Source organism: Desmodus rotundus, chromosome 5, assembly GCF_022682495.2.
Source record: "Desmodus rotundus isolate HL8 chromosome 5, HLdesRot8A.1, whole genome shotgun sequence".
Taxonomy (NCBI): Eukaryota; Metazoa; Chordata; class Mammalia; order Chiroptera; family Phyllostomidae; genus Desmodus; species Desmodus rotundus.
In genome coordinates, this window is record NC_071391.1 from 33,438,155 (window position 1) to 34,014,870 (window position 576,716).

The window sequence follows — 576,716 nt, forward strand, 5'->3', positions numbered from 1 at the left end:
CCTCCCCCTTTTCAAAAAGGTTCATTTTATGGCAGCTGTCTTGTACCTACCCCGCCATGATGCAGAGGGCACTCATGTGGCAGGTACCTTGCTTTTCAGTTTTGTAGAGGGCCAGAGGTATCAGTCTTTGAGCTATGTGTAATAATGGGCTAGATTTCAGTGGTTTCCTTTTGAGGTGGGGTAATCATTTTCAATGTTCCAGATGAGTATACATAGATATTTAGGTAGCCAACAAGGCTGTCTAGGTTAAAATTAAAAGTTGCCTACCAAATATTGCCTCTTCCCATCTTTCTTATTAAAGAACTCTAACTTTTAGCTGGCCACATTGCCACAGTGATTTCTCAGCTTCCCTAGCAGTGAGATGGCCATGTGACTCAGTTTGGGCCAATGAGATGTAAGTTCAAATGCTGTGTCATTCTCTAGGAAAATTGCATCAGGAAGCTGATTCAGCTGGAGAAAGGTCCTTTCCTGCCCTCCTCCACTGCCTCCAAAAGCAATCCTGGAGAGTGAGGATGAGGTAACTTGAGGATAAAAACCATGCCCTGAGGAGAGCAGGGCAGAAAGACAGGAACTTGGACACCACCTACCTATAGGATTTCTTTTATATAAAAAGGAAGAATGCCTACTTAGTTTAAACCACTGTTATCTTTGGTTTTTGGTTATATGTAGCAAACCTGATCTTAAATGGTAGATTATAAAGCAAAACAATGAATGAAAAATGATCTAAAGTGGTAGCAAAAGCCACTCAGTAGAAGAATTTCTAGCAGTTAAAGGTGCTGAAAGGAGGAAGAAATTACCGGGGAGCACTGGGGGATGTGACGGTCTTCTCAGGAGAAGAATTATGGCCAACAAAGAGACTTTTATTAAGAGAGGGGATGATAAGCACTGATAAAAGAATACCTATTTTCATGAGTGAGAGCAATCTATGTTCACAGCAACAGACAGAGCTTTCTCACTTAAATAGTTACTGAGAGTTCCATTAAGTTACGGCAGAAGGCCACTTGATTAAAGCAGTAAAGGAGAACAAAGAAAAAAGGGGGGGTATGAAAGTGAGAGCAGATATGGAGGTTTCCTTCCTGGTTCTGATGGATTTCAATCTTTAAATATGTGTGTCCAAAAACACATGTATTCTCATAAAAAACGTATCTTCCTTTATTCCACATATGCTTTAAAATATTTATTGAGTAGAGAAAGAGGAAGGGAGGTAAGAAGATGACACAGATGTTGATTTTACAGGTTTCTTCCAAGTTCTGGTGGACTTCGGACGTTAAATGACTGTTCAAAAAAAACATATACTCTCATTTTAAAGGTATCTTCCTTTATTCTGAATCTCCTTTTATATATAATATTTGCTTTTTTAAATACACTTAGCTAATCATAGATCATGATTAAAAAACCATGTTCAACACAAACCAAATTTAGGAGCTCAGAAACACACACAGTGGATCATTCTAATTCTAAAAGATATTATGGCAGACACTGAAAAACTAAGTGAAATCTGGGTGTTTGACCTCTTGTCTTCACATTTTGGGTGATTAGACAGCAAGATGGATTTTTTGAGCATGTATCTGTATGAAGGAAAAGGGCCTCCGACATTAATCTTCCACATAAAATGGACCAGAAAAGCCAAGGTCTGCTCGCCGATACCACACAACCTTTAGAGTGGAACAGCTTAGAACACTGGGAGATACATTTGAGAAGACTGTGCACCCACATTGGGTACTAGAGCAGAGCTTAATTAACTGCAGCTACTCAACTTGATGGGTTAGTAATAAAGAGTTGCTTCACGGCCCTGGCTAGGTTTTACTACAGGACCTCAAGGGCCCAAACAAGGCTGCTTTATTTATCCTGGTTGAGAGACATTTTGAAAGCCAAGGTTCAAAGATGATAATGAGACATCTGGCCTAAAACTGTGTCCTGAAGCAATGCTTAGGGAGGTGAATATAGATGAAGGCTGACCAAAGGACCAGGGTCCTTGACCCCTCCCTGAGGAGGAGCCAAAGCCTTTGCACCAGAGTGGGTAAATGGTCAGGAGGTGGAGAATAGAAGTTTCCGGACTCTGATGTGGGAGCCCCACTGGTGAAGCTTGGTGTCAGCTACAATTAGACTGAGAGAACAGAAAGCTTGTTTGCCCAAGAAAAAGTTGATGGGATTATGGCCATTGGAATGTTTAAACAGGCTTATGCAAATAACCTGTGTTTTCTTTAGGTAAAGAAAACGTAGCATCGTTTATGAGAATGGATATTCTGTCTGGCTGGGGAACGTTTACCCTACCCAAGTGTTGTAAAACTAAAACTGTTCATAAAGTCAGAATGGAGGCTATGGTTAAAAATAAAAATAAAATAAATAAATAAAATAAAATAAAATAAAATGAAATAATAAAATAAATAAATAAAATAAAATAAACATGTTCTCTGATAATATCAATAAATGATAAGAAAGAATTATAAACAATGTTGAAATAAATCACTTTATCATAAATATGGATATCAAATTATATAGCTGTTGAAATGTACAGATACATAAAAATTGTAGGGGCCTTTTCATTTTTCTGTAATATAAGGTGCTCAATTTCCACAAATGTATAGAAAATAGCATAGATATTAATAATTTGAAATTATATTCATAATAAATGTGGATTTCAATTTATTCAGTATTTTTATTTCCTTAAACATACAAATAAGCAAAAAATATTACATACGTGGCTTGAACTGCGAGTGTCCGCCAGGCCCTGATGGAGAAATTTCTTGCTGTAATTTTTTTTGTTCCATCTGCTGTACAACCTGGGGAATGGAAAAAGAATGTTTTAAAAGGCAGTATTATTTGGTTTTCTCTTATATGTGTGACCTTTGACAAATCACAACCCACTCAATGAAAATTATTTTCCAAAATGAGATATTCAAATTCTAAAATTTAGATTAATATCCAATTTTTTTAAATACCAAAATTTAAAATACCATAGCTAATCCTACACTGAAATATTACAACAACACAGGCTTTTCGGAAAGCCCCTCATGCCACAACCCTGTTACACCACACGACCTGGTGATATTCCAGCTTCTGCGCCTCCAGCTGGTCATGCTGACGCTGGAGCTCTTCTTTCTGTTTCTGAAGCTCATCTGCTTTTTTCTTAAGTTCGCTTTCTTGTGAGGAGATTAGACTTTCATATTCTTTCAGTTCTTCCTCTGTGAAGAACTGCTGCTGATCTAATGTCTAAAAAGAAAAAAAATGAAGAAAAATAATCTTAGAAATATAACCTAAGACCCTGGCCGGGTGGGTCGATTGATTAGAGCATCAGCCATGTGCCAAGGCTGCGGGTTCAACCCCCACCCCCTGCCAGGGCACATACAAGAATCAACCAATGAATGTATCAATAAGTGGAACAACAAAGCAGTGTTTCTCTCTCTCTCTGTCTCCTCTCCTGTCTCTAGTATCAATAAATAAATTTTATTTATTTTTTAATTGTTTTATTGTTGTTCAATTACAGTTGTCTGTCAATAAATAAATTTTAAAAAATAGCGTTCCAGTGACTGCAACATCTTTAAATATATATCTATATCTATATACACACACCCCCGCAAGGTCTGATTCACCTTTAAAATTCTATGATTTGCACACTACAATAGAACATTGTATTATACCTTTTAGGTAAGAAAGAAGGGGAAATAAGAAACTATGTATTTATGTATTCATCTGAGCAAAAGAAAACCCTAGAGACTAATGTGATTGTTTATCTGCAAAACAAGGGAGAACACAGGGTGGAAAGAACAAAGGGAATGAAGGAAAGGAAATCACACTCATCTGAATACACTTTCTTGTATAGATTTGAATTTCAGAAACATGTCAATGTTTCACACACTCAAAAAACAAATAAGTAAGTAAAATCCACAGCAACAGAAAAATTCCCTAGTTGAATACAAACAGAAGCCAATAAGTAACATTTTTATCTTAAATGAATAAAATAACTGACAGAAGGGGGAGAAAAAAAGAACTAACCCAAGGAACTTCTGATCACAGTATTTGGATTACACGCCCTCAGGTTAAAAACAACAAAAAAATCTAAACAAATCTTAAACTCTCGTTTTGTGGAGGCGCGGATGACCGATTCTAAAATGCTCTGTACATCCTAGTACGGAGCGAGAAAGTGGAATATTATTGTGGAAAATGGGAGCCAGGTTTTGTATGAATTATAGAAAAAGATAAAATGTATTGGAATTGAAGGTGTTCGATTAAAACTTAAGAAAATAGTGTGAATGCATGAGTTTTAATATATATGGATAGCTAAGTATACATGAAAATGAATCTAAGTGTGTACAGGTGTGGCTATACATGTGTGTGCAAGTATGTGTGTATATATGTAATACACATAATATAAATAAATAAAAATATATTATTATTATTTTTTAATTCTGCAACTCTGTTATCTGGCCAGGCCTAGAAGCAAGGACAATTCAGTAGCAAGGAGCACATTCAGCACCTAAATCCCGGTCTGTAATACCAATCTCCACTAAAAAACAAACAAAAAACCCAAAAAGAATAAAAGGGCTCCTCAGAAAAACGGCTCATTCCAGAAATGGGACAGAAAGGGAATAAGAAAACAAGATGAGCCTTGAACATCTTATGCTAAAAAATAAGAAAGTCCTCAAAGAATGATGAGAACATGCTAGAAGACCACAAAAACCAGTTTGAGGAAACTCCCACTACCCAAATATGAAACAATTTGAACATCAAAATAAATGACAGAAAGGACTCAGGCTTACTGAATAAAACAAGAAGCCAGGAGTCTACAGTGAAATAAAGAGGCAGAGAAGGGAAGGGATGGTTTTTGCAGCAGGAAGTCAAATAATAAATGTAGAAGGAATGACGATTAGAAAAATCACATTTGTCAACAGTCGCAGTAACAACTGATGCTGACCAGAATCATACCAGTGGATGCTAAAACCAGTGACAGTAAGTCTCAAAGTATATCCTTAAAAATACATTTAAAAAACCAGAACACTCATTTTTTATTAGGGGAAATGTAAATTAGTACAATTCTTTCAAAATACTTTACAAAGTATGTCAACAGTCTTAAAAATATTCCCTTGGTCCTGGTAATGCTACATTGAGAATCTATTCTATAAAATAACCCTAAACACATAAAAAGCTTTATATAAAAATGTGTCTATAGGAGCTCTTTAAAAGAGAAGAGTAAAAGACTGAAAATAACCTGAATGTCTAACCCTGAGGAAATAGTTAAGTACCCCACAGGTATGAGAATAATGTTTACAAATAGTATTTGGAAAGACTTTTCATATGATGTAGAGTAAATTTTTTAAAGCTGACTTCTGGTTCTGGCAATACAGTGGGTTTGACAAGATACTTTTTACATTGCAAAAGGTAAAATAGTAACTTTGCAGTGCGAACAGCTGGTAGACACCACCTTAACCAAATAATCAAAGTTAACATTGCCAGCTATGGAATCAATTGCCACAAGCTTTCTAAGAAATCAAGTTCATTATTTTAAAGTGACATTTTATATGAAAAGCCAAAATAGTAAGATGATACATGCATACATAATGGGGAATAAAAGTTAAAAGTAGAAAGGACTGATGTAGAATTTCTCGAACCATACATCCCATTTCAAGTAGGTTCTATTACCTCCCAGCTATCCGGTTCCAGGAATTCCTTTTTTTCTGTAGCTTTCAAAAACTCTTCTAGAGTCACCAATCGGTCTTTGTTTGAATCAACCTGATTAAAGGAAAATGTAGTAAAATCAAATAACTTTCTCGTATTACTTAAGACACTGGAAAGTATCTTCCGGTAGATGCTACTACATAAACATACAGCAGTCAGGGCTAGCCTAACATCCACAAACACTGAGGGGAAAACAAAAAACAAAACGGAACATTCAACATTATACCAGAATCAGAAAGTAGGTGTTTTTCTCTCCTATATAATTCCAACTTGAAAATACTATGAAATATCTATATCCCTGATACCCCATTAGATCACTAAGTTGAAGTTGCTGATCTGACCGGGAAGGCTAGTATTGTCTTCCCCCACTCACTACCCCACGTATAATCTCTCTTGAAGCCAAGTGTTGGGGCTAGAAAAATAACCTTTCCAGTAAGAGGACTGTTTAGCCAGAGTAAAGGAATTTAAGTTAAAATGCTGTCAACATTTTTCTTAAAAATAAAAAATTAAGTAAATCAAAACAAAAGTTTACAACTTCTCCAAACCCTCCAATGGCTCTTGTAAACTATGACAAATTCAGTTACAAAAGTAATGGCGAAAAAGAAATCCATTTGTGCCCTGGCTGGTGTGGCTCAGTGGATTGAGCACCAGCCTGTGAACCAAAGGGTCACTGGTTCGAATCCCAGTTGGGGCACATACCTAGGTTGCAGCCTGAGAGGCAACCCATCAATGTTTCTCTCACACACTGATGTTTCTCTATTTCTCTTTCTTTCTCCCTTCTACTCTCTCTAAAAATAAATAAATTCATTTGCTACCTGGGATGCCAGTAGTCAACAGAAATCCCAACTCATCAATATCAGGTGAAAATCACTGAAGTAAAACCCTGCTTTTGATATCTATATGAGAGTTTTCAGGTTCGTAATGTAAACAAGAAATAAGCATTTGTTATAAACCACTTAGGTATTGGGTATTTGGATATTCTTACCAAAAACTAAAACAGCCATTTAATATACCAAATATTGGACTACATTATTTTTTTATTTCCAAAAGGATGTTTATAGCTGATATGAAATAGCATCTTAATCTTTTAAGCCTTAGCTGGGTTGCTCAGTTGGTTAGCACATCGTCCCAATACACCCAGATTACGGGTTCAATCCCTGGTCAGGACACATACAAGAATCAACCAATGAATGCATAAATAAATTGATGTCTGTCTGTCTGTCTCTCTCTTTCTCCCTCCCATCCTCTTTCTTTCAAAAACCAATAAAGTTAAAAAATATATTTTAAAGGAGTTACAAATACTTTATTTACAGTAAGGGGAATCTACTGAATATTCTGGATCAAAAATCCAAGTAAAAACCAATTCTGTTTATTTGTCTTCCATTTTGTCATAAAATTTATTACAACTTCATAATCCATACAACATATCTTAAAACTTTTAAAACATACCTCATTCATTACATGTTCCCTCATTCTAAGCCGTTCTTCCTCCATTTCTACCATATCATCCTCTTCATTTTTGGGGTCATATACTTTCTCCAACTAAAAAGAAAAATTTTAAACCACCATAAAACAAAGAAATGAAAAAGAAAAAGAGAGAGCGCAAAACAACCAAATACTTAATGAACTCATTTACCTCCTTGGTAAATAGGGCTTCTAATTCTTGTTCATCGAGGAAGCCATCATTATTGACATCTAAAGTTCCCAATGCAAAAAACTGATTTTAATGCCTTAGAAAATAAATAATTAAAATACAACTATTTACAAATGGTTTGCAAAAGTAGTGCTAACATGAAGCATCAATACACTGCAGAAAAACCTTTCTTTTTTTATGAAGCCTCCAATCAGTCCAACTGATAACAACTCACTTATTTATAATTTATCATTGTTTTTTAGAAAACCCTATCAATTTTTTTTCCAAAAAATATAAAGTAAAGCAATATGCTATAAAAGTAAATTTTAGCATTATAACATAAATCCTGTTAGATATAACATACCTGGTCACAGAAATACTTCATTTTACAGAGAATACTTCATTTTATATATAATAACTTAACAGTAAAAGTAGGTATAAAGCCCTGGCTGGTGTAGCTCAGTGGATTGAGCACAGGCCTGCAAACCAAAGGGTCACCCAGTTGTATTCCCAGTCAGGGTACATGCCTGGGTTGCAGGCCAAGTCCCCAAAGAGGGACGCATGAGAGGCAACCACACATTGATGTTTTTCTCCCTCTCTTTCTCCTTCCCTTCCCCTGTCTCTAAAAATAAATAAATAAAATCTTTTTAAAATTTTTCTTTAAATAAAAAACAAATAGGTATAAAGACAAAGCTACTGACCTAAAATATTTTATACTACATATCAGCAATAAAGACTATTATATTACTCTAGAGAAAAACTCTTAATATTTACTGTCAATAAGATTCAATAGCAGACCTTGGCAGAAATATTAAGAGTGAAGCAAGCTATAAGTTTTCAAGCGGCAGATATAAGTATAAATACTTGTATAAACATGTTACCATGTAATTTGAAAAACGTCTTGGGGTCGAAGTCATTAGGGTCCAATCCATCAGTCTGCTCCCACACCTCTTTCAGCTGGTCTTTGCTGCCCTATAAGTCAATTTTAAAAAACCAAAAAACTGCTCAAAATAAAATATAGACAATGTGAGTATAGACTCAAAATAAAATATAAATTTGAGGAACTTTTCAGACTTAAGAATCAAGAGTTAAGTACCAGTAACTTAGGAGAAAATTCTATTTGGAACAAAGTATTTTCATCTAACTACGATTTCGTAAAGTCATAGTCCTTACTGGATGATTAACTTTGGGGTGATTTTCATGCTTTCTCTTCATTTCTTCAAATTTGGATTCTTCTTCTTTTCTCTTTTCTTCATTCAGTGTTTTTAAATATTCTCTCCTTTCATGTTCCTTCATCATTTCATATTTTTTAAATTCTTCATGTCGAGTCTTATCGTAGTGTTCCAGGTCACTAGTAGCCTATAATGTAATATTTAAATGAAATGAAAAGGTACGTTTTGAGAAATACAAATAAGCCATGCTTACACATAGCATATTTTCTAACAGAATACGCTATAGAAGGGCCAAAAAATATACAATGGACTCTTCTTTTTAAATTCTACCACTTTATTTCCATCATTACTATTATCAGAAATGCAGGCATTCAAAGAAACTAAAAGTTTAGGAAGTTCCTCATAAGTAATATATAAATTGATTTGAAAAAGAAGAAGAAGGAAGGGACTGTATCAAATCTGTACAGTAGAAAACTAGATAAGATTCTAACCACTTCACTCAATCTCATAACATCCAGGCAAGAACTTTTAGTTTGGTAGCTTGGTACAGTACGACATGAGAGGTATGCTGACTTTTATCTAAAATCCCTGAGGCTGGGGGCAAGGGGTGGGAGGCTGGAGGAGGCGGGCAAAGGGGGGAAAATGGGGATATCTGTAATAGTGTCAACAATAAAAATAAAGTTAAAAAAAGAAAAATTCCAGGAATAAACAATTCATAAGTTTCTAATTGCATAAATAAATAAATAAATAAAATCCCTGAGGCCAGATGAGTTTCAGAATTTTCTATGAACTAGTATTTGACAAGGGAGCCAAGGACACTCTTGAATAAATGGTGCTGGAAATGTTGGATATTCACGTGTAAAAGAATGAAACTAAATCCCTTACATCACACATAAAAATTAACTCTTAGTGAATTAAAAATTAAATATAAGACCTGAAACCATAAAACTCTTAGAAGAAAACATAGGGAAAAAGCTTCTTGACATGGGTTTTGGCAATGATTTTTACAGCCTGGAAGGAACTGAAGAGCATTATGCTAAGTGAAATAAGCCAGGCAGTGAAAGATAAATACCATATGATCTCACCTATAAGTGGAACCTAATCAGCAAAACAAACAAACGAGCAAAATAGAACCAGAGACATGGAAATAAAGAGTGAACCTACAGTGATGGGGGGAGGGGGGTGAAGGGATGGGGATACCAGGGGAAAGAAGGAGAAGGATCATCAGGGAACATGTATGAAGGACCCATGGATAAAGACAACATGAGGAGGAGCAAAAACACAAATAATCCAATATAAAAATAGGCAAAGGACTTGAACAGACATTTTCCCAAAGAAGATACTCAAATGGCCAACAGGTACATGAAAAGGTGCTCAATATCAATAATCATTAGGGAAATGCAAATCAAAACCACAATGATATTACGTCATGACTTTTAGAATGGCTATTATCAGAAAGACAAGAGCTAAATGCTGGTGAGGATGTGGAGAAAAGGGAACCCTCCTGCACAGTTGGTGGGATTGTAAATTAGTGCAGCCACTGTGGAAAACAGGAAGGAGGTTCCCCAAAAAGTTACAAACAGAACTACCCTTTAATCCAACAGTTCCACTTCTCGGTGTACACCCAAAGGAAACAAAACCACTGTGACAAAGAGGTGTCTGCATCCTCATGTTCACTGCAGCATTATTTACAGTAGCTAAGAGATGGAAACAACCAGCGTCCTTCAATCCAGCCATAAAAAGAAGGAAATCCTGCTGTTTGGGACAACATGAGTGGACCTGGAGGGCCTTATGCTAAGTGAAATAAGTCAGACCAAAACAAATACTGCATAATCTCACTTATATGTGGAATCTTTAAAAAAAAAACAAACACGAATTTCTTCGGAAAAGAGATTGAATTTATGGGTACCAGAGCAGAGGGTGGGACGTGGGTGATGGGGGTCAAAGGGCACAAACTTCTAGTTACAAGGTGAGTGAGTCCTGGGGATGCAGGCACAGCACGGTGACTAGAGTTAGCAATGCTGTGTGGTATATCTGACAGTTGCTAAGAGAATAAACCCTAAAATCTCTCACCACAAGAAAAAAAAAATTTTGTAACTATATGAGGTGATGGATGTTAACTAAACTTATTTCGGTAATCATTCTGCAATGTCAAGGCATTATACAGTACACCTGGTAAAACACTTACACGCCAATTACATCTCAATAAAACTGGAAGCAAAAAAAAAAAAGAATCTTCTGAAGTTTTTTAAGGGAATGTGGCACATAGGCCACATTATGTAACATCCCTGCAGAATCTATAATCAAAAAGAATAGTGCTTCTGCAGCAAAATCTATGAATATTCACACTAAGAAGGCTAAATAAAAAATATAAGTAGCCCTACTATAATTCAAGCCAGGTTTCGGTTTTTACAGTTTGTTTTTATTTATTATTTTTGGGGGGGAGGGTGGATTTGGCAATTGTGTTTAAGCGATTATAAGACTTGTATGTTCAAATTATTATCTGTACTAAAAAAGGTTAAGCCACCTCCCTTTAAAGATACACAAGAGAATAGTTACATTACCACTTCACTGAAATTTACTTGTCAAATTACAGTTATATATGACCATTATATATGTATATTAACTTACACAACCTCAAAGTCACAACAAAGGCATTATTTTTTAGAATTGTTCTTACTGCTTTGATCAGCATATCTAAATCTGTAGATTCGAACTTGTCAGGATTCAGGTGGTTTAGGTGATCAAACTGTTTCAGCAGAGCATGGTGGTCTATGCCTGTGTCTGAAAGAAAATGAGAAAACTATGAACGATGAATTACTAGAAACGTGAGTATAAATAATACATAAAAATAAGCATTCACACTGATGCCTATTGGATTTTATAACAAAATTCAAAGTTTTAGATTAAGGGTTCATATTTTCTTTTAGGATATTGTACATGTTGTTATTCTAGGCAAAGGCAATGTCCTTGAATATGGAATGGAATACAATTTAGTGTGTACATTTTAACGTTATTTCTAGAAAGACGAGCTGACCAGTATAATTAATAGCAAAAACTTTTTACTATTCTGAAACTACTACCAAATTTCCTACGTTTCATTAGATAAATTCTAATGTACTACCTTCATCAAAGGTCTAAGTACAACTTATAAAAAGAATTGCTCTAAAATTTATATGAAAGATTCTTTGTACTTGAGGGAGTTTTGTGAGGTAAATTTTTGACTTGTCCTTTTTGACTGGTCAAGTGCATACTTCTAACCCAATTCTCTCCTAAGACAACTTGCAACCCCACGTGGCACTTAACCAATGCGACACTGCCAAAACGTGTGTTGAGGGTGACACATGTTCTAACAGCTGAAACTGTGCTTTGAGTTCTTTAGCTGTTCACATGTACGTTGCAACTATTGACACATGTAAAACTGGAATTTAGAAGAGTTCAACTAAAGCAAACATTGTCAAATAAAGCCCCCAAATAAAGCCCTGTACTGAAATTTTTAAAAAATTGATTCTTTGTATGATGCTCCAATGAATCTTTTAGACAATAAAAGTCCATCTCAGGTAAATTTATTTGAGTAATGACTGATTTTTAAAGAAACATCAATTGTTTTCCTCTATATAACATTTTTTAAAACCAAGCTACAGTAAGTACTGTATTGTAGTTGAAAGGGTGAAGTGATTCTGGACTGTATCGTGTTATAGAATTGAACAAGATAAGTAAGTGTATTGATTGATCTGCTAGAAGTCAGGCTTCCCACTCAGGAAAAATGAATATACAAATATGGAATGATAGAAGGCAAGAAACCCACGGAATGGATAGGAATTAGTGCTATCAGTGTGAACTTATCATTTATAAAACAGGCATATGTACACATATATTTCAGGTACATATACACACACACACACAAATGTGCATACATGTATATGTGTATAGACATGCGCACATTTCCTAACTCTATCTGATGAAACTGCCGAGAAGAATATATAGTCCAGAAGCAATGAGCACAGCAAGTGCCAGCTCTTGGGTTGCAATACCGTTTCCCACTTAAGAAAAGAACTGGTCACATAAATAACTAACTCCTGGGGGACAGGTAGGTATAGAATAAGCCCGCGGCATTTTGTTGTGCTAAGGAAGGAAGGAACTGCTAAATTTAGTTCAACTAAGCCTTCACTGAATTCTTGGTATGACAATGTACTAGGAGTTTTACTTGTGAAGAAAGATTTGTTATAAGACTTAGCCCTAAGGGTATGACCAGACAGTGAAATATATGAAAAGACACTTAACCTCACTCAAGATAAGAAAAATACATATTAAAACTTCACTAGTATACCATGTAACAGAATGACAAAACTCCTGAAGTTTTTTATTTTATTGATTTTTAGAGAGAGAGGAAGGGGGAGAGAGAGAGAGAGACATTGATGTGTTATCGATTTGTTGTTCCAGTTATTTATGCATTCATTTGTTGATTCTTCTATGTCCTGACTGGGTATCCAACCTGCAACCTTGGCATATCTGGACAATATTCTAACCCACTGAGCTACCTGGCCAGGGCAAAACTCCTAACATTCGGGCCTGGCTGGTGTGGCTCAGTGGATTGAGTGCTGGCCTGCAAACCAAAGGATCACCAGTTTGATTCCCAGTCAGGGCACATGCCTGGGTTGCCAGCCAAGGCCCCAGTGAGGGACATGGGAGAGGCAACCCCACGTTGATGTTTCTCTCCCTCTCCTTCTCCCTTCCTTTCTCTAAAAATAAATAAAATATTTTTAAAAGGCATTACTAGTTAAAATTAATAATCATTAAAAACAAAAAAAATCCTGATATTAGAAGATGCATACTATTAGCGACTGTGAGAAATTATTGCTGGTGGGAATGAGTATGGAACATTTGTGGAGGTGGCAATATCTATCCAAATTAGAAATACTTACATATATCTTTTACTTTAACAATTTCACTGCATGGAACATATTCTTCAAGTAATCTTATACAGATGCATATGATACATAAGGTCTGTCCAGAAAAAGTCCAGCCATTGTTAATGAGAACAGTTTGGCCCTGGCTGGTGTGGCTCAGTGGAATGAGCGCCAACCTTGGACCCTAAGAGTTGCTCATTCGATTCCCAGTCAGGGAAGAAGCAACTCCGTCCTGGTTGCGGGCTGGGTTCCCAGTTGGGGGTGTGAGAGAGGCAATTGGCGGATTCTCTCACACATCGATGTTTCTCTCCCTCTTTTTCTCCACCCCCCTCTCTAAAAATAAATAAAATATTGTTAAAAAATATACAGAATGGTTTGTGCAACAGCGATGCACAACCAAGGAGAGTGGTTGTGCATCATTGGCAGCCAAGGAGAGTGGATTGGAATGAGCATGTGTGAACAATGACGATTTCACTGTACTAGTCAGTGGGGGCGGTAGACACTGTTGATGAGAATGTACTGAGTGAGTGGAGCAACGAATCTGCAACCAATTTTGCATTAAGCTTGAACATTCCTCTGCAGAAACTATTTGGATGATTCAGAGGCTGCAGCTATGGGTAAGTGGTGATTGGCAGCTTCATCATGACAAGGACAAGGTGCCCGCTTATGCATCTTGTGCAGAGTTTTTTTGTGAAACATCAAATCACCCAGGTGACTCACTGCCCCCTGCAGCCCAGATTTGGTGCCCTGTGACTTCAGGCTTTTCCCAAAACTAAAATCACCTTTGAAAAGGAATAGATTTCAGACCATCAATGAAATTCAGGAAAATATGACAGGGCAGCTGATGGCAATTGGGAGAACGGTGTGAGGTCCCAAGGTGCCTACTTTGAAGGGGACTGAGGTGTCATTGTCCTGTGTAGAGTGTTTCTTGTGTCTTCTTCAATAAACGTCTCTATTTTTTCATAGCACATGGCTTGATACTTTCTGGACAGATCTCGTCATATAACAGGAGCATTCACTAGAAAAAACCCAAACGTCCACCAACGGGGCCTGGTTAAATAAATGTGGTATCTCCACATAATGGATATCTATGCAGCTGTTTTTAAAAAATGAAGATGGTCTCTGTGTATTAATCCAGAAAGATCTCCAAAATACATTGTTAAAGGAAGAAAACACGGCAAAACTGTGTATTGTATGCTAGCATTCATATAAAATGGGGGGGGACTTTTATTTGTATTTGCTTATATAAAAATAAAGAAACTCAGGAAGGACAGTGTTGGGGCAGTGGGAACTGGCATGTTGCAAAAAAATTAGGGGTGTTTGCTATATTCCTTCTTATACTTTCTGGGTTTAAACCATGTGAATGTATTACCTACTTTAAAAATTATACACCCCCCCAATTAAGATGCTCAAAACCCTTCAAATTATCAAAAATTTCAATTCATAAATTCTGAATCAATGACAAAATAGTCATAAGTTTTCTAAGCATATTAGACTGCTTTCTTTAGATAATGAAATTCAGTCTCTACCTAGAAATAAAGAATATATTGCTAAGATTGAGGTTGTCTAAGGGGAAAGAAATCTCAAAACAACTTAGGCCTGTTTTCCAAGATGAAATTACCTCGTGTGCCTGGTGACCTAAATAGTATGGTGTGAGCTCGATTTACATCTCATTCATATCCTTAATTTCAGGATAATGAGTATTTGGTTCTTGTTTTTTAAGTCTATTCACCAGCAGGGAGTTTAATGCTTTACATAAGCATCCCCTCCCCCCATACAATCCACTGGCCAGGCGTACATGTTTACAATGCAGATTATTCATACGCAGAATCAGAACCTGGCGGTGAGATCTAGTAATCTGCCTTTTTAACTAGCTCCCCAGATGGTTCTTATGCAATGTGAAGATTAAGAACTACTATTCAAGCCCTGACTGGTGTGGCTCAGTTGGCTGGGCATCCTTCCACAAAGCAAAAGGTTGCTGGTTCAATTCCTAGTCAGGGCACATGCCTGGGTTGTGGGTTCAGTTCCTAGTTGGGGTGGGTACAAGAGGCAACCAATTGATGTTTCTCCCCCTCACTTTCTTCCTCCCTTCCCCTCTTTCTAAAAATAAATAAATAAAATCTTTAAAAATCTATCCCACTAAAAATGAGAAACCACCTTTAATTCAAACTGAATTCCATGTGTATTTAATTTTACTTCTGGAATATCTATTCTGTTCCACTGGTCTTTCTACTTATATGGCAAAATATACAGTTCTGTGACTGAGGCTTAGTGGCATATTTTAATACTTAATATATCTAGTCCTTCTTCATTGTTCTTTTTCAGAGGTATGGAGCTTTCCTTGTTTGTTTCCTTTTCCATATGAGCCTTAAAATTAACTTGGCTAGTATTGTACCAGAAAAAAAAGCACATATTTTTACTTGGATTATGTTAAATTTATAAATTAACCTATGGAGAATTGATATGTTTATAGTGTTGAGTCTTTGTATGTCTTCCCATTTTTTAAGTCTACTTTTGTGTCCTTCAAGAGTATTTTAAATTTTTTGTATGTAAGTCATGTGCATTTCTTAATTGGTTTATTCTGGGTATTTTATCTTTGTTGGTATTACATATGGAGTCTTTTCTTCCATTATATCTTCTAACTGGCTGTTGGTTGTACACATGAAATATATTGATTTCTGTATAAGTTTATCTTGATGAATTTTCCTGTTGTTTATACTAAGTTTTCAGCCAATTACTTTTTTCCAAACCATATCGTCTACAAATAGAGATGGTTTTTTCACCTTCTTTCCAGTTACTTCTCTTCAGTATTTTTTTTTCACTTGTATAATTGCTTTGGCTAGTACCGCTAACATAATGTTCACTAGTAGTGGTACTAGCGAGCATCAATTGTCTTGTTCCCAATTTTAGTTACGACACAGACTTGTGTTTCCCTGTTAAGTGTAACATAGCTGAGTTGAACATATCTGATCATGTTACAGAAGTACCTATTGATTACTATCATATTACTTTTTTCAAATTAAGAAAGGGTATTAAATTTTGTCAAATGCCTTTTCTGCATATATGAAGATGATCATTTGAATTATGTGATTACTTTCTTTAAAATATCCTCATATTTTAAAAATCTACTTCTTAGGCTTTGGTCAAGATAGCAGCATAGGTAAACGTGGCTCATCTCCTCTCACGACCTCATCAAAACTACAACTAAAATATAGAACAATCACTCAAAAACATCAGAAATCAAGTCGAATGGAATTCTGATAACTACAGAATTAAAGAAACCACATACATCCAGACTGGTAGGAGGGGCAGAGACACAGAACAGGCTCGTCCCACATCCACGTGTAGTGGATAAGAATTCAGGAGGGACATCTCAGGAGCAAGGAGACCCAGACCCACACTAGACTCCTTAGCCCAGGGTTCCAGTGCCAGGAAGATAAGTCCCCATAATTTCTGACTGCAAAAACCAGTGGGGATTAAGTCAGTGGAAGAAACTTCTGGAGTCCCAAACAGTTCCCCTTAAAGGGCCCACACATAGACTTACTCAGACTGACTCCCTCTGAGCTCCAGCACTGAGGTAGCAGTTTGAAAGGCATCAGTGGCATACAGGGAGGAATTGAAGTGGATGGCATCAAGGCGGGAACTGAGGGACAGCTTTCTCCCAGACAGAAAGGTAGGAAGAGTCCACTGTCCCTTTTCTGAGCCCTCCCCAACAAAGCTACAGAGCCAGCAGGTGGGTGATAAAACTGAGACTCCATCAACCTGGCTTACACTATTTGTCCTGCCCTGAAGATCCCCTAAGACTCTGTCTTACCCAAACTGGCTCATCCAAATGGTTAACTGTGACTTTTCCATATAAATGGCTGGTCTTGGCTCATGCTTTACAACTTCCTAAATTCTATCAAAACAAGCAACAGCTGACCTCAGTAAGCCTCTATCCCCAGTACCTCTTGCTAAGTGGCCCCAGGCCTGGAACTAGCAGCAGCCAACCTAGATCCACACCTAGGCTTTGCCTGGGATCTACAAGCCCAGCACAAGTAGCAGCCATCTCAGATGGCTTAATAGCTCGTGCAGGGTGGCCCCAGGCAGAACACAGGTTGTGGCTGACCTTGGTCTGCACCATCTGGGATGCCCCAGAGCCTATGAACTCAGTGGATGGCTACAGACCACATTGGAGCATTACTACCCTGCCTCTGCACAGCTGATCCTCCATGAGGGCAGAGGTTGGTGGTCAGTGATCACAGCCAGTCCTTGCAGCTGAATGACCTGGGAAAATCCCCCCCATTGACCTGCCAACAGTAATCAAGGCTCAACTACAAGAGGAGGGTGTACTCATCCCACATAAAGCTCACACCTCGAGTACCCAGCTTGGGTGATAGGGGAGGCTGTGCCACTGGACCCTACAGGACACACCTACTACATTAGGCCACACTACCAAGGCAGGGAGTCATAGCAGCTCCACCTAATACAATGAAACAAACACAGGGAGGCCGCCAAAATAGGGAGACAGAGAAACATGGTCCAAATGAAAGAACAGATCAAAACTCAACAAAAAGAACTAAACAAAATGGAGATAAGCAATCTATCAGATGCAGAGGTCAAAACACTGGTTATAAGGATGCTCAAGGAACTTAGTAAGAATCTCAACAACATAACAACCAGTCAGAAATGAAGTGTACACAAATTGAAATAAAGAACAATTTACAGGGAAACAACAGTAGAGTGGATGAAGCTGAGAATCAAATCAATGATTTTGAACAGAGGAAGCAAAAAACAACCAATCAGAAAAACAAGAAGAAAAAAGAATCCAAAAAAATGAGGATAGTGTAAGCAGCCTCTGGGACAATTTCAAGAGGTCCAATATTCACATCATAGAAGTGCCAGAAGGAGAAGAGAAAGAGGAAGAAATTGGAAATCTATTTGAAAAAATAATGAAAGACAACTTCCCTAATTTGTTGAAGGAAATAGACATGCAAGTCCAGGGAAAGAAGCCAGTCAGAGAAACACAAATACCATATGATTTCACTCATATGTGGAATCTAATGAACACACTGATGTAACAAGCATAACAGAGACAGACTCATAGATGGAGAACAGATATAGCTAGTAGGGGGCAGGGTTTAGGGGGTAGAGGGATTGAGCCAAAAGGAAAAGGACTCACGGACATGGACAACAGTATGATGATTGCTCAGGAGAGAGGGGTACAAGGGAACTAACTGGTAAGGGAAAAAAAATACAATAAAGATTAAATGTTTTAAAAAATGCATATGCATGACCCATGGACGTGAACAATGGTGTGGGGATTGCCTGAGGGAGTGGGGGTACAGGGTGGAGTTGGTCAGAGGGGAAAAAATTGGAACAACTGCAATAGCATAATCAATTTAAAAATCTGCAAAAAATAAAAATATAAAAATAAATTAAAAATCTACTTCATAGCTATTTACTCGTCCCACAGTCTAAAATTAAAAGACTGTGGGGGTGGGGGGATGAATCGGCACAGCACAGAAGACTTTTGGGGCAATGAAACTACTGTGTATGATACCATCACGGTCGATATGTCATTATAATTTGTCTGAACCCATAGAATGTACAACACCAAGGGTGAACTCTAAAGTATGGACTTTGGGTGATTATGATGTATTAATGTAGATTCATCCATTGTAACAATGTCTACTCTGGTGGAAGATGTTAGTAATGGGGGAGGCCATGCATGTTTAGGGAAAGAAGGTATATGATAAATCTCTACTTTCCCCTCAATTCTGCTGTGAAATCTTATATTGCTTTTAAAAAATTATTTTAATTTTTTAAAAATACAAGCTTCAAAATACTATCCCAATTTATCATTTGTCCTTTGACTTTATGATTTCTTTTGTCACGCTACAATCTTTTTTCCTTATTTCTAGTCATATGAGGACTTATAGTGTTAGATTTCTTACACTCTTGAAATAAATCCACTTGCTATGATACAGAATTCTTTTGACATACAATAATTTTGAGTTTGACATCAACACAAAACAAGATTGTGGAAAGTTACCTTCTTTCTATGCCCTGGAATAGTTTAAACAGCATTCACAATCTTCTCTTTAATCGTTTAATAGAATTGCCTTTAACACTCTCCGGGCCTGGTGTTTTTTTGGACCTAACTCTCTGACAAATTTTCTATTTCATCTGTGGAAATTGTTCCAATTAGATTTTCTCTCTCTGTTTTCTTTTGGTTTGTTTTGATGTTATTTTTCCTCTTTTATTTTTTTCAAATATATTCTATTGATTATATTATTACAGTTGTCCTAAATTTTCCCCTTTTCTCCCCCTCTACCCAGCAACCCCCATTCCCTCTGGCAATCCCCTCCTCTTAGTTCATGTCCATGGCTCATGCATATTTGGCAACTCCATTTCCTAAACTGTTCTTAACATTCCCCTGCCTATTCTGTAGCTACCAATTTGTACTCCTTAATCCCTGCACCTTTCTCCCCATTCTCCCCCTTCCTCCTCCCAGCTGATAACCCTCCAAATGACCTCCATGTGTATGATTCTGTTTCTGTTTTGCTTGTTTGCTTAGTTTGTTTCTTAGATTCATTTGTTGACAGTTGTGAATTTATTACCATTTTAATGTTAATAATTTTGATCTTTTTCTTAAATAAGTCCCTTTACCACTGCATATAATAATGGCTTGGTGATGATGAACTCCATTAAGTTGGATAGGGAAGAGGCTTAGGCAATTGCCAGGGCAGAGCAATCTGTGTGAACCAGGTTGATGGAGATATGCGGCTCTGTGTGTAGGCAAGCTCAGAAAAGGAACAATGGCCGCTGCCTGGCCTTTGGAGTTTTGTCCAGGAGGAAGCTGTCTCCTGGCATTTGCCCCGATGCCAGACACTTCAGTTCCTCCCCGTATGCTACAGGTGTCCTTCCAACTGCTGCCCCTGTGCTGGAGCCCAGAGGGAGTGAGTCTGAGTAAGCCTAAGTCTGTTGTGGGCCCTTTAAGAGGAAATGCCTGAGAATCCCACAGTTTCCTCCACTGCTCCAAACCCCACTGGTTTTTACAGCCAGAAGTTTTGGGACTTATCTTCCTGGTACTGGAACCTTGGGCTGGGTAGTCTGGCGTGGGGCTGGGATCCCTCACTCCCGACATATCCCTCTCAATTTTTATCCAACACACGTGGGTGTGGGACTAGCCAGCTCCACCTCTCCAAATCTCCGCAGCTCCATCCCACCTGAATGAATGGGACTTATTTCCTTGGTTGTGGGACTTCCATACATTTCGATTTTCTGATGGTTCACTTTTCCTCTTTTAAATCAGTTGTTTCATTCATTACTTTTCATTTTTCCTTGTTATTGATATAATTAACGTTAATCATTTGAATTTTGAATGCTGTGAAGGTATTGCCTATTCAAATAATTAAATTTTAAAAATCGAGAAGCTGAATTAATAATAACGTTAACTTTTGACTAGAAGAGCACGGTATGTACTAGTGTAAATGGACCGCAACACCAGATATTGAAATCTTCCTACCTTTTATTTAGCACTTACCTTGAAGGGAATCTAATTTAGCTTTAATTAGCATTCTTAGCCTTCCTACTTCTTGCCTTTTCAGTTCATCAAGTTTTGTTCTCACATGGTGACTTACTAAATCCAGCTCTTTGCTTAGCCTCCCACTCTGTTGACAAAATAAAAAGTTAGTTTTATCTATTACCCTGCATTTTTAGGACAGATACCATACATTAAAAATAGGGTTACAACAAAGTAGTGTTAGATACTTTTGACTAACTTAGACAAATTCGATATTACAAAAGCATTTCTTTCAGAAGATATTTAATTTGTAAGCCTAAAATCAAGATATCTAAAATCCATAAAATTTATAAGAGCACAATTAAAGCACAAAAGAGAAACTCAAAGAGTAATGAATTACAAAATGGTGCATCCACTTTGGAAAACATATTTGGCAGTTCTTCGAAAAGTTAAACACAGTGGCTCTCTCTGTGGAGCAAACCCAACCCTTCCCCACCCCCTTCACCCAGGGGCATTTTCCTTGCCTCCCTCTCTCTCTCCTAAGCTCCAAACCCTTCTTTTGGCCTCTGTAACTTGTTTCCTAAGCTCATTTCTCCTACAGCCCACTTCTCCCATCTCTGTGACTTTCTAAATAAATTTTCTCTTATAAAAAAAAAAAGTTAAACACACAGTTACCATATGACCCAACAATTCCATTTCTAGGTATATACCTAAAAAATTGAAACATGTTCACATATATAAGAAACTTGTACACGAATGGTCATAGTAGCATTATTCATACTAGCCAAAAAGGTAGAAATAACTCAAATGTCCTTCAACTGATGAATTAATAAACAAAATATGGAATATCCATATAATGGAATATTACTCAACCATAAAAAGGAATCAATGTACTAATACATGCTACAATATGATGAACCTTGAAAACATGCTTTCATTCATTATGCTATCAAAGAAGCCAGACACCAAAGGACACATATTATATGATTGCATCCATATGAAATGTCCAGAATAAGCAAATCCATAAAGATAGAAAGAAGATTACTAGTTTCAGGGGCTAAGGAGAGAAGGAAGTGGGTAGTGATTGCTTAATGGGTACAGGGTTTCTTTTAGGAGCAAATGAAATTTGTGGTAATGGTTACAAGACTTGGTGGGTATACTAAAAACCACTGAATTGTATCCTTTGAAGGGGCAAATTTAAAAATAAATAAATAAAGGGGCAAATTTATGGTTGTGAATTATATTTCAATAAAGTTTTTTTTTAACTTGGCCTACTTTTAGCTATAGTCATCCCATATACAAGTAACTTCAAAATTCATCTTTTTAAGGGTGTCTCCTTTGATGACTTTTTCATAGATGAGTAATCAGATACATGTTCCAAGATTTAGGAAACAAAACAGCTAGTGGTTTACTTTCTCTCATTTATAAATACATTTGCATTCACAGACTGCAAGTCTAACTAGCATTCAGGCAGACAAACCATTTAGGACCGAGTTAATGGGGCCGGCCGGAGAAAGGGAGGAAAAGAAGCCCCACGAGGGAGACCAAGAAAGAAGGAGAGCTATCATAGAGGAAAATATGCTGTCATAGAGGCAGAAAGAGCAGTCTATTTTAAGGAGAGCATAATCATTATTATTAGATAAAACAATAGTTCTCAAAGTGTGCTCCCCAAGTAGAAGCATCTACATCACCTGGGAACTTTGGAAATGCAGGCCCTAGACTTACTGTATCAGGAAGTCTGGAGGTGGGACCCTAAGTCTGTGCTTTAACCAGCCCTGAAGTCTGATAACCATTGGGATAAAGTAAGAGAGTTCAGTAAGAAGAGGAATAAAAAGTGTTTACTGGATTTGACAATTCAGAAGTCACTGATGCATAGTTGTATATAGTTAGATGATGTGACGACTTCTAACATTTATCTATTAAATATGTATTCTGAGGGAATCTGTAAAAGAAGAAGAGGGAGGAGGAAAGGTCACTGAGTTCAGAGCAAGATGGCAGTGGAGTAGGTGTAAGTTACACTCACCCCCCTCAGGACCACATCAGAACTGCAACCAAAACATGGAGCAATCAACCTGAATAACCATCTAAGGACCAACTGAACAGAAGTCATATGACTAAAGATAGAGAGAGGAACCCACATGAGACTGGTAGGAAGAGCAGAGATGCAAAAAGGGCTGGCCCCACACCCACATTGTTGTGGGGAGGGGGGTGAGTTAAGAATCCAGAGGGATATTGTAGCTGAGAAGGTCCTCCTGGAAGAGCAAGGGGCTTCAGCCCCATGCCGGACTCCCTAACCTGCAGCACCAGATTCGGGAATATGAGCCCACACAGTATCTGGCTGTGAAAATCCAGCAGGGATTTTACCCACCCTGGTCAAACGCTCTCTTAAAGAGCCAGTGCATAAAATCTCATTCGCAGCATTTGCCCTGGGATCTAGTGGAGGGTCAGCAGTTTGGATGGGAACAGAGTCATACAGGAAGAGACTGAATGGCATGGCTGTGAGGCAGCAGTGTCCCTCTGCTAGGTCTCTCTCCCACACTGCCCACAGATGCCATCGGTCCTGGGCCAAGCATTCCCCTGCATAAGGCATCAGCCTGAGAGTGGCACCAGTCCCCCCTCTGACTCCTGCAGGCCCTGCCCTGCCAGGATCACTCCTGGTGGTGTGGTCTGTCATCGCTTCCATCCCGGGCCCGTGGTGCAGACTTTGTTGGAGGGCTCTCCAGGAAGTCCGGAGAGACTCAGGGCATGGCAGAATTGCACAGGGAGAGACTGAGCTGTGTTACTCTAGGGGGAGGGCCATTTTTCTCTCACACTCATAGGACCAGCACCACTGCTCCTATGCAGAACCATCCCTCCACAGAGTTCGTCCCAGCCTGATGAACTCTGCTGGCCTTCCTCTGACGGCACCCTGAGAACACGACCCACCACAAAGGCCCGAAGGCTCCAGGCAGGTGGGGCTGGGCTTGGTGTACCCTGAGACTTTTGCTAAACGGCCTCAGACTCAGCACTGGCACCAAGTTTCAATCTGTATCAGCCTAGGAAGCAGCACTCACCATACCTGGTGACCCACTGAGAACTTATCTCACACAACCTGCATATGTCCAGAGGCTCTTTCAGTGACTAAGCTTAACAGGCAGCCAGCAGGTGGAGGCAGCTCTCAGGGTGTCTTGGGACTTGTGCTCACTTGTCCCCAGACTCAGTACTGGTGAAGGACAGACTTGGTGTGCAGCCTGTCCTCCCCTGTGCATACTCTCCTGCAGAGGCAGCCACAAACAGCGGATCACGGTGTAGCTCCAAACAGGTAGCCCAGAGCCAGTCATAGTCAGCCTCTGACACTGACCTTCCCTGGAGTCTCTCACAAGAGTCCCCAAAACATCACACTTGGTAGCAGACTTCAGACCATGTAAGAAAATGACCCAATTAGCTCCACAAGCAGCACAACCAAAGGGAGATCTTGACAGTCACCTGACCATGCTGGGGCGAATTCTGCTTGGTGGGGTCAGCCCCAACACGGGAGCTCATACACTATGGTTGGAGTCAATCCTCATAGTCAGCCAGCCTCAGGGTCAATCCCACACAAAGATGGGCCAACAGCCATGAGTACGCAACTGCAACAGTAGGGCTCACATAACAAACAAGGGACATTCCCGGAGCACCTAGCTCAGGTGACCAGGGAGACTGCACTACTGAGCCCCACAGAACACCTTCTACATACGGCCACTCTACCAAGACTGGGAAGCAGAGCAAGTCTACCTAATACACAGAAACAAATACAGAGAGGCTGCCAGAGCATGGAGACAACGAAGCATGCCCCAAATAAAACAAGAGGAGAAATCCCCAGATAAAAGGAATTTCAAAAAATGAGGGTAGTTTAAGGGACATCAGGGACAACATCAAGCATAACAACATCCACAGGATAAGGGTACCAGAAGAAGAGAGAGAGCAAGGGATTGAGATAATACTTGAAGAAATAATGACTGAAAACTTCCCTAACCTGGTGAAGGAAAAAGACACACAAGTCCAGGAAGCCCGTAGAGTGAGTCCCAAACAAGATGAACCCTAAGAGGTCCACACCAACACATATCATAATTAAAATGACAAAGGTTAAAGAGAGAGAGAATTTAAAAGCAGCAAGAGAAATACAGTTAGTTACCTACAAGGGAGCTTCCATAAGACGGTCCGCTAATTTCTCAATGGACCATACAATGGAATATTAGCCCTAAAAGAGAATGAAATCTTACTATTTGCAACAGCATGGATGGACCTAGAGGGCATTATGCTAAATGAAGTCAGAGAGGGGTAAATACCACATGATTTCACTTCTGTGTGGAATCTAAAGAACAAAATAAAAGAAGAAACAAAATAGAAACAGACTTATAGATACAGGCAGAGACTGATGAATGCCAGAGGGGAGAGTTGTTGGGGGCAGGGTGGAAAAGGCGGTGGGATTAAGAGGTACTAATCGGTAGGTACAAAATAGGCATAGACATGTGAGGTAAAGCATGGGGAATAGAGCCAATGATACTGCAAAAACTATGTATGGGGCCAGGTGGGCACTTGAATTATTGGAAGGAACATTTTATAACCTATATGAATATCCACTATGCTATACATGTGACACTAATACAAAATGTGTTAAATATAAACTGTAATCACAAAATAAAATTTAAAAAAGAAGTCTTAGTAAAGAGATGTAGTATGATTCCTCTTTCAACATGCTTGGCTGAAAAGGAAAGGATAAATTCTAACTTTTTTTTTCCAGTTCTATCTGAGAAAAGAGTTTTTGCTAAGCTATTTTGAAAAATGGGTTTTATTGTCTATTTTTACTCTTTTTCACTGAATAACTGTGTAACTTACTTCAATTTGACTTTCTACACCCCCAACAGGGAATAGGAATGGGCTGGGAAAGGAAGACAGCTTATAAAGGTGTTCCCTGTACCAAACCAGGAAGCTGCTGCCTTCTTTTCCCTAATTATCTCTGTTCAGGGTGGGGAAAAGTAGCTTTACAGTTGTGAGCATGCAAAACACACAGTATATTCTTGTATCATTATTTATTAAATATTGTATTATTATTCATTAATTATTGTATTATTTTCCATACAAACGACTGCAAACCTACTTTTGCCTGCCCTGTATAGTACCTCCCATTATCGACATTTTCTGTGATCCCCAAATAATGCTCTTAATACTAATTTAAGTAGATAAGAGACATTCAAAGTTCTACATTAAAGATCATTCACCCCAGGAAATTAGTTCCAAAGATTAAATTAATTCTTCAAAGGAGCCCTGGCCGGGGAGCTCAGTTGGTTAGAGCATCATCCTGATAGACCAAAGTTGTGGATTCAATTCCTGGTCAGGGCACATACAAGAAGCAACCAATGAGTGCATAATAACTAGAACAAAAAAATGATGCTTCTGTTTCTCTCTCTCTCTCTCTCCTCTGTGTGTGTGTGTGTCTCTCTCTCTCTCAAAAATTACTAAATAAAAAAATTTTAATTGACTAATTAATTCTTCAAGGGAAAGGCAAGGCTATTCTCAAGACAATTCAGGAGAATTACTGGCCCAGAACAGTTCATTGCCTCCCAGAGAGCTGTGAACTAAAAGCCACACACTGGCTTTGAGAGTTGCCTCAACACGATACAGTCAGTCTTTCAAAAAGGCCCACATAAGGGACAGAGACTAATATAAGAAGGATGCTTGATCCAGAAATGTTCTTTCTAACAAAGTTCTCTAATTCTGATTCTAGAAATGGGTGAAATATTTTTTAGGAAAAGTTTAAAAAATAAACAAAAATAGCATAAGCAAATAATATTATCTTGTGAGGTATAACTAAAAGTTTAAAATTAAATCATTGGACGTTTTTACTGCTCACTCTAAGATAAACCCAACTAAACTGATTCATTGCCCTGCAAGGGTGAACTTTAAAGATCTCTCTGGTCAGATGGTTCACAAATCCCTTTATCACGAGTACTGAGAAGCCATCTATGGCTAAGATGATATCTACAGGGTTCTTAAGACAAAGGCAAATAGTTAAATCTCCCCTGTTGACATAAAATACGGCCTGTTACCTCTTCTGTTAATCCAGACCTGGTTAAACCCCGGAACGTAACCTGTTCTAAACCTCTGAGTCGCTTCCCTCTGGCCTCACGTGTGATCCAGGCCCTCCATCACCATGGATCTTTCCAACCCCATCTTTTAGCCAGTCGTGGCCTCTACTTCCCAGTCTAGCTTCCAGCAACAGTTACCAATCCCAATTTCCTGTCTATCTCTTGTCTGGGTACCCTTGCACAGTCGCCTCAGATGCCTCCCAGTCTCTTTCCTTTTCTCGGTCACATCGTCAAGCACTGCCATAATCTCTACCAAAAAGAATGACTTCCCACCTTCCCCCACGCTTCTTACTGAATTATGAGTCCACCCTCTGTATATCCAAAATATAGTATATACTCACTGTATGTTCATCTTAATAATCTTCTGGATGTTAATCTCCCTTGAGAGATCAGTGTCTGGCATGCTCAAATGTTTTTTTTTAAATAATTTAACTTAATTACCTTTATTTCCTCTATGTCTGCTTTCTGGAGCTTTTCTCTGAAATGATTATCTGTTTCCAACACATCAATCACTTGCTTGAGATATTCATCATAATAAAGTCCAGTGTCCTTCAAATTAAGAAACAAACAGTAAAGCTTCTGATCGTTTTTCCTTCCCTGCATCTAAAGACCTCAATTCTTAAAAAACTAAAATTTCTAGCAAAATGGTAATGAAACATATCTACTTTGATAGTTTAGATTGTCAAAGTTAAGAAGCGCAAATGAAGGGTTGTATTGTAGAAATCACGTTTTAGGGATCATACCAAAGTCCTGTTTTAGTGTTACACAAAAGTAGGTAGATTTTCTATATGGCTTAGACAATGAAGACTTTAAAAACATTAATTGGTTTTACCCCATTGTTACCCATTTCTCCTCACTGCTATCTCTCTCTCCTTTGAATATAATACAATTGGGGGGGGGGGTGTTAGCTCTACACTAGACATGTATGTGATTAATTCTTCTCTATACTATCTAATACACTAACTACATTAAATAAAATTATCTAAATATTAAACAACATATGCTTTTCCTATATTATTTTCACTGCTATTTCAGAAATAGTTTCGAAATGTCCAATTTTATAGTAATAAATCTTACCCATATTTTAATTAAAATTCTTCCCCCAAGGTTATATTCCCCGTTGGACTTACTGGTGGCTCTATCTTCGCGCTGTCCACAGGGTGAGGATTTTTGACTTTTGTCTTGTCTATGTCTATAGGCACAGCTTCCAGAGCAGCAAGCAGACACGTAACCAAGAGAAACCGACACCGCGGCAAGACAGTCCTCCACCTCATCTGAAACAGAGGCAGTAGAATTAGAGTGAAGCACTGGAAAGATTTTATCAAACTATATACACATGCATTCCCAAAGCCACATTAATAACATAGCAAATGTCAGGAAGTTTACTACAACAAGAGAATTCTAGGAAAAGGGTTAAAGTAGATCATAACATAAAAACAATGTATCACTGAAGAAAATCAGGGCAGGGTGGTGATTGCTGGGGGGCGGGGGCATAAGGGGACTGAATAGTAATGGAAAAGATATAATAAAGATTATATATTCGTTTAGCAAAGAAAAGCAGGGGGGGAATCCTGTTTAGCTAAAATTAAAAAGACAAGGAAATAAAATTTAAAAGTTTGCATAGTATAAGAAAACATTTGGTTTATTATAAAAGCTTCAAATAAGGATGGCAATGAGAGACTCAGAATTTTTAAAAATAAATGTCCCGAGTTTAACAAATGGAGAATAAGAAAAAAAAACTATATGTTTTTTCTCAATTAAAATATTACAGAGCCAAAATTACTTTCAGATGTAATATTTAATTAGCTTCAACTTAATTTTGAAAATAAGGTGTTCTATGGATATAAGTTGATTAAAAGAGAGAAATGACTAGCTACAAATATTCTCTTAACTTATTAAACATTATCATACCCAATCGTCATTTGCCAAAATTTTGGGGGATCAATGATTTTTCAAATAAATAGGTCAATAAATACCACGCAGGATGTGACAGGTGTGAAACAAACAAGGAGCAGCTACCGCTGGTCCCAACCACAGTGTGATTCAACTTTGCTTACTCAGTTTCCACGCCATAAGGATACTAGCAGCACCAGAGGATCTACTACAAGCATTGACATGAATGAAAACCTCATATTTAATTGATTTTATACATATAGACTCATGTTAGGGTCCATATCAAGAGTAATGGTCTGAGCCCTGGCTGGTGTGGCTCAGTGGATTGAGCACCAACCTTCCAACCAAAGGGTCGCTGGGTTGATACCCATTCTAGGGCACATGCCTGCTCCCCAGTAGGGGGTATGCGAAAGGCAACCACACATTGATGTTTCTCTCCCTCTCTTTCTCCCTCCTTCCCCTCTCTCTAAAAATAAATATATGAAGTCTTTTAAATTAAAAAAAAAAAAAGAATGATCTGACCATCAACCTGGAAAACACATTATTTAATTCAGTGTCTCCCCAACTTACCTGGCCATGGACTTTTTTTTTTTAAGTAATATGTTTTTATCCACAGAACACAATTTGGAACAAAGTACATTGCCTCATTTTTAACACAACCCTAGGTTGTATATAGGGCAGTCATTCATTTTACACATGAAGAAATTTTTAATTAAAATAGTTCACTCACAGAGCATTTTCATGCATTAACAAAATCACTAGAACTCACATTTTAGTGCTATTTCTAGTCTATCAAATTTTTAACACCTTTTTTGAGATATAACTTGCATAAAATTCACCCAATGAAGGTAGAGGATTTGTCTATTCTGTAAAGACAGTTCTGATTTTAGTTCTCAAACCTAAAGAACCAAATCACCCGACAACTTGTCCAAAATACAAATTCTCAGGCTGCACCCAAGACCTCTTGAATCAGAAATCTCTGCAGTGGAGCCCAGGAACCGGTTTTAATAAACTTTCCAGGTGGGCCCCACCTACGCTTGCACAAGCCCGAGGTTCGCTCTTCTCTAGGACACTGATTCCTCAACCTGATTGTTGTTAAATGCTTCTCAGGATGAAATATGTGTATGAGAGACCTTGGCTCAATGACGCTAAGTAGGTTTTCATTTCTGCAAGACTTCCCACACCTGTGGTGGGCTACTATGCATTATGAATCTCTAGCGCATTGTTTGTTTGTGCGTAAAATGTCTTCCCATCGTGAATCACCTCCTCTTCCACAACCGTTTTTTATGACGACAGAAGTTTATTCATTCATGCTTCACGCCCTTGAAGGATAATAGTTTTAAGTGTAGCCATGGCCGAAAAGCCCAAGTTATGACTTAACTATTCAAATCAATTTTGATATCTTCTACACACGCTTCTGTAGGTTGTGTTTCCTTCCAGGCTCCTAGCGCGGTACACAGGTGGTTCGAGAATGAAGGAGTATTAAGATGATTTGAATAGTCTTTCTATGATGTGCACACAGGAGGTCAGCCCAGTGAAGTACCTCTGTAACTTCACGGCAGACCCCATCAGAAACTGTGACTATCGCTTGAAATGGGCCACCCAGAGGTTCAAAGAATCTTTCACATAGCTTCCTCGCCTCCACCCCGTTATCTCCGATGTCCCTTCAGCTCTCCTCGCACCAAACAACACACGTATGTAGGGCAACTATAGGCAGTTCTGTCTCAGCAATTGGCAGCTTTGCGGCGTATTTTAAAATATGCTTTCTTATAGCGTCCATCTTTCCTTCAATATACAATAGAAGCCTGAGATCAATAAAAGTGAACTAGCACAGTTAAATCCAACTTTGGAAGTGGAGTTGCTTTACTAATTTGTCACTTCACTCTCTCACTCTTCTGCCACGTCCACCATAAATAAGGCAAGTCAGAAAGAAATACAAGTGTGCATGTGTGCGAGTCCTGATAGCATGTCAAATGACAACGTCACAAAAAGACTCCGGACACCTACTCTAAAACACTGACCAAATTTATGGCTCCTAAACTTTTCATTGAGCCGCCGGTTTATTATCAATAACAATAGAAATGATCTATTGAGTATTTACTATGAACTAAGCAGCATGCTAAGCCTGATTTTATATATTAACGAATTTAACTTTTAATTCCGTGAAATATATATTATTTTCCCCAATTTAAAGCACAGGAAACTGAGGCATGGCAGTTAAAAAACTTGATTTGGGTCCTAAAGCCAGAGTTTGGTCCTGGGGGTGACTGACCCCAAGCCTGTGTCTGCATTTAAGCAGTGGTTCTCCACGTGTGGTCCCTGGGCCGGCAGCCTCAGCATCCCCGGGAAATTTGGTGGAAATGCTAATCCTCAAGGCTTCCTCCAGACCTTCTACATCAGAGAGTCTTTGGGGTGCAGGGGGAGCGGGGGCACAATCTGTACTAACAAGCACTATAGGTGACTCTGATGCACGCGAACATTTGAAAACACGTCTCCTTTTGCTCTATTATTCGTGAACGTCCTCTACACAATGAGAGACAAAAAGAATGCTTATCTGAAAGTAAATTGAAATCCTCAAGGAAAAGAAACCAAGTGTCATACCTAAGAAGGCAGGCAAAATTAAATTTAGGTCTATATTTTCATTTCAGCTGCACCATTCCCTTGCTATGTGACACAAATCAGTTAACGTTTCCCACTTGTTTTCTCATTTTTAGAAATACCTTAATGAATTTATTAAGATATTTATTAAGTCTTAGAAATACCTTAATGAACTTATTTTACTTGTAATTCATTTATGTATGCACGAAAGTGATGTGAGAAAAATCTGTATGTCTAAATGCATCTTAAAAAGCACCCTCAGTCAACACCGAATGAAACTGTGAGTGATAAAGCATAGTGTCATAGTTAAATAGGCAGTATTTTTTCTGTGTGGTACATAATGATGTCTTAAGTTCAGAGTCTAAAAACTCTGAAGTTTTTAGAGTCAATGAAATACCTTACATTGAGTTTTAAATGTACCATCTTCATTTGGGCTTTCTATTTATCCTGCCTTTTTTATACGTACTTCCTCTCCTTTCTTGCCTTTTTTTGTTTCATTTTTTGATTGATGGAGAATTTTTAAAACATGTTTCCCCCTCTACTTGTTTCTAATCTTTTATCGTTTGTTCTAGAAATAATCAGGACAATTAACTTACTGAAGTCTAAAGTTAAATAAAACAGTTACTCTACTCCTCAATAAAAGTTAACTGTTATAAAAGAAATGGAAAATGTTCTAGCATATTAGGTAGAAGAGTAACGACATAAAATTTTCTTTAAATTCCAAGATAATGTCAAATGTGTCAAAGGTTTACAGATTCTCATAAGCCCAAGAATATAAAATATCCATACAAAAGGAGGTGGGGGGATAAGGCAAAGGGAAGACTAGCTTACTTTTCTTCCATTATGGGGTCAATAAGAATGGCCTTCTTTCTTTTATCACCCTCTTCTTCCATAAGAACAGAGACCTAAAGAGGAGACACTGGGCTGAACTTGGCTGAAACAGTATTCTGACCCTAACCAGGATGGTCTGAAATTCTAAATCAGGCCGTGATCTCAAGACTACATTGAAATCACTGATCCCAAAGGCCTCGGAGCTTCGGGCAAAATTACAAAGTAAGCAGAGTTCTTAGCCTTTCCTAGTATTCCATAGGTACACAATAATTTCCAAGTCTCAAAGGAAGTTTCTCTCTTTTCCCCTGTCTCCACCAAATCAAAACTCCCACTTACACACAAAGGCAGATTTCTTAACTATTGATTCATACCAAGAGTTACCCAGATTAAGTTTACTTGGTGGGTAGGTGCATGGGTGGGGGTGTTTATCAGTTTCCTGTTTTGACTGTAGAGAGAGATATCCCAGAAGTGGTTAAAAAGAAGGGTTGCTGGGGCTGCTGTGGCCCAGTGGTTTGAGCTCAGACCTCCAAACCCAAAGGTCACGGGTTCCATTTCCAGTCAGCGCATGTGCCTGGGTTTCAGGCCAGGTCCCCATTTGGGGGGGTGTGAGAGGCAACCAATCGATGTTTCTCTCCCTCTCTTTCTCCCTCTCTTCCCCTCTCTCTAAAAATAAATAAAATCTTCAAAAAAAAAAAGAATGGTTATGGGTGAGAAAAATGAAGAGTACAGAAAACTGAAACTACCATATTTTGCTATGTCGAATGTGTTCCCATATATATTGTGCACCCACGTTTTTGGCCCAAACTTTCAGGGGAAAAAAACCTTTCATTTTAATTTTTTAATTCAATTTTCTATTTATTTATATTTATATACTTGTTCTTTGTATTATAAGGGAATTTTATCATTTAATTTTGAACATATTATGGTACAAGAAACTTTATGGAACAAATAATCACAAAACACAAGCACAGACACAAGGTATTTCAGGCACTGCCCATGTGTAATGCACACCCTTATTTTTCCCTCAAAAATTTGGGCAACAAAGTGCACATCACACACAAGGCCAAACCCAGTAGTTCATCCCTCCTTGCAGTGGTTTCTATTCCTCCCTCATCTGTCTTTTTCTCCCTCCTTCATTCCTCTTCTGTGACTCCTCTTCCTTTTAAATTTAAAACTAAATTAAAGTATGTTTTCTTTCATCCATGTTATGTTAATGTCACACATATTTATTACGTACCCACGACGTACCAGATATTAGGCAGGATGCGAAGTTTAGTGAGAAGGACATGGTCCCTACCCTCAGGGGACTTTCAGTGTAGTGCACGAGGCAGCCTGTGAAATAAACTGCAACTTGATAACAGCTGCTTACGAAACAATGCATAGAGCATGATTCTTCTTCTGTTAATTAAAAACTCTTTAAAGGCATTAACATGGTACTCAGCAAAGAGACATTTCAGTCAGCTGACTTATAACACTAAATATCTCTGAAAAACTCATAAGGCTCCTGATTATTTTGTTTATTTGAGGTCAATGGTTCTCGATTGGAAAAAAAAGAGAATCAAAGTACTAGTAGCAACAGAATCATTATACTTTGTCCCTAAGTGATACAAGGAAAAATTCAAAACCTTGCAAAAACACATATATACTTTGTAGAATAAAATGTTAATTTGCTTCTAATCTTCCTTCTAACATCCCTAAAAGACTGACTGAATCTTTCAATTCTTCCCTCCTCCAATTTACAGTCCCTGAATTTCCATTTTCTTTTCTCAAACATTGTTTCAAGTTACTTTCTTCAAAGATTTAATAGACAACTGAACCATTTCACATGACAAGATAGGGTATATTCATATAATACTTGCAAATAAAAGTCTGGAATGAAATAAAATACTGATCTACCCAAGTAAGTTAAGCAAGGGCTAGTTGTTAAGAAATTTCAAGACAAGTAACAGTTAAGTGGTTAAAAAAAAATCCCACAACTTCTGACTTATAAGGAAGGCAAAAGTGTGCCTCATAGGGGCATACTGAACTTCAATTTATCTTGAGTGGATTATACTTGTCATTAAAATTTTACTTCCTGATGATTTATTACATGATACCCCTGGGATAACTTATCTCTGTCTTTTTAGTCCCTTGCATAAAGCAAGCAGCTAAAAAAAAAGTAGCTCTTTTTTTAATACATCCATAAATTGTACAACGAACATCTATTAGCATTTATGGGTAATTTTAAAAATAACCAGAATAAATACCCAATCAAGACAGAAAAGCTTGTATAATGAATCATGGGATAAAGGTAAGAAAAAAAAAAAAAACCCTTCTATTAGATGAAAGTTATTTTCTTCTATAGACACGATCAGACTTAAAGCGCTACTATGGAAAAGTAGGAAAGCTTCTACAAGTGGTTATCATGGCATGCAGTTCTCAGAGAGGACAGAGAAAAATATCTGTACTGACAGAGAGCATTCTGTTTGCCAATATCCAAATCTTCTCTTCCTCCTCAATAACAAAAGCTCAATTTTATTCAGGGCAACCATGCATCCAGTTACATTTTCCTGCTTCCCTGGTAACCTGAGCTTTGGGTCATTACATCTCCCTAAAAGGAGAGAATACATTGTTTGTCTTTGCCTTGCTGCCTGGAACTTGGCTGTGATGGTAAGAGCTCTGGCAGCTGTATTGGACTACAAGGACCAGGGGCACACCTACAGATGGCAGAGCAAAGAACTGAAAAAAGCTCAGGTCCATGATAACTTTATGAAGCTACCATACCTAACTGAGACTGTCTACTTCAAGAATTATTTCACCTGAGAAAATAAATATTGTGTGTTTAAGCCATCATTAAGTTGTCTTTTTTCTTTCTTACCTAATTACTTACCTTCAGATAGGTTAAAAATTTTTATCTCCTTTTTACAGATGAGGCGGCTGAGATCCAAAGAGGTAAGATGACTTGCACAATATCAAATTAATAAGGAGGTGGGTCTTGGCTCTGAGCTCAATGCTTTATCACTAAAAACTGGACTCTTAATGGGTTCTAAATGTAAAAAAAAAAAAAACGTTAAATATAAACATAAATGTAGGTTTATTATATTGGTAATGGCACATGGCGGTGTATGAATTTGTCACATCCTGTGACAAACTACCAAGTTTTTATGATGTGGAAGAAAACTAAATTAGATCACACTCCAGTAGTGAGGGGAGAGAGATATATTAAATAAACAGAATAAAAAACCAGAATAGACAAATATACTGATTGTTGTGCCTAGGTTTTACCACTGCTCCCCTTTTAAGTAAATAAGAAGAATTCCAACTAAAAACTTACTTTACTCAACAATAAGACTTCAAGATATAGGGTGAATTGTCCCATTAAATCCTTTTTTTTTTAAAGATTTTATTTATTTATTTTTAGAGAGAGGAGGAAAGGAAGGAGAAAGAGAGGGAGAGAAACATCGACGTGTGAGAGATACGTGGATAGGTTGCACTTGGCCTGTATCCCAACCATGTGCGCTGGCTAGGGATCAAACCGGCGACCTTTTGGTTCGCAGTCTGGCACTCAATCCACTGAGCCACACCAACCAGGGCTTCCCATTAAATCCTTAACTGGAATCTTTCTTCACCCTTACCACTACCTTTAAAATTAACCTTGGCACCCTGGCTGGGTGGCTTGGTTAAAGCATTGTCCCATACACCCAAAGCTTGTAGGTTCAATCCCAGGTCGAGGTATGTACAGGGGGCAACCAATGAATGTTTCTCTTTCTCTCTTTCTCTCTCTCTCTCTCTCTCTCTCTCTCTCTCTCTCTCTCTGTCTCTGATGTTCCTCTCTCTCTCTATGACTCCATCCCCCTTCCTCTCTCTCTAAAACCAGTAAACATATTCTCAAGCAAGGATAAAAAAATAAATTAACCTTGGCCCCAGTCTCAATCACAGAGATTAGTGATAAAGCAAAGCATCTCAGATTCTTCATTGAAACCCCACTACCTAAGTATAAAATACAAGGCAGTTAGCTCATGTCCAAACTCACTGGTGAACGTAATCAATTACCAGTATTTCTAAGCAGTCTGTAAGAAAATAAGCAAATAAAATATCTTCAAATTTTAAAAACAGATTTATTTCTTTCCTTTCATTGTATATTTAACATAAAAGTAGTATGTAGGAGAGTGATCATATACATGTTAGACGCAGGAAAGGCATATGACTTTTCGTGGTCAAAAGTAAACATGAGATTGAATCCTGACCACACCTGTTTACTAGAATCTCACTTGCCTTTCTGAGTCTCAATTTTCCTACCTATAAAATTAAGCTAATACTTCCTCATAAGTTTCTGATTAGATGAAAATAAGAATAAATAGAATGTGAGTAACAGTACATGGCAATAGTAAATGATCATAAATAGTAATGCCTCTCCTGTCTTGAAAATGAAATAGCTATAATATCGAAATAATGAAAATCTGTTCTGTAAACACCCAAAGTTAAAAAGCAATAAACCAGTTTGACATACAACTTTTAAATGTCTTTTTTAATAGCTTTTTTTTTATCTTTACCTGAGGATATGCTTTTATTGATCTTGTATTGATTTGGGGGAGAGAGAGAGAGAGAGAGAGAGAGAGAGAGACATGGATATGAGAGAGAAATATCAGTTGGCTGCCTCTCATACGTGCTCTGGCCTGGGATGGAACCTGCAACATTTGGTGTACGGGACGACGCTCCAACCAACTGAGCAACCCCACCAGGGCTGCTAAATTTCGTTTTATGAAGGGCCACATTAGTGCTCTCCTCTGAGCACTGCCACAACCGAAGACCTCATGCAGCTATAGGCCAATGAAAAGAATACATCCAACCAAAGAGGAACTCAGCCTCTTCCACCCTGGCATTAAAATAGATCTTTTGCAAGAGGCCCAGGTTTCTTTCTCCAAGGCATTGCCCTGAGCCAAGAAACATGGGTTGCTTCTTCTTACTGTCAATGGCATAATTCTAACAGTAAAAAGGAGTGGGGTGGAAAAAAATAATGGCTTCCGGGCTTCTCAATTGCAGTGGTAACAACAACTGGTAACCTGATTCTCAAGTCCATTTCTCCCTTTGAAAATGAGAATCAATGGGAAAGTGAGGTTCAAAATAAAATGCCAGCTGAGTTGAACTTCAACTCTTCCCTGTATCAAGACATGAGTATAGATGTTAGTGTCTCTGATGCTCGTATCTGTAAAAAGGACATCAATCAAGAAAACCAGTACATGGCCTTTCTTTCCCACTTAACGATCAGTTATAGTATATTTGATAATAGGCTTATGAAAAATAGATACTGTTGCATCTGTATCACTCAATAAACACATTTATTAAAATTAGAATGTCTTCAGTCCTGGCTGGTGTGGCTCAGTGGACTGAGTGCCCGCCTGCAAACCAAAGAGTCACTGGTTTGATTCCCAGTCAGGGCACATGCCTGGGTTGCAGGCCAGGTCCCCAGTAGGGGGCTCATGAGTGGCAACCATACACTGATGTTTCTCTCCCTCTTTCTCCCTCCCTTTCTTTCTCTCTAAGAATAAATAAAATCTTTTTTAAAAAATTACAATGTCTTCATTATTTACACATACTTACTTCAGATAACTAAAATACAGTATGTCAAAAAGTTCTGCCAAAAATACAACAGAAGCATGCAACTGCTTTCTCATTTCCCTTAGGTTGCTTTGAAATTTTTAAATCAGAGAATTCTGGGACCAGAAATGATTTTAGAGGTAGTTTGGTTGAGACCCTACTTTTACAAAAATTTATAAAACACAGGGAAATTAACTGATTTGGCCAAGATCATTTGGTAGAGCCAGGATTGAAATCTGGCCATAGAATTCTAATTAAGTATACTTTCACCATATCATGGTGGGGGTTTTTTAAGGGTTTTTTTATTATTATTATTTTAGAGTGAGAATATTAAAGTGATTGACATTTTTCTTTTTCCTAATAAATTATTTGAAATTGTTAGGAGCCTGTTTTTTCTTAAGTCTATAAACTAGTTGCATGTATTAAACATAAAAATAACAAGTTTCCCCCTTCTAGGTCTTTAATTATTTAGAAAAAGTTAATCATCTATCATGCTAAATATAGTCAACTAATTACTCACAATACTTCAAAGATTACCTACTTCGAGGATGATTGTAAATACATTTTTAAATCCTACACTTGATTCCTCTAGCTACCCAATACTTACAAGGGTATTTTACACACCTAAGTTATCCAAAGCATCCTTAAAAAGTTGAAAGCAATTTAAATATTATTCTAAATAACACAAAATTGGTTTACTATAGAAATATACAAACTTATCCCAAAACAAAAAGACACTGTTGTTAATCATGTTTCTGATACTCTATATTAATGCTTATAATCAATAACTAGTGTTTTGAAAGGTACCTTCATTGCCTTAATTGTGGGTTCCATTTTAACTAGTCTTTAAAGACCACAAACAATCTCGGCAAAGAGCATATTGAATGGGTATATATAAAATGTGTGATATGAATAGTAACTATCTCGAGAAAATCAGAGAAAGGTAAACACAATGTTGGCCTGACCCTTGCAAGATGAGTAAAATTTGGATAGATGCTGGAGAACAGCATGAGTAAGCACAAGGACACAGAAACAAATTTTTCACTCATACTACAAAGTTGGACCAGATCACGGAGAGTTTAAAGACCAAAATGAGAAATATAAGTTTAATGTTGGCCCTAATAATAAGAGCGATGTTATTTGAGATTTCATTTCTAATTCTAAATGTCCATGTTTTTTTTTTTTAATTCTCAACCTTATTAACTGAGGAATGTTTGTTAAAACATTTGTTTATTCAACATTTGTTGAACTTGTTCAAATTTTATAAAACAAGAACTCACGCTCAGCTTAAATTAGGATGAATCCTGAGACAATTTTTATGAGGGGCAAGATGCTAGAATCTGGATATTGCCTGACTCCATTCAACCCAATTGACCAGGGAGTAATTTATATAAGTTGTAAAAGAAACTATAGATATTCTGATCTAAATCTGTAATACCACTGGTCATATTACTTTAAGAATTCCTTAAAGCAACTCTCTCATCAATTCTAAATCCACAATCTCCTTCCAACAAACCTATCAGAGATATTGGCATTTAAGCTTACCCTCCTTCCGCAGTTTTTAAAATTTTTATGAATTTATTTGAACCAAACTGAGTACCATAACCAGGAAGCAAGATCTCAAATGCTGTAGTCTCTCCACGTTTTTTAAAACAAGGTATTATTTATCATTTGGTGTTCATATTCACCCATGGATTTAATAACCTTAATAAAAGGCACAGATGGCAGGCAGCACTTACTTATTCAATCGTGTAAAACGTACATTATCCAATTTAGGAGTTTAGTGGGCAGCACCAGCCACAATAACCACATTTGCTCACTGAGATACCACTTAGCAGATGCAAATAGATGAGCTCTTTCGGTTTCTCATACTCTGAAATCTAAAGAGCTCACCTTCACGCTCAATGATTTGTTACTTAAGGGAAAACAATAACAACTGACACGAACTTTCACCTTTTCTCAGTGTGAGGGGTTGCCAGCTTAACAGAATGAGCAAAAAGCAGGATTCACTGGCCGAGCTTTGCTTGACAGCGCGGGTGGAGGGTGAGGGGTGAGGGGGTGCGCATCAGCCAGGAATTGGTGGGTACACCCTCCTCAACAGTTGGCACCTCCCTTGACCATCGACCTGCCAAAACCAGGCTGTAACCCCACCCGGGTCTCAGTTCTGCACTCACCCTCGCCAGCTCCTCGCCTAGAGCCAGTCATCCTCACCGACCCCTGAGAAAGCTTGGGAGCCCTGCAGCGAGTGGAGCGGAGGAAAGGACCGCCCCGCCTCAGGATGGAGCTGGAACCCCCTCCCACATATGCCCGCCCACAGTACAGCCTCAGCCACCTTCACTGCCCCGGCAAACAGAGATCTAAGCCTTATCTCAGGACCCATCCCTGCCTCCTGCGGTACTGATCTGCACCCACCTCGAGGTCACCGGTCTTCCCTAGCCCCAGTCTCAACGCTCGAGGTTCCGCCAACCGAATGCCTGCAGGGCCTGCTGCATACAGACCTGTCTAGCCAGCTCCCAATTCTCAGCTCAGCTCCGTACCCTGGCCCAAGACGCGCTCCCGCCTCCACGCTGCCATGGCGACAGCTCCCGCCCTCAGGAAGCCGCTGATTGGTTAGACTGGATCTTGGAAGGCGCTGACTGGCGGAGGCGAAGAAAAGACCGGGCTAGAGGCAGGCGGCTTGGTGAGCTGCAAAGGAGCCCGGGGGAGGTTGAGCCAAGAGGGACGTGGCGCTCAGCTAAGCCGGCGGGGAAGCCGCGCCCCTTCCTTCGTTGGCTATTTTGAGCAAGATTTGGGCGGGTAAGGTGCTGTCCTCTGCGGGCCTCCCTTGGTTGCTGGCTCAAGACCGCAGCGCTCAAACCGGTCAGAGACGGGCTATCAGGCCCATTTTCGCCCACAGGCCTCGTTTGGGTCTAACACCCCCAAACCTCCTCCACACTCACCCCCTTTGCGCCCTCGGCCACTGCGGCTTGACATCTTTTGGCATTAATAAAAGGCACAGATGCCTTCTACCTTCTTTCGCAGCCATCCCCGGACATATCTCTTATCTCTACACCCTCTTAGAATGAGACATCTACTCCACAACCCTCATTTTAAAGATGGGGAAATTGAGGCTCAAAGATTTCAGTGGTTCGAGGGTTAGAGAAACTTTAACCCTCGGAGCCCTGAGGCTGGTATCAAAGCTTAAGTCTGCTAAATAATAGCACTTACTCTGAGCCTTAGTTTTCTCCGTTGTGAAATGGTATCATCCATTTCACAGTTGTTATTGAAGATCGCATGAGATAACATTCCAGAAAAACCAGTACAGAACCTATTGCATGTATTAGCAATGCTAGCTTCTCATCAAGAAGTAATAGAGGGTAGTAGTAGCCCAGTGCACCAATTTGGAACCAGAATGCCTGTGTTGCAAAACTGGACTCTATTTATCGCAAATCAACTCCGTACCTTGGTTTCCTTGTCTCTAACATGGGGATTAAAATACCACCCTCCTCAGCCCTGACACGTGTGGCTTGGTTGAGCATCATCCTGCAAACCAAAAGTTCGCTGGTTCAATTTCCGGTCAGGGCACATGCCTGGGTTGTGGCAGGGTCCCCAGTTTGGGCACATGCAAGTGGCAGCCAATGGATGTTTCTCTCCCTCCTTTCCTCTCTCTCTAAAAATAAATAAATCTTTAAAATACCACCCTGCTCACCCTGCTCACCCTGGCTCGCCCTGCCTGGCATGGACGAGTTGGTTGGAGCATCATCCTGTACACCTCACCATTTCACTTCCTGGTCAGGGCACACATGTCTAGGGTGCAGGTTCCATCTCTGGTCTGGCACATACAGGAGGCAACTGACTGATGTTTCTCTCTCTTGATGTTTCTCCCTCTTTCTCTCTCTCTTCCTATTCCCCCCTCTCTCAAATAAACCTTTAAAATAGACCTTTCAAAAGGGAGAATAAAATAAACCTTTAAAAAAAACCACCCTCCTCCTTACAGCTTCTAAGAAACCATTCTCAGCTGAGGCCTTGCGCAAGCTGTGCTCACTTCAGTAGACCACCATTTCCCCTGTGTCTTGCATGGCTGGGAAATTCATTAGAACTCAACTCAAGTGCCACTGCTTAAGAAAACCCCACTCATTCTGAAGTAATTCCTCTCCACTCCTTTCCATTATTCTCCCTAATAATTAGTATGTGTGTGTATGTGTGAACAGGAGGCATCCAAAACAACCCTGGGGGGGAATTACCTTCTGGAGGGCAGGTCCCCTGTAGTACAAGCTTCCCCCACTAGGGGGGTGTTCTAGAAACCCATCTGCATCAGTGTACTAACTGGCATTGATGAGAGAGACTGCATTAGGCTTCAGAGAATTTTTTTTTAAGACCCATAAGACTCTTTCAACTCCTTTGCCCATTTCATGAAGGGTGAGTTATAAGCCACACCACTCTGAGTGTTCAGCAGTTTTTGACCAAAAACAGCATAACCCCATGCCTCACCCTCCCAATTTCAAACAACTCCTCCACCAGGCACTCATAAAATTTTAAATATATGTTTATTACAGACCTCATACCCATACCTTTATTACAAAACTGCAGTAGGTTTTCTTTTTTAATGTATTAACCTCTTTTGGTAGAATTAAAGAATGTGAGTTTCTAAAAGGCAGCATTTTTGTGCATCCAGGGCCTGAAATGAATATTTGTTGCATGGATGGTCATACGCAGGTATGGAAACAGGCCAGGTCAAACAGTTATGGGGTGGGGCCATGATGGGATACGCTGTGATGCCATAAAAAGTTGTCCCAAAGGAATCGAGCAGATTATGTTGTCATGAGAAAAATCTACGAAAATCTAGCTGATGACGCTAGCCTAGAAGTGTTGACTGCAATAGGAAGAGATGCTGGACCCTGCATTTACAATGGGTCGCTAGGGTGATACAAGCCTCAGGAATCCTCCCGTGTCCAGATAAGCATTCACATCTACCACGGTGCCTGGAACCTAGTAGGCCTCCAAGAAATATTATATTTGTTGAATAAATTAAGTACTGAATGGGTCTGGGGATAAATTAGCATATTCTGGGCTCCAGGCCATCCTAAACCAGCCTTTGGTTGTAACCTGGGTGAGTCAAAAAAGGTTCAATTTCTATGTCGAGCTGGACTAGCACATAACCACGTGCTGAGTTAGGTCAGTCTCTTAGCTGAAGACAGCATGGTTGTATGTCTATGTCAATTCAGCTTTGGTTACTACATAGTATTGAGATGGTACTGGCTGGGATTCTGACTGGACTGTAGCTGTTTTCTGAATTGACATGCTTGGACTGGTCAATAGGTCTAATCTTAGATGGGGGTCCCAGGGCTATGAATTGGATTGGCATTTTCCTTCACTATGGATTTAGCCTTTACCTGAAATCATGAGCTAAGTCAAACCACAGAGTACAATCAAAATTCAAAGATAAAAGAACTAACACATTGGCACCTTGATCTTGGACTTTCCAGCCTCCAGAACTGTAAGCAATAAGTGTCTGTTATTTATAAGCTACCCAGTCTGTGGTTTTTGTTATGGTAGCCAAAATGGACTAAGAAAATACAAGTCAAATAAAATAAACTTTTTGAGTTTTTATCCTGTATTGTGCTCTTTAATATTTTGGAATGAAATAACACCTTACAAATGTTTAGGGGAGTGGTTCTCTCTTGGGGACATGAGGCCAAAATTATTTTATAATAATACCAAGATGTTATTTATGTTAACATGCAATGAATTCATCATTGCTAACTTTAAATAAATCAATAAACAAATCTTTAAAGTTTCCTTGTTTCAATTTCCAAGATAGAAGTTTAAGTGTAAAGGAATCTGAAGACCAAAAACCTGAGAAGTTCCGCTTAGGCCAAAAACTATTTTTCTTTTCTTGAAAAACAAAAGGAACATACACTGTTGTATTTCTCTGTTACTATTGCTCCTAGAATAGTCTCAAGCATTTATATTGACTAACTTTTTTTAAAGATTTTATTCATTTTAAGAGAGAGAGGAAGAGAAGGAGAAAGAGGAAAACATCAACATATGATTGCCTCTCACACACCCCCCACTGGGGACCTGGCCCACAACCCAGGTATATGTCCTGACTGGGATTTGAACTGGTGACCCTTTGGCTCACAGGCCTGTGCTCAACCCCTTGAGCTACACCAGCCAGGGTTATATAGCCTATCTTTTAACCAAAGTAACTAACCTCTATTGCCCAGAGAAAATTGGAGGGATAGGTAAGAGAGAATTGCCTATTGTACAGGAACATTAAAATGCTAGCAGACTACCAAAGCTCACGAATACATACATGCAATTTTCTATAGCCATCTATCTTTTATTCAACTTCCTTTAAAGTAACAAAAATGAACATGTTTATTAACATGACCGAAAGTTATCAACTCTCTATAGCATATAAAAATAAAATTAAAACTATATACACTTAAAACTATGCTTAGTAATAATCAGTGATTCAATATTCAACATTACTTAGAAGTGAACCAGGTATTCAGTGATTATCCATTAATTAACAATATCAATCCAATGTTTTATGTTAAAGAATTTGGAAATTAACTTCAGATTACTACAAAATATGCATACCATAAAATATAATTACTATTGAAATAAAAATTTTGTCAGTATAGTGATTCAATTGAGTTGGACACAAATTTATATTTCATAATCTTTAGCATTTGAAGTGTTTTCCAGCCAAAGGCCACCGAGAACACTCCTGTAGCTGAACAAGTTTGGTTTGTAACTCATTGCAGTAGGAGAGAACATATACCTTGGGGAACTGTGGGGCAGCTCAGTAAAAAGTATTAGAAAGGACTTAAAAGAATTGAGATTTGATTGAGTGGTTTTGGAGAAGGCAAAGGAAGAGAGAGTTCACTATAGGTTGAGTGTTGTCAGAAAGTAGAGAGAATTCTATGAGTATCTCAATAAATCTTATTCACAGGGAGGGCAGGCCAAAGCAAGCCTAAAGCTACAGTTAGTAAAACAGTACCAGTCACTCATACTAGCTGGTATAGGGAGATAGTTGGTATTTTACAGCTTGGACAATGTTCTTGTTTTGTCTATTTTCAGATATGATTGGAGCGAGTTTATTCTTTTCTTAATCCACTGCGGTCACAGACTGGCTGTGTCTGATGTTGCTGGAACATCAGGACCCGGCTGTGAGTGCCAGGCCAGCTCCTGGCAACTCCAATGCCCACAAGCTGGTAGCACCAGGTCAGGTCCTGAATGTCAAGAACTACTTTCTTTTTTTTTTAAGATTTTATTTATTTGCTTTTAGAGAGAAGAGAAGAGAGAGAGAAAGAGAAGGAGAGAAACGTCCATGTGGGAGAGAAACATCGATCGATTGCCTCTCAAACATGCCCCAAGCTGGGTGCTGAAACCACAACCCAGGCATGTGCTGGGACCTTTCACTTTGTGGGATGACACCCAACCCAGTGAGCCACACCGGCCAGGGTGAGGACGGCTTTTTTTTCCCTCTATTAACATTATGTAGAAGTAATGTTAGCTTATTCAGTAAACCTCCACATGTTTAGGAAAAACAAATCCAAGTAAAACAAAGATGTACATTTGTATTAACTGCACACTAGCAAATCAGGGAAAAGAGAGAGCTATTTTCTAAAAACAAAGTTGTGAAATGAGTCTTGAAGGGGTTTGGAACAAGCCACCTCAAAATACGCTGATCTCACCTACTGATTGTTTTGAGCTAAAGTCACTCGAAAAACAGCAGATGCAAGACGGGCACTCTGATCTCCAATGATCTCCGTGGGGTGAACAGACTTATTTATCCACAGTGCCTGGCACCTGTCTCACCTCCCTTGCTGTATTTGCACTATTCCAGTGTTCATCATACTCACCTGACAAGGAAAGCAGCCAGCTAAGTGCCAACATAGGCCTCCACATGGGTCCTGAGGCCCACAGGTGTTGGGAGCCCTGGTCAGGGCTGCAGCATGGTGTACAGTGAGTGGCCAGTGGGGAGAGCACAGCCTTTATAGGGGAGGAAAAAGTTTCCTAGGGTCCCTGGCTGGGTCTGAAAATTAAACAGCAGAGACAGATTAATAGGAGAAAAGCATACTAATTTACTTAATGTAAGTTTTATGTGACACAGAAGACTTCATAAGAAAATGAAGGCCCAAAGAAATGGTTAGACCTGAGTATTTTATGCTAGGTTTGATGGAGAGTGAGCAATTGTGGAGAAATATGACAAGTTAAGGAGTATGAGGTACGTGCACTAAACTGGGAGAAATTTAGTCAGGCCTGTTGATTAGGACTCTTCTCGGCGTCCCTTTGGCTTCAGGATGAGGGGTATAGAGAGGGCACCTCACACATGAGGGTTTTATGGCTTGTTTCAGGGGAAAGGGGCAAAAGGAAAGTCATAATGACCTTCCTACTTTTGCTATTTTCTCAAAATTCCTTCAGTTTAAAATGCTTCATATGCCATGGTGCCATATTTTGGGATAAAGTGTCCCCAACCCCATCGCCCCCAATGGACCACTTGGATGCTGCCCCAGCTTCCCAGAAATCCAATAATTTAGACCTTTAAAGACTCCTGAGTGGTCACTCAGCCAGGGGGTGTGGGCATATGAGACTCCAGGCACCCAGCCTTGGGAGCTGTCCCTGGAGGCAGGTGAGTTGAAGGGCAGCATGACTGTGTCAGCACAAAAAACCTAGTTCCTTAAAATTATGGAAGCTCTATAGTGTCTGGCTTTATCTTTTCCCTGTGTTAGGTAAGAGAATCCATAGACTTTTGGTAAATATGAGAGGCTGTGATCAAGAAAGGCAGCAGCTGGCATATAGGCCTAGGCCCCAGAACACTCCTTTGTCTTTGGAGAGAAGGACAAAGCTCAATTTGTGAGCCTGGGAAAGCTCCCACTTGCAAAGGTGAGTGGCCCTCGGAATTCCTGGCAAGGGCTGGGAACACCCTTAATCTGAAAGACACCAAGCTGTGCTTTCTGTCAGAGTAGATTCTGCCTTAGACTTCGAAGTCATTACATGACCCCCAGAAGAGTTAGGCAAATATGTGTGTCAAATATTTTTTAAAAGCTGTGAGAACTTACTCTGTGTTAGATCCTATACTAGACACTTCATATATGCAGGAGCGGAAGGTGAGTTAAGACATTACCAATGAATTTTGTTCACCAGTGGGCCTCCGTTTCCTCCAGGGATGAGCTTACCCACACACTCTGCAGCCAATAAAAAGTGTAAGGCAGTCTGACGTGTAATAATCTCTAATACATGTCGTTAAATGAAAAAAGAAGTGGAAAAGTATACATGATATGTTCCTATTTGTGAGTACACACACACACACCAACACATTCAACACCTTAGTTTCTCAGTTCCTTAATTTCTCAAACTATAATTACCTTGCATGAACATGGCTGGAGAAAAACATACAATCATACTCATTGATCTGATTTTAAAATTCCGACCACAGTCCTCAAGTGGACCCTCAATGGTATCCAGCAACCCGGTTAATTTCCCTAGACAATTTATCCTACACCCCCATTTAATTCCTCCTCCTCAAACCTGTAATACCCTTTGCTACTCCTACTCTCAAGTGATGACTATGTTTTTTATTTCACTGAGAAAACTGAAAATAATTTCCACATCCTCTTACCAATGAAATCTACTAACTGACCTACATCTCTATGTACCTCTGTGCTCGATCTTCCCCATTAACAGAGGATACGTTCTCCAATTACCCATCCAAGGCTGGTTCTTCCTTTTGTGTGATGGCTCTCACCTTTTTTAAATTAACTGGTTGGACTTAAGACCCATTAAATGGAATTTGAGATCCAGCAAATTAAAGAAACTGAGAATGATAAGCACATACTATAGATTAAGGAAAGTGTAAGTTGAGTCCTAAAAGGCAGGTATAGAGGCCTCAAGAATTTTCCAAAGGAGATCAACTAGGCTATAAGAGTCAGGAGGTCTGTTGGAGGGGTGTTGGAAGAGTCAGTCATAGCTATGCCACCAACTGTATGAACTTGGGCAAGTTACTTCAGTTCATGGACTTGGAAGGGATGTGGGAAGGCCCCAAACAAGGTTAGCAAAACTATCTTTTGACCCCTGGATTCCTTTTACAATATATTCCGAATTAGTCAAGTTTCTCACAAGCAACAGAATTCAACTGAGACTTCCAGTCAAGATGGTGGCGTAGGCAGACATGGTTCGCCTTTTTGCACAGCCACGACAAAATTACAACTAAAACATAGAACAATCATTGCTCAGGTCTGATGGAAATTGAGTTGAATGGAAGTCTGACAACTATGGAATTAAAGAAGCCACACCCATCTAGACGGAGCTGGCAGACTGGGCTAGTGCTGTATCTAAGATTCCATCAACCTGGCTAACACTTTTTGACTCGCCACCCCAGAGACTCGACCCCACCCAATTTACAGGCCCACCCAAGCTGTTTTTCCACATAAATCGCTGGTCTAGGCTCATGCTCCACAATTTCCTATGTCCTCTCAAACAAGCAGCAGCTGACTTCACTTTAAAATTGATTTTCCTTTTTCTGCCCTAATGGTTTGGACAGAAGGGGCCCAGAAATCTGAAAGGGGGAAATCCTAAAATATTTCCCTCAGCCCAAGCTAAGTATAGTGGGCAAAAGGGCTTTGGACCAGTGAGACACGTTTTGCACACCTTCCTCCAAACAAGCCACTCTTTTCCTAATATGGAACATTGAAGAATTGGTCCCTGCCTTTGTCATTTGGTGGTTATGATTTTAATTGTGCCTTCTAACCCTTTTGCCAAACCTGTTGCCTCCAGAACACAACAAGGATGCCAACTGTCCGGTAGTGCCAGTCTTTGGACATCAAGCATGCCACTCCCCAGGAATAGCCAACTGACCTGGACTCTGCAAGGGCCTTCCCCATGTGAAGCCACCCTCTGCTCCACGGCCCCATTGTTTTAGGGATCTGTGGACCCACTGGTAGGTAGGATGTCGGCCATGTCCAGCAGGAAGTACCTACAAGAAGATAATGAGACCTTTGCCCATTGTCCTTTATAAGAATATGAAGAGTCTATATCTGAAAGGGGGAGTGTAACGGGTGTAGAACAAGGTCCAGAACTTGGGATGTTTGGGCTAGGGTTCTCCCTGAACCAGAGAAGATCCCCCAGGGAATATAAAAAAAGGAAAGAAAAAATCACAACCTGGCTGGGGGAAGGAGAAGCAGAGCAGAATCACTGAGAGTTACTTTGCATATCTGAAGAACTTGGCCAGTGTTTTAGTAATGTTAAGTAGCTGTGCCTGCTGTGCTGGAAGCTGGGGGTGGGGCGGGGGCGGGGGGGGGGGGGGGGGGGCAGACACACACACACACACACACACACACACACTCTAATCAGTGATGCAGTTGGGAGGTGGTCCCCATTTGCTGCACCTGCACGAGGGGCTTGGAGGCAGATCCTGCATCACGGGGCCACACCTGCCCAGACTAACAATTGCAGCTGAGAAAGGCAGAAGAGACCAGACTACCGGCAGGGTGTAACCCAGTGTGGGAGGAGTTGGAAATGATGTTACGGAGGAAGATCCACCCTGGGTTTTAAATGCAAGCTCAGCAGCCATGCTAGAGCTCTGGACAACAAGGGAAGGAGAGTAGGAGAGCTATGAGACATGCTGTTTCTCACTCTCTTGGCCTTGCAGCTTAGAAAGGGGAAGAAAAGCAGGATGTGGTAGCTGAGCAAGGTCTTGGCCACACAGTTTGAAAGGATGCAGAAGGACCTCCCCCGGGCCACCGTGATGATGTGGTTTTAGATGAGGAGCGGGGAGCCTAGCCAAACACAGAAGACTGAAAGAAGCTGGAATGCAGACAGGAATCTGCCCTGCTAAACTACAGACGTTTTTTTTTTTCCTGAGAGACAGTACTTCTGACTGGCCTGGTTTGGCAAGGGAAGGCAGGACTGTATGTTTGTGGGTGTTTTTTGTTTCTAAAGGGTGTGGATTTAATGGCAGAATTCTGCCATTATTCTAAACTTGTGTAACTTTTGAATAAATAGTTGCTTTCCTATTCATAAGACTCTGGCAATGGGAGTCGCGGTTGTTATCAGCAGTGGACAATAGAACCCAGAGTGGCTCTGTTACACTCCCACAGCCCTGCACCAGTGGGAAGATTTCCTAGCTGCCCAATGCCTGGCTTGCTAACAACACAGATCAGCCAGGCATGGCATCTACCCTCAAGCCATTCACAGGCCAAGAGGATCAGTACTGTGAAATCTTGAAACCACTTCTTTTGGTTATATATGAGAACTTGACCTGCTTTCTTGTGGTTCTCTAACATAATTTACAACCATGCCTGTAACCATAATGTCAGTTATGACTCATATTAAGAAACCAAGAGAAATAATTATTTCCTTAGAGGAAATGATGTTAAGCCAACATTTCCCATGGTTTATTCTGGAGCATTTTCATTTTGATAGCAAGGAAGATCATCTCTGAAAAGAATTCTAAGCTGCATGATATTGTAGAAAGTGTCTTAGCTGGACAGTCAGGCCCCGTGGGAGTGTGATCCTAGCTCTGCCCTTAGGGCACTGGGGGCACGTTGCTTCACCTCTCAGAGTCCCCACTTGCTTCCTAAGACATTCAGTGGTATGGGAAATGACGAACACTTTTTAACGATCTCACGATCAAAAGTACACTTCTACTGAATCAATGGAACATTGGGACTGGATACCAGGTAGTCTGATCCCTCCTTTTACAGAGAAGAAAATGAGGCTAGTAGTGATGAAGTGGCTTCCCAAGGACAGACATCTAGCTGAGATCAAAGTCCAGACGGTGTGGTGAAGAACGGTGCTCTGTGGTTCGTTAGCCCCCAGGCCTTTGTGGACTACTCGTTGTAAGTAGCAGCAAACAGTATTAGGCTTAGCTTAATTCTTCCCTTATTCATGTAGTTCACTTCGAAGGAAATACAGTCTTTGCATCTATTGTGATTTACTTTGAGGGATTACAAACCTTTAGCTTTTGTTGTTGGTTGTAATAATTAAAACTTTGAACGGCTTTCAACATTATTTGTGGGATGCCAAAAAAAGTAAAGCTTTCTGAAAGATGAAAATTTCTAATTTTATAATTGAACGGGTCACTTAGCATACAGGAAAATGGGGGATACTAAAGCGCCTTTATTTGTTCTTAAGAATTATAACAGGATTTCCTTCTGAGAGAAAAGCAATAGGGACACGTTTCCAACTTGAAGGGTTTTTTTCCTCCCAAACTGACAACATATGCTGAGGAACAAGATCTCAAATGCTCTGAAAGATCTTTTTAAATAATTAACACGGTTTTATTTAATTTTCTTCTAACACGTTGCACGTCATTCTTGTATACCATTTATCTAAAGATTATAGATGAGATTTAATCTTATCTGATGCGGATCCTGGCCCTCGGGATCCTGTGCTGTGGCAGCAATGGACAAGTCCACATGGACTACAGCAATCCTGTGGAGAAAAAGGGATGGCCTGTCACTCTCTAAGTGACAGAGGGCGAGAGGGCCAGAGAGAGCCCAAGAGTGAGCCGGACCCCTGCCTGGACAGGCTTTTATTGTTTTTGTGGGCACATTACATCGAGGATGGTCCTCATTTACATGCACAGGTTCACTGTAGGTGATTACCTTTACAGACAGCAAAGGAAAGAATGTTGCTGATTACTTCAAAGAGAAGGATGTTACAAATCAAGGGGGAAAGTGGTTGAACCGGTTATACTTGGGAGGTTTAGCTCCGACTTTAGGAAGTTAAAGATACTCAGTAAACATTTGCTGCCTCAATCCAGGGTGAGGGAGTGTCAGGGAAAGCAAGTCTCATAGCAGCCTAGGTACAATGCAGACCTGATTCCCCACGGGAGAACCTGTCCACGGGCGTGGGTCCTATGTGCTTGACCTCACACTCACTGGCTTTTCCAAGTGGGGGCTGGGCTACATTTCCCACACATGGAACGTTTCCCTATACTTATCTATAATTAAGTTTCATAAAATTCATTTATTTTTTTCTCTGTTTTCAGATGAGCAAATCAAAATGTCCAGAAATAATAAAGAAAAAAGAACAAGATTTTCAGAAATAAGATTCTTTCCAAAGCTCTGCATTGCCTACCCCTTCTTTCAGCAAATTCAAGTCGAATGTGGCTTGTAAGTAGCCTCTGATTCAAACTCAGCCTCGCAGGTAACAGAAATGATGATACCATCATGCTAGCCGCCAGTTCAGTGTCTACAAGATAAGATGAGGTCTCCTAGCCCCAGAGCGATCTCCTACCACCATCTCTTCATCACCTTCTCCCGTTCTCTTCCCACTCACACAGCCAAGCGCACTTCAGCTTCCCCTGTTTTGCCTTTGGGCTTCCCCTAGGACCTGTGTTAACCACCCTTCCCTCTATCTCAGCTGCAGTCTACCTCGGACAGGATACCCAGCTAAAGCAGGTGGTTAGCCAGTGCCCTTGCTGGACCTGCTCTGGACTAGAAAGAGGGAGATTTAGACACCCATTTTTGCCCCACCCTGACCTCTGCCTGAGTATAAGGGAAAAAAACAAGGGAATAAAGTCAAAGGCTTGCCCCAGTTCCTAGATATAGAGTGCTTGGGCAGCAAGCATTAGGTTCTGAACTGGACACTTATGACCTTCCAAAAGAAAAAAAAGGGTAACAAATATTATTGATGAATCTTTGTTAAAAACAGAGATTGAGCGCTGGCCTGCAAACCAGAATGTTACTAGTTAGGTCCCCAGGGGGCACTTACATGGGTTGTGGGCCAGGTCCCCAGCTGGGGACATGTGAGGGGCAACCAACTGATGTTTCTCTCACACTTCAATGTTTCTTTCTGTCTCTTTCTCCCTCCCTTCCCCTCTCTCTAAAAATTAATAAAATCTTTTTAAAAATAGAGGTGAAACTGGAAGTGGTGGTGTATTGTCTACAGTTTTGTTCCTCAAAGTGTGGTCTGGGGACCAGCAGAACCAGCACCACCTGGGAGCATCTTGGCCCCCACCCCAGACCCTAGAACCCAAATCTGCATTTTAATAAGACCTCTCAGTTAATCGTGTGCATGCTGACCAAGGGTAAGTCAGACTTCATCTGTTCTTTCTTACGACAGGCCTCTGAGTGGCCAGGGCCTGAGAGACTTGAGCTACCCGAAATGCGCAGGAACCAAATGCTAATCTACTCATCCGCAGAGACCTCACTGCCGCAGGACTTACGCACTTGAAGGCTGAACACCAGCACTTTGCTCCCTGTTGGCAAACTGAAGCCTGGAGGCTAGACCCTCATTAGGTCACCAGGCGAGCCTGGGATGTTTATTCTCTCTCCTCAGTGACCAGAGCTTCTCTCGGTACGTGAATGCCAGCCGGAGAACTCTTCAGTCTTCGTGCCCTGCTTGTGAAAGGCAGTCTTACTTTCCTCGTTTTCTCAAGCTTGGGGGACATCCCCCGGTAACTCACAAATAACACAGATAAAATCCTCATTGAGGTACAGGATCTCATTGAATCCTCGTAGCAACACTATGCAGTAGGTATTCTATCTCCATTTTACAAATGCCAAAATTGAGATGCCAAGTAATGTGTTCAAGGTCACACATCTAGTAGTAGGGGATCAGAATTCTGGCTGGCTCCCAAGCCTGGTGTTTCGTGGTTTTAAGCTCCCAATACACACTACACCACTTCGGCTTTCTCCTCAGCAAAGCTTCAAAGCTGCGCTGCAAGCTGTTATTTACAGATGAATAACTGGCTGGTTTTCCTGCTCCTTCATGCGGTTCATATGTCACCTGTCAACCTTGTCATGTGGTTACTCTCACTTTCGTCATTCTAATGTTTGTTGAAAGCCCTCATGGCGCCAGGCACCACAATTTTCATTTCCTACATGCAGTTTCTACCTGCATACTCTTCCTTTGTAAATAAACACTTTGCTAGGAATATAGTATTTCCTTTAGAAAATCTGACAAACTACAAGCAGGTGCTCAGGTATTTGTTTTGGTGCCGAAAGCTGGAAAAAAAAAAACCCAACCTTTGCTCAGTTATTCATCATGCACAAAATTAGAACAATTGATGCCCTGCTTTCATACTTCATGTTTAATGCCTTCAAAGATGAAGACAAAACCACCCTGGCTGGTGTAGCTCAGTGGATTGAGCACGGGCCCGCAAAAGAAAGGGTCGCCAGTTCAATTCCCGGTTAGGGAAGATGCCTGGGTTGCGGGCCAGGTCCCTGGTTAGAAATGTACGATATGCAACCACACATTGATGTTTCTCTCCCTCCTTTTCTCCCTCCCTTTCCTGCTCTCTAAAAATAAAAAAATAAAATATTAAAAAAATAGGTTTTTAGAATAGATTTTTAAAAAATGGGCAAAGGACCTGAATAGACACTTCTCCACATATGACATACAGATGGCCAATACACATATGAAAATATGCTCCACATCACTAATCATCAGAGATATACAAATTGAAACCACAATGAGTTACCCTCTCACACCTGTCAGAGCGGCTATCATCAATAAATCAACAAGTGCTGGTGAGGATGTGGAGAAAGGAGAACCCTTGTGCACTGTTGGTGGGAATGCAGACTGGTGCAGCCATACTGTGGAAAGCAGTATGAAGATACCTCAAAAAATTAAAAATGGATCTGCCTTTTGACCCAGCAATCCCATTTCTGGGAATATATCTGAAGGAACCCAAAACACTAATTTGAAAAAACATAAGCACCCCTATGTTCATTGCAGAATTATTTACAATCGCCAAGGTATGGAAGCAGCCTGAGAGTCCATCCATAGATGAGTGGATAACACAACTGTGGGACTTTAATGCAATGAAATACTACTCGGCCATAAAAAAGAATTTTTTTCCCTTTGCAACAGCATGGATGGATCTGGATAACATTATGCTAAGTGAAGGAAGCCAGTCAAATAAAGACAAATACCACATGATTTCACTCATATGTGGAACCTAGTGAACAAACTGAACTAAGAAGCAAAACTGCAGATGCATAGATGGAGAGCAGATGTTATGTAGAGGGAAGTGGGTGGACGGATTGAGGAAAAAAGGAAAAAGGACTCATGGACATGGACAACAGTGCTGGGGGAAGGGGTGTAGGGGAACTAAATGGTAATAGAAAAATATATAATAAAGATTAAATCAAAAAAATTAAAATTAAAAGGCTACATACAGTATGATTTCAACTATATGACTTTTTGGAAAAGGCAAAGCTATTGATGTAACAGGGAATATCAGGGTCCCCCAAAATGGAGAAGTTCCCCCACTAACCTGGCTGGGGGAAGGGGAAGTAGAGCAGGGCCATTGAATATTAATTTGCATATCTAAAGAAATTGGCCAGTGTTTTAGTAATGTTAAGTAGCTGTGCCTGCTGTGCTGGAAGCCAGGGAGACTCTAACTAGGGGTTTGCTGAGCCTGTGAGAGAGGCTTGAAGGTGACTCCTACATCACTGGGCCATGCTTGCCTGGACTAACAATGGCAGCCGAGAAAGGCAGAAGAAATCAGAGTACTGGCAGGTGTAACCCTCTGTGGAAGGAGTTGGAAATGGGGTTATGGAGGACAATCCACCCCGGAATTTAAGCACAAGTGTGGCAGCCATGTGAGAGCTCTGGTCCAAGTGGGAAGGAGAGTAGGAGAGCCATGAGAGGCGCCTTCTCTCTCTATCTCTCGCACACGCCGCACTTTGTCATGCAGCTTGTGAAGAAGTGGCTCTGGACCACACAGCTTAGAAAGAAACAGAAAAGCAGGATGTAGCAGCTATGGCAGGTCTTGGCCATGTGGTTTGAAAGGATGCAGAAGGACCCCCACTGGCCCACCATGAGGATGAGGTTTTGGATTAACAGCAGAAGCCTAGCCGAGTATGGATAACTGGAAGAAGCCAGAACACAGACAGGAATCTGCCCAGCTGAGCTGGGATTTCTATTTCTTTTCCTGAGAGACAGTGCCTCTGACTGGCCTGGTTCGGCAAGGGAGGCAGGACTGTGTGTATGTGTGTGTGTGTGTGTGTGTTTCTAAAGGGTGTGAGATTTAATAGCAGAATTCTGCCATTATTCTAAACCTGTAATAACTTTTGAACAGACAATTCCTTTCCTTTTCATAAGACTTTGGCATTGGGAGTTATGGTTCTTATCAGCGGTGGGCAATAGAACCCAGAACAATAGAACCCAGTGGTTCTGTTACATGGAGAGAGTAAAACAAATCAGTGGTTATCAGGGGATAGAGGGGCAGGAGAGAAGAAGTTGCAGAGCACAGAGGATTTCTAGAGCAGTAAAGCTCTTCTCTATGACACTGTAACGGTAGATGCATGTCATTGTGAAGTTGTTCAAACTCATAGAATATCCAACACCAAGAGTAAACTGTGATGTAAACTGTAGACTTTGGGTGGTAACGATGTGTCGCTGTGGGTTCATTGGTTGTAACGGCTCTCATGCAGGATTTTGAAAGTAAAGGAGGCTATGCGAGTGTTGGGGCCGGTGATATACGGGAACTCTGCACCTTCTTGGCAACTTTACTGTGAACCTAAAACTGCTCTACAAAATAAGCCTATTAAAAACATCTTATTCTGGCTCATGAACATACAATTTAACTACTGAAATGTTGTCTTTTACCATCTGATTAGCGAAAACCAGTCAGTCTGATGACATAGTGTTGGTGAGGAAGTGGTCTAACAGATACTTACTCCACGGACAAGATTGTCCAGTTTTGTACCTCAGCAGGGGACAGTTTGACAACGTCTCTCAGAGTTACAAATGTATGCCTCCTTTGTCACAACAATTTCATTTTGGGGAACTAGTCTAAAGATGTGCTCTTCCATGTGTGAAAAGATGCACGTACAAAGGTATTCATTGCTATGATATTTGTGGTAGCAAATGATTGAAAACAGATAAAATATACATCATTAAATAAATTACATTTCAAATAAAACTGCTCTGAGAATGAGGATGAGTTCTCTGTGCACTGAAACAGAAAGATCTCCTAGATGTGTTAATGTGAAAGCAAGATGCAAAACTCCATTTTGTTTTATTTAAGTTTATAAAAGAAACACAAAAAGGAAAATATAATTACATTCCTATGTATGATCTATACAAAGATACATAAGAAACTAATGATAGTTACCTATCAGAGAATGTGGGAACTGAACAGATGAGGAACAGAAAGGAAACTTTTCTCTGTACACTTAAAATAATTTTAAGACAATATGCCCTGGCTGGTGTGGCTGAGTGGATTGAGTGCTGGCCTGTGATCTAAAGGGTTGCAGGTCCGATTCCCAGTCAGGGCACATGCTTGGGTTGTGGGCCAGGTCCCCAGGGGAGGACATGTGAGAGGCAACTACACATTGATGTTTCTCTCCCTCTCTTTCTCCCTCCCTCCTTCTCTGTCTAAAAATAAACAAATAAAAAAAAGAATTTTCAGACATGTGAATGTATTTCATATTCAATAAAGTAAATATATAAGTACATATCCACCAACAAAACAAAATATAGCCCATGCCCAAGCCACAAATATATATGTACTTCTAATTAAATGGAAAACATACCAAATACTGTATCAGTTTACTTTTGTTTGAATTTTAGAGTTGTAACAGTGGGAAATTGTAACCCACTTCACCATTGTTTTGACATTATTTCTGGTAAGTGCTGACTCTAACTCATATAGATGAATAGCATTCTTGTATAAGAATCCTAGGAACTAACTTATTTTTTTAAAAGATTTTATTTATTTTTAGACAGAGGGGAAGGGATGGAAAAAGAGAGGGAGAGAAACATCGACATGTGGTTGCTTCTTACTCACTCCCTACTGGGGACCTGGCCCACGATCCAGTCATGTGCTCTTACTGGGAATCAAATGGGCGACCCTTTAGTTCGCAGGCTGGCACTCAATCCACTGAGCTACACCAGCCAGGGCAAGGAACTAACTTAAAAAGATACAGACTCCAACCTTCAGGCATCCTAGCTCCAGGAGTTTTGCTGCCCTTCAACCATGGAGCCAGGATGATGTAAAGTGAGGATGATGTGAATCCAAGATGACTAAACCAGGATGACGCACACTGAACCATCACTTCCCTTATTGGAATGGACTGTGCTGGTCTGCACATCAAGAACTCTTCAGTCTCCTTCCTTGATCTCTTTGTTCTGTTCCCTACTTACAAAAACCTATTTCTAAAAGCTCCTGCCTCCACTGAGAGGGGGAGATGGTTTTGGTGCCGAGTACACCATCTTCCTGGGAGATGGGCTGTGAGACGTGAGCCCCTCATCTTCCAGAGGGCTGGCATCTCAGTAAACCACTGTCCTTTACATCAGCACCTGCCTCTCGGGTATTGGCTTTTGTAGTGTCAGGCAGCTGGACCTGCACTTGACTACAGAGATGAAATTTTAAGTAAATTTAATAGAGATATGCATGTATGCACATGCACACAGACATATAATTAGGTACTGAGAGAGATAAAAAGCAGCCCCTGACACTCAAGCTGACCCTGGCACTCACAGCTGGGTCCTGATGTTCTATTTCACTCAAACTATTTCACAGAACATCAACATCACACAAGGCCACTCTGTGACCATGAGGGATCAAGACAAAAACAAGACCACTCTATAATCATGTCTGAACACAGACAAAACATGAATCACAAATATTTTTTAAGCCATAAAATACCACACATCTCGCTATCCTGGCTATTGTGACTGATGATTCTTTACCAGTTATAGCTTTAGCCTTACTTTAGTCTATCCATCCTACAGATAAGATTTACTGAAAGCCCTGACTTATTAGCTCAGTTAGTTAGAACATCATCCCAAACACACTAAGGTTGCAGGTTAAATCCTCTGTCAGGGCGCATACAAGAAACAACCAATGAATGCATAAATAAAGTGGGAAATCAAAGCGATGTTTCTCTCTCATTCTCTCCCTTCTTCTCTCTCTTAAAAAAAAAAAGATTTATTGAAATACTTGATGACAGAATTGTCCCCACTTTCTAACAGCACCCAATCCAGAGTATACCCCCTCTTCTTTGTACCCTCCTCAAAATCACCCAACCAAGGCTCAAGTCCTACATGAGCCCTAACTGCTTACTGAAATGCCCTGTGCTTCCCCATGGTGTATGTTCTCTCTCCTACTGCAATGAGTTATAGACCAAACTTTTTCAACTACAAGAGTGTTCCTAGTGGTCTTTGGCTAAAGGTCATTGAGAATACATATGATGTAAAAGTTAGATAATTTCCAGTTTAGTTTTGCATTTAAACACTAGACTTTGCTATAGGCAACCTTTGATTCAAATCTCTCCTAGCCCAGTCAGCCCAAGACCATCAGGGACAAGCCTGTGAGTGACAAAAGTTAATGGACTCCTTACTCTGAGGAAGACTGCATGCTAAAGGAGCTACCAGGGCTCTCAACAAACAGAGGAAAATACTGAGTCATTAAAGGATTTGAACCCTGATGGTGTGGCTCAGTGGGTTGGGCATCATCCTGCAAAACGAAAGGTCTCTGGTGTGACTCCCAGTCCTGGCACGTGTCTGGGTTGTGGGCCAGGTCCTGAATTCAGGGCATGCGAGAGGCAACCTGATCGATGTTTCTCTTGCACACTGTGTTTCTCTCCCTGTCTTTTCTTTCTCCCTCTGCTTCTCTCTGTGAATAAATCTTAGAGGATTTGAGTAAAGGGAGGAATTTTAGGTGTAATCAAGGAAAGCAGTGTTTTGATAGGTTCAAAGTGAAACAGGGCTATGTGTAATGGGTTTCCATCAAATTTTGACTGCTAACGGACCAAGGGGCCTGTTTCCTTGAATATTACAAAGTTAATATAGATATGGAATATTACATCCAGAACTTATCTGAAACTCCTCACCTAGACTGGAAACCCAGGCAGCCTCTCTGTGTCAAAGTGACTTAAAAACTTCTTGGCAAAAGTAAGGTGTTTCCTTTGCTCTGATATAATTTGAAACAACAAAGTTTCGGGCACCGCCATCTTCTCCCAGGAATATCACAATTCAGGGGGATTAGCGTAGGTGGGGGCTGGGTGGGGGTGGCGTTGAAAGGAAGGCTAGGGGTAAAAAAGTACTGAGTACTCACAAAGAAGGCAGAAAAGTGTCTTCAAGCTTTCTCCCTCCCTTCTCCCCCACCAGTAAGGTGGCTTCAGGAGAGGCCCCTGAGGAAAGCCTTAAAAAGAGACCTCCCCATAAGGATCCGGCCTAGAAGTGCAGGTATGCTTAGGACAATGGCCTGCTGCCCAGGCGAGTCCTTGACTAAAGCTCCCTCAGAGGGTGCAGTGTGCAGCAAGTGTAGTGAGGCCTGCCACGTGAAGCCTTTGTAACTGCCTGCAGCTGGGCCTGAACAATCCCATGTAGGTCTTTGGCCAGGAGATGAAATACATACAAAATCACACATACACACATCCTCAACAACACCAGCAGAAAAGTGAACCAAGGTTGTGAACAAAGGGCCCACAAAAAAAGAGTTGAATGATTCTTAAATTCTTAAACACATGGAATGATGTGCAGTCCCACTCGTAATAACAGAAATGCAAATTAAACCTGCATTGAGATAACAGTTTTTCACTAAACGCACTGTGATAGTAAAGGAATGGAGAAACAGACACTTTCTTGTATGGCAGAAGGGTATATACATTAATCCTGCCTCTACAGAGAGCAATTTGACAACATCTGTCAAAACTACAGATTCAGCCCTGGCTGGTGTAGCTCAGTGGATTGAGCATGGACTGTGAACCAAAGGGTGGCTGGTTCAATTCCCAGTCAGGGCACATGTCTGGGTTGTGGGCCAGGTCCCCAGTAGGGGGCTCGTGAGTGGTAACCACACACTGATGTTTCTCTCCCTTTCTTTCTCCCTCCCTTCCTCTCTCTCTAAAAATAAATAAATAAAATCTTTAAAAAAAATTACAGATTCAGATATCTTTGACCGGCAAATATATTATAGGAATTTACCCTACAGGTAGGCTCACACAGGTGACATATAGCAAGTACACAACAGTTTTTTATTCATTGCTATTGATTTATTTATAACAGCAACAGATTGGAAACCACCTAACAGTAAGGGACTGGTTAAACAAAATATAGTACATCCATACCCAGAAATGTTATGCAGCCATTCAGAACATGTACCTTTAGGTTTTAAAAGCAAATACAGAACAGTGTGTGTACTATACACAGTTTGTGTGACTGTACAGAGAAAACAACAAGTATCTATTTTTATTTAATAAAAGGGAACATAAACCAATAGCATTGGTTTTCAGGGAGAAAACTGGATAGCTGGTAACAGATATGAAAAGAGACTTTTCATTGTATACTGTTGTAGACCTGTTGAATTTTGGACCATTTTGAATGGATATCAAACTGAAAAAAGAAAGAAGGAAAGAAAACAAGCAAACAAACCAGCTATAAAAATATGGGCTCTGGTGTCAGACTGCTTGGATTAAACCTTTCACCATTGTGTACTAGTCGTGTGACCTTAGGCAAATTACTTAACCTTGGGGTTCTTTTCTTCGCCTACAAAATGGGCACGATGCTATCACCAACTTCAGAATTGCTGCGAGAACCAGAGGGGATGGTGCAGGTCATAGCCTGAGATCAGGAGCAGAGGCCCTGGAGCCAGACTGCCAGGGTTCAAATTCTATGTCCGCCTCTTTCAAGTTGCATGATCTTAGGCAAGTTATTGGTCCTCATTTTTCCTCTTTTTTTTTCATTTGGAAATGGGAAAAATAATCAAATTGTGTGGAGATTAAATTAGTTAATACTTGTAAAGTGCTTAAAACTGTATTTGGAACATATTAGGTGTTATGTCAGTGTTTGTTGAATATTAGGTATTTATTGGTTTAATCCAAATATTAGTTATTGTGGTCACCTATTAACCAACATTGTTGAAATAAACCACACCTAGTCAAGTTACCTTTCCAGAATGGCCTTACCTACCCATAACCATGCTCCTCTCCTGTCTATAACCCTACAAATACACTGCGCCTGTTACCTGCGCATATTATCCCCGTAGTCCGGGATGCCAGTTCCAACCATGACTGGCTGAGGAATGTAACTGTCCTCCAGATCCAGGTCAAAGACTTCTTTCTCCGACTGTGGCTGCTCTCTCCTGTTAGCTGCCCCACCACTGACCTCCATTCTGACCCTTTCCCATTCTGTCTGTGTCCCCTCCTGCCCCAGACCAGCAGATGAGGCAGGCAACAACTCATGCTTGTCTGGATAAATGGGTAAATGGAATACTGAGGTTCTGCGCCTCCAAAGGAACTCAAAAAAAAAAAAAAAGTTTTCTGTTGTGACTTGTTTAACTTCATTTTTATGCCATAAGGTCTCAGGTACAGAGGAAATAAAGAGTGGTTCAGGGACCCTACAGAAAGGGGGAATTAGAATGCGTTGGAAATTAGAGGGCATTTTTTTAAGTGTGTTTTTTTGTTGTTGTTGTTTTGTTTTTGGTGCCTTTAGTCAACGTGGATCTTGCTCCCCCTCCTGGAGATAAAGTAAAATGCTGCTTCAAAAATCCATTTATGTAAAAAAAGAGGAAACAACACTTGTAGCTTGATACTTAAAATTGGATCAAGCTTCTTATTACAGATGGCATAGCTGTAGCTATGACATTCCAGAATTCCTGTAATGACTGGCTACATAACAGTTACAGCGACCTCATGTGTATGGAGGGAGAGGTATGGCTTTGAAATCTAAGTCCAGGACTACAGGCCAGAAAGTTCTGAGTATAAATCCAGCTTTGATGACAACTGCAAAAAGTGGCCTCTGGCAAATAAGTTTGCTTTTCATGTTATTGTTAATTTTCATTTTACCTCTTGTGTTAAGGGCATAAGAATGCTACTAGCTTCTCATTACCATTGAAATCCAGACACTACTGGCCATACTGTCAATGTTTGTCTAACCATTAGCCAAACAATTAAAAAACTCACAATGTTACTGAGAAAATCCATCCAAAAACATGAAGAAAGAGGAATCAAAGCCTTCAAACGTGATGAGTGATTGTGGTCAGACAGGAATAAATTCAGAAGCTCAGAAAAGGGAACTATCCTTAGGGTAGGGAAGAGATTTTTTGCAGTTCTTGGGCTGGACAATTCAGTCATTCATCTTGAGGCCTACATGAAGCACAGTACTTTCCCTTATGAGTTCACCCTCTTAAGGAAGGAGACAGATACATAGCAGGTAAGTTAATAAAGCAAAAACAGAAGGTGGCGCTCTGAGGAAAAAAAGCAGGGCTCTATGAGGGGGAATGATGAGGTGGGGTGTGGTGGAGACAAACATCAGCTTTAGAGACAATGGGGGGTCAGGAAACCTCTCAGAGGAGCCTTGTAGAAGGAGCTCCTCAGGAAGAACATTCCAATACTTACCCTGGCAGGGAAGATACTGTGATCATGGAAGGTGGTTTTCGTAGGGCGGGGCTCACCCATTGTACTCCGGATGTGCTGACCTCTGCTACTTCCCCAACTGTGGGAAACTCAACTGCATAATTTGCAGTAGTAGGGGACTGTGTTCACGCTCTACTCTGGCAAAAAAAAAAAAAAAAAAAAAAAGCATTCCAGGCAGAAAGAAGAGCTTAAGAAAAAGCAAGGGTGGGGAGGGGTTGCAGCATGGGTTGGACAAATGTAACAAGTAGTGGAGTGTAAGGAAAGAAATAAACATAAATTCCAAGCAAAATTTGCTTTTATGAACCATGTTCAATCATAGTACTTAAGCAAACACCTAGCTCAAAATTTTTTGTTATTCCAAATACTTGAGCATTACTTTAAACATGTACATGCAAGTACATTCTCAAACATGTAAAGTTTATAAGTTCCCAAAAGGATTCGAAGCCACTGATAGAAATATAATATAACAAGAAATAAATGAGCCCTGGCTGGTGTGGCTCACTGGATTAAATGCCCGCCTGCAAACGAAAAGGTTGCCAGTTTGATTCCCAGTCAGAGCACACGCCAGGGTTGTGGACCAGGTCCCCAGGTGGGGGGTGTAAGAGGCAACCAATCAATGTATCTCATACATTAATGTTTCTCTCCCTCTATTTCTCCCTCCCTTTCCCTCTCTATAAAAGTAAATAAATAACAAATAAAAAAACTAAATAAATGAGTTAAGTAATTGCGGTGGAGATCAGAAGTAAAAGCAAACAGAAGACAGAAAACAACTGTATCTGGGCTGCAACAGGGAAATATCAATAATTATGAAATTCAGTGTCTGTATGACAAAAATGAAGTAGTTCTTAAGAGAAATGTAGCTTCCTGGAATTAAGATGTGAGAAAAATGTTCCTTTATTAAGTCACTCTATGATGTAATGGTCAAAGTCCTCAAAGATGTATCTCTGCAGTAATTACAAAATTACTGGCCCAAGATTCCTAGGGCCATCTCCTAAACTAACTTGAATGCATAAAGCCAAAGTGCAACTCAGTAACAGCAACTCTGCAAGGGTCTAGAGACAATCCAGCTCAGAGCTTATTCTAGCAGCTGTAAATCAGAGATATCACTTAGAATGTCTAGAGAAATGGATGCATTATATATCCTTCAAGTGATCCTCAATGAGTATTTCTTCTTTCACCTGAGCTTTTTAAAAAATATATTTATTTGTTTGTTTTTATGTTTGTTTGTTTGTTTGTTTTTAGAGAGGGGAAGGGAAAGAGAAAGAGGGAAAGAAACATCAATGTGTGGTTGCCTCTCATGCGCCCCCTATGGGGACCTGGCCTGCAACCCAAGCATGTGCCCTGACTGGGAATCAAACCAGCAACCCTTTGGTTAGTAGGCTGGCACTCAGTTCACTGAGCCACACCAGCCAGGGCTCACCTGAGGTTTTGATGAATATGCAGTCGAGTTTGAAGTTATTTCTCTGGCAAGAAACTAGAATGTAAATGATCTTTGCTGTTAATTAATAGTTGTTTTGACAATCAATGAAGCTAAAGGTAGGACTGACATTGAGAAAAGGAAAGAGTTTAATGGTGTGATAACTTAAAAGGAAGACCATCTATTGCCATTTGGAAGTGTGTCTATGACTTTCCTAAAAAAATAGACCTAGACCCACTTAAATGCATGGACAGATACTTACTTAGGCCCTACCTACTTCCACATACATGTGGTCAAGATCATTCTAGCCTTTTTTCAGTTAAGAGAATACCTTAATTAATGAATTAGTTTTAAATTTTCCAGATAATTGCACAGTATATGTGCTGTATAAATCTTTTGTCAATAAATCAATTAAATGTTGGAGGACAGTTATCAAAAATAATATCTGAATGTAACAAGAGCTAATATTGAGCCGTGCTTTCTGACAATAATTATACAGAAAAATTCAGAGCCTGATGAGGGGTAATAACTCAGCATATCCTCAGCATAGAAGCAAATAATTATCTTTCCCTTCTTTAAAAAATGTCATTCACTAAGCTTATCTAAGAGTAGTTTTAGGCCATTAAGAAGCACATTTTGGGGGGGCGGGGGTGGAAGGGTGGGAGGCTTTCTGCTTTATCCAACAATCTGATCTGTTGGCATGACAGACTGGCTGCCGGCTACCAAATCAGTTTCCTTTCCCTCTGGACCCACAGTTCAACTTCATTTCCCAGCTTCCCTTGCAGTTAGGTGTGGGCAAGTGAGTTCTGGCCAGTGGAATTGTATGCATGTCACCTTCAGGCTGCTGCAAGAACCACAGAGTGACCTTGGATGCAATGTATTGAAAATGGTAGACCTTTCCATCAGTGTTGGTTTCTAAACACCCAACTTCTTATTAGGCTTATGCAGGACAGAAATACTTTCTACTGTGTTAAGGCACTGAGATTTCAAAGTTTATTATTACAACAGCTAGTATATGGTCAATATGGCATTTAAGTCATCAAGACTTAATATACTGTATATACTTAATATACTTAATATAATCAAGAATATACTGTAGCTCAATATCAACTGTAAAATGGAGATATTAATAGCACTTACCTTATAAGTTTACTCTAAGAATTAAACACATTAATACACATAAAGGGCTTCAAAGAGTGCCTGGCACAGAGTAAACATTCACTCATGTTAGCTACTACTGCTATTATTACAAACCTCCCTAACAGCATTAAGATGCAGTTCCCATATGCATGGAACTCCGATTTCCTCTGACTATTCAGATTCTAGTAACAAATGATGTCACATTTATGTTACTACCTGCACTGTGCCGATCTGTGCACATCACTGTAGGGCGTCATGGGTTGTCCCACAGATGCTCTGAAATTGTTCTTCCCTGGTCTCCATGTCGTTGTCCATTAGCCACTTGGGAAATGACTGGGGACAGGCAGTGGCAGAACGAGGAGGGCTTGCCACCAAGTGTGCTGATCCTGCCCAAGGGGGTGCCTCTCATTTGTTCTAAAGCTATAAACTCTCAAGATGCCAAAATAGACTCCTACGCATTTGTATGTATTTTTCTGAATTTGTTTTAATTTTTAAAATTTGCATAACACTTCACTGCATTTTAATAAATGTTAGAAACACGTTTAAAGAATTATTCTTAGATATCGCAGAACAAGTTTTAATTCATTGAATTTCCCATTGTCAATCAATGGGCATATGGGAAGGGATGATCAGTCCATTCCATTGAATCCAGGAATTCCTGGCCAGTTGCCTGGGCCTCTTCTTTACCCACATCTTGTCCATACACTGGGTTACCACAGTATACCCAGAAACTGCTCCTAAGTTTGACTGAAAGGAATTCTTAACCTGAGGTCCCCCTCTCCAAGTAACCCCAAGAAATCCAGGAATAGAATTCAGGAAGCCTATGAAATTGAATGGGGAAAAAAAGTTTACATCTTTGTTTTTACTAACCTCTAACAGCAATTTAGCAATTTCTTCCATTATTGATGTAGGCAACAGTCCATAGCAATATTAGCAGTGTCTGTGACTTTGTCACCAATAGATGTCCCAATAGGTATTTCTACATCATATTATAGCAATTACAAATATCTTGAAATATCATTTATGCTCCTACTACTATGAAAGTATGGTATTCACTAGATATATCATTATATCTTATTTAGTACAGTAATAAAGAAGCACGCATGGTACTATAGCAAATGCTGATTTAATATTTTGAGAACTATATTTCATTGTAATTAACTTCCAATTGTATTTTAGCTTTGTATATAAAAAAAGTGTTTTGAAAAAGGAGTCTATAGACATCACCTGGCTGCCAAAAGGATCCGTGGTACAAAAAAGGAAAACCTGTAGGTTATCGGGTTTGACACACACCTCGGCACTGCATGCATCTTTCCTTTCTCACCCTCCTCCAAGATGACTATGGTGGTGACGAGCACTCAGACTCATTGAAATGCCACCCCAGGTCAGCATGGTAGACCATTAAGAGCTTGGGCGCTGGCGTCAGCTTGCCCCGCTCCGCCACTTACTAGCTGTGTGGCCCAGGTGAGTTACTTACCCTCCCTGTGCTTCCTAGCTGTAAACTGGGATTACAGTTGTTCCCTCCTCCTAGGGTTGTTGTGAAGCATACATGAGTTATTCCATTAAATTTCTTAGAGTCTGTCACGTAGTCAGCTCTCAGAAAATGTTGGCTGCTTTGTCAAGTGCTTGTCACAGCTGTTTCATTATGATATTTATGGGGAGGGGAGAGAAAAGAAGAGTAGGTTGGCTTTTTCTCTTGAGTCATATCTCATACATTACTTCTATGATACATAAAATTGATATCCGTTTTAAAAGCACAGTGAAGAAACACTTGATGGTTCTTTCTTGAAAAATTTCCGACTTAATTTAATGTTTGATGTAGTGACTATTTCAGTGGCAGTGCGAAGGCTCCTCATGCTTGGTTTACAAAGCAGGGCTCCATTTCAATAATTTTCATGCTCATTTCTGAGAACTTTAAGAGGTGATTCTTGGCTGTATCATTTTAACTAAGGGGGAGAGGATAGGAAATACAAATGGAAGCACATTTATTCATTCATTCTACAATTGTTAAGTTCCTGCTCTGTGACAGGTACCGCTCTAAACGCAGAGGAATTTGTGGTGAACAGAACAAAGTCTCCGCTGTCATTGGGCTTATGTTCTAGTGGTGAAGACAAACAATAAACTAATTTTTAAAAGTATCAGGAGGTAACCGATACTTCATAGATTATTAAAATAAAGTGATGTTATATACATAAGAACCAGAGACTTTTAAAATTGGGTGGTTCTCTCTAAGGAGGTGATATTTAAGCATTTAAGAGAGCTGAATGACAAAAAGAAGCCACTCTTTTTCTTTCTTTTTTAAGATTTTATTTATTGATTTTTTAGAGTGAGGGGGAGGGAGGGGAAAAGAGAGGGAGCGAAATATTAATATGTGAGAGAAAGAAACATCCATCAGTTGCCTCTTTCATGCCCCCAACTGAAGGCCTGGCCTGCAACCCAGACATGGGCCTCAACTGGGAATCAAACTGGTGACCTTTCAGTTTGCAGGCCAGGTGCTCAACCCACCGAGCCAGACCAGCGAGGGTTCCTTCTGTCTTCCTTTTTTTGTCCAAGGGAACAGCATTCCAAGCAAAGGGGATAGTGTAAAGTTGTTAGAGCCAGACTGAGCTTAGCTTACCTGTTCCCATCTGTTTAGTAATGGACAGAAGGCCCCCATTGCTAGAACATAATAGGCAAAGAGCAGAGCCATAAAGGAGAGGTAAACAGGGATCAAATAGTGTGAAGCCTTGTAAGTAAAGTGCAAAGTTTATTCCCAGTACAATTCTCAGGCGTAAAGTTATCTGATTTCCCATTTAAAATCACTCTGCCGCATGGGGCATGAACGTAGGGGACAAGACTGGATATGCAATGACCGTTTAGACTGTGGCTTGGGCTGGGATGACAGCAGCGAGATGGCAAGGAGGGCCACCTTAGGCAGTAGGGTATATTTTGGAGGTAAAGCCAGTAGAACTTACTGATTGGAATGTAAGGAAATGAGAGGAATCAAGATAACTCCTGACTTTTTGGCCTGTGTATTGTAACTGGGCTGACGGCACCAATGATTGAGATGGATAAATCCCAGGGGCCATGAAGGTTGGGGAAGAGACGAACAGATGCGGGGTAATCAGTTGAGAGTTCTCCATTTGTGCTCATCTGCATTTTGAGTTGCCTATCAAACGTCCAAATGGAGATAAAAAGTTACACAAGTCTAGGATTCAGGGGAGAAGTCAGGGGATGGAGATATAAATTTGAGAATCATTGGCCTAGGAACGGTATTTAAAACCATAAGACTCGATGAGCTCACCTAGTTAGATATTATAAACAAAGAAAAAAAGGTTGAAGACAAGTCTTGGAGCACTCTTACCTTAGGAAGTCTGAGAACAGGGAAGTTCCTGATAAGAGACTATGAGGTAAGCAGGAAGGTAGAAGGAAAATAAAGTGGACCTGGGGTCATAGAAGCCCAGAGAACAAAGCGCTTCCAGGAGGAAGCGATCACTGTCAAAAGCTGCTTAGTGGTCCAGAGGACGAGGACAGAGAGTTGACCTGACTTTGGCAAAGGTGGGTCAATACTGGCTTGACTGGAGACACTTCAGTGTATTGAGGGGGTTAAAGCCCAGTGTGTTGAGAAAGTAGAGTCAGCAAGCACGGACAGTTCTTTTGAGCTCTGCTGTAATAGGAAGCAGAGAAATTAGACAGAAGCTGGAGGGGGTATAAGGTCAAGGGAGGGTAGGAAGCACGTAGGAGGATTAGATGGGGAGAGGCTGGGTAGGGAAGCTGTGGGAAGGGAAAGTATAGATTTACTTTGGTTTCTGTTCTCGGGGAGTTTATGATCTTGTCTTGGAGAAGTTGAGGATTGCAGTAATAAAAAAAATTAGGCTTTGGATTAAATAAAACAGTAGCTTAATGCTGAGTACAATGCCTAACAGTAAAAATTCAAGATGGAAGGAATCTATAATTACAAAACAAGTTGAAAACATGCTAAGATAGGAGTTAATTAAGGACCAAACTGAGTAATTAGATGTTAGGATTTCGGAAAATAGAGAGATTACTGTCACAGTGACCATACTTTCCAATTAAAAATTAAGGCCTATCATAAGACGATGGGTTTAAAAACATCTGTTCATACATTCACGTGAAAAAATTTATGGAGCTCTGTAGATTTATAAAAACTTTAGCCACCTACTTAAACAATTGCCTTTATTGGAAATATTTCAAATCCATATGTCCCCAAATGCACAAGCCATTTTGAGGCCTCTCTTCCTGTGCTCATGCTTTTCCTTCTGCCTGGAGCATTTGCCACCTTTACCCAAAAAACCCCTTCTCATTGTTCAGGGTCACTTCCTCTGGGAAGCCCCTCTGTCCCCACCCTCTCTTCCTGTGGGGCTGGTTGCTCCTTTGTTGTCACTTGGTGCTCAATTTTACCATAGCTTTTAACACAGTGTATTGACATTTTCTAATGTGCACCTTTTTTTTTTTTTTTTCCTGTTCTGTCTTTAAAGGGGCTTTCTATACTGTAAACTTTTCAAGGGCAGGGTCAGACTGTATTCATTTTATTTGCCATGTACCCAGCCCAGTTCCTGGCTGATCTCAATCAATGTTTGTGAAACCCACCTGCATGTAATAGTAGAATTGTGCTAGCAAATCCTGCACACATGTCTTTGAACGGACTTGTTAGGTAGCAGCCAGGAATGACCAGACAGAAGGGAAATAAAGGCAGGGCCCTCCCCGCTGCAATCTAACAAAGAACTTAATACAGGAGGCTGAAAGCAAAAGAAAGACATGTCTCACCAATTCACTCAGCAGTCCTGAGCTCTGCTTGATAAGATTGCCAGGTGTCCTGAGCAAGCAAAATAGCACAGGAGGAGGGGAGAGTCCTTGAGACTGTGCTGAGAAAAGGAGCTTCTGTAACAATCTTACTAAGATTGCTGTGTTCTGAACATCACAAGCAGGAGTAGCACAGGAGGAAGAGAGGGGCCTATGCTGGGAAAGGAGCTTCTGTAACAATTTCACTAAGACAAAGAGCCTTTACTAACTGAGAAAGAAAGCCTTTGTAGCTGTACATTATTCCCAAGGGTGAAGGAGGAGGAAACTAGAAGCCAGCTGAGGTATATAACCCCAGTAGTAGGAATACTTAGATTAGCTAAGTACCCACTTGTAGCCTCGGCTCAAGTGTATAGAACAAACTCACAAACTTACTAACAACTTTCTTTCCTATATATGTGGGGCATTTAGACGTGTGGGACACCTTGCTTGAGTGTGTTTCACAAATAAACTTGCTACTTCATTTCCACTACGTGTGTTTGTCTCTTGCTTGAATTATTCTCTTGTGAGCAAGACAAGAACCGAGGCCGGGGCGAAAGGCCTCCTGACATGGGTCCCTCTCTCCCCATCCATAACAGACTGATAACTTATACACCTCACCACAACTTTCCAACAGGTTTATAACAGGAGACATGATCAGGACCCCATCTTTCATCACATCACTGAGGAGCTGTTTTATATCATCCCTCCCCCAACAAAACTTGTTTTTTATCTTTTTTAATCAAGACATATTCAGTTTCTAATCAAAATGTGTTTGTATCAGTGCAGTCTAAACACAAATGACTAAGCTCTCTTACATTATTTTCTTTTTTAATTTGAAAGTATTACATGCTCATGGTAACAAACTCAACCTGTAGAAAAGGAGTACATAGTGAAAAGGAAGGTTCCCTCCTGTTGCCGACCCTAGCCTCCCAGGTCCTCCTTATAGACACGGCCACTGCTATCAATTTCTTGTATCCTTCCAGAGGTATCCTATCCTGTTACAACATACTTCACTTTTTAAAAACAAAAATACCAACAGTCCACAGATTATTTGGCAACTTGGCTTGTTCCTTTAACAGAATATACTGCATATTAGTCCATATTGGAGATTTTCCCTTCTCAGTACACATTTTTAACAGCTGCATAAGATTCCATATCCCATTTTATGATATTCCATTATCTATTTAACCCATTTCCTATTGACAGAAATTTAGCTGTGGCTGGTGTGGGTCAGTGGATTGAGCTCCAGTGTGCAAATCAAAAAGGGTTGCCGGTTCAATCCCCAGTCAGTCCCTGGCTGGTGCAGCTCAGTGGATTGAGTGTGGGCTGAGAATCAAAGGGTGGATGGTTTGATTCCCAGAGCACATGCCTGGGTTGTAGGCCAACTCCCCCAGTAGGGGGCACTTGAGAGGCAACCACACATTGATGTTTCTCTCTTTCTCCCTCCCTTTTCCTCTCTCTAAAAATAAATTAATTTAATTAATTAATTAATTAATTAATTAAAAAATTAAGCTGCTTTAACCCTTTTCCTACTGTATCATTATTATGAGTTAAATTATGTTACTCCTAAAGTTCATATGTTGAAGTCTCAACTCTTAGTATATCAGAATGTGACCTTATTTGAAGATAGGGTTGTTACAATCAAATTAAAATGAAATCATGTTGAGGCCTAATTCAAAATGACCGGTATCATTTCTTCTCCTTACAAGAAGAAATTTAGACAGAGACACTTAGCAGGGAAGAAGACACGAAGACATGGAAGGAAAGAGCTATCCACCAGGTGAAGAGAGAGGCCTAGAACAGACACTTCCCTCACAGCTGTCACAGGGAACCAATCCTGCCAGCACATTGATCTGACTTCCAGCTTCAAGTACTAAGGGACAATAAATTTATTGTTTAAGCCACTCAGTTTGTGGTACTTTGTTATGGCAGCCCTAGTAAACTAATACAATAATACTTCAATGAATATCCTTGTGTTTTTTCACAAAGATGCAAGTATATTGGTAGAATTCATAAAAGTAAATTTATCATTTTGCAACCAATGACATTTTACCTCTTCAGTGTTTTCTCAGCTGAATCAGTGATATTTCCCAAGTCCCCCTCACCTGGTCATGGGATGGCCAACAATAGACCCCCGAACACATGCAATTCTTTCATACCTCTGTCTCTTTGCACATATCCCTTTCTCCTCCCAGAATGTCCTTCCTCCTGAGATGCCCCTGAAAAACTGCAATATAAGCACTTCAAGTGCTGCCTCCTCTGTGAAAACGTCTGTGGTAATTATCCTCCAGAATGGCCCCTAAAAGACCTCCCCACCTGCCAGTATTCAAGCCTTTGCATATTTCTCACCTTTGTGTATTCCCTTTCCCTGGAACGTGGACTGGACTTGTTGACTCAATTCTAATGAAAAGAGTATGGCAGAAGGGATGGGATGTCACTTCTGAGATTAGGTTACAAAAAGACTGTGGCTTTTGTCCAGGGGTGCTTCCTCTCACATACTCTTGTTCTTTCTCGCTTGTCTTGGTCAGTGATATCGGAGGAAGCCAGCTGCCATGTTGTGAGGCAGCCCTGTGGAGAGGCCCATATTTCGAGAGATCAAAACTTTCTAATTACATGTGAGTGAAAATGGAAGTGGACCACTCCCCAGTCAAGCCTTTAGATGAGACTGGCAGCAGAGAGCAACCTTATGAGAAACCTTTAGGCAGAAGTACCCACCTATGCCACACCTGGATTCCTGACCAAAGAAGCTGTGACATTGTACATTTTTGTTGCTTTAAGCTGCTAAGTTTTGGGATGATTTGAAAAACAGCAATAGATAACTAATATACCTCCCATCCTCCTCTTCTTTGCCCTAAGCCTCCAAAGTTACTCAAACATATATCTAGTAATGCTCTCAGCACACCACATCATACTTGTTTCTACATCTCTTTCTCCTGCTTGGCTATCTCCAAGCACAGAAACCCTCCTCATAGCCAGCTTTATAATTACTGTGTCTTACTCAAATTTCAAGCCACCATCACCACTTCCCTCCATTGTTGTAATACCCTCCAAACTGGGCTGCCCAAATCTTCTCTAGCCTCTAAGCCATCCTCTACCCAGTCCTAAGAAATCTTCTAAAAATGCAGTTTGGGTCAGTTGAGAGATTAAGATTTTCCTCCTCATTCGTAGGCTGAAGACCCAACTCCTCACTACAGCCTTCAGGCGTGGCATGACCTGCCACAGCCTCACCACGGCTTCTACAGCCACTTCCCCTTTGTTCCTAGTACAACAGCAACACTGGCCTTTCGGTCCCTCAGTTGAACTACGCTCCTTCCTCCCTCAGTGTTTTTGTACACACTGTTCGCTTTGCCTAGGATGCTTTTTCCCTCATCTTCACTTAATTTCTGCTCATCCTTTGGATCTCAGTTCAGTGTGACGTCCTCAGGGAAGGCCTTTCTGCCTTCCCTTCTAAATAAAGCAACCCTGTAGTCTCTTCATCCCACTTATCTCAAATTGGGATTAAGTGACTGCTTAACTGTCTAATTTTTTGTCTCCCCTGTTGGACTCTAAGCTTTAGGAAGGCAGGGACATGTTGTCTTGTTCACTACTGTATCCCCAGCACAGACCACAGTGCCTGACATATAGAAAATAGGGGCTCAATACTTTTTTTAAAAAAGATTTTATTTACTTTATTAGTTTTTAGAGAGGGAGAAGAGAGGGAGAAAGAGAGGGATAGAAACATCAATGTGTGGTTGCCTCTCATGTGCCCCCCACTGGGCACTTGGCCCGAGACCCAGGCATGTGCCCTGACTGGGAATCCAACCAGCAACTTTGCAGGTCCCCACTCAATCTACTGAGCTATACCAGCTAAGGGGACTCAATACTTTTTAATTCTTTTTTCCAAAATGAATTACAAGGCAGAGATTTCCTCTTCTTCTTATAAACTTCACATCGTTTCATCATCTACACATTTAACGTTCGGAGTTCCATTTCTCCGTTATGCTGTTTTCTGCCTTAGATAATGATCTCCAGGATGTAGAGACCACAGCTTCTAAATTGTGTGCTCTAGGACCCAGCAGTGTTCTCCGACTGAGGTGGGGATACACTGGGAAAGGAAAGAGAGGAGGAATAGGTCTGCTTATTAATGTCCTTTCGTAGCTACTTTCTTGCTGTTAAAATCTCCTTGGCCTGTTGTGGGCACTTTGAATTTAAAAGAACACGGGCCACCCTGGCAGGGTAGCTCAGTTGGTTTGAACATTGTATGGATACATCAAGGTTGCAGGTTCTATTCCTGGTTGGGTCACACACAATGGATGCACAAATAAGTGGAATGACAAGTCAATGTTTCTTTTTCTCTCCTTCCCTCTCTCACTAAAATCAATAAATACAAAAAAATTAATAAAAAGTTCTTTAAAATAAAAATGAGCATGGAACATTCAGTCAGAGCCAGGTTTGGATCCCAGCTGTACTACTTAGTAGCTGTGTGACTTTGGGCAAATTACTTATGCTCTCTGTTCCTCCAATTCCTCAGCTATGAAATAAGGGTATAATGATGGTATAATGTTATAAGGTTGTTTGAAGGATTCTATGAGGTGTAAAGCATCAAGTACAGGGCCTAGCCTTAGCAAATGCTAAATAAGTGTCAGCCACTATTTTTACCTGAGGTAGAACAAAATTGCCCATTTCTCATTTGGTACTAGAAGAAGCTTGTAAATATTTGTGGTGCTGTAAAGTTCTCTGAGGGAGGTTAGGATTGGAACACTTAAAAATAAAATACTTGCCCTGGCTGGTATGGCTCAGTGCACTGAGTGCCAGCCTGTGAATGGAGAGGTCGCCAGTTCAATTCCCAGTCAGGGCACATGCCTGGGTTGCAGGCCAGGTCCCAGGTTAGGGGCATGTGAGAGGCAACCGATATTTCACACAACAATATTCCTCTCCCTCTGTAGCTCCCTCCCTTGCCCTGTCTCTAAAAATAAATAAATAAATGGAGTCTTAAAAAATATATGTAATACCTCCTCCTCAATTCTTTCCTCTCCCTTTGAATTTTAGGATTGAAGTGTTGTGGATGAAATAGGGGTTCTATGGAAAGTAACCTCACAGGGTGATCTGATCATAAATTCCTAACTGAACAGGCCATGGTGTTAGCAAACTCAAGGGGTTCACTGCTTAGGGTGTTCCATTCATGAATGAGATGTCATTGTTGTTAGGTAGTTTTATTTACTTGCAGCAAGAAAAGGAGACAGGGGATTCATATCCAAAGCTCTGTCTCCTTCAAGGGAGGCTTATGCACTGCTTATACTATTTGACTAATTACATGTTGATTTCTTCTTTTCAGTTGGCTTTACTTATCCAGTTGGATTCCTATCAAGCTCATTCTGTTGACAGCTGCTTCTGCAAAATACTGTGCTACATTTTAACATTTAGCAAGAATAACGCCCCAGATCTTGGTTAGACCTTAGACTCTCCCAGACCTTGAGACCTTTGTCCTATTAACAATGGTAGGTAGCCTGGCATGTCCCAGGCACATACTTCTTTAGTAAAAGGTTTATCTTTGCCTTAAGCAAGCCCTGTCCATTGTTTTTGTGCATCCAGGTTAAAAAAAACCTTTGCAATAAGCAAGAAAGCACATAATTATGTTTACTATCCTTTAATTCCAATCCAATCCTTACATTGCTTTCTCCCACCCTTACATAATGTTCCTTAGTTTCCTCCTTAATTTCAAATGTATAAAAGAAACTATGAAACTGTCATCCTGTGGAAGTATTTGATATCTTGCTTCTTGGCACAAATAAACTCTTATAAAAACTTTCTACAGGTTTGGACACTTCTTACATTGTCATTTACTTGGCATAGCCAACAGGATTTTAAAGGAGCCCCCTAGGACCACCTTGTGGACCCAGACATAGTGCTAGGTACAAGCATGGGCTCATTGTGCCCCACTGGCTCTCCACTTTGCATGGAGTGAACTTGGTAAGTCTTTTCTTGGGATTCTGGGCCTTCTTGCTTTCAGTAACAGGTCCATGACTTTATTTAAGCTGTTCTTAGAAAATCTTCAAGGTGGATAAGAGTTGAGATAACCCAGGGAAATGGAAAAAAATGGGTTGCTGCTTTTAATTTCAGCTTTTCAATTGGCTTATGGTGAATTTAAACAAAATCTCTGCTGGTGAAAGGAGAGAACTCTCTTTAGCTGTGGAAGAGAAAGGACACTTGCTTCCCCATACAACTAGCTAAGGGGGTGACAATGGTTTTTCGGACCCCTGAATCTCGAGTGGCAGAGATGGGTGTTGAGGCATCCAGTGTGCCCACACACCCAATCCAAGAGAAACTGGCGGGGACCCTGGGGAGAGTTCTCTTTTCACTGTGAAGGGCATGACAGCTGTAATGGGTTCATGTTACCAGAAGGGCCCATGTCTTGGGAAGTGTCATAGTTCCAGTGGCAGTTACCAAACAGAAAGTGGGGTTTGATTACCCACCACCACCCATAGGCAAAATCCAGAGGCAGAGGTTTGGTGAGAAAAGTAAAGAGGTATTTTATTTAAAAAAACTGCATAATTTGGAAGACTGGCAGGCCTCAGAGCCTGTCCCCTCCAGAACACTCAGAGGAAACCCCACCACCCCCTGCCAGACCAGTCCAAGGCTGTGCCGTAGTTCCTTCTCCCATTTAAAAATACCATCCTTTGGGAACCACAGGCAGCACAACCATCCAGGCGGCTTAGCTTGTTCCTGGCCGCAGCATGGCTTCAGGCTTCTTCCTGGAGTCTGCGTGTGGGGCTAGCGCTGCCATGCCACCACTGCTGCTTCCTGTGCCAGGAGCCAAGGGCTACTGCCAACTACTGTGGCCAGCTGAGTGGGGGCTTCGTCATGCCAGCTACAGGGCCCAGCACCTGATGCCCAGCCACATGGCTTCCAGGGCCCGCTGGTCCCACAAAGCTGGCCCGCATGTGCATTCCATGGGTCCCAGAGAGAAAGAAGCACATGTGTCTTCTTTCCCTTGGTTTAAATCTCCTGGCTCAAACTTCTGTGCATCTGGAAGGGTCCACCTCCCCAGCCAATCCTGTCCTTTTCCCAAGCTAGACTGACAGGTTTTTCCCAGCACAGCACCTCCCCATTCCACCATGTACCAGAAGTGAGTAAGAGGGCTTTTCCCGTATCCAAACATTTTATTGGTCTCTTGCATGCTCTGTGCAAGGCCTCCCTCTGTCACAACTCTGCCTGCGGGTAAGAAAAACTGTCATCATGTGCTGTGCTAGCTTGTTTACCTCAGGCAGCTTCCTCCTGCCTGGCCAGGTCTACCTTTATCAGCATCAGGTAGGCTCTTTCCGGCTTTTGGTCAGGTATTCTTAGGTGACTAAGAATCTGTGGGGTTGCCTGAGAAAAATTTCCTCTAGGGCATGAAGCAGGCCTATAGGGATAGCCAATACATTTAGCTCATCCAGAGATGCGCACATAAGGGTTGGTGTTCCCTAGAAGTTTGTTCTTGGGTGTGGTTGGCAAAAGGCACTAATTGGATTTCTGCTATCTATCTCTTTGCATAGGATGATTTTAAACTATTACCCTGTGGTTAAGGAAAAGTACAAACCTTTTACTCTTATGTATCCATGGTTCTGAAAAGATAAGATTCACTAGATGGCCAAAAACTGCTTGTTTAACCATCTGTCTCAGTTTCCCTAATTCTGCTTGTTCTGGCTTGCTAGCCTGTCTCATCTTCATATGGTGGAAGATCTTCCTCTTCCTATTGGGACCCTTCTCGTCCAGCAGAGCCTACTACGAAGCACTGACCATTAAAGAGCCAAGAGGCCCTGACCAGTATATACGGCTCAGTTGGTTGGGCCTTGTCCCTCAAAAGGAAAGGCCCACTAGCGGGTCTGATTCCCAGTCAGGGCACATGCCTGGGTGTCAGGTTTGGTCTTGGTCCAGGCGCTTGTGAGAGACAACCAGTTGATGTTTCACCCTCACATCAGTGTTTCTCTCCTTCTCCTTCTCCCTCCCTTCCCCTCTCTCTAAAAAACAAATATTAAAAAAAAAAAAAAAAAAAAGAGCCATGAGAAAATAATGAAGTTGGAACTGCAACAAAGAACTCAAGCAAGGGTGCTCTGCTGCTGGAACCCGGGGAAAATATTTCTCATAAGAAAAGTAGAAAATATACAAGTAAGTCAAAGTTAATCTTCCCCCAAGACACAGTGTCCTCTTGAGGCCCCTTCCTTCTTTTCTGAAGGCACCTTCAGTTCAAGAGCAGAAACTAGGAAATCAGCCACAAGAGCAACTGGTTTCCTCTCTCCTTTTAATCTTAAGAAGGGGCAGCCAATTCTAGAAATTCCTTCTTTGATGAGAAGATAAAGCAGAACAATGGTGTGAAACTAAGGGCATTCTTTAGGGACATTCTTCTAGGGTGTGTAAAGCCTGCCTGGAAACCCAGGGTGTGTGCCTGGATGGGGCTGGGAAGTCAGGAGTAGAAAGGGCGAGTTGACAAGAGTTGGTAGCCACAGCTACAAGGAATAATACAGATGCTTCTAAACGTCTCACCGATTAGCCACTCCATCCAGTCTCTTCTCCTGGAGATTAAGTGAGCGCTTCGGAAAGCGCTTTACCTAATCTACATTACTGGTCACTAACCACACACCCCACCGCACCCGATGCGCGTTGAGGAATCTGTAAATGCTGGTTGGAGTGAAAGACTTTTGTTAACTTGCCCGTTCTTTCAGTCTTCCAATCACAAACTATGTCGGTGCGGACTGAGGCGGAGACCACGAATCTGGGAGTCGAAGCTGGGACGGAGGCGCGAGCGCGGAGTTCTCGGAGAGATCATGAAAACAATAGAGTAGAGTGGTTGGAAGTGCTTCGAAGGCCCAGCCAGAGTCCAAGGAGGCCCCACTCCCGTAGCCCGAGGCTGTGGTCAGAGACGTCCAGCGCCCTTTCAACACTCCGCAAGCGAGAGCCGGACACTAGCATCCACCATCCCAGCTGGCGCTTCACTGGACGCACCCAGGCCCCGCCCACTGCTTCAGGTAGGCTGTCTGAGTCAGCCTATCCGCAAGAAGCCTGGGCGTGGAGGGCGGAGCTTCCAGACCGGAAGTGACGTATATGCTTGGCTGGCTGCAGAGTCCGCCGAAGCTCTCCGCGGTGGCTGAGCTTGCTGAGCGGAAAATGGCTCGGACAGGGGTAGCTGCTGCGGCTTGGGTTGTGACAGAAACGGAAGCTCAAGCAGCGTGAGGTGAGGAGTGGTGGGTGCGGCCGGGGCCGGTACCTGGAACCCAGCGCTGCAAGGCCAGCGAGGGGCCTCAGGGGTTCAGGGATGGAAGGGTCCCTTGTCCGGGCCCCCGGTCCCGTGGGTGCCAGTCTCTGACCCTCCATCCCGTACGTACTCTCGGCGCTGCCCCGTCCCGACTCACCTCCCTCCGGGCCTTGCTTCCACGCGGGCGGTCGCCGACTGCCCCGCTGAAGGTGCAGGGGCCTGCGCCTCACCCAGGCCCTGTTGTCGGGGACTGGGTGGGGGGGGGGTTAGTTTTGTCCCCGAGGGGGAGGAGAGGCCACCCCCTTGTCCCGCGGGACCGGACTGGAACAGCAGTGCCCGGTCCTATTTTCTTGACGAAATGTTACGTTATTAAGTCCATCGAGTGTGTGTTGCGCTTCGCACTTTTTTTTTTTTTTCGCCCCACTCCCTTTTCACTTCCTTGCCCCTCCCATCTCGGGCTTTGGGGGCTAATGATCCTTTTTTCATCCCACGTCCCCGCGGTTGCCTTTTTGCCGCGAATCCACTTGCTTGGGGAAGACTTACTTCAGTGTGTATTTAGCTCATGTTCCTGAGAGGGCGGTCATATTAACTTCCTGAGTGACGGAGGAACAATAAATAATTGACGATAAAAGCAGTACATACTTATTTTCCTCATTAAATGGTTTGGCTTTAAAAGGGAGATTCTCTAGCTATGGAATTTTTTTTCGGGAGTGGGGAGCAGGGATTGAGAAGGGAAGTGAGGACGAAGAAAACTAATTGAGGAGGAAAGTCCAGAGATAAAGAACGTGGAAGAACCTGTAGTAGTTCTTTCCCTGTATTCTGATAAAAGTTGAGGTTGTAATTATATTTTTAAGAGTGGGTGTTGAATTGAGTGTAAGGAAGGAGGCCTTCCTCTTTGAACAAGATTATCTGTTAAAGAGATACCCTAACATCTTTCCAGGTGGGTGTCAAGCAGAAAAGCTCTGCTAAGATTGTTTAATATATTGGAGTATCAAAGTCATAAATTAGAAGAGTTGCAGAAAAAAGAAAGCTGTTACTAGAAGTGGCGAAGACATAATTTAAAGGAGAAAGACCGCAGGCTAGGAGGTCCAGGAACACTGATTTGATTCCGGGAGAGACTTCGTACCTTGGCTTGTGTCGCTTCACCCAGGAGCCTTTTGAGGTAGTTGTGGTTGGTGCTGTTATTCATGGTAGCAAATTAGACTGAAGTGCCCTAGTTCAGGTCTATACAGTTTAAGATAACTGCTTCTTTAACGTTAAGACAGTCTTTGAGTACTGAAAAGCATTATGACTGAATGAGAACAGAGAGATTTTATTGTTTATCTCAATCTTAATTCAAAAGTGATTTTTATGTAGGTACAAAGCACTTAAAGAGCTTCCACAAGTTATTTTGCCTAAATTAACAGATTCTGAAGCAATTTTTTTCCTGATGAAAATCTCTGTCATTTTCTACGCATGTTACTTGCAGTTTTTCTTGGCAAGCAATGTATTTTAATGTTTTCATCTATAGGTTTCACAGTTTTTTTGTTTTATACAATATGAAAGTTGGCATGCTTGCATTTAGGAATTTTAGAAACTATAACTTTATGTAATTAGCTGTATATTAACATGATTATTTGTCCCTTCAGCCATGAATGTTTCCAAAATTTTCAATTAATTGAAGATGGCAGTATCAATTCTCATGTCCAGGAATCTTTCTTTCATCTTGCAGAAGGTTTTCTTACTTAGTAAGCACATTCTTCAGTAAGTGAACTTAATGATGAGTGTTGGATTTTTCAAGAGCTCAGAGTTCTTATTAGAGCATCAGACCAAACTTTGCGGAGCAGCAGTGCAAAAGTCCTTTGCTTTGCAACTTGTATCGCTTTGATATCATAAATTTACCATATTATTATAAATTTGCCATATTCCAAAAAGAATTTAAGGCAGGTAAATGATAAAGGTGAATGTTTTAGTGCCGTGCATTTACTTAGTACATGATTGAATTGTTAGTTGTACCTCAGTAGGGCTAAAACTTTACACTATGAAAGATCTTTCGGTTTTCAGCATCCCTGCAAGGATGCCTGGCATTACAGGGGTTCCAGGGATAGAAAAATGAATGAGACAGTGCTTGTCCTCGAGAAGTTCTCTAGTCTGTGTAGGGACACAAATATGCAAATTGGAGCAGAATGATTATACGGGCAGTAGTGGATCCAAGTAATACTAAAAAGGATGTGATCACTTGGACCGGCAGATGGAGAAGGAATGAATACATCTGACAAGGAAGATGGTGCTCAAATTGAGTGCTTTCCCCCTCCACTGGTCTTATTTTCTGCAGAGTAAATACGGAAAATATTTTTCTCATTTTCTTAAAGAGGAAAACGAGGCCCAGTGAGTTTGTGACTTGTTTAGCATAACACGTTAGAGGCATTACTTGAACTTGTCTTACAATGCTAAGCCTAGTATTTTTTTCATTGTATCTCTTCGGATAGTACTTCAGTGTTTAGATACATAGCATTTGCCAGATTTTGGAGTGTTTATTAAAGAATGGGTACATCCTGCCTTTGGGGTGTTTATATTCCACTTAGGAGAGGCCAACTACAATACATATGTAGCAGAAAGTAATTATAAAAACTTGTTAATGGTATAGTATGGATCCCTTAAGGGATAGTATGGGTACTTTTTAAATAGATGAGAGTTAACGAGGCAAGATTTCTGAATAACAAATTTAGATCATAAACTGTTGCTGTAGTAAAAAGTGATGAGGTGTCAAGGACATAGTTATTTCAATGCACAGAGAAGAACTTGGGGGAAAACTTAGATAAGAGAAAATAAAGTATAGGTTTAAGGAAGGATTTGCAAGGTTTGTTTGAAAAGATAAGGACAGGACATTGGTGAGATAAGAGATAATAAATAGACATCTGCTATTAAGAATTTAGAGACCAGTGGTCAAATTTTATATTATTTGGATGATTCAGAAAATCTTAGCACAGGCTGTGAACTGGTGGCTTGCATAGTATGAAAGTCATAGTTAAGAGAACTGAAGGAGAGATCGGTGACTATAAATGAGCAGCAGAGTAATGCTTGTTCCTGTTGTGAAACCGAGTAGGGATTTGGTAAGAAATTTGACTACAAGAGAAAGGAATGGGCAGAAGGATTGTTAAGAAAATCGGTTAAAAATTTTGCAGTACTGAAGCAGCCTATTTTTAAAACAAATATTATCCTATAAAAACAGAAACTGGCAGTTTACCTTCAGGAAGTAACAGAAGAAGCAGGAAGAGATTAAGTATTGTTAAAATTCTGCTGTGGAATGAGAGGAAAAAGCAAAGACAGAATTCTCTTTCAAGATAAAAGGGTGCAGAAAATGAGAGCAGACAATAGAGAGAAATCAATGCTGGCGAGGTGGGGAAAAACAGGGATGTTAATGGGAGAGACGGACGGATTTAGGAAAATACCTAATTAGGGAACAGGAAAATACTTTTTCAAATGTTCTGTTTGTAGTTTGGGGAATTATGTGAAGCATGTATTTTCCCTCCAAGATAAGCACTAAAGGAGACCTAATTATACCTATAAACAAAACCGTAGTGCTATGAATAACCATAACCAAACTGACTTATTAAGTCACTTTATATGTGTTCCTAATGTAATTTATAACTGTTCTGACTCCTCTTTGGTTTAGTGTGTGTTTTTTAAGATCACACTGCTGAGCTGGGAAAGGTGCTCTTTGGCTCCAGGTTTCATAGCCTGGTTTTATCTGATTAAACTTCATAATGACACCAGACTGGAATTCTGCCTGTGTTGCAATGCATGACATGATATTGTAACTGTTTAGAATTTTTTAAAATTAGATTTATTGAGATGTAATTTACTTATAATAAAATTCATGTGTTTTAGGTATACAGCTTTATAAATTATGAGAAATAGCAACAGTGTTTAACTACTACCACTACAATTAAGACACAGGATATTTCCATCACTCCAAAAAGTGTCATTATGACCCTTTGTAATCAGTCCCTTCCACTCACCCTTTTTCTGGTCTCTTGCAACAACTGATGTAGTTGTTGTTGTTGTTCCTATCACTGTGGTTTTCCAGAATGTCGCATAAAATGGCATCATACGGTATATACAGCCTTTTGAGTCTGGCTTCTTTCACTTAGTGTAATGATTTTGAGATTCAGTAAGCTTCCTTAAAAAAATCAAACTAATTTTTAGAACAGTTTTAGATAACAGAGAAATTAAAATAGTAGAGACCTAGTTTCCCGTTATTTTCTTTTAGTATGTAAACTATTGATATTTGCTAATTGTCAAAAACAAGGTTCTAGAATTAAGTTTTTGGAGATGGAAAATCATGTGAAGGTTTCTATCAAGATGACTTTTATTGTAAATTCTACATGAAATTTGTTATTTTAACCATTTTCAAGTGTACAACTTAGCGACATTAATTATATTTGCAACCTGAGCAACCATCATCACTAATTCCAAAATTTTTCTTTTTTCCACATAAATTTTTCTTCTTTGTATTCTCTTTATTTTAAGTTGTCTTATTTTTAGAGAGTAGGAAAGGGAGAAAGAAAGGGAGGGAGAGAAACATCAATTGGTTGCCCCTTGCACATCCCAAACTGGGCACCAGGCCCTCAACCCAGGCATGTGCCCTGATCAGGAATCAAACCTGCAACCGCTTGGTTCACAGGCCGATGTTCAGTCCACTGAGTCACATCAACCAGGACTATTTCCAAAATATTTCATCATCCCACACAGAAACTCTACCCATTCAGCTGTAATTACCCATTCCCCCTCTTTCCAGCTCCAGGTAACTGCTAATCTTCCGTCTGTATGAATTTACCCATTCTAGATATTTCATATAGGTGGGATCATACGTTTGTCCTTTCGTGTCTGGCTTATTTAACCTCGTATAATGTTTTCATACATGTAGCATGTATCAGAGCTTTATTCCTGTTCAGGGTCGAATAAATTCCCATTGTAGGTAATACACCACATTTTGTGTATCCTGTTGATGGATACTTGGGTTGTTGGCACCTTGTAGCTATTGTGAAGAATGCTGTTGTGCATGTGTGTGCAGATATGTAAGTCCTGGTGGGTTTTTTGGGTTTTTTTTTAATTTTTGTGAGTTTATTTGAGCTAAACTGATAACATATGCCGGGAAGCAAGATCTCAAATGCTGTCTGTAACTGTTTTTAATTCTTTTGGGTATATATCTAGGAGTGTCATACGGTAATTCTGTTTAATTTTTGAGGAAACACCAAAGTGTTTTCCAAAGTGACTGCTGTTTTACATTCCCATCAGCAAAGTATGAGGGTTCCAGTTTCTCCACATCCTTGTCAACATTTGTTATTTTATTTCTCTGTCTTTTTCTTTTTTAAAAAAATTATAGCCATTTTAGTAGGTGTGAAGTGGTATCTTACTGTGCTTTTGATTTGCATTTCTCTAATGAGTAATGATGTTGAGCATCTTTTCATGTACTTATTGGCAGTAAGCTGCAGTTTTTAACAGTAGGAATGTAGCACTTGGTTGTTCCAATAATTGGACGAGTGTATTTTTTAAGGCCGTTATGTAGGAGGCATTATATATAATTTTATTTAACCGTACAGTACTATGACATGTGATGTATGTTTTACAGATGAGAAAACTAAGACAAAGGCAGATAAAGGAGCTTGCTTAGGATTGCACAGTCAGGGAGATGTGATATTTGAGCTGGAGTCCATCATTTTCACCTATCACTGTTCTAGGAAACTAGCAATTTCATGCCATTGGTGTCATGTGAAATCAAGATGTTGTTAGCTGTAGAAATTGATGGGCTTTGGGGGCAGAATTCCAAAAGTAGTCATACCGTTTTTCATCATTAGCATTCCCTCTATGGGGGTTCTCAGTTGCAATGCCAGTTTTATTTTCCCTACTATAATCCAAGTTGGAATGGAGGCATATACCAAAGATTGAGCACAAAAGCTTTCTGTTACTTGTCGTGTTGGAAATGGGTGATGTTAGAGTATGTTTAATTATTCGTGTTAAATGAATGAACAATAAAGCAGTCCAAAGTTCAACAATTATCTCCACAAAGCAGTACTGCTGTTGGGATTCTGAGTTAGATTGAAAACTGCTTTGTCAATAAAATGTCTTTCAGCAGGAGCCTCTTGCTGTGACTGTATTTCCCCCCCTTTCCTTGTCTCCCTCCCAAACACGTGCAGTCACACATATGCAGATAGAGAAAGTTGTTCTGAATGAATGCCCTGGTTGTGAATCTTTTATGTGTGGAATGTTGCTTCCAAGGGCTGAAGGTAGTAAGTACAATGACTGCCAGTGCTTATTAGACTACAGTGCAGCCATTGCTCTTTGTCAAAATAGGAGAATTAAGCCTTTTATTAATTGTTGGTAGTACTTGGGCAAAGCGTAATTTTAAGTGTGGTATGGAGGTTAAAGAATGCGGGAGCCAGGCTAGGCTCGTCCACCTTTAAACTTGTGAAGAAACTGGGGAAGGCTGTTCTCTTGGCTGTTCCTGTGATGCACTCTTTTCTTATGTCCAGGTTATGGCTCCAATTTCATCTTTTCCCTGATTAATAAGAGAAAAAAAATCCCTCTATTACATATTTATCACCTTTGTTTTCAAAGAGTAAGGCTTACTAGTGATGAAATGTTTAAAGCTCTGTGAAAGTTTAGATAATGAAAAGTAATGAAAAGTTGTTCTGATTTCTACCATCCACTTCTTCTCCCCTCTCCCAGTCATCCATTTTTAGGTATCGAGTTAGTAGTTTCTTACCTTTATCACCTCAGTCTCCTAAGGTGTCTCTCCCTTACCAAGTCAGACCCTTGCATCTGTGCCTTGGTTCTGTCTTACTCAGCTGCACCCAGGATCTGAGCTATTATTTATCTCCAAGCTCTTGTCCCTTTCAGTCTTTGTTCCCTGAATCCTTCTCTTCAACCTAGCACATACTGAAATCCTTTCCCGGGCTTTTAATAGCACTTTCTGACACCTCCTCCACTCGCTCTCTCCTAGTTCTCTTCACTGCCAAAGAATTGAAAGGATAATATGCTCTTGTTCTTTGCAATTCCTTCCTTTTTCAGTTTCTCACACTTGTGTAAATTCCCTTCTTTGAAAATTACTAATGAGGGCCTGTGGGGGAGGGGAGGTGAGGAGTGACTACTGATGGACGAAGGGTTTCTTTGGGGATGATAGAAACGTTTTGAAATTTGGTCGTGGTGATCGCACAGCTCTGAATATACTTAAAACAACTGAATTGTATGCTTTAACTGGGTGAATTTTATAAGTGAATTATATCTCAATAAAGCTCTTTTAAAAGTAATCACAAATGAGCTCTTAGATCTCGAGTATTTTCCCGTCCTTATTCTGTCACCTCCCTGTAGTTTCTGATAATACTGATTACTTTCTTCTTAGGATGCCTTGTTCCCTCATTTCTCTAATACCAGCCTTCATACCTACCAGTGATTATCTTCTGACCTTCTGTTCCCTTCAGTTTTAGTGGCCCTCATGATTTCTTCCTTGTCTCTTTCCCTTCTTTGTCCTAACATTCGCCCAAGGCAGCATCAACTACTCTCATGGTTTCAGGTCTTCACTATTACATGGATAACATCTAATATTCATCTCTAGCTAAACTGGTCTGTTGAGCCCAAGGTCCAGTATTTCTCGTCAACCACCAGGCTGAACTGTATTTCCTACATGTACTTGTACTTCAAAATAGTGTTTTGGTCTGACCAAAAAGGACTATGTGGCTCTGAAAAACAGTTCTGAGAATGTATACACATAGTTTTCTTCTTTCAGAGAAAGAAATTAATGGCTTATTATTTGACACAGTTGAGATGACTTCCAAATACTTTAAATGAAAATGAATGCAACAAGAGTGGATTAAAAATATTGTATCTCTTAGGTTAAAATATTCATTTTAAATATGATATCTTTGTTTTACAGATTACTGAAGACACTGCAGCAGGGGAGTCATGCTCATTTTCACCAGGGGCCACATCAGCCTCGCGGTTGCCTTCAAAGGGCCAAAATAATTTTAGGACTGTATGAATGTAACTACTCCTTAACAGTTAAGGAGTTGAAATTACATTCGGCCCTTTGAAGCTAACAGCAAGGCTGATGCGGCCCCTAGTGAAAATGAGTTTGACACCCCTGCTCTACAGTGAAGAATTGCTTCCTAATCTGGCCCATATTAGACTTAATTTCATTTATTTAACACACATCTGAATGAAAAGCTTGCTTGTTTCAGGATGTTCTAGGTGCTGGGAATATAGGAGTGAACCCAACAGATAAGTCCAGGTTCATAAAATTTATAGCCTAAAGGGGAACAATAGACAATAAAATAAGTAAGTAAAATGTACAGTATACTGGATAGTGCTAAATGCTACGGAGAAAATAAAGTGCATAGGCAATGGAGTTAGAGACAGTTACGGTTTTAACTAGGTTGGTAGTGAGGACTTGACTCAAAAGTCACCTTCTCACTGAAAACTCAAAGGCTGGAGAGTGAGCCACGCAGCTCTCCTCCGGAAGATCAGTCCAGTCACAGGGAATAGAAGAGCATGATGTACTTGAGAAGTCAGGAGGCCCATGTGACAGTAGCAGAGAGGAGAGTTGACAGGAGGGAGGTCATAGGAGGACCAGACATTAGAGTGCCCGGTGGGCTTATTGTCAAGGTTTTGCCTTTTCTCTGAGCAAAATAGGAGCTGTTGAAAGTTCTCAGCAAAGGCCTAAGAAGATTTAGGTTTTTCAGAATTACTCTGGCCACTGTGTCGAGAATAGTCTGACGGTGGGAGGTAGAGTGATGGCAGAGACAGACTAGCAGGCTATTTCAGCAATCCGGGCAAGACATCATGGGTGGTCGGTTTAGAATGGTAGCAGGGATATAATGAAGAAGCGTGCAGATTCAGAAATATTTTAAGGTAGGCCCTGTAAGATTTTATGTGCACATCCATAACTGTGTGGTAGCCACCACCAAACATTGCTGCCTTGCTGACAAGCTGTATTTGAATTAGTGTTTTCTAATTTAATTCAAGTAAGAAGTAAAATTTACTGGATTTATGTAGGATGGTGGAGTGTACAGTCATCTCTTACTGATAGGAATATCTTACTACTCATTTAAAAATGTTTTACTTGTGTTTGAAAATTCAGTGAATATTAAATTGATCATGTTTTGTGCAATGCCTATTAAACGATTCACAGATGGTGAAATGTTGAGAAAACATATTTTATAGTTTTCTTTTGTATTCTTTTTTATTCTATTTTAAATATTTTTATCGATTTCGTGAGAGAGAGAGAGAGAGAGAGAGAGAGAATATCATCAATTTGTTGTTCCACTTATTTATGCATTCATTGGTTGTTTCTTGTACATGCCCTGCCTGGGGATTGAACTTGCAACCTTGGCGTATCAGGATGGCATTGTAACCTAATGAGCCACCTGGCCAGGGCTTTTGCAGTCTTACTTACACCACCCCCTCCCTCCCCCCCACCCCCATCTCTTAATGAATAAGGGTGGTGTCCTTAGTTTAGCCTATAGATTGACAAATGAAAAGCGACAGTACAGCTCTGATTTGTATTTTTTTATAGTATCAGTAAAAAGCTAAGTTTGTGTTTACGTGATCTGCCATATGTAGGTAAAGAAACCCCACGTGCTATTTACAATGCAGGGTTTTTTTTAATTTTTCACATATCATAATATAGGTATGAGAATGTGTTTAAAATATGTGGGGAGTATTTTTTTATTGTGAAATAACACACAGAAAAGTGCATAAAGCATACATGATTATTGAACACATTCTTGTCAGATAAACACTTGTATAACCAGTTGCTAAGTCAGGAACTAGAACATTGCTGATATTCCAGAAGTCCCCAGGATACTTCTCCCTGGTCATAAATACCTCTGTCCCTCCCTCTATGAAGTAACCATTATAGTAACTTTTGGTGATCCTTTCCTTTCCTTCAGTTTTACTACTATACAAGCATTCTTAAGCAATATAGTTTTTTAATGTTTATACAAAGGGAATCATATATATTTTTGTCTCTCATTTGCTTAACATTGTTTCAAAGTTTTATCCATTTTTAAAATATAACTTTAGTTATCTCTTTGGCATTGCTGTACAGAATTTCATTAAGTGAACTGTGATATAATTTTAAAAAAATTGACCTTAGTCCCCTGTTCCTCTAATGCAACTTTTAAAACCCTGGGAATCACCAGCATGATAAGAGAGTCTTTTGTACACTAATGAGGTGACTATTGTCCTGGACCCTTAGATAATAGTTTCCGGATGGGGACTGGTCACCAGAGAGATCAAGGTTTTGTTAGAGGGTTAGAACTTTTAACCCTGCCCGGTGACCTCTAGGGAGGAGAGAGGAGGTGGAAATTTAGCTAATTGGTCAATGATTTAATCAACCATGCCTGTGTAAAGAAAGCTCCATAAAAACTCCTTAATGTCAGGGTTTGGGAGCTTCCAGGTTAGTGAACACACTGAGGTGCTGGGAGGGTGGTGCCTCCAGAGAGGCATGGGACCTCCACGCATTCTACCGCCCCCTCCCCCCCCCCCCCCCCCCCCCCCCGCCCCAGCCTTGCCCTGTGCATCTCTTCCATTGGCTGTTCTTGAATTGTGTCTTCTGTAATAAACTGGTAATAATAAGTAAGCTGATTGCCTGTGAAGTATTTAGCAAATTATCAAACCTGAGTAGGGATTGTGGGAACCCTCGATTAGTACCCAAGTTGGACAGAAGTGTGGGTAACCTGAGGACCCAATACCTGCAACTGGCATCTGAAGTGAGGTCAGTCTTAGGGGACTGAACCCGTCAGAATGAACTTGAACTGTAGGACACTTAGTTGGTATCTGGAGAGTTGAAGAACTGGATGTTGGAGTGGAAACCTGCCCCCCGGCCCGCCACATTTGGTGTCAGCAGAGTTGTAACTAGAAACAGACCGTGATACTTATCCACATTCATCTCAGCAGTGAGTGTGTTTTCCCATTGTTTCACATCCTTGCTATCAGTGTTGTGAAGTTTTAAATTTTTCCCAGTGTTGTACGTGTAGTGGTATCTCACTATGGTTTTAATATGCATTTCCTTGATAACTGTAAGATTGAGCCTTTTTTCATATACTTTTTGGCCATTGTATTTCTCTTTTGTGAGGTTGGTGTCTGAATATGATATATTAGTATCGTATTCAATAACCTCGCTAAACTCTGGTATGTAATTCTATTATATGGATATTCTTTGGATTTTTTACTTTATCTAGTACTATCTTGTTTCTTAATATTTTATCCTACTGTTGGTTTCTTTTTGTTGCCTTTCTGGGCATCTAGGATTCTATAAGATGTTGCATAGAAGTCGCAGTGGGCATCCTGGTTTTTGTTTATGGTCAAAAGGAAAGTTGTCAAAGTTTTACTGCGGAGTATATTTGTGATACCGTTTGTCAAATAAGGAAATTCCCTTCTGTTCATAGTTGACTGAGGCTATGTATTGAGATGAACATATGCCTTTTCTGTTTTAATTCTTTAATTATTGATGTGGTAAATTGCATTTTGTATTTACAGCTGAGTTTTGTTTAGGATTTTCTGTGTTTGTGTTTATGAGTAAGATTGGTTTGTTATTTTCTTTTTTCACCCTTGCCTGGTTTTGTTAGCAAGGTTACAGTAGTTTCATAAAAGATTTGCGGAACGTACCTTCCTGTTTATTCTCTGGAAGGGCTTGTGAAAGATTGTTTCTTCCTTATAGGACGGCAGTGAAGCCGTATTGCCCTGCAGTTTTCTTTAAGGAAACTACTTTTGACTACTAATTCAGTTTCTTTATTGCTTATAAGATTATTCAACTTCATGTTTCTATTTGAGTAAGTTACTATCTTCTAGGAATTTGTCTACATTTAAAATTTTATTTGCTTAAACTTAATAATAATATCCTTATTATCTTTTTAATGTCTGCTGCATGGGTTGGATGTCCCTTTTTTGCTCTTGATATTTTTTATTCCCCTGTATTTTTCCTTGATCAGCATCACCCCATATCGTACTAGTGTTTTCAAAAGAGCCAACTTTTGCCTTTGTCGATCTTCTCTGTTGTATATTTCCTATAACTAATTTCTTCTCTGGTCTTCATTCCCTCCTACTTTTCTTTTGCTGTTATTGCTAATTCATAAGATGGATTCTTAGTTCATTAATTTTTTAACCTTTCCACTTTCCTAGCATCATTAAATATTACTTTAAATATTTCTTTACTGTTTTATGTATCTAATATTTGTTGGTATGATGACTATTTTTCCCTTTCTCTGTGAGCTTGTTATCAATTTGGTATCTAATTAGTTTTAGTATAACTTTTAAATTGCTATTGCCTCAATATGAGTAAGAGTAAAATAAACATTTTTACTTTATTGGGAACTGCTTATTCATAATTGTTATCCCTTTTCCTATATGGTTGTTTTTCTGTATGAGCTCCTTGTTATGTGTTTGTAAATTAGTTCTTACTCTGATCTGAGTAGCAAATATTTTTTCCCTGTTTATTGTTTTTTTGTTGATATTTTTACTGGTTATTTTTATTTTACTTTTCAGCACCTAGAACTGTGTCTGGCTTATAGTGTATACACCCAATGAATATTTATTGAAGAAATGAGTAAATTCAGTGGTGCTTTGCCAAACAAAAATTATTACTTTTAGTTTTTATTTTATTTTTTAATTAGTTTTAAAGATTTTATTTATTTATTTTTAGAGAGGGTAAAGGAGGGAGAGAAACATCAATATGTGGTTGCCTCTCTTGTGCTGCCCCTCCCCCCTAACTGGGGACCAGGCCCAGGACGCAGGCATGTGGCCTGACTGAGAATTGAACTGGTGACCTTTTGGTTCACAGGCCAGCACTCAACCCACTGAGCCACACGAGCCAGAGGGAAAAATATTTTTAAAGATTTTATTTGTTTACTTTTAGAAAGGGGGGAAGGGAGGGAGAATGAGAGGGAGAGAAACTGATTGGTTGCCTCTTACACACCCCCAACTGGGACCCTGGCCCACTACCCTGGCATGTGCCTTGACCAGGAGCTGAACTGGTGACTTTCAGTTCTCAGGCCAGGGCTCAATCCACTGAGCCATACCAGTCAGGGCAAGAAATTTTTAATTTCATATGTGGCATGCCTTCTATTCTATTGAACAGTGCTGCTCTAACCTAATCTCACCCAACACCTGGGCAGTGTTCCATTTTGTCTTTTTGACAAATTTGTACAGTGCCTAACCCCAAACTGCTTGGTTTCTTTTGTCAAATGAGGTTTTTCCCCCTCCATGAATCAGTAGAGATAGGAGAATATTGTCTTTTCTACTGCAGTTTTTCCTTTTAGCACAGATGGAGTACCTGTCTTACATTTTTAGTTTTTTGTTGCCATCTTCCTTCTAGTTTTCAAGGTAATATTTTCTCTCACCGCTTGTTTATATTAAACTCAACCATGTGGTTTTTTCCATTTTAATTGAATTATTAATAAATGAGCTCTTTAAGTGTGTTTATTTTTGTTTTAGAATTTGAACATCTTTGTTAAAGGAATTGTGTTTTAAGTTCTCTAGCCGTTGACGCATTCATTCAACAACTACAGTAGGTTTGAGAGTAGAGGGTATATAAAATGAGCATTTTAACAAATAGCAAAAGATAGAAACCCTTTCTTTTTGACTTGCTATTTGCATAACAGTAAACCCAGTTGGAACTCTTGGAAATAGTGACTAGTTATTTAAGCCATTTTATGCCAAGAATTCTGGCAGAAGGCCACTGGTTACAGTAGACAGTGTGACAGCTGAAGTGAAAGCTTGTTGAGTTCATTTACTGTTCTAGCTTTCCTGGTAGGGCAGGGAATAGGATGTCATGTATGTCTAAACATCTTCCTTAACCTGAGTGTGTGAGGCATTTTAAAAGTGTTCCCCTTCACCCCGATTTCCCCCAAATGTTCATTTTATTTTATTTGGTAGTGTGTTTGTAAGTGACTTTGAATCCTAACTAAAAATATATGAGGTAGGTTAAAAACAAAATTTGTGTTTAAAAAAATCTAATTGAGTGTTTATTTTTGTGCATAGGTCTTGCTGTTGGGAACTACAAGAAAAAAATAGATTAGAGGAAGGTCGGTCTTTTATGGACATGGCTCAGATATCCAGCAACAATGGATTTAAGCAGTGTTCATCTTCACATCTGGAACCAACAAGAACAAAAGATGTGGACAAAGAAGAAGCGTTACAGATGGAAGCAGAGGCTTTAGCAAAGCTGCAAAAAGATAAACGAGTAACTGATGATCAGCGAGGCTTTGAGTTGTCAAACACCACCAGGCAAAAAACACAAGTTTATAACAAGCAGGATTATGATCTCATGGTGTTTCCTGAATCAGATACCCAAAAAAGAGCAGTAGATATTGATGTGGAAAAGCTCACCCAGGCTGAACTGGAGAAACTGTTGCTAGATGACAGTTTCGAGCCAAGGAAAACACCTGTGTTGCCAGTTACTCCTGTTCTGAGCCCTTCGTTTTCGGCACAGCTGTGTCTTAGACCTACTGTTCAGCGAGGACAGTGGCCAACTGGTTTGTCTGGGCCTTCCACTTACACTTTACCTTCTATTTATCAGTCAACTTACAGTAGTAAACAGACTACATTCCAAAATGGCTTTAATCCAAGAATGACTACCTTTCCATCCACAGAACCTATATATTTAAGTCTTCCAGGACAGTCTCCATATTTTTCATATCCTTTGACACCTGCCACACCGTTTCATCCACAAGGAAGCTTACCTATCTATCCTCCAGTAGTCAGTCCTGACATGGCAAAGCTGTTTGACAAAATAGCTAGTACATCAGCATTTTTAAAAAATGGAAAAGCAAGGACTGATTTGGAGATAACGAATTCGAAAGCTACAATGAGCAATCTACAGGTATCTCCAAAGTCTGAAGATATCAGTAAATTTGACTGGCTAGACTTGGATCCTCTGAGTAAGCCTAGGGTGGACAATGTAGAGGTTTTAGAGCGTGAAGAAGAGAAAACCGTTCCAGGTTTGCTAGTAGAGGATCCTTGGGATGCTGTTCTTCTTGAAGAGAGAGCACCAGCAAGTTGTCACCTTGAAAGAAAAGTGAATGGAAAATCTCTTTCTGGGGCAATGGTAACAAGAAGCCAGTCTTTAAATATTCGAACAACTCAGCTTACAAAAGTCCAGGGCCAAATATCTCAGGTACAGTTGTCTTTTTTTAAACTGACTTCTTAAACTTAGTAGTAACACAGAATTGATTTTTGTGGCATAATTTATTAGATACAAATATTTTTTTATTCTGACTCTTATTTCCTTTGTTCTTAAGTGTACTGTACCTCTTAGAATGTATGGTAAAGGATTAAATGTGTTTAGGCCATTTGAAAAATTGCTTGCTATTAATGTTATCTTTTCAAGGATTATAAATTCAAAAAACCTCTAATTAAAGGATCTGGCTATCACTGATAGGCAATTTTTAAATAATTTTTATCTGTCTCTCCATGTCATCTTATATCTGGTCCTACTTTTTTTCTTCTTTATCTCTTATTTTTTCAAGGCAAACAAGGAATTATGGGGTTTTTACACCATTATAAAAATTCTCATTTTATTTTTTATTTTTAGTGTTCCTCATTATATTGTTTTGTTGTTTTTAACTGTGAATGAATGGAAGGACGGGAGGATAACCCCAGAGAGACAAGAGAAAGCCATTCAAATGATTCTCTTTAATCACCTGTATTGATAAAAGTGAGGAATGGAACTCTGTAGTCTATATGATAGTGTTGTTGATTTCACATAGTCTTCCTATCTGGAAATTTAGTTAAAGGTGGCTCTCAGAAGAGAGGCAGCAAGGTGTAGATTTTTCCTTTCCAAATATAGTATACCTAGTTGTAGATTTGTGTTATGCTTTTATAACATCTGTGGATCCTGGGAATGTTAAGCCTATTTTCACCTTAATGTGAGCTACATCGTTCAGTGCCTAGCTTCTCTTTAAGCATTGGGAATCAGTTAGCATTTAGGGAAGAAGTAAATGTCTCACGATTTAGATGGGTTTATGTTGAATTGTTTAAAAAGCCATTTTGGATATCAGGGATGAAATAAGCAGGTATTAAGAAGGCTCAAAAGAAAAGATGAGGATATTTTTGATGACATGATCAGAAAAATCTTAACCATTGTTACTGTTCCCAAATGTATTTTGTCTACAGCTCACACAAAGAAACATGTTATTAAATTCTCTTAAGCTTTTTAATACTATTTACAAATTTCGTACATAATCTCTGGACATCTTTCAATTAAAAAAGAAACCACAAGTTAATTACACATTTTAAATCGAATCACAAATATAATGTCAGATTATTTTTTCTTCATAGTCCATGTCTTCTTGTGGATTTGGTTTGGTTTTTATAAAATAATCATTTCCAGAAGTATTTGAAGGGAGAAGTGGAAATTCTAAGTCAAGAATCATTAAAAAAAAAAAAAGTGGGGGTAGGATATTCCTAGGAGTAGAATTGTTCATGTCCAGGGGTCATGCGTGTAAGTTCTCTGGCTACTCCATTTCCTATACTGTACTTCACTTCCCCACGGCTAATCCCCTCACCCCCTCACCCATTCCCCACACACCCCTCCCATTTGGCAACCATCAAAACGCTCTCCGTATCCATGATTCTGTCTCTGTTCTTCTTTGCTTAGTTTCCTTATAGATTCAGTTGTGGATAGACATGTATTTATTGTATTATTATTAGATATGTATTTATTTAGGATAGAGATGCATTTATATATATTATTTAGTAACTTAATCTTAAAATTCATTGTCCCAAAAAATAGAACAAGGAGAAAGAAAATTCAGGGAGGCAAGTATTACGGTTAAATGTCAACAAAGGAATTTATAAAAATAGCCTGTTGGTTGTCAGTGCATAATTATTGAAGGTCTTCAGTTAGAGGTTTGGTGTGCACTTGTTACAAATACTGTAAAAGGATTTTTATATTCAAAGAAAGTTCTAAGCCCTTTTATTAACACAAAATTTCATCATTTTCTTTGTGTACAAGAAGATAAAGTTTGGTTTCATTTAGGCCAAAAGGGGGAAGGTAAACAACACTAGTAGTATTTATTGGAAGTTCGTGGCACCAACATTAGATGGAGCTTTTAATTTTTCACATACCATTCATCTCTATTTGAAAGCTTTTCCCCGAAGTTTATATTTTTGTTGAGAAATAAGATTGCAATGTCTGTTGTTTTTAATTACTATATGTACTTAAGTATTCATTTTCTGTAAGAATTTTATGCTTTATGGTAAAAACTCAGAAGGGTATTTTTCTGCACACTCAGCAAACTTACTTCCTGTTTCTTCTAGTGTCTCATTTTTGTTAATAATAGTCTACATACTTTAGTTCAAATGTTTTGTGAGCAAAACCAGGAAAAGGAACACTACTTAAAACTGTGTCTTCTGGCAATTTAAATTGAAATGAGAATTTGAGTTAATAGCTATATATCTAGATACTTTGAGCAGATTTCAAACATTTCAGTAATGAATTGAATTATTTTCATAGAAGTGGTTTTGCAAAGTTCTATGGATATTTACTCTTTCTAAAAGTTAATTATATTAATGTTAGAAACATTTATATCCCCATTGACAGAATGTCTATTAATTTTAAAGATGAAGGAAATGAACAAAATGTGTTTTCATTGTCTGGCTGAACAGTATATTGTTTGAACAGGTTACTGAAGTCTTTTTGTAAAATTAAAAAAAAATCAGGTAAGGAAGTAACCAACTTTGTTCTTAATAGTAACTGATAGATGTATTTAATGCTTATAGAATATTAACTGAAAACTTGGTGTTGTGTTCCATCTAATTTCTGGGTAACGTGGCATGAAACTTAAACTTGGACTTGTGTAGGTGTAAAGCTTTCCCATATTCTTATGATTGCTTTACAGAGTATATACTGATAAGATTTTGTGAATCATTTCAAATCTTCACTGCTTTTCGTAGACCCCTCATCTATCCTTTCCACCTTTCCTTTAGTAGATGTCCTCATTACCTTTTCTTCTTTCTTTTTTTATGTTGAGGTCAAGGTCATCCTTTGTATGCACTAGTCCATTTCAGATTTGCCTTTCTGGTTTGAGGGAAGAGATATTCTTTCCCTTTTCCAGAACTTAATTCTTTCATCTCTTTTCTTATGCCTGTCTCCCTAAAGTATTTTCTACCTTTACTCTTTAAAAGAGAATTTGTACTTACGGCCTTTCCAGTCTCTCACTGTCCTCTATTCCCATCACATTGCAGAGAAACTTACTTCTGGTAACAGGTAGACTAATGGCCAGTCTCTGACCATATTCACTATCCACCCCTTTTGCTCCATATGAACAATTAACCACATCCTTTTTTTGAAACTTCTCTTCAGTTGCCCAAACATACTTCCTAGTTTTTCTCCTGTGATCTTTGACTCCTTTTCCTTTGTCTAGCTTCTAAACATAGGCATTCACCCAAAGTTTTGTCCTTGGTTGTCTTTAATATGTTACCTCTTCTTTCTTGTTCAGTGCTTTATTCTTGAGACTCCAAGATACAGAATTTGAAAACTACTGGTTTAGACTCTTCTAGTAATATAACTCCATGGCTCTTCTTGGTTGAGAGGCTGTGATGGTTAATCTTTGTGTCTACTTGACTGGGCCATGGGGTTTTCAGACATTTGGTCAAACGTTATGGGAGTGTCTGTTTGTAAGGGTGTTTCTGAAGGAGATTACTATTTGAGTCAGTAGACTGTGGAAAGGCAGATTGCCATCTCTAATATGGGTGGGCCTTGTCAAATCAGTCGAAGGCCTGAATAGAACAAAAAGACTGACCCTACTGCCAATGAGTAACTCCTTCTGTCTGTAAGCCTTTGAACTGGAACATGGATTTTTTCCTTCCTTCAGTTTCCTGACTCAAACTGAAACATCAGCTCTTATTAGGTCTTGAGCCTGACCTGTTCAGACTAGAACTACACCATTGATCCTCTTGGTTATCCAGCTTGCCAACTGTAGACCTTGAGACTTGTCAGTCTCTATAATCACATGATCTAATTTCTTATAACTCTGTGTGTGTGTGTCTGCATCCCAGCTTCATTCCCAATGGGTACAGTCGCTTATGTGTCCGTTAGCTTCCTAAAGACATTGTCTCTTACTGATTGAAACTTGGACCCCAAACCCCTTTGGATGGGAAACTGCCCTCTCAGGGATCCTGATGGATGTTGACAACAATTAGTAGAGATAAACATCCCTGTAGAAAATTGCTGAAATTAGATGGATGATCCCCAAGTCTAGGTCTTTAGCTCTGGAATAGAATTTCAGGAATAGAATATTTCTAGATGATGATCAAACATCTGTGAGGATTTCCAGTCCAATATATTTACTAGAGAACGCAGTAACTTCTACAACAAACCTTTCTTTGTTCAATATATTGGGTAATGGCATTAGCAGTTTTTCTTACTGATTATCATTTGTCTCTTTCATTCAATGAAACATATTTGAGACTATACAATGTGAGGGCTGTAAACATTAATCATTTGCAGGCCTCATCCTTAAAGAACCTGGGTTAGAAGAGGGAGACAGGATATGTGTGCATATCATTGCGGTACAAAATAAAGAGCCTTGAGTGCCACACGAAAGTGTGCAAGATCAATGGAGAAAGAAGCTTCGATGTTTACGTTGTTCGGGTGGGGTCGAGAGGGATTGGGGGCAAGAGCTGAGTGACTAGGTGTAAAATTTGTAAATATTTTTGTTTAAGGAATAGTGGACAAAAACAAAAAACAAAAATGCTAATACTAACGTATGAGACAAAAAATTGGTAGCCCAGTGTTTTTTACTCTGTGAACAGAATATTGTGTTAACTTTCCAAATTCTGTTATTACCTTAATGTATGACTGGAGAATTAGTTATTATAACCTATTTATATCACTGTCAATTGAAACTTAAAACCTGCTTGAAAGGAAGGACCTAATTCATGAATGGCACTGTAAAACAATGCAACATTTTGATTTAAAAAATACGGAAATGTCACTAAGGAGATTCACAATCTGTTAATAAGTAAAACATGAAAAATAGTTAAAAAAGGAAAGATGATTATTGGGTCAAGCAAAAAAACAGGTTTTTTTTTTGTTTTTTTTTTTAAGATTTTAGAGAGAGGGGAGGAGAGGGAGAAAGAGAGGGAGAGAAACATTGATCTCATGTGCCCCAGGCCTGAGATCAATGAGGACCAGGCCTGCAACCCAGGCATGTGCACTGACTGGGATTCGAACCAACATCTTTCTGTTTGCAGGACCAAACTCAACCAAGTGAGCTATGTCAGTCAGGGCAAAATAGGTTTTCTATAATGTTGCTCCAGCAAAGGTCACATGTCATTTTTCTCATTGCATTTTTAAGGTTTTTTAAAAATTATATTTTACTGATTATGCTATTACAGTTATCTGACCTTTCCCCCTTTGCCCTCCTCCTAACTGATACCCCCCACTCCCTTAGGCAATTCCCCAATCATGGCTCATGTCCATGGGTCAGGTATATAAGTTCTTTGGCTACTCCATTTCCTACACTGTACTTTACATCCTCATGGCTATTCTGTAACTACCTACTTGTACTTCTTAATCCCCTCACCTTTTGGCCCATTCTCCCACCTCCCTCTCATCTGGCAACCATAAAAACACTCTGTATCCATGATTCTTCTTGTTTGCTTAGTATCTTTTTTAGATTCAATTGTGGATAGATTTGTATTTTTTGCCATTTTATTGTTCATAGTTTTGATCTTCTTTTTCTTAAGTAAACTCCCTTTAACATTTCATATAATAATGGTTTGGTAATAATGAACTCCTTTAGTTATTTCTTGTCTGGGAAGCTCTTTATCTGCCCTTCAATTCTAAATGGTAGCTTTGCTGGGTAGAGTAGTCTTGGCTATAGCTCCCTGCTTTTCATGACTTTGGATATTTCTTGCTAATTTCTTTGAGCCTGTGAAATTTCTTTTGAGAAATCAGCTGACAGTCTCATGGGAGCTCTCCCGTAGGTAATTAGCTGCTTTTCTCTTGCTGCTTTTAAGATTCTCTCTTTATCTTTAACCTTTGACTTTTTACTTATGATGTGTCTTGGAGTGGGCCTCTTTACATCCATCTTGTTTGGGACTCTGTGCTTCCTGGACTTGCATGTCTATTTCCTTCACCAAATTAGGGAAGTTTTCTTTCATTATTTTTTTCAAATAGACTTCCAATTTCTTGCTTTTTCTCTTCTTCTGGAACACATGTATGATATGAATGTTGGACCTCTTGAAGTTGTCCTAGAGGCTGCTTATACATCTTCATACTTTTGGATTCTTTTTTCTTCTTATTGTTCTGAATGGTTGTTTTTTGCTTCTTTATGTTCAAAATCATTGATTTGATTCTTGGCTCATCCACTCTATTTTTGTTTCCCTATAAATTGTTCTTTATTTCAATTAGTGTATCCTTTGTTTCTGATTGGATGTTTTTTATGCTGTTGAGGTCCTCACTAATTTCCTTGAGCATCCTTATAACCAGTGTTTTGACCTCTACATCTGATAGATTGCTTGTCTCCATTTTGTTTAGTTCTTTTTCTTGAGTTTTGATTTGTTCTTTCATTTGGGCCATGTTTCTTTGTCTCCTCAATTTGGCAGCGTCCCTGTGTTTGTGTCTGTGTATTAGGTAGAGCTGCTTTGACTCCCTGTCTTGTTAGTGGGCATAATACAGTAGTTGTCCTGTAGGGTCCAGTGGCACAGACTTTTCTATCACCCAAGCTGGGTACTTGGGGTTGCACCTTTTCTGTGGACTGAGTACACCCTCCTCTTGTAGTTGAGCCTCGATTGCTGTTGGCAGGTCAATGGGAGGGATTCACCCAGACCAGTCAGCTGCAAAGATTGGCTGTGACCAATGACTACCAACCTCTGCCCTCTGTGAAGGATCAGCTGTAGGGGGGTGGGGTGGTGGTGCTACAACATGGTCTGTACCTGTCCATTGGGTGTGTTGGCCCTGGCGTTTCCCTGGAGGTGCAGGCCAAGGTCAGCCCCCTCCTATGTTCTGCCTGGGGCCACTCTGCATGAGCTATAAAGCAATCTGGGATGGCTGTTACTTGTGCTGGGCTTGGAGATTCCCATCCCAGCACAAGTAGCATCCAAGCTGTGAATCTAGGATGGCTGCTGCTAGTGCTGGGCCTCAGACTCGCGGAGGCCAGTTTTTGATTAATAGGATTTAGGAAGTTGTGAAGCATGAGCTGTTCATATGGAAAAACAGCCTGGATGGTCCTGTAAGTTGGGTGGAGCGGAGTCTCCTGGGGTCTCCTAGGTGGGTCACACAGTGTTAGCCAGGTTGATGGAGTGTCAGATACGGCACCAGCTTGCTGGCTCAGTCTGGATGGATGTGGTTTCTTTAATTCTGTAGTTGTGAGACTTCCATTCATCTCGATTTTTGATGGTCCTGAGTGATGGTTGTTCTACATTTTAGTTGTAATTTTGATGTGGTTGTGTGAGAAGTGAGCCATGTCTGCCTACGCTGCCATTTGACCAGAGTATCTGTTGTTTTTTGTCAAGAGACTTTTGAGAGGTTAATGGCAAGGTGATTAAGCATGTGATTTCTGAAGTTAGGCTACCTGGGTTGAAATCCTAACTTGAATATATTAGTTATTCAATAACACTAGTTATTATTAGTGATGTTGTATGAATTAAATAAACTTCTCAGTGCAATTTACAGATTTCTTTAGTCTGTAAATGAGAATAATAATAGTACCCACCTATTGGGGCTTTGTTAGAAATAAATAATACATACATACCTACCAGTAAATTTCTAACAGCAGAGCCTGACATGTAATAAATGCTCAATAATTTCTAGTTTTTGATTGTGGTAAAATATACCTAACAAAATTTACCATTTTAGCTTTTTTAAAGGTTAGAAGTATGAAATACATTCACGCTGCTGTGCAACCACTACCACCCTTATCCCTGTAACTTTGTTATCCTGTAAAACTGAAACTGTACCCGTCACGCAACAGCTCCCTGTTCTCCCTCCCCCCATGCTCCTGGTAGCCACCTTTCTACATTTAGTCTGTGATTTTGAATACTCTTAAGTATCTCATGTAAGTTGAACCACATAGTATTTGTTTTTTTTGTGACTGGCTTATTTTACTTAGCATAATGTCCTCAAGGTCCATCCATGTTGTAGCATATTGCAGAATTTTCTTCCTTTTTAAGGCTAAATAATACTCTAGTGTATGTATATGTCTCATCTTGCTTATCCATTCATCTGTTGATGGACACTTGGGTTGCTTCCATGTTTTAGTTATTGCAAATAATGCTGCTGTGAACATGGGTGTACTAACATCTCTTCGAGAACTGCTCTCAGTTTTTTTTAGAATGTACCCAAGAATGAAATTGCTGGGTTTTATGGTCCTTGTATTTTTAATTGTACGAGGAACCACCATACTGTTTTTCTTTCCACAGTGGCTGTACCATTGTACATTACTACCAACACTGCAGAAGGGTTCTGTTACCCTCACATTCACACCAACATTGGTCTTAGGGGATGTTGTTTTTTTTTTAAGATTTTATTTATTTACTTTTAGAGAGAGGGGAAGGAGGGGAGGAAGGAGGGGAGAAAGAGAGGGAGAGAAACATTGATGTGCGAGAGATACTTGGATTAGTTGCCTCTTACATGCCCCGGGCTGGGGACCTGTCCCGAAACCCAGACTTGTGCCCTGACTGGGAATCGAACTGGCAACCTTTCAGCCTGCAGGCTAGCACTCAATCCACTGAGCCACACCAGCCAGGGCTCTTCTGTTGTTTTAAATAGTAGCCATCCTAATGGGCGTGAGGTGGTGAGTTTTAACTTGTTTTTAGAGGGTGTAAAACATCCAACAAATTGAATCAATGGTTGAGTGCCTCCTGAACTGGATCTAAAGTTCTACAAAAATACAAAATGCAAGAAAACTTGATTTTTACCTTCAAGGAGCTTTCCCATTTGGACAAATATATTAAAAAAGATATAATGATAATGGTGTTTGTTCAGAAGTACTTGGAAGTGCTAGGAGGGAAGAATTGCTTCATACTGAGTAATTATAAAAAGGCATTATAGATGAAATGGCATCCTGTTGAGTCTTGAAAAATTGATAGATTTTTGACTTATGAGGGGAATTCAGGAGGAAGGCATTGAAGACAAAGTTTCAGAGGGCAGGATAGGTCGTTTGTGTTTTATTAGGAACAGGATATGATTCAAGCTAACTGGAACGTAGAAGTCCTTTGGAAAGTTCTCAGATATGTGATTGGATTAGATTGTGACAGACTTTTAAGTGTCAGACCAAAGGATTTCTTAGAAACATCCAATCCCGATTTTAGGGTAGTATGGTCTATTTGCTCTGTACTTGTTTCTATAACACAAATTAACTGGTGTAATTGGTAAATATGAGATTGGTGTCAGTATAAAGGGGAAATAGCATTAGTTCACGCATAATCTTTACCAGCATATTAACATTTTTAAAGAAAGATTTTATTTATTTATTTTCAGACAAAGGGGAAAGGATGGAGAAAGAGGGAGAGAAAAATCGTTAGGTTGCCTCTTGCTAGCCTCAACCCAGGCTTGTGCCCTGACCAGGAATTGAACTGGTGACCTTTTCACACTAGCCAGGGCGCATATTAACATTTTAAAGCAATCAAGAACAAACTTTCTCACAATTAAAGAGAAAGTATTAGTAATGTAAGAAAATATTAAGGAAAACACCGAAAATCCTGCAGACATCTTATTTAGTAAAAATGGTGTTTGGATGAGTAGCTTCAAGAATGGCTTCATATTCCACAGTGTGAAGCTCTCTGGTGGAGCAGTTAGTACAAAGAAGATGTGAAGACGTTTCCTTTGCATTAAGAACTTTGTTGAAGAAATCTGTATCTCAGATAATATTTTTAATTTCATTGAAATTGGTAGATTAGAAGCAAATGCCCTCAAGAATCCATATCACAAATGAAGCAGGAGCCTCCAGGGTTTTAAAAAAGGTTCAAAGAATATAATGCTAAATGCAAATTCAAGTGCATACTTAACTGTGCTAATGTTTTTATAAGGTGTTTTTATTGTGTTAGTTGGGGTTTTGATGATAAAGTTATACTGATTTTGAGTAATCTGCCTTAACCCTGTTTTTTCCATAAGCTTTGTTATTTTTAGTTGTAGTTTGTTTTCTTCCCCAAATGTGCATATCACAGTCTAGCAGAAAGGTCTCTGTCGTGTTTTAAAAGAAGACAATTCATAAAGGAATTATTGCCCTAAGTTTCCAGTTTAATTTTCTGACAAAATGTTCATTGAAATCCATCACAACTCTTGAAATTTATACGCTGTGTTCTGATTCACTTAATTTTGAATTGTGAGTGTTCCAATTCTAATTTTAATGGAAATTTACATTTGAAATTGTGCCAAATTAAGTATTTTTATGTAGTAACCCCAATACTTCCAAATATGGACTACACTGTTTGGCTTTGCTTGGGTGGTGAATTTATCTTCTAAATGTTTAACACAAATTTTGATCATAAACTTAATTACTGAAGGACTGTCAGTTGTTTGTATAAGTTTATTAACCTAGAGAATGTTCACTAACAGCTAGAACTCAGTCTCTTATGTAAAGAACCGGCTGCTGTGTTGGACTTTGAAGCCTAAGTTAAATACGGTGTGGGGCAAAAGTAGGCTTACAGTTGTTTGTATGGAAAATAATACAGTAATAAATGATAATATAAGAATAAACTCTGCTTCACATGCTCATAACTGTAAATCTACTTTTGCCTGACCCTGTATATAGAATTCCTGGTTTATTAGAGGATTCCTAAATGCATTTATCTTTTCACTTTCTTAAAATAAAGGACTAGCCCTTTCATTTCATTCAGCCATTACTTTGGTGTTCATTTCAGGAAAATTTTGAATGGAAATGTCTTTAGCATTCCATTCTGACTGACCAATACAAAGAATAGGATATTTCTACTTTTGAGCAAATAAAACCAGTGAACTTTAAAATAAGGCTTAGTTGGCATTACTTTTACAGATAAAGTTCATAATTTAAAACTTCGTTACTAATGTAATTAATTTTACTGTCATATCTTTGTACATATTTTTGTAAAAATGTGTTCATGCTATGCTGCTATTTAGCATTTTGGGGATCTTTTACTTTTAAAATAAAAACACTTTTTGATTACAGAAAGACCCAAATGGGACCATTAGTTTGCCAACTGGAAGTTCTCTCCTACAAGAAATTGAAGTACAAAACGAAGAAGTGGCAGCTTTTTGTCAATCCATTACAAAGTAAGGAATTTTTCTTTATAAATTAAATATTATTTTTTATTAAATGCTTGTTTAAAAATTGATTGAAAATTAGCTTAGTGCTAATTATTCTAACGTTTTTAAGTTAATTTTTTTCTCCCTGTGGCTTAGAACTTAAATTGGCACATTAACAAACTGGAGATGAACCTGTTAGGTTTCTGAGTACTTAGAAGAGGAACTGAGGTCAGACAGCAGACTTCTGATAACCAGTTACATGGTTTAACCAGTTAACTTCTGTTCACCAGTGAAAATATGGCTCTGACGTTCAAGTTTCAGTGCACTTAAATAATGATGCCTGTTACTTTAGGGACACTTAGTTTTGCTGTATACTTTTCTAGCATTCAAAATAATGTACTTATTTAAGAGATAACAAGTACAATTAGAGGAGCAAATGTATTTTCTGAAGGTTAGGAAAATGCAATTTTAAAATGTTCTTTTAATCTTAAATGTGTCAAGTACTTTTAAATTGAGAAAATTGAGACTCAGAGAAGTTACCTACCAAAGCTTACTCAGCTATAGTCAGCCAGGTTTCCTTTGCCTGCGGCTCAGTGTGTTTTCTTTCCATGATAGCGCTCCATTAGCCGGACTTCCATTTTGAGGACTAGAAACCCATCTTAAACTAGTTTAATCAAGAGAGGTTATGTGTTGGCTCACAAATCTCTAGAGCAGAAAGAGGAAGGATGGGACAGAGCTCAGTGATAGCCAGGTCCTGGAATTCCTACACTGTAAGGGGTCCCACCTCCCTTTGGGCTCTCTTTTCCCACTCCTGCCCCTGCTCTTGCTCCACGCATGCTGGCTTCATTTTCTTCTACTGCAGATGGGGTATTGATGGCAGGAAATGTAGCCACTGGTAGCTTAGATTTCATATTCATTCTAATGGTTATGCTAGCAAAGACAAAAGAGAGGCCTCTCAGCCAGCACCAGACAGAAAAAGCCTCACAGAAGGAAAAAGTGGAACACAAAATATTGTGGCTAAGACGACGAGATATGTTATCAAAGAAAGGAAGGTTGGTCACCACAGGGGGGTTTATTTGGAATCCCGTATTTTTTCCCAGTGTGATCTGCTTTAAGCAAAGCAGAGTTTAGGGTTCCCAGATAATTTTTGAGTAGGTACAGCAATTTAATATTGTTTAGGGATTTAATAATATTTAACTAGGTTTTCTAGACTGTTGGTAATATTTCATTAAAACTGTCACTCTTTACATTACCCTTTTTAACCAGAATTTTTCTGCAGAATACCATAGGGGGGAAAAAGAAGAAAAATATCAGTAGAGCCACTTTTTCTTCCCAGCAAAAGTTACTCTTAATTTGATTTTTAAAACTCATGTTTTTTAGTAGGCATTTAAAATAGAGGAGACAAAAGACAATACTTTCAGGGATCATTTCTATAGTTTGTTACTAAAATAGGAGAGACAATTTAGATGACTTAGTATGTAAATTGCATGTATTAGAAATAACCTATGCCATTATATCATTATGTGTGTGTGGTTAACAATTTGGGAATAATCTTTTACTTTAATGGTTTGGAAATAATCTGTTATGTGTTCATCTAGTTCCATTTAATTTTCTCCCGAAGCCCTGTATGTTTTCTGTTAAACTGTTGAGTGACTGTTGTGTTCAATTTGAGAAATTAGGCTCTCTGTGATCTGCCCTTTCTCTCTATTTGAATCTGTGAGTAATTAACAAAGACAGCCAATAAGCTGAAAAAGATTATTTTTATTTTCTCTCTCTCTCTCTCTCTCTCACACACACACATACACACACACACACACACACACACACACACACAATGGCTTATGTAATATGAAACCCCAAATGAACTAAAGAAAGAATGAGTTCTTTTTGTAATTTTATTTTTGTTAGTAGAGTATGATTGCAACAAATATTTCCGAGGTGTTTTTGAATCGTGCTTTAGGAACTTCTCTCATCCCCCTGTGACCTTGGCGGTTAGGGTCAGGAGGAAATGTCCCTTGAAGAAATTAATGGCTCTATTTTTCAATATGCTCATACCTACAGTGCATTTTACAAACAAGTATTTATACTCTTACAGAGCCATTTACATTCAGCTATGAAATTATTATGAGACCATCAGGATGATAACTGCTTACAGTTAACATTACTGTATAGCAGCCTTAGAACTTAGTGCCAGTTCTTGGCCTTGTTTTTTTTGCTTCTGTGACATTAGGGAGTTGGGCTGTTGATCTCAAAGGTTGCTTTGTTTCAAGCCCTGTAGTGCTTTGATTCCGGATGTTTCATTGTTACTGTATTTCTTTCCTTTCACACTCAGTGTTAATTGACAAAACCTGCTGTTTCTACTAGCTGTCAGTTCAGAGAAACTTGTTAGAGGAATGTTAGGTACTAGTAGAAGTTTTTGCTGCTTTTTTTTGTGGTTTCCTAGGATAAGATGAGAAACTACACTTTAGACTTTTCATTCTGAATAGCCTTGTATTTCTTTTCTTCATATATGGTTCAGATCTAATATTTATATCCTTTAGTAGTGTCTGGACCCCGAGGACTTCACCTCTGCATTTAGTTTATTTTATTTAAACAATGCTGATCTATACTTTCCTGTAAAATAGCATTCAATTAAAACCCTCATTTTTATCTTTAATTTAAAAACCCTAATTTTTATGTCTTCTGTCCTTCTGATTTTGCATGATTTGGCTCTGCCTATATATAACTTTAGCTGGATGGAGCACATAGTAGGAAAATAAACTGTAAAAGGTTTTACCATATGCATAGAATATTAAATTTCCTGAACTATAGAGCCTCATTAAACAAACAACCAAAGCTATGTCTTTGGTGGTGATAGGAAAATGGAAATTTTAGAGAAGAAGAACATTAAAGTTAAAAAATATTCTTTACAGGTAATTGCTTAAGAACATCACACTGTGTTGGCTTAAAGTGTCCATAAAAACATCATATATGGTCTATTACATTGACAGTGAATAATTTACTTGGCAACTACCAATTTACTCATTTAATTTGATTTCATATATTTACTTACAAACAAAACAAAAATGCCCAACTTTAAGAAATCTTTACCATCTTAGTTTTCCCCCCAGTTTTCGTAAAGCAAACAAAGCCATCAGAATAAAAGAAATTATCAATTTTATAGAAAAAGAAAATTACTGTGTATGTGAGGGTAAATGGTGATGGAAGGAGACTTGGCTTGGGGTGGTAAACATGCAATATAATATACAGATGATGTATTATAGAACTATACCCCTGAAACCTATATAGTTTTATTAACTAATGCCACCAAATACAGTTAAAAAAGAAAAATAATTACTGTATTTTTCTGAACTATCTTTTTTTAAAATTTAAAGAAGTCTTATTTATTGATTTGAGAGAGAGAGAAAGAAACATCGATTGTTGTTCCACTTATTTATGCACTCACTGGTTGCTTCTTGTATGTGTCCTGACCGGGGATCAAACCCTCAGCCTTGATGTATCAGGGTGACACTCTTAACGGACCAATTGAGCTACCCAGCCAGGGCTGTACTAAACTCTCTTTCATGGTGTCAAGCAGAGAGAAAAAGGACTCATTAAAAGATAAACTGGTTTTATTGTGATAAAATACACATAACATAGCATTTACTATTTTAACCATTTTTACACATACAGTTCTGTGACATTAACTACATTCACATTGTTGTGTAAAAGAAGGGACTTATTTTTAGGAAAGGGAAATGAAGGGTTTTCCCCCCTAAAGTCAGGTTCATTGAATGCAACTTTTATCACTGGAATTTTCGTCCAATAAATTCTTGTTTTCTGAGCTAACATCAGGAATTTCTGATTTTCCTTTCATCATCCTTAAAGAATTCTGAAAATTGAAAGCTTGCTCAGCTGTAGACAAAACTCTGTACCATTTCATATATTAGTTAATTATATGATTTGCTGTATCTGTTTCATTCATACTGTAGAAAACAAGAGAATATCAAGTATGTGTAAAACAATAAGAATCTGGGGCTGGGTCCTATGAAGATGTCATTTTGTTGCCAGAGGGATAGGCCTCACAACAAATCTGAAGATAATGTGTCTGCATCGAAGGGTGAATTTTCAATATGAGTTTGATTTTATTACTTATGTTACCTTTTTTTCAATTATGTTTCTCTTTAATGGTGCATCCTCTGTGGCACTTACAATCACAGTGCAGAAACCAGGCTTATTCATTCACTCTTTCATTTATTTGACAAGATCCTTACAGTGCTTACTATGTACTAGGTAGGCCCTGTTCTGAGTGCTTTAATTAATTAATTCACGTAATTCTCACAACAACCCTGTGAGGTTAGTAGTAGTATAATCATCAGTTTATAGAGCAGGAAACTTAAGAAAAAAAGGAGTTTCAATAACTTGCCTAAGGTCACACAGCTAGGAAGTTGTAAAATCAGGATTTAAACTCAGGTAGTTTGGTACTTGCGCTCTCTCTAGAACCTTCTTTCTGTCATCTCAAACCGTTTTATTCTATTCCTGTGAATTCATTATTTTAATCTTTACAGAAGCAAATGAACAGTACTTTTCAGTATTCATTCCATTTATAGCCCTGTGAAAAGCAGATGTGAAGATTGGAATTTGTCTTCTAACCTCCAGAAAAAAGTTAAAGGAAGCTCCTAAGTTAAAGAAGGATCCAGTCCTCCTTTGTCTCTGATAACAAAGTACTGCCTGGAGATAAGCCAGCCATACACCATGCTCTTGTATTTAAATTTAAACTCTAATGTTTGTCTGAATATCTGTGAACACTACGAGTACCTTCCCAGGCAATTATTACCATTCCCTAAGTTTTAGAAATCGCTTTGAGGGAATAAAGGCCTCATAGCACTGGGTAAAAACCCATTTTCTATAGTGTTTTTTTTTAAATCATTGTCTAATAACCAGAAACAATGTGTAGGAAAAAGAAGCTTAGAAAAAAGGTTTTGAAAAGACAACAAATTTTTTTATTCCTCTGGCAGTTAGAGTTTAGGGCTACATTACCTATATTATCAGTGATTCATTAAAAATGCACCATTTTGTGTAATTACACTGTGTAGCAAAAGAATCTGAAGCAGAGCACCTCACGGAAGCTGCCGTGTGTCCAGTGTGTGCTCAGTTAATGTTGACAGCCCTACCACAGAGGTCCTGGCAGTGCTTAATCTCTTCCCTTGAGTTTCTTGTGTTCAAAAGGCAAATGCTGGTATTTGGAGTATTGGCAGGGGTCCACTGCAGTTTTCATGAGCTGCTCTAGAATTGAACAAAGGCACAGAGTTGAATGGCTATAAGCATGCAAAGTCTACTTCAGGGCTCAAATAAATGCAGCTTTTAAAAAAAGAATTTAATTTCTTCTTTCTTGTGAACAGACTGAAGACCAACTTTCCATATACCAATCACCGCACAAATCCAGGCTATTTGTTAAGTCCAGTCACAGTGCAAAGAAACATATGTGGAGAAAATGCTAGCATGAAGGTCTCCATTGAAATAGAAGGATTTCAACTACCAGTTACTTTTACATGTGATGGTAGGTTTGTAGTTCCCCAACCGTCGTGTTTTGCTGTGGTAAGAGAGAGAATGTTTAAAATGTTAATAATTATTATTTTCTTAATAAACTGACTTTTAGTATCCTTTTTTTTTAAAGAAAAATGTGTGTGTGTGTGTGTGTGTGTGAGTGTGGCTGAACACTTAACATTCATTAGTTATCCTCTTCTAATACTTGGCATCTCATTTGGATACTTTCCTGGGTAGGGCAAGTGGAAAAACATTTTATCTTTAACTGCTGTACATATTTCTCTGAAGAAGGCTGAGTAATTTTGGTTAATCAGTAGCTCTTGGCCAAGGCCCCAAAGCATTAGATAAAAAGTCTAATAAAAAGGTAGCTAATTAAATAGAAGCCCAGTTCTTTATTTTCTTTTTTTGTTTGTTTAATGGCAAGAAGAATGCTTGTTTATAAAAAGCTGTCAGTGAAATTGAAATTCCAGTTATCTTGCTAAGCTCCTCTAAGGCAGAGATTTTCAACCTTTTTCATCTCATGGCACACATAAACTAATTACTAAAATTCTGCAGCACACCCAAAAATACGTATATTTTGCCGATTTGGCAGAAAAATAAGTATAATTTTGATTCATTCACACTGATGGCTGTCGTTGTGTTGGCTGTTGTCTTTTTTTTACCTTGACAATCTAAGGGAATAGAGGTCAGGTACCCCTCACTAAGAGTCAGGTATTTCATGTTTTAAAAATTCTTGTGGCACATTGGTTGAAAATCGCTCTTCTAAGGAGAAATTATTTCTCTCTCTTTTTTAAAAAGATTTTATTTATTCATTTTTTAGAGAGGGGAAGGGAGGGAGAGAGAGAAGGAGAGAAACATCAATGTGTGGTTGCCTCTCACATGCCCCTCACCAGGGCCCCGGCCCACAACCCAGGCATGTGCCCGACTGGAATTGAACAGACAACCCTTTGGTTCGCAGGCCCCACTCAATCCTCTGAGCCATACCAGCCGGGGCTCTCCTTTGGTTCTAAGTCTTCCTTTGAAACTTGATGTGGGTATCCTTTCTAGAGATATATCCCCAAGTCTGTAGGAATTTTTTGTTATAATTTTAAAAACTACTCTTTTTTTCTTTGTGAGTTTATTGCTTTTCACAATTTGTATTATTTTAATGGGTTTCTAACAGTAAAACAAGATCCTATATTTCTACAGTACTTTGGCCTAAAAATTTTGCCATTTTTTTCTTAATGGTTATAACTAGGAATATGTCCAGTATTTGGATGCTTTCTTTGTAGCTTTGAACTTTTCAAGGCCCTTTGAAAAAATATAATCTGAAACAAAAACGTTAGCCAGTTATAAAGAGTCATTCTTTTACTTTCTAAAGGGAGGATTGTTTTAAAACATAACCTCACACATTTTGTTTTGAGATATCATTTCAATCTAAGTATGCTGTAAGAATTAATACTAAAATTGAAGAAAAAAAGACAATAGGCCTCTTGATTGAAATAAGCATGAGTATCAGTGCTTATACATTGGTAACAAATATTTTAATTTGTGTCAAATTTTGACTTGCTCTAAAGATCTAATTGCTTACAATCTAATACCAAGATCTAATTGCTTAAAAATATTTCAAATACCTATTGTTTGGTTCTTCATAAATGTGCACCATTGTAATGAACATCTCTATTAAGAAGTGTAACCATATTATGGTGTATATGTTCAAATGGTAAATGTCACCATTCATTTGAATATTCAGAAATGTAGCCATTTTATTAGATAGAGGTTTTATGGCCTTTACTGCCAAGCTGTTAGTTTTCATGAAGTTTGAATGTAATAACTGCTTTCTTAATTGAATTTAGGAGCTTGAAGTATAGAAATAGGTTATTTTAAAGGTTTCCTTAGTTTTTAATCTGTTTTAATCTTAGTATCCAGCTATTGCCAAGAATGATAATTGAACAATACTTCTTACTTGCTAGATTTCTATTCTTTATCAGAAAATATACCAGGCAAATGTCAAACATTTAAAATGGTGATTCTTTTTCCTCCTGAAGTGGTTTAGGTCATTGTTTGCTAGAAACTGCTAAATGTCATCCTTTTTGGAAGCATCTGCAATAGGGAGGTGGCTTTCTTAGCTTAGATCTACCCTGACACAATAACCACCTGAAATATGATGAATGTAGATTGAGATGTGGTATAAATATAAAATACACACTGGATTTCAAAGACTTAGTTTGAAGAGAATATAAGATACCAGTAATTTTAAAATCCTGATTATATGTTGAAATGATATTTTAGATATATTAGGTTAAGTAAAACAATTAAAATTAGCTTCACCTGTTTCTTTTTAATTTTTTCATTGTGACTACTAGAAATTTTTAAATTACACATGTGACCTGCGTTATATTTTTATTGTATAGTGCTATCTTAGATATAAGAAATATAATCTGAATAAATGTATACTTAGAGTTAAGTGAGCAAAACGCAAATGATGACTAACTCTTTTCCAGTGAGTTCTACTGTAGAAATCATTATAATGCAAGCCCTTTGCTGGGTACATGATGACTTGAATGAAGTAGATGTTGGCAGCTATGTTTTGAAAGTTTGTGGTCAAGAGGAAGTGCTGCAGAAGTAAGTTTATTCATTTAACTACTGAGCAACGTCTTTGGAGATTTCATTTTTAACAGCTTAAATTAGAAGAATTTTAAGTTCAATTTGTAATCCAAAAATATCCTGGGTCCTACTGAACTGATTCATTGTATCAATAAAATTGTATTGGGACATAACTTTGTCTAAGAAGTCATGTCTCAGAGAGTGGAGGATTTCAGAGATAATTAAGACATGGTATTAATATTTCCCTTAAAAAGCTTATAGTCTCAGATGGGAAGAATGGTGGGCAATTGGTTGATTAGTGAATTTAAAGGTTTTTTTCTTTCTGCAAAGGGTCAATACTGACATCATCACAGCCTCCATTTTCCTTTTGTAGCATCTGCTGTTACTTTATACAAAGGGGTCAATTGTGATTTCCTTTTATTTACCTGACATAATCATTATATGATTTTTTCTGAACCCAATAATCATTGCATCTCGCATTTAGTCTTGTTATATTACAGATTTCATTTTCTTAGGCCACTAAAAATGTCCTGTCCCTATTTTTAAAATTTTCTTCATCTTCTTTCTTCTTTGTTTTGACTCTTCTCATATGGAATTAGTCCTCTACTCAAATGCACATATTTGGTTAAAAAAACCATCTCTGTATTTTACCGTTCTCTTCCATTTCTGATGCACATGCAATTTATATTTTGCTTTCACCTCTATAATTTCTATTTTTAAGAAAACAAAACATTGATGAACAATTACTGTATTTTAACAGTAATCATTGCCTTGGAAGTCATGAACATATTCAAAACTGTCGAAAATGGGACACAGAGATTAAACTACAACTTTTGCCCTTAAGCGCAATGTGTCAAAATCTAGCCCGAACGGTAAGTGTTTGCTTTATAATTGAATTGCTTTTGTTTAAATCTGAATAATTCTGCTAATGAGCTGATTGGCAGTTTGTGTATTCTGCAAGATTTCTGGGTTGGACTGGAAGTGATGAACTCTTTATGTCAAAAGGAGTCTTTTTAGCAGATGCCAGGAGATTTTTAATCAAAGAAGTCTGGGTAGCATACTGCTCAGAGCTAGAGGCCTATTTGAAAATCAAAGTGGAGGAATGAAAAATTTGATTTGTAATGGTTTTACACAAGAATGAAAATGTCGGGGTCTAGTCAAGGAGGAATGAGGAAGAAGGAAAGATTTTGAATACTAATACAGTTTTTTGGGGAAAAGATCTACACTGACCTTTGCACCAAACTGAGAAAAATACATTACTTCTCACCAAATGAAAACTAATTCTGTATTTTAAAAGTACAGTCCTTTTTTGGGGGGGGGGTTAAAGCAAAATAGCATACAGGAAATGAGGCCATTTTATTACTGTATTACACCTGAATTTTAATCTCTAAAGAAAATTATTCTTCACGTGGTAGAATTTTGGGTGGAATATTTGGGTAGAATATTTTCCCAATATCAGTCATTTCTACTCTCTATTTTCTTAGGTTTTGCTGCTGTATTAGGTAGTGGAAACTATTTCACAAAGTTCGGTATACTTTAGCAATCATTAGTAACTTCTATTTTCATTTCAGTAGCCCTTAAGGAATGATGTTTCCTGAATATAGTTACATAGTAAGGACTTATGGTGGGCGAGACTAGTGCCTCATTTATTGGTGTTAAGGATGCAGAGAAACTTCATTATCATTAGAAACAAAATGCGGAAATTCTAATGATTTCTTCCCCATCTGGTTCCCACCCCACCTTCATTTGGCTGTCGGCCATCTTTAAAAGTATTTTTAGCTTCCCAGTCTCTGTATATAGAACAGAAGTAGTTTTGGCTTTGGGAGCTATTTATATATTAGAAACTAGACTTAAAAGTATTATGTTTTTCCACTTAAACAAAAATTTTCAGACTATTCACTTTTTTGGAGTCAATTGTAAATGATATTTATAATTCTGATATTTTCCTTTGTTCTGAAAAATCACTGTAGTTTTAAGAATTTATTATATGCTTAACCAGATTTAATTTGGCAATAGAAAGACCGAAGAATAGATTTCATTTTTTTGGTAAACATTTGTGTATATATGTTTGTTTAGGCCGAAGATGATGAAGCACCTGTGGATTTAAACAAACACCTGCATCAAATAGAAAAACCTTATAAAGAAGTCATGACAAGGTGTGGCATCTAAAGCATTAATTGCAGCTTTTCATACTTTTGGATGTGAATACATTTATTTTGGCAAATAAAACGATCATTTTTGCGTGTAGTACCCTTCAGCCCCGATAACTGTTCTTTATTTCAGACACCCTATGGAAGAGCTCTTAGATTCTTATCACAACCAAGTGGAGCTGGCTCTTCAGGTTGAAGTAAGTCTTAATTCACATTTTGACATTATGACTTGAAGATTCATGTCTCTGTCCTGTTTTAAATACTAGTGTTGGCATTGGATAAAATATTGATGAAGGACTATTTAAACTATATTCTTTTTTTTAAAAGATTTTATTCATTATTTTTAGAGAGAGGGGAAGGGAGGGAGAAAGAGAGGGAGAGAAACAGCGATCAGTTGCCGTCACGCCCCCAACTGAGGACCTGGCCTGCAACCCTGGCATGTGCCCTGACCAGGAATCGAACCAGCAGCCCTTTAGTTTGAGGAATGACACTCAACCCACTGAGCTATACCAGTCAGGGCTAAACCATATTCTTGATGTTGATGTTTGATGACTTGTTTTCTGACCCAGCTTATTAACGGAAGTTGTCAGTAATGCTTAGTCAGCATGTCTACTCTCACTTCAGCTTTATTACTAAGAACCTTCAGTTCAATTCAAAAAAGCATTTATTGAATGCTTACTATATGCTACTTATTGGAGTTATCAAAGTGAATGAACTAGTCCTCATCTACCAAGAATTTAAAACTAGTGATGGGGGATTTAAACACAATTTCAGTATTAAATGTAGAGTAGAGGTATGCATTGAGGTTCTTTGGGCGCTCAAAGGACACTTCTCTCAATTTAAGGGTTCAAGAAAGGCTTCTAAGAAGGGATGTTGCCTGAGCGACACCTTAAACAGTATTAAACAGTAGTTAGAAGAAGGTAGTTGGAAAGGACATGGGAACAAAAACGCACAGCTGTATTACATGTGGTGGAAATACAAGCACTTGTATAATAGAGTACGAAGTGTGAAGTGAAGGCAGACCTAAGTTATCAGCTAATAATTCATGTTAAAGAGTTTTACTTTATTCTCTAGATCGGGGCCACATCTGGTGTCCCCCCCCCCGCTTTTTTTTCAAACTGTAAGAGGAAGTTTATTTAGAAAATTACAGAAGCAAAAGAAGGGCCCTTGGAACTTAGGAGAGTAAGTTAAAGGCAATGCTTCGGCGGGGAGTGGGGGAGGGTGGCGGGATATAGGAGGAGGAGAAAGACACATGTGCTCCAGGAGGGAGAGTGCACCTCCAGGCCACTTTTTTCTTTTTTTGCATATTTAATATTGTATTACTTTGTTTGGAAGTTGCATTAACATTCTCATGCCACAAAGGTGCACTAAATGCCACTTTGTTACATAAACGAATATTCATCTTTGATCTATACCTTCTTCTCCCTCAAAGATTTCCCAACTTTCACATTTCATATTTTAGCTCTGATCAATTACAAATCTAATGACATCAAAATAAATATCAGTGATAATAGTAATATAACATTCCACTTCACCTTGTAAATCGATTAGATTTTTAAAATCTTGTTCCATACTTACTACTTTATATGCTGTTGCTCTCTATACCAGTTTTAATGTAGAATCACCATTAGAACTTACAAAACAGATTATATGGAATCACATTATTATATCATACAATATGTAAGCGGAATGTAATAAACAAATAATATTAATAGCTATCATTTATCAACCATCTATTAAGCAGCATCACTGTGATGAATCCTCTATATCACCATCTTCATTCTTCACTATAGCCTACAACGCAGGTTTTCACTGCATTTTATAGTCAAGGAATCTGAGGCCCAGAGATGCTAGGCAAGTTCCCCAAGGCCACATAACAACTAAGTAGAAGACAGGTTTACATAGTTCCTAGACCCATTCTCCCTCCAGTACAGCATGTTGCAGTGAAGAATATCATAAATTGTTTTTGTCTTACCCACAGTCATACCAGGTGAGAGCCAAGGACCACCATGTCAAAGTCAAAGAACTCAGGTTCCTTTTTAATGCCAGACATGATTAGTGTGAGTTTAGAATAATCAGCACAGTTGTAAGTCGCAACACAAACCCGAAGCTTTCAGTTATGTTCCCATTCTTCTCCATGACTTGTTTTTTTCTTTTTGAAAGGTTGTTAAAATACAGTTCAGTTCTGGAGACTGAAAGTCTGAGATCAGGGTAGGCACATGGTCAAGTTGCAGTGAGAGCCCTCTTTCTAGTTGCCAACTGAACATCTTGACTTCTTGTTCCATCATGTGGCCGAGGGCAGAGGGAAGGCCAAGGCTGTCCTGACTCATATAAGGGCACTTTCCAGTCTGCGTTCTATTCTTGTAAATGCTTTTTTTAAACACAGCCATACCCATTTATTTATATAATTTTCCGTGCTTGCATTTGAGTAGTTAAGACAGAGACTGTATATCCTAAACTATTTACTCTTTGCCATTTCACAGAAAAAGTTTGCCGATCCCTGCTCTAGCCATTTAAAGTGTTTTTAGCTGAGGGTGGGAAGTGGAGTGGTGAGGGGTGGGGTAGGTGACGTGGGTAATCCGGAGCTCTGAAATCACTTTGGCTATACCTTGGAAGTTAGGCTCAGGGTTGGCAAGATTGGTTTAAGGAAGACTAAGGTGTTTTGTTTTTTTTTTAAATATGTTTGTGTAGGTTTATCTTCTTTTTTTAGATTTTTACTTATTAATTTTTAGAGGGGAAGAGAAGGAGAAAGAAAGGGAGAGAAACATCAGTGTGTGGTTGCCTCTCATGTCCTCACTGGGGACCTGGGCTGCCACTGAGGCCTGCCCTGACTGGGAATCGAACAGCCACCCTTTGGTTTGCAGGCCTGCACTCAGTCCACTGAGCTGTATCAGTCAGGGCAGGAAGGTTTTTTTGTATAATAGTCCAAGTAAACGATAATGGCTGTGGTGAAGGTTAAAAAGGAGGGAGCCGATTAACAATACTTAGGAGATGAGATTGGTATGGTTTTGATAGGTAATGAGGTAAGAGAAGAAGTAGTGCAAGATAACTTCTGTATTTCTAGCTATGAATACATTCTTACCAGCACGTACATGTCTTCATTTGTTCAGTAAATGTTTACTGATAGCTCCTCACTGTGAGGCACTGTTGTAAGTGCTGAGGATACGAGAGTGAACAAAAGAAACCGTAATCCCTGCCCTTAGTCCAAATTCTAGTTTGAGGAGACGGACAATCAAATATAGTAGGAAAATATATGTGGTATCACATGGAAAGTGCTGTAGAGAAAAATAAAGGAGGAGAGTCATGTTGCAATTTCAAATAAGGTAGTCAGAGAAGGCCTCATTGCGAAGAGTGATTTGATTCGAGAACTGAAGAAGAGGAAGACATTACTGGCTATCTGGGGGAGGAGTGTGCTAGGTATATTTAAGGTCCACTAGGTCTTTGTAGCTGGAATAGAATGAAGGAGGGGCAAGAGTGGAAACAAATCAATTCAGATGTTTTGCCACAGGAGAAATGATGGCTTGGACTAGGATGATTACAGCATACGTGATGAGAAGGGATCGAATTCTGTGAATGTTTTCAAGTTTGTGCTAGGGCGATTTACTACTGATAGATTTGATGTGGAGCGTGAGAGAGAGACAGAGAGAGGAGTTAAATGTAACCAGCATTTAGAACTTTGGTGTTGCCTTTTAGTGAGATGTGGAAAAATTGTCAGAAGAGCAGGTTTTGGGGGTAGATCTGTTACTCAATGTTGGACATTATGTTTTTTATGACTATTATTCATCCAAATAGTGATGTTGAGTAGACAGTTGGATAGGAATCTGGAATTTAATGGAGGAGGTCCAGGCTGGAGATGCTGATAAACTTGGGAATCATCAAGATATAAATGGTATTTTTCAGCCATAAGACTGGATGAAATCACCATTGCAGATAGAGAAAAAGAGTTCAAGGACTGAGCCCTGGGTATATCTCCCACGTTGAATAATAAAGTTTACATTTTCCTGCAGCAACCACTCCATTTCTTTATTCCTCTCACAGCAGAACTCTTGAAAGTTAATGTTTTTGCTGCTCCCACTTCCTCTTCTCATTCTCTTATGAACCCTCTCCAGTTAAGATTTCAGTCTCAGCACTTCCCTAAAACTGCACTAAGATCATGAAGGACTTCCGTGATCATTCTTCCAGTAGTAAGTTCTTAGTCTTTATTTTTCTCAATTTTTCCATAGTGTTTGATAGAGTTGATTGGCCCCTCCTTAAAACACTCACATGGCCTCTGGGCTACCACTTGATTGGTTCTCCTACATACAGTGTCTACTCTGTCCTCACTGTCACCTGTAGCTTCCTGCTGATCTCCTTATCTTCCTGACTTCCTAACATTGGAATGCCTCAGGTCTAGGACCTCTCCTCTCCTCTCCTCTCCTTATCACAGCCTCTGTGATCTCACTTAATCTCCTGTCTTTAAATACCCTGCTTGTACTTAGGTTCCCATTTATATCTCCAGACTTAAACTCTTCCCTCAACTCCACATCTTATTACCTGACATCTCAAATTTAGATTTAGAAAACTGATTTTTCTAATTAATTTTTTTAAAAAGTAACTTAGTCTTTTTCTTTTTTTCAAAGATTTTATTTATTTATTTTTAGACGGAGTGGAAGGGAGGGAGAAAGAGGAAGAGAGAAACATCAATGTGTGGTTGCCTCTCGTGAACCCCCAAATGGGGACCTGGCCCGAACCCAGGCATGTGCCCTGACTGGGAATCGAACTGGTAACCCTTTGGTTCACAGGCCCATGCTCAATCCACTGAGCTACACCAGAGGGCAGAAAACTGATTTTTTTATGCTACCTTTCATATATTTATCACAATTTCCTTTCTGAATAAATGGCAACTCTTGCCTTCCATTTGCTCAGGGCAATACCTTGGCATCATATTTGATTTCTCAAGAAAAGGATTGTTCACATCCCACATTCACTCAAATTCCTGTCTGCTCTACCCTGAAAATACTAAGAATGTGACTACTTTTTGTCCCTACCAAGGGTACAGTCCTCGTCAGTTACAATAGTTGCAGTAGTTCTTTACCGGTCTCTCAGCTTCTACTCTTGTTTATTTATTTTTTTAATTTTATTGCTTTATTTATTTAAACATATTTATTGACCAGACAGGGTCAATGGAACCCAAACAAATTTCCAATGTGAAAATATTGAGTCCTCAGTACTAAGTACTACACCCTCTTCATGTTACACACCCTCTCTTTAATTTTTATGGAGACCGCCAAGTTCCTTAATCTGACCACTGCTCCAACAATTTCCTGTTTCTTTATCTCTCCATCTTAAACCCTTTTAAAATGGCAAATTATGTCACTCTTTTGCTCATAAGTTTGTTTGCTACCTTAGTAAAATTCAAATCCCTAATTGTGGCTTCAAGCCCCCTACACGTTCTGACCCACCACCGCTCTGGTCTGGCCTCCTACCCCTTCCTCCTCTGTCCTAGGCGATCAGTAGACATGCTCCCCAACCGGGATCCTCGTGCTTCTTCCCTCTTTTAATGCTCTTGCTCCAGATGCTTGCATGGCTTATCTTTCAGTTCTTCAAGGTTTGTGCTCATGTGTCTTTATCTGAGAGCTCTTCACTGACCATCTTATTAAAATAGTGACTCTATCATATTTACTCCTCATATTTTATAGCTTTATTGATATGATTTATATACCATAAAATTTACCCATTGGATGTGTACAGTTCAGTGATTCTTTTAGTGAATGCATAGAGTTGTATAATTGTTACCACAATCCAGTTTTAGAACATTTTTATCACTCCCATGTGCTACTTTGCAGCCATTCCCCATTCCCAGCCTCAGACAACTACTGTTCTGGTTCTGGTCGTAATAGATTTGCCTTTGAGATTTCATGTAAATGGAAACATACGCTATGTAATCTTTTATATCTGACTTCTTTCTCATACTGGGCTATTTTTAAACTTGGTCCATGTTGTAGTATATAAGTTGTAGGATGTAGTCATAGTTTGTTCCTTTTTTATTGCTGAATACTTTGTGTGGATATACCACTTTGTGTTTATCCAGTTAACAAATAATGACACTTAGACTGTTTACAGTTTTTGCTTATAAATAGTGCTGCTGTAATCATTCATATGTAAGTCTTTGTGTGGATATGTTTTAATTTCTCATGAGGTAGGTTGTAGGAATGGAGGGAGGCCAGGAAGTTGCAGAAGTTTTAATTCCTCTTCATCTTTGCTTTCTAGAGATAAGATGTTAATTATTTTAATAAAATCAAGTTAGGGTTGCAGTAGGGGTTTTAAGGCAAGGGAAAATGGTTTGGCTTCGTATTCTAAGGGGAATGGGAAAGAGAGCTGACCAAGAGCAGGTAAAAGAAATATTAAGTAGCAGGTAGGGTTCCTGCTAAAATCGGAAGCTGTTGAACCTGTATGGTTGTGAGATGTGTTAGAAGTACCCAGCTGTCTGTAGAAGCAGGAGAGAAGTTTCTGAGCTCAAAGAACAGGTTTTGGTAGGCTGAGGGTGTGAGGGCTACCAGCGAAGGAGATTGTGATCAGAGTGTGCTGTTGTAGATGAGAATTAGGTAGGGAATTGAAGTTTGGGAATTGAAGATCCTGTGTTTTCCACATAGACATTTATGTAACTGAGGGTTATCGTAGGATGTAGGGTAGAAAGTCGGATAAGTAACCAGAGCAAAAATGTGGCATGCCATGGGGGAGACGGCCACGTGTCAGTGACAAGGGAGATCACTCAGCCAGGGGCCAACTCAGGAGACAGAAACTATAATACTAGTTATTTGAACAGGGACTAGTTATTTGAAGAGTCATTAATTAGTAAAAGGTAGTTAATTACTACAAGGGGTTAAAGAGGACTCTGAGGCATAAGTTTGCATATTATTGACATGTCAAATCAAGCCTGTTATGTGTTTTTGTAAATAAAGTTTTATTGGAAGATATCCATGCTCATTCATTTATGAATTATCCATGTCAGTTTTCATCATTAATAGCAGAGCTGACCTTGTGACAGACTGCGTGGCCCACAGAGTCTGAAACATTTACTACCTGGCCTTAAAAAAAAAGTTTACCACCCCTGCTCAAAGGGGTCCCGGAGTAACAGGTGTAACAAAGCAGCTATCAACTCCAGGCTGAGGAACAGTGGAGTGTGAAGGAACGCTGTCTCCCACCACGCTGAAATTTATGGCTGTCACAGGGACACACAGGTTTCCTGTGGCAAAGAAACTTGCCAGAGCTGTCAGATTGGGAGAGCATGGCCTGACCATGCAGACCACTGGGCTCCCACCCTGAATTAAAAAATGGAGGGCTGGAACCCTGATGAGAGTTACCTTCCTGCTGCCATTGCCGTTGGGTGTCCCTTTGGTGCCCTCTAATGACAGGTCCTAACACTTTGCCACTGGCAAAGGGAAAATGTTTAGTAGCTCCAGTAACATACGGTAGAACGAAGAAGGGTAGATTTGAAACGGATACATAATAATTTGATAAATGGCACATAAAATGGTGGAGAATAGTATAGGAAAAATGGCACGAGCCTCAAAACTAGAAAGGTTTTCCAAGAAGGTGGAGGAGTAAAAGTAAGCAGAAATACAAGGGAGCAAAAATGGGGAGCTGGATAATAAACCTTCAGGCTCGGAGGACAGCAGGGTAACTGGGTATTTGGGAAAATGAGGTGGTTTCATTTAAGCATGAAGATGAAGGGAACGTTCAGTTTATGGTAGCCAAGCCTCCACAGTGGAAAAATTTAAATTTTTAAAGGGTGATACAGTACTGAGTTTCAGCGCATTCTAACAGTACTTGGCATGTGAGTTTGGCATAAATGTTTGATGGATTAATGCATTATATAAGAATGTTTTTTTTAAGATTTTATTTTTTTATTTTTTTGAGAGAGGGGAAGAGAGGGAGAAAGAAAGGAAAAGAAACATCAATGTGTGGTTGCCTCTCACATGCCCCCCACTGGGGACCTGGCCTGCAACCCAGGCATGTGCCCTGACTGGGAATTGAACCAGCGACCCCTTTGGTTTGCCGCCTGCACTCAGTCCACTGAGCCACACCAGCCCGGGCTGAAATGCAATCTTGTTTCTTTTCTTTTTCATCACAAAAGAGTGAAGTACATCAGTTCTTAGGGACATCTGAAATGTCTAGTTTCTGACTTTGTTCCTGAAATTGATCCTTTAAATTCCAAATACTTACGTTTATTTTCCTTTTTATTTTTAAAGAACCAGCACCGAGCAGTAGATCACGTTATTAAAGCCGTAAGAAAAATCTGTAGTGCTTTAGACGGTGTAGAGACTCCTGCCATTACAGAATCAGTCAAGAAGCTAAAGAGAGCAGTTAATCTTCCAAGGAGTAAAAGTGCTGATGTGAGTATTTTTGAGGGATTAGCGTTTTGTTACATGCAGCTACCTACTGAAGTGAGCATCTGTCACTGAAACTGACAGATTTTTGCTTCTGCACAAACTGTTATTTTAACTTTGGCTTTTACTCGTGGCCTTACCAGGGTGACTTACCAGGTAAGGTGGGGAACTCCTGAGAGGAGGTTGGAAGAGCTTTCTGAGAGTTGACGTTGAATAGGTGGATGCCAAACAGTGAACCTTTTGGGGATAGAGCAGGAAGTCGGGCATAAAGGAATTGGTTGTCTTGAAGGACCTGGGTGGTAGTAGGCTGTATTTCTCCCTCTGGGTGGAAATGTCCATGACTACCAGTACGGGAGGTTCTTTTGGACCATACCTCCTCCTTGTTGAGAAGACCCGAATGCCTCAGTAATAGTGAGTGACTTACTACCTCAGTGGAAACCAGGGTAGGAGCCCTGTTTTGATAGCATACTGTTGCTTTTAGCGAAGCTCTCCCCATGGTTTTTCCATGGGCATTTAATAGATTCTGTTCCCAGGGATGTTCACAGCTCTTACTGGAAGGGTGAGAGAAAGTGGATTGCAAGACACGACAAATTTAAAGTTGTGTTGATGGTATGCCCCTCGACAAATATCTAGGTGAAAGCTGAATCCTTTTATTCTCAGAGAGCCTGTCCATATGGTATATAGAAAGTTGGGTCTCTTTTTTTCTTAATATGTGCTTTTTAAAAAAAAATTTAAAAATACATATGAAATCACTTGGAAGTGATCAACTACCGTAGTCCTAGTGTTTGAGGTTTTATTCATTATGTTAACTTGCTGGATAAAGTAGAGAGTAGGAGGAGCTCAGAGTTGTTTTGAGACACTAAATGGCAAAAGAGTTCTAGTTTCTTCAAGGCCGTTCTTACCATGCTAAATAGTAGAGAAACTAATGGAAAATAAATACTGTACTAGCGCGTTTATCACTTTGTGTTTCAAATCTTAATTTAGTTTAACGAGGCAGATTTTGTTGAGTTAGTGTATTTTGCATTAATTTTCAGTTTGTGATTTTATTTGCTGAAATTTTGGGGGTGACATTGGTTAATAAAATTATAGTATTATGATTTTCTTGGTACTAAAAATCATCTCATCTGTTTACTTGGTGGGGGGGTACTTTTTTATTGTTTTATTAGTTCTGCAGACACTTTTGGGGAGATTTCCCCCGGGAAAGTTTTGAAATGAAAACTTAACGTTTTATGTTACGTCACTGGCCATCTTCTGACGAATTCGTATGTGTCTGCAGGTGACTTCACTGTCTGGAGAGGGGGACGCTAGCAGGAGTTCAACTAGGGGTATGTCCGTCTTCAGTTCTTTAAATTTTAACACTAACTGTTGCTTTTTCAGAGAATTGTGTTAACTATTTCTTTACACCTAGGCTCACTGAGTCCTGAAAATCCTGTCCAAGCAAGCATGGACCAGTTAACTGCAGCAATTTATGACCTCCTCAGACTCCATGGACATTCTGGAAGGAGTCCTGCGGACTGTGTCCAGAACAACGGGAGCATCAAGGAAGCTTGGACCACGACAGAACAGCTCCAGTTTACTATTTTTGCTGCGCATGGAATTTCAAGTACTTGGGTATCAAAGTAAGCAACTGTTCAAAATAAAATATGTACAGCTTTACCTAGAAGTTACTCTAATCTTGTAAAATGTCAGCCCCCACTGTTATCTTGGTATTTAAGTGGACGACAAAGAATCCCAGATACCTTGGTGGTTTTCATAAAAATTACATAGATTTTTGAACCTGTTCCAGTAACAAATATCACTCCTACTACATGGGGAAAAGGCAGGAAAATATGTTTAAAATTAAAAGGGCAAATGTTGATTAATAAAGTAGTCAATTTATGACTGCTCTAATTTTGGCTTTCCTTTAGAACCAGGGTAATTTGAAACAGTGTAACGGGACAAGGCATTAGCCCATTTTTTTTCCCTTTTAGTACAATAGTTTACTGGTTGCTGGCTTTCAAGTGTGCAAGAGCAGATTTCTGCTATAATTTCTTTTTTAAAGATTTTATTTATTTATTTTGGGGGAGGGGGCAAAAAAGGGAGAAGGAGGGAGAGAAACATCAATGTGTGGTTGCCTCTCACATGCCCGCCACTGGGGACCTGGCCTGTAACCCAGGCATGTGCCCTGACTGGGAATTCAACTGGCGACCCTTCAGCTGACAGGCTGGCGCTCAATCTACTGAGCCACACCAGCCTCTCCTATAATTTTTAATATGGGTTTTTCCTGTTGGGTTGTTTTGTCAATGCCATAAAGTTTGCCAACTTCAACTTATTTTCAAGTAAGTAATATAAACTGAAAAGCCTGAGTTGAATATTTTAAAGTAAGTAGTATTATAATAGCTTAAAGGTATAAAATAAGATGTAATGCCCACTAAAAAGATATCAAATGTAAATTCTGCTTAAATTGACCTTTATATAAAATAAACAAATGAAATATAAAAAATAACAAAATGAGTTGAATGTGGTATATTAATTCATTCAAGAAATATTTAGTGAGCACCATCTGTGGGCTGTGTTCTTTGTGCTGCTAGGGATTCAGCAGTAAACAAAGGCAACAAAACTCGGCCCCTGGAACTTTCATTTAAATGGGTACTACTGCTGTCTGAAAGTGTTTCATTCTTTTAGCAAGTTTCAGGGATGATACCCCCCATGTCTTCCATATACACAGAAATAAATTTAGGGATACTAATAAGGTGAACAAATACTTAGAAGACAATATGAAAAACTACAGTGATAATTAAGATGGAAATAAAGTTAGCAAAATGCCTAAATAAAGAGGGATGAATGAGAAAAGCAATCAAATCATTGGCTAGGGGTGTTTGTGAACCAGTGACATTAGATTTAAAATGATATTTATAATATATTTATATATATGAACAAAGTGATTAATGTGTAAACCTAGCAGTAAGTTAGAATACTAATAGAATACAGTTTTATTGAACCTAAGACCTCTGTCTTACAAGATTGCCTGATTGTGTCTAACCATCTCTGTGCTTAGGGCAATTCGGAGCTAAATTATTGCTGTCTAATGGGAGAATGTAACAGCATGTGTCCCCTCCTAATAAAGACTGACTCCCTGCACGTCAGACCAATGCACTGTTGATATGCTCCACTGACTCTGTTTCAGTGGCTTAGCAAAGGAAAATGGCTCCTAGGGATGATAATGTTTGTACTCTTTCTTCCTAGAATTTACCTAAAAACGAATAATTACTCAGTGTCATTTACTAAAATCTAAAGCTAGTGACTAGCTGAGCATAACATTTAGGTAGATTCTCCAGCTGGTATAATTTTGCTCCCTTAGACTGACAGCTAGGGATAACATGTTTCCTTCTGTATTCTCTTTGCTATGCCTCTTTATTTTACAGAATTAGCAATAATTAAATTTCAGATGTTCTTCCTTAAGTTCCTATTAATGGTAACCCAATTATTTCAGATAAGAGTCACTTTTAGGAAGGATGGCTAATGACATATATTTGTGTTAGTTAACTAAATTGTATTATCAAATAAAAATTAAACTTTTTCTTTTCTCAGTTATGAAAAATACTACTTGATATGTTCCCTGTCTCACAATGGAAAGGATCTTTTTAAGCCTATTCAATCAAAGAAGGTTGGCACCTATAAGAATTTCTTCTATCTTATTAAATGGGATGAGCTGTAAGTGAAGTTTTTGGCTTTTCATTTTTTTCAGTATGCCCTGTTTACTTTTTTCCATGTATACATCTTGGTTTTTATTTTTATTACAGTTTCCATTAAAATCCATTAAATTCTTACATCTTCAGGTCTCTTCTAGATATGATGCTGTAGAACAGACTGAAATTCTGATTGAAAAAACCTAAAATGCTCTTTTAAATCTACATGTTGTTAAATTGCACAAATATGCCATTCTTCTTAGACTTTGTCAAGATAAAGGTATAAATTCACATGTAATTGTAGAAAGGCAGTATGTTGTAACATTGCTTAGTTTAGTATTTTTAAATACTGTTTTTACAGTAAGGAAATGCTTTCATTATTTAGGCAGATATGACATTGCAGAACTTTTTATTTTTTATTCTGCGTTTATTAAATGGTTTCCTATTCTTTTGTTTTTTAAATACAAAAATAACACGTCTGTGAAACTAATCATACAATACAAAATGCATATAGGGTAAAAAGTGTCATTTTCTTTTTAACACTTAACCGTCTCATGGCTCTTCAGAGTGACCACTACTGACCTGTGTGTCCTAAAATGGAACACTGGCAAACATACACACATGTCTGTGTATATATGAGCACACATATGTCCCGGATCAAAAATATTCATACTCATAAACGTCTAGTTCTTCCTGAAGGAAATAAAATGATACTATTATTTTGCCTAGAAATAGGTGTTGCAAGTCTTGAGTAAATGCACTAACAAATTTTTAAAGAAATGTTGTATATTTGAAATTTCCATAAAATTTGTCTAAGATACTTTACAGTACATGTTAGCCAAACTTGCTACTTAAGTAAAGGTTACTCAGGATTAAAGATTATTTGATAGGTCAATTAAAATACCTACAACTGTGTGTTTCATTAAAGGATTAATATATTCTATCTAATTTGTTTTTTCTATTAATACATTTTTTTCCCCTCTAGAATTATTTTTCCCATCCAGATATCACAATTGCCATTAGAATCTCTTCTTCACCTTACTCTTTTTGGGATCTTAAATCAGAGCAGTGGAAGTTCCCCTGATTCTAATAAGCAGAGAAAGAGGCCAGAAGCTTTGGGCAAAGTTTCTTTACCTCTTTTTGATTTTAAACGGTAAGTGTTACTGAGTTGTGATGGTGAGTTTCTATGGACACGTCTGTAGCATCAAAATTGGCTGGAGAGCAGGGTAGGGAATGACGACAAGCATGAGGTAAAAGTTAAGCATGCCTTAACTTCTTTCAGTGTGCTAAAAGGAAGTTTTCAGAGACACAGATCAGAGGAAACCAGTTTTTCTGCTATAGTTTGAACGTATCTATATGGGTAGTCGAAGGATGTTTTGCCACTCTGTTTCAGGAGAAAAGCAGCAATCGGTTCACTTATAAAACTGTCGTTTTCTTCAAGCACTATTTTATTGACATAATACTTCATCTTTTAGGTACCCTTGATATTACTAAAACAACTCCATTTTTCTTCTTCTTATCCCTATCCCATACTTCTCAAGTTTCAGGGAATCTGCAACTGAACATTATTCCCTTCTCCTTACCTGGCTACCTGATTCATCTACCCTTACTGCCATGGGCCCCTGGCCTTTAATCCCCAAAGGTTCTACATGAGTCCAAAAACTTAATGGTCCTTAGGGATAAAGAAATTCCTCTCAAGCTTTTGTCTACTAATAGCCAGTAATCTATCTGACCTTTTAGCCAACAAGTTTAGTTATGTTTTTAGTAACAGTATGTTCCATGAGACCATCAAGAGTCATCCTAAATGGAAAAAAAAAATTAAAAAATCAGTTGAATTAAGTTTGAGATATGTTTCATACTATACATGGTAACATTTTTGAGAGTGATAGTACACATTAGCATATTAAAGTATCTCTAAAGTTTTGCAGTCAAGAAGCCTATTGTGTTTAATAACCGTGTCACTCTGTAATAAACCCATAGCATTTACTGTGTGCTAGGTGTTACAGTCTGAGTGCTGTGTACATCCTTGTATTCCTCCCAGCGACCCTGTGAAGGTCGTTACTACCCCTTCCTTGTTACAGAGAGCTTACGTGACTTGCACTACGGCACTGAGCTAGTAAGTGGTAGAATTGTTTTTTAGGTGAAGGACTTAACATTCTTTCAGAATTCAACAGAGTAAGTGATTTTAGACAATTAAATATTTTGTGTCCCACACTCTGTTGTTAAAACAGTGAGCAGGTGGCATTCAGTTTGAGACTTTGCCAAGTAATGCAGTTAATCTAGGTAATGTTAGTACTTAACATTCAAAAAATACTCAGGTGTTAAGAGGGAAGATGATTTTACATTAATGCACATAGAGAAACAAAGTGCTAATGATTTAGTTCAGTTGATGTACTATTGCATAGTAATCAGAAATCCTGGTCCTGAAATTACTTTTAAAATAATTTCTGTTAAGGTGCAGCTCGCGTACAGCCTGATGAAGTGACTGCTGTGGAAGCCAGATGACTCAGAGGCACTGCAGTCAGCCTCAGTCACACATGAGTTCTTAGCTCATTTTTAAATAAACAGGATCGAGCATTTGTCTTGCCTTTCCCTTACAGGTGCATCTCAGGGTTACCAAATAATTGGTGTGAGAAAGTTTTTTACAGAAAAATTTCAGCTAATAGATGCAGATGGAATGATAGAATATCACTAGTTTGCAGCTCCTACTGAAATAATTTATGTCAGTGTTAGATTTAGGCCGGGGTTTCCTAGTCTTGGCACTATTGATATTTTGGGCCGGATAATGGTTTGCTGTTGGGAGACTGTCCTGCGCCTTGTAGGATGTCTGGCCGTGTCCCTGGCTTCTGCCCACTAGATGACAGTAACACCCCAGTTACCAACCCAGAGTGTCTCCAAACATCACCAAATGTCTACTGTGGGCAAAATCACTCCTGTTTGAGAACTGTGGATTTAAATAGTGATTACCAATACCTGCTTAAAGCCATTAAGCGATTAGCGTGTCTGGAACTCTTTTTATAATATGGATGTTTAGACTGCACCTAAATAAACTGACTATGTTCACACCTCAGAGAGATAAACCAAACACTGTGTGCCTCTTTATGTGGTGCCATAGAAAGTGGTATACAATACCCCCTACAAGTAGTAAGTATTCTTGCCAGATGACTAAACCCAAATCAGATCAAGTCTCCAGACCTAACTACTACTTTACTACAGAAAATACAGGAGGTAGCGGGGCATGCGGAGTGACCTGAGTGATGCAGTAAGTAAAATCCAGGGTAAGGAAAATTCTCAGAGCAAAAGAATTGGCTTCTTCAACAAATGTCAGGGGGAAAAGACAGGAAGAATGTATAGATTAAAACAAGAGTTGGCGATACTTACCTGGCAGGGGAGATACTGTGGTCGGGAAGGTGGTTTTCCCAGGGTGAGGCTCACCCATTGCCCTTCGGGTGTGCGGACCCCTGCGATTTCCCCACACGTGGAAAACTCAGCTGCATAATGTGTGGCAGTGGGGGACTGCGTTTGCACTCTCCCTGGTAACTTGTGTTGCAAGAGTAGTCGTCTTCCCTAGCTGATGTGCTCAGTGATTGAGTGCCGGCTTGCTAACCCTTGGGCCACAACCCTAATAGGGCACACATGAGAGGCAGCCACACATTGATGTTTCTCTCCCTCTTTCTCCCTTCCCCTCTCTCTAAAAATAAATAAATAAATAAATAAAATCATTAAAAAGAAAAGAGTAGTTGTCTTGCTGTTAAAAACAAACAAACAAACAAACAAAAGCAAGAGTTGGCAATCTTTGCAAAGAGGACCAGAGAGAAGTAGTTTAGGCTTTGCAGATCATGCAGTCTCTGTCACAAGAGCAAAGGCAGTGATTGACAGTACGTAAATTAATGTGTGGTTTTGTTCAACAGAAGTTTATTTACAAAACCAGGTAATAGGCTGGAGTCTTGTTGACCCTTGAATTAAAGATACTTAAAAAGACATATCAACCAAATGAAAATGTTGGACCTTGTGTGGATCCTTATTGAACAAACCAACTAAAAAAAATTTTTTGAGACAATTTGGGAAATTTGAATACTGATTAGTTAGCTGGTGATTTTAAGTAATTACTGTAGGAGTGGTAATGGCATTGTACCTATTTTAAAATAAAACTTTACTATTTTGAGACATATAAAAGTATCTATAGATGAAATGTGATAGGAATTTACCTTAAAAATAATCTGTTTGGGGGTGAGAATGGTTCTAAAAAAGACAGAATTTAATGTGTCAGAGATTTAAAGGCTGTTAACCTGTAAGAGAAAACAGTAGGACTGGAGTCTGGCTTTGGAAAGGATATTTGCTATTTTAATAAAATGAACAAAGTTTAATGAAGTTTATAGTTTTCTGCTTTTCTATATATCTCATGTTAGTTTTCAGAAATTTCTTCTGTGTAAAGATATGTCAGGATGTGTATTGATGAGTGTGTTTAATGTAAGTGGGCCATAAACTGGTGGTCTAGGGCAGTGTCAGCGCACTGCAAACTGCTGCCTGTGTCTCGTAAGTCCAGTTTTGTCAGAGCACAGCACACGAGTTTATTTAGGTGTTGTGCATGGCTACTTGTGCACTGCAGTAGCAGATTTGAGTCTCTGCAACAAACATCGGCCCTTTAGAGATGAAGTTTACTGACCCCTGGCTCAGGGCACAGATGAAACTTCTTAAATAATCATTTAAGAAGTCACAAGGCATGTTCTGTTTTTTGGCATGTATTTTTTTTGTGCTTATGGTAAAAGTCAGGGAGCAGTTCTATAATCCAGACTGGCTTCGTTCTGGGAACAGTGTGTTCTGTTCTGTCCTCAACCCCATTCCTCCTTAGACAGGATCCCTCCTTCTCTCTTCCTTTGTTCACCTCCCCCATCTTTAATCCATTTACCTAAAGATCGGTACACTATGGAGAGAGACTCTTCCTGATAGGTTTTTAACAATGACATTCTTTTTATAAAGAGGGTATTCCATAAATGTTTGAATACTAATGTTTTGAATTTATTACTGTGTGTTGTGAGTTTTGATTGATTTTTAAAATAAAAACCACAGTATTTTTCTGTTTACATTATGAAGGTTTTTAACATGTGGAACTAAGCTTCTATATCTTTGGACTTCGTCACATATAACCCCCATTCCTGGAACAATCCCCAAAAAAGGATATGTGATGGAAAGAATAGTGTTGCAGGTAATGGTACTTCTTGACACATGGAGAGGCTTCAATGTAAATTTCTTTAAGAAAGTATGTGTGTACCGTGATTTAGGTTGTTATTAAAGAGGCCTGATCAATCTTGTTTCAATTTTAGGGTCTGTTTTCAATTTAAATGCCAATGAACCCTTTCCTGATTCTGAGAAACAGTAGAATATGCCTTTGTACCCATCCCAGGCAATATATGTTCTATTGAGAATTACCAACAATGTAATCACTTTCAGCAAAAGGACATTAATTTAATATACAATCTAAAATTCACCCTGGTGGCTAAGAAAAATCAATGTTCTCAAAGAGAAAGAAGTTAATGTGGGCAATATGTGGCCTGTTCGGCTGTAATTTGATCAACTTCTGTTAAATTTTTAAGGTTGATTTTCCTTCTCCCCCATTCGATATCATTTACACTACTCCTCAAGTTGACAGAAGTAATGTGCAACAGTACAGCTTGGAAACACTGGAAAATGATATGAAAGGGAAGCTGCTCGATATTCTTCACAAAGACTCATCACTTGGGTATGGTCCTTTGATTCTCTTTTGCCCACTTGTCTCTTACAGTGTAAAGCTCAAGTTAATGGTTTATTAAATGCCCCAATTTAGTTCATGATTTGGCAATGTTCTTGGTGTGGGAAGTTTTATATATCTTTTTAATTATATATAAAGACTATACGACTACATAAAAGTTCAGAAATTTGTACAGATCAAAGTTTTTACATGATCAAAAGGAACTATATGTACAGTAAATAGCAGTAGGTAATTTCCTTAATGTGCAAAGAACCTTTTCCTATCAGTAGAAAGGCCAACAACTCAGTAGTAAATTAGACAAAGAATATTAATAGATAATTCTTTGGAAAAGAAATACAATGTCTTTTAAACATCTGAAAAGATGTCAGCCTCTCAGTAATTAAGGAAATGTAAATTGCTACAAGATACCATTTCATAAACGTCAGATTGTTGAAAATTAGAATGTTTTATCATAGAAAGTGTTGATGAGGGTACAGAAAAGGGGGGATTATATTGTTGGCGGAATTCTAAAAAGCTTTGGAGAACAATTTTTCAAAATCTATAAAGGTCACAATGTGTATAGCCTGACCTAGCAATTCCACTTCCAGGTTGTTGTATGTCTTAGAGGAAAGAACCCTTTTGTATTTGCTGATGGAGACTCACTGCAGTATGTGTTTGCATTATTATAAAACTGATGGGGAATATCCATCAATGGAGGTCGGATCATGGTACATTTATCCAACAGAGTCCTATATAACTATTAAAAATGAAGTTATAGCTACGTACCAATATGTTAGATATGTTAAATGAAGAAAGCAAGGAGCAGAATAGTGTACTTAGTGTGTTATCACTAAAGGAAAAAGATCTACATATGTGTACGTGCTTCTATACAAATGGAATCTGGAAGAATAAACAAGTGCAGGCAGGTGCCACTGGCAGGGGAATTAGAAGAATAGGGACCTCACTGTGCACTTTTTTCAGTATTTGAATTTTCTTCAGTATCCCACATGAGATGAATACATTTCAGTGTGTGTATTACGTGTACAGAAGTAGATGGGTGGGTAGTAAAATAGTGAAATCTCTCATTCACATAAACACTTCTCATTAAGATTAAATAGAATCTCCAAAACAAGTTCTTTTCTCTTTATATAAATATACTCAGTTGAGCTATATAACTAATCATCTTCCAAAATTTTGTAGTAGCAATTTTGTATTATATAACATTTGATTTTACTTGTGTAAAATGAATAAAATCCTTGCTTTTAGGGTGGATTTTGCTTATTCAACTCTGATTCTAGTGCCTGGCATCTGGTTAGAGCTCAATAAATTTTTATTGTACTGAATTATCTTTCATTTTCATAACTAAGACTTTTATCAAGGCAAATTGATTTCTTTCTGTTCCCCAAAATAGGGTAAATTAGGGGTGTTTGCTGTACATTGCATTTTTCTGTTACAAATTCATATTAATGATTCTACCAACAAGTGGCTGTCCTAAAATGTATTTATTTTTTCTTTGTATTTTTAATCATTGAGACTATAACTGTTATTAAGATATCATTGAGAAGTAATTTAGTTCCTGTTATGTATGCAGACTTTCTAAAGAAGACAAAGGTTTTTTATGGGAGAAACGTTATTATTGCCTCAAACACACAAATTGTCTTCCTAAAATACTAGCAAGTGCCCCAAACTGGAAATGGGTTAATCTGGCCAAAATTTACTCCTTGCTTCACCAGTGGCCTCCGCTAGACTCACTGACTGCATTGGAGCTTCTTGATTCAAAGTAAGTCAGTTAAGATGGAATTTATTTGCTCTGTTTGATTGTTGTTAATTTTTTCCAGCAAGGTATTATATTGCAGGCGTACTTCCCTTTGCTTTAACATGAAAGCAATTCAATACAATATAAATGTGTAAATGTATGTTTCTACTAATATACCTTTTCACTGAGGTTATTAAAAGGGCATGTGATATTGAAAACTAACCTAAAGACGTAATTAGGATGTAAATTTTGAATAATTTGTTATATTTTTATGATGTGGGCCAAAATTAATTTTCATAAGCTTAAGATTTCTAAACCAGCCCCCTACCAGAATTTGTATAGCACAGGAAGATTTTCTTCCTAAAAAAAAAGAAGATGATGACACATTGCATTTGAATAAACAGCTATATGAGCGTTCGTTGTCAGGAATAGATTTAGATTGTGTTTTCAGGAAATACAGTTTCATTAGAAATAAGTCACCATCAAATCTTGATTTTGTGATACTGTTCTAGATTTGCTGATCAGGAAGTGAGGTCCCAAGCTGTGACCTGGATTGAGACTATTAGTGATGATGAGCTGACCGATCTCCTTCCACAGTTTGTACAGGTGAGTTTTTTATTTGGTTTACCTATTCTCCTTACTGGCCCCCCACCCCCCTCATTTTTATTAGTAGGGAACTTGCTAAAAGATTCCCCTTGTGTTTTTATAAAAAGTACTTCTGTAGTTTGGAAATGTTGAGTTGGATTGCATTTGGATTTAATGTGAATTTTTTTCCTACTGTTGCCAGTTGTCTCATTTATTTTATATATGTATATATATAAAGGGCCTGTGCAGAAACTATCCAGCATGTTTATCCTGTCATATTTTCCTCAATCTCATCGATCGTCTGAAATCTCTTCCCCTTGTAAGGTGATTTTAGTTTTGGGGAAAGGTAGAAGTCACAGGGTGCCAAACCTGAGACGTAGCGGGGCTGATTTGATGTTTAGCCAGAAAACTCTGCATGAGACGTTACGTGTGAGCAGGCGCATCGTCGTGATGAAGCTGCAGTCACCACTTGCCCACAGCTGCGGCCTTCTGAATCACCCGAATAGTTTCTGCAGAGGAATGTTCAGGCTTAACACAAGATTTGATGCAGAGTTGTTGCTGTAGTCATTCAGTCATTTTGAATGCGATGGCCACACAGCACACATGCTCACTCAAGGTCATCTGCTGCCCCCACTGACTAGTGCAGTGAAGACAGTGAAGTACAGTCATTGTTCATGCACGCGCATTCCAGTTCCACTCTAAGCTGCCGTGTTACATCGATGTCGCGCAAACAGTTCTTGTTATGTCAACAGTGGTTGTACTTTTTCTGGACAGACCTCTCTGTGTGTGTGTGTGTGTGTGTGTGTAGATACACATCTGAATTTTTAATTCTTTGACTTTTTAGATTCTCAGAATAAATCAGACTTGAGCTTTTATTTTTCTTTACTGGCCATTTAAACATACCTAATGAATATTATTGCCAGGTCTATGCTTTCCTGTTTGATTTCTTTAATTTAGCCTAAGTTAATCTATCTGTTTCATTTTTATCAGTATCATCTTTCATCAACAGGAGTAAGCTTTATATAATTTTTTTTGATAATTTTATCCTAACAGTCTAGTATGGGTTTGACCACTAGTAATTCTTTATTTTCTTTTATGTGTAGGCTTTGAAATACGAAATTTATTTGAACAGTTCATTAGTACGCTTCCTTCTGTCCAGGGCATTGGGAAATATACAGATAGCACACAATTTATATTGGTAAGATTTAAATTTTCTTCAGTACTTTATTTTTATTCCTAGTATTTACACAGATGACATACTCTGAAAGTCTAAATGGTACACCCAGACCACTTACTGTGGATACTAGATGTTTTATAAAGGCATTACTTTTAAGAAAGTAAATTTTTATGTTCTTAGAAATAAAACAAAAAATAACAAAACTCTGTATTTGGCATGTTAGATCTCTATAATAATGAATGAATTTTTACTTATATGACTTAAAATAAATTTCTGGAGACATAAAATTAAACGTGTAAAATTGATTTTGGGGAGATGTTCATCCAGTTTTCAGAAGTGGCTGACAAATATTTTGCTCTCTTAGGCTCCTGAAGGATGCCCTGCATGATGCACAATTCGGTGCCCGGTATGAACATGTTTTGGGTGCTCTCCTGTCAGTGGGAGGAAAAGGGCTCAGAGAAGAACTCTTCAAGCAATCAAAACTTGTACAGCTTTTAGGAGGAGTAGCAGAAAAAGTAAAGCAGGCTAGTGGATCAGCCAGACAGGTATGTATCCGTAAGAGGGAACATAAACATTTTGATACTAAAGGATCTTTACATTGCTGATAGGTGAAGTTGTTATTCTTTGTCAATACATAGCCAATAGAATTCTAACTACACCTATGCTGTTTTGAGCAGATGAATTTAAAGGTTACTTAAAATCTTTAGGAAAAGATTTCACAACCTCACTCAGAAAATCAGTGCTTTAATTCCCATGTTTATTAATTCCTTTCTGGTTAAAATTGTTGTCTTGAATGCCTTTCATTATTTTGTTTTTTAACTTTTGTAACTGTAAAAATAATAAAACCATGACTGGATGGCAATGTTTAAAAAATCTAAATAATGAAGAAGTTTATAGAATAGTGGGCTATATTTCCTTCTTGATCATTTTTTATAATTTTACACACATACACATTTTTGTTTTTTTGCAAATTGCTTTTTTTTTTTTACTTGGAGAATTCATGTCAGTACATATATAGTTACAATTCATGTTTCTTAATAGGTACATAATATTACAAGGTGATTGTAGCATAAATTATGAACCATTAATTACCTCTATGTAGATTGTTTACATATTTTTCTTTTCTCAAACAGTCCTGCAATGAACTGCAGTGTATACGTTTTTGCCCCTCATTTCTTTATAGGATATTCCTACCGGTGAAATAGTTGAGTTGAGAACTATGTACACTTCTAGTTTTAGTAGTCTCTATTAGATTACTCTACCAAAAATAAATTATATATTTATATATGGACCGGTACACACCCCTCTCCCCACTGATAGATTATGAAAGTATCTGTTTCCCATCCTGTAGCCAGCACTGGATATTATCTTAAATTTTTCATCTGATGAAAAATTATTCCTAATTTTTGTTTAATTTCTGTTTATTTGAATGTGAGTTTTAACAAATGTTAAATATGAACATACACACTGTCCCCTCCCATGTTTATAGCCTTTGCCTGTTCTAATTTTATTTTTATAATAAAAATTAACTCTCTTTAGCAACATTTGACAATTGGGCATTTAAAAAATTAGGTCCACATCATAATTTTGTTGTCTTAAAAATATGTATTCATTTTCATTATGTACTTACAGTATCATTCTGTTTTCCTAGGTTGTCCTCCAAAGGAGTATGGAACGAGTACAGTCCTTTTTTCTAAGAAATAAATGTCGTCTCCCTCTTAATCCAAGTCTTGTGGCAAAAGAATTAAATATTAAGGTGACATGTAAAATACTTACAAGTTCATATTACATTTCAAAATAATGTGTGGGAAGAAGGGAAATGGGCAGGTATGCTGAAAGCAAATGAGGATCAAACCTACCTAAGTTGCTTTTATAAGTATTTGTAGATGCCTGTGGTATAAGGCCCATATTTATCTTAGTGCATTGTTACTAATCACCATTCCTGAAGGAAAAAAGTGTAAAATTACTTACTACCTCAAATTAAATTATGCTTCACTGCACTGTAAATAGTTACATGAGAGGCATGTGTTGTTAATTCTGATGTTAAAACTACCCACTCACAGACAGACACTTTTCCCTTCGTCATTTGTAGTCAGATAAAGTCTTCCTGGGTTTTTAGTACTTTTTAGAGCAATCAAAAAGTAGTGAGTGATCATCAAAATTAATTTTATTTTGAACTGGACTAATAGTAATACAAATAGCGATTTTTCTCTACCATGAGTTCGGCAAAGGCAACCAATTAATTCATCCATTTGAGTTTGTGGTTTTGAAAGGCCAGGGTATGGCTATTCATAATGGAGTTTCAGATTTGATGTTTTTTTTTTTTTAAGTTGATATGGCCACTCTTCCTTGAAATTTAGCCACGGATGCCTGACTTGTATGTGTATGTCATTTGGGGACAGTGATTACATTTTCTTCTTTGGTTTGTTGTTTACCTTTAAGTTAGTCTCACAGTCTTAAATTAGTTTTTTAACCAGTTTCATTTAAAATAAGATTGTAATTGTTAATTTTATCTTTGGTAATGTAATTGTTAAATTTAGTGTCACTATTTGATTGCATGACTAATTATTAATTATAATAGTACTATAAATCAGAGAAGTAGAGATCTCATCCCAGATTACACTGATGTAGAGGAAAGATACGAGTATACAAAAATTTTGTGCTCTGTTGAGGAATTATGATACTCAAAGCTCACACTTTTAATAGTTTTTGTCTCAAGTTTTTAAGCTTTTGCTTCACTGCTCAAATATCAGTAGATAATATTTTACTCATATGCTGTGTTTAAGTTTCAGAAAGTATGTTTATATACCTTTTATCTGCCAGATAATCTAAAAAACAGCTTTCCTGTGTTACTCCATTTGCCATAATTCAGAGAAACAAGTGAAAGGAGGAATGCCTAGGACAAAAAAAAATTAAACCCATTTTTATTGCAGTGTTATCTATCATTCTAATACTTAATGTGTTGTATTTGTAGTCATGTTCCTTCTTCAGTTCTAATGCTGTGCCCCTAAAGGTCACAATGGTGAATGCTGATCCAATGGGGGAGGAAATCAACGTCATGTTTAAGGTGAGTGAAATAAGGTTACTTTGTTTTTAAATGGTGATTTAAAAACTCTTTTTTCAAATTTCTTTTACAAAATTGCAAAAGTAATTTTGTTTATTTAATATTTAATTAAATTGAATAATTACGGGAAGTATTATCACTGACATAAACTGTTCCCAAACCGATTTGGGAATAAATGTAACCCTGGGCTAGACTTGCTGCCGCGCGGGTTGAGCACATCCTAACTCCAGGCAGAGCCTTTCATGCAGACTACGCCCCTTCCCCCCTTTGTGGTGTGTGATCTAAGTAGTGTTTGGGAAGGGTCCAAGTTTCCTTTTGTTCTTGATTTCAAGGTTGGTGAAGATCTTCGGCAAGATATGTTAGCTTTACAGATGATAAAGATAATGGACAAAATCTGGCTTAAAGAAGGACTAGATCTGAGGATGGTGATTTTCAAATGTCTCTCAACTGGCAGAGATAGAGGTAACTTTGTTAGCTGTGTCTTGGTGTCTTATTTTTATTTGTATTTTTTCGTGAACTTAGCTCAGAGTATGCCTGCTGTAAGGATCCTGGTGCTGACACACTGTGATCTCAGTTATTTCGTATTTCAACTTAGTGTTACTTTATCGATTCATTTGCTCGTGATTAAATAACTCAGTGAGTAGCCCTGATAAGTGCAGTAACCAGAGTTGTCCATTATTGACCTAACGAAGACTTTATGGTCTTTGGCTTTAGACTTATAATTAAGGCCATCTCTAAGTTAAACCAATTTAGATTTCATTACAGCAAAATGAAATAATGGTTACAAAGCTTTTTTCCACTAAGAACAAACTTTATCTTATTATTTATTGAATACATTTTTTCACTTCCACATACATTAAGTGTGAATAATACCAGTAGTATACTCATAGAAACATTGTGATAAATGAGATAATAAATGTAAAACACCCTAGTGTCTGATACATATTAGCCACTCAGTAAATCACAACCATTATTGTTATTCAACAAATGTTTGTTGTGTACCTACCATCTGCAGCACGCTAATAGCATAGTGCTTATATTTTAGAGAGAAGCAATTGAAGACATATGTAAGTAACAGAAAATGCTTTAGTAAGCCAAAAACTCTAAGAATAACTGCAACGGCAATGCTGTGGGTTTTAAAGGACAGAAAGATCACCTATGGTTAGTAAAGATAAGAAACACTTTCCAGATTATAATCATAGACAGTAGGAAGTCACCTGCAAGATTATCTTATCTAATCATCCTTCTAATATTTGCCATTCAATTTATGCTTAAATGCTTATAGTGAAGGGAGTTCACTATATTCCAAGGTAGTCCATCATGTCCAGGATTTTCATGGCCGGAGAATTCTTTCTTGCATCCAGGTGAACTGACTTCTGGTTTCTTCTAACCATCAGTTCCAGTTCTCTTCACAGGCTATCAGAGTTAAGTCGAATCCTTCTTCATGATGACCTGTTGTGATCCTGAGTAACTGTACATATGTATGTTTATTATGAAATTAGAATCTGTATATATGTTAACAGTTTGATTAAGTATAATTGTACAATCAAGATGCAGGTACTCATTGCAAAAGGATGTCACCATGAACTATAAATCACATGATGCCACCAAAACAACAAAAGAGATCCAAATGAATTCATTCTGTCGTATGTGACCAGATGACTAGGATTACAACCTAGCCCTGTGCACTTTCTTTTGGGATGGTGTGGAGGCCTTGGCTTGCTTGGTTTCTTCCAGTTCTTTGTCCAAAGCAGGTCACTGTATCCATATCTTATTTTGATGCCAATGCATTTCCTTGATTTTTAAAAAAAATATAAAGCTAATTTTTAAATTATATAAATAATATATGGTCATTGTAAAATGTCTGTATAGCATGTAATTGAAAAATAAATCTGTTTCCTCCTATACCTCCATCCTTATTCCTAGGTATCTTGCTTCCAAAATGTAATGACTCACATAGCCTTCTGGGAATGTTTTGTGTATATTCCACCATGCATAATAGTCTTTTAAAAATTTATTTACTTTTCTTTAGCTAGAGGGAAGGGAGGGAGAAAGAAAGGGAGAGAAACATTGATGTGCGAGAGATACATAGAGCAGTTGCCTCTTGTGTGCCCCCATCTGGGGACCTGGCCTGCAACCCAGGCACGTGCCCTGACTGAGAATCAATCCAATGACCTTTTGATTCGCAGGTGGGCGCTCAAACCACTGAACACACTAGCCAGGACATAATAGTCTTTTTTTTTAAACACAAAATGTACAGTACTCCATCTGGATTTTGTCTTTAAAAACATATTTTTGAGGTCTTTTCTACATAAACATGTAGAGATCTACCTCATTTTATTACATTGTACTATAATTTATTTGTTTGATATTTGTTTTAAGGGAACTATAAGTAGAGCAAAAAAAATGATTTGCCCAGATAGACATGTACATTTCAGTAGGAAGACAAAACACTTACATAAGACTTAAGCATATGACAAGGACAATCTTAACCTGTTCTTCCCTTTGAAAGGGCTTAATGTACTCTGAAACACTCTTATCTTGAACACATACATGACTAGAGAAAGTACTTGTGAAAGTGTTGTGAGAAAATACCATGTGACAGCATGTACCCTATAAGTAGTTTTATTAAGGAGGTCGTATTACCTACTTTGTAATTAAAATTGTTATTTGGGGGTGGATAGCATATGGATGTACAGATTATAGAGTTTCAAATAGTTAACTTTTACATTGTGGATCTTCCAAAAATAAAAAATAATTATGATTGCCCACATTTTCTAGCATGAGCCTGCCAGAGTGAATTTTTTAAAAAATGATAATTGCTAGCTGGTTGTCTTATGTCAAAGCTTGAAAGCTACACAGTTTTTTAAAGGCTTATTTTCAGAAGATATTTTCACATAGCTTAATGTTGTGTTGGTAAAGGCATGGTGGAGCTGGTTCCCGCTTCAGATACCCTCAGGAAGATCCAAGTGGAATACGGTGTGACCGGGTCCTTTAAAGATAAACCACTTGCAGAGTGGCTGAGGAAGTACAATCCTTCCGAGGAGGAGTATGAAAAGGTGATTAGCCTGTGTCCTTATTCTAAGTAATGTGGTTAAAAATGTATTACATAGATCTTCAGTGCTTTTATTTTCCAGCTCTGTTTCAGCTATTTAGTCTTAAGTCATGAAAACAGTATCTTTCTCCAAGTAAAGGAAAGAATGTAAAAACAGAATGCATTTAATGGCAGGAATTTAAGTGAACCCAATGTCAAATTACAAAAAAACCTTTTCCAAACATGTATTTAGAGGCCAGCAGAATCGGTATTTTATAACCCAGAATGCTGTATTTCACAAAGGTCTTGGAAAGAGTTCAGGAAATAAGTGCAGTGGCTATGTCGTGTGGTAGTTAAGAGCAAGACTATGGGCCAGACTTCCTGGGCTTGAATTCAGGTCCAAAGTCACTTACCAGCTATACAACCTTGGGCAAGTCATTTAACTTCTTTGTGCCTCAGTGACATCTGCTATAAAATGTTGTAGTATTATATTTTTATGGTATTACAGTATATATTATGGCTATAAAAAGTACTGTAGGTTATAGTGAGAATTAAATGAATTAATATAAAGTGTTACATAGAGTAAATTCTGTAATTGACAGCTGTTTTTATTATTGGAGGCATCATGTTTTTGTTTTAGGATATTTTTGTATTACACAAGAGGAAAGGGAAATCTCTAGCACATAAGGCCTGTAATGATCTGAAATTGGCCTAGGGAAGACTTTCAATGGTGGTGTAAGACATCCCAGTTTTAATGTCATTTGTCTGCCTACTTTATGTCAAATCATTAATGTATCACATTTACATATGGGTATGTCCAAATGCTACCTGTTGACCTAAGAAAGTAAAGTAGAGGAATTTCATTGGTCTTTCAAAATGTTTAAAAACACTTCCTTTTCTTACTTTGTGGTGTGGGGAAAGCGATGCAACAGAAGCCAATACGTGTTTATAGTAGTGCTGGCTTTTTTGTGATTCCAGGTAAGCTGTTTGACACGAAACGATGGTGAAGTAACACACATGGCCTTTTATGCATTTGGCTTTTTGGTGTGGGGAGTGTAATACAGAGGAGTCACATCGCCTGGCTTTGAATCTTGGCTCTGCCTCTTAACAATTACGTGATCTTGGGCAAATAACCTTTCTGTATTTCAGATTCATATGCCAAATGACAATAATAGTACCTACGTCAGCAGTTTGTTATGAGATTTTGAATGAGTTAATACATATATCCATCCATCCAGACGTACAACATAGTATATGCATATAGGATACGTGAGTGTGTGAGGGGGAGAGAAACAGAGAGTGAGTAGTGCAGTACCTCATTTTTGATAAGTGCTATATAAACATTTTTTACAATACATTTTTAAATTATTTATCGTTTTCCTTTTTTTGAGAGAGAGAGGAGAAACATCGATTTGTTGTTTCATTCATTTATGCATTCATTGGTTGATTGTTCTATGTGCCCTGACTGGAGATCAAACCCATGACCTTGGCGTGTGGAGATGATGCTCTAACCAACCGAGCTACTTGGCCAGGGCCAACATTTGCTATTGTCATCGCCATCAGTAATGATTTCTGGGGGCTTACGGAATAAAATGAGTCATATGGAATAAGTAGAACCATATGACTGCTTCATTCAGAAATGTAGTATCTTGAGAATAAACTAAATGCACATGTTTTAGATAACATTTTTCATTGTGTGCATCTTGCTGTGTCCTTCTGTATGATATTATGTTAGTAACTTAATCCCAGAACAGGCAGGACTAATGTGTCCAGCTTTGAGGCATTTAACAGATGACACATAAGGAGTTACCAAATTGGCAACAAAATACATTAATTATATTATTGGATGTTTCAAGATGTAATTTGATTTCCTTTACACATGCCCTCCCTACAAGTCAAAAACTGAGACAATAATATTCTTTTATTCAGATTCATCTTCATCTCACTGTAACCGCTTGTGGTAAGCAGCAGAGCTCCATAGACATGATGCTTAAAGATGCTCAAAGGCAGTACACACCCCACAGAGGGCTTGGTGGGATCTCTGCTTATTAAAGGACAGAGCTAGAGAGAAGGGGCAATATAACCGCCTTTAGAAGGGTATTTTTGTTTTTGAATTGTGAAAGGGCTGGCTTGTTCCATAATCCAACTTATTAGCTGTTTAGAAAGTGGATGTCAAAGAGGGGTGAACCACATTAATCTTTGTAATCTTGTCTCCTTTAGAAATAATATTTTTTTCCTAAACTAATTTTATGTCTTTATTGCAGGCTTCTGAGAATTTTATCTACTCTTGTGCTGGATGTTGTGTGGCTACCTATGTTTTAGGCATCTGTGATAGACACAATGATAACATAATGCTTCGAAGCACAGGACACATGTTTCACATTGACTTTGGGAAGTTCTTGGGCCATGCACAGATGTTTGGTAGCTTCAAAAGGTACTAATGTTGTTGATGAAAAGAGAGGCACTTCCAGTTTCACAAACTCATGTCCCAAGCCTTCTCCTTTTCCTTGCTGTTCTTGTGTGGTAGCTGCTTTTGGGCATAAATAGAGATTAAAAAAAAAGCCCTAAGAGATGACCTTACCACAAGAATGACTGTGTGTGTGTGTGTAGCCTTTGCTGAGGTGAATTAGGGGTATTTTGTCTAGTTAGTGCTATCTGACTGGAAATGTTCCCATTTGTATAATGTCAACAAGGACAAAGTTGTTCTCTCTGTATGTTTGTAACGGTAACTATGTTTGATCTCTTTTGAGAGTGTGGATTTATAAATATTACCTTGGGAAAAAAGTTCCTGTATAAGTTCTATCTCAATGATGAGATTATACAATGACTTTCCTGAAAATGTGAATTTTTAAGAATTATGCAAATTCACAACTGTCTGATACTCAGTTTTCCAATTGGAAATTGCTATGGCTGATACCTTAGTTCAGTAACCATGTGATAGCAACTGCACTATTTGAATGTCTTCTGTCAATAATACTTCGTATGTACTTTTTTTTAATTAGGGATCGGGCTCCTTTTGTGCTGACCTCTGATATGGCGTATGTCATCAATGGGGGTGAAAAGCCTACCATTCGTTTCCAGTTGTTTGTGGACCTGTGCTGTCAGGCCTACAACCTGATAAGGAAGCAGACCACCCTCTTTCTTAACCTCCTTTCACTGGTAACTCTCTTCTTTACAAGCATTTAATTAATTTTATATTAGTGCTTCTGTGTTTCAATAACTAAAAAAGGATATTTTGTAATTTTGGAATAAAATTTACTATATTCTCAAATGTCAGGTATGTTGTTACCAACATCATTTTTAGAAAATATAAAAAAAATCAGTCACCCTGGTTACCCTGCAGGGGAGGAGTGATAGTAACTGGAAGGGACCCTGAGGTCACCTGGGATGCTGGCAGATGTATCGTGTCTTAACCTGCATGTGTCCAGGTTGTGTACATTCAGTAAGCTGTACACTGAAGGTTTCTGTACTTTTCTAGACATACATAAAATAAAAAGTAAAAGCAAACAGAAAAACCCCACTATGATTATTGTGACTGAAATTAGTATTTAAAAAAAAAGAGTACCAATCAAAAATAAGTGGATTTTATAGCTTATATTCAATAAACTGACTTTGTAACTTCCAACAATTTACTTCATTTGCCTCAATTTTTTTCATTTATTGAGAATCACTTAGGTCTCTAAAACACAAACTGCCCAAAACTATGACTGTTTTTATTTTAGTTCTGATTACCTGGAGAGCTGTTAGGGAAGGATGGGGAACAGACCTTTTAAAAAAATTAATTTCATAGACTTTTTTTCTCTTTCTATAGATGATTCCCTCAGGGCTACCAGAACTTACAAGTATTCAAGATTTGAAATATGTTAGAGATGCACTTCAACCCCAAACTACAGATGCAGAGGCTACAATTTTCTTTACTAGGTAAGGCATGCTGCAGTGTATTAGGGAAGGCACATACAGTTTAGCTTTGACTTGTTTTCCTTAGTGTAAACAAATGCTACATATCAAAATTCTGCTTTATAGGAAAAAAATTGATTCAGAGTATTAGCAAATAGTAGGTTGCCAAAAGTTTATTTATGAATAAATATAAAAGATTTGCAACATTAAAAAGAAAATAAATTTAGCCCTGGCTGGTGTGGCTCAGTGGATTGAGTGCCAGCCTGTGAGCCAGAGGGTTGCTGGTTCAATTCCCAGTCAGGGCACATGCCTGGGTTGCAGGCCAGGTCCCCAGTAGGGGGCATGTGAGAGGCAACCACACATTGATGTTTCTTTCCCCCTCTGTCTCTCTTCCTTCCTCTCTCTCTAAAAATAAATAAAATCTGTAAAAAGAAAAATAAAAAATATATATTTATTTCTCTGACATGATCTCATTTTATTTAGTATATGATTTGAATTATAAAATCCTATTTATGAATTATTTCTGTGAAGTATATATTCTACAGTGCCAAGTACAAGGTTTTTTCCTGATCTATTTTTGAGGGTTCTGCTATAAAAATTTTCATGGATACTTATGTGATTAAAACAGCAAACAGCAGCACTGCTCTAATAAGTTATGATATGATGTAGTACTTGAAACACATACCATTGACTGCACTTGAACTTGTCATTGCTGTAAAGGCAAATAAATATGTTCTAAATGTCTGGTGACCAGGTTGGTCAGTGACTAGTGGTACCACCTCATTACAATGCCATAGCGGGGAGGGGTACAAGAGCTCACGTTCTTTTCTCTCCTTTTTCTCTTGCCTTCTTCCTCTTAGTGGAGAAGAAGTAGGAGACACTGGGCTGGATTTCCCTAGTCTCAAGAGTCTGGGCTGAGCCCTGGCTGGTGTAGCTCAGTGGATTGAGCACAGTCCTGTGAACCAAAGGGTTACTAGTTCGATTCCCAGTCAGGGTACATGCCTGGGTTGTAGGCCAGGTCCCCAGTGGGGGACACATGAGAGGCAACCACACATTGATGTTTTTCTCCCTCCCTTTCTCCCTCTTTTCCCTTCTCTCTAAAAATAAATAAAATCTTTACCCCCCAAAAAGTGAAGATCTTTAAAAAAAGAGAGAGTCTTGGGTGAATTGCATTGAAGGAAGCTGACTATTATATAGCCTTTCAAACTAATTCTGATAATTTAGGTATTGTGGGTTTTGGTTTGGTTTTTTTTTTTTAAAGATTCGTTGGCTCCTCTGGGTAAGGCTGTGAAGCAGGCATATATTAGTCTGCTTGATCTGCCATAACAAAATACCACAGATGAGGTGGTTTAAACAACAGAAATTTATTTTCTCATAGTTCTGGAGGCTGGGAAGTCCAAGTCAAAGTGCTAGCCAGTTTGCTTCCTGGTGAGGGAAGGAAGCAGACTAGCCTTCTCACTGTTTTATCTCATGAAAGAGGGAGATGGAGCAAGAAATCATGAGCTTTCTTGTCTCTCTTTTTAAAAAGTATTTATTTATTTATTTATTGACAGAGGGGAAGGGAGGAAGAGAGGGGGAGAAACATCACTGTGTGGTTGCCACTCACATGGTCCCCACTGGGCCCCTGGCCTGCAACCCAGGCATGTGCCCTGACTGGGAATCGAACCAGCAACCCTTTGGTTCGCAGCCCATGCTCAATCCATGGACCCACGCCAGCCAGGGCTCTTGTCTCATTTTTTAAAGACATTAATCCTATTGGATCAGGGCTCTACTCTTAACCTTAATTGCTAACTTCATAAAGGGGCTTCAGCACATGAGTTTTGGGAGACACAAACATTTGGTCCATAGCAAGGCAAGAATCTTTGTGTGAGGTTCTCATTCTCTTTCTGAATCTCCTTTCATTTTCTGGATTCCTTTATCCTGTTTCTGAAACGTCTCGTTTCTTTTGCTTGCCTAAAATGTTTTATCCAGGCCTGCTTTCTGAATTGATTCTCACCAAATTCCCCATTCTGTTGAAACTTATTTTCCCAACTGAGGGAAGTTATAATTATCTGAAGGACTCTGATACCAGGTTCTATTTTACTACTTGATAGAAGAGATTTTTTAAAATTGTGATTACTCTGGACAGCTTCCTTCTATACCCATTTAGTTGTTTCTACCCCCACTTATTATAAGGGAATACAATAATGAAATCATCTTTTTGCCATTATACCAATCATCTTCTATCCCTAAAAGCTTTTAATTAGTATTGGACTCCAGAGGGCTCAAGAAATCAGAGCATTGTTTTTTGGAGACAGTGGGATGGGATGGAATAGAGAATCGTGTGCTAAAATTTTTTCTGGGATTGAATGTATTTTAACGGGTTTTTAGCCAATAGAACAAAGGAAATCTTTTGGCGAGCAAGAATCTGCTTAATGTTTTAAAGGTAATAGAAGTATTTTTATCTTTTATTATGTTAAAAGAATTGAACGTGTGTTCTCCTGGACATTTACTGTTAACGCATTTTCTGATTATTTTGTAGGCTGATTGAATCAAGTTTGGGAAGCATTGCCACAAAGTTTAACTTCTTCATTCACAACCTTGCTCAGCTGCGTTTTTCTGGTCTTCCTTCTAATGATGAGCCCATCCTTTCATTTTCACCGAAAACATACTCCTTTAAGCAAGATGGCCGAATCAAGGAAGTCTCTGTTTTCACTTATCATAAGAAATACAACCCAGATAAACACTACGTAAGTTTGGTTTGATTTTGGAGACTCACGCCTGCATTGCTGTTGCCTTTTCCTGCTTCCTTCACTGACTCTGCTGAAGTTTCAAGCACTCATTCTTTTCACACTTCTTTCTTCCATGGGTGGTCCAAAAATAAATAAATGTCCTTGGAGCATCCCTAATTGTCTTTTGGTATTTATTTCTTGGTAGATTTGCTCTAAGACCATGAGGGACAAATGATATTCTTCTTTTCAGAGACAAGACTAAAAGGGTAGTGCTTTTTCTTCTTCCTTATCTTCAGTTCATTCTTAATTTCAAAGGTAAATTTTGCTCAGTGTAACAAATTCAACCAATAGAGAAGCAGATAAAGTGAAAGTCTGAGGTTTTTTTTTTTTTTTTTTTTTTTAGGATTTTATTTATTTATTTTTGGAGAGAGGGGAAGGAGAAAGAGAGAAATACCAGTGTGTGGTTGCCTCTCACATGCCCCCTACTGGGTATCTGGCCTGCAACCCAGACTGGGAATTGAACTGGCGACCTTTTAGTTTGCAGCCCGTACTGAATCCACTGAGCTACACCAGCAAGGGCAAAAGTCTAAGTTCTTAATCTACTCTCTAGGGATGATGAAGTATTATAACACACACACACAGACATACAAAGTTTGTTCTTTAAACACAGGATCTTCAGTATGCTCCCCGCCCCTGAGTAGTACAGCATGATCATCGTTTTTGCTGTTCTTTTTCAACCTTGGGCTAATATTTTTGTTGGATAATACTTTGTGGCACTGTGAGTCTTTAAATTTATGACAAATTGATAAATTTTAGAAAGCAACTTTACTATTATTTTAAAGTATTTTCACCTATTTTAATAATAAATTTTTGTATGTTTACTGATCATTTTATCCTAACACCATTTTATGGAGCAATCTGTTTTCCCCAGTGATTGATTATGCCACCTTTACATACACTGAGTTTATACATATCCCTGAATTTATTCCTTCCGTAGATGTATCTGACTCTGCATCAGCATTTTGCTCTTTAAAGTACTTTGACTTTATAATAGTTTAAATATCAAGGAAGTTTTCTCTCCTGCCCCAGCTGCCATAAATTTTGCCTCTTTTCTTATTTAGTCTCTTAAATGAATTTACTGATTAATATTTTCATTGGAAATGTACAACATTTATAAATTTGGGGAGTATGTTGTTTTATTTAGTCCTGGAAATAAAATGACTTTTACTTTCCTGTTCTTGTTTTTATATCGTACGGTGGTTAAGATCACTCTGAGAATGTAGTTAGATGTGCCATAAATACGAGTTTTATATTTGCTCTTTCCTGTTGGTGACATATATATTACCAAGTTAAAAGCACTCAGATTACATACAACAGTTGAGCTATAAATTTTCTGTCCAGAAAGGTTCTATTATGAATCTAATGTGTGTGGGTGTGATTTCTTCAGATTTACGTAGTCCGAATTTTGAGGGAAGGACAGCTTGAGCCATCATTCGTGTTCCGGACATTTGACGAGTTTCAGGAACTTCACAACAAGCTCAGTATTATTTTTCCACTTTGGAAGTTACCAGGGTATGTTCCTATTCATACACATTAATACTTTTTTATAGGAAATTATTTATTAATATGTTTTGGTCAAAAGTTTTGTCCTAACACTTAGTAAGATACTATGGGCCACGTGTGACTGATTTTCCTTTGTAACGCAAGGGCCTAATACAGTACTAGACTTAGACAAGGAACTGTGAGTTTTTGATGAATGAGTTAATGAACAAATGATCAAAATCTTAAATTTTGGGATTTCACAGCTTCCTCATTTTAGTTGAAGCTTTAAATTTGTTGTCTGTACCACAGTAAGCAACACAAGATAAAATTTGGAATCTTGGTTTTAAAAATTCAGATTTTAAATCACTGCAGAAATAATCTATTATGATCATACTGAGCTCTTCTGGGGGGGGGGGCGGGGGAAGCTGAGGCATTGAGATTGTTAATCAGAAACTTAGTGCTTAGTTTTGTATCTGATACCCATTGGAAAGCCTCAGTCTCAGCGCAGTTGATGGGCAGTAGATTTCCTGTGTCAGGTTGCTCGTATTCTTCTCAAACTAGATATGAAAAGTAAAGAGGCAGCAGAGTGGGTATCAGAGTTCATTTCCATGTGCACTCTCATTTTTCCACTGCCACCAAAATAAGCAGAGTTAAGATTATCTTGATTTGGGCCCTATGTCACTTGCGGATCGTACTGGTATCTAAAATAGCTATGGCTGATTAATGATTATTATGGAGGATAAAACTTGCACATAAGATCTGTGAATGATTAATCTTGAGAAGAAATAAGTAGAAAGTAAGTACAAATTACAGCAAGTTAGCAAAACTATGCACTTATTTACCAGGTTCCATAAAAGGGTAGTGGATAGTGGAACCATTTCATCTGCACTACTTGGAAGAGAAATCACAAAATTTAGTTTGTAGTGCATTAACATTCTAGTTTGCATTTAAGATAATAAAAAGTGTGTTTCTAAGTAAATATTGTACTTGAGTCTGTAAATACTTCCAGGTGAAATAATTTAAATCCTACTTGTTCTTGTTTTTCTTTTGTAGCTTTCCTAATAGGATGGTTCTAGGAAGAACACACATAAAAGATGTAGCAGCCAAAAGAAAAATTGAGTTAAATAGTTATTTACAGAGTTTGATGAGTGCTTCAATGGATGTAGCAGAGGTGACTGTCCTCTTTGAAAAACAACATACTGTTTTTTTGTGCTACGTAATATTTAAACTAATGGATCTTTTTCCTCTTCTATCTTAGTGTGATCTTGTTTGTACTTTTTTTCACCCTTTACTTCGTGATGAAAAAGCTGAAGGAATAGCTAGATCTGCAGGTGAGATTTTTTTCTTTATTGATAGTTCATGGCTTCTGTATGACCTGCAAGTCTGTAGCTTCTCAATAGATGTTGTAGGGCTATAGTGGGGTTACTGGCTGTGGTCCAGTGAGATGAGAGCAGGTGTTCTTTTTAAGCTGGTCTATTGCTAGATAAACATAATTTTCCTGATAGAATGGGATTACTAAAAAAGTATCCAGTGGCCAACCTGGTTTTTTACCCCTTTTTAAAATTTTTTTATTTATTTTCTAGAGAGGGGAAGGGAGAGAGAGAGTGATATAAACATCAATGTGTGGTTGCTTCTTGCACGCCCCCCTACTGGGGACCTGGCCCGCAACCCAGGCATGTGCCCTAGACCAGGAATCAAACCGGCAAATGTTTGATTCATAGGCCAGCACTCAACCACTGAACTACATCAGCCAGGGCCCTTAACCCTTTTTTACTGTGCACGTGATGGTCCTGGAGTTAAAGCAAATGGTGGTTGTTGTTGTTGAGCTTGAACCACTGCAAGCAAGATAAAATAAAGATGAACATATTTATATTTCCACATGCAGGTCCCTTCAGTCCTACTCCAGGCCAAATAGGAGGATCGGTGAAACTGTCTGTCTCTTACCGAAATGGTACTCTTTTCATCATGGTGATGCACATCAAAGATCTTGTGAGTGGTTACAGACAATGGTGCTTGCAGGGAAAACCCAGGTCTCGGTGGGAGCGTCACTGTTAAGGGACTGTTTTTCTTTGTAGGTCACTGAAGATGGGGCTGACCCAAATCCATACGTCAAAACATACCTACTTCCAGATCCCCACAAAACATCCAAACGTAAAACCAAAGTTTCACGAAAAACTAGGAACCCAACATTCAATGAAATGGTAAGTTAAAAATCATATTCAATCTGTGCTGAAATCCCTCCAGGCCATCTGGTTTGTTTTGGGCAGCTCCAACTCTTAAGATTATTTTTTACACTGAGCCGAAACCTTCGCTCCCTATAATTTGCACCTGTGGGTCTCGGTTGTACTTCTTGGAACCTACATGGCAGCCTTTCACATAATTGAAGTTTAAATGCCCCTTCAGTTTACTCTCTTAAAATATCTTCAGTACTCCCGTGGCCAGGTGACTTGGTTGGAGCACCATCCCGTACACCAAAAGGATTGCAGGTTCAGTCCCTAGTTGGGATGCGTATAGGAGGCAACCAATCAATGTTTTTCTCCCTCAGATCAATAAATATATCCTCGGGTGAGGATTTAAAAAAATATCTACAGTACTTTTACCTTTCTCAATACAACGTAGTTTCAAAATCATTTTCCAGCTAGTTTGTTTTAGTCTGTCAGCAGCCCTCTTGAGATAAAGTGCTCTAAATGGAAAGCAGCAAGCAGGGCACCGGCCGAACAGTGTGCGGCAGAACTGTGACTTTGACCAGCTAGTCACGGGCAACTTAAACACCTGCTCATCTGTGGGAACCACCAATTCTTCGTCACCGACTTCTCTAGGATAGACACTTTATACTTTCGCATTAACATTGCATCCGCACAGAAATGTCTGGATAGAGATTTGAAAGCAGAGAGTCCTAAATTTTATCAAGGTTATAAACTTATTAAAGTCATAAAATGTCCTTTCAGTCATTAAAAACATAAAAAGTATTTGGTGAAGACCAATTCGTATCATTCTCAAAAAGCAGTATTGGCTTTTTTCTAGTTAGTGTTGTGCTTTCAAGAAAGTGAAATGTTAGTTTTTTAGTTCTTATAGTCAGGTAGCAAGAAGGGCTACATTAGGGAGATGTTTTTCAGAAATTATGGTGAGGCTTTCTTGGAAAAAAAAATTTCTAGGTGTTGAACGTAGTATTTGAAAGGGAGTAGCTTTCAACATTCCAGATTTGCCATAAATTGCATTTGTAGTTGATGAGTTTGCACTGGATTATAGGTAATGAGAGAGTATCATTTTATGGTAGATAAAATCCAACAGAAAAAAGGTAACAAGAAAATTTTAATCTATCATTTTTTGTAAAATAATTATAATTATGCTTTCTCAACTTGCTTCCTTCTATTCCCCTTTTCCTAGCTATTAGATCATCTTACCGCATGCCGCCTGGTAATTCCTTTTCCCTTCCCCATACCTCCATCTCAGAAAAACCATGGTTTTTGGTTTGATGCCATAGTAACTTTCTACTTTGTGCATTCCTATCTCGGACATTCAGAGGTCTGATGATACAGTCCAGGACCCCTGAAATACAAAGCGTGCGTCTAAAGCATGAGACAAATCCCACTGGCTGTGTCTAACCAATGTTATTAATTGTGGTCACTCTAACTAGTAACCGCTTATGTTACTACTTAAAATAATCCAAGAAACCAAATAATGTATAACCTTCTGTTTTCTTTTTGCCTTTGCTGTAGCTTGTGTACAGTGGATATAGCAAAGAAATCCTAAGACAGAGAGAACTCCAACTAAGTGTACTCAGTGCAGAATCTCTGCGGGAGAATTTTTTCTTGGGTGGAATAACCCTGCCTTTGAAAGATTTCAACTTGAGCAAAGAGACGGTTAAGTGGTATCAGCTGACTGCGGCAACCTGTTTGTAAGCTAGTGAATTTCCGAGCTTTGGAAGCAAAGACCATTATAAACGTGTGCGCGTGCACACGCATACACACTTGAGAACTGTTTATACTGTTTTTATACTTGGACAGAAATTATAAAGTAAATGTACGTGCTGGGTTCAACACACGTGTTGGACCGTCACATAACTAACTTTTATGAATTTGTTGAAGCCATTGATGTTTTGAAGTCATTATGTAGAATGCTATAAACCCTAAACTTAATATATAATAAGTCTGAAGAAGACTTAGCTGGTGAACAGTTTAACCCTCTCTTGAGTAATTCAGAGAACTAGCTTTAGTTTGGTCTGTTTTTCACTGTGTCTTACACAGACACCGCATGTTTGTGTTGCTGGTTTGCACCTTCTGCAGCCGTCACCACCGTCCTGTTTGCGGGCGCCAAAGGACAGGACAGGTGCGGGGTGTTACCAAAGTGCAGCTGCTGTGCACAGGGCCGAAAAGCAAAGCACAGGTTATCAATAGTTAAGAACTACTAAGTAGTTTATAGAAGTAGGGAGAAATAATACTGCTTTTTATTTTTCATGTCTTTGAAGCCTTTTTCAGAATGAAGTGCCAATTACTGAAGTTGTAAATAATGGTGCCTTAACTTCACACGCTTCCCTGGCACTTCATTCTGATTATCTTTCCTGACTCGATCAATAGTAAATAGTTTTCACTCACTTTCAACTTACTCAAGGCAAAATATTATGTACACTCACTAGTGTTTTTCCCACAGAAAGATCATTTTCTCTACTTCTGACATGTGACTTTAAATATTTAAAGTCAGCCATTTATGTTTTTGTTACCTGGTAACTGAGATTCATCAATGTAGCGATACACTAAATTTTATCATTCCATTATAATCCCACCTGTATTCCCAGGAGTGTGAGTTGAAGTTTGGTCGTTTCACTTCCATATATCTGTACTCCACTCCCTCATTAAACAAGTGAAAATTGTTTACCCGTGTACCCATTCCTGGTTGGAAGAACTGTAGTGAGTAGGGCCGACTCTTCACAACAGGCCCAGGATAAGATTCTAGGGTCCAGACTGAATTTTTATATAGGCTTTTATGGCAAACTTGGGTCTTGTAAGCTGTCTTACATTTGTGAACATACATTCAAAAGTTATTTTCCTTAATATAATGTGACTCTGAATCGTAAGGGACATATTGAAGTTATTTACAGTAACCATTAGGAATAAGATTCATTTTTATTTGTTCAAGTTCACATAGTTTTATGTTTAGTTTGGACAAATATGTATATATATATTCTCATGGCTAAAATAGAAATTCACTTTTTAAATGATAATAGAGATTGTAACAATCTAGGTGCTGCGAGGTAACTGACAAAATAGGCAATGCAAATACGAAGAGAGAAAGGAGCGTTTGCAGTTCAGGTGTCCAGGACAGGGTTTGTATGAACGGTGCGAGTGTCTCATGCACAAGGTGATACCTGCAGAGCAGAGAGAGAGACAGTTGAGGATGTACTGGTGAGACAGGCTAAAAAAAAGAGAGAGAGAGAAACTTGAAATTTTTGGTGCCTAACACTAATGGTCCATTTGTAGGAAACCCCGTATGATATATGAATGTCTTTTTTTAATGTTAAAATGTGTTGTCTATTTAATACATTAATTAAAATGCAGGTCAATCACCACCACTTTTCTTTTTTCACATACCGTTAACATTTTCGTGAAGTGTGTAAGTAGCTTTGCAAGTGTAAAAGTACTAAATGTTTTCACTTGAGATTTTGAGACCTAATTGCATTCCACAGGCTGTCACTTAGCCACTGTCACAGTACGGTCTGGTAGTGTGCACCGCCTGTCGGCAGTCTTACCGCAGGGTCCGTGAGCGCAGTAATAGAGCTAGGAAATGTGGTGTCACTTTTCAGTTCCAAGAAATCTGGGTTCTTATCTAAAAGTGTATATTATGATTAATATTTTATAGTTAACCAGAGTTCAGAACAAATGGTAATGTCTTCTCTTAATTTAACTAATTCTGTGCCTTTTTCGGTCATTAAAACACCACACATACACACTTTACATATATTTTAATATGTTATTTCTTTGTGAGATGCTAATCTTCAGCCCTTACCAAAAAAATGGGGGGGGGGGGTGGGGACAGAGACACCTCTTTTTTGCACTACTATTATCAATAAATTTTAAATCAGTTGGTTTTCAAAATCATTTTTTTAAAGCCTGCATTCAAGTAAATCCAACTAAATTTTAAACAAACTGGCCAAGACACTAATTTTTGTGTATAATCATGTTTTGTATCTATCTTTATTGAGTAAAAATAGTTATGCTTTATGTAAGTGCTGCACCAGAATTCTTTCCTCTTGGAGTATTTTGGGATTTGAAAATAATGGTTTGCTCCAAAAACCTATTGTTTTCTCTACTGAGGAACCCAATGTAGAACTTGCACTGACATTTTTATTACTGCCTTTTTAAGAATCAATAGGTATCTAAATGTTAAAGCATGTATGATCTTTGATAAAAGTATTCTTTTATCTTTTCAAATTAAAGTTGTATAAAAGTTTCAATATCTTGCCTTAAATTGCTAACCGTTCTTTTCTAGGATTCAAATGTGGCATTTAAAAAAGAAAACATTGAATTTTGATACTTAGACTTCAGATCAATAAGGAGTGAAGCCACACCACTATAATTCATAGGTGAACTTACATGCTGTTTACTAGCATTGCAAATATGAACATGGCATTTAGTCTGATTTATAAGAACCAAATACTTTAATTATATTAAGGTAGTGAGTAAAGATGTATAATATTTTTATTAATTCCTCGAATATATTCAGTGGATTGGATGTGACTTCATAATTGTACTATGATTGTATTAAAATATTTCTGGAATAAAGGAACTCTGCTATCATTTCTTTCCTCATCAACACATTAATGTTTTTGGTTCCAAACTTTGAGCTAACTGTTGCTGTTCTTTGCATTTCACTCAGGAGTTTATTAGGTTCAAATAATCCAGAATTTCAGAACTGCCCTTTCGGTTGCCCCTAACAATGTCCAAATACAATGTGCCTGATTTTTAAGTGTGGTTCTTTGAACAAGATCTGGACTGCCACTTTCCTAGAGCCCCATCACCATTTCATAGAATTGAAATGCTTCTGTGAGTGTAGTCCCTGGCCTTTGGTAGTTTATTTAAACATTAAATAGTGTAGTAACAGCCATGTTATAGGCATGTATGCACAACAGGGAAATGTACATTCTTCTAATACCAAACCATACCATACCATGTAAAAAGGCTTAGACACCACGAAGAGCAATAACTTACACAATCAGAGACAATTTATTGGGAGTAATGAACTCAGTCTTTGCAGAAAAGAAAACCGACTTTATTTCACCTGTACTTTTGAAGTACTTTAGCATGCAAATTTTAGACATACAAAATTAGACAACAGTGTAATGAACTCCATGAATGAATCCCATCATACACCTGCAACAGTTATTACCTTAGGAGTAATCTTATTTGATCTATAGAAGCTAGGCCGTGCGTAGGTATACATACAAGGGGGAACCCCCTCAAAAGGCTGGGATTTATTTATAAAAAACTGTGTATTTATTCTTACATGTTTAGACTTAAATCACCTTAAAGATACTCTCCATTTAATGCAATGCACCTATTAAGACATTTTTTTCCAAGTTTTTTAACTCACTGATTTTGCCGCCTTTTAGTGCTTCTGTCACTTGTTTCCCCTCTTCCACATTGGCAAAACATTTCCCTTTGAAGACTTTTTTCTTCTGGGGAAACAATCACTTGGGGTGAGATCAGGTGAATTGGGAAGGTGGGGCATGGGGGTCATGCCAGTTTTGGTCAGAAACTACTGAACACTCAGCACAGTGTGGGCACATGCACTGATAAATCACCCATCATGAAATGGGCAAACTCATTAAAGAATATTCCAAAAAAATTCCCTGAAGCTGAATGCAGCCTCTCGTGGTAATGCCAGCTGGTACACTGATACAGAGATTCCTAGAACACCAGCCTAGCGGGGGAAGTCTGTACCACAAGGGCCTGGCCCTCCAGAAGATAATTCTGGTTTTTGGGGGGTCCTTTAACGCCCAAAAGAAAGCCAACCCAATTATAAATGGACAAATGACTGAACAGACATTTCTCCAAAATGGCCAATTACATGCAAAGATGCTCAACCTCATTAGTAATTAGGGAAATACAAATCAAACTTAAAATAAGTAACTAACACCCACTAGGATAGCTAGAATAAAAAGTGGAGATACCAAGAATTTGGCACCTTCATTTACTGCTGGTGGGAATGTAAAACAGTGCAGTTGCCTGTGGAAAACAGTCTGGCAGTTCTCAAAAAGTTAAGAGTTTCTCTATGACCCAGCAATTCATGTACTGTGTACGTGTATGTATAATCTCTAGAAGAACTGAAAACAGGTACTCAAATACTTGTACACACGTTCATAGTATTCATAATGGCCAAAGGGTATAAACAAACCGAATGTCCATAAACTGATGCACACATAAAATGTGATACATCCATACAAAGTAATATCCATGTGGTTTTACTAAAAGACACTGAATTGTACACTTTAAAATGGTTAAAATAGAAAATTTTATGGTATGTGAATTTTAACTCAATTTAAAAGCCTATACAATTTTTAAAAGCCATTTGTTCACAGAATCTCTAATAATTGTGTTAACGGTGACAATATCTTAGATGGTAGAATTATAACTTTCCCCCTTTGTCTTTAAAAAATCAGAAGGTTCCAACCCGGCCTCAGTTGGTTGGGGGACCCTCCCGTTATTCCAAAAGGTTGCAGGTTCATCTCCGCCACGCACATACCTAGGTTGCAGGTCCCATCCCCAGGCGGGCCACAGGAGGCCACCAACAGATGTTTTTTTTCTCTCTTCGAAATCAATGAATATATCTTTGAATGCGGAGAAAAGAAAGGAAATGGTAGCGGTGGTGGAGGAAGGGGGTGGGTAACCATTACCATTAATTACTTCCAGTCGGGCACGTATCTGAGAATGTATTAACGGCAGCGGATAGCCTTTGCGATATCTAATGTTAAGATAAAGACTGGCGTTGGTGATGAAATGAATTGTGTGCGGCTGAACTACAAACACCCAAATTCGCTAGGGCGGGGGCGCAGACAACAGCCTTACCTAGGGCAGCTGTCTGCTCCACGCCCACTCCCAGTCCGAGACCCAAACCTGCATGATCGTGGCGCAGGCGACCCCTCCAGACGCGCAGTCCCGGCCGGAGGCAGACTAATTTCCCGCTCCGTCCGCAAACCCGTCAAAACCGGGGCACGCCGGGATGTGTAGTGCGGTCTACCGAGGACTCCACCATCACCCTGAAATGCATTTCGAGATCCGTAGTTGCTCTGACGCCAAGGGCCACGCAGCGTAGCTCCGCCTTCCGCAGTCAAGGAAGCAGGGACGTGTGAGGTCACTTCCTGCGTGCTGAGTGGCTTCCTGCGGCGTTCCACTTCACGCTGTCTTTTTGCTCTCGGTTCTCCGCCATCATGGGTCGCATGCACGCTCCCGGGTGAGCGCGGGTTTCCCGGCGGGGCGGAGGGCTCGGCCGCGGGCGTGGGGGGAGAAGGAGCGAGTTGGCGCCGCGGGTGGAGGGGATGATGTTCTAGGCTGCTGTGGCACAGAGCGCCCCTTCACCCCAAGACTGCTTCTCTCCCCAGGAAGGGCCTGTCCCAGTCGGCTCTGCCCTACCGCCGCAGCGTCCCCACCGTGAGTAGCGTGCGGGGACCAGGGAGGGAAGGGGATGCCGTTCGTCGCTCCGGGGAAGCGGCCCCGGGATGGGGGCCATGTGTGCATCATGAGGAGCGCGAATTCGAGGGCGGTGGGGCCGCCATGCCTCGTTATCTTACCGGTTTTGTCGTCTTAAGGCCGCTTTCTTTTCTACAAACAGTGGCTGAAATTGACATCTGACGACGTGAAGGAGCAGATCTACAAACTGGCCAAGAAGGGCCTGACACCTTCACAAATCGGTGAGTGTTTTTGTTTTAATGTAGTCCCTTCCTCCTGCCTTCACGCAACTGGCTGAAAAGCCAGGGCGAGGGGGGAAGTTGCGGGTTGATAAATGTGCCTTGAAAACCTTTTATTCTCTCTGCTGGCTTTATTGTGGATGGCCCAGACCTAATTTTCATTTTATGGAACTCTGGTTCTCTGAAGACGACAAAATTACTAAAGCGTTGTCTAAGGTTTAATAGGTGTTTACTTTCGCTAGATACTCTCCTAAGTGCATGGTTCTAAACACGTTATGTAAACTCACCTCATTTAATTCTGACAGCAATACTTCAAGTAAATATTAGCAGTTTTCCCCATCTTACAGTTGAGAAAACTGAAGCACGGTGTGCTTATATAACTAGTCTCAAATCACAAAGCTTCGAGGTGAAGGGGCTGAGATGGGCTACTCAAGAATGCTTGTCAGTTTCCCAGTTACATGTAGTGTGGACCTCACCTGTGTGTGACTTTGCCAGTGGCTTCATTCAGCAAATGTTTGCCTGCTGTGTGGTTCTGGACCCTGAGAATACATACAGACGTGGAAAGGGGGGGCAAAATATTTGCCCTCCTGCAGCTTGGATGGTGGAGGCACCACAGACAATAATAGGAAGTAGGCAGCAGGCTGTCAGGTAGTCCGATGGTACTATTTTGAGATGTTTAAAAAATAAAGATACATTAAGTTTTTAGAACAGCTGATAGTCCTAATAAACGTCAGCTGGTTTTGAGGGGGCAAATATACATAGCTGGAATCTTAGGAATAGTTTTGATGTCCTGTAATTAGCCAGCTCACTGTGACGATGGTCTTCCGACATTCGCGGTTTCCACCAGAAGGGCCCTCCTTAGTGTCGGGTAAGCCTTCCTTGGATGTCTGAGTGAGCTTGGCGTGAGTTCTCGTGTTGGTTTCTGTGATGTCTAAAAGCAGGCCCGTACCACAGATGGGAAACGTGAAAAGTGGCCTGATCTTGGCACCTTGATAGCACATGCTCCAGTTTGTGTGTTTGGTTTGGGAATTGGTAAGATGTTACTCCTTTTACAGGTGTGATCCTGAGAGACTCACATGGCGTTGCACAAGTACGTTTTGTGACCGGCAATAAAATCTTGAGAATTCTTAAGTCCAAAGGACTTGCTCCTGATCTTCCTGAGGATCTCTACCATTTAATTAAGAAAGCTGTTGCTGTTCGAAAGCATCTTGAGAGGAACAGAAAGGTAAGAGAAGGAACGGTTAGAACTGCTTGCACTAACGTACTTCACTAAAATGTACCGCATCAGGTTTGAATTACATACGGTGGTTAAGGGCACAGACTGGTCACACAAAAGGTGCCTTAAAGTTAAAATTCTAGCCCTGGCTGGGTGGCACAGTTGGTGGCAGCATCCATTGTTTCGTGCACCAAAGGGTCTTTGGGCTCTCTCCCTGCTTGGATGCATGAGGGAAGCAACTGATTGGTGTTTCTGTCTCACATTGATGTGTTTTTTTCTCCCTTCTCTCTCCCCCCCGCCCCACTCCCACTCCTTCCCTCTCTCAAGTCAGTGAGCACACCTCGAATGAGGGGTTTGTTAAAAAGTTTTCTACCAGACGAGATTGGGGAAAAGAGCTTTTGGTTCCCCTATTTACAGTATATCCAGTTGATTGAAAATGCTGAGGTGTGTGTTTGCTGAGTTTTACAAATCATTCCTCCTCAGTCTTGTGGAAGGAAACCTTAAATTCCCTTAAGGACTTAATATAGCCACATGAACCTGAGCTTGTGATTCTACTACAGGGCATTGGGCACCTGTTTTCATTAAAGTGCATGGTGTCTGTACATTCCTTTGTTGTAAAAATGTTTGGTGGTTTTGATAACCAATTTTTATTTTTAGGATAAGGATGCTAAATTCCGTCTGATTCTGATCGAGAGCCGTATTCACCGGTTGGCTCGATACTACAAGACCAAACGAGTCCTCCCTCCCAATTGGAAATAGTAAGTATTGACCTTATTTGTTAACAAGAACAAGAATTAGCCAGATAGTAAATATAGTAAAAGGACTGACAGTAATGCTTTAGGTTATGGCTATATGGTCAACTAATTACTCTTTTTGAACTCTGACATTATAACAGGGATACAGCCATAGATGATATGTAAACAAATGGGTGTGGCCGATTTCCATTGAAACTTTATTTGCAAAGACAGACAAAGGGCCATAATTTGCAAACCCCTGGGTTAGAACGTGAACTAAGCCTTTTGAATCCCTTCTGGATAGTGGGTAAAATTTCACTGGATACCACTGCTCCCAGGGGTTTATTTTATTTGTGCACCAGTTGCTCACTGTGATGATTAATTTCCAAACACTCGCAGTTTGCACTAGAGAGGGGTTTCCTTATGTTGGCCAGTTCTTCCTTGGATGGCTGAGTGAGCGTCATTCATTCGTTGCACTTGAGCCTCAGTGAACCGATTCAGGAACTCAGCAGTTCAGTTTGGTGCATTTTATATATTTGGGGTTATTTTAACTGTTTGGAAGTAACTCCATTAGCTGGGAGGTTATATAAATGAATATGGAGGACCTGTATTAATCCAGTCTTCTCCCCCTCCCCGTTTCTTTTCAGCGAGTCATCCACAGCCTCTGCCCTGGTTGCATAAAATGTCTGTACTCAAGCAATAAAATCATTGTTTAACTAGACGCATGTTGTGTTTCTTTCCCTTAAAGAAAACTGTGTATCAGTGATTCCTATGTGTTGCTCTTTTTTTTGCCACGGAAGTGTTTTATCAGAATTAAAATTGTATAATTCCGCAGCATTAAGTAGCATCCATTATAGTGTCTGGTTTATAAATTGCATCTCGTTGAGAAGGTCATAACTTCATTGGGGCTGGAAAAGAACAGGAAATAGTGACTTGTTTGGATGTCAGGGCAAAAATGTTTGTCGTATTTTTAATGCATTCAATGTTAAATACTTAGAATCGCGATGAGTGTTATCCACAGTGGGAATGTAGTATCAGAAACGTATATGAAAGCGTCTCTGGAGAAGTACTTTTAGTATGGAGGGACCCCAGAAGAAAGTGGTACCTACTCCATACTTGCTGGGGAGGCTTACAGATGAGGAGGAAGGGGTTCAGGGTGCAGTGAGCAAGCACAGTTCTACCTGGAGCAGCAGAAACAGGAAGAACTGAGGTGAGCTCAGGTCCCTGAGCCTTGCAACTTTTGGATGAGTGAAGATAAAATTGACTCAATTCCATTTTTTTTTTAAGGTTTTATTTATTTTTATAGTGAGGGGAAGGAAAGGAGAAAGAGGGAGAGAAACTTGTATGTGTGGTTGCCTCTCATGCACCCCCTACTGGGGACCCGGCCTGCAACCCAGGCCTGTGCGCTGAGTGGGAATCAACTGGTGACCCTTTGGTTTGCAGGCCAGCACTCAATCCGCTGAGCCACACCAGCCAGGGCAGAATATTTCTTTTAATTCTTAACCTAATGAGGGGACTGGGGAGGGGACAGTGGGGAGAGGGGTCTATAGGAGCTACTATAAAGGGCACAAGGACAAAAGGGGGAGGGAGGTGGGACTGGCTGGGGTGGGGTGGAGGGATGGGGAGAAAATGCAGACAATTGTAACTGAATTTAAAAAAAAAAAAACAAAAACCTAATGAGGTACATGGGTATGTCTGGAAGGGGGCAGTTCTCTTGAACAACTGGAGTGTGTTGGAGGCTGTGAGACCAGTGAATGAGAGGCTGGGTGTCTGGCTGGTGTATGGAGCCATCCCTTCAGAATGCAGGAAAAGTTAAAGCAGGCCCTTTATATGGAACACCTCTTTTCTAAGTTTAATAAGCGTTTTACTTAAGCTTTACCTTAAGTAGTAGTAATGTGTAGTCTTTGTTTTCAAGAGACAGCATCATAACCAGCATTGATCTGTTGGGGGGGGGGTCATGTGTAGACACCCAAGTCACTTACCTTGTTCTTCGGGGCTCTGTATTTGCCTGCCCAGCATGACATGCTCTATGCTGGGTGTGCAGACTGATTCAGTCCCTTCCCTAAAGGGCTCACAAATGTGGGAAACCGGTGAGGAAACCGTTTCAGTATTTTACCCATCTCTTAACTAGTGTTAGGTGTAAGTTTTTCATCACTTGTGCTTTTGTGTCATGTCTTAAAATTGGGTAACCATCACAAAGGAGTAACCTTACAGTAAGGCAAACATGGCCAAGTAAAAAAGGTAACATCCTTCATAAAGGTGTGATAGTTTGCAGATCCTGGGTTGCTAGCAGATGGTGAGTATTAGTGGTTCCAGACCAAAAACTAGTAAGTTGTAGGTGGAGCATTTGATGTTTCAAAGGATCTCTAGGTTTTCTTTAAAATTATGAGCATGTATTTTAATTCTTGTCATTGAGTTGACAATTACTGCAAATATTAGACTACAAATATGAGTTTTAGATGGGAAGGGAGTATGGAGGAGGGAGAGAAACCAATGGGAGAAACATTGGTTGGTTGCCTCTCACATGACTTAGGACCAAACCTGCAACCCAGGCATGTGCCCTGACTGGGAATCGAACTGGCAACCTTTCACTTTGCAGGACAATGCCCAACCAACTAAGCTACACCAGCTAGGGCTGTGAGAAGTTTTCTAATGCCTTAAAAAAGTAATAATATAAAATAATGTAGGAAAGAAAATGTAAAAACCACCTGCAGTCCTTTTGAATGTGGGCAAAGGAGGCAAACTTGGTTTTCAGAAACTTGGCTCCCCACTTAGGGGCTGTGTAATTTATGGGATTTAGATTCTCAAGAATCTCTAATATGTGGCAGTTAAATCATTCAAAGGGATCGCTAATGATTTCAGTGAACATCCCTCCAGATAACCACCTGTTAATATGTTTACAGACCCTTGTATTGCATGTGGGTATCATACTGCACACATCCATAATCCTTGTTACGTCCTAGTTGTGGACACTCAGTATTCCAGACATGTCATGTGACAATTTGCCTTGTAGTTATTGGGACAAGTTCCCAGAAATGGAATCAGGCATGTTTTATATTTTGTGTATTTTGTAAAACTGCCTTTCAAAAGTACTGATAAGTACTCAAAGTACATGAGAATGGCATTTCTTTACACCCTTTCAAATCACTTTTCTTTTTTAAATTGATTTTTATAGACAGGAAGGGAGAGAGAGAAACACTGATTTGTTGTTCCACTTGTTTACGCATTCACTGGTTGGTGGTTGTGCCCTGACCTGGGATTAAACCCTCAATGTTGGTGTATCAGGACCATGCTTCACCGAACAACTGAGCTCCTGGACAGGGCCTGTTTTTAATTGTTGAGATTTTTATTAAGAGAGGCAGTGATTCTCTTTATTCTGTTTTATTTCTTTCCTTATTGATGAGTATCTTAATGTTTACTTTTTGTGAATTGTTCACGCCCAGTTTCTATTTTGGGACATTGTTACTCTGAAACTTTCCTCATGTGCTATAATTATTTTTCCTGATTTCGATCTTGTTTATGCTGTTTTGCTGTAGAAGTTTTAAGAGTTTTATTGATACTGTCCCCAATAATTTTCCTTATTGATCTTTTTTCCCCAGTGGTCAGTCTAATTAAATTTTTAATTTTTTTCCATGCTTCTCCATTCTGTTTAATATAGTATGGTCTTCATCTGTACTCCAGACTTAGACATTTACTCTCCCCTTTTTTTTTTTTTAAGGTTTTATTTATTTTTAGAGAGAGGGGAAGGGAGGGAGGAAGAGAGGGAGAAACATCAATGTGTGGTTGCCTCTCATGCGCCCCCCACTGGGGACCTGGCCCACAATCCAGGCATGGGCCCTGACTGGGAATCAAACCAGAGATCCTTTGGTTCTTAGGTTGGCACTCAATCAACTGAGCCACATGAGCCAAAGCTTTATTCTCCCTTTATAAACAAAAGTTTCCATGTGCTTTTTCTTTGTACATCTATTTTGACACAGAATCAGCGTATGGATCTTGTCCAAATCTATGTCTATATGAACACCTACGATTTGAAGGTCTCCTTTGAGAACTGTTCTTTTCTTTTAAAAAACAAGTGACAGGTGTTAATCCTACTGAATTGCAGTTAAGCATATATGTGGTTTGAAAAGTTGTATTTTACAAGTCTTAACTGAGAACAGCCCCTTCCCTTTTGCAACCTGAAGTCTAGGGCAACTGATTACAACTCAGCTATTTCCCTGACATTTAATATGCTTTATTTCTAAATAATGTTCTTTTTTAAAAGAACAGGTAAAATTCACATAACAAAATTCACCATTTTTAAGAACAATTAAGTGGCATTTAGTATACACATAATATTGTACAACCACCACCCCTATTACAAAATATTTTCATCACCTCAAAATAAAACCCTATAGTCAAAGCATTTACTCCTCACTCTCCCCTCCCCTCAACCTCTGGCAAACCACCCGTCTGCTTCCTGTTCCTGTGGATTTCCTTACTCTGGGTATTTCATACAAATGGAATCATACAACATAGAACCTCTTATGTCCGGCTTTTGCTTAGCATCATGTGTTTGGGGTTCATGGTGTAGCATGTTATCAGCACTTCATTTTTGTGACTGAATAATGTCCCACTGTAAGTATATACCATAATTTGTTAATTGCTGGACATTTGGGCTGTTTCTGCCTTTTGGTTATTGTGAACAGTGCTGCTGTGCAAGTTCACGTTTGTGTACTTGTCTGAGTCTATTTGCAATTCTGGATATATACTTAGAGGTGGAATGATACCCCCGTTCTTGGGTTTCTTTGTTTCTAGTTGATACCTCTTCCCCTGGAATCTTCATAATAACATGTTTTATTTCTGAATATTCTATATATTATTGATGTAATTCTATCTTACCATTCCTGTAAATATATATTTACATAAATTATGTTAGTCATGACCTTGCTCTTCCATCCACTTAGTGTTCTGTGTTCCATTCTGTAATTCATCCCCAAACTTTGAACCGTAGTTTGAATCTCAGTATCTTCAGTCGAGTTTACTTCTTTGTTTTTTCCCTGGGTGATTCCTGTCCCAGGACCCTCATCCCTCTAGCTCCCGTTCAGACAAGTTACTCCTGAGACCTACAGTTCTGGGGTCTCCATCAACGTTGGGTTTCTTGCCGCCTTCAGTGTCAGATTCCCTATTTCTACGTCTCACGTCTTCTTCCTCTTTCCTGGGTTACTCTTTCCTTTTGACGGAACATCTAGTAGCTTCCGAAGAAAGGGCTCAGTCTTTGGGCTTCCTTTCTTTGTTCATACCAACTCTTAGGTAATTTTATCTAGTCCATGGCTTTAAACGCTATTTTTGAGGTGACCACTAAAATTCGTACCTCCAGCCCAGGCCCTCCCTGAACTCCAGCCTCAGATATGTGTCCATCTAATCCACATCGCCAATTGGACCTCTAATAAACATCTGGACTTTATTTCAAATAATAAAGTTTTGTAGCCCAAGGCTGCACTCTCAGGACATCTGTAAATGGAAATTTGATTTATCCTCGTGCCCAAAACTTGAGTCATCTGTGCTGTTTTTTCTCACACCACATACCTACCTGATCACCAGATTCTCTTGGCTCTACCTTAACAACATCCCAATTCATCCACGTAGCACCTCCACCAAAACCACCCTAGCCTGAGTCCCCTTCTCTTACCTTTCCTACTGAAAAAGCCTCCTTTTGGCCCCCATGACCCCCACTAGGTCTTTTCCACATCCAGCATCTAGGATGATTTTCAAAATGTAAGTCACATGGTATTGCATGTCCTCAAAAACCTCTGGTGGTTCCCATCTCATTCAAAATAAAATCTAAAATCTTTATCTTGCCCTACAAGGGAGTGTCAGTCAGAATCTGGCAGGAAACGGAGGGATGTCACACTCAAATTGAGAAATCTGGAGTCTTTAAAAGAAAATGAAAGGTATGAGTGGTCCCTACCATCAGCTTCCCAGGCAACAGAGCAGGGTGAGGAGTGGGTCTGGAGGCACAAATGGGAAGTGCCCACACCAAGGGCCCTGTGACCTGACCTCCAGCTACCTCTGCCTCTTATCTCCTCCCACCCTGCCAGTCACAGGAACCTGGCTTCACATTCTTCCAAAACAATTGCCCTTGTTAATTCCTCTGCCTGGGAGGCTCTTCCCCCAGATGCCCATGTGGCTTGCTCCTGCATTTACGTCTCTGCTCAACTGTAACCTCACCAGAGAAGCCCTTTAAAAAGCACCCTCCCACCCAGCACTCCATCTCCCCAATCCTGCTGTTCTCCTGAGTACTGACTACTACCTAAATTATTATATTGATATTTTCAGATTATAAGGAACCCCCATTAGAGCAGGGACTTTGTTCCCTGCTATAGCCCTAATATTTATTTATTGATTAGATTTTATTTATTCATTTTTAGAGACAGGGGAATGGAGGGAGAAAAAGAGGGAGAGAAACATCAATGTGTGGTTGCCTCTCACATGCCCCCAGCTGGGGATAACCTGGCCCGCAGCCCAGGCATGTGCCCTGACTGGGAATCAAAATGGCAACCCTTATCTCTGGCTGGTGTAGCTCAGTGGATTGAGTGCAGGTCTGTGAACCAAAGGGTTGTAGGTTCAGGTTCGATTCCCAGTCAGGACAGATGCCTGGCTTGCAAGCCATGTCCCTAGTAAGGGGGCGTGGAAGAGGCAACCACACATTGATGTTTCTTTCCCTCTCTTTCTCCCTCATTTATCCTCTCCCTAAAAATAACTAAATAAAATCTTTAAAAAAAATTTTATTGTTATTCAATTACAGTTGTATGCCTTTTCTCCCCACTAAATAAAATCTTTTAAAAAAGAAACCAAATGGCAACCTTTTGGTTTGCAGGCCGGTAATCAATCCACTGAGCCACACTGGCCAGGGCAAGCCCTAATATTTAGAAGAATGTCTGACACATAGTAGGTTCTGAATAAATACTGATTAAGTGGAAGCACATAAAGGATGAAAAAAATTTTTGAGATTTTGGAAAAAATCTTTTTTCTACTCTTATTGTTGAGACTTTGGGAATAGATTTTAGGTTGGAAATAATTTTTCCTAAAAATATTGTCATTGCTTATTTTGTCTAGCTTTGAAAACAAACAAACAAACAAGAACATCCCCCAACCCCCGCCAAACCCTCCTGCTGTTGAGAAGTCAGACGTCATTCTGGTTTCCACTCCTTTTGTTTTTAACCTGGTTTTTTCCCCATTACTTGGTGTTTTTAGGGTTGTCTCTTTATTGCTCAGTGTTTTGAGAGTTGCAGTAATATCTTGGTTTTATCTTTTTTATTTGTTCTGGTACTCAAGCTATTTCAGCCTCAAAATTGTCTTGTGGTTCTAGGAAATTTTCTTGAATTATTCCTTTAATATTTCTTCCACTGTGTTTTCACTCTTCTCTTTCTGGAGCTTATCGTTTTCACGTTAGACTTTCTGGACTGATACTCTAATTTTTTTTTAAATCTTCCAACAACTGCTGTCCATCTCCTTTCCTACTTTCTGGTAGTTTCCAACTCTATCTTCCAATCTTACTAAGTCTCTCATTTCTGTCTTCATATTTTTAGTTTCCAGGAGCCAGTGGCACCCTGGTAAATGTACATACATGTGTGTATATATGTATACATGTTTTATGTTGTTAAACGTATGTTGGTATGTCGGTAAATGTTTAACTCTCCCTTGGGGTGGGAGAAGACAACTCTGATTTGTGAAGTTTATCTGTTTCTGTGGCATGAAACCTCCCAGGAGCTCGGACTTCAGGCTACCAGTGGGTGTCACAATGGAGCCGGGGAGATGCTCGCCAGCAGGCCATCCTGTAGTATTTCCCCTGTACAGGAACAATAGACATGAATGACTTTAAGACTTTGGGCAATAGGAAAATGGTGTCAAATAATTAGGAAATAGTGAGTTTTGAGTATTTATTACATTTGTTTTGAATATAATTTAATTTTTAGTTTGTATAATTTAATTTTTAATAATGCGTGTGCTTAATGGGCTTGCAGAATTCCTGGGAATTTAACAGTTAGCTCCTGTGGGCCCTTATGAGCCAGATCCAGCTCACCACTGCTCAGAGCTCATTTTCATTCCCTGAATTTTCTTTTTTATAGAAATCTGTTGTTTCATATTTTCTCATCTCTGAATACTTAATGATAATCTCACATTTTTTCTACTTTGACATTGCCTGTTTCCTCTGAGATAATTTTTTGTCTTTTATGTTAGCGTCTTTCCTCCAAAGTCCAGTAATCCGTGTAAGGCTCTGAATTGTGATGCCCACAATATAGTACGTACAGAATTGTATCCGGATGCAGTTACTCTGTTTCACTACTAGGTGGCGTATATTGCCGTCGTTGCTGGTGATGCTAACACTACCACATACCTGCAGCTTATAATTTAAAAGTAGTCTCACATTTATATTCTTTGATTTTTACACCTTCCCCAAAAGCTAACTCCAGATTTTTGGGGAAGGGGGTTTGGCATAAATTCTTTTTTTTTAATTTACCCAATTTTAAAGACGGGAAAATTGGCTCAGAGAAGGTGACCTACTTTGAGACTCATAATAAGGTCACTAGGATGCCTAGTGTTCTTATCGCTCACTGTACCTCAGTGCCTCTTATGAGCTTTTTTGCTGTTTTTCTTTTAAATAAAAGTGCAAAAATGGCCTGTGTTTTTCTAGACAAGTCAACTTGAAAATTAACAAACATTTTAGGTAATTCCTAATGTATAAAAATATCCATTAGAGAAATCAAATTTTAAAATCTCCAGAAATCTAAGTAAATTTAGGCACTGTTCTCTTTTCTATTGGCTCTCTCTAATACTGTCACCTATAAGTAAAAATTAGACTTCTTTTAAAATAAGCATAAGAGTTGCCTTTCAGCTCTAAGCTGTTCATGGCATCTTGGCCTTACCTGCAGTCATACTGCTTCTACAAACACAGGGACACATATAGCAGACGCTTCGGAATGACAAACCACCAAATCAGGATAGATGGGGAAGATGAGCAGGATTGGGCGGGGCTACATAGGGAGTTTCAACTGTTTGTAATGTTTGTTTGTTTGTTTCTCATAAGGTAGGTGATATGTACAAGATTTAAAAAAATTTAAATTTATTTACATTAGAGGGGAAGGGAGAAAGAGAGGGAGAGAAACATCAGTGTGTGGTTGCCTCTAGCATGCCCCTTTACTGGGGATCTGGCCCACACCCCAGGCATGTACCCTGACTGGGAATCGAACCGGCGACCCTTTGGTTCGCTCTCTATCCACTGAGCCATACCAGCCAGGGCTACAAGAAGATTTTTGCTATATTTTCTTTTTGTATGAGCAACATGCTTTAAAAAGCCTCTGTGAGGTCTAGAATTATAAAAAGGCAGTCAACTGACTCCAGTTATTTATCGAGCACTTTTGTAACAGGTATTCTACACAGTGGTGAACAGCAATCTACTCATTGCTATTCATTGAAAACACATTCACTGAGTGCCTGTTATGGGTAGGGTGCATTTTATTTTATTTTAATTAATTAACTTATTTTATTTTTCTTGTGGAATGCTTCACGAATTTCTGTGTCACCCTTGGGCAGGGGCCATGCTAGTTTCTGCATTGTCCCCTTTCAGTCTCTGCGCTGCTGAAGCGGGCACTAGTTTCCTTTTCACATGGAGTCCTCACTTGGCTTTGGTGTCAGGGTAGTGCTGGCCTCAGAAATTCAGTTTGGGTGTGTTCTCTTCTGTTCAAGTTTTTGGAAGAATGGAGAAGGATTGACACTAAATCTTTTTTAAATGTTTGGTAGAATTCGCCAGGGAAACCATCTGGGTCCTAGGCTTTTCATTGTTGGGAGATTTTTGATTACCCATTCAATCTCCTTCCTTATTTTTGGTGTGTTCAGATTTTTTATTTCTTCGTGATTGTCTTAGGAGATTTTCTGTTTCCAGGAATTTATCGGTTTCTTCTAGGTTATCCACTTGTTCTCAGTAGTTTCTTATGATTCTTTGTATTTCTATGGTATCAGTTGTAATGTCTCCTCTCTCATTCCTCATTTTGTTTATTTGAGGTGTCTCTCTTTTTCTTAGTCTAGCTAAGGGTTCGTTAATTTTGGTTATCTTAAAAAAATCAGCTCTTAGTTTCGTTGATCTTTGCTATTGCTTTTCTGGTCTCTGTTTCATTTATTTCTGCTTTGTGATCTTTGTTATTTCCTTCCTTCTAACTTTGTCTTAATTTGTTTTTTACTAGTTCCTTGAGGTATAAAGTTGGGTTGTTTACTTGAGCTCTTTCTTTGTTCTTAAAAAGTAGATGTGTATGTCTATCAACTTCCCTCTGAAAACTGCTTTTGCTGCATCCCACAGGTTTTGGTATATTGTGTTTTTGTCTTCAAGATATTTTTAAGCTTCCCTGCTGATTTCTTTTTTGACCCATTAATTGTTCAGAAGTATGTTATTTAATTTCTACATAATTGTGAATTTTCCAGCTTTCTCCTGTTACTGATTTCCAGTTTCAAACCATTGTGGTTGGAAGTGATACCTCGTATGATGTCAGTTGTCTTAAATTTGCTAAGACTTGTTTTGTGACCTATCTTATCATCTTTCCTGGAGAATGTTCCATATGTACTTGAGAAGAATGTGTATTCTGCTGCTGCTGAATGGAATGTTCTATAGATGTCTGTGAGGTTCATTTGGTCTAATGTGGCATTCAAGTTTATCACGTCCTTATTTATTTTCTGTCTGGATGATCTATCCATTGTTGAAAGTGTGGTACTGAAGTCCCCTAATATGATTACAGTCTATTTCTCCCTTCCAATCTTAGTATTTGCTTAATACAGTTAGATGTTCTGATGTTGGGTGCACGCATACTTATGATTGTTTTATCTTCTTGATGAATTGACCCTTTATCGTTACACAATGACCTTCTTTGTCTTTTATTAACATTTTGGGATTAAAGTCTGTTTTGTCTCATATAACTATCCCTGTTCTCTGGTTTCCACCTGCATGGAGCGTCCTTCTCCATTCCTTTCCTTTGTGCCTGTGTGTGTCCTTACTGTTGGAATGAGTTACATTGAGCCATTCTATGGCTTTTGACTGGAGAATTTAGCTGTTGAAATTTGAGTAATTATTTATTATTATTATTGTATTACAGTTGTCCCAATTTTTCCCTCTTTGCCTTCCTCTGCCCATCCCACCTTCCCTAGAGTAATTATTGATAGGTAAGGACTCACTAATGCATGTCAGTGTTTTCTGGCTATTTTAGAGTTCACTTGTTCCTTTCTTCCTCTCTTGCTGCCTTCCTTTGTGAACTGATGATTTTCCATAGTGGTATGTTTTGATTCCCTTCTCTTTATCTTTTGTGAATCTACTGTGGGTTTTTGTTTTGTGGTTACCAAGAGGTTTACATATAACATCTTACAGATAAAATAACAGTGTATTTTATGCTGATAATAATTTACCTTTGATCACATATAAAAAACCTACCCTTTCATCCCTTTTTAATTTTTGATGTCACAATTGACCTGTTTTTATATTCATTAAATTGTATTCATTAACAAATTATTGTAGTTATTTTTAATACTCTTGTCCTTTATCTTTTATATTAGAGTTCAGTGGTTTACACACAATCGTATTACATTATTGGAGTATTCTGGATTTGTATAAATAATTACCTTTAGCAGCATATTGTATATTTTCTTGTTACTCATTAGCATCCTTTTATGTCAGCTGGACGAACTCCTTTCAGCATTTATTGTAAGGCAGGTCTAGTGGTGATTAACCTCTTCAGCTTTTGTTTTTTGGGGAAATGTTTTATCTTGCTTTCATTTCCGAAGTTTAATTTTGCCAGATAGAGCATTCTTGGTTGGCAGTTTTTTTCTTTGAGTTTATTTATTTATATATTTATTTATTTATTTAATTGTTCAATTACAGTTGTCCCAATTTCCCCCCCCTTTGCTCTCCCCTGCCCCACCCCCCACAGTCAATCCCCACCTTGTTATCCATGTCCATGGGTCCGTTATATATGTTCCTTGACTAGACCCTTCTCCTTGAGCACTTTTAATATATCACCCTATTCTCTCCTAGCTGTAAGTTTTCTGCTGAAGAATCTGCTGACAGTTTTACAAGTTCCTATTAAGTTATAAGCTTCTTTGCTCTTCCTGCTTTTAAGATTCCCTCGTTGTCTTGGATTTCTGACACTTTTGTTAGACCGTGTCCTGGAGAGGACCTCTCTGAGTTTGTTTGGTGCCTTATGAGCTTCATGTACTTAGATACCCAAACTTCTCCCCAGATTTGGGAAGTTCTCAGCTATCATTACTTTAAATAACCTTTTGGCCCCCTTCTTTCTCTGGAACTCCAGTAATTCACAAATTACTTCTTTTGACGGTACTGCACAGATTACGTAGGCTTTCTTTACTCTTTTTCATTCTTTGTTCTCCTCTGACTGGGTAATTTCAAAGTTCTTACCATTTAACTCAGATTCTTTCTTCTGTGTGATTCATTTTGCTGTTGATGCCCTCTATTGCACCCCCCCCATTTCATTCATTGTATTCTTCAGCTTCAGAATTTGTTTGATATTTTTCTATGATTTTTATCTTTCTCTTAAAAAGTTTTATTTTACTTTTTTTTAATTTCGAGAGAAGAAAAGGGAGGGAGAGAGAGAGAAACACCAGTGTGATTGCACACTCCCTAACTGGGGACCTGGCCCGCAACCCAGGCCCGTGCCCGATGGGAATTGAACTGGTGACCTTCTGGTTTGCAGGCCAGCACTCAGTCCACCGGGCTACACCAGCCAGGGCTCTATCCCTTTCTTAAATTTCTCATTTTGTTCATTTATTGTTTTCCTGATTTCATTGAATTGTCTTCCACATTTCCTTATAGCTCACTGAATTTTCTTAAAACAGCTATTTTGAGTCATTTATCAGGTATACTGCAGGTCTCCATGTCTTTGGGATTGCTTACTAGTAAGATTATTGTGATCCTTTGGTAGTGTCATGTTTTGTTGATTTTTCATTTCCTTGAAGTTTTGTGTTGCTCTCTTCGCATTTGAGAGAACACTCACCTCCTGGAGTCTTCACTAACTACCCTCCTCAATGTGCCCGCACACTTCAGTCCACGGATGGATGACAAACTATTCTTGTTGGGGGGGCCACAAACAAGGGGTATCTTACTCAGCCATGGTGCTCCCTGTATATTAATAGTAGCAAACCATATGCACAGGTCTCCATCTTATACATCACCTAGTATCTTAGAGACCATTCCGTGGCAGTTCATAGAAATCTATTGCACATTCTTTTTAACAGCTGCATAGCATTCTATTGTGGGAATGACATAATTAACCTATTTTTTTAATTGAAGTATAATTGACACCTAACATTGTATTAGTTTCAGGCATCTAACATAATGATTCCATGTTTGTGTATATTGTGAAATATCACCACCGCAAGTCCAGGTAACATTCACCACCATACAGACCCGCTCTTTTTTGACAGACATTCAGGTGGTCCCCAGTCTTTTGTAACTATGGACAACGCCACGGTGAATACTCTGGTACACGGGCCTTTGTGCCCCTGAGTGGGCACTAATGCAGGGTAGATTTCTAGTGGTGGGATTGCTAGGTCAAAAGGTATTTAAATTCTAATAGTTTTTTACCTAACTACCTTCAAAGAGACAACCATTTTATAGTCCCACCAACAATGAACAAGATGACTTTTTCTACAATGTGCATTTTTTGCCAATTTGATATCTTAAAAATGGTATCTCAACCTTAATTTTAGTCTACCTTTCTCCTATTATGAAGTGGTTGAGTGTCTTTTCATTTGTTTAAAAGCCACTTGTATTACTTTTTTGTGAATTGTGTGTTCATGACATTTGCCACTTAATGTATTATTTTAAATTAATGTTTAACAATGAAGACACTATTTTCCCAGTGTCATTGGCTCAAGAATCTCCTCAAAGGTAGGAGGAGGCTCTCTCAGACAGGTGTTCAGGACCCTCCACAATCACACCAATTCCCTTTCTCTAACTCACATGGTCTCCTTTCCCCAAGTCACTGTTCCCAAGGAAGGGCGTTCTTACAGCCTCCTGAACATCCCACACCCCTCCCACAACCCTGTGTTTGCTCTCCCAATGCTTCCCTTCCCAGTCAAACTTGACCAGTCCTTCAGGGTCTTCTGAATTCTACCTGTCTGGGGCACCTTTCTGAATAACTAGTGCCCACGCTGCCCACGGTCTCACTTTAATGTGGGTCTCATCCCATCAGCTGGAGCCGATGTCCCTCAGAGGCTGGGCCTGGTATCTCCCAGAGTCCAGCCTCCCTTCTGTCCCTGCTCAGAGTGCAGGGGTGTCGGTGTGGAGTGTTTCCTGCACTCATTCAGCACTTGACTGCATGCATCAGTCAGGCACCGTTTCAGGCCTGTGGATGAGACAGACCAAGGCCCCTCCTCTCATCCAGCTGACAGTTCAGGGAGGGCGGGGTCTAACATACAACAAACAAGGTAATCGCAAATAAGAACCTCAATTAAGTGTACACAGTAATGGAATAGTGAAGGGAGGAGGGGAAGAGTCTCCTTTGGACAGAGGGGACAGGGGACGACGGATCCCCCAGGAGCTGAGAGCAGAGACCTGAATATGAGAAGCCTCCAGCCATGGAAAGAACTTTCCAGAGGTCCCACCTGGAGGATCTTGTTGAGGTACAGCCCAGCCACAGGCATCTCTTTCTGACACTTGAAGAGAACTGAAAACAGAGCCTGTGATCCCTGCAACTTTAGGGCTGTATGTGTGGTGTGTGGGGAGAAGACCTGCACCCTCCTGCTTCGTATTTCAGCTGCAAACTTCGGTAAACGTAATCCTGCTTGACCTGGCACTAACTGAGGACCTAATACGTGCCAGGGGCCAGTTAGGCATTTTATTCCATTGTTACTTCATTTAATCTACCCAACAACCCCGTGTAATATTTATTACTAACTTTATTTTACAAAGGAAGCAACCGAAGCTAGGAATATGGAAGCAACCTGTTTAGGTTTACATAGATCAGAAAGATGTACAGTTCCCGGAGAGAAAAGTTCTGTCGCAGGGATCGGGTGGGGTTTAATGGGGCGTTCGGGGGTGCACCCGGTTTCCGGAGTTTGCCCCCGGGGCCCCGACAGCGGCCCTGGCCCCGCCCGAGCCTGCGGGCCTCAGGGGCCAAGGGGCGCGCGGCGGGCTGGGGGCGGGGAAGTCCGGGGGACAAAGGCCGCGGCCACCGCGCTCGGGCAGCTGGTGCGGCGGTGAACTCCTGCGGACGCCGGGACGTGGTCGCACGCTCGCAGCCGAAGAAGCCCGCACTGCGTGCGATGGAGCGCCCTGGGGAGCCGCCCGAGCCCGCTCCGGTCCAGCCCGCCGTCCCGCCGCCTGCACCGCCCCCTCCCCCGCCTCCGCTCCCTCCCCCCCGCCCCGCGGCGCCCGCGGCCGCTCGGGGCTCGACGAACATGGCGGCGGCGGGGATCGGGCGGGACACTTTACCTGAGCACTGGTCCTACGGCGTGTGTCGTGACGGCCGCGTCTTCTTCGTCAAGTGCGGCGCGGGAACTCGGGGCCGCGGGCGGGGGCGAGGGGCCGGGCGGCGTGCGGGGCCGGACGGGGGCCCCCCGCGGTGGCGGCGGCGCTAACAGGTGCACCTCTCTTCGCAGTGACCAGCTCCGCTGCACGACCTGGCTGCACCCGCGCACCGGAGAGCCCGTCAACTCCGGCCACATGATCCGCTCAGGTGGGCGCCGGGGGGCGGGCTGGGGCACCCGGGGGGCGCGCCTCTGGGCGGCCAAGTTTGATCTTAATTTTTCTCGCGTTCCCGCAGACCTGCCCCGCGGCTGGGAGGAGGGCTTCACGGAGGAGGGCGCCAGCTACTTCATCGAGTGAGTGACCCGGGCGCCGCCGCCCTCGCACCTGTGCGGCGGTGTCCCACCGGGTTCCCGCTGCGCAACTGCGCCCCCTCCTCCCGCAGGGGTCCTGGGCGAGTTGGCGCGCACAGCGCCGGGGCCGCCGAAGTGTGGGGTTTTGTTTGCCCGAGTTATGAGGCGGCCTGCAGGAGGGAGGCGGGGTGGGGTCCACGTCTCCACTGAGGGACCCGGGCGGGGCTCCGGGGTCGGGGGCTCGCCCGCTGCGGGGGGGGCTGGGGCCTTCAAACTGCGCCCTGGACCTGGCTATTGGGTTGGCCTCGGGCGCTGGCGTGAGGGGTCGGACACGCCTCCCCTTCGGGGTCTCCGGCTGCGCAGAGCCGGGGCCGGGATGAGCTAGGGTGGGGAGAGCAGACTAGGAGTTGCGTCCGGGTTTTGGGAACCGGGGGTGGGGACGGTGAGAATGGGACAAAGGAGACGAAGGAAATTTCGTTTGGGGTGGCCTTTCTCTTCGGCCGTGTTCTCTGGGATGGTAGTGGAGAGCTGGAACCGCACCTCACCCCGCCCCTGCCCTGCGAGGGCCTGCTGGGGAGAAGTGGGGGTGGGGAGGAGAACCGGTTAGCCAATAATATTACTCGAATGCTGCGTGTCTCCGTAGCCCGTGCTCAGCTGGGGCAATCACACTCTTGCCTCCGCTGAGTCAAGCAGTAGCTTTTCTGCAAAAGCCCAGGAGCCTTGCCCCACAAGCCAAGTTATGCCAGACCTGGGTCTGTAGAAATGAAATTGAGGCGCTGTTCAGACGCTAACACTAGTATAGTCTTTGCTTTCCCGCTCTGGTTATACCTGTGTGGCAATGTCTCTCCCTCTGCCTGCTCTCCAGTGAGCTCCATGAGTTCAGGAACTGCTTTTGATTCTTTGCCCCAGTGCCTGGCACAGAGTAGGCACTCCGTAAATGTTTGTTCACTGAATGAATGAACTAGCTTCAGATCTGTCTGGACTGTGGTCTGACCAGTATTAAATGTAGTTTTGGGGACAGTGAGTCAGAAGTCCTTTTTTCATCAACTTGAAAACACTGCTAGTGGGCAGTGGAGCAGCGTTTTCGACGCTCAGATGGTGCCATAAAGCCCCAGAGCCTCCCTCCTGGGTTTGGGCTCTTTCAGGATGGTTGAAATCCTGATGGATGAGCCCTGGCCGGATGCTGAGTTGGTTATAGCCTCGTCCTGATAGACCGGGATTGCAGGTTGGATCCCTCCCCCCAGCCCCCAGGTCAGGGCACAAACAAGAGTCAACCGATAAATGCATAACTAAGTGGAACAACAAATCAGTGTTTCCCTTTGTTTCTCTCTCCCTTTCACTTCCTCTCTCTCTAAAATCAATTAAAAAAAAAGAAATCCTGGTGGATGAGGTTTATAGAAGTGAGCACTAGGACTGTGGTTGTGTGTGTGTGAAGTCGGGGTGACCCTCTCTCGCTCATAACTGCATCCGTTGACATTTTATTAGTTAGCTCCTGTGTGCTGCGCATTGTTCTAGGCATCGGGGCTGTAGAAATGAATGAGGCTCACCAGGTCCTGGTGCTCATGGAGCTTGCAATCTCCCGGGGGAGGGGAGGAGGCAGAAACTAAGTAAGTAAACAATAATGTCAGACAGTGAGTGGTAACTACTATGCAGAAAGTTAAAATAAGGTGATATGATGTGACCGAGTGGCTTGGTTGGATGGGAGATTAGTGGTGGTGTTTCTGAATAGGTAACTGAGGTAAAATATGAAAGACAAAGACCCATCCTTGTGTTGAGGAGATGGAAAAACATTTCTGGAAGAGGGAAGAGCCAGTGCAAGGGCTTTAAGGCAAGAAAGAGCATCAAGTTCGAGGAGCAGAAAGGCCAGTGTGGCTGGAATATGGTGAACAAGGGAGAAAGTGGCATGAGAAGCCCTTCCAGATAGGAGAGAGTGAATGGCGTAAGGCTTTGTGAGCCAAGGTTAGAAGTTTTTACACTTCATTCTAAGTCCAGTGAGATGTCATTGGAGGACTTTAAGCGGTGAGGGACAGTTTGACTTGCATCTTTAGAAAGATCACTGTGCCTGCTGTAGAGTGGACTGTGGGTGGGCAGCTGTAGCGGGCAGGTGGCCGTTTCTGTAATCCAGGCAGGAGTTACTGACGGCCTGAGTGAGGGTGTAGCCGTGGAGGTGGAGAGGAGCGGTCAGGGTCAGGCTCGATGGTTTGGATGCAGTCTGTGAGAGAAAGAGAAGGGTCCAGATGACTCCTGGAGGCTCGATCCCCTGGCTGGCTGGTGCTCACGTCACTGAGATCGGGGGGCTGGGGAGGCACAGGCTGGGGTGGGGGGAGTGGGAGAACTTGTCTCGCCATGTTCCACTTGAGATGTGAACATGTCAGCTGGTCAGTATGCACCTGAAGCTGAGGGAGAGAGAAGACGGAGGAGATGCACTTGGGTATTATAGGTGCCATTCAAGGCAACAGGATTAGATGAAGTCGCCCAGGAGGAGGGTGTAGACAGGAAAAAGAAGATGCCCCACGCCTTGGGGCATAGGAGCATTTACAGGCTGGGGAAAGTGTTGGATCCAGCAAAGGAGACTGAAAAGGTTGGAGGAAACCTCCGAGAATGAGGGTTTTTTGCCTAAAGGGCAAAAGCTGGCTGCAGTAGGCGGAAGAGAATGTGGAGTGAAGACATGGAGTCGGCAATTTGGGGTGACTCTTTCAGGCAGGTTTGTTACAAGGCAGGTTGAGAAATTAGCTGAGAACTGGAGAGGATGTGGGTTTGAGGGAGGGATTGTAGGAGATTGTAGAGCACGGTTTGTTCCTATGGGAGTGACCCAGTAGGGAGGGGGAAATAGCCGATGCAGGACGGAGAAGGGACAGTTGCTGGCTCAGCGTTTCGGAGAGGTGAGAGGGAAGGGACCCAGGGCAGAAGCCTCATTGGTCTCAGATGGCAGCAGGGCACTTCCTCCACTGACAGCAGGCAGGGCTGCAAGTGCCTGTGCCCGTGAGGGGAGCTCGCTCGGTTTGGTGAGGGGAGAGGTACCCACCTCTCCTGTTTATGGTTTCTGTCTTTTCCATGAAGTTCTAGGCAAAATCCTGAGCTGAGGGATCTGAGGGTGTGTAGGGTCTTAGGCCGTTGTCACAGTCTCCTGCCCTTCGTCTCTTTTTTTGACTCTTCTGTGTCAGCACTGTGAGGTCCCTCATGATTACCCTTCAGCAAGCCCTGGTTCCCTACCTACAGGGCTTTGGCTGACTCCTTCCAGGCAAAGGGGAACGCAGTGTGTGACAGCCCCCCTGAGACCCTGTGGCAGCTGACTGTCTTTTCTACCTCCTTCTGTGACAAATTTTGTATTTTTTCATTTTTTTATTGTTGATGCTGTTGCAGATGTCCCCCATTTCCCCCCGCTTTGCCCACCTCCACCCAGCCCCACCCTCCTGTCCCTGGGCCTTCACCACACTATTGTCTGTATCCATGGGCTGTTCATATATATGTTCTTTGGCTGGGACAATTTCTTGAAGACTTGAAGGTTTGGGAGTAATTATTCTCCTTTTCCCCACATAAAAAAATTGCTTTGCTTCAGTCTGCTTTCTTGGATTTGCCATGAGCATTTCTGAATTTTCGGGGTTTTTTGGTGGGGGAGTTCTCTAATATGGCTCAGTTCGAGGGACGAAGCATCGCCACAGCTGAGGCTATTTTCCCCGGTGGGTCCTTGCCTGGAAAGTTGTGTGAGGTTTCCAGGAGGCACCAGTTGCTCCTGACAGTTAGCAGATGTTTGAATACTCTCCAAAATCTGTTTCTTGAAGGAGAAAACCTCAAGCTAAGGTAGGTGGATTTCAGTTTTGGTTTCTGCACTTTGTGTTTAACTGTGGATTAACTAGGGATGGAACGTGTGAGGAAGCTACCCTGGTTCTCCCAATTCCAGACGAGGCAATGCTGACAATCCCTCTAAGAAGACTCGCGCTCTAAGACTTCACTACTTTCCCATGCGTCCCTTGGCCAGGTGGCAGGATGTAATGGTGATTGTGATAATAGCGCTATTAACAGTAGCAGCAATAATAGTAGTTGCCATAATGTAAATACCTTCATCTTTTTAAATTTTATTTTATTTAAAGATTTTTATTTATTTAATTTTTGGAGAGAGGAGAAGGGAGAGAGAAAGAGAGGGAGAGAAACATCGATGTGTAAGGGAAACATCGACTGGGGACCTGGCCTGCAACCCAGGCATGTGCCCAGACCGGGAATTGAACCAGTGACCTTTTGTTTCACAGGCCAGCACTCAATCCACTGAGCCGCACTAGTTAGGGCTAATAGCCTCATCTTTTCGAGTCCTTGAAAAACACCAGGAACTGTTTATAACTGTTACCTGATTTAATTCTTACAACAACTTGATGGAGTATGAACTGTTACCAGTTCCATTTACCTGTGTGGAAATGTGTCATAATCCTGGTCATTCCAACAGCAGAGGCAGTTGGCTTTTTCTGGTACCTTTTCATACTTGATCCTTATAATAGCCCTAGAAGCGGCAGAGCATGGGTATCCTGTTCTTTGGGTGATGAAACCCAGGTCCATGAAGGTTCAGTGATTTGACAGAAGTGTCAGTGCTGGGACTAGAGCCTTGGGTCTTCAGACTCTAATACGATAACCATGGTAGCATTGGTGGCTCCTACCCCAGGTCGCCGGTGAGAGCCAGCATCGATACTTGAAAGAGCTGCATGCCATGTGCCATTGCTCCAACTCAGGCTGTCCCTGACCCCGTCTTGGTTTTTGTGGGGGACTGAGGAACCTGGGAAAGGTAGCTGTCCTTGGTCTCCTGTGCTGATTGGTGATGGTGCCTGACTCTGATTAATAAGAAATGGAAGATGGTAATTTATTACCTAGTAAAAACAGTTTGGCAGACATAGCCTTTCAGACATGAGACCCAGGAGGGTGAAGTTCTAGAAGAGGCCTCCGGTCTTCAGGGGTTTCATGGGAGCACAGGAGAACCCTCCTGGGTTCTCCCTACAGCAGGTTTTGAATAGGTCCTGAGTTGATAAGAAGGATGAATGGCAGAGAGCAGGGGTCTTGGCTACCCTGCCAGTGCCCAGGTTGCTCCTTGAAGGCAGAACCCTGTTTCCCACCTCTGAGACTTGTGCCTGTCCCAGCACTAGTAGGCACTTGGTATGTATTGAAGCAGCAGTGTTTAAGGGACACAAGGAGTTCAGTAGGTGTTGCAGGTCTTGGAAAACTTCTTATTGAGGAGATCAGGGTGTGCGGGAGACCAGGCAAGGTGGAAGAAGCGAAGTAGCTGGGAACGGCAGCTATCAAGGCTGGTGCCTGTTCCTCAGGATTCTTGTGTGTGGTTTCTTGCTGGCAAGAACAGCACACCAAGCAGGAACCCAGCCTCTGGCTTCTTAACCTCAGGACCTCCTGCTCTGTGTCTGGGGACTGGGATGTCTGTTGGCCTTTGAACCTGACTGTCCTCCCTCCCTGGTTGCCAGGTCTTGGTCCTCTGTGACTTGGCTCCTGGAGGGAAGCACCTGATTGCACAAGGTCTCACTCTGTGCTTTGGAGCCTTGGAGGGCCATCCACTGTGGGTGCCGTTCCCCTGTGGGTGCACATCCCCAAATGAGGGCAGTGAAGCTTTTGGGAAGGACATTTCTGAGGGTTGGAGTGAGGCTGACTTTCCACTCCACCCCGCAGACCCTTGGACCGAAGCAAGGCCTTGGGGCAGGACTGGCTACGACATCTGCAGGGCCCAGTGCAGGATGAAAGTGCAGAGACACTTGTTCACAAAGCTAGAAACAAAGGTATTAAAATATAAAACTTTTTCCTTTCTTCTGCAGTCTTCCCTCTACTTGTCATGTGTTTTTATTTGCTATTTAATGTCATTCTGAGTAAAAATAAATGGATTATTAGCATAAATCTTATGGTTCATCTCTGTATTGCGGAATATAACATTTAAATGCAAATATCAGGGCATTGGTCTCGTAGGGTGAATCACCACCACCGGTGGCACCACTCTGAGTCGCCCCTGTGCAGGGGTGCCAGTACTCGAGTCCCCTGGGACAGGAGCAAGGAGCAGGGAGGCTGTGGGGAGGCTGGGGGCCCCAGGAGGCTGGGAATGGGCAGTTAAGAGCCTGTCACAGGGAGGCAGGGAGTGGGGACTGGCGTGAGCCAAGGGTTCAAGCCTCCTTCAGAAGCATTACCCTTCTAGAGATAATGCTAAATATCTAGAGTGTGTTTTTGTATTCAGCAAGCATGTTTTTGAGTCTGACATTAAAGGGAGGGAGGGAGGGAGGAGTGGGGAGAGAAGGCTGAACCAGGGGTGACAGAATGTCTAGGTGGAACCCTAGCTGGCTTTAGACACCAAGTGCGGAAGGCCCTTCAGGAAAGCCTGTGAGTACTGGACGGCCCAGGAAGCTACCCTCTTGAGGTTTGATTACGCTGTCAGCCAAGGGACAGTCGTTCAGGCCACCCCGGGAAGCGTGCTGCCACATCTTCCTTCCCAGACGAATGTTGAACTTCATGTCAGTGAAATTTGTCCTGCAGAGTGCCAGCCTGTTGTTTTATTTCGTTGTCATCTTTCTCACTGAAGTGTTCCTGGGAACAGTAGTCCCAGAAACTTTATTTCAAACCAGAGAGCAACTGTTCTAGAAAGAATATCTGGGAAACTCACAGCTTACACTTGTTTTATTTATTTATTTAATTGCTTACACAGCTACATCTATTGTAAAGGGAAATTCTGAAACCTCTTGTTGTAAGTTAAGAAACGGTTCTCCCAGGTTGGCGAGTTTTGGCATAATCCCACACTTTACGTTTCGTTTCCTGGTTGTTTTTATCAAGGGTGAAAACCGACTCATGGATTGAAACGTTAGGGTCTGGGCAGAAGGAACGAGAGCGGCGTTGTGCAGAAAGCTGAAGGAAGGAGTGAGAGCCATGGTGTGTGCCACGGTCTCAGAGTCACCCCAGAAAAGATCTGGGCAAAGCTCTTCAAGAAACTGGTCACTGGTTTCTTTGGAAGGCTCTTTTTAATTTTTTTCCCAGAGAGAGGACAGGGGGTGGGTTTGGCGGGGGGAGTGTTGGCCCCGATTCGCGGTGCTGGGTGTGTGGAGAGGGTGGGCGTCGGTTTCCTGTGCTCTGCTTGCAGTCCTTCCATTCTCTTAATATCGATGGGAGTGAATTTTGGCTTCTAAAATTGCAGACTTTGGAAAAAGGAGCTTATTTTCTTTTCAGTTACAGTTAACATTCAAGACTGTGTTAGTTTCAGGTATGCAGCAGAGTGGTTGGACATTCACATGACTTACAGAGGGACCCTCCTGACAGTCTTGCACCCACCTACCAGTGCTCACAGTTACTACAGCACTATTGCCTGTGTCCCCGATGCTGTGCTTTACATCCCCGTGGCCGTTCTGTACCCATCCGTCGGTGCTGCTCAACCCCTTCACCTTTTCCATTCAGCCCCCTGAGCCCTCTCCCATGTGGCCAGCATCAGTTTATTCTCCAGTCTGTGAATTTGTTTCTGTTTTATTTGTTCATTTTGTTTTTTAGATTCCACAAATAATTGAAATCATATGGTACTTATCTTTCTCTGTCTGACTTATTTAACTTGTCATGTTGTTGCAAATGGTAAGTCTTCATTCTTTTTATGCCCAAGTAATGTTCCATTGTGTTGTGTACCTCATAAAAAGGAGCTTATTTTAGAAAGCACTTCATGGTGTGGACTGTTTGGTGATTTAATGAGGTGCCCACTCCAGTTTTCTGCCTCTTCTGAAGATAGCCTGGTTTGAATCTTTTGTTCAGCCTGAGACAGCAGCATCTCAGTAAACCGGCATGAGTAAATATTGGCAGACCGAAAGGCATGGAGGAGTATGGTTGTATTTGCCTGTTGTTTTTAAATGGCTGTCAAAACATTTCCATTTAGATTTTCTGAAATGAGAAGTGTTTTGGATTAATGTATTTTTTTAATTTTTATTGTTATTCAATTACAGTTGTATGCTTTTTCTCTCTATCCCTCCACCCCACCCCAGCTGAACCCACCTCCCTCCCCCACCTCCACCCTCCCTCTTGATTTTGTCCATGTGTCCTTTATAGTAGTTCCTGTAATCCCCTCTCCTCACTGTCCCCTCCCCATTCCCCCCTGGCTATTGTTAGATTGTTCTTAACTTCAATGTCTCTGGTTATATTTTGTTTGCTTTTTTCTTCTTTTGAATATGCTCCAGTTAAAGGTGAGATCATATGGTATTTGTCCCTCACTGCCTGGCTTATTTCACTTAGCATAATGCTCTCCAGTTCCATCCATGCCGTTGCAAAGGGTATAAGCTCCTTCTTTCTCTCTGCTGCATAGAATTCCATTGTGTAAATATACCATAGTTTTTTGATCCACTCATTTGCTGATGGGCACTTAGGTTGCTTCCAGTACTTGGCTATTGTAAATTGTGCTGCTATGAACATTGGGGTGCATAGGTTCTTTTGGATTGGTGTTTCAGGGTTCTTAGGGTATAATCCCAGCAACAGAATTGCTGGGTCAAAGGGCAGTTCCATTTTTAGTTTTCTGAGGAAATTCCATACTGTTTTCCATAGTGTTTGCACCAGTCTGCATTCCCACCAACAGTGCACTAGGGTTCCCTTTCTCTCCGCATCCTCTCCAACATTTGTTTGTTGATTTGTTTATGTTGGCCACAATGTTGTATTGTTTACCGAGTGCTTCACGAACATTATCTGCTTGGAGGCCCCCAGTTATTGCGGAGTTCAGTGCAGAATTGTGGGCTCAGAGCGATGAAGCCACACACTGCACTAGTTCAGCTAGGGCTCAGAGAAGAGGGCGGACCTGCAGTGGTCTCAGATCGGAGCTGTTCAGACTTCTTGACCACAGCCCTAGTGCCAGAAGAGGGTGATGGTCGACTCGCCTGGGAGACGAGATGGTAGGAAATGCCCTCAAAATGTTGGTTCTGCACAAAAATTCATGTACACTTTACCCTCAATTTAACTTATAACGCCCCCTTCCATATCTTCCACTTAAGGTCAGTACTTTGGCAGGGCTGCATTGTGTTGGTTGTATGGCTTTGTGTTTTCCTAAACAGAAACGTGTGCCTCCAGGGGTACCAGTTCCCCGGTTCAGTCTTAAGTGACTGGGAAGTGTGGGGAGACCACTCACCGGCTTTGCAGCCTGTCTGGGCCCTGGGTGTCCAAAGCGCGATGTACAGGCCTCGATAAAGACAACATCAGCAGCTGTCGTGACCTTGGGTCTTCTTTTGCCTGGACTGATTTATGCCAGACCACCTCTCTTTCTTGCGTGCATCCTACTCATAGTCACCTGGATGCTGGCCTGGCAGCAGGGTTGGTTTTTCTGGAAGCCCAGAGCACAGCCAGGCACCTTCATCATGCAGAGAAACGCACAAGGGTGGTGTGTGTGGTGGTAGCATGTGTAAGGAGGCAGTGGGTGGATGCATGGGCTCTGGATTCCTGGGTTCTGATTCCAGCTCCACCACTTATGGCTCGCTGACCTGGATCCGTTACCTACTCCCTTTAAGCCTCACTTCCTCGCCAGTAAAATGGAGATAGATGTGAGAAGTACAAGAATTAATTGATGGTAAAGGTTTAGCCAGTACCTGGCCCATAGTAAGTGTCCAGTAAATGTGAGCCCCTCTTTTGTACATCCATGAGATGGGGTGGAGACATGATTTCTGAACCCTAATCTCACTCAGCTGCTGCAGGAGGGTCTGGTGCCCTTGAACTGGGGTTGCCTGTGTTGGAAGCATGCCAACTATAGGGCTGCTGAGAAATTGGTTTGGACCCATAAAAACTGCATAACGATTATGGTTATTAAAAAGATGTCCTTGAGGTATTTGCTCTGAAGTGGCTGAGGAAAACGAACTCTCTCTGTGTGTGCCTATACAGGGGAGTGGGTGACAGAGCAGATGGGACAAATGTTAACACCGGGTGAGTCTGGGTGAGGGCTATATGGAGGTTCTTTGTACGATTCTTGTAACTGTTCTGTAAATTTGAAGTGATTTCCAAATAAAAAGTTAACTTAAAAACAACACTATTTACCTTGTCCTTCAAGGGCACACTGTTCCAAGGCCGTGGGTCCTTGTTCACGCTACAGGGAGCTGGGGGCAAAGAGCCCTGGGTAATGAGGTGTGAAAGTGGCTCCTCGTTGCCTCTTTCCTGGGCACCCAGGGGCTGCATGATGTCCGCTCCTTAATCTGGGCAGCCGCCTGGTTATCGGCTCTGACAGCTGAAGGGCAGACTTACTGTCTGGTGCTGCCTGGGCCACAGATGTCAACAGTGATAATCTTCGCGGTTCTCTGTACTAGTCGAAAACGTATACATTCCTTTCAGAGGCAGGTATTTTTATTGTCCTTGTTTTACAGGTCAAGCATTTGAGGCCTGGAGTGGGAAGGAGGGAAAATATCTTCCTAAGGCCAAAGAAAGCATCAGTGGGGGAGCTGGGACTTGGGCCTGAATCTTCTTGGCTCCGAATGTGTGTGCTGTTTGTGTGGTGTGATACCAGGTGTCCTCTGGCTTCTATGGCCACCCGCTCTGTCCTGCATCCTCCCATAGGGTCTGTTCCACAAATGTGGCCTTCTGAATCTCTCTTGATGGTGCCAAGACAGAGCCCCATGCACCTCCCTCTGCAAGTCCTTCACAGGATAGAAGGGTGATGATGGGTGGGGTGGATGGCCCCCAGGTGGAGCAGTGGGTGGGTCCCTGGTGCTCTGGGGGATGCACCCCCCAAACTCCCCCCCAGGTGTCAGCTGACCACAGCTTAGGGGGTGGTGAGCCTCTTAAGCCTGCTTAGAGCCAGGCTGTCTCTCAGGTTCTGCCGGAAGAACGTTTCCAACGACACGGCCAGTGTTCTCAGCATCTCTCAGAGGCTTTTCCTGCCAAGGCAGAGCCCTCACCCACTTGGGGTCTGAAAGCTTGCAGTTAGCATGCAGTCTCTTCCAGGACTGCTAGCTACCTCCTGTGCTTCCCTGAACAGTGCAGTGCCGGCAGGGTGGGCCGTGTGCTGGGGGAAGGAGGCAGCAGCGGGCCCATTTCGTCCCCATCCCCAGGCCCCTGGCTGCACAGCCTCCTGCGTTCTCTCCCCTGGATGAAATGGGATGAGCCCATCTCCTTCCCGGAAGGAGGGGAGCCAGAGCAGTGTTTTAGATTAATGCAGCGACCTCTGCAATAATCATACTCTCTCCGCTTGCAAACTCAGTTGTCTGTGCTGTCCACAGATGGAATCAGCGTATCGCCCTAAGGGGTGGTGAGCTGAGTATCGGGGGAGCAGCTTACACAGAGGCTTGTGGCTCAGGAGTCATCCATTCAGCCACCAGACTCTGATGAAGCCTGTACTGTGTGCCAGTCTCCACACTGGGTGATGTGAGAGAAGTAGAAGACACCGCCTCCACCCTCCAGCAGTGCCCGGTCCAGAAGAGAGGGACGGAGGGTCAGTGTGGGTGATTGGGGCTGGGCGCCTGGGGAGGGGCCGCTCGGGAGCTCCAGAAGGTGAGTGTGAGGATGGCCAGGCAGCTTTGGGGCAGAGTGTGGGCAGCTAGTGGGAGAGGCAGGGAAGGAAATGCAGAGGAGCTGGGGGGCGAGGGCGTGCGTGCGCCCGTCTGCGTCAGGAAGACGCTGGTGCTAAGTTGAGGAGTAGGGCCTGGCCCTGGATAGCTGGGCTGCGGGAGAGTGGTGTAATCAGCAATGTGGCCGCAGGGGTTTTCCGACTCCTGTGTCTGAGCCGTGGTGCCACGTGGGGGTTACGAGCCGGGAATCCTGGAGTCTGAGTGTCTGGGTTGACGTCTTGGCTCTGCCGCTAGTGTGGGCAGGTCACTTAAAGCTCTCTGTGCCTTCAGATGCTTCTTCATCTGTAAACTGGGGACGATGACCGCGCTGCGGACTTAGAACAGCGCCCGCCATGTCGTACATGCTGTATAAGAATCAAGTATTATCATGACTGCCCCTGGGACCAAAGCCCCTTCCTATGGTTGTGACATGTGGCACAACCAGCAGAGCTGCGGCGGTTTGTTCTCTTTGGGGAAACCTGGGATCAGGGAACCCTGGGGAGAGCTGCGCTTTCCTGTTGCGACTTGTCTCTACGAGGAAGCCGGGCACTTGAACGTGGTTGGTGCTGTGTGTCAGAGAAGGTTCCTTGTCTTCAAAGCCCTGTGCGCTGTGTCCCACCAGAGGGAGAGGCATAGGTGTCTCGTACTTATGATGGACACATTTTCCAAGTGGGCAGTTTTGATTTACTGCCCCCCCCTCCCCACCCCACCCCCTCCCTCCCCTAGTGAGAGGGTTCCTAGGTATTAGTATCAGTGTTTGCACTGCCTGGCAGGGCATCTAGGTCTTTTTTTTTTTTTTTTGAGGCACTACCTATGGCGTCTGTTTTAGAGCTTCGGTGAGGGAGCAGGGGGGTAGACTGAAGTAGAAGCAATGTTCTAGAAGGCGCAGTCCGAAATTCTAGAGGGTAGGCCTGGGGCTCAGCATTACTACAAACTCCATGAAAGTGAAAACGTCTCGGAGCTTCAGCTTCCCTAGTTCACCGTAATGACAGCGCTACTTTCCTCCCACGTGTAATTTGAGGATTAAATGTGATGGCCTATCCGAAGCTCCTAGCATGCTATTTGGCCCATAGTAGGCACTCAGGCATTGGGAGCCCTTCTGTTTAGGTGAGGATGTTTGTCAGAATTGATTGGCTGGAGCTGTGGGAAGGCCTGCGGGCGGTGTCAGTAGGGCACAGCTGTCTCTAAGGCCCACCCCGTTACACAGGGTAGACCCCCGAGAGCCAGGCTCCCTGGCGGCCTCTGGTTTCCTTCACAGAGTTTGGGAGTGCTCTGCCCTCTCCTTTGCCCAGATGCTGCTGCCGGTCACACAGGTTGCTAACAGGGCTGGACATATAGGTGACCACTGAATGGGGACTATGCCTTCCTGTGGGGGTGGGGGTGGGCAGACTATTCCACATCTCAGAACCCCATGACCACTCAGAGGTCCTCCTGCAGGCAGAGGAGGGGCTGAGGCGAGGGGTGGGTTGTTCTGGGTGATTGACATTGATAGCAGAGCAAGTAGGCTGCAGTTGATTGAGAAATGGGTACTGTTCTTCTTCTGTATAATAATAAACGTGTCCCGGCAGACAGTGGCGATGATGAGTAAGTTGTAGAGGTGTCCGCCATTGTAGTCCTCCCTGAGCTGGTCCTGGGGGAGATGGGGCAGGGGCAGGACTGTGACTCAGTGCTGGGAACAGCTCACCAGCAACCTGGGGCTGTGTTGGGTGCAGATCAGCACTCAGCCAGATTGGTGTGGGTGAGCCGATCTGATATTTGGCATGGGCAGATGCACGAGAAGAGAGGGCTGATTGGAACTGGGAGTTCACTGGGGTTTGTGATCTAACGGGGTGGCGGGGGATACAAGGTCAGTGGTCAGGGCTCCAGGGAGGGAAAATGCTTCCCTTCCCTGCCCGTGAAAGCGTTTGGAAAAAGATTTTTTTTCTCAACACATTTTGATCTGGGGATTTAAAGAAACAGATAGATGAGTGCTGTGAAGCCAAATAGTTATAATCACTGTGCGCATTAATGCACTTCTAAGTGGAATTGGTGGTACCTGAAATTACATCCATTTGCCGAGGCGTTGAGTCATTATGTATTTTTTAGCCCTGGTGTGTGGGTGGGAGCTGCAGAGGGCTCCGTGGGCCTCTGCTTTGACTTCCTCCCCAGCGTTCCGCAGCTGAGAACCCGTAGACGTGTTTGTGTGCTTGGCACCAGATGGTTTCTAAAACTCCGAGGGGGTATTAATTCTTTGGGGGAGAGGAAAGTAATTGGCTTCCTATTTTGTGTACAGATAGATATTTAAATTAGGCTCCAAAGCACACTCTCTTTATTTCTGACTCTGCATGTGTCTGAGGAGCCCAGGGCCTGAAGGTGGAATAATCGAGTTGTGCGGAGACCTTGCTGGGCCTGTGGACAGTGACGACCTGTTGGTGCTCATGGCCCCCTTGAGTCAGTAGAAAGATTTGAGAATTTTTTCCCCCTCTAAGGTCTGTGTTGGAATTTGCTTGTTTGGGGGTGCAGTAAGCCGAGCGCCGGGGCAGAGGGACTGTCACTCTGAGAAGGCAGTTGCTTTTGTAGAGCGCTTCTGTATTTATTTATTTTACAAGTATCTGTGCCGCGCTCACCTTGTGCCCCGCTCCAACGGTCTCGTAGGTAGGGCTCCTCCAACCGTCCTGCCAACCCTGTAGGGTAGGTCCTATTGTGATCCTCATTTTACAGACAAGGAAGGTGAGGTTACGGAACCTGTCCAGCAGGTTTTAGGTGGCTAGGCCAGGATCAGCCTCAGTGGTCCTTAATGGGGGTCCTCTCAGTCCCTGTGTGCCCTGCTTGGCCTGTCCCCACCCTACTCTGTGGTGGACTGTGCTGTGGAGGCCGGCCCTGATTTGTCTCAGGCAAACGCTCAGGTTGTACACAAGTCACTTCAGGGACTGTGGCCATAGAGTGGGAGGTAGGGCACGGGCTGGACTATTGGCCCAGGACTCACCAGGAGCAAGCCCTGTGAGGCCTCCTGGAGAGTCAGCTCCTGCACAGATCCCTGCCTGATCTGCTGGGAATTGTCATCCCCCTGCCTCCAAGACACACATGTCCAATTAGAGCGAGGCCCCTGGACCTCACACTTGGCCCCAGGGGAGGTGGTTCTCAGACTTCTGCCAGGGGGCTGCACCCTGAGCTCAGAGACTGTCTGAGGCAGTCTCGCCCCAAGGGGAAAGAAGATTTTGAAAATAAACTCCTTTCATAGTGAAAAGATTTGGCTTTTGAGGAGAGTTAGCCTGAAAACCTCACTCTAATCCTTTCCTGCAGCCTCTGGGTTGTCGCCCAGGTCCTTGTCCCTGGACACTCCTGGTGGAGGAGAGGGAGGCAGTCTGTGAGGTTAAGCAGGAGACAGTGGCTGGTCCCTTCTGTCTCCATAGGGGCCTCAGAGGTATTGTGAGGGGTCTGGGGATAGGAGCTATGGCCACCTGGGGAAGGAGGACAGCTGTCCTTGGCTCAGAAGCTCAGCCTTGGCAGTGGGTGCGGACAGATCTACACCCTAGGCAGGCAGGGAAGGCCCAGGGAGCTGGGGCTGGGTGCCCGCTGGCAGAGAGCCAAGAATTGAGCTTTTAAGTTATGCTAAGCATTCTGTGGCCCAGGGTACTTTGTCCTTGCGGAAGACATTAAGTTCTTTCTAAATTTTTGAAGAAGTTATGTGCCTGAGATGTGACTACCCACTGTGACCTGCCCAGGTAGGAATCAATGGTCAGATCACCTTGTGAGTTACTCTCCGTAGAACCCCTGTTTTTCGTCCACAATTCCCCCTCTTGGTCATAAATCAATCTGAAAAATGCATTGATGACCAACCTTTTGGTTGGAAGGACCTTAAGTTCTTTACTTCCTTCCTACAGTTTGGTAACATTCCCTTGGCTCTCCTGTCCCTGCCCATTTGAAGCCTTCCTGGAAAGCTCTGCCTGCCTGGTTGTGTTATCAGGTGGGATAGGTGGAGGGACCACCTCCCTAGGCTGCTGTCTCTGTGTTGAGCTCATCTTTCTAGACTCAGCCTCACACACAGCTCACTGTCCCCACTGCAGACTTTAGACAGGGCAGCTCTGGGAGGCAGAGTGAGTGCTTAGGCTTGCCGGCCCGCCTTTGCGGCTGTGGGACCCGGGTGAGTTATTTCACCTTTAAATAAAATGGGGCAAACACTGGTATCCACCCTATGGGTCTTCTGCAGTGATTAAATGAGAATAATACATGTAAAGTACTCGGTTCTCAGAACATAGTATAGTCAATAAATTTGAGCAAGGATTGGGTTGGCGAAAAGGTTTGTGTGATTTTTTCCATAAAATAAAAGACACATTTTTCATTTTCACCAATAACTTTATTGATTTGGATATTTTGTGTATGTCGGCTATCTCCTGCATGGTATCACATTGATTGTTCTCAATTAATATCTTGATTTGATTGCCATCAACTTCATCTGGTCTGCCTGACCGTGGAGCATCGTCGTCCAGAGAGAAATCTCTAGCACGAAACTTTGCAAATTACTTTTGACACATTTGATCAGTCACAGCACCTTCTCCATACACTGTACAAATCTGCTTTTGCATTTTAGTTGCATCCGTTTTTACCTTTCTTGAAATAATAGAGCACAATATGCTGAAAATGTTGCTTATTTTCTTCGAACTTCAATGTTAAAATGGCTACACAAAAATTCACCAGTTTTGATAAACTTTTTAAATGCATGCTGATATGACAGCTGTCACAGTACAATCTAACAAAATTGTTTCAAATGAGTTAAAGACAACTAAGCACTATTAGAGCCATTTTACGGAAGAAACCAAACAACCTTTTTGGCCAACCCAATGTTTTCCTTCATACCAGGTATTTTATCTTTTCTCTGCAATGGCTCCACTGGTCTAAATATATGTGGCTAACTTCCTGTCTTATGTCCTGTAGGGACTCATGTCTTCTGGCAGACCCAGGAGGTACCTGCGCATATTGTCCAGCTCAGATTTTGTTAGGGGCATTTTCTAATAGAGGCATCGAACATCTTGATGGGTTTCACCAAAGGGTTAAAAACGTCCAGTTCTACTCGTTTTTAACCACAGCTGCACCCTAATCATGACCTTGCTGTTCGAGCTGACGGTTTCCGCAGTGTGGGTTTAGTTGCAGCAGAGGTCGTGTCTGACGTGAGCTCTGGCTAGCTTCCCTTGGGCAAGGGGAAAAATAGCTCTGGTGAGAATGGAAACGTGGAGAGGGGAGGCTGGATTTAGTTTAGTATTTCTGTATCCATCTTTGCCGTGTACCTGGCACCATATTGGTTACTCTCCGGGGGATATCAGGGAGCTGGCGAAGATGTCCACACGGCTTCAGGCGACAGGACGTCCCGTGGTGTGTGATTAGGTGTCAGGGTAAGTAGTGCAGGTGCAGCGTGGAGAGGAACGTCTAGGAGGAGATAATTCAGGGGCAGGGTGAGTCAGGGAAGGCTAGGAGGGTCTTGTGAGCTGGAAGGGGTTGGGTGGGGGCAAGAGGAAGAGTGGGTGCCTCAGGCAGGGGACCAGCATTCATAATTCAGGGGCCCCTTCACTTAGCAGACTTTTACCGGGGACCGAGTGTGGGCCAAGCGCTGGCCTGGCACCGTGGATACCAAAACGAGTAAAGCAGAGTAGAGAAAACAGCACTGAGAGGCAGGATGGACCAGCGGTTGGGCGCATGGTCTGGTACAGGATTGTCCCAGCCCTGCCACTTACTAGCCTGTGGATCCTGAGCCAGTTGTATCATCTGGAGCCTCAGTTTCCTCATCTGCAAAATGCAGATAATAATAATTGTGGTGGGAACTAACTGAGTTAATGTAAAGAACTCAGAACAGTTTTGTTTTGTTTTGTTTTTTGAGAGTCCTTTTGTTAAAGCTGGGGACAGTGAAACAAAGGAAGGGCTTAGGGTAGAAGAAGCAACAGGAGAGCCTAGGCGGGGCTGCTTTGGGTTCCTAGAAATATTATGGGAAAGAAGTGAGCCAAGGTGGGGCTGTTTTTAGCTCACTGAAAAGTCAGAGAAAAGGAGGCCTTGGAGACAGGCCGGGGGTGAGCCCCGGACCAACTGCCACTGCTCCCTGTTCCCCTGGTTGCAAGTCTCGTGGGGACCCTTAGAACTTGGGGAGAAAACATGAAGATACACACCTGGGGAAGAAGGGCGTGGGCGTGCTCCCGGGAGAGCCCACTTCACCGTCTTGAATATAGGGAGGTTCTGTTGTGTGTTGGCTGTCACCACCACTAGAACATTCGCTTCGTTTTGTCTGTTGTGTTCATTGCTATATCGCTGGCTCCTAGAAGGTATCCGGTCATAGTAGGCATTCAGTTAATGAATCAAAGTGTCCTTGGTGTCCTCAAAGATCCTGTGCCCTGGTGGGGACACAGACATGTCAACAACTAGAGGATGCTGTGGAAATGATTTGATGGGGAAAGCACTGGGACTGGAGAGGTACAGAGGATGGGTGGCCAGGAAGGCTTTGCAGGTGGGTAGGGATCCTGTGCTGGACCTTGGAAAACAAGCAGGGATTTGTCAGGTGATGGAGTTTGGATGTTCAGGGGAGAGGAAGCAGCGCGGACAGAGCTGTGGGGAGGATGGCGTGTTCAGTGACATTGAAAGAGGAGGGAGACTGAGAAAGGGCTACTCAGAGACGCTGGGGCTCTGTCCCAAGGGTGATGCGGACCCAGGGCTTCAGCATGGGTGTGAACAGGGCCCCACCATGGTTGCGGGAGGAAAGTGGGATGTGTGGGGGCTGGGGGTCATTCTCCCAGACTCCAGCTCAGGGGTGTGGCTGGAGGAAGTAGGGTGGAGCCTGTGAGAGGTCCCACCTGGCAGGTGAGGGGTTTGGCCTCCAAAGGAGGAGAAGCGGGGTAACTCACACCACTGCCTGGCAGCACTCCTGCCTTAAACTAGAAGAGACAGAGATAAAGAGTGGGTGGTGTAAGTGTCCGAACGGTGACCTACTTAAAACCTGACCCCCCTAAAAGTGAGGTCAACAGCCGTCCTCACCCTCGCTCAAACGCCAGTGCTGTCCAAGGGGCCACGGCCGAGGGTGGCCTTGTTCTCCTCCCTCAGCTCTGGGGCTGGACGGAAGTCCCGTCACCGGTGGCCTCTGTCCCACCCTGCCGACAGAGTCTGGTTCCCAGGCCTGTGTGCTCAGGGCTTCTAGGGGAAGGGGCTGAGGGTTAGACACAGTAAGGCGAAGACACTGGATTCAAGTCAGTGCAACCTGTGTGTGTAGCAACTCCAACTGGAGAAAACGTGGAGGAAAAGCTCCACGTTTAGGCTTTTGGTCCCCACAGTGTATCATGGTCCCTCCTGGACTTACTTAGCTGACAGACAGCATAATACTCCCGTACTTGTTGCTCCGACCTCCCAACATCCTTAGAGACCACCCAGAGATAGAAGGAAAGATGAAGAATGGAGAAGACTTTGACTTTTCTTAGGTCCACTACCTTATTTTCCTTTGGTCTGTCCTGATCTTTCTGAGGTCTCCGGGACTTATTTCCATGGCTAATCATTTGTAGGCAGAATCTGCCAAAAGCCCTTGCATGGGGCCTTTAAACTTTAGCCGAGGTTGTGGGTCTGACAGAAACTGAAAGTGACGTTTGCAGCTGAGTGACGCGGAACATCTAACACCAATGCTCCTGGTGGTGGTTTTCCTGGCCTGCAACCCCGTGTCAGGACGGCACCCAGGCTTGTTTCTGTAATGGCACCTGTTCAGCCCCTACTGTGTGCTCACATGAGGTCAGCGCCACTGGCAGGGAGAGCCACGGGAACTGAGACGGCACACATCTCCGTGGATGACCCACGGGTGCTGGTTGTTTCTGGTGGACTGGAGCCTGAGGCCACCTTTAAAATTGCCAGGAACTTCCACCGAGCTGCAGAAGTGGGCCACTAATACTGAGCCTAAGGTGGGGCAGGGGATGGTGTGAGCCAGGGGTCTTCCCGATGCCCCCGTATCCTCCCAGGGTGGGTAGGTGGGGCTGTGATGGTGGCATGGAGGAGGAGGAGGAGTCACTAGGATCAGATGAAACATCCCTTAGAGGCCTTGGAGGGCCTTCCTAGCTATGAAGGTACTTTTGTGTGACTAGCACTTCTCACACATTTGCTTTAACCCTCACAGCAGCCCTAAAAGGTGTTATTCCCCCCACTTCATAGATCAGGATGTAGAGGCCCAGCAAGGCTGTAAGTCCAAGGTTGCACAACTAGGAATGGCTGGTGTATTCTGATTCTAGGCCTGGGGGCCAGTTTTTGCATTGGATGGTGTGTGTATGTGTGTGTGTGTGTGTATGTATATATATATATATATATATATATATATATATATATATACATACACACACACGTGGAACTGAGACCCAGACTCGGATGGCTTGCCCAGAGTCCCAGAGGTGGAGGTGGTAGAGCCGGGGCTTGGACCCAGATCACCAAGCTGCCTCACTGGGTTTCCTGGTGACATGAGCCACCCAGGTCTTCAGAGATGTGGGGAGGGGGTGAAGGGTGGGGAGTCCTGCTAGGAGAGGCCCTCCCAGCCAGGTTCGAGCTTCCCCAACTCTCTTCCCTCAGAAACAGTCCTGTGGCTTCCTGCCTGCATCTCTGCAGTGATGCCCAGGCTGGGGCTCAGGGGACCAAATTCAGTTTGTCTTTGGACCTCCCAGTGCAAGCAGCAGGTCATGTCCGGGACTGCCTGGCATCAGGCACATTTCCAGGGAACTTTACTCTGAAATGTATCCAAGGTCACGGCACCCCTGCTCCCATCCTAGTCTACGCTGCTGTTCTCAGTTGCCTGGGCTATTGCAGTACCCTCTTCCCTAGTCCTTCTGCTTCTCTCCCCCACCCCCAGTACAGCAGCCAGAGATGCTTCTGCCATGGAAGCTGGATTATGTTACTCTGCAGCTCTAACCACCTAAGGTCTACATCTCATACACAGCAGAATTCACAGTCCTCCACAGTGGCCCGCGAGGCCCTGGGTCATCTGCCCCCGCCCCCATCCCCGATTACCTGCCCGGCCTCATTCCTTCCTATTCTCCCTCCTGCTCTGCTCCAGTCACGCCGGCCTCCTTCCTGTTCCTCAAACATGTGAGGCACAGCCAAGCTCAGGGCCTCTGCCCCAACTGTTCCCTCTGTCTGGAATGTTCCCTTCAGATATTCCCACAGCCTGCTCTTCCCTCCCTTTCTTCAGGATTCTGCTCAGAGGTCCCCTTCTCAGGGCGGCTTTTCCCGACTCCTCCCCCCAGTGCTCTCTATTCCCTTAGCCCTACGGGCTTTTTCTTGAGAGTTCTCAACCCGACCCAGACACTTTATGTTTTAATTGGTTCATTGGTCTCTCCCACCAGAATTTAATGTCCACAAAGACAAGGAACCCTAGGCTCAGGGTCTTACCCCCTAGTGCCTAGAATAGTGTTTGGAACACGCACGTGCTCAGAAAATAACTTTATATTCTGGTGTTGAGGTATGATTGACAAATACAAATTGTACATATTTAAGGTGCTTCGATACACATATACATCATGAGGTGATCACCACAGTCAAGAGAGTTAACACATCCATCACCTCACATGGTTACCTATATATATATATTTTTTTTTTTTTGGTGCTGAGAGAAAATAGTTATTGAATTAATTTATTAAATGGTTTGTTGAACTCTGATATTCTCTCCTGGGGGCTCTGCCTGAGAAGCCAGCCAGCCAGTGAGCGGTGCCTCCCTGCCTCTGAGAGAGCTGTAGGCCAAGAGTCCCAGAGGCAGAGGGCCTGGCCTTGGGCTACTCTGGCTTGAGTGTCCCCAAAGACTCTTCTCCAGTCTGGACACCATACAGCACCCTTATCTCCCTGATGGCTTCCAGTCACCCCTTCTTGGGAATTATCTGAAAATAGACATTTTCTCCCAAACCTATCCACCATGACCACCGCAAATTAAAATGGGTTGACTTACCAGATACCCATCAGGAGTATTTGAATGCCTGTTGAATTCCCAAAGTCACAGGAACTCCTGCAGTGAGCAGAGGAGATGTCAGCCCTGCTCTTGAGGTTCTCCTTGCAGAGCTGGAGCTGAGCCATGCCCAGGACAACACTGATCCAAGGCTCTGGGATGTAATACACCAGGAGGAAAGAAACCACGGTGTGTGCACGTCTGCTGTGTGTAGTACGTGGCCACGGTGTTTACATGGTTATCTCTCCCTGAACCATGTTAACCACTCCGTTTGATGGGTTGGGGAAGTTAAGGCTCCAAAGTAATAGAACCAAGGTTCTCATTGACCCCAGAACCGTAGGAATAATTGGTAGAGGCTCTAGAGGGGAACTCAACCAGGCTGTGAAGGGCTGTTGGTACTCAAGTCACAGGGACAGTGTGGCATCGAGCCGTGGCACAGGCGGTGAGACAGGACTGCTTTATCAGGTGTGGCTTGGAGAGTTTTGAGATGGCCTGTTGAGTATGAACAGAGGTGCCTTTCTTTTTCTTATTATTAATTACCTGGAAACAGGGAGAGGATGTTTTTAATGAAGTCCCAGAGAGCTGGGGCTGGAGAAACCCTAGCATCAACCCTCCCTACATAGGACCTGTTCCCTCTCGGGGTCACCAGGGACTGTCACAGACATTGCTCATCCAACTACACGCAGCTCCTTCTGGCTCCAGGAACAGCTCAGAGCAAAACTTACCAGTCTTGGAGATTCTGTGGTGGGGAAGGCAGCATGTTGCTGCTGAAATGGGCTTCCCTGTCTGGGAGGAGTAGTGCTGGCTGAGCCAGAACTGCAGACCATTGGGATATAAATGCTTCTTGCTACCTGGCCGGTGCTGGCGGGATTGGTGCTGCTGAGATAGGGCAGAAAGGGTGCCTGTCTTCTTTTTTGTTCATCTTATTATTCAACTGCAGTTTACACTCAATATTATTTTGTATTCATTTCAGGTGTACTGGATGGTTAGACGCTCTTATACTTTACAAAGTGATCCCCCTGCTATTTCATGATATCAGTTCATTAAGTAGTTCATATAATCATTCGCTCATCAGCATTCATCAACTCCTACTCTGTAGCACATGGCACCGTGACGGGTTCCAGGGCCATGAAGACAAGGATGTCTTCAAGGCATTTACGGTCCAGACCAGGGAGCAAGACAGACCCAAGAGGACATTCAGTAGGCAAGGGCTGTGGGACAAGAAAACAGGGCGGGGCTATAGCGGGGCCACACAGCTTTGGGCTGACAGACTTGGGTTTGACCCTTATCCCAGCCCAACCACTCACCAGCTTTGACCTCTGGTAAATTCTTGGTCCGGGCTAGGTGCTTATCTCCTTTTCCTCATTTATTCCTCACATCAGCCTAGTGGGGAGAGATTTTTCCTCCATTTTGTAGCTGAGGAAAATGAAACTTAGAGAGGGTGAGGAATTTGTCTGGGAGACTCAGGAAAGAAGGGGCAGGACTAGGAGTCCAGCCCAGGTCGGACTCCAGAGTTCCTGCCCTTTCTGCTCTGTCCACCCGAGGGCAATGAGTTGCATTCATGCCCCTGCATGGCCGGTGCCCTCTGGGAAGAAGGGGTTATTGACCATGGACTCCATAGGAGTCCACGGGATGGTGTGACCGCCCAGAACACTAATTTTGCTTTAGGCTGCATTAGTGGCTGCACAGTGCTCACAACACGGGAGGTGATCATGCTGCTCTGCTTTGGGGAGGTCACGCAGTCCTGGGGCTTATTCTGGGATTACTCTTTTAAGAGGGATGTGGCCAGCGGAAGCCCTTCTGAGGGGATGACTGTGATGGGCCCTGGAGACCTTGTCTCCTGAAGAACAGCTGAAGGAACAGGGGATACTTCACATAGGGAAGAGGAGACCCACAGGAAAAGGAGGGCTGGCTGCAGCTATCTTAAGGGCTGTCACATGGAAGGGTCGTTTGTATTCTCCAGGAAAGAAATTTGGCTCCAGGTTTATAACAGAACCTTCTGAAATATCTTGGGATGTAGTGAGCTCACTGTCACCAGAGATAATCAATGGCAGATGGAAGCTGTGGAGAGCATGGGGAAATGCCCTCTGCCATCCTTCTGCCCAGATTCCCTATCTGTGGCTGTGCCTGTGCTGCTCTGGGTGCGGCTCCTGGGGGGAGGGGCGCACGCAGGGTGGATTTAGATTGTGTGTCTCTCAAGCCCAGATCGCTTCAGCAGACTGCTTGTGCTTGCAGATGTTGTGGGAGAACAGGGTTAGAACCAGCATTAGAACACCCGGGTTTGAACCCTGGCTCAGCCCCTTACAGCTGTGTGACCTTGGGCAACATATTTGGTCGTTCTGTAAAAGGGGATCATAGCAATCCATCCCCTGCTGGACTTTCAAAGGTAGTAAGTGAGAAAGCTGTTTGTCAAAGAGAGAGGGTCCAAGCACTGGTTTCCAACAGGCACGGTTTTGGCCACCAGGAGTGTAACCCACGTCAAGGAGCCTGGCACATGGAGCAGTGTCTGGGAAACCACCCACTGGTGATTGAGGACTTGTTAGGTGCAGGTGCTGTAGAGAACTGGCTCCAGGATTGTGCAGCAAGCCCTCTGAGATACTCTGTGATTAGAGTGAGTTCCCTGTCATTAGTGATGAGTGCAGAGCCCCCTACCCTCAAGGCCCCTTGAATGGAGGCGGCATGAGAGTTTGGGACTGGTATTGAGAAGGGAGGGATCCAGGAAGCCCTCATGGAAGAAGTAACATTTAGTAGGGTGTCTACAAAAACTGTCTTTATGCAGGGAGGGGGGCAAAGGCCTGGATCAGGCACGGGTATGGGGGGGCCCTATGATGTGGAGGGAGAGAACCAGATGCTGGGGCAGGTGGGGAGTCTCCTCGCTGGGACAGGGTGTTGCTCTCCAGCTGGAAGCCTCTTCCCTTCCAGAAAGTAGAGCTTACAGCTCATGGTGTGGAAAGAGATCCAGGTTTACTGCCAGGAAGCCTGGGTCATGAAGAGGCAGGGTGAGCGGTTCCTGGGATGCTGTTTATATTCCCTCGATTTTTTAGAAGAAGGTGAGGCCCAGATGGGAAGAGGGTTTTGAGGTTAACCAGTGCCGACACCTCATTGGGAGCTGTTTTTGCTGTGCCTCATGGGTGAGTCTCTGCCCAGAAGCCATTACTCCTAGTTCTGCCTCCTGGCAGACTGTTTCTCTTCAGGAAAAGGAGGAGAGAGCAAAAGTTGTATTTACCAAAGGGGCTGGTTGGACAGGTCTCTCAGGCTAGAGTCTAGGCCAAGGTTGGCTGGGCTGGCTCCTGGTGGGTGGGGGTGGGCGGAGTCAGGTCCTGGGCAGAGTCAGGTCCTGGCCGGGCCATCAGCTGTGAGGGGCAACTTGTTGGGGCGACCCCTGGTAAGAAATGAGGTTTTTCCAAGGTGTTCCCCCTGAGAACAGTGGGCAGGAAAGATTACAGCCCACACATTCTTTCTCAGGAGATTAGGGCCATGGGAGATTATGGGATACACAGGAGGCTGTAGGAGGGCTGTAAATTTCCCATTTGGGGCAATTAATTTGATGGATTGTAAAACAGCTCACCACTTCCTCTCCCCTCCCAGGGCTGGGCTGGGCTGGGCAGTCAGACTGGCAGAGAATATGCCCGAGGATGCCCTTCCTGGAGTCCTGCACTGCCTGCTTGGGCTCCTTCCCTGTGGGCAGGTGCTGGGCGTGTCCTTTTCCTGTCTCCCCTCTGGTACAAGGAAGAGCACACAGTAGGTGCTTTCAGAGTGTCATTTGGAGCTGATTGGAACCTTTCCAGGATGCTGTAAGGGGTGGGATAGGATGGGGCTCGTGGTGGCAGCTCCCCTTTATAGATGGGGAAGCTGTTGAGGGGGATCAGGTAACCTGCCCAAGGTCACTCAGGTCAAGGGTGATAGCTGGGACTCCAGCCAGGTTTCTGCAGTTGTAGTATCCTCAAAGTGAAAGTGAAATAAATAGCGAGCACTTGTTCTGGTTTCTCCCCGGCTTCCTCCTTGTCCCCAGCCAGTCAGCAGGGTCCCTGCTTCGGTGGTCATGTATGGGTGTGACATGGTCCCCCCCACCCCAGGCAGTTTTGCAGCATTCTCCAGAGGGCTCTGGTCGGGCTGCGCATCCGTGGGCTCACAAGCACGTTGGAGCTCCTCGTGGCTGCCTGCCTCCCTTGTCAGTGGTAGACGTCTGGCAGCTGTGACTGATAAAGGGTCCTGGCACAGTGCCTTTCTCTGGCGCCTGCTGAAGGCCCTGCCCTCCCCAGCTCACACCTAGACTGGTGCAGCTGGTACCGACTGGTTATCCTGTCTCAGTTCTGTTCTTTCCCAGGGACCCAAAGACCATCCTAATGTGCTCCCTCATCATGGCCCCCCAAGAAGTTCCTGATGGGGGGCTTCTCTGCCTGCGGTCCGCATCATCAGCTCACACCGTCCGCCTTGTCCTGAACACACCCCAGCAACATCAGATGGACCATATTGGTTGTAGCGCTCTCTTGTGTCTGTGCCTTTGCTTTTGCAGGAATGCTCTCTTTCCAGATAACTCCTATGCATCCTTCAGGCTCAGACATTATCTCGGGAAGACTTCCCTGACCCCCCTCCACCGAGGCTTTGTGACATCCCTTCGTTGTGCTTTCATTCATGTACTCACAAACATGTAAAGAGGAGCCTTCATCAGCCTGACAGCGCTGTAAGTGCTGGGGAGTACAGCAGGGAGCGACACCGCCTCGGTGCCCATGGAGCTTACACCCTAACATCCTGTCTTGCCACGTATCACCTTAGCTTATACTAGTGTTTCTCCGCCTCTGCATTAGCCGGTGAGTTCTCATGTTTTATTAATTCATCTCTTTATCCCTACTACTCAGAATGATGTCCAACAAAGAAAACCTTAGGAGTCAATGTTGAATGAATGAATGAATGAATGAGCAGGCTTCCCACCTTCTTCTCCTCTCTAATCGCCTCTAGGGTGTGAATGCCTAGCTGCTTGTGTGTAGCACCTCCCCACCCCGCTGTGCTCCTGGCTCTGTGTGTGCTGCTCACGTGACTGTCCTGCTTCATATTACACCTTTTGGTGTCTGTATCTTCTCTCTCCTTCACCTGGTTGTAAATTTCCTCAAGGCATGGCTCATTTGTAGTTCGGTTTTGTGTACTCAATATTTCTGCCCTTCTTCACACTCAGTAAAGTGAGCAATATGCGAAGTGTGTGCGGGAAGAAAGACTGAGTGCCTTGAGGAGGGTTGATTTAATCACGAACACCTGGCGGGCACTTGTTGCATGTCAGCTCTGGCCCCGTGCCGGGCGTTCTTAGATGAGTGAGGCAGAGGCACAAACGTGGAGGAGTCCAGCCGGAGGAACGTGCGGACCGGTGACAAGGGGCCCCATCCGCTGGCACTCAAAATGCTTGTTGTGTAGGTTGCCCAGACCCTTAATTTTGGTCAAAGAACATGGCACCACAGAGTTAAGGAGGGTGTCAGGCCTGGATTTTAATTCCATCTCTGCCCTTTGCTAGCTAGCTGTGTGACCTTGGACAACTGAGTCAACTTTTTTTTTATCCTCACCCAAGGACATTTTTTTTTTTCATGACTTTTGAGAGAGAGAAACATTGATTGGTTGCCTCCTCACATGCACCGTGACTGGAGATTGAACCCACAACCTGGGTATGTGCCCTGACTGGGAATGGAACCTGCGACCTTTCCGTTCACGGTGACAATCCAGCCAGTTGAACCACACTCAGCGTTTCTGAGTTTCAGTTTTCACGTCTGTGTTAAGGGGCTAGGAAGAACAACTCCCTTGTAGGATTGTTCATTCATTCATTCATTGAATTACCTAGACTTTGTTCTGGATGCTGGGGTGGGATAGTGAACAAAATTGGCAAACGCCTCTGCTCTCATGGAGAGTACATTTTAGTGGGAGAGGAAGACAGTAAACAAATGGCTAAAATATGTAGTATAGAGGATTATAAGTGCCATGGAGGAAAATAAGCCAGGAAAGAGGCTTGACATGCTGGAGGAGCGGGCTGGGTCGGGGAAATGGTCAGAGGAGGCCTCTCTGTGGAGATTACATTTGAGTAGAGATCTGATCAAGCATGTAGACGTCTGGGGGAAGAACATTTTGTGAAGAACAAATGCAGAAGCCGTGAGGTTGGAGTGCGCTTGGCTTGTTGGAGGAAAGGCCAGGAGAGCAGTGTGGCTGGAGCTGAGGTCAGAGAGATGTATGTGGGGAGGGTGGTTTGCAGGCCTTTGAAGGGACTTTGGTTTGCACCCTGAGTGAGGTGGCAGTTCTCACATAGAGGGCTTTGTACGGAGGGGTGTCACGGTCTGCCCTTTGATTTAGAAGGAGGATAATTCTGATTGGTGTGCAGAGAATGGACTGATCAGAGATTATGTAGCATGCTTGCACAGGGCCTGGCATGGAATTAGCCTTCATTCAATACTAGTTTCGATCTTGTTGGTAATATTATTGAAGATTGACCTGAATGCCTGCTGATCTTGGCCTGGGCCCTCATCCCATCCACATCTGCCCTGCAGGAGCTGCAGCACCCAGGATGCTTTCTCCCCGAGGGGGGGAGTGAGGGGTCCTGGGCATGGGAACAAGGGGGGAGAAGGCGTCTGAATCTGTCCTTTGTCTGTTCCTTTCTGGATCTTCTGTTCGGCAGTCACAGTGAGGCATGGTGGTGCAATGGTGCGGGATAAACATTGTAGCCATCACAGACAGGACCAGAGAGGCCGACTGGGCGAGCAGGAGCTCCAGGCGATCACAGAGCCCCCTCCAGGGAATGCCAAGCTGCCTGCCCCCTGAAATGTGTCTCTTCTCCATCTCTGCTCCTCCCTTCCCCTGGTTGTCTGGGACCCCTGGGAGAGGCTTTATCCCCAGAGGTCTGCCCCTCCTCCCCGGATCTCACCACGAGCGTCTCTCCCCGCTTCCTTCGCTCCCACAGTCTCAGGCCTTTATGGGAAGGCCTGGGGTCCCTGATGTCGTCCCGATACAGAGGTCCTTGCGGCAGAGTGCTGATTCTTTTGGATAACAGGGAGAGCCGCTGCCCAACAAGGCAGGTCCTCCTGGAGTGGTGACATCCTCATTGCTAGGAAGTTCCATTTGAGGTTGAGTTGAAATCTCTTCTGCTCTGACTTCCCAAATGCTTTTAGTTCTGAAATATAAGGGGTCAGTTATGGTCTTTCTTGCCCCCTTCTATCCGCAACCCTCCTTCCCCCAGACAGGGGTTAGGTTTACTAGTGTCCCAAGAGGCTCTGCATTTTTTGCTGTTACTCAGAGTGATCGATGGGCTGGGAGGTCCAGGAGAGCTCTATAGACTACGTGACGCTCGCGTGGGGTCCTGAAGGTTGAGGAGTCAGCTAGATCGGGAAGGGAAGAAAGGCCTTGGAGGCAAAAGGTAAGGTGGTGTCTTCAAATAGGACATGAAGTCCAGGAAGTTGAGGTAGTTCAGTGTCACTGGAGCAATAGGGAGCGTGTGTGGGGGTGTGTGTAGGAGGTGAAGCCTGCCAGGCAGGGACCGAAGCAGAGCATGAAGGGCCACCTGTGACCTGTCAAGGATCAGGGACCTGAGGTCAGAGGGCTGCCTAGCAGAATGGGTTTTAAAATGGGTTTGTTTGGGGGACCCAGGTGACATGGGTTTCATGTTCTCCTAGAACCGAAGAATGGGTTTCTGAACACATCTAACTCTCCTTCCTGCTCTGCTGGGGGTTACTGATTAAACCTGTCTGTGGGACTGCTGCAGAGTGGAGTGGGGACCAGTCAGCACTCTGACTGAGCCAGTCAACTTGGACCTCCTGTTTCTGAGCTCAGTGGACAGGGCGAACCTGGCCCCAGGCCCTGACTCTGGGAGCACCTATTCTGGGTTGTGGAGGCTGGGATACGGTAGCCATGGCTGACCAGCCAGCCTCAGCTTGCCTCTGTCCCAGAGCTGGCTGGACACACAGGCCTGCCTCTGCCCTGCGGGGTTTCTCATTTATGCAGGGCGTCTGCCTGAACAGCGCCTGGACTCCGAGCCCGTGGCCAAACATTCCAGATTCTTTGGTATGAAGATTTTCTAAAGGGGCCTGGGGCCTTTCCAGGGATTGACATTTTCTGTTCATGCCCCGCATGGTAGCTATCTGTTTCTGATTTTTATATATTCCCAAAGTTTTTTCCCCAGCATCCTGGGAGAGGCCTGTCTCTCCCAGCCTGGCTGGCTCATTGGGAATCTTCTGGCAGACCTTCCTCATAGTGCTGGCATATGGAGTGTCCTCCCGCCACCGTCTGTCCTCCCTGGTGTCTTGGATGCTGAAGGGCTGAGGGTGGAGTGGGGCTTTTTGTTTTGTTTTTAAATAGGGGCAGCGTGGGTAAACAGAGCAGCGTTTCTGGTGCCGTCAGAGGGCCAGGACCCCGCATTCCGGCTCCATGACGACAGCCTGTTTCGTGGCCACTTGCTGGGCTGTGGGCAGCAGCCGTGTAGACGAGACAATGGTGGCTCTGTTGCGATGCCGCTGCTGAGCCCCGGCAGAAATGCATTTTAATTGAGCGCTCTCCACCCTGAAACCTGTGGGGATCTGGTGGCCCACTCCTCCTTGCTCCTTCGTTTTCTCTTTGCAGCTCAAGAGCCAAGTTCTTGTTGCTCCTTTTCCCCTCCAATACTAGCAGCCTCTTAGGGTTGGCGGGGGAGGGGGGGGGGATGGTGTTTCCAGCCTGGGGGTAGTTTGTGTTTGGTGAGGGAGAGGAGGGCTGGGGGTGAGGGGCTGGATGGAGGTGGCTGGGAGACACACCTGGCCTGGAGTGTCGTCGCAGGGCACGGTGCTCCAGGAAGCTCACCTTGGGTTTAGGAGTGCTGGCGTCAGACTGACTGGGTGTGAATCTTAATGATAATGCTTCTCAGCTTAACCTCTGAGGGCCTCAGTTTCCTTATCTGTGAAGTGGGGACAAGAATAGTGTCATAACTCATAGGACTGGTGGTGAGACCTAAATGAATTTAACATATACACAGTTCTAAAGGTAATACTCAGCATACAGTAAATACCCAACAAGAACATTATCATTATAATATGTCATTTTAATATTATATCTTGATCATCATCATCAGTATTACATTTGCCCTTTAAGGGTTTCATCTGAGACTAGAAGAGGAACAGAGATAACAGTCTTTCTAAAATGCAGATTCAATCTTGTCCCTTCTTGGCTTAGAAAACCTCAAGAGGTCCCCATTGACCTCTCTGCATAAGGAGAAGGAACTTTTGTTTATTGAAGCCCTACTGTGTGCTACGTAGCAGGCACTTGGTGCACCTCTGCCCATTTCAGTTATGTCCAAAGTCTAGCCTGACGTGCAAGACGCTTCATCCATCGGCCCCACCGTGCCTGTCCTTTCTCCCCTACCTGCCAGAACCAACCAAACAAAAACAGCTCTGCCTCAATGAATGGCTTGTTTTTCTCTGATGCCTCTTCGGCTTTCATCTTCCACACCTTTGTGCATGTTCTCCTTTCTGCCAGGAGTGTGCCGTGGGTGGTGGCTTTGGATCTGGGAACATAGACTGGCCCAGGGGAGAGTTTGGGGATTCCCTAACCACCATCCCCTGGGGGCCCGGCCTTCGAGAGAGCCCCCTGGCCAGGCTGTCTCTTCAGGGGTGGCTCTGACCGAATCCCGGCTCCACCACTAACTGTGTTGCCCTAGGCGTACCCTAATAACACACCTGTCTCATAGGTTTTTGTGAGGAGTCAGTCCACACACAGCATTTAGAACAATGTCTGACATACTGTGAATGTCCAACCAACATTAGCGTTCTTGCTGTTGCAATCCTTTCCAAAGGTCTGATGTAGCATTTTTCTGCTTGGAGTATTTCTCTCTGTAGGCTCAACACTGGACTGCTTTTCTTCAGGGGAAACAGGGGCCCAAGGGGTACAGTGGGTTAGGGACATCTAAACAGTGGTTCCTTGTCCTGCCTGGCACCTCCCATGGCTACTGGCCATTGCTGTGGGCAGGGCACTTTCTGCCTCACTCCAGTCTGTCCATGGCAGGACCCCTTGCTTCTCAGCTACTGATGGCACTCCGTGATGCGGCCACTTCTTGTGGTGACAGCCGGGTATCAGACACAGGGGAGCCTCACAAGGTTTGAGGACCCTGTGTATACACACCTTGCTTATGGATGGCCTTGTCTGTCAGTGATGGGACGCTTGGTATCCAAACGATGACAAATATTTATAGACCAGAGAGAATTGCTCTGACTCAAGATTAGTCAGATAACCAATTCCTGCTCCAGGAGGGTGGAACGTGTCATTTTCTTCCACCGTGCAGCCTATACAGGGCCATGTTCTCCAAGATGATGTTGCAAGCACTTCTGGAAAACAAAAATGGCAAAAGGCCATTTTCCCCTTAGCAAGAATGAGGGAGGAAAAAGAGTGGAAGATTTGCTTTCGGGAAGCTGTGGTGCCGTACGGTTCACGACACCTGGGCTCACTGGTTATTGGTCAGGAGAGCTGGGGCTTTACCCTGGTTCTGTCACCAGCTGACTGCGTGACCTTGAGCAAGTTGGGCCTCGGCTTCCATCTCTGTGAAATGGGAACACTCATGTAGCTTTGCCTGCCTCCCAGAGTTGTTTTCAGGAGCTAACAATCATGTGTTCTTGTGTATTTGTATTTATGTATTCAACCAACCAGTGTTTGCTAGACCTGCTCTGTCCTAGAGCCAGGCATCTAAGGATGGGTGGAATACGGTCTCTTTCCTTCCGGAGCTTGGAGGTGGAAGTGAAGGTTGGGGCAGTGCGTGAGTGTATGGATTCACAAACACGACAGTCTGGCAAGTGCTTTGCTGGAAGCGCATAGAGGGTGCAATGGTACTTAACCCTGGGAGGTCCAGGGAGGCTTCCCAGAAGAGATGGCACTTGTGTGAGGCAGAGATCAGAAAGGGAGGGAGTGCAAGGTAGAGGCAAACACACCTGGCACTGAAGAAGTGTGCCAAAGGGTGAAGGTGAGGTTGTGGGCATGTGGGAGAGAAGCCACCCACAGATCAGGCTGGCGAGTAGGCTAAGGGTTGGGGCTCTGTCCTGAGGTTGTTGGGGTGAGGGCAGAGTGGCTTGAGGCACCAAAGTACAGAATCAGGCTGGTATTTTAGAAATCTCACTGGTGGCTGTGTGCAGGGAGGTCTGGCCAATGGCAGGGGTACCTGGTAGAGCTGGGGTCCCCAACCTTTGGGCCGCAGAACGGTACAGGTCCGGGCCTATTAGGAACCAGGCCGCACAGCAGGAGGTGAACTTGAATGTGATGTGCTTGAATCATCCCCAAACAATCCCTGTCTCCCCAGTCTGTGGAAAAATTGTCTTCCACGAAACCAGTCCCTGTGCCAAAAAGGTTGGGGACCGCTGTGCTGGAGGACCCCCGTGATTATCTCAGTGAGGTACGGTACAGGCCTGCGGGGAGGCTGGGGCGTGGGTACGGAGTGCACGTTTATACGTCCGTGCTCTGGGAACGGGCAAAGTTCTCTGCAGCACGTTGGACTGCATTGCGTTGTTTACTGACATGACCAGAAAGTACAGACTCCCAGCAGTTCTATCGCTATGACTCCATCCTTCCAGGGCAGTAACTAGGCTGATTGCAAAGGTACCTGGGTAGGGATGTTCATTGCGGCCTTGTTTATAATACTAAGAAATTGAAAAAACCTATCTGTCTATCAATTAGGAATCCATTAACTGAATTATGGGGCCATGCAACCATGAAATGATGCCGCAGGTCTGCTTTTCTGAACACAGTAAGAGACGTACGTATATCAAATGACATGTGCACCATTTAGCTGCTCTCCCATTGCCCCTTTTCTCTGAGATTCGAAAGCCCATCGAGGTTTGGTTTGCTCTTTCTCCCTGGTGTGTGACTTTCTGTCTTGTGTTACTGATAACAGTTTTGTGTCTGGGTCTCTATGAATAAGGACCATGCCTCCTCCCTGCTCCCTTGTTTCCCTTAAGCAATAGGAGTAGGCGGCTGCTAATTACTGTAGAGTTTAATTGAGGGATGTGAACAAAGGCCTTGTTATCAGCACTCAGTGATATTAAGCTGTGGGCTGATTCTCCCTGACTCTTACAAACAGAAACAGTGTGTCTGGCTCATAAAGAAACCTTTAAACTAAAGTTGTGTTAACAAAGACCTCTTCCAGAGACCTCCCTGCTTGGGGGGAGCGGGAGTAAATCCAGGCTTTGTTTCCTCTGTCTTCAGGGGCCAACTGGAGGTGAGGGGAGATGAGCCGTGCCTGCCGTCCAACCGGTTTTCATGCACAACACCTGAGCCAGTGTGTTTTTCTTGGGGTGGTGGTGGTGGGGCTTTGGCTTACATCTATTGGGTGCTAGCACCTTACATTATCTTGTTTCCTCCTCACAGAAGCCTGAAGGTGAAGGCAGTTCTACCTCATTTTGCAGACAAAATACCCAGTCTCAGAGGTGTTGATTAACTGGCTTAGGTTGCCCAGTGAGGGATTGGTAGAGCCAGGATTCGACCAGAGGTCCATCTGTCCTTGAGCCTGGGTGTTTTGCCTTAACTAGCAATGATCCCAGAGCAGGGACTGGGCCATGGTCTGGGCAGGTAGGCACTGTTGGTGCCTTGTGGGTTTGGCACTGGGTAGTGAGTGCGGGGCAGGGGGAGCATTCACCAGTCAGGGGTTTATTCCTCATGTGCATGATGACGGCCCCTGAGGGACACAGAGAAGAGGCCAGGACGACACTGTTCTTCTGTGGTCTACCATCCAGTTGAAGTCTCTCTCTCTTATCTGGAGAGATACAGCAGGGGGTTGTGAGGGACAAATAGGGGTGCTGAAAATGAGAGCTGGAGTAAATGAGAAGGGGAGCAGCCAGAGGGACGGTGGTGGGCTGGGAGAGCAGGAGGGAGGGCTGTGAGCAGTGGGGTACAGATGGCGAGTCTGGGCTGAAGTGGGGGTTTCTCGGAGGTGAGCAGTGAATGGGAGCTTGGTTGGAAAGGGGAGAAGCCTGGTGGGTTGTTAGGCCCTGGACACTGAACCAAAGACTTTCACCTAATTCTGTGGGTGATGGGGAGTTACTGAAGGCTTTGAACAGAGAGTTGACATGAGGCGAATAGTTCTAGGGTGTTCCATCTGGCCGTAGTGTAAATTGTGGGGGAAGGAGAGGGGGAGGGGGAATTGCCTTCCCTTTCTGGAATGTTCACCCATCTGCAAGAATAGTGGTGGGAGGGGTGGGGATGCCCTGGCTCGGTGGACTGGTCATGCCAGGTCTTCTTTGACATGGTGTGTGCTGGTCCTGACAATAGAAAGAAACAGGGAGCTGTGCGGGCTCTGGAAGCGTGAGCACACGCTGTGTGCGTGCATTCAACAATTGTTTACCGAGTGTCTGCCGTAGCACTTAAGCTAGGCATATGGTAGTGAGCAAAACAGACATGACCCCCTCCTCGGGTCTGGCTCTGAAAGTAAATGTCATGTGAGAAAAAAGGCGTGACCAGAAAAACGTCTGAGCTGCTGTAAGAAAACAGTTTGCTCCCTAGCCTGGCTGTTCCACCCGGATGAAAACATTGCTTCTCACCTCGGAGATGAGAGCTCACGGAGGGAGTGCTGGACACGGCTTGCCTGGAGGGGCGGGGTTTTAGACACAGCCCCCTTCCCCGAGAGGTGAATTAACCATGGGGCCCCCCAGAGGTTAGGGGAATTCCTTCCAGCTGCATAGCACATTCCTGTAAGTCTCTGTGCTTTCTCAGCACTCCTGCCCCGCACCTGGCTCTTCTCTGAGCCAGTATTTCCAGGCTCGGCTCTGCTCTTGGGTGGGTGAGGGGGCTGGAGGAGAGAAAGGGAATAGGGCAGACATTAGAAATGGAACAAGGAAAACTTTTCCAGCAGAACAAGCCACTGGGGAGCAGCCTCCCTTCCTCTGTGGTCTGTGAGGCCCCAAATCAGAAATTCCAAGAGGCATCTGCTGGGCTCAGGTCTTCTCCAGTTGCCCAAGGTTCAGTAGCTCATTCCCAGGTGGTAGGGACCAAGATGTCCCTCCTTTCAGAAGGACAAATGCCCTGAGAAATTCCAGAGGCTCTCCTTTGAGCCTTGGGGCTCTGGCCAAACAGCCCCTGGTGTGACTGCAGCATCCAGCTCTTCCTAAGTGCCTCTCCCCGCTGCCCCCAGCCCAAGGGCTGGGCCGTCCAGGTCCGGGGGCCGGCAGTGATCGAGTCTCTGCGCTGGGGTGCTGGCCCAGCAGCAGCTGTGTGAAGCATCCGAATGGAGTGGGTGTTAGAATAGAGACCACCCAAAATACTTTGCTAGCCAGGCGTAGGACACAATTTTTGCTAGAAGCCTCAATAGTGGTTAAATTGGAGCTTTTCTCCAAGCACTTAAATGAATTACTCTTAAAAATTATTTAAAGGTATTCATGTTCATTGTTGTAAATTTATTCCATGCAGACAAGCAAGAAGAAGAAAATAAAAATCTCTTGTAATTCTATCACTTAGAGAGAGTCACTGTTAGCATTTTGTTGTTTATCTACACACGGTTATGTACGTGTGTGTGTTTTAGCGTAGATAGGATAATATAGTGTTATACTGTTTTGTGTTTTTTCATTTAATTATATATGAGAAAAAATGTCCATGTCATTAATTAAGATTCATCTCATCTGTTTTTATTGCTGCATAATATTTCCTTATATGGTTGTATCGTGATTTACCAATTTGAATCATCATGGCCTCTCATGAACCATGATTTTTCACTCCCTTTCCATCTTCCTTACCTCTGGGCATATTTTACTTTGTCAGTAATCCTCGGAAAGCGCGTGTGATGTTGTCAGCTCTTCAGGCTGGAAGTGATAGAAACCCACCTCAAACTAGTTTAAACAGAGAAGGCTGTACATCGACTCCAGTAATGGGAACTCCAGAGTGGCTCTGACCCGGCCTCGGTGCTGTTGGATGCCCGTGCCGACAGGGCATTTTGAGGGCTTCGCTCTCCTTTCAGTCGGGCTTGCCCCTTTCGTCAGGGAGAGAGATGCTCACTCCCCCAGGACCTGTATTCAATATGTCACTTCTTAGAGAAGATCCTGACTGGCTGGCTGTCTTTGGGTCAAGGGCCCACCCCTGGGGGTGGGGCATGGTCCCTGGCAGGTGCCACACGACAACAGGTGGAGGTGTGGCTTTCCCTAGTGAAGGGGTGTGTAAGCAATGCACGCCTACTATATTGTCACATGTAGAATTGGACCCTGGTGTCAGGTGGTGTCTGGACAGCTCATCATTTCTCTTTTTCCCAAAATATGTTCCTTATTAATATGTAACTATAGTACCGCAAGGGCTGCTGCTCAGCCTCTCTCTCCCCTCTTGTGCTACCTCTGCTGGGAGATTGTGGACCCAAATTTAGGTCGTTGAGCTTATCCCTGTTAGATTTCCCATGGCTGTACCGGGTTCAGAGAATCGGCCTGTGAGATCCTTTAGCCCTAATTCTGCCACCTGGCATGTGGGCCTATCTCCCTCCCAGCCCAGCGCCCCTGCCACCAGGCGAAGATGAGCTGATGAGGGAGAAGAGGGGAGAGACAGCTCCAGGCAGCACCTGCGTCAAAGGCATCAGAACCTTCGCCCGCCTCCCCTATCCCTGCAAACCTCTGCAGTTCTGTTTTTGTGGCCCATGAAGTCAGTCTTCTGGGCTCATGGTATGTCCAAGGTCACTAGGAAGGGCATAGGTAGTCTGCTTGTCTATTGAGGCCCCAAGTGGACTTAAGATGAAGGAGAAAGGATGCAGGTTAGATGTTAAGAACTTCTCGGCATGTGTGGGCAGGGGAGGTATACTAGAGAAAACAGTAGATTCCTTTCCAGAGGCTGTGAGGCACCAGCAGCTTCCAGAGAAGGCTGTGGGGATGTGGGGTGGTGAGCAGGGGACTGAAGTCCCTATGAGCCTCGTTGAGGTACCGGTCGGTGGTGCCAGCCCCTGCGTGCAAGTATTCTGGGTGGCTGGAGGGAGGAGGTGGCACTGGTGTGCTGGTGGCCTTTGACCTCCATGGCTCTATTGAAGGCTCCAAACTGTGGTGTTCAGCTGCAAAAACAGTTTTCTTCCTTTGCGAGCAAGAAACACAAAGCAGCCCTTCAGACTGGGCAGGTGGGCGTGTGGCCGTCCTGGCAGCATGTTGCACTGCTCTGAGGCAGCCCAGGGTGAACCGCCCCAGACGGCCTGGCAGACGTGGAGTTGGACAACAGTGTCTGGAGGACCCTGGGAGAACAGAGGGCAGCGGCGGAGCCTGGCCCTGGAAGGCTCAAGTCCATGGACGATGGCAGGAGGAGGCCAGATCTAGGCACTGGCTTGCCTGTGAGTTGGGTGGGAACAAGACTGAAGAGTGGCCTTTTCCATGGAGCCCAGCGGGTCCGATGGAGCTTCATGGGCTACGTGTGTGTCTTTGTGTCCGGATCTGAGACTGGGAGCAGTTTCCCTTGCAGCTGCCTGGGAAGAGAGTGGGGTGGGTCTCTCTGCTGATGAGGGTGGGGGTATCTGAGGCTTCCTCACCTCCACGTGAGTTTGCCGAAACATGCAATACGTGGACAGCCTGTCCCTTTTGACATCTAGATGACTTCCTGTGGGTAGAGGCCAGTAGCTCTCTGTTCTCTCTACCTTTACAAGATTGCAGTTGGACTTTCAGTTTTGGCTCGGGCTGAATGGGGTTCTGTCTGCTTGTTCCCTCCCCTGTCCTTCCTTGTCTGCATCACTTCTTTCTCCTTCCCCACAGGCCCTGAGCTTCCATGCCACCCAAGAGCACGAGTTTGGTTAGACAGGGAACGACTTGTCCATATTTAGATGAGCCCCTCTTTCTGGGCAGTGGTCCAAAGAAGAGTCTGGAGTCCAAAGCTGCAGGTGGCTGCTGAGCAGAGGACTGAGGCAGCAAGCTGGCGTGGCCGTGTGTTTAATGGGGGTGCCCAAGTCACTCTGGCACTGGAGGGCACAAAACAAATGCTTGTCTGGGTCTTCTCTGGGCTGCTGGCCTGTCCCGCCCAAGGATCCTAGTTTGCAGAGCATTTCTTGTTGGGGAAGGGGAACTAGTGGAGGGTAGTGAGTGGTAGCTGGTGGGCTGCTCTCTCCTGGAGTCAGGGTTCAGTGGCATCCTGGACTCCCTGACAGGAGGGGGCTTGTGTCCATGCTGTGGCTTGTAAGGGGTGGGCCTCAGGAATAGAGGGCCCTGTGAAATTAAGCAGAGCTGTTTTCTCCCTTCCCTGTCCCTGGCCTGGTAGGCTCACTCATGTGTTGAGTCTTTCCTGAATGCTTGTCCTTGATCAGCACTGCCCAGACCTCAGATACAGGCCAAGGTCAATTTGAATCATCCAGATGTTTGCTTATCTCTGCTAGAGCAGAATGGAGGCCAGTTTGGGAAGACCCTTGGGGACTGGAGGGGACTGGGGAGGGCTAGTTGAGGTTTGCCCTAACAAAACAGTCTCCGGGCTGTTCTGGGGGCTGCCAGAGAAATTATATTTTAATGGGAATGCTCTTTTCTAAACTTTAACTAGCAAAGAAGCCACAGAAGTATACACCAGTTAATAATGTACCTGGTGAGTTGCTGAGCTGAAGCTTAACAGCCAGTTTAAAAAACAAGGTAGGGAATTTTGAAAATAGGACGTTGAGAGCATGCGTGTCCTGAAATGATTTCGATGTTTCTGTTGGAATAAGCGGTTTTGTGCTGACCGGGAGTGCTTCAATGGCCCTGCTATCTGGCCTTTCCAGGAGGCCCAGATGCTGGGCTCCCTGTCCCTGAAAAGTAATTTACTAAACAGCCCATTTGTAGAGGAAGCACTCTGGGAAGCTGCACTGCTGGGGCTGCTCCTCCTGCGGTGGGATGGCCCAGTGAAGGGGGCCGAGGCAGAAGGGGGAGCCCAGGATCCTGATGCTGGCAGATGCTGTCGGCATACATCAGCAATAAAATCCTGGCCCCCTGGGTGCGGTGACCGAGGATTAAGGCAGGGTGTGGAGTTTCCGCCTCAGTATCTGAGATGACAAAGTCCTTCGGCAGAGTTTGCTTTGGAAGGGAGGAGAGGTTAAAAGAAAAAAAATCTCTGAATGGAAAATTTAGGGAAACTAAAACAAAGGCTCCTCTTGGATTCCCAGTGGTGTGTGTTACTGCAGGAGGTGGGGGCCTTTTGTTAGAGGCCCTGGATCCCAGTCAGGCCCTCTCTAGCTCAAGCTCCCAATTTCACTTTCACACTCTGGCTGGTGACTCTGGCGTCCCTTGTGTCTTACTCTCTTACTCGAGCTCTGGTGCCCTGGTGGGCTGGGAAACCCGGAAACCAGCCCAGAGAGTGGACCCTGCCTGGCTTGTACCCACATCTCTCAAGGTGCCTGGCACTGGTGGTGGCTCCGTGGATCAGTGGGTGGGTGTGGAACATGTGGGGTGGTCATGCCCAGTTGTGCGAGAGGTGTATACACACTCACAGTGCCTCTGTCCTCCCCCAGCTCCATTGCAATGCTCCTGCTCTGGCCTCTTGTGCGTCCTCACTCCTCCATTTCCACCCGAAGTCCCCGCCAGGCTGACGGTGCACTAGCACTTTAAGCCGTCTGCCTCACTTACTCCCACAGCCACCCTCTGCTAACAGTAGGTGCTGCTGTTGTACTGTTGCCATTTTACAGATGAGAAAGTCACGGTCAGTGGAGATGAACTAATTTGCCACAGAAGTTAATGGTGATGCCTCTGCTCCCTCACAGGTATCTCTTGATTGAAACGCTGAGTTCTTAACTTTTAGGCTTTGACCAGAAGTAGAGTGGGTGCTTCCCGGAGAAAAAATGCTGCCATTCTCCCCTCTCCCTGCTCCACCATCTAGACACATCTGTCCCTCACTTCCGCCAGGAGCAGGAGCACCCAAAGTGCGGGTTGGCAATGGAGAAGCGTCGGGCTGGAGGGGCGGTGGTTCTGCGAGTTTATTTCTCCCCGTTGTCAGTGCCATCGCTGCTGGTGCAATACAGGAAAGCCAGGAGGGGAAAGTGGCAATGCAGGGAGACTGGTCTTCAAACTTTTCTGATGATGTACAGCCTATTAATAAATTAGCAGGTGCCCCAATATATGTATTCTCATCTGTCAATATACAGAAGCTGCTCTGCTAGTGTACCTATAAGACACACATTTAAAAGGATGATATAAAAATAAACATGAATACATGTTCTAGTCTTTTCTTCCTGCACCTCAGTGGCAACCTTGAGCGCCTCACAGCTGAGTGCGCCCCTGTTACTAGAATGCTCTTCTGTCACAGCCCGCATCTTCTGGCAGAGGGCACATCGGGCCGGACTCTCCATTTTTAGGTGCTCTCGTTTTCAGAAGCGGGAAGGCTCTGTCCTTCCGGCCCTCACGTTTTTCCTCTTAGAGTTTTACTGGATTGACTGGAACCAGGGGGGAAGCTTTCCTAGCTGCCGCTCTGGCTGCAGTCCTTGGCTGTTATTCCTGAGCCCCGGGGTCAGTCCCCACCGCTTGCAGGCACCCTTAGGCCAGGAGGGTAAGGCCTTTTCCTGGGGCTCGGGTACAGCCCAAGGATTGGTGGGAATGTGGAGAAATGGGAACTCTAGAGCATTACTGGTGGGAATAGAAAGTGGCACAGCCACTGTGAAGAACAGTTTGGTGGGTCCTTAAACATCTAAACAGAATTATGATTCTACTTCTAGGTCAAAGGCATTAAAAGCAGGGGCTTGAACAGATCCTTGTCTACCAATGTTCATTGCAGCATTATTCAAGGGTAGCACTGAGGTGTCCATCAACAGGTGAATGGCTAAACCAAACGTGGCCTGTACATACAGTGGAATATTGTTTGTCTGTGAAATAGAATGAAATTCTGATACATGCTACAACATAGGGAACCTCAGAGACACTATGCTAAGTGAAATACACTAGATAAGAAAGGACAAATATTACATGATTTCCTTTGTTTCAGGTACCTAGAACAGTCAAATACATAGAAACGGAAAGATCAAAGGTTACCAGAATCTGGGAGGTGGGGAAATGAGGAGTTATTGCTAACTAATGGTTAGAGTGTTTCTGTTCATGGTAATGAAAAAGTTTTAGAAAGGGATGGTGGCGATGGTTGTGCAACATTGTGAATATAATACAATAAGGGGAAAAAACTTCCTTTTTAAAAAGGGAGGAAGCCAGGGGAGGAGGAGGCTGGGGGCTAGGGTGGAGGGAGGTCAATTCTTTTGTCTGAATGTGGTCAACTGCCGATCAGATGCCAGGCCGTCCCTGTGGACACCTGTGCCCGGCATCAGGGCTGTTAGAATGGGACACCTGTGGCCACACCCGGTCATTCTGACTGGCTGTACAAATAGCTCTCCAGGCCTCCCCAGGGGAACGGTCATCAAGATTTAGGCCATGAAGCAGGGCCATTTGTCCCCCTTCTTGTCCCCTCTCCCCAGTCAGCTGATGACAGCTCTGGTACTGCAGCCCAGCACCCTGTGATCGAGGACACACCTCTCTGGGTGCTCCACTGCCAGAGCTCTCCGATTTTCAGAAGCAGGTGATGGTTTTCCTCTGAGGGCTGGAATCATGAAGTAGGGCAGACAGGTTTCTTTGGAATTATTTTTAGGGCTTCGAATCCAGAGGTGGATGAGAGAAACTGTATTTAACTCCTACCCCACCACCAAAAAGAAAAAAAAATGTCCTAAATTAAGCAATGTACACAGAACCTGAAGATACCTCAACCAAATTGGAACACCTACCTCTAAAAATAAAAGATGATGAAATCTGGAAAATACCAAATATGGCTGCTTGGTCAGGTGTTTCTTCTCTGCTTTTCCGTTTTGTCACTGCCTGCCCCAGCGGGGGAGCTGCACAGGCAGGGGTGGTGTTGCCCCCCCTCCCCCGCTGAGGACTGTGCACCAGGGCTTGGCTTTCGTGGCGCACGCTCCCTGGGGTGGGGAGCGGAGAGCACCTGTGCTACAGGAGCCAAGAGGGGTTAGAGTGGCTGCCTTTGTTCCTCATTGCCCCCTTTCCCAAAGTGTCTGTTCCGCCCTTGATTTTCCTGTGTAGCGGTGCCTTTAACTTAGAAACCCCTTCGTGCCACCTACTTTCCAAGGCTCCAGTGACCAAACCCTACATCTCAGGCACTTGTGATTTTTCTTGTTGCTCCTGGGCTCTGGGCAGACCAGGATGCAAGAATGATTCTCAGAAACACAGGTTCAAGGGAGGCTGCCCAAGGGCCACATCGAGGTGCCTACTCCCGAGGGCGAAACCAGAGTTTGCAGGAGATGGGACTTACGGCTGTTTCAGGGAGTGCGTGTTGCTGGAGTGCGTGTTGCCTGGAGACGCTAACTGCGGTGAAAGGCACTGGGCCTGTCTCCAAGGGTTTTTGTGCAGGCAGCCTCACATCCACAGTGTGAGGCAGGTATTGCGATTGTGTCAGTGTAGAGTGAGAAAACTTATGTACCTTGCGCAGGGCCTGGGATTTGAGTCCAGGAAGTCTGTCTTCAGGGCCTGTGCATCTAGCTACCATGGAAGTCAGTCACTTTTGCCAAAGCCACAGGACTGTCTCCTGACCTGAGGCACAGTATTGGGACTCAGGGCTCTGATGCTCCTTCCACTGCCTCCTGAATTGGGAAAAAGGACAGAATAAAAGTTGTCCTCATGTCCCCCCACTTATTTCCCTTTTGGGTCAGGGTGGTGTCAGCCTGACCTTGGCAGGCTCCTGTCTTCTATCTGGTGCTGTTTGGTCATATTTATCAGGCACCTACTGTGTGCAGACCCTTCAGTAGGCGCTTCCCTCTATGATCTCACAACAGCCAAGGAGTTAGATTTTACTGCTCCCAATTTACAGGCGAGAAAACGGAGGCTCAGAGAGGTGAACGGCTTGCCCGAGTTAAATAGCTAGTGAACGGCGGCACCTCAGTTTGATCTCAGAACCGTCTGACTCAGAAATCCATGGCCTTTCCACCCTCTTCCAGGGGGTGTGGTGGGGCAGCCTTGACCTTCTTTACTCCTGGCTCTACTAAAATCCTATCTCTGGCTTTGATGATGCCATGGTGGGGGCGGGGGGGCAAGGTTGAAACAACACGTGCCCTTCCAGGAAAGATGCTGGGGATGGCGATGGGTGAGGCGGGTCCTCACTGCCTCCCCCAGGTGGCCTGCAGTTCTGCCCTGGGGACAGTGACAGCTAGGATGCTCCCTTCGGGCGTGGCCAGGGGCGGGTGCAGGGCTGTGGGCTCTTTTCTGGGCCACTTCTCCGGTTGCCTGTAGCCCGTAACTGTAAACTCTCCGCAGCTCTTGGCCGAGGGACACCGAGGGAGGGTCAGTGCCTTTGAGGGGCCAGGACAGGTGTGAGAATCAGGTGCTCTTCCCGCTCTGAGACTTGTCCTCGGAAGAGCTGTGTGGAGCCTGGCCTTGGGATCACCTCACGGAGCCAGGTGACTCATCACAGCCCTTCCCGGCTGTGCAGCCGAGATTCTGTCATCTCTTTCAGGAACCTCGGTCATCCTAGTGAGTGGCAGAGTCGTCAGCTTGGGGCGGGGGTGGCTTGGAACCTCATTGAGGAAATGTTGCTGAATGACCTGATTTTTCGAAAACTTGAGGGCTTGGTGTTTGGGGCTTGGAAGAAGCTGTAGCCAGAAAGTGAGGAGGAATATGTTTCCGAGAATCGGGCTCTTCGGCCAGAGACCGCCCGCCCCCCACCCCAAAGAGGCACAACCATTAGTGAGATTCTGGAGGGGTACAGCAGGTCTACTGGCTTGGGTCTGTTCATGAGGACAGACTGGAGATGTGGGGGTGGGGAGGGGACTGGGGTGATGAGAGGAAGCCAGAATGTGAGGACAAGTTTGGGCCCAAGATGTTGGTGGGTAACTGCAGTGAGAGCACCCTGGGCCAGCCTCCTGTGTGGCTCAGTGCCCCTAGCTGTACGTTGGGGGCGAAATTCCCTCTTGGCAATGTTCTTGCCTGAGGCATTGGGAGGCCCGGGCCATGGGGTGTAGCTGTTACACAGTCATTGTTGTTGTTATTTATTATTTAAGCACCTCTCTTGTGGCTGAGCAGGGTCCTGGGGTGGAGTATCACCTTAGGCTGTGGGTTCCCTTTCTCTACTGGACCCTGAGTTAGCACCTACTGCACCAGACACTTTGTGGGTTAGTTATGGAGGCCGGGGGGGCCTTCCTGGAATCGCCAGGGAAGCTCTTTCCCTCTCATATGGGCTCCAGCAGCGCTTGTTTTTGCTGGACTGGTGTGCATGTCCCCCTGTTCCCAGCCTTTCCTGTCCTGCCCCCTCACTAGGGACTGGCCTGATCCTTACTCTCACGGTGCCTGGCACCCAGGCTTCGTGAAACATTTGAGTAAATGCCGGGGGAGTTCGTAATCTGGGACTTCTCGTCTCATTCCAGTTTCCTGGCCCAGCTCAGGCCCTGCGTGCCCATGCCTCCTGCTCTGGGTGCCAGGCACCTGGGTCTGTGCTGGCTTCCCCAGGGCCGTGAGGGCTGTGCATTTGGGACAAAGGGGTCCGGGAAGGAAGGGACCTGGGGCTGAAAGGAGGCATGGCCTCCTTCCTGGGGCTGAAAAGTGGATGAAGGAGTCCATTCACAGTCAAGGCTATGGCTGCTGGGCCATGGGACAGTGCGAGGGGTGTTCGCACAGGCCCGGCCCCGGTGGGAGAGAAGAGGGCTGGGTCGAGGAGCACACAGGCGTCGGGGCCAGTACTCATCCCTGGGCTATCAGTGGGTCCCTTGGGGAGAGTAGATTTCAGCTCTGAAAACCCACGGGTGTCACCTGGGCTCCTTCCCCTGGGTTTGGCCTGGGGTGAGCCAGGTATGGGGGGCGTAGGCCTCCACGGCCTCGGGGGGTACCCTGAGGCCCCTCCACTCAGGAGCCACGTTTATAGGAGAGCTGCAGCCAGGAACCACACACTGATAAAGAAGTGTTTTCATTCTGGGGGCGTTAATTAACACAGATTAGATTTCAACTGAGTGGGCCTTTTGTTGCAGGGGCCTTTCTAATCAAGGTAGTCTCAATGCTACGGAGGTTTCACTGAGCCAATTCAGGTTCATTACTTTGTTTTGTTACCACCCTGGGTATTCAGCCCTGATGTTATTACTTATGGCCCCACTGGGTCCAGTTTTTCAAACTTGATTTAACTACTGGCCTGCACCACCCTCGGGGCGCTGAGCCTGGGGAAAGATAACCCAAGCATGCAGGCACGTTTCTTGGCTACGTGAATTTATTAAACATTTACAAGTGTGTTTTCTCAGTTTCCTGAGCTAATCTGGCACAAACAAGATGGGCTTAGAATGGTCTTTCCAGTTGTCATGTGTATTAATAACACCATCGTTTCCCACTGTAGGGAGAGAGACCGGTGGCTGGCCACCAGGTATAAAGACGGGGAGCTTCCTGGCTCAGGTCCACACCCCAACCCTGACACTTCCGTTCTTGCAGTGGGCACTGTTTGTGCTCCTGAGTGAGATAACTTTCATGCTGCTTTGTCTTCTCAGTATTTTTTTCTGTAGTCGCGTCTGCTCTGTAATTAAGGAATTAGCAAAGAAGAAAATAAGTCGCCCATAGCCCTACCCCCCCTCCCCGGATGAGGATACTTGAGATCTTAGCATACTTTCTTTTAGATTTTGGGGGGCATTTAAAAAATATTATTGAGGGTTTACACACTCTCTCTGTAAGTCTGTACACTTGGTGCTTGTGGAGTAGTTCTTTTTCTTATTACAGAAATAATGCATATTTGATTGGAAAAATTTGGAAAATACAGAGGAAAGCACAGAGAGGAAAAGTAAAAATTGCACTGATTGTTCCTCCACTTAGAGGAGACCAGTCTTCGTGGCTGTGTGTCTGTGAACGCCGCCTGTCTTTCTGACCTCAAGCGAGTAGCCTTCGCTCTCACCACAGACGGGGAGCATGCATTTCCAGGCATCTGTTGTTTCCCCTTTTCACTTAAAAGTATCCCATAAATGCGTACCATGACATGAAATTTTCCCTTGAGACGTTATTTTAAAAGTAATTTATTTACGTAAAACTTATGTCATATAAAATTAACCATTTCCCAGTGAACCATTCAGTGGCATCTTGTACGTTCACAGTCTGTGCAATCAGCGCCTCTGTCTGGATTCCACCTGTGAGTGAGATCTTACGGTACTTGTTTTTCTCCGACTGGCTTATTTCACTGAGCATAGTGTTCTCCAGGTCCATCAATGTTGTCGCAAAAGGTAAGATTTTTTTTTTTATGGCTGCGTAGTATTCCATTGTGTAACTGTACCACAGCTTTTTTTTATCTACTCATCTACTGATGGGCACTTGGGCTGCTTCCAGGTCTTGGCTATTGTAAATAATGCTGCGGTGAACACAGGGGTGCTTATATTCTTTTGAATTAGTGTTTCAGGTGTCTTCATATATTCCCAGGAGTAGAATTGCTGGGTCATAAGGCAGTTCCATTTTTAATTTTTTGAGGAGACTCCATACTGCTTTCCACAGTGGCTGTTCCAATCTGCATTCCCACCAACAGTGCAAAGGGGTTCCCCTTTCTCCACATCCTCGCCAGCACTTGTTGTTTGTTGATTTATTGATGGTAGGCATTCTGACAGGTGTGAAGTGATAGTTCAGTATGGTTTTAATTTGTACTTCTCTGATGATTAGTGACACTGGGCATCTTTTCATATGTGTATTGGCCGTCTGATTAAGGACACATATTTTTGAATATCCCCATTAATTTAGTTTGAAAGTAGTTGTGAAGTAAACACTTTTTAAAATTTCCTTGAATGAGCCTTGGCTGGTGTGGCTCAGTGGACTGAGCACGGGCATGCAAACCAAAGGGTCACTGGTTCGATTCCCAGTCAGGACACTTGCCTGGGTTGCAGGACAGGTCCCCTGGGGCGCACGAGAGGCAACCACACACTGATGTTTTTCTTCCTCCGTATTTCCCTCCCTTCCCTTCTCTAAAAATAAATAAATAAAATATTTAGAATTTCCTTGAATGAAACATTCTTGCCTCTGAACTTTGGCCTCCTTGTTTTTTTTGAAGTCTTATCTCTTCCCACGAAAGCAGTTCCTTAGCTAGGGTGACTAATGCATCATTAAACCATACAGGTGATAATGCCTCACTTTATTGGAAGTTAGCATTTAAGAAGGTAGCACTTCAACCTGCCACTTCCGTTGGGATTATCTGGGCTATTTTTGCTGAATCTTTCTATTCTCCAAGGGCAGCATAACTTTGATAGAAACTGGTTGGGCTGCTTTAGATTGAGTTAAAAGGACTGGCTGGTACTGTGGAACTTGTACCTGCTGGAGACCTCAGGGAAAGTGATTTGCTGCTTCCTGTCTCTCATCCAGGTGCAGGAAGTGGCAGAGTAAAACTGGTTGTGAGATGCTCTGAGTAGACAGATTGTGGTTTAGGGCACAACCAGGAACAGGCTTCCTGGGGAGGGTTCCTACAAAATCCAAGACTGGCAGGATTTCCTTGTCACAGACCTGGATTGGGGGTTGTTACAATATGAACTTCCTTTGACCCTTACTGTAGCATTGGGCATGGGATCATTGAAGGCTCATCAGCTGGTTCTGTGTGTGTGTGGGGGGTGGATTGTCACAGAGCCAGCTGGTGGGAGGAACACTGAAGTGAGACCTAATCTTTGCTGTGTGGCTTTGGGCAAGGTTGTCTATATTTTAGGTGGCTGTTGACTTGCCCTGAGGGTTAGTGCCCCACTTCAGACCTGCACTTGCCAGGCCTTCATTGATAACTCTTCCCTCCAATCCTAGTTCAGTGTGTGGGACAGTGAGTGTTCAGCAGGTGTGTGTGGGCCCACACGTGCACACATACATAGATCCCTCCGAGCTGCTCCATTCTGACAATAGAATATGCCTGTTTGCGTGGTCCCAATGGAAAGTACCCAAAAAGAACATATTTCTTACAAACTAGATCACTGGGTAGGATCCTCCCCCACCCTGCTTTCTAAGTGGCTGTGTGCGGTCTTTAAAATCTCCCCTTTTCCACATGAGTGGGTCTCTAACCATGCCCCAGTCATTTCAGATCCCTATCATGGACTCACTAAGCCTGCCTTCATTGTTGATAACTGGGGTTGTTCCTGAAAATTCCATTCTTCCAATCCATTCTAGAGCTTTTTGGAGGTAGTCTTTACTGTACTTTATGGAAATTATGGACTTTATCTAGATCAGTAATTTTCTTTAAGCTTCATTGATCCTGAACTTAAGTGTATATACCATCTCCTCTATTAGTCTGTAAGCAACTTACTCAATTAATTTAGACACTAGCTGAACTTCTGTGTGCTAGACACTGTACTAGATGCTAGGGGAAACAAAAATGAGTAAATCATGCCCCCTCAAGATGCCCCAGTCCAGTGGGGACAATTAAATACATAAACAACTGTATAATGGGTAGAATGGTATAGAATGCATAGGAACACAGGTGGGGGCAGGTAATCCATTCCATGGGATGGGCTCAATAGGAGGCAATATTTGAACTGGGTCTTAAAGGAAGTTACCATATGGATGGGTAGTGGGAGAGTATGCTGGGAAAAATATTTCATTTCATTTCATTTCATTTCTTTCATTTATTCACTTGGCAAATCTCTCCCTCAGCCTGCCGTAGTCTAGGCCCCGTGGTTTGTTAGGCATTTAGATTTTCTTCTTTATATTATCTAGGCTGCTTAGCATAGTGCTTTGTTTACAATAGTAGTTTAGGAAATACGTGAGTAAATTTTAAAAAATCCACCTGATAAGTTGGGGAAGTAGAAGTCACTCTGACATTTGTAAAAACTGACTTTCCAGTGAAACAGTGTATATATGCTGTGTATAAACTACAGCATCCTATATTATTAGTTTTTATTTTGTGCTCCAGTAGTGCTGGATAAGGGAACATTTATGGTGATGTTTTTGTTTTACTTGATGAATTTTTTGGTTACTGTTTAAGAAAATACATAGGGCCAGAAGCCCTACAAAACCTCTTGTGTCGTTCCCTTGTCTTCATCTTAAATTTGTTTCTTACCTAGGGAAGCCCTGAATTTCCTCTCTGACTCCTTGATTCAGTTTAGCTCCCTGTGGATCTGAGGGCTCAGTTCCTGAACTTTATTTAAGTTTCTGTTTGGTGAGTCAACTTTCTAATCACGATAAAGGCCAAATTATTCTTTTATAAACCAGATACAATTTGCCACATTCCCATCTTACCAGTTTTTTGAGGGGGAAGGAAAGGAGAAACATAAATACCCTCCAAATGTGCTTTGTATTTTCCTTCAGAGTAAATAATAGATTTTTCATTTATTTGAATAACAAAAGTAAAATAAAATACAATACAATAAACACAAACTGGAGAAACATTGTCCAATCAACCAGGTTAATTTACCTTTAGTAGGTACCTTAAGTTGTACCTTTAAATCCACTACTATTTATTCAAACATTAAGAGTTAATCAGGCCCTGGCTGGTGTAGCTCAGTGGATTGAATATGGACCTCCCAACCAAAGGGTTGCTGGTTCAATTCCCAGTCAGGGCACATGCCTGGGTTGCAGGCCAGGTCCCCAGCAGGGAGTGCTCAAGATACAACCACACATTGATATTTCTCTCCTCCTCTTTCTCCTTCCCTTCCTGTCTCTCTAAAATAATAAATAAATAAATAAAATGTTACCCCCCCAAAAAAAAGAGTTAATCAGATTCTCATCATAGGGGTGCCAGAATGAGAAGAGAAAGAGCAAGAATTGGGAATCTATTTGAAAAAATAATGTAAGAAAACTTCCCTAATTTGGTGAAGGAAATAGACATGCAAGTCCAGGAAGCACAGAGCATCCCAAAGAAGATGGATGCAAAGAGGCCCACTCTAAGACACACCATAATTTAAATGCCAAAGGTTAAAGATAAAGAGAGAATCTGAAAAGCAGCAAGAGAAAAGAAGTCAGTTACCTACAGGGGAGTTCCCATAAGACTGTCAGCTGATTTCTCAAAAGAAACTTTTCAGACTAGAAGGGACTGGCAAGAAACATTCAAAGTCATGAAAAGTGGCGACCTACAGCCCAGATTACTCTATCCAAAAAAGCTATCATTTAGAATCAAAGGGCAGATAAAGTGCTTCCCAGATAAGGAAAAACTTGAGTTCATCACCACCAAACCATTATTATATGGAATGTTAAAGGGATTTATTTAAGAAAAAGATGAAGATCAAAACTATGAACAATAAAATGGTAATAAATACATGTCTATCAACAATTGAATCTAAAAAACAAACTAAGCAAAGAAGAAGAACAGAGACAGGGGCATTTTGTTGATTGTCAGATGGGAGGCGTTGTGGGGAATTTACTGAACCAGAATCTCGAATGTCTGCATTTTTAGCAAACTACCCCCCCTCCGCCCCGCCTCCAACCAAGGTGATCGTATTCACACTGAAAATGAGAATTCCTGGTGTAATTATGGGACAATGAACCAGCCTTATAAATGTGTTTCAGCTGCTGAGCATCAAGTGTCTTCTAGATGAGGCCTGGGAGGTGAGCAGGATCCCTGTCTACCCCTTTCCTCCTGCAGGGAAGATGGGGGTTGGGGAGGGAAGGCATGGCTTCTGTGCAGTGGCGAATGGGAAGAAAGCACACAGGAGGGGGGCTTTCCCTGAATGGGTGGACAGATAAGGCTTGCTAAGGAGAGATGCGGAGAGGGTAAAGAGAGGGGGAGCTGGGTGGGCTTTCTGAGGGGAGCCAACGTGGGCGAGGTGTGGAGGTAAGAAATCCAGACTGAGGGGACGGCAAGGGCTCTGGCTTGGCTGGATGGAAGTGCATGAGGTGAAGCAGGAGAAAGGGTCAGGTGACAAGGGCTTGAATGCCATGCTTCCGGCCCTACAGATGAGGCCGAGGAGGCCAGAGGGTGGGCATCTGGGTGGGCCTGTCACCTGCTGGGTCTGCTGTTTTCTCTGTATTGAGGATGTCCCTTGGGGGCAGGGGAGTTGGGGAAGGGCTTCGTGGGGAAGGCTGGCAGAATCCTGGAGCTGATGATTAAGTCCCGAAACACTTCCATCCATATTTGATGTGAGAAAGGATCTTTTCATTTCAAGTTCCTGTGCTTTTATTCCCCCCTCTAATCTTCTCCAGCTTCTGTGAACTTGCTGGAGAGGCTGGTGTGAGTGTGTGTACCTCCTTCATCCTGCCTCACAGCTCCCCCAGGCGCTCGCATGCACGTGTGTGTGTGTATGTGTATACATGTTTGTGCAGACACTGCCTTACCTGTCCTCCTTCCTTTCTCATTGCTGTGGCTGTTGTCACCTTCCTGGTGTGAGGGAAATGGAGGGTGAGGCAGCGCAGGGCATGCTGAAACATTCGGATGTGGTTTTGCAGCCCGCTTGTTGAGAAAAGAGCCTATTCAGGGGTCACCACAGGGGCTCACAAATGCTACAGCTCCCCAGGTGCTGTGGGGCCCAGGCGTCCGCATTCTTTACAAGCTCCCCTGGGAGCTGGCTGGTGCTGAGGTGGCAGCGTGGAGCCATCAGCCCACATAACCCAATCACTCTGCCCTTTCACTCAGGGATTAGGGGCCTCTGAATTCCTCAGCTGGGGTGGAGGGTTTTAAACTTGAGAATGACTCCTTCTTCCTCTACTTTGATCACTTGGGAGGAAAATAATTTACAGAGCAGAGCAGAGGCTGAGGGAATGTTCCCCTAGGTCGTGTGTGTGTGTGTGTGTGTGTGTGTGTGTGTGTGGCCAGAGCCGAGCCTCACAGAATGCTCATTAAGACCCACAGCAAGTTGGGGCCTGTCAGTAATGAGTACCCTTTGCTGTTTTCTACAGAAATTTCACTTCAACACCTGATTTGCCTTCAAATACCCTGATTTGCTATTCTAATTAGGCCCTGGAGTCGGGCTTTGTGGGCAGATTTGTGGCACCCTCTGTGCGTCCCCCGTTCTGTGAACCTCTTGGGAGACACTTGAAGTGAAATTCTTTGAACACATCAAAAAAGTCAACACTAGCAAACAAAAATTCCAGTGATTCCCAAACCCTAACAAGAGTCAGAATCCAATTTCAAAGTCCCCCCCCACCAAACTTTAAGGTTGATGTTACCCTGCCTGTGATATGAAGTAAGGAAGGAGACTTTCACATTTTAAGTGGGGGTGGGTCTAGAGTTGGGGGCCCTGGCAGCTGGGGGTACCCAGCCCTCTTTAGTGCTGGTTACCCAGTGACCAGGCTGTTTGGGGGAAGGCACTGGGAGAAAACCCAGAGGCCTCAGCGTCAGCCTCAGCCTCAGCCTCAGCCTCAGGCTGACCGGATGAGGTGCCAGCTCTCCTGGCAGACCTTGCCCACTTTTCAGCCTCCAGCAGGACAGCAGGACAAGGGCTAGGGCAGCTGGGGTGCCCTGATGGGAAACGTGTGGGTGGTGCCACAGGCGGTTTCTGCTGCCCCCGTGAGGAGGACTCGGGAAAGTCAGGACCTTCCCCCTGGTGGAGCCAGCCAGCTACCCCTAAACGAGGCCCGAGATACCCCCGTGGAGGGAGTCCAGCTGGTTCCTGTCCGTGGCTCAGTCATGAACGGACTTGGATTGTGAAGAAGAGAATATTTTTTCCCTTAAAAACAAAACCAAAACCACCAGTACTTAAATGAGACAGCAAAGCATGATGTCTTTCAAAGCCAGACAGTGAAACTAGGAGACTTTGTAGGACTTCTGTTTCTGATCAGGCCCATGGTCCAGCCTTTTCCTAGGCCCAGATCGCTGTTTCTTTGGAAACTGGCCTTTAATGTGGACTTTGCTGTGTTCAGGTGCTGTGCCTTCTTCCCTTCAGATCTGCTGTCTAGGGCCTCCTACACATTTGCCCCCACCCCTGCCCCCATGTCACTTTGCAGCCCCTCACACTTGAGAGTCCCAGGTACTCCTGGACCAAAGTTTTTATCCTGCCCCCGCTTAGAAAATCTTACGGAGCTTCTGTGTATCTAGCTGATAAACTCCACAGGTCTAGATCTCCCTTCCCTCCCGTCAGGTTTGTATCTATACCAAGCACTGTAGGGCCTTGTGAACTTCGTGGGTACAGAGATACATATGACAGAGAGAAGTACAATCCTTATGCAACTCTCAGGCCCTTGGGGTAGGCAGACAACAGTCAAGAACAGAGCAAGTTACGTGGGCTGATGGACGACAGAGGAAGAGCACCCGTGTGAAGATGGGCTGGATCTGTTCATGGTCCCCCAGTGTCTGTAAGGTCAGAACACACTAGGTCCTGGAAAGAAACCTAGCGATTTTCAGTGTTAGGAGGAATAATGACACGATTGCCTTATACAGACCTTGAAGTTAAGCTCGATGAAAAGTACTAACTCTTCTGAGCCCCAGCTTCCTCCTCTGTTAACTGGGTGAGGCACAGTGATAGCACTGAACTCATAGGGTCGTGGTAAAGGATTAAAGAAGGTGATGTGAATTTGTGGAACACAGTAACTGTTCGATAAATATTGGCTGTTGCGGTTATCATCAAAGCCAGAGAAGGAATTTTCTCCAAGATTCTTGGATGAAAGCCACTGAAAATGCAAAGAAAACCATCTTCAACAATTTGCTCAGTGTGAATTCAGCCAATTAAAAACCTTTCTATTGTGCCATGCCTCGGTGAAAGGAATAACTCCAGCAGTTCGATTTAGTGAAGGAAATAGATGGAGAGTAATACCTTGTGTTGTCGAGTGTGGGTTTTTGTGCAGTGGATTTTTTTTTTTTTTAAAGGAGAGACGTTTTAAAGCTTGCAAGGTGGTGTGGTGTGGTCATTCCCAAAGAGAGGCAAAAGGCGTATGCTGGGGTCCTGCCTTTCTCTCCCTCCCCAGACTGCTCCAGTATACCTGAGCAAGGCCTGGGGGTCTGTGACTAAATAAATGCTTCTAGGCAGTTCAGCTTTGTGGCTCAGCTAGGGAACCCAGGTCAGAACTCGGAGCTCTGATGCCAGTCCCTGGGCTTAGTTTCTCCTGGTGCTGCCGCTGTCCACCTGGGTGACCTCCTGGGCACGTGGCTCTTGGGAGTGCCAGGGTTATTGGGTATTTGAGGAGGTGATGGGTGTGAGCACTTCTGTGTGGGCTCAATTGATGTAAGGGATTATCATGTCTATCTTTTTCATTATAATAATCCTTTCTACCCGTCCTTCCCGTAATGATGTAATCAGAGTTACTACCTGCAGACATTTATCTCTTAAGCCTGTGGTTGATTCTGACAGGATATAATGTCTTAAAATAAGGAGCAAGAGCCTGTGCTTTGGCCTGACAGAGAACTCTTTGCTGTTAAAAAGCCTCTGATGCCAAGGTCTGGTCTGTCTGCACCCTGACAGGGATGAGATGGAGGGAGGGACTGTGCCAGACTGTGCCGGTGATGATTGGGGCTGGAACGCGTGAGGTCCATGCTGTCCTAAAGGGTGGTCACTAGCCACACGTGGCTTTTGAGCACTTGAAATCCAGTTAGTCTGGGTTTAGATGTGCTGTGAATTTGAAATACGTAACAGATATAGAATAATACTGGAAAAGGCAATGTAGGCCCTGGCTGGGTAGCTCAGTTGGTTAGAGCGTCGTCCCATACGCCAATGTTGCAGGTTCCATCCCCGGTCAGGGCACATAAAAGAGGCAACCAGTGAATGCATAAATAGGTGGAACAACAAATCAATGTTTCTCTCTCTCTGTCCTTCTCCAATCGATAAATTAAAAAAGAATGTAAAATGTATCAATTTTGATTGATATTGATTACATATTGAAAATGATAATATTTGGGATATATTGAGTTAAAGTATTTTCTTAAAATTAATTCCACTGGTTTCTTTTTACACTTTTTAATGTGGCTTCTGGAAAGTTTAAATTGCACAGGTAGCTCACCTTATATTTCATCAGACAGTGCTTTAGGTTTACAGAGTTTACTTGTTTGCAAATTCAAAGGGTAGGTTTTACATCTAGAACAGTTATTCTGTATCATTGAACTCAACCTTGGATGTTTGCAGTGCTGTTTGTTATCACGGTGCTTTTTTTAAAGTGGGGATTTCATGAAATTCATTCTCAAGGGCATCTGTGGCTTCTCTACTGTTTGAAAAGGGAGTCTTCTAGCATTTCTAGGAGGGGCAAGAAAAAAGCCTAAGTGGTGAAATTATTTTGCTTAGATTGGATTTTTACTGCAGTGCTGCAAAGCCCAGACACCAGTTTACAGTGGACACTGCGATTCATTTTTTAACTGTAGGCTGGGGGTGAAACTGCTATGAAATAGCAATGAGAGCTCTGCTCTCTTATCACTTTTGGCTTCTCCTTAGCCCTCTGTCTTCTCTCTCTCCCCTGATGTTGTGTTATGATTACAGCATGTGAGGCCCAGCCAGGCACTCACATGGCCAAGCTGAGAAAAGCAGATTTAGCTCCTAAGCAATGGCCAAGAGGGAGTGGGCACCGGTCACTGAATTTCTCCCTAAATGGCAGCGTTCCTGGGAGTTGCGAGCAGTTTCTTCATCTGGAAAGTGGCAGTGCTCAAACTCTCACGTCTGCCTCGTGGTGGGATGAGGAGACATAAAAAGGAGAAGTAAACAGGCAGGATAGACATCAGGGTACAGAAATAGTCGACAGTAAAAGCCCAGCTGAAGATCAAGGTTCCCTGCCATTAACTCTTTCGGTGGCAAACAGTCTCTCTTCTCTGGACCTCAGATCTTTCTCTTGTAATTAAGGGAACAGAATGTTTCTATGTAGTTGAAGAGACACAGAGTCTGACCCCAGTTTGAATTCCAGTTCTGCTACCTGCTAGCTGTGTGACCTTGGGAAACCTATTTGACCTCTCTGAGCCCGGTTTTCTATCTGTAAAACGGGAATAATAGAACCTGTTGTGAGGCTGATCATGCTAAGACCTGTAAGATCCTTAGAACAGTACCCCGGATGTCACGAACACTTTGTGAAAGGTTGGTTATATTTAGTCAGTGATGTCTGTTCTGTGGCTTCGGTGTGTCAGGTGCTGTTTTAAGCACTGGGCACAGCAGTGAACAGAGACAAAGCTCCCTTTGAGAGAGAGATAATTTTTAGTAGAGAAATTCAAGATGTGTTTGTTAATTATAATTATCGGAGTATGTGTACTGCCTGAGGGGTCTTCCCACAGCGCCGCTTCATTTTATTTATTGGGTTTTGACAATAAGATTCTATTTTTTAAAAAGGGTTCTGCTAAACAAAACAAAGCAAATATGAAACCTTGGGTTTTATTCCTAGCACATCTGTCTCTTCACTCAGTGACCTTGGGGAAATAGTATTAACTCTCTGGGGCTTCATTTTCTCAGGTAAAGAAGTTGATAAATAATGTCTTGTTCAAATGAGAGTGTGACTATTAAACGTTATATTAAATGGGATAATGTCTGTAAAGCTCTTAGCATATGCTTGACTCGTAGTAAGTGTTCGGTAAATGTTAGCTGTCATTGCTTCTAGTTCTAGAGATTCCCGAAGTCAGTGTTCTAAGTCACGAGTTCCCCAGACTAGTGGAAGGGGAAATTGGATCAAATTCTCCTCTGGTGCCCCTCTCCATGGGCTAGATTGTTCATGAGTGCCTTGGAAACCACCTTCTTTTTAAGAGAAGAACAATAGAGAGCCAGACTTTCACTAGAGCTGCCCAAAGATGGAGTCGTTTTTCTTGACAGGTAGTGAGTCCCTCATCAGTGAAGGTATCCAAGCTGGAAAACAAGTCTGCAGAGATGTTGTGAGGGGAAGGGCCTGGGTTCGTGGCTTTGAAGATTGCTTCCAGCTCTAAGATTACGGAGCCTCTGTTTGCTCATCCGCATTTGATGGAACTGGGTAAGGAAACCCTCAGGAATGGCACCCTGTCACCCCAACACCTTGGGGCGCCCATTTCTAAAGGGCGGCTGATGACCTCAGAGGCTTGCTGTCCCACCCAGCCAGGCGGGGCACTCACTCTGACATTGCCTCTAATACTTTCCTTCTCCCGAGTATGGTCATTTCCTGTAGGCAGGCGCCAGGGCTGAGTCGGAGAGAGGCATGACACTCCTCCGCCACATCGCTGACCCAGAGTCAGGGCAGCTGGGTGCTGGTGCCACACACACTCTTAGGTCCCCTTCTTGGCTAGCAGAGGAGTGTGCCTGTGTCTGGCCCCCTTGGCCAGCCCTGGGGAAGCCACAACCAGCTTTTAATTTTGGTCTCAATCACTCCTCCAGCTTCATTTGCCACCCTGGACTTGCCTACAGGGCGTGAAAAGGCAAGGGCACTGTGTTTGTTAGACCCATTTGCTCTTTTTTTAAAAAATGATAATTATCTTAAAAAAAAACAAAACTTGGTATGTCAGGCAGTTTAATTGCCTTCAAAGAACGAGGTCCTGAGCACGTACTGGCATGGAGCACCTGCTAGCCACCAGAGGGCAGAGAGAGGAGCCGTGAGAGCTTCTTTCCCCCTTGCCAGAAGTAGCCTGGTTCTTTCATTCCCTCAAAGTGCCTCCTATGTGCTGGGCACTGGGCCAGGGCCTGGATGTACAGAGCTGAGAAGAAGACACAAGTGGTCCTTCTCCTCTTGGAAGGTTTAGCCCAGCAGGGAAGATGCACGTGGAGTGAGTAATTTTAAGATGCTGATGGATTGCGAAGGGGGAGACAGACCCACACAGACAGACCCATTCCGTGGTCCTTCCTTGTCCTCCTTGCTCAGCCCCCAGTGGCCTTGGCTTTGATTTGGCAAACCCGGCACCACTGTTGAATATCCTGGGTTTCTGGCTCACTTCCTGTTGAGATGCCTGGGTCTCATCAGATCCCGGATGTTAGGGAGATGCATCTGGTCTTTGTCACCTCATGCCGGTCAATTAATCTCTGCCAGCAGCTCAGGAAAATCCCCAGCTCTTTCACCCCATGTGCTTCTCCTGGACCAGGGCTGCCTTTTCCCTTTGATGGCCTTTGCAGCAAACCAGGAATCCTTTGGATCGTCACAGAAGGCAGGCCCGGAGGGGGAGCAGTGACACGGGCCTATGTGTTGCCAAGCTCGTTGTTCTGAGGAATGTGAAGGAAGAGAAAAGGAAAAAAATGTGGCCTTGAATGAGCTGCTTTATGAAAGTGACTTAATAAAAAATACATGTTTTTTAGAGAAATTTTAGGTTCACAGCAAAACTGAGCAGAAGGTAAGGAGATTTCCTATGTAGCACTACCCCCCCCCAGCCTCCCTCCTTATCAACATCCCCCACCAGAGGGGTACATCGGTTACAGTCAGTGAACCCTCAGTGACACCCCATAATCACCCAAGGCCCATAGTTTATATTAGGTTTCCTGCTGGTGTTGTGTAGTCTATGGGTTTGCACACCTATGCAATGCCTTTTAGACTGTATTGCAGGGTTTTAAACGTAGATTTTGTGACTCCCCTCTACAGTGTGCCCTAAATTTTAGGCATGCCTTCCACCTCCGCACTTTTGCATTAGCTATATAGCGTTTTTCTTTAAATCGACTCACTTAAAAAAAAACACTAAAGTGAATTCTAAAAAATAATTTCACGTTTAATTAACCTTCATAGCGTCTATCTGCAATATATATAACTTATTTATAGCATTTACCTTTTTTCATGTGTTCTTGCCTCTCCCCCATCTCGGGCCCCCTCAGGTATTTGCTCTGTTCCTAGGGAGAGTCTGCCTAAGACGTTCATGAATGGACTTTCAGGAGGTCCTTGAACCCCCCAAAATATCCAGTATTGTGTTTATGTATTTTTTTTTTCCTGGGGGAGACAGTTTAAAGTTTTCATTGTATAAAGTGGGCCAGGACCAAAAAGAAGAGCTACAATTTGTAGTTCTTGGAATTACGTCTAATAATCATTTACAAAGATTTCATCTTCCCTGGAAGAGGGATGGAGTTTTCTGCAAGATACGGACTTTTTACTCATAAAACATCCTTAAAAAAAAAAAATCCTCACCTGAGGATATGTTTATTGATTTGAGAGAGAGAGAGAGAGAGAGAGATAGAGAGAGAGGGAGAGAGAGAGAGAGAGAGAGAAACATCAATTTGTTGCCTCTGGTTTGCACCCCAACCGTTGAACCTGGAGCCCTGGTGTTCGGGGTGACACTCTGACCAACTGAGCCAGGGCACATCCTTTTTTTTTTTTAAGGAGGTGCAGATAGATACATTGCAAATTGAAAAAAGGTAATGGCCTTTCCCAAACCCCCTTCTCATCTCTATTCTGCTTTTAACCTTCAACATGGGAATGTTAATTCATCATAAGAGGAGAGTGACTGTTTTCTGATCCAAAAATTGTGCTGTATGGTCTGATGAAGGGTTTGTATGTGTATGAGGTCTGTCCAGAAAGTATCCAGCATGTACTATGAAAGATAGAGACATTTATTGAAGAAGATACAAGATACAAGAAACGTTGTACACAGGACAATGACGCCTCTGTGTCCTTTAAAGTAGGCACCTGGAGACCTCACACAGTTCTCCCAATCACCATCAGCTGCCCCATTGTAGTTTCCTGAAACTCATCAATGGCCTGAAATCTCTTCCCTTTCAAAGGTGATTTTAGTTTTGGGAAAAGCCAGAAGTCACAGGGTGCCAAATCTGGGTCGTAGGGGGCTGAGTCATCTGGGTGATTTCATGCTTTGCCAAAAAACTCTGCTTGAGGCACAATGCATGAGCAGGCACGTTGTCGTGATGAAGCTGCCAGTTGCCCATAGCTTTGGTCTTCTGAATTATCCAAATAGTTTCTGCAGAGGAATGTTCAACCTTAACGCAAAATATGATGCAGATCTGTTGCTCTACTTGCTCAGTCGTTTTGAATGTGACGGCCACACAGTACACGTGCTCACTCAACAGTGTCTACGGCCCCCACTGACTAGTACAGTGAGGTCGTCATTGTTCACACATGCGCATTCCAGTCCACTCTCCTTGGCTGCCAGGTTACATCGATGTTGGTTAAACTGTTCTTGTTATGTTAACAATGGCTGGACTTTTTCCATACAGACCTCGTATGTCATGCTTCTCAGAGGTACAAGGGAAAAAGGCCAGTTACATATATTTAGAATTGCTTGTATTAAACAGAATATTGGGGAGAAGGAGGATGGGAAGGTGGGAACACCTGTCCTGGAATATCCAGAATGTAGATTCGCTAAATATATAGGTCAGTGAATGTTTCAGAGAAAAGTGAGCAGAAGGAGAGTTGCTTGTTAGGGTAGAAGTGTAACGTGATAAAGTTGCTCTGGGGGAAAAGCACAGTTGTGCTAGATCACATAAATCACACGAAGTGCACTGCTTGTATAAACTTGGACCAGGCCATGTGCCTTTCTCTGCTTCTGGGGGAACACGCCAGGCAGGGACATAAAGGGGCGCTCTGTTAATTCTTTCCATCTCTGCCCCTTAGCCTGAGAAGAGCATTAATAAATCTCTATTTGTATCCTGCCTCCGTCCACCAAAGATTCATGGACACTAGATGCAGTGAAAAAATGAAAATAGGAATTTGAGCTCAGGACTAGGGAAAATATAAGTAAGATGAAGAAGATAAGCCACAGGGAATGGGGAGAATATAAATATACATGCCTTATTGCTGAGCTTCACATTTGACTTGGAGCGTCCTGGCAGCAAAAACAAAAAGGGGACAGAGTAGGTTTTCTGGATTTTACGACTAGAGACGAAAAACACCCTAGTCTTTAAGGTGAAGCTGAGTGCTTCCTAGTTTGTTCCTTTGAGTTAAATCTTTTATGTAGGGCCCACCGAAGGTGTGGAGAACAAGGTTCTCTTCAGCTTCCTTCTTTGTCTCATAAAGCCCTTGTCATCTGGCATCTCCTCAGACTGGGCCAGCTTCCTCATTTTTGGTGGCCACGTTGCAGATGGCCACGTACCTCTCCTTTGTAGTACTTACCTCAGATGTACATTTACATCTACTCGTGAGATTATTTTGAAAGCTTGTCTTCCCCACTATATTATGAGTCTCATGGGCTGTATTATCCGCACTACTTGACATAATCCTGGCACACTGTAATCCCACAGTAAACACTTGTTTGAACAAATAAATAAGGCAAAAGCAGCTGGGGAGTTTATGTGATCCTAGTAGCACTCTCACAGACAACTGAGGGCCTTTGAAGGATGCAAACTGGCTCTTGTCCAGAGAGCTTGAACAGCATGGTTCTCAAGATTATCTCCAAGTTCATTTTCCTCCGCTGTACCCTTCAGAGATTGTTAATGATAACAACAACTCCACTGTTTGTGCACCTGCCCTATGCCCAATCCCACAGTTGGCACTTGGTACCCGTAGCTGCTGGTCCTTGCAGAGGAGGGGACTGAGGCTCAGGGGAGGCAAACAGCTTGCCCAAGGTCACATAGCTGGTAAGAGTCAGAAGGTAGGTCTGTCTGACTGCAGAGCGTATGCTCTTTCCTTGCTGCCCGCTGTGTCTGAACCCGAGCCACAAGTGTCTGTGTGAGTTATGGGTTTTTATCTCCTGGCAATTAGAGCTGCGCAGCGAGGGTATTTCTGGCAGAGGCCGTGGCTGCTTTCTGACAGCTGTTACATTCCGATCTCTCTGGAGTTTGAGGAAAGAAAGCCCACACCTGGGGTTGGCAGAGGTGGTCTTAGAATTCATTTCTCCTGTTTTTTTGTGCACTGAGAACGTGTTTATTGCTCTTGTCACACTGTCTCCTGAAGTGCAGGCTCATGAAAGTTGAATATTATTTTCACAAAAGTCACTAGGGAGAAAAGAGAGAAGGGAGGCACAATTCCATCGTCTTGAGGAATAATTGGATTTGCGCAATGACTGGGGGAGTGGAGGTGTGGCGTGACGGCATGCTAGGAAGTACATTTGATTCCGAATTTGTCAGGCGTGTATTTTTAATTACTGTGTGCCTGCTGTGACTATTTTAATAGGGACCTAATATTTAGAGTAGGGTTTATTATGATATTAAACTTTATTCAGGAAGACTGGCAAATGGGATAGTCTCATGGCTCGGTGTTGCCACCTGCCGGGTACTGCACCGAGTGTCAGCCCTCAGAACATGAGAAGGCAATAAAACACATTTCAAACTGCAACAAGGCATAATTTGATCTGTCTGTTCTTCCAGAAGGTTGCAAGTCCTCAGGGTGAGCATTAGAAGCATCTGTCATCACTGCTTGCTCCAGAGTGGCCAGATTACTGTTCCAGTGACTTCTGGTGATAGAAAATGCAGGTCAAAAATACCACTTTCCCTTTGCTCCCTGGAAAATGATCCTTCTCAAAAACATTTGCTGCCTACACCTGGGGAGCTGAATAATTGCTACATTCAGGTTTATGTTAGAGAGAAAGTGTTCCGGAAGCAGGTACTTAAGGGGCTCTTTGTAAATGTGATAAGGCTTTCATTCTATCTTTGGCCCTCTAGTCTCAATAAGGATTTTGGCTCATGTCAATGATTTAGAAAACCTAATCATTTTTATGTCTCCAAAGTCGTATGCCCAGACTGCTGGCGATTTCACATTGAAACGCTTCTCTCTGCGTTGAGAAGGCCACCTGAGAATAGCAGTGGGCGCTGACAGGCCTGTGCCTCCCCAGCCCGGAAAAGGCCCTGTAGATCCCAGCTTTGCGGCTAGCCGATTTCCTCCTGTGGCTTTGACAAGTCTCATTGGCAAGATGAAGTAGCACAGTTATTGCCCTGGCGTCCTGTCTTTTCTGGTTTTTACGGTAGGAGCCACAAAAGCTTCCACATACAGGTAGGACCTAAGATTTCACCCACTTTCCCTGTAAATTACTACCTAGGCAGTTTGGGACAGAAAAAATATGAAAAATGCAGGTGCTAGTTATTGCTAGACTCTCTTTTTTTTAACAAAAGCAGACCAAATTTTAAAAGTGTTTTACACTATTATTTTGGGTATTTCCTTCCTCTAACCTCCAATTAATATCCACAAGAAACAACCTTAATTGATGTCAGGATCTGAAAGTTTAATATATCAAGACTGTGTGCTATTTACCATATTTTGCTGTGTATAATGCATACCCATGTTTTGGCTCAAACTTTCAGGAAAAAAAATCTTTTAATTTTTTCATTAATTCATTTACTTATATTTAGATACTTATTTTTTGTATTATAAAGGGTATTATTTTGCATATGGATATCATTGTTTTGTAGAGGTACACTTTTAATGCATAAGCATAAATAAAAGAATTAAAAACATTTATCTAGATATGGAATTAGTACTACCCATGGATAATGCACATCCTCATTTTTCCTTCAAAAACTTAGGCAAAAAAGTATACATTATACACAGCAAAATATGGTATCTACTTCTCTTAACTGTTTTATCCTAGTCCACAGTGGATTTGAGGCAGCTTATGAGATATGGATAAAAAATGAATAAAAAATAAAATAATCAGCACCAGTGAGAGTATAAATTATATTAGGAGATTAAACCTAAGGCAACAAGGAGAGTGAGAACAGCCTGGTACTATTTCTGATTGCATTGGACAAGTTGATGTAGCCTTTTTTTTTTTTTTTTAAAGCTACTTGGAAGCTGCTCTCAGCTTTGGAAAGCTCTGTGTAAACATGGGCTGCTTCGTGTTCCTGACATTTCAGCTAAACTTTAAAAATTGCCTCTTTTTCTTCCAACCTCTACCTGACCTCCAGCACACACCCACTTCCTTTGAGCCAAGGAGGTGTCAATACCGACAGCATTTTATCAAGCCAGGTTGCTGTTTTTCTGGAAATTCTGTAGCCTGGACACCAGCCTGGCATCTGGGGAGCCTGAATGTGGGAAGCTTATTTTGGAAGCCCTTTCACTATCATCAGTCTCAGGCCCTGTGAGTAGTTCCAGGGACGCACATCCGGAGAGGCTTTGTGATAGGGTGACTGGAAAAAGGAGTGTTGAAGTGGAAGAGTTGGGCAGAAGCCCCCTTCTCATAAGCCGGCAGGATGCCTGATAACCTGCGTTTGCATGGCTGCTATTTCCAGCCTCTCTTCCAGGACCTCCAGACTCTGTGTTGCCTTGTGGAGAGCTGGCATCCCGGAGGTCATCTTGAAAGAATGCTGCCTACAGGGGCTCCCAGGGGGCTGGCTTCGAGGATGGGGCCGGGTTGAAGACTTCACTGGACACAGTCCATGGGCTGCACAGGGTGCTTAGTCTCAGAGCAATTTGGAATTGCTCAGCATCTCTTGCGCTGCGATGCAGTTTTGTTCTTGCTAGTTCCAACCAACCAGAGGGAGCCCTCCTTCTCAACCTTCACAAACACACCTACACTGAGTAAGGAGTCACGGGATGGTGGGATACCTCTGGTTTCATCTCCAGCCCTCACCTCTCCCTGAGTGGAGGCTGCTACAGTTCACTGCCTTTGGGTGTCTCCACTTGGACATCTAATAGACACTTCAAACCTCAGACGTCCAAAACAGAGTTCTTAACTCATTATTTATTTTTTTATCCTCACCCGAGGACGTTCTTACTGATTTTAGAGGTTGGGGAAGAGAGGGAGAGAGGGACAGAAACGTTGATGTGAGAGAGAAACATCTATCGATTGCCTCTTGCACATGCCCTGACTGCGGACTGAACCTTCAACCTAGTCATTGCCCTGATCAGGACTCAGACTCATGACCTTTCCATTTATGAGCTGATGCTCTAACCAACTGAGCCACGCTGGCCAGGGCTTGATTCATTTTAACGCCTACTTCTCTTTGATTTGTTCGTCCCCCAGGCTTAATCCTCCCATGAAACTGCCCAGGCATCCTCTCTATTGCTCAACCCCCAAACTTGGGAGACATCTTTGCTTTTCTCGCTTTCCTTTACCCCTATCATAAATCCTACCAGGAAGTCCTGTTGGCCCCCCCACCAAGACACTTCGCAGAGCTGAATCCCCCTTAGCATTGTCACCGTTGCCATCTGGCCAGCTACTGCCCTCTCTTGCCTCTACTCCGAGATGGTCTCTTTACCTCGTCTCCCCACTTCCTCTCAAAGGCATTGCGGTCAGACCACCTCGGTTTGCGTATTGGGTCCTCCACATACTGTGATGAGCAAGTCACCTAATCTCTCTGTGCCTGGGTTTTGGCCTCTGTGAAATCGGGATAGCGATAGTACTCATATCAAAAGTTTCCGTGAGGATTAAAGGAGATCATACATATAAAGTTCTTAGGATAGTGAAGAGCACATAGTTAAGCACTGCAGAAACGTTAGTTTTTATTTCTTGCCCCAGATCCCCTGGCCCTTCTCTATATAGTAGCTACAAAAGTCTTTTTAAAAAGCAAATCAGATCATGCCTCTTCCATCACACAGTCTTTTCTTTAAAAACCTTCCATGACTCCCTACTGCATTTAGAAGAGAATCTAAATTCTCCCCAGGTATTAGAGCCCTACTTAACATTCGCTATTTGACCCCCTGCTTCATCTTTTACTGCCCGCCCCAGTGGTCAGTGAGCTGCGGTCTCACTGTTCTTCCCTTGCAGGAAAGGGTTTGGTTCGTCCCTACCTATTCGCGTGCCTACACTGTTCTTCCCCTAAGTCTTAGTTTCAGTGGCACATCTAAGGCTGTTGCTATACATGCCCTGGACCCCCATGTCACTCTGACACATGACTGTTGTATTTCCTTCAGAGCACCCATCAAATACCATCTCTGAAGTTATTTGCCCACTTGTTTATTATCTGTTTTTTGTCCCTCAGCCTGTTTCGCTACTACTCTGTGCCTTCAATGCTGGGCTTCTACAAGGCCCCGGTGAATGTTACTCACAGAATGAACGAGGGCCACCACTTGTTTAGCACCTACTGTGCCTCATGCACTTACGCAATTCCGTGATTTCATCTCCATAGCAATATGTGGGGTAGATGTTTTTAATCCCATTTTAGAGTTGAGAAATCTGTAGCTCCGGCGAGGGCGGGGGGAACCAAAAACTTATCCAAGCCCACCCAGCTGGATAAGACCAGATCTTAACTCAGGTCCAGCTGAGTCCATGGAGTTTTAGTTTACACCTGGCTTATGAGTACACGTGAGACTAGACAGGTAGTAAAAGGACAGCTTCCTCATCCTTTTATAAGATACCAGTTTTAGAGGACTTCCTATGCGCTATGCTCCCTTTACTTGTATTTTTTTTCCCCGGCATTCTTCACACCCTCGTTTTGTTGTAATTCTGTTGAGGTTTCACAAGAGGTATTGATTGGATTCATTCTGCTTCAATTGTGAATTGATTCAAGGGTGTTTGGGGGATGCCTGCTAGAAGGTAAGGGAAGACAGGTGTGTTAGGTCCTCCTGGCCTTTTAGCTTTGAGTTTCTCAGCGTGGGCTCCAGACCACCAGCAGCCAGATCACCTGGGCTGCCTGCTAAAGTGCAGATTCCTGGGCTCACCCTAGACTTTTGCCATGAGATTCTCTGGGGATGGGCCCCTGGAATCTGCTTTTGTAAACAATCACCTGAAGTTTTTCTGATTAAAACGAATGTATGAAGATCACTGGTTCTAGCTAACTGGGTGTTTTGTTCTTGCTTTAAAAAAATAATCTGTAAAACTATCCAGGGGTGGGCAAAGTAAGTGTACAGTTGTGAGTATGTGAAACACAGAGTTTATTCTTAAATTATTTATTTATTCATTATTGTATTATTGATTATTATTATCTACCTACTTTTCCCCTCCCTGTATATTTACTTATTAATTATTCATTTTATCAAAACTCTCATTGGGTGGCTTTTGGTCTTCAACTTGGGTGCAGGCTTTTTTCCCAACTGGTGATCCTCTAGCTCCAAGGCCCATTGGCGTCCTTGATCGGCGTGTTTGCTCTTCGCACTGAGGTGAAGCGGGGTGCCTCATTTCTGTCCCCAGGCTGTTGCCGGGCTGTGGAGGGCTGGCCTGCTCCCAAGGGGGCTGGATAGTTGTACAAGAGTGGACCTTCTGGTCCACTGGACTCTGTTAAAGTTATTTTTAAAGATAAGGTTTGTTCTTACCGCTTCCTTACCAGAAACAACTCTGGAATAATCAAAATTCCTAGCCCTTGATGTCTGCGCTTTGCTCCCCTCTGTTCACTCTCTAAACAAAGGCCCTGTGTTTTAATAGACACCATAACAGTAAAATTAGCTTTATTAGACTCTAGGTGGATTTAAAATGTAACCCAGTGACAGCTCTGGCTGGCTTGGAAGTCATGCGTTTTATGTTGAGATGAGAATTTGGGTAGTTGCAATGCCTGGTAGGGGATTAAGTGATTATTGAATTAAAGAGGCCAAATAACACAATCATCCCTCATCCTTAGATCCTGCCCTGGTGGCTTTTGCCCGTTGTGTTTTGAGAACCTGGGCCCCCAGCTCGGACTTTCAATCCCAGCTGCTTTCTGTCTGTATTAGAAGTTCCTGAGTTATGTCACCAGAGAAAGTCAGCACAGTTATCCTTCCCACCTCGGCTCCCTCACTTGGTTTGTGAGCACTCTAGGTTCTTAGAAAGCTTGAAATGTGAGGCTACTTGCTGTTTATCAGCCTGTGCCAAAGGACCCACAACTAGCCAGATCCCCGCTAAAGTGCCAGCATATATTTTCTTTAAATAATAACACCCTACACTGAAATGATGCTGTTCACTTTGTCTTAGTGCTTTTGTATCCACCCCCTTAAAAGAAAAGTAGAGCTTTATTGGGCGGTTTCCCTCAGAGGGCAACTGAGGCACAGATTGTCCAGCTGGTTTAGCCCCGTCTGATTTATGATCTATTCTTTTTCTCCTGGTCCTTGCCCGTGTGCTTGGTGGTACCACCAGGTCTGGGAAAAGCAGGGTGAATAGTTCTTGCTCCTTAGGGCCAATGGTATATATCTTACATGTTCTCAGCTTATTAAGACTATTTGGTAGAGAGCTTCAGAGGTAAGGGACAGATCCATTAGCTCATGGCCATGGCTGCTTCATTGCAGATCCTTTAGTGTGAGCTTCTAAGCATTATTATAAGCACAGCCCAGGAGGTAAATGTAAAAATAATTTTCTTGCCCGTTTTTCCTGCATGGTATCCTAGCGACGATGTACAGTCTGTCCTTGGCTGTTGGGACACCGACTGGGACAGTATCAGAGCTTGCAGAGGGTAATGACACGAAGGGCATGGGCAGAGTCACCCCTTTTAAAGGTATTTTTTTTGAGAACTTTTAACCCACTTATTTTTAAACAGCATTTTATTTTCTGATTACCGTGGTATTCTATGCTTATTGTTAGGCAACTTGAAAATCCCAAGGAAGGAAATAAAAATCCAATATTGTTAACATTTTGGTAAATATCCATATGGTCGTCATTTTGGGGTTTTTTTTTTTTTTGAGCTTTTTCATACAATGATTAGGTTCCAAACTCAGAGTAGAAGGGGAAAAAATGTCATTAAGTCAAAATTATCCCAAACCACCATGGACAGTCATTTTTATGCACTTGGAAGTTTGAAAACCACCGAACTAGATGCGAGGAAAGAACAAGTGGGACGTCTCCACGAAATGAAGAGCCTGGGGAAAACCCCATCCTCCGTGCAAGGCCACCGTCAAATTGTTAACGGTGGGTAGATGGAGGTGAAGAATTGGGCTCTGTTCCTGCCTGCCTGCAAGGGTTATTGCATTCTGTTTTAATATTAAACTTCGATAACTTTAATACGGGTTAATAGATTCATCTGTGATGGTCAATGTCACAGTGGCATCACGTTTTGCTCCGGGGGTAGGCTCTGAGTCCACCAGCAAGAGAAACGATACAGCGCAGCCCCACCGTAGGTAGGTGCTTACCAACCCTGCCCCACCCCACCCGCACCCACGCACGCGCACAATTGGGATCTTTTGCTTTGTAACCTTGGTTTTGTTTGATTCAGCAGCCTATATATCATCTTTAAAGTTGCATATATGCCACTGTAGCCAATCTATCGAGTACAGGTAGATTGTTTTCAATTATTTGCTGTTACAAAAATGGTGAAATGTACATCCTTGCAGATAAATCTTTGTGTTTATCCACACTTATGTTTGAGGGTAAATTCTTAGATGTGAAATCAGTGGTTCAAAGGAGATGCACATTTTTAAGGCTTTTAATTCTTATTGCTAAATTGTCCCCAGGAATGTTGTTTGTTTCCTTCAAAGTGTCTGTTTCCCAGCATTACTGGAAATTATCATTCAAAAGAATCTTCCACAACATGTCTTTTTTTTTTTCTTTCAATTTTTGGATGACCCAGAGCTTCTGTTCATTGCCTGGCCAGTTTTTCCTGGAAAGAATAACAGAAACGAGACTAGAGATAAGTGCTGGTGGCCAGGGGTTCATGTGGGAGGGACAGTGACCCCCCCGGTAACAGGAAAAGCATGAACTTGGAGACCTTTTTTCACTCCTCCAGGTGATCTCCAGCAGGCATCTAAAGACAGAATATTGCTTAATTCTTAAGTGGCATATGTAGTTTTAAAAGCTTATTCAATATTATAATTTTTGATTTGGGAAATGATTTGATGGCTTGACATAGATGCCACGCAGGGGTGTCAAACTCACTTTCACAGGGGGCCACATCTGCCTCGCAGTTGCCTTCAAAGGGCAGAATGTAATTTCAGCTCCTTAACAGTTAAGGAGTAGTTCCATTTGTACAGTCCTAACATTATTTCAGCCCTTTGAAGGCAACCACGGGGCTGATGTGGCCCCCGGTGAAAATGAGTTTGACACCCCTGTGCTACAGGATAGAAATGACATTTGTATATTTATCCAAAAGGGAGCATGAATTTAAAAAAAAAACAAGTGGAGAAACACTGTGCTAATCCAATCCCTCCTTTCAGGTAGAGAATGTGAGACCAGAGAGTGGAGGGAATTTCTGTACAGCCACACAGCAAATTGATGATGAACTTGGAGCCAGCAGTAAAGTCTCCCCATTCCCCTGTTCAGAGCTCTTCCACTGAGGTGAGATAGCATGGTTCAGGGAACAGGAGATAAAAGATACAAAAGCCCCTTTGGACAGGTGGCCAGGCTCTCCTCTGGGGCCTGCGAGCTGTCCCATGTCCCTCCTGGACGAAGGGATCTCCGGCATGGCAGGTCACTTCTGCTCGATCATCTCCGTCTGTGAATGGAGTGAGCTTACACGTTAATAACCCGGGTCTCCGTCTGAACGTTTCCTCCCCCTGGATAGCTTCTCTTCATGCCTCAGCAGCTCAGCTGCCTCAGAGAAGCCTTTCCTGACTTCCAAGATAGTTTAGGGTCCCTGTGTGCATTCTTACAGCACCTCTTACCTTTAATTCCCTTGTCATAATTATAATTACCTTGCTTTTTATTTAAGCTCTCTCTCTCCCTGACTAAACGCTCTATGAGTGTAGGAACATTGTTTATCTTCTGTTTCTCCTGGCACATAGGAGGCCTTAATAAATGCTTGAATGTTTGACTATTCGGATGGATGCTAATGAGTGAATTAGAAGTGTGTGTGGGCTGCTGGGTGGTGCTATTTCTGATTGCCTGCAGAACCAGGGGAGTTGTCCCTTATTGCCAAGGGCATTGAAAGAAGAGAGAAGAAAAGGAGACACAGCTGAGGCTGCTGATGTAGAGGCAAGCCAGAGGGTATGGTCCGCTTTCTAGGTGCCCCATAGCCGTCTCCTGGGTGTTGGGGTTAGAACCACATCCAACCAAGCATTCATTCCTGGCACAATGAGCCCCTGCAATTTAGTAGGGGTGCTTAGAGAGAGCCTCCTTGAGTCATTCTGGGGAAGGGAATTCAAGGTCAGGGCTCTCATGGCAGGGAGAGGACAGCCACCCAGGTCACCTGCAGCCTGGTCTTCACAGTCCATGGGCACTCGCGTCAAGGGCTGTAAGATCTGCTGGTGGCTGGCTGGGCGCCAGAGCAGCGCCGCTGTTTGGCAGCAGTTCCAGTCCCCTCCGCCAGTTTCCCTCCCCCTCCTCCTCCTCCCTACCCACTTCAGCTTGCAGCATCCTCGGAAGAAGAGGAATGTGCCGCTCTCTGACGCGCTGTCCTGGCGGAGCCGCGGTACCTGAGGCGCGCTCTGGAGCGCTGGGGGCCGCCGCCTGGCGCCGCGCCACGTGCTTTGATTCGCGCTGATGTCAAGTGGGTGTGGGCTCTTAGGGAAGGCCCTAGCGAGGACGAGGAGGGCGCGCGATGCGCGGCGGGCGCACTGAGGCCCAAGCGCGCTCTGTGGCCCAGCGCTGCTGACCGGTGGCTGGCCGGGGTTCGTGGAGAGGGCGCATGGAGTCGAGGCGGTGCTCACCCGGAGACGCGTGCCCCACCGCCCTTGGAGGCTGGCTGGGGCCGCCGCGGGGGGCCTGCAGGTGTGTCCCCGCGCCATAACTTTCGGGTGGCTGCGGGCTGTTGGGTCGGCAGGGCGCGGGGTGCCTGGGCTGCATTTGGGGGTGCTTTTGTGCATGGGCGCTGGCGTGTGGGGAGCCGGTTTGTCCCCGGCCGGCCGTTGGCGTGGGAGCCGCAGCGCGCCGCTGGAGTTTCTGCAAGAGAATTCACCGAGCCGGCGCCCGGCTTTGGTTACTCAGAGGGAAGGGCGCCGAGGGAGCTTCCTTGTTGTGTTGGGAATTGATCTGTAAGTACAGCCTACGTTCATGGTAACAGGATTATTTCTCTGTAGGCATCGCGGCTTCCCGAAATCTGCTTGGTTGGGGGCACCGGTCGGTCGGGGCTGAGGGGAGTAGGCAGAGGCGACTTAGCCACCGGTTCCGCCCCGCGCGCCGCGCTGGGGCGCCTGCCCCTCCTCCTACCCTCCCTTCCTGCCCGAGCCGGCCGTGGGGGAGGTAAGGGGTCAGCTTCCCGCCGGTGACAGGTCTGGTTTCAGGCACACCTTCCCGGAGGAATGCGGAGGCTTTGTTCCAGGCGCCGGTCTCAGCCCCGAGCCCAGAATCCCGAGGGCATGGGGCCGGGCTCCCGTGCTATTACTCATCTTTTATGGCCACTCGGGCGGGCGAGCTCTCCGGTAGGCAAGTTAATTATTAATGTCTCTAGGCTGGCATGAGGGAATCTGGAAATGAGATTGGTGGGTTGCAGGTGCCCCCCCTCCCTTTGGCGTTGACAATCAAGGTTTAAGCCCAAGGTATCTCAGCCAATTTTCTGAGAAGGATATTGAACGGCACAGGGTCAAGGAAGGGCTCCCCTTTCTCCATCTGTGGCACAGCCCCCTGAGCCGGTGGAAAGGGAGTGGGCCTCTTGATTTTTTTCTACTTTTTAACCAGCTTCTACCTTTCCTCCTTTGCTTTTCGAAACCAGCCCTCACTCCATCCCCTGCCTCTGGGCAGCTTCTGGATCAGGATTCCAGGCAGGGTGTGTGAGACACTGGAAGCATTTTGAAAAGTGCTACCCGGTCCCAGCCCCAGTACCTGAAAGCCTCTGCACCTCCTCAACAAGTGGCCGGCCTCCCGTGTGTTTTCAAAGCACTGGTTGCAAGACTGTGAACAGAGCAAAAATACCTGCCAGGTGGTCACCTGACCTGTCTCTCCCAGGGCCCGCTCTCAGAGCAGAGAGGAAGCAGGAGGTCAAGGTGAAATGCAGCGCCTACTCATATGGTTTCAGTTTCCCTACCCACCCTGGCTGGGGGAAGGTGGATTCGAGGGCTGGTGGTGTCACAAGGCGTCCTCTTTGTGTGCTGGCGTATTTCCGGGAGGACCACTTTTGAATGGGAATGGAAGGGCCCAGGCTTACATGGAGGGCTGTGGATGGGGCTTGGCTTTAGGCAGGTGGGCTGGATGGAGGCTGGTTGGAGGCAGGCCTGAGATTCCGCCCTGGCTCAGGCCAGAGGAGAGTTGCCAAACTCAGTCCTCCCCGGCAGCATTGTATCCTGGAGACCTAGGAAACTGTTTTTTTCTTTGTCAGCTTTGGATAGAGTACTCAGCCTTGTAAACTGAAGGTTTGATGGGTCTATAGAATAAGTGTGATGAGAAGATGAGCACATCTTGGAAGTTAACACTCTTGGGAGGAGTTTGGAAAGGGGGAGGGGCTTATGGCATGAGGAGTGTATAGACCAGGGTGGACTTTGGGGACCAAGGAGTGTAGGGAGGGAGATTTAAGCTCTGCCGTGGGCTGTGCATTGCATCAGAGAGGGTCTCTGAGACAGGCTGCTGTCATTGCCCACGTTTGTCTCCTTCCTCAGGGACTTGACCTGCTGGGTTCACCTTCCCCCTGGCTCTGGTCTTCAGGGCTGGACTGTTCTGATGGCTCAGAGTTCCCACCTTACTCCACCCAACCTTCAGGGAGGACACAGTGAAGGAGAGCTTGGCTGCAGAGAGGCTGGTTTATCGGGAAGTCTGCAGTACCTGTCCTCCCCCCTGGGTTTGTTGCATGTGCTCTTGGTGGGACCCACCCCCCAACACGCGCTTTCAGAGTGCCCCATCTCCAGCAGTGCCTCATTCTGCTGGGGATCCGCCGGCAGCTCCTGGTGATCTGAGTTGAGGGTTTGGAGATGGCCCTGATTAGGAACAAGTTTTTTCTGTTACGGGAAATCTGCCCAAGGCTATAATCTAATGTCTGCTTACCTTGCAACCTGCTGATCACCACTGAGTATTCACTGGTAATAGCCTGACCACTACCTGGGGTACCTACTCAAGGTGAGTCTGGAAAGAGAAGGGGGGGTAGTAGGGTCCTTGGGCACTGTGAGGTGAACAGGAGGACATCAAGTGTTGTGGGGAAAGGGGGACAGTTATCAGAAAGGCTGTGGGATTGTGGACTAAAGGGGAGATCAGAGTCAGCATGAGTTGTAGGGTTAGAGGACTGAGCGGGGCAGGTTTGGAGATTTCCTCATGTGTCCTGTTCCTAATGCGGGCGGTGGTGAGTCTGCGTCAGCTGAGGCCTCTGTCCTGCAGCCTGACTGCCCCTGCTACCTGGGACAGGGGGAGCCTGCTTCTTACACCAGCTCCGGGGCTTGTCTTCTCCCTTTCCTCTTAAAGGAGGCACCGGGGTTGGTGGTGGCTGTTACTGTGTCACTCAGCAGGAGCTGTGGCAGGGAGCCTCTTCCTCAGATGGGCAGCGGAACAAGGACAAAGCGCCCAGGCTGAGAGATGGGTGCTCTGAAGGTCTGTTCTGAATCATACCAGATCAAGAGAGACGGAATAAAGACCCTGGTGGCCTTTGCAGTCTTGTTTCGCAAAAGCACAAAATTCCTCCCGAGGGTTTACACTGTCTCTGGTGAAGAGAAAAGAGGCTGGTATTCCAGGTCTGTGTCCTGTGGGTGAGGGGAATGAAAACAAGAGGTTGAGGCCAATGGCATATGGCACTTTCTGCAGATTTGGGTTCAAACTCAGTCTCTGCTGTTTACTAGCTTTGTGTCTCTGTCCCTCTCCGAGTCTGTTCCCCTGCCTGTTAAATAGGGGTAAGGATGCCTTCTTCACTCCACCCCTCCCCTCCATAGTTGAGAATTACATGAGATGTTTGTAAAGGATTTAACACAGTGCTTGTTAATTGGTAGCTATTATTATTATTATTATTATTATTATTATTATTATTATTTCTCAACCAGAGATATGTTTTCATTGATTTTTTTTTTGAAGAGGAAAGGGGTGGTGGTGTGGGGGGGTAGACAGAGAGAGAGAGGGAGAAAGGGAGAAAGAGAAACAAACATCGGTATGAGAGAAAAACATCCATCAGTTGTGCCTTGACTGGGGACTTGACCTGCAACCCAGGCATGTGCCCTGACTGGGAATCACCCAGCAACCCTCTGGTTTGGAGGCCCGTGCTCAATCCATTGAGTTACACCAGCCAGGGCTAGCTATTATTTTTTATTCCTTAAAGGTAACTATCAGATCCTTGAAGCAGCAGTTGGGAGTTGCTTTATTATGTAAAAAAAAATAAGAATGTCAGAAATGCCATTTTTTGCGCACCCCAGAGGCCACACCCAGGCTCCTAGGGTCAGCTGTGAGAGCTGTCCTGGAATATTTCTTCAAACCTGTTTTCCAGCCTCAGGTGCTCCGAGATGCCTTGGAGGCCCACGCATCCTTGACTGCAGGCGCGCAGCGCAGTTGAACTGGAAATGTCACAGGTTCCAACGCCGGCTAAAGCAGCTATCTCTGGTCCACCAGGATTATGGGATGTTAGTCCTAAGAGCAACCACATGCCTAACAGCTTCTTAGCTGCATGACTCTGGACAAGTCCTTTTATCTCTTTGTAAGGCAGTGTCTTGTTAGAATCAAGAAACCTCCCTTACATAGTTCTTAAGATCAAATGGGATGCTATAGGCGAAACTGTAAAGCAGAATGCAAATAATTATGGCTAGCTTACTGTGTGCCAGACACTGTTCTATGCACTTTTGTGTATTAGCTCATTTAATTCTCACAACAGTGTATGATGCAGTTAGTTCTCGCCCACGTTTTATCGATGAGGAGGTTGAACTGGTAGGAATTGTAGTTCTTATTGTTGCATAGCCAACCTCCTGTGGAGATCATACATCTGAAGGAAAAACTGCTGCCCAGAGTGGGAATAAAATGAAGTTTCTGCAAATATGTTTACACACTGCATTTCTTCCTTTGACCTACTTCCCGGGCTGGTTCTGGATATAAGTTTGTAAAATGAGTGAAAGAGGTCCTTCTTGGTCAGGCTGTTCTTTTGGTGCCTCTCTCTTGTCCTCCCTGCCCCTTCATATGGGGCTTAGGGACACAGCACTTCTTGGCTGGGACCTTTAAGTGTCATTTGTTTGGGACTGCATCCCTCATATGCTCTCTCACCTAATGGTGCCTTTTGAGAAAGAGACTGTAGACAGAGGAAAGAGCCAACCGTGAGGATTGGTGTTTTCAAGGGCCCGTCTTTGTTTCTGATGGTTCTGTTAGTTGTTTTGCCTCCTTCTCTCCGCTCTGAACAATCTGCCAGTGAACACTCAAGTAGGAAGTTTTAAATGTGTTAGAAGAAGAAAAGAAAAGGAAGAAAGGGACAAACAGCCTGTGAGGACTCCCAGCTGGCGGTGTTTTAAACACGGTGGTGTTCGTTAATGGAGCGTTAGGACCAGAGCCTTGAATTCGTTCCCATTACTTTTTTAACATGTTTACAGGGGAGAAGAAGGCTGCAGCTTTGTGGGCTGTTCTTTCTTTTTATGGCAACAATAATATTTATGAAGGTGTGAAACAAGTAAAGGAATAAGGTAGGGTTTGGAATACAAAGTGAAAAGGACCTGGTCGGGGGTCCAGGCATGCTCAAGGGTTCCAGAGCTCTCATCAGTGGGGAGAGACAGTTTCCACAGTACAGATCTGGCACCCTGGCTCCCACCGCTGCCTGCTGATGTCATCAGAGGGAGTGTTGTTCCTGTCTTTTTCCTGGAAAGTGGAGTGCCTTGCCGAGGGCCAGGTAGCCGGATGTTAGTGGTGGAGACAGCACCCCAGGTCTCTGACTTCCTGACTCAGAGGCAAGCAGTCTCATTTATCCATGTAATAATTTCAACCATTTTTCCTACTACGTACACATTGTGGGAAATTTAGAATATTATGGAGGAAGATAGAAGGGGGGAATCGTGGCCAAAGCACCGCAGACAACCACTGATTATGTTTTGGTGGATTTCTGAGGCCTGTTTTTAGGAAGAGGGAACATTTGTTTTTGTCAGGGAAGATTTGTTTGTTCTTTATACATCTCTGAGCATATCCAGTTTTCTGTCTTGGAGTGGGCACTCTTTCTGTAAGCTTTGATTCCCTACAAATTCAGGTCAAGCTCTTTGTTTTATGTGAAACACTGCGCTAGGCACAATGAGGGAGAGAAAGGTAAGCAAGGCATCCCTGCCTTCAGCGAGTTTACAATTAAGTGGGAGAAGCAGATGTGTGTTCACCCATTCGGTCGGGGCAAAATAATAACAGCAAACAGCCACTGTCCAGCTCTGTCCCAGGTGCTTCAGACAAGCCACCCACACTTAATCCCCACACAGCCTAGTGAACACTTGTAGAAACAGAAGTTAAATAAATGGCTTCCTCAGGTGGTCAAGTTCATAGCCACCCAAGCTGAGATGGAAATCTGGGTTGCTCCAAGTCAAAACCAAGTGCTCTCTCGTATGAAAAACTGCCAGTATGACTAATCCCAGAAAAGAGAAGCACAAAGTCAGTCTTTCAAGATGAGGAAAGGTACGTAGCGTCCACTTCTTTGCCATTCTTTCTTTTCCCTTTGAGGGCTTTGAGATGAAGGATTCTAATTATTATATTTTGAGTGGTATTCATTACCTTTATATAAATTTCCCTGCTTGGATTCTTTTGCTTATTTGGACCACTTGATAATCTCAGACTCCTAGCACTGGGAGGAAATGGAAAGTTCCAGGGGTGTCCAACCCGTGGCCCCTGGGATGCATGCGGCCCAGGATAGCTATGAATGTGGCCCAACACAATTGTAAATTTACTTAAAACCTTTTTTTTTTTTTGCTTATCAGTTTTCGTTAGTGTTTATGTATTTAGTGTGTGACCCAAGACAACTCTTCTTCTTCCAATGTGGCCCAGAGACGCCAAAAGCTTGGACACCCCTGACTAGACCATCCTCTTTAGTTTCTTATTTGGGGGAAACTGAGTCCCAGAAAGGAAATGACCTGGGCATCCATAATCTAAGCTGAACTGGGCCCAGAACTCAGGGGTTTTTTTCCACCAGAGTTACTCAAAGACTGAAAGGACATAGGCTAACACAGGGGTGAATGTTTTGTACTTGAATAGTTTTATACAGCATGTGTAATTTTCTTCATGTGTGTTTGGAGACAAACACAGCCAGAATATCAAACTTATCATTTGGCAGCAGTTATCGCTTGGGATGTGGCTAAAATCTGTGTGGTCTTTTTAAAGGAAAAGTGGAAGTACAGGTTGGATGGGGACGTGGCAGAAGCCATGGAGGTAGTGTGTGGGCAGGGTGCAGGTGGTGTGGGTGTCATGAGGATGGTATGTGGGCCATGTGCGGGCGGCATGAGGGCAGCATGCGGGTTGTGTGCGGGCAGTGTGGGTGGCATGAGGGTGGCATGTGGGCCGTGTGCGGACAACATTAGGGGAACAGTGCATATATACCAATCTGCATTCTCTGAGAAGGTTTATATACCTGCCCTGCAGCTTTATTCTTTCAGGGGCAGGAAGAAGAGAGCCATCCTCCTAGTGAATACATACTACCTGCTAGACGTTTTTACCTGTGAATCAGTATTAATGGGCTCGCTGTGTATATGTTGATAAAGCTCAGAGAGGTTGCTTAACAAACCTGTGGTCACACAGGATAGATTGGAGAGGCAGAGTTCAGCTTGGGATCCTTCCATTGCTCCTCCTAGCCACCCGCCACATTTTACAAGGTGGGTGAGCCCTGGAGCCCGTCTGCCCCTGTCCTCCCTCTTGGGTTCTGACACCTTGTTCAGGTACCAGGCTCAAGTGGAAATAAATGTGGCTGGGTTGCTAGGTTGCTGCTATAGCCTGCTAACTTAAAGCTTCATTTTGATAGAATTTCAAAAAATGTGCTGTATTTGTAATATGCAATGTTTATCAAATCTAAGTCATGCTGCTAAGTGACAGGACCCTTATCTCGCTGCCTTTTGGCATCTGTTCACCTATGACGATGCCGTGTGGGTCGTGAGCTCCAGGAAGATGTGGACTGTGCCTGTCAGTTCTTCTAAAGGGCCATTACCGGATGAGTTTTGAGATTGATTTCTCTATCCATACTTCGAATCAGCTAGCAGGTGTTTATGTAGAGTGGAAGTATGAAGGTGTATGTAGGTGTGGACTGTTGCAAGTTAGCTGAAGAAACCCAGTTGCAGGTTATGGAGAGAGCGCCCCCTTTGGGAGAGTCTGGCCAGAACAGGTAGCCTAGGATTTGGGTCCCTCCTAAACCAGCTGATGAGGTTCTACTTCCCAGTGGTTTCGGGCCACCTGGAGCCTGGTCTTTCCCCAGGCAGACAGTCACTGCCTGTGTGCTCCGCACGAGGTACTGTGATGGTGGGGTGGGCTGAATGGTGGTCTCTTTCCCAAAACATCCGTGGTCTCATACCCAGGACCTGTGACTGTTACTTTATGTGGGAAAAGGAACTTTGCAGGTGTGATTAAGTAAAGGATCTTGGGATGGCAGATGATTATCAGGTGAACCCAACATAATCAGAAAAGTCCTTATAAGAGCATCAGTGTGAAGACGCAGACACGCCACAGTGCTAGCAGAGGTGGGCGTGGTGCGGCCCCTGGAGAAGCCGAAACGGACGAGGAATGGATTCTCCCCCGGAGCCTCCAGAAGGAGTGCAGCCCTGCGGACACTTTGATTTAAGGCACAAAACAGAATTTGAACTTCTGACCTGCAGAACTGTAAGATGACAAATTTGTGTTTAAAGCCACTAAATTTGTTACAATAGCAGTAAGAAACCCAACACAGATGGGTCCTAGAGACCCAACAGCAAATATAGCACAGTCCCTACCTTCAGGGGCTCTCAGGCTGGCAGGGGAGAGAGGAGAGTGCGGAGCCAAGGCTGACAATAGTGGTGGGCACGCTGACAGGGCCGTGAGCCCAGGCATCTGTGGGGCCCAATCCAGCCTGGGCGAGAAGGGGAGACTTCCTCGACGAGCTGACCTCAGAGGTGCCCCTGAAGGAGAGAGGAGTTAAGGGATGAAGTGGGGCAGGCAGAGAAGAGCACGTTCAAAGTCAGGTCAGCAAGACCGGAAACTAGGGGAGGCTAGTGACCAGGCCTTGAGGCAGAAAGCTGGTTCCGTCGAAGTTGGTGCAGGTCACTCAGGGCCCTCTTCTCAGGCTAAAGCCTGTGGGCCTTGCATAGTGCGAGGAAAGGTGGAAGCCTTGCTGCTGTGCCTTCAGGGTTGTGTGATAACAGAGCCAAACATCCCGGGCGCCTGCTAGCTCTTCTCTATGTATTATCCCATTTAATCCTCACAACAGCTGTGCCGGGTGGGGAGTGTTATTTTCTTCATGTTGTGATTGAGGAAAATGAGACTTAGGTTAAGTCATGGGCCCAAAGCCACACAGCTGGTAAGGAGTGGGGATGAGGTTTGAGTTCAGACTTTCAGACGTCAGAGCCAAGTTCTTAGTATTCTCCTCTGCGGTAGAATGCTCACTGGGCCCGTGCTGGCGCTAGCTCTGCTGCTTGGTAGATTTTGGACAGGCCAGCCCACTCTCCAACCTGTTTCCCTGCTGTAAAAGGGGACGAGAGGCCTGCTGCTTCGGAGATGTGAGCCGAGAGGAGACCCGGAAGCTGGTTTTGCTGTGAACTATAGGACCCGTTCCTCTCAGCGTGTCAGACACCTCCAGAGAGGGCTTTGCTAGTGAGCCCCGTCTCTCCATTCTAGGCACCCTTAAAGGTCAGGAAGCAGGTCGGGGAATTGAGCCACAGTGGGTCATCGAGGTGTCCACGTGGGGCTGAGTGTTTGCGTCCATGGGCAGTGGTAGAGACAGCAACTGGGCAAGAACCGGTGAGTGCCTGTCTCAGGGTACCGAGAGTAGGGGTTGAAGTCTGGGAGGAAGAAGTGCCGTCTGCGTCCTGTTCCCTGCAAAGGCGCTAATGCTAGGGGTGACTGAGGGAAAGTTTTCCCGACCTGGAGTCAGGTGAGCAGCATTTAGTCCCAGCCCTGCCACTTTCTGTCTGTGATTTGAGCCAAGTTGATGTGAGTTCTGGAGCCGCCGTCTCTTCATGTGTAAAATCGGGCCAATGATTCCTACTTTGCAAAGTATGTGAAAGCATCTTGCCCAGTTCCTGGCCTATAGTGGACATTTGGTAAACAGTGACTGTCTCTAAATCTGGTAGTTCAAGACTTCTCAGGGTTAATCCAGCAAACCTAGTTTTTTCCAGGAGTCCACCTTTCTCAATGGCCTTTCAGACTCATTTAAGCACATTGTAATTGGATGTGAAGGGAGGGTCTGGCCGCAGAATGAGAGCCCCATGAATCTTTGATGGGGAAGACGCTGTGCTTCCCAGCGGGAAATAGTGATGAGTGGTTTTCAGGTGGCTGTAGTGGGTGCGCCGAGCCATTTTGGAAGCAAGAATATGTTTGCCTTGCCAAGTACAAGATTGAATGACACTGTTGTGCTTTCTGGGAATAATGGCCATGCAGATAAAGTAGATTTATGGCGCTGAGGTACGTCAGAGAACAGGCTGTTCTTTTTTTTTTTTTTTTTATGTCTACATTTTCTGATTATTAAGGTAATATGCTTATTTTAGAATATATGGAAAATTTAAAAAGAAAAACATTTACTTCCATACCCAGAGATGACCATTGCTAATATTTTGGTGTATTTCTTTTCATTCCTTTTTTTATTTTTTTGGTTAAAGATTTATTATTTAGAGACATGGAGGGGGGAAAGAGAGGGAGAGAAACATCAGTTGGTTACGTGTCTCCACTGGGGACCGAACCCACAACCCAGGCATGTGTTCTGACCGGGAATCAACTGGCCACCGTATGCTTTGTGGTACAATGCCCACCCAACCAGCTGAGCCACACCAGTCAGGGCTCTTCATTCTTTTTTGAAATGTGCATATACTTTTTCCAAAACACACAGTTTAATATGTTTTATTCATGTAACATGATGCCATTACATATTCCTTAAAAACGTAATTATTTACTACATGTAACAAACTTCTGTTAATCATTCCCCATTCATTAGTTGGGCATTTAAATTGCTTCCACTAAAATACATAAATACAAATTTTCCCTTAAAATACATAAAAATATTTGACTTTTTTTAAAAACCATTTTCTTAGATTCCTAGAACTGGATGGAATTCCTTGGTCAAGGAATAAGTACATTTAAAAGTGCTTATTGGTGGGATTTATCGGGCTGTTCTATGTACCGTGTATTAAAAAGCAAAGAGGTCAGGACACGGTTAGGGGTCTGTGGGCCACCTGGGTGAGGTCCCTGCCTCTGACCATTGTGCACAGAGGCGGCTCGCTCGCTTCCTGGCGCACAGTACAATCGGCCTCTTGTGGCTCTCCAGTGAAATTTAAGTAATGGGTCAGCCTTTCCAGTGCTCCCCTCTGTCAGGAAGTTCGTCTTTGAATCTAACCTAAATCTCATCGTCTGCATTTTAAATCCTCACCCGCTGCTGATTCCCCTCAGTGGCGTGGAGCCGAGCTGAGCTGCGCACTCCGCAGGCAGCCCACTCACCTCTCCCCACTGCCTGACCACCACGGCTCCAGCCACCAGCCTTATGTTACCCTGGAGGAAACTTGAGGGTCTCTGGCTACTGCTTTCGCGACTGGGAGGGCGGTCCCTGCATCGAGTTGCTGCCGATAACGCCAGGTAGGGTTTCTGAACCCCAGAGTGCCCTCGCCATGGAAGCCAGCATCCCGGCCTCTCCCGTGCCCTCTGCAGAACTCGTGGGGGCGGGTAGCATTGAGAATGGTGCTCTCCTTTTGACACTGCGGGTCTATCAGATTCATTCTCTGGAAAAAAAGGAGGTGGCTGGAGCAGGGATTGTGTTTTAGTCCCAAGCGCAGTGGCCAAGTGGTAATACTTGGTGAAGGAGGACGACCAGGCAGGGAGGGGTGTTTGAGCACATTCTGGTGACGGGAAAATGGCTGTCAGTGTGGGAGGGGAAGGTCCCGCCTTGGAGTTGAGCAGCCACTGTGCCCTCTGCCCAGACAGCCGTGGCCACTTTTCTTAGCACCCCTTCTTGGGAGCTGACAGCTTTATTATGGGGCAGTAGGATATTAATTTGAAAGGGAAATGAATATAGCTGCAACTTCATGGGCAGCAAGAGGCCCCTTGTGTCCCCTCACTTAGGCATTCTAGAACTGACTGGCACTAGGCCAGCAGGGAGGAGAGAGTCACACAGGAAACAGACTGGGAATTGAGTCCTGCAGCACCTGTGGGAGTATCTAACCGTGGCTGGAGCCCAAAGCATCTCCGGGGCCCAGCCCAGGCTGGCTGACCTCCTCCAGCCCCTTGCTCTCCCCCCATGTCAGCACCAGCAGATCCTGCCTCAGTAGGAACTGCTGGATGCTCTCACTGTTACCTCCTCAGCGGGTGCGTACTTTTGAGATGAGATGCCTTGTTTTATCATTGCTGTTGCTTGCTTCCATGCCTGGTATGGTGCTAATGCCTGATTGAAATGAAACAAGAATTTATGAGGCAAAACCCAGCTAGTCCTCTGCTCTTTAGTCCTCATTTCAATTTTACACGTCAGATGATTTTTTTCCCTCCTTTTGAAGAGAGGAGGCTTTTTCTTCTCTCTCACTTTATTGTTACCCCAGATTCACTCTGGAGCTGGATGTCACTGGTACTCTAGCTTAACCAGGTGGAGCCCTACATCCCTCCTGCAAGGCCTTCGCCAAGTGAATGCCGTGCCTGGCTACACATTAGAATTTCTTGGGAAGCTTTTAAAAAATACTGATGCCTGGGGCCCAGTGCCAGAGATTCTGATTTATTAGGTTTGGATGGGAGCTCTGGCATCATAATTTAAAAAACATTCCACAGGTGACTCTAATGGTCAGTGATTTTCCCTGAACAAGGAGTGAGATGTGCCTGCCATGGCCTATCAGCAGTTTTCTTTTATGAGACGATGTGTATAGAAGCTGGGGGATAATTGTAGCAGGAGTTTGCTCCACATCCTTTATGGAAGCAGAAAGGGTAAAGTGACAAATGAGAGGACTGTGTCAGGCCTTTTGTGTGTGACGTTGGCTCAGTGGGAATCCCCTGTGGGTGTACCTAGCACCCTTTCTGCTACCAGGGTGTGCTCTGGCTGTGTCACTTTGCCTGGTGATTAAGCAGGGGACCTGGACAGGATGAGGATGCTTAGGTGAAGGTGAAAGGTGAAAAGGAACCAACAGGGTGCAAATCTGTTTAGAGTTGGTTCATTAGCCAGGGCGTGGATTCACTGTTTTTTCCTTATACTTTGGGAGCATGAGGCACAGGAGAGAGGGTGGGGAATGGGGCTGTGAGTGAATGGCGGAGGATGGCTTTCATTTTGGGTCTGGAAGACAGACAGGTCAGCGTAGCAGGTGCCTGAAGTGAATGTCCAGCACTTTGTGGCTCTCAGTTACCCCTTGCATGCTGGGATCCCTAACTTCTGCTCATTGCAGACACTTCTTCCTGGAAGAGTTAATAGGGGACCAAATTATTGCCATGAGTGAATGAGCCCCTTCACTCGGCGTGCTCAGATTTGCCTGTGGGCTCCTGTAAGTGATTCATGAATGATTATGCTCCTTGTTGGCTAATGCATTTGAAGTGATGTGCTAAGTCCTGCCACCTTCCTCCACCTTCTTTAGGGTGTTTGTGGTTGGGACTTTGTTCCACGAGCAGCCTCTCGGGTGGAGGCATTGTTTTTGTGGTTTCAGTTATTCCTTAGCTTCTGTCTCATGGTTGGCCTACTTTCGAAGTCCTCTTGGCCTTGGAGAAGTTGGCGCTCCCTTGAGAGAGTGTTCCTTATAATCTTCCCACAGGTGAGGAGGCTTGTTGATTAACCCCTCGCTGCTGATGGCACCATTTCTTAAACTCAGGAATCCTGCTTATTTATTTTTTTGTTTTTCAAGGGGCAGGGGATTTGGAGGTCAAGTTTTCTTATGCCATTCAAAATGAAATTTGCTAACTGTCTGTAACAGACTGCTCTGGGGTGCTTATTAAAAATACAGAGTCTGCCCTGGCTGGTGTGACTCAGTGGGTTGAGCACCGGCCTGTGAACCAAAGAGTCGCTGGTTCGGTTCCCAGTCAGGGCACATGCCTGGGTTGTGGGCCCGGTCCCCAGTAGGGGGCATGTGAGAGGCAACCACACATTGATGTTTCTCTCCCTCTCTTTCTCCCTCCCTTTCCCTGTGAAAATAAATGAATGAAATGTTTTTTAAAAATACAGAGTCTCTGAGAATAGAACCTAGGAATTTTTTTTAAAATTTTTATTGTTATTCAATTACAGTTGTATGCCTTTTCTCCCCATTCCTCCACCCCACCCCAGCTGAACCCACCTCCCTCCCCCAGGAATTTTCATTTTAGCCAGAATCCAAGGCCATTATCAGGTATAGGAATGCTTGAGCATCATAACTTTGTTAAACAACGTCACTCCCCTTGATGTACAGGGGAAATAGGGCAGAGAGTGGTTAAGAGACTGGCCCAGCATCACACAGTGAATTAGGGCTGGAGCCAAGTCTGGAAGAACCCAAAGCCAAGTCCAGAATGTTAATGCACCTTGTGTTTGTAGAGAGTCTTGCTCTTTGAAACCATGGCCTATCTTTCTGCTCCTCTAGTATCATCCACCGTCTACTTCTTTTTAACAGATCAGTCTTTGTTGGGGGTGGGGGGCTGTCCTGTGCACTGTAGGGTACTTAACAGCATCTCTTGCTTCTACCCCCCTACCATGCCAGTAGCCTATCCCTCTTGTGGCGATCAGAAATGTCTTCGGGTATTGCCAGATGTCCCCTGGAGGGCACATTCACCCTGGTTGAGATCCACTGCTTCAGCAGAAGCTGTGCGTCAGGGATGTTTCCCGGATGGCATCCTATGGCATTTATTTTTATGTTTGGGGACTTCGCTTCTGAAATTTGCATAGTGGGCTGCTTCCCGACTTAGCTACTGTGCTGGATCACACATATCAATAAAGCCACAGTGCACGTAAGTGCTGTCCTCCTCTCTGTTTCCGCCTGCAGAGGAAAGGCGTGAACACGCTTGGAAAGACTGACTTTGGGCTCCTGTCCGTGGCTTGCCTGCCAGCCCTGCACTTCTTAGCTGTGGGATCTTGGGCAAGTCTCTTAACTATCTTTTGCCCCTCATCTAATTATGACAGAAAGAGGTGTTTGTTGTGAATAAGAATTAAGTGACACCTTGAATGTGGAAGTGTTTATAAAACATTACTCATCTATTAAGTAGTGATGATAAGATTCAGGTCTAATTACCGCTCTTGAGGTTTTTCTCAAATTCAAAAGTGCAGCTCTCAGCACAGCCATTCTAGGCTTGTATTTGGCCAAGCATATTACCCTTGTTATCTTTCTGCCCATAAAGCTAATCTTCCCCTCTCTCCCTGTAAAGTTAATCTCCTTCTTGGTGGCCAATGGTGATACCTCTTTTGGGTCATTGTCTCTGCAAGATTGGTCATTAGTTTACAGCGACTGGTGAGAACCAGCTTCTATGGTGAGATTTCTGAAGGGCTGTGAAATATTTTGTGAAAATCAAAGCCAGTGCCACTCTCCTGTGCCCCCTTGCCAGCACCCAGAGAGGCACTTGGTAATTGACTCACAAGGCCTGGATGGGGTGCTGAAGCCAGGATTTGTCTGTAAGGACACGCATGCAGATGAACTTGGAGAGTAAAGGTCTCTGAGCTCGTTGGCACAGCAAAGCTCAGCTAGCCCAGCACTTTATTTTGCAGACAAACTGAGCCCAGAGAGGGAATACGCTTGCAGTGTCGCCGTGACGGTGAGATTACCGCCCAGGCTTTCCAGGTGTGGAGGCTCTGGGGTGCTGTGTTCACGCCTGACCAGGCTGCTGCCTGGATGGGGTGGGGGGAGCAGGGCCCCACTCTGTGTCCTGGGTGCTCTGGCTGCCTTCTCTCTTACCTCAGATGTTGTAGGTCTTGTGAAATCATCTCTTTCTGTTCAGTAATTTATGGATGGAAATTCACCAGAATTCAGAGCACATGGTGTGATTTTCACTGATTCTTATAGCAGGACATCTTGAGGGAAAAGGCTCTGAACATAAAAGGGGCTCCAGTTTCTGTGTGAACATATTGGAGAGGAAGAGGACTGAGAAACTGAAGCTCCTTTCGTTTCTTTTTCTTTTTAAGATTTTATTTATTTATTTTTAGAGAGAGGAAAGGAAGGAGAAAGAGAGGGAGAGAAACACCAATGTGTGGTTGCCTCGTGCGCCGCCCCCCAGGACCTGGCCCACAACCCAGGAACGTGCCTTGACTGGGAATCGAACCAGTGACCCTTTGGTTCGCAGGCCGGTGCTCAGTCCACTGAGCCACACCAGCCAGGGCTCCTTTCATTTCTTCTATAACCTCTAACTCTGTCACTTGGCTACACACTTTCTCCCACTATGATGTGCTCTTATATCATGATCCCTACTGATAGTAATTGTTAGTATTCTTAATACTTGCTGCTGTTTATTGAGTGTTTACTATATGCCAGTGCATGCGAAGTATTTCCTCAATGCATATCTCATTTGATCCACCCAAAAACTCTACACAGAGGGCACTGTAACAGTCTGTTTTGTAAAACGAGGAACAGATTAAGTTACTCAAGGTCATAGAGTAGGAGGGGTAGTTGAGATTCAAATTCCTCCAATTTGTGAAATCTAAGTAGGTTTGTTCACTGTGAATCCCACCAGCCTGCTTTTCCTGTCCAGCCAAACTCAATGCTACCAAGGACCCGGTATTTGTCAGATAGCCAGTTTGAATTTCTAGGGAAGTCTCAACTGGGTGGCGCCTGCCTTGCTGGACTACCACCTGCCTCCCCTTCCCTGCACCCTCCCCTTCCCTGCACCCGCCCCCGGCATTTCCGCTTGGGCTATGCCAAGAGCCTGAGTGAGAAGAGCGGTCCTGGACTCAGGGACTAAAGGTCCGCTGTCAAGGGATGCATGGCCTTTAGAGACTAGGGCCTGGATTTTGGCTGGGTACCTTAACCTTCTAGAGTCCCATCTTCTCTATAAAGTAGAAGACATTCCTGTCTCACAGTTTTTCTGTTTTTTTCCCTGAGAGTGTTAAATGAAACTCTTCACATGGAAAGTGTTTGTAAACTCTGAGGTGAGGTGGGATGGTGAAACTAATGATCACTCAGTGCCCAGTCCTTCACCATCAAGAATCTAGAGGTGGCAGAGGGGGAGTGGAATACAGGGACAGGGGGGGGCGGTGGGGAAAGCCAAAAGCCAAGCCATCTCCCTTGCCAGTCATTTCAAAGGCCTTCTCACTCAGCCTGCCACCTTCATGCAGCACTGTGACTCCATAGGTGGCTGTGTGGCGGTGTCTCTGCTTCCCTGTCGTCTCTGGAGGAAGTGCTCACAGGCATTGATGGGACACGAGGGGTTCCTGCAGGTCCCCCTGCAGGTAGTTACCGGGCTGGCTGGAGGGCCTGTGCTGCTGCTCCCTGGGCTCTGCAGCACAGAAGGCTGCTGGGGTGGGCGGCCGCTCAGGCTCTTTAGAAGGAGATTGCTAATACGGGAGATACTTTGGGTTATGGTGACCTTGAAGAAAGCATAGCATTTTTAATGTTATTTTTTCATCCTGAAGGTAGTATAACTACCTTCCATCAAAAATTGGATAATAGTAAAGAGGGGAAAAGACACCCAGGTTTACTTTACCTTAACGTATTTCTTCTGGATTTTGGGGGGTAGGTAGGAAAATAATAATTTGCATTTATCTTAAATAGGTAGACATGACGTGGTATAAATTTGACAAGGTACAAAGCAGTGAAAATTAAGGGTTTTCTTCCCCCAGAATACGCTTTTATTTACATTGTACAGATGACTTTGGCTCTTTCAGTTAGTGTTACATTGTCGTCATGTCTAAACAACATTTCTTATTCTTTTCCATGTGTAAAACTTTTGCAAGCAATATATGCAAAGTATACTTATGAATTTTCTGACAAATAATGGACAATGTGACATTGATAACAATGGTGGAATGTTAGGTGATTTTTAAAAACAGTTTTTATGCTTTTCTTAAATTTTCTTCAATGAGCAGAAATATTCAGAGAAGTATGCAGAAGAGATATTGTCCATAATCTTTGAATTAACATTTTGGCCTTTTTTTTTTTAAGATTTTATTTATTTATTTTTAGAGAAAGAGGAAGGGGGGGAAAGAGGGAGGGAATCATCCCTGTGAGAGAGAATCATCGATTGGTTGCCTTTTGCATGCGCCCTGACCAAGGACCAAACCAAAAACCCAGGCATGTGTCCTTACTGGGAATCGAACCCATGACATTTTGCTTTGTGGAATGACACCCAACTAATTGAGCCACACTGGTCAGGGCATTTTGGCCTATTTTTATCCAGCATTCATCCTTTGCATTTTATAAATATAGTTGGATTATATTTTGTATCCGTGTGGGCCCTGCTTGGCTTCATCTTACATAAGCATTTTTTAGGCTTAGATTCTCTATAAAGTTTGTTTTTAATGGCAGGACAATATTCTATCAAGTAGAAACATTACATTTTGTTTAGCCAGTCCCATTTTCCTATATGGTTGGTTACATTACAATTAGTTATTATTCCAGTTTTTTACTGTTACAATAATGCCATAATGAACAACTTAGGAGACACAGCAATTAGAAGTGTCATCCCTGAAAAAGTCAGCCTGGGGCTTCGAGGAGCTGGTGTACCCAGTGGGGGGGTCCACAGCGGGCACTCAGCAGTCCCTGTGCTTAGTGAATGAGGGCACATGAGTGAAGGAGTGTTCTGTGGATGATTTCAATAAGTGATAACATTAAAGAATAAAGAATGTTTTAAGGCAATGAAGGGCTGTCAAGAGAGATCCCAAAATGGACTCCAGAATTCAAACCTGTCATACTCTGACAGCTTCAAGGTCTTCGAAAGGGTTCCGCCCTTTCAGCCGAGCAAATTGTACAGCAGGAATATAGAGCTTGCTATGTCTCTGCACCACGTGGAAGAATCAAGTGGCAGACAAACTTTTCCCGTCTCTGAAGGAAGGGAGATGGCCAGAAGGAGAAAAGCACGAAGGATGGTGTGCTGACTTCGTGCCCACCCCAAGTGGCCGCTGAAACTGAGTCAATTTGTGGAAGGCTGTAAGGAGTTTCTTGGCGGGACTCTTGTTCTAGAATAGGAAAACAGAATTTCTGTGAAAAGTGTCTCTTTTTATTTGTGCCTGGAGCGCTCTGTAATTTGGACCTTGTCAGAACAGCCTGTCTTTATTTCGAGTTTGGAACCATTGATTCGCCTTTCTTTCCGCTGAGAGCTATTTATATACCAAAAAGCATAAGTAGAGGCCTTTTCACCTTCTTGGCCATGAATTCAAGAGGTAAATAAAGGAAGGCAGCATTCTGTAGAATCAATAATCCCTGAGGGTTGGCAGCAAAGAAATGAAAAATATTCTAACAGAGATGTCTGTGCAATGGTGATGGGCTGGACAAACATCGAGGAGCTCGGCGGCTGGGTCCGGGCGCGTTTCTCAGCCTTTTTCAGGATCCTCTGCGGAAGGGGTCCTCAATTACCTTGCTGAGCAAATGCAGCCCAGACATATTCTGCTTGTCAGTATATTCATTCCACCCATTCTATTTGGTCCACCTCACATTATATGCCATACAGTGTGCAAGGCCATAGTGATAACAGCTGGTACTAAGACTTCCCTTCGTGCCTGTTTCAGCCGGGGTTCAATGGCAGTACTGGAGAACTAGCGATCCTAAAGAGACATGGGCTTCATACTGTGAACTAGGTGCTTACCGTTGGGAGGGTGGAGGAGCAGGATCTGTGCTGGCCTTGGGCAGCAACTCCTGAAACAGAACTCTGCAAATGATCCACTAGCAATTGTTTTTTTTTTTTCTTTTTTCCTTCCTTTTTTGTATTCCCTTTACCCCCTGCTCCCAGCTTCTCTGCCCCAAATCTTAGACCTTCTGCTTATGGGAAGAACTGTTTCAAAGAATTAATGGGTTGTAAAGTGTTAATGATGATGAAGAGTGTTATTAGTAATAACTGTTGCTTGCTGACCCTTTACCGAGTGCCTGAGTGCCCAGCTGTGTGCTAAGTGCTTTACGTGCCTTATTTGAATTCTTAAATCCTCTGTGAGGTATTTGTATTATTTTTGCATTACAGGTAAGGAACCTGAAGTTAATAAAAGTTTATTGACTTATCCAAGATAGTTCAGTTAACAAGTACCATTCGCATTCAGGCAGTGTTCCCGTCCAGAGGTACTTGTAGTTTAAAAGAAAGATTGGGCCAGAGAAGGTAGCAGGTGGGCAATACGCACTGAAAAGATTCTGCTCAGTCATTAGCCATCAAGGAAACGTAAGTCAAAACCATGATGAGCTACCACTTCACACCCACTAGGATGCCTGTATTCAGGAAGACAGGTAACTAAACAGTGCTGGTGAGGATGTGGGTAGAAGAACTAGAACACTAATACACTGCTGGCGAGAATGTGCAGCCTCTTTGGAAGCCAGTTTGCAGGTCCTCAGAAGGTTAAAATTAGTTAGCATAGGACTCATGAGTTCCATTCCTCGGTATATGCCCAAGAGAAATGAGAACACATGTTGGCGTAAAAACTGATATGTGAATGTTCATAGCAGCCTTATTCATAATACTACCCTCAAAGTAGAAATGACCCAAATAACATAAATGTTCATAGCAGCGTTATTCATAATACTATCCCCGAAGTAGACAGAACCCAAATGCCCACCAACTGATGAGTGGGTAAATGAAATGTGGTGTATGTGTACAATGGAATGTTATTTGGTGATAAAATAGTGGGGTCACAGACCACAAGGATGGACCTTGAAAACATTATGCTAAATGAAAAAAGCCAGTTCCAAAAGGTGACATAGCGGGTGATTCCATTTATATGAAAGGTTCAGGACAGGAAAATCTATAGCGGTAGAAAGTAGATTAGCAGTTGCCTAGGCTGGAGGAGGGGGTGGGGAATGGTGGCTAAAGGTGTTTCTTTTTAGGGTGATGAAAATGGTCTAAAATTAATTGGGCTTATGGTTGCACAACTGTGACTGCACTAAAAGCCACTGCATTGTGTAATTTAAGTGGGTTAATTGTTCGACCTGTGAATTAGGTCTCAAAGTTACAGAGAGGGAGAGAGAGAGAGAGAGAGAGAGGCAGACAGACAGAGGCAGACAGACAGACAATGTTTACCCAAATAAATGAATTGCTAATCATGGAATTTAGGGAAGAGTAGATAAATTCCATACAACTCTTAAGCTTGTGTCTTATATTATTTTGTCCTCACTAGGATTGACTGAAAAAATGAATTCAGTTTAGCACAAAATTAAGTATTGGGTTCTCAGTCGATTGTCAGGTTGGTGGGCCTAGAGGTGATTATTTTTTCCTGGCTGTCTATTCGTCTAGGTTTTCCAGTTTTTCTCTAAGGGATGTGTATTACTTTTTATAGATAGGGAACCAAAGATAAACTATGTCATAAAATACATATTCCACTGGGTTATGCAAAAAGAAAAAAAAATCATGACTTCCACATCTTCTTCCACCTGAACTAGTTAGAAAGTTTTTGTTGCAGAGAGAAGATTTTGGGGGGAAAAGCAGTGAGAGACATCCCAAGTGTTTGTCCCCGAATTGAACTGGTGGCAGGATCCAGCCACCCCTCGAAGCCTCCTGCCTTTCACCCTCCCCTTTCTCATCTGCCCTTTGAGCCTGTCCAAGGGCCACCCAGGCGCTGACGACTGCGCTGTTGTGGACAGTTTTGCGCACAACTGTCTTCACGCGGAAAAGATGACGGGGGAGGAGGGCAGGTGCTGGTGGATAGTTATGTTAAGGAGAATGTGAGTGAAAGAAGAAATGTAGAGGGATGTCTGTGCCCTTAGGTAATTTGTTCCATGTTATTTATCCAAGTATAATTGCCGATTACCAGCACTTCATGGTCTGCTTGTAACCCAGTAAAATACCTCATGAAAGTTACAAGGCTTTCACAGAACAGGAATTCACAGTGGTAGCCCCCGCCTTTCCACCTGCGCTAAGGGCAGGCTGGGCCACATGTGTATATTTTTAGCAGGATTTATGGATCGGCTAAGTTAAATTTGTTGAGATCCAACTGTATGAGTGCAGAGTTTCTGTCAAGCAACCAGGAAAGCTGAGAATTTAACAAGGGGCTTAAATGGGGAGAGTTCTTTCTCCATCACACATTAAGTTGGTGACTTGGAGCATGACCTGGTTTCTCGTGCTGGAAGTGGCATGCTCTGGCCTCCGGGGCCTTCCTGTTTACTGTGTGCACATGTGTTTGTCTGCAAGGGCAGTCCAGGTGCTTTCCGGGTGAAAGGGGGAGTGGGGAGTGGGGGTGGGGGAGCGGGTCTCCAGATGCCTGCCCCCCACCCCCCACTCACCTCAGTAAGCCTGCTGGCACTTTCCTGGACTCCCCTGGCATCCCTGGCTCTCTATTCCGTAGCTGACATCTGGGACTAAGAGCAGGCCTGGAAGAGCTCACACGTACAGCAGAAAGAGAAATCCCAGAGAGCAAGGTGCTTTGCCACTTACAAGCCTGTGGGCAAATCACTTATCCTCTACGTTAGAAATACTGCTGCCTATTTGCGGTGAGTGTTAAATGAAAATCATATGGAAAGCACATCGCACAGTGCCGGTGACACACTAGGCTTTTGATAAAGATTATTATTACCTCTTTCCCAATCCATTTTTCGTCTTTGCCTCCTCTTTCCCTGGCCTCATTCCTACACTGGGTTGGTAGGGAAAGTTACCCAATTTTCTCCACCGCCAATCAGAGCCACCTGTCAGTATTTCTGCTGAACTGTTTTCTCCCCACTTACCCATTTTTGTGCTCAGTTTTAGTCTATACTGACCACGTTACTCCAAAAGAGAACCCACTGAAACAAGAAATTATTTACTCTAGAATACCACTTTCTACGATAATGAAATGCTCTTGGCTACTCTTATCTTTTTGCTCTTCAACTTAGATTTTAAGAACAGTTTGCTAAGTTCCCCAAAAAACCCTGTGAAATCTTGACTGGTTTCACATTTAACTTATAGATTAATTTAGAGAAGAATCAACATCGTTAGAACAGTGGGGTTTTCTAGCTCTTCTTTCATTTAGGCCTTTAAAATATTTCTCAGTAGAGCCATATTTTTTCCTGTAAAAGTCCTCTCAGAAGTTTATACAGAGCAGAGTGACCAACACGTGTCTGGGCTTTAGAGTGTTGGCTGCGGGGCCCTGCGGGTGGTGAACTGTGGAGAGCAGAGTTGAGAAGGAAGCCGGGAGGCTGTTGGAACAGTCCAGCTGGGAGGAGCCGACACACGCCAGAGACCTTTCCTAGGAAGAGTGGACAAGGCCTTCTTAATGCTTTCAGAGCTAAATAAGGCAAGTCCATAATACCTGCTGCCATTTATTGATTGCTCACTATGTACTAGGCAAAGTGCTGGCCTGTCATGGTTATCATTGCCTCTCCTTGCGATGCTCCACAGTGGGCACTATTTCCTCTGTCCTCCAGATGAGAAACCTAAAGCTCACGGAGGTTAAGTAACTAACCCCAAGTCACCCAGGGAAACAAAGTGAGTGCTCAAATCTAGATCTGTTTTCTGCCCAAAGGCCACTGAGCACTCATGTAATCTTGGGTTGTCTGAGAGTTTATTGGAAGTTCTTTATAAAAATGTGTCAGATCTTTTGAATTTTATGACTGAAATAAAAATGACTAAAATCCTGTTCTTAATCATAGTCAGAAAAATAAATCAGAATGTTTTCCTAGTTTGATAAAAGATCGAGACAAATCTAAATTTATGAGATCTATAAAATTTGAGTTGTTGAGAGAGCAGGCGCGTGGCCTTTGGGGAGAGAGGGACAGATCATGTGACTCTGGAAAGCCTCAAGAAGTAGTTTTGAATTCTGAAAGTGTTCCTGGCCAAGTATTTCTGGGTAAGGTCTTGTTGATGTTTTTCTTCCATCGGTCAGGAAAAAAAAATGAATGGCTTTAATTAAAATTTCTATTGTCTTTGCCTCGGAGGAAGGAAGCCTTTTGGTGGTTGTCATGGTGATGCCTGGATGACATTGTTGAAGTGGGTCGTGATTGCCATCCAGAGCCCTGAAATGAGCATTTATCATTTTCCACGCCCCATGAGAGACTTGCAGACCAAAATTGCACATTTCCTTAATCGCCGTTGAACTTCGAATTTGAGCCAAGTGTGTGTATGTGTGTGTGTGTGCACGCGTGCGTGGCAGTGCGCTCCACTGCAGCGGCGGTTGGAGTTGTCAGGCCTAAACCCCATTTCTAATTGCTTTGTGTTCCTGAAGCAAAATGGCATGTGAGAGGTGCTCATGAAAAGTCTGGGAAAGTAGTTAGGAACGAGCAGCCTTTCACATGGTGCTGTGGGGCAGTGAGGCATCGGCCCCTCCCAGCTCTCCTGCCCTTCTCCCAGCCACTCAGAAGTCTTGCTGACACACCTTCTCTGCAGGTAGCCCATTTAAAGTGGCTGGCACTGAACACATGGCAACTTTAAATGCTGCCACCCCCCCTCACCCCCCAGTGCTCTGCCGCTTCCCCCTGCACCCGGCCAGCACACTGGAGCCATCATGCTGCGTGCAGGCAAAGGGCGGCTGTTTCTGATAAAACCAGGCTCCTTTGCTGCGCAGTATGATTGAGGTATAGGAAGGGTGGATGATCCAGGGAGAAGAATGCCAAGCAGCCGAGCAATGTGATGGGTTTTTCAGAGCTTTGTCTGCACATGAAGTCACCCCCACCCCCACCCAGGCCTGAAGAGGACAGGACAGTGACGCTTCTCCTCCTCATGGTGCTGTGCAGCTGCGTAATGTGGATGGATTTCCCAAAGCTCAACTTACAGGTTACCGCCAGGTCTAAAGAGGGCAGGCTTATGGCACCTCCCACACCGAAATGGATATCTGTTCTATAACCTTTCATGTAAACCTACGTTATGACAATGAGCAAAGAATTTGCCATCCGAGAATCGGGTTTCAAGTGTGGCTCTTCCCCATAGGTAGCCACGTGAACCTGGACAAGAACTTAACCTCTTGGATCCTTGGTTTCCTTTTCTGTAAGATGGCAATAAGGATAGTAACTACCTGTCTGGGTCATTATGTCGCAAGAGAGAATGCTTTGTCAGCTGTAGATTCTAATTCGTTGACTACTGATCAAGCTCATGTTGTATATGAGGCCAGGTGCTGTGGAATCAGAGCTGACAGAGAGGAAGGGCAAGCAGAACAATCAGAATAAGATGGTAAATGTGGTCCCAGTGTACACCAGCAGGCACTCAACTCTACCTCATGTCAAGGAGGGCTTCTAGGAGTAGGTGACCCTTGTACTGAGTCATGAAGGATAGTTAGCAGAGGTACAGCCATCAAGAAAATAGAGTAGTGTGTGCAGACTGAGGCACCACATGAGCGAGTGGGGAACCATGGGGGCAGGGAATAGAGAAAGGGTGGTGTTTGCCTTTATCCAGAAGGTGAGGGGAGCTATTGGATGATTTTAAGGCAAGGAGTCACAGTTTGTCGTTTTAGAGACATTACAGGTAGCTGTGAGGAGGACTGTTGAAAGTTAGTCGGGAACAGGTGGGTGGGTGGCTGCTGAGATAGGATGACAACCTCAGAGACTTCTGCAGTCCTCCCAGTGTGGGTGCTGATGCTGTGTGGGTGGAGAGGACTGACCGGATTGGTGACTTAGACAGTAGAGTTGACTAGCTTCAGTGACTGATAGGGAAAGAGGGGAAGAGATAGGATGCCTTCTGGCATTTCTTTTTTGTTTGTTTGATTTTCAAATTTTTTAAAATTAATTAATTAATTTTTATTCAGTTACAATTGTCTGCATTTTCTCCCCTTCCCTCCACCCCACCCCAGCAAGTCCCACCTCCTTCCCCCACCTCTACCCTCCCCCTTGATTTTGTCCTTGTGTCCTTTATAGTAGCTCCTATAGACCCCTCTCCCCATTATCCCCTCCCCACTCCCCTGTGGCTATTGTTACAATGTTCTTAATTTCAATGTCTCTGGTTATATTTTGTTTGCTTTTTTCTTTTATTGATTATGTTCCAGTTAAAGGTGAGATCATATGGTATTTGTCCCTCACTGCCTGGCTTATTTCACCTAGCATAATGCTCTCCAGTTCCATCCATGCCATTGCATAGGGTATAAGCTCCTTCTTTCTCTCTGCTGCATAGAATTCCATTGTGTAAATGTACCATAATTTTTTGATCCACTCATTTGCTGATGGGCACTTAGGTTGCTTCCAGTACTTGGCTGTTGTAAATTGTGCTGCTATGAACATTGGAGTGCATAGGTTCTTTTGGATGGGTGTTTCAGGGTTCTTAGGGTGTAATCCCAGCAGCGGAATTGCTGGGTCAAAGGGCAGTTCCATTTTTAGTTTTCTGAGGAAATTCCATACTGTTTTCCACAGTGGCCACACCAGTCTGCATTCCCACCAACAGTGCACTAGAGTTCCCTTTTCTCCACCTGGTACTGGCATAAAAACAGGCACATAGACCAATGGAACAGAACAGAGAGCCCAGAAATAAACCCAAGTCTTTATTGTCAATTAATATTTGACAAAGAAGGCAGGAGCATAAAATGGAGCAAAAATAGCCTCTTCAACAAATGGTGTTGGGAGATCTGGACAGCTACATGCAAAAAAAATGAAACTTGGTCACCAACTTACACCATACACAAAAATAAATTCAAGATGGATAAAAGACTTAAATATAAGTCGTAACACCATAAAAGTCCTAGAGGAAAACATTAGCAGGAAGATCTCAGACATTCCACGCAGCAACATCCTCACAGACACGTCCCCTAAAGCAAGGGACATAAAGGAAAGAATAAACAAATGGAACCTCATCAAAATAAAAAGCTGCAGGGCTAAAGAAAACAGCATTAAAATACAAAGAGAACCAACAGTATGGGAAAACATATTTGCCAATGACACCTCAGACAAGGGCCTGATCTCAAAAATATATAAAGAACTCACATGACTCCACTCCAGGAAGACAAACAACCCAATTAAAAAATGGGCAAAGGACTTAAACAGACACTTCTCCAAGGAAGACATACAGAGGGCCCAGAGACATATGAAAAGATGCTCAGCATCACTAGCCATCAGAGAGATGCAAATTAAAACCACAATGAGGTACCATCTCACACCGGTTAGAGTGGCCAACATAAACAAACCCACAAACAAATGTTGGAGAGGATGCGGAGAAAAGGGAACCCTAGTGCCTTCTGGCATTTCAAAGCAGCGTTACTGTTGCCATTTTGGGCGGGGCAGATTTTCACTGTGCCTGGCAGTGCTGCTTAGCACCTGGGGCCCCCTGCCCACTAAATGTCATCCTAGTCATTGAGAACAAAATTATCACTGCCATTTTCCAAACACCCCTGGCTGAAAATCACTAACCAGTGGCTTTTACTAAGATGGGGACTGAAGGAGGAAAAACAGGATGGGAAGGGTTGCATTTTGGACTGTGTTGATTTCATGGTGCGTGGAGGGCCCCTGGGCTCTCGAGGGGACAGAGCTGGAGGTATAGCTTCAGGAGTGGCAACCACAGCAGCAAGTGAGCTTTCCCAGGGAGGATACTTAGCCTGAGAAGGGCCAGGACGACAGCCGACCTCGGGGACCATCGTGTATCTTGTTTGATCTCGCCAGCGGGGTAGCACTGACAGAATTCTAGGGTCATTTACAGGGAAGGGGAAACCGAAGATCTGCACGAGCACGTGACTTTTCCAAGTTTTTCTGTTAATCAGTTTTGGCAAATTCTGTCGTTGGCCTAGCCAGTGCTCACCTGAGGCTGGGAAGAGGTGGATTTTGCCTCTTTTAGTTGAGGTCTCTTTGATGTCTTGCTTTGTGCTGGTAGGACCAAGCATCTCAATGACTGGGCTGTTACCATCACTGCCTAACCTTGGGGTTAGAAGTCCGAGTGCCTCAGGAAGGAGATGCCTCACAAGCTGCTTTTTTCCCCTGCAGTGGCAGATTTTTCTTTGGCACCCTCTGTGTTCTTGGTTCACTGATTAATAGACACTTGAGGAATTGCAGGGAGGCATTTAACATGCATCAGATACCATCACTAGCAGAGAAAGTGATTCACTGAGCTCTGTATCCACATCCCTCCCTGCCGACACAATTTGACATTGGGGAATTGAGTCTGGGTCCGGAGAAGTGCAGTTTAAATGTGTGATTCAGAGTCAGTGACTGTGGCTGTCTCCAAAGTAGGGCATGAGTGGAGAGGTGGATGGTGCGGAGTCAAGGAGGTTTCGTGCTTCCATGTCCTTTACTTTCCTCAAAGGTGAAAGTCATTCTGGGTTAAAGATCATTAAAGATCACCGACAGGTCTGGGCTCTAACCTTCAGGCTTCCAGCAAGTACCCACACCAGGTTGCTGGGGCCTCCAGACAGGATGTGGAAGGCTGGCGATTTATTTTCAGAGTATGGACACTCTAGCAAGAATGGCTCCTTCTGTGAAGCCCTTACCCTGTACCAAAGGTTTCTTCTTGCCTTGGAAATATAAGGAGCTAGCTTTGCCATGCTGTCTTCATAAAGAATATTTCAACCTTTTCTCCAATTCTGGAGTCAAAGGACCTTGGTTTGAGCCCTGATTCTGCCCCTACTGAGCTGTGTAATCTTGTACAAACACTGTAATTTTTCTTATCCTCAGCTTCCTCATCTGTAAAATGGAGAGAATGGTACCTACCTCCTAGGATTATAATAAGGCAGGAGATGGTGCCTGCAGAGTGCCCTGAATATAGGATAGGACATATTCACTGAGGTTATGGTTACGACATCTTTTATGTGGCTCTTTATCCACTATCCCTCTTTCCCGCCCACATTTTTACTATCTACAGGAGTCTGCACACTGTCATGGTGGGAGCTCTGTTGAGGGATAGGAAGAGCTAGTAGGTTTTCTTTAGGGGAGGGGACCTCGATAAGGACAGCTACCCTTATCGTTCACCTCCTTGATGCCAGGCGCCGTTTAGAAGTGTTTCACAAAGCCCACATTGGCAGTGCGGAGCTGTAATTGGAACCCAGTTCTGGCTCCAAACTCACACTCTTCCACTGATTTCGATGCCTTTCCCCTGCTCAGTCCCCTCTCTTGTCCTGCTTTGCCCCCCACCCAACCAAAAAGAAAAAGGAAGGAAATACTAGACTCAAGCCAGACAAGTCTGTCAGGATATTCCCCCCCGGGCTCAGAGGGTTGCTCACTGGAAGGTCTGGGGACTCAGGGTTCTGCGGGCGAGGCACCTTCTTCCTGGCGTGCTGCATCAGTAGGAAATTGGGAAGGAAATGGGGTTGGGAAGGTGTTTCCGAAATCATCCCATTTTGCCCTTTTCTAGAAGTGAGACAGGCAGAGAGAGCTCCTCCCTGCCCGGATGTCCTCACCCACCCCAGCACTGAGGGTGGGGTGCGCCCCCTCTCCCAGGTCATGGAGGGGTGCTGGGCCAGTGCCTCTGTGTGGCTGGCTCTCTAGTACCATTGCTAGGAGACTCTCAGAGGAGCAGCAGGGAAATAGGCGGCCTAGGAGGCCTCAGGAGGTCCTGAGCAGGTGTGTGAGAAAGCAGCGTGGAGGGTGGAAGGTGTGGAGGGTGGAAGGTGCTCTACCTGATCCAGGACAGTGTGCGGGGTGGGCATTGGGAGCAGTCGCAGGAGGTTCCTCCCACTGGAATGTGGCTGGACTGCTTTACCTCTCACTCCCCACTGACAACTTGATCTTTTCCAAACAAAGACCCTGCACTTTAATTCCTCATGGTCATCCCCTGGGCTCTGGCACCGCTGGCCCTCAGATCTGTGTGCTGATACTTTGCAGCACAGCCTGGGTTTATGGAGTAAAGTGCTAAATGTCAAGATTTATGTGGGTCATTCTACACCGCACACCTGTGAGTGAGCTCATACTGCCGACTTTGTGCCTGTTCTTGGTTTCCTTCTTCCATGACTGCTCCGACCTCGAGGCAGCAGGGGAAAAGTTACTAGCTGTGTCCCCCTTGTGGTTAGTGCTAGAGTGATCCCCTTCCCTGCCACCGCTTTCTCCGCCCCACCTGTGTGGAGGTGACATGGAGAAAATGAACCTAGCAGAGCAGCACCCCGTGTCAGAGCTGGAATGACTCCCTGTGGTCATCACCCCCAACCTTTCCCATTTTTCAGATGAGGGGACTGAGGCCCAGTGAGGGAAAGCCACCCATTTGCCTCCCAATTGCTTGGTATTGTCATTTACCTTCAGCCGATGAAATCCCTGAAGTATGGTACAGAGGAGAAATCGCGATACAGGAAAAGAGTTTGGGTTCTGGACTTGGATTCCAAGGGGAATCCTAAGTCCTTCTGAAATGTACGGCCTTGGACAAATGACTTAACCCCTCTTAACCACCGTTCCCTAAGATTATGGTGGCTTCCAGTGCTGACGTGACTGTTCGCGGTAACGCATGCGAGCATCTCAAGCAGTTACTCAAAATAGCAGGTACTCAGGAAGTGGTGACCATTCCTTTTTTTTTTAATCCTCACCAGAGGATATTTTTTAAAAAATTGCTTTGAGAGAGAGAAAGGGGGAGAGAGAGAGAGAGAGAGAGACAGAGAGAGAGAGAGAGAGAGAGAGAGACAGACAGAGAGACATTGATTGGTTGCCTTCTCGTATGTGCCCTGACTGGGGATCAAACCTACAACCTGGGTATGTGCCCTGATCGGGAATTGAACCCATGACCATTCAGTCTATGGGTCGATGCTCCAACCAGTTGAGCCTTACCAGCCAGGGCATGACCGTTACTTTTTAAATATAGTCCCAGATGTATGTTAATGGATACTAGCCACCCTCAACTATTAAAGTTGTGTACCTAAGAGAAAAAGCTTGACATAGCTTTGTCAATCTCCGTGTAAGCTTCCTACGAGAGGCTGCTTCCGGGACCCAACCCAGACTCCACTATGGGGCTGTGACCACCTGCTGCTGCAGCCAGGTGCCCAGAAGTTGGGCATAGGTTCTAGTCAGAGCTCTGCACAGGGCCTTGCTTTGCTGTTTTCCCACCAAAATATCTCCCGGTGCTCAGGATCTCGTCATCCTACCCAAGTATTTCAGAAGCCTCTTGACTCACATACCTGCTAAATGGTGTGTTTCATGGCTTACTAGAACGACAGAGCTGGAGAGGGGGCATGAGGTCATCTTGGCAGATTTCAGGCCTAGGGTTCGTGTTCTTTCTTTAGCAATATCCTGCCAAGTGGTTTTCTGGCCTGAGCTTGAAAATTTCCACCAGCAGGAGGCAGCCAGCCAGGCTGATGTTCAGAGGCCACCCTGACTGTGACATTGTCAACACAGAATTCCTTGAAAAATGTCTTCCAGTGATTCACCCACTGATTCTAGTTCTACCATCTTGGCCCTCAGGGGACAAATCAAATTACTCTTCCTCGTGATGGCCCTTCCGAAATGATGACAGTGGTCATGTGCCTGAGTCCTCCCAGGCCATAAAACTGCAGTTCCTTCAATGAGGAGGCTTTGACCCATTGGTGTCCTTTGTGATAGTGGCTCATCTCTCCTAGGTGTGGTCTGATCAGTTCAAAATGGAACTTTACTTTTTTTTTTTTTTTTTAGCCTCCCTTGTTTTGGACCCTGTACTACTACCGAGTGAGTCCCAAGGTCCTACTGGCTTTGGGATAGCTTTTCCACACTTTTCCCTAATTGGGTTTGTAATAAGTCAATGCCACTAAACTAATACAGATTCTGTATTATTTCCTAGAACTGCCTTAGCGGATTACTACAAACCTGGTGGTTTAAAACAACAAAAACTTACCCTCTTACCATTCTGGAGGCCAGAAGTCTAAAACCAAAGTGTTGGCAGAGTTGGCTCCTTTTGAAGGCTCTGGAGGAAAATGCATTCCATGCCCTTCTCTTTGTTTCTGGTAGTTGCTGGCAATCCTCTCTATTCCTTGTCTCGTAGATGCGCCTCTCCAGTCTTTGCCTCTGTCTTCAAGTGGCCCTGTCCCTTGCGTGCGTTTTATGTGCCCCTTGAAGCCAGTCTAACAGCACGGGGTTTCTATGCAAGGTCTTTTGACTGGGCCAAAAAATTCCCAGCTCTAAGATGTATTTTTCATGTTTGCTAGTGGAAATTAGTCACTGGAAAATGGATTTAGTTTAAGGCAGGAAATTAATTTTAAAACAATGTATGATTTTTTTTCATAATCCTTGTTTTCGGGAACCTAGCGTTAATTTATGGTTAGTAATAACTGTGACCCTAAGCAGTCCTCTAACCTTCGCAGACCTTAGTTTCCTTCTCTGTAAAACAAAGGGGTTGGAGAGGTGATCTGTGCCATTTGCAGCTCTAAAACTCAGTACTGGAATTTCTGGAAAGCAAGAGTTACCCTTTATGGTAAAAGGTCTCAAGTTAATGGAAGATCTCACGTTGGCTTAATAAACTGCTTGAGAATTTATAGTTCATGACTAAGAAGACAGAGTGTCATTCATGAATCTGAAAATCTGCAAAACTCTGTCCTTTGGTTCACCTTTGAGAGGATATAGAGACTGTGCTGTTAAACCTCCCCCTCCCTCTCCCTGATTACTCAGGTAGTGTGAGACACTGCAGGACCGGCATCTAGTTGGCTCTCAAACACTTAGTACATGAGTGAATGAATATTCTGTGTCCCATATTGTTGGGGGCAAGTAATACAAGATCATTCAGGAGAGATCTAGTAATTGTGAGCCTTTTAAAGATTCCTCCTGGATACCTCGCAGAAGCAGTTATTTTTAGCACATGATAGCAATGTTTTAAAATTGCTCTCTGGAGCAGTTTCTTTATCTGTGACACGGGCGGGTGTTGAGGCCTGGACTCCAGGGCTGTGCTCTAAACACCACAGTGGACTGTGTATGTTTCAGGTTGGGGGTTAGAGGGTGGGAGGGGGTCTGTGATCTTGTCCCACGCAGCAAGCACCTGCTCAGATGCTTTTCTATTGTAGGAATCCCCACCTGTCTCAGCGGTCCCTATGGGTATCCATCTGGTACCTCTCTGCCTTTGGATTCTTTAGGGCCAGCACAGTGGGTGGCGCCTCTCTGGCTTTTCAGTCTGTGGGATAAGCAGCAGTCTGCTGGCTGGGTAGAGGCATACCTCCTCAGGAGAGCAGTCAGGGAAGGCTAAGGTGAGTCTGCTTCCATTGTTGTTGGGAAGATTCTTCTAAGATGTTTCTGTGAAAAGGAAAATTTTGACTCTAATTTTTGCCATCTTCTTTTAGTTCTTACTCTCAGGCAAGAAATCTTTTCTTTAAAACAGGTCTCTTTCCCCTGGTCTGGTGGCTCAGTTGGTTGGAGCATCGTCCCATACACCGAAATGGTTGTGGGTTTGATCCCCAGTCGAGACGCACACAGGAGGCAACCAATCGATGTTTCTCTTTCATGGTTATGTCTCTCTCTCTCTCCTTTCCTCTCTTTCTAAAATCAATAAAAATACATCCTTGGGTGGGGGTTTAAAAAAAATGAAAAACAACAAAATTAGGTCTCCTCTGTAAAAGCAAGCAATTCTCTAGAATCAGTGGTGTTGGTACGAGATGGGGGCCGCACGCTCAGATGGCTGTGCAGGCTGAGCAGCAAACAGAAAAGCAGACTGTGCTTGTGCTCTCCGATTTGTTTGTGGAGTACTCTGCTCAATCCATTTATCTTTTGTTTTCCCAGTTCTGGTTGAGATGGGCACAAAGATATTTCTTCTCCAGTAAGCAAAGGAGCAACGCAGGTGTGGTGGTAAATAGCACCAGGCGTCTGCCCTCACTGTCGGGAACAGCAGGGAGCCTGGGGACCAAGGCAGCTGAGGTGCTGTTCCCCACCTCCTCGGGGGCCCAGTGCTGCCACAGTTTTCATTTCCTCAAGATGAGCTGGAGTGTTATATGAAGTTTTCCTATTTTTAAACTTTGGCTCAATTTTAAAAATCTGTGTGGGCCAAATAAAACTAATTTGGGTTTTGTTTTTTTTTTCCTTTCACGTAATCAATTTGAAACCTCTGATACCTGTTGGTGTAGGTTAGATGGGACGGGCCCCCAGGGCATCTCTCTCTGTGGAAGTCCTGGCAGAGCTGTGTGTGGAGGGGATTACTGTGTTCATCTTTGCATACAGATGGGGAAGAATCCAAGATAGGTAAAGTAAAAGCAAGTTATAGAACAATGCATAGTTTTATTTTATTTATGCACATTTTCCCAAAAACTATACATGTAAAATTTTAAATGCATAAAAATTTCATAAAAGAAAATAAAAACCCAAAGGATACCCAAGAGACTGGTAAAGGTGTCGCCCCTGAGGCCGACACAGAATCAGAGGGAACTTGTGCTTTTTTAGTTTGTACCCCTTATAACACTTAATTTTTGGAAGGGAAATTGAAAAAGTTCTTGGGAAGTATTGCTGCATGAAGAGTGTTAGCCTTCAGTGCTGAGAGAATTCAGGAAGTAAAGAAGCAGGGGCCTGGAGTGATCAGGTATAGGGCCCCTGGAAAGCGAAGGGGCCTTGAAGGATGGGCAGAATTCACTAGGGGAAAGGATGGCAGGAGCCTAAGCCCTGGAGGTAGGACAGGGTAACTTGGGGGCTGGTGAAAGACAGCAGAAGCCAAGGGTGTAGGGAAGTGGTGAGAGACGAGGAGGCTGTAGGAGCCACAGAGGGTGTGTAACAGGAGACAGTGGAATGGGAGATGTGCTCCAGCATGATCGGTTTGGCACCAGGGACAAGGAAGTTTGGAGGCAGGGCCACAGGGTGGGAGCCTCTCACGTGGCCTCTTCTGGCCACAGGGAGCTGTCACTGATTCCTGCTAGGGTGCTGCTTGGTGAACAAGGGCTATACCTGCATGCCTGATGCATAAGCTCATGGCACTCTCTGTTCCTCCGTCCCCAGGAGTGTGGGCATCGGAAGCTGGCCAGCCGCCTCTGGTGCTCCATGTGGCTCCTGGGCCTCTGAAGCCAGCGTGTCTCCCCAGACGTTTGGGAGGTTCTGTAGAGCCACTGGCCATTGGCTGAAGTGTAGCCGATAAGAATAAGCCCATACTTTGGAGTCAGGCAGATCCGGGCGTGACTTCTGACCTTGTCACTTACTGGTCAGGTGGCCTTGGGATGGCACTTGACTCCACTGGGCCTCAATAGCCTCGTTTGCATATGAGGGTAATGTGATACTGTACTTTCTAGGGTTGTACTTAACATATTGCTACTAGCAGATAGGTGTGCCTAGTTTTACTTTTCTATTATGATACCGCCTCTGATATGTACTTACGTGTATTTACATTACAGGGATGGGCAAAAGTTGGTTTACGGTTGTTCATATGGAAAATAATACAATAATTAATAAATAATACAGAAATAAACTGTTTTGCCTACTTACAACTGTAAACCTACTTTTGCCTATGCCTGTATTTATGTTTCATAGGTAAAATATATATTTATTTGTATCTACATATGGCCACATCAGTCTAGTCTATTGGATTGTAAGTTCCTATTCAGTGGGGATAATTATGTTCTAAATGTGGTTTTACCCCAAAGCACCCAAGAATGTAAAGCACATAGTAGGGCTGAATAAATGTTGATGAATGGAGTTTGTATTCTCAAACCTACTGCAGTCTTAACAGCAGTTGACTTGTGGTGGAGTAGGATGTGTTTCTAGTCTACGGCAGTCTCCCCTGTGGTTAAAACAAGTTTGTGAGATAGGAAATTGCAGGAAGCCTGTCAACACATTGCTAGGGCCCTTCCTGGGGCCCTGGAAGGGGCTCGTGAAAGTGAGGGGCCCTAAAGCCCAAGCTTCATTAGTTTCACAGTAAGTCATCTCAGCATTCAGAGATTTATAGACCATTTGCTATAGGCAGGGGTAGCAGCGATGGAGGATGTGGAGATTTCCGAAAGGGACAAAATGCTGGTAAGGGACACAGGTTTTAGTAAAACTGTCATCCCAAGTGGACAACATAAAATCCCCTGTGTTTTCTTTTCATTCAACAAATATTTATTGAGCACCTAGCACGTGCCAGGCACTATGTAGGCAATGGTATATAGCTGTGAACACAGAAGTCCTTGCCCCGTGGAGCTTATAGTGTATTTCTTGTGGTCACCTGTGTGTGACTGCATCTAGACCTGAGCCACAGTGTTGATCTGAGGGCTGTGGTGATAAAGCCACAGGCAGAAAAGGCACTATGGTTCCTTAGTTCCCCTTTCTGTCCCCTGTCACTTTCTCCTTCCCAGGTCTTTTCTGGGAGCAAGGGCCACATGGTTAAATAGATGCTGATTGGGCCTTAGCCATCCCCAGCAGTGATGAAAGAATCATAGATTGTTACCAGGGGGAGTGTGTATGGTGGCTTATAACTGCTCAACCCCTTCACGGGCCTGACCGTGTGAAACAGGTTACCCCTGCTCCCTGAGAGTAGAGCTTTCCTATGAAACACTTGGTAAGTTGCAATAGCATAAACTGAGGACATAATTACCATTAAGTTATGTGGAAAAATGTTTGAGTGTTCCCAACCCCCCCCAACAACCTAGCATACCAAATTACACATAAAACCTAAAGTAACACTAACATACAGTAAATGCATTAATGCATGAAATAAATTGAGGTAAAGCATAGATGCTCACCGACAGTTTGAAGCCATAGCACCTTGATGCCGTGTGTAGTTCCCTGGGAAGGAGCTTGGCGGCGCCACTCTCACCGCTGGGGTTGGGGGTGGTGCCCTGCCTCTCGCCGCTGGCTGCAAGACAAATGCTGAATGCTATTTATGCTTTTCACCTTTTTTTAATAGAAGCGAACATCCTCTTTGGATTTCTTTCAGTTAGCAAAAACAGGTACTAATGTGGATGTTTCATAAAAATGCGAGGTGTAACATGAACTTTCGAGAAGTAGAGGATACCTGAGGTGATATAGGAGCCATCATTTCTCCATCAAAGGCTCTGCATTGGGCTGACTTCAGCCATGGTGTGGCAGAACAAAACTGAGCAGTTCATTCTGACTACAGAGCCTGTTAGGTGGGGGGTGTTTCTTATGTCCTATTTCTAGAGGGGCAGCCAACTCCACAGTGTCCAAACAGAAGAATCAAGGCCCAGAGACGCAAAGCACTGCCTCGCTGTTTACCCCCAGCCAGTGCTCCGCTTGGCCACAGCTGGGTGATGACTCAGAGCTGGAACTATGTTCCTGCACCGTTGCCAGATTTTGCATCAGGGGCGGGGAGGAAATAGAATGAATGAGTAGGAGCAAGTGGCTGCTGGATTCGTAACACCTTGGGAGGCGCTGCTCCAGATCGAAACTGAGAGCAAACAGGTGGGCTGGGAGCCTCTGCTTTACTTCTGCAGGTGGCGGGGCCCTCCCTCCCTGAACTGGGGTTTTCGTGAGGCCAACATGAAGCTCAAGGAAAGAGGGAGTGTGACTGCTTCCCATCCCAGCGTTAACAGGAGAACAGGTTAGTCCTGTGCCGATTTCATAAGGATTCAGTTTGCTGCGATGTAGTCCAGATCTGGAAAACCACATAATGATGGAGGGAAAGGGAGTTTCTGTGGCTTGGTGGGAGCGCCTATGGTTAAAACAACAACAAACAATCTGATTTAATTGGGAATAAATAGAACAGAAGTGTTATTAGCTGCACCTCCCTGATGTTGTTACAAAGGATAGTCTGTTGGCAAGTGACATTGGGGAGGACAGCTGTTCTGCCTGGTTCCTTTGTGTTTTCAATTATGTTGTTACATTACAGTTTGTGGCTGTGGTGGTAGTCTGAGCTGAACCTCAGTCTTAAGATGTTACAGTGAGAAGATCCCTAAAACATCCCCTGGTCTAGCCTTCTCATTTTACACTTAAGGAACCTGATTTATTGAAGGGTATTAAACGGAAGCATAAACTGGGTGTTCTCTGAGGTCAGAAATGTGTCCTGTGCAGTTTTAAAACTTCTCTAGAGTGTGTCCCCCAGCTGAGCGCAGCCTGCTGGAAGGCTTTTTTTCTCCCGCCGCACTTTTTGAGTCAAGGCACTCAACCCAGGGAGGGACAGAAGCGTGGCTGGAGGAAGGTGCCTCTTGATCTTAAACTACTTTGCCTGGCAGGCAAATTCTTTAAATAGAAATTAAATAGGAGGCTGGGTGTTGTCTCTTAACCCAAGAGGGAGAAAATGTGTTTTGAGCTGCTGTTCTATGGCAAGCTAATAATATTGGAGTTCACAACATGGAAAAAGACGCAACAACTCGATTAGAGTGGAGTTTTAGAGCCAGCAAAGAAAAACCTAACAGGCACTGACGTTTCGGTGTCTGCTGCAGGCCAGACACGTTATCAGCACTTTTCATAACAATCTGGTCAGGTTGCAATGGTCTTCTCTTTCTACAGATAAAGAAACCAACTCTCAGAACATCACTACCTCATTCAAGGTCGAGCACAGCCAGTGGGTAACAGAGCTGGGATTTGAACTCTAGGTTATATGACTCTGAATGTTGTGGGGGCTCGTGCTCAGCAGGCCTGGTGTGGCCTCTCCATTTGGAGAGTCTAACCCCTCCCTGGAGAGATGAGGAAACCGAGACCAGAGAGGCTATTTCTGCCTGGGGGCTGGAACTGGTTTGGTAGTAACAAAGCCGGCACCCCAGCTCCTAATATGTTGCTTCCCTGCCATCTTTGTAAAAAGGGAATTGTGGAAGGGAGGCGTATCTGGGTTTGATTTCTTCATTCTATCAGGAGTTTGGCTTTAAGCGTTTCATGATTATTGAAGTCCTATGAAGGCAAAATCAAAACATCCTATTAACCAAGTGGCAGTCCTAAATACTGGGGCCCCATGTGGGAACTCGGGAAGCAGATGGGTTCGTAGCATGGGTTACCGGGTCAGAAGAGGTGATTTATGAAATGAGTTGGCCACTGAGTGGATCTGAAAACATTGGAGAGTCTGATGAAATACAGAGCTTTCCCAATCAAGCTGGATGACTTCAGTCTGTCTAGTTCAAAATTTGAAAAGGATAGGCTTCCCTCTTTGCAAGATGCGAGAGCTTTAAGTTCGCTCAGTTAAATTTTGTGACCCATACGTCCAACTCCATCTGTGCCAGGCTCTGCCCCTTTTGGTACCCCCGGGTGAGGAGAACAGTTACTGACTGCCCCTCCGGGTGGTGGATCTGGGGTTTGTCTGGATTTCAGTGTCCCTGCCTTGTTGGGCGTGTGATTGGGTCAGGTGTGGTGGGAGTGGGGAAGGCTCTTCCTTGGTCTGCGTCATGCGCCCCAGGGCTGGTGCAATCTCTCAGCCTGAGTGTAGGATCTTTATGAAGGCCCCTGCCTCGCCCACTCTCTCTGGGGGATCTGTGATAGTCAGGCTGCTGACATCAGAAAATGAGATGGGTCCTGCACAGCGTCTCCCCCAAGCTGACGTGTGTTTGTGCTCCTGCTGTGGAGATAAAGGAGTGCCTGCTCCACAGGTATTACCGTTCTGTGCTGCAGAAGATACAGGAGATAGGAGTGAAGGGCTGCTCCCAGCCCTCCAGGCACTTAGGATCTTCCTGGAGATAGGGGAGGGGTGAGGAGAACAAACACACATGAAATAAGTAGAGAGCACTGTGACAGAGTGTATAATCAGTCACCAAATTGTGGGTTTCACACCAAATACTCTCCCAGTTCACAAAGGGGAGATGCAGGTAATGTTTGTATTATCCTCCTGTGTGTTTTTAATTGCTCAGTCATTTATGTCCTCTCTGGTGTTTGCATTCCACTCTTTGATTCTCTCTGACTGTATTAACTTTCCCCTGAAGGGGAGGGGGGTGTTGCAGAGGAGGGCTAATTTCTCCAAATTATACTGTAACATAGTTGGGAGAGAGCCAAGGATGAAGCGTTCTTGGCATGTCGGTGTCTCATCCTTCCTTCCTTTGGCAGTAAGAGCTGAAAGCTGCTGCCTTCTGTGGCTTATGGCCCTTTAGAGTCTTGTCTCTTTGTTACCTGAGTCCAGACTCTTGTAGGATTAGTGAGCCCATTTGGAGGCATGACCTAACTTTAAGGTAGGAGACTCCTTAGTTATTTTTCGTTCACTCATTTGGCAGATGTAACAGTGCTACCCACTGTTGCAGGCTGATAATAGCAGTGAGAAGACAGCCAAGGTCCTTGCTCTCCTGGAGTACACCCATTAGTCTGGGAGACTGACAATAACAAACACATACGTAAATAAGAAAAATAACAGTCACTCATGATTAAAATAGGGTGACGTGCTGTGAAGTACCTGGGAGCCCACCTCAGGGGGTGGTTGGGAAGGGCTTTGAGGTGGCGATGATTCCGCTGAGGTCGGAATGACCAGGGCCCAGTCGTGAGAGTGGGGGAAAGAGCATCCGGGCTGAAAGGACAGTTTGGTGCAAAGGTTGCTAAGTAGGACAGCGCTTGGTGTTCAAGGAGCAGAAGAGAGGCCAGTGGCGACTGGGAGGCACTGGGGAAGGAGGAGAGCAGCATAAGAAGAGGAGGAGCTAGGCACGGATCTGGTCATCTAGCATCTTCTAAGCCTTGGGAAGGAGCTTGCAGTGATGCTGTTAATGGAAATAAGGAAGCCTGGAGGAGGAGGATCAGGTTGGTGGCAGTGGAGGGAGGAGGCCCCTTCTGTTTTTGCCCTGTGAAAATTTAGACACCAGTAGTCATTGCCACAGCCAAGGCACAGTCAGGCTGAGCAGACATTAACTGAACGCCTTCTGTACTCCAGGTGTTGTGCAAGGCTCTCCACTGCATGTTCCCCCATTTCATCCTCACAACAGTCTTTTGGAAAGATATTCTTCTTCTTCCTTTGCAAATGGAAGAGCTGAGGTTCAGAGTGGTGAGCTGGCTTGATCTGGTTTGAACCCAGACCTTCTGACCTCATGGCTCTGGGCTGACTTGTTGCTGGGGGCAGACATTGATGGTGGCTGGTGAGTGTTGTGTTTCTACTTGGAGAGAGTGTGGGGACCGCACGTTGGCTCAGCGAGGCCTGCTTCCAATGCCTCTGGAAGAAGGGCCTGTCAGAGTGATCTCCCATGTGTAGTGTGAGCTGTTGAAAATCTTGACATTCTCAGAGTGGTGTGAGTGCTCCGAAGACCACTTTGCTCAGATTCTCAGCCCTCTTAGGAAATGCCGCATGAACAATGTTGACGCTTTGCACTAAACGAGCAGTTGGTAAAAGTTAAGTAAAATAAAACAAAAGGAGCTTAAGAAATGTTGGGGAATGTGGAAAGCTGTTTCAACTCCTGGCAGCTACTTCTTGACTGTGTAGCCCAAATGGAAACCGAAGAAGATGGGGAGGCAGTTTCTTGAGTTCTTGGAGTTCGTTACCAATTTTGAGACCTAAGAGCATATTAGGTCACCCAGAACCCTTGGCTTTCCTGAGACACTGGGGTTTGGAACAAAGAGAGTGAGTGCCTTAACTGGCCTGGAGGCAGAGCTGAGCAGCTTCGGGCCTGCAGGGTGACTCTTTTACAACGGGGGTCACGCAGAGGAGCCAGAAGGTCCAGAGCGGCTGAGCACAGTACTGAGAAGAGCCTTGACAGAGTCCCTCCTTAGGCTTTGAGGCCAGAGACTTTTCTTAACATTTTAAGCTGTTTCTTCTCTTAATAACATGGGCCCGATGGGGCTAATGCTGCCAGAGCAGCTTTGCTGCACTCTCAGCAGACCAGTACCACCGTCAGAAAAGCAGATTTATCAGGGTACTCTGACCGACGCTCCGGAGCACCATTCGCATAACTCCAGGACTTCTTGCCATGCCCCAAATTGCCATGCTGAGTAATTGGAATCATTTTTTTTCCTCATCCGAGGACATTTTCATTTGCTTTTTTATTTTTATTTTTTGAGAGAGAGGGAGGAAGGGAGAGAGAGAAGCACTGATGCAAGAGAAGCATCAATCAGTTGTCTCCATACGCACCCAGAGCGGCGATGCACTCCGGTACCCAGGGTTGCACATGCCTGGGCCTGGACTGGAGATGAACCCGCACCCTAGGTGTGTGCCCTGACCATGAGTTGAACCCACAACCTTTCGGTTACAGGATGACGCTCCAACCCCTGAGCCACAGCAGCCAGGGCGAGTAATTGGAATCTTTATGTTTAACTAACCAGAGTCACTGCTCACAGCGTAGTCAAAATCTATATGCCCGGAAAATTAATCTTGCAAAAATGTTTCAAGAAACTACAGGACGCGTTTACATTTTGACTAGTCCTGTATGTGCTGGAAGGCGGACTCTTCCTTACATGGAGCTCAAGTCGGTCTCCACTGCTCCCTGGTCCCCACTCTGTTCTCTTGTCAGGACTCCCGTGTGTGCTGTGGGACTTCTTTAGGGCCTAACCCAAGTCCTTCCCTGCCCGGGGCCTGTGAAGACGTGCTTATTTACATGGATGGTTACCTGTGGCCCGCCTTCATGGGGATCATTCTCCCCTGCCACCTCCTGTCCATGCTCCCTGGTCCTTTCCCAGGTGAGACTGGCTGCCGTTCAGCGAGGAGGGGCTGTTTCTGGGAGGAAGAGCACCATCGAAGAATATAGGCTAGGTTGTGTTTTACTTCATTTGCCAAGTTACTTTCTCAGTAGCCTTAAGAGAAACAGAAGCCTTTGTGTGCAGAAGTCTGCTCCCTTGAAACCAGCCACCTGGTTTCCAGCTGGGCCATCTCCATCACTACCAAGGAGCAAGGTGGCAATTCAGGTTTAAGAACAGGTATTTCGGGGGATTTGTCTGTGCCTGCTAAATGTGTCTTGAGAAAGGGTTATAGTACATGAGACTCTTCATGGGTGTCAGAAAATTAGGAAGTGGGCGGGCTGGGGGCTTTTGGGCTAAGGGGTGGGGAGACAGCAGGAAAAGTCAGAGGGCTTGGCAGTCTCCGAATGGGTGGAGGGATCTGTCATTTAATAGGCAGCCTTGGTTTGGTAGGGGTGAGCCTGGAGTAGCAGAAAGATCGGAAGGGTGGTGGTGTGCAGGAACACAGGAACTGACTGTCGCTGTGGGCAAGTAATCTATCCCAGGGGTCCCCAAACTCTGGGCCATGGACTGGTACCTGTCCGGGCCTTTTAGGAACCGGGCCACACGGCAGGAGGTAAGCTTGAATGTAATGTGCTTGAATCATCCCGAAACCATCCCCCCACCTCCAGTCTGTGGAAAAATTGTCTTCCACGAAACCTGTCCCTGGTGCCAGAAAGGTCACGGAGCACTGATCTGCTCGTTCTGGGCCTCCCTTTCCTCACCTGTGGCTCGGTGTGACGAAACACAGCCTGTCCTACTGGGTATTTGGACTGAATGAAATGAAATACCCCAAGGACCTGATTCGTCTTCCTTTGCTCTAAAATTGCTGAACCAGAGACTTTGCCATTAGCGAGTTGGGTGAGTTTGATCAGAAATGATCAAATTTTAAGACCTCAGTTTCCTGGAGGCATTACTTTGGTTCATCACTTTTCTCCATGTGAATCCTTTTTTTATTTTTCTTTAAATTTAGTGTTCCAATAATATCTCATAACCCAAACCCGCAGTTTCCTAATACATAACATGGGGACAAAAATATCTACCCTGCCTAACTCTGTGGGTACGTGGGAGAGTCAAACTCAATGATGAATGTGACCATGTTTAAAGCTTCGGATAAGTGCAGGAAATTATGGTAGTGACGTTGGCTGATAACCTTTTTGGCAAAAAGGGCAGCATTCATATTAGGAAGGGAAGGTTGGGGAGCTGCCTCTAGGTTTGATGAAATAACAGCTGTATTTTTGTCCAGTTTAAAAAACTGTCTTCCTGCTCATATTAGAAAGTTAAGTTCATCTTTGCGCCTACACCATCCAGCTCAGGATTTACTTGCCCGAGACTTAGCACTTGTTCAGGCTACAGATTGGTACACACTGGTGTGGGGGGCCCAGGAGTTGCTGCGAAGGTGCAGTGTATATGAAGCGTTTGCTGGGTGCTGGATGCTGCTCCAAGCACAGAGAAGATGCACTCTTTGCCTGATTCCACCAGAGTTCCCCCCAGCTAACCTTGTGAGAGGACCTCCTGTGTTGGGGGGCTACTGAGTGCCACATTGGTGCTGTTGGTGAGACTTCAGCCCTGGGCACAAGGGGAAGGAGGGAGGGAGGGTGACGCTGTTTTCCTGATGCCATGTCTTCAGGGATTTCTGTCATGGCTGGGAAGCTGCCTGCCCCACAGACTCCTAAGGGAAGGGGACAGCAGGTTATCATGCGAAGAGCATCACATTTAGAAACACAAGACCTGGATTCATGTCCCAGGCTTGTCACTGACTGACGAAGTTATCTCAAGCAAGTCAACCTTTCCGAGCCATTTCCTCGTTCACAAGATGGGGTCGACCCTGTTCATAGCTCCTATGTGTAAGAAAAAGGCTTTTAGGACTGGAGTGCCCTCGAGAAGTGGTTAGTAGTGGTGTTGCTTTATTGTTATTCCCCTTAGGAGCTGGGCATTTTTTCCTGCAGGTGGAAGTGAGGCAGGCTTAGATTAGAGTTTGTGTTTTCTTTTCTTTTTTTAAATTTTTATTGTTATTCAATTACAGTTGTATGCCTTTTCTCACCATCCCTCCACCCCACCCCGGCTGAGTTTGTGTTTTCAAATTCCCTAGTGAATAGAGATGACTCTGTAAAAGGAGCTGGGTGTAAATAAAGCCTAACCCTTGAACGCAGTGCAAGGGTTTCTGAAACAGGTGTTAAGGGAGCCTGCTTCCCATTCTTACCTAGATGCTCATGTCTTAACTCCTATTTTTTGGGAAGATCCAGCTGCTGCCTGCCAGATGAGGTCATAGGGTTCCAAGGGCTTGCCTGGAACCAGGAGCTGGGAGTCTGGAGGCTGGCGGTGGTTGGGAGGGGTGAGAGGGTGCCGGGGTGGGCAGAGTTGCAGGACCAGGGAGCAGCCTGGCTCTGCCTGCTTCCCATTTGGCTTTATCAGGACTCAGGCTGGGCTAACCTCAGTGTCAGCTTATCCCAGCCATCAGAATGCAGGGTGCTCTGACCACGCTCCAGGGCAGAGTAAGAAAAACTTTATAGGCTTAGAGATTTTTTCTTTTTAAACCATCATGCTATGCTCATTTAAAGCTACTAATCTCTGGGGTGGCTCAGTGGTCAGTTTGGAGACGGGGCTAATATTGTAACACACCAAACTGGGGTGATGTGTTGATTGACAGTGAAAGAGAGCATGTTATCCATCTGTGTTAGGGGTCGTAAAAAGTGACCATGCCCTGGTCATTTTGCCTCTGGAACTTTAACCCAAGGAAACAACTTGAATCGCAGAAAATCCCCAAAGATGTATTAATTATAATAGTGGGGTCGGGAGGGGGCATCTAAAAATGTCCAGCATTAGAAGAATGTTAATCTTTCTAGAATGTAAGCACCATGGGGTGAGGACTTCTTTGTTCACTTTGTATCTCTAGCCCCTAAAACAGTGCCTGGCACAGAGATGGCCAGGAAATTTTTTTTTGAACAGTTGATTGTATGAAAAAAATTATATCTATGCGATGAGACTATTATTCAGCTATTTCAAATGAAGAAGTCTTAATGACATAGGAAATATTCTATGTTAATAGGATGTGATAAAAGCTGGCTGCAGATTTCTAAATACAGCAAAATCACAACGTTGTTCCCCCCACTTAAATAAAAGGGTAAAGAAAAGCTAGGAAGGAGAATCTATCCTGGCGTGTTTCTGGATGGTGAGATCATAGGTGACCTCTTTTTTTTTTTTTGTCTAGTTTATCTAAAATTTTTTAAATGACTCTGTTTTGTGATTGGGGAAAACATTTTAAAACAAATCATATTCTTTTAAAAAGAAGGAGGAAAGGTTGGTTTATTCAGGGAATAAACCAGCAGCTTCTAGAGCCAGCTCCTCCTCCCTTTCAAAGAACCAGGCAGCCTTTGTGAATACACAAAACACCTACACACTTTGGTTGTGCTTGGTGTGGAAGCTGATCCCTCCTAATTTCAAAAGGGTGATAGAAACTCTACAGTTTTGAAACTGTGCAGGTCACGTTGCACGGACATGCTCATACATTTATATCCCATCATTGAAGTGAAGACATTTTGTAGTAGGGAGAAGAATTTTAAGAAGATAGATTTTTCTGGGTGGGTGGTTAATTCTTAGAATTCTTTCCTTGGTTCATGGGTTTTGAAAGCTGTTGTAAGTGCCGCCTGCTTGCCTTCATTCTTGTTTTAGCCTGTGCCATCTTAAAGTAACTTTTGCTAAGCCGCTCAGTTTGTTGGAGTCCGTGCTTCATGGAATGCCTCTCTAAGATGCAGTGTTCTCTTGAAGCCAAGACTTCCCTAGAATTAAAATATCTGCGTCTTAGGTGGCCTTTGGCACCTGAGCTGGAAGTTCTTGGCTTTTGAATCCAGCTGGATTGTGACAGAGTAAGTGCCTCCCAGCAGAAAGGCCCACTTTCTCACCCCGGAGGAATCTGATGATCAGGGTTCCTCTGACAATTCGGCCTGTTGTTGTGTCTGCGATTCGTTTCATCCATATGGCTTTTCCTTCATTATCTCTCTTCCTTTCTCTTTAGCCATAACCAGCAGACCACAGCGTTCAGGCATCCTGTGAGTGGGCAGTTTTCTCCAGAAAACAGTGAATTTATTCTTCAAGAAGAGTAAGTACTTTTTTTTATATTCTCCTTTTCTGGGCAGTTTGGGGGCTTAAAGGCATTTGCTCAATACAACACTTGTTGGACTATTTTCCCCTCTCAGTTAGAGGGGTTCTGAGTTTGTTGACTTAACGTGAAATGCAGGAATTTTGTTTTTCAATCTCTAGACTTTTCTGAATGGGAAGAGGAGGAAGGGGGAGATGATGTGCAGATGTGCTGTGATTGGTATTGTCAGAGTCCCTTACCTCTTTCCCTTGAACGATCCTTTCCTCAAGTGACCTCTAACACATTCACCTGGTATGAAAATACCTTAAATACAGTCTCATACTGAGCTGAATGAGGCTCTAAAGGAAGGCTAAAGTAAGAGTCCAAAGCCGGGGCTTAGAGGAGAGGAGGACTTGTGACACCCGCTGGCCCTGAATATTTTGAGCTCTCCATGCTTGCTTTCTCTAACGCAGGAACGTTCTTGCTCCTCAGCAGGGCCTCTGGGTACTCAGGGCAGGCTCTACTGGCCAGGCTCTACCTTAAAAATGCAAGTGCAGCCCAAGCAGACTGTTCTTTTCCCAAAAATGAAGGCAGAGAAACCTGTGCAAGTGGCTGTGTTCTCTCCTGCTCATTGAGATGGTTCTGTTTGAAGAAAACAATTCTGTTTGAGAAACTAATAGAGATGTGGGCTTTACTTCTTTTTTTTTTCCAAATCATTTTTCTTCTGCTCAACCACCTAGACCAAATATCTTTTTTAAAAATTTTTATTTATTTTTAGAGAGAGGGGAAGGGAGGGAAAAAGAGAGGGAGAGAAACATCAGTATGTGGTTGCCTCTCATGTGCCCCCAACTGGGGACCTGGCCTGCAACCCAGGCATGTACCCTGACCAGGAACCGAACCAGCAACTCTGGTTGGCAGGCCGACACTCAATCCACTGAGCCACATCAGCCAGGACTAGATCAAATATCTTAAAATGAATGATCACTATTCATATTTTTATAGCATTTGCCTCCCTTGGTACTTACACCTTTAAACTTTCTGTTATGGAAAATTTCAAACATATACAAAAAATAGAGAGATACAGTAATAAATCTAATGTATTCATTGCCCATATTCAATAATTTCCAAAACATGGTTGATTTTTGCCCTTGCTGAGTGGCTCAGTTGGTTGGAGCATCATCCCATATACCAAAGGGTCACGGGTTCAGTTCTCGGTCAGGGCACATACTTAGGTTGTGGGTTTGATCCCTGGTCCGGGTATGTATGGGAGGTGTCCAATTGATCTTTCTCTCACACATCAATGTTTCTTCCCCCCCTCCCCCCCCAATCAATAAATATATCCTTGGGTGAGGATTAAACAAAGCGGAACAAACAAACATGGCTGATTTTATTTCCTCTGTATGCTTCACCTCCCTCCCTAGATTCTTTTGAAGTAAATTCCAAACATATCATTTCAGCTCTAGTATTTTCAGCTTAGAATTATTATTTTAAGAGCTTTTTAAAATTAGAAATCTGTAATTACAATAATACTGATGTTCCTTGCATGTTTACTCTGTCCTGGGGATTTTACATGCGTATCTCATTTAATACAGTAATCCTGAGGGGTAGGTTACCATCATTGTTTTAGAAGTGAAGACACTGAGACTCAAAGAAATAGTCACTTGCCCAGAGTTGTTGCCTGGCCAGAAGTAGAAAAGCCAGGATGCCACCCTAGCTGAACTTCTTCACTCAAGTCTAACCCTTGCCCTATTTTGATGCTGGTGGCCTATGGAACATGATGGCTGGACTGTGGGGTTGGGGGTCTGACTTTGAAAGCATTAATATTTTATTAGAGAGAGAGTGGGTGAAGGTAAAGACTATCTTGTCTCCTACATCGAGAAAGAATTGCTGTGTAAAAACACCTGGGTGTGGATTCTCCGAATTCCAGCTTGGAGTGAGCTCCTGGAGAGGTCATTTGGTTCAGCCTCTGTTCTTGGCGTGCTGGAGCCCTTGGTGCCTGTCCTATAAATTAAAGGTCTGGATAGGGAATCCATCAGAATGCTCACAGTGGGAAGTTACCAACTTTGGTTTTGTAAAGATTTTATTTATTTCTCTCTTGAGAAGGGAATGAAGGGAGAAAGAGAAGGAGAGAAACATCAATGTGTGCTTGCCTCTCATGCGCCCCCTACTGGGGACCTGGCCCTTAACCCAGACATGTGCCTTGACTGGGAGTTGAACTAGCAACACTTTGGTTCGCAGGCCAGCGCTCAATCCACTGAGCCACACCAGCCAGGGCAGAAGTTACCAACTTTAATAAGAGCTTCTAGAAAATGCAGACTTTTTATCACTAAATACCTCTGTCACACATACCTCCTTTTCCTTATTGTTCACAAAAGACTTTGTCCCCTCACCATTTCTGAGAAGGTGGCCTCTTTTGTCCCACTAAAATATCTCTGCAGCTAACCTCAATTATATTCCATTTCCAGATTAAATCTATTCTTTCCAAGGGTCACTTTTCCTCTAGAGCCCATTCCTGGCTGTCATAAGGAGTGCTTGCTTGTCTCAGGTGGTGGGTGCAACCATATGGCCAGACACGCCCTGAAAGAGGCAGAAGGTGCTGTAGGCATTGAGAGGCAGGGAGGATTCCTACGAACTGATGTGGTGATTCCTGTACTTACTCATTAAATACTTAGTAAATGCCGGCCTTGTGGCAGGGGGTGTGCCAGACTGTGCTCCAGACTCCACAGTTACAGCAGTAAGACGAATGTGGTCCTGTCTGTGAAGAGCTGACGGTTGAATCGGGAAGACAGATAATTAAACAAGAGATCACAAATGTGATTGATGTTCACGACCGAAGAAACAAAGGGTTCAATGGGAGTTGATGAAAGGGCGTTCTGGCTTAGGGGTCGTGGAAGGCCTCTCCATCCTGGGAAGGTATGTTGTTTACATTGGGACCTGTCCAGTCAAGGTGAACAACCTGGGCAAAGACCTCGAGGACAGAGAGGGCAGAGTGTGGGGGATCTGTAACCAGCTGAGTTAGAGTGGAAACTGAGGAGCACCAGGTGGATTCTGGAGAAACTTGGGAGATAAAATTGACAAGATGTGGTGATTGATAATCTGTGCTGGGATGAAAGAGAGGGAAGGCTTTCTTGAAGTGTCTGGCCCTAACTGGAGGAAGGGGGAGGATTAAGATAAGCCAAGATAGTGTGCTCTGTCTGAGGGTTGTCACAGCTGAGGGAAATGTGACCAGTCTTAGCGGGGTCAAAGGGCAAGAGGACTGATGGGTAGTGGAGGTTTGGGAAGGGGAGTGTGGAGATGAGGTCAGAGACAAAGGCTGCAGCCCATTATCTAAATGGCTTCGTCCTGAAATACCCTCGGATTTGCCTCCTGGTGGAGCTCTGGAGGGTGCTAAGACAGGCATGAGTTCCCCTCACAGAAACCGTCTTAAAACATCTTAATACAGTAATCCTGAGGAGTAGATTATCATCATTTATGCCAACTAATAAGATTACTGTTATAACCGTGTGAAGAGGGGCTTACTTCTGTGTGTAGTGTTTTATGTGGTGAGGAAAGGAAGGTAGAGGTGACACTTTCTGTCCTTCACACATCAGCCATCAGACTGTGTTGGTGGAGAAAGGAAAATTGGGTCTTCTCTTTGTCCTCTTCAAAGAGGGCCTGTTAGGGCCACATTGACTCCGCTTGCAGAGCCGTCACCCTGGTGTCTTGGAGTGGATCCTCCTAGAGCAGCAGTTTTCAAAGTACGGTCTCTGGACCAGCAGGACCCGGGACCTTGTTACACACACAAATTCTCGAGCCCACCCCAGACTTCTGAACTGGAGGCTCTGGAGGTAGGACCCTGTAATTTTTAACAAGCCTTCAGGTGATTCTGATTCAGGTAAAAGTTTGAGACCATACCTTACTGTTTATCCCTCCTAAATTATTCCCAGATTCTTTCACTCATCCTTAAGTCTCCTCCAGATACCCATCATTCTCTGGGCTGCAGTAATAATTGTAGATGATTTCTGAATCAAATAATCTTGGGTTCTTTCTGTGGGAAGGAAAAAGAATGGTCTCCATGGTGACTTCCTTAGAGTATTGCTGATGTGAACAGCTACTGCATCTCCCTACTGTTGGCAGGTGGAGCTCACCTGAGCTGCCTGGTGTAACAGGGCATGTCCACCAAAAGATGCTTTCCCATCTTACATGTTAGAAGCACGGAGAAGAGAATAATGTGAAAGCTATGATTTGGCAGAGCCAGAGGACATAAGCTCTAAGTATTCTAGCTACTGTGTCAGTAATACAGAATTAGTCAGGATAGGCTAGGGTCTGCTGTGGGAACATCAACCAAAATTTCAGTGACTTCAAACAATTAAGGTTTACTTCTCACTTTCACTCCATGTTCATCGCAGGTCACCTCAGGAGTTGTGCTCTGTCATCTTTACTGAGGGAGGCTCTGCCTCGGTGCTTCTGTGAATGCCAAAGGGAGCTTTGTGAATTGTGCGTTGACCCTTTCACTCACATTTCATTGGCTAAAGCTAGTCATGTGACCACTCCTAGCTTCAAAGGAAGAGGGAAATGCCTTTCTACCATGCATCTGGGAAGAGAGTTAGAAATACTTATTGATCAGCACTAATGACTACACTTAATCCACAGTCCAGATTTATTAAAGGGAAGTAGGGCCTTTCAGTTCTGTCGCTGACAAGCTTCTTTTGCTGTATGACTTGTGTGTTTTTTGTTATGCTACTTAGTTCATTGTTAGACCCTCCCAAGGCATATGGGTGTCAGTGAACGGATCCTGCAGCCTTGCTCCCTGGGGGAACACCCCCGCCCATCCAAGCCAACAGGCATGTGGAAATCTGTTGGAGGAGCTAATATAAGCTCAGGCAGCATTAGGAAAAGTACAGTACATGGGTGTAGAGAAAAGGGAGAATAGTTCTGGTGTACCATGGTGTTTGTGGACTACTTCGTTCATTCATTTCATGCTTACGGAGCGCCAAGGACGCACCAAGCCACAAACACTGTGTTCTGGGCAGTTAATTTCCGGAGGGATGTTGAGCAGTTGAGATTCCCCTGAGGAGGGGGACCATTATGGTGAGGGTTCTGGAAACCTTGGCCTCGCGTGTGGAGTCTGCAGGCGAGAAGATGGAGGAGGGTGGGCTGTAAATCTTCAGGAAGAGTTGGCAGGGGGAAGTGGGGCACATTTTTTGTGTGGCTGCCAAAGGCAGGCATCAGATCAATGAGTAAAACTCACAGGCAGGCAAATTTCAGCTCAGTCCACAATTTTCTAGGAAAGAGATTTTCCAGCATCCTTTGTTTTACGATCTAGAATTTCATATTTAACATTAAATGAAGTAATCTATCTCTCAGAGTAAGAGTTGACTTTTCCATTAATAATAATAATAATATCGCTATCATTTTTATAGCTAACATGTATAGCCCTTACTGTTTATTACCAGGTACTTTTCTAAGTACTTTATGTATGTTAATTTCCAAAACTGTCCTCTGAGGAAGACACCATTATCACCATGGATACTGAGGCACAGAGAGGTTAAGAGTTTTTTCAAAAGTCACACAGTTGGTGACAGATTTAGGACTTGAATCTGGGTAGTCTGGCCCCAGATCCTGTGTCTCTGACCACTACACATACTGCCTGTCATTTCAGTGGTTTTCAAGAGACGGTCCCCTTCCCTGGCTCTACTCAGGTGTAATGTGCTGACTAAGTAGGCTACAGCTGCTTGGAGATTTTAATTGTAATTGTATTTGCAGTAATTAAATTTGATCTAATAACTGCATGCTTGCTTGGAAGACAGGAAGCCTCCTTGGTAGTCTTTCCTTCGGAAAAGGTTCTCAAGCCTTTTTCGGGGCCTCATTTACAGTGATTGGATCATCGGGGTGCTTCTTTTTGATTCTCATTCCTGATTGTCAGCGATTTTCTTAAATTGGGAGCTTGTGGTTGCCCTTTGTGGCTTACGGACCCCCTGAAGGGGTAAGCCTTGGCACAATGAACTTCCAGGCTGTGGTTTTGGCGGTTGGTGCTGTGCATAAGAGCATTTCTCCTCGGTGCTGGTCTGCCCGGGAAGCCGCTGACAGACGCCTCTGCAGCTCTCGGGGAAGCACTCCAGAGCCTTGACTGACAGCAGGCTGTGTACACTGATCCCCAGGCTCTGTCAAGCATTTGATGTTGAGGTGGGGCCTAGTTGAGAGAATGTGCGCTCTGGAAGTTCAGAAGCCTGCTCTTGTGCTCACCAGCCAGCTGCAAGGCACCCGAGATCGCCGTGGAGTCTCCTGACAGGGAGAGGACCGTGGTCTGGCTGCCTTTCCGGGCATCCTAGTGACTCTCGCTTGCTCCTTCCCTGGGAGTCTTGAGCAGCCCTCTGTTTTCTCTTCGCACTGATTGGAAAAGAACTACAAGTTGGAATTGCCTGGAATGTTATGAGTGGTGTTTGGAGGATAACTGGTAAAAAGATATTATCTTGCTGAAGGTGAGAATTACCTTCCTTACCTTTGACCTCTTTGGGGGTTCATTTTGCAGGCTTTAGGACAGGCTGTCCACAGTGGGTGCCGACACAGGCCTAGGGGTGGGATGTCTCCTGCTATGGGAGATGGCTGTCTGCCTTCCCTCCTGCAGTTACAAACTGGTAGAAACTGAAAGCGAGACCTTAAGAGCACAGGATGGGGGTGGGGTGCGCTACCACACTGAGCTCAGAGAAGGAATCTGCCCTGTTGCTCATCCACTGAGCCCTGGGCTGTGAGGCTGACGCGTTGCTCTCTCTGGCTGTATAGCCAGCACCTTGTCCCTCCACACTGGCAGTCTTGGGCTAGCTTTGCCTGTTGCATTTGGTTGCCATGGCAACAGAAAAATTGAGGAAAAATGGAAACAACTGGCAAGCAGATACAGAAACTTGGACTGTTCAGTTTTCCTTCTTGGTCTAGGAGACGGCACTTGTGACAGTCACAGGTAGGGGGAGAGGTGGTGACAGTGTCCTTAGTTCATTCAGACACCCGAGTGCTGGCTCTGATGGGGATGTTGTGAAGGGCATTGGCACAGGGGATGTCGTTGCCACACAGCCACTGCGTCTGTCTGCGCTGGGGGAAATGCTGCAGTGGTGGCTTCCCTGTGTGTAGAAGGTACGCTGCTGCTGGCAAACAGTCATTTTGTTTTGTCCTGTGACTTCCCTTGTCCTCTCCTGTTACCTCCCCCTGGTCTGGGATGTGCCCAGATCTCCTTTAGAAAATGTTGTTTTCTAATGAGATAAGTGGCTGCCTGATGAGCCAGGAGGAGCACATAGGCTACAAGAGGGCTCCCCAGGGCTCTTATTGGAATTGTAGCATCTCTGAAACAGCAAAGCAGAGGTGGGAGGAACAGTCGGGGTCAAGGTCTGGCTCTACCCCAGCACAGATAGACACATGCAGCCTGGACAACGGAAGAGACTGACCCAGGGTCATTTGGCAGAGTGAGACTCAGGCCAAGTTCAGGGCAGTACTTGGGTTTGGGGGTGTGGGAGGTGAGCCCGTGGGGTTCACTGGATTATTTTCATGTCAGGTGAGGGGTTCTGTTTGGGCTGGTTTCTAGCTCCCTGGGTGGGGTGGGGTGGGGTGAGGAAATGGAGCTTGTGTTCCAGAGAGGATTGTGGGGGAAGGGAAAGAACACAGAAAGCCATAGATGAGTAACGAGGCCATAGTTGCTGAATGAACGCCCGTGTCAGACAGCCTCTCCCAGGGTGCAGGGAGTGCGCAAGGAGCGTTGGCGGTCTGTCTGTGTGCCTCTTTCTCTGGGGAGAGGGAGTGTGGAGGTGTCTGCCTGTTTGGGACAAGAGCTTTCTTTTATTCTTGCTTTTTTCCTTGTGCATTGCTTTTCCATACCCCTTAGGTGGTGGGTGTCACGCCTTAAAAAATTTGCTGGTTGTTTGTGACTGTTCCTCCTTTCACAGCAATAATTTTAGCTAAGTTCTCTGGGTAGGATCCTTGAGGACAGAGCATGAATTTGGGGGCCTATTTTTCCAGGAATTAATGGGATATAGGTCTCATCTCATCTGTCTTCTCAATAAGAGATTCCTGATTCCCCGTAGCTTTCTAACCCCTTCAGGTAGCCTTGAAGACTTGTGACAGTATTATTCCCCTGGGGAGGGGATGGGACCCCAATCCCCCAGCCACAGAGTCACTACACTTCAAAGAAGCCCCAGATAAAACATTTATAGTGATGTTTATAGGAAATGATTGTTGTTAGGAAGTTAATTGTTTGGCATCTTGGGCTTTCTAGAGAGAAATGCCTTGGAAACAAAAATAAGGTATACCTTCGATTTAAATTCTGGGGTCTCCACAGGTGACAGTCACCAACTGCTTTTCCTTTAATGCAGTGCTTCACGGTTTCCTGGGTGGTGCTTCATTGCACGCAGCCACCTTGTGAGCGAGAGTCGTTTTCACCCCATTTCGCAGCGATGGGAGCGGAGACCTGGAGAAGCGGTGTGAGCTGTGGAGGGGGCAGTAGGCTGCAGAGCTTTGTGGAGACCCAGTTATTCTGGCCTCATGGTCTTTCTAGCACCCCGGGACCCTCTGGGTTTGGGGGTTAGTCTCGGGCGGGGAGAAGGGCAAAGGCCTGCCTCCGTCACACTTTGGGAATTGCCATGGCATGGTGTATCTGTGGCTCAGGTTTTGGGAGTCCGTCTTCTGTTTTGGGCAGGTCATTAATCTCTCTGAGCCTCAGTTTCCTCGTCTATAAAATGGAGATAGAAAAAAACCCCTGGCTTTGCAGGGTTAAGTGAGATAATGCGGGCAAAGTGCCTGGCACATAGTAGGTGCCGGACAAGTATAGCCCAGTCCTTCTGCTTGCTTGATCTTGTGTACCTGACTCTGAGGGTTGGTGACACTTGACTTGGTGACCTACCCACTGTAAGGGCAGTAGGGCAGGGAAAGGTCTTGCTGGGATTCCACTTCAGTCTGCTCCTGTTCACGATGTTGCCTTCAAGGCTGCTGAAGACCCATTAAACAAACTCACCTCCATTCAGACCCAACAGGAGAAAAAAGGCTTCTGAATTCTGACCTCCCTTTCCTACTCTGTGTTATGTGCATTTGCTCCCAGATATGTAGGAAGCAGAAGCAGCTCCTTTTGCAGATGGAGCCTGTGAGGGACAGAGAAAGTAACTTCCTGCCCAGGCTCACCTGACACAACCCTGAGGAAGTCCAGAGCAGTGAAGTCATTTCCTACTGAGCTTCTCCAGGCTGATTTTTGTCTGGTCCTAACTTCGTTTGTGCCTTTCCAATGGGAGGCAATTGAGTTAAAACTCCAGCTGACTGTTTCAGGCTGCAGACCACACCCTTCCAGCAAAATCATCAGCATTCACGTGGCCCAAGTCAAGGAAAGAAAAGTCTTGGTTCAAATCATCCCACTGTCCTTTGGGAATCCAGATACCACCGAAACCTGGCAAACAGGATTTTAATTTAATAGATTTTATTTGATGGCATGAAGAGCCTGCTGTCCATAGCATGTGCAGGGACCTGTGTGACTCACAGACCTGAGGGCAGGCTGTTGGGAACGGACCCACCTTCTCAGCTGCTCGGCGCAGGGCCGCATGCTCTTCTCCGGGGGAGGAGGGGAGGGTTCTGGGGTGAAACCTGCCAGGAGTATAGTTTGAGGACAAATCAGTGTCTGCCCCACCAGGCTGCAACATGGGGACAAGCCCTAAGATGTTACTGGCTGAAGCCAATGTTCCAGAAGGCCCACATCCAAGTCAGTGCCGATTTCTTCAGGGTTGTCTCTTCGCACAGGCACCACTGATGTTCCCGTTGCTTAAAACGGTGTGGTAAACAACCTCCAAAAGTGTCCATCTGAGCCAGCTTTTCAGCCAAGTGAGGAGATTGGTTTGACACTTCTTTTATATTCTCACTTTTGGATACTAAATGGTGTCCCAAGCATGGCCACCCCTGGGTGTGTGTGTGTGTGTGTGTGTGTGTGTGTGTGTGAGAGTGAGAGAGAGAGAGAGAGAGAGAGAGAGAGAGAGAGAGAGAGAGTGAGTTGTAATTCTGGGTAACTTCTAGTTACTTCCAGAAGTCGTATTAGCCCATGGAGGGCCTTCGAGCTCGTTACCCGTGTTGAGGAGACTCAGAGGAACATCCTCTGAGGACCATCTTGTTACCTGGCTGAGGGGGCAGCCGTGTGCACCTTGTGCTATTAGACAGCCGGGCAAGGGGCTGCCAGGTAATGGCTGAGTCTGTGGCTTCATGTGGGAGCTGTCCCTGCCATTGGAAGCCCTGATCAAGATACACTCCTTGTTTGTAGAGACAGCGTGGTCCCCTCTCTGCGGACAGATTTAGTTTGGACATCAGTCATATTTCCTAGCAAGCCAGCTTTCTCTGCGTGTGGTTTAGCAGAGGTCTGTGGTCATGAAGAATGGAGTTGTCTTCACGTGCCGCTGCCATGCACTGCCCCTCACTGATGTTCGGTGTTGGGCACACCCCCCCCCTCCTTCTCCCGCTGAAATATGTTCACAGCTGGATCCCCAGGTGGCAGTTGTACCCTCTCTCCTCATCCCTCAATGCTGCAGGACAGGCATCCTTTCTCTTGTACCACTGGCCTGGGAACTCTGTGGCCAGCCAGCACTTCAGAAGCTAGAAGCTGGGGAGGAGAGAGGGGTTAGGATGCAGGGGGATGATTAAAATTAGAGGTCAAGATTGTAAGGTGCCGAAATGACAAAGGTGGCCGCCTGTCCTGGATCACCTGGGCCGGTCACAGGTCCCGATCATCTTTGCTTTGTCCCACAGAGTAGGGGTGGCTCGTCTAGTTGAGGGAGCCTGGCGCAGTCATTTGAAATGATGTAGATGAGTTTAAAGGAATGGAGAAAATATTTATAGTAAGTATTTTAAAATTCAAGATGCAAAATCATAAACACAGTATGATGACAATTATGTAAAAACAAAAAAAGCACCCTCCCCCAGCATGTAAAAAAGAATGAAAGTAAATAACCAAAACTGTTAAAAATGATTTCCCTTTGAGCATTGTGGATATGGTCATTTTTTTCTTTCAGCTTTTTTCTTATATTTCTCAAATATTCTATATAGGCCTTATGTAAGTCTTAAATGGCAAATTAAGCTCGATAAAATCTCAAACCAACCTTTTTTATTGTCGAACTTTGAGTCCTGAGTCTTAGCTGAGAGACACAGCTGCGGGAACTGAGGTGACTGAGAGTTCATCTTCCTTGTCTCATGCCTTGGAAATCTGAAAAGTCAGGCAAGACCAGGTTCCGGGAAGGCCTCTGGGACATAGTTCCTCCTGGAGGCAGGGCCTGGACAAGGCGGCCTCTCAGAGCCCCCTCCCACCCGCAGCTGGCGATGCTTTCAGCTGCACTCAGCTTCTGCCAGCCCGGAGCTGAGTGTGGTGACATTCTCTGAGTGGGGAGCAGTAACAAAAGTCTGGCTGGGATGGAGGCGGGGGGCGGGGAATCTCTAGAGAGAGTGCCTGAGCTGATAAGGAGCCAGTGATCCTCCTGCCTGAAGGGACTTGCACCTCCAGCTGCCAAGCCTCCCGCAGGACCCAGCCCCTTGGAAAGCTGGTGCCCACTGCAGTGGTCCTTCTGTGAAGAACTGCTTAATGGTGCAGGGTATTGGGGCTCTGGCTTGGGGCGTGGGAAGGATCCCTTATACTTTGAGCAACAGTGTTTTTCAAGGAAGCAGCATGTTTTATCTCCAAGGTGGGAACTAGGATTTTCCCTCGAAGCACCTCTGTAAAAGTGAGGCTGCAGAAAGACCATCAGAGAGAGCGCTTCATCCTCCGCCGTGTCCTGCCTGGACCCTCTGTCTCCATCTCTGCAGGGTCCTGGCCCCAGTCTCCAGGTCAGATTTTCTCCATTCCTCAGGCAGAGAGCCTCTTTACATAGCCGCCCAGACTCTGGCCTGTCAGAGCAGTGGACAAAACCCAGCCGCTGGGACTCCCAGGGTGAGGGAGGCTCACTGCTCCTGAGTTAGTTAGCAGCATCTGGGAATCGGCCCCAAGCCGCTCAAGGACAGCACCGAATCTGTATGGGGGCATTTGCCGCCATGCTGCTTTGGGAAACCCTGGCACATCCTGGGGCTCTGTGGAGGCAGGTGAGAAAGGTTCTTTATGGTGTCTCCGAGTGTCGGACTGAGATGTTCCCAAGGGGCTGGCCCTCCCAGGGCCAGTGGAGCTTCTTGGGGGGTAGCACGATGTCACTGATGTCATTGGATGCTGCTGATGGGGGTGCACCCCGGGGATCCTCATGGGGGACCTAGGCATGCTTTATTTGTTCCTGCTCTCCCGGCATGGCACAAGGGGTTGATATCTCTGATGGCTCTATTTTGGGGCAAATGGAGTGTTCCCAGAATAGGAGTCTTTGTTGAGTAGTTTATTTTGGGAGGCAAGCCCTACTGGCGTTTATGTAAGTGATTCTCTGTGTGTATCTGGGGGTGTGGATGTGTGCACAAGTGATTTCTTATTACTAATTATAAACAGCTTCTTTTGGGAGCTGGGAAAATGGAGGGGTGTGTGTGTGTGTGTGTGTGTATGTGTGTGTAAGGGGCATGGGTTGCTCTTGCTGCGAGGAGTGGTGTGTGACTGTGTGTGCCCATCTGACGGGGCAGTAGCCATAGACATGTGAGTAAGAGAGTAAATGTGGGGACTTTGGAACAGCAGGCAGGGCTCCTTGCCTGATCCTGGTGTGTGGTGTCAGGCTGCAGAGATGTGCCCACCTATCATCCCCTTGATTCTCTGAAACTCATGCGTTGGCTGGGCCTCATGGCCCTCAAGCTGCTGCTACCTGGAGCCAGGTGGTCTCCAAAAGGTTGGTCCTAGGTTGTCCAAAGCCCATCAACCAGTTCTAACTGGGGATAAATCTCAAATTCTGCTTCTTACTGCAGTTTGGCACTTAGTCACTTGCTTTTCCTGTCTCCCCATAGGCCAAGTCCACATATGTCGAAGCAAGAGAGAAACCAAAGACCGTCCAGCATGGTCAGCGAAACGTCCACAACGGGGACCACATCCACCGTGGAGGCCAGGCCTGGCCCCAGGGTGAGCTCCTGGCTGCTCATTCCTTCTGTCCCTTCTCTTATATTTGCCAAAGCCCTTTGTCATCAGAAGCCCATTTGACTTTTACCCTAGCCTTATGAAGGGGACATATGAGAAGTATTCTCCCCACAACGATAGATCAGGAAACTGAGGCCAGTTGGGGGTGTGTCACTTGTCCGAGAAAACAGGTGACTGCTGACAGAACCAGGACTGACATCTAGGTCCTTGGATACATTCTTCATTTTCCAGCGTGTCTCAGAAGGGCCACGCGTGTGAGAGACAGCCTGGAGGAATTTGTGACAGGTGGGCCTGAGGGAGGGTGCTCTTGAAAGGGGCCCAGAGGTTTCTGTGGCCAAGATGTGGGGGCACAGAGTGGGGAGCAGGGAAAGGACTGGCATTGCAGTGGGGAGAGAGTGCTCAGGACCGAGCCCAGCCAGGAGGGGTAAATATCTGGTAATTAGCAAGGTCTGTGGCCACAACGTGGCTTTGTTCCAGAAAGCCTGGCCTAGGACATATTGGGGCCAACGGCTGCTGGTGAAAGTCGATTGAAATATCCCTTTAAATTTTTCTCCTCTGTGGCCCAGATGGGAAGCTTGCCAGGTCTTGACTCCCCTTTAATTAGAATGCAGTGGCCATGTGCATGCCTGTCCCAGGTCCCCTGGCTGTTCTTTTGATCAAAGGGCACTGCCAGGTAGAATAAGGCAGGCAGCCCACCCATCATACAAGTGCTTTTTTGTGCCTCCCTGAATCCTCTCTGCTGCTAGCATTCAGGTCTGCTTTTCCCTAGATCATCAAGTCCAGCAATAAAGTGCACAGCTTTGGGAAGAGGGACCAGGCCATTCGGAGGAACCCCAATGTTCCGGTGGTGGTGAGGGGCTGGCTGCACAAGCAGGTGAGGAGGCTGAGGAAGGAGGGCGGGCAGGAGGAGGTTGCTCTTGCTGATTTCTTTCCTCACCCTGGCCCCCCTGGGGGCTGGGGAGAAGCTCATAATAAGTGTTCTGTTGCTGAGTTTGCCTGAAGCAGGTAGGTTTTGCCTACCATGCAGAGCGATTTGCTGTTCATTTTTATGAGTGGACTGTCCACTCAGTGGCTACAGCTTCCCTCCCCAAACCCATGTGACCACTTGGGCCCCTGGTGTTAGTTGGGGCTCTGGGACCCAGGCGCTCATGGTGGGAGGTCTGGGGGGAGGAACGAGAGTCTAGCCTTACGGCCCGCACTTGCTTTCCTGAACTTAGAGTCTTTGTTATCATTTGGCCAAAAACATCCCATTTTTCCTCTTCCCCAGTCTAGCACACATATTTATCTCCCAAGCACCTCAGGGTCCAAAGCAGCCAAACTCAGCACATTGCCTCCTCACCTCTCCCAGTCTGCTTTTCTGGGTCTTGGTGTGATGATACCACCGTTCTCCCAGGCGCTCAGGTTAGAAACCTCAGCACCATCCCCAGCTCCTGCTTCTCCCATAGCCATCCAGTCCGAAAGCCCCATCAGCTCTGGGTCCCCCAAGGCCATCCTTCATCTCTGTCCTCACCAACCACTGTCTTTTTCTGGTCCTCTGGCCATGGACAGGCTGTGAGCATCCTACCCTTGCTTCCTACACGGTTCATTCACTGGGTGCCTGCCGTGTTGTAAGCGCTCTCATGGCAAGTATAAGGAGAGGAATAACATGTAGTTCCTGCCCTCGTGGGGCTGGTGGTCTGCGGAAGGGACAGAGAGACACACGTCTCACATGTCATATCCTCACCCAGCACAGTCTCTCACATATCATATCTGAAAAAATCCACAAATCAAATTCCAAAAGCAATGATGTAAATTTTTACTAAAGGATTTATGGGAAGACAGAGGAGGGCATTACATTGCACCCCACACAGAAGAAATCCCTGAAAGCTCCTTTGAAGTCTCTCCCCCCACCCCCACCCCCAGTTCTGTTCCCCATGGCAACTCCCACAGCCCTCCAGCCTCTCCGTCAGACTCTCCTCTGCCACCACCCTGTCCTTGTGATGCCCCTTCCCTTACAGCTCTGTTCTCACTCTGCCCATCTCTTTTCTCACCCGAGTACTTTAACCCTTGGCCTTTTCCACTTGTATCTCTGTGCCCATTAAACAAAAGATGCTCCTTTGCAAGGTGAAGGGAAAGGAAGGAATTGTAGATAACCCCCACCCCAGCCCAGGCCCCTGTGTGGCATGCTGTGGACACATGGCAGAGAGAATGTAGCTGCTTGGGGGAGTCCTGAAAGGCTTCCCAGAGGAAGTGATGTTTGAAGCAGGTATGGAAGGATGGAGGGTTTCCCCAACAACGCTACTGTCCTCTGTTTAGAGAGTATCTGCTCAGCGCAGAAGAGAAAACCAAGAAATGTGTGAATTCAGCAAATTACATTTGTTTTTAGCACTTTAGTAAGTGGAGAATGAACAAACTTCATGCGGTTGTTAGGTTTAGAAACTTTGAATTTTTTTCTTTTAAATATAAGCCAGTCAAAAACTTACAAAAGGAAGACAATTTTAATGGTTAAAAATGCTCTGGGATTTTCCTAGGTTTGGGAGAAAACTGACCTTAAAACATTACTGTTTTTTTTTCTATCGTGACCATGTCTTTTAAAAAATTTTCACATTCACCTAAAATGTTTTTTAAAAATATAATGATTTACATTTTAGAAGAGTAAAGACAGATTCTTATTATGACACAATTTGATAGCAAGAACATCCAAGTCATTTTACACTGAATGGGAGGAAAACATAGTCTCTTATGGTAAAAACAAAATCAGTCTCTTATGGTAGAGAACTGAACTTAATCATACGAGAATGTTGCCTCGTTGATTAATTAGCCAACTTAAACTCTTTGTTTCATACTATGAAAATCAGTTTTCTAATCAGCATAAGTGAAGGCATTTTACAGCACAGCATTTGATTAAACGAAACTTCTCAAAAGCTGATTTCATGCTTACAGGAAGAACTGTATTTCTGAATCCATATGTTCCTTTCTAAAAGAGGGGTGCTTATAATACATTAATCTGTTTCGGGGGGGGAATCTTCCTGGGGATCAACTATCTTTGAATCTAAATTTCAATTTCCTAGTGAAAGCATGTCTGTGCAGCACAAATTCCTTAATCTACTGAAGGAGAGAGTGAGTGTGGGCCAGTCACGACTGGGGCGGGGACAGTGTGCTCAGACATCGCCCCGAGTACTTCTCTTGGCTTTGCAGGACAGTTCTGGGATGAGGCTATGGAAAAGGAGGTGGTTCGTGCTTGCTGATTATTGCTTGTTTTACTATAAAGGTGAGCCGGGGCTCGAGCCACAAGGGCTCTTTGTGCTGTGGCGGGTGGGGGGTGAGGTGATACAAAGGGTGGTCTTCTCAGAATCAGTGATCAAGCAAATTAACAACCGATAGACCTGGCAAAGAGTTCACTTTCACATATATGGGTGGTTGGTGACATTTTTACGAGTCCCGGCACTGAAAGTGCCACTTACTGAGCTAAATGGGGTCTGGTTTGCTGCGTTTCAGGAGTTAGCGGGTTGAGTTGAGCATGTTTACACTGGGGAGAGGGCCCTGTCTGATTCACCTGTGTAGTTCCAGCGTTAGCACAAAGGTCCCCGGGGAACAGCTGAATGGACCATCAGTGAATGCAGTCATCCTGGGGAGAGATAAGGAGCCCTGAACTAGGGCAGTGGGATGGACCAGCCCAAGGAAGGTGCCACAGAGGGTCATTCTGATGTGTTTTTCCATTCAAAGACAGCCGAGAAGAAGTGGTTCTTGGGAGCATCCCTCTGCCCAGCTACGTGATATCGCCTGTGGGCCCTGAGGACCGCATAAGTCGCAAGTATTCCTTTAAGGTACCGCCCCCTCTCCTCTAGGGCCCAAATTGCTTCCCAGGGAACCGTGTTCCTGAAAAAAGCTTTATAAAAGCAGTTGTTTTTGTGGTGAGGGGGAAGAAGTTAAGCTAGAGAGTTTCAGCCTCATATTAACAAAGTTATAAATTCGTTACGCAAGAGTAATATCACATTACAAGTACTTTCACTTGTATCTGAGCAGCAATTAGAATCAAATTTGGTTTATTTTCTGGATCATTGAAGCTTCCTAGGGAAATTCCTTTACCAGTAAAAACCCCCTTTCTATTTCCTTTGTCCCCATGCCATTTGGAGTGAGTGGGGCCGTGAGAACTGATGGCCATCCTTTGACGGTCTCTTGTCATCTTCACAGCCAGGCGTGGAGGCTCCTGGAAGGTGGTGGTCAGGCCCAAACTTGGGGAATCTTGAGGCCATCTCCTTCAGTGGCTTCCACAATTCCTTCACTACTGATATTTCTTGGATCCCTAGGGATGGTGAGGGTGGGTGGGTTGAAGGTCCTCGTGACTGGCAGTTGGAGTGGAAGTCTCACTGAAGCAAGTGGCTGTTGGTGCCAGTAGCCATGGGCAGGCACCTCTCATGCAGCTTAGGGCACAAGGCAACGACGTGGGTTTTGAGCTGGGGTAAGGGCTCCTGCTTGCGCTGCTTATATAGCTTGGCTATTTCCATGTTGGGGGTACAAGATGAGTACTAGGCAGTAGGTATTTAAAGCAGAGGTTGAACAGAAGTCAAGTTTTCAAGCCACAGATAGTTAAAGGGCAATGGAAAAGCACGTGAGACACTTTTCGTTCTCTGGAAGGGTTAAAGGAAAGTATTGGTACCCGGTGCCCACAGCATCATTGGCAAGTGATGGTCTGCATCAGCATCTTCGTCTGGGCTCCACCGAGGTGGTGGTTGTTGGAAAGTCAAGTCTCACTTTCCTCTGCCTTTCCTTCCTGAGCTGAGGCTTCAGCTTTCTTCATGGACAGGTGGGAGCTGGCTTTCCCTTTCCTCGGACTGTCTCTCTCCCCAGGGACTGCAGAATGGCAGCAGGTTGAGCATTCTTGGATCCTTTTCCACTTCCCGTTGCATGATATAGTATTGTCTTATATCTGCAAAGCCTTCTATGATTGGCGAATTACTCTTACCCATGCTAGCTCACTTCATGCTGTGGGGAGCCTGTGAGGTCAGTATTATTAGCTTCATTTTCCAGATGAGGAACACGAGTGTCCGAGTGCTAAAGAAGCTCGCCCGAAGTCACCGAGCTGGAAACTGACGGAGGCGGAACTCAAACCAGAGCTCTATCCTCTTTCTTCCTTACTTTTTTCTTAAGATTTTGTTTATTTACTTTCAGAGAGAGGGAAAGGGAGGAAGAAAATGAGGTATAGAAACATCAATGTGTGGGTGCCTCTTGCACGCCCCCTACCCGGGACCTGGCCAGCAACCCAGAAATGTGCCCTGTCTGGGAATTGAACTGGTGGCCTTTCAGTTCGCAGGCTGGTGCTCAATCCACTGAGCCACACCAGCTAGGGCTACAGCCTCTTTCAGTTTCAAGTTACTGGGAGGGAAGACAATTTCTTTCTCTTCACACATTTCTTCCACATTGGTCGCCTCCTGCACATACATTGTTGGAGGTGGGAGGTGGTTTGAGCTAATGTTCATTGTTATCATTTTAGCAATATTCTTTTATTTAATAGTTCAGGAGCCCCTCCTGCCTCTTGCTGGCTCTGAAAACATTTTCTTCAGTGGGTTTCAGACTGCTCTTCTGCAGCCTGAAAGTCTTCCCTCAGAAAACCTTCCTTTCTAGAGTTGTTGTATGTGTTGCTGTTGGGCCAACAATCAGGGTGACGATGCTCTGTGTGATTATTTTGGGGCAACATCTGGAATATTCTCAAAGTAACTGATCATACTATATATATTTCATTTTAACACTTTTACTGGGAGCTGTGAAAATACATTCCAGGAAAACATCTTTTATGTGTCATAGATTCTTTAAAATTTTTTTCCTTAGACTTCACTGAGAGTGTTGCCTAAGTCTTCTGTCTGTGAGACAGAAGGCATGCATGGGTTTGGGGGGACCTTTAGGGGAGACCCTTAGGGTCTGAGAGCAGAGAAAAGCCACTACAGACAGATCTGGTGGTGTTCAGCTGGTTCTCCAGGAAGGGCTGTGGTTTTCTGAGAACGACAGGGTGTCCTTTCCCTTTGGGTTACAGCATCATTTTTTTAGGGGCCAGAGAACGGACCCCCTGGGCAGTTCAGGAACTGTGTTCTTAGGCATACTGAGGAACACACAGTGTTTGTGTCTTGGGCCTTATGCCTGTTTCTGATGTCAGTTCTCTGTTTCCTGAGCTGAAATTATCTGACTGTTGCTAGGGTACCTTGCTTGAGATCGTTCAGCGTTATCTGTAGTGATAGATGTAGGTGCAGTCTGAAAGGTTATATGGCCTTTTTTTCCAGCTGTGCCTGCAGCAGCCTTGGCAGCCCCTGCATATGACCAGGGAGGCCGAGGGCTAGATGTACCCCGAGCACAACCAGGTCTGCGGGATGCTCCAGGTCTGGGCTCTGTGAGACGTTCTGCCTGCGCTGCTGGCTCAGCTGGGTGCCCCACCCTCCCACACTCCTCACTGCTCCCCGCCCCCGAGATCTCCTATTGGATGCACAGCCATTCTCCACCTGTTGGTTGGTCACCTCTGAGCAAGCTGGGCCCTCCGGATCCAGGACGTGGAGCAGAAAACACCCCACTCAGTCAAGGGTCCATGGACTTTCAGTAAGGAAAATACCTTTACTGCCTCCCTGTGAGCCATTCTTCCTCTTTCAAGATCAAGGGGTCCAGACCTGAGCCTGCAGACCCCTCATGTCAGGGGATAATTCTTATCTTTCCTTTTTTAAACCTATAACATTTCATTTGATGAAGAAAGCAGGCCTTAACAGGTATTAGCTGTACCTGTGCCTTGGTCACCAATAGAAACCAGGGATATCCTCACATCACATCATAATTGTTGCAAATACCTTGAACTATCATTTATGAGCACCCCCACTTTGAATTACAATAATTATTACTATATTTGTCTTATAATGTAATTTTTTTAAAGATTTTATTTACTTCTTAGAGGGGAAGGGAGGGAGAAAGAAAGGGAGAGAAACATCAATTTGTGGTTGCCTCTCATATGCCCCCTACTTGGGACCTGGCCTGCAACCCAGGCATATGCTCTGACTGGGAATCAAACCTGGGACCTTTTGGTTTGCAGGACGGCACTCAATCCACTGGGCCACACCAGCCAGGGTCTTATAATGCACTATTAAAGAAGCTCTTGTATCACTATTTCACAATATTTAAAAATATTTTGATAAACATTTCAATGTATATCCTTTACTTTCTATGTACACTTAAAAACATTCTGAGAAGAATTCATGGGAATCACCACTGTCAGGGTTTCATGCCCCCCAAAGATTGAGACCCCTTGCTAAATTCTGGCTGAAGGCCAGCCAAGAGATGAAGTTGTTCACTTGTTTATATTCAACAAACTCCTGTTGTGTTCTGCGGTTTTACTTGGCGGGATGTAGATCCTGGGGTTATGACAATGAAAAGGACAAAGTGCTTGCCTTCATGGGGCTGATACTGCAGCGTCTGCATCAGCATGGGGGTCGCTGGGGAGTGAGAAGGGAACCAGAAAGCTGCCCTTTTCCTCTCCCACTTCCGTTTTGTTCTTTGTGTCTCTCTCAAATCCATCTCTTCCTCCCTCCTCCCTGCTGCCGCTGCCACTGTTCTGTCTCAGCGGCTGTCATCCCTCCCCCAGGTAGCTAACTTGCTGCTGGAACAGTGCCTGGCACACAGTGAGCGCCTGTGGTGTTGGCTTCAGCCTTCTGCAACTCTTCTGCAGTCTCCAGCCCCTCCTCCACGCTGTTGCTAAATTGCACATCTGTTCAGTGCTCCCCACTGCCTGCAGGATAAAGCCCAGTCTTAGTTTTCAAAGCCCCAGCCTCTCTCTTCAGCCTCATTTTTAGCCACTCCCATTTTATACTTTCCCTCTGGCCATATGCAGTTGCCTGAAGGCCCAGGACATTCCTTGCCCATAGGCCTTTGCTTAAGCTTCAGCCAGAGCCCAGAATGCTCTTTCCTCAACTCTTGTTCTCCGGGTCTCTGCTCAGGGGTCACCCCCTGCAGAAGCCTTCCCTGAGCCCTCTGGACAGGTTAGGTACCCTCCTTCTCTCCATCCACAGCTCTTGTATCACTGCACTATGGATGGTTGATTGCCTGTCCAGAGCTTTCCCCAGGAAAACTAGCCCCTTAGTGAGTTCCGTAGTTCTGCCTGGGTAGGAGGGGCGAGCCCCGTTCTGCAGACAGAGACCATGTGGAGCAGCCATCTGCAGCAGGAGTCTTGGGCAGGGACACTGCTTTCACTTCCCAAGCTAAGGTGGATTAAGGCTTCTTTGCTGATTGTGTCTAGTCCTTTATAAATGAGTGATTGGGGAGGAGTCTTTTAAAGTTTCTAGAAAGCTCATCAGTCAACCACCTTAGGTTTGTCAAGCGACTGCTCCTATAGTAACATCAACTAACCTCTTTTGAGCCTTACAAGTGGCAGGCTGTGCTGTAAGCGCCGCCTGTGCCTTATCTCATTTAATCCTCGCATGGCCTCACAAGGTAAATACTACTGTTACTCACAGTTTCCTTTTCTAGATGAGGAAACAGAGGCATGGGCGGGTGAGCGAACGATGTGCCCGGGATTATTCTGGGGTATGAGGCAGAGCCCTCTGTAGGCATCAGGCTGACTCCAGTGCCGAGTTCTCACCCAGTTCACTGTGCTGGTCAGCATGAAGGTGGGACATGAGGAGTTCCTTTCTTAGCCTCAGCAAAAGGGCTCCACTGTTTCTGTAAGCCATAAACCCGCGAGGCTTGTCCTCGACACAGGTGCTCTCACCTCTCCTATCCAGTCCATGCCCAGATCCTGCTGATGTTACCTCTCCAGACTCCGTCCACTCCTCTCCTTCTCTGTGCCTGCCACCATCTCCCACCTGCACTTCTGTAGTGGCCTCCTGACCCTGTCCCTTCTCCTGCCCCTGCCCAGCTCTAACCTCTTCTCCATATTATAGCCACCTGAGTTTTTCCAAATGAAATCTGATCACATCACCCCTCCTCCCCCAGCTTAAACCATTTAATTGCTTCTCACTGCTGTTATAAATAAGACGACCCTGATGTGACCACAAGGCCCCAGTGCTCTGGCCCTGCCCACCGCAGTAGCCTCTCTTCATCTTGCTTCTCCGTTCCGGTCACGCTGGCCTCATCCTTGAAATATACTGTGCTCTTGTGCATCTCGGGGTAGCACACATCCCCTTTGTGCTACTCCTACTAACACACGTGCTTATAGTGTAGAAGGCAGCTTAAATGTCATTTCCTCAGGGTGGTCCTTCTCCCGGTCAGGACGGGATAAGTGAACTTTTTTTTTAAAGATTTTATTTGTTTATTTTTAGAGAGAGGGGAAGGTGGGGAGAATAAGAGGGAGAGAAACATCAATGTGTGGTTGTCTTTCACGTGGCCCCCACTGGGGACATGGCCTGCAACCCAGGCATGTGCCCTGACTAGGAGTCAAACTGGTGACCCTTTGGTTCATAGCCCGTGCTCAATCCACTGAGCTACACCAGCCAGGGCTAGCATCTGGAACTTCTTGATGGCACTTACGGTTGTAGTTACTTTTCCGCAGTCTTTCTCTTCTGATAGGCTGTAAACTGTCTTGGCCTTATTTAAGGCTGTTTCTTCAACTTCTAGTATAGCTCAATAAATGATAAATTACTGTCGAATGACTAAGTTAGGGAGTGAATCAGGCATTTAATCATGGGCTCTGGCCTCTCGAGTGCTCCTGTATTTCCCCACCTAGGTCTGTCTGTGCTGCAGGCTGACATTGGGGGCTTGAAGTGGGAGCATTCTGCTGACTTCACTAGTGTTTTTCTATCGAGACCTGAGTCATTAGAGCCAGAGGAACAGTCATATCCTTGGGGCATTATGTTTGTCCCATCGAATCTTCTTTGCTGTCATCCTCATTTCCGTTAGCCTGCTCTCTCTCCAGTCCATGCACAGTTGCCTGACAGGATTGTGTTAATCAGGAAGCAAAGAGCAGAGGGGAAGGGAGCATCTTCCAGATGTGACTTCATGTCATCTTGACTCTGGCCTCTGCCTCTGGCTCAGAGCACTTCAGACTTGGGTCACGTGGTCAGATGGAAAGGGAACTCCCTGCACATCTTGGCTTCCCAGCTACTGCATCTTATATGCCCAAGCACAGACAGAATGTAGCTGGGAACCTTCAGACTCAAGGGCAGTTTGATTAGTGACTGAGGTCACATTTGTGATCATGCGTAACTCCTTTGTGATGATGGGGATCTAACTCCCACGGCCCATTTGCAGACAGACATACAAACCGTCCATGTTTGAAGTGTGTCGCATGTTGATTTCCTGGGCAGGGCTGGCTCCATGAACTCTTGTATAACAGGAACCTGCTCGCTCATGCCCTTGAAGTTTCCCTTTGTTTGTGGGGGCCTTGTGTCTGGTGGGGCAAGTACCTGGCCAGAAAGTCTAGGAGAGGGTGTCAGAGGTCTTGTGGGGTCATTCATTGTCCAGGGGGAACTTTTCCAAGAATTTCTGTTGATTCCCAGTAAGATACGCACAAGTCTCTTCTCGTTCTGTTCTCACTGCCACATCTCCACCTTGCTAAAATAGGAGGAACCCTTCCTGGGGCAGTAGATGTTCCCTTACATGTGCAAAAAAGGCAGTCAGGTTTGCTTTGGTCCCTGGAGACCCTTCACTGTAGGTCAAGTTTGCCTGCACTCCCTTGGCACTGGGATGGATGAACCCGGATATGTGACCGTCAGAAACAGGCGCATCCTTTCTGTGTGTTTTGGAGCTAGATGTTAGTGTCGGGGGAAGCAGATGCTGACAGTTCATCTCAGAGTTTCATTTTTGACTGTTAGTGATTCTAGAAGCATGTCATTTTCCGGCTTCTAATTGGTTCTGTCATTTTGTGTTCTCTGACCAGTCCTTGCATGGGGTCTGCCTTTCATTCTGGACCCAGATGATCAGACCAGGGGCATATATATAATCACACGCCTTTCTTTATAGGACCTGGGAGCATTATACAGAGTCAGACAGACCTGGGCGTAAATCCTGGGTCCAGCTCTTTATTTGCTGAACAAATATTTACTTGGCATCTACTACATCCCGGGCATTGTTCCTGGGGGTATAGTAATGAACAAAACAGACAGAGTCCCCGCTCACATGGCTCTTACATTCTAAAATATATAATGGCGGATAATAGTAAGTGCTGTGAATAACCTGTTACTGGATGTGGAAACATGGGAAAGTTACTTAACATCTCAGATCTTCATTTGCCACGTCTGTAAAACAGAGTTTCTGTCCCTACCTCTGAAAGCTGTTGGAGTTAAAATGAGATTAAACTCATGAAAGTACCCTACAGACACCTAGTAGTCATTCAGTAAATCCTCCCCACCCCACTTTTTAGCACCCTCTTCCTATGTAGATTTGGTAAGGCCCTCCTTGCAAATTTGAAAGACAGGCCCCTGCTTATAGAACACAAGGGAAAACACTGCTTTTGCTTCTTGTTTAGACACAGTCCTAGGGGCTTTTCAGTGGACTTCCTAGTGCCTCTCCACAGGCTCTTTGCAAGGATACGTGTAAAAGCACCTTGAGGGTTCCCAGCACGTAGTAGGTGTGCAAGGATTTTCAGGCAGATGTTAGCTCTGTCAGACTCGGTAGCGTCTCCTTGGAGAGACGGGCCAGCGGCTTCCTTGATGCGCACTCAGCACATTTCATGCCCCAGCCTTGAAGCACGGTGTGTATCTGCACCACGCTGCCTGCTGTTGCAGCTGACTTTTGACTCATTTCCAGTAATCAAGTGCTTTAGAGGAACCAAAACAGGGATTCCCGAGTCTGCTTGGAGGGTTTACTTAAAGTCTCTTTCTCACGTAAGCCAGGGGTGCGTGCCCCCTCCCTGTGCATGAGTAAGATAAGTCAGAAACAGGTATACACCTGCAGGGCTTACCTGTGGGCGAGAGACAGCTGGCACTGGGCCTGACTGCACTGAGGAAGGGGAATCCAGCTGTGGCGTTTTCCAGCTGTGGGCACAGGCTGGGTGGTACTTGGACTTGTAGTCTGGAAGAGGGGAGAACATGGCCCGAGTGTGTCCTCGTTCTCGCCCCTGGAAGTGAAATGTGTGCTAACCTCTCTGCCCTGGGTTTCCGTCTCTATCTTACAGGCTGTGCACGCGGGGATGCGAGCGCTCATCTATAATAGCTCCACCGAGCAGTCGGGCATGCGGACCTACTACTTCAGTGCTGACACCCAGGAGGACATGAACGCTTGGGTCAGGGCCATGAACCAGGCTGCACAGGTGCTGTCTCGGTCATCACTGAAGAGGTCAGTCCCGGTGGAGGGTCCCTGCTGGGGTGCTCCCTACACTAGGTTGGGGACCGAAATAAGAACTCTTGAGTGCCCCACATTTCACTCTTCACATACTTGTGTTGAGCACTGCCCTCTCTTTGAAGTCCGCTTTAACGATGAATTCTCCCGGGAGCAGAATGCAGCACATACTGTCTGTCCCAGCGGGAAGGTCCCCTGGAAAGTCATCTAGTCCACTCTATTGGTTAAAAAGAGAAGCACAAAGGCCTGGGAGGGCGACATCTGCCTGGGATGCACAGCCCCGGAACTTGGTGTCTGTTTCTCCTTTTCTTAGGTGTGGTGGAAGGGACAACCTCAGGGTACTGGTTTAGGGAGGTGGCAGAGGGCAAGAAAGAGCTTGCAAATTGAAAGTGTGCTGCAGACCACCCACCCTGCTGCCAGTGGCTGACGGGGGGGCTATCTCCCAGCTGCCCTTTCCCTCCGGTGGGCAAACCAAGAGTACAGTCAGGGATCTTGAAATTCCTGAGTCTGTTGGCTGCGGTTTATTCCCTGAGAGAAAAGGGAAGGATGGGAGTCAGGGGCTCCGAGAGGTTTGGGTAGCCCTGGAGAAGTCAGGGTGTGCCCTTAGCCAGTCCTCATCTGACACGGGCTCCCTTCTTCACCGTCCAGACACCTTGCTCTGTTCTGAGGCCTCTTTGACAATGGTCTTCTTTTGGTGGGGCCTCAAATCAAAAGGGACTGCAAATGGACTTCACAGGGAGTATTTTGGCTTGGCAACCTATTCCAGTTCGTGTGTATGTGATTTTTGGTATAGCGGCATTTTCTGGCTTCATGCTTGCTTTCTTTAGCTGAACAGGCCTTTGGTATAGATGCCAACTTCCTTCAAGAGGCCAGGTCAGGGTCAGGCCCTACCCTTGGAGCTTCCGCAATGCCACCGGCGAGCGTTTGTGGTGCTGTGTTTGTTTTTTGGGTTTTTTTTCCCTTCTGCTTTTTGGTATCCTAGGCTTCAGGCAGAGATTGTCTTGGTATCTTCTGCATGACTGACACATCGTAGCTCTCACGTGTCTGTCGAATGAGTGACAGATTGAGGGAATGATGAATATGTTGGACAGGACCAAAGACTGCCCTGGAAGTTCCCACGCGGGCCGGAATCAGTAACTCTTAACCACAGTCAGGTTCGACTGTACCTCCTCACGCTGTCACCCAGCCTGAGTTTCTCTGTTGTGTCCATGCTAATAATAGGAAGCCCTGCCATTGGCCTGCGGGCACTCTGCTCATAGTGCCACTGGCATTGCCTTGGTCATCCCAGGAGAAGGGATGGCACATCTTACTCCTAGCGCGTGTGCTCGTCCCTAACACTGTCTGTGTCCTACTTTTTGCTTTATATATATTGGTTAAATATATATATTTAACTATGCAGTAAATGAAGACCTCTTATTATTTAAAAAATGCAGAAAGATAAAGCCAAAGATATCCTTAATCTCCTTCCCAAGGTCATCTCTGTTACCACATTAATGAGTACCCTATTGTACTAAACTATTTTTTATTCACATGTATCTATATACGTGCACTTACAGAAATATATAGGTTTCTTTTGCGCTTTCTTTAAAGTGCATGATCACATCTTTTTTATTGTTGTTCAATTACAGTTGTCCCCATTTTCCCCCCATCACTGTCCCCTGGCCTGCCCACCCCCCATGCACGATGACGTCTTGATAATCGTTCTATATCAGTGTGCGTGGGTTGACTTTAGTTTTGACGGTTGTATGGTATGTCATGGAACCATAATGTATTTAAGCACCTGTTGAACTTGGGCTAGTTTTCCTCTCGTCTTTTACTGTTACAAACAGTCCTGTAATGAAAAACTTTCTACAAGCCTCTGCATGGGTGAGTCTTTCAGACTGTTGGGTCAAAATACAGTGTATTTAATTTTTAAATTATTTTTAGTAGTTTTTTTAATTGAAATTTTCCATTACCATTTATCCCCACTATACTCTCTTCCACCTCCACCTTCCCCTTCCCACACAATGCAGTGTATTTTGAATTCTAATCAATATCACCAAATTGCCATTTAAAGAAAGCTGTTATGTTTCACTAATGAGAGTGCTTATTTCCTTGTGTCTTTGCCAGTATTTGACACGAACAGTTTTTAACATCTTTGCTGAGCTGCTGCATAGAGAAATAGTATCTGATTATTTTAACGTGCGTTTCCATGATTTGGGGGATCTTTTCTTCTTTATTGGCCACTTGTGTTTCCTCTTCAGTGAGCTGCCTGTGCCTGTCCTCTGCCCGTTTTTCTGCTGAGTTGTTTGCCCCTTCTTCGTGTGTCCTTCCCTGCACTCTCTGAAGTCTGCCTCGCCAGGGAGGCAGCTTCCGTTCTTGTGGAGGTCGGTGGTAGGCTCTCCAGTCTTGTGGTTAATAGGATCTGTTTTTCCTGTCTTTTGAAAATCAGGATGCTGTTTGCCGGTCAATATTCTGGCATTTTCCTTGTTCTCTTTGACTCCTCAGAGATCACCTGAGGGGTTTCCTGAGCCCATCTCCAGGTTCCCTCAGGACTGTGGGGTACTGACAACGGGGCCTGGAGCTCAGCCACAGGAGCCTGGGCCTCTCCTGTCTTCCTCCCCATCCTGGACTCTCAGTCCTTCTTATCCAACATTGTTCTTTTCATGTGCAGATCATTTTCCTTCATGAAGATACGGGACTGAATCCAGAAGTCGAAGGATTCAGCTTTATTTAAGCTGTGTCATCCTCTCTAGTCAGGGATACCTATGTCCCATATTTTTAAGGGTCCCCTCCTTTATTTTAATTCTTCAAAAAATAGAAAGTTTTTGTTTTGCTTTGCTTTAAGTGAACAAAGGTTAGCACTTTCTAGATTTTACCCTTTTTGCCATCATTCACTCAGGCCCATTGCACTGTGGGTCTGCACTTGATCTTGTGCTCCACCCTCATTTCTTGTGCACGTGCTTTCATAACATGCACTCTGAGAGCACCCTGTGTCATTCCACTGGCTTCTTTAGACCAGCAATGGAAAATGGGTTCATTCTTGTGTCTCAGCTTCAGTCAGTTCATCGTGGCCTACTGGGGCACTGGGTCAAAGATAGCTTGAGAATGAGACTGGGCCTACCAGGAAAAGGTGCGGTAGTTGGTAAACGATGTCTGCCTTGAGCCATTCAGGATGAATTTGCTCGCTGACGTTAGGGTGCACAGGGTGAGCAGAAGTAGGTTACAGTTGTGAGTACATGAAACACAGTTTAGTCTTATATTATTATTGATTAATTATTGTATTATTTTCCATACAACTATTTTGCCCTACCCTGTACCTTGCTTTTTCCTACCTGAGGCTTTAATAGTTAACTCTCAGGTTTTGGTGGTGGGAGGGCTCCGTTTCTTTTCTTTTAGTCCACCTTCCCTTTTAGGGTCCCTAGATTTTGTATTGACCCTAGATTTTCTCTGAACTTTTAAAATTTGTCCTTATTATGCTGTTAATAAGCTCTTAAGCTACCATAATCATGTTTTCCCAAGGTTCTTTCCTTAAAAAAACAATTTGTTCTACCTTCTGAGTCAGAATGAAGGCAGACTAGCACTTCCCCTTAACTTTCTGAGATGAAACCATCATCTGAGCAAATCCAGACTTATTAAATGTTCTGGGTTTTGGGTTTTTTTCCTTTTTTAGAATAAGATGCTCAGACATTTGGTAGTTAGAATTATTCGGCAGACAGAACTGAATCTTGCCTCTCCTCCAGTTTGAGGATCTGCATTGGAAAACTTCCGTCTCTGTTAAGTGGGCGGTCCCAGTAGTAGTATTTTGTTCTCTCCCCCTTGACCCTCACCCAGACGCTTCTAGCCTTACTCACACAGGCAGATGCTGTCTGCGTGCATGTGGTGTGTCAGGGCTCCTGATTCCAGGTACTGAAAATGCGGGCAAATTTACCTTGAGGAGGAGCGTATTGGCTCATGTCCTGTGAAGTTCAGGATAGATCCAGCTTTAGGAGCAGCTGGGGTGAGGGCTCGGGCAGTATCATTGTAAGTCGTTCCCTGGGCTCTGCCAACCTCGGGGTTGCATTCATTCTTAAACTCCATGGGGCGGTCCCTGGCAGATCTAGGATCTGGTGGCAAGGTACTGGTAGCTGCAGTAGCCCCAGGGTGGTGTCATCCAGGTTCAAGTCCATCAGGAAAGAGCCAGAGTCTTGTCCAGAAGTTCTGAGATCCATTATGATTAAACAGGCTAGATCACATTTATTCCCTAAACCATGTGCCGTGGCCAGGGAATACACATGCTGATTGGCACAGGCCTGGGATGCATGCTTCACTGCTGAGGACCAGACCGTGGGACTGAGAGTGAGGCGGGGTGGATGCCCAGGTAACCTCAAGGCTGTGGGCAAAGGAAGGGGAAATTACTTGCTTGATGGGATAAAAGAGGCGCAAACAACTACTGTCCAGGCCAGCTGATTCACCCCTTCTTACTATATTGATTTATTTTATCTTAAGTATTTCCTCCCAAAGCTTAGTCTCTGAGGTAAGGGAGGCCTGGGTTCAAATCCCAGCTCTACTACTTTCTAGCTGTTTCACTTGTGCAAATTAGGCATGCTTTTTAAACCTCAGCTTTTCTTAGTTCTAGGGTTCTTGCAAGTATTGAGTAAATGAATAGATAAAGTGTATTAGGTACACTCAATCACGTAACACTGGCTTCTGTAGAGTTTGGTGTAACAGTATCATTGGCTTTTTCTTCTTCACACCCTTCCAGTTTCATCGTTAATCCTCTGGATCACATCGATGATGAATCTCCTGTGAGCACATCCCACTCCCTCCCTTTCCAGGAGGTGCCCATCCCATAGCAATGTGAACGGTGGCTCAACAAGCCAGGCTGCTGCTGCGCCACCCCTCAGCCTGCTCTTCGCCTCCCTCTTCCTCCAGCCTTGTCCTGCAACCCAGGACAGCTGAGCACCCTCACTGCATCTCCTCCCTTTGTTCTCTTGTTTCCTTCACAGGCTTCAGGTCCCTTGGTGTAGGCATTCATTCAAGTATTCTTGACACCATTACCACCCCCAAGCTATAAGGGGCACCAAGCACTGCTGCCAGCTACCTCCTTCTGTTCATAATCTTTTCCTATTATCACATTCTTCCACATGCCAGAGTGTGGACTCTGATTTTTGATTCCCTGCGGACTCCTTGAAATCTGTCTTCCGAGCTGTCCCTGTTGGACTGCTCTTTCATTCTTATCTAAGGATGCCTGTCCCCTGTAACAAGCTAGAGCACTAGGCACGGAGGTCAGCTTGCCTTCACAGCTCACAAAACTGACAAGAGACTCAGATAAGAGGGCCTATCTGAAGGCAACTTATCTGTTTTCTCAGTTTCCCAACTTCTGTGGTCTCTGGTATAACTATAGTCTTGTCTTGGGACTGAAGGAACTTAGAGTCTAGTTACCTTCGGAGTGAAATCCAAGCTCCTTAGCAGGGCTTTTGAGCAAGGTGTGGGTCTGGCCCCGACAGACACCTTTGGTTCATATCTTGCAGTTCCCCATTCTCTATGCCTCAACCATACTGAATCTCTTGAAATAGGTGCATTTGTTCATGCATTCATCCATTTAGTCTTTTATTTTACAAATACTTATTGAGGGCATTTTGTGTGTGTGTGTGTGTCAGATGGCTAAAGATGCTGAGAAATACAGCTGTGTTCAAGAGAGAGGCAAACTCCCATAGCGTCTCGGGTGGAGATGGAGGAGACAGACCATGAACAGGCAAACAAGTCAACAAGATGATTTTCTATCATGATCAAGAGGCAGGGTGATGGGGTGCGGAGGGACTAGAGGGCAGGGAGTAGGGTGGTCAGGGGAGGCTTCTCTAGATGGGGAACGTGTGGGTGTGTGAGGCCAGTCACATATGCAAAACTTTGAGGGACAGTGTTCTGGGCAGAAGGAATGGCACTTACAACAACCTTAGGCAGGAATGAGCTTGGTTTGTTCAAGAAATAGGCACTGGGGAGTATGGCCAGATCCAAGAGAACAAGGGGTAGAATAGACTGGTGGCATCTGGGGGTAGAAAGGGGTCTGCGTCAGGAGGCACTAGGATCCCTCTGGGCCTTGCTCAGCTGCTCCCTGCCCCCCCCCCCCCCCCCTTGTTAGGACAGCTCCAGCTCATCCTTCAGACCTTAGCCTAGATGTATCGGGTTGGCCAAAAAAGTCTGTTTAGTTTTTTCCATAAAATAAGACACATTTTTCATTTTCACTAATAACTTTATTGATTTGGATATTTTGAGTATGTTGTCTATCTCCCACATGGTAAAACAATAATTGTTCTCAATTAATGTCCCGATTTGATCGCTATCAACTTCAACTGGTCTACCCGACCGTGGAACATCATCCTGTGAGAAATCTCCAGCACGAAACTTCACAAACCACTTTTGACACGTTCCATCAGTCACAGCACCTTCTCCATATACTGCACAAATCTTTTTTTGTGTTTCAGTTGTGTTTTTACCTTTCTTGAAATAAAGCATAATGTGCCAAAAATGTTGCGTATCTTCTTCCATCTCCAAAATTAAAATAGCTACACAAAAATTCACCACTTTTGGTGAGTTTTTTAAAAAAAATGCACACTGATATGACCGCTGTCACAATACAGTCTAACCTAATTGTTTCAAATGAAGTTAAAGACAACTAAGCACTTACTTGAGCCACTATATGGAAAAAACCAAGCAAACTCTTTGGCCGACCCAATATTTCCTCCTCTTCCTCGGACCCTTCAATGTATTTGACGCCCCTGTTTGTAGCACTCTGCTACTCCTTATGCACAAAACCTTTACGCTAAAGTTCCGCGGGCCTGCTTTCTGATTGCCGCCCCTACAGGACGGTAAGCCCCCTGAGAATGAGGACAGTGCCTGATACATAGTAAATGTCCAGTCAATGAATGGGCGCACGCATGTTCGGCTGGCTGGGCAGGTGGGCGGGTGGATAGATGAACAAACAGCTATCAAAACTCTACCTGCAGGATGTTCAGATAAGGACTCGGAGTGTTTCAGAGCAGTCTGAGCACCGTCATGGATTGGCGTGTGGGGGAACCCCTCAGAAATGGCCTCAAGATTTCTGGCTATCTGCAGTCTCTTCAGAGAACTAAATATTGGGCCTTCCAAAGTCTGATCACTTTGGGTAAAGTGTAGAAGGAATACCTGGGGTTGGAAAGCCCCTTGGACCCGAGGCAGAAGTAATTTATAGACGTGTTTTTTCGCCAGGTGCAGGGCTCTGGCGTTGGATCAGGTGGGGTTTGAGTCCTGCCGTGTCGCTGGTTGCACAATCCAAGGCCTGACGGTTAAGCTCTCTGAGCTTCACTTTCGTTACCTGTAAAGAAAGAGTCCTGCTCTCTCTCACCTGGTGGGTTTGTACGATGATAAGAAGAGGTCACGCATATAACGTGCCTGACTCGGGGCTTTGCAGCGCCTGCGTGTGCGGTCAGTGATGTCTGCCGCTGCCGCCGTCCCCCTGCTTCAGTAGAGATCATTTATTCTGAGTAAGCTGGTACTCCTGTGAGTGCCCTCAGCCTCTCTGGACTTGACCTACTGACCTTGCAGGTTATCTGTAGGGGTTAGAGATGGGCCATGTCCAGTTTGTGGCACACAGTAGGATCCAGCATATGGTAATAATAACCAAGCATTGGCCACAAAAAAAATGAATGACCCAGAACTGTGACCACCATCTAGGGATGTGGAAAACGCATGGGCTTGGGATGGGCCAGTGTTTCAGACTAGCTCAGGGGGAGTGGGGCAGCTGAGCATGGCTTGCTCAGGGAGAAGGAAGAGGGAGGGGTTCTCTAGGCAGGAATAAACAGAGTGAGGAGAGCTGGCCGGCATAGAAGATCTTTCCTTTCTCCTTTGGTTCATCAGTCCTTAAAGCTTCACAGGGGACTTTGCCATAGCCACACTGCTGGGGTAACAGGCACCTCAGCTTGTCAGTCTGGGATTTCATTTGTTCTTCAGCCTTGCTCTCCTCTAGGCAGGACAGCCTGGAAAGTCGGGGAGTGTGTGGTCAGAGCTGCCAGGCCCTCTATTGTTCATTTAGAGCTGAGCATGAAAGGTAGCCAGGTATCTTTCCCCATCCCGGGGGGACTGACCTATTTAACTCTGGGGAAAAGAAGAAACCAACTCCTGTCTTCATTTCTCTCGAGCCACTTTCTTCCTCACATGCTAGGGACTAATTCAAGTGAGCAAGCCTGCCCTAGGTCTCCCTGGAGACTGAGTCCCTTTCTCGTTAACCTTTTGTGCAGGTCTGTGGACTGTGCCCAGGGTGGGAGCTGACTTTTAAGCTCACCATCCTCTTGAGCTTAAAAAGACTTGGTGTCCATCAACACAGGCTGAGCTGGTTTCACAGGACAGGACTTCTGCTGCCTGACCTGGCTCAGACCAGACTCTCCAAGAATGTCGGTCTGGCTCTTGGGTTGCTGGTTTGGTCCTTTAGGTGAGGGGAATGAGCAGGGGTCCTCCAGGGGGATGGTGGCAGGAGGGCTGCAGCTGCCAATGGGACCAAGGTCCAGCCAAGCCCCGCTACAGGTTGTCATTCCTCTGCCCCCCTGCATCTTTGAATGCATTCTAACATGTGTGGGGTGTGCATTTAGCATTAAGACAGAGGGAAATATTATTCTTTCCTTCCTGGTGAGATAAAGGTTTGGGATCAGAATAAAATGAAAATCAGTGCACAGTTGCTTAGTATGTTACCTTTCAATTTCTTGTGAAGAACAGGGATAAGAGATGTATCTCCAGTCTGAGATGTGTTCTCTTCCCTCTTGCAGGGGAAAATGAGAATTTGCTTGAAGCAGACACACAGCATTGCTTTGATGTGCTGAAATGGTGGGGTGCAAACGCTGCAAATAAAAAGCTCAGCCCCTGAAGCAGTTGGGGATTGCATTTGCCTGCTAGTCATAGCACAACCCAATTTAGGGTGGCATGCTCAAATTGGGTTTCAGTTTTCTCACAACAGGAGTCCAGGCTGGTATAGTAGCTCCATGGTGCCGTTAGGAGCCTGGGCTCTTCCTTTCCACCCAGGTTTTGACAGGTGGCTCTCACTCTCATTTTTGTCACCTTGCTCTCCAGGCACGGTCTAAATTCCAGGCAGGAGGCAGGGAAGGGTTGGCTAAGCCGGCTAAGTGTACCCTCTATTAAAGACTAAGATGTCCGAGTACATCGTATTGGCCAGGTCTACATTACATGACCACCCTCAGTCCAAGGGAGGTTGGGAAATGTCGGTTTTTCGCCAGGCATATTGATGCTTTGAAAAAATCTGGACAAGGGAAGGAGGAAGGAATAGATGTTGGGAGTCAACGTGTTTGTGTTTGAAGGCGCACTGTGTGCCAGGCGTATGCTGTGCTTGTTTTGTATGCTATCTCCTTAATCCACCCAATAACCCAGGAAGGCGGGAGCTGCTGTCCTCATTTTGCATGTGAGGAACCTGGAACCAGAGAGGTTAGGGACTTGTTCAGGGGCATCCAGCTTTTATTGGGGTGAAGCCAGAACTTGCCTCCAAGTCTGACTGCCTGTAACCCCTACGCCCTCTGGGTTTGTTGTGCTTGCAAAGTGGCCCAAATGGTCACTGAATGTCGGGAATGTCTGCATTTTGAACAGTAACTGATTCCAGGTGCTTCCAGTGATAGTTATGAGCTGCACATCTAGCCCTGTACAGCCAGCTTCTCTGAGTGACACAGCCATTGCCAGCCAAGGGGTGCTTCTCTCTTGCCCATCACTGTGCTAAGTCGAGCATTCCAAATCTATTTTGTGACAGGTCTTCTGATTGAGGGCTCGTGTGTTAAGTTGTTAGAATGCAGGAGACAGGGAGAAAACCAAAAAACATGTTTGCCTTATAGCCTATAACTTAGTAAATTTGATGTTGAATTCAATGTTGAGGTCAGGGAAGGTTGGGGAGTAGGAAGGATTACCTTCCTCTTTCTTACCTGTGGCTAGAGTCTGAACATTTGGGCACAAAGACATCTTCTCAGTAGCCACGAGACTAGCAGTTGTTCATCACCCCACGTCTTAGGGCCTAGAAAGCTGCCAGACTGCGATTCTTTGAACTGCCCTCTAAAGCAATAGTGTCCAACACGCAGCCTGCGGGCGGCATGCGGACAAAGATGGCTATGAATGCGGCCCAACACAAAATCATAAATTTACTTAAAGCCCCTTTTTTTGCTCCTTAGTTTTCATTAGTGTTTGTGTATTTAATGTGTGCCCCAAGACAACTCTTCTTCTTCCTGTGTGCCCCAGAGATGCCACAAAGTTGGGCGTCCCTGCAAAAGGTGTATTATGCAGAAAATGCTGGTGTTGGTCTGAAGAAAAGGGTTTGTCATTCCCTGTCAAGTTTATTTTCAGAAAGTACTGGCATATGCAAGGGCGTGTGCCCTGTACGTGTACATCCACTAAGGACTAAGGTGTATAGTTAGAAGCTAGCTGCAAGTTTAGAAAGGCCTGGCACACGCCATGATTTGGACTCAGTTCATGAGCATATTATTAAATGTTACCGTGATTAAATTGGGTGTTAGGATCGCCTGGCTTTGATGGCGGTAGCGACTTTCTTTACCACTTTCCATGCCCCCCAGTGCCCATCCCCTTGGGGACGTGTGGGTGCTCAGTGAATCTGTGGTAGTTAATTAGGAAAGAATGAGAAACCTCCATGATGTTTGGTTGCGCTGAGACCTTGAACCACAGCCCTTGGGCCCTGGCGTTGAGGGGCCCTCTCTCCTCCAGTTCTAATGTCATGCACGTGGGTGGCATACTTGTTTCACGATCTAGCTTCTATGGCAAAGTGCTGTTTATCTTTGGGGTGTGAATAGCAAGGAGGTGCAGTTCCTTAGACCTCATAGGTGGAGTAACCAGGTGACACAGCTTCTTGGCCGTGGTGTGACCCAGAGGGCAGCCAGAGCTTTAATCGTCTAGGCAGCGACCTTAGCACATCCTCGAGGATGGTTTCCCAAATGTGAGAAAGTAAAGAAGGCAAAGGCCAGCTTAGGCAACTTGAGGGCCTCTGGTTGGGGTTACACTGACGTGGTTGTGGACGATTTAAGGAAGAAAGGAAAGACGGTTGAAGTCTACAGTGTGTGCATTGTGGAACAGAGCTGTCCCTTTATAAACTTAGAGTAAGAATAGCTTTTCTCAAAGTATAGAACCCTGAATATTTCCTATACATTCCTGCTGCTGGAGGTTGTAGACCCACCAAACATCAGGAATGGAAGGGCCCACAGAGATTACCATCTAAATATGTCATTATAAAATGATGTGTAATAGAATTTTTTTGACTGTAAGCAACAAAGACCAAACTCAAACTAGCTTAAATGAGAAAGAGAATTTATTGGTTCACAACCAAAAAGTCTGAGTATATATCTGGTTTAGGTATGGCTACATCTAGGAGCTCAGGCCAAGTGTTTAGGATGCTGTTTTCTCTGTCTGCTTTCCTTGGTGTTGGTTTTATTTTTGAATAGCTGCTCTCAATGTAGTTGTAGCAGCTCAAGACCAGCTCTAACCAATGTCTCAGGGCTAACTCTGATTGGCCTGGATTAGATCATGTGTCAGCCCCTCAACCAATCACTGAGACTTTGGAGCCTCAGCTGGGCAGGGACAAGGAGTCAGCGGCACCCGAACCACATGAACTGAGAGTGGGGGAAGGTGATCCCCAAATGAAAATGGAAATGCTTATACCTGAAGGTATAGTAGGTGGGGGCAAAGATGTTCCCTAGTGATGGATAAAAGGAGGTCCAAAGTTTGTTTTTGTTGTTGTTTCCCACAAAGCTCTGGGAGTTTATGGATGAGTCATGAGCACATGAGCAGTGAGATGAGTGATTGCTTTCCTCAGTTTTCTATGTCCAAGCTAAGGCCAGCAGTCAGGCCTGGACACAGTGTAAAGCAGACTGCATGTTAAGAGTTGTATTTTCACTTTCTAGTAACATTTTTACTTAGTTTGAGCTCCCAGACTGGACTGGTTCTGCCCTGACTCTGCTGATTATTGGTGACTGAGGTTCTGAGGTTGTTGCAAGGATACCTGGGGTCTGGCCACCTAGATGTAAATGCAGCAGCATTTCCATCGCATGCTTTCATGTTGAAATGGAGAACTCTATGGCTTGGTTATTTGAGGAGTGATGGATCTCAAGGCCAGGACCTTTCTACCCAGGAGTGCAAGTAGACTGGCAGCCATATCCAAGGATCCCTGGTAATTCATCTGGTCCTTCTGGGTTGGAGTATATTCCCTTCATCTGCCTCCCCAATTTAAACTCTGCAGAGCCTGTGGAGCCGCTGCTGTGTCCCTGGTACCGGGTAGTGGGGATGCAGATGTACCTAGGACCCTGCCCCAAGGAGGTGGAGAAAGGTAGCTTACAGTGGGAGACAGGCCATGAAAGAGGACTACTTCTCTGTGCCCCAGAAGCCCTTCCCACCTGGCCTATCACCCCTGCCACCCCCTCTCCTTTACAGTTTCTAGGTTGGCAGGTATGTAGGCCATGGGCATGCACATGGACAGGTAGTAGAGAGCAGTGGCTAAAAGATGTGGGTTCTGCGGTCTGCCTGGGATTAAGCCCTGGCTCCACTCTGTTCTAGCTCTGTGATCTTGGGCAAAGCATTTGTTTTCTCTGTGCCTGCAGAGAATTGTTGTTAGGTCAGTGTTTTTGTGGGTTCTTGTTTGAACAGTTTCCTGATGAGATAAGTGATCATATAAAGAGGTTGCTGTGCTTATTCTCTACTCACTGTCTTGGAGGAACCTTAATTATGCTGCCATTGTACTTTGGGCTGTGTTAGCAGCCAGTGGGAGAGACCCTGGGCTCAGGAGCCTTCTATCCAAGCTGAACTGCCCCAGACAGATGGAGAGATAGCAATAGGGAAAGGCATGAGGGTGTCCCGTGCATCCTTTATTCATTCAGTAGTATTGACAGAGCACCTATTCCACACCAGTCTTTGTACATATGTTCTGGGGATTATGATGCTGGGCAAGATGGTGCCTCTCGCCTGATGGAACTCATAATCTACTTTGGGCTCTACAGGAATAAATATGCAATTATGATCCAGTGCGATTAGTGTGACAGTGGAGTTAGTTAAGGTTCCAGTCTAGACTGGGTGTATGTGGCTGGGGTGGCTTCCTGGAGGAGGTGACATTTTAGTCATATCCCAAAGGAGCAGAAGATTAGGTGGGTACAGTGAGGGACCGGGCATGAAAGGTGGTCCAGGCAGAGGGAACAGCCCATGCAAAGGCCTGGAGGGAATTTAAGTATAAAGTGTGTTCTTTTCGGGGGTCTTGGCCGCCAGCTTTGCTGTCTGGAGTGGACTGAATATACTGCTGTCATTGCAGGGACATGGAGAAGCTGGAGCGGCAGGCAGTCCCCCAGGCCAACCATGCAGAGTCCTGTCGTGAGTGTGGCCGCGTAGGACCCGGACATTCAAGGGATTGTTCTCATCGCCGCCACGAGGACTCCTTTGGCTTCGAGGGGCGGGGGCAAGAGGAAGAACGGTACCAGTCCCACCCAGTGGAGGGCAAGAGGGACAGGAGCAAGTCCAGGTCCCCGTACTCACCAGTCGAGGAGGATGCATTGTATGTGGATTTACCTGGTGGCTCGAGAGGCCAGCAGGCACAGCCCCAGCGGGCAGAGAAGAATGGCATCACATATGGCCCAGGAGAGCAGAACGGGACTGGCGCATACCAGCGGGCCTTTCCTCCCAGGACCAACCATGAGAAGCACAGCCAGAGGAAGAGCAGCCTGGCCCAGGTGGAGCACTGGGCAAAGTCCCAGAAGGGGGACAGCAGGAGGTCAGTAATAGACTCAAGATTGCTGCTACCGATGAGCATCATAACAAAACAATAGCAGCTGTCATTTCACCAGCCCAAGCTGGGTAATACTGGACTTTTTCTCTCTACCTCCATAATCTCCAAAAACCCCTGTAACAGTCCTGCAAGGAGGGAGTGATAGTCCCAACTTGTAGAGAAACTGAGGCTGGGAGAAGTGAAGGAACCTGCCCGGGGCACACAGATAAGAGGCAAAGCCAGAGTTCAGACCTGGGTCTGGGAGCCTCTCAAGCCCACACGAGATAATATGAGGAGGCTTCTTCGTTCCCCAGGGAGCATGCTTTGCGATCGTAGCTCCTCTTCTCCATTTACACTGCTCCTTCTCTGCGTCTGGGAGATACTTGTAGCAACTAGAGGAAGTACAGACCCATTTTTGAGTTCAGGCACATAGAGTAGCACTTAGATGCTGCTGCCATTAGGCTTTATCACACCCATTCCTTCAAGCAGTTGTTAATTATTTAGAGTGCACATGTTCTTGCAATTTGAAAAGCACTGTCTGTATTTTATTATAATTTTAAGTGAATTAGGACACGCTTATTCCTAAGAATTTAGGGGCATCCAGCTTCCAGTGTCCCCAGAAGCCACTGTTTTGTCTTCACTGTGAAGACAGCAAATCCTGCTCACCATCCTCAGGCCTGTAAATCTAACCGCTGACTGCAGAGGTGATAGCAAAGCCAGGGGGTGTTCAGAAGGCTCCCCACGGTGGGAAGGGCTGCAGAGGAAGTGCCCACACTCAGCCCGAGTCTGCCACATGCCTGATAAACGTGTGCTAAGGTGCCACACTTCACTCTCCCCGCTCCTGCTTGTGAGCTCCAGACTTTCTCCCTCTCTGGGGTGGGAGCGCTCCTGGGGGAATAGCCTGGGCCTGTTTTCCAGTGTGTGGGTGTGGTGTGTACACGTGGGTATGCAACCTCTTTAATCTGAATCTGGTCCTGCTGGGCAGCTGGGAGGGTAGATGGTAGAGACATCACTGTGGAACCCCCTGGGCATTCGGTGGGCATTGCTGTGGGACAGACCAGGGGAAGGAAGGCCTTGTGTATTGTAGCTAAGATGACTTCCCATTCTCATTGGGACTGACCAGGTGTCACTTCTGTTTGTTCACCTTTGTGTCTTAGGAAAACGGAAGCTACTGCTCAAGGATGGTGGGGTGGTGTTGGGCGGGGGGGGGGGGGGGGGGGGGAGCTTCTATTCTTGGTGCTGAACTAGGTGGTTTTAGGTGACCCTACTGCTGAAAGAGGTTGGAAAGCTGGGGTCGTGTCATGCAGATCCCCGTATTCCAATGTAAGGAATTTGGACTTTATTTGAAATAGCAACAGGGGGAACCACAGGAAGGTTTTAAGCAGGTAAGTGATGTAGTGTGAGTACGCCTAGGGAGGAGGCTATTGTAGGAGTGGAACGGTGACAGTGGAAACGGAAAGAAAGAGATTTGAGGTTTTACAAGCAAAGCTTGTCAATGAATTGAATGTGCGGGATTAGAGAAAGGGAGCAACAAGGAGGATCCCTAGGATTTTTGACTTGAATAAGTGGGTGGTTCGGATATGGGGAAGGCTTAGAAACAGTTTGGGGGGAAATTGGGCTTTCCATTTTGGACGTAAAAGCTTGAGAAACCTATTAGCTACCCAAGGGAAGATGTCAGGTAAGCAGTTGGATATGGATTGTGATGTTGAGGTTTGAGGGCTGGTCGGACATGCTAATCAGGGGCAATCAGCACGTAAATGGTACCCCAGCACTTAGAAGTTAGCAGCAGAAGAGGGGTCCTGCAGACAAGACAGGGTGGTCAGAGAGAACACATGCTAAGTCAGCCATTTCCTCTTGTGTGTAACAACTCTTAGGAACTGAAGTCAGTATGGAGCTGGCTAGGGGAGGAAGAGCAGGAGAAATCAGAAGTAGGGGCAGACAGACAGGGCAAGGGTTTGACCCTGATGAGCCTTCATTTCCCCCTGAAGAGTTTGCATTGAATCGCGAAGGCCTGTGAAAGCCATTGATATGAATGGGAAGGTATCGACAACCGCCTGGTGTGGCACTATTTTTTAGAATGGCGGTGGCTGGGAAGAGGCAGGCGCAGAAAAGAATTCCAAACGCTGCCTGACTGCTAATGCCGTTAGAAAGGTATTAATTGTGAATTGTCTCTACACAACTTTCTGGCAGCTCACAAACCTGCATTGTTCTGCTACACACAGTGGTCTGTATTTGGGGTGGGAGTGCATGGGGGCGCACATCAGGGAGCTAAAGGATGTGCAGTAAATTGCCAGGAGATAAGAGGCCGCTAGGAAAGGCATTGGGCTGTCCCAGGAGGTGAGATGGGAGTTTGAGCCGCTCTTATCTAAGGGGCAGGGGACCTTAGGTCTGTGAAGGAAAGCAGTTCATTGACCTTGGAGCTTCACTGAGCACACAGTGAGAGGAACTTCAGTCTAGTGGTAGAAGCACTTCCCAGTGGGCTGAAAGGTAAAAGTGAGGACTTAAAGGCAGAGTCGGGCCTGCCCTTTTGAGAAGAAAGCTGTCAGTCTCTGAGTAAGCAAAGTGCTCCGTCTCTGATCATTCACTCGTGTCTCAAAAGGACTGCGCCTTGCATTCCCAGAGTTGGGTTATTTTTTTTTCCTTGAAGATATATTTGAAATCTCTTACAGTCAAGTAATAAGTAGATCTGGCTGCTTCATAGGGGAACCTCCTCCATTTGAAAATGTGGGAGATGGATATCTCTGCTTTGTGCACGATTAAGACTTTGCTGACCTCATTAGATTGAGCACGTTGCACATTGGAGGAGGGTTATTTGGGCTGGGTTAGGGTCTCATATTCTGGCTCTAGACCACGCAAGGGGTTGTTTCTGACTGTTCTTTCAGCACTTGGAGATATGTGTTACATTTCACATCATTAAACGCCTTTAGTATGATGCTTTGTGGGGGACAGACTGCTGTACCCTTAGGATCTGAACACGTTCTAAGAGATCGTTTTGAAATTCTAGTTTCTATTCCTCCCCCGCCCCCCGTGTTTAATGCAGAGTTGTAAAGTAAACAGGCCGGGTGGGGGGACAGGCACTCAGGCATTACAGCGAGGGGCAGGGTAGGCAGTGAAAGTCCCGCGTGACTGATGTGGGGGCTAGGGTGAGGAATATCTGCTGCATAAGGAATTGGTTATAAAATTTTGTTTCACATTTTGATGTGACTCTTTTGTAGTGGCTGCATCAGAATATCTTGTTTGGTGTGGAGCCTTTTGGAATAGGGAGACCCCAGAGCACAGAGCAGAGCAGGGGAAAGAGACCTTGAGCACTTTGGGGGTAAGGCTGGAGCTGGGGGCCTGCCAGGAAACGTGCTGTCTGGAGCAGAGCTGCCCTGGGGGCCCCGTGCCGGCTCCCAGCGTACAGGCCTGCCTCCTTCCTGTGTCCTTCCTCTGGAGCCAGCGCTCGCTCACCACCGCACTGGGGTCCTCAGGACTCTGACCGCGGGACCCCACAGGCAGCGTGCCAGTGGGCTGCAGAGCCAGGCTGAGGTGGTGTGGGGAGCACAGGTAGGACATGCTTTGCATGGTTTGCATTTTGCTTCAGGCAGCGTGAAGAATGGTTAGTAAAGTCATAAGCTCCCCAGGGGACACCCCCAGCCTGAATTATGCTGCTGTCATCACCCTGAGACAAGGCCCCCAGTGACTCTGGGAAATCGTAGCAAACCCTGCCACCTAGTGGCAAGGAAACAAGCCAGACAGACACACTAGACACGCCTGGGTTGAGGAGGTCCCAATGTTACGTCTTGAAGTTGCAAAGGTAATGATAACAAGGGAGAAGAAAGCTACCGTTTTTAAATGGCAACTTTTTCTAACCCTCACAACAATCTATTAAGTGGTTCTTCGTGTCTTCATTTTATAGTGAAGAAAGTAAGGGCGTACATGACACCCGAAGACAGAGCTGGGAAGCGATGAAATGAGATCCATTTTAAAACAGGACAATTTTAGAACAATTACAATGTTAGCCACCTGAGGTCTTGTTGACACAGGTGGCTGGCCCCGCCCCCAGGGCTTCTGCCGTGGCAGGTTTGGGCAGGACCTGATAACCGGTACCTCTCACAAGCGCCCTGGTGGTGCTGAGGCTGCTGCTCACGTCCACAGGCCGTGCTGAGTAGCCCTGGCTCAGAACAATGCCTTTCACGTGATAAGCATATAGAAACTTGTGGGATAAAATTGATAGATAAAGGCAGAGTCAGGATTCCAGCCCAGGCCTGTGATTCCAACACCTGTTCTCTTTTTACAGCATCATGCTGCTTCTGGGGTTTGACTTTTAAGGCTGAATAAAACTCTCTATTTTGCCCTTTGCTAATTCTTTCTTTCACAAAACAAGATGGCTAGTTGGCTGTGGTTTCTGCCGTCGTATCCAGCTCTTGTGTGCTGGTGCGTTTGTGGAAGGGCTGGTTATGTGTCAGGACCTTCTCAGACCGTGGACAGTACCACAGAATGTGAGACGTGGTTCCTGCCCTGCAGGCGATGGCTGGGAGAGAGATGTCTTGCGAGTATGGAAAGGTTGTGGCAATACAGGGCCTCAGGAAAGTCACTGGCCCTACATACAATGACCAAATCAGAGCAAGAACCCCGAGGGCCGCGGCATTGCAGAAGGCGTCTGTGGGAGAGGTGTGGTTCAGTGTCCTGGAGAATGAGTGGGGTTAGGGTGAGCAAGGCGAGGGGAGCCCGCACAGGTAGGGGAGGAAAGAATAGTATTATGAGAATAAGGGGGGAACAGTGCCTGCTGCTGGTCAAGTGTCTTCTGTGCAGCAGGCATGGAGCCTGCATTCCCCGCCTTGTCTCGTGGACTCTTCAGAACAGCCTTATGAGACGAGTAATTCTGTCTTCAAGTTACAGGGAAGGAAGCTGAGCCTCAGAGCGGTGGGGTCACATAGGCAGTGGGGGTGAGAGCTAGGATTTGACCCCAGGTCAGACTGCCTCTGCTTTTTCCACCCTGAGAAGTTGCCCAGGGATGTAGGAGGCGGGACAGGCCTAGAGGGAGGCTCTCGCTCTCAGGCTAGGTAAGTACAGGGCTGTACCTGAGGGAGAGGGCCTCCTTACCTGTTGGGCCCGAGACGCCTGGCTTGCCCCAGCTCAGCCCTGGCCCCAGTAGGAGAAGCAGTGACAAGACAGCAGGACTGCAAGGCAAGTTGAGGTCAGACGCTGGAGAGCTGTGAGGACGAGGTGAAGGGCTTGAGATTTTATTTCATAAGCGGTGGGGAGCCATTGAAGTGTATGCAGCACGGGAGTGATTGGGTCTGAGCACTTGACTGTGTACAGCATGGAAACTAGTGAGTCGTCAGCAGTGAGGGGCATCATTAATCAGTACCTGGACTAGAGAATAGAAAAAGGAAGGAACTGGTACCAGCCACTTCCATTAGAACTTCTAGAACTTGGTGCTAGGATACTGGGCAGAGGGAAAGTCTTGGTGAGCCGGAGAATTGTGAGGTTCTCCCTAAAATACGGACACCCATCCAAGGAGCTGACTGGGGTCAGGTGGGAGAAGGCAGGGTTCATCCTGCTGTGCTTGGAGTGATGGGCGTGGGGCAGCCGAGGTGGCCTGGTAGAGGGGTTGACACTCTGGGGCTGATGGGGGAAAATGGTTTGGGAGTCCTCTGCCAAGAGACGAAAGTCCTGGATGTCTGCTTTGATTGTCCTTTGGGGTTCTTACCGGGCTCACTCACCTGCCTGGCTTTGTATGTTAGCTGTGTTTCCAGAAGCCTGGCAGACCCTTGCCAGTCATCTTACCTGTCCTTCTTTCTCCTCAGCCTGCCTCTGGACCAGACCCTTCCTCGCCAGGGTCCCAGCCTGTCCCTGTCCTTCCCAGAAAACTATCAGACTCTTCCCAGGAGCACCCGGCACCCCTCAGGGGGCTCCTCGCCTCCTCCCCGCAACCTGCCGAGTGACTACAAGTACGCCCAGGACCGAGCCAGCCACCTGAAGATGTCGAATGAGGAGCGCCGGGCACACCGGGATGGCACTGTGTGGCAGCTCTACGAGTGGCAGCAACGGCAGCAGTTCCGGCACGGCAGCCCCACGGCGCCCATCTCTGCGGGCTCCCCGGAGTTCACCGACCAGGGCAGGAGCAGGAGCATGCTGGAGGTGCCCCGCTCCATCTCAGTGCCTCCTTCTCCCTCAGACATCCCTCCCCCGGGGCCCCCGAGGGTCTTCCCACCCCGGCGGCCACACACGCCAGCAGAGAGGGTCACTGTGAAGCCACCCGACCAGAGGAGGAGTGTGGACATCTCACTGGGGGGTTCCCCCAGGAAGGCATGGGGCCATGCCACCAAGGTGAGGCTCTGGAGTGCTGCCCAGCTGCTGGGGTCCAGCATTACAGTGCCGGCAACCCCGGATGGTTTGAACACAAATTTGAGCAGCTTGCAATGATGATAGGTATTAATGATAGGTAACAGGCATGCAGTACTTTCAGGTGTCGTGTGCGGTGCTGAAGGCTTTACTTTAACTCTTACAACAGCCCTAAGAAGCAGGTGCTGTGAGGATGCCCACGTCACAGATGAGAGACCTCTTGGGGCATTAGGAACTGAGTAACTTGCATGGGGCCACACAACTGGAATCTGCTTCCTTGCAGCTTGGAGGGCTGGAAAAGCTGTCCGTGTTGCATCGGTTTAATTACTTATTATAGCCCAACTTAAGTTTTAACTCTTCAAGGGGCTTTCACAGTTTATCGTTGCTGCAACCTGATGAAAAAGGTGCGTGTCCCCATTTCACAGATGAGGAGCGAGGCTCAGGGAGGCGTAGTGGCATGCCATGGGCCTCCCCGGCAGGGAGTGGCAGAGGCTCCTGCCTGGCCCTCGTTGTGACTTCTCGTTTCCCCGCCCGCAGAGCTCCTCTCACGTGGACCGACGCTCCATGCCCTCCTTGGGTTACATGACCCACACTGTCAGCGCTCCCAGTTTACACGGAAAATCGGTAAGCAGGGCTTCACCCCCCCCCTCCCCCACAGGTGAACGGTCTGTATAGCCTACAAAGGGGCCATCTTATTCGTGTTTCCCCCTGAGCCAGTCACTTCTGGTCTGCAGGGCAGCTGTCAACCCCCATTTTAGAGATGAGAACACTGAGGCTCAGAGAAGCCAAAGGACTTGCGCAGGGTCACCCAGCTGGCACTGGGTCCTTCCCAGGTCCCACGAAGAGCTTGGGGAAGTGGAGGAGAATGTGGGCTTTGCTTCTCTCTCGGCCGCTTTTTCCAGCCGCCTGTGTTTCCCCCGTTCGCTCCTCTCCTGGTCTTTGCTTTGATTAGTTAACTGTCTTCAAAGTGTGAGTCTGGGTGAGGGGCACTGTCGGTTGCTGATTTCTGGAAAAAGTACTTTCTGCAGCCCCCTTTCTGGCAGTGCCTTTATTTGTCCTAATGGCAGAATTAATGCAGTAATTGCTTAATGGCGTCACATCAGTGCTGCCCCCGCACGGGGCGAAGAGTAATTATAGCGTCGTGCTCCTGCAGTGGCTAATTTCCTCGTGATGTGTCTACACACCTGCAGCTGGAGCAGCTCTCGCTGCTTCTCTCCCAGTTACGGCGGCACCAGGCCAAGTTGGCCAGTGTGCGAAATTTCGCCGTCGTCCAGTTACTGCAGCACCAGCTGACCTTTCCCACCTGCCAGGTCAGCGCTGGTGGGCTCTCTCTTGGGGCCGGGGCCACCCCGGGGGCAAGGGCGTGACGCACGGCCTGTGTTCCCTTGTGCCCATGCTCTGGTCTGTACTTGCTGGCTGGCTCTCTCCCTCGTTCCCTGCCTGTTTGCTTCTGGATGCTATCGCCAGACGCTGCGGCAGTGGTGGGGCCCACGCCCCGCTGGGGAGGAGGCTGCATGCGGTGGGCAGGGCCTGAACTGTGGCTTCTCCGGCTGTGAGTAGTGACTGGCAAGCTGGTGTGTGTGGTCATGTCCAAGGGGCTGTGCTGGCTGTTGTCCTTGTTGCCACTTCGGGCACTCCTGGGATGCCGAAAGGGTGTGTCAGCCTGGAGGGAGAAGGCAGAGGGCCCTGCTGGTTGACAAAGCTGCCGCAGATCCCTTTTCCTGGAACCTGGGAGAGGTCAGGTGGGACTGGAACTAGTAGCACACAACAGGCAGTGGATCGAGAAGGGGAAGTGACTTGCCCGGGACCCCTCAGTTACATCTGAAACCCAGGTCCCACCTGGCATAGTGTTCTAAACTTTGCAGGACATGGGGTTTGTCTAGGCAGTTTGCTCACCCCAGCATCTGGAGCAGTTTAAAGAAGGTGCTGGTCCAGATGAGGCTGGTCCCTCTGAGCTGCACAGAAGTAGGCAGAAGATAGGTGGGGACGATGATGGGATTGTTGCCTTCTTACTTGCCCTGTTTTAGTGGGACCTGAGGGACTCAGGAAATGTATTTAGAAACATGAATATAAGGGAACCCTTACAGAAACCCTAAGTTGTGAATTTGGGTGATTTTAAAATAACCTTTATTTAATAACATTGATTTATTGATGATTTCATACCACTGCTATGTCCTTCTTTCTGCTGTGGAATGTGTATAGGGGACTGGGCTGATTAAGGAACTAGGGGTGGGTAAGGGGACAGTGTAGGGACAGAGATAAGATCTCGCAAGCCCCTAGAGCCCCTGGCAATGGTCCTTCCGGCCTTCTCATGTGGAAAAGCACTGCCTGAGTGTCCTTCATTGTCTCGTTGTGTGTGCGTTTTACATCAGAGCTGTAAGCAGGGACCCTTCCCAGCCCAAGCTCACCTTGGCGTGCTGGGAGTTCTCTTACTCTGCTGAGAAGGGGTTGCCTGGCCTGTCCTTCTTAAGTTTTCTCGCCTCTCAGCCTTCCAGTTAGCTCCCGTGGTCTATCACATGGGAAGCACGCACTCTAGGAAAGCAGTCTCTTCCTTATTCTCACTTTGCCTAGCACTTACTCTGAAGAACTCCCCAGGCTGTTGGAAACATACAAGCCAACTGTGGGCTGGCCCCTGACCTGGCCACATGGGCCCCCTGCTGGCAAGGAGGCCCAGACTTGCAGGGAACTTCCAGAGGCTGCTGGTGCTTATCATTCTGAAACCCAAGGCCCTAGGGGGACCTCCCTGGGCCACCTAGGTCATCTCCCTGCCTCCTCCGGGCATTTATCTACCCAGTCAGGGAGTCCTTTTGCCTCGTGCATGTGAATGACCTGGTGCAAAGATTTGAGGACAAGAACTGGAGGACTGGTAATCGATGGGACCCGAGCTCAGACGCAGCAGGTCCCCTTCCAGGGAGCCCTCTGTCGTCCTGTCTCAGGAGATCGCCGCCGCCTCAGTTGCACTGCTGTCCTGGCCTTCTGGTGGGATGTGTGCTGCCCCCTCCTTGCCATCAAACTGTCCCCTTTAGCTAATGAGGGGACAAGCTGGCTTTCCCCACAGTGACCTGCAAGATCCACCATGCTAAAGAGGGCTCTGAGCTGCACCGAGACATTTGTGCTTCCTCTGCGGCCCTGGATGTGTTGGTCTGCTGTGGCCGCTTGTCCCAATGCTGTGCCATGTGAGTGATTCACAAAGCCCCATGTTATGGAAGCCCTTGGTGTTCATAACTGGTTTCTTTCTCTCTCTGCTTCCTTTGAAGGCTGATGATACCTACCTCCAGCTGAAGAAAGACCTGGAGTACCTGGACCTAAAGGTGAGCGACATCAGGCGTCTTGCTTCCCTTGGACACTCACCTTCCCGAGAGTGTCAGCTCCTTTGTAGCCAAGCCCAAGCCAAAGACAGTGCAGGTCTGATTAAATCTGGATCCCAAATGGAGACGGCTGCTGTCTGAATCAGAAGAGTTTTATTTCTTACAGCCTCAAATTCTGGGCTCAGTTTCTTGTGAATTCTGCTGTTAGGTCTCTGTCTTACAGAATGAGGCCACAAGATTCTGATCTCTTCCTGTCCTTGGTCAGAACCCAAAGGTCCCGCAAATAATAACCAGTTGCTTCTTCAGAGCCTCCAGGGTGGAGGGCGGGGTGGGAGTTTGATTCACTGGGCGCCACTGATGTATGTCTTTGGTCACAAAGCAGGTCAGTGGATTGTTTGCCACTGGGGGAGAAGGTTCCGGGTGGAATTATGCGGCTCTGGGGGATGCCGTCATCTCCCACCCCCATTTAGGAGGTGATCCCTGGTCTGTCCCTTAGGTGATAAAGCTTCAGGCTCTCAATCAGCCTCCATAGCACAGAGAGCCTGAGAAAGAGAAAGCTGTGGAATCGAGAGGCACTCTGCCTGAAAGAGCTGCTATTGTTGCATTCAGGGGCACTCTGAAAGCTCCCACTGTGAAAAGCACTTCTTATGCCTGAGCCATGAAATAGACTGAAGGAATGTGACCTTTAATTAACTGCAGGTGTGAGAGGGTGGGTGCGGGGCTGTGGGAGGGCACCCAGGTGATTGCCACAGGGGGCATTCCTCCTCCAGTCCCCTGTGTACCTGGCTGGAGATGTTTTGAACACAGGGGTTGTCATCCAGCTTTAGAGAAGCAGGGAACGAACATGAGGTCCCATGGCAGCAGGTGGCGGGGGGTGCTCCCCACATTGAGGCCCATTTAGAAATCAACTAGTTAACTTCTGTCTCTATGAACCACTTGCTGTGTACCCAGCTCTGGAGATGCCTAGGGGAGATGCAAGAGTAAAATTGAGGCTCTCTGGGTTGGGGAAAGGAAATATCCCCAAACAACAGACTTGTTAACAATGAGTGGACAGAGCTCCAGCCCGGTGCTCAGAGCTGAGGTCACGAGGATCATCGGGGTGCAGTGCTGGAAAGGCTTCCGGAGGAGGTGGCGGTGTGTGGAGTCTGGGAGAGCCAGAGCGTTTGGGTTGGCTGAGATGGCCGGCATGGGGATGGAGGGAGCCAAGGAGAGCCAGGGTGAGACTGGTATGGCTGGGGCAGTGGGGGAGGTGGAGGTAGACCATTCACGCCAGATTCTATCCCAGGCTTGAGGAAGGAAGGTGCAGTGAACGAAAGTCTGACTTGGCTTTTGGACGTGAGCAAAACCTGGTTCTGTCAGATGCAGGACATTTTCTAGCTTACCTGGCGCCAGGAGGGTTGTACGTGTGGCAGTGATGCCTCAGGGTACAGAGTGCTCGAACGTGGCGGTGGGGGCTACATGTGCATTCAGGCCCATCCTCCTGTGCCCTGCTGGGACAGGGCAGGGTCCCTCCACCGTCCCCACCATCCCCACCTGACCCAGGGAGAGGTCCACCAGCCCCCCCAGTGCCATCTGCCATGAGTGCTGCCACAGCCCTGGTCCCGGCCTTCCTGCCCGCCAGTCACCATGCTGCTGTTCCCTCTCAGCCCTGTTCTGGGGCCATGCGGTGGGCGCAGAAGGACTCGTGCAGTGTCCACGTACCTGGGCCGTGACAGAGGCCTGGCTCAGCAGCAGCACAGGCGTACCGTGAAACCCTCCTCACGGCGCTTGACGCACAGCGCGAGAGAACTTCATGAAGTGCTTGGGCCAGAAAAGTGGGGATGTCCGTCTTCCCATTCCTGTTTGTATGGGATTGCCGAAACCCACAGTTGATCCCGGGGGAAAGATCCAGCTCAGCTTTGTTTTATTTCAAGATTGTAGAATTTGAGTTAAAGGGAATTTAGAGAGAGAGAAACTGAGGCACAGGATAGCAGAGCAGAGCCAGGAGTCCCCGCGTGTCCTGAGGGCCGACAGAAGCTTAATAGCAATAGAGGGTACGATGCGTGCCGGCCACGGGGTTTCCCTTCTGTTAGGTCGGTGAGCCCCGCAGTAGGTCTGGGAGGGAGGCGGTTCTGCACGGAAGCTCTGAGAGACAGAGGATTTTCTCCATAGTTACTGGGGAGTCAATATCTGCGTGTTGCTCTGGCGCTGAAGCTCATGCCTTTAATCACCTTGCCTCCCAGACTCTTAAAGTGCAGCTTTTGCTGCTGTGGAGCCAGAAGAATTGGGTGTTAAGTAATTGTGTAGAACTAACACTGGGGTCATTATGCCCCTCCAGAAATGGGTTTGATGTGACAGAGACAAGGTGTGTCCTTGGGGTGCGTCACTGGCTAGGAGCCATAGGTGCCCAGAACATTAGCAATTGGAAGTTGCCACTGTTTGCCATGAAAAACAGCTGTGTTGATACCAAGCTTTTTCCCTGGTCTTGTGGCTGTTACTCCAGTGTCTGGCTCCTCTCAGAACTGGTCCCCCAGGTGAATGTGCCAGCAGCCTGTGTGGGAAGAGAGGCTGGGGCTGTGCTGCGTGTGAGTCACCAGTCTGGCGTGGCTGCCAGAAGGCTGGCCCCACCCACCCGGCCTGCCGCCACGGGACGCAGTGCCCAGATCGGGAGGCAGTGGGTCCGCTCTGCTCTGACCAGCTGTGGTAGAGTGTTCCCAGATGTGTGTCTCACTTCAGGGTCCAGACAAGGGAGGAAGGGCTGGAATCAAAGGAGAAGCACTGAGGACCTGGGAGAGCCATGGCTGCGGAGTGTACAGGCAGGATGCCTTTGTGTACAGGTGTCTGAAACCCACGTCCACCTGCTAGGCCACAAAGGGGATATACATTGCGGGGCTCAGGCCACATTGTCACTGTTGCACTGTGTGCAGGTTGCCTCCACATGGCCAGGGAAGGCGGCTACCTGCAAATCCAAGTTCATTTCCTCCCAGCCTAGCCTCCCCATGGAGTGAGGGAGGGGTCCTTACTGGGAGGGCATGCTGGGCAGAGACAGGAAACAGCAGCTAGCACAGCCCCAGGGCAGGATGGTCGACATAGCCACAGGCTATAAAGCTCTGAAATATTTCCAGGTGCCTTCTGTGGCCCTAAGAGGGGATTAATACAAGTGGAGAGTGGCCACAAGCAGACTGGTTTCAGTTGAATAGAAGAAAGACTTTTCGAAAGGGCCACCAGAGGTCACAGTGAACTCTGTGAGACTGGGGTGCCGCTGAGGCCCAGGAAGCAGTGGGTGGAATGCAAGGCTGGCCAGGAACACCCCGAGGCCCACTGGCTTCCTGTGTCATGCTAGACAAAATGAGCTGATGCTGAGCCCAGCTGGGGCCCTTGAGACATTGAATGGGCCCGAGTATGCAGAGAGTGACAGTCACTGTCCCCACTGTCACCAGTTTCTTGTGAGAGGTCCCTCCTGGGTCCTTTGTGGGGAGAGCAAGGGAGGTGAGCCTGTCTGGAGAAGGACTGTCTCTCCATCCCCACTAGGTTGGCCTGAAGTCCCCTTGTCCCTGCCCCAAAGGCCACAGAGTTAAGGATCCAGAGCCCGTCATCCCCGCCACCGGCAGATACTTCCAGAATCAGCGGGTGGTGGTAGCTTCACCCCGTGCTGATGGGTTTTTTCTTCCTGAAACGAGCATTTCTGCTGCGGTGCCAAGGGATCCCACAAAGGCATGCTCCACCGTCTTAGAAGACACTCTGTTTAACGTTCTTTTTGGAAATGTTTACTTCTCTGGCATTTTACTCGGAGGTGTCAGGGTGGAAAGGAGTCCACGTCGATTAAGCACCTGTTTCTGCCTGGCAGCATTTGGGCACTTGGTGTTCTTGTCTCCCGTAATCCTCTCGGCACCCTCGAGCAATAGGAATTACTGTCCTCACCTTACCCCCCAGGAACCCAAGTCTCAGAGATGTAACTTCTACACCACTACACGGCTGGGATTCGAGCCTGTTGACTCACTCCACACCTGCCTCCTTTCTTCCACGTACCATGTACTTCACCTGCCCCTAAGGTGTATTCGCTGAATTGTACTTCTGGCATGGAAGAGCTGCTCTGCAGGATCCTGTACCCCAGCTGGACCTGAAGAGGGAGGGTGGGGGTCAGCTGTTGTCGACAGCTGGATGTGTTTTATGCAGCTCTGAAGCACAGCTGGAATGGGGAGATGGAGGGGAGGGGACTGCAAGCTGCTCAGGTGATGCCTTTGTAGGTAGAGTAGGTTGCAAGGTTTCAATCAGCTCCAGCGAGGCTCTTGTCCCTGGTGAGGCACAGGTCATCGGTGGATCCAGGTACCTGTCCTCTAGACCCTTCCTGACTGTTCCGGCCCGAGGTCAGGGCTTCTGTGTTCAGGCTGCGTTTCCAGGGTCAGCTTCTGGAGCAAAGTTTCTGAAGTGGTGGGCTGGGACACCACCCGCTTGAGGATCACCTGGGAGCTTAATAAATAATCGCAGACCTGGGGGGTTCTGTTGAATTAGAATCTTTGGAGATGGCACCCAGAATTGTGGGGATTTTTGTTTTTGTTTTTGTTTTGTTTTTAAATCAAGCTTCAGGGGGATTTTTGTGCACACTAAAGTTTGAGGTCTGTTGTTCTGGAGAAGAGATTATCAACCCTGGCCACGAACTGAAACAACCAGGGGAACTTTTTAATTGAGTGTTGGTGCTTGGGTCCTATCCCTTAGTGACCCTGATTTGTTGATAACACACAGGGATTACTCTTCAAACAAACAAACAAAACCCCCTCAGTGTCCCCAGTGTAGCCATGGTTGGGAAACCGGTTTCAAAGCAGTGGTTCTCAAAGTGTGCTGCCAGGCCAGCAGCCTCAGCAATACCTGGGCATTTGCTAGAAATGCAAAATCTTGAGTCCTGCCCCAGACCAGCTCCACGAGAACCGCTGGAGGTGGGACCCAGAAGCTCTGTGTACAGGGATGGGCAAAAGTAAGTTTACAGTTGTTTGTATGCAAAAAGACATGCAGGTTATGATTATTACAATAGGTTTAATAACTCAAAGGGTTGTTACTCACAACTGTAAAGCTACCTTTGCTCATCCCTGTATTAACAAGCCCTCCAGGTAATTCTGAAGCATGATAAAGTTTGATAGCCAGTTCGGAGTCGTGGGTCCCAATCCTGGCTGCACAGTTAGGGTAGCCCAGCCGGGCGCAAGCCCCACCCCAAGCCAACTACATTAGAGTCTCTTAGAGTGGGACTCAGACATTGTATTTGATAAAGTTCCTGGGAGCTTCCAGTGTTCAGGCCAGGGCTGAGATCCACTCCCTCAGCGGATCCGTAGTGGGTGAGGACATCTTCCCTCACGGGAGCTGTGAGCATTGGGGTCATTGGTGAGAATAATTATTTAGATGCAACACAGGTGTGGGGGGGGGCGCATCCAAGGGACCAGTGATGGCCCCACTCCAAAGTAGAGATCCGGTACCTCCCAGTGTGTGATGAGGGAGGACGCCCAGGTCCCTGTCGCCCTCTGCTGCAGAACCCAGAATGACGTGGGCACTGAGCTTGGCGCTGTCACGTAAACCAGCCTGCACAGAAGTCCTTCAGACAGAGCTTATTCCCCCTGTCCCGCATTTTATAGACCAAAGGACTGAACCCCAGAAAGGTCCAACAGCTGGGAAGCCGTGCAAGAGGACTGAGTCCCCACCACTGAGTCACACAGCCACACATCCTCCTTAAGGCTCCCCTCACCAGTTCCCCAAATTCTGTCTCCTTCAAGTGTTGTTTGATGTCTTACCTGTTACGTCTTGTTGTATTTACCTTTCTGTTTGGAACAGATAAAAAATAATGAACCTTTGATCAACGTGCTTTACAAAGTGCTGAAGAAGTCAGCACTGGGCTGTCGGCCCAGGAGAAGCGTAAGATGATCTGATCTGTGTCTCCGAGCGGGGCCATTCCATTGCTTCTGGCTCAGTGCCGATTCCATCACTTGCTTAACCAGGGGCTCTCCTGACCACCCCCAGGCTTCCTGCAAGTCATTTCGGTTTATTTCCTTTCTATTGAAGCTCCCTTCAGCACTTCGGCTGGTGCACCAGGCTGAGCCTCTCATCCGTGCTGTTCTGTGCCTCCATCTCTTGTGCTGCCGCGGGGGGCGGGGGTGGGGGTGGGGAGCTTGCCCAGCTTGCTGCCAGCTTGTGTCATGTCCCCATTGTCACTTGTCTGCCTCCATGGGGAGGCCTGACCTAGACAGACCAGCATGGTCGGGGGAGTCAAGCATGAGTTTCTTGGGAGGAGGGAGTGGTTGTTCCTGCTCACCTTGGAGGAGCTAGGGTGGCCTCAGATCCCACCGTGGACCTGGGGTTAAGGGGGCTCTTCTTTGGGGCAGGGTGTTGCTGTCTGGAGCTGGACTAGACCAAAACCGGGCCTCCCATCCCCGCTTTGGCTGACGCAGAACTAGTGCCTGAAACACGGCCAGATTTTGTTGTATTCCGGGAGAGTCTGTGGGTTGGGAAGCAGGTGCTCTGTCCTGTCACCCTGAGCCCTGAGGACAGGTGTGTGGGGGGGGCGTGGCGGAGAGGAGAGTAAGGTGCCTGGGTGGCCTTCAGTTCCTTTCTGATGCAGACACTCTTTCAAATGGAGAAGTGCCCATGACTTTCACTTTTTCTGGTGAAGTGCTGCTGGGGCCCCATAGTTGAAGTTTTAAATGGATTTAAACATTGATAATACAAAGCATGGTTTTAAAAGGAAACTTAGATGTAATACACTACTTGTGGATGTGCCTTAGTAGCCTCAACTCTCTGGAACAGAACCAAAGTCAGGAGGTTATAGGGCCTCTGAGCTGTGTAAACACAATCTCAAAGCCCAGCTCAAAAGCCGGTGGCCTTCACTCCACGGAGCAAGTCTCCCAGCAGCCAGCTCACCTCGTGTCGTTACATTCACAGGCTCACTAAGCAAACATTTCCCGAATATCCTCACTGTGGTGGGCTCTGGCTGGGCTTTGAGGATACAGAGAAACTAGGTCACAGCCCTCACAGTTACCCCTAATTAGGTTAGCATCTAGTGAGGGGAGATAGAACATTTCACTGATGTGCTGAGGCCCTCAGTCAGAGACGCAGGTGTGGGAGCATCTCCCTGAAGGGCGCCCAGCCCAGCAGGAGGGAGGGAGGTGGGGAAAGCAGCTATCCCAACAGACTCGGTCTGAGTTTGGAGTTTGGACTTCTAGCCCGAAGCACCTTCAAAGCAGCACATTAATAGGGGAGAAGAGGAAGCTGCTGCTTTGAAAAGAGGGTGCTAATATCCCAAGGGGGGAAAAAATACATTACATGTTAATCTAAAATGAAAATAAAAGCACAGAAATTTGAGAGCATTTAATCAAGGGGTGCAAATAGCCTTAAATACAAGCTTCTAAGAAATTCTGTATTACTGATTTTTTTAATAATGACTGATTCATCCCCCCAAAAGGTGGGGATACATTGAGTATATACCATATTTTTCAGACTGTAAGACGCACCTAGGTTTTAGAGAAGGAAAATAGGAAAAAGATTTTGAAGCAAAAAATGTGGAAAAATACTTAATAACATAAATAACACCCCATCCCCCAGTGAGCCAGGTAAGCTATATTCACACTATAAGATGCACCCCATTTCCTCCCAAATTTGGAGGGGGTGCATCTTATAGTCCAAAAAGTACGGTATTCACCATTCTGTGAAGGCAGTGAAGAGCATACTGTTAGTTAGCTTTCCATCAAAAAGTTTGAAAGATCCAGCTTCCTCAGAATGCCTTTTTTGTGTGGGATGCCTCACTTAATCCCTGATGGTGCTGGACAAACAGGCATCGCTCCATTAGATTCTCTGCCTGGCTATTTCAGGATCGAAAAGATGTCATTTGTAAAGAGCGTTAGCGAAATAAGGGGAAGAGTTTTGCTGGGAGGAAAAGTCCTCAAAGCATATCCCGCTTTGAAAATGATTTCTTCCTAGGAAACGAGCCAAGTGGCAGCCCCTTGGAGGGTAGGCAAGCTCTTTGCCTGCTGTTTTATTGAGGATGGTGGCGCAGAGTGAAGACTCGCCTACATTTACCTGCTGGGTTCCCCAAGTCTAAAGGCCCAAGTCCTGCCTGGGAAGTTCAGCTGTTTGCTGTTCACAAGGATTAGCTCCACCGCCCCCCTCGCCCCTTCTGCCCTAACAGAAGCCAGCACAGCCTGTGTGTTTGTGGATTGTTGCTGTCGTCAATGTGTTCCGTGACTGTGTGTGTACATATAATCTGTCAGTGTGAAGAGCAGAATTTGGCTGGAGTTCTGTTTTCCCCAGGAGCTCTGCAGCACTGACCTACAAGCATTTCCCTTTGGCCCGCCTGCAATGCAATAAGCATTTGCTGAGCGCCTTTCCGTGTGCCAGGCTTTATGCTCAGGGCTGACTTTAGCAAGATAAATAAGACAGTGGTCCCTGCCCTCTACTGTGCGACCAAAGGGAGCATGGGAATGGGTGGGGGCAGGTCTACAGCCAGACTGAGTCCTCAAGCCAAGGCATGGATGGAGAAGGCATTCTCTTTTGACCTTGCCCTTGCCCTTTGCTAATGATGATTGTCAAGGAGAGGGAGTATAGGACAGTTGGGCATGGGGGCGGGAGGAGCTTGAGTTCTGAGGGGAATGCTTGCCAATGTATTTCTGTTTCTGACTCACACTCACAAACTTACTGGACCTTCCAGATGGAGTAGGGGAAAAGCGAGGGCCTTCTCTCCAGCAGCTGTCTGTCCATCCACACTGGGACGCTCTGCATGCTACACACCACCACCTATCTTGGCAATAGTTAGCTACACCCTCTTTCCCTGGTCAAATCTGCAAAGTGGAGTTCAGCAAGACGGCCTCCCTTACACGGGGCACATTCAACCTGGCTCTTCCTGCCCATGGCCTGGCCATGGGGGTGCGCATCTGTGGAGAAGTGCCCCCTCCCCTGCACAGCTGTCGGCAAGGAGGTTTGGGGGAAATGAAAACAAGGGCTAGCTTCATAGGGGTCAGTGAGAGATGGGTGGCAGTGTGTCACATTGAGTCGAGGGAACAGGGACAGGGCAGGGGGAAATGTGGAATTCCACCCACCCATAAGCTGGGTGACTTTTGTCTCCTGCCTGGTGGTCTCCTTTCTTGAGAGGGCAGGGTAAGTGGTAACATACACAAGTATAGCCTACCCTTACTTATTCAGGGGTCAGTGAAAACCCCAGCCAGGAATTATCCAGGTTCCTTCTTCCCTTGGCCAGGTCCTCTTCCCATATGGTTAGGGTGGGGAGGCTGACCTTACTCACAGGGAGGTGGGCTGCTCAGAGACTTCCTTAAACTAAGGCTTGGCAATGTCCAGGAGATTTGCTTGTTCGCCCTGGTCCACCCACCCCACTGGCCTGGGCAGGGTTCATGGACTTCTGTCCCTTGTGTTTGACCCCAGATTCAGTAGCAAAACTCTCTCTTATTAGTGGCAAATTTTCCAAGATTCATACTGATTTTGAGCAAATAGAAGCTGCTACAGTTGATGATACTATAATTTGAATGTCTGTATTTCCTTTAATTTGAGAAATTTACAAGTGCCGCTAGAATCTTGAAGAGGTTTTGTTTTTTTTTCCTAAAATGAAATAGGTCTAAAAAGTAAAAGCAAGCATTGCCTGAGGTTTTGCCCCTTCTGTGCCGTGACCCTACCTGCCACTGACCCGTTGTGGGGCTTACTTTCCTTCCTGCGCTTTGACCCCAAATCCTGTGGTTAAATCCCCTTTAACTTGTTCACCTCGCAGATGACAGGCCGGGACCTCCTCAAGGATCGAAGCCTGAAGCCGGTGAAGATTGCTGAGAGTGACATTGACGTGAGTGAGCTGGCTTCTTGGCCGCCTGCTGTCCCCAGAGCCGGGTGGACAGCTTCAGGCAGGGTTTGGATGGTTCTGTAGCCAAAGGCCTTCTGATTCTGCCCCAAGGCCACACCCTTTGCTCCTCATCCCAGGCTTTCTCCAACCTCTTCTTGCTCACAGGTTAAACTGAGCATCTTCTGCGAACAAGACAGGATCCTCCAGGACTTGGAAGACAAGATACGAGCCCTCAAGGAGAACAAAGTATGTATCAGTTTTGCATAGTCTTAGTCTGGGTGGAGAAGGGGGTTTGTCGTTTCTCTGTCAGGGACTGGATGGTATCAAGTGACAGGTGTTAGTCTACCCAGAACAGTGTCTTTGGATTTAAGAGGTGTTTCTTGGGGTGGGGGGGGGTGTTCTTTCTGGACCTGGAGGAAACCTCACAGGGAGGCCTTGGCCCAGGACCCCTGTCCTCTTCCTCTTACCACCCTGTTCTGCTCTGGTCGACCTCTCCCCGAAGGCCTGGTGAGGTGAACCTGGGAGAGGAGGGCTCCACCGCCTTGTCTGTGTTGAGGTCCCCTGGGCCCCCGAGGACCTGGGCTGCGGAGGAAGCAGACTAGATGGGAGGGCGGGAATGGACTGCGGCGGAGGTGGGGGCACCCGTGTTTGTTCTCTTAGACACTTAGAGTGAATGTGTTTCTTTATTGCACTTTTTAAAAAAGATTTTGTTTATTTACCGTATTTTGCCATGTATAATATGCTCCCATGTATAATGTGTACCCACATTTTGGCCCAATCTTTCATTTTAATTTTTTAATTCAATTTTTTATTTTATTTATTTATTCAGATACTTGTTTTTTGTATTATAAAGGAATTTTAGCATTAACTTTTGAACATATGGATATCATTATTTTCTATGCATTACACTCTTAATGCATAAGCATAAATAAAAGAATTAAAAACATCTATAGAAATATGGAATCAGTACTACCCATGTACAATGCACATCCTTATTTTTCCCTCAAAAGTTTGGGCAAAAAAATGCACATTATACATAACAAATACAGTACTTTCAGAGAGGGGGAAGGGAGGGAGAAAGAGGGAGAGAAACCTTAAAGAGCCAGAGAAAGGTCAATCACTTGCTTCTCCCCTGCCCCCCACTGGGGACCTAGCATGTGATGCTGGCATGTGTCCTAACTGGGGAATCCAGCCGGCGGCCTTTCTGTTGTGAGACGATGCCCGACCCACTGAGCCTCACCAGTTAGGGCTCTTTACTGCACTTTAACCAGGTGTTATATTTGTGACGCTGAAAGTTTATTACATGTCCTTTGTCCCAAAGACCTTAAAGAGTTTTCCATTGATACTGATTTATCCTCATTGTTTATCCCATAAGGAGCCAGAATCCTTATGCCCATTTTGTAGATGAGGAAACTGAGGCACAGAGCTATTGGGTGACTTGCCCCAGGCTACTCAATGGGCAGAGTCAGAGCTGGACCCAGAAACCCTGTCAGGTCCCTTCATTCGAGCTTTAGCCCCTGGCATGGTATGGGGAGGCCTCCAGGGACTGTCCTGTTACCATCCTGCACTTTGACCCTCGCCCGGCGTAGGACCAGCTGGAGTCCGTGCTGGAGGTGCTGCACCGGCAGATGGAGCAATACCGAGACCAGCCCCAGCACCTGGAGAAGATCGCCTACCAGCAGAGGTTGCTGCAGGAGGACCTCGTCCACATCCGGGCGGAGCTCTCCAGAGAGTCCACTGTGCGTAGAGGGTGGGGAGGGTGCAGACACTTCCTCTCAGGATGGGCTGGGCGGGGGCTGCTTTTCTCATCTCCCCAGATATAACTGAATTGGTGGCCAGGGGCAAGCGTCTTGGGGCAGCAGGCTGCCTCCTGACAGTAGCTTACTTTGTTCAGGGGTGGCATGTCCAGGGCTGCCTTAGGGTCCTGTCCATCAGTGACCCCTAGGTGGCTACAATGACACCCAGGGGACCAGATTTCTCACAGAAGCCTGTAAGGCTTTTTCCTGATCTGTATGCAGATAATTCTGTGATGTCAGCATCTCCACTTTATTTGTTCATCTGATGTGGGGCAGGCCCTTGCTGCCAGGGCTGAGAACCAAAGTGTCCCCAGCGATGGAAGACAGGACAGTGCAGAGGGCTGGGGTCAGAGCGTGCATGAGAGGACAGCCCATGTCCTCTCTCACCAGGCCGGCCCAAGAAGACCTGCGGGGCTCCCCTCCCCTCTCCCCCTGGCTAGGCCGGCTGTGGTCAGGAGCACAGGTGTGCAGGGGGGCTTCTGGGGGCGGGGACGACTAAGAATCGGACGTGTTTCCTTGGCCAACAGGAGATGGAAAACGCCTGGAATGAGTACCTGAAGCTGGAGAGCGATGTGGAGCAGCTGAAGCAGACCCTGCAGGAGCGGCACAGAAGAGCCTTTTTTTTCCAGGTGACTCCAGGGCTCTTGATCTCTTCTGAGCTCTGATTTCCTGGGAGCCCCACCCAGGGCCTTCTCTTCCTCCAGGGGACCCAGCCTGTTCATCATCCGAGACTCTGCCCCCAGTCCCTGTCTTTCTGCTCTTAGACAAACTGTGGCATTTTTGTGAGGGTTTTACATTTGGGAAAACAGCCTCGAGAGGAGACAGATACCAGCCTTGAGACCCTTACAGGGACTTAAGTGTGAACTGTGTTTCTTAGTTCTTGGCCTCCTAGCTACTCACTCAGACTGCAGCAGGAAGCCCCGCCCCCTTCCTTCCCTCCTCGGGTTCCTGAAGCTAGATGTTATCCAGCCTTCACCTGAGGAGGTGGTGTGACTCCAGGAGGTGCCTCTGGTCTCCAGGCAGTCATTAGCATTTCTGGAGGCCAGGCTAAGAGATACCCATCGCTGTGGCCCCTGCCCCACTCGGGAAAGGCAGCCTCAGAGCCCTGCTTCCGCTATCCTTAGAAACCGGCCGCCCTGCTGACATTTGCCTCTGCCCCCTCAGGTGAGGGAAGAAAGGCTCTGCACGGTTTTTCTTCTCCCAGTTGGGTCCTCCAGATGCTCAGTGTTTGCTCACTGTTGTGCCCAACCAGGCTCCAGCCCCACCCTCAACATTTTAAAAATGGAAAATCACCTGCTTTTGAACCCAGCTTCAGATCTCTAGCTCCCCTTCCAGGGCCCTGACATGAATTCGACTTGTTTGGATTCAGTGAGCATTAATTGGGGCCTCTTGTGGAGGCACTGTGCTGGGCCAGCTTTCGGGCTTGGCTTGCTAAATGATGAACTAGTTCCAGCCAAGGCCCCTCATTCAAGTGATTTATGAACATGTCGACTCTGCTGACGTCAGCCTCACCCCAATAAGTGATGGAAATTCAGAACTGGGAGGCTTCTCCCAGGCCCTGCTTTCCCCCCATTCAGCATTTGGAGCCAGTCCCTGAGAGCCAGTCCGGGGCCACATGGGGACTCGTGCCTGTGGCTCCAGGCCGGCCTGCTCGGCTGCCAGGACTTGTCTGGCTCCTGCTGCCGCTGTTTTTCCCTATAACTTCCCGTCATCCAAGCTGACTCTCATTCCCTATTCTTTTTTGTATCCCCAGCACTTAGCATAGTGGCTTGAAAATAGTAAGTGGATATTGACTAAGTCCTTCAAACGATTATTGTTCATTACTAGCTTCTTAAGCTGTCCTGTCCGGTTATACGTATCTTCTTGGATTTCAGTGAGGCAGATTAATTTTAGCAGTATTTTTTTAGCTCTTTATTCCTTATGTTTCTATGATTCTACAAATAACACCCAAATGTATCTCTTTGAAAAGGCCAAACGAGAAGCAAAAACAAAAAAATAAAAGCTTCCCTTCCCTCCATCCCCTTTCTGCCCCAGACCACCACCCTCCCCACGTGTAATGAGGGCATCCATTTGCAGCATCGCCTTCCCGATCACTCTCTTTGCATTTCCAAACGTGTGCACGTACATGGAATTATAGAGTTTATTTGGGGTGGGAGTTTGGTGTATTTAAAGAGGAATCATTCTTATAGCTTGTTCAGTAACTCGCTTTTTTGTTACGACCTTATGTTGTAGACATTTTTCTTGGAAAAATACTCCTAAGTTTATGCTTCCCAATACAGTGGCTGTTTAAATGTAAACTCAAATGAATGAAAGTTAACTAACATTAAAAATATATTCCTCAGTCACACTAGAATCACAGCTGCTCAGGAGCCACATGTGGCCAGGGGTTACCGTATTGGACAGTGCAGGTGGGAGAAGATTCCAGTAATCCCAGAAAGTTGTACCGGACATTGCTGGTCTAAGTTTTCAACTGGTGTGCTGCAAGAATTTTTAAAACATGCAATATTGTTTAATCAGGATCACTGACTTCTTTCCCTTAGATCGTCAAATAAAGAAATGACAACAGCCAACACAACCATAGCCATCTGGTGTGAATGAATCAAAATTATACCCGTTTTTATTTTTTTGTCAAATCAGTAAAAACCATCTTTTTTGGTATGCCACAGAATTTTAGTAATTAGTTTTTATGTGTGCCATGAAATGAAAAAGGTAGAAAATGGCTGGTCTGAGTAAATGAAATGAAGTTAGTTCTTAACTGCTGCACGCAAGTCTGCAGAGTGGATATCCACACTCACTGAGCCATTCCTCTGCTGATGGACGTTTAATGTCGCTTGCAGTGTGTTTTGCTTTTATAAAAGGTGCCACAGCAAGCATCTGTGTAACTGCCTTTTCCGGCTCAGTTATAAGCATTTACCCGAGGTAGACTCCTAGAGTGGACCTAGTGGGCTGAAGTGACAGTGCCTCTTCCGTGTGGGTAGAGTACTCCCAGCCCCAGGGGATGGGAGTACTGGACGTGTCCACCCACAACCTCGCCAGCACTTGATGTTATCAGTCTTTTTAGTTTTTGCCAGTCTACCTGCTGGAAAAAGACATCTTGTTTTAATTTGCATTTATTTAATTCCTAGTAGGTTAAACATCTTTCAGGTAATTACTGGCCATTTGTATTTTTACTGTGCCTTACTTATTTCGGGTGGCTTTACAAACAGCAGGCTGAGAAACCATTTTTCCCCTCCAAAAAGCAAATGGGTTTAATATACAGGTCTTGGCACGGACTCCCTAGTAAGTCAGTAAAACATAGGCCAGTTTGAAGCCCAGGCCCTGCTGCTTGATTGGCACCTCACTTGGTGGCAGTGCTGACACTTTCCCTGAATGCCACCGCAGCCTGGGAGGCCCACAAAGCTCTTCTTCGAGCAGGGTCTGTGTGGACTTCTTTGGTGTGATTCCAGGCCAGGCAAGCTGTTAGAGTCCTGAATGACTCACACGCTTGTAGCCCCGTACACCCATTCTCAGGGGTGCCTGGAAACTCGCCCCCCATTAACCAGGCTTGGCTGTGAGAAAATTCATCGCCTTTTCATTAAAGATGAGTGGCTTTAGTTATGAAGATTTTCATGGCCACCTGGGCAGGGAAGCCAGAGGATAAAAGAACATCTAGGTAACTGTGAGGGACAGTGGTGGGTGAGGCTACCTGTAGGTGTTCCTACTTCGGGACAACGAGTTCAGGCCTTTGCTGGATGTAGTATCCAGGAGCCTTCCTGCCCAGGCTGGGGTGGGGATACAGGAATGGAACCCCACTGCCTTGCTCCCCAAAAGCTTCCTTCACGTTGTCATTAAGTTCTGAAATTTCATCACCTTCTCTCACACATGGGGTGACAGGAAGACAGGGCTGGGGCAGGGCTGTAAACTGGCAGGTGGAAGTGTGCAGGTAGGCTGCCGAAAGAGAGGGAGCTGGTTTTAACACCATGCTCCTCCTCCACCTGCTCCCAGCACACTGCTTGGGGACCCCAGCTCCAGAGTTACTTCTGTTCCTTCCCCTGCTCCCAGCACACTGCTTGGGGACCCCAGCTCCAGAGTTACTCCTGTTAGTTTATACACACTCTCTGGGCTCCTGAGTGTATACACCTGTACACCTGTCTTTTTTGGGACAGCTGTACTTTCGTGCGGAGCTGAGCATCAAGTCCGTTATTTGCTTCTCAGCCCTGAGGATGTGTGTTGGTGTTTTAACTGTGGGGGGAGATTGAGAGTCGGAGCCCCTTTAGGAGGGAGGCCTCGGACATCACGGCTGTTGGACAGTATTTGATCAGGGACTTTTAAGTGATTGGTCCTTTATTCATTCAACATACATGTACTGAGCATCTGCTGAGAGCCTGCCCCTGGGGTGGGGGTGGAGGGCTGTCAGAGCACGTAGTCTAGTCACAGAATCAGACAGGCCCCTAAGCATGTGGGGCCGCTCCTGGTTGAGGGTGGCCGGTGCCTTGAGAGGAGATGCGGATGTGACACCTTCTGTCCTCCCCCATGGTAATTTAAAAATGGAAAGAACACTCTATTTGATGTTTAAACAACTCTATTAAAAGACGCCCGCGATCCCTTAATCACAGCAGACCCTGTTTACCTCTTTCTGCAGCCTCTTCCCAGCCGGTTTCAGGTGTGATTGTGAGAGTGTGTGTGTGTGGCCCCGTGACCTGGCTCTTCCCCAGAGCTTTTGTAAAGTAGCAGCTTTATCGTCGAATTCCCTGTTAACGTGTGCAGTTCTCCCCAAAGAAACATTGTGCCTACTCACAGTCCCTCCCCCCTCGCCCCACTCCCCACTCCCGCTCTAGCCAACCACTGACCTACTTTCTGTCCTTATGTGTTTACCCTGGACATTTTAAGTACATGGAATCACACACTATGTGGCCTTTTGTGTCTGGCTTCTTTCACTTAGCACAATGTTTCCAAGGTTCATCCGTGGTGTAGCGTTTATCAGTACTTCACTCCTTTTTATTACCAAATAATTTCCATGACCCATTGTACTCTGAAATTCAAATCCCAGGATTCTGAAAGATGCTCTTCATATTCTAGGGAAGGCATAACCTCTAGTCCTTGCCTTCTCTTCCCTTGTGCCATGGCTGCCTAAGACAGTCTATTTTCTAAAATTGTGGTAAAATATACATAGCATAAAATTTACCACCTTAACCATTTGCAAGCATGCGGTTGTAGTGTTAAATGTCTTCTCATTGCTGTGCGCCTGTCTCCACAAACCGTTTTATCTTGCAGGACTGGAGTGCTGTACCCGTGAAACAGCAACCCCCTCCCCCTGCCCCCAGCCCCTGGCCACCACCTCTGCTCTCTGTCTCTGAATGTGACTCCTATAGACGCCTCATAGAAGGGAATCGTACAGTGTTTAAGGCAGTCTGTTTTTAAATTAGGTGGAACTAGGCAAGGTGGACTGGCGGGAGCTGCTCAGAAATCTTTCTCCTGGGCCTGGGGCATCTTCCAAGTCTGCGCTTCCGTGCGAAGCTGTGAAGCAGGCTTGGCTGTAGCCCCGGCAGGGTTTCCCAAGGACTTGCTGCTGCCCAGGGTGAGGGCCCTGTCTGACATGACAGAGCAAGTCCTGAGAAGGACCCTCTCGTAAGGAGGTAAGAAGGAAGTGAACCACCGCCTGGTCTTCTTTAGGAGAAGTCGCAGATACAGAAGGATCTCTGGAGGATTGAAGATGTCATTGCAGGCCTGAGCGCAAATAAAGAGAATTTCAGAATCCTGGTGGACTCGGTCAAGAATCCGGGTGAGCGGCCATACTCCTCGGGGCCAACACGAGGGGCGGGGGGCATGACTCTGTGGGGGTGGGGGTCAGGCCCTCATGGTGTAAGTCACTCCTCCCAGGAAGGGGATCTTTGTTCCATGCCATCCATTGTTTCCCTCTATGCCCCTCAGAGAGAAAAACGGTGCCTTTGTTTCCTCACCCGCCTGTGCCTTCGCTCTCCACTTTGGAGAGCAAGCCGCCCCTGCAGCCCAGCCCACCCACCAGCCCTGTGCGGACCCCTCTGGAGGTTCGACTCTTCCCCCAGCTGCAAACCTATGTGCCGTACCGACCTCACCCACCCCAGCTGAGGAAGGTGACGTCTCCTCTTCAGTCACCAACCAAGACGAAGCCCAAAGTTGTAAGTATGACGACCAGGAGCTGAGTGCTGCCTTTTCCTCTCTGGCAGATGATTGTCCCTCTGTGTCCTTGGGTCAGCTCCTCTCAGGAGAGAAGTTTTTAGGGAAACATGGGGAGATAGAACCAGCCAGAGTGCTGAGCCATGAGAAGTTATGGAGTGGAGGCCTGCCATCGGACCTCAGACTCCCAGAATTAGAAGGGCCCTTCGAGATAATCTAGCCCCACCCTCCCATTTTGCAGTTGGGAAAACTGAGGCCCGGCAAAGGAAGTGACTGCAGTGGGTAGGTGGGACTTATGATCTGTACCGTGCAGAGAGGTGTGTGGCCACTCCTTGCAAACCTGCAGTTACACACGCCTGCAGGCAGTGGGCTCACCTCAGCAGAAGAGTATCCTTATCTTCACCTGCAGGCGAGCACTCTGCTGGGCTGTAGGATACATCTGATCCTCAGAATAACCCCATGGAGTGTAGACAGGGAGGTCGGTATCCCCATTTCACAGATAGGGAAATGAGGCCCAAAGGTGTTAAAATTTGCTTAGGGTCTCCGTGTTAGTAGATTGAGTCCATATCTCCTGACCATTCTCTATGCCATCTGTCATCCTACTGAACATTCATCCCAGGTCCCCGGGCTGGGTCTGTGGTCCTTGTGATTGTTTGGGCCAGTTCCTTGGCTCGCCTGGCATGGAAAGGGGCCAAGCCCTTGGCAGAGCCTGGGACAACAGGGGACTTTAAGGAAGCAGAAGATGGGGTCAGGTACCATGATAGCTCATGTGTCCAGGGCCAGGCCAGCGTTGGCCGGAGAATACAAGGGGTCCGGTCCAAGTGACTGAGAAGCTACAGCAGAAGGGGAGCGGGACCTCCAGGATTTTGCTTGGAGGAGCTTTGCCTGGGCACCACAAGTGCCTCGGACGTCTGGTGAGGTCGGTGCACAGCAGTAGCTTAAACACACAGGTTCCCATGTCCTGGTCCTCACCATCTGCCCACTTCCAGCCACGGGCCAGGGCCCAGAGCTGGAACACAGGTGCCAGGACCCAGGGTTGCTGTGAATTTCTTCACCTTGAGATCTCCTTCCCAACCCCTAGACCTAAGAGGCACAGAGCACCAGCCACAAAACGGGGTAGAAATAGCAAAACAAACAGGAAAGGCTGGGGAAGACAGCTGCTGACGGAAGGCAGGCTGCCTGCCAGCCGGGACAAACAGCAGAGGGGAGTGGTGCTGCCCCGGAGCCCTTCTCTCTGGGTCCTCAGACAAGGCCTGTCCCCTGTCTGAGCCGCCCCAGTTTCACACCCCCCACCCCCTGCCCCTGCACTACACGCAGCCTTGAATGGACATCACAGAGGAGGCTCTTCACAGCTGCGCCCTCCGGGGCTCAGGGGCAGGGCTTTTCAAGTGGGGTCAACGTCAGGGTCACCGAGTGGGGTGGGAGTCTCTTCTCCCCTCCTCTAGTAATGTATTCACCAGTTTTACCATTTTCATTATTGTTTGCTTATTTTATATTTGTGAAGTAATTATATCCTGAAATTGACATAGAACATGAATATACAGTTTAACAAATAATAATGAGACCACCCATGTTATACCAACACCCAGATCAAGAAATAGAGCTTTGCAGCAGCCAGAGGCCCTCGAGCCTGTGGCTCCCTTCCCAACGCAAGGCTCTCTGCTAGCGGTAACCTCTGTCTTGACTTTGGGTAATTTTCTTGCCTTTTCTTTTTTAAGTGTTTCTACCTAAGTTTTCATGTCTCTAAATACTTTAATTTTTATCTATATTCAACATTGTGTTTATCCTTTTGTATCTTGCATCATTTCTTCAACATTTTAGGCTTGTGAGATTCATCCACACTGGTGCATGTAGCTACAGTTCTTTCATTTTTATGTGGCTTAGTTTCTTGAATTTAACGTCATTTACTTTTTATTAGATAATACTCTCAAAGGGCACAAAATCGAAAGAGACTTTAAAACATAATAAAATGTCTCTTTTCTACCCTCTGCCTCCAGACATTCTATGGCCTTCAATCAAGGGCAATGGACGTTTTGTGTTTATCTTTCTGGGGCACTTTTAGACATTGGTGATTCCGAGACCTGATGTCAGGGTTGGAAACGGGGCGCTCAGGGAGTCTGGGGGGATAACTCCCACACAGTGATGAAATGTGTTACAGAAAGAGAATGCTGGTAAACCCTTGCAAGGAAAGCTTGCAGCACCCTTTCCTGAACTGGCAAAATTTTGAAAAACAAAGCAAAATTAGACTAAGAAGGAGGGAGTCTAGGAGGAAGGAGTCTCAGTGGTCATTTGTCCCAGGAGTAGGCATCCATGGCCGCTGGGAACCAGGTCGTTGATCTGTAGAGAAGCTACAGCCCTCAGCGTGTTGTGGACTGGGCGGAGGAGTCGGGGGTGCAGGGGGTTTTGAGGAAAATAGTGGCATCCATCATCTTCAGGGAGTGGGCTGCGGGGCAGGCAGTGAGTCACCCAACCCGAACGCCTGTTCAGCCCCCAGGTCGGGAAGGAGGAGAAACTTTGTAATCATTCACATTTCTGATGGAGGGAGCAGGAGGAGGTGGGGTGTCCTTGCTCAGCTCTCCTGCCTGCCGAGCGATCCCGAGACCTGCAGGGACAGTGGGCAGCGCAGTCTGAGCTCTGTGGAGGGAGGCAGACGTCTGGGGTGGGGCGCTGTCACAGACTTACCAGTGAGTGCAGAGCTGCCGGCCTGCTCCGTGAACTGTGTGTTCCGAGCAAGCAGAGAAAGAGCAGGGAGCTAGACCTGAGTCCTGGATTTGGGGACACAGTACATATAGGCGACGCCTTGAAAGATGGAAAGTGTGTGAATCCAAAAGAAGAACGGATTTGGAGCCGAGGTGTCACCCTCTTCACAGCTCAGCCAGGGGAAACGTTGGCGTCTTTGGGCCGAAGCGGTCATGCTGTGCAGGCCCGAGGTGGCCTGTCCTGGCGCTTTGGGCCACCACGGCAGTGGGGCCCCTCGGCATCCTTCCCTCCCACTCCCTCCCACTCCCTCTCACTGGGCACTGGTTCTGCTCCTTTTTCTGAGCAGGAAGATGAGGCGCCCCCGAGGCCCCCACTCCCTGAGCTCTACAGCCCCGAGGACCAGCCCCCAGCCGTGCCACCTCTGCCCAGAGAGGCCACCATCATCCGGCACACCTCAGTGAGAGGCCTCAAGCGGCAATCGGACGAGAGGAAGCGAGACCGGGAGCAGGGGCAGTGTGTGAACGGGGACTCGAGGGTGAGCAGGGAGGACCTTGGGGGTGCCCTCTGTGATTGGGGAGAGGGATGGTGGCATGGTGCTGGGCAGGTATGACAGCCCCAGACTGTGCCCACAGGTGGAGCTCCGGTCGTACGTTAGTGAGCCTGAGCTGACGACTTTCAGTGGGGACGTGGCCCAGCCTTCCCTGGGACTTGTGGGCTCTGACAGCAGGTACCAGACGCTGCCTGGCAGAGGTAAGGCAACACTCTCCGTGGATGCTTTCCGGGCACCCCCCCTTAACTACAACCACTGCTCCCCAACCCATACTTGGTACCTCGCATCCTTCTGCCTGAGCTTTGGGCCTTAGGCAGCAGCTGTCAAGGGCTCCGGGCTCTGGGGAGGGCCCGTCCCTCCTTTCTCTGGCCCACATCCTGGTTCTCTTTCTCCTTCTGACGGCTGTTCCTGGAAATAATAACAGCATTACTATAAAGCTGGGCACTGTGTCACATTAAGCACTGTGTAATCACTTAGTTAATATTCATAATAATCCTCTGAGGGAAGTCCTGTTATCCTTCTATTTGAGACATAAGAAAACTAGGGCTCAGAGAAATTAAGGAACTTGCTAATTAGCTGATGACTGATGCAGCCTGAATCCAGTCCCAGTGTTCTGGCCGCAGAGCATCAGCGTGGCCGTCTGGGGCCTTCAGGGGACCATTTCCTCTTCTGTGTCGCTCTAAGACTCAATGAGTCCTTTCTTTGAAGAAACACACTTCTCTCTTCAATTGGGCCGCCTTCTCCCTGCCCTCCCTTCAAGACAGGGATGGGAACAGACCGAGGTCCTTAGGCTCACAGTACCCCATTTTCCCCAGAAAGCTTTATCAAGGGAGGCCTATGGACCCCATGCTCCCTCATTTGTTTCTCCGGTCTGCTGCTGGAGGTGGACGGTCAAGTGCTATCCCCACTTTGGCCAGGGGGCCACAGAGCCGTGGTTCCGGCACGTGTGGAGCCGTGTGACTCCCAGCTCACCACACTGTCTAGGTTTGCTGGGGCCTGAACTTGTCCCTGCAGCGTGCGCCTCTGGGGCCATAGTAACTCTTGGCACAGTGCCGGGAGGCCCTGTCCCCTTCATTTATCAGGGCCTAGAGGTGCTTATCATGGCAGTACTGGTGACAGTTCTTTGTTGCTTGGGGTTCTCTGGACATTGTAGGACACTTACCATTCTCTTGCCCGTGTGCTAAATGCTCGTGGTGTCCTCAGTCAGCGGGAGGCCCTTTTCCAGATGTCAGGGACCACCTCTGATAAGAACCACTGCCCGTGGAGAAAGCGCAGTCTGTGGCACCAGCCAGCCACAGTGAGGTGACTCCTCAAAGCCACAGGACCCAGACATGGGAAGCACATGGTCAACGATGCTCCTACTGTGTGACCGGGGACAAACCTCTTAACCTCTGTGAGCCTCTTAGACCTCGCACCTCTATGATGGTCAAGTAACGCTTACTTTGTAGGGCCAGTGAGACAGAATCTAATAGTGCCTGCCATAGTGAGTGCTCGCTAAATGGCGCCTTCTTCTTTCTCTTCATTTTACTCACTTATCCTGTCAGTCAGCCAGGCATTGTTGAATTTACAATCTGGTTAGACAGGTATGTTGACGCTCTGGTCTGTAACCAGTGAATAAACTGAGGAATCTCGGGGTTGCTGATTCTGCCTGGGGCATTTCAGGAGCCTCCACCCAGGCAGGCTGTCCACTGAGGGCCAGCAGGATGCCTGCTAGTCCATCAGGAGAGAGGGATGGCAGGTGCTCCCAGCACTCCATCCTTTCCGTCTGCCAAGCAGCCCCGGCCTTCGGCACGTGAAGGAAGACCAGGGGAGTCCACAGGTCTTTAGGGACACTGTCCCCAGTGGAGGAGAGGGCACCGCTGGGCTGGCCCCTCATCTGCTACCTGGGGCCTTGCTCTTCCAGGCCCCGGGGAGTAAGAAGAGTGGGTTGTAGGCTGAGCCCCTGTGGTCCCTTAACGACAGTGGGAGGTGACTAGGGAGGGGCTGGCGGCCTGTCCACCCCACCACAAATGTTCCTGCATTTCTCTTTCCTCACTAAGGGCTCTCAGGGTCCACATCAAGGCTCCAGCAGTCGTCCACCATTGCTCCTTACGTCACCCTCCGGAGGGGTCTGAATGCCGAAAGCAGCAAGATGACCTTCCCTGTGAGTGGCCTTGAGAAGTTTTCAAGGAGCTCAGTGCTCCCTCACGCACAGAGGGACGGGCTCCAAGGTGCATGGTGACTGGCGATCCTGTGAGCCCTGGGGATGGTCTCTGAGGTGATCTCAGCCCCTCCTGAGCTCAGGGTTCCTGTCACCGTGTGCTCAGTGATGTCTTCCCCACTCCCCACCGAGGGGGCCTCATGCTGCCCTTTCTATTTCCTGAGGAGCACCCCTCCCCACCTTGCTCCCCAGCTTGTCAGGCTCAGAGGAGGCAGCCCAGGAAGTGTGCACCCTGAGTTCGGACCCCACCACATGCTGCATGTGTGCCTGACTGGACAGGCCAGGGGTTCAGTGTCTGCATCTGCAGAATGGGGTGCTGCCCAGGGAGCCCGTGAGGGCCTGGGGTATCATGTCTATGAGTTAGTGTAGAGGAAGTGGTTCTCTGGCTGAGAGGAGTCCGACTAGATAAGAGTGTGTCTGTGTGTGTGAGAGAGCAGGGCAGACAGACAAGGAATGGGAGTGAAGCCAGCAGTGTGGCTGCCCTCTGTGCTCCCAGCCCAGCTGCTCTGTCTCTCACCCGCTTCCTCCTCAGAGACCCAAGAGTGCCTTGGAGCGCCTGTACTCAGGGGACCACCAGCGAGGCAAGATGAGCGCAGAGGAGCAGCTGGAGCGCATGAAGCGGCACCAGAAGGCCCTGGTCCGGGAGCGCAAGAGGACGCTGAGCCAAGGAGAGAGGACGAGCCTGCCCTCGTCCCGCTACCTCAGCCACCCGCTCCCCGGAGACCTTGGTTCAGTATGTTAGGAGGGTCCAGGCAGGCGGGGCTGGGACAGGGAGCAGAGCTTCCCCGAGTCCCCCAAACACAAGCATGTCACAGCCCTGTGAGAGTGGGCTGTTGACCTGAATGGTTCAGAACACACCTCATGGGTGCCCGGGCGAGGGTGACTGGGAAGCAGAGCTGGAGTGAGGATGTCATTGCAGGAGTCTAGGAGCCTGAGGAAGTGTCTGGTCAGTTCTCTGAGCCGAGCTTCAAAGAGGCCTTAGTAGACATTCAGAGTCCCTCAGCTGAATCAAGGACTTGGGAATATGTACAGGGTTCAAGGATTCAAGGAATGGAGGAGGAAGATGGTGATATTTGATGCGGAGGTGCACAAGCCCAGCAGCCTCCCGAGCTTCCTAGCAGATGCCCTGTGGGGTAACTGAGCACAGGGTCATGCCCCCCAACTCAGGGCTGTGGTTTCCCATCGCAAGTGGTGCTCACTGGCCTCACTGTGCCCCAGGAAAGCCAGGGAATTTTTTCTGCCCCCTGGTGGTGCTCCCAGGCACTGCGCCCTGCCCACAGTCGCCTTAGGTCCCTTTTGGATACCTACCGTTTGACTTTTCCCAAGACCTCTAGCCCGGCTGTTCTTACCCTAATTCATTGCACAAGCTCTTTTGCTTTTAGTGTTACTGCTCATTGCCTCTCTAATCCTGCCTGATTGTGTTTACAGAAGCTTCTAATTTGCATTGAACACTCTCTAACTGGCCTGTGCTCTTTACCAGGCTTATAATAGCAGCTCTTGTCTCTGTAGCCTAGTGAGCACTCCTGTGTGTGGCTGTCCTTTCTGCTGCCCGCTGCACGCGGGCCTACTCACTCGTGACTCACTCGCCCCTAGAGCTGCCCCGCAGGACTGGGCCGTGCTCACCGGCAGAGGTCTGGGCGTGATGAACTTCTCAAAGTCCATGTCTCACATCTGGACAGTGGACACGGACTTCAGAGGTTGTACATTCGAATAAATTCTATCAAGTCTAACGTGGTTTGGTTTTAATTCCTTCAGGTCCATCACACAATTTCTTATGGAAAACTTTTTGTGTTTTTAGTATTTAATAACTTGAACAGACAGCAAGACATTATGTTCTGTCTTCAGAGGGCCTCTCTGCAGCCACTAGCTCAGACACCCAAGGGCCAAGACCCAGGACACTCACATCCTGAAAAGCTGCAAAGCCAGTAACTTTTAAACTTTACCAGCAAATGTCATGTGGGGCAACACTGACCTCTTACAACCTGATGTCTCAAATGTAGAAAGGTCATCTAAAAGTCGTAACTTGAATACCTTGTAATTTTTCTCTTAAAAAAGGAAAGACTTACTGTAAGTCTCTGTATCAGCGCCAATAAACGTGTTGCTTAATGACGGTGGATTGGCGTGGTTCTTCCCCAGGGCACACCGCAGAGCCTAGCGACCTCTTTCTGTTTGTGGAAACAATCAGGCTGGCTTTAAACGAGGGCTTCTCTCTCTATCTGGGGCACATATGAGCATGTAAGAAAATGTGCTTTTTCCTTGTGAATCATTAAATTAATTTTTCGTCACTGAGATGTCAACTGCCTAATCCTTTCATACGGTGATTGGACACCTAAGAGTGATTCTGTTGGCTCGGAATCAGTCCTGAGAGCTTGTGCATGAATGGGTGAAATGTGCTGATAATGGCTGTGGGTCTGGGGCTTTGGGGGAACTTGGAGGGTCATCAAAGGCAATCATGACCCTCGGGGCTCTGTACGGTGCATGGGACGGGAGAGAGGAGGTGGCCTAGGCTGGAGCAGCATCTGGCTTCTGCTCAAGAGAAGAGAGTCTTTGAGCCTGTTCCCTCCTCCCAGGACCTCCTCAGAGTCTAAGGCCCGTGAGGGTGCGGGCCACGCCGCTGATAAGGAGGGCTGCTTCAGAGTCGCACAGTTGTGCTTGGATCTTACAATGGCCAATTAGACTTTCCCCTGTGAGGCGACACTTGTTAAAAGGCTGATACTGAGCTCATGAAAATGTTGCATGAGTATTAGCATCTCAGTTTTACATGGTTTTGTTTGTTATCTGACTTAAACTTTTTACCCCAAATAGATGTCATGACACAGCACTTTATCTGCCTCACTGGCCCTAGGCTGCTCCTGCTTGGGCCTCCCCAGCCCTCTGTGGGTGCAGCAGGCCCAGCCCTGAATGGATCCTGTTGGGAGTGCCCATTACAGAGGCTCTCGGCTATTCCACTTGCTCACCAGGGCCTCAAAGGGCACGTTTCTTCCATTATTTCTGAGCTGGGACATACGGCTCCTGAATAGAAAGCCTTCCATGACTGTGGGTCAGCAGAAGGGGCACATCCCTTCTCCAGAGTTCTGGGGTCACCCTCTTGGACCTGGGGAGCATTGTGAGTCTACAGTCATGGTGGTTCCACCTGTGCCCTGGGGGATGCATGTGGAACCCTCGGGGGACCTCACTCAGAAAGAAAGGAGCAGCCTGGAGTCAGGTCATAGAAGAGGGGCAGCAGCCCCACCCTCCATTACTCGGAGAGTTACGGCAGGGGCCGTCTGTGTCATAAAGCTGCTGCCTTATCTTAGAGATGACGGGGCTGAGGCCCATGGTCGCAGAGCTCTTCCCTGATGGGTCACGTGCCCGTTTCCCCAAGGACCCCAGGGCCTGCAAGACCATTCAGAAGGGGACTGGCGTGGCTCCCGCAGCAGCCAGGAAGTGACTACATTAAACCCTCTTGTTCTGTTGCCAGTGGAAGCGTGAGCAGGACTTTGACCTGCAGTTGCTGGACCGCGCCATGCAAGGGGAAAGAAAGGACAAGGAGGAGAATGGCTGGTTGAAAGTACAGGCCATGCCTGTCACTGAGTTGGACCTGGAACCGCAAGACTATGACTTGGACATCAGCAGAGAGGTGAGGGCAGGGGCTTCCTTCGTGCTGCCCCAGGAGGCGTGGCCTTTGGTCTCCCAGCCTGACCCACCCTCCCGATGGCACCAGGGGGTGTTGTCCTCAGTGGGGACAAGGCTCAGCTTCAGTTTGGCCCAGGAAATAGGATGGATAATAGATTGAGTCAATAAAAGGAGCCCAGGGTTTTGATGGCAGGTTCAAGTCCAGCTCTCTGTAATTTGGGACAAGGCATTTAACGTCTCTGTGCCTCAGTTTCCTCAATGGTAAAGTGAGCGGTGATGAGGATTGGCTGACTGCGTGCTGCCCAGAGGATCGACAATGATCGAAAGGCCATGAGCGCAGGGCCTGGCGTGTAGCGGGCCTGTGATGCGGTAGTTACGGTTAGGAAATGTTGCTTGCAAAACCCGGGACTGGCTTTGCCACTGGCCTCTCAGGCCAGCTCTGGCAATCAGACTTGGGGGAAGGAGCAGGTCTGAAAAGCACAGGTGAAACTTCCAACCACTGCAGAGGCTAGGAGGCCTGCATAGTTCTAGTCTGAGTTCTTCTGGTGCCCTCTGGTGGCTCAAATGCATCATGACCGGCAAGCCTGGGAAAGCAGGTAACCCTTGGATCTCTGGGCATCAGGAATGTCTCCTCCACCCAGGAGAAGAGAAAGGGAATCAGAGGGTGACAGACGCAGAGTCTTTAAGACATAGGGTGGTCTCCTATGATCTCTATTGTGTCATTTTTAAGCTCTTTAGGACAGAGTTTAATGGCCGATTCACTTTTGTCTCCCAAACACTGGGCCAGCACATAGTAGGTGCTCTGTAAACATTTCCTGAATGATAGCTCTTAAATAAAACACAGCAGCCCACAGATATCCCTCCTGTGCACGAGGACAGGCCAGCCCTGAAACCGCACGAGAGGAAAAGCTCACACCGTGTGCAGGATGGGTTTAGCAGTGTGTGGGCAACACTTCTGCAGGATGAGTTCCGGGGTCAGCTGGGGCTCCAGGGGTTAATGAGTCCCCTGCCCTCAGACCTTTTGCTTTGGCACCCCTGAAACAGCCAAAGGTCTGTGCTTTCTCAGATTCACAAAAGAAGCTTCTGTACTGGCAATGAAAGTGTGTTTTATAGTGTCCTAATTGGCTTGCCAGCCAGGGGAAAAGTCCTTCCTTATCTCTAACCTACATCCCTCTTGCTACAATGTAATCTACTTCCTTCCTCTGGATCTGCCCTCATTGGAAACAAGAGAGAAGAGCTTATTTCTTGCCATCTTTCCCCAGAATGAAAGGGCTGCATGGGTTTAAATTCAAGTCCGGCTTTGCCCTGGGATTGGATTTAGCTTGTTTTTGGACGCTTCAGCCAACCCCATTCTAGTGTGCTGTTTTAGTTCCAGGAGGAAGACAGCTCCCCAGGGCGTGCCAAAGTTGCCAGTGCCCTGGCGAGATTTCCCAAGCCGAGGCTGCTACTGGGTTTGTGTGAAAGGCCGATGGGCAGGAGTTGGGCCGTTTTCCTCTAGAGTGACAGGCAGAGGCGTGGCTGCCCCCATCTGGGTCAGAGGAGCTTTCGGAAAGCACTGTCCACTCAGCCATCCCTCCGTGCACCTACCCATCTGTCCACCACCCATCCAAGTCGTATTTGCTGAGGACCTCCTAAGTGCCCGGTCCTTGCACAGACAGTGAGGAGAAAGACAGACAACAGGAGGGAGTAACAGGGGCAGGGTTCAGGGAAGGCTTCTTGAGGTGAGGTTGGAATGATGAGCAGTCAGCGGAGCAAAAAAGAGCATCCCAGGCAGAGGAAAGCACAGGGAGAGAGGTCACGTAGTGGGTCCGCGTGGCTGCAGAGGCTGGCAGAGGTCTGACCACATTGAGGGTGCACTAAGGATGACCATTTCTATCCTGAGGGCTTCTAGTCCAGTTGTTTTGCTTCCCCCTCTCACCATTCCCCTGTAGGAGGTTGCTTGGTAAGTGGAAAGAACACGGTTTTGGAGTCAGACCTGGGTTCTGACCCTGACTCCACTGTGGACTGCCGCCGTGATCATAGCAGGTCACCTCACCTGTGTGGGCAGCACGTGCTTCCTTGTGGCAGGGGACGGGGTGTGGGAGCCGGGCCCACCCCCCAACCCGGCCCCCTGGTCCTCTCCTCAGCTGTCCAAACCAGAGAAGGTCTCCATCCCAGAGCGCTATGTGGAGCTGGATCCCGAAGAGCCGCCCAGCCTGGAGGAGCTGCAGGCGCGGTACCGCAAAGCCGAGAAGATCCGCAACATCCTCGCCAGGTCCAGGTCAGCCCTCCCGCTGCCCCGTCCTGATGGCCCGCGAGGCCTGACCCCATGGGTATCTCAGTTGAGTTGGCCCTGTGCCGGGCTGGCCAGGGTACGTGTTTCACCCGCTTCCTCCTCGTTGGAAAGGGAAGGATGGCACTCAGCATGTCACCAGCAGATCACTGGGGAAGCCTGCCTAGGTCACCCAGGAAGTCTGAAACATAAAAGCCCTGTCCTGTGTCCCGGAACCCTGGCAAGTGTGAGGAGTGGAGCCAGGCATGGCGGTGAAGGGGGCATAATTGGGGCTCCCAGCATTAGGGCTCGTGTTCCCTCACACAGACCTGTAGACCAGAGCCGGGGCCCTGCCTTGTCCTGAGGTGCCAGAGGCCTTTCCCACTACCCTGGAGGCTAGGACAGGGCCCTGAGAAGTGGCTGCCCTGTCCCCTCAGCTTCCATAGCCTCAGAACGCAAACCTGGTGTTTGAGGGCCTCCCTTTCAGAGCCATTCCACATCTGGGCTTAACAGGAGCCCAGCGGTGGAGCTCTTGTCCTGAGTTCTATGATTCCCATAGGAAGAACAGAGCTCTGGTTTTGAGGGGTACTTGGGGAGAAGCACGCACATCTTTGGAGAGAAAGTGCACTGTTTTTATCAATGCCCCCCAAAGGATGAGATTCCCCCGGGCCAGGAGGCCCTCCTGTCCCGAGGCAGGTGGCAGGGTGGCGAGGGCCCACCGCCTGCTCTCTGGCCGTCCTGCAGCATGTGCAACCTGCAGCCGACCTCCAGCCAGGACCGGAACAGTGTGGCCGACCTGGACACACAGCTGCAGGAGCAGGAGCGCATCATCAACATCTCCTACGCCCTGGCCTCTGAGGCCTCCCAACGCAGCAAGCAGGTGGCAGGTGAGGCCGTGGAAGCTGGGTCCTGCTCGCTGCCTCTTGAGGCTCAGGGTCCAGCCAAGTCTGTCAGTGAGTCCGCAGAATACCAGGTGTCAGGTGTGGTGGTTGAGGGCTAGCGGCGTGTCCTGTTGTGCTGTGAGTACCACAGGGCTGGGAAGATGACACAGGGCAGGCTGGGGAGAGGGGGGCCTGGAGCTCAGGAGTGTCAGAGGACAGAGGCCCAGGCGAGGGGTCCCTTAGCTCATTCTTTTTTAAAAGATTTTATTTATTTACTTTTAGAGAAGGGAAAGAGAGGGACATAACCTCAATGGGGGAGAGATACCTCGATTGGTTGCCTCCCACACGCCCCAACCGGGGACATGCCCTGACTGGGAACTAAACCTGCAGCCTTGTGGTTTGCAGGCTGGTGCTCAATCCACTGAGCCACACCAGCCAGGGCTCTCCAGCTCATTCTTAAATATGGGAGTAAGGCTGCTTTCAGCTTTCCCAGAGACTGTGGGTTAAGAATGGGTTTTTCAGTACCCTGAGCCAAGGGGCCAAGGCTAAGGTTTCTAGCCTCATCAAGAAGGGAGCAGGAAAGCTGTGGGCGCTTAGATTTCTTGCTGGGGCAAGGCAGAATGGGGCCTTCTAGCCCTCCCTGGGACCCCTGCTTGGGACCCTTGCTTTGTTCCCCAAATCAAAGCCACCATTCACCTTAGAGTGACCTCAGAAAGCAGGACTTGGAAGTGGGACTTTACTGACCAGTGGGGAAACAGATAACACCATGGAGGGTGGGTGTGTGCCTGTGCCTACAGGTGTTTGTGCGTGTGTAAAAAGGCTCTCTCTCAGCCAGGAAAGACTCCCGGCTCCTCCTTCCACCACCACTCCCCTACCTGTACAGCTCACCTAGTGCTGTGTCTCTCCACACCCAGAGGCCACTGTGTGGCAGGGGTGCTCTAGGCCTTCTAGAGAGGGGGTGGTTATAGAGCCTGAAGTGGTGGCACAGACCCCACCAGTCCTCCACCCCTGGCCAAAGGGTCTAGAGGTGACTAAGGGTGGGGCTGGCAGGGCCCTGAGGTGACTAGCCCTGGGGCATCTGCTTTGGGGAGTAGAGCTTTAATGGTGCCTTGAGAAGCCATGGGAGTGACCAAGGACAAGGGGAGGGACCAAGATCTCGGTGGGAGCCAGTTTGTCCCCGTGCCCTGACCCTGCACAGAGTTCCTGATACCCCTGCCGTCCTGACCCCATTCGGGGATATACTGAGTGAGCTGAGAGGTGGTCGGTGTGGCAGTCTGTGGGAGGGAGGGGAGCTGGTAGATGGCTCACCCAGACCCCTTCTCCTATGACCCTGGGGGCTCCCTGTGACCCAGCTCAGCAATTTTGAGCTCCTCCCCGTGTCGAGGGTCCCAGTGAGGGAACTCCCCCGCTCTAAGTGCCCTCCTCTCCAGCCTGTGCTTGCTATATGGATCTACCTTCTCCCCTCCCCCCCCCACAACCCTGCCACCGCTTCCTTACCACCAGCTGGCCCAAATCTAACTAACACCAGGTCACTTAGGGCCTCCCTCACCTCCCACTGAGTAGTCACTTTTGCCGCAGCCTTTTGTCCCTCTTGCTCCCGCTCCCCATCTCAGAGACATACCTGGGATCTGCAGGTCAGTCCCAGCCAGGCCCCAAGGACATGCCCGCCCCGCCCTCGCCCAAGCCCAGGCCATGAATAGTGGGCAGTGGGGCCCGTGCCACCCCAGCCCCGCCAAGTGGGGCGTCTGGTGCTGTGGGAGCAGACGAGGAGCCTAACGCACCGCTTGATTCCTGTGTGTCCATCTAGCGCAGCAGCTGGCCCTCCTTCCGCCCAAAGGCCCCCTGTCCTCCAGGACGGTGCCACCCTACCCCCCCTTAAGCAACGGACTCCACTACACCTTTGTCTAACACCTTTCAAGTAAGAGCCTCCATCTGGCGTGCCCCTCGCCTAGCGCTGAGCATGCCCCCTCTCGGCCCACCCTGCTGCTGACGTGATTGCTGTGCCTCCTGCTGATGCTTCCTTCCTTTTGCAAAGCGGCTGCTGGGGAGACCGCCCTGGATGGGTAGGGGGAGGGTGGGACTGATGCTTCTTGGGCCACTCCATCCTCAGTAGCTCCAATACAACAGAGACTGTAAGATCCAAGCCCCCAATCCCACCCCTCTCTGCACCCCTGCCTTCCCGCAGGCCGGAGGATGCCCCAAGGGACCAGTGCAGACCAGCCAGCCAGTCAGGGTTGGGAGTGCCAGGAACGGTTGGAAAGAAGAGTTGAATTTTGGCAACTCTGGGCTTTGGCCAAAGAAATGACAAAACTGGAAGACTGGAAAAAGTTTAGTTTACAGACGAGGAAACTGGGACCCAGTGAGGGGATGGGGCTCACACCAGGTCACACAGAACTGGTGTCTGAGCAAAGGTCAGGACCACCCTTTCAGTCATTTGAGTACCTCAGGATGGCGAGAAGGGCAGCTTCTGAGGGACGCTGCCCAGGACTGTGTGAAATTGGCCCTCCGTTGTTCGGAAAGTTCCGGCACCACCCCTTCTGAGTCCTCGCCATGGGAGCCCTTAGTGATGAGAGGCAGTGTGGGTGAAAGAAGCGGCCCTAGGCCAGGAGTCAGAAGGCCCGGTGTCTGGTCCAGTCTTTGGTGAGTTGCTTCTGAGCCCAGCTGCCTCACCTGGGCAAGGAGGGGCCAGGTCAGAAGTCTCAGCAGTCCATCCCGACATTCCATCTGACTCCCATTTCGTAGGGTTTCCCTTCTCCTTCCTTTATGTGTACTTACGGTTTACATGGCTGAGTCCCTGCGATGCTCCAGCCACAGTGCTGAGCATCTTCTTCAATCCACACAACCCTATGTCGATACTCACCCCCATTTTACAGATGAGGAATCGAAGCTCAGAGACCTTGAGGGACTTGCCCGAGGAGTCATAGCTGTCAGTGTCAGAGCCAGGGTTTGGACCCCTTCGGTGCCTGTTCAGAGCCTTTGCCTCCCTTCAGCACCCATGGGCTTATGTGGGCCACCCCCCAGAGCTCCAGGTGTTTGGAGAAGGGAGTGTGTGCACAGGGGGTGGGGCCATGGTTTTCTGCAGGTGTGTACCAGCCTGGACCTTCCCCCAGCTTCTAGCGGAGTCAGCAGGACCCCACCAGACTGAGGGTGGAAGGAAGAGGTGGGCCTCTTGGGCTGGGCTCCCAGGAGGAATGAAGAACCCCAGGGAAATGCTCCATCTGTAAAGACCCGCTGGGGCCACCGTAGGTGTGTGTGTTCCTGGCAGTGTGAGTGCGGTGACACAGTCCAGGCCCTGGAGAAGCAGGGAGAGGCTCTCTTCCTTCCAGCTTTGGTGCCCCCATGGCTGGGATACAGGCCTTCAGTGCTCTCGTCAGCAAATCCACATTTCCTCCTACCCTCACTGAAGCCTCCTTAGGAGGTGGGTGTGATCACCCTGTTTTTAGATTACCAAAAGAAGGCTTGCAGGGGGCTGAGTTACCCCAAGTTGCTCAGAGAAGGAAGGGCAGGGCCGGAACTGAACCCCGGAGTTCTCTGATCAGGCCTTTCATTCTGTCAGACCAGGCCCAGCGTCTGTCTGGGGAACTTCCTAGAAGCAGTAGGTGGAGGGTGGGGCCAAGTACCCTGAGTCCCAGAGACCGAGGGTCCCCCAGCCGCCGCCACGTTGCCCAGCCCTCTGCTCTGCTGCCCTGTCTCTCAGTCTGCTCTTCCATGTCACACGTGTGTGCGGGCACACCCCCTGCCTGCTCCCCCGACGAGGGCAGGGGCCTGCCAGTTTCTCACTGTCTCCTGTGCTTTTTGCCAGCCCAGGCAGTGACTGACCCGTGACCCAGCGTGCGGAGGAGGAGTCTGGAGCCAGGGGTCCAGTGGAACCAGCTTCCTCCAAGAGAAGACTGACTTCTCTTCCCCCAACGAGACCCCTTCCGGCTGAGCAGGGGTGCCGGCTGGAGGAGGGAGCAGCCCACCGACTGCGGGTGTCCACCGCAGGGCCGGCCCCTCCCCGCCTTGTTCTAGTTCAGGCTCCTTTTCACATGTGACAAACGCACTTTTGATACACACTGTAAAATGCTGACACTGTATTTTAGAATCAGAATATATTTTACAATGTTCACCTCAAGGGCTGAGAGACTGGAAAGCTGAGGATGCAGGATTCGGGGCTGCACATACAGATTCAGGTACTGGCGGGCGGAGGGCGTGGGTGGGGGCAGAAGGGCAGGGCAAGCGGAGGCCAGTCCACAAGCCCACGAACTCAGGTGAAGGTTGGATTCAAGAACGTGCTTCCAGTGGATTCCCGTGTTAGGGTCCTCGGCGTGCCGTCTGGGGGAAGAGGGGTCCCGTGGCTGCAGAGACCTCCCCGACCGCGCCCGACCACCGGCTCTGCAGTGTGGAACTCCGCCGGGACAGCACGCGGCACTCCCGTCTGTGCCTTGGCCCCTGGGCTTGGTTTCCGGGCAACAGTGTTCAAGGGCTTTGGCTCCCTTGTGAGGTTCTCTCAGCAAAGGGCTCTTCTCAGAAAGAAAAACGCAGTTTGCTTTAATTTAAAAAATACACTTTGAAATACAGAGAAGGTGAGAGTAAACACCTTTGGTTGTATCCTAAGCAATAAACTCCACACTGGGAGGCATCTACCTGAACCTGCTTGACTCCACACTGGGCTGGGATAGGAACCCTGGGACCTTCGCTGCCGGCCCCTGGAGGACCTAGGTCAGCTGTCCCAGGACTTGGTCTGGTGGCAAGACGGCTGGCAGTGTGCCCCTGCTGCCCCTGACGGCTGGCAGCCAGCAGGGCCACCAGGGCAGGACCTTGACTCGACTTCTAGCCCAAAATGAGGAGGGGGCGCGGCCAAGCCGGGTCCAGTGTCTGGCCCTTTATTTAACGAGCTCATGACATTCTGCACACGGAAAATGATGTTTAAAGGAAAACAAAACAACAACAACAAAAGTCCAATGGGTGGAGCCACATTTTCAAGGAAAATTTGTCTTTGACAATGGTCAGGAAAAGAAATCTTGCGTATATTTAGAAGTTGCTCTCTTTTTAACTAACTCCATATTGCTGCCAGTACCCACTCCATGACGTTTGCCAAAATGAGATTTTATTTTTGCCTTTATAAGATTTTGTTGGAAAAATGAAATGAATATTTTGCAAGAAAACATTAATTTAAATAAAAGTGTAATGGTTTGCAAAAAAATGTGATGTACAGATTAAAATATTAACCTGATGCGCTTCCTGCTTCTTGCTGGCTATATTCTCATGAGTGGCCTGTGTTGGTTTTTCTCCTGTTTCCTTGGAAAATCCCCACTGTTAGCTCTGATCCTGCTCACGTTCACCTGTGAAAAGCTTCTAGGACAGTTCCTTGCCCCTCGATTGACTTCGGAGCCTGGGGGGAAGAAGGCCTGTGCTCCCGGGGCCTCAGCAGCTGCTCAAGGTGGCCCCCCCTCCCAGACCCCCACCCCTGTGCAGGAGCTCCCTGGCTGTGGACTCCGTATGGGGCTGGTCTGGCAGGCAGACTGCAATCCAAGATAGCAGGAGGGACTCCACAGGCCTCCTTCCAGCCCACATGCCGCTGGCCCACTCCAGTGAGGTGGGTTAGTGATGGACCACTGCGAGCTGGATTTGTATTTAATTCATTCTGACTGGTGATGTATGCTTAAAACAGAAGGTGAGAGGCCAGTTGAGTTCAAGGACGTGTATATTTCCAAACCCGTTGTTATGGCAGTTTTTCTCTCTTGCCAAGAAGAGCACCCGAGGTTTGGAGTGACTTTCCAACTATTTAAACTGGGGAAAAGAGAGTCCAAGGCATTTTGAACAGAGGACACTGCTGCTTTTTTAGCTACTGATTTCTTTTTGAATTTTAAAGTAAAAAAAAAAAAAAAAGCTCTCCTGTTTTGAGCATTGCTTGGAGATATCTCGGTGACAGAGGAATGGGGTTTGGGGAGAGGGGGGTTCCTCCAGGAATGAGTGCAGAGGGGAAAAAGAAAAGGCACAGGGCACAGTACCCTCCATATAAGGTGGCTGTTGATGGACATTTTCTCAGTGAAAACGTGTCCGTGGTTTTCGTACTGTTGGTCTCACACACAGTCCTCTGTAAGAGGGAATATGGCGACTCTAACTGTTCTCTCCAGCTCCAGAAGGAAGGAGGTGTAGCCTCTTCTGTAAGAAGCATGGCCCAAAGTTCAGTCTGCAGAGAACACGAGAGGCCCCCGGCTCAGACTCCGTGAAGAGTGTGTGTGGTTTGGAGGAGGCGCTCCAGCTGCATCCTGAGTAAGCAGGAAGCGTGGCTCAGCCCCCTCGAGAGAACGCCTGTTACCTGAGGTAAGATGGGGCCATCTGAGAAAGTACTGGTTGAGAGTACTGGACCCTCTAGGTGGGGACAACTCTAGGAAAGTCCACGTGGCCACCTTCACCTCTTTAGAGGGGACCGCAGCACCTAAGCAGAGTTTTAAGTGATGGAATTGCAGCTGGCCAGGGGGTGCAACCCTGCTTCCCTGCATCGGTGTGTTGGTGTCCACTCCTGACTTTTCCCTTTAATCCGGGCCCAGACTGAGAAATGACAAGAACATTTTAGGAAATACGGTGCTTGGGAATAAAATATTTTCCCAACCTCCAGTTGAGCCTCTCCCAAACTGCCCCAGGTCTCAGCATGTCCAGGGCGTTGGTTAAGTGACTGGAGCCGAGATGTGTGCACGTGTGTGAGTGGCCATGAGGCGGATGTGGCCGGGCGGATGGGGATGCTGAAAGCAAGCCTCTCATTTGCTGCCTGTCATTAGCTTTTCTGCCTGCCTTCGTATCTGGTTGTGGGGTGGGAATTGCCCCTTCCCCTCTTTGGCCGTCTTCAGTTCAGCTGGGTTCTCCAGAATTTTCCTGGATATTGTAGGTTGCAGTCAAGGCCAGGGAAGCATCTCTCTGCCCAAGGTCAGCTTGGGGATGGAAGGCGTGGAGGGCGGAGTGAGTGTGGACCCTGACTCGGCCAGAGAAGAGCCCATTTCAGGCTTTGGACGTTTCCCCCAATCTGTGGCACAGGACTCCACGGCAAGCCCGATTTTGTTCGCACCAAGGGTGGGAAAGTAGCAGCAAATTATTCGTCTAATCTACAAATCACATTTCTGAGACACGGCAGACGAATGCTGGGAGCCCTCTGCTTCCGATTCAGCATCAGACCCTGGTAAGGGACTTGTAAGGGACTTTGTGCCCGTGTGCGTTTCGCAGCATTATGAAAAGAACAAAGCGATGAGGCAGGGTGTGTGTGTGTGTGTGTGTGTGTGTGTGTGTGTGTGTGTGAGAGAGAGAGAGAGAGAGAGAGAGAGAGAGAGAGAGAGAGAGAGTGTGTGTGAAAAATAGCGGTCCCTCCCGGCCCAGTAAACATGCCATCGCTTGGCCCCCTCCCCTCCAAAGGCGACGGCCACTTTCATTGCTCTCCGAGCAAAGAAACCTTTCTTCAGAGTGAGTGGCGGGGTACAAAGGCAGAGCACAAAATGTGTGCACATCAGAGTCCCTGCAATTCTGTTTGAACAAGCATATTGATTGGGTCTGACCCTGTTACATTTTTTCCCTATTATTTGAAAAGGTGCATCTAAGTGTAGTGAATTGAACCAGCAGAGCTGAACTTTCCATGAAAACTTCTCAAGGTATTTCTTTAGTTCAAAGCCTTTGAATTTTAAAGGGCATTTTTAATATGAGTCTGTTGAGTATTCTCTGCCACGGCCCAAGAAGGGATGTTAAATGCAGATGAGGCTGGAGCTCTGGGGCGGACTTGCCCACCTGGCAGAGGGTGCGGGCGCGTGGTTGGAGGGTGAGGACCAGCCAGGAGGGGCTGAGCCCTCTGCTGTGGAACAGCACATACAGATCCTAAAAAGAACCTCTGAGCTCACGGGGGACAGCATAGGGACAGGAAAGAGGCTTCCCAGCTGAGCTTCTCGAAGCCTTTTACGTGGGAAGCCAGGAAGCACCTGCTAGGGCTCCGTCTGGAGGACAAGGGCCTTGTCCTCGTGCATAAGGGCTCCTTGCTTCCCGGCGGCTCACTGTCTCTCACACGGTGCTTGAGAAGCAAGGAGTGAGAGGCACTGTGCTCAGCCCCTGGGCTGACATCACTAATCTGCCACAGATGCTTTCCCACTGATCCCCGAGCCACATTCCAGTCCTTCACTGATTTGACATCTTAGGACATTGTGCTAGTTGTGTGGTCCGCAGCAGTGGTCCCTCTCACCATCCTGGCCCGGGGTCCTGAAATCGCCCTCAAAATCTCATTTTCCCGCCACGCAGTGGGGCTGTCCTGGCCCACTAAAGGCACATGGCTCACCTGGACTGAGTTCCTGGCTCATTGTTGGTCCGAGTCCCTTTTGGCCTCCAGAGGCTTGTTGGATCTAGAACCCTCCTCCTTCTTAGACCCAGGAAATGGGTTCAGAGGCCAAATTGTCCCTGGGAGGAGCTGGAAAACCTGGGCATCTCAGCAAAGTCCTCCGCGTGTTCTTGCCAAGGCTCCAGCCTAGAAGACTGGCCTGGGGAGGTCAGAATAGGGTTAGAATCACGTAACAAACAGTTCTCCAGGCATCTTTCCTATCTGCATTCTGCACCAGCCCCATTGAGGTTCCTCCCACCTAAATCTGGAGGCCCCCAACAGTGTTTCGTGTATCTTGTGAATTTAGCTTCTTTGGCTATCACTTTCAGGACTTCTGGCTGCTGTGTTTCCTGGGGCCACACTAGCCAGGTGGGCACGTATGAGGTCCCAATGACAGGAGCAACTCTGCGTTCACAGCATCTGCTCCCTGCTCACAAGGCGGGTCCTCCGCCGGGTCTCCTCTGGTCATTCCTGCGCCGCCTCGGGCACATGTTATTACATGAGCTCACAACAGTCCTGTCAAGGTGAATTTCTTCCGCATGTAGCTTCTTGGTGTCTTCTTGCCATGGAGACACCGCCCCTGTGCTCTGGGGAAGCTCTCCTTGCCTAGCTTGCAGCCCTCTCCCCCTGCAGACCTTTCCAGAAGAGCGTTTCTCCTGCAGAGTTCTCCCAGGCCAAACCCAGGCTGCAGCCTGCACACACATGGCAGAACTTTTACTCCTAGTTTGTGTCTTTGGGGCCCCAGAGCAGGGCTGTGCCTGCTGCTCTCATTCGCTCCGAGCCTTGTGGAGAACCACTTCTTTTGGCGTCTGCTCAGGTCCTCTCTCCTGGGGCTCAGAAACATTCTCTGTCTCCCATTTCCCCTCCCTCAGCGACACACACGCACCCTTTCTATTACGTAGTAAACTGGCTCAAAACAACAGCTTATTTCTCATGATTCTGCAGTGTGGGCTCGGCTCAGCTGGGCAGGCAGGTCTCATGCCCCATGTGGTGGTGGGGGGCTGGGATGTCCAAGGTGGTTTCTGCATGCATGTGTCTGGCACCCCAGCTGGGATGGCTGAGGAGCTGGGAGCTGGCTGGGCATTTCCGTCTTTCCGCATGTGGCTGCTTGGTCTTTCTTACGGCTTGAAGATCTCAGGTCAGTTGGACTTTTTACCTGAGCTGGCTTCCAAGGACGACAGATAACAGGCCTTCTGAAGAGTAGGTGTGGATTTGGCACAGGGTCGTGTCCTCTGCATTCTTTGACCAAGGCAAAACACAAGGCCAGCCACGTGAAAGGGGAGGGGACAGGGCTCTACCTCGATGCGTGGAGGGGCACGCAGAAACAGGACAGGAAGGAATGGGCGGTGGCATTCTTTAGAGACTGTTTACCGTGAGACCTGTCCTCATTCTCCTTCAGCCACACAGAAGCATTAAAGACCCAGAGCATTCCTGCTCACTTTCTCTTCCCCTGCAGCGGCCACCTGGGAGCACATGTTCTGGATGGTCCTAAGCCGACTGGTCCTAAGTCTCCACTTGGAAAGGGATGACCCAGCAGAGCCCTGAGGCACACAGCTCACTTTCCATGAGCGAGAAGTCAACTTGAACATACTAGTGCAACCCCTGGGATTTTAGGCTTTATTTTTTACTGCTGCATAAGCAAGTTGTAGGTATTATTATTCCCATATGACATATGAGGAAGCCGAGGCGCGATGGTTCCAGGACTAGTAAGCGACTGAGTTGCAGTTTGAGCTTGTACTGGACTCCAGAGAGCTCTTAACCACGGCACTGGCTGCTGTCTTTGTAGCCAGGGTGTGGGCCCGGATCCAGGTCACTTGAGACAGAATTGCCCCTGCTGAGAGTGATGAGCGCACCGGCAGCCTGAAGGCACCCACAGGAGAGGGCCTAACAGGTGCTGAGAGTAGTAGGTGCTCAGTGAATGGGAGCCGCCGTCACAGCTGGATCTGACGGCGAACGCCGCCTGGGATCCCTCGGAGAGGCCTCACTTGGGCACATTTGAGCGGCTGTTGGTCCCCAGTCTTTGCGGCTCAGAAACCACATTTGTCGGCTGCAAGAGTGGGGCTGTGTCTTTTGCCTATGATCACACTGGTGAGGCTCAGGAGACACATGGAGAAAACTGGGTGCGAACCTAACGGCCAGGACACTCGTGCTCACTGATCACGTTAAGTGCAGATGAGGCTGGAGCGTCTTCCTTAGAAGGGGCTAATTCTTCTCTGGAAGGTTGCCTGGCGGTCTTGGGAACAAGGAAGTCTGGGACAGTCCTGGTGTCACTGAGCAGCACCAGCCCAAGGTCCGGTCACCACTGCAAGATGCCCTGTCCCACAGACCTGGTGCCCACGTTTCTGGACCTGGGGGCTTCCTCTCTTGGGACAGAATGAGACAGCACTCCCCACAGGTGCGCCCTGTGTCTGTGACCATGGCTGGTGTCACGGAAAGAGGCAGTCAGGTTCTGGAGCCAGGCTGCCTGGAATCGAATCCTGGTTGTGCCATTTTGCCAGCCCTGTGACCTGGGGGAAGTTACTTTACCTCTCCGTGCCTCAATTTGCCCACCTGTAAACTAAGGATTTATATTAGCAACAGCCTCAGGGGAGTTGTAATGGGGATTAAATGAGTTATTACACAGAAAATGCCAAGCATGGTTTCTGGCCCCATAGGAAGTACTAGAAAAAGTATTCCTGTTAGTTATCATTTACTTGCATTTAAGTTATAATCATTTAATACTTACTATCCTCATTCTTTGTTGACTTGTTTATTGCCTGTCTCTTTGTAAGAATATAAGCTTCATTAGAACAAGAACTTTGCTTTGTTCATTATATTATCTCTAGTGCCCAGAACAATGTTTGCCACAAAGACGACACTAAGAAATGGTTTGTTGGATGAATGGAAGAAGTCAAGGCCTGCCAGCCAGGGAGGCTTCTCCCTTCTGCAGACGGCTCGCCTGCCTCTGCCCAGCTGGCACGTGTTTCACGCGCAAGCCCAGTGACCTTTCAACCGGTGTGCCGCAAGAATTTTTAAAACATGCAATCCCCCGTCAGGGGCCCTGGCCTCTTTTCCCTTAGATTGTCAAAATAAAAAAATGACAACAGCCAACACAACAACAGCTCTCCAGTGTGAATGAATCAAAAGTATACCCATTTTTTGGTCAGATGGGCAAAAAACACGTCTTTTGGTGTGCCGCCGAGTTGTAGTAAGTAGCTTGTGTGTGCTCTGAGATGGAAAGCGTTGAGAATCGCTGCTCCAGCCCCACCCCCCAAGAGTGTCCCTAGAGCCCTGTTTTTAAGTTCCTTGAGTAGCGGCTAAGAGCAGGGATCATGGAATTGAAATCCACTCGTATTAACACTGACTGGGACAAGCCACTGAGCCTCCCTCAGTTTCCGTTTCTTCCTCCGAAAAGTGGAATAATAACAGTACCCGCCTTCCATGGGTGATGGCGAGGACCAGGGCGGTCATCCTGAAGCCCTGCCCCTGGCGTGGGAGCACTGGCCAGCGGCCGCCGTGCTGCTTTGCCCTCGTGTGTGACCCACGTTGTGAACAGCAGGGCTCCAAGTGGTTCTTCCACTTGAAAACCCTGTTGCCTTTACCTGGCCCGGCAGCACAGGCAGGCTTGGGGGCACCAGCTATCCCCCTGCCCAGGCCTTCTGCCCTCCACCCCTGCCTGCCACTTTAGACAGTTGCCTGCAGCAAGTGAAGCAATGGCCCAGGGCCTTTGAAGTTGGGGTTCTCAAGGCCGTGCCACTGCTGGGCTGTCTCCCTGTACCTCTAGGGGCTGAGGACAGGCGAGTCCTCTGAGGCCCCGCACCCCCCACCCGCAGCCTGCAGCTGTCCACAGGCCATCAGATCAACCCGTGCACGCCCCTTTGATGTCAATTCCCAAACCGGAGCCCCGCGCCCTGCTCTGAGGACCTGGGCTTTGAAGTTGGCCTATAAACTGAGCTTTCAGGAGGGAAGTTGTCTGCTGTGCCTCAGAGCACGTCGGGGCCCAGTAAAGGCAAGCGGAGTGCTGCAAACGCCTGATAAATAATTCTTTCTGGGCCCAAGAAGGATACATTCCATTTAAAGGAGAGGAAAATTCCCTTGACCTTTCCATTGAAGTTCGGGGTGGAGGGAGGGGGTTCAAGAGGATTTTCTTGTCTTCTCACTGAAGTCACATGAGGCGGGGAGGTTGTCTCTGAGAGCGGAGCCCCACTGACTTCTCCGAAAGGGCGCCCTACCCCTGAACCCTGACCCCTGACCAGGGCCTGCCAGCCAGCCCTGCTCTCCATCACACTGCCTCCTGCCATGAACGCCGAGAAGACTGGACCCTGTCACCAGAAGAGAGGTCTCGGCCCCCTCCAGGCCAAACCCTGCTGCAAACAGCAGGGCTCCCGGGAGGCACTGCCTTTCTTTCCAGAGCTTGGCACCCTCAAGAGGGGAGGCAGACAAGATTTCCCCCCGAAAGAGTCCCGAGAGTGGGTGCTAGCTCACGTATGCCCAGCACTTACTTACCTCCGGCCAGGCCCTCGGCTGCTTTTGTGCATGCCTGGATAATAGGGTGTGGGTTTGGATGTAGGTTTGTGGAAGCGCTCTTTCTGGCAAAATGTAACATACACAGAGGGGGTGTGCAAACTAACCATGACAGCACAGTAAATGATCAGAAAACAAACACCTCAGTCAAGAGATGGAAGCTTCCCAGGATTCCAGAAGTCTTGCCCGTGTCCCCTCAGAAGCCCTCATAGGCCCTCCCCTCCCACAGAGAAGCCCTCTGCTGACCTTTGTGGTGACCACTGACTTGCCTTTTCTTCAGAGCTTTACTATCGAAGCACACATCGCCCAATACTGAAGCTTAATTTTGTTTTCTGAAATGTGGACAAATGGAGTAATAAAGGATGCATTCTTTTGTGTCTGGCATTTTTCACTAAATATTATGATTATGATACCTATGTAACTATGGGTCACTCATTTTGTTGTTGTGTGGTATCCAATGTGGGGATATTCAACAATTATTTATCCATTCGAAGGACATCTGGGCATTTCCAGTTTGCAGCTTTTATAAATAATGCTACAGTAAACATTTCTTTAAATCCTCACCGGTGGTCATACTTACTGATTCTAGAGAGAGAGGGAGGGAGGGAGAGAAACATAGATGTGAGAGAGAAACATGGCTGGGGGGGTGGGGAAGAGAACATCAATTGGTCCCCCGCCCCCACATGCTCTGCCCTGGACTTGAACCTGCAACTCTTTGGTGTGTGGGACGGATGCTCCAACCAACTGAGCCACCTGGCCAGTGCTATAAACGTTTCTATACATGTCTTCTGGTGCATATGTATCGTATTTCTTTGGGGTATACCTAGACGTAGAGTTGCTAGGTCATAAGATGAAAATATCTTCAACTTAGGTAGAAATTGCCAAACTGTTTTCCGAAGTAGCCGTACTAATTTGTATGCCCACCCTGAGTATGTGAGTCACTCCACATCCTCGCTGTGGTGGCAGCCTCTCCGAGGGTCCCCAATGGTCCCCTGAGTAAGTCCCTGCCCCCTAAGGATTCCCTTCTAATAAATAGGATATGACAGAATGTAATAGGGTGTCACTTCCAAGATGAGGTGACACTGTGGCTTCTGTCTGGGCTCCTCCCTTGCTTTCTCACATGCTTACTGGGAGGGAAGTCACGTTGTGAGTTAGCCCATGGAGGCCCTCGGGGGAGGAGCAGACATGTCTGACCAGCAGCCAGGGAGGACCTGAGAGCGGAGAGAGAGCTTGGAGGCGGGGCCTCCCCAAGGTGAACCTGGAGGTGATTGCAGCCCTGGCTGACCCCTGGGTCACAGCTTTGCAGACCCTCCGCCAGAGGCACCCAGCTAGACCCGGATTCCTGAGTCCCAGAAACTAGGAGATAAATGTTTATTGTTTTAAGTTGCTAACTTTTGGGGTAATTGTTTTACACAGCAAAAGATAATTAACATATGCAAAAAAGGTTTTTAGCCATTTTGATGTGTATGAAATGGGTTTATTAGCATCTCCCTGATTATTAATGATACTGAGTGTTTTTTTCAAATGTGCATTGACCATTTGGATTTCCTTTTTTGTGAAGGGCCTGTCAGGTCTCTTGTCCTTATTCTATTGGGTCGCATATCGTTTTCTTGCTGGTGTGTAGGGATTCTGGGTATAAGCCTGTCTTAGCCCGGGTTCCCCCTAGAGAGCAGAGCCAGAGGCAGGGGCTTGCAGGCAGACAGTTTATTTGGGAAATGATTCTATGGGACAGAAGTGGAAACGGGGAAAAACAATAGAGAGGCGCCTTCTCTAGTTGCTCTGACCACTGCTGTGTGAAATGGGTGCTCAATCTCACTGAGACCTTTGGAAGAGCCATGTAAAATGCACCTCAAAATTGCTCCCCTGAGGAATGAAAGAGAAGAGAGGTTATCCTCTCGCTCAGGCTCCCAGTGACCAAGGGCTCCCCTCACGGCTCCAGATCCCATGTGTGTGAGTGACTCCCATAGGAACTGCGCCCTGAGGCGGCTAAGAAGCCACAGGCGTCAAGTGAGAGGTGGAGCTAAAGTGGGTTCCTGCAGCAGTAACAGAGTAAGGTGGGTGCTGGGAGGAGCCATGTCTGACCCAGAGCCTCTTAGAGATCATGTACACTGCAAACATCTTTTACTCTTGTGGCTCGATTTTTCAGTGTCTTTCGATGAATAAAAATCACGAATTATAAGGTAATCGAGTTTGTAAATCTTTTTCTTTGTAGTTTGCATCTTGTTTAAAAAGTCTTCCTCTAGCCCTGGCTGGGTTTCTCAGTAGGCTGGAGTGTCATCCTGTGCACCAAAAGATTGTGGGTTCGAGCCCTGGTCAGGGCACATGCCTAGGTTGTGCGTTCTATCCCCAGTCGGGAGTGTGTATGGGAAGCAACCAGTCAATTTTTCTTTCTCTCTCTTTCTCTCTCCCTCCTAATCCCTCCCTCCTCTTTTCCTCTCTCTCCCTCCCTCCCTCCCTTTCTCTCTAAAATAAATAAACATATTCTCAGGTGAGGATTTTTTTAAAAGTCTATACATAAGCCATAAAAATATTCTCCTATGGTATTTTCTAGAAGCTTTATTGTTTTACCTTTCGCAGATTTACAGTTTACCTGGAGCTGAGTTTTAAGTAAGGTGTGAGCTGTGCATCAGGTTGCGTTTCTCCACATGCCACCTTTGTCATAATCAGATCTGTTTATGTGGAAATCTGCTTCCGGGCCCTTTTATTCTTTTCTGTTGTCTATTTCTCTGTGGTTGTCCCTGTATCACACTATTTTAATTACTGGAGGCTCATAGTGAGTGTTGATACCCATAAAAGCACAGTACCTATTTTGTTTTTATTCTTCGCAAGGTGTCTTGACAATTTTGGGTCTTTTGCATTTCCTTATAAATTTAGGAATTAACTTGCCAACCTCTCCCCCTAACCTTCCACTGGATGCTTTTTCCCCATTAGACTGTACTGCACGTAGATTACTTTGGAGAGAATTGCATTTCTACGACGTCAAGTGCTGTAATCCATAAACGTGATCTATTCCTTCATTTACTGAGGCCTTACTTTTTTTTTCCTCCAAAACATTTTATAGAAAAAAGAATTCTCCTTCTAGCAATGGTGGACAAGGTTGCTTTGAACCAAATTTCCCACTGACAAAAAATAGAAAAGGAGGCTAAAGGCTAAAAAGAATGTTTTTTTTTTTTTAGTCCTCACCCGAGGATATGTTTACTGATTTTAGAGAGAGAGGAAGGGGGAGAGAGAGAGAAACACCCATCAGTTGCCTTGCCTCCAGTACATGCCTGTGACCAGGATTAAACCTGCAACCGAGGCTCTCGTGCCCTGACTGGGAATCAAAAACCTTGACCTTTCAGTTTACAGAACAATGCTCCAACCAGCTGAGCCACACCGGCTAGGGCAGTGCTTTGTTCCTTTAAACATCCCAGCTACCTCTATCCAAGTCTGCTGCGATTGGGAGGGGGAGAGGGAGATGCCTTTTCTAGGGGGACCACTACTTCTGCCTCTCTTACAATCCAGGCCTTAGTGTGAAGGCAGCACCCCGACGTCTCCCCTGCTACTGAGCTCATTGGAGCTGGGGTGGCACCGACCTGCATCTACACACCCATCTCTGTCCATTGAACCCCTCCCCCCTGCCACCCCTCATCCCTTGTCCCATTAATTCCAGTCTGCTCACCTTCAGACGTACCGACACATGGATCTTTTAGGCACTTTTGTCTGTTGAGCAGGGATCCTTTGTTATATTGTCCGACTTGTAAATTTAATGAGAGAAACCAAAGGAGACGCTCACTCCATGACGCCAAGGTCACCCCTGCACTTGCTTTTCTGCTTTTTAGTTCACAGCACGTTTACTGTAACTTGCCTAGATGTGATTTTGTCTTTTATCCAGTTGGGGATTTATTTGTAGTTCTCAAATCTGTGGGTGCATGTCTTTTGTCAGTCTGGAAAGATTATCCTTTCTCTTTTTAAAAGAGAATTAATGTTCTCCATGCTCAATGTTCTGTCTTTTATGGATTTCAGTTACATGAATGCTAGCTAGCCCTTTTTACTCCCAGGGGAAACAGTATCTCATTTTGCAAGAACCCATTATATTCATGTGCGAAATCTTCCTCTTCCTGAAATGCTTTTGCCTCTCAGAGTCTCCTGTGCTCTGAAGCCGCGTCTGTCTCTGCCATTAGCAGTGGCGGCACCGCAGACACTCATGGGCTTTGGACAGAGTCACCTGTTTCAAGGGCCTAGGGCTAAAGGTGTGGAGAATTTCCCCGGTCACAAGGTTGAATATTAAGGTTCTAGACAGCACTCTGCCAGTCCTCTGTGGCACATTTTGAGTGACACAGATACCTACATGCTCTTTGTTAAGTAGGTATTTGTGACATTCAGGGCCTTCTAACGCATGGGCCCCAGGCAGTCGCCCATTCTGTGTGGGTCTAAAGGTAGGGTTTCTCAATACCAACACTTGATATTTTAGGCCAGATACTTCTTTGTTGTGGGGATGTGTCTCATGCACTGGAGGATGTTTAGCAGCACCCCTGTCTCTACCCACTGCATACCAGGAGCACCTCCCAGTAGTGACAAACTGGATCTCCACACGTTGCCAAATATTCTCTGATAGGCAAAATCCCTCGTGGTTGACAACCATGGATCTAAATATTCCAGACAAGAAAGACTCCCATGTAAGTTCCACTTGGAACTTAATACCGGTAATCCGCTTTCTAGAAGAAGGGAAGCAGTACTATCACCAGTTTAACTAGAGACAGGTATGTTTCCCTTTAGCTTTGGTTGTTGGGAAGCTCAGAGCTGAGTTTCCTGTTCACTACATTAACTGGGAGCCGCAGTTTTCAGGGCTGATCTTGTTTCTAATGGAACAGTTCTTCAGAAAAATGGCCTCACATACTTTGAAAAGCAGGCAAAATGTCTCCGTATGAAAGCCTCAGGTGGCAACAACCTTGGTGCTGGCAACAGCACAGAGGCACCACTTCCAGGAGTGCAAGTTAGGTTCTTGAAAGCAGCTTGGAGGGGCAGCGAACAGTTTCGGGGGCCGGAGGGGACGGAAGGCACTGTGGTACCCGCAGTGGGTGCGCCGCATGCGGGCAGTGTGCCTTGGCTTTTCCCACGCTGGAGGTGATTATGGAACACTTCCTGAGTGTGGGGGACAGGCTGCTGTGAAAGGAGTTTTCAGGGGGCTCAATTTAGGAAGCAGCACTGTAGCTGCTTGTTACCTGCAGTTTCAGCTACCTGTGGTCATCGTGGTCTGAAAATATTCAAGGGAAAATTCCAGAAATAATATGTGTTTAAATTGTGTGCTGTTCTGAGTAGCATAATGAAATCTCAAGTCGTCCCGCTGTGTCCCGCCCGGGACGGAACCACTCCTTTGTCCATCGTGTCCACACCGTGTGTGTGGTTTGCCCAAGTCACTCCACAGCTGTCTTGGTCACCAGGTCGGCTGACTTGGCATTGCGGCGCCTGTGTTCAGGTAACTCTTACAGATACTGTCAAAAAGCCTGCAGCATTCACCTCACTTCACTCATCACAAGAAGGGTAAGTACAGCACAACTTTTTTACTACAGTGTATTGTTATAATAGTTCTTTTTCATTGTTATTCTTGCTGTGTCTACTTTATCAATGAAACTAAAATACGTATGTATGGGAAAAAAACACGTATATAGTTTGGTACTTTCTACAGGTTCAGGCCTCCACTGCGGGTCTTAGGACATAACCCCCCACAGAAGAGGTGGGGTGCTCCTGTGTGTGTGTATTTGGGAAATGTATTCAGTAGAAACCCTCATTTACCCCAGGGCTGTGTATTCATTGGAAGACTACTGGTTAACAAGGCCAAGTACTGCTAACGGGTCAAGCAAAGAATGAAGTGAAAAAATACTGGTGTTTAAGGAAAATGAGAGCCACTGATTTGACTGAAGTTTTCAACACAAATCTAAGTTGGGTGAAACCACATTGAAGTAGATTGAGGAGGGAAGGGATAGCAGTGAGGAGCAGAGACAGCAACAGAAATGTTACCAAAAGTTGTAGAAGGTATGGAATTAGGATTCCAGCTAAAAAAAGGTGTGAAATCTCTTGAGGTACAAATGCTGACAGAAAAGGGCCAATAGATTAGGGAGAGGTTGAAGACTCAAAAGAAGATAATCAAAAGCACCAGGGTCACAAGAAGATGCAAAGGATTAACTGTCGCTACCAGGAATTGAGCACTTAGAATCCGTGGGCCTAAACTCCTTACCTGATCTAATCCTCACAATAACCACCCGGCTGGTTGCTGCTGCTGTATTCATTTCACAGCCAGGGGAGGGCGACTCAGACCTAGTTACGCCCCAGGTCACTCAGTTTTTCCAGTGGGGTAGAGTGGGGATGTGACCCAGAGTAGTGACACTTTCCCATGGTCGTGGATTTAGGTGGAAGTTCAGAGAATTTCTGCCTGATAAAATCTCTATTTGTTTGAAAGCCGGAAGGCTAAGACCTGTTAAGAGTGGAGAGGCCACAAGTTTGGGAACGGAGGTTTTAAAAAGTTGTTAAGGAGAATGTGAGAAGAGTTTGACTAGGGAAAGCACTAAGATAACATGCAGTGTTGAGGTCAGTTAACATTATTTTGTAGTAACTGATGTGTGATTTGATGTTTTTCTTGATTTGTGATCTGTGGAGGATTAGATATTTCAAGGGTTGGGATTTTCCAGGAAGGTATTACATGGCGGGGGGCGGGGGTGGTGGTGGTGGTGATTTGGGATACTAACGATAGTGATGTTGAACTGACATTAAAAATCTAGACAGGGCTTATGAGGCAGGTGAAAATAAGATTGATAATAACCTGACTTGAACATGTGTAAAGAAGTAGAGCTGTTATGGTCAGAGGTGAATTTCTAAAAGTGTGATTTGCAGGTACAGTGGTTTTTAGATATTGAAAATACTCAGGATATGGTTTTCATGGAGACAAAGTAATACACTGAGGCCCTATATGTACATGATCATCGATGTCAAACCAGATGGAATTTATTTCCTCAAATTTTACTCAATGTGACCTTTCTGCTCTCAAATTATTGCTTAATCATAACAATCACTTCAAACCTTTTTCTATACCATCAATTTCCTCAGGTTAAAAAAAAATTAGATTTGAGAATTTTACTTAATACACACAAAACTGAAATCTGTGTTCCTGAATACCTTTTCAATTGTAGACAGTAACCCCTCCTCCCCAGCTCGCTCCTCTCGCTCCCTTGTCAACTCTGGGCCCATCTTGGGTGGGTGCAACATGGGTGAACAGCATGCTGAGCCTCCTGTTTAAACCACACAGAGCCAGCAGTAAGTTCAACATCTTAGGTCCAGCCTTTTCTTTCAGCACTGCACACAGACTTCTTGTTCATAATCCACTATAATCTCGTGGAACTGCTGTTGTCTATGGGCTCTGGCATTGACCAAAACATGAAGCAGCACTCGACGAGAAGATTTTGGTAAAAAAGTAACATTCTGAGGTGGGTCCAAGATGGCAGCCTGGGAGGACACTGAACTTGCATCACCCAAGAACACACCGAATGTACACCTATATTGAGAGCAACTCCTCCTGAGACAATGCAGGCCAACTGAATAGCTTCTGCACAGCAAAAGAGCGCGCCCACCCAGAGAAGACTGGGGAACCGCAAGAGCTCTTCAGGGGCTAAGGAAACTCCTCAGGACTAGTAGAACTGGCGAGCAGCATTGTTTACGTTTCCCCTGAAGTTGGACAGTGGGCAGGAGCCCTATCCAGGTGCTCTGGCTGACCAGCAGGGCCACTGTATTCTGTCCCCAGCCACCCCTCCTGGAACTAACTCTAGCAGGAACAGGAGGGTGCCATAGCATGAGTAGCTAGGGCCCCTCCACCCAAACATCAATCCAGCAGGTACAAGGTGCTGTTGCACACGCACACAGGCTACTCATCCAGAGAAAGCACGGATCTAGTAGGGCACTGCTGCCTACACACACATGGCTGCCTTGCTCAGACCTAGCTCTGGTGATAAAGCAACAGGGGTCACCACACGCACACTTGGCCACCCTGCTCAGATCAGAAGGGCAAGGAAGTGCAAACACATCAGGTTGTCTTGCCCCGGTTCCATTCTGACCACCGACAGCAAATTACCATACACGCCTGTATATCGTGCTGCCCTGCCTGGAACCTGCTCCTTCTGGCCAGGTGGCACACCAGGCATTGCACACACCCACCTGACTTCCACCTGCCCTCCAAAACCAGCTGACACTGTCTACAAAAAGGTCATTTCTACATAAGACCACTTTTTCAGGATTGGGAAAGAGATACTTCATCTAACTCATAGGAACAAACACAAAGTCAAATAAGGAGACAGAATATGATGCCCCAAATGAAGGAACAAGAAAACACCTTGGAGAAAAACTCTAATGAAATGGAGATTAAGTAGTTTGCCTGATAAAGAATTCCAAGAAATGATCATAAGGATGCTCAACAAACTTGATGATACAAGAACTTAGAACTTCAACAAAGAGTGAGAAAACTCTTCTGAGATCAGAAATGATGAATACAGTAACGGAAATGAAAATTGTTAGAAAGAAGCGACAACTGATTAGTAAATACAGAACTGATTAGCGACCTGGAAGACAGAATGGTAGAAATCAATCAGAACTGCAAAATGAAAAAAAGGTGATTGTACAAGGAACCTCTGAGACCGCACTGAGCACTCTAATATTCACATGGTAGGGATCCCACGAGGAGGAGAAATGGGCAGAAAGTATGTTGGAGAAGGAATGGCTGAAAACTTCCCTAATCTGGGGAAGAAAACATGACACCCAGATCCAGGGAGCAGAGAGCTCCAAACAAGATGAATCCAGAGTCCCAAACCAAGGCAAATTGTAATTAAAATGGCAAAAGTTAAGGATAAAGAGACAATCTTGTAGGCATATACAAGGAACCCCCCCCCCCCAATAGGTTACTGGCTGATTTCTCAGCAGCAACTGTACAGTCCAAAGGGAGTGCAGGATACATTTCAAATGTTGAAAGGAATCTAGAATACTATACCTGGCAAGGTTATCATTCAGAGTTGAAGGAGAGATAAAGTGTTTCCCAGGAAAGCAAAAACTAAAGGAGTTCACCACCACTACTCTGGCTTTATACGAAATATTAAAATGGGCCTGAGACTCTTCCAGGCCCAGTGGCTCCTCCACACAAGTGGCCTGTCTCAGCTCATGCTACCTATTTTCCCCAAACCAATCCAATGTCCAGAAACTCTCAACAAGCAACAGCCGGTCTCAGTGTGCCTTGTAGTTCTTGCTAAGCATCCCCAGTCCAGCGCAGGCTGTGACCCAACTTGCATTTATTAACTCCCAGCAGTTGGCCCCAAGCCTGGCCAGCCAGTCTTGGCCTGGAATATAGCCTCAACTAAGTGACTACAAGCTCAGTACAAGTGGCAGCTGGCCTCAGTTCACACTGGTGTCCACCAAAGGGTCCCAAGCCTACCACAAGTGGCAGCCATTGTCAGTTTGTAGCAAAACCTCTCCCAAAGGGCTTTCAAGCCCAGCATAAACAGCAAACAATGGACCACTTTAGTTCCTACCAAGAGGTCTGAAGCCAGGCACAAGTGGTGGCTGAACTTGGCCTACAGCAGAGTCCCCCGAAGAGTTTCCACACCCAACATAGACAGTGGCCACACCAGAGCACCACCCAACCAACTCCACAAATGACACACCCAAGGTCAAGACTTGGCTGGCACTAGAGCCCAGTTAAGGTGATTTCTGCTCCATGAGGTGAGCACCAGTATAAAAGCTCATCTGCTGGAGTCACAGCCAGTCCTCACAGCCAGTCAGCCTGAAGGTGAACCCCACCCACTGATGTGCCAACAGCAACTGAGGCTCAACTAACTCCAACAGTAGGGCACACGAAAGCCACAAAAGAGACACCCCAGCATCCAGCCACCTGGAGCATCCAGCTCAGGTGATCAAGAAGGCACCACTGAGTCTCACACCTTCTACGTAAGGCTATGTCAAGACTGGGATACCTGGATCTACCTAATACATAAAACACAGGGAGTCAGCAAAAAGGGGAGACAAACATGTCTCAAATAAAAACACAGGGCAAAGCTCCAAAAAAAGAACTAAAAAAATGGAGACAAGCAATCTATCAGAGTTTAAAACATTGGTTATTTGGATGAATACATGAGATGAAGTGGAGGATTCAATCAGCAATCTGGTAGACAAGGTAGTGGAAAATGCCCAATTGGAACAGCAAAAAGAAAAAGGAGTTTTATAAACTGATGGTTTAAGGCACCTCCAGTACAACATGAAGCTTACCAACATTTGCATCATAGAGGTACCAGAAAGAGAAGTGAGAAAACAAGGGATTGAAAACCTATGTGAAGAAGTGGCCAAAAACTTCCCTAACCCAGCAAAGGGCGTATACATGCAAGTCCGAGGAATTCCAAACAATCCGAATCCCAAGAGGCCCACATGTGGACACATTATAATTAAAACATCAAAGGTTAAAGACAAAGAGAGAATGCAGAAAACACAGTTAGTATGTACAAGAGCTCCTGTAAGATTGTCTGCTGATTTCTCAACAGAAATTTCGCAGGCCAGAAAGGATTGGCACAAAATAGTTAAAGTATGAAAGGAGAAACCTATAACCAAGATTAATCAGCAAGGCTATCATTTAGAATTGAAGGACAGATAGTTTTCCAGACCAAAACCAAAAAACAAACCAAAACCCCAAAGCGGAGTTCATGACCACCACACTAATATTACCAGAAACGTTATAGGGACATCTATAAAAAGATAAAAAATATGAGTAAGAAAATATTGAAAAGAACAAAATTGTAAAAGTAACACATCAACCAACTATAAAGCTAGTACAAAGATTAAAAGACAAAAGTAGCAAGATCATTTGTAATTACAACAAAAAGGACAAAAGTAGGAAGGCCTTGTGTAATTACAACAATTAAGGAATCCACAGAAACCCAAAAGAGGCAAAACATGACAAAAACACAGGCGGATGAGTAAAACTTATAGAAATTTTAGAGTATGTTCGAACCTAAATGACCACCAACTTAAAATAGGCTGCTATAAATATAGTTTGGTTACGAAGCACATGGTACCTACAAACCAAAAATCTATGAGAGACACAAGACATAAAGAAAAAGGAATCCAGTCATAACACTATAGAAAGCCATCAACATACAAGAAAAGTGAGCAATAAAAGGATCAGAGAACTACAAAAATAATCAGAAAACAATAAAATGGCAATATAACTGCATACCTATCAGTAATTACTTCAAGTGTAATTTAAACAATAGTATGAACAATTATATACCAAGAAATCGGAAACCTAGAAGAAATGGATCAGCTTTTAGAATGATGCAACCTTCCAAAACAGAACCAGGAAGAAACAGAAAATTTCAATCAATTACTAGCAATGAAATTGAAACAGTAATTAAAAAAAAAAACTGAACAAACAAAAGCCTTCACAGGTGACTTCCACCATATATTTAAAGAATACCTATCCTCAAACTATTTCAAAAAATTGAAAGAACACTTCAACTCACTGTGAGGACAGCATTATCCTGATACCAAAATCAGACAAAGGCACTACGAAACCAAAAAAACCCAACCCAACCAAACTGGAGGGTAGAAAGAAAATGGTCACGGACCATTATCTGCAGATGACCGATTATATAGAGAAAAACCTAAAGAATCCATTACAAAATTAGTAGAATGAAGGAGCAGGATACAAAATTAAGACAGAAATCTGTCACATTTCTACACACTAATAATGAATGATCAAAAGGAGAAATTAAGAAAACAATCCCATTATAATTTCATCACAAATAATAAAATACCTAGGAATAAAATTTTAGCCGGAGAGGTGAAAGACCTGTACTCTGAAAACTAAGACACTGAAGAAATTGAAGAGGGCACAAAACACTGGAGAGCTATACCAAGCTCATGGATTGGAAGGCTTAATATAATGAAAATGTGCATATTACCCAAGCAATCTATCTATACATTTAATGTAATCCCTATTAGATTATCAATGGTTCTTCTCAGAACTAAAACAAATAATCCTGAAATTAGTATGGAAATACCAAACACCACAAACAGCCAAAGAAACATTGAAAAAGAACAGCTGGATGTATAGCACTCCTTGATTTGAAATATGCTCACAAAGCTTAATCATCAGAACAGTTATGGCACTGGCACAGAAACAGAAACAGATCAGTGGGAAAGAGTGGAGAACCTGAAAATAAACCCTCACTTAATTAATCAATCAACCCACCACAGTGGAGGCAAGGATATGCAATGGAGAAATGACAGTGTCTTCAGTAAGTGCTGCTGGGAAAACTGGATACATGCAAAAAAAAACAAAATTGGATCCCTCTCTGACACCATAGACCAAAATAAACTCAAAATGGATTAGACTTAATATAACATCTGAAACCACAGAACTCCTAGAACACATGTAGTAAATTATTTGACATCTTAGTAGTCTTTTTGGTTATGTCCTCTTGTGTAAGGGAAATGAAGATAAACAAATGGGACTACATCATACCACAAGGCTCTGCACAGAGGAGGAAACCATCAACAAAACAGCCTACTGAATGGGAGATGTTGGTCAATGATACATCCAATAAGAAGCTGATTCCAAAATATGTAAGGACTCATATAAGTCAGTAACAACAACAACAACAAAACAATTATCCAATCAAAAATGGGCAGAGAACATGAAGAGACATTTCTCCAAAGACATATGGACGGCCAAGACACGAAAAGATACTCAACATCTGTAGTGATTAGGGAAATGCAAATCCAAACCATGTGAAACCAGTTAGAAAGGCTATCATCAAAAAGTCAGCAAGTGTTGGTGAAGGTGTGGGTTACATGGAACCCTGCACTGCTGGTGGGACTGCAAACTGGCTCGGCCACTACGGAAACCAGTATGGAGATTCCCCCAAAATGTAAACTAGAACTAGCATAAATTCACAAAAGTGGAATTGCTGGGATTTACCTGAAGAAAACACAGTAGTTGAGAAAGAAATATGCACCTTTGTATACAATGAAGCATTATTTACCATAGGTAAGATACAGAAGCAACCTTGGTGTCCAATCGTCAAATGGAAGATATATATAATGAAGTATTACCAATAAAAAAAATGAAATCCTGCCATGTATGAATTTGACATGGATAGACTTAAAAGGGTATTACCGTAGTGAAGTAAGCCCGAGAAGCACAAATACCACGATTTCAATTATCCACTGAATTTAAAAAAAATCAAATTAAAACAAAACAAAAAAAGGCTCATAGAAACAAAAAAACTGCTGATTGCCAGAGGGAAGTGGAGCGATGGGTGAAAAAGGCGAGGGGAACATAGTTACCAACAGTATGATAACTTTCTACAGTGACAGGATAGTTACAAGAATTGAGTGTGGTGATCACAATTAGGATACATAAATGTCGGATCACTATGTAGTACACCTGAAACTAATATACCACTGTATGCCAGCTATACTTCACTAAAATAATTTTAAAGCAACTTAGATAAGTGGTATAGCTAAACACTTGAGTATTTCAACTAAGAAATTATCAATGCTGGGAAAAGTTGCCATTAAAATGAACAGTTTTACTGCAGAAAAATACTTTGTATTTCCCCACCTGGTACTTTAATAAGGATATCAGAACGGCATAGCACCTGTCCTCCTTTAATGTCAATCCTCAATTTGATGAGGGAAAAAACCACCCAATGTTCATGCTTAAAATAGCCATGATGTAGTGCTGGGACATGAAGCCAATGGACAAACAGACTTAAATTTATTCCAACCCTAAATTATATTAATGTACACTAATATATGAATTACCTGGAACGAGAATTTCTCTACTTGGAGATGAAGAACAATGGTCTTCCCATGCAGTTGTTCTAGAAGGCTTTTCTATTTACATATAAGAACCAGGACTTATAAACAACTCAGCATCTAAACAATAAATTGATGAAAATACTTTCAAAAACATAATACTTGCCTCCCCCTCTTCTACTCTTAAACAGGGGTCAGTCTTCTACTTGAGTCAGTTTTAGTACACAACCCTGTAGACTAGATATTTGAAAATCAATGGCTAAAGTAAAATTTTTTGAATAAAGTTCAACTTGTTTAAACCAAATTTCATTAATGTTATACATCTTGTCTACTACCCAATTAGTATTTAACTGTAAGATGGGGCAAAAATAGATTTACAGTTGTGAGTACATGAAAGTTTATTCTTGTTTTATTATTTATTGTATTATTTTCCATATAAACAACTGTAACCTACTTTTGCCCTAACCTGTATATTGGGTAACACCTATTATAATACAATGTGAGAATTAAAAAAAAAAAAATGCTGGGGTCTAATATGAGAAATATTTCAGAAATCACCTGTTCTAGTTGCTACAGTCCTCTAACATATTCTAAACTTCAAAATGACACAGGAGTAAGTTTAAAAACTAATGTATCAAACACATACTTGAGTAAGTGTGTGATTTAAACCTTCAATCATGCTACTAAGAAACATCAATATTTTGGACCCAATTACTCAAAAGTTCACTTGCTAGCCCACAATGCAATTTGTGTAAATCTGATATACAAAGAAACCTTGTAACAGTAAATGTAGAATCTAATCTTACTCTAACAAAACTAGCAATTATATCAGAAAGCAACACTACTTTTTAGGAATTAGAAACTGAAGATAACAGTATTGAGCTAAAATGAAGAAAAAATTTGTTTCAGCTATTTGTTCAGAAAGCCTGTTCCTCAATTGTAGATAATGAGGATAAAGGTATCACAACCAGGTATGGGAAACTGCTTTCTTTTTATTTAGGCCTTAGGAAGAAAATTAACTTTGGTCACATATTACCTAAAAAAACAAAAACAAAAAAAACAAAAAACACTTTTACATATTCCTAGATAGGACCAAATGATTAGAGAAATAACTTCTTCTGTAAAACTTCACCAAATATTATCAAAAAAATCTAACATTCAATGTAATTCATATTATATAAAGACTGCTTGGGACCACAGCATTCCAAATGTATGACAGTTGTAACTCCATCCTAATAGATGTGAAAAGTATTTGCTCTCATGTTGTTTTGGTCCAAAAGAGTAGAGCTGAATCAGTAAGATTAAACTAAGTACCTAACCATTTGCCAACATTAATTTAGATTGTTACTGGAAGCAGAAATATCCATGATGAATAGTTCTACTGTAACAAAATATAATAATTTTTTTTCATGAACACATCACAGTACAGATAAACTTTTTATAAGTTTATGAAGACACAAAAAAGCTACCACAATCAAAAACTAGTGTTTCCCCCACAACTATCTGAAGGGGTAAAAAGGTGAGATTAGAGGTCTGATGATGCTAATATGAAAGGAAATTGAGCATTGTATTTATTTCTTATTTTATACAACTCATACTCTTTACAAAAATGATCTTAGTCATGCCCATAAAAGTGTAATCCATGGCATCTGAAAGCAAACACTCTTTGTAGTTACTTAAAAGGGCCTTTTTAAAAATTATAATACAAAGGTCTGTGCTCTATAAGCAGTCCTCCACTGTGCATTATAACAATAAGGCTTACTTTTAATACAAAGACAAAGTATTTGGGAGTTATGAACCACTGGATTTAACAAACATCATTTTATAGTTGCTTTTTGCATCTTTTTTGTTTTTGGGATCCTCCACTTCATCAGGGTGCTCAGAAGCCTGAAGTTCTTCAGCAGATTCTTCTTTCTCTGACTCCGAATCACTTTCAGAGTCATCTGGACTTTCAGGATCAGGTGAATCATCATCATCGTCATCATCTCCAGCCACATCACCTTCTCCATCATGATCTTCTACCTAAAAATACCAATTTAAATGAATACAATCATCAAGTAGAAAAACTGGAAAAAACCATTTCCTAGCCATTAACAGTTTTAAGACTGTACTATGGTAACTGGCTTTCAAGGGAAGGACTCGGGTAGCAACATGTGTTTCGTATACTAAGACTTGAGTAAGAAAAGGCTTTGAAGACCACTCACATGTGTGTCCCACCCTCTGCTCTGTTTGAAAATGTGAGTTTTTTTTTTTTTTAAAGTATATAAAGCAAGTTAACCTCTGATCCATGGAAAAGTGGAAACAGTGTTTTGGATATTATAGTATCAATGTTTTGTATATTATATTATTTTGGAGTAAAATAAACCAGTAGTTATAATATGAAGAAAGATGACTTAAGAAATAACTGAGAGCCCTGGCTGGTGTGGCTCAGTGGATTGAGTGGTGGCCTGCAAACCAAATGGTCACTGGTTTGATTTCCAGTCAGGGCACATACATGGGTTGCGGGCCACGTCCCCAGGTTGGGGCATGTGGGTGGCAACCACACATTGATGTTTTTCTTCCTCTCTTCCCGTCTAAAAAAATAAAATAGAGAGTTCCGGCCAAGATGGAGGCATAGGTAAAAACCCTTTGCTTCCTCGAACAACCAAAAGGAGGATAACAACCAATTTAAAATCAATAAATAACCAGAAGCGCCAGAAAATCAAACTGCATTGAACTCTGACAACCAAGGAATTAAAGAAAAAAATCAACCGGAACCACCAGACCGGTAACGTGCTGGATCACACAGGCCAGCCAGCTGAGAAAAACCAAGGTGAGGAGAGGCTGGCTGAAGGCGAAACTGAGCCTCAAAGCTGACTGGACTACGGTGGGAGAAACTCTCAGTCTCATATGAGGGTTCGTTGGAAAGTGGGCTAGATACAAGCAGGTGAGCTGCACTGTTCCCTCTGGCCCCTCCCCCACAGGCAGCGCTGCCACACAGCAAGGAGGGTTGCTCTGCCCAGGTGAATACCTAAGGCCCTGCCCCCTTACAACTTATCAGGTGAGCCAAGACAAAGACATATGGCTCAAATGAAAGAACAGAGCAAAACTTCAGAAAGAGAACTAAGTGATGAGGAGATAGCCAGCCTATCTGATGGAGAGTTCAAAACACCAGTGATCAAAATGCTCACAGATCTGATTGCGCTTGGTCGAAAAATTAAAAACACAAATGAAAAGATACCCAAAATGAAATAAAGCAAAATATTCAGGGAACCAACAGTGACAGGAAGGAAACCAGGACTAAAAGCAATGATTTGGAACAAAAGGAAAAAATAAACATCCAACTGGATCAGAACGAAGAAACAAGAATTCAAAAAAGTGGAGAGAGACTTACAAACCTCTGGGACAACCTGAAATGTTCTGATATCCAAATTACAGGGGTGCCAGAAGGTGGAGAACAACAGCAAGAAATTGAAAACTTATTTGAACAAATAATTAAGGAAAACTTCCCCAATCTGCAAAGGAAATAGACTTCCGGGAAGCCCAGAGAGTCCTAAAGAAGTTGGACCCAAAGAGGAACACACCAAGGCACATCATCATTAAGTTACCCAAGATTAAAGACAAAGAGAGAATCCTAAAAGATGCAAGAGGAAAGGAAAGACTTACCTACAACGGACTGCCCATAAGACTATCAGCTGATTTCTCAAAAGAAACCTTGCAGGCAAGAAGGGGCTGGAACGAAGCAATCAAATTCATGAAAGGCAAGGACCTACATCCAAGATTACTCTATCCAGCAAAGCTTTCATTTAGAATGGAAGGGCAGATAAAGTGCTTCCCAGATAAGGTCAAGTTCAAGGAGTTTATCATCACCAAGCCCTTATTATATGAAATGTTAAAGGGACTTATCTAAGAAAAAGAAGATCAAAACTATGAACAGTAAAATGACAACAAATTCACAATTATCAACAAATGAACCTAAAAGAAGAAAAACGATGAAAACCAAACTAAGCAAACAACTACAACAGGAACAGAATCAGAGAAATGGACATCATATAGAGGGGTTTCAGTGGGAAGGAGGAAGGGAGGAATGTGGGGGGGAAGGTACAGGGAAGCAGCAGCATAATTAGTAGGCATAAAATAGATGGGGGGAGATAAAAATGGTATAGGAAACAGAGGACTCAAAGAACTTATATGTGCAAGCCATGGACATGAACAAAGTGGGGGGGGGAGGAATGCTGGAGGGTTTGGGGGGCAGGGTAGAGGGGGATAAAAGGGGAAAAAAAGGGAAAACTGTAATAGCATAATCAATAAAAAATACTTAAAAAAATAAAATCTTAACAACAACAACAAAAACGGAGAGAATTATCCCAAACCAGTACTGACCTGACATATCTCATCTGACCTGATTGTTGTTTGTGGACACACACACACACACACACACACACGGGGTAAAAAAAGATAATGACAAAAAAAAATGAGATGGTGAGGGTGAGTAATAAATGTAGTGACGTGTTTCAACTTAACCATTAACTTAAAGTAAGACTGCTATGAACACAGCTTGATATATATGAAGTACATGGTAACCAAAAGCCTGTAAGAGATATACAGGAAACAAAAGAATCCAAACATAACACCATACAAAGTCATCAACATACAAGAGCCCTAAATGGTGTGGCTCAGTGGGTTGAGCGTCATCCTGCAAATTGAAAAGTTGCCAGTTTGATTCTAGTCAGGGCACATGCCTAGGTTGTGGGCCAGGTCCCTGGTTGGGGGTTTGTGAGAGTCAGCCCAACGATAGTTGAGTCCCTCTCTTTCTCCCTACTTCCTCTATCTCTAAACATAAGATGGCTGAATGGATAAAAAACAAGACCCATCTATGTGATATCTACAAGAGTCCCACTTCAGACTGAAGGCCACACACACACTGAAAGCAAAGGCACTGAAAAAAGGTAAGTAATAGAAATGGAAATGAAAAAAAAAAGCTGAGGTAGTAGTACTTGTATCAGACAAATAAGACTTTTAAAACAAAGATTGTATCAATAGACAAAGAAGGGCATTCAATGATGATGAAGTTACCAATCCAACAAGATGATTTAATTCTTGTAAACATCTACATACCCAACAGAGCAGAACCTAAACATATGAAGCAATGTTGACTGACATAAAGGGAGCAGTAAAACCCCATCGACATCAAGGGATAGATCATCCAGACAGAAAATCAGCAAGAAAACAATGACCTTAAATGACACATTCAACTACATGGGCTTGATATTTTTAGAGCACTTCACACAAAAGCAGCACACAGAACATTTTCCAGGATAGACCACATGTTAGGCCACAAAATAAATCACAATAAATTTAAGAAGACTGAAATCATATCAAGCATCTTCTCCAAATACAATGATATGAAACTAGAAATTACAAGAAAACAGAAAAACAAAAAAAACAAGGAAGCTAAACATGCTACTAAAGAATGAATGGGTTAACAATGTAATCAAGGAATTCGAAAGATATCCAGAGACAAATGAAAATGTAACACAAAATATATGGAACACAGTCAAAGTATTATAGTTCTAAGAGAGAAATTCATAGCAATACAGGTCCAACTCAAATAACAGGAAAAGTTCAAATAAACAATCTAACTTTACACCCAAAGGAACTAGAAAACAAAACAGAAAAAAATGAAGTTCAAAGTGAGAAGGAAGGAATAAAAATCAGAGTAGAAATAAAATAGTCTGAAACTGAAAAATAAAATTAAAAAAATAAAGATAAGATCTTGTTCTCTGAAAAGATAAACCAAATTGGTAACAGACCAATTATTACTAACAAAATCAGTAATTAAAAGGCTACCAAAAAGCAAAGTCCTGGATCAGATGGTGTCAGAGGTGAATTATACCAAACATTTAAAGAAAATTAATATCTATTCTTCTGGACATAGACAACAGTGTGGGAACAGTGAGGGAGTAGGGGTGGGGAATATGCAGAGGGTAAAGAGGGAAAAATTGGGACAACTCTAATAGAATAACAAAAAAGTGATTAAAAAAATATCTATTCTCAAACTGTTCCAAAAAAAACTGAAGAGAAAGGAAAGCTCCCAAGCTTATTTTACAAGGCCAGCATTACCTTGACAACAAAACCAGACAGAGATACTATAAAAACAGAGTATTACAGGCCAATATCCCTGATGAACATAGATGTAAAAATCTTCAACAAAATGTTGGCAAACTGAACTCAGCAATACACTCAAAAAGCTCATACCACTATCAAGTGGGATTTATTCCAGGGATGCAATGGTTGGTTCAGTATCTGCAAATCAACTGATGCGATATACCAGATAAACAAAATGAAAGAAAAATTATGTGATTTTATCAACAGATGCAGAAAAAGCATTTGACAAAATTCAACATCCATCTGTGATAAAAACTCTCAGCAACACAAGGAGATAAATTCAACATAATAAAAACCACACATGCCACACCCACAGCTAACACACTCAATACTGAAAAGTGAAAAAGCTTTTCATTTAAGAACAGGAGGAAGACAAGGATGTCCACTGTCATCAATTTTATTTGACAGAGTCCTGGTAATCCTGGCCAAAGCAATCAGACAAGAAAAAGATGACATACTATATAGAATGTACGCTAAAGTCTCCACCAAAAAACTATTAGAACTAATAAATGAACTCAGCAAAGTAGGACACAAAATTAATATTCAGAAATCAGTTGCATTTTTATACACCAATAATGGACTATTAAAAAAAGAAGAAAACAATCCCATTACAACTGCATCAAAAAGAATAAAACACCTAGAAATAAATTTAACCAAGTATGAAAAGACCTATGCTCAGAAAACAGTGAGACATTGCTGAAAGAAACTGAAGACACAAATAAATGGAAAGGTATACTGTACTCATATATTAGAAGAATTAACATCATTAAAATGTCCATACTACCCAAAGGAATCAAAAGATTCTTTGAATTCCCTAACAAAACACCAACAGTATTTTTCACACAATTAGAACAAATAATGCTAAAATTATATAGAACGACAAAAAGAACCTGTACAGCCAAAGCATGCTGAGAAAGAAAACAAAGTTGGAGGTATCACGCTACCTAGCTATAGTAATCCAAACAGCATGGCATTGGCATAAAAACAGACACACCCGTGGTAAAGAATAGAGATCCCAGAAAGAAACTGACACCTATGTGGTCCATTAATCTATGACAAGGGAGGTGGAAATATACAATGGGATAAAGATAGTCTCTTCAATAAATGGTGTTGGGGACATAAAAAATTGAAAAAAAAAAAACAACCCAACAATCAAAGTAGACCACTTTCTTACACCATATATGAAAACAAACTCAAAGTGGATTAAAGACTTAAATGTAAGACCTGAAACCATAAAAGAAATAGGCAGTAATCTGTTTGACATTGTTCTTACCAAAATGTTTTTGGATAGGTCTCCTCAGGCAAGGAAAAAAAAATACAAAGGATTATATCAGTCTAAAAGAGTATTTGCAAAGCAAAAGAAAGCACTAACAAAAGAACAACTTCCTGAATTAAAAATACACCAATGATACATAGTATAAGGGGGTTAATATCCAAAATAATAGGAGTAAGTAACTCATAAAACTTAACACAAAAAAACCCAAACATCTGATTAACAAATAGGCAGAGGACCTGATTAGATGCAGGTCCAAAGAGGACATACAGTGACCAATAGACATCGAAAAGATACTTGGCATCACTTATCATCAAGGAAATGCAAATTAAAATAACAATGAGATATCATCCTCATGACTGCCAGCATGCAGCTTCAATAAAGAACACATAACAAGTGCTGGTGAAGATACAGAAAAAAGAAAACCCTCATACACTGTTGATGGGTGGCAAATTGGTGCAGCATCTATGGGAAACAGTATCGAGGTTCCTCAAAAAATTAAAAATAGAACTACCATATGATCCATCAATTCAACTTCTTGGTATTTATCTGAAGAAATCCAAAACACTAACTTGAAAAAATATCTATTCACCCCACCCCTATTTTCACTGCAGCATTATTTACAGTAGCCAAGATATGTAAGCAACCTTGGTGTCCAACAATAGACAAATGGAGAAAGAAGATGTGGTTCATATACACAATAGAATATTACTCAGCCATTAAAAAAAAAAAAAAAATCTTGCTATCTGCCACGACATGGAAGGATATAGAAGTTATATGCTAAGTGAAATAAGCCAGATAGGGAAAAACAATTGTCATATGACTTCACTTAAATGTGGAAATCTACAAAACAAAATAAATGAACAAAAGAGAAACAAACTCTCACAGATACAGAGAACAAACTGAGGGTTGCCAGATGGGAGGGGGTTGGGAGGATGGGTACAAAACTAGACAGGGATTAAGAAGTAAAAATTGCCAGTCATAAAAAGTCATGGGGATGTACAGTAAAGCATAGGGAATATAGTCAATACTGTAATTACTGTGTTTGGCACCAGATAGGTACTATATTTATTGTGATCACTTCATAGGTATGTAATTGTCCAATTACTTTGTACACCTGAATCTAATATTTTATGTCAGCTATATTGGGAAAGAAAGTGCCCTAGTGACTATCTAAGCAGAATTTACATAAACTGGTATTAGAAAACTTATTTACAAATCCCTCAAAAATCTCTCTTATCTATAAAGACCTAGTTGGGCTAATAAAAATATTTTAACTGTAAAAATTCTATCAAGTTGAAAATTATCTTCCCATTTAATGAAAATACATTAATTACTACCTCACTGAAGCCAAGTCCACAATGTCGTCGATATCTTCCTGACAATTTACTGTCCATACTTTGCTGATATTGAGACTCCAGTTCTTCATTAATTTTCTTGTCTTCTTCCCCTGCATGTTCAGTGTACTTTGGTTATGTTTCAGTCAAATTAATAAGAGTATCTGATTACACAAGAAACCCCATAATTCAGATGCTATTATAATCAGGGATGACCTCTCAAACTGTGACTAATTTTACAACTAATTTTGTGGATAGGTTTCTATACCATAAGACATAATGAACAAAATAACTGAAGTATTTATGAATACTTCTTTAATAACCAACACTCTGAACTACAAAAGTGTTTATGAAAGTTCAAAAGTTTATATTTTTTCCACATAAATTCACATCAGACACAAGAGTCTCAGAAAGAAGTGCCTGAAGACTTTCTAAATATTAATTACTAAGAACTCTGGCTATTATGTTTTAGCTTATTTACACCTAGTAACTGGCCTCCTAAAAGTGAAAGTTTTCTTCTAGTCACAAAAAACTCCAAATAAAACCACCTGCATTTGAACAGAAATAATGAAGACATGCAATTGTGTCAGAGAATGGTTAACTTGTAATGGCTTTCCTTAATGCCTTTCTTTGCATATCAGTGTACTGAAGTAATACAAACCATATTTTATCATGCAACACGATACATATTTTTATATATATACTGCTGTATGTAGTTAGGAAGCAGAAAACTGAACCACCTATGAACTTACCATGCAAGAACTAGACATTACCAATACAAATGAAGCTTTCTGTGCAAGACATTTTAATTTGTAAATATAAGAGATTTCATATTTTAATATAAATGTTAGTGCTTTGCACTATTGCTATTCATAAAGCCTCCAGTTTCACAAAGCTATTAAATACATTTCCATTATGCAAAGCTCAGGGACTCTTTTAGACTTTTGTAACAGTGTAAATCAATTTGAAATTGTTTTAACACCAGAAATATAAAAAAATCTATTAATTTCTAAAATGTGCTACATATTCTAGGTCAGTATAAAAATTTAAATAATTAAAAGCTTTGTTAAATATAGCAACGTCATTAGGCCCTGCTATTATTAATGTCTGTGATCACGGTCAATTTTATTGGGATGGCCAAAAAGTTTGTTTTTTCCATAAAATGACTCTAGTAGCGCTTAATTGTCTTTAACTTAATTTGAAACAATTTTGTTAGACTGTATTGTGACAGCTGTCATATCAGCGTGCTTAAAAAACAAACATCAAAATTGGTGAATTTTTGTGTAGCCATTTTAATATTGAAGATAGAAGAAAATACGTAACATTTCTGACATATTATACTTTATTATTTCAAAAAAGGCAAAAATGCAACTGAAATGCAAAAAAAGATTTGTGCAGTGTATGGAGAAGGTGCTATGACTGATTGAACGTGTCAAAATTGGTTTGCAAAGTTTCGAGTGGAGATTTCTCAGACAATGCTCCACAGTTGGGTAGCCAGTTGAAGCTGATAGCGATCAAATTGAGACACTGAGAACAATCAACCTTCTACCACACAGGAGAGAGCCGATGTGCCAAAATACCCAAATCCATAAAGTTATTGGTGAAAATGAAAGATGTGTCTTCTATTTTACAGAAAAAACTAAATGGACTTCTTGGCCAACCCAATAAATATGAGAAAACTTCACTTCTCAGCAGACTGAATTCAAGTATAAATCCATTTTCAGTTCTTATTTATAAAGGTTTCCCCAATCATTTTTTTTTGAAGTTAATTTCTTTAGGCTTTGCAATGAGTTTAATGTTCCTCAAAGATTTCAGAGCAAAACAGTGAATAAACTATAAACCAGCATACTGATTATAACATATTATATGCTGATTATAACATTATATGCTAAATAATTTATAAAGTAAAAAAAAATACATAAACTCAATACATATTACAGTTGGCAAGATGAGGCATAGAACCTCACTACAATTAAAATATATATTGTGAATCAGTAAAAATGAAGACAGAAAAGGGTCAATTTCTTAGTTAAAATATTGTACTGATGAATACTTTCAAATCTTTTAAAAATCAAAGTATATACTAAATGTTATATATGTAACATGTTTACATATACTACATACATTTCCAATTCTAATATTTTAATTATCAAAACACTTATACACAGAAGTTAGAATATCCCAAAATATGGACAAATATTCCATATTCCAAATTTAGCACCTCTATTTTAATAACGTATTAGTTTCTTACCTGTTCGGAAGTGAGATGTTGATTTGTGATCTCCTATAACAAGGCGACCAGTATGTTCTTTCTATAAGGAGGCAGGAAATGTATTAGAATTTGAGACCACTAATCTAATATAATTATTGAGTGTATACTATATGCACAACACTATTCCTGGATTCTGGGATATAGTGCAGAAACAATACTAAATTAAGATCCCTGCCTTTATGGAATTTACAGTCTAACAATCTTAGGGACAGGGAGGAGCAAAAAAAAAAAAAAAAAAAAAAAAAAGTATGTTAGAAGGTAGTAAATACCATTAAAACACATACAAAGAAACACAGAGCAGAGGAAGGGGGTAGAGAATATGTAAAGGTGAAGCCGAAATTTTAAATGGGAAGGACAGATACCTAAAAAATTAAGTCAATCTAAACATGTTCTTTCCTAAAAAGGCCAGTTAAATGAGTTGCTTTAACTTTCCCACCTTCTCTTTCTGGTGCCTCAGGCATATCTCATGGAGAGAAGGCAAATGAGATTATTTAGCTAGCTAAAAATGAAATAACACACATAGTAAATAAAAGTGATAGCTCTTTAAAACATAAAAAATGAAAATCATCATTACTATCAACATACCACTCAAATAGTTAGCTCATTAGTATATGACTACAATGAACACCCAATCACAAACTGTCCAAAAGACCCCAATTTAAAACCATCCAGTTCTATAAAACATAAAAAATCTGATTCAAAGTTACCAACTAATCTGACTACATAATTACTCTCAATTTATCAGTTCTAATCTACTCTATGATTCATATTTAGTTTCATAAGGTAAGAAATAAATTGTTCACTAAAACATAGTGACTTTGTGAAGAAATCTTAATCATCTGTGAAGATACAGTAAATAACAAATCTCTCTATTGTGAAAAGATGATAGGCACATTCTCCATACCCAAAGATACTAATAAAAGGTTCAAGCATTAATGCTTATTGCCTTACCTGCCGTTAACACATAAGCAAATTAATGATTCAATATGCTGCTTCTTTAGATTGCAGAAGATACCTCATTAACAAGACCTGAATATATAATGGCATCAAATTACTCTAGGATGATAGTATTGCACTGGTCTATTCATTCTTTCTCTGCTAGTTCTCTCTCTGTGACCAATAAAAAATACCATGAGTATTAGGAATTAGGAATATACTGTGTGGCCACAAGCCAGAACAAATCCAACCAGCCTAATAAAAGATCAAATCTACAATCTTTGTCTTGCTAGAGAATTTAATGTATGCTACACAACCCACTAACTGGTAGCCAAATTTCTTTTTCCGTTGTTCTATCTGTTCCCTCCCAGTTTTACTGATGTAAATGACTATTGGTAGCTAAATTTCATACATTTTATATTAGAGTGTTCTACTAGGTTGAGAATGTCCCCTAACTATTACATATGTTATACATCCTTAGCAAATCTTTTCTTTGCATGAATTAGGTCAATTTTCATGACCTTCAGACTACTTTCTATGACAAATTTCAAATTATGGAAAATCTGGATTAATGAGGTAAACAAATGCTTCCTTTTTACAGGTCTTCATGTTTTGCATGATCTCTCCCTACCCTCAACCCCACTGCTGTAGTCGGGCTAACTCATGCTTTTAGATTCAGAACAATTCTATTTCTGAGAAGGTTTCCTGTTTGTACAGGTAGGCCAAAGTTAGCTACCCTTGTCTGTTGATTCCACAGCACTATGTGTACAGCTCTCTCATAGCAATTCTAATTCTATACTGTTATTATCCAGTTTCCTCCGTTACATGATGGCTCCAAATATGTGACCCCTCCCCCCAGGACCTAGTACAGTACCTGGCACTTGGTGGTCAGTAATTGTTGCTAAAACTAAAATGTACAAATACATTCCCTTATTAACAAAAACAAAAAGCAGAATCTCATTTTAAGGACCTTGAAAGAGAAAAAAGTTTTTCTATTTCTTTCACATTAGATTTGTAGGAAGGCTACTGGGACCATGTTACAAAAATAAATTCACTTGCTACAAAAATAAATACGAGAGATCACTGTATTTGCTTGTAAAAATGAATTGCTAGGAACAGGACTTTTTTTCCAATAGGTGATGCTTTTCCAGCACCTATATTTTGTATCTTCTAGTATGTTAATCAAAGGGGTTTCACAAAAATGTATGAACATGAAAAATTAGGGATAAAGGTTCTTCCCTTCGTTACTACTTCAAGGACTAGAAGGAGCTATAAAATATGAAAAACCTACAAATTGGTCTGTCCAGAAATACCTTGTATCAAATTGTTGGTCTAACAAATGGTAAATCATAAAATTTAATGTCTTCTTTCTTCCATAGGCATATCCTCAAACCAAAAAAAATTTTTTATATATAGTTTCTAAACCTACTGGCCAGAGGCAATGAGAATCCTAAGAAAGAGTAAAAATTTTAAATACTTGGTTTGGTTAGCTATAGTCCCCAAAGCCTTAGATAATCATGAAGAACAGGAAAATGGAATACAAATGTATTCAGCCCTTCCCACTTAAAACACACACACAAAAAGACATATTTTCACAGAAAAGAAAAAAAATGCAAACAGTCTGATGCTTACCTTTCCTGCACCCATAAGTCTCAAGAACTTCTGTTTTCTTTCTTCATTACCTAAGTCTGCTGCCTCCCAATTGCTAGATCCAAGCTGGAAAAGAAATTAGTCAATTAATTTTTTGCACAATAATAAATATTTATATGATGGTTCAACTTAAGATTTTTCTATTTTATGATAGTATGAAAGTGATCCTCACTCAGTAGAAACTGGCCAGACTAAGCTAAAATGTTTGGTAGGTTAGGTTTGCATTTTTGACTTAATATTTTCAACTTATGATGGGTTTATGGGGTTGTAATGACATTGGAGGAACATCTGTATTCCTTTTGTTACCTCAAGGCAGAAGCTTTTAGTTCTTTTGCAGACAGAGCTTAGTTCTCAAAAGGTTGTTTCTATGGAGTTTCAGATTCAGTAGGTCTGAGGGGGTGCTCATGGATTTCATTTCTAACAATTTCCTAAGTGACGATGATGCTGTTTATGTGGGCAACCACGCGTTGAGACCTACTGTCCCAGTGCCTTATAGGAGGACCCTAGAGCACCTAGTACTTTGAATCCAGAAGGCTGCTAAAGTTATTAATTGAAGTTAAAAACTCTGGCTTTAGTGATATGCTACATATCACTAAAGTTTAGTTTAACATCGGAGTCTACTTGACCCAATTTTCGTTTTTTAGTTTCTTTTTTGAGCGGTTCTAGTTTTTGAAGCATTGGTATGTCATCACTTTCATTCTTTCATAGAGGTCTTCCAAACACAGAAAATTTACTTATTTTTTTTAAAGAAAAGAATTACTTATTCTGTTTTGTAATTATCAAATGGGTCAAATTAATATCAAACATTGAACCCTGTTATAAATGTAAAAAAATTATGAATTCCTAATATTTTTCCCTATATCTTGAAACAGATATAAGAATCACTTCATTTTAATTCATCAATTATTACCAACTAATCTAAAAATGACTAAAATAATAAGAAAATAGAAAAATGACAGAAGTGTTTTCTCATCATCTTATCCAAAGTATTGCATCATCTTCCAAGAAAACATCACCCCTCTGTCTGTTGCTCTTTGCTTTCTTTGGATACAGTTGATAATTCAGAATTTTTAATTTCTACCCATAACAGCAAGTAGGTAGAAAATCAAAAACTGACAGAAGGCATTTCACAATTATTAGACAAATAGAATGTAAATGCAAAATGACAAATGATGGCAAAATTAATTTATACAGAAAAATCTTTGGACGATGAATACTAGGTAACTTTGCTGCAACCCAGAAATCAATGAGACAAAGAAAAAAAAAACAGAAAAGAAATATAATATTCTCATCTAGAGAGTCACTCAACAAAGGACTTCACCCTGCAATGTTTTGCAATAATAGCCTGGACCATGCTGTTTTTCTAAAAAGATGGGTGACTGTTTCATTTCCTCTTTTATGATCTTTGTGCATCAAAACTTACTTGATATGGTTTTTAAGTGGACAAATTATGGAGGCAAGTGTGTATACAAAGGTGACTAGAAATGTAGAAATAAAAACATTCACTGGATTGATCATTCTAATTGAGTTTGTCATCTAAAAATGAAAAGGTTTCACAATTATGGAGAAAAGACAATAACCCCCTTTCCAAAACAAAATTATGAGCAATCAAACATTTCAAATAGTTCAAATAAGATTATATTTTGATGATATAAATACAAGAACTAGAATAACTTCATAATAAAGCTAAAATCTATTGGAAAGAGGTTTGAAATCTGAAATTATATGTTCCAGTTTCACACATGACAACTGATAAGCAGTTAGCTGTATTCAAAGGATGCTAATTATTTGGGTGTAATTATCATGAAAATGTGGAATACAAATTTGGTTTGCTATGATTAAATTCGTATTAGAATTTCTAATAAAGGTGATTTTCACTATCCCTTTATTATTACTTCTGAAAATTATTTGTAAAAAAGACTAATAGAATATAAAGGAAACAATGATGGTCATGTCTCCTGGGCATATGAGAGTTAAAAGTGTTTGTACTCACTGGACAACCACTTAAGGCTCTTCTAAATTCCATTTGGTGGAGGCTGATATTCTCTCATGATTTTGGTTATCTAAGGTCCAAATTTCTGCTTCTTTCCATCTGACAGCTCAACTTTTCACAGACCACTTAGTTCTTAACTACTTCTGACTCAACACAGTTAAAAAAAAAAAAAGCATAGTGTTCTACAACTTACAAACCGCCTTCACTTACATTCTCTCGAGAGCCCTTTTAATAAATAAGGACACTGAGGCAAAGAGGCTAAGGAACTTGCTTCCATCCTCTGGCCGTTAAGTCCTCTCCTCTTTCCATCATCCTGTACATGATCAAATTGAGTATGTGGAAGTAGTTTGTGAAGTAGTTATAAATGAATATAAAATTAGGTTAAATATTGTCTAAAAACCAAAGATTTCCCAAACTCTTTATTAAAAGAGCAAATGTCTTCAAATAAATAACCTTATCATTTGCAATCCTAATTTGTTTTCAATCATTAAGTCCTTCTGGTTCTTCCTTTCAAAGACCTTAGCATATAACAGCAAGTACCTTGCCCAAGTGCTACATTCTGAAAAGCACATGGGTGCCTGACACATTCTTAGAGGTTCTCAGCTAGTGACTAAAATTAACTTCCCCACTCCTGACTCCCTAAAAGATAGCTTTCATTTCTACACTCCAATCAAAGCAATGAAACCAATACCATAGCAACTCCTAGGATTTACTTATAACATTGTCAGCATTTTCCTAGAGCTGAATTCTGTGATTTGATATCTACTTTTAATATCTTTTAAAATGTTTTGTGATCCTCATTTAACATGTGAGGTCAGTGGGCAAAGAAAACTTCAATGACCTTTTACATGTAATGGATGTTCACTACAAATTGTTGACCAACTAAATATAATTAGATGACTTTCTACAATTTATGTTTTTATTTGAAAAAATTTTAAATGTTTTACATATATAAAATCCATATAAGAAACTGACTTTAAAATCACTATCAAGAGATAGATTACTGTATTGCACTATAAGGAATTAGCAACATAATCAATTTTAGGGAAAGTGTGATGGTGCCGGGTCCCGATTAGGACTTGCAACTATTTATAATCATAGCCTTCAAAGATAATGCTTATAAGATTGGAAAAGGTCTTAAGGGTCATCTAGTTTAAACTGATCCCCTCAGAAGCTGTAGAGACTTAATCACTTAATTCCTTTAACTTTGTGTTAAATTACTAAGCATCACCAAGAGTTTTCTGTCAGGCTAAAACAGCGATTTTCTTTCTTAAGATTTTGCTTATTTTCAGAGAAGGGAAGGGATGAAGACAGGGAGAGAAACATCAATTGTTTGCCTCTCCCACCCCCTCATCAGGGGACGGAACCCACAAACCAGACATGTGCCTTGAGCAGAATTGACTGGTGACCTTTCAGTTTGCAGGACAATGCCCAACCCACTAAACCACACCAGTCAGGGCTAAAACTGCGATTTTCAACCTTTTTCATCTCATGGCACACATAAACTAATTACTAAAATTCTGTGGCACACCAAAAAATATATTTTTTGCCAATCTGACAAGAAAAATAATTTTGATTCATTCACACTGGACAGCTATTGCTGTGTTGGCTGTTCTCATATTACATGTTTTAAGAATTCTTGCGGCAGGTTGGTTGAAAATTGTGGAGCTAAAAGAGTATGTCGCTGAGTATGGCAAAACAGGTGCCTAACATTCTGGCAATCAAATCACAGTTAAAAACCAGGAGGCAAACAATGTAATAGCTTTTAAAATGGCATCCAAGTTACTCAAAAACCTAGATAAATTCCTAGCATGTCCTGGATTATCGTATCAACAAGAAAAGGTCTAAATGCCAGTTGTAGAAAGAAACAGATGGCATGAATAAATCTCTCTATAACAACTATTACTCCTCAAATCTTTACTGATTACTAATCTTTCTGTAAAACTAAAAGACCCTTACTATTCTGGACCTAACCCTTCCTCCCATTCAGAGAGTGGTGGATCTTAACCATCATCTCATTTGCTGCAAATGATGCACTAGAAGTATCCAGTGAGCCTTTTATGGTTCACAAAGTAAGATATTATGAAAGGCACCGAACTGCACTACAGAAAATAAATAACTCTATACATCCAGACATTGATAGAACTTTAAATTTCCCTATCAACGTTCCCATGGCATTTATTTACCCAGTTGTAAGAAGGACCCAGTTTTACGTTTACTGGTTACTGCAGTATCCATGACAGTGCGCGAAGAGCTGGGACAAATGTACATAAAAGTCCAGGGTAATACATACTTATTCATCTTAGAATTTCCAACACCTGGCACAGCAGTAAATATTTAATGTGTTGCTTTAAGGAATGAATGGTTTGCTATTTAAACTGACATCTGGGAGGGGAGGGCAGGAAGGAGGCGAGGGGAGAGGGAGGAGGGACAAGGGAGGTACTTGACATCAAAACGGGTTTCTAGGTCTCAACGTATTAAGACTTCACCACCTTGCGCCAGTAACAAATTACTCCCCTGGTACAATTTTTCATTTCAATACTGTTATGAGTTTATTCTTAACAGCACAATTAAGTTTAATTGTTAGGAGCACGTTACAAAAATAATCCCGGCCAGAAAATTTGCCCTAATTGCAGGAACATTTTGACACTGTCTTAGGAGCATTTTAAGCCTAAAACAGTCAAGGCCTTACCGTCTCTGAGTAGAAAGGCTTGACCAACAGGCTTCATCAGCCCGCAAACAGGCAAATGATCCCTTGACTACGCTCTTTCACTTCTGGACCATACATGATTTCTTTCCTCAATCCCCCTTCCCACACAGCTCTCTGGCTCTTTGCGTGCGGCCCTTTTCAAACCTTCCTACTCTAATTAAGGAAGGGAGATATTTCGCACTCCTCTGGGACTCCCACCCCTCCTTTTCGGGCCACCTCAGGCATTTCCTCCTTCTACACCCACCCATCCCGGCCTACCCCAGCCTTTAGTAGGCCTCAACCCTCATCCACTCCGCCATTGTTATTTACATCGTCGTCTGGGGAGGCCGAACGCTTCACCCCGTGCGGATGGGACTCCCTGGCAGCACTCATCGTTGCGGGGACCCGGAGGGCAAATGCCAACCCGACTTGCTCTTCTTCTCAGCCGCAGCGCCAGCAGCCTGCAACTTGCCACCGGACCAAGCAGCGCCACTCCAGAACGCAGAGCCCCTTGGGCCTTCTCCGCCACAGTCGATACGCCGCAGCCGCTTGCCACCCCGGGGCACTCTGGGAGTTGTAGTTTTCTGGCTGACTCCAAACCAGCCTGAACAAGAGACAAAGAAGGGTAACTAAAACTACAATTCCCAGGAAGCCCAGCGGCGTACTTCGCGCTGTGTGGCGGGAGGGTCCTTTGAGGCTCCACCTTCTCCGGTTGGTGAAGCGAGCTTTCCCGCGGATGGGTATGGCGGTGAGCGTGGCAGCTCAGTGTCGTTGGCGCAAAGAGAGGCTTAGACGGGCTTTTCGCTTTTCACTGTGAGATGGCGCACGATTGACATATGTAACCGTCATAGTTAAGCACCTAGGTTTAAATGTAATGTCTAAGGTTTATTGAATCCTCACGAGTAACTCCCAAGACAAAAACCTTAAAAAAAAAATGGCTTCTACCGTTTCCATCTTGATGTTCTCTATTGCTCGCAGAGATTTCTAGATGACCGGCGGTGCAGCTTTCTAGAAGATGCTGTTTTGCTGCTTTCTCTTTCTCACTGAAATGAGTCCAGTATGGTGTCGTACCAGTTTTACTGGCTGTTATTGAAACTAAGGTCCACGTGAGGGAATTTTGTAAGCTTTCCGTGGCTTTGTGTGAAGTGGGAGTGACCCTATCTGACCTCGCTGCTGGTGGGCAGGCTTACTTCTGGGGCCTTCTCCAAGAGAAGCCCCACTTTCTGCCAGAAAGCCCTGTATCTTTTTTTCCTTTTAAATAATATATGCTTATTTTTTTGAGGTGAAATTCACTTAATATAAAATTAACTGTTTTAAAGTGTATAATTAAGTGGCATTTAGTACATTCAGTGTTGTGCGACCTTCATCTTGATCTAGTTCCAAGACATACTCATCACCCCAAGAGGAAATTCATTACTCTTAAAAGCAGTCTTTCCCACCGTACCTCCACTCCTCAGAATCCACTCTATCTAAAGGTTTTTTTCAAATGTTCTTTTATTCATGCAGTATCAAGATACCTGAATCTTAAACCAGGCCTGAACCTGGCTGCCTTCACACCTAATATTCTGTCAGGATCCTTGTCCTTAATTATTCTGAAGCTTTCTAGCCGTTATAAAAAATTTGATTCTTTTTAAAAGATTTTATTTATTTTTAGAGAGAGGGGAAGGTTGGGAGAGAGGGAAGGAAACATCAATGTGTAGTTGCCTCTCACATGCTCCCTACTGGGGACCTGACCTGGATCCCAGGCATTTGCCCTGACTGGGAATCAAACCGGCAACCCTTTGGTTCACAGGCTGGCACTCAAACCACTGAGCTACGCCAGCCAGGGCTGGGTGTTTTTTTTTTTTTTAAGCAAAAATCAGTAAGTAGGATGACAGTACAGGTATCATGTTCATTTTGGTACTGAAAGTAGCCTGGGAAACTGCTTCACTGTTAGCCCCTGAACTCAGCAATTACTATAGTTTGATTGTCTGTGTAGAAATTGTATTACTTACATGGATTTCAGATGATCACCGACCATTTATAGAACCGTGACCAGTGGAATGTAGTTCTTTAGGCAGCCATATATCCAAATTCTCCTTTATTTTGGAAGCAAAGGGAAAATAATGGTAATTAGGATAATATGAAAAAAAACTCAGGGTTATTTTTATAATCAAGCAAAGTCACTTTAATCAGTTGGTTCTGTAAAAAGCACAAACAAAACAAACAAAAAATAAATCAAGGAGAAGGGTATCCCTATCAAGAGAAAAAGTATCTTTTGGAAGAGGTTGCTTGCTCTTTACTATGAATTAAAATATTTTGCCTACCATGTTTCTACAAAAGTTCTGTGAATATAAATACAATGAAATAACAGTTACAGATGAACTACAGTTCTCCAGAGTTTGACAGACTATTAGTATACAATTTAGAATTCTTAGCTTTATTACCAGTCAACAAATGGGATGCCTGAATAGGTAGTTTAGATTGCTAAAAGAATTCTGAAATAAAAATACAATAAGATTAGTAGTTACTAAGTAGTTTTAACTTTAGCAAAAGCCTAGAAAAGCTTAATGAGCTGGTAATCTGCCTTTTATTTCTTCACCAGAATTGTTGGCCCTTGTAAGACTAAATCTTCAAGTTATCATAAAACAAGATCACAAACCAAAAAGTAACATAGGAGATAATAAAAACTGGATCATGTAATCAGATTTTACTTGGTGTCATATACAGAAGGCTGTAGGTCAAGAAGAAAATATACAGTATAATAGAGTCACATATATGGCATAGAAACTCAGTAATACTTTTCCTTGTTTTGCAAAAACAAGAAGGTAACTTGTACCAGGTGGACCTCTGAAATAACTTCTTTGGGACAGAGACTGTTTCATCTTTATTTTTTGTTTCTGTATCTTCTAGCGCAATACCTGGCATGGAGTAGTTAATAAGCTTTTTTTGAATTAATATAGGAAGTATGAAATAATATAATGTAATAGAGTGGTATCTTGTATAAGGTCCAGAAACTAAGCAATGTCCTTTCCTGGGTAATGAAAACAAGGAGAGGAGACCATGTTGCTAATAGAACATGTAAAGACTTTCCTGAGAGTAGAGACTGCCTTCCTCATTTTTTGTATACTCAGTGCTTAGCATGTAATAGGCATTCATGTTTATTGAGTGCATACACCGATATTCCTTCAACCAAGGGTAGTCATAACTGTCATAACTCTGATAAATATGCTCTGTACAAAACACTTGTTACTGAGACTAAAAAATAAAATTTCTGGAGCCATAATTATAACTATTATTTATTCAACATTCACTAATCACCATATACTTTGGTAGGTGCTTTTTATAATTGATCTCAGAACTTCACAATAATTTGCAAGAATTTTTATTTTATAGATAATGAGGCTTAAGAAAAGTTAAATACTTGCCCGTAATCATATAATTAATGGGTGAGTAGCTAAGCTGTGATTCTTTAATTCTGTCCAACTCCAAAAACCTACGTACTTTTCCACTGTAAATATATAAGTCAACGTTTGTGTAGAGTGGTTAGTATGTGTCAGGCAGTGTTAAATTTGAGGAAGGCCAGAATAAATAATGTATAATCCCTTATCTCAAGGAGTTTACAGTGGTCAGGCATGTAAAAGGGAAAACAAAACATTTAAGAATAGACTGAGGAAGGAGAGCCTGAGATTAAATGATAAAGAAAAAAAAGATAGATGTGGAAGTAGAACAAGGAAAGTTAAGTGTCACTGAAGCCAAGGGGGAAATAAACAGTAGTTTTGTGACAAAAGATGAGGTGTGTGATTTGCATCAATAATTCTCAAACTTTAGTGCATGGCAGAATTACCTTGAAGACTTTGTGAGAGATATATTGCTGGACCCTATCCTGGAATTTCTTATTCAGTAGGACTGTAATGGGTCAGAAATTTTACATATCTTAATATATATAATCTTCGCACAGGTATGTCCTATTATTATCTCATTTTACAGATCAAGAAAATTGAGGCAAGTACAGACTAAGAAATTTGCTTTAAAAATGGAGGCATATAAAGATTAAATAGGTAGCACAAGATTGCATATCTAAATATAGTGGAGTTGGTGACCTGGCCTGGCTCTAGTATTTATGTTCTTAATCACTGTATATGTAGAGTAATTCATACAAGGTATACATGATGATTATTGAATAAAAACCTTGGAATAATCCATTTCCTGCAAATTTGGGATGCTTAGTTCCAAGAAAGAATTATTCTCTTTTAAGACAATAATCTAAAAATATCAAGGATTTTCTTAATGTGCTTGTGTCTAGTAATTCATTCATTCATTACTGTGTCCAGTAATTCTTAAAATACTTTCATGTGTATAATCCAGTTTTATGTAACATAAGGCTAATATGAATTATGATTTTTACACTAACAAGTATTGTTGAATATCTAAGTAATTGTGGATCTTGGAGAGTCAGAAATTATTTGGGCCTCAGTTTCTTCATCAGGCTGTGCTTCTTTGATTTGAATTTAGGTGTTTCATTGTAAAATTCAGATGATAATTTCTTAGTTAAGAGGGGAATTTAGTTCAATATATGAAATTTTCTCAGTTTTAAGATTTTCTCCCTTAAAATTTTCTCAACTTTAGTAGTTAGTACTGTTATTGATGGAAAAACTCAGAGTTGGTCATGCTTTTTTTTTTTTTTTTTTAATTCTCACCTGTGGACGTTTTTTTCATTGCTTTTAGAGAGAGAGGAAGGGAGAGAGGAAGGAAAAGAAACATTAATTTGAGAGAGGAACATTGATTGGTTGCTACCCATACATCCCTGGACCAGGTGTTGTGTGCACCTGGACCAGGACCGAACCTTCGAACCTGCAACCTAGGTATGTGCCCTGATGTGGAATTGAACCCACAACCTTTTGGTCCTGGGATGATGCTCCAACCAACTTACCTACCCAGCGTGGGCAATCATGTGTTGTTTGACAGCTTGTTTTTTTATGGACATTTGTGTTTGTGATTGTGGTTTTATATTACATACATATAAATTACTCATAATTTCCTCATACAGTTTTTTTATTTCATATATTAGTATTTCATAATGTTTAATAATTTACTAATGTTCCATCATTGAAACTGGTCTGGTTTCTAATGTTGGTACTACCCCAAATATTTTGTGGTATACCTGTGATATATTAAGTTCAGGATACTTTCTAAACATTTCCAGGGGACACATTAAAAAAGATGCTATAGCCCCAGCTGGTGTGGCTCAGTAGGTTGGGTGTCCTCACAAACTGAAACGTCGCAGATTCAATTTCCAGATAGGGCACAGGCCTGGGTTGTGGTTCAGTCCCACGTCAGGGCATGAATGGAAAGCAACGGATTGATGTTTATCTTCTATATGGATATGTCTCCTCCTGTTTTTCTTCCTCTCTTCTCTGATAAAAACAAAACAAATAGAACAACAAAAACCTATGTCTTTTGCATTCCAAGAACTTACATTTAATTGTGACTGTTTTAGTTCAGTTTACTAATTAATAAAATATATTGAAACATTTGTCAATGATTTGGAAATGGACAGAAGTGATTACTGCGTTTCCTTTCAAGGGGATGCTGAATGTCTAGGGACATGTTAAATGAATGTGCACTTTCAATCATCTTTGATTAGGCTCTTTTACAACTCTGTAGGGATAAAAGTTAAACTGTGGAAAACAGAAAACAATACAAATGATTCCTGTCCTTGGCAATGCAAATATTTTTGTGCAGTGAGAATATAAATCTCTGTAAACCAAATTTCATAGCTGTTAACATGTATAAAATACATAACATGTATTAGGTATTGATTTTCACTTCTTACTAGTTTCTTCTTTAGTAAGTTAAAATCTCTGACACAACATTTTGACTATTTTTTATATTTATATGAGAGCCATGATTTTACTATTTTGGAAATTATTCTTTAGAATTTTTATCTACTTATATAATGCACATAAAAATAATTAAATATAAGATATATATATATTTTAAGAAGTACTTATATGATGTGCTGAAAAGTAATAAAACAACATTTATATTTTAAACTAAGAGTAGTATTTTCCCTTATCACAATGCATGTATACTTAAGATGAATTAAAATATATTCATAAGCAAGAATAAAATTAAAAAATAAAAACACATGATCTTAATGTCTAGAAATAATAATCACTGTTAAGACGTTGGAATACAGTGTTTCAGATTACTTTTTGTATTTGTGTAATATTTTTCTAAAATAGAATAATACTGTATTCTATATTAATTTAAGCCTCTTTTTAACATATATATAAAGAGCACTTTTTGACATTTGACTTTTGAAGATTGTATTTTAGCATTTCTAAGGAGAGAGAGATTACAAAGATTCTTGTTAGCTATTTTAGCTTTAATAACTGCAGGTAATGTCATTTTTAAAATTAAAACATTAAATAGGCATATGAAATCACCAAATATAGAAGATATTAAAGCAAAAAAGTTTTAATATTCTAAATTACAAGATGTAGGCACTCTGTATGTGATCTTAGAAGTCTGTCTGTACACACATCATGATGAATTAAATCTTTTTTTTCTTACTGTTTTTGTTTGTTCTGTTTCAAAAAAGAAGCTGGCATGGAGGTTACTGGGGGGCTGAGGGTGGGGAAGAACCCAAGACTACAAAGGAATGAAGCCTGGAATATCAGTATAGGAAAGCGTTCCTATCATAGCTGTTAACATTTAAAAAGCCCTTTCAAGGACCAAAGAAATAAAGGCTACAAATGTCTGGAGGTTGAAATGGCTTTTATACTTTTGAACCTGTTATGAAAGCTTTTCTTAGAACTCTCCTTTCTCCAAAACAAAATAGTTTAAAAAAAAAAGGAATTAAACAGGAAAAGACCAAACATAAAGGATGCTACTGCAGCTTGTTTTAAATATCCGAACCAGAAGAATAGCTTCTTCTGAGAGAGGAAAGGGAGAGAGAGAAAGAAGTCTGAAAGAAACAGAGAATAAGAGGTTATAACCTTAAATCTTTTTTTAAAAAAGATTTTATTTATTTTTAGAGAGAACAAGAGGGAGACACACATTGATGTGTGAGAGAAACAGCCATTGGCTGCCTCTTGCATGCACCCCACCTAGGGACCAGCCCTGCAACTCAGTCATGTGCCCTGACTGGGAATTGAACCAGTGACCTTTCTGTGTGCACAATGATGCCCAACCAATTGAGACACACTGGTCAGGCTCTAACCTTGAATCTTGTGAATTGCTAGTAGCTCAGATATAGGTGCATATCCAGGAGGAATCAACATCTCTTGACTTTGTTGCTCCTAAACATTTTACAAACAAGTTTCAAAAGTAAAAGAGTAAGATGCAATGTGCATTGAGACTATTGTTTTTGACACAGTATTTGGTGAAATACATGTTTATATCTGTCTTCATAAAGAGTAAGTTTTAAAAATTGTTCAGAGGACATGGATTGCTAATTCTTATAAAGTTCCTCACCAAAAAGCCAAGTGTGACTTTCTTCCCTTTCTTTTATGATGAATTCATTATTTTATTATAACTGAAATGGAGAAATGAATGACTGACATTCAGTGATGGTGGTTTTTGTCCTTTTAGCATAACAAAACACAAGATTGTAGGGGGAAATCCAAGTCTCTCTCATGACGTCTAACTCTACTACGTCAAGAACTTCAAAACTTCTGCATATAATGTAAAATTTGTAAATTTTACTTCTATCACTGGTATTAATTTAATCTCAGCCAAGTCACCTAAGTGCTCTGAGCCACCTAGTTTATTCTATTTCTTCCATTTGTAAAGCCCTGAAATTCCTCTGAATATTCAAAAAATATTCCTAGGTTTCAAATGATATCCTAATTTAATTAGTGATATAAAAATTTTTAGTGTGACTATGGAATTTTATTTTTTGAATAAATACTTTTATTGAAATATAATAGGCCCACAGAAAAGCACACAAATCATAAGTGTATAGTTCAGTTGTCACAATATGAGCATGTCTGTGTAACCACTGCCTGCGTCAAGGAAAAAAACAGTTTTCAGTGTTCCTTAAGTTTTCCTTTCCTTCCAGTTACTACCTTCTCTTCCTCCCTAAAGATAGCTATGTTGGCTTCTGCGAACATAAATTAATTTTCAGTGTTTTTGAACTTTGTTTAAATAGAACTCCATAGTTATTCTTTTATATCTAGAGTATTCTTTTAAACATGTTATATTTGTGAGAATCATCACTGTCATTATGTAGTAGTGGTTGGTTCATTTTACTTCTGTAATTTAATTGTATGAATGTACCTGTTGGGAGGTGCATGGGTATATGCTTAATAGTAAAAAATAATGCCAAAAGGTTTTCCAAAGTTCGTATTTCTATTATATTTCCACTCGCTCAGATCACAGAATTTTAAATGTACCTTTATGATTATTGAAATGAAATGATCTCTAATATGAAGTATTTGAACACTGATTAAGCTTACTAATGCCTATTTTTGAAAATGTTGGAATGCTACTCTTTGATGACTAGGACTCTGGAGTTTCTTACTTATCATTTGATAAAAGGAAAAACATGGATTCCTTTTCGTTGTTGCTAATTTTTGTTTCCCCAGAGAACTGAGAGTTGTTGGGAAAAAGTAAAACTTTAAAATCATCTAACTGTTGTTTCATTTTCTTTTTTACTCCTTTGGCTAAACAGTATTCTAATAAACTTTGTTAGCCTTTATAATGTTCTTGAATATATAGTACTTTCTGCTTGGGGCAGAAAGCAGACCAGTATTTATTTATTCTTATGATGTTTCTGTCCCTCCTTTTCCCCCCCTAATTCTCTTTTAAAGTATACATTTTCATTTTAGAACCTTGCTTCTATGAGTTATCCATCACAATACATTAACCAAAAGCTATTTCTTTGGGTGAAAACAAACACCAAAAACTAACCTATTGCAGAAATCTGGATGTCCTCAAAGGCTTTTTATCTAGTAGTGTCCTGATATTTTTGTCTTGTCTTTTATTCAATTCTGGAAAATGGATTTCCCCCAACCAAAGCATTTCAAAAATGCAGGGATCCTAGATCACGATGGTTTGAGTTGATGTGGAGAAAGGTACTAACTCTAAAAGATTGAAAGAATCAAATGAGGTCATGTATTTGAAAGTACTTAGTAAAATTTGTGTTATCATCTTTTTAAATTTCTAATTGTTTTATTTTTATTTTTTGAAGCAATTGTGAATGACATTGTTTTATTTTTAATTTTTTTCTATTTAAAACATTTTTTATTGTTCAATTACAGTTGTCCCCACTTTCCCCCCATTACTCTCTACTGCCCTACCCACCCCCACCTCCCACATTCAATCCCCCTGCCTGTTGTCTTTGTCCATGGGTCCTTTATACATGTTCCCCTTCTTTCCCCCGTTACCTCCCTACCCCCTGGTCGCTGTCAGTTTGTTCTTTATTTTCATGTCTCTGGTTTTATTTTGCTTGCTTGCTTGTTTGTTTGTTGATTAGGTTCCACTTAAAGGTGAGATCATACAGTATTTGTCTTTCACTGCCTGGCTTATTTCACTTAGCATAATGTTCTCCAGTTCCATCCATGCTGTCTCAAAGCACAGGATCATCTTTATTATCATCATCATGAGGCAAATTTAGTTGTTTATAAGAGGAGGGGGGATAAACATTCTAGATAAAGTACAACTCTATAGATATATATAGTGGGACCAGTGCTATTCTATAGAAATATGAGTCACCAATGTGTGTCATGTATGTAATTAAAAATTTTCATGTAGTCACACTAAAAAAAGTAAAAAGAACAAGGTGAAATTAATGTTAATGCATTTTATGTGATCCACTATATTCAAAATAGTATTGTTTCAACATGGTACTATTGAGATACTTAATATTATTTATTTATACCAAGTCTTCATAAATCTACTGTGTATTTTGTACTATAACACACCTCAGTTAAGGCTAGCCACATTGCCAGTGCCCAATAAGCCACAGGTTGCTATTGGCTACCACAATGGACAGCACAGTTTTGGAGCTTTTTTCTCTTTTTTTAAAAAGATTTTATTTAGTTAGTTTTAGAGAAGGGAGAAGGGAAAGAGAAAGACAGGGAGAGAAAAACATCAATGTGTGAGAGAAACATTGATGGTTGCCTATCTCACGCCCCAAACCAGGGACCTGACCTGCAGCCCAGGCATGAGTCCTGACCAGGAATAGAACTGGTGACCCTTCAGTTTATGGGGTGCTGCCCAACCCATTGAGTCACACTAGTCAGGGCAGTTTTGGGGCTTTCCTTGATAAAATGGGATACTGTTCCATATTTTATAGAGTGGACATGATTTACTCGTGCTTCTAGGAGTATTCCACTGTAATGCATATGAAGAGTGGGTTGTTAGTCTATGTTTGAGATGTAGGATTTTGAGTTTCTAAAGTGAGGAAAGAAAAGACAAACTTTACTACTGATACTCATTTTTTGAAATTTTTCCAACAGGACTATTATGTCAGATTGTAAATGACAACTTTAAATCAGAACCCTACAATCTGTAGAGGCAAATATTCTGAAGTTATTTGCTTACTAATGAGCAGCAGCAAAAGACACATCTGGTAGACTAAGAAGACCCAATGAAAATTAAAGCCAGAACATTTAGAACAACTGGTAGGTAAATAACAAAGGTATTTATAATGATTTATTATGAGGGAAAAACAATGAACATGACTGATTATATGTAAAGAACTTTTCTATAGACTGAATGTGTATGTACCCTGCAGATTCATTTGTTGAAAGTAAATCCCCAATGTGATGGTATTTGGCTGGTATTATGAACTGTTGGGGGATGTTAGGGTCACAAAGGCAGATCCCTCGTGGACAGGATTAGTACTCTGAAAAGAGACCACAAGAACTTCCTTGCCCCTTCTACCATGTGAGGGCACAACAAAAAGTAACTGTATGAACTAGGAGGTGGGTTCTCACCAGACATGGAATCTGCCAGCACTTTGCTCTTGGACTTCCCAGCCTCCAGAACTGTGAGAAATAAATTTTTGTTGCTTAAGCCACTCAGTCTATGGTATTTTTGTCAGTGCAGCTTGAATGGACTAAGACCAATTTTGAAAGTTTAGCATAGTAACTTTAGGGAAGTTGGACATCAAACAAAAGTTCCACAGAAGCAGATTTTTTTTCATAGAACAATGCTGTAAATAATGTCTTGTTCACTAGGATAGCCTACATAATCCCACTTGAACTATAATATAGCTGAAATGTTTATCATTTGCACTAATAAATACTGTTGTAATGCTAAAAATAAAGGCAGATAATTGGCATTTTATTATGATACTTTTGAAAAATTATGTAGAATTCTTTAAAAAATGAGGAAGGAGGTAGATGAAAACAGAACTGTGTTTAAGGACTAACATGGTTAGTGACAAAGGTTAATTTTTCTAGCTTTTTACCGTGGAAATTTAAATATATATATGCACAAGTACACAGTTAGTGAGTATGCTTATTAGGAAAGCAAAAAGTTGTTGGCAAAGAAAAGTTGGACCAAAGTTTCCTCCATCAGGTGACAGTAGTCGCTTGAAAAAATTTAGTAGCTATTTGGGTTTGGGTTCTGGAGGAGTGAAAGGACTTGGAGATAGTATGCAGCTGTGACAGTGCAGACTGCTTTGATTCATGGACTGAGAAAATAGACACGTGGCTAAATGCTTTGCAGACCAGTGATTAGATTTTGGAACTAGGCAGTATAGAATTCCTGAGTCTGATTGTTTCTTCTTTTATCTGTAGTTATCATTAACTATAGGTATTTTGCTTAGTTTCTCATTTAGTTTCAAACTTACATGAATTTTGTATTTTGTATAATTTTTAGAGAATTACTAGTTATTGAGAAAACTTGTAGTAGATTTTTATGAACAAAGTATAATTTGTTTATTCTAAGAAAGTTTATTTTAACTGTATTATACGTATTACATAATTTTTTGTTTATATTGTGAAGTAAATTATTTATGTAATGTAAAATAGAGGACATTTGTCTATATTTTCAAATTAAAAAAACAATTATGTAAAAGATGTTGACAAATAAATGCTTTGTATAATACTGTTTAAATTTATTTTCTTTCTTGTATTAGCTGAGGTTATAAATGGTTGCAAAAGTTGTTACTAGTATTTTTTGCCACTTGGCAGAAAACTTCTTAGGCATATTTTTGGGTGAGGCTTAACAGAATAAGGCAGTGTGGTATGTGAGAAAAAGCCTAGGTCAGAAGTCAGAAAGCCTGGACTCATTGTGGTTCTGTACCTTATTACTGTGTGTCCTTGGGCAAATCACTGTTTTTTCTGGATCTCAGTTTTTCCATTTGCAAATTAAGAGTTTTGGACTAGATGATTTCTAAGATCTTTTAAGGTGGTAGTATGATACAGTGAAAAGAAGGTTGATGTTAGAATCATATGTATCTGGTTTTCATTCATCCTGTGAACATTTACTGAGAGCTATATTGTGCCAGTCCCTGGAAATATTAATTAGCAATATAAATAAGTTAATTATCTCTATGGAGCTTATGTTCTATTTTGGTATACAACAGAAAGAGAAATACATGAAAACAATTATGAAATATAGTAAGTGCCATAAGGAAGTAAACAAGGGACTCTTGACAGTGTGGTTTGGGAGTCTCTCTAAGGTAGTGAGTGACTGCAGATGAGAAGGAACTAGCTATATAATTAATGGGAAAGTGTTTTAGGTTTGGGAACAGCATCTGAAAAGGCCTTGAAGCTGGAAAAAGCTAGTGTGTTCTGGGTGTTAAAAGAAGACCAGTGTGAATTAGAATGTAGTGTAAAAAGGGGGAGAATGTCATAAGATGAGGTTGGAAAGATAAGGCAGGGTTTTGTAAATCATGATACGGAGTTTGGATTTTATCCTAAGTGCAATGGTAAACCACTGTAGATTTTTTAACAGAAGAATGATTGAACTGATGTATTTAAGAAGCTCACTCTTTATGCAATATAGAGAATGGATTAGAGGAGGTTTAAAAGTAGAATTGAAGCTGTTGCATAGTCCAGGTGAGAAATAATGAGGAGTTAAGTGGTGATGGTACAGATGGAGAGATGTGGAACAATTCCCGTTTACTCAGATAGGGGAAGATTTTGGTGGGTAGGTATCATGATATGTTTTTTTTATTTCTTCTTCAGACACATTAAATTTACAAAGTCTTTAAGATGTATCAGTGGTGATGTCAAGAAATAATAGTAGACAATTGGATATTCAAACCTCATATTCATGTAAATGAGGGCTAGAGATATATATCTGGGAGTCAGGGAGCATAAGGATAGTATTTAAATTCATGGGGATGGATGAAATAATCCAGGAAAAGGAATAAGTCACAGAGGAGTCTGGCCCGAGTCGGAGGAACCTAGACTTTACAAGTCAGGTAGGAGAACTAGATTACACAGTGGAGGCTAAGAGGTAGTGGCTAGTGAGGATGCAGTAAACCAGGAGGGCATAGTATTTTGAGGCCAAGAGGTCAGTGTTTCAAGAAGGAGAAAGTTTTTGATTGTGTTGAATGCTGATGAGAAATGAAGTTAAGATGTGCACAGAGAAATCACGATTGGATTTGGCAACATTTTATCTGAATTCTGACTTTATTGCTTATTAGCTGTGTAACCTTGAACATTTCATTTCACATAATTGAATCTCAGTTTTCTCTTCAGAAAAGGAAATAATAATGCTTCTCTCATGTGGCTATTGTGAAGCACATGATGAATTAATATGTATTTACCTGGAACAGAGACTGACGAGTTTGGGATACTCAGTTGATAATGAATACCTTTCTTCTCTAGGCCTATGAGTCCTTTCGAAACTTTAAATACACCCATCCTTTGCTCAAAGATGTTAATTTGTTTCTGAAAATTCTGCTGTTCACTGAAAAGCTATAAAATAAAAATATTTTTTATTAATTTTAACAGTTAAAATTGTTATATATTTTATCTCAACCCAAGATACCCAAATCTTTTCACAGATAGAAAAATATATCATTTGAGGAATAATGGAAACAAGTTTATATAAGTAACAGATAACAATTGAAAGTAAATAAATATAGATTAATACATATACATAAACTGTGTATATATAGCAAAACTGTATGTACATAAACACAGAACATAAATGCTAAACATAAACATATAAAACATACATACATATACATAAATTATAAAGTAATAAAGGTTTATTGTATTTGCTAATGGAGGAAAAGAATAATTGATAATAGCTGGTGGCTGGTGAAGGAGTATAAGGTATTCATTCTTTGTAAGGTATGTTTTTCTTTCTGCACTCTTTTCCCCATCAATCTTTCAGCCTTTTAGGGGCTCGTGATTATACTGCCTTCCCATGAACTTAATGTAAAATTAATAATATACTTACAGAGTTGTACAAGATGCTGGCTCTTTATTCTTTACTGGCAATGCAGAACATTTTGAGGCATCTAAACATGGTGCACAATACACATTTTCCAGATGATAATCTCTGACTAGAAATTGTTATTTTGAATAAATTGATGAATGTTTTTTGCCTGAGAGTGTAGTATCAAAATATCATGTCTTGTAGTATATTTATTTAGTGTGTTTTGGGTGAAAAAGTTATTCTGAAAAAAAATGTCATGTGAAAAGTGACAAAACTTTTTCAGAGTGATTTTAAACTAATAAGTTGCTATCTCATATAAGTCCTTATTTATTGATCCTCTGCCTCATGCGTACCTGTGATAGCCTCTGTGAAGATAAATAAAACGTTTATAATTTAATGAGTAGCTTTTGGCAGGGAAAATTTTAGGTAATTCATAATTTTAAAGGAAAAATTGTGAAAAAGTAAAAGTCATTTATTAGTGGTCTCTCTCTAATAATGTAAAATATTCTTTGAATTGAACAAAATTAAAAAATCTAACTGGACATGAGAGCATCCATTCACAAAAAATATAGTTTTTTAAAAATTATGAGGTTTTAAAAAAATTTACTTTTAGTTTGCATTTATACCCCCAAACTGGCAAACCATCTTGTGGGAAATCATAAAGCCACTCTGCCAGATGAGTAAGAGTGTGGATGTACCAAAGAATCACTATCCAGATAGGTTGCATTTCCACTTCAAGCTGAGTTTATACATCTTAAGGTACGTAGATTTGGAAAAATGTCTTAATTCCTGTTGAAAGTCTTGACGTAGACAAGCATAAGATCAATGAATTCCAAAAAAGAGCTCTGTGCCTTAAGTATCAATGTGCAACTTCCATTGGTGTGGTGCGCTCAAAAGAAACATACTGTATTTGGTAAACTACTCTCTACCCCCCAAGCTATAAAGTTGTTATATGGTGGTTTTAGCAATCTACTGGGCAACTGGTATTACTGGTTGCTGTTGTATATACCATGGTCCCAGAACAATAGTGTGTGCAAATTGAAAAGCAACTCAAAAGACTTTTTTATGTGAATATTACAAACTTAGACTGTATTTATTTATCTCTGTTTCCTTTTTGTATTGATATTAGATTCAGTATCCAGTTTAGTAGCCCATCCAATGATGGGATTTTTTGGCATCCTGAAACCTGAAAAATAATTGAGATGAACTCAGGGGAATTTTTTTTTACTTTGCTGAAAATAATTCTGTGTGGCTTATTTCAATTTATGTACTTTTTTAAAAAAGAATTACTGTAAAGGTTTTCTATTTCACTCATTACAGCACAGTGTTTTTCACATTTGAATAGACTGCATCAACATGAATTCTTTATAAGGACCTTAAAAACAAACTTTGCCAAGTCCCAGAATACAGAAGTGAATTCACATCCCAATACTCAGCTGCCTCATGAATAAAGGAGAGCTTGTGCCTGACACTTTGAAGCTGTAGCTGTTAAACCATACAGAATATTTACCTCAATAAATCATTATAAGAAACTAAGGTACAATTATACCCACAGAGAAAAAGAAATCAAAACACTGATTTATGTGTTTCTGTGCCTATTCCCTTTCCCACTGTGTTTTGAATTTTATGCGTGTTTGTCATCTTTGGCTGCTCCTATGTATCTTTAAACTAATGGGTTCTGATTTTTTTTTAACATTCCTCATTAAGTTTGTTATTTTTCTTAGACACACAGTCATGATTTGCATAGTGTACAAAGTTTTACATTTAAAATTAACTATATCTCATTTCTTAGGGCTGAAACAAAAAATGGAAAAAGTGACTTAGTTTAAATAAAACACTGACTTTGTTTAATTTGTGAGCATTTAAGCTGACATTCCATATTAAGTATTTCTTTTGGCATTTATTTTGGAGTACTGATAAAGAGTAAAGAACTGGGACATAAACAGGAAGTTGAACACTGCCTTTAAGAATCACCTTTTATTATTTTGCTTATTTAAAGTGATAGTAGTGTGGAAAAATACATTTGTTCACCAATCTATATTTTGTCTTTCTGAAAACAAACAAACAAACAAAAAATCCAAAAGCAAACATAAACCAGTAATGTGAAAAAAAGGAATGATGATGAACTTGACAAACAGTAGATGTACACACAGAATTTTTGCCTAGAATAATTTATTATGGCCATCCAAGTGTAGTAAGAAAAAAATGGTTTTCTAATGATATGCTATAAGCAAAATATTATAAAAAGTATTTGAAAACAGATAAATTATCAGCAAAAATAAAAATGTTTTACTTTACTGGTTTAATTTAAAACAAGTTAAATTTTATTGTTTTAGAAAGACAAAGAGCATACTAAACCTGAGCCTTCTATGCAGAAACCAGGGGAAGAAAAAAAGATACAATAATTATTATTTTACCCTCTCTACACTTTGGTGCAAAGGTTTGCCATTTTGCAGATGTCATAAATGAGCAAACTATACCAGGATTCTTAGGACCACCATTATAAAGGATACTGGCTTCCTTGTCTCTAGCGATGCATTTATTTATTTTCCATTGATTTTAGAGAGAGAAAGAGAGGCAGGATGGGGGGAGAAAGAGAAAAACAATGATATATTATTCCACTTAATCATTCATTGGTTGATTCTTGTTTGTGCCCTGATCAGGGATCGAACACACAGCCTCGGCGTTTTGGGAGGATGCTCTAGCTGTGTTTTTTAAAACTTTATTGAGCAATAATTGACACATAGGTAACTTTTGTGAGAATGCCCAAGATCTACCAGAGTTGTACTTTTATTTTTTTAAAAAGACTTTATTTATTTATTTTTAGAGAGAGTGGAAAGGAGGGAGAAAGAGGGAGAGAAGCATCAGTTGGTTGCCTCTTGAACACCATCAACTGGGGACCTGGCCTGCAACCCAGGCATGAGCCCTGACTGAAAATTGAACCAACGACCTTTTGGTCCACAGGTCAGCACTCAAGCCACTGAGCCACACCAGCCAGGGCCAGAGCTGTACTTTTAAACAACATAATGTTATCTACATTGCATTAAATATTATAAGTGATGTAGAGATGATTTAAGGTGTATGGGAGGATATGAGTAGGTTACATGTAAAACACACTATGCCATTTCATATAAGGGACTTGTACATCTATGGAGTTTGGTATCCATAGAGGTCCTGGAACCAATCCCCCATTGAGACCAAGAAATGACTGTATATTAAACTCCATTGATTTAACTCTTTAAAGGGATGAATTTTGTGGTATGTGAATTATATCTCAATACAACTGTTATATAAAGGCCTTCAAAGCATTCTGTGAGAATTCTGGAAAGATATAGGTAGAAGGAGTGAGGAAAAGGGGATTAGAGGAGATTTTTGAGGATAGAGAAGATGTAATGAAGAAACCATGGGCTGTTAGGGTGGCAGTTAAATGAGACAATTTGGTAGTGTTTAAGCAGGATTTTTCTTTCTTACTTTCGAATTAGAAGTTTCTGGGAACGAGAAATTGTTAAGAGTGACAATAAGAAACAACAGGTGCTTGAAGGAAGAGTGAAAAATCTATAGTTAAATTTCACTTTAGAATAGTCCTCTATGTGGGTGAATGAAAGAAAGTGGGAGTGACAGTTAAAAACTAGAGAATAAATAGAACAACACAATTGGATGTGTCAGAGGTAGTTAAGGGAAAAAGGAAAAAATATATAAGAGAGTTAACTAGATAAGGACAGGGATTGAAGGGATAGGAGGGGAAGTGAGAGAAAGTGATGTTAATGACCTATTCTTTTGTTTTCAGTTGTTCAGGCATTCAAGGTACCTTTTCTGGTTCTTTACCTTCCTTCAACAAACCCATCCCATCAGACACCCAGTCCTTCCCTATTAGGTACCGTAGTTACTCTGAGATCTGATCAACTCATTTATTTTAAGAAGTTAGGGGTGGTGGTAAGTCATTCTCCTTTCAAGATCTTTTATTTTTGAAGAGGACTATAAGAAGAAGACACTGTTTAATACAAAGATACTAATGATGGAATTTACACATCTGATTAGAAAGCTTGACTTTTTTCTCTAAGAGGTAGAAGGGAATGGTGTTTTTTTTTTTTATGTTATAGGGAACTACTTATTTAAGAGTATGAGCAGAAGGAATGCAAGATTAGGTGAACTTGGTTTCTTTTTGACATGTGCTTCATGTCAAATAGATTTTTCCTATTAAATAATTTTTAAAAAGCTGCCAAGAGAGTCAATATTCTCTAAAACTTTTTTACCTTCCCCCAAATTCCCTATACCTTTGTACCCTAGAAGAATTGACTCCTGAACTATGTTTCATAAAGTCTATCTTTAAATTTGGGAGAATCCAATCTAGTTTTATTAACCTGTGAACTGTGAATTTGGGTATTTTGTAGTAAGCTTTAGGTAAATATAATGTTCTGCCCCTTCTTAACTTCTTACCTGTGTAATTAGAGCACCTCACTAGGCTTTATTCATCGAACAAGTTATTTTTTGAATACTTTCTCTGTGCCTAGTCCCGAGCTCAGTCTCAGTTTCCTCACATTAACCTGAGCATAATACTTAAATTGCGAGGTTGTCATGGTGATGTATGTAAAATATCTACCAAAGTGCCTGATATAAAAGTGTTTTAAAAACTCTTGTTTTTTAAAAAAAGATCGCTATTACTTTCTTAGCTTGTTGTCATTCTACTACCCATTTGGCCTTTTGTACTTCTTTTTGCCTTGTGATTAACAAGAGAAATGTAGGTGGGAGCGTAGGGCCCACATCATATACATTATAGTACTTTGCAAATTGTAGGTTTCCATGTACTTACAGAAAGGAAACTCATTGTAATTCTTGAAACAAACTAAATTATTTTCAGTAATGAATTGGAGAAGATTATTTAGCTGAATTGAGTACAGTTGGTTTCAGGCTTCTTGGCAAACCGAAATAAATGAAAAATCATAGTATTGTTATCTAATAAAAAGGAAACATACCTGTTTCTCAAATGAAAAGAGGAATTTATTGCATTGATCTTTATCTAGCTGATTCTGAGTATAATTAACAGTGCCTTCAACAGCGCATTAGATTTATTGGTTTGACAAAGAAACTGTTCAAAAGTGAGAGGTTAAGGTGGAAGTTGTATAATTTGTAAGAGAAATTAGGGCACTTCACTGAGCTTTATTTATTCATTCATTCAACAAGTATTTATTGAGTACTTGCTAGTGAGAGAAAAATAGAAAGATTATAGGTGTATGAAAACTATTTGCAAGAGTGATACTATTGAGACAGATACAAATTCCCCTGTGTTGTAACTCGTAAGTGTTGCTCCATGGGTAAAAATTTAAAACATTAGCTATCAGTATTAGCATATTGCAAAAAAAATGAAATAAACAAATAAGTGCAAATAAAAATTTAAAATTAAGTTTGTTTTTGTGGGGAGAGGAATAAAGCCAAAGATATATCAAGTTTGTTTTATAGCACTCAGGATTTCCATTAGCATTCCCCTCTACTTTCCAGCTCATATTTCTAGTTTATATTATTATGAAACACTTTAAGAAGCTCAAAAGTAAAAAAGATCTTTGTAATTTAAATAAGTCTTTGTAATTAAAAATTCCTCTGGGCTGGGAGTTGGCACAGAGGTCTCTTTCTATTTTGAATAGCCTTTTTCATAAAAAATATATTCACCAGCCATTTTTTAATCAAACAAAATTTTAAGAGAATGTTTCTGGCAGTAGTGAGACATTATACATTCATAAAAATAATAAAATGTTTTTATTACCAGGTGTTCTGAGAATCTTACATTAACCAGTTTACAAGTGTAATTTGATCATTTAGTATTAGCATATGAAATATTTTGTGATACCCTCATGGTCATTAATCCATATTTGTGAACTATATATTTTCCATGTATTGTATCACTGATCAGTATGATTTGATCATGTAGTAAAACATATTTATGCACATACTATGTAACTTGCTAAAGTACAAACATGTAAGGCAATTTTAGTGCTGCAGGAAAGCAAACTCAAATTGCATGCCATTTGTGTGACCTTATAATAATTGTTTCATTTAATATTTATTTATTTGCTAAATATTCAAGGGAACCCTATTCCTTAAAGAGATGTGTAGGGAAGAATTATATATGTTTATTGCATAGATATTTTCTTTGACATGTACTGTTTCAGTTGAGATGTAAAATACAATATTCAGGATTTTTCTTTCCTTGTTCATAAAATATTACAGTACAACACAGGCTTTCTGAAGGTGCCTGAGACATCAAACACCTTCAGAAGATTGGGACTCAGGAAAACAAGAATGTTGGCCATTGGGTTTGGAATGGGAAATTTTCCAAATTCTCCTTGTCCAGAGGGAATGAAGGATACAAAAAAGTGCCTGAACTTCTGAGCTAGCCGTGTTGTTGGACTGGAAAAAAGGTCTGTAAGAAGAGGATTATGGTGTTTGTAGAAGTGCCTTCTAATGGTCTGATTCAGGAAGTTATATAGAGTAAATTTAACAAGTTACATAATCACCATGTTATCCACAAGCAGCATGTTCATTACTTGCTGGTACATGGACACATGCTCTTATTTTATAGAAGAGTTAAAGCAGTATGGAGAAGTTACTTCTAATAAACACCAGTGTAGCATTTTAAAAAACACATGGAAGCTTTTCTTTAGAATATAAAATTTTAGATGGCGAGGATTTGGAAGTTAGTTTTGGGAGTTAGTTAGTGGCTAGCAAAATTGCATGAATATTAGTGTACATAATTGCTACACTAAAAACTACAGTGAGATAATCCATCAATTTGAACTTTTATTAATTTGTTAATCATTTGTGAATTTTCTCAAATTAATAAAATATTTCCTTTAAGTTTCAAAAACACTGTAAAATAAATAAAATTTCTTATATAGTTAAATTTAGACTACCTTAGGAACCTGATAGTTTGTGTTATTTTAGGAAACTTTCAATTAGTATCTTTCTTGTTCCAAACGTGAGCTTTTGACCTTATTTGAGGTAGAGCTGCATGCTCGTGTTATTGAACGTTCGCATCTTTGTTTTTCTGAGCCAGAGTTTTGAGGCTTTTACAGGCCATGAGATCCTTGTTAAAATCAGGATAAAAATCAATAATAATAAGATAGGTATATCATATTTGAAAAGTTTATTCTGTGTTTAGAATTTGTAATGTTGGAGGTGAAACACCATGTATTATAGTTTAAAGAACACTGGAATTGTAATAGGGGATCTGGGTTTTTGTCCTTGCTCTGCATCAGGGAAGTAGGTCACTAGGTCTCCGCTTTAGTTGGTTGTTGAAGAATGCTATCTTTTTAAAGTAAAATTCAACACGAAAAGCTATAGCATAATAAATAATTAATTATAAATAAATGAAGTTTACAAATTAGAAAAGTCACAGTCATGTTTATGAAGTAATCAAAGTATGTTCCAAGGAAATCAAAACATCTAGACATATGCTATCTAATATGGTTGCCACTAACCACACATGGTTTAAATTAACAAACATAAAATAAAATTCAGAATTTAGTGTTTAATCTCACCTAGCCATGTTTCAAATTGTCAATAGTTACATGTAGCTAGTAGCTATACAAATATCAAACATTTCCAGCATGGCAGAAGGTTCTGTTGCATAGCACTGATTTAAGTGCCCAGTCTTGGTTTCTGTAGTGGTTGCAGGGGCATTTAGGTATGATTTATAACTCAGGTTTTCTACCATATATCATCACTGAATCATAGGCATGTAGACTGATAACTGGTTGGGTCAAATAGATTATGTTTGGATATGGGATGAACACTGAAATGCAGATCAAACCAGACTTCCTTTTGGAAGAATGTATGTGTTATATATTTATGTATATATTTTATTTAAATTTATGTATACTCCTACCTTGTTCGAATAATGATTTAGGGCAACTTCTCCTTGGAAGATTTTTCTGTTATTTTCCCTAAAGTGATTCACTAAGTTCTATTCAACATATATTTGTTAACACTAATGTTCAGTTAGATATAAAAACTCAAAGAAATATTCAGATATTTGAAGAACAATTTCTGCCACTAAGGAGTTTGTAATATGAATGAGGAAAAGATATTTTTACATGAAAATTTAAAAAGGCAAGATAATATGGGTTAAATGTATAATAAATGGTATAGTACCATATGTATTATAGAAGTTCAATAGAAGGAGAAATCTGTGAGTTTGAATGGTTAGGATGTTAAGGAGGAAAGGGACTTGAACTGAGATTATGTTAGAACTTTCCAGAGAGAGATTCTATGAGCCCAAGATCCTATGTAGGAATCAACCAGGTATGTTTGGATAGTGCATTTTAATAAGGGTAGGCTAGGTTATGATAACAAATAGCACACACACTCACACATTCCTCTTAAGTCTTGGTAAAAGAAGAGATCTGTCCCCTTTGCCTCCTTTTCTCTCTACCATATGTGACTCCTCTCTATTCCTTACTGCCCTTACTCCACTATTGTATTCTATACAGTCTTCCTTTCCAGAGGGTTATGAATCATTGCCATTGTTTTTAAAAATGCCAAGTATCTCAAGCACAATAGAACTTTATTTCTCATCTAACAGTCCAAATCCTAGTCTGGCTGATCCTGGTTGGTGAGTAACACTCTTTGATATAGTGATTCAGGAATCCAAGCTTTTTTGCAGCCCAGCTATCCCTTAGATCAGGCAGAAGGGGAGAGTGTGGAAGAATGCCCTTGGTAATTAAAGTTTTGTCCTAGAAATGGGATTTATCACTTCTGCTTGCATTCCATTGGCTAGGATTCAGTTACAAGGTCAGCTACATACTTTAAATAGCAAAGGAGACTGGGAGATGTAATCTAACTGTGTTCAGGAAAGAAAAGATATTTGGTGATCATCTAGCAGCCTTTGCCACACACAAGAATCCAATAAATTTAACTTGGCTGATCTGAGTGGGTTATATGGGAGAACAACGAGAGATAAGCCTGGAAATTTAGCATGGAGTCACATTGTGGAAGACTTTGACTGACAGTCTAACCATTGTGAACTTTATTGTTTAATCATTTGGGTGCCATTGAAAGTTTTTGTACCAAGGAAAGGTAAGGTAAGAAGAGAGTTTTAAAAATATTAATTTAGTATACAAAATGAATTGGAAGAGAAAACACTATTATAAAAGAAAAGGTCATCCAAGTTTGAGATGACAAGGACTTGGCCTAGAGCAGGAGAGATGAAATGAAGGCATTGGTTTATAACCCATTAGAAAGAAACTGTAATATTATTGATTAGTTTGGGTCCTATGGAGGAGGGAGGAATTCAAATGGCAGGGAGAAAGGAGGGAAGTTTTCTTTCTGCTCTAAATATTCAAAGGACTGTATGTATATGTGGTATTTACTTGACTCCTACTATTTTCTGTTCATCTTAAAGAATTTATTTTCAGTCTTTTAGGATGCTTAAGGACCTCCTACAGGAGATTTTATAGGGTAGATCCCTGGGCCTTCTTTCCAGAGATTTTGATTTACACGTGTGTCTTTTTTGTAAGTATGCTGAATGACTATGATGTAAGTGGCCTGCAACTACACTTTGAAAAACAATTTAATGTAATGATTCATGGTAAGTTTATACTTTACTTTTTTGTAGTACGCTATTGGAAATTACTTCTATAGGTTGATAAAAGATACTTGAGTCTTTAGGTTCCGAGTAGAATGATCAGAACCATCCTTGACTGTGTTTCCCCATATGTACCAGTACTTTTAGGGACATTCAGCTTTATTTCCTCTCCTTTCAGCTCCTTGAAGTGTTGGTATTAAGAATCTGTAGTATTTACTATAATGTTCTAAATTAGTGCAATGATTTTCTGCCCAGAAAAATAGAAATAATCTTCTCACTCCATTTTTTACAATTTTACTTTTTTGTGAACTGCATTGATGTTTTGGTGGTATCTGAATTTTGTGGGACTGTTGTGTATACACACTCATGTGACTACCTCAATCAGAAAGAAGAGGAGTGCTTGTTCTTCCTCTTCCCAACGTACATGATTTTGTCTCCTTCATTTTCCAAATGCAGTGTACCTATATAGAAAGATTCTATGAAGATACGTATCTGACTTTTAATAGCAGCATTTTATACTTTATATTCTTCTGTGCTGTTTTTAAACATCATGAATATATGTCAATTTCAGGGACTTGTCTTTTCCTTTTCATCTTAGATTAATTAAATGTAATAGTGATAGTAGCTACCACTTACCAAGTGCCTTCTCTCCACCAATCCCTTCCCATTATTTTACTTAATAGTCACCAGAATCCTGAGTGATAAGTATAGATACTCCCATTTTACATAAGAAACAGATATTCAGAGTTTATAAAGCATCCTGAGGGCATACTACTAAGTGGCAGAGCGAAGAACTAAATTCAGGTTTCTTTGACTCAAGTCCGTGTTTTTTATATCTACACTACAATAGCCTTGTTCACCCTAATTCCTTCGTATGGCAAGAAACCTGTTGGTGTGAGTTGTAATGGTTACAGTCCTCCAAGAATCTTTTAGTAATTAAGACCAACTATTAAGAATAAAGTAAGCCATGGAAATAAGAGTCAAAAGAAAATTCCATGGAGTGTCCTATGACTGGAGTAAGTTAGTCTGGTCATTTGGTTACAAGATATTTATTGAGTGTTACTTTGTACAGATCTTTTTACTAGGCCCTAGGGATTGAATACCTCACTTGCTATGGCCCCAGCAGGAAACTATTCCACTCAGAGGAAAAGGCTTTAATGAAAGGAGATGTAGGCAGGGTTACAAAAATCAACAAGAAATGCTGAGGCACCCAGAGACCAGCAACAGGAGAAAGCCATTACCATTCCTAGGCCTGAAGGGACAAAAGGATGAAACAGTGAGTGTTATTGGAGCCCGGAGCCCAGAGCCCTGGAGGAGAGTGCCTGCTGGTCAGGAGCTAGTGTTTAGTGATGCAATCACTACGAGAGCTGAGACTCCAAGGCAGGATGAGAGTGGAGGAGAAATATTCTGACTTCTCTTTCTTCCTGCCAGTATCCCATTGCAGGTACACCCATTGGTCAAATTCAACAGAAACCATCTGAGAAAGAGCTCAGGAGATACAGTCAGTGGTTTCAGTCTCCCAGGGCTCTAAGTGGAGAATGGGTCTGGGAGTGGGGCAGAGCAAATGGAGAATAGCTAGTATATGCCTTCACTGCTTTGCCATTGTTTTTAGAATAAAAACAAAATTCTTCACATGGCCTACAAAGCCTTACACTGTTTGACCCCTGATGACTTCAGCATCTTTTCATTCCCTCCACTCCAATTATACTTTCTGTTTATCAGTCCTTTGTTTTTGCCATGTACGCATTTACCACAAACACCTTGTCACATTCTGTACCCTTTTCCTGGGTACTTCCTTCTCTTTCCTCCACTTTCACTTAACTAGTGCTTATATATCTTTCAGGCCTTAAGTCAAAAGTTGCTTTCTTAGGGAAGCTTTCCCTGACTTCTCCTACTAGATCAAATTTCTTTTTTAATAAGTTTTTTTTAGCCAAGTGTATCTTTTCTTTATATCATTCATTATAGTAATAATTTTCACTTTACTACATTTGTCTAATTTGTATTTTCATTTGTCTGATCACTAGATTAATGGATTTTCCTATGCTCAAAAGTTCCATGAAGGAACTGAGTCTGATTTTGGCTGACCAGTATAGTTCTAGTGTCCACATAATGTTTAGTACTCAGTAGGTAATTAGTAAATATTTTCTAGAAGAACAAAATGTAAATAAAGGATGAATAGAAGCCTCCAAGGGATTTACACTCTGTTTGACAAAAGACAATAAATACATGCATAGATAAAACAATATAAAAGCAAGTACAGAGCGGAAATCATAGCAGTTCAGGCAAGATCTCAAAAATTCCACAAACATTCTGCACTGTAGGTAGTGTTTGTGTCTTACTGTCAAGTGTTTAGTTTGCAATTAGACGCAGATGTCTCATACAGCAACGTATCTAGCATAACACCTAGCATAGTATGACTTGTATATAGTGGTCATTCATTAAATATGTAGTTAATGAATGTAGACAAATTGTGGATGATATAGTAGGCCGCAGAATTAGTGTGCATAAGAATCATTTAAGCAGAATTGCTGGTTTAAATAGAGGCTCCACTCCAGAGATAATTGATTTCAGTAGAACTTGAATAGAACCTGAGTATCTGCATTCTAAATAAACACCCCAAGACAAAAGGGGCCGCGGTGGCTGGCGGCCGGGGCGACGGGCGCATTGTCTGACGGCGCCGCCCAGCTTCTCTGCCTGCGCCCACCGCCGTCGCCGCAGCCGGAGCTCCGCACGCCTCCTCCCATCCGCTCCGTGCTCGCCCTCGCTGCCCTCCCCGTCCCCATGGAGAAAACAGAGCTGATCCAGAAGGCGAAGCTGGCCGAGCAGGTCGAGCACTACGAAGATGTGGCCACCCGCATGAAGGCCTCGATGGAGCAGGGTGCCGAGCTGTCCAAAGAGGAGAGCAACCTGCTCTCTGTGGCCTACAAGAACGTGGTCAGGGGCCGCAGGTCCGCCTGGAGGGTCATCTCCAGCATCCAGCAGAAAACCGACACCTCGGACAAGAAGTTGCAGCTGATTAAGGACTACCGGGAGAAAGTGGAGTTGGAGCTGCAGTCCATCTGCACCACGGTCCTGGAATTGTTGGATAAGTACTTAATAGCCAATGCAACTAATCCAGAGAGTAAGGTCTTCTATCTGAAAATGAAGGGAGATTACTTCCGGTACCTTGCTGAAGTTGCATGTGGTGCTGATCGCAAACAAACGATAGATAATTCCCAAGGAGCTTACCAAGAGGCTTTTGATATCAGCAAAAAGGAGATGCAGCCCACTCACCCAATTCGTCTGGGGCTGGCTCTGAACTTCTCTGTGTTCTACTATGAGATCCTGAATAACCCAGAGCTGGCCTGCACACTGGCTAAAACAGCTTTCGATGAGGCCATCGCAGAGCTCAACACACTGAACGAGGACTCCTACAAAGACAGCACCCTCATCATGAAGCTGCTTCGGGACAACCTCACACTATGGACATCAGACAGTGCCGGAGAAGAATGTGATGCGGCAGAAGGGGCAGAAAACTAACTACATGCAGGGTGTCATCCTTCTTCCCTCCAGAAGCCTTTGTACACATCTCCATTCCTTATTCCATTTGGATTTCCTAGATCAAAGAGCCCCATTCATGTGTATGGAATCAACTGTGTATAGTCTTTTCACACTGCAGCTTTGGGAAAACTCCATTCCTTGATTTGTGTTTGTCTTGGCCTTCCTGGTGTGCAGTTACTGCTGTAGAAAAGTATTAATAGCTTCATTTCACATCAACATAAGTAAGAAGCAGAAAACCTGAACAGACCAATAACAGCAGATGAAATTGAAGCAGTCATCAAAAAACTCCCAACACACAAAAGCCCTAGACCAGATGGTTTCACAGGAGAATTCTACAAAGCATTTAAGGAAGAGCTAATCCCTATCCTTCACAGACTATTCAAAAAAATCCAAACTGATGGAAGACTCCCAAACTCGTTTTATGAAGCCAGCATCATCCTAATCCCAAAACCAGATAAAGACACAACAAAGAAAGAAAACTTCAGGCCAATATCGTTGATGAACATAGACACTAAAATTCTCAACAAAATATTGGCAAACTGCATCCAGCAATACATTAAAAAGATCATACACCATGACCAAGTGGGATTCATCCCAGGGATGCAAGGATGGTACAATATTCGCAAATCAATAAACATAATACATCACATAGACAACAGCAAAGACAAAAATCACATGATCATATCAATAGATGCGGAAAAAGCATTTAATAAAATACAGCACCCATTTCTGATAAAAACACTCAGCAAAGTGGGAATAGAGGGAGCATTCCTCAACATAATAAAGGCCATATATGAGAGACCTATAGCCAACATCATACTCAATGGACAAAAACTTAGAGCTTTCCCACTAAGATCAGGAACAAGACAAGGATGCCCTCTCTCACCACTCCTATTCAACATAGTACTGGAAGTCCTAGCCACAGCAATCAGACAAGAAAAAGCAATAAAAGGCATCCAAATTGGAAAGGAGGAAATGAAACTGTCACTGTTTGCAGATGACATGATAGTGTACATGGAAAATCCTATAGACTCCACCAAAAAACTACTTGACTTAATAAATGAATTTGGCAAAACAGCTGGATACAAAGTCAATACTCAGAAATCAAAGGCATTCCTGTATACCAACAACGAAACAGCAGAAACAGAAATCAGGAAAAAAATCCCATTTGATATAGCAACAAGAAAAATAAAGTACCTAGGAATAAACCTAACCAAGGAGGTAAAAGACCTGTATTCATAAAACTACACAACACTGAAGAAAGAAATTAAGGAAGACACAAACAAATGGAAGCATGTACCATGCTCATGGATTGGAAGAATTAACATCATCAAAATGGCCATACTACCCAAAGCAATCTATAGATTCAATGCAATCCCTATTAGAGTACCCATGACATATTTCACAGATATAGAACAAACACTTCAGAAATTTATATGGAACCATAAATGACCCCGAATAGCTACAGCAATTTTGAGAAAGAAGAACAAAGCAGGAGGGATCACAATACCTGATATCAAACTGTATTACAAGGCCACTGTCATCAAAACAGCCTGGTACTGGCATAAAAACAGGCACATAGACCAATGGAACAGAACAGAGAGCCCAGAAATAAACCCAAGTCTCTACCGTCAATTAATATTTGACAGAGGACACAGGAGCATAAAATGGAGCAAAAACAGACTCTTCAACAAATGGTGTTGGGAGATCTGGACAGCTACGTGCAAAAAAATGAAACTTGATCACCAACTTACGCCATACACAAAGATAAACTCAAGATGGATAAAAGACTTAAATATAAGTCGTAACACCATAAAAATCCTAGAGGAAAACATTGGCAGGAAAATCTCAGACATTCCATGCAGCAACATCCTCACAGACATGTCCCCTAAAGCAAGGGACATAAAGGAAAGAATAAATAAATGGGACCTCATCAAAATAAAAAGCTTCTGCATGGCTAAAGAAAACAGCACCAAATTACAAAGAGAACCAACAGTATGGGAAGACATATTTGCTAATGATACCTCAGACAAGGGCCTGATCTCCAAAATATACAAAGAACTCACACGACTGCACTCCAGGAAGACAAACAACCCAATTAAAAAATGGGCAAAGGACTTGAACAGACACTTCTCTAAGGAAGACATACACAGTGCCCAGAGACATATGAAAAGATGCTCAGCATCACTAGCCATCAGAGAGATGCAAATTAAAACCACAATGAGGTACCATCTCACACCAGTCAGAGTGGCCAACATAAACAAATCCACAAACAAATGTTGGAGAGGATGCGGAGAAAAGGGAACCCTAGTGCACTGTTGGTGGGAATGCAGACTGGTGAGGCCACTGTGGAAAACAATATGGAATTTCCTCAGAAAACTAAAAATGGAACTGCCCTTTGACCCAGTAATTCCGCTGCTGGGATTATACCCTAAGAACCCTGAAACACCAATCCAAAAGAACCTGTGCACCCCAATGTTCATAGCAGCACAATTTACAATAGCCATGTACTGGAAGCAACCTAAGTGCCCATCAGCAAATGAGTGGATCCAAAAACTATGGTATATTTACCCAATGGAATTCTACGCAGCAGAGAGAAAAAAGGAGCTTATACCCTTTGCAACAGCATGGATGGAACTGGAGAGCATTATGCTAAGTGAAATAAGCCAGATGGTGAGGGACAAATACCATATGATCTCACCTTTAACTGGAACATAATAAATAGGAAAAAAAAGGAAACAAAATATAACCAGAGACATTGAAGTTAAGAACAATCTAACAATGGACAGGGGGGAGTGGGGAGGGGACAGTGAGGAGAGGGGATTACAGGAACTACTATAAAGGACACATGGACAAAATGAAGGGGGAGGGTGGAGGTGGGGGAGGGAGGGGGGAAAAATAAACACCCCAAGTAATTCGGATGCAGGTGATTGGAGCACTGCATTTTTAGAACTATTGAGCCATCAGCTCCTTGGTGGCAGGATGATGTTCTGGTTAAACCTGGGCTTGGGAGTCAGAGAATCCTTGGCTCTTATACTAATTAGCTATTATTTAAACCCTCTCTCTCTCTCTCTCTCTTTCTTTTTATTGGATATAAAATAGGCTATAATAACATCTACCTCCTAAGACTATTATGGAGATTAAAATAAATGAAAAAAATATGTAAAACATTTATTACAGTGCCTGTCATATAAAACTTTAATAAATGATATAATTGATTTTTGATAGTCAACATTTAGCCTGGTGCCTAGAAAAAATTGATGTTCAGTGAATGTTTGATAAGTGAATGGAGTATAATTATAAGATTATCATATTTATAGCTAGAAGGTAACTTGAAATCACCTGATCCAACATCCTCATTTTACATATAAGGAAGTTAAAGTGCACAGATGTTAGATGACTCATCCAGTGTTACATATCTAACGACCTAATCAGTGGCAGAACTGACACCAGAACTAAAGGGTGAAATAAAGTCATTACCATTTGTCTAACCGCCATTTGTGATTAGAGTTACATTTAGATTTTAAATAGGTAGATTGATAACATTTTTGTTTGTAACCAATGGTAACTTCCTCAATGTTCTCCTTTTAAACATTAAAACAACAAACAGTAAACCAGAAAATAAAACTAAATGACTATGTAATTACTGTTGGATTCTATTTCCTTCTAAATATCACCTGAGATACCACAGTGCTTCCCAAATAGAATTCAGATGTCACCTGTTCTTAGAATAGAACCACAAGCTACTTGAAGGGGCTAAATCTATCTTTTGCCTTTGGATAATAATGGTGGCCTAATATTTCCTGTCTCTCTCTGAAGCTCTTACTTATCCAATAGGTAAATTAAAATGAAATTAAAATGCCTAGATTTATTTTGGGGTTGAAAATATTGTTTTAGATTTTTTTTGTACTCCATTCAGATGTGTATTTTTTCTGCATCTTATTCTACTATATTAAATTTACATTCTAGTTTTTCTACCTAGGAGACTTATTAGATTATCAGGTCTTGCGATTTTAAGTAAATCTTGCTTATATTTGTCTTCATTTTATCTTCATCTGTAGATATGCTAAGTGTACAATGTAGAAATTACCTTTGTTCAACCTGTCTCTCTATACAAGTGCATGCATGGGTTCTGTGGAAATAATACTTATTGATAAAATTTATTTATCTCTGATGAAATCCTCAGAGAATATAATTTTAAAGATCATATTCTTGGTGAATTACATATAGAGAAATGGCTGCTTTTGGGGAAGCTCTATGACTTTAAAGTGGTAGATGATCTAGAGCAAGTACTATATTTTGTAGGTTCATCCATGCCATTCTCACTTGCTGATTGTCAATTATATAAGGCAGCAAAAATAATAAGACTTTTGACACTTTAAATGTATGATACCATTATGTAAACACTTAAAATTTTATTGTCTCTGTACCTTTATGAGGTTGTAAAGTATCTTACTTTTAGAGGATTGGCATGCTTTTAACTTTTCCTACAGTATATTTCCTACAGTATAACAACCAGAGAGGTATAATGCAAAATCATGGCTTTATGTACTAAATCCTAATTTTTTAAGTTTGGCCAAACTAAGTAGAAAGGGATTTTGGGGGGAACTGATTAATGGTTCTCAAAGGTAGAACTCACCTGCTGTGTTAGATAGAAGTGATATACATACTCATGTTGAAAACAAAACGGGTATTTGGTTCAGGAAAAAATAAAGAGTAATGCTTAGCTAGGACAATTAATGATTTTTTCTAGCATAGAAAGTTACATGAACTTATTTTTTTAGGACCAAAAAATTATCCTAACATAAATACTGAAACTTCTGCCATGCCCATGAACTTAATAATACTTGAGTTGGGGGGAAATGTCAGTAGTCTAATTGTTAGTATTTTTGTTATAATATATAGAGACAATACTTTTGCTCTACTATTAGAACATAGACTTAGAATTTTTTTGATTCCATAATGATGAGGAAATTTATAGATACACTCATATTTGTTTATCTTTTTTGATATTGTGAACCATAACATTTACATTTGGGGGTACAACTTCAGAAGAAAAGATAATTTTTATTATGTTTAAGTAAATATGATAAAGGAATGCCTAGTTGACCCTGGTCTTAAGGGCCTATTTAAATATAAGGAGATAGTTGGGAGTGAATGAACTACATTAAGAGCTAACGTTTCTGTACACCAGAAAAATCCTTAAATTAAAACATAAATGTCAACTTGTGATGAAGAATTTGCAGCAGATATGATAAAGGATTAGTATTATTTTGAAATTAATACTAACTGGAAAACCATCCACAGGACATTAGGAGAATTGCCCACACAACAAGATTACATGGTGAATAAAAAAGAAAAATTACGCAGACAAATAATAATAAAATACTATTTATTGAGTGTCAAGTTTTTAGTAACAATAATGCTATCCAGGTTATAGTAAGGTGTAGGTACTTCTGAACTACCCGGGAATTGGTACAACCTTTATGGAAAGTGGTTATTTTAAATTGTTACTTATATAATTTTACATAGTTTAATCCCACATCTCTGAATAGGGTTTAAAATATTAGCCAGAGATAACAAAGATTTGCCTACAAAGGTACTCATTATAGCATTAATTATTATGGGAAAAATGGAACACACTCTACATGCCCAACAGTAAGGGAATAGTTATTAGATTGAATCATATACAAATGCTGATATTTGACTATTATTGATATACAAAAACATTGATTTCACAATTCAACCTAATATATAACCTTATGATTTATTGTATGATAGAATTTTGTGTAGCTATAAAAGTGTTTATAAATAATCCACAATTAAATAAAAATGCTCTCTACAGCAAGTAGACTGTAAAAATAGGATACAAAACTATAAGTAGGATAATACTAATTTTATAAAAGAAAAAAATACATGTACATATGAGTATATATATGTAATGATATGGAGAAAATATTTACCAAAACATTATAGGGAGAGTCCTGTGAGGTACAAGACTCTAAACTAGTGTTTAAGTTCAAAAGTTGGTAAACTGCCCTTTGTTTTGTTGACCTCCACAATGAGTTTGTGTATGTTAAGACTGAATGTAGGAGCTAGAGAAGAGCTATCCAGAGAGGGAAGAGTGAAAGCAGAGCCTGGAAAGGGGAGCTACAATGGAGGTTGGGGCAGGTTGCAGGGGAGAGTTTGGGGGAAGAAAAATGACCAAGGCAGATTCTAAATTTTTTAGGTGTGGAGAAAGCTCACTAAAAAGTCTCCAGTGAAAACTACTTGCTACTAAAGTTTTTATTTGTTGTTTTTTTTTAAAAAATTTTATTTTAGAGAGACGAGAAAGAGACAATGGGAATGACTTTGAAGAGGGAAGTAAATGGGGAAATATTTTTTAGGACTCCAGAGCCAGCTAGGTGTGTCTGGGTTACAAATGCATTAAAAAAAACAACCAGAGAGGTATAATGCAAAAGGTTAGTAGTGGTTATCTGGGAGTGATGGTTTTTTCCTTCCTTATACTTTTTTTAATTTTAAAAATTTATTACTTATGTAATCATAAAGTCATATTGAAAAGTTAATCTCAGATCAAGAATAAAATGAATTTTTCCTCTTATGTTTGTTTTAGTCTCCTCTCTCTTTACTATAAGTGAATGTATATATAGAAATATATCTCTAACATTCCTTAATTTGCTTCCCTCTGTAAAAGGTCTAACGCAAACATGACTGAGCCCTGACCAGTGTGGCTCAGTTGCTTGGGCATTGTCCTGCAAAGCAAAGGGTCACCAGTTTAATTCCCAGTCAGGGCAAGTGCCTGGGTTATGGGTTTGGTTGGCGAACTGATCAATGTTTCTTTCCCTCTCTTTCTCCCTCCCATCCCATTTCTCTAAAAATAAAAATAAATAAATAAAATGTTAAAAATATTTTTGACACTAAAAATATTTCCTTACTAAAACCTTATTTAGGTGCTATTATATATCATGTATGGTGGCAGTTTATATATAATAACTAATTTAATCTTCAGAGGCCACATATCATTATTCCTATTTTACAAATGAGTTAATAGAGAGTTTAAGTAACTTTTCCCAGGTAACCCAACTTGGAAGTATCCAGCAGTCACAATTCTTTTAGACTCCGTAGACAGTGTTTCCCTGTATTATAGGAATAGCAAAGGAATTAAGCCGTGTAATGAGAGTATAATAATAGCCAAAATGTGTAATGGGATAGTATTTTGAAATATGAAAACATTTTTTTTCTTGGTAATTTTGCTTATCTTACAGCCCTTGTACTATTAAAACTAGACTCTGAGACTCAGGTTTCATTGCCTTAATGAAGGGAAGACAGAAAAGAACCCAGGACGAATAAAGAGCAAAATTCTTGGCTTTGAATTCCAAAACAAGCCCTATAAAGATGATAAAAAGATAATAATCTAGAAAGAGAACATGATTTTGAGCTTTACATGGGTAAGAGCCCTGGAAATTTAGAGCTTTGAGTTTGTACCATAAGCCACAGACTGAGCAATGGTGTATTTTTCCCAGTACTCACAGAAAAGATAAAAAACACTTTGTGGAAGAAAAAAGTTCAAGAGACATTTACAAAATTTGATTATGACCTTGATGACAAAGAAAATCTGAATACATTTCAGGGAGACAGAGTCCCTGATAAAAGTCATTAAGTTTGGAGGTTAGAGTATCAGGAGAAGGCTGATTTGAAGTACTTCAAAGTTCTCTCTGGAGAACTCTGGAGATCTGCTGAGGGGTCCCCTTGAATCTTCAGTTGTGTAGTGATCAGCGCATGCATGTGAGGAAACTTGTAGACCAAAGAGAGAACCCACTCTAAAGGGTTAGAAGTGACAATATTCAGTGACCAAACAAGGATGAGATTACTTTAAGTTTTCACCAGCCAGAGTGCAAAATTTTGTAATTCATAGAGCCGTCAGGTAGTGAGTTTTCAGAATAGGTTTGTCCCACTAGTGAGGCAAAATTAGACCATATACTGCTCTTGTTCTATCTAGTGAAGCTTAAAAACAAGGCCCAAAGGCATCAAATTATTTTCAGGTTACTTAACTATTCCTTAGAACAAAACTCAATGATATATATAGGAATATAAAAATATCCAGTATAAACAAGGTAAAATTCACAAGCTATGTCATCCAATAAAAATTTAGAAGGGATGCAAATTTTCCTCAAGAAGCTAGAAGAAAAGATTGAGCAGAGAGATGGAAGACAAAAAAAAAAAAAGACACAAATCTAACCACTAGAGATGAAAATTACAATGTCTAAGAGTTTTAAAAAATCTACTGGGTGGGATTTTACAGTGTATTAGACATACCCAAAGAAAACATTAATGCACTTAATGACAGCAATAGAAAATCTCCAAAATGAAACACACAGAGAAAAAAGATGTTTGATAAAATTCACCAATGAAGTTAGGTGGGGAAAGCAATAAACTAACAAAAAAAGTTCAGGGTAATGACTGGGGAGTGACATGCTTTGGGAAATAAGCACTTTGAGAAGCTCCCACACATTCCTGGGAATCTAGTAGGACAAGTACACCCACAAGGCTGAGCATATTCTCAGAAAAGACCCCAAAATGGCCTAAGCTCTCACCCCTGACTGATGTTTAAGCTTTATGCAAATGGAAAGTGAGGACTAAGTCAGAGTTGTAAAACGAGTGGCTAAATTTTGAAGGCATGCCCCAACACATACAAAGCCCATTTGCAAAAATTTACACACACACACACACACACACACAGGGTCTGGCACAAATAACTCCCCTTTTATTACAAAATCTTTTATTACAAAATCATGTGCATGTAATTCTGTAACATAACAATATCATACTCAAGCATGCCATATAACATTTTAGGTGAAATGTTCAAATTAAAACTATAAGTTATTACACCCATATCATTACCCTACCCACCACACTCAAGCAGGACTTACTTCTGCTGGACTTTATATATAATTGAGGTATAATTGGCACACAACATTACATGAGTTTCAGGTGTGCAACATAATGATTTGATATTTGTATACATTGTAAAATGACCACCACAATAGGTTTAGTTAACATCCATTACCATACATAGTTACAGAATAAAATACATATGCATTACACATACTTTTTTATTAGTTTTTAGGTTTTTAAAAGTATCCGCCATTATAATATTATAGTGAATATTTTCACTGCCCTAAAAAGTGGTGTTTGTGGCCCATCTGCCTCCTCCATAAGGTTATACATTCTATTCTATCCATTTTATAATTAACTTAAGGTCTAAAGAATATCTATATAATTTATCCTTTTCTCAAACAATACATGGACTTAAAACACTTTGAACTGTAATCAATACCTTCTAACTTTTAAGCAATTTTTACCAATGTTCTAATTGTATATAGGTTTTTAATCCATATAGATTATACATTACTATTGTTTACATTTAGTATTTGTTTAGATCGATCCACATTTTAAGCAATTTATCACTCACTATTCTTCCTAGCATTACAGAGCTTCCATCTTGTATCACTTTCCCTCTGCCTGAGTGAATCCTTTAAAATTTCTAAGGTTTAGCTAGTTACTGACTTGGTCATTTTTTGTCTAAAAGATATTTTCTTGTCCTGAATCTTTAAAGATAATTTCATTGGAAGTGAAATTTATATTTATAATCATTGTCAGACATATTCTATCTCTGGTCTTCATCTGTCCCTGGTCATAAAACAGCTGTTAGTCTAAGTGTTGTTCTCTATAGGTAACCTGTCTTTCTCCAGTGTTATCCTTCAGGTCTTTATCTTTTGTGTTCTGCAGTTTCACTACAGTGTGCCAATTGTATATGTATTTATTTGTTTCCACTAGGATTTGAGGAATTTCCTGAGTGTATTTATTGGTGTTTTTTACTAATTCTGGAAAATCCTCTTCAGATAGAAAACTTTTTAGCTTTATATTTCAGCTGTGTCTAATTGAGTTTAAAATTTTAAGTGTGATAATTTTGTTTCCATAATCCCTTTTTGGTTCTTTTTCATGTCAGTGAGTTCATCTTTTGCTGTCTGGTATAGTGCCCAAAACGGGTATAATTTGGGTCCTAAAAAGTCTTCTATGCTCTGCCTGTTCATCTCTCTCCCTTTCCCCTGATTCCAGCCCCCGGAACAACTGATACTACTGTCTCCATAGTTTTGCCTTCTCCATCCAGAACGTCAAGCAGTTTGAATCATGCAGTATGTAGTCTTTTCAGCTTGGTTTCTTCCACTCAGTAATACTTATTTAGGACATGTCTTCCATGTCTTTTTGTGGTTTATAGTTCCTTTCTTTTTAGTGCTATTAATATTCCATTTTCTGTATGTACCACAGTTTATTTATCCATTCGCCTACCAAAGGACATCATGGAATATTAATGAGTTTTGGTAATTATGAATAAAGCTACTATAAATATCCATGTGCAGGATTTTTTTTTGTGGACATAAGTGTTCAACTCCTGTGGGTAAATACCAAGGAATGTGATTGCAAGATTTATGATAAGAATATGTTTGGTTTTGTAAGAAACTGCCAACTGTCTTCCTAAGTGGCTATACTATTTTGCATTCCTAGAAGCAATGAGAGTTCCTGTTGTTCCACATCCTTGTCAGCATTTAGTGTTATTATTATTATTTTATTCTGGCCAGTCTAAGAGGTATGTAGTAGTCTCTCCCTCTTCTTTTAATTCGAGTTTCCCTGACGGCATATGATACTGAGGATATTTTCATATGCTTACCTACTATCTGTATATTTTCTTTGATGAGGTGTCTGTTAAGGTTTTTGGCCCATTTTAAAATCAGGTTGTTTGTTTTCTAATTGGTGAGGCTTAAGAGTTTTTAGTACATTTTGGATAATAGTCCTTTATCAGATGTGTTTTTTTACAAATATTTTTTCCTACTTTTGGCTGTCTCCTTATTTCTAGACATTGTGTATCACTTTGCAGAAGTTTTAAATTTTGAATTAAATCCAGCTTATCACTATTTCTTTCATGAATCATACCCTTGGCTTTATATCTTGTAGGTCATCACCATGCCCAATGTCATCTGGGTATTCTCATAAGTTATTGTGCAGACCCTCAGTTTCATTTAGGTTGTTAGTGTCCAGAGTCAGAAAGCTACATTTTTTGCCTTCCCATGCTAGGTCTAGTTATGTGACTAAGGTCAGATATTTAAGCAGAAGTAGATTGTGGAACTTCCAGAAAGATTCCTCAGAAGGAATTTCTTAGTTGGGAGATGGGCGCTTTTGTCCTCCTCCTTCCCTCTTTTCTACTGTATGCAATGGAGATGTGGGAGCTGCATCTTCAGCAGTAATCTTAGGCAACCTTGACCAAGAGGTTGGCTTTAATGTGGATGCCATGGCCTGGCATGATTCTGGATCTCGGTAACTGGTGGAAATTGCACGATAAATTCTAAATCCATTTATGATTTAAAAAACTCAACAAATCTGGAATAGAAAGCGATTTCCTTAATATGCAATAGGATACTTACAAAAAAAAATCCTACTTTAAAGATCATGTTTAATTTTGCAACAGTAAGAGCATTCCCTTTATAATCAAGAATAAGACATAGATGCATACCTGTTTTATACTATGTTATGATTCAGAGTGTAGCTTATATAGACAGGGAAAAGAACTAAGGTGTGAAAGGATCATTGTGGATAATATGATTATCTACTTTGAAAACCAAAATTAGCCTATAGCCCTGGCTGGCGTGGCTCAGTTGGTTGGAGTGTTGTCTCGTGAACTAAAGGGTCGTGGGTTCCATTCCTGGTTAGGGCACATGCCCTGGTTGTGGGTTCAGTCACCACGAGAGGTGACCAGTCAATGTTTCTCTCCCTATTTCTCCCTCCCTTCCCCTCTCTCTAAAATCCACAAGCATGTCCTAGGGTGAGTATTAAAAAATTAACCGCCCTGGCTAATGTGGCTCAGTGGATTGAGTGCCAGCCTGTGAACCAGAGTTGTTGGTTTGATTCCCAGTCAGGGCACATGCCTGGGTTGCGGGCCAGGTCCCCAGTAAGGGGCATGTAAGAAGAAACCACATAAGAGAGGGAGAGAGTGTTTCTCTCCCTCTCTTTCTTCTTCCCTTTCCCTCTCTCTAAAAATAAATAAATAAAATCTTAAAAAAAATAAATAATTAACCTATAGATACATTATTATAGTTAATAAGAGAACTTACCAATATTGTTGTTTACAAAATTAGACAAATAATTTTATGTTTAGAAACAAACAGTGAAGTATTAAAAAATAGAATATAAGACTAATCATAATAGCAAAAAACCCACAGAAATACCTAAGAGTGTATCTAACAGAAGATATGCAAGAATCTTTGAGGATAATATTACAAAACTTTATTGAAGAATGTATTAGTTAGGATCATGCTGGTTTAACAGATAAACTGGCCATCCACTTGCCAGTGGTTTAGCACAATAGATGTTTATTTCTTTCTCAAGGTAATCCTCTGGATTAGTGGGTGGCTTTCAACCAAGTAGAGATTTAGGTACTTAGGCTCCTTTTGTTATTTTGGCTCTGCCATATGTAACATGTGGCTTCCAAGGTTGCTATAATAGACCGATGTAGAGGATCATGCAGGAGAAGTTGCTAAGGCTAGGAGATAGGAACTCCTGTGGGTAGAAATGGTGTGCATTACTTTTGCTGCCATTCCATGGACTAGGATTCTGTCACATTTGCTACTCCTAAGTAGGGGAATTTATTGCTAGTATACCTGCTTTGAAAGATATTAAAATAATTTCTTCAGAGAAAAGGAAAGTGGTCAGAAAATGGTCAGATATACTGGGATGTACATAAAGACTGTTGGAGAAGAAATAAATTAAGGTAAAATAAAATCTTTCACTTTTCTGATTCTTAATGGAGCTCACAGATAACTGTTCATTGAAAATAATAATAGCAATAATGTTTAGGGTGATTGTAGCTGATGGGTAAATGAAATAAATGACAGTATTGTTGAAAAGGACAGAGGGAGAAATTGGGAATACTCTAAGTGTCCGCACTACCTGTGAAGTGGTATAGTGTTGTCATCAGAGAGGGCTTTCTTGACAACCCTATGTAAAATATTACCTCCTTTCTTATCCCTGGCCTGTTTCCGTTACTCTGACTTTTTCTTTATACAGCTCTTACCATCTTCTGACATGTTACATATTTATTGGCCTGTGTATCTTTCCATCAGGGTTCCACTCTAGAATATAAACTCTATGAAGGCCGGGGCAGGGGGTACTTTGCTCATTGTGACATGCAGTAGATGCTCAGTGATATTTACTAAGTGAATAAATTAATGAAGAATGAACGAATTGTCTCCAACTGATTGGTACTCACCCACTGGGACTGAGGATGTGCATATGAATCACATGAATTCCAAATATTGGAAAAGTACATGTGTTTTCAAGGTGGGAGTGGCTAATGAGTAGGCAATATTTATAGAAGAAAAAAATACAAATGGCCAATAAACATATGAAAAGATAATCAGGGAAATGAAATTAAACATCAGTGATAATCTATTTGTTATCATATTGGCAGAAATAGAAAAGAGTGATAATATTCAGTGCTGAACAGGATGAGGGGAAATGCGCATTCTCATATATTGCTGATGGGAGATTGAATTCCTATAACTTTTTTCAAAGTTATAGGATAGTATCTATTACATTAAAATATACATTTTTTTAAAACGTCACAGGTCACTTTTGGGAACTAAACTTAGAGTAACAAAAACAACAATAGTAAAGGATAGTTATTTCCGTATTTTATGGTGATAAAAAGTTGCAAATAATTTGAATGCCCATTAATAGGAATAGGTTTATAAATAATCATAGAATACCCAAGTATTATATATGCAGCTATTACTGGAATGCATTTTATCTAAATTTAAAGGTATGTCTATGCAGTGTTGTGAAAGAAAATTACAAATAATGTAAATAGCATAATCTAATTTTTCTAGTAAATATGGAGTAAGCATATATATTCAATATACATATATGTTTATGTTTGAATAAACATGACAAAATATATGAAAAATACACAGTGGCTATAAACTTTGCTTATTTTAGGGAGGTGGGAATGGAAAATTTGGTTTTATTAATTTTTTTCTGATAATCCCTATATTATTTTACTAGTTATAATGAATATTATTTTGCTTATTTTTAAAGTTAATAAAATAAATTTGAAAAGGAAAATAGTCCAGGTATCAGAATATAGTAAGCTAAGCATTACCATCACAGTGACATAGTTGTTAAACAAACAGGTATGATTAAGCATAAATAAGAATATTGTATGAAAAAGAATCAATGACAAAAATCTTCCCATTGTAACATTTTGTGAAAGCACAGATCTTATTCTAGAAGTAGTGCCCAGTTTCAGGCTCTGCAGTTTCAGAGGGGTGTAGAGAATTCAGAGAAGAGAGCTGCATGTGTTATAAAGTTATTGACTATTAGATATATAGAATGAGAATAATAGCAGATCTGAAGAGTATGACATCTGGAATAAGGCTAATACTATCTACCACTAATTGAATACTTATCTATGTCCAGCATAGTAAGGGATGTTTTTGGCTGCAGTGTCTTAAGCAATGAAAACAGTTACTTATTTCATGTACTAAGAAGTGTGGAGTTTGAAAGTATAGGACTGTTATAGCAGTACAATGATGCCATGATGTGATTAAAGTCCTAGACTTTTTCTGTCTTTTTGCCCTATTGTCACTATTCATTGAACATTTATTCATTTTACATATATTTATGGAGTACTTTGTGGGGAACCGTTCCAAGTGTGAGAAATGTGGCTCAGCCCCGATTCAGAAAAGCCAGTGGGGAGCGAGGTTGGCAGGCAGGACCCACGTCCACGGATAGGTTCTCCAGTGGGAAATCAGGCCTGCATTGTATCTTGACTGCTATGAGACTTGTTCTTGCTAAAACTCTCTCACCCTGAGGCAAGCAAATGTTTACTGAGTATCTTTATCTTCCCAAAATCTGGGCTAAACCTTCCAGGTCTGGAACATTGCCGGTTGGACCATTTCTCCTTTTACATTGCAAATACCCTCCTTTGATGTACTCAGTGACACCCTCTCCTTTGTCTGCAAAAGATAACGACCCAAAACAAACCTTTGCATAGTAAATGAGGACCTTCTTTGATGTAAGGGGCCTAGAAAAATAAAAAAAGCCTGAGGCAAGGGTCGGGTGCTCTCCTCTTGAGGGAGTGGCCAAGGCGCTCACAGGCGCTCTTCTCTTGAGAGAGTGGCTGTGCAGTCCCTTTTCCTCCACCGGATTTCTGTAGTCCATTGTGTATGTGTATATTGCGGCCACAACAGCAGATCCTGCGGCCGGGATCTGCGTCATCTGGCGCATCTGCGCCAGTACTTGATACGTACCCGGAACAGTTCTAGTTTTGAATTGTTTCGTCACCCTTTAAATTTTGTGTGTATTGCCTCATGATTTTAAGTTGGTTCAGGCATCACAACCACGCCACTCCAGGCCTCACAGCCACATTTAAACATAGAAAGTTGGGAGGTGCAGTGACAAAAGATCTTTTATTCAGGAAGCTGTGTCCTTTTATTAGGGGAAGAAAACGTTTTCAGAAGCATCCATAAAGTAGAGTAAAATGAAAGAAATGGAAAGTGGAGAAAAAGTAAGCATTTTTGAGAATCATTTTAGTTTCAACATTTGATTAGTAGGCATTGCAGAAAAGGGAAGAGAAAAATGGAGTAGGGTAGGAAAAGATATAATACAAGAGAAGTGACCGAAGCACAAGGTCATGGCTTTTCAGATTGAAAGAGCATCCAGGTACCCAGGGAAATGGGTGAAGAAAGATCCACACCAGTGTACGTTATTGTAAAATTTTTAAACGATGGTGGTAGAGATAATGTTACAGAGCAAGGGGGTGGGGGTGGTTCACGATAAATTATTACAGAAAGGATTCCGCCTTTCTGTCTCTGGAGGTTCCTTCCCCCCACGCCCACCTGCTAGGTTCGCAATGCCCGCCGCCAGAGGAAAGACGTCTCTCAATGCCAGAGACTGGTGAAAAGGAAAGGAATTGTTTATTTAAAAGTTACACAAACTTAGAATAATGACCTAATGTCTTCAATAAGATACTAAAGTCCTCTAGAATACCCACAGATGCACAGTCCTTCCCTCTCCCTGTGCCCAGTCCGGGGTACCGTGTCTCAGGAAAAGAAGTAGAAGTCCGTGATTCAGGCTCCCGGCACCATCAGCTGTGTGGCTGCTGCGATCTCCAGTTAATCCAAAGCCATGTGGCACCTTCTCATGGCCCAGCAGCAAGAGTCCTTTCTCCCTTTTCTCTATGGCTGCAAAGTCTCTCCTGCTGCCTAAGCCGCGTGGCAAGAAGAAGCACTCCAAAACCTCGTGGTCCTCTTCCTTTCCCTCAGAATCGCGGGGTCTCTTTTCCCCACTTCAGAACCACATGGACCTCTATCTATCTACTTGCTTCAGAGCCTCGTGGTTCTCCCATTTACTTCAGAGCCGTGTGGTCTCTTCTTCTCTCCTAAAACCTTGTGGTCCTCCCCACTACTTTGAAGCCGCGTGGTCTCTTCTTTCTATGGCTGCCGGGCCTAGGTTTAAATCCCAGTGCCCATCTTCCTTTGCAGCCCTATTTCTGACTCCTCCTACAGTCAGCTACACCTGCTAGCATCCCTGTATTCTTCCAGCTTTACTGGGCTGCCATAGTAAGTCTGGGCAGGTGTGGCCCTATGGCATGGAGCCAATCATCTCCAAGCTTTCACGCAGGCCCTGTAACCAGGGGGAGTTGCTTCCCAGTCCCACCTTGGGTGGAAGTCACTCCCATCTCCCTGGCTCAAAGCAGGGCCACAGCTACTTAACACATCCATGAAACCAGTTAAAGGTTATAGATATGTTAAATGACTGTGCCAGGGGTTAGCTGCAAAGCTCTTGCTACCCAAAACAGCTCTGAATGGCCCTGTTCCATGTGTCCCATCCCCCTTGGCTCAGGCCTGTGGGGGTGAGGACATCCTATACACATTTTTCTAATATTTCCTGGACACCCCGAGTCCTGCACCCCATTACAAATCCCTTCTTGGGGCCCTCCTCTTGGCTGCACCCTGCTTCAATAAGATCCCAAAAGCTTCCAGGCGGGGTGGGGAATGTAGGTCATATAAGCTGAAGAAACAGACATTTCAATATCAACACCAAAGTCCAGAATACAATGAAATATTGCTCAAAAATTTTGAGGAGAGATGATTTCAACCCAGAATTCTATACCAAATCAAACTATCAATTGAATGTCATGAGAGAGATAACATTTTCAGATATGCAACAACTAGCGTTTACTTCTCATGCATCCTTTTTATTGAAGAAGTTACTAGAGAATGTGCTCCAATAAAATGACATAAGTAAAACAAGAAAAAGAAAACCAGAGGCCCCAACACAAGAAAGCATAAACGCATATACCAGGATGACTATTATGTAAGGCATAGAGAGCAAACATTCTGAATTTGAATGGAAATACAGGGTTTCTACATTAGTCATTTTTCTCCAGAGAAACAGTGCCAATGGGATTATATATATACAGAAAGAGATTTATTGTAAGGAATTAGCTCATGAGATTGTGGACACTGACAAGTCAAAGATCTGCAGGGTGGGCCGGCAGGTTGGCGACTCAGAAAGGCTGATGTTACCATTCAAGTCTGAAGGCTGTTTGCTGGAGAATCCTCCCTTACTCAGAGGAGGGTTAGTCCTTTTATTCTATTCAGGTCTTCATCCACTTGCACCTAATGGAGTCATTTCTACTCAAATCCACCCATTTAAATGTTAATCTTATCCCAAAACACCCTCACAGAAGCATCCAGAATAATGTTTGACTCAGCTATCTGGGCACTGTGTTCTAGTCAAGTCAACGCATAAAATCAACCACTACCGTTGCCAAGAAAAAATTATTACCTTATATATTTGACAATTTGGAAAATAATTCTGATAGGGACAAATGTGGAATAAGTGAATCTAAGTCCATAAAAAAGAGTAAATTTTTATAAACGAAGCTTTTAATAAGGAAAAACAAAAAAAAAACAATAAAAGAAATGACATGTACAAGGTCTGGCCAGAAGGTATCCAGTGATGTAATATGCAATATAGAGATATTTCTTTTTTAAATATACTTTATTGATTATGCTGTTACAGTTATCCCTTTTTTCTCCCCTTTATTCCCCTCTGCCCTGCACCTCCCTCCCACCAGCATTCCCCCACTTAGTTCGTGTTCATGGGTTGTACATATAAGTTTTTGGCTTCTCCATTTCCTATACTATTCTTAACCTCCCCCTGTCTATTTTGTACCTACCAATTATGCTTCTTATTCCCTGTACCTTTTCCGCCATTCTCCCCTCTCCCCCTCCCTGCTGATAACCCTCCATGTGATCTCCATTTCTGTGATTCTGTTCCTGTTCTAGTTGTTTGCTTAGTTTGTTTTAGTTTTTGTTTTTTTTTTAGGTTCAGTTGTTGATAATTGTGAGTTTGTTGTCATTTTACTGTTCATATTTTGATTATCTTCTTTTTCTTAGGTAAGTAACTTTCACATTTCATATAATAAGGGCTTGGTGATGATGAACTCCTTTAATTTGACCTTATCTGGGGAGCACTTTATCTGCCCTTCCATTCTAAATGAAAGCTTTGCTGGATAGAGTAATTTTGGATGTAGGTCCTTGCCTTTCATGAATTTGATTGCTTCTTTCCAGCCCCTTCTTGCCTGCAAGGTTTCTTTTGAGAAATCCTCTGATAGTCTTATGGGAACTCCTTTGTAGGTGACTGTCTCCTTTTCTCTTGCTTCTTTTAAGATTCTCTCCTTCTCTTTAATCTTGGGTAAACATAATTATCATGTGCCTTGGTGTGTTCCTCCTCAGGTCCAATTTCTTTGGGACTCTCTTCTCTTCCTGGTCTTCCTGGAAGTTTATTTCCTTTGCCAGATTGGGGAAGTTCTCCTTCATTAGTTTTTCAAATAACTTTTCAGTTTTTGGTCTTCCTTTTCTCCTTCTGGCACCCCTGTGATTTGGATGTTGGAATGTTTAAAGTTGTCCTGGAGGTGCCTAAGCCCTTCTCACTTTTTGAATTCTTGTTTCTTCATTTTGTTCTGATTGAATGTTTATTTTTTCCTTCTGCTCCAAACCATTGATTTGAATCCTGGTTTCCTTCCCTTCACTGTTGGTTCCCTGTATATTTTTCTTTATTTCACTTTGCATAGCTTTCACTTCTTCCTCTGTTTTGTGACCATACTCAACCGTTTCTGTGAGCATCCTGATTACCAGTGTCTTGAACTCTGCATCTGATAGGTTGGCTATCTCTTCATCACTCAGTTCTAATTTTTTAGCTTTAATTTGTTCTTTCACTTGGGCCATATTTTTTTGTCTTGGTGCATATGTTATGTTGTAAGTGGCAGAGCCTTAGGTATTCGCCAGGGCGGAGCAACCCACATTGCTGCGTTGTGGTGCTGTATGTGGGGAGGGGTCAGAGAGGTAACATTACTGCTTGCTCAGCTCTCTCTTGACTTTCAGTCACTTCCTCCACTACCCACAAGCAAATTGGGCCCTTCTGGTGCTGATTTTCGGGTGGATGGTGGGCTTTTGTACATTCTAGGACCCCATGGGTCTCTCCAACGAACTCTCCTGTGAATCTGGGAGTTTTTCCTGCTGCCATAACCCCCACAGATTTTTCCAACCAGAGGTTTTGAGGCTTTATTTCTCTGTGCTGGAACCTAAGTTGTGTGGTCTGTCTCGCTCCCCAGTTGTTCCTCGCAGTTTATCTGCTTGCAAATGTGGGACCACCAGCCGCTGCCTTGCCACGTATCCTCTCTGCTCTGGCTGCCCGCCTCTGCCCTCATACCAGCTTGAATGAATGTTTCTTCTTTAGTTCCTTGGTTGTTGGACTTCCATACAGTTTGATTTTCTGGCAGTTTTGGTTGTTTTTTGTTTTTAAATTTGTTGTTGTCCTTTTGGTTGTGTGAGGAGGCAAAGTGTATCTACCTATGCCTCATCTTGTCCGGAAGTCCTAGAGATATTTCTTGAAGAAGATACAAGAAACATTATACATAGGATAATGATGCCTCAGTCCCCTTCAAAGTCGGCACCTTGGAGCCTCACACAGTTCTCCCAATCACCATCAGCTGCCCTGTTGTATTTTTCCTGATTCTCATTGCCAGTCTGAAATCTATTCCCTTTAAAAGATGATTTTAGTTTGGGGAAAAGTCAGAAGTCACAAGGTGCCAAATCTGGGCTATAGAAGGGCTGAGTCACCTAGGCCATTTTAGGTTTCTCTAAAAAACTCTGTACCAGACGTGATGCATGAGCAGGCTTATTGTCGTGATGAAGCTGCTAATCACCAGTTGCCCATAGCTGTAGCTCTCTGAATCATCTGAATAGTTTCTGTGGAGAAATGTTCAAGCTTAACACAAAATTTGATGCAAAATTTGTTGCTGTAATCGCTCAGTCATTTTGAAAGCGATGGCCACACAGTACATGTGCTCACTCAATGGCATGTATCACCTCCACTGACTAGTACAGTGAAGTGGTCATTGTTCACGCATGCACATTCCAGTCCACTCTCCTTGGCTGGCAGGTTACATTGATGTTGTGCAAACTGTTCTTGTTATATTAACAATGGCTGGGCTTTTTCTGGACAGGCCTTGTCTTATTTATAGTAATCTACTTGGCTTAGTCATGAACAAAATTTATTTTATGTGACGTTGTAAGCCAAGAGCTGTTATATAATTATATTGGGAGGGTGGAAGAGATGATTTTTAAGAATTAAATACCCTCCTGCCACAACAAGAACACAATAGAAAATGTCTAAAATTTTTAAATTGAAAAAGCAGTTTATGTACAAAGCTTAAAATGTGATTCTAAGCACATTAGTCAGAAATATGCAGTTAAACACCAGAAGAAATATTGAAAAGACTTGAAAGTGATACCTTTTGGGTGATGTGAATGAGTTATAGGGAAGGTTGTGGTAGAGACCCATTGTTTTGTAACATAGGCTTTTAAGTAAAATTTTATTTGTTAACTTTGTCAGGCATTACTTTAATGAAAATTAAAATTAATTCAAAATTAAAAACAAAGTATGTACAAGATGACCTGGCAATACTTTCAGTGATTTTCATAAATTGTGGGGGGGCTCCACCTGCAGGGTCCCCTGGCTGCCATGGATGAAAATAAGTCTACGAAGACATGATCTGCTTGGGGAGGAACGGTGGCTGATCTCTCAAAGGAGAAGGGCCAGAAGCCTTTTCCTCAATGGGCTTTTATTGGGTTTAATTTGCATAGGAGTACAGGGCATATACGTAAAGCTCAGTCATTGTCAGGCAGTAATTATCAAACAATAGATAACATTCAAAGAACTATGAGGGCTTATTTAGAGTCGGGGTCAGATAACTAAAGGGCTATAAAACTTTGGGGAACAGACTCATTTCGTGCTTGGACCCTTCTCATTTAAATTGAGGGTGTTAGCAAAGTAAGTTTCACAGGATTTTATGCATTCTTTCTTAGGCCTGATAACCCTGGGGAATCTGCCCTTTCCAGCATAGGGCCGCACCAACCTCCAGCATTGTTTCAGGCTTAAGGCAGGCAGGGGAAGTAAGGCAGCCAAGAGATTAGGAGACTTCTTGCAGATAGAATGAGGACTCAAGCTATGCCAGAGCGGAGAGGCGAGGGTCCATCACCCCTTTTCTATAGGCCCCCCCAAGTCCTTCCCTGAGGGCCTCTTTGTGACTGTGCCTGTCTTAGGTTGTCCCTCCCTTGAAGAATCTTACCCATCATTGGCTAACCGGTCATGCACTGGGGGCCAAGCAGGGTAAAGTAAAGTGGGCAGAGGTGGCGCCCCTGCCAGGGAGATAATAAGCTTTGTCTCCTTAATGGCTTATGGTCCCAAGGTCTCTCACTCAGCCTTCGCCATGGGGGTTTATAGCTTCTGAAACCAGGCAGGGCAGTTCCTAACAATAAATAAGTGAAAATATGTATATTTTTAGGGCCTAAGATAAATCAGATCTTGGACAAAAAGAAAAAAAAAGAATCATTGGGATAAATAACACCAGCTCTAAAAGAAATATCAAGATATCTGATTTTTTTTGTGTGATTGAATTTCATGGGAATCTCTGGGTATAGGCGTTTTTAGAATGCCTCCTATAAGATGCTTTAATTTTCTCAATAGTAAATGTAGAAGTAGTACTTAGGACATACAAATGACTTAAAATGTAGGATTATCAATAGATGTGTTAAAGGGTACTATAAACTTCAAAATTCTGCAGCTGAATGATTTCTATAAATTGTTTCAGAATCTGATTATTAAACTATATGCTAGTTGCTTATTTAGGATAGTATCTATACATAGTCAGTGAGAACAAAATTGTAATATTAAGACAATCTGATTTTAGGTCATCTATTTATGTACAACCCTATACCCTCTGGAAAACTGAGATAATACTCCCACTATTTCTAGATTGTATTTGTGGCATTTGAATGACAGTTCATTTCAGTGTGTCTGATGCATCTTTTAATGCATCTGTTGGAATGACTTGTGATGATTGTGGACTCAATGCTCACGGAATCCAGATACCATGATTCTTCTTTTTACTCTTTTTAGATCTTAGCACCCATGCCTTGAACATTTGGTTGTTGCTTTGATAAACTGTTCTTAGCTCATTTTAGGACTTTTAGTTTACTTAAGGACACCACAAAATAGTTATAAGGAGCACATGAGCACTCCTTGTGTAACTGTGGAGCAGTAGAATATTCGTTGTTGCATGTATAACTTTGTGAAATACTAACTACAGATAGATCAGAAACAAGTTTGCTAATTGCAAGACACATGTTATTTAAGATTCCAATTGTTCATCTTGGTAGAAAAAAATTCAGATTGCATGCTTTTCCAAATATAGGCACACAGATGACATCAGAATGAGAAAGTTCACATTTCAGGTGCTCAGATTTGTCAAAAGATAAAAGAGAAATAGTATTAAAGATATTTTAAAAAGATTTTATTTATTTATTTTTAGAGAAGGGGAAGGGAGGGAGAAAGAGAGGGAGAGAAACATCAATGTAAGAGAGAAACATCAATCAGTTGCCTCTCATTCTCACCCGAAGGGAATGAACCCAGGCATGTGCCCTGACCAGGAAGTGAACCTGCAACCTTTCGCTTTGTGGGATGCTGCCCAACCAACTGAGCCACATGGGTCATGGTGAAATAGTATTTTTAATAAGTATGCAGAAGTAATTTATGAAACAGTGGGAAATATTAAAAATAAGAACAAGTCCACAAAATTGTGATAGTCATGATTAAGGTAGCTCAAGAAAAATTATGGCAAAAAGGTTAATGAATTTAAATAAAATGAGCAGGCCCTATACATACACTCCCAGATCAAACCAATGTGACCCTATTTCAGGAAAGGTGAGTTGCACCTTCATTTTATATTTCTATATTGGGAAAGTTACAAAATTGCTCAAATTATGGGTCAAAAGATTAAAAATTAAAAGTAAACAATTTGAGTATCTAACCCCCCCAGTTTTATTCATATTAAAAATAATTTCTTGGCCTGGCTGGTGTGGCTCAGTGGATTGAGTGCCAGCCTGCGAACCAAAAGGTTGCTGGTTGGATTCCCAGTCAGGGCACATGCCTGGGTTGTGGACTAGGTCAGGTCCCCAGTAGGGGGCACGCGAGAGGCAACCACGCATTGATGTTTCTCTCCCTCTCTCCCTCCCTTCCCCTCTGTCTAAAAATAAATAAATAAAATATTAAACAAATTTTAAAATAAAATCCTATTTTATTTATATTTTATAAATATAAAATATAATTTTTTAAATATTTTATAAAAAATATAATTTCTTGAGTTTGCTGAAGACCTGAGTACATCTTGCACTTCGGAGTTTTCCACTGCTGATGATTACAGTGTATTCTACTTCCTGTCACCCAGAAGTCCTTGCAATTTTCTCTGTCATCATGTCCAAACAGATAATGCTCATAAGAAAATATCAGTGATAAAATTAAACCTCTCATTGACTTTGTAAAATTGTTTCTTAAACATTAATGGATAAAATGTTATTTTTTAAAAAAACTACTTAAAGAGAGAATGGGAGCAAAAACATTGGAATCTCACCCATAAAACTGAAAATATAGATGAAATTTTGCATTGGTATTGATTTTGAAGCCATTTTACAGATTTCTCCCTGTTATATAATATGTTAAACCTGAGTTGTAAGGGCAGGGTAATAGAAATCTGTTGATTTTAACAGTCTTCTAACTAACATAAACCCAAGGACCCAGATGTAGCTGGTTTAAGACAGTTTCTTTGTTCCTTGTGTTTAGTGTCATGCTCCTAATATAAATTGTAATGTTCATGTACATAATCAACTTACATTTTAAAAACTTTTTTTAATTGAATGAAGTCAACTACATGAATATGTTTCATACCTTATTATAATCTGGGAGATAATTGAAGCTTCATGGTAAATATGTTCAATTTCAATAATAATATTCACCTTAATAAATGCCAAGGATTATTGAATATGTAATAAAATTCTAAGGATAAGTAATTATCTTCTGTTGCATTTTTCATATTAAACAAAATTTTAATTAAAAAATGTAAATGTCTTAATATATTCAGGAATTTTTTCTGATTAGATATTTTTGCACAGTTTGTGCCAATATGGGTACTCTTACAAATTGTACTTGTTGCGATATTGTACCTTTCTTCTCTGTTTCAAAATTATCTTTTCCACTGTGATTATATCAGGAGTATTAGAAAATATCAGGAGTAAATTTAGAAAATAATTCCATCTGGGAAATATAAATACCGTATTTCTGTTTCTTATTAGGATAAATTTATTCTCTGCTGAATAAGAACAAGAAACAACATGACAATAACCCAAACTAGAATTTATGTGGCATCTGTAGTACAGGGGTCCCTAATCTCCAGGCCTCTTAGGAAGAGCGGCCGCCCGACTGCCGCCCCCCATGACTGCACAGCAGGGGGTGTCATTGAATGTAATGTGCTTGAATCATTCTGAAACCATCCCTCCCATCCCTGTCAGTGGAAAAACTGTCTTCCATGACACAGGTCCCTGGTGCCAAAGACGTTGGGGGCCACTGCTGTAGTAGATACCAATGCACAGTAACTGAGATGTAGGCAGGAGATAAATGCTTCATAAAGAAGATTCATTTTTCAGATTCACTTTCAGAAAATAAAAGCCTCCAAAGTAATATTTAACAATTAAACAATTTTAAAGTGCCTAGTATGGTTCGTGGTTCAAGAAATAATAGTATCAAAAACAATTAAACATCAGTTATATTTTAAGTGGTTTCTTTTGTAGTATAGGCCCATAATTGTGACATACAACTTTTAAAACATTTATTTGACATTTTCCAATACTAGATAGATACTACTGGATAATGTTATTTCCTTGCAGGATCACGTGATTTTCAATTTTGTTGTTACATTTTCTCACAATGGTAATTTAGTGGTTAATGTGGCTGGTCTTCAACTGTGTAGACATCTAACACCTGGTTTACTCAGACTGTACTGTCACACCAAATAAGTAAAACTTGGTAGGATAGATTGTCTAATGCACAGATCTTATGCTGTTGTTATAGTGTTAAGAAGTCCTTGTTATTATGAATGTGCATTATGAGTATATTGTACACAGTCCTGGTATGCAAATGGGTAGCATTCAGAGAAGTGAAATAATTCTGTGTTATTATTATCTTTGAAAATTACATCTTAAGAGTTTTTGAGGACTTTATGATGGCAGTTTTTTTTATAGTCACAGTCATACAGTATGTGCAGCACAAAATGTTTTCTTTCACTATTAACAATAACTAAGCCAATGAAAATGCTTTTTAAATATACACCCGGCAAGCAGTTATCTGGCTCTTCCTTCTTACTATCCACAAACCATCTTTTATTGTCTTTTAAGACAGCATATGAAACAGCTTTGTAAACATCTGTTTTTCATTGTTAATTGTTAGGAAAACTGGAGATTTAAATGCTTCTTTGGAATCCTCTTAATTTTATCAAGAAGAATAAGTTGTATATGTTTATCTTTTCTTCTTTAGATCTTTCATTATCATTCAAAAGTACATGCTGCCTTCATTTATTTTCTAAAAATTACTTTTAGGATTATAATGATTTTATAGATATTTTGAGGATATTGCTTTGTAGTGGTTAATTGAAATTATTAGCAATACAGGCTATATTATAACTAAAAAGATGCATGATAAATATAGACTTAAACATAGTGTCCCTTTTCAAATCATTTTTAGAGTTTTCTTGGGCATATTCCATATTGAAATGTGCACTGAAAGAAATTATATGGAAAAGGTATTTGTTAGCCCCACCCCCTGAAAAAACAATTAATTCAGAGCTCCAAATCTCTTGCCATTTTTATTCTTTAGGAAATATATGCTTACTTTCTCAGGCTTTTTCTGTTCCAACAATCAAGCCATTAATGTTGATGGAGTATTTCTGGCAGTGATATACTAAGAAGGCTTTTGCAATAGTACATTGTGTCCTAACTGAAAAGGACCTATAACAATAATTACTTTTAAAATATTAATTTTCAGTATATGTGAATAGGCTTTTAATTAATATTTATTAAATCATAATAGTGCAAAAGACGGATCCTTAGTTAACATAATTATTTGCTTTGCACATGTTAGGATCTCAATAAATACTTAAATGAGCATAAAAATGTGGAAAATAAGCAAAAGCCTTCAACTTAATTTTGATATTTAAAAACACACACAAACAAAAGAAATCCTCTACTTAGAACATTTAAAATAGCAATCTGAAATTTGGAAGAAAGATTTTTAGGTAACAAATTTTAAAATTAGACCACTTAGTCAACTTCAGTTTTTTAAAACAATGCTAATACAATATATAAAACATAAAGTGTCTGAGGTAAATCCATTAAACTTTTAAAGACTAGTGATACTAGTAAATTATTGTTTTATTGTTTGATATTTATCAGTGAGCAGTTTTACAGCATTATTTTTGTGTCCCTTGCTTGTCTTTTATTAGGCACTGGAATGGATCTATATGATATATGAAATGTTTAATGAATGAAATGGTAGTCATCTCAGTGAATTGTAAACCTCATATTTGGGAAGAGGTGTTTCTTTAAATAGAGAGAAGCACATATGAAAGAATGCAAATACTTTGATAATATTATTTGATAACAAAAAAGTAACACAATATTTCAGATGCTATCCTGTGGGATACTTTGAATTTTAGTGAATAAAGTTTATTTCTGTGGTTGAATTTCCCTCTAACTCTTTATAATATTTTTTCCTTCTGTGGTTTTTGTGATATACATGCTTACCTATGTAATTATCTAGATTACTTTTAGTTAGAGATATAATTCTGTGTATCACTGTAACACAAACATTTGGATGATGATAAACATTTCACTTTGCATCTAGATCTTTTGGTGGCATTAGTTTTGGCAGCCTTAAACTATACAACAATCATTTCTGTAATAAATAATTTTATTTCAGATAGCATTACAAAAATATTAGGGTCTGGAATTTAAAAATAGGTCTGCTGTGGATTTTTGGAGAGAATTGATAGAGGTTTATAATTTTCTGGTTTCTACCCCTTTCCTCTTATGGTGGTTTTATTTCATTATATTTGGCCATTGATATTCTATTTATAGTAAAGTGAAGCAAATATACAGAAAAGTGAGAACTTCTTCCATGTTGTTAGGATTTTGATTTAAAGATCATGTGCTCTAGTTTTGTAGTCATTGGCCTTTGATTTGATTTTTCTTTAAATGAGGTTTCTACCCAGGCTTAGCTTCTGTCAGTTCTAGTAGGCTTCATATGTATATCCTTCCATTTAAGAGAAGATGAACTGCTAGGATTAGATATGGTAAAACCAAGGCCGCTCTGAGACAAGGCTCTAGGGGAGCATTGTCCAAGTCTAATGTTCTTCCATGAGGTTGACCCACCCCACTGCAACTAAGAAATGAGATGATTTGAGGGCTATTACATACTTAAGGTTTTCATGGTGGATTAGAATAGCATTACTTAACACAGGTGTTTTATAATTGGGATTCCCTGGGAAAATTCAGTACTGTATTCAATAACACTCAGTTTTCTGCACAAGTGGAGGAGCAATCCAATGTAAATTTGCTAGGCTGTGGCAAGAAACAGAGGAATGGGGTCTGCCTTGGGGGCCTGTTGATTCTCTTCTTTGAAAAGACATTTCCTGTTGTCCATTATTAGCACTGGGTTGCTGTGGTTGTCTTTAAAATTTAATTGTTGTTGTTATTATTGTTATTATTCTGGCAAAAATACTGAAAGACACCAGCTGGAGTGGATAAGAGGTGATTTATGGCTTCAGATTACACAAGATAGTTTCTAAGTGTCCTTTTTCTTGAGATACAATTCTTCTCCTTTTGTAAAGCATTACATTTAAACAACGTCTACGCACCCAAGTATCAGGGATATGACTGAGGAGGCACACTTGGGGCCCAATTCACGGAGGAAGATGGACTTGGAGTGGCCTTGTGGACCTCCCCAAGCCTTGGAGGCAGTGTCCAGGCATAACAAAGAACAAAAACAAGTTATTTCAGGTTTTAGGTAGGAGATTCTTAAGCCTGGTATCCTTATAATGTAAGGCGTGAATACAAAAAGAACGGTGTTTATAAAAGGCTTTCAATAGAGGTAGGGGAGAAAAAGTTGAAAACCCCTGGTTTAATTAACAATCAGTATTATTTTACCGAATCCATTGTTAGACCATCAAAAGGACGGATTTCCTGAGAAATGGGCGACTTTTGAGCTAACCAGCCCTGGCAGCAGGCGGCGGGGTCGCCCGAGTGTCACAGTGTGAGCGCAGTTCTTGTCCGGGAGCCCCCTGCCCCGGGAGCTCCCCTCCTACGTCCTGCTCGGGACTTCGGGTCTGGCCGCGCCCCAGCGCCCCTTTGTCTCCTGCCCCGAGAGTGGAGAGCCAGCGGGAGAGGAACCCGGGGGAGTGCGGAGTCGGTGCTGAGCGGAGGCCGCTGCAAACGGGAGCTCGGTTTTGGCCGGGACCGGAGCAGATACCGAGCCTCTCGGAAGCTGCCTCCACCCTCTGCCAGTGCCCTGGGAGTTAGCGCTTGAAGTTTCGGGGCAGCAGCGCCTGCCTGGGAGCTGCGGACTGTTTAGCCCGAAGCTTTGTACTCTGACGGGAGGGTGCACCTTCGCTCGGTTCCCGGTTATCGGTTTCGGCTAGGGTGCAGTTTGAACCCTCACTCGTCTCAGCCCGGGTCTTGGAGGGCCGGCCGTGCCAGGCCGGCTTGTCGGGTCGCGGCGCACCCTGCCCTCGCGTCCCGGTACAGCGGTCCCGGGCGGTAGCCCCAGCTGCGGGACCGCTGTCGGGCCGGCCGGTCCCCGCCGCGGGAGCCAGGCGCAGTCTTCCGCTTGACCTCAAGGTGGCGACTCAGGCACGTAAACAAAGCTCAGCCCGGCGGCGGCGCCCTCGCCGAGCGTCCTCGTTCCCTCCTAGTTTTCCCGCTGCTCTCGAGACTGCGGGATTGACTGTTAGCTGGACTTGAGTTCAGATGAGGAGTTCGGCCAGAATGGAAGTGTGTGCATGTGTGTGCGTGTGTGTGTGTGTGTGTGAGAGAGAGAGAGAGAGAGAGAGAGAGAAAGAGAGAAAGATTGAGAGAGAGAGAGAGATATCCCTGCTTGCGGAGGCGGCAGGAGGTGGTGATGGGGGAAAACCCTCGGCGGAACCCGTTTGGGACGCTGCGAGTCACCCTCGCATCACCTCTGCCCTCAGGCCGGGCTTCCCGGCGGGTCGGGGTTCCGGACCGCCCTGCAGCGGGAGATGCCGCGACCAGCGTGCAGCCGACAGAGGGTCTGGAGGCTGCCGCCAGCGGCGGAAGACTCGCTAATCTCGTTTCAGTGACACCCACTGTTTATGAGTGCAGGGACCTGGAAACAGAGCCCTTTTCGGGCTGTGCCCTTCTCCGGGGTGCATGCCCGCAGACCCGAGTGGGAGGGAGGGGTCCTTGGGAGTGGAGGAGAGAGACACAGACAGCGAAAGAATAACGTGCGACAGTCACACATTCTTACCTCCGGGACGAAAGGACACGGTTCCTAGAACTGAGATTTCCATAGCCAGACTGCATCCCAGCTGTTTCTCCTGTAGGCTCTTTCCTGCCTAACACAGCCTTCTGACTAACTTGGACAAGGCTTGAGCTACCCCTCCTTCTTTCCTCCCCCTTTTTCTTTCCAGACATTCCCTAAACTCAACCCAGGGCAAATCCAGAAGTCGGTACAGTACAGAGCTTCCATTCAATCGTGGGGGGGAAATCCCGTTCGCAGTTTCCCTGAGGCAGATGGAAGAAGTAGATGGTTACGGGACTCTGGAAGGGTGCATGGGGATGGCATGGGGTGTTGGTGTCAGGGACGCGCGATTTCTCTTAGGTGTTGGTGCTGCAGGTAAGTTCCCAGATTCCAGCTCCCTTCCTGCCTAACTGTGGTGGTGGGTGAGAGAGGAGCACGGTCGTCATCGATTAAATGGGAGTGGAGGAGGGTAGACTGGGGGGTGGGTGGAGGAATGGACCTTGTACTGGCTCCACGGACACAATGTCTTGGTTCCTGTCTGTGCCCGCTCTATGCTGCTGCCTTTGGGAGCCTTTTGAGCAGGGTAGTATGTCCTAAGTTTTTTCTTCACTTCTTTTCACCCCCTTCTAAAATGTGTTTAAAAGGAAGTGACTATCCTTCTAAAATAAGTTGAGAATCTTTCCCTGACTTTTCATTTGAGATGTTAAAATGATTAAATAAATGAAACTTTATTTGACCGGAGAGTTTACCCAGAGACTCAACGACATCTTGGATCTTTGGCCTTATTCTAATTCCATGGTGGTAATTACCCTTCGTTTCTTTAAGTGCAATAGATTTATTGCCTTAGAGACTATGCACAGTTTGATTGAATTATTCATTTTTTTCCTTTGGTGTAGACTGCATCTGGGGACTCTGATGTGACGTGTAGATTTTTTTTTCCAGGAACAAAGGGAATGTGGAAATGAAAGAGAGGGAGAGAGAGGCTGGCAGATGTAATGAGACGCGGTGAAGGTGTACGCAGACTGGCACTCCCACTCCTCCCGTCTGCTCTCACTGCAGCCCTGGGTAACTCGCAGGCTAACACAAACAGCTTTTCTCCCGCAGCCTGCCCTCTGTCACTGTAAGTACATCAGCCTTCTCTTATCAGCATGCAGATTCCAGCCACGCACTCCCCTACCCTTGGCTTTGCACCTTAGACAGCAGGAGCACATTTAAAATTAACTTTCCTAAGCCAGGAGAGACATGTCTGTAAAACTTATTTTTGATTTATCTTTATATTTCTTTGCAAAAAGTTCATTCATTTTTACCACTTTTCCCCACCTCCTTTGTGACGGTGCTGCTGCTGCTACTGTCGCTACCTCTGTGGTCTACCCAACAGGATGAGGCACAGATTCAAATGAAATTTAATGTTATTCTCTATCCATTTAAAGTCGAGGGACAATGCCTTGTCCTTTCGCAGAATGACGTCTTCCAGAAAGCAGAGCATTATTCACAGTTTGTTTTTTGCTTTTGTTGTTGAAACACGAGTTCCGACCTCTTGAGGCAGAGTCCCAAGGGCACTGTTATTTGGGAGTTCGGGTTATTTGGTTACACCAAACTGAAATGAAGTGCGATGGGCTGCTGGAGTGTTGGTATGCTTGTTATCCCTGTTTAAGGAAACCAATCGCTAAAACTTTTCTCCATGCTGTAATTAAAGTTTTCAACTTCTTCCCCTTTGTTTTTATATATTCTTTCACTAATTCTTCGTTCCACTAAAACTTCTCATTCCCCGTGTTTTGGAAGTAAAGACATGATATTTGTCTTATTTATAAAGTAGCTATAAAGCCCTTCCTGAAAGAAGTTAGCGACCTTAAGGTGAAGTCACATAGATCTGAATTGTCCGTCCGCCTCCTGGTGTAAGGAGACTATTAAAGCGAGAATTTGAGGTTTTTAAACAGTCGTTATGATTTTTTGCGTGGGTGCTTTAAATATTAACTTCTCGAGCAGAATTCCTTGCATTACCCTTCCCAAGTCCAGGGGGACCTCTCTCCAGGAACCGCGCGCTTCCTGACTTTGCGGGTTAGCGCCTCTTCTCTGGAGGTGCGAGGCCAAACTTAGCAAAGCGGAGTCGCGTTTGCTGGTTGCCGTGCGCAGGGACCTCGGGACAGCAGGGAGGCAGCGACAGCTGCGGGCAGGTAAGTCAGTTCCCATCCTCTCGTCCCTCCTTCCCTGCTTGGTTCCCCTACCTCGGTGCCCCGGTTCTTGCACCACACCGGGCTCTGACCTCCACAGAAAGTGCGCTGGCAGGCGTCGGGATCTGGTTGCGGTACCTAGTCGTGCTCCGCTACTTCCGGGACTTTTCTGAGCCCGCAGGCCAATGCGGACCAGGTGGAGAGCACCGCACTTAAGCCCGTGGCACCACTCTTCGCCCGGTCCTCTGCGTTACACAGGCGTGCGGGAGTGTAGCAAGGAAACCCTGAGGGCACACCCCTAGCCCCCAGGGCCACGTGTCACCCCGTGCACAGCCTGAAGTGCGGCACCAAGACCCCAAACTGTAGTTCCCTTACTTTAGGGATCAATGTTGTGACCGGCTCTGGGTTCCGCTTTATCTGTCTACTTTAGTTTATTAGATAAAATCTAAAGAGGATTCCTGTCGCTCCTTCCATGAAGGTCTACCGCGGCCCACTATTAGGGCCTTGGATACCAGAGATCTTGATAACGTTGCCTCCACCCCCCCTTTACGCCTCTCACCAGTGGCCTTCATGTTGTCCGACAGGGTCAGTCTTACACCCCTCCACCCCTAGTCCAGATCCCCGAGTGCTGTGTGATTTAAGGAGATGGATGCGCTGGTACTTGAAAAGCCAAACTTGTCGCAGCAATTCTGAGGAACCCACTCGAACCCCAGCGTTTCAGTCCCAGGCGTTTCACCGTCCTCAGTGGCTCTTCCCTGAGGATTCAGGCTTTGGGACTTAAAGTACCACCTCTACTCATTGCCCTAACTCTACAAGCTTTAGGGCAGGTCTTTTGATTTTGACGTCTTTTAGGCTTTGCAGAGATTGGCTCCTGTGGTTGAGTTCCAGGACAGGCAGCGGAAGAGCATGAGGCTCTGGATCCAAGCGTTGGGTCGAGCCACACTATTCACAAAGACAAAAACAAAAACAAATTCCAGAAGAGACTGGCTCCAGCCTGGGCTAGAAACATGGGTCTGGGTTTGCCCCTTGGGCCTTGGAGGTGAAGGGGCATGCCACAGTTCTCGAAAGGAGCCCGGGAAGGAGCTGGCATGCAAGGTGCCAGGCTTTCTCTATGGCCGCCTCCAGGCGCCTAGAGGCAGACTTTTCAATCCTGAAAGTCGCTGTGGAAAATGGGGACACAAAATTTCCTCTTGGGGACCAGCTTTCCTCTCAGTGAAGAGTCATCAAGTCACCTTAACTTAAAGCCCCCAAGCATCATATTTCCTATTGGGGTAGAAGAATCTAGTTATTCCTTCTGTCCCACTAATCTGAGTTGGTCATCCCTACCCTTATTTCTGTCCTTTTCCTTTTCTCGTCTGGAAACCATGGGAAACTGAACATGGAGTGTACTTGAAGAAGCCGGCATATAACTGACACCTCAGCTTGTTCCATCTTCATGCTTGCTTCCTCTCTCCATCTTCCTTTGTGAGGCTTTCTCCCCTTTATCTTTTATCGCTTAATCTGTGGGAGGTCTTCCTCAAAATGCAGTTTTAGGTTGCCATGAATATTCTGGTGTTTCTAGTCATAAATCCTGACCCCTCTCTCCTGGTCCGTATCTCCTTTCACAAAGTGTCTGTTTATGAAGTGTCTCAAAGTGGTCATCTCATATCAGTTTCTACAGAGTAGGGACTTCTTCTTCTACAAACCTTACGCTAGTATGTCAGAGCCTCTCAAGTTTTTAAACTTAATGAGATTTTGACTCTCCACTGACCACAGTTTCTGAAATGTAGTCTTTTTCTTTGGGCCTGGTTTAAGGCAGGCCAACCTCACCTCGTACACACTGCCTGTATTTAGCTGTGTCTGTTACTGTCAAAGCTGGTTTTCTCATGTTTCTTATGCTGCATCTCTACTACCTGACTTCATAATTATTCCCTCCCTTTCCAGTCCCCCAGCTTTTTTGAACTGAGATAAACTTCCAGGTCTTTGTTTCTGTGGGGCATCCTGTACCCTTCAAATCTTTTTATGTATCCTACACATGCATTAAAGAATCTTTAATTCTTGTATTTTTTTTGGGGGGGTCTTTTATTAACTTAATTTTCTACAGCTGACTTATGGAGTTTTACATGCTGCCCTGGGTGACTGAAATTCTTTTCATCTTCTATAACTTCCAAGCCACCCCTCTTGAAATGTTTCTTCAAATCTATTCCTATACAAAGTTGAGATAATACACATATATCCCCCACCCAATTCATATAACACACACTTATCCATATAATTCACTGGAACTGATTTATTGTTGTAAAGGTATGACTACTTTTTCTTTGGTAGTTTGTGTGTCTTGTTACTTATAATAATTTTCATCCATAAACTCCATAATCCACATGGCCTCCAGAACATTGCCACCTACGTAAGCCAAGAATCTCTTATGTCAATTGCTTTTTCTTTTTTCCTTTCAATTCCTCCTCCCGCATCTTTTAACATACATTACTCTTCTCTCATTTACTGAGCTACTATTAAGCGGCATGTTTTCATCATTTCTGCTTCCTGCACCTCTTTCTTTCCTCCACTCCTCTTTTTTCATTTTTCTTCATCCTTCTTACTATTCATCTAATATTCACCCTTCTTTCCTTCTTTCGGGTCTGCTTTAGCCCCTGTCCTTCCCCTTCTCTGTATCTCTCATGATTCACTTCTGTGGTCCAGGGCTATACCTCAGTACTTCTCAACCTCCAGCCCATTCTTCCTCTGTCACATAACTTTTTTCAAAGCACAAACTACCACCTGTACATTTTCCTCTGTGACTTTACCTTCTTCTCCCCCACCCCCTCACTTTGCTCTTTCTTTCTCCCCAGTCGTCTACCTTTTCCCCACTTCAGTTTGCCTTCCTCTTGACTCCTCCCAGCAACCCCGGTCCTAATAGCGCTCCTTGGGTCCTCTACTCCTCAGCCTCTCTCCCGCCTAATACTTGTCACCATTCCCCTCTGACCCCAGCTCTCCCTCTTCTTTGTCCTCTTCCAATTTCCTTCTAGTAGTCGCTTCGCTCTCTCTTCCCAGGAGCTTTCTACAATCCCAACCTCCGCTCTCGCCGGTCTCTGCCCTCTCTCTCCAGCTCTCTCGCCTGTTCCTCCCGCTCTCCCCTCCTTCTTCTTCCCTTGGCCCTCCCCCTCCCTCCCAGCTTCCCTGCCTGGCTCGCTGCCTCCCTCGCCTCTTGTCTCATCTTGCCTGTGTTGTCTGGGAGGGGAGCCCTGCCTCCTCTCCCTCGCTCAGATCAATGCCCTGGCCACTCACTTTCTGATGTTGCACGACGGGAAATGCTTTGAATACTTACGACATGGCCGCTCACACTGATTGCCAAGATTGACAGCACTAACCATCGCCTTCACTTGTTTCAAGGGGGAAACCCCTAGTCTACCCGCTCTGCGCGCACCGCCTGGCTCCGGGCGGCAAACTTCTGCGGGTCAGCGCTCCCCCGCCCGGGGCGGGACACCCCCGCAGACTCCAGTTAACGGGCTGCGCCTGCCGCGGCTCTGGGGGGGTTCTGCTCTCTCGCTCCCGGGGCTGTGCTAATTGACCTAGCATCGACCCCCCTTCCTTAAGAGATTTTTTTTATTTGTATCTTTCCCTTTTTCTTTAATGCCATTTAATCCCGCGGCGCAGCGCACAAGGAGCCCTCCCGCACGGTACCATCCTGGAGCCCGCCCAGGTAACCGGGACGGAGCGAGCGATCCGGAGAGCGAGGGAGGTCGAGCGAGAGCGCGCGGCCCGTTTGTGAGCTACCTGTTGGGGAGCCGGAGGGGCAGGGGCGGGAACTACGGGCCGGGCCGCCGTCCCTCCGTGCCTGTGCCCCTGCCTTTCCCGGCAGCTGCAGGGTTAGTTTGCCTGAGCTGGGGCCGAGGGGCTGGGGCAGGACCCGCGGCGGGGCTGGAGCAGAGCGCGCGAGCCCTGCCAGGGCGCGGGGTCCCGGGAGCCGCGGCCGCCGGTCCGGGCGGGCTTCCTCGCCGGGCTGGGAGGGGAAGGAGGAGGAGGAGCGGGGGGAGGGCGCTGCGCGGGGCCGGCGCAGAGGGAGGGTAGAGTCTGAGCGAGGGGCCCGAGCGCCTGCCGCTCGCGGGTGGACGCGCGGAGCCCGAGGATGCGTCCCGCGCTCGGAGAGTTGTGCCTTGTTCCGGAGGCGGTGACAGACCCGAGTGGTGGGCTCCTGGTTTTCTCGCCACCTCCCCCAAACCCCGAAAACCACTCCGAGAAAACTCGTGTTGTAGCTGCAGATAACTTGTGCGTAGGACACTAAGGCAGAAAGGGCGGGGAAGTGAGACAGACCACGCAACCGGTGACAACAGAAAGCTGTTATCGCCATCCTAAGCATTCGTCCGGAACTCTGTCCGCCCTCTCGGCCCACCTTGTTCCTCCTCCTCGGCCTCCCCGTGTAGGTGTTATAGTCTGTTTCCCTGGGAATGGCAGGAAAAAGAAGTCAGGTGGCTTAGAGAGTGCATTTTTAGGTCTCCGTGAAGTTTGAGGTAGGTATCTCATTGAAGTTTGCGCAAGTGTGTGATGTAAGAAGCTTGTGTGCCTGCGTGTGTAGTTCCCTCTCTCTCTCTCTCTCTCTCTCTCGCAGCATGTGCGTGTGTGCTCTTTGGGGGGGCGCTCAGAGGGGACCGCTGGGTGGTGATGCCCTTTGCTCCCACAAGAGGGCAGCATCCTGAGGGCTTTGTGAGCGCTGGATCTCTCGTTAGCGCGGCAGCCTTGGGTTTAGAGAAAGTTACACCGAAACTTTCAAACTGATATCTCATCTTATTTTGTGATATTAAAAAAGAAAGACAGAGAGAAAGAAGAAAAAAGACAAATGGATAAAGAAGAGAGAGAAAAAGACAAAAGCAGGCAGCCAGTCTACCTCGGGAGAGTCCCAGTCACACCAAGACTTGGGGGAGGGCTGTTTTAATTGTGGGTTTGGCCGACTGACGACTGGAGTGCCCTCCTCGGCTGTCTTAAGTTGTAGCCGGAGGTCATGTAAATCGACCTTAAAAGAATGCATAAGCCATAAATTAAAATAAACCCTCACCCAAGGGCTGATCCATAAGTAGACAATATCCAACCTGGACAAAACGAGCTTTGCTTACGAGCCGACCTAAACCGCATCCCCCCAAAGAATAGAGACTAAATGCAAAGTAAGTTTCCCAGCGACTATTTTGTTTTCTTGAAAAGTGTTGGGTTGGTTCGCCGTGTGACTGACTGCGAAGGCGCAGTTTTCCGGAGCGCTTCAGTGTAAGCCAGGCGCCGAGTGCGGGAGGTGGGGAGGACCCGCGGGTTTCTGGGCTTCTGAACGCTACCCCCACCCCACCCCCATTTCGGTTTGGAAACTTCGGCTGTTGTGGGGTTGCCGCTGGGCGAGGGCGGGCGCGAGGCGAGGGTCTCCGCAGCGCTCTCCGCCGGGGCGCAGTTTCCCGGGAGGAGTTCGTCGAGAAAACCCGGGTCGCTAGAAAACGCTTCCTCCTCCCGCGTTCACCCCGCTGCCGCGGTGCCGCAACTTTCCCGGGACCCCGCGCGAGTCGCTTCTGGTGCCCTCCGCTCTCTACCGTCCTCTCCTCTCCCCTTATTTTTGAACATGACTTTTTATGATCTCTTTAGGAATAAACAAACCGCTTTCCAAGACAATCCGAAACTCAAGTGCTAATCTGTGGTCCTGTTTGCCCGGGACTCTGGGGCAGTGGTGCCGGGCCGGCGGGGGCGTGCGTTACAGGCCGCCCAGCCCTGCGGGGCGCGGGCTCGGCCTGGGAGTCCCGGGGCCCCGCGCACAGTCGCCGGCACTTCTCTGTCCCGCGCCCTCCCCACCCCGCGTCCCGCAGCCCCGCCGGCGCCCCCTGTCCCTCTCGGCGCCCGGCCCGGGCCGGTCCCCCGCGGCACTCTCAGCAGACCCACCGAGATCCGCCGCTCTGAGGCCGGCGCAGGCCCGGGGGCGGTGCTGCCACTCGCCCGAGCCGGGCCGCTCTCGGGGGAGCTGCTTTTTTCTTCCTCCCTTAAAGGGCTGGTCGGGAAGGGAAGGGGCCTGTGCAGAGCCTGCTGGGGTTGTGCGCGGGCGCCGGCAGGAGCGGCCCGCAGCTGTGGCGGACAGATTAGCTCCGTTTCCCGGGCGCTCCGCGGAGCTTTAAGATAAAAAGAGAATTGGTGTGTTCAGAGCAGATAAAAGGTGGTTGTTGCCGGCGTGTTTGGAGTTTTATTTAAGCTCTCGTAGGCTGACCAAATTTGAATACGTTTGTTCGTATGGATCGCCAGATACTGAATGCTGCCCCTATTTGGGGACTAAAAATAAGTCTACGACTCTGCTGGCGGGGCTGGACTGTGAGCGAGATGGGCTGTTCCCGGCCGCTCCTGTGAGTCTGACCTCCTCTGAGGGCCGTGCTTGAAGTTTCGGGCTGGAGGTGGCCCGAAGCGCTGCGGCGGCAAACTGGGCCGGGCTCCGGACCTCCTGCCGCACTGTCAGTGGGGCCCTCGGATGACGTCCGTGTCCCGGGCGCTTGACCCCGGCGCGCACTCCAGGGGCCGGCCCTTCGCCCCGGCTGGGCGGCCCGGCCAACGACGCAGCGGAGCCTGGATGCGAGAGTGCCCCTTCCCCCCCGCCTCCCCAGGGTCCCCTCTCTTCTGCCCTTTATAGTCACATGCCCAGGTCCCGGCTCGCGAGGAGAAGAGACACAGCCCCGCCCAGTCTGTTTCTAGGAGGTGGGTTTGGTGAATAAAAAGGTCAAGTGGTCGGGTCCGCAAGCTGGTCCATGGCGAAGGGGGGCCTGGACGGACACCTGGCAAGGACCGCCCCGCCTATCCCCCCCCCAACCCTGGCGGGTCCGCCCGCCCACGGCTGGCCTCCTCAGGCCACATTCTTTTGCTAAGTGTGAGAGGCTGTGGGAAAAGCAATCCCAAACCGGCCAAGAGCTGGCGAAGCTGATCCCGCGATGGCATTTTGTTTTGAACAGTTGCTTGGGTTGACGTTTCCTCATAAGGTAAGGTGTCACTGGACAGTCGGCTGCCCAAATGCCACAAGTATAATTAGCTTGCGCACTCAGCACCTCGTCCCTGAGGCCCGAGGCCCGTAGGCACGGGCTTGGCCGACCTGGTCCACTCAGCTCGGTTCTGGGCTGCTGGATTCCCAAGAAGGGTGGAAACGGCCAGGACAGCCCTGGGAGGCTCTTGCACTCGGGAAGACTGTGACAGTGTAGCCTTGTCTTTGATTTATCTCTCCCCTTTCCAGTTCCTCAGCTCTTTTTGTTTTTTGGTTGACGAGGAACTACAGGTTAGAGGGGTAAAGCGGACACCAGCGGCAGAGTGCAGACCGAGTGAGGAAAGAGGATGCAGTGTGAATCTGGCAGTATACCTGCTCTCCACACCCGCCCGGGGCGGGGGAGATGTTAGTGCCCCTGTCTGCACGAATCCTGTTGGACCCGTCCGGGCTGGGCACGGTATCCGTGCTAGGGGAGGGGCTTCAGCTTCTAGTCTGGATCGTTCACCTGTCTGTGAGATTCCTTCCACCCCCACCCCAGAGGTCGCTCAACAAATTAGTGTCTGTGTCCTGATTGCAGCTACTGTTTTCCCCCTCCAGGCCTAGCCGCTTGGGGCTGCTAGTGTTCACTGTGGGGTGAGCCTGGACCGATCTGCCGGCTCGTGCTGTCTCTTGTTCAGTTCTTAGGAGCAGTGCCTTGCCCTCTCTATCTGTACCCAGATTGGTGCTTGAGCTTCTTACCTAGTTTCTCAGACCCCAGTCTCAGGTCAGCTTTTGCCTGTACTCTCTGGTGGAAACCAGATTTCTGCAGCCATGAACATGACCTTCCCTCTGTCACCCTGTGCAGTCACCATGGAATTCAACACTCAGTACTAGGCACTTTAATCAGTTTCCCTCCTCCCCTTGTGTCTACACTGCTCAGACGTATCTGATATCTACTAGAAGATTCTCTTTACTTTAAAACAAGCAAGCAAGCAAGCAAGCAACATCTTAAACCATACATAAGTTGAGTGGGATAGAGTTAGCTTTGCTATGGCAGCAGGAGTGCACCTTTCAGGTGGGAGGTGGAGACACGGTGTTATTTAGTTGCATTGGATTTTTATTGAACCAATGAAATATTTCATTTTCTTATAGTAGGAGAAAGTTATGACTGAATTTTAAAACTCTACCAGACAATAAATGATGATTTGTATACTTTTGAGAGTATCTTTCAGAATATGCGTATGTGAGCACATGGGCAGTAGGCCTAATGACATATAGACTTTTTTCTCTTACATTTTCGAAAACCTCAAAACTCAAGACAGATTGTCCTTATCCTAAAACACAAAGAACAACAACTAACCCCAAAATAAAATCATTCAGACTCTGAAAGCAAGGAAGTGTGCACCACCACACTTATCAGATCTAGTTCATGACCAAAGGCAGTGAGTGACCATGGTCTAGACAAATGCTAGGTCATTAATTGCCTAGGCAAACTGACATCCTCTGTTGCTATTCCCATGCACTCTACCAACACCTCCTTTCTCAACTGCTCTTCCGCCATATCTTATTATGTATAGTGGCAAAGTGAGATAGTTTTTAAAAATTGTTCATCCTATTTAGTGCTATTCTTAGTATTTGTTTTGGAAGTAACAAGAAGGAAACTTTTAAATGCAAAATGTATGAGCTTATTATTATAGAGCATGATAAAAATACTTACAACAATACATTATATAATTATAATACTCAACATTATACTATAAAGATAAAGATACAAAACATTAATCTATCAAAATGATCAATCTCTATACCTTAAACTGATTCTATAATGAATTCAGTAACAACTAGAAGAAATGACATTCACTAGGAATATTACATTGTCTGTTGGACATTTTTTCATTAGTAGCAGAAATCAACAGATATTTTTCTTAGGGAAAACACTTAAAATATGCTAATATATCTGGAAAATCCTTCTTTGTAAGGTTTTCAAATATTATATTCAGTACATAAATGAGACATTTAGGTGGCATTTTGCCTGTTTGTATTTGACTTTTTAAAAGGAATTATTGGGTTATTTGTCATTGATAAAATTGTTACACATATTCATCTTCTATTGAAGAAACTAGTAATGTTTTAAATAATTCTTTTCAATTAGCACAATCAGTAGTGGAATAAATGAGTTTTCTTTTAATAAATTTTGATATACATTGGTGTTAAGCCTTACTTTTAATATTTTCTATAGTTTTCAGTTTTGTTAGGTTATAAATCTCTAAGCTTGAAAGAATTCTTTTGTTAGTAAGAGAATTCATATATACATATTTTACTACTTACAAACAGCATTCTCTAAAAGTGCAGTACAATACAACTAAAATTTTGGTTGATATAAGAGCTGTTTGTTTAAATATAGTTTAGGGGTACACATATATATCAATTGATGTTTTTGAAGTCAAGTGAAACATTCCATCAAGCTAATGTGTCTGAGAGTATCATATCAGGCACAGACAGGTACTAGAAATGATAAAACACAGATAACATACAGCAAGATGATTTGCAGATGGGACGTATTATCTGCTCTCATGAGGTTAGATGGGTCATATTACTGGTTTAAAAAAATTAATCTAGGTTATTTCAGAATTATCAAGTTATGTAGGTATATGAGATTTAATGAAAAGAGATTTTATTATAGAAACTTGCTAAAACATGAACAAATATTCATTGCTTTTTATAGGAAGAATAGACTTTGTATTTAGATTGCTTCTTGTTTAAGATATATGGCTCTCCCCTATTATATTTTTCCTAACAAGGAAAATAATGTATTTAACATTTTATGCCTTTATTCTAACTCCACATTTTCTACTGATTATACTCTGAATATCAACATACTTCAGTAAAAAAAAAAAAGCTGCCACTCCAGAATAGTCTATGAAAAGCAATTTTTATTAGCTGTAACCACATTCTAGATGTATAGCATATCCTTTGGGCTTGACGTTCTTCACCTGTGATTTGAAAACTAATTGTTTTGATAAGAGTTATATAAGAAACTTTCATCATTCTCTCATTACATATTCATTATTCATTTACAAAAAAGTTTTTATTTTTCCTGTTCTGTGGAAGAGGGTGAAAGCTTTTCAGTGAATTATTTTGTTTAGACATTTAGTCAAACTGAAAATAGGTTTAAACTTGTGTCATGGTTTTTGATAGAACTTTTCAAGTCTTAAGTACCGATCGTCATAATTTGTATAAAATATCAATTGAAGAATATGCATGGAGGTTGTAAGATGGAATATCATTTAAATATACTAAGGACTCTCCAACCTCCAAAAAAAGAGTGCTGGTCTGTTTTACCTGACATCTGTGGTAGTCTCAAAAAGGGAACATAAAACCCTAAAACCTCAGAGAAACAGTATCGATTCAATTCTTAACTGCAAATCCTTCATATCATTGCTCAAAATATCCAACTTTACACTAATATTAGCCATTCTTTTTATAGTGACACCATGCTTAGTAAAAAACTTCTAAGCACTGAGGTCAGGTGTAGAGATTGGATTCTAGTTTATTTTTTATGAATCAGATAAAGATTTCTGTGCATGAGACCATATGTGAAGATGAGAGAACAAGAACATTTCCATATCAAAGGCAATATATCTGAGGCTGCATGGTAATTAAAATGCAGTGGTTTGGACTCTGTGCACTAGCACTTAAACAGAGCATTGCCGGGACCTTGTGCATCATGCAAGCGGTTGCCTCTTGCATACTTCTTGAAATACACTTATAATTTTGTACAAACATTTATGCCAGTCCACACTTATCTGTGGATAATTTGTATTTCATCCAAACCATTCAAAGTAGAAGTTATTTTTTGAGCTACCCCCTCATTATGGCTTTTGTGCATCAACTATTTTTATTCCAGTTGTTTGTATTTCCTTTTACCAGAATGATGGCTTGTTTATATTCAGATTCTCTTCTTGTTCCTCTAAGACCCCTTATATGTCACTCATATTTTATATTCACTCAGAAAAACTCTCAGTTTTAGGAAAGATGTGAATTATTTTCTGAGGTTAATTGTAGATGCTGTAATCTATTATAAACTAATGAACTACATTTAAAAAATCAACTGCCTGGTTATTTCTACTATATAATGGTAATATATTTAGTAATCCTCACTAACTTGCACAGTATACAATATTGGAAGAATTCCTTTTTACAATATTTAAAGAATTCTGAAATGTTCTTTTTTATATTTTAATGGCATGAAAAAATGTGTAGTAGCATTCTCTTTCTTATTGCTTCAAGTGATAAGCAATTACTTGAAATCATTGAAATATTTATCTAAAGAGCTATCTCTTTCTATTTATAGGGAAATATTTGATGCAATTTATAAAGAATTGGTTACCATCTTAACCTGTAGTTTTTGGGAATAGAATAATGGAATAAGAACAATTTAACAATTGGTAGTTCAGTGTTGTATGTGTTTTAGAAAATTCTGCATCTTTGGTTGAATTTGCTGCTCTGTAATTTTCTAGATTTTCTATTTCTGTATTTGCACTCTATCTATGAGCATTCTGCTCTGGTGCATGTGGCAAGGAATTCACTGATCTATTTTATTTACCAAGCCCTCCTGCTCTATAAAGCTTTTAAAGATTTCTCTGGATTGAAACACCCATGTACTGAAGAAGCCTAATGTGATATAATGGAATTCTTTAACAGTTTTTGTGTTTGTAAACTGTTTTGGACCAAAATTCCTCGAATATTGACTTGATGCTTTTTATGATGACATATGCATAATAAGTATAAGGTAAATTCAAAGTACTTTAGATGATGTGCGTCTATGCAAACATTCTGTATTCTCTCATTTCAAGTTCTTCCTCGATCCCTTTCTTCTCCGAAAATCTCACAAGATAACCTTTGAAATGATCTATTATCCCCGCTACTTTCATAATTTGTTGTTTCTAGTCACCTCAGAGAGACTAATTGAATTGTCTATCTTGAATATATCCATTCAAATGCAAAAAGGGATTTTAGTGCTGTTTGTGATTTTGATTTTACTGAGCACAATCTATTTGCTTCTTTGAAAAGTAGTTCTTTAAAATCAGACAAAGAAAATTAAAGATGCTTTACCTTTTACCACTATGCAAGCATAATATGTAGAAAAAAGAAAATGCAACACATTTTTTTTTTAATGATAAGCATTGGTTTCAAGTGGAACTGATTCTGAGGCATGGTTGCAAATGTTTCCTTTTGTACTTTACAAACAGATCATTGGGCAATGTGATCGAGCCCTTACTAGGTTCTAGGTACCCTGAAGGGCATTTTCGAAGCCACAGTGTTTACTTTTTAAGAATTTTCTCTCCTATTGAAGATTTTAAATATTTGGTAGGTGGGAAAATTTAGGCACAGCTGTCATGGCGCTAAACAGGTCATTTGTAGAACTGTAGAAGAATACTCCTAAGAGAGAATAGTTCCTTGTTCTTTCTTTTTTGGGGGGGAGGATATCAAAGGGCAGGAATGTTGTTATTTTCTTAGAAATAATCTCTAGCTATCTCCATGGGCAATGAACCTTTTATGTAGAAGTCAGCAGCTCCATTCACCCCCCAATATATCCATGGTGTAATTCTTAACCCCCCATTTCTTTATCTCTAAAATGGGAGTAATAATAATATCTACACAATAGGGTTATTGTGAGGATTAAATTAGATAAATGAATGGAAATCACTGGGCTTGGCATAAAATAAATACTTAATATGTGTTATCTATTACTGTTGAAGTGGTACCATATTTAGAATTATAAGGATCTGACTTTCCATTTTAGCTTCACTACATACTTGCCATGTAATCTTTGGCAAATTACATAATCTGTTTCTTTTCCTCTTATATGAAATACAGACAGAAATACATGTTCCTTCCATTCTTTCCTAGAAAGGAGAATTCATCAGTAGTTTGATGAAGTAGTGACATAGGGTTTGGATGTCCAGCTCTCAAATTTGGGAAAATTCCAATTTAAAGAAATAGAAGAGCTTTTGAAAGTTCATTTCATTTGTCAACCTCTATCCTCCAAGTGTGTATTGATCATGCTATCTCCATTCTAATCAGTTAAGAAGCTCTCTTTATTCTGAAACCTGCAAAGAAGGAGATTTTATAATCTCCCTTGGTTATATGTTTCAATGATCAACACCAGGAAGTTCTTTATGCCAAATATAAACATTTTACTCTGCTTTCTGGCTTTCAAGAAAAAGTTGAGTCACATATTCTTAATTTGAAGATTTTATTTATTTATTTTTAAACAGAGGGGAAGGGAGGGTGAAAGAGAGGGAGAGAAACATTAATGTGTGCTTGCCTCTCACATGACCCCTACTGGGGACCTGGCCCACAACCCAGGCATGTGCCCTGACTGGGAATCCAACCAGCGACTCTGGTTCACAAGCCAGCACTCAATCCACTGAGCCACATCAGCCAGGGCCATATATTCTTAATTTGAACGATAGACCGAAATATGAGAAAACCAAAATTAACTTTCAATTTTTACTTCTTGAATCTTTCCTTTGAAATCTTATTTCCTAAATTAGTTTTGTGACCTTGAAAAAGTTATGTGATTCCTTTAAGTCTCAATTTCCTAGTTCTTAAATGCGGGTTGTTATAGAATTTATCAGGCAGGGTTATTGGGAAGATTAAGCTTGAAGGTACTGTATATGGAAGTGTGCAGAACAGTTCTGGAACAATTGTGTTAGGATGAATTGACAGTAGCCACGTCATCAGTAGTGGAGCCGTCATACTAAAGACCCTTAATTCCCTTAAGTTTGATAGAACTCAGTTTTCAAAGTGCTTTCATATTCATTGCCTCATTCAATAAAAGGTATGTAGGGCAGATAACCTCACCAGTCATATTGTCTAACTTCCTATTTGATATAAATAAATGTTTTAGTTGGGTTTTGCTTCAGGACAGTATTCATTACAAACAAAGCGTGTATGTCATAAATTAGGGCTGTTTTTTTTTTGCCTCCCCTTTTTTCCCCAGTCTCTTCTATATAATGTCAATGCTCATTTATTTTATCTTCCTACTTATTTCCAGAGCCAAAGCAATGCTGCATTTCCCATGTACCAATGTAAATGAATAATACCATGCTGATCAGAAGTGTTAAACATCCATCAGTTGTATATATGTCTTTGATTAATACAATTTGAAAATATTTAATTGTTACATAATAAATATGGCTAGGTGATAGGTAACAATCTTTCAAAATACGGGGTATGTAAGGGGGGATTAATAAAATGATCCTTGGCGGTGAAAAGATGGAGACCACTTAACTACATGATTTCAAAGATGAAAATACATGGTCCTAGTGAGGAGGTATGAGTGTAGGCAACTCTATGCAGTGTGCTAGTTGCTATAATGGAGATACCTATAAAAACACAAGTACCTGTGTCAGGGAGAGCTTCTAGCAGGAGGTGGCCTGTGACCTGTGACTTAAAAGATGATTAGGTATAGGTTGCTTGGGCCTATTCATAAAAAGCGTTAGACTTGGGGAAGACATTTGATAGTATTATTGACTATTTCGTAAGTCTGACACTGAAATGTCTCATATTTGTGTCTTTGTGACTCCAAAATGGCCATGTCTATCATGAACGTGGCCATAGGCTAGCAGCTTAACCGCTGCACTTCTCTTTCTTAGCTCAGTTTTGTGGTCAGGGGCATTGTGCATCATTTTCAGGTACAGAAGAATTTTTCAAACTATTGATTTCCTTCAACTATGTCAACTAAGTATCAAAATTAAAATAAGTGGTTATTAATATCTAAACTGATGATCAGGACTATGAGGTAGTAAAATCATATCTTATACTGGGAAGAACTTTTCTCCCCCTGTGAATGGGCAAGCATGGTCTTAGAGAAGGGGCAGTATTTGGAAATTTTTAGATCTGATTGTTATTTCTGAGTTTCCCTTATTTGTTACAAGTCTTTTAGGTGCCTCACATTTATAATTAAGTTTTTCCTACTGTAAAGTTGGCATATTGCATAACTTTGTTTTTTATTGAGGGGTGACATGAAAATAACCCTCAGAGTAATTCAGATTTTGGAAGAAATATAAATTATTATACACCGATGATGACAAAACAGTAGTAGTAGCAGAAGCAGTAGCAGCACAACAACCCTCTCTACTCTTTATAACTTCCAAAGAGGGATGCTAACTCTGTCCTTTTTAGGTTTGCCATCTGGCATCTCATGTTTTCTAATAACTTTTTGAGTGCTTTTTCTCTGAGCCCTCAAGCCTTCTTTTCATTTTCTGGTTTGGAAGTTTTCTGTTGTTCAATATTTGTTTCTCCAAATTAAAAACACCTTTTGAGAATTTGCAGTTTATATGACTTTGGGAATAACCACTTTCTGAAAAGTGGTTGGTGGTAACGTAGGTTGGAGAAGTTATGGCCCTAGTTTCTAATGGCCTTAACTCACTGTTCTCCTTGCTGCTGCTTTGGAGACTCTCAGTGTTGATAATGACATGAAAATGTGATGAAATCTCTGTGAAAAAGAAAGGCTCTGGAGCTGGGTAAAGGAGGGAAAAAGATATGCAAGTTCTATAAAACAGTTTAAAAACATCCCTTTAGCCATATTAAATTAGTGATGATGCTTTAAAGAATATTTTCCTTGAGGACTTTCAGTTGAGTTCTTTAATAAGATGCAAAAACCCAAGGAAAAAGAAAATAAAAATAAAAATAATATAGCAACTGAATGAAAGTTTAACTAACTTGGAACACAGCATATTAGTTAACTGAGTCTCAGGACCATTTTTTATTCTTGCGTTTGAAGATACAAATATACACTGGAGGAAAATTCGACTGTTTTAAAATTTCTTAGTTGTAGTCCTTTCCAAGTATAAAGATGAATATTGAAAATAAATACAGGGTGGGCAAAAGTAGGTCTGTGGTTGTGAGTACATGAAACAGTTCATTCTTTTATTATTTATTAATTATTGTATTATTTTCCATATGAACAACTGTGAACCTACTTTTTCCCCACCCAGTATATTGAAGTTTAAACAAGAATTTTAATCTTGGAACATGTAAACTGTATGAATATTTAATTTTTATTTTTAATATAATATCCTAAGGTATTATTAAAGGAAATTTTCAGCTTTTCTGAGGTTAGAATCTTTATTTTAATTTAATTTAATTTTTTTAAATCCTCACCTGAGGACATGCTTATTGATTACTTAGAGAAAGGGGAAGGGAGGGAGAGGGAGAGAAACATCGATGCCAGAGAGAAACATCCATCAGTTGCCTCATGTACCAGCCCCAACTGGGGCCGAATCCACAACATAGGCATATGCCCTGATCATGAATTGAACCCACAACCTTTTCGTGCACAGGACAACACTCCAACCAACTGAGCCACCTGGCCAGGGCTAGGTTAGATCCTTTAAACTTTTATAGTTCCAGAGAATGCTTTCATTTGTACTTTTTGTATAATTTTCTGTTTTGCAGGGATGCTAAGGTAGAGAGTCACAGTACACCGAATACTTACATGTTTTAAATTGTGTAGCATTTTGTACCAAGCTTATTTTCTCTAAGACAAATACATGTAGCAGCCTCAATCAGCCTAAATTAGGTGGAACTAGTGAATTTAGGGACTCTTAATCCACCTGCATGATGGGGAAAGAATGAAAAATGGCTCAGATTTTGATTGTGGTACCATGAGACCGGTTCCACAGCACTCATTAGCTGTGTGTTAGTTGTGAAGTTTCGTGTTTAATCTTTATGTCCACATGGACAACTCAGTAATGTTAGCAGGAGTTGTGTGAGTAAAGTATATGAAAAAGTATACCCATTCATATTGTATGCTAATTTTTTGTTTTGAATTTTGTTTGAGTCATTTTCACATCTTGGGATTATTATCTTCTTTGTTTTTGATCTGTGCATACACTGCTGTCTGTTTGTAAAATGCCAATCAAATAGAACATTTGCATCAATGGTCCTTTATATTTTATGAGGCTATGATTATATGAACTTAAAAAAAAAGATTTATTTACTTATTTATTCTTAGAGAGGGGGGAAGGGAGAGAGAAAGAGAGGGAAAGAAACATCAGTGTGTGAGGTGTGAGAGAAACATTGATTGGTTGCCTCTTGCACATGCCCCAACCAGGGACCAACTGGCAATCCCGGCACGTGCCCTTACTGGGAACTGAACCAGTGAACTTCTGCTTTGCAGGACATCACCCAACCAACAGAGCTCTTGCCCAATCAACTGACCTACACTGATCAAGGCTGATATAGTCTTTAGTTTTGCTTATTAACAAATTTATATCTGAGATGATTTAAAAACAAAAATATAATTTTACTTAATTTAATGAGAGGGGCATTAACTTATTTGGTCATCATAAATTGTCCCAAATAAGCCTTCATTTAGTTAAATAAGTGTATTGCTAATACATCTTAAAAGTAAATATCTTTGATTATTAATAAAATGTTTGAATGTTATCACTAGTTGGTATTCTTCCTGCTTCATTGGAGTGAATGTAGCATTTACATTATTAGCTGAGGAAAGGAACAGAATTTAGGGTGTTTAAGGGGAGAAAAAAATGGAGATCTTAGTAGTTTGAGTAGTCTAAGGCAACTGGAAAGTATTATTGGTGAGGGTGAGGCTGAAGGAATTCCTCTGGCAAGATAATTTTAAGGCTTATTTGGGAGAATTTCTCACAATGGTAGAACAGTGGTCTGCAAACTTTGGGGATGAATACACTATCAGCAAAATGTTTATAAGCATGTGTCCTAATACATGTGCATATTTACTTGAAATTACAGCAGTCACCCCTCATCTGTGAAAGATATGTTCCAAGAGCTTTGTGGATGTCAGAAACCACAGATAATACTGACTCCTGCACATACTGTGTTTTTTCATATACATACATACTTATGATAAAGTTTAATTTGTAAATTAGACACTGTCAGGGATTCACAACAGTAACTGATAATTATTTTGTTTTAATAGAACAGTCAGTAAAATATTGTAATGTGAATGTGGCATTGATAAGTAAAGTAAGGGTTACTTGAATACAAGCACTGCGATCTTCTAACTGAGATAGCTATTAAGTGGCTGATGGGCAGGTAGGCTATAGAGTGTGGATGTGCTGGATGAAGGTATGATTCATGTCCAGGGTGGGACTGGGTGGGATGGCATGAAATTTCATCACACTCCTCAGAGTGGTGCACAATTTAAAACTTATGAATTGTTTATTTCTGTAATTTCCCATTTAGTATTTTTGGATCATGATTGACAGTAGGTAACTAAAACCACAGAAAGCACAACCTCGGATAAGGGGCCTACTGTATATACATGTACTGTTGTGCTAATATATGCTATAAAAACATTCATAAGTAGATATTAAAAGAAAAAGGTATAGATAAGATAATATTTAAAACTAACTGTGGTTTCCCCAAGCCCTATGACTTAATATGCCTGTTATTTAAAAAAATCTTAATTTAACACTTTGTGATGGAGTAATATAAAGGTTTGGTCTCAAGTTTAGTTTACTTTGCTACATGGTTTTAATGCTCCCACAGGTGAAAATGACACCCCAGAAAGAAAAAGAGATCCAAATGGAAGAAGTGTATCATTGTTTGCACTTATTAAATTGTTATCCTAATTTATTAATCCTATACACAAAATATGCAAAAATAGATTGTTAAAATTTGGCTAGTAGATCTCTATGTTCCTTTATGACAATCAGTTGTTTTTGTCAATAAGGGTGAAAGTATAGCATTTTCATATTTTTAATAAATGGGCTCAAAACTCATTGATTCTCTTTGGAACATCATTAAACAGGTTAGAGTATTCTGTTGCCAATTTTAATTGGAAAACAAATGAGGAACCCCGCCTGGTGTGGCTCAGTGGAAAACGAATGAGGGTTTTTGTATGTGATGGACATATAATTTTTGGTAACAAAATCACACTATAATAGAATCATTTCCAAACCTATTTTCAGAATGCCTTTTCATAGCATGACTCTGTTTAGAAAAGCATTTACTTTCTCATTTGATAAAATATCACTTTTACCTTAAAGATAAAAAGTAAGTTTGTTTGATGGTATGTATGTATGTAGGTATCTATCATCTATCTATATCTATGTATCTATGTATGTATCTATCTCTCTATCTAGTCTAGCTGCGTGGTAACACACAGCACCTTGTCAGCACATTTGGTACACTAGTTTTTAGTTCCTTATCTTAGGTTTGGAAATGTTGCCATGAGATAAGCAGGGGAGCCTCTGTGTGATACAAACAGTTCTCATGGTTACTCCCCATCTCACTTCAAAGCATTGTAAAGATTTTACTGTGTTTTACAGATCTATTTTTAAAAATAATTACATCATCACTGGCTTCAACATTGTGTCGCAGTTGCTTGCCTATGAATGATGTAGTTAGTGAAGTCCATGGCGCTGTCTCTGTAATCTTATCCCTAATGTTTTCCTGTAGTCCAGCTGGAGCAACCACTTCACCAGTGGTTATACTTTGTCAGTGTTCTCTGATCATTACTTTTATTTTAAAAAATAACACTCTTGAAATTATATTTTCTTTGGTACATATATCAGTGGCTCACATAAAGGTAGCACTTTGCCTTTTTAAATATCATAAACTGAGGCATGTTAAAAATATGTCCATTCATTTATCTGAAAAGCAAGCATCCTACATGACAAAAGTTTCTTTTTCAAATCTTCCATGTTTTCCATGCTGCTTTCAATATTGTTTGTGGCAATATTCACTGGACATACCCAGAGCACATAATTCACATTGCATTTTAGGTAAATGGTTACCCAGAGTTGTGCATGTGGCAACTCTGATTTTTTAGCAAAGGAATATATTTAAATGTGTTGCCATATTGTTTTCTGTGTTATATTTTAGTCATTTTTTTATATCAGCAGGAATAACAAGTGTTTTTCTAATAGCATATGGCTTTTTGTCTCTTATAGTTAAAGAATTTCAAAAGACGTTTCTAAACATTTAAAATTATGTTTGGTGAAATTCTGTAAAATGTTGAATTGAGTATTATAGGATTTTAAACATTATTGGAAAAATTGCAGCAATTGCAAAAAATTACGTCTAAATGCTTAGTTTTTAAATGTCTTCCTGATTGCAATGGCTTCAGTTCTTGTTATTTAACATCTCAATGTAAAATAGGGTAAGGTACATTGTTAATGATGCTAGATATAAATCTATATTTCAGATTTTCTTCTTGATAAGTAAAAAAATCTCATCCTATTTCTTGTCAGATCTGCTTGGTTCATTATTATTTTTATCCTATAATGTCACTAAGGGGCTACGACTATAGTACAAGTGTTCGCTTGCTCATAGCGTTATTGTCACTAAGGCCTGTATTATTAATATTATCCTTAAACCATGCTCTCTTTGGAAGGATCTTTTAAAACCACTTGAGCATTTGTTCAGGGTTAATTTAGTTAAAACCTAGATAATATTATTTATAATCAGTCTCTTATCTCTGTTCCAAGGTATGGAAAATACATTAGTATTTTACATATAGACCCAGAGTGTTAATCTGTATTTAAATTTAAGTACGAATTTGTTTTTCTTTTTAAATAGGTAAATATACATAAGTATACTTACATAATGTACTCCTAGGATGTGTGAGCCCAATTTGGGGACCACTGAAATAGAAAAGTAAATGAGAAAGAAAGGTGAGGAGAGTGTGGTGAGTCAAGGAAGAAAGGCATAGTTTCCACAGAGTACCCTCCTGGGATAGGATCCCTCTAAAGAATGTAGCTAGTCATTGAAAACCTGAGGCAGGGAGTGGGGTTACAGATTTATCAATATTGGGGTACAGAAAACAGTTGTGTGGGATTTTTACAGGGCTCTGATATGAGAGAAGAAGGAGACTTAAGTCATCTTTTATTCTTTTTTTTTTAGATTTTATTTATTTATTTTTAGAGAGGGGGAGGGAGGGAGAAAGAGAAGGAGAGAAACATCGATGTGTGAGAGATATCTGTTACCTCTCCCATGCTCCCAGATGGGGACCTGGCCTGCAACCCAGGCATGTGCCCTGACTGGGAACTGAACCAGCAACCTTTCTGTTCATAGGCCATCACTCAATCCACTGAGCCATACCAGCCAGGGCCATCTTTTATTCTTTAAGGAAAAACAATTTGAATCATTTGTTGGCATGAAGAGGTCAGTGAAGTTCCATAGTTAAGTGTGTTTATCATGTTGCAGGAGAGGGGATCATGTGGAGAATCACTAGTCCTTATACCCTGTCTTTGCATAGTTCTGATCTTAGCTTTACTCTTTGTTGCTTCCATACTCAGCCTTCCTTGGATTTAGATACAATCAGAGCAGAAGCTGGGAAAGGTAAGGCAGCAAATGAGAGATGGCTATAGGTTAACATTTGTCTTCAGCGTTCTCTTCATTCTCCCTTTTCCCCTTTGCTCTAACATGATATGCTTGTTGGGTAGCTTGGTATAGTAGCAAGAACCCAGTTTGGGAGTTTCAGGTGTGCCAATAAACTTTGGGTGACATTGACAAAGTCTCTTCTTTCTAAGTCACTTCTTTCGAGAATTAGTTGCTTTACTGGTAGAATGAAAAGTTTGATGATCTCCAAAGAGGTTCAGCTCTGACATGCTGTTTTTACCCTGCTAGGTTAGGGCTCTGTGCTGCCTCTTTACACAGAACTTTCAATGAAATTCCTTTTTCTGTCTATCTTCTGTATATCAACTTCAAAACACCACGTCCACTCTGCTTTGTAAAGTGACAAATGGCTAGGAATGTAATTTAATAAGTGAATTTATGCTGGTGGACTCATGAGCAAAAACTGTAAAGTATATCTAGCTTTTTCCCTTTATAGTCCAGATGACTTGGATCCAGTACGTTTCCACAGTGTGATCCTAGATAGTCCTCTTGCTTTCTAACCTTAAGTGGCTAATGAGAACTTAAGGAAGGGAAGTATTAGCATCTGAAGGGTTGTGTCTCTGAAGGAGTTGGGCCTGGAAGAGATAGGCAGGGCATTGGGACACAGCCATCAATTCACTGCGTGTGTTTGGCCAGGCTGGCAGCAGTGGCCAGTGCCCAGTTTTTTGAGTATGATTTCTGTCACCAACAGAGTTGGCTGTCTTTGAAGTCTGTTAGTCAACCTCTTCCAGAATCTTAGAGGACAACTATCACTCAGGAGGAGGATGATAAAGGAATTTCTGGGGGTGGGGGTCTAGACACACCCCTATATTCAGTAAGAACTTGATTCTCTTCTCCCAGCAGTTTTTTGAAGCATCTAATAAATATACAGATTTCAAATTTTCTCATTTTCTTTTTAGTACCTATTCATTGCCACAGATGGAGGCAATATTGAGTAATGAAATAGATGTATATTACCAAACATATATGAGACAACTGCCAGGTACCAGACATTTCTGGGTGTTTTCAGAAGATGAAGATAATAACCTGTATCATAGTTTTTGAGAGGTTTCAATATACAAAATATACTTGGCAGAGTGGCTGATATGTTGTAAGCTCTCATTAAACATTAGTGATTATTATTTTATTATTTCATTTGCATAACAACTCTAGAAGATAGATATCATTTTCCTTGTTTTATAGACAAAGAAATTAAGGTTGGGAGGGAAAATAACTTGCCCAAGGTCACATAGCCATTAAGTGGTAGAACCATAATCTAAATCCTGATGTCCTGGCTTGAGGTCCCATAGTATTTCTGCTATAAAATACATCTGCCTATAACAGGCAAGTAAGTCATGAGATTTCCTCCAGATAGTCTACAGGCCAGAAAATCAGGAGCTTGGATAATCAGGATAATCAGGAGCTGAACATGCTATTATGTGATTTTGAATTTCAGTAGGTTCAGTTATTAAGGTAGTCCTTGCTTTGCATGGCTTGATGTTAGCTGAAATTAATGTATATCCTCTCTTTGTATAGTTCAGATGTCATGGTTTGATCTCAATTACTACAGAACCTTGCCAAGTGAGGACTTGGTTCCAATATGCACTAGTTGCAGTTAACACAGTATAGTGCAAAGTGAGCACTTCCTGTGTTTCTATCAGCTTCACATTCACATACAGAAATTCTCAAATTCTCTTTCCTTTGGATCAGTTAGATGGTTCATTTCCATTGGATGACCCATTCATTGTCTTTCTCATTCTTTTACTTACAAGGTTCTGTTCCTGCTAAGGGAGAGCATTGTGTTAAGTAAGGTCTATGAAGGTCACTGATGACTGGCTCTTGGCTTAAAAGCCATCACCTCTGACATACGTTGTATATAGCAGTAGATCTCTCTCTCTGGACTTTCATAAAAACAACTGTTTTCTTTACTTAAAAAAACCGAACTCTCCCCACTTCCCATTACATGTCTGTATGTTCCTGGATTGAGGAGGTTTTTTTTTTCTTTTTCTTTCTATCTGTTCCAGCAACGTAGAGGAAGGCCAGCAAGGTCTGTAATCTCTCAGTGTTTTACTACATGAAAAGTGATATATTACAGTAGACAGTGAGCAGCCATGAGGTAAGAACTAGGTCTACTTAAATTTCTTCTTAGATATAGATGCCTACATTCTTTTTAAGCACTTAATAATAATTTCAACCTGAACATAGATGCATAGATTGTATGGATGTCAACTTTAGGGCAAGATAACATTGAAAATACCAGTGCTTTGAATCTCCTCTTGTCCCAGAAGTTTAAAATTTGTCTTCCCTTAAATTTTGATTGTCCTCATGCCCCCTCTCCCCCCACTTTTAAGATTATGTTAAAGAACCTATTAGTTTTCTTTGTCAGGCATTCTGAAGAGTGGAAATCCTTTGCTGACTCCAGTTTTATTTCTATTACCTGCAGAGTGCTGGAGAATTGGTTTGGGGTAAAGTGAGCCTGTGCATTGTGACTAAGAGCATACTCTACTATTTTCTAGCAGTGTGAACTTGGGTTTGTTACCTTAATCTCTTTAGGCATCAATTTCCTTATCTGTAAAATAGTATCCACTTCTTAAGGTTGTTTTAGAATTAAAGGAGTAAACATAAATGCTTAGAACAGTGCTTGGCATGTGGTGTCATGCAACTGTTAGCTATTACTAAAGTGGACGTCTTTAAAAGGATAATCTGGCCCAAATTAGAGTACTATATTCAAAACCCTTTGTTGAAGGGATAAAAATGAACACTACTTGAATGTAATGTAAAATCATTTTACAATTTCCCCTGACACAGTGACTCTAGAGTCCTTTTGAGAGATAATACTGACCGTTCTGTAGTAATAGGTACTTTGAGAACCTCTTCAACTGCAATTCAACAAATTATTGGAACTAAAATTCCTTATTATAATGTCTGCATCTTCATTTTTGAGTGTCATAATTTGTGGAGACTAGTTGACTTGGGTACAGAGTGAGTTTGAATATGAGTTTTCTCAGAGCTACATCTGTGACTGTAGCAATAATTGAAGAAGCAGTGGTGAACTTAAAGAGGTGGCAGCTAATGGACAGGGAGCTTGACTCAGGAGGCATTTCCAGGGAGGGTCCAGCTGCAGCCTGGCTTGACCAGTGATTGCAGACTTGATTTTAGGCCCTAGATGGTTATGGGTTGAGGCAACTGGTTGAGTTTGGGGTGTTGGTAACTTCTATTTCTATCAAGGATTTTGGCGCAAGCCCCAAAATCCTGTGGACCCAGGAGATTTCTCCCAGAAGAGCCTCAGCCTCAGTCAAACATGGCCAGGGATTGTATGCTTAACCTCCAGGTCCCAGGAGATTCCTATTGGAAGCAGTAGACTGGCTATGTTAGATCTAGGATTTGAACACATGTTTGATGACAAAAGCTAAGCTGTTTGTGCTAATGACTCCACGCTATTTTCCTGATGAAGAAGGCACTAGTGGAGAAAAGGAAAATAGCTGAGGTAGTGGAGGCAGCTATGAGTCCAGTATCTAAAAGTATAAATGATACATGGTATCTGAGGGGGCAGCTGTGAAATCAAAGGGGCTTCCTGTAGGCGGTAATGCATGGTGCTGGTGCTGGAGGAGATGGTGGTGGTTTGGTAGTTGTTACAAGCCTCATGGATGGATTAGAATTTCAGAATGCGTTTCTGTATTCCTATAGTATTTATACCTGAAATCATAGGTGCACAGTCTTTGCATCATAGAACCTCGGAGTTGAAAGAGCATTCTAATTACTCTTTTTATGCTGTGATTTTATATACATGATCATCCAGTCCATCCTGGAGGAGCAATGATAGAGAAGTTACTTGCTCTTTTCCACTGAAGTAAGCTCCATGTGGATAGGAATGTTGTCTGTTAGTTCATTGTTTAATTTTTAGTGACTGGAGCAATGCATGGAACCTAATAGCACTCAATAGATATTATTGCATGAAAGAATGTTGGGACAACTTGTTTAAAATTTTGTTTTATATGTTGAACAATATTATGTACCAAATGTTATCTCATTTAAGTCTTACCTTAACCCTGTGAGGTAGGTATTATAATTTCTAATTTATGGATGAGGAAACTGAGACTCAGGACTTAAGCAATTTTCTTGTGGTATTACTAAAGCATGATGGTCAGGATTTGAATCTGTGAATATAACCACTACATTATACTGTGAAATTATTACCTCTGTTGTCCTAGATAATATTCTTTTATTAAGGGAGACTAAATTTCTGTGGAAGCCACATCATACTGTTGAACCATTAATCTTTCTGCCAAGTAAAAGTCATAAGCCTTTTATTTACTATGTCTCATCCATTCTGTACTTGAACTGCTGGTGTTTTTGGAGCTAAGTGTAGGAGCTTGCATTTATTCCAGGTAGGTTTTTTCTGGTTAGATTCATTTGATCTTTCTTTGTTAAGATATTTTGGTTTAGTATGGTTTAGAAATTTCATCAAGTATTTTAGGCATTCATTGATAAAATAATTGTTTTATTTCTTAGTTTTGTTAATATTCTATAAAACAAATTGATAGATTTTTCTAATACTTACCTACCCTTGTAGTCCTCAAATAAACTACTTAGTTAAAGTATATGTTTATAGATATACATATATTCATACTGCTGAATTTGAGTTTTGTATATATGAATTATATCTATGATTCATTCATTTTGGTGCTTTTTTAGAATTTTGATAGTAAAGTCAAGCCTGGTTCATGAGTTGGAAGTTTTCCATATTTGTCTATGCTCCAGAAGTATAGGAATTGTCTATTGTCAACTGCTATCTTTTTCTTTTGGAGACCATAGGAATTGTCAGTTCTTTAAAAGTTAAAAAACAACTCACCCAAAACCCATTTGATCTTCACTCCTAAAAGAGATAGTTATTTAACAGTATTTTATTGGTTTGTTCATACTTTCTACTCATTCTTGAGTCAGTAATTTCTATTTTATAGGAAACTAATCTAGTTTCTCTAGATTAAAAAATATATTGACATAAAGTTGACATGGTATTTTCTTTTCTTCTTTTCCATAGCTGTGGTTTTATTCTTTCTTATTCCTTATGTTTTTAATATTTATTATTTACTTATTATCCTCACATGAGGACATGCTTATTAATTTTAGAGAGAGGGGAAGGGAAGGGGAGAGGGAGTGAGAGAGAGAGGGATACACTGATGTGAGAGAAACATCAATCTGTTGTCTCTCACCAGCACCCTTACTGGTGACCAAACCTGCAACTCGGGTATGTGCCCTGACTGGGAGTCAAACCCATGATGCTCCAACCAACTGAGCCGTACCAGACAGGGCATGTTTTAAAGTTTTTAAAAGATCTTTTAGATCTTGTTTCAGTCATTTAACATTCTAATTATTAGAAACTTTGTAGAGCATGCTAGCATTTAGCCCAGATTTATTTGTATATCCACAAGGCCTAATTAATAAATTCAATAAACATTTATTAAGTGTTTTCTATATGCCAGAGAGATACAAAGGGCAAATAAAACAGTTTTTTACTGTAAGAAACTTACAGTATAACAAGAATATTTGAGATCATTTGTCAAATGGCTTGCTGAAATTCAGATACATAATTTCAAATGCATTACTTATCTATCAATAAAGTACTTCTGACAGAGAAACAAAAGAGGTTAATATGATAGAATCTATTCTTTGTGAATCCGTGTTTGGTCCTGATGATTACCTCTTATCCTTTTAAATTCTAGAATCTTGTCCTTTTAATTAGACTCATATAAGGAATGTGTGGTCAGTTTTAAATTCCAGAATCTTGTTCTTGTACTTAAGTTCATATTAGTGTCAGTTTTAAATTCTAGAATCTTGTCCTTATAATTAAGTTCATATAAGGAATGTGTGGTACTAGATCATATCTTGCTCATTCATAAAGATTTTGTTGGAAAGACTTGTAGGGGATATTTTAGCCAAACTAGAATTTAATCAGCTAGAGAAGGCCTTTTTAAATTTTAGTGGCATGCAAATCACCTGGGGATCTTATTAAAATGCACATTCTGATTCTGTAGGTCTGAGGTGAGACATGAAATTCAGTATTTCTAACAAGGCACCAGGTAATGTTATTGCTGCTTTTCCTCAGTGCTGCTGACTGGGATACACTTTGAGGACAGAATGATACTATATATTCTGTGTTATAGTCAGTAAGATGCTAGATTTTATAAAATTAACAAATAGAGCATTAAGGCTAAAATTAAGAAGATTGACAGTGTCCCACATGTTGTTAGGATACAGAACAACTGAAAATCTCATAAATTGCTAGTGAGAGTGTAAATCATTAATAACCTATTTTGAAAACTGTTTGGTATTTTATATTAAAGTTAAATATATGCCTATCTATGACAGCAACTCAACTCCTAGCTGTATACCCATGAAAAATGAATACTTAGGTCCACCAAAAGACATACATGTCATGTTCATAGCTATTATATTCATAAGCCACAAACTGTAAACAACCCAAATGTCCATCAACAAGAGAATGGATAAATTGTGGTATACTTATTCGGTGGAATACTGCCCAGCAACAAAACCTACTGGTAATTGCAACAACATGAGTGAATCTCCCAGACATTATGTGGAAAATAGAGAAGTAGATTAAAGAGAAAAGAGCAGAGCTAGATAAACGTTATAAGACATAGAAGATAGAGATAGAATATGTGCTGTGATTCCATTTATTAATTTCAAGAACAGATATAACTACAATTACAGAGATCAGAATGGTGATTGTCACTGGGGATGGGTTATTAATGGGGAAGAGGCAAGTGAGAACCTTCTAGGGTGTTGGGAATGTTTTATATTGTAGTCTGGGTGGTGGTTACATGGAAGAATACATACGTAAAAATTCATTGTGAGTTCATTGATTGACCCTAAGATTAGTGCACTTTATTTATTCTCTATATATTCTACCTTAATAAAATTTTTATTTTAATGAAATAAATGCAGCATTGAAAGTAGAGATGATATCTTTGAATTCTAAACAAGGCTATATATATATTTTAGCACTGAAATTGACTTTCAAGGAAGTTATACATTCATATTCATATTCATTTGCTACATGAAAATATTGAGAAATATATTTAAAGGTAGTGAATTAATGTAGTTAGTTGATTTCTTAAATTACAAGTATAGTTGTCACTGGATTTTAGGAGAATTGAATCACAGCTCAAACAAATTTCAGTTAAATCAGAACATTTTCATCTTTTGTTTTAAAGGGAGAGGTGGAAATCTGAAGAAAACAAGCTCTCATCAGCTTATCTGGAAATGAAATCAAAACAAGAAAAACATTAAAAAGAGGTGGACTTTGTCTTTTTACTCTCTAGACCTTCCCTTTCAATTTGTAACTTCCTGTTCTCTATCCAGATGCCTTAATACTCATACTGTAAGTCCTCACTGCCTATGATTCCTCATTGTTTCTTATTCAGGACTCATCTTAAATCTATCTTTATCTCTGTCTTTATTTCTCTGATATATTTCTATGCCCTTCTTTCTTCTCATGGACCATTTGAGTTCTGTAGCAATAAAGCCCTTTTAAAAAAATAAATAAGGTAGGTAAATGTGGTACCCCTACCACAACCATATCAAATTACAGCTAACTTACAGAACAACCATCATTCAGAACAGCCTGAAATCTGGCTGAATGGAAGTCCTGCAACTAGGGAATTAAAGAAGAAGCCTCACTGAAGCTGGTAGGAGGCAGGGAGATGCAGAATGGACTGTTCCCATACTCATGTGTGGCAGATAAAAATTGGGAGGGATATCTCAGCTGCAGAGGTCCACACTGAAGAGTGAGCAGTTTCAACCCCACACTAGGATTCCCCTTCCAGTGTTCCAGTGCCAGGAAGAGAAGTCCCCATAACTTCTGGGTGTATAAACCAGCAGAGATTGAGGCTGAGGGAAACGGAGGACCTCTGGAGTCCCAGTCAGTTCCTCTTAAAGGGCCTGCCCATGGACTTATTTGTTCTCATTCACTCTGAGCCCCCATGTTGGGACAGCAGCTGAAAAGGCACCAGAGACATCTGGTGAGGAACTGAATTGTCTGGCATCAGGGCAAGAGCTAGGGGAGTAGCTTTCTCCCAGACAGAAATGCTGGCAGAGGCCATTGTTCTTTTTCTGAGCCCTCCCCCCACAGAGCCAGCTGGCAAATGTCATATCTGAGAATCCATCAACCTGACTATCACTTTTTGCCCCACCCTCATAATTCCCCGAGGCCTCGCCCCACCCAATTTTCAGGTCCAGCCGAGCTATTCCCTTCCCATATGAATGGCCTGTCTTGGCTCATGCTTCAGATTTTTCTAAAATCTCTCAAATAAGCGGCATCTGGCTTCAGTGTGCTGCATGCCTCTTACTAAGTGGCTCCAAAGCCGGTACTAGCAGCAGTCAGTCTTGGTTTGCAGGTTGGCCTCTCCTGGGTACCTCTGAGCCCAGTACAAGTAGCAGCCATATACAGATCACTTCATAGCTCAAGCGGGTGGCCCCAGACAGAACACAGGTGGTGGCTGATCTTGGCCTGTATCTCTTGGGAGGCGCCAGAGCCAGCACACCTGGTGGATAGCTTCAGATCACATTGAAGCATCACCACACAACCTCCTCCACAAGTGACACACTCAAGGAGCAGACTCATTGGCTACCAGAGCTTGGCTGAAGTAAGTCCTGCTCTTTGGGGCCCCTTCACAGCTGATCTACCACAGTGGTCCAAAGTTAGTAGTTGGTGGTAGTTGTAGTAGTTGTAGCCAGTCCTTGCAGCTGATCAGCCTAGCAGTAAATCCCTTCCTATTGATGTGCCAACAGCAATCAAGACTCAACTACAGGAGGAGGGTATGCACAGCCCTCATGTGGGGTGCACCTCAAGTGTCCAGCTAGGGTGATTGAGGAGGTTTTGCCACTGGACCCTACAGAACACCTACTACATTAGGCCACTCTACCAACCTGGGAGACATAGAAGCTCTACCTAATACATGGAAACCAACACAGGGAGGCTGCCAAAATGAGGAGACAAAGAAATGTGTTTCAAATGAAAGAACAGAGCAAATCTCCAGTAAAAGAACTGAACAAAATAGAAACAAGCAATCTACTAGATGCAAAATTTGAAACACTGGTTATAAGGAAGCTCAGTGAACTTATCAAGAATCTCAACAGCTTAAAAGGGACCCATCAGAAATGAAGGATACACTAACCAAAATGAAGAATAAGCTACAGGGAATCAACATTAGAGTACGTGAAACCAAGCATAAAATCAGTGATTTGGAATATAAGGAAGTAAAAAAAATACCTAATCAGAACAGCAAAAAGAAAAAAGAATCTGAAAAATTGAGGATAGTGTAAGGACCCTCTGGGACAACATCAAGTGTACCAACATTCACATCATAGGGGTGCCGGAAAGGGAAGAGCGAGCGAGCAAGGAATTGAAAACCTATTTGAAAAAATGACAGAAAAATTCCCTAACTTGGTGAAGGAAATAGACATACAAGTCCAGAAAGTAGAGAGAGCCCCAAACAAGATGAACCCAAAGAGGCCCACACCAAGGCACATCATAATTAAAATGCAAAAGGTTAAAGACAGAGAAAATTTTAAAAGCAGCAAGAGAAAAGCAGTTAGTTACATATAAGGGAGCTCCCATAAGACTGTCAGCTGATTTCTCAACAGAATCTCTGTGGGCCAGGAGGGATGGGCAGAAAATATGTAAAGTGATGAAAAGCAAGGATCTACATGAAGATTACTCTACCCAGCAAAGCTATCATTTAGAATTGAAGGACAGATAAAGAGCTCAGATAAAGAGATAAAGGACAGATAAAGGCAAAATGCTAAAGGAGTTCATCACCACCTAACCAGTATTATGTTAAAGGGTCTTTTTTAAGAAGAAGAATTTAAAAAAGATAAAAAATATGAACAATAAAATAGCATTAAATATAAATCTATCAACAATTAAATCTAAAAAACAAAATAAATGATCAAGCAGAATTGAAACAGACTCATAGGTACAGAGAACATTTTGAAGGTTTCCAGATTGGGGGGGGGGTGTTGAGGAGATGGGTGGAAAATATGAAGTGATTAAGAAATACAAATTGGTTGTTATATATAGAATAGTTAATGGAATGTAAAGTGTAGCATAGGGAATATAGTCAATAGTATTTTAATAACTATGTATGGTGTCAGATGGGTACATGATTTATTGGGATGATCTCTTAGTAAGTTAAATAATGTCTCATCACTGGGCTGTAAACCTGAAACTAATATAATGTATGCCAACTGTAATGGAAAAATAAAAATGATTTAATAATGGAAAAAAGATACAAACTTTTTGTGAAAACTTGACTGCTCAGATCCCTTCAATGCTTCCTTTAATTCTCCCTCTTAGCTCACTTTTTTCCTCTTTGCCTCACAACAATTACAGTGGGATACTTTGGGGAAAAATAATCAAACACAACCTAGCTCAAACTATTTACTTTATATCAGAAGAAAAATGAAGTACAAAAAGGGCTTCACAGCTACTAGTGGTCAGCTACTACTACTGGTCAGTTCAGGCTATCATACAATTAGTTTCAATTGCTAAATAAAATTAAAATGTGAAAAAAATAAGATTTAAGAAATTTTTATATGCAATTCGAACAATCAAAATAGTGATTCCAAAAATCTACTTTTTAAGTTATGTTTGTAGGCAAGCAATAACAATTCAAAATTCTCTGTTACAAGGAAACCGTAATCACATTTAAAAAATAGTAATTTTTTTTGACAAGGGTGCCCAGACAATTCAATGAGAAAATATTAATTATTTCAACACATAGTCCTGGTACAACTGGATATCCCCATGCAAAAGAATGAAGTTGTACCCCTCCCACACACCATATAAAAAATGAACTCAAAATAAATAAAAAATGATAGCATATGAGAAAATGATAAAACTTTTAGAATAAAACATAGGAGTAAATCTTAATGACCTTGGCTTAGTCAGTGCTTTCTTAGGTATGATATCAAAAGCGTAAGTGAAACAAAAATAAATTGGATTCCATGAAAATGTAACATGTTTGTGTTTCAAAGGAAACCATTAAGTAAATGAAAAAGATAATCTGTAGAATGGGTAAAAATATTTATAAATCATATGTTGATAAGAGACTTGTATCCAGAATATATAAAGAACTCTTACAACTCAACAATAAAAGATAAATGACCCAAATTTTAAAAAGGGCAAAGTATTTAAGTTGATATTTCTCCAAATAAGATTACAAATGCCCAAAAAGATTGTAAAAAGATGCTCAAGATCATTAGTCATTAGGGAAATGTAAATCAAAATCACAATGAGATATTACTGCCTACATACCAGGATGGCTGTAATAATAAAAACAGAAACTAACAAATGGCCACGTGGAGAAATTGGGACCCTTATACATTGCAGGTGGCAATGTAAAATGGTACAGTCATTTCAGAAAACAGTTTAGCAGTTTCTCAAAAAGTTAAACATATAATTACTATATGACCCAGAAATTCCACTCCTGCTAGGAGTGGTCCTTTCAGACATAAAATATGTGACTTTGATAACGAAAAGGAAAATCAAGAAATACATTATAATAAATAATTAATATTGTGAAAATCAATGCATATTTAAATTATTTTTATAAGGCATAATGGAGTTTATTTAAAAATTCTCTAGTCATGCCCCTTTTGCTTACAAATTTAATAAAGTGAGATAATGTACATTTGTGTGTATACATTTGAAAATAGAATTTGTATGTATTTGAGATTCTGTTTTTAAAACTAGGAATTAATAAAATAAATAAATTAGCTTATTTACTTCTCTTCTTCCTCTGTCTCTCTCTCTCTCTCTCCCTCCCTCCCTCCCTTCATTCTTTCTTTTCATTTAAAAAGTTTATTTCCATTAGTTATTTATGCTTTTGAAAATTTCCCACTTAGTTTTTAAAGATAGCTATCTGATCTGTAATATCTTGGAGGGGCTATTAAATGGGAATAAAGACCTTTCACATAGGAGTGTTGTAAGGAGATGTGAAACAGAGTAGTATATTTTTTCAAATCTGAAATCCACAAGTCTTCATATTTTAGTTTCTTTAACTGTCCTCTATAATTTTAGTTCTTTGCTTAGTATACTTTCTCAAGAGATATTTGGGTTTTTAAAAAGGAGAATGTTTTAATCCAAAGGAATGTATCTCTAAAAGAAGAATGCTAACACCATTTTATGATATTGGAGAAGACATGTCTGATTACTTTGAGGTGACAACATATGTTTTTGAGGCAGGGGATTTATACCATGTGGTTTATTGCTTAGTTGGTCTGTGACTGAGGGTGGCTCCAGACCTTAAGTAACTTTTAAAAATGAGTATGTGTGTAGCTTATGGTTTTCAAAGGGCTCTTCTCATATATTACTTCACTTATATTCACAATAACTCTACATGAAGTAGAATTGTTCTCTCTTTTTAAAAACAAATGTAAATATACAACATATCTAAAATATAGTTGTGTCTATGTGTAATGAATACTTAAAAGTGAATTCCTTGTAACCAACATCCAGGTAAAAAAAATAGAACACTGACATCATCCCAGAAGCCACTGTGTCTCTTCCCAATTACACCCCACTTTTTAGGTAATCACTATTCTATATTTAATGTTTGTCATTTTCTTTGCTTTATGGTTTTATTGCTTATGAATGCACCTCTGAACAATAGCTAAATTTTTCCTGTTTTTATGCATTATATAAATCATGCAGAATCTATTTTCTATGTATATCATCATGAAATTTTAGTTTATTAATTTGTTTTTTATTGTGTATCAGAGCTTATTTATCTTCTCTATAATCAGTGAGCATTTGGACTATTTCCGGTTGCTGGTTATTATGAACATTGCTGCTGTGAACCTTTATGTCCATATATCCATTCTTGGTGAACATGTATAGAAGTTTCTCCAGGTTGTATATACAAGAATGGAATCGCTGGGTCACAGGGTATGCCTGTCTTAGTCTTTACTAGATAATGCTAAACTCTTTTCTTTTTTAAAAAATATTTTATTTATGTATTTTCAGAGAGAGGGGAATGGAGGGATTAAAAGGAGGGAAACATGGATGTGTGAGAGATACATTGATTGGTTGTCTCTTGCATGCCCCCAACCGGGGACCCAACCTGTAACCCAGGCATGTGCCCTGACTGGAAATCAAACCAGTGACCTTTCAGTTCACAGACTGGTGCTCAATCCACTGAGCCACACCAACCAGGGCATAAACTCTTTTCTAAAGTGATTGTTTATACCCCTACCAGTAATAGTCTATGAGCATTCCCATTGCTTAATATCGTTGCCAACAATTGATATCGTCAGATTTTTAATTTTTACTAATCTGCTGGGTGTGTAGTGATACCTTTTCATTGTTTTAACTTGTATTCCTGATTACTAATGACATTAAGCACCTTTAAATAAATTATTGATCAGGTAGATTTATTTTGTGAATTGCCTGTTCAAATCTTTCACTTATTTTTCTGTTGGGTTGCCTGGTTTTTAAAAATGATTTGTAGATTTTTATGTATCTTGTATATGAATTCTTTGTCATTAGTGTGTTGCAAATATCTTCTTCCACTCCTGGATTGTCTTTTCACTCTCTTCATGGAATCATTTGATAAACAGACATTCTGAATTTCAATATAGTTGAATACTTATTGATCTTTTCCTTTTTGGTTAATTCTTTTCCTGTGCTATTTTTTTTTTTACAGATTTTATTTATTTATTTTTAGAGAGAGGGAGAGGGAGGGAGAAACAGAGGGAGAGAAACATCAACGTGAGAAAGGAACATCAATCAGCTGACTCTCAAATATGCAGGATTGGGACCAAACCCACAACCCAGCCATGTGCCCTAAACCAGAATTGAATGGGTGACCTTTTGTTTTGTGTAAGGACGCCCAATCAACTGAGCTACGGTGGTCAGGGTTTTTTGTGCTATTTGAGACATTATTTTCTACCTGAGGTCATGAAGATAATCTCCAATGGCTTACATTGGCCTTTAATCTACCTGCAGTTTTTTTGGATATTGTTTGATCTCAGAGTGTAGTTGTAGTCCCCCATTCCCCCTTAAGGGTATCCAGATGTCCTAGGTAGTTTATTAACATCCATCTTTCCCTGACTGCTCTGCAGGGTTACCTCTTTAATATATCAAATGCTCGGTAAGCATGAATCTATTCGAGGGTCTTTAATATGCTCTTGATGTATTTGTTATCCTTGCACCCATACTGCCCTGGCTTAATTATATTTGCTCTACAGTAAGTCTATTATCTTGTAGAGTAAGTTCGGCCACCTTGTTCTTATTTTTCAAGAGTGTCTTGGCATTTCTTGGCCCTTTGCATTTCCATATAAATTTAGAATTAGTTTGTTAAGTTCTACAGACAGAAGCTGTTGAGATATTAATTCATTTTGCATTTAATCAATAAGTCAATTTTTAGAAAAATGGTACCATTATGACATTGAGTATTCCAATCCATGAACACATTATATCTCTCCATGTATTTTAGTCCTTTTTAAAGTCTCCTAATAAAGTTTATAAATTTTCCTGTACAGGTCTTTTATAAAATTTAGTATTTTATTTATTTATTTTTAGACAGAGGGGAAGGGAAGGAGAAAGAGAGGGAGAGAAACATCAGTGTGTGGTTGCCTCTCAAGCGCTCCCTACTGGGGACCTGGCCTGCAACCCAGGCATGTTCCCTGACTGGGAATCAAATAGGCAACCCTATGTTTTGCAGGTCTGAGCTCAATCCACTGGGCTACACCAGCCAGGGCCTGTACAGGTGTTATATAACATTAATATTAAGAAAATAGACTTCCAGCCAAGATGGAGGCATAGGTAGACACACTGTGCCTCCTTGCACAACCAAAACAAGGACAACAAATTTAAAAACAAAAAACAAGCAGAACTGACAGAAAATCAAACTGTATGGAACTCTGACAACCAAGGAGTTAAAGAAGAAACATTCATCCAGACCAGTAGAAGGGGTGGAGATGGGCAGCTGGGCAGAGAGGACTGAAGGCAAGGCAGCAACTGGAGGACAGGGGTGGGAAAGGTGGTGGCTGACAGACCAGGTGAGGCAGTGGCTTGTAGAGTGGGCAGTCCCACATTTGCATGCAGATAAACTGGGAGGAACAACTGGGGAGCCAGACAGACTGCACAACCCAGGATTCCAGCAAGGGGAAATAAAGCTGCAAACCTTTGATTAAAAACAGCTGTGGGGGTTGAGGCAGCGGGAGAATTTCCCAGCCTCACAGGAGAGTTCATTGGAGCGACCCACAGAGTCCTAGAATGTACACAAACTGACCCATCTGGGAATCAGCACCAGAAGGGCCCAATTTGATTGTGGGTAGCCGGGGAAGTGACTGAAAACTGGCAGAGAGCAGAGCAAGCAAATTGTTCCCTCTCTGACCCCTCCCCCACATACAGCATCACAACGCAGCAATGTGGGTTGCCCCGCCCTGGCGAACACCTAAGGCTCCGCCCCTTACTACTTAATGGGTGCGCCAAGACAAAAAAGAAAAATGACCCAAATGAAAGAACAGTTCAAAGCTCTAGAAAATATACAACTAAGTGATGAACAGATAGCAAACCTATCAGATAGACAGTTCAAAACACTGGTTATCAGGATACTCCAGGAACTCACTGGGTACTCTGACAGCATGAAAAAGACCCAGGAAGCAATGAAGGTCGCATTATGTGAAATAAAGAAAAGTCTACAGAGAACCAGCAGTGACGGGAAGGAAGCTGGGACTCAAATCACGGGTTTGGAGCAGAAGGAAGAAAGAAATATTCAACAAGAACAGAATGAAGAAACAAGAATTCAGAAAAAATGAGAGGCTTAGGAACCTCCAGGACATATTTAAACATTCCAACATCTGAATTATAGGGGTGCCAGAAGTAGAAGAAGAAGACCAAGAAATTGCAAACTTACTTGAACAAATAATGAAGGAGAACTTCCCCAATCCGGCAAAGAAAATAGACTTTCAGGAAGTCCAGGAAGCTCAGAGAGTCCCAAAGAAGCTGGACCCAAGGTGTGTTGGAACACACCAAGGCACATAATAATTGCATTACCCAAGATTAAAGATTAAGGAGAGAATCATTAAAGCAGCAAGAGAAAAGGAGAGAGTTACCTACAAAGGAGTTCCCATTAGACTATCAGCTGATTTCTTAAAAGAAACCTTGCAGGCAAGCAGGGGCTGGAAAGAAGTATTCGAAGTCATGAAAGGCAAGGACCTACATCCAAGATTACTCCATCCAGCAAAGCTATCATTTAGAATGGAAGAGCAGATAAAGTGCTTCCCAGATAAGGTCAAGTTAAAGGAGTTCATCATCACCCAGCCCTTATTATATGAAATGGTAAAGGGACTTATCTAAGAAAAAGAAGATAAAAAATATGAACAGTAAAATGACAACAAACTCATAGCTATTAACAATTGAACCTAAAAATAACAAAAACAAAAACTAAGCGAACAACTAGAACAGGAACAGAATCACAGAAATGGAGATCACATGGAGGGTTATCAGTGGTGGAGTGGGACGGGGAGAGAGCAGGGAAAGGTAGAGAGTAAGTAGCATAAGTGGTAGGTAGAAAATAGACAGGGGGAGGGTAAGAATAGTATAGGAAATATAGAAGCCAAACAACCCATGGACATAAACTGAAGGTGGGGAATGCGGGTGGGAGGGGGTGTGCAGGGTGGAGGGGAATCAAGGGGGGGGATGGGAAAACTGTAATAGCATAATAAAATATATTAGAAAATATAAAAAACAAAAAAATAAATAACAGTCAAAGACAATAGTAACAGAGAAGTCAGAAAGTTAGTTGCTAAATGAGCAATGCAAACAATAAATAGATGGCTTCTAGCATTCAGAGGAAGAGATATGCCTTGGTGTTTCATAATAGATGATGCTAAGAAAGATTTTTGGTTAAATATTAATTAAATATTTGCATAGGTGTTATATACATATCTGGAAATTGTCACATTTGCAGTTGGTTAATAGGTTAAAAAACAGTGTACTGGTTGATTTATTGACTACTGGCACAGTCACTGTTTTACTAATACTAGAATTTTACTGATTACTTTTTCTCTGTTGATTATTTTTTTGGCTGAAATGGCCAGCCTTAAGCAGGTATTTTGGTAACATGTAAAAATATCTTAAGGGAAAGGTCTGTATAATCATTTCCAAGTATTTTAATAAAAGTCTTTGAAACATCAATGTTTAGTGTAACTTCTGAAATAATGAAAAAGTACATTGCTTCTTTGTAGTTAAGTTTAGCCATTTGGCCTGTTAATTATTTGAAAACATCAGAGGTCTTCTTTCTTGTGTAACTTATGGGCTTCAGGGGAGAATTGAGCCACATGCATTGTTTGCCATTAAGATGTAATTTATGTTTTATTTTCAAAATAGAGATTGACATATTTAAAAGAATGAGGCAGCATTTTTAGTTCCTAATACAAATAAATCCCTGTTGGTAGCGAAGGTTGCTACACAGATAGGTCCCAGCCTTGTCACTTCTGGGCAACAGCAGTGAAATTGTTTGTTCCTGACAGCAGACAGCCCCACTGCAGAGCCCTGGTTTCATGTTACATTAAGTATTAGTGCTGTTCTTTCAGAAGCCATTATGCTGTGACATCAAAGATTTCCTGACAGGACAGTGGTAGGTTAGCACTGAAGTTGTCTACTGAAATTTTAAAGAATGGAATTAAATATATATGATCAGACTTTAATATAAGAGATAGAGACAGAATTAGAATGGTTTAAAGAAAGTTGAAGAAATGATGAATCTATAGATTGGCCTCTTTGTCTCTGTTCATTTAAGCCAGATTTTGTTACCTTTTTTTATACTGCAAGTACAGGTGGCCATTATATTAATGCTAAGATAGTTGTTCTTTTTCAGAAAGACATTATGAATCAGGAAAAAACCAACCCTTTGTGAAATAAAAAATGGTTAGGCTGACCTGCAGAGTGTTCGATATAAATGAGCATGTGGACAGTAATTGCATTGGCCTGACTTCCTTCTCGCTGATCCACTAATTAGTTAAGAGGATCAAACTACATACTCTATTAAAGTTACAGGAGCACAATTTAGATGGCAAATAAAGACAGAAAAGTCTTGCAACTAAAAAGGCTTAAGTTTTCATAGCTGTTATATAAATATAAGTAACTTAAAATTAGTCAGATTACAATGTTGTCTTTTGAAAAGGCTAATTTTGGTTAAATGTTGAAAAATATTATTAGTCATTTTTGTTCAGCCTTTCTATTTCAGAAAACTAAATTAAGCATTGTGGTTTCAATTATTTCTTAAATAAACTTTGTAGTGAAATCAGACTTCCTGTAACTATAGCGTTACTGTGATATTTTCATGAAAAAATCTTGATAATATAAAATGTTAATAAATTTTATAAGCACAATTCAATGTCTGGACATTTTAGACAACAAACAGTTTTTTCTGAGATTAAGTAAATGACTCAAGATGAATATGTTTTCAGTAGGGTAGTATACCTTTTGTTAAAATAATAGTAAATAAAACTTTTTAAAATCATATACAAAATACACCATGGTATATTTATCTTATTTTTTTCTTTTCTTTTAAAAATTATTTTACTGATGTTCAAGTACAGTTGTCTGCATTTACCCCCTACTACTCTCCCCAACCCCAGCCATCCTCACCCCCCTCCCCTGCTTCCACCCCACCTTGGTTTTGTCCATATGTCTTTTATAGTTGTTCGTGAAAACCCTTCCCCTGCCCATCATTATCCTCTCCCACTTCCCCTCTGGTTACTGTCAGATTGTTCTTTTTTTAAAAATTGTTATTCAAGTACAGTTTTCTGCCTTTTCCCCCCATCCCAGCCCTCCCCGCCTCCCTCCCCCATTCCCACCCCCCCTTGTTGTCCATATGTCCTTTATTCTTCCTGTTCCTGTAAACTTCACCCTTTTCCCCCATTATCCCCTCCCCTCTCCCTTCTGATCACTGTCAGCCTGTTCTCAATTTCAGTGTCTTTGGCTATACTTTGCTTGCTTGTTCATTTTGTTGATTAGGTTCCTGTTAATGGTGAGATCATATAGTATTTGTCTTTCACTGCCTGGTTTATTTCACTTAGCATAATGCTCTCCACTTCTATCCACGCTGTCACAAAGGGTAGGAGCTCCTTTCTTTCTGCTGCATAGTATTCCATTGTGTAAATATACCATAGTTTTTTTTTTATCAATTCATTTACTGATGGGCACTTAGGTTGCTTCCAGCACTTGGTTATTGTAAATATCTTAAATAATATAATACTAATACTGTCAGTTGAGAAGTAGCTTGAGCAAAAAAGAAATTTCTTTATAGGCATTTGTGTGGTTGATCATGTTTCAAGATAATTTCCTTCTAGTTCAAAGTAATCTATATATTAGTCATGAAAACAGTTATTTAATAAGCTGAATTTAAAGGTCTTTGCTCTGACATGTATCTCACAATCTTATTCACCCAGATTGAATTGCACAGGGAACTATTGCTACATCCTTTAAAAGTCTTTAGAAATGATTACTCTAAAATAAAACACCCTAGGATCTCTACTGTAATTCTCACAATACTTGTTGAAAGTGAGGTACTTGAACCTGTAGTTCTGAAATGAATTTGATTGTATAAAATGGTTTCACCTTTAAAAGTTTATGTTTGTTTTTATTTTTGGTATAATAAAATGCAGTGGTAACAAATCAAAAGAAGCGACAGGATAAGTATGAAGAAAATGTTATAAGCTCTGAGGACCCTGAAATCTTATATTCCAGAAATGTTCAAGTAAATTAAATATTAAAAATATGTTATAATTCAAATCAGTAACAGTACTTGGAAAATAACCAGGAGAATGTTGCGATAGATGCTTACTCATTTGAAAGTAGTAACCCTATATAAATATTTATATTACCATTATTGTTTCAATCCTTTTACTTCTGCCAACTAAATACAACCTAATTTAAAATGCTGTGAATTGCCATTCTGCAAATAGAATACATATACTTTAGTAATGTTGCCAATATCTGGTTAAAAGCAACATATCCATATTTTACCATGTATAATGTGTACTTTTTTACCCAAATTTTTGAGGGAAAAATAAGGATGTGCATTGTACCTGAGCATAATGATTTCATACCATGGGTATAATAATGGGCATAATAATCCTGCATATAATGTGCACAAAAACGTGGGTGCGCATCATACACGGCAAAATACTATAGGCGTATTTGAAAATTTCTAGTACAGTTATTAACTGAAGAACTATAAAGAATTTTGGTATTTTTTATGATGATGAAGGAAAGTATGAGTACTTTAACTTCAATAATTAGGAACTGTTCTGAAAAACTTAGATTCTGGTTCATCATACTGTATAAATCAATTCATTGGCATTAGTGTTCCCAAGAGAGTGGATTATAGGTACATTCAGCCCTTTACAAGGCAATGCTAAATGAACGTTTACAAGAGGGGTTATTTATTTAATTATTTTAGAAAGTTTTGCACATGTAATTTAAAAGCTACTGAGAAATATATTTTGGAGAATCTTTTAGACAATATGTTATGGGAGAAATAGTTGCTTTTTTAAATAAAAGTATTCTTCCATTATAAAAACTCTGAACAATCAGAATCCCTTCTAAATTTGTCTGATTTATTTATGTTTAAATGTGTTACATACTTTTTCAAATCAACAAATATTTATTAGGTACTGACTATATGCCAGGCCTTATAGGGATAAAAAATAATTAGCATGCATCACTGAACTCAAAGAATTTACTAGCTGTTAGAGTAACACCAGAGGATATATAATCAATTGCTAGAATGTGTTGGTAAGATTGTATCCTCAGTGACAGAAAAAAATAAATATAGGAAATCAGGGCAAGCTTCAGTAAGTAAACTTTTCAATTGAAACTTGAAAGGCATTACAGAAGAGTGAACATCTCAGGGTGGGTGACTTCCCTTTGTCTTTGCTATGTTTGCAAATTTATATTCTTTGGGTACTTTTTGAGCTTATATTAATTAAACTTATTAAAAGAAATGCATTTACTGATATATTTTCCCCAATTAAAATCCAGAAGTCTAGTTTTCTGCATAGAGTATATTTTTAATTGACATACTATCTTTCTCTTTTAATGAATAGCAGCAGAAATGACTTGAAAGATCCATCAGTAAACAGGTCATGTAATTGAAGTGAACCCTCAAAATCTAGTTTTCAATTTCATTTAGTAAGTGGAAGGTAAGGGAAGATCTTGAAAGGTGACAGGTTTCAGAGAGGCATTTTTTTGTTTTATGTGTTTATTTTTTAAAACTATCTTTGCCTTCCTACTGCATATGTAGCATATTTCATATATTGCATTAAGTCTGTTTCAAATCTGCACATATATGGAATCTCATATAGTTCTTGGCCATTTTTTTACAGTTCTCTGAACTAGAGATTGTTATTACTATTCAAACTCTAATTTATGTTTTTATAGCATTATAAATATATATCTGGTAAATGCCAAGATATCCAAAAGTTAACAGTTCATCTTAACGTTAAAATATTTTTAAAAATTAAATTACTGAGGTGTGACTTAAGAACTCAATATTAGCTTCAGGTTTAGTTATTTTTATTTAATTAGCCATAGTTTCTTTTCACTAAAGCAAAAGAAAACATTCAAACCAAAGACTACTCTGAAGATCCTACAGTGTAAGAGAAACAATATTATTTTAAGTAAATAGTTTCATTTATGTCAAGTGGTAACTGCTATATCCAAGAAACCAAATTTATTTCATATATATATATGTATTCTTCTGATTTTTGGTGAGAATATTCAGTTAAAGGGATGATCCTATTAGCTATTATTTTTGATAATTCTTACATATAAAATAATTTCTCTTACACATAATTAGATGAACACATATAGAATTGATATTTGAATTTTGCTGCCTTTTAAATGGGCCTTTTAAATGGGCAGTATATAAAGTACACTCTGACCATTTTACTACACTGCCATTGTGTTTTGTTTAATTTTGAATTGTACCTTAACTTTCAGAAAAACTGCAAAGATACATTTATTTATTTAAAAAAATAAGGTAATTTAAATAAATTTTAACTTCAGATTTTTTTTGAGAATTTCACAACTGACTTTGAAAACTGCAGTCAGCTTGCCCTGTTGAAAAATATCAACAATCAAATATCTGTGTTTAGGTATGGGTGTAATAAATCTCAACCGGAGATGCAGAAGATGATTTGATAATGTTCTTCAACTTCTATGATGCTTACATGACGATCTGTATTGAACTTATTAATTTGTTTCTTCTTTTTAAAAAAGTATTTTTTAAAAGATTTTATTTATTTATTTTTAGAGAGAAGGGAAGGGAGGGAGAAAGAGAGGGAGAGAAACATCATTGTGTGGTTTCCTGTCTCGACCTCCACTGGGGTCCTGGCCCATGACCCAGGCATGTGCCCTGACTGGGTCATCAGCAGGGAGGAGGAGAAGGAAGAATGGGGAAAATGTACAGGGAATAAGAAGCATTAATGGTAGGTACAAAACAGACAGGGGGAGGTTAAGAATAGTATACAAAATGTAGAAGCCAAAGAACTTACATGTATGACCCATGGACATGAACTAAGGGGTTGGGAGTGAGGGTGGGGTGGGGGGTGCAGGGTGGAGGGGAATAAAGGGGAAAAAATGGGACAACTATAAAAGCATAATCAATAAAATATATTAAAAATCACTTTTGTTCACCAAGAAGATAGTGGGCTACCATGGATACTCATTTCAATGGTCCTTTTTATGCAAAAAAAGATAAGAGATTTTGTATTTATATTCATGAGGGATGCTGGTCAGAAGCTTTCTTGTTTTGGTATTTTTGTTTTGTTTTGCCTGGTTTTGGTATCAGATAATACTAACTTCATAAAATAAATTGCATAGTGTCCCTTCCTCTTCTATTTTCTTGAAGAGATTATGTACAATAGAATTGGTGTTAATTCTTCTTTAAGCATTTAGTAGATAGTTGGACCTGGAGATTTCTTTTTTGGGGAGTACTGAAACTTTCAAATTCAATTTCCTTAATAGTTACAAGACTATTCAAAGTATCTACTTATATTGGATGAAGTGTAGTAGTTTGTGTTTTTCAAGGGAGTCCATTTCATCAAAGCTGTAAAATTAATGTGTGTAGAATTATTAATGGTATTCACTTATTATTCCCTTTTTGCATCTGCAGGGTCTGTTGTAATATCTCATTTTATTTCTGATACTGGTAATTCATGTATTTTCCTTTGATAGAGGCTTCCCAATTTTACTGATCATTTCACAGGAACAATTCTTTGTTCTATTGATTTTTTCTAGTTTTCTTATCTTCAACTTTATTGGTTTCTGCTTTTGTCTTTATCATTTTCTCTTCTGCTTGCTTTAGATTTATTTTGCTCTTTTTTCAAGGTTTTTGAGATAGGAGGTCAGATTATTAATTTCCCATTTTTTTCCTTTTGTATGCATTAAGTGCTATACATGTTCTTAGCATGACTTTAGCCATGTCTCCAGATTTTGACATTTTAATTTTCATTTAGTTCAAGGTATTTTTAAATTTCTGTTGATATTTCCTCTTTGACCTGTGGATTATTTAAAAGCATGGTGCTTAGTTTCTAAGCATTTGGAGATTGTCCTGTTATCTCTTTGTTGTTGATTTCTAGTTTGAACCCCTTGTGGTCAGAGGACACATTTCATATACTTTAAGTTCTTTTACATTTGTTGAGGTTTATTTTATGGTCTAGTTGATAGCCTATCTTGCTATATGTTCTGTGGACACTTGAAAAAAATGTGTATTATGCTGTTGTTGGATGGAGTGTTCTATAAATGTCAGTTAGAGTCTGTTTATCTCAACAGATTCTCTGAGAACCTGTTGAGATAAACAGACTCTAATTGAGTCCTTCTCAGCTGAGTTGAGTTCTTCTATATTCTTGGTATTTTTCTGTCTAGTCCTATCAATTGCTGACTGGTACCATAGTCATTTTAGCAGCTTGAGTAAAATATGGAAACTGTACCTCCCTTGAATTTTCATTACTCTTTCCCGTTTATAACTGTCTTAAATATTTTTCTATATTCACTTAGAACCACATCAGGTAGTGTGCTTCAGCCATCAAACATAATTTAGAAAACTTCAAAGAGGGAAAGCCTATGGTATTTACCCATTACCATATTTTTCTTACTTTTTCTTTTTTCCTTCTTGATGTTTCTGCATTCCTTCTTTTGTTGATTCCTCTTTGTTTAGAGAACTTCTTTTTGCCATTCTTTTGCAATAGGTCTGCTGGTGACAAACACTTTTAGTTTTTCTGTGAAAACTAAATATCCTCAGTGAAGGATATTTTCACTGAGTATTGGATTTTGGGTTGACAATTCCTTGCTTTCAGCACTTGAAAAATGTTACGTCATTTTCTTGTGGCCTCTATGGTTTTGTTTATTTAAAAGATTTAGCCCTGACAGGTGTGGCTCAATGGGTTGGGCATTCTCCTGCAAACCAAAAGGTCGCCAGTTTGATTCCCAGTTAGGGCATATGCCTGGGTTGCAGGCCAGGTCCTTGGTTGGGGGTGTGCAAAAGGCAACCAATTGATGTTTAAAAAAATAAAATATTTTATTTATTTTTATTTTTTAATTTTTAAAAAAGATTTTATTTATTTTTAGACAGAGGGGAAGGGAAGGAGAAAGAGTAGGGGAGAAACATCAATGTGTGGTGGCCTCTCACGTGCCCCCTACTGGGGATCTGGCCCGCAACCCAGGCATGTGCCCTAATTGGGAATCCAACTGTCAACCCTTTGGTTCACAGGCTGGTCCTCAATCCACTGAGCCACACCAGCCAGAGCTATTTATTTACTTTTAGATAGGAAGGGATGGAGAAACAGAGGGAGTGAAACATCGATGAAAGAGAGAAACATTGATCAGTTGCCTCTTGTACACACTGTGACTGGGGACCCAACTCACAACCCATACATGTTCCTTGACTGGGAATCGAACCAGTGGGCTTTCACTTTGTGGAACAACATTTAACCACCTGAGCCATACTGGTCAGGGCTGGCCTCTATGGTTTTTGATAAGAAATCTGCTGTCATTTGGGTTGTTTTTCCTGTATAAGTAAGGTGTCATTTTTATCTGGATGCTTTCCAAATTTTTTCTTTATGGTTTTAAAATAGAAGTTTAATTATGGTGTGTTCTGGTATTTTTTTGGGGGGGATGGTTTATGCTGTTTGAGGTTTGCTCAGTTTCTTGAGTCTGTAGGTTTATGTATGTCTCTGGCTAGAATTTGGATGTTTTCAGCATTATTTCTTTGAGTACTTTTCCATCCTGACTTTCTCCTTTTTCTATAGGATTCTGATGAATCCTATTCATCAATATTAGATCTTTTTGATCTAGTTCTAAAGGTTCCTGAAACTCTATTCGTATATGTAGTCTATATTCTCTCTGTTGTTTAGATTGGATAATTTCTGTTGTTCTATCTTCTGTTCATTGATTCTATCCCTTACATTCTGCAATTGAGCCCCTCCATTGAGCTTTTCATTTCAGTCTTTGTAATTTTCATTTATAAATTTTCCATTAAATTCTTTAAAACAATTTTTTGTTGAGATTTTCCATTTTTTTACTGTTACAAGTGTCTTTACAATTGCTCATTTAAACATTTTTATCATGGCTACTTTAAAATGACAGATAATTCTAAAATCTTGCTTTTGGCATCTTTTGATTGTTCTTTTTTCATTTTTTAATCTTTATTTTTTTTCCCTATTGCCATTTAGTCCTCTTAATGCTCCCGTCACCCCAGCATTCACCACACTGTTGTCCATGTCCATGAGTCCTTTTTTCTTTTTGCTCAGTCTCTTCGTTCCCTAAACTGGACACCCCCACACCCCTAATAGCTGTCATCCTGCCCTTCATCTGTGAGTCTGTACCCATTTTCCTTGTTAGTCCAGTTTGTTCATTAATTCCACATATGAATGAAATCATATGGTATTTGTCTGACTGGCTTATTTCACTTAGCATAACATTCTCCAGGTCCATCCATACTGTTGCAAATTTTCTTCTTTTTTACAGCCGAGTGGTATTTCTTAATGTCCCAATAGATGAGTTGTTTTATCCACTCATCCGTTGGTGGACACCTAGGCTGCTTCCATTTCTTGGCCATTGTAAATAGTGCTTCATTGAACATAGGGGTGTTTATGTCCTTTTGAATTAATGTTTTGGGTTCTTTTGGATACATTCCCCGAAGTGGGATCACTGGGTCAAAACTAGATCCATTTTTAATTTTTTGAGGTGTCTCCATACTGCTTTCCACAGCAGCTGCACCAATCTGCATTCCCACCAACAGTGCAAAAGGGTTCCCCTTTCTCCACATCCTCACCAGCAATTGTTTGTTGACTTATTGATGATAACCATTCTGACAAGTGTGAGATGGTATCTCATTGTGGTTCTAATCTAAATTTCTCTGATGATTAGTGACACTGAGCATCTTTTGATATGTCTATTGGCCCTCTGCATGTCCTCCTTGGAGAAGTGTCTATTCAGGTCCCTTGCCTATTTTTTAATTGGTTTGTTTGTTTTTTTGGTGTTGAGTTTTTTAAGTTCTTTATACATTTTGGATATTAACCCCTTATGAGATGTATCAGCAAATATGTCCTCCCATTCTGTAGGTTGTCTTTTTATTTTGTTGATGATTTCCTTTTCTTTTTTTAAATTTATTTTTATTTATTTATTTTTTAAATATATTTATTGATTATGCTATTCCAGTTGTCCCGTTTCCCCCCCTTCACTCCACTCCATCCTGCCCACCCCCTCCCTCCCACATTCCCCCCCTATAGTTCATGTCCATGGGTCATACTTATAAGTTCTTTGGCTTCTACATTTCCTATACTATTCTTACCCTCCCCCTGTCTGTTTTCCACCTATCATCTATGCTACTTATTCTCTGTACCTTTCCCCCCCTCTTTCCCCCTCCCACTCCTTTGTTGATAACCCTCCATGTGATCTCCATTTCTGTGGTTCTGTTCCTGTTCTAGTTGTTTGCTTAGTTTTCTTTTGTTTTGGTTTTAGGTGTGGTTGTTAATAACTGTGAGTTTGCTGTCATTTTTACTGTTCATGTTTTTTATCTTCTTTTTCTTAGATAAGTCCCTTTAACATTTCATACAATAAGGGCTTGGTGATGATGAACTCCTTTAACTTGACCTTATCTGAGAAGCACTTTATCTTCCCTTCCATCCTAAATGATAGCTTTGCTGGATACAGTAATCTTGGATGTAGGCCCTTGCCTTTTATGACTTGGAATACTTCTTTCCAGCCCCTTCTTGCCTGCAAGGTCTCTTTTAAGAAATCAGCTGACAGTTATGGGAACTCCTTTGCAGGTAACTGTGTCCTTTTCTCTTGCTGCTTCTAAGATTCTCTCCTTCTATTTGATCTTGGGTAATGTAATTATGATGTGCCTTGGTGTGTTCCTCCTTGGGTCCAGCTTCTTTGGGACTCCCTGAGCTTCCTGGACTTCCTGGAAGTCTATTTCCTTTGCCAGATTGTGGAAGTTCTCCTTCATTAATTGTTCAAATAAATTTTCAATTTTTTGTTCTTCCTCTTCTCTTTCTGGCACCCCTGTAATTCGGATGTTGGAACATTTCAAGATGTCCTGGAGGTTCCTAAGTCTCTCCTCATTTATCTGAATTCTTGTTTCTTCATTCTTTTCTGGTTGGATGTTTCTTTCTTCTTTCTGGTCCACACCATTGATTTGAGTCCCAGGTTCCTTCGCATCACTATTGGTTCCCTGTACATTTTCCTTTGTTTCTCTTAGCATAGCCTTCATTTTTTCATCTAATTTCAACCAAATTCAACCAATTCTGTGAGCATCCTAATTACCAGTGTTTTGAACTGTGAATCTGATAGGTTGGCTATCTGCTCACTGCTTAGTTGAATTATTTCTGCAGCTTTGAAGTGTTCTGTCATTTTTTTTGTGTTTCGGCCATTTTTTTTTTGTCTTGGCGTGCCTGTTATGTAAAGGGGCAGAGCCTTAGGTGTCCCCAGGGTGGGGTAACGCTGGTCACTGTGCTGTGATGCTGTATGTGGGGGAGGGCCCAAGAGGGAGCAATGGCGCTTGCTCCACTTTCCACCGGATTTCAGTCACTCTCTCCACTACCCACAATCAAACTGGGCCCCTCTGGTGCTGATTCCCAAGTGGGTGGGCTTGTGCATGCTCTAGGCCCCTGTGGGTCTCTCCTGCTAACTCTCCTGTGAGGCTGGGAGTTTCTCCCACTGCTGCCTCAACCCCCACGGGTGTTTTCAATCAGAAGTTTGAGGCCTTATTTCCCTGTGCTGGAGCCCTGGGGTTGCTCGGTCTGCTTCGCTCCGTTCGTCCAGGTTTATCTATGCGTGAATGTGGGGACTCGGGATGGGACTGCTACCTGCCACACTGCCTGCCCCGTTCTCCGCCACTCTGAGTCCGGCCCTCTCGGTTTGTCTATGCTCGAAAGTGGGGCTGCGGGTCTGACTGCCTGCCCTGGTTGTCCCACACTCTGCCAGTCTGCGGCAGCGCGAGTCCTCTCTGCCCGCTGCCCGTCTCTGCCCCTCCTACCTGTCTGGATGAATGTTTCTTTTTTATGTCCTTGGCTGTTTGACTTCCTTGCAGTTTGATTTTCTGTCAGTTCTGGTTGTGCGAGGAGGCGCAGTGTGTCTACCTACGCCTCCATCTTGGTTCTCCTGATTTCCTTTTCAATACAAAAACTTTTTTATTTAGTATAGTCCCATTTGTGTATTTTTTTCCCTTGCCTGGGGAGATATATCCAATAAAAAATTGCTATGAGCAATGTCTAAGATTTTGCTGTCTATGTTTTCTTCTAGGATTTTTATGGTTTTGGGTCTAATATTTAAGTCTTTGATCCATATTGTATTTATCTTGTGTGTGGTGTAAGAAAGTAGTGGTCTAGTTTCATTTTCCTGCACGTATCTGTCCAATTTTCCCAATACCATTTATTGAATAAACTGTCTTTAGTCTATATTGTATATGCTTGCTTCCTCTGTTGAATATTAATTGACTGTAAGGGTGGGGTTTATTTCTGGGCTCTCTATTCTGTTCCATTGATCAGTCTGTTTTTATGCCAGTACCAAGCTGTCTTGATTACTATGGCCTTATAGTGTATTTTGATAATAAGTAGTGTAATTCCTCCAACATTGTTCTTCTTTCTCAGGATTGCTGTTGCTCTGTGGGGCCTTTTGTGTTCCATATAAGTATTTGATATATTTGTTCTAGTTCTGTGAAATACGTCCTTAGAATCTTGGTAGAAATTTTGTTGAATCTATAGATTGCTTTGGGTAGTATTGACATTTTAATGGTCTTAATTATTCCTATCCATAAACATGGTATGTGCTTCCACTTACTTGTGTCTTCTTCAATTTATTTCTTCAGTGTCTTATAATTTTGCAAGTATAGGTCTATATATCCTTGGTTAGGTTTATTCCTAGGTATTTTATTCTTTTTGAAGCAATTGTAAATGGGATTGTTTTCTTAATTTCTCTTTCTGTTACTTCATTATTGGCATGTAAAAATGCAACTGATTTCTGGATATTAATTTTGTATCCTGCTACTTACATTGCTGAATTCATTTATCACTTATAGTAGTTTTTTTTGGTGGACTCTTTGGGGTTCTCTATGTACAGTATCATGTCATCTGCAAATAAAGGTAGTTTTACTCTTTCCTTTACAATTTGGATGCCTTGTATTTTTTCTTCATGTTTGATTGCTGTGGCTAGGACTTCCAGTACTATGTTGAATAAGAGAGGTGAAAGCAGACACCTTACTCTTGTTCCTGATCTTAAAGGGAATATTTGTAGTTTTTGCCCATTGAATATGATGCTGATAGTGGGTTTGTCATATATGGCCTCTATTGTGTTTAGGTATGTTCCCTCTATTCCTACTTTGTTGAGAGTTTTTTATCATAAATGGGTGCTGGATTTTATCAAATGCTTTTTCCCCCCTGCATCTATTGATATGATCATATGATTTTTATCCTTCATTTTGTTTTTGTGGTGATTCACATTTATTGATTTGGAAATGTACCAACCTTGCATTCCCGGAATAAGTCCCTCTTGATCATGGTGTATGATCTTTTTGATGCATTGCTATGTTTGGTGTGCTAATATTTTGTTGAGGATTTTAGCATCTATATTCTTCAGGGATATTGGCCTCTAATTTTCTTTCTTTGTAGTGTCTTTATATGGTTTTGGAATTAGGATAATGCTGGCCTTGTAAAATGAGTTTGGGAGCCTTCCCCCTTCTTCGATTTTATGAAGTAGTTTGAGAAGGAGAGGTATTAATTCTTCTTGGAATGTTTGGTGAAATTCACCTGTGAAGCCATCTGGTCTAGGGCTTTTGTTTATTGGGAGTTTTTTGATTACTGCTTCAATTTCACTAGGTGTAATCTGTTTATTGAGATTCTCTGTATCTTCCTGACTTAGTTTTGGGCCTTGAGAGCTTGTTTGGAGGTTCTATTGGGGGAGCACAGCTACTCCTATAACCTTGACCAAAGACCAGTCCTCTCTTCTAGTTGGGAGTGTCATCCTCTTCAACCTAGCATGCAGCTTTGGGACGGACACACATGGATCCGTGAGGGAGGAAGGGGACACTTGCCTAGCCAGCCAGATCAGCCAAATAAACGCTGGTGATCAATGGGGTGACAGATGTTGCAGACAGATCACCCTCACGTCCCCTGTTCTAATTTTGGAAGATTGGATGTTTCTAGGAATTTGTCCATTTCATCCACGTTGTCCAATTTGTTGACATAGTTGTTCATAGTATTTTCTTACAATCCTTTGTATTTTTTGGTGTCAGTTATTACTTCCCATATATTTCTGTTTTTATTTTTCTGGGTCCTTTCTCTTTGTTTTTTTCTTGATGAATCTGGTTAAAGGTTTGTCAATCTTGTTTATCTTTTCAAGCAACTAGCTATTGGATTCATTGATCTTTTGTGTCATTTTTAAAAAACCATTTCATTTATTTCTGCTCTGATGTTTATTCTTTCCTTCCTTCCACTTACTTTGGGCTTTGTTTATTGTTATTTTTTCAAGTTTTTTTAAGTGTAAAGTTAGATAAACAGTTTATTTGAGCTTTTTCTTGTTTTTTGAGCTAGGCCTGTAATGCTTAATTTTCCTCTTAGGATTGCTTTCCCATTGTCCCACAAATTTTGTATTGTCATGTCTTCATTTCCATTTGTTTCAAGGTATCTTTTGATTTCTTCCTTGATCTCATTGTTGACTCTTTCATTGTTCAATAACATGTTATTCAGCTTCCATGTCTTTGCATGTTTTTCAGTGTTCTTATGATTGATTTTAGTTTCATAGCATTGTGGTCAGAGTAGATGCTTGATATGATTTCAATCTTCTTAAATATATTGAGACTTGTTTTGTGTCCTAACATGTGGTCTATCCTAGAAAACATTCCATGTGCATTGAAAAGTATGTATATTCTTCTGCTTTGGGATGAAATGCTCTGAAGATGTCACTTAAATCCCTTTGATCCAGTGTGTCAATTAAGGCCACTGTCTTCTTGTTGATGATTTTCTGTCTGGAAGGTCTACCCATTGAAGTCAATGGGGTGTTAAAATCCCTGACCATGACTCTATTTCTGTTGATCTTTCCCTTTTATGTCTGTCAAGATTTGCTTCACAAAATTAGGCGTTCCTATGTTGGGTGCATAAATGTTTACTAGGGTTATACCCTCTTGGTTGATTGTTCCCTTTATCATTATATAGTGTCCGTGTTTGTCCCTTACTATAGCTTTGATTTTAAAGTCTATTTTGTCACATATAAGTACTGCTACCCCAGATTATTTTCCCTTTCCATTTGCATGAAATATCTTTTTATATCCCTTTACTTTTATTCTGTGTGTATCTTTCGACCTGAGATGGGTCTCTTGGAGGCAGCATATATATGGGTCTTTTTTTTTTTTTTTAAGCCATTCAGCTACCCTATATCTTTTGGTTGGTTTGGAGGATTTAAGCCATTTACATTTTAGGTGATTATTGATAGATATGTATGTAGTGCCATTTTATTGTTAGACTATTTTCCTCTGTTTTTTTTCTTTCTCTTTTTCTCCTCCTCTCACTCCCTTCTCTTCCTCTGCCTCCTCCTCCTCCTCCTTCTTCTAGCAAGCCCTTTAACATTTGCTGCAGTACTGGTTTGGTGTTAGCAAACTCCTTTAGCTTTTTCTTGTCTGGGATGCTCCTTATTTCTCCTTCGATTTTAAATGATAGCCTTGCTGGGTAAAGTGGCCTTGGTTGTAGGTCCTTGCTTTTCATTACCTTAAATATTTCACACCACTCCCTTTTGGCTTGAAATGTTTCTGTTGAGTAATCAGATGCTAGTCTAATTGGTGCTCCCTTATAGGTAACTACCTGCTTTTCTCTTGTGGCTTTTAGGATTCTCTCCTTGTCTTTAAGCCTTGTCATTTTAATTATGACATGTCTCAGTGTAGGCCTCTTTGGGTCCAACTTGTTTGGGACTCTGAGATTCCTGGACTTGTGTGTCTTTTTCCTTCACCAGATTAGGGAAGTTTTTGGTCATTATTTGTTCAAATAGTTTCTTGATTCCTTGCTCTCTCTTCTCCTTATGATATTCCAATGATGTATATTGTGTTATGCTTAATGTTGTTCAAAATGTTTCTTAAGCTCTCCTTATTTTTTAAAATTCTTCTTTCTTTTTGCTGCTCTGACTGGTTGTTTTTTCCTACCTTGTCTTCCAATACACTGATTCAATCCTCTGCTTCATCTAACCTAGCAATTAATTCCTTCCAGTGTATTATTTATCTCACTTATTGCATTCTTTATTTCTGACTGGTCCTTTTTTATGGTTTCTATGTCTTTTTTCATGCTGTTGAGTATCCTTATAATCATTAATCAAAACTCTCTATCTGATAATTGCTGGCCTCCATTTCATCTAGTTCTTCTTCTGGAGAATTCTCTTGTTCTTTCATTTGGGGTTTGTGTCTTTGTCTTCCCATTTTGGCTGCTTCTTTGTATTTTCTGCCTTAACTGTTAAACTAATCAGTCATTAAACTGATCAGTTGTTGAACTAATCAAGCTGTAATCAGTAACACCTTTTAAAGCTTCACAGGGTGAGGCAGAAGAATTCCTGTGCATGGTGCTCTTGCCTGAGAAAGATGGCTTCTGCAGTATGGGGAATGACTCAGCATAGGGATCCTGGCTGCTGTTCCTTCAGTTCTCTACCTAGAGCCACCAACCCCAGACTCTCCTCAAGCTTCTTTAGTCCACTATGCCCGCTCTCTGCCAGAGCCCAGGGTAAGTGGTTGCAAATGGAATTCTGTGTGTTGGCTTTTTAAGAGGCTCTCTGTGTCTCCAGCCAATTCTCTCTTGCAGACAGAAACCCTGCTGCTCTTCACTGCTGTATGTTATCTGGGTTCCTTTCTGGCTCTGGTGCTGTAGGCTGAGGAGCCTAGCGTGGGATTTAGATCCCACACTTCTCAGGGGGAACCCCGTGGCCACTGAAATATCCCTCTGTAACTTCAGCTGCCACCCATGGGAGCCCTGCCAGCCTTTTCATGCTTCCTTCACACTGCCTCCCAGTCTCATTGTGGTGAAGTAGTTTTTTCTGTCTGTCTGTGGTTATAAAGTTTCTCTTCAGCTAGTGTTTAGTTGGTTATTCACGATGATTTTTCTAAAATGTAGTTGTACTTCCAGATTGATCCTGGGAGAAGGTTAGTGTAGTTCTAACTTACTCTTTTGCCATCTTGGATCTCCTGTTCTTTTTTCTTTAAGTCTCTTTTCATTTAGCTTGAGATCTTTCTTGTTCTTGGTATGACATTACTTTCTGCTTGGAACCTGTTCATTTTGTATTATATTATGGCACTCTTAAATAAATCTTCTGTTTTGCCTGGTTTCCTTTGACACTGTTCCAGTACAGGAAGTGTGGCTGTTACTTTGTTACTGCCGTGTAGACATAAAAGTCCAGCCATGTGTGTGGGCTCCTTGTTACTGTTGTTTGGGGAACTCCAGCTGCCTGCTTGGTCTTTATTGACATCACAGTAAAGGTGGCCTTGTTACTGCTGGGCAATGGTGAAAGTTTTGACTCTTTACTAGGCTTCCTCTGATTCCATCCTAAGGGGAAGGGAACCTTTTCCTCTTCCTGTCTTTCCAGAGTGGAAGTTCAGGCCCCTCACATGTTCTCCACTGACACTGCACATGATGTAAGAGAGCAGACAGGGTGGCTGTTACTGGCTGTTGAGAATAAAAGTCTCAGATCCCTACCTAGTATTGTTTGACACTTCCCTAGGTGTGGGTATTGGATGCCTCATTATAGCCATGAGAGAGTAGAAGCCTCGGCTCCCCATTTGGTCTTTATTTGAGTAGGTTAGGATGGAGACACGATTTTTTAATTTTCCTGTGGCATTATTTGGAGTTAGAGTGGTTATTATCTAAAAGTTTTCTGACTACCTAAAAGCTGCCCTTTTTCTAGTTCCTTGGCTAGAGTGAGCAGGTTCTTCTTAGGACTTTTTTTTTTTGGTTCTATGTTGCTTGCTTCTTTAGTTCAAAGTCTGGGATACATGAGGCAAAAAGAAAATCTCGGAATTCACCTCTCATTTCTCAGGTCCTGAAGGTCTAACTAACCATCCTGACTTTTCCCCCCACCTTTTAGAGTCTTGTTATATTTGTTTTATATACAATGTTCAGGGTTATACTTACAGGGAAGAATAGGGAAGAGTTCTTCTATTACATCTTCCCAGAAATGGAAGTCTGTATATTAGAAATTTTAAAATACAAGAATACAGAAGCACACATTTTATTAGCTTTTAGAGGAATGGCATAATTTTTTTAAAAAATTATTTATTTATTTATTTATATTCAGTTACAATTGTCTGCATTTTCTCCCCTTCCCTCCACCCCACCCCAGCCAGTCCCACCTCCCTCCCCCACCTCTACCCTCCCCCTTGATTTTGTCCTTGTGTCCTTTATAGTAGCTCCTATAGACCCCTCTCCCCACTATCCCCTCCCCACTCCCCTGTGGCTATTGTTACAATGTTCTTAATTTCAATGTCTCTGGTTATATTTTGTTTGCTTTTTTCTTTTGTTGATTATGTTCCAGTTAAAGGTGAGATCATATGGTATTTGTCCCTCACTGCCTGGCTTATTTCACTTAGCATAATGCTCTCCAGTTCCATCCATGCCATTGCAAAGGGTATAAGCTCCTTCTTTCTCTCTGCTGCGTAGCAGCACAACTTACAATAGCCAAGTACTGGAAGGAATGGCATCATTATGTAGACTTTGGAAAACTCCTCTATACAGTTGCGAGGAGCTTAGAGTGAAACAGGAAAATAACTTATTATCTTTATCATAAAAATAATTTTGACCTTGTACCCTCAGAGATCCCATGACCATACTTTGAGAATTGCTGCCCTAAATTAATAGTCTATCCATGACTCTACAAATATTAATGTTGATGATATCAATTTTAAAGCAATTTTCATTAAATGCCTGCTCTAATTAGGCACTGACCTAAGTGCTGAGGATATAGCAGTGTAGGAGATGGACAAAGTTCCTATCCTCATGGGCTTTAAGTTCTTCTAGTCAGTTGATCCACCAGATGAATGAAGTCATGAGTTTTCTATTTGCTTAAGACCTTACATTCATATCTCAGGGATTTGTCAGGGCCTGTGTGGGGCTGTTTATTTACAGCAGGTGAGGCAGTACAGCTGCAGTTATTGACAGGAGAAGTTCAGACTACTGGGCAGACTGTGGAGCCCAAAGCAAGTGGGTAGAAATAATTAGTTATAGCCTAGACAACATGATTTATGATTACACTGTTTTTAAGACATCTGTGTCTCTTCTCTGTCCTTCCCCCTCCCCACGCTGCCTCACTGTTCCTCTCCTTCCCTCAGTGTCTCCCTCCTGCTCTTCTTGCCTTTCTTTTCTCTTTCTCTTCTTTCCTTTCCTCCCTCCCTCCCTTTCTCCCTCCCTCCCTTCCCTCCTTTTCTTTCTCTCTCCCTCCCCTGCTCTCTCTTTCTTTTTCTTCCTTCCTTCCTTCCTTCCTTCCCTCCCTTCCTTTCATTTCCTTCCTTCCTTCCTTCCTTCCTTCCTTCCTTCCTTCCTTCCTTCCTTCCTTCCTTCTTTCATTTCTTTCTTTCCTTCCTTCTCTTTCTCTCTTCCCTTCCTTTCCCTTCTCTTCCCTTCCTTCCTTTATTTTTCTTTCTTTCTTTTCCTTCCTTCCACTTTGAGTTGTAGGTATGCGATTTCCTCAGATCACTTCTGCAATTATTGCCACCATCTAATTCTGGCAAAGTTATAGCCTCATCCTTCTTTGATCTCTTTCTCTCTCTCTCTCTCTCTCTCTCTCTCTCTCTCTCTCTCTCTCTCTCTCTCTCTCCTCTATTCTCTATCTATACTGAACACTGTCCCTAAAATAATATATTCCTGCCATGTTTTTGGGACAGTGTTCGGTACTAGCAATAATACTGGCAATCACATTTGAGGTCCTCTAGTCTTAGAGGAAGAGATGAAATATTTTAGTGTCATGGCTTCAATAGACACTCTAAGGCATGCACTATATAGCTTGTATGTCCCTAATCATTCCAGTTTCCAATTCTAAGTGGCTTTAACAGTTCCTTTGTGTGAATCTACCACAATATTTATGAATGGATTGGCTTTGAAAACTTCCCTGTCCTGTCTCCCACTCTCACCTCCTAAGTAATAAAAATTGGATTTGATTTGCATTTTCTTGAGTCTGCTCTTAAGGGTAGTCTGGTATTTGTCACCAAAATATGCTAGCTGTGGCTGTAGTCTGAAACTTTCTTTTTTTTTTTCTTGACAAAAAATGGTGAAATAAAATAACCCAAATATCAAATGTTGCTTTAATTAAAATAAGCTTTACAGACAGGCATTTGAATGGTGCATTGATAGCCTAGGAAAATCACAAGTTCAAAAGTAAATATTGCCAGTGCTCCTTAGACTCTAAATACTAGCACCAAATATTGTGAAAATTACAGTTTAGGAAAGAAGATTAATACAATATGATTAGTGAGGCATGAGAGGCAATAGCAAGTAACTGAGAGACAGGGGTAAAGTAATTTTATTTATTTTAAAGGTAGAAAGCTGCACTTTTGTGTTTTGATTTTGCTACTTTTAAGACATCTGTGTCACACTTACTATAATCACAAACTCCAGCTGTGAATAATGGATATCATTGAATGAGTGTAAAAGGTGTATTTGACTGTTCTTTTCAGTCTATAATACACTTTCCTGTTGGTACCAGAGAGCAGTAAATGAGGCATTTTATTAAAACTGAGGCTTGTGGTTCTAATCAAGGTCACTGGTTGGCTCTTACTTTTCAGTTTCAGATTTATCTATGTTTGATCAGGGGGCAGTAACAAAATTATTATGACGAAGACTTTGTACTAAGCTGTATCTGTCAGTTGAAACTTAAAAGCCTTTGGAATGGTGATGCTGACAGCCTATGAACACTACAGGAACGTGCAAGCTGTTTAATGTCTTAAACTTTAAAGTATCATCTTCTTTTTATGTTTGAAAGACTTTCAGATACTATTAAGGTACTAGTGAAAAGGTGTTTTATTAATTAAAAAGATTTTTTCTAGTAAATGTGCATTATGATAGTCTTTTTTATTGCTTTTTCTGCTTAGTCCCTGCTTTATACAGCAAGTTCATTAACATGTAGATATGCAGTGATTGAAGTTAGACTGCTTTTTACCGTGGAGTTGTCTTGATATAATGAGCGCTTCTTTAATGTTCAAGAAATTGTTGTTACTTTCTAAAAGGGGTTGTTTGTGAATTTCATTAAATTTAATCTCTTCAAACAATTTCAGTATTGTTCAGTTTACTACAATTAAAATGCTTTCTGATGCTAAAAAATCACTTTTTACAGATGTATCACAAAATGTAAGCACTGTGAAAGGGGCTTTGTTTTTTACTTTGAAAGAAAAGCTGCTATTTAGCTGAGAATTCTCATTTTTTTAATTGGCGCACCATATGGAAAATCAGAAGAGGGTGTACTTACTGTATTGCTAGACAAGCTAGTTTGCCTATGAGGGTTAGGTTTCACAACTAGTTCATGCAATCCCCGGACTAAAGCATTGGTCTAATCATAGTTGAAAAACAAGGGCCTTAACCTTGCCTTCTCAGTTTACTAGAGTATAACCCCTTCATCTTTAGAATGTTGGAAGTCTTGAGAAATAACAGATATAATGAAGTTAGGTTTCTGGTTTGGACAAAAGTTCTCAAAGGGGCATATGAGAAACCTGACTAAATTCTCAGTTGCAGACCAGTGATTGTAGTTCGTAGTGAATAGCTTTGTTCTTTGTAAATTATCCTTTCCACTTAGGCAAGCATAATTTCTCCCTAGTTAGTAGGACTTGAATGGTATGAGAGCAATCTTTGGCATTTCTTGCAGATTGGGCACAGAAAAAGGTAGAATGTCTTTCTGCAGTATATTTAGCAGGTGGAAGATTTAAAAATTCCCAGGTGGTAGGCGGGAATTTTTAAAGTGAACTTCAGGAAGTTTGGCTTATGAAGGCAGCAGGTTGGCAAATTGAGAATAAATTATTTGATTTCTTAAAATTTTGACCAGCCAGTGGAGTTTATAGAGCTATATAAGTCCTACTGTGACCACTTCCCAGGAAAATGCTTTTCCAGGATGTTTCTTCCTGCTTTAGTTTCAAAGGCCATTTATATAATGCCAAAACATCTAGTTAAGTCGGGAATATAACTCAGAGATTCTTGGCAGTTGGTGTTGTGTAGAAAAAGTATTTTGGATGTTTGGCTAACTTTTGAAACTGTGATTTGACTTCTAAAGGACAGAGCCAGCATCTGACACTTAAAAAGGGTCTTTGGTAGAATAAACTAATCATATCGCCAAGTGGGCCTTTACGACATACAGTATGATGCAGCTATGTAACAAAAGGGCTTAATCACATACCTGTATTACTCAAATATAAGATGATCTATCATCTAAAAAAGGTACAACTCTTGCTCTATATAAGGCAAGAGTATGAAATACTTCCATAGTCTTGTAGGAGCTAATAATGATGATAGTAATACTGCTACTGATATTTATAATAATGGTATATAATAATAATATTGTTAATATGATCATTGTAATGATAAAGGTAATACTTAAAGGTGAAAAATAAGGATATTTGAAATAGATACATTATAGAATTGTGTATCATCAAAGAGTGATTATGTAATGATAAATGAGAGTCATGGAATTTTATGTTTAGATTAACTGTTACATAGAGATTTCCAGCTTTATGTTAGTTAGAACAGAAGAAACTTTATGAAAAAAAAGAAAGTTGGTAAGCTGGGACATTCTAGGAGCAGTGTATAGTATACAGTCAAGAAGAAATGTGAATGAGGGAACATATTTATTGGTTATGGTTACTGTGAGCAGTAGAGTAAATTTTACAGGGGGGGTTAGAATATGAGGTAGAAGAAAAAGGTACTAAGGGACAAGTTCGAGAAGAGTAGGAGCTTAAGAAATTTGTCAAATGCAGCACAGATACCAGATGGAAAATGTCCTAAACTTACTTTGCCCATCTCAACACTCCACATGGATGCACACGCGCACACACACACACACACATTAATTATTCTCAGAAGACTTTTGACATCTTTGAAACATTTCCCAGTAGTATTTAAGGGAAGTTGGGATGGAAAGATGAAATTTTATGTTTACTAGTTATGAGTATATTTATAACACTAACTGGAAATACTACGTTTTGAGAGTATCGTCAGAAGTTCTGGGATTCTGAAGCTTGGAAGACATTTAACTAACATTGAAGAAGGAAAATTATGTGTGGCAATCACGTTGTGGCATATAAGAATAATGACGAGTTAGAGAATAAAGTCACAAATTCCTGGTATGAAGGGGCTTATTTGATCCCAGAAGTACTCACAGCTGAGGCCTGTGAATTGTGTAATATTGTTTGTCTACAGAATAAAATTATAAATTAACTTTCCATTCATTTTGCTATATGAAAAAGGAAATAAAACCGAGTGCAAGAACAATAATGTTTAAATATTAGCAGCAATTTTAATAAAAGTAAATTTATTACCATAAAATGTTATTTGCTGAAAGCAAATCTGAAATGTTGGACTTTAATTTAAAATGTTAAACACTTCAGTCACCATAGAAATGTTGGAGATGCTTGTCCTAAATTAACTAATGTTTTTATGGTCATTTTTGCATGTGATTCTATGGTTACATTTAAACTATACTTTTAAAGAAGATGCCACTATTAATTGCATTTGAATATGTGGGCCAAAAGACACTTGGAGTATCAAAAAGTTGGGGTACTTTTGTTTTAGTGGAAGGAGGTGGGAAAAATGTGATGTTCTCTGAGGAAAAAATGAATTAGATTAGCATTGCAGGTAGTTTTTAGAACATCTAACCATTTGATATATTTTTCCAGCAATAGTTTCATTTATATCAGTCAGATTTAACTGATGGCTGGAGAGTGTTGTTGATTTGGGAAGTATAATTTCAGTTCTTTTGATTTGTTTTCATTCTCATTTTTAAATAGGACTGTAATGAATCTCTACTAATTATGTGTGAGTCATATCCTCAGTTATTCTAGCTATTTGAACCTATTACTAAATGATCTGTTTCCAGTGATGATTATATATTCATCTAAGGACCTTTTGTTAGCTGCTTCAGGTAAGAAGATACTATAGAATAGAAGCAAGAGCTATGGCTCTTTCTAAGTCCTTTTGAGTAAGTCCTCATTTTGAATCAAACATAATAAAATTTTGATTATTTTTCTTTTACAAAAAAGTATAAGGATCAAAAACCTGGAAATAGTATGTCAGTTTTTCCAATCAAGGTATTGAGATCAGAATCTTGAGAAGTAAACATATGTGTTAAAAAACCCATCTGGATATAGGATTACCAAAACATATTGCATTATTGGTAAATATGAATTCATAATTTTACCTAACTAGTCAGGGCACATGATGAAAAGCACTTCTGTTTATTGATATGTTCATCATATCCCCACTCTTTTTAAGTGATTTAACTTTTGGTCAGTGAAATTCTTCTGATAACATTTTTTATATGTTTAAGACTTTATGTGTAATAATAATGCTAATATATTTTATTTAAGAAAAACCATCAAATGCTTAAATTACCCATCATGCCTGAGCAAAAATAATTTTAAAAAAAGAAATAATTATAGTTATCTTGGTAGATGATCAGCTAATTATGGTAATTTAGATTCAATAAATGCACACACTTAGAAGATTTAATGAATTTTCATAGCATAGTCAACTTGTTAATGTGTAAGTTAAAACAACCTTTTCCTTTTCAGAGTATTGAATTTTAAAAATATTACTGATACCATAAATTCTATTTGTTTATTTATATATTTAAATTTAAATATTTAAATTTAGTTGTGAATTCTGCAAATTGTCCTGCTGGCTAATATGTGATCGAGATTGAGATGTTTTTCATTTTTAGATATTTCCATGTGAAACATTAAGAGAAGTAATACTGCACATCTTTCAAGCAGTCAGTGGCCATCTTTTGCCAAAATCAAATGACATTCAATGCTGATACCATGGCTAGAGGAATCAAAATAGGCAACTAATTATAATTACTCCCCCCCCCATTATATCACTACGTGCAGAACAACTGATTTTTAAGAGATCATACAACTGCTGAATTTTGGCAGGTACAAAAGGCTTTTTTCTTTGCTTCCCTTTCCATCTCCCTTCCTGCTTTCATCACATGAAGGATTTATTGGAGCAGTCAGACTGACCTCTTTATTGAAAGATTTAGTCTGAATTTTAGTAGTTTATAAGAAATAGCAGAAGTGTGAAAGAAAGTTAATATGTTTATGATTGCTTCATGTTTTCAGAAATCCTTAACATTTATGGTACAGTTCAATTGTTAAGAGTATAAGGATAGTTTGAGGTATTTGGGGGAAATGACTATAAAGGCTTGGACCAAATACTCTACAATTAGCTGCCAGAGTTACTGCTTTTGGAATAAAATCAACTGTGAACAACATGAAGGCAGAGACTATATCTTTGTAACTATTCTGACATAGTACACAGTACTGTGCCTGGCACATCCTGTAGTAGATAGTCAGTAGTTGCTGCAATATTATAGCAAGGGAAGATGGAGTGGGAGGGAAGAAGAAGACAAAAACCTAAGTTGATTGGGCAAAGTGATAAATTCTGTGTTACCCTGTTGTGGTTTTTTGGCCGATGCATTGCTTTCCCAGACCAGTAACAGGGGTGTGATTTTTAACACTGAGCATGAACATGGCATGAGTATGAGAAACCTTTCATTGTAGATATTTAAGCACTTTTATTTGCTATTAGTCCACAGTGGCTCAATTCTTTTTTCTCCTGTTTATTTTTGTTGGATAGTATTGGGAAATAATGAAACTAGGGTTACATATAACATTTCAAGGAGAGCTTTGATGATGACTATTTACTGTCTCTTAACACTGCAGATCCCTGTGACCAATTTCCTTTTGAATGAGCTGAGTTCCACCTCCCAGGAAGGTCTACCACTTTCTGTTCAGCCTTGTTGATCATACTAAGACACTTCAAATACTCTGTATCTTGTATGAGATATTTGAGAGTCAAAGATACCCACTAGTTAGTTCATTGACAGGAAGTGTTATTATTGATCTTTTAGGTAAGGTCCTTGATGATAGTTTTCAAATTTCAGACTGGTAAAGGACCTGAGTAATAGAGTTCATCCTTTTGAACAATGAAACTCATCTACACTGTCTTTATGAATTTGTTGTTATTTTATTTACTGTTAATTTTGTACTGGCTGTGTTTGGAGTTCGGGGCACTATGGACTCTGTTGGGAGATGTGATTCTGGATTGCAGCCATTTACACGTTTCTGTTTTAAAGTGCTACCATTTCAGGTGTCTTCCTTTCACAGGTAGTTTAGTTACTATAAGGAAAGTAACTAGTAGAGAAAGAAAATATTTATGAAGATAATAAATTCCTAGGTTTAAGGTCCAGATTTTTAATCCTTTTGTTGACACTGCTGTTTAATAATTATTTTAACTATAAATTTAATATTAATTATATAAAAAGGATTCCCATATTTTATGGTGTTATTCTCAAATAATTTATATCAGAGATTAAAAATTTTATACTAGATAGGTGTTATGCAGTGCCACATTAATTTTCCTGGCTCTCCAATTGTGTCACAATCCTGTGGTATTTATCAAATCAACCTGACTTATGAGTGTCAGCCCAGAGAAGGCTGTGGTTTTTTGTGGCACAGAGGATTTTATTCTAACCTTTTAGATTTTAATTTATAACTTTTAGGAATATTATATAAAACTTTTTTTGTGTGTGTGTTTTAAAAGGAGAATTAATTAATTTATTAAATATGTTTTATTGATTATGCTATTACAGTTGTCCCATTTTTTTCTCCCCTTTACTCCCCTCTGCCCTGCACCCCCACCTTCCACAAGCATTCCCCCCACCTTAGTTTGTGTCCATGGGTCATACATATAAGTTATTTGGCTTCTCCATTTCCTATACTATTCTTTTGAACCTCTGTGTGAGTGTGTGTGTGTGTGTGTGATTTCATTTTTTTAATTAATTATTTTTATTGTTCAAGTAAGTACAATTGTCTCTATTTTCACCCCACCCTGCCCCCTGCCCCACCCATCCCTACCTCCCCCCCTTGAACCTACCCGCTTTGGCTTTGTCCATGTGTCCTTTATACATGTTCCTTGATAGCCCTTCCCCTATTTCCCCCTATTATCCCTCCCCGCCCCTCTCCAGTTACTGTTAGTTTGTTCTTTATTTCAATGCCTCTGGTTATATTTTGCTCACTTGCTTGTTTTGTTGATTAGGTTCCCTTTATAGGTGAGATTATATGGTATTTGTCTTCAGTGCCTGGCTTACTTCACTTAGCATAATGCTCTCCAGTTCCATCCATGCTGTCATGAAGGGTGGGAGCTCCTTCTTTCTTTCTGCTGTGTAGAATTCCATTGTGTAAATGTACCATAGTTTTTTGATCCACTCATTTACTGATGGGCACTTAGGTTGCTTCCAGCACTTGGCTATTGTAAATTGTTCTGCTCTGAACATTGGGATGCATAGATTCTTTTGGATTGGTGTTTCAGGGCTCTTAGGGTATAATCCCAGCAGTGGAATTGCCAGGTTAAAAGGCAGTTCCGTTTTTAGTTTTTTTGAGGAAATTTCTTACTGTTTTCCACAGTGGCTGCACCAGTCTGCATTCCCACCAACAGTGTACTAGGGTTCCCTTTTCTCCATAACCTTACCAGCAGTGGTTGTTTGTTGATTTGTTTATGATGGCCATTCTCACCTGTGTGAGGTGGTATTTCACGGTGGTTTTGATTTGCATTTCTCTGATGGCTAGTGATGCTGAGCATCCTTTCATATTTTTCTGGGCCCTCTGTGTCCTCCTTGGAGAAGGAGGACATCTGGTCAAACCCTTTGCCCATTTTTTAATTGACTTACTTGTCTTCCTGGAATGTAGTCATGTATTTTATTTGTATATTTTGGGGACCAAGCCCTTGTCTGAGGTATCATTGGCAAATATATTTTCCCATATGGTTGGATCCTTTTTTATTTTGCTGATATTTTCTTTAGCCGTGTAGAAGCTTTTTAATTTGGTGTAGTCCCATTTGTTTATTCTTTCCTTTATATCTCTGCTAGAGAGATGGGAAGAAATATCAATGTGCGAGAAATACATCAATTGTTTGCCTCTCACATGTCCCCAGCTGGGGACCTGGCCCACAACCCAGGCATGTGCCCTGACTGGGACTTAAACTGGCAACTTTTCTGTTTGCAGGCCAGCACTCAATTACTGAGCCACACCAGCCAGGACTGTGTGTGTGTGTGCTTTTAAAAAACACTGTAGTTGCTGAGGACCTGATCCTCACTCTTACGTAACTTCCAGGATTGGATTATATAAAGTACATATTTCTTTATGAAGTATCATGGATAACAACATATCATTAATAAATATTTAGAATAATTACTTTCATTTGTGGAAACCTCTAATTATTGTGTTGGATGTAGTAAATATTTGACTCAACCTTATTCATTTTACCAGACCTATAGGATCTTAAGTGTGAAAAAAATAAAAACAAAACTTGTACATTAGCCTGTAGAGCGATACGTATATATGCACATATATACATATTCTACTCATTTAAAAGTTACTTTTATTATAAATACGTGCACATTTACTTAAGAAAACTAGGAAAACAATGAAAAGTAGAAGAAAATGTCACTTCTCACTATCCAGACAAAAATTATTACTTTTTTGGTTTGAAATATAAAATAATTTTTATATTTTAAATAATTTATTCTTTGATGTTGCTGCTAGTTTGGACTAACTCAGTATGTAAACCTCAGCTAATATAACTTTAAAAAATTAAGTTTATTGGGGTAACATTGCTTTGTAACATTATATAAATTTCAGGTATACAGCTTCATAGTATGACATTACATTAGACTCTGTGGTTTGCTTACCACTCAAAGTCTGATCTCCTTCAGTCACCATATTTGACATCTTTTACCTTCTCTATCCTTCTCACATCTCCCTTCCCTTCTGGTTACCACCATTATGTCGTCTACATCTATGAACATGTTTTTTTGTGTGTATTTGTTCATTTGTTGCTTTTTGTTTTATATCCAACATATGAGTGGAATCATACAGTTCTTGTTTTTTTCCATTAGGCTTACTTCACTTAACATAATACCTCCAGATCCATCCATGTTGTTGAAAAGGACAATATTCTATCTTTTTTATGGTTGAGTGGTATTCCGTTGCATGCATATGTGTATATATATATATGTATATATATATATGTATGTATATATATGTGTGTGTGTGTGTGTGTAGTCTGTCTGGAAAACATCCAGCCAATGTTAATATAGTGAGAACAGTTTGAGTTACATCGATGAAACCTGGCAGTTAAGGAGAGTGGACTGGAATGAACATGTGTGAACAATGACAACTTCACTGTACTGGTCAGTGGAGGGGGTAGATGCTGTTGAGTGACCATGTGTACTGTGTGGCTATTGCATTCAAAATGACTGAGTGTGTAGAGCAATAAATCTGCATCAAATTTTCTGTGAAGCTTGAACATTTCTTGGATTCTTCAAGAAATTATTTGGATGATTCAGAAGGCTGCAGCTATGGGCAACTGGTGATTGGCAGCTTCATCACGACAATGCGCCTGCTCATGCATCACATCTTGTGCAGAGTTTTTTGGCAAAACATCAAATCACCCAGGTGACAACCCTACTACAGCCCAGATTTGGCACCCTTGACTTCTGGCTTTTCCCCAAACTAAAATCACCTTTGAAAGGGAAAAGATTTCAGGCTGTTGATGAGATTCAGGAAAATATGATGGGGCAGCTGATGGCAATTGGGAGAACTGTGTGAGGTCCCAAGGTGCCTACTTTGAAGGGGACTGAAGTTTCATTGTCTTATGTACAATGTTTCTTGTACCTTGTATCTTCTTCGATAAATAGCTCTATTTTTCATATTACATGGCTGGAAACATACTGGACACATGAACAAACTATATATATGCATATAGATTGCAATATATGTATAGACCATATATTTATTGATTGACATAGAAGATGATTATATATAAAAATCATCTATATAAAATCATCTCTATATAAATATGCACATATATTTATATAGATATAAAATCATCTCTATATATATGACAGATGAACAGATTATATATATAGATTGCAATATATAGACTATGTATTTATTGATTGATAAAGATGATTTTGTATATATAAATCAATCATCTATATATACTTATATGTAAAATCATCTATATATATATGAAATCATCTATATATATATAAAAAATCATATATATATAAAATCTTCTTTATCAGTTATCCATTGAAGGACACTTAGGTCGTTTCCATGTCTTACATATTATAAATAATGCTGGAGATATATTTTTATTACATGTGTTTTTTAGGGCAGAGGATAATAACTAAGGCTGATCTTTGTAAATTATATAAATCTTAATTTTGGCCTGGAGAATTTGTCTCCCACATTTAAGTTTTTACAGTGGACTTTATTTGTAAAATGTCAGCTATATGACATGTATTTTCCTGTTTTTATATTAGCTCTGTGGGTTTTTATAATTACAGAAAGTTTTAAAAGTATCATATAACCTCTGCATTTTACTTTATAATTTGTGAAAAAGTACTAGTTTATTTTGGGGTCATATATAAAAGTTTAAGGTACTGGTGGGAGTTTTAGGTGTTACTGCAATGATTTTTCTCAGTATACAATATTCAAGTGTCAATGAAATATGCAAAATTGGGAAAATAGAAGATATAGCTTATAGGTGTGTAAGAAAAAATGCGCACTACAAATTTGGTAAGGTGGCCTAGACCACAGGTGGCAAACACAAGGCCCACAGGCCGAATCTGGCCCTCAACCTTGTTTTATCTGGCCCGGCACCTTGTTTCTACCTGGTGGCAGTCTGAGCTCTCCCTTAACTGTTAAGGAGTAACATTTATACAGTCCTAAAATTACCTTCAGGCCTTTGAAGGCAACTGCGAGGGTGATGTGGCCCCTGGTGAAAATGAGTTTGACACCCCTGGCCTAGACTATTTTTAGAGAATCCTTTTAATTGTTACATAAGAAATGCATGAAACATATTCTACTTGATTTATTTCATTTTAAATAAATTTTCATGTTAAAATTATTTTTGTGTTACTGCTTTAAATTTAACCCCATATTTATATATATTGTATCATATATGACAAGTAGGAGAGTGTTACATGTGAATCTAGTCAATTATTCATAGATGGCGCATAGCTGGGATTTTATCTAAACTGAAAATCTTTGCCTTTTATTTACAGTGCTTAGCCAGTTATATTTAATGCAATTATTTGTATGGTTGGGTTTAAGTTCTTAGTTTTCTTTTTTAATTTGTTTCATCTATAGGAAATTGTAAAAAATGATTGTTTTTATCTCCACTGTTGTCTAATTAGCTGTACTTTTTTCTGTTAATGGTTGCTCTAAGGTTTATAATATATATCTTTAATTGATCACAGTCTACCTTTAAATAATATTATTTTATGTCATGTATAGAGTAAGAACCATGTATGACAACAGAATACTTCTATTACTTCCCTCCTGACCTTTGTGTTATTGTTGCCATACATTTTACTTTTATATGTGTTAAATTCTTCGCAATACACTTTTCTTATTTTTGCTTTAGTCAGTCAATTAGTTTTTTTAAAGTCAGATTTATTGAGCTATAATGTACATATAATTTACTCTTTTAAGGTATATAGTTCTTTAATTTTTTGCAAATGTACACATCATTTAACTGCTACCATACTCAAGATAAAGGATACTTTTATCACCCGCACACTACCAAATTTCTCAATGCCCCTTTTTAATCAATCCCTCACCCTCCACCCCTGATAACTGCTGATCAGATTTCTGTCTTTATAAGCTTACCTCTTCCACAGGGTCATATAAGTGGAATCATATATTACACAGCCTTTTGTGTTTGGCTTCTTTCATTTAGCATAATGCTTATGAGATTCATCCATGGGGTTGCAGGTAACAGTAATTTGTTTCTTTGTTTTGCTGAATAGTATGCCATTGGATGGATGTACCACAATTTGTTTTTCTATCACCAGTTGATGGTACTTTGGGTTGTTTACAGTTTTTGTAGTGATTACAAGTAAAGCTGCTCTAAATACCTGCATACTGCTGTTTTTGTGGACATGCTTTCATTTCTTTTGGATAAATGCCTAGCAATGGGATGTCTATGTTGGATAATAAATGAATATTTAACTTTATAAGAAACTGCCAAAGAGTTTTCCAAAATGGTTGTACCATTTTTGTATTTTCATTAGCAATGGGCTCCATTGCTCCATAACCTCACCAGCACTTAGCATTGTTAGTTTATTTAAAAAAATTTAGTGATTCTAGTAGATTTACAGTAGTATCTCATTAGGATTTAAATTTGCCTTTCCCTAATGACTAATATTTTGAGAATTTTTTTTTGCTTAGTTGTCACGAAAATCTTTTTGAAGCAATATCTTTGAAAATGTTTTGGCTATATTTTATTAAATTGAAAGAGTTTTTAATATTTTCTAGATACAAGTCCATTATCTGATGTATGCTATACAAATATTTCTCCCAGAATGCGCTTGTCTTTTAATTTTCCTAACAGTGTCTTTCAAAAAGCAGAACTTTTTAATTTTAATGAAATCTAATAGGTCAATTTTTAAATTTTATGGTATATGCTTTTAACCCAAGTTCGGAGAGTATTTCTCATAGATTTTCAGTTTTGGGTTCTATATTTAGGTCCATATGAGGTCCATGTCAGCTTTATTATTGTGTGTGGTATGATAATAGTATGAGGTAAGAGTTGAGGTGTATAGTTTTTACGTAGAGCTCTAGTTGTTCACAACTATCTTTTCAGGAAATTACAAATTGAGAAATTTTTTTGTTACAGTTCTCTATATAGTTACCATTTCTGGCATAGTTCATTCCACTGGTAAATCTAATTTTATCTAGTATTATTTTTCTTCTACCTGAAGTTCTTTTTAACATTTCTTGTAATGTGGATCTGCTGTTGATGCATTCTCTCCCAAATTTTGTCTGTCTGAAAAAGTCTTCATTTTACTTCCATGTTAGAAGGATAGATTTTTCTTAGTATTCTACTTTGGCAGTTTTTTTTTTTTTCCCTCACCAATATCTTAAAGGTGTAGCTTCATGATCTTTGAACTTGCATAATTTCTAATGAAGATTTTGCTATCACTCCTATTTCCCCCCACCATGTGTATTGTGTAATTTCCCTCTGCTCTGACTGCTTTTAAGATCTTTATTACTGTTTTGCAGTAATTTGATTATGATGTATCTTGAAACTTCTTTATGTGGTTTCTTTCTGTTTCTTTTGCTTGCGCTTTGTTGAAATTTTTGGATCTATGGGTTTATAGTCCCCCCCACTGCCAAATTTGGAAAACTTGTCTATATTCCTTAATCTCTTTCTCCTCTCTTTTGGGATTCTACTTACATGTATCTTGACTACTTGATACTCTGTTTATTTTTAAAATTCTTTTTTCTTTGAGGACTTGAACTTGAATATTTTATTTCTATTGTTCTATTTTCGGTTCAACTGTTAACCCAATCCAATCCGATCCAGTGTGGTTTTTTATTGCAAATATTTTCCTTCCCTAGAAGTTGTATCTTTCTTATGTATTTCATTTTCCCTAACATGTTCATATTTTTCTCTATATTTTTGAAGGTATGAGGCACATTTTAAATAGCTGTTTTAATATTTTTCTAATGAATGATGTTGAGCATCTTTTTATGTGCTTATTGGCCATTTGTATATATTCTTTGTGAAATATATATTCAAATCTTTGCTCATTCTAAAATTGGTTTGTCTTTTCATTGTTAAATTGTTAAAGCTCTTTATATATTGTGGGTACTAGAACCTTATTAGATATATGATTTGCAAATATCTTCTCCCTTTTATGAGTTTTACTTTTTTGATAGTGTCCTTTGATACATAAATGTTTTAGTTTTGATGAAGTCCATTGTATCTATTTTTTCTTTTGTTATTTTGGTGTCACACCTAAAAAAATTATTGCCAAACCCAAAGCCATGAAGATATATTACTATGTTTTATCCTAAGAGTTTTATAGTTTTAGTTTTTACACATAAGTCTTTGATTTATTTTGAATTATTATTATTTTTTTTACATATGCGGTGTGTTGCAAGGATATTTTACATGTGAATATCCAGTTTTCATGACAATATTTGTTGAAGAGACTATTCTTTCCCCATTGAGTGGACTTGCCACCCTTTTTGAAAATCAGTTGACCATAGATACATAATTTAATTTTAGGCTTTTATTTTCTATTTCATATATTTACATCTCTCACTTATGAAGTACCGCACTCTTGTGATTTATATAACTTTGTAGTAAATTTTGAAATAGAAAATTGTGAGTCCTCCAACTTAGTTCTTGTTTTTCAAGATTGTTTCAGATATTCAGGGTCCCTTACAATTTCATATAAATTTGAAGATCTACTCTTCCATTTCTGCAAAAAAAAAAAAAAAAAGCCATTGGAGTTGGATAGGGATTGTATTGAATCTATAGTTTTATTTGAGGAGCATTTCAGTCTTAACAACATTAAGTGTTGCAATCTAAGAACACAGGGTGTCTTTCTATTTATTTAGGTCTTTAATCTCTTTCTGTAATATTTTGTAAGGCCTATAATTTTTGTTTTACTCCTTTAAATAATATTGTGATGTTCCTGACACACAAAGTTACTTGGATTCAGTTAAGTGAGGCTTAATTTTAAGCTTTTTAAGTGAGGCAGCATGTACTAGAAATAGTTTAGGCCCACTACTTGAGAGACCTTTTTAATGACTCTTCTCAATGTATATGTATTATAGGGTTTTTTTTTTAATGTGGCTAGTGGGAATGGGAACTATTCTCAGCCTTGTGTGGGCTCCATACATTTTCCAACATACTGCTTTCCAGTGGTTATTTCCCCAGAGTAGGGTAATTTCCTCTAACCTATATGCAGATCTGTATTCAAAGACTGAATAATGGGACCACTTTACACATCTCTGAATCACTTTCTCTGCACAGCATTTTTTTATTAGTCTTCCCTGTTAATTCTAGCCTTATTAGTCTCTCTGATATTCTTTATTTCTTCAATTTAACTAGACCTCTGGGCTCTGTTTGTGATCCCCTTTCAGCACTGTGGCCTCAAGACTCCAGGAACAATTGTAGGCTCACCTAATTTGCTTTCCTTATTTTCAGGGATTATAGTCCTACACTGCTTATTGTTCAGTTTCTGAAAATCATAATTTCATGTATTTTGTTTTTTTAGTTATTTAAGGATGAAGGCAAATCCAGTCCTTGTTACTCCACCATTGTCAGAAGTAGAAGTTGTCAATCACTGTATCAAAGAAAAGTCAAGTTGAACTTTCATTGGTGTAAAGTGAAAAGGAGAACATCTTAACTCCTGTGTAGTATCTGGATAAATTTAGGAAGTCTCTTTAACAAGTTTATCTTAGAAGTTACATTCATCTTTAGTGCTAGTTAGTTATTTAATGAAATTTTTTATTGTGCCATTTTATAGTAAATACCAGCTTAATGACACAGTAAGTGTCTACAGTGTTAAAACAAAATTTATCCTTAAAAATATAGCATTCTAATGGAGTAGATGAAAGGTGTATGTGATAAATGGAAGGTGAGATATCATCTTAAACTCTCTGTGCTTCACTTTATTCATCTCTAAAATGAAAATATTAATATAGGTGTTTGATATATATATAATATGACATAGGTAATATGTTTAGGACAGTGCCAGGCATGTACTAGGTACTATATGAATGTGAACCTATATGAGGATGTTTATTTCTTGAAGATTATTATTATCTTAATCATAATCATTTTATTATTATATGGGGAGGCTTGGAGGAGTTATATCATGAAATTTAAAGCTATAAGAATATTTATCCATTTGTATATCAAATTATGCCTGGGTGCTCATTTTGAATATTATTGGCATGAGGAGTTAAAGATACAACCTAGAGTTTGGGCTAGTAATAAAGAGCTCAACAAGTGTTTGGGTTCTGTGAAACTTACATGTTAACTAGCAAACACTTTCCTCTTAGATCTATAATGTCAGAACTAAAAGGAAATTAAGCTGAGGTTTTTATTGGGTTAGAAATGAAAAGATTTATACCATGGCCACTCACATTTTAAATAGAGGCTCAAATTAATAATATTGTTAAATTCTAAGAGTGGTGGTATAGATAAAATTTGGGCAAAACTATATGCTGGTGTATATTGGTCTACACAGTAAATATATTCCTAGAAAGTTTAATGTTCATTTGATTTGGTTAGTTAAAATGACATCCCAGGTTAGTATGGAGGAATGCACTACTAAAAAAACATGCTTTGAGGTGAAGAGCTCCTTAAGAATAGACATTAGCTGGCATATTAGTAGGTACTCAATATTTCTACCTAATTAATTTTTAAAGTTTCTTACAGTAGAGTGACTCTTTGTGTGTGTAGACTGCTCTTGATAAAATGCTATAAGTTTCCAGAAGTGGATTTAGTATAAATATTAGCCATCATTTACCAATTATTGGTCCTTGATGTTGAAAAAAAGTACTCCACTGAATTGATCATGGTGTTTAAAATAAAAATTGTTTGTTGAACAAACTTTTGAATTCTAATGGTGCAGAGCGTTGAGGTTACTTTAGAAATGAGTGTTTTTATTTATGTTATAAGAGGATTGGATACTTGTTTTAGCTTAACTGAATTGAAATGGGGCTGCATAACTGATTCTGAGGTCTTCTTTATTTGTTGTTTCATATGTAACTGGAGTTATTAAAATTCCTGGTAAATTTTTACCTTGGTAAATTCTGTGGGACGGGTTTGTTCTGGGAGATTTTTTTGTGACTCAACAGTCGACAGTTCAAACAACTGCTTGCATGCTGTTCTTTACACATTACTTTTTAGGAAGATCCTAGTAGTAATATATTAAGGGAACAAACATCAGTGTCTCAAAATTAAAGGACTAATGTACTAACCAATATACTGCTCTTCAATGTATAGTCAACTCTCATCATTTTGAAAATCATTGTATTATAAAAACATTGACATACCTCAGTTCCTGGCTTAGGCTGAAGGTAATCCCTAACCTAAGATAGTCCATACTTAGCTTATATCTTCTACGGAAACTTGCCCCTCTTTGGCAGCTTCATGGACATTGGAGCCATGGCTATAACTTTGTTGATGAGGGTTCCACTGACAGGGCCTTTGTAGAAGGAGAAAAAGAAGGTGGCATCAAGGCTCTTGGAACTGTTCCTGCAAATCCTCCTTCCTATTGGGGTGAGAGTGAAGTGAGGGTTAGGAGACAATTTATTTTTGGGATCCCCAGATAGAACTCAATGCATATTTTCTCTTTTTTTAAAGTATATTTTATTAATTATATTATTACAGTTTTCCCAATTTTTTTCTCATCTTTATCCCCACTCTGCCCTGCAACCTCCCACCCTCTAGCATTCCCCTCCCCTTAGTTCATGTCCATGGGTTGCACATAAAAGTTCTTTGGCTTCTCTATTCCCTATACTATTCTTAACCTCCCCCTGTCTATATTATGCCTGCCAATCATGCTGCTTATTCCCTGTACCTTTCCCCACCCCCATTTTTCCCCTCCCCCTCCCCACTGATAACCCTTTATGTGATCTCCATTTCTCTGGTTCTGTTCCTGTTTTAGTTGTTTGCTTAGTTTTTGTTTTTGTTTTTTTAGGTGCCGTTGTAGATAGTCATGAGTCTGTTGTCATTTTACTTTTTTTTGATCTTCTATTTCTTAGATAAGCCCCTTTAACATTTCATATAATAGGGCTTGGTGATGATGAACTCCTTTAACTTGACCTTATCTGAGAAGCACTTTATTTGCCCTTCCATTCCAAATGATAGCTTTGCTGGATAGAGTAATCTTAGATGTAGGTCCTTGCCTTTCATGACTTCAAATACTTCTTTCCAGCCTCTTCTTGCCTGCAAGCTTTCTTTTGAGAAATTACCTGATAGTCTTACAGGAACTCCTTGTAGATAACTGTCTCCTCTTCTCCTGCAGCTTTTAAGATATTCTCCTTATCTTTAATCTTGGGTAACTTAAGTATGATGTGCCTTGGTGTATTCCTCCTTGGGGCCAACTTCTTTGGGACTCTCTGGGCTTCCTGGACTTCCTGGAAGTCTTATTTTCTTTGCCAGATTGGGGAAGTTTTCCTTCATTATTTGTTCAAATAAGTCTTCAATTTCTTGATCTTCCTCTTCTCCTTCTGGCACCCCTATGATTCAGATGTTGTAGTACTTAAAGTTTTCCCAGAGGTTCCTAAGCCTCTCCTCAATTTTCTTGAATTCTTCTTTCTTGATTTTGTTCCGGTTGGATGTTTATTTCTTCTGTTTGATCCAAATTGTTCATTTGAGTCCTGATTTCCTTTCCTTCACTGTTGGTTCCCTGTATATTTTGATTTATTTCACTTTGTGTAGCCTTCATTTCTTCCTTCATTTTGCAATTGAACTCAATCAATTCCATGAGCATCCTGATTACCAGTGTTTTGAACTCTGCATCCGATAGGTTATCTGTCTCCTTGTCGCTTAGTTGTTTTTCTGGAGTTTTGATCTGTTCTTTCATTTGGGCCATATTTCTTTGTCTCCATGCACCTGTCATGTTGTAAGAGGGCAGAAGCTTAGGTATTCAATGGGGTAGGGCAACCCTCTTTGCTGCACTGTGGTGCTGTCTGTGAGGGGTGGGGTCAGAGAGGGAACAATGCCATTTGCTCACTCCACTCTAGCTCCACTTCCCAACTCACTCTCCTATGAGACTGGGAGTTTCTCCCAGTTTCGAAACCCTGACAGATTTTACTAGAGTTTTTTTTGAGTCTTTAGTTTCCTGTCCTCCAGCCCCACCTCACCTTTGCTGTCCTGCCACCTTGCTGCTGGTTCTCTCTGCCCAGGCTGCCCATCTCCGCCCCTCCTACCAGTCTGGATGAATGTTTTTTTAAATCCTTGGTTGTCAGAGTTTAATGCAGTTTGATTTTCTGGCAACTCTGGTTGTTTATTATTTTTAAATTGGTTGTTGTCCTTTTGCTTGTGTGAGGAAGCAAAGCATTTCTACCTATGCCTTTGTCTCAGTCGGAACTCCTGATCCCATCTATTTTGAAACACTCTAAATTAGTCAGCACCATTATTATTTTGTATATATGGTAATTATTTCAATATTCCCACATGTTGATGATCAGCTTCTTTATGCTTCATTTTTTTTTTAATCATCACCGGAGGACATTTTTTTTTCATTGATGGGTTGCGGGTTCCATCCCCACCCCAGGCACACATGGGAGGCAACCAGTCAATGCTTCTCTCTCTCACTCCTCTCTCCCTTCCACTCTCCCTGTCTTTATTCTTCAGAGGTTTCCAGTTGTGTCAGGGCAACATCCTTTCTCAGCTTTTCTAGATCAGAGAATGAATAGCTCCTCAGTTTCAGGAAATATGGCTTGTTCAACTGAGAGGAAGAAAGCATATAATGAGGGAGTTAACAAGGGCTGATATTTTTTACAACATTGTTTTAAAACTAAAATACCTCTTTAAACACCAGGAACAACTTAAATAGTTCATTCCCGGTCTGTGGGGCCCATGTGGACCTTTCCCTGTGGGATGTGTTCTATCCCAGTTTCACCCAGACAGTGGGTATGAAAGGCATCCCAGGTGGACACATGCTGCCTTCAGGCCTTGTGGCCACCGTCCTCTGGCCTTCAGCCCAAGGGGTCTGGCAGCACCCAGGGGAGGCTGAAAACGGAAGGTCAATGCATATTTTCTTGTGAAAACTAGTCTATTATAATTCAGTGCTATGAGTGGAATGGAATAGGATTCTAACCACTATGAGACAGTGCCTTTCAAATTCTAAGAACTTTTAGAACTAAATCCATTTGTATGTTTTTGTTTCCTATGGGAAATATAGGACTGTCTATATTTCCAAAGATTATAGAACTTATTTTAGAATTGGAAGAGACCTTGGTAGTCATCTATTTCAAATTCATTTGAGAGATAAGAATACAAAATTCTAGAAGAAACTTAAGTCCAATTTGACTGGAAAAATATGATCCCATAGGATTGAGCCTTTAAAACATTTAAAAAAATCAATTTTATTTACAAGCTTATTTCTTTTAGATTCCAAGATTCTTGGTTTACACAATTTTCATAGTTACATGATGTATAAGCCTAAGAATTCATCATTTGAGAATATTCTAGGTTTCTCTGTATGAGGACTTTTCCATCAGTAATCAATTTTATATGCTATATAGATTAAAAGATGGTAAGACTTCATATATTTTATTGGTTGTATTTTCTTTGCTGTGTTGTTTTATCAATTGTGTCTAATATAGAGTTAAAAATGTGCTATGATGGACAAATCATTGCCTTAAATGGCTAGTTATTGCTCCTGATTTGATTTATTTTAAAATTTCTAATTATGTGTTTACCTGGATTTTATGTGCTTTTGATCTGTGGATTGGTTTATTGTGTTAAGGTAGACAAGAGAAGAACACGTGCTCAACAAATGTAGTGTTACTGGGTTTCAAAAACTGATCATAATTCAAAATTATTTTTAAAACTTCATTTTTATTTTTGTGTGATTTTTTCTTGATATCTTAGATTATCTTAGTAGGAATTATATGTTTATTTAAAAAAATGACATTTGAACGAATTTGTTTTTGCAAAATAATATACTATTATTCCCCTTTTATATCTCTCTCTTGCTCAAACATGTACCCTAATAAGATAAAACAAAAAGTCAGAGATGTTAATATTATAGTGAAGTCAAAAATTTCATGATTTCAATGAGGGTAAATTATCTTTAACATCTTTTTCATTTTAAACATCTCATTCTGAGGATGAAACTGTAGCAACTGCTACTGGAAAAGAGTGACAGGGAGTTAATAGGTGAGTTTTAAGCTTAATTTTCACTTTTGACTTCTTCAGAATTCAAATATCAGAATGACTTTTCAGATTTCAAGATACGCTGTTCATTGGTCTCAGTCCTCTTCATTGAGCTTTCTATTAACCCTCCATATTACCTAATTTTAGGGATGTACAGTTTTCCGGCCATCTTGGTCACATAGCATCTTACCCGTCTCACAGATTAAATTATTTGTAAATTATACAAATATTAAAGATATATTCATTTAGTTTTAAATATTATTTTTCCATTGCAAGTTACTGACATTATACGCTTTTCATCTATGTTTAACATTTTCATGATTTTTTTTTGCTGAAAGAATATAATCAGTATGCTAAGTGTTATGTTTTAAACAGATAAAAATATGTAATTTTATGTCTAAGTGTTTTTTGATATAGGCATCAATATTAAATGAAATTTTAATTTGGTGATTTCATTTTCTTGAAAATATTTCCATCAGAAATTCATATTGTACTTGTATTATGCTGAACACGATGAAATGTTCTCCTCTTTTCCTTGTTTTGTCCTTATTATAGCAATCACCGAAACATTCAAAGTTTAATTTAAACTGAACTGTTTCTCCATAGAATAAACAGAATATCTCACCTGTGAAGGGTGATTACACTTTGTGAATTTGTTTTAAGACCGTTGTAATTTATAACTCACAGCACTGTATGCTGGAAGCTAAAAACATTGGCATATGATATTGTAAAAGAGAGGATATTTTTGAACCCCACCATTGTCTCATTGAGACCAGAAATTGATATTAAGAGTTCATTTTATTTGAACTTATACTTCAAGATATATTATATCTAGGTCTGTTTTTATAAAGTAATTTCACTAAGTTACTCTGGAATATATGTTTTTATTGTAAACAACTTTGAATCATGATATAGTGGGTATGTTCTAAGTAAGACTCAGTAATAGAGATTTGCTAAGGAGACTATAGGAACCCACAAGTTTCTTTCATTATTAGGTGAACTAGATTACTACTACATCTAATTGTACATTAGACACCTAGATTGAAAGATTTTTTACAGAACCAAGTAAACTTTTCTGGTTTTGGAGAATTGAATTTAGAACCCAGTGCAAACAAGATTCAGGTCATGGGATTATGAGCCAGTTAGTAAATTTTACTTTATTTTTTGACCATATTTTGGATTAAAAGAATTAATTGGATACAGACCCTTTTCTGAATAGAGCAGTGTTAACAGAGGATTCCTTGGGGACTAGTTCACTTATCATTTTTTATTTATTAATTTGAAGAGAAAGCATACAGGGAAATCTGTTGTTTCCTTGGAATAAGAAGCCTGTTCTAAGCCTTTTCAGGTAGTAAAATGCTAACCAAGAATGGATAATATATAAAAAATATCAAAGATAGGTAAATAGGATGAAACTGGTAAAAAATCTCCACTTGCCCAAGGTGGAGATACTTCCCATTTTTACTCTTAATACAAAGACAATAAAGCTTTATCTCTTACTTATTACTTAGAATAAGTGGAATTACTTTAGAGGTTTTTGTGTATATGTGCCAAAAAATAAGAAGAAATGCTGGATATTATCAGTAAAGGTATTAGAATACAGCAGAATCTTGGCCTTAAGCAAAACATTATAGTAGCCATACTAGAAATCCAGATTTAAAAATAAAATTACATTTCCATACCTGGCTGGTGTGACTTAGTTGATTAGAGTATTGTCCTGTAGCCAAAAGGTTGTGGGTTCGATATCTGGTTAGGGCGCATGCCTAGGCTGTGGGCTGGATCCCCAGTCCTGGTGTGGCAGGTACAATCCTTGGTCCAGTTGCGTGAGATCCCCGTCCAGGTGCATTTGGGAGGCAACCCATCTATGTTTCTCTCTTGCATGATGTTTCTCTCTCTCCCTTTCTCTTTCTCTTTCTTCTCTCTCTAAAAAGCAATGAAAAATGTTATTGGGTGAAGATAAAAAATATATACATTTCCAGAAAGAAATCAAAAGAGAAGAAGTCCAGAAAATCATTAGAAAGTGTGACTTAATTCACATCAATATACACTAAAAACATAACTTTTGATTTTGGAAAGATTAGGGCTAAGAGTAGATTTGATTTATAAATACTCATGAAGACTATATAAAGAGAAGATGGATTTAGTTACCACGATGGGCCTCCCTGTCCGAACCACACCCCCTGCCCTGCAATCTTCAGTTGTTTATGTAGAAGCTCTGAGGCACAGTTTAGAGAATGGGTTTTGAATTTCAAGATTTGGATTTATGTCCAGATTCCCAAACTAAACAGCTATATGACTTTAAACTTCCTCATTAAAAAAAATTAGAATATAATATCCCATAGGTTGAGATATATGAGGTCTTTCCAGAAAAAGGCCAGCCATTGTTAATATAATGAAAACAATTTGCACAACATTGATGTAACCTGGCAGCCAAGCAGAGTGGACTGGAATGGGAATGTGTGAACAATGACGACTTCGCTGTACTAGTCAATGGGGGTGGTAGATGCCACTGAGTGAGCATGTGTGCTGTGTGGCCATCGCATTCAAAATGACTGAGTGAGTAGAGCAATGAATCTGAATCGGATTTTGCATTAAGCTTGAACATTCCTCCATGGAAACGATTTGGATGATTCAGAGGGCCGCAGCTATGGGCAACTGGTGATTGGCAGCTTAATCACAACACATCCATTCATGCATCATGTCTTATGCAGAGTTTTTGGTGAAACATCAAATCACCCAGGTGATTCAGCCCCCCTACAGCCTGGATTTGGTGGCCTGCAACTTCTGGCTTTTCCCAAAACTAAAATCACCTTTCAAAGGGAAGAGATTTCAGGCCATTGATGAGATTCAGGAAAATAGATGGGACAGCTGATGGCGATTGTAACTATGTGAGGTCCTAAGGTGCCTACTCTGAGGACTGAGTAGGGGACTGAGGTGTCATTGTCTTATATACAATGTTTCTTGTATCTTGTATTGTCTTCAATAAATGTTTCCATTTTTCATGTTACATGGCTGGATATCTTCTGTACAGACCTGTATATGTTAAATTAGCTATGACAAGAGTGGAAAAACCTGATACATAGTAGAACTCAATAAAAGCAGATTGAATGAGATCATATGCCCACCTCAAATCCTTCTTTCCAGACTCACATTCTTTTCAGGAGAGTTCTCAACCTGCTACCCATGGATATGAAGTCTGTAATGCTCACCTTTTAACACTTGCTTCTTTTGACTCATCCCTTGCTTACTTAGCTGGGTTTTATCTTCAGGTACTGTTTTCTTAGATGCAAACTTCCCAATTATTGATATGTTTTTATATATATGTTTAGACTTTGTTGCTTTTATATTTGAACGATAACTTGGCTGAGTATACACTATTTAGCCACACTTACTTTTAGGATTCTAGAATTAGCTCTGCTTTTTTCCAGGCATTTAATGTTGTTGAGGCAAAGGCTGAGGCTAGCCACAACCCCTTCCACTTTGAACTTTCTAGATGGTTTTTTGTAAACCTTTAAAGTACAAAGTTTATCAGGATATATTTTGGCATTAATAGTTATATTTTTACTTTTTCCTGGGGACATGAATTACTTTCTTCTATTATATATAAGTAATTATTTTGGTGGAGGTTCACTTAAAAATTCTTTTCTTCTTTAAAATCAGTAATTATAAATGTTGCATCTCCATTGTTTTCCTAATTATCAGTTCTATATCCAATACTTTCTGTTCATTTTAGTCACTTCTTTTTAAATGATTTCCCTAATCCTCCCTCTATGCCCTAGTTCCAGGTGCTAAAACAATTTTTTTCTACATCTAGTGAGAGTTTCATCTATGTAATGACTTAATTTTCCTTATAACATTTCTTTCCTGAGGTCTGCCAGCTCACTTTTCAACTATTGTCTTATCTCTTCTTTGATCTCTTTATCTTTTCTTTGAGGTCTTCCCCCCCCCACCATATCATGTTATTGTTTTTTGGGTTTTTTTGAGACTGAGGAGAAATATTGTCTAAATTTCCCCTTTGTTTCCTGGAGCAAGGGAGGAAATCATTATTCTTTTAATGTGTGATCTTTGTCCTTCATATCTCATTTTTCCATTACATATGTATATATCAATCCTGCCTAACTCCTTTCTTACTGCTTATCTTCAGATGGGGGCATAGTTATACTGCATATTTAATTGCTGAAAAACAATATTAGGAGGGATAGTATAGAGTGAATTGGGGGCAGTCTCAGAAGCTTTAAAATTGACCTTTTTTGTCTTGAAAAGCATCAGATATTTATTTATTTATTTATTTACAATCTGCTTATATCTGTTCTTAGTTTCTGCCAGTAGATGTTTGGTGTGGCTTACAATGAAGCACCTAAAGTCAGGCTATCTGTGCAGTGATCTGGTCATCTCTGCTTCCTTCCCTCACCTCAGGCAATGTTTTAGCAGATTAGATAATAGACAAGATGGTATATCTGCATGTTTCTTCCTTACTTAGCTCAACTTCGCCTGCAATTTCTCAGTGTGGATGGAACTGGGTCTTCACAGGGTATTCCCTACTACTTCTGCTGTCTTTCATGCACCTAAATCTTATCACTTTAATCAGAGGATCATTTGATATTCTTTTAGACCGTGGTACTTACTTTTAGAGAAATTTATTATTGCTTGAGGCCTGAAGAGATAGATGTCATTTTATGGTTACTTTCCTTTATTCTGGTTTAGATTTCAATATAGTTCACATGTATTCTTAATTTTGTGGTTTGAGTTTGTAGGTACGTATTTCATGGCTTCATTAAGGATTCACCCACCCCCCACATTTTTCTTTTTTTTTGGTTGTTTTCAAGGGAGAAGAATTTAGAAAAATTGCTTTTACTCCTTCATTTTTGACCAGAATTCTAAACTGTCTTTTAAAAAATATTTATGTGCTCTATTCTTTTTAAGTCAATTAAACATTTCCTAACACTTATTGAGTGTCTGCCATGTGCTAAGACTTGTTCAATGAGGTTTATATAACTATTATCTCTCTTAATCTCAAAAATATCCTGTATGTTTTTGGTATTACCTCCTTTAAAAATAAAAAAAACAAGGTTCAGTAAAGTAAGTTGTCCAAGGTCACACAGGAGATCTAGAATTAAAACTCATGTATTGGACTCCAAAGCTAAATTTTTTTCTGCTATACCCCATCTAGTCACTTTCTGTATAATCACAAATTTTGAATGAGATTTTATGCATATTTCATAATTATATTTCTTACTGCCATCTTTTGGCTAATTTGAATTTGATAAGTGTGTTCCTATATATAACATATACCCACATATAGTTTTTCTCCCCTTTGTGTTATCTGTAAATGAGACCAGTGAAACTTTAGGATAGTTATTTATTAGAATAGTCCACTGGTGTCTTGAGTGTGAAGAAGATAATATTTTTGAGAATGATTACTTTTGTACCAAGTGATCCTTGTTCATCTATCATGTGATTTATTTGACATTTTGAACTGCAGAAAAATATCCAAAACCATGTGAGTTAAATATAGCTTAGTCATTGTAATGGGAGATTACAATGACTAAGAGCTATATAGAAACATTTAAGGATAAAGTAGGTGGGATCAAAGAGGAGAATAATCAGGCCTGGGTTGTATGGTCAACTAACTGGCTGCTCCAGTTTTCTTCTCATATCTGGGAAAATATTTGCTTGTTTTTCTTTTAAAAAAAATTCTCCATTGTGTTCTAGAGTAACAGGATCTTGAAATGAACACAAACAAAATAGCATGGCACATTTGCACATGGCTTAATTATAGTGATGGGCTGCAATACTTAGAGATGGCTTGCTTTTTCTCTAGTAGTAGTCTAGCTATCTGGCATGGAGATTCTTGACTTTCTTTTTTCCCCCTTATTTTATTGTTATTCAACTACAGTTGTCCCCATTTACCTCCCACCATTCTTCCCCACCCCACCCACCCCCACCTCAAAAACTCAGTCCTATCCCCCTCCCCCTGTTGGCTTTGTTCATGGGTCCTTCATACATGTTCATTGATGACCCTACCCCTTCTTTCCCCTGTTGTCCCCCTTCCCCCACCCCTCTGGTTATTGTCTGTTCTTTATTTCAATGTCTCAGGTTATATTTTACTTGCTTATTTGTTTTGTTGATTAGATTCCACTTATAGGTGAGATCATATAGTACTTATCTTTCACTGCTTGGCTTATTTCACTTAGCGTAATGCTCTCCAGTTCCATCCATGCTGTCATGAAAGATGGGAGCTCCTTCTTTCTTTCTGCTGTGTAGTATTCCATTGTGTACATGTACCACAGTTTTTTGATCCACTCATTTACTGATGGGCACTTAGGCTGTTTCTAGCACTTGGCTATTGTAAATTGTGCTGCTGTGAACATTGGGATGCATAGGTTCTTTTGGATTGGTGTTTGAGGGTTCTTAGGGTATAATCCCAGCAGTGGAATTGCCAGGTCAAAAGGCAGTTCCAATTTTAGTTTTTTTGAGGAAATTCCATACTGTTTTCCACAGTGGCTGTACCAGTCTGCATTCCCACCAACAGTGTTCTAGGGTTCCCTTTTCTCCACAACCTCGCCAACATTTGTCATTTGTTGATTTGTTAATCATGGCCATTCTGACCGGTGTGAGGTGATATCTCATGATTCTTGATTTTCTGTTTCAAGTACTAATGTCCTATGGTGTGCCTCTACAATTCTAAATACTACTTACCCGATGGTTAGAAAGTTTTCTGCTGGCTAAATTATGTATCTGAACAGTTTTAAATTATTGAATTAAAAAAACAATAACAACTGGAAGTTACATTGCTACAATAGTGTGTTAATACTTCAAATATAATTACAACTGTGATAGAAATTGTCAGATAGAGCAGATCATGGTCTGAAGCCCCAAAGGTCTGACCAGATGGAAAATGACTCCTTAAATATGTTGAGAGCGACTCATTCAGGTGCATTAGGGACTACATGTTTTTTTGGATTTAAAAAAGCACTGATGCCCACAAGCTAGTGACCACCAGACTCAAAACAGGCACTATAGTGAGTACGTGGTAGTATTTAGGCAGCTACAAAAAAACTGGGTGTGCACTTTTTAAAGAAAAGAGAAACACCCTAGTGCTTTTCTTAAGGCCTGTGAAATCAGAGGCTAACAAGTTTTCCCCTGAGGCAAGCTATTTTTGTAAGTGCTCTTGCCTAGAGAAGTACTATCAATTTCCCTTCTTATTTTCCAGTTCCTTGGGCTCTCATTCACATACCTTCTCATTGTTGTGCTCATTCCTGTCTGTGTGTCTATTTTTATAGATGTTTTCCTTTTCTTACTGTACTTACATTGCCCTGTTTCACTTAGAAAAGTTAGTTATTGAAGTCTTTTATAGCCAATGCAGGTTTCACATGAGCACAGATCCTACCTGTTAATGCTTAAAACTTGACAGAGGAAAACAGCATGTGAGTGTGGGATGAGCATAAGAGCAAGTGCTTTGGAGTCACCTATTCCTGGACCTGGACCCCAGACCTTTGTTTACGCATCTTTGGAATACCTTTGCACAAGTTATGTTACTTTTCTGAGCCACAATTTTCTAAAAGATGGAGATAATGCCTTTCTTACTGAATTGGTGTAAGGTGTAAGTTACATAAGTTATATAAAGAATGGCTAGTACAAGAATAAAAACATATTTGATGTGGCATATTGTATATTGATCACAATTGTTTTTTCCGTCACCTCTTGTAATGAGGTATACTTCTTCCTCCCTACTGACTTTGGGTCTTGGCCATGTCCTTTCTGAGCTCAGTCTTTTAGAAGCATTGCAAGTTTCCACCAGATCCCTTATTCCCTGTGCCCTCTCTTATAAGAAGAGCATGTTTCAGGCATAAGATGTATCCTCAGCCCGAGGTCTAGAATAAGAAGACAATAGAGCAGACTTGAATCTGACTTACACCCTAGAGCTGACTCATAAGCTGACTTGCTTTCACCAACATGGAGTATTAGCAGAGAAATAAGTGTTTGTTGTAAGTCACTGAGGTTTGAGGTTGTTATGCAGTACTGTACCATTTCTGTTAGCAGTTTCTGTATTTGTCAGCTTTGCTGCAGTCACAAAGAATCCCAGAGTCACAGTGGCTTTAAACAACAAACATTTATTTCTCACTTATGAGTCTTCAGGTTGGCTGTGGTTGTGCTCGGCTCTCTGGCATATGCCATTTCTATCTGTGATCCAGGTTAGGGGGGCAGCCTCTGTCTGGGACATGCTGTTCTCATAGCAGAGGTCAGAAGCACAAAAGGTTGATCCAAACTATGTAGGTGCATTTAAAGCTTCCATAAGGATGTGGTGTATGTCATATCTTCTCATATTCCATTGGCCAAGTCACCTGTCCAAGCCTGGCAATGGGGCAGGGAAATATATTCCATTTACTGAGAGGCACTGAAGTCACATGTCAAAGAATGAGAACAGATATTTGGGAACATAATACAATTGACCACAGTAGGCTTTTCACACATGTTAGATTTCTTCTGTCTTCTGTACTTCTCATTCCATTTTAGGTAAAACACAAATACATCTGGGAGAGGTAATAGATTAATTTAATTTCATGTAGGGTAGAAGTATTAGATACTTCAGAGCAGATTCCTGTTGAGGGTACAATGGCAGCAAAAAAGAATAAACAAAATAGTTATTACAAGTTGGTTAGACCCATGCAGATTGATTATGATTCCCAGAAAGCACTGGGGAGCTTTTCATCTTGGAAATGTGATTTTGTAATGTTAGGTTTTCAGGACCCTAAAGTGAAATGGCTGTGGCAGTAGTTATTTCTGTTTGACTAATTGCCCTAGGTTGACTTTTTCCCTCTCCTCAGTGCTGTAGGAATTTTTATGAGCCTTTTTAAAGTAACTGAGATGCCAGTCAGGATACTTGCAATGAACAGGTGATATCTCCAGTCTGGTTGTTGTCTCTGAGTGAAAAGTCTCTTTGGCCACAGGAGCTTCTTTGAATTGGCATCCACTGTACGGGCATGAAAGCTCATTAAAAAAACATTTTTATCTATTATATAACCTGCCAAAGTTTCCCTTCCCTACATTTATGCATGTCTATGGGGGTCAGAGTATTGTAGAAGGGTTCTGGAGAGACTTGAACTTAATGCCACATTTAAATTCATTCTGTGACCTTAATTTCTCTTCTCTGTTCTATGTCTTGATTTTCTTGCCACTTTTTAAATATATGAGTCTAATTTTAAGGAAAACTGATAGAGAAGATGCATTAACATTCAATAAATCAGTACCTTTTAAACTTAGTATTGCATCATGAAATTTGGAAGGTTTTCTTTAAGAAGTTTAGCTTATTGGCTATAAATTGGAAGACATGCTTAATATTACATTGGATTTTTATCCTAGCCACTGAAAATGAGAGCTCATTTATGGTTTTTTTTCTTCTTTGATGCTGATTTTCTTAATATCTGGCATATGGGCAGATCAATAGCCTTTCTGTTCCTTTCTCACTGAGATATGTTGTTTGGCTTCAGAAGAAAAGTGCAACAAAACTTCCATTATTGATATAGGTACAAAGTGGAGGTCTGCTCAGATATGAATAAATTATATGGATAATTTATTGGATTTTGAATTTTCTTTTCTCAACAGCTTTTGAAGTGCTTATGTTCATGAACTGAGTTCAAGAAATGGAGAGAGGGTTTTGGAAAGATAGATACACTTCTTTTGCCATGAAACATTATTATTGAAAAAAGTTACTGTTGTGTTTTTGAAAACAAAGGACATAAGTACAGCTTTTTAACTTTTTAATTTGTTTTTAAAACGGTTGCCAATGATTGAAGAAGAGATAAATGATACAATGTGGCTCACGGCATAGCAAGTATTTCCTTCCATCCTTCATGGGAATGTGTTCTGATTCATTTCTTAGCTATGGTTTTTCTGGGTGAAGTTTGTTTGCATAAGGGGTTTCCATATTTAAATTCAAAAGTCATGTTACGGAGCTCCTGCTACTCAGAGCAGTTTTTCTAGGCTTTGTAGCTGAAATGAAAATGAACAAGACATGTCTTCTCCCCTCAATGAACTTAAGCCTAGTGAAAGAGACAACAGTTATTATATAAATTATTCTAATACAAAGGAAAACATCTGTGTCCAAATAAAATATACGGCCCATGCTATCAGCATGCTAAGAGAATGAGAGACTAACTCCTGCTGGAAAACTTAAGTCTCAGGAGGACTTCATGGAAGTAGCATTTCTATTCAACAGGTGAGGGGAGTGGCATTCCACTTTTTCTGAGGAAAGAACATGAATAAAACTGGAAAGTAGGAAAATGCAACTTTGGGGAGGTAGGGAACAGTCCTATTTAGCTAAAGTTCTGCTTGTGGTCAAGAGCATGAGGCTGTGAAGGATATTGTGGCCAGGTTAATGGAACCTTAAATGGGATAGTAAAGATTTTGGTCTGATATGGAGGGGGTGAAATGGAGCCAAATAGATTTTGAGCACACTAGTGACATGGTCATATCTATATTTAAGGAAGATAACTAGAAAGTTTATGGAAAGAATGAGCAATGAATTAACAGGAGAAGAAATTGGAATTAGAGATCTCAGGTTGTTTAGAGGTTCAGGTGAAAGACAAGGGGTTAGTCTAGGACCGTGAGAAAGAAGAGGATGGAGTTAAATTCGAGAATCATTTTGGAAATGACATAATATAAAATATTTCATCTGGAAATGAAGTAATTTAGTGACAGATTAGTTTCCAGACTCAAGCTACATTTTGTAGATAGAATTCAGATGATCTGGCAACCAATTGGAATAATGTTGAGATGCTACTTTAAATCAACCCAGTTATGGTAGCAATCACTTTCTTCAGTCTTCTTTGATGCCTGGGTACCTCATGTGGCCATGAGTTTAAGTTCTAGGTTAGCAGGTGTTATCTAGTTGGATGTAAAAACCTATAGGTTACCTATAAGGAGTAATGAAACCTCTTTGCTAGTAGGCCTGGCTCTTCCTAAAGCTCATGGGAGAAAGCAAAAGTACTATTTTGAGTGATTAGAACAATATCTTGACTGTAGAACTTTGTATTTTCAAAGAATTTTTATTCCCTTCATATCCCATTCTTTCAATAACTCTGAAACAAAAACATATCATACATTTTAGAAGTTTGGAGAAACTGAGGAACAATAAAATTAAGTGGCATTTCTGAGGTTACAGTTAGCTGGTAGCAGAGAAAAGAAGAGCACAGAACTTTGGATTAGCCACTCTTATGTACCAGTATTACTCTGCTTTTGCTAGTTTGCCACTTGACCTAGTTTTAGTAAAATCACTGTGTGTAGATATATATCCCAGATAAATTCCCCATTGCCTCTAATTCATTTAAATAACACAAGAGTATATCAATAATGTACTTTGTGGCATTAAATAAATTTTTTTAACCAACACTTTGCAGTCTTACATTTAGATAGAATTTTGCTTTTATGTTAAACATCTGTGTGCCAATTAGGAATACAAAACTCTGAAGCAGATTCATGTCTCATCCTTTTTTATTTGTCGAATAGGTTCATTCTTTCATATTTTTTGGCATTGTGTTTTGCTATAATGTTCTAGTGCCATTCTTGTTGGAACCATAATTCTGGGCATTGCCAGGCATCATCTGTAGTTTATTTTCCTCTGTCTTAAATGAGAATTTATAGGTTGTTTTAGATTTGTGATCCTTCTTACTCTGTGCTCAGAGGATTTTTAACCTTCCACTATCTTGCATTATCTCCAGTATCTCTCTTTTTTTGTTTGTGTACATCTTTTAAAATCCTATGACTTTGTTTTCTTTCATTTTTAGTTATCTTTTTCCCATGAGTTCATGTACACCTCCTGGTTACATTTTGGTCTGGGGTCAGAAATGCTACCAGATGTTGTCAGGATACCTGTGAGTGTGTAGTTGCACAAATGCTTATTTATGTCTGTCACTTTATAACCTACCAATGTGGTGTTTCCAGTGAGTTTTTCTTCTGATAGTAGAGTGCTTCTGATTTACTTTTCTCAAGTTGTCTCATTGCTTCTAGTTCACATTTGTCTTTTTTATTTTATTTATTTTTAAATTACTTTATTGTTGTTCAATTACAGTTGTCTACATTTTCTCTCCACCACTCCCCCCACCTCAGCCAAACCCATCTCCCTCCCTTGCTTCTTCCCTCCACTTTGGTTTTGTCCATGTGTCCTTTATAGTAGTTCCTGAAAACCCTTCCCCCCACTGTCCCCTCCCCCCTCCCCTCTGGCTATTGTTAGATTGTTCTTAATTTCAATGTCTCTGGTTATATTTTGTTTGCTTTTTTCTTTTGTTGATTATGTTCCAGTTAAAGGTGAGATCATGTGGTATTTGTCCCCCACTGCCTGGCTTATTTCACTTAGCATAATGCTCCCCAGTTCCATCCATGTCTCAAAGGGTAGGAGCTCCTTCTTTCTCTCTGCTGCGTAGAATTCCATTGTGTAAATGTACCATAGTTTTTTGAGCCACTCATTTGCTGATGGGCACTTAGGTTGCTTCCAGCACTTGGCTGTTGTAAATTGTGCTGCTATGAACATTGGGGTGCACAGGTTCTTTTGGATTATTGTTTCAGGGTTCTTAGGGTATAATCCCAGCAGTGAAATTGCTGGGTCAAAAGGCAGTTCCATTTTTAGTTTTCTGAGAAATTCCCTACTGTTTTCCACAGTGGCTGCACCAGTCTGCATTCCCACCAAAAGTACACTAGGGTTCCCTCTTCTCCGCATCCTCTCCAACACTTGTTTGTTGATTTGTTTATGATGGCCATTCTGACTGATGTGAGGTGGTATCTCATTGTGGTTTTAATTTGCATCTCTCCGATAGCTAGTGATAAAAGACTTAAATGTAAGTTGTGACACCATAAAAATCCTAGAGGAAAACATCGGCAGGAAAATCTCAGACATTCCATGCAGCAACATCTTCACTGATATATCCCCTAAAGCAAGGGACATAAAGGAAAGAATAAACAAATGGGACCTCATCAAATTAAAAAGCTTCTGCATGGCTAAAGAAAACAGCATTAAAATGAGAAGAGAACCAACAGTATGGGAAAACATATTTGCCAATGATACCTCGGACAAGGTTTTGATCTCCAAAATATATAAAGAACTCACACAACTCCACTCCAGGAAGACAAACAACCCAATTAAAAAATGGGCAAAGGACTTGAACAGACACTTCTCCAAGGAAGACATACAGAGGGCCCAGAGACATATGAAAAGATGTTCAGCATCACTAGCCATCAGAGAGATGTATTTTAATTATTTATTTAAACAATTAATTTTTATTTTTTAGAGTGAGAGGAAGAGAAACATCAATGTGAGAGAGAAACATTGATGGGTTGCCTCTTGGACACACTCCAACTGGGGCCTGTACCAGCAGCCCAGACGTGTGCCCTGACCAGGAATCGAACCAGTGACCTTTTGCTTTGTGGGACAATGCCCAACCCACTGAGCTACACCAGCCAGGGTCACATTTTTCCTTTTCAGATTGCATTTGCATTTCAAGACATTGACTTATTTGGTAGTGACATTGAAAGTACTGATTTTGCTTGCAATAACTCCAGAGTCATCCCCTTCATGTGGACCACGTTTACTCAGGCACTGGTTAGAAAAGTGTACTTTCAGGAGCTTAAAAATTTTTTCTTTATCACCAAAAGTGATTTGCTTTTATTTACTAGATAAAATACAGCTCTTGTGTATTCAGGAGAAACAGGCTCTGAGACTGTAAGTCCGAAATCTTCAGATTTTCTTGGTTCATGATGTCTTTAGTGTGTCAGTAATTCTTTCACGGTGACTCTGGTCCAAAAAGAAATAACAGTTCACTTTAGTACATAGCTGGAATCAAACAACTTAAGTATTCATGTACTAAAAACTTAGTAGCTGTTTGAAAAAATAATGCAGATAAATTGGAAGCAAAGAAACTAATTTCATTCTTCAATCATCACAACTGCTAATGAGATGTGTTTGTCTTTTGGGCACTGCACAACTTTTTCAAACACTGAAAACAGGTTGCCAACCTGATTTCCAGTTCCACATTGATTTTAGCATGGTTGCTTTTTATCAATGCAAAGACTGAAAACGAGCTTTGCAAAGATACAATGTCATAGAAATGAGTGTAGTGTGTTTTAAAGTTGAAGCTAATTTGTCTTTGTAGTTTTCATAGTGATCAACAGATGTCCTGTATGCTGTGTTTCTCTTGAAAAGTAAAAATACCTTGCAGTGTTTCTGTGAGTTCTCTATGGTGTGTCAGGGTGTCTTGATACACTTAGGAACTACAGCCTTATGTATTTTTCTTTTGCCTACCATGACAATGCATTTTTCTGGTGTACATCAGTGTGTCTGGAAGATGGTAGGCACTCATTAAATTTTGGTAGGTTTCCATTGTCCCGAGGCAAGCAGTTGGTCCAGAGTGGTTGGGACAAAACAAAACAAAACAAAACATGTACAATCTGCAGTTCTGGAACAAGACATACTTTGCTGAGTTATGTTTTGCCATGCTTCTTGCTTTCCTCTTGAATAAATTCCGACGATTGTAAGACGCTCACATGAGCTTGTCAGAGGCATAGTTCACAACCTTAATCTCTTCCCATTTGTTTTTAATGTGAGGAACTCATTTTAGACATCTGTTCTAAGAAAAACAATTAGAGAGAAATTATGATGCAGTAGTCTTATCCTGAATGTTATTTGTAACTTGGCTGGGTCCTGTACTTTTAAGTCTTTAGTAGCTTAATAGTCTCATTTCAAGGTAAACGCTGCGAGACAAGTGTGGCTTCAAATTTCTTGTCATTAGTTGACTGAGTCACCTTGCTCTGATTCACCACTGCAGACAACCAAATTGGGATAAGAATTTAGTGAGTGGATGCAAGGGATAACATCTGCTTTGCTAGCATTCTACTCACTGAATATACAATTTGTAGAGTTCAGGTACTGCAATTAAAAAAGAAAAAAAAACAGGCAAAGCCTGGGCATCTAAAAATCTCCTTTTGAGAAAGTTTTGATACAGTAAAATTCTGTTTTGACTTGGCTGGGATTTTCCTTGCTTAAAAAAGTTGGTTTAATCCTCCCTGGAGTGTGAAGTGCTAACTCAATGTTTTCCTAATTATGCAGAAAGAGCACAGATGGTTTCTGAGGGTGACACTGTACGGGTAGGGGCACTGGTGACTGAAGCTGTGGTAAGCTTCACAGTCCACAATCAACATCACCCAAAGCAGTGTGGGGTTTTGTGCCAGAGAACGGACGATAACATTTCAAGGTAAAAAAAAAAATGCCATTAGTTTTTAGGAAAGCATTTAGGGTGCTTGTGAAGTGCCGTGTAGTAGGAAGGTATTATTGCATATGAAGCTCTGCTTGTATTATCATTATTAAAGAAATATGTTTGCATATATTTCCTTGGAAACTTAATTTTTTTCTCTTACTATTTTTTCCCTTTGCCTAGACAATCATCCCCAAAACAATCATTTGTTTTTTTTTCAGATAAATTCCCAGAAGTGGAATCACTGGGTCAAAAGGCAGTTCCATTTTTAATTTTTTTGAGCACGGTCTGTACTATTTTCCACAGTGGCTTCACCAATCTGCATTCCTACCAACAGTGCATGAGGGTTCCCTTTTCTCCACATCCTCACGAACACTGTTGATTTATTGATGATAGCCATTCTCTCAGGTGTGAGGTGGTATTTCACTGAGATTTTAATTTGCATTTCTTTGATGATTAGTGATGTTGAAATTCTTTTCATATGTCTATAAACCATCTGTATGTCCTCTTTGGAGAAGTGTCTATTCAGGTGATATGTGTGAGATTAAGTGAAGTAAAAGAGATATCATGAAAGTCACAATAAAGTTAGGTTCAATAGTTTTAAAATGAAATGTCCTGTTAAAATGATCTAGGATATTGCCATGTTCTTTGAGTAGTGTGACAGAGAAAGCAATCAACTTGAAGTGAATGATCTGCTTGATTCAACCCATTTTACTTTTGTATAAATGGTTAAATATTCACTGCATTCCAAAAGAATATGTATGCCAGAAAGTAGGCAGAGCCAGCTGGAAGAAAGATTTGTTTATTGGTTAAGTATGCTTAGTTAAAATAAAATAAAAACATCTTAAAAATTACAAAAAGAGGGAGTATATATTTAGTGGACCTGCCTGGGCATAGTTATGACTTGTTCTGTCATTTGTATGATTTTGTTCTACAGTGTTTACTCTGGTATTCATTAGCACAGGACTAAAATACCTTTCCTCTTTGTTTTGTCTAACAATATTTTGTAGTATATTTGAGAAATAGTGTGTCATCTTAAAGGTGTTTCCTTTATGCTGAAACCAGCATACCAGGATGATAAATGCCAAAACTTCATCCTTAGATTTAGTCAGTTCTACTTATTCCAGGGAATATAAAAGATGTTTTATAAAATAAAGATGTTTTATAATATAAAAATATACTAACTGTGCATAGGATTGCACACTTTAAAAAGGGACTGTGAGGACTTTTGTGAGACTCAATTACAAAATAAATTATTTATTTGAATAGGTCATATGTATATATGATAAAAATGTATAAAAGTACAGATGATGTAGAGTTAAAAGTACATATCCTACTTATTTCCTGCAGGTCCCCCAGTCTCTCAGTTCTCTCCTCAAAAGCCATGTCCATCACCAGTTTCTTATGTATCCATCTAGAGAAGCAATTTTCAACAGGTGTGCTGCAAGAATTTTTAAAACATGTAATACCTGACCATTTAGTTAGGGGCACTGACCTTTTTATCTTAGGATGTCAAATAAAAAATGAAAACATCGAGCACAAAAATAGCTGTCTGGTGTGAATGTCCTGTCTTGAACCATAAATATAGAGGTCATAATAATGGAGTTGCATCTTATTGGTCACATTGCATAATAAGGTTGTGTCTGATTGGTTAATTGTTGGCACCAGAAATCCTTATATACAAATATAGGCACCTGATTTTTTATAAAGTCACTTTAGAGTAAAAAAGGTAGGTTATTACTAGTAGTAAATCAATAAAAATTTTACTTATTTTTATCAGATTGGAAAAACATATAATTTTTTTTGCTGTGCTGTAGACTTTTAGTAATTAGTTTGTGTATGCCATGAAATGAAAAAAATGGAAAATCACTGATCTAAAGGTATACTATAAAATGTTTCTTAAGTAATATTCTCAACACAAATGGTATTGTGTTATACATGTTTACTTGTATCTTGCTTTTTAAGTATATATATATATGTGTGTGTATATACATATATGATATACCTATCAGAACATAGAGAGCTTTCTCATTCCTTTTAAATGGCTATACAATATTCCATTGTTTGAGTATTGTATAATTTATTTATCCCTTCTTATTTTGGTTGGTTCTAATATTTTGGTATTGCTAGCAATATTACATTGAATATGCTTGTAGAGTCTTCTTTGTGTTGATATACAAATATGAGGTCTGTCCAGAAGGTATCCAGCCATGTACTATGAAAAATAGAGACATTTATTGAAGAAGATACAAGATACAAGAAACATTGTACATAGGACAATGAGGCCTCAGTCCCCTTCAAAGTAGATACCTTGGGACCTCACACAGTTTTCCCAATCACCATCAGCTGCCCCATCATATTTTCCTGAATCTCATCTAGGGTCTGAAATCTCTTCCCTTTCAAAGGTGATTTTAGTTTTGGTAAAAGTTAGAAGTCTCAGGGCACCAAATCTGGGCTATAGGGGGCTGAGTAACTTGGATGATTTGATATTTCACTAAAAAACTCTGTAGGAGATATGATGCATGAATGGATGTGTTGTGATAAAACTGCCAATCACCAGTTGCCCTTAGCTGCAGCCTTCTGAATCATCCGAATAGTTTCCATGGAGGAATGTTCAAGCTTAATGCAAAATTTGATACAGATTTGTTGCTCTACTTGCTCAGTCATTTTTTAAAATTATATTTTATTGATTATGCTATTATAGTTGTCCTGATTTCTCCCCCTTTGCTCCCTCCACTGAGCAGCCCTCACTCCCTTAGGCAATCCCCCCACTTGTTCATATCCACAGGTCATGCATGTAAGTTCTTTGGTTACTCCCTTTCATATACTGTACTTTACATCCCCATGGTTGTTCTGTAACTGTTTGTACTTCTTAATTCCCTCACCTCTCACCCATTCTCTTATACCCCCTCCTATCTCTTTATCTTTAACCTTTGGCATTTTAATTATGATGTGTCTTGGGGTGGCCTCTTTTTGTCCATCTTGTTTGGGACTCTCTTTGCTTCCT

The 576,716-nt window shown here is 42.3% G+C and overlaps 6 protein-coding genes, 2 non-coding genes and 2 pseudogenes across 30 annotated transcripts in view; 8 read left to right on the plus strand and 2 right to left on the minus strand.

The window, feature by feature from the left end:
• Positions 1 to 1,162: 1,162 nt before the first annotated feature.
• Positions 1,163 to 40,520, minus strand: NUCB2 (nucleobindin 2). 5 transcript variants are annotated; one of them, XM_024558708.4, is made up of 15 exons: positions 40,317 to 40,475; positions 35,197 to 35,352; positions 32,328 to 32,401; positions 28,136 to 28,279; positions 27,447 to 27,554; positions 20,920 to 21,046; positions 11,162 to 11,265; positions 8,483 to 8,668; positions 8,191 to 8,281; positions 7,313 to 7,371; positions 7,126 to 7,218; positions 5,641 to 5,730; positions 3,043 to 3,213; positions 2,702 to 2,783; positions 1,163 to 1,275 (listed from the first exon to the last, which is right to left on the minus strand). In XM_024558708.4, exons 4-15 carry the CDS (start codon positions 28,277 to 28,279, stop codon positions 1,268 to 1,270), a joined length of 1,263 nt encoding a protein of 420 aa, XP_024414476.1. In that variant the 5' UTR covers positions 32,328 to 32,401; positions 35,197 to 35,352; positions 40,317 to 40,475; the 3' UTR covers positions 1,163 to 1,267. The 5 variants fall into 5 exon arrangements, with proteins under 5 accessions (XP_024414476.1, XP_045049956.1, XP_024414475.1 ...); XM_045194021.2 differs by lacking the exon at positions 32,328 to 32,401 and having other exon boundaries at positions 40,403 to 40,520; XM_024558707.3 differs by lacking the exon at positions 32,328 to 32,401 and having other exon boundaries at positions 40,317 to 40,474.
• A 22,665-nt stretch (positions 40,521 to 63,185) lies between these two features.
• LOC112303489 (U1 spliceosomal RNA) lies at positions 63,186 to 63,351 on the plus strand. The gene has a single exon (XR_002974645.2). It is a non-coding gene; the product is annotated as a U1 spliceosomal RNA (small nuclear RNA).
• A 16,252-nt stretch (positions 63,352 to 79,603) lies between these two features.
• PIK3C2A (phosphatidylinositol-4-phosphate 3-kinase catalytic subunit type 2 alpha) lies at positions 79,604 to 158,557 on the plus strand. The gene is made up of 33 exons (XM_024558680.3): positions 79,604 to 79,740; positions 93,781 to 94,915; positions 105,894 to 105,997; positions 111,352 to 111,509; positions 113,980 to 114,100; positions 114,843 to 114,954; positions 116,159 to 116,238; positions 116,366 to 116,429; positions 124,464 to 124,607; positions 125,878 to 125,926; positions 126,010 to 126,220; positions 128,172 to 128,294; positions 129,255 to 129,422; positions 133,364 to 133,475; positions 133,864 to 134,009; positions 135,589 to 135,777; positions 136,266 to 136,359; positions 137,442 to 137,536; positions 137,880 to 138,060; positions 139,167 to 139,271; positions 140,490 to 140,582; positions 140,912 to 141,041; positions 143,502 to 143,638; positions 145,878 to 146,047; positions 146,616 to 146,772; positions 147,425 to 147,534; positions 150,032 to 150,239; positions 151,669 to 151,793; positions 152,817 to 152,934; positions 153,022 to 153,094; positions 153,649 to 153,752; positions 153,839 to 153,964; positions 155,483 to 158,557. Exons 2-33 carry the CDS (start codon positions 93,836 to 93,838, stop codon positions 155,663 to 155,665), a joined length of 5,070 nt encoding a protein of 1,689 aa, XP_024414448.2. The 5' UTR covers positions 79,604 to 79,740; positions 93,781 to 93,835; the 3' UTR covers positions 155,666 to 158,557.
• On the plus strand, positions 107,376 to 107,454 carry LOC112303495 (small nucleolar RNA U3; annotated as a pseudogene).
• On the plus strand, positions 131,643 to 131,806 carry LOC112303486 (U1 spliceosomal RNA). Its single transcript, XR_002974642.2, has one exon. It is a non-coding gene; the product is annotated as a U1 spliceosomal RNA (small nuclear RNA).
• A 2,532-nt stretch (positions 158,558 to 161,089) lies between the features above and the next one.
• Positions 161,090 to 164,335, plus strand: RPS13 (ribosomal protein S13). Its single transcript, XM_024558819.4, has 6 exons — positions 161,090 to 161,210; positions 161,359 to 161,407; positions 161,589 to 161,667; positions 162,720 to 162,889; positions 163,538 to 163,638; positions 164,262 to 164,335. The coding sequence occupies exons 1-6, from the start codon at positions 161,188 to 161,190 to the stop codon at positions 164,293 to 164,295; spliced, it is 456 nt and encodes a 151-aa protein (XP_024414587.1). The 5' UTR covers positions 161,090 to 161,187; the 3' UTR covers positions 164,296 to 164,335.
• A 13,789-nt stretch (positions 164,336 to 178,124) lies between these two features.
• On the plus strand, positions 178,125 to 380,805 carry PLEKHA7 (pleckstrin homology domain containing A7). Of its 15 annotated transcripts, none has more exons than XM_053925428.2 (28): positions 178,125 to 178,272; positions 179,251 to 179,327; positions 179,415 to 179,472; positions 296,407 to 296,490; positions 309,355 to 309,466; positions 310,251 to 310,355; positions 312,659 to 312,731; positions 313,187 to 313,287; positions 321,540 to 321,700; positions 334,989 to 335,444; positions 341,231 to 341,753; positions 342,306 to 342,392; positions 345,026 to 345,079; positions 354,807 to 354,875; positions 355,038 to 355,118; positions 356,462 to 356,611; positions 357,196 to 357,297; positions 362,321 to 362,429; positions 362,579 to 362,805; positions 365,850 to 366,038; positions 366,136 to 366,253; positions 368,093 to 368,196; positions 368,786 to 368,986; positions 371,714 to 371,872; positions 373,995 to 374,128; positions 374,772 to 375,006; positions 376,813 to 376,918; positions 378,803 to 380,804. In XM_053925428.2, the coding sequence occupies exons 1-27, from the start codon at positions 178,211 to 178,213 to the stop codon at positions 376,906 to 376,908; spliced, it is 3,927 nt and encodes a 1,308-aa protein (XP_053781403.1). In that variant the 5' UTR covers positions 178,125 to 178,210; the 3' UTR covers positions 376,909 to 376,918; positions 378,803 to 380,804. The 15 variants fall into 15 exon arrangements, with proteins under 15 accessions (XP_053781403.1, XP_053781395.1, XP_053781396.1 ...); XM_053925420.2 differs by lacking the exon at positions 178,125 to 178,272 and adding an exon at positions 178,845 to 179,135 and having other exon boundaries at positions 378,803 to 380,802; XM_053925421.2 differs by lacking the exon at positions 178,125 to 178,272 and adding an exon at positions 178,846 to 179,135 and having other exon boundaries at positions 376,808 to 376,918; positions 378,803 to 380,801.
• A 21,829-nt stretch (positions 380,806 to 402,634) lies between these two features.
• Positions 402,635 to 420,506, minus strand: C5H11orf58 (chromosome 5 C11orf58 homolog). The gene is made up of 5 exons (XM_024558893.3): positions 420,290 to 420,506; positions 415,260 to 415,343; positions 412,671 to 412,731; positions 410,423 to 410,532; positions 402,635 to 403,684 (listed from the first exon to the last, which is right to left on the minus strand). The coding sequence occupies exons 1-5, from the start codon at positions 420,350 to 420,352 to the stop codon at positions 403,454 to 403,456; spliced, it is 549 nt and encodes a 182-aa protein (XP_024414661.1). The 5' UTR covers positions 420,353 to 420,506; the 3' UTR covers positions 402,635 to 403,453.
• A 26,148-nt stretch (positions 420,507 to 446,654) lies between these two features.
• On the plus strand, positions 446,655 to 447,632 carry LOC112303374 (14-3-3 protein theta pseudogene; annotated as a pseudogene).
• Positions 447,633 to 484,465: 36,833 nt separating this feature from the next.
• The window catches only part of SOX6 (SRY-box transcription factor 6), a 597,341-nt gene continuing 505,090 nt past the window's right edge, over positions 484,466 to 576,716 (plus strand). For 2 of the 5 annotated variants that reach the window (XM_053924605.2, XM_045194160.3), the window contains exon 1: positions 484,466 to 484,764. The gene's annotated coding sequence lies outside the window, so the exon portion shown is untranslated. Of the gene's footprint in view, positions 484,765 to 486,402; positions 486,592 to 508,180; positions 508,263 to 576,716 lie in introns of those variants that run through there. The other 3 variants (XM_053924606.2, XM_024558829.4, XM_045194159.3) reach the window with 3 other exon arrangements.

What these genes read in the sequence shown, in the direction of transcription:
- NUCB2 (XM_045194021.2), bottom strand. Translation starts at nt 28,279, where the DNA reads ATGAGGTGGAGGACTGTCTTGCCGCGGTGTCGGTTTCTCTTGGTTACG. An exon ending in ACCCCAAAGTTAATCATCCA is followed by an intron (nt 8,282 to 8,482) that starts GTAAGGACTATG and finishes ATTGACTTATAG; the next exon opens with GGCAGCAAAGACCAGCTGAA. An exon ending in GACGTTTTTCAAATTACATG is followed by an intron (nt 7,372 to 8,190) that starts GTAACATGTTTA and finishes TGGGAACTTTAG; the next exon opens with ATGTCAATAATGATGGCTTC.
- PIK3C2A (XM_024558680.3), top strand. Translation starts at nt 93,836, where the DNA reads ATGGACATGGCTCAGATATCCAGCAACAATGGATTTAAGCAGTGTTCA. An exon ending in TCCAGGGCCAAATATCTCAG is followed by an intron (nt 94,916 to 105,893) that starts GTACAGTTGTCT and finishes TTTTGATTACAG; the next exon opens with AAAGACCCAAATGGGACCAT. An exon ending in GTCAAAATCTAGCCCGAACG is followed by an intron (nt 114,955 to 116,158) that starts GTAAGTGTTTGC and finishes ATGTTTGTTTAG; the next exon opens with GCCGAAGATGATGAAGCACC.
- PLEKHA7 (XM_053925420.2), top strand. Translation starts at nt 178,915, where the DNA reads ATGGAGCGCCCTGGGGAGCCGCCCGAGCCCGCTCCGGTCCAGCCCGCC. An exon ending in GAGCCCTCAAGGAGAACAAA is followed by an intron (nt 355,119 to 356,461) that starts GTATGTATCAGT and finishes CGCCCGGCGTAG; the next exon opens with GACCAGCTGGAGTCCGTGCT. An exon ending in AACATCCTCGCCAGGTCCAG is followed by an intron (nt 374,129 to 374,771) that starts GTCAGCCCTCCC and finishes TGCCCCCCAAAG; the next exon opens with GATGAGATTCCCCCGGGCCA.
- C5H11orf58 (XM_024558893.3), bottom strand. Translation starts at nt 420,352, where the DNA reads ATGAGTGCTGCCAGGGAGTCCCATCCGCACGGGGTGAAGCGTTCGGCC. An exon ending in CGGCCTCCCCAGACGACGAT is followed by an intron (nt 415,344 to 420,289) that starts GTAAATAACAAT and finishes TTTCTTTTCCAG; the next exon opens with CTTGGATCTAGCAATTGGGA. An exon ending in GTGGACTTGGCTTCAGTGAG is followed by an intron (nt 403,685 to 410,422) that starts GTAGTAATTAAT and finishes TGGTATTTTTAG; the next exon opens with GTAGAAGATCATGATGGAGA.
- RPS13 (XM_024558819.4), top strand. Translation starts at nt 161,188, where the DNA reads ATGGGTCGCATGCACGCTCCCGG. An exon ending in CCTGACACCTTCACAAATCG is followed by an intron (nt 161,668 to 162,719) that starts GTGAGTGTTTTT and finishes CTCCTTTTACAG; the next exon opens with GTGTGATCCTGAGAGACTCA. An exon ending in ATCTTGAGAGGAACAGAAAG is followed by an intron (nt 162,890 to 163,537) that starts GTAAGAGAAGGA and finishes TTTTATTTTTAG; the next exon opens with GATAAGGATGCTAAATTCCG.